General features: G+C 40.8%; 12 protein-coding genes and 1 pseudogene across 19 annotated transcripts; 5 read left to right on the top strand and 8 right to left on the bottom strand.

The window, feature by feature from the left end:
- Positions 1-20,689: 20,689 nt before the first annotated feature.
- Strn (striatin) lies at positions 20,690-114,053 on the bottom strand. 2 transcript variants are annotated; one of them, XM_057766463.1, is made up of 19 exons: positions 113,730-114,053; positions 72,248-72,351; positions 63,522-63,595; positions 55,001-55,079; positions 52,327-52,494; positions 50,750-50,885; positions 46,126-46,261; positions 42,765-42,875; positions 40,058-40,144; positions 39,449-39,592; positions 36,020-36,156; positions 35,108-35,283; positions 33,097-33,144; positions 31,692-31,813; positions 30,410-30,577; positions 28,471-28,611; positions 27,376-27,483; positions 26,307-26,393; positions 20,690-26,206 (listed from the first exon to the last, which is right to left on the bottom strand). In XM_057766463.1, exons 1-19 carry the CDS (start codon positions 113,961-113,963, stop codon positions 26,037-26,039), a joined length of 2,430 nt encoding a protein of 809 aa, XP_057622446.1. In that variant the 5' UTR covers positions 113,964-114,053; the 3' UTR covers positions 20,690-26,036. The 2 variants fall into 2 exon arrangements, with proteins under 2 accessions (XP_057622446.1, XP_057622437.1); XM_057766454.1 differs by lacking the exon at positions 40,058-40,144.
- A 12,671-nt stretch (positions 114,054-126,724) lies between these two features.
- On the bottom strand, positions 126,725-203,953 carry Heatr5b (HEAT repeat containing 5B). 2 transcript variants are annotated; one of them, XM_057765794.1, is made up of 36 exons: positions 203,884-203,953; positions 202,794-202,941; positions 199,650-199,861; positions 198,892-199,000; positions 197,751-197,900; positions 194,770-194,941; positions 193,848-194,005; positions 192,083-192,332; positions 188,697-188,852; positions 187,862-188,112; positions 184,279-184,390; positions 182,600-182,752; positions 181,338-181,437; positions 180,599-180,708; positions 179,232-179,395; positions 177,857-178,032; positions 175,400-175,505; positions 173,364-173,554; positions 171,231-171,390; positions 169,209-169,398; positions 168,306-168,475; positions 161,631-161,775; positions 160,676-160,915; positions 160,002-160,253; positions 155,813-155,994; positions 152,152-152,220; positions 148,472-148,651; positions 142,567-142,804; positions 141,392-141,646; positions 139,550-139,677; positions 137,206-137,350; positions 136,154-136,420; positions 134,815-135,039; positions 130,963-131,114; positions 129,524-129,737; positions 126,725-127,588 (listed from the first exon to the last, which is right to left on the bottom strand). In XM_057765794.1, exons 2-36 carry the CDS (start codon positions 202,917-202,919, stop codon positions 127,284-127,286), a joined length of 6,213 nt encoding a protein of 2,070 aa, XP_057621777.1. In that variant the 5' UTR covers positions 202,920-202,941; positions 203,884-203,953; the 3' UTR covers positions 126,725-127,283. The 2 variants fall into 2 exon arrangements, with proteins under 2 accessions (XP_057621777.1, XP_057621784.1); XM_057765801.1 differs by lacking the exon at positions 203,884-203,953 and adding an exon at positions 203,500-203,600.
- Positions 203,954-204,108: 155 nt separating this feature from the next.
- Gpatch11 (G-patch domain containing 11) lies at positions 204,109-214,503 on the top strand. Its single transcript, XM_057765810.1, has 10 exons — positions 204,109-204,283; positions 205,197-205,323; positions 206,148-206,219; positions 206,864-207,090; positions 207,971-208,012; positions 209,257-209,377; positions 209,498-209,588; positions 210,452-210,562; positions 212,434-212,515; positions 213,898-214,503. The coding sequence occupies exons 3-10, from the start codon at positions 206,161-206,163 to the stop codon at positions 213,951-213,953; spliced, it is 789 nt and encodes a 262-aa protein (XP_057621793.1). The 5' UTR covers positions 204,109-204,283; positions 205,197-205,323; positions 206,148-206,160; the 3' UTR covers positions 213,954-214,503.
- Positions 214,504-219,601: 5,098 nt separating this feature from the next.
- LOC130884261 (interferon-induced, double-stranded RNA-activated protein kinase-like) lies at positions 219,602-244,701 on the bottom strand. Of its 2 annotated transcripts, XM_057785314.1 has the most exons (16): positions 244,450-244,697; positions 240,682-240,813; positions 239,164-239,284; positions 238,620-238,753; positions 237,617-237,740; positions 237,177-237,250; positions 236,774-236,861; positions 235,879-235,913; positions 234,702-234,752; positions 232,551-232,673; positions 231,138-231,260; positions 229,294-229,474; positions 225,242-225,370; positions 222,743-222,844; positions 221,563-221,619; positions 219,602-221,485 (listed from the first exon to the last, which is right to left on the bottom strand). In XM_057785314.1, the coding sequence occupies exons 1-16, from the start codon at positions 244,623-244,625 to the stop codon at positions 221,363-221,365; spliced, it is 1,773 nt and encodes a 590-aa protein (XP_057641297.1). In that variant the 5' UTR covers positions 244,626-244,697; the 3' UTR covers positions 219,602-221,362. The 2 variants fall into 2 exon arrangements, with proteins under 2 accessions (XP_057641297.1, XP_057641305.1); XM_057785322.1 differs by lacking the exon at positions 231,138-231,260 and having other exon boundaries at positions 244,450-244,701.
- A 10,671-nt stretch (positions 244,702-255,372) lies between these two features.
- Positions 255,373-302,380, bottom strand: Eif2ak2 (eukaryotic translation initiation factor 2 alpha kinase 2). Of its 2 annotated transcripts, XM_057779061.1 has the most exons (16): positions 302,268-302,380; positions 298,895-299,026; positions 297,614-297,734; positions 293,336-293,469; positions 292,325-292,442; positions 291,867-291,946; positions 291,496-291,583; positions 290,581-290,615; positions 289,483-289,533; positions 281,908-282,030; positions 280,812-280,934; positions 266,976-267,156; positions 262,836-262,964; positions 257,143-257,244; positions 255,943-255,999; positions 255,373-255,865 (listed from the first exon to the last, which is right to left on the bottom strand). In XM_057779061.1, exons 2-16 carry the CDS (start codon positions 299,008-299,010, stop codon positions 255,743-255,745), a joined length of 1,581 nt encoding a protein of 526 aa, XP_057635044.1. In that variant the 5' UTR covers positions 299,011-299,026; positions 302,268-302,380; the 3' UTR covers positions 255,373-255,742. The 2 variants fall into 2 exon arrangements, with proteins under 2 accessions (XP_057635044.1, XP_057635055.1); XM_057779072.1 differs by lacking the exon at positions 280,812-280,934.
- A 3,632-nt stretch (positions 302,381-306,012) lies between these two features.
- On the bottom strand, positions 306,013-325,829 carry Sult6b1 (sulfotransferase family 6B member 1). Its single transcript, XM_057789843.1, has 7 exons — positions 325,631-325,829; positions 324,251-324,363; positions 317,612-317,701; positions 311,666-311,792; positions 308,919-309,013; positions 308,237-308,393; positions 306,013-306,143 (listed from the first exon to the last, which is right to left on the bottom strand). The coding sequence occupies exons 1-7, from the start codon at positions 325,827-325,829 to the stop codon at positions 306,013-306,015; spliced, it is 912 nt and encodes a 303-aa protein (XP_057645826.1).
- A 10,275-nt stretch (positions 325,830-336,104) lies between these two features.
- On the top strand, positions 336,105-341,554 carry Cebpzos (CEBPZ opposite strand). The gene is made up of 5 exons (XM_057780141.1): positions 336,105-336,149; positions 338,649-338,764; positions 339,511-339,555; positions 340,161-340,245; positions 341,309-341,554. Exons 2-4 carry the CDS (start codon positions 338,650-338,652, stop codon positions 340,241-340,243), a joined length of 243 nt encoding a protein of 80 aa, XP_057636124.1. The 5' UTR covers positions 336,105-336,149; position 338,649; the 3' UTR covers positions 340,244-340,245; positions 341,309-341,554.
- On the bottom strand, positions 340,131-355,408 carry Cebpz (CCAAT enhancer binding protein zeta). Its single transcript, XM_057780129.1, has 16 exons — positions 355,217-355,408; positions 352,718-354,210; positions 352,004-352,235; positions 351,080-351,266; positions 348,992-349,080; positions 347,125-347,178; positions 346,529-346,631; positions 346,380-346,448; positions 345,589-345,655; positions 344,304-344,404; positions 343,654-343,711; positions 343,022-343,197; positions 342,068-342,154; positions 341,199-341,257; positions 341,018-341,099; positions 340,131-340,420 (listed from the first exon to the last, which is right to left on the bottom strand). Exons 1-16 carry the CDS (start codon positions 355,370-355,372, stop codon positions 340,284-340,286), a joined length of 3,150 nt encoding a protein of 1,049 aa, XP_057636112.1. The 5' UTR covers positions 355,373-355,408; the 3' UTR covers positions 340,131-340,283.
- A 38-nt stretch (positions 355,409-355,446) lies between these two features.
- Ndufaf7 (NADH:ubiquinone oxidoreductase complex assembly factor 7) lies at positions 355,447-366,585 on the top strand. 2 transcript variants are annotated; one of them, XM_057791340.1, is made up of 10 exons: positions 355,447-355,544; positions 355,811-355,974; positions 357,062-357,142; positions 357,957-358,067; positions 359,239-359,452; positions 360,550-360,608; positions 361,053-361,163; positions 363,801-363,944; positions 365,176-365,349; positions 365,781-366,585. In XM_057791340.1, the coding sequence occupies exons 1-10, from the start codon at positions 355,508-355,510 to the stop codon at positions 365,994-365,996; spliced, it is 1,311 nt and encodes a 436-aa protein (XP_057647323.1). In that variant the 5' UTR covers positions 355,447-355,507; the 3' UTR covers positions 365,997-366,585. The 2 variants fall into 2 exon arrangements, with proteins under 2 accessions (XP_057647323.1, XP_057647333.1); XM_057791350.1 differs by lacking the exon at positions 357,062-357,142.
- A 1,350-nt stretch (positions 366,586-367,935) lies between these two features.
- Positions 367,936-435,934, bottom strand: Prkd3 (protein kinase D3). 3 transcript variants are annotated; one of them, XM_057769510.1, is made up of 19 exons: positions 435,827-435,934; positions 427,684-428,597; positions 403,742-403,880; positions 402,107-402,238; positions 400,294-400,451; positions 395,888-396,080; positions 395,007-395,084; positions 392,248-392,431; positions 391,174-391,297; positions 387,894-387,971; positions 386,428-386,704; positions 383,364-383,416; positions 381,418-381,490; positions 379,375-379,481; positions 376,412-376,573; positions 375,759-375,857; positions 373,727-373,994; positions 371,321-371,406; positions 367,936-370,591 (listed from the first exon to the last, which is right to left on the bottom strand). In XM_057769510.1, exons 2-19 carry the CDS (start codon positions 427,969-427,971, stop codon positions 370,418-370,420), a joined length of 2,673 nt encoding a protein of 890 aa, XP_057625493.1. In that variant the 5' UTR covers positions 427,972-428,597; positions 435,827-435,934; the 3' UTR covers positions 367,936-370,417. The 3 variants fall into 3 exon arrangements, with proteins under 3 accessions (XP_057625493.1, XP_057625503.1, XP_057625513.1); XM_057769520.1 differs by having other exon boundaries at positions 383,364-383,413; XM_057769530.1 differs by lacking the exons at positions 403,742-403,880; positions 427,684-428,597; positions 435,827-435,934 and adding an exon at positions 402,738-402,830 and having other exon boundaries at positions 367,937-370,591.
- Positions 435,935-456,131: 20,197 nt separating this feature from the next.
- Positions 456,132-457,144, top strand: LOC130883710 (glyceraldehyde-3-phosphate dehydrogenase-like; annotated as a pseudogene).
- A 3,082-nt stretch (positions 457,145-460,226) lies between these two features.
- Positions 460,227-489,753, top strand: Qpct (glutaminyl-peptide cyclotransferase). The gene is made up of 7 exons (XM_057778588.1): positions 460,227-460,413; positions 472,499-472,645; positions 477,178-477,456; positions 482,743-482,919; positions 484,727-484,826; positions 486,379-486,495; positions 489,131-489,753. The coding sequence occupies exons 1-7, from the start codon at positions 460,294-460,296 to the stop codon at positions 489,274-489,276; spliced, it is 1,086 nt and encodes a 361-aa protein (XP_057634571.1). The 5' UTR covers positions 460,227-460,293; the 3' UTR covers positions 489,277-489,753.
- A 37,275-nt stretch (positions 489,754-527,028) lies between these two features.
- On the bottom strand, positions 527,029-527,683 carry LOC130884736 (peptidyl-prolyl cis-trans isomerase H-like). The gene has a single exon (XM_057785864.1). It carries the CDS (start codon positions 527,681-527,683, stop codon positions 527,111-527,113), a length of 573 nt encoding a protein of 190 aa, XP_057641847.1. The 3' UTR covers positions 527,029-527,110.
- Between the last annotated feature and the right edge of the window lie 7,098 nt (positions 527,684-534,781).

Here is a 534,781-nt window from a genome sequence, read left to right as displayed (position 1 = left end):
GGCAAGGAAACTGAGGAAGAGATCATAATGTCAATCTCTGCTTTTATGTGTGTCTACATGACCAAAGACATGGTCAACAAATGTACCTCTCTCTCTCTCTCTCTCTCTCTCTCTCTCTCTCTCTCTCTCTCTCTCTCACACACACACACACACACACACACACACACACACACACACACTTTCTGGTTTACAGTAAAGATTAAAGGAGACGGCAATTTCAAATTTCTTAATCATAAAATTTGATTTGCAATCAAATTGCAAACATTCTTGCTACTAAATTTGAAAACATGATAGCAATGTTTACAGAGGATGTCCTCCATGAAGTTGCAGCTACTCTCTGTGAGCGACAGACTCAGGTAAGAAACTAATTAGACTAAAAAGAAGGACCGGGGAGCAACCACTCTGCTGTTTTTGACTTTGAAGATCATATACACAAAGGCTTGCTTTCCATGTTGCTTGGGTGTTTGTAAATATGTTATTTTAATTTTTCAAAATCATACTTTGGAAGATGTTCTTGAAATGTAATTACAGTTGTCCTTGAGAATCCAAGGGGGGTTGGTTCCAGCCACACACACACTCATGAATCCCAAATCCTCAGATGCTAAGTCCTTTATATGAAACCATATAGTATTTGCATATGATTTCTGTACACTCTCCCTCCTACATATTTACATTGGATCTAGATTACTTATAATACCTAATAAGATGTAAATATATATTTCCCTGGGCTGGGAAGATAGCTTAGTGGGTAAATAGTTGCCACACAATCATGAAGACTAGTGTTCAGGTCCCCGGCACCAACATAAAGGCCTTGTGAGCGTGGTGACAGGTTTCTAACCCCAGGCAGACTGGCTACTCTAGCTGATTTAGTCAGCTCTGGGTTCAAACAGCAGACTCTATCTCAACAAATAAGGTGGAATTTAATCCAGGCAGACACACATTAGCCTCTGGCCTCTATGCACACATGTGTGCACATGTGCATGCATCCATACGTACATGTGAATACACATACATAAACACAAAGCATACATTTTAAAACTATATATTATTGTATTGTTTTGAAAAATAACAAGCCTTGCATTCAGTGCTGATAGTTTTTAAAATAAATTTATTTATTTAACATTTCAGCTGCAGTTTCCCCTCTCTCCTCTCCTCTCACCCCCTTCCCATCTCCACACCCCCTATGTTCCCACCCCCCCACACTCCCCTTCTGTGGTGGTTTGAAAGAACTTGGCCCCCAAAGGGAGTGGCACTATTAGGAGGTGTGGCCTTGTTGGAAGAAGTGTGTCACCGTAGGGGTGGGCTTTGAGGTTTCTTCTGCTCAAGCTTCCCTCAGTGTGACTGCCAGTTGACTTCCTGATGCCTGCAAGATGTAGGACTCTTAGCTCCTCCAGCACCACACCTGCCTGAATGCCGCCATGCCCCTTGCTATGATGATAATGGGCTGAACCTCTAAAACTGTAAGCGAGTCCTCTTAATTGTTTTCCTTATGAGAGTTGCCGAGGTCATGGTGTCTGTTCACAGCAATAGAAACCTGAACTAAGACACCCTCTTTTTATGTTTTAGAAAGCGCAATTCTCCCATGAGTATTAAAAGAAAGAATGGCACATCAAGCTGCAGTGAGGATAAGCTCCTCCCCACTTATTAATGCTGGCAGGCAATGCAGTATGAGGAGTAGGGTCCCGAAATACAGTACAAGAATGAGAGACAGCCTCCATTCCCACTGTTAGGAGTCCCACAAGAAGACCAAGCTACACAACTGTAACATATATGCAGAGGGCCTAGGTCAGTCCCATGCAAGCTCCCTGGTTGTTTGTTCAGTCTCTGTGAGCCTCTATTAGTCCAGGCTAGTTAAAATTCTGTGAGTTTTCTTGTGCTGTCCTTGACCCCTCTGGCTCCTACCATCCTTCCTCCCCCTCTTCTGCAGGATTCCCTGAATTCCACCTAATGTTTGGCGGTGGGTCTGCATCTGTTTCCATCAGTTGCCGGATGAAGCTTCTCTGATGACAATTGAGCTAGGCACCAATCTGGTCACAGGAGATGGCCAGTTCAGGCTACATATCCACAATTGCTAGGAGTCTTGGCTGGGGTCGTCCTTATAGATTCCTGGGAGATTCCCTTGTACCAGGTTTTTACCTGACCCGAAATGCCCCCCTTTCCAGTAGTCTCTTCCAGTACTCTCTCCCTCATCCCCAACCTGATTGCTCATATTCCCAGCCTGCTTTCTCCTTTTTTCTTTTTATTCAGTCTGGACCCCAATCCATGGGACGATGCCATCTGCATTCATGGTGAGCCATCCCTCCTACTCCAAGGTGTGTCTCCTAGGTGATTCCAAGTCCAGGCAAGATGACAGCAAAGTTGAACCATGACAGTCACCCGAGTAAAGGGTATTGTAACTGGGAAGGAAAGCGACACTTCTCCCAATGGGGCACTGACTGCAGGACGCCCACAGTGATGTGTGGGTGCTGGAGGGAGGAAAGCGCTTCAGGTGCGGGAGGTGCTATGAAGCCAGGATATCCTCAGACTTGTCTGGCGTGTGTTCAAATTAGCAGAAATAATGACAGGACTCAGAGGGAAAGAAAAATAGTGATGAAAGCTAAGTTGACTCGGAGACGGGCTGAAGTCAACGGTCACAGCACCAGACAACAGCCAAGAGAGCTACAGGAAGCTTGGAGGCAGGGGCGGGGACAAATGAAGTGAGGGGCCAGGTCCTCTGCAAGCTTACCCAGGACGAGGCTTATGGAGAGTGGGGTCGTGTATACACAGAGCGGCTTGCAGATCCAAACATGGGAGGCTTGGCTGCAACTTCACCATGGCCACTGAAGTCACACCCAGAGCGGCAGAAGCAGGATGGCAGTGGAACCCCTAGAAACAGTCATCCAGACACATTTAGACCCAAGCCAGAACATTGTGCAGACATGGAGACAGGCAGGTCAGGGGGGCTCATTCAGTCACGCTTTGGTGGGAGTTCGGAAACCTTCCTTCCCCTGCTCCGGGTCTGCACACTCCTGCACTCTGGACTGCATTTCACAGTGCTCTCTAGATACCTCAAGCTCTGCAGCCAGTCTCCTGAAGCAACTCTGCCTTTCATAATGTGCTTTCATAGAAAAAAACCTCTTCCCTGCCCTCTCCTCTCAGAAATGAGCACTGATGGACAGAAGAGAAGCGCTCACTGAACCTCTCTGGGTACCCATGCCGTCTCAACTCCACTCAACCTGATTTTCCCACTTCTGAGAATTTGATGGCTTGTGGCAGAAGTTTCTTTGCTAAGGCTGCAAGCTTTGCAGCAAGGATCTGAAAAAAAAATCTTTTGGCCACACTGGCAAGGTTCAGATATTTCTTGTTTCTCTTGGCTTTTTAAATAACCCTTTTTGAACAGGGCAAGCCCTTCATAAAGCAACTTCCCCAGCTGCTGTCTCAGGGGCCAGCATGAGTTTATAGAAAATACAATCCTCCTGTGTTCAAGGAATTTTTTCACCTTAAAAGAAGTTTCCAAATAATGTTATTTTTCCAGTCAAAGTCCCAAGAAGGCCTCCCCTTAGATTACAATATAAAAATGAATAAGTAGGAAATATTCTTGGAAGCATGAATTAAATTACTTTGGAAAAAGACATTTTTTCAGCCAGAGTCTTTGGGGAATTCATAGTCTGGTGGGAAGCAGAGACAAATGAATTAAAATCTATAATTACTATCATAGGGTTATGCACTGAATGCATGACTAGAGATTACAAACAATCTCGTGAGAAATGAAAGTGTAGTTATGGCTGACCGTGACAGTTGTAAACCAAGTATAATGCCGAGACTGCATGCATTAACTTGCCTCGACCGTTTGCTGGGGAAGTCTTCTTATTTGGATCTCACAGTTCATTCCTTTAAGGTGCTGGTTTTCAACCTTCTTAATGCTGCAACCCTTTAATACAATTCCTCATGTTGTGGTAGCCAACCATAAATTTGTATAATTGCTACTTCAGAACTATAATTTTGTTATTGTTACGATCATAGTGTAAAAATCCAGGATGCAGGACATCTGATATGGGACCCCTGTGAAAGGGTTGTTCAACAGCCCCCTCAAAGGGGTTAAAGTAGTGGTTGAGAGCCACTACTTTAAGCCATGGAGATGTCTAAGGCCATAGACTTGGGAAAGGCAGATTGGAAAATCAAGCCTAGGGGCGCTGTTATGGTTTGGGTATGAACAGTTCCCACCAAGGACTCCTGTGTGAAAGGCTCGGTCCCCAGCTCCTGGATCCAATCAAGGAAAAATGATTGGATCACAAGGTCTCTAAACTGATCAGTAGGTTACTCCACTGATGGATTTATAATTTAGTGTCACTGTTTGGTCCTAACTGGAGGAAGTAGATTGTGCAGTGTGACTTGAAGGCTGTCTTGTTCCCATTCCCTTTTCTGTCTCTTTGCTCCGTCACACTCTTGTGTCGTGATGCTCCGCCTCACCATAGACCAGAGACAAGAGAGAGGGCTGATAATGGGCTGAAACTTGGAAATTAGGAAACTAAGACCCTTAGCCCCTGTGCTTCTATTGACAGAGACATAAAGATGACCAACGTGACTGCATTGGACATTTTCCAGTAAGCTTGAAACCTCAAAATGTACATAGGATTCCATCAAGTATACTCTCAGGGGCTATTAAATGTACACCGTGAAGAGTCTGTGAAATGTCTATGAAATGTGAAACGCCACTTTCTCCATCACTCTCCCTGATTCTGTGAACAGCCAGTCTGCTCACGTCAGGTGAATGGTACCAATCTATTACCCACAGCCCCATGGCATCCCCATGCACACAGGGTTCATAAACTCTTACATACATGCCCTTCAAGGGTCAGACCAAATGCCAGCTCCCCTTCAGAGCCTCCTCTGGCTTGCTCAGAGGGACTACGGCTCTCTCTCCTGATCCACCCTCTCCTAACCCACAGGTGTCCGTGATCCCCTCCCATTGGACACAACCCACACACATTTCCATAGACACAGAATCCAGGAAATGAAATCTTTGCATCTGATGATGGTACCCAACACAAGAGGCAGATGCTTCTTCTAGGAACAGGATGGCTACGAGAGAGTCTCTAATTCTACCCCAGTTTCTTTTTTCCATTGTCTTCATGTGCAACTCAGGTCCCTTACCACATGGTACAATTACTGCGTTTCTAGGACCAAAGTCCCCTATGAGATGACTCTATCACAGGGCTACCCTGGTTCTTCTTTTTGTTTTCATTACCCTAAAGCTGAACATCCTTTATTGTGTTTAGTTTTTGCTTGTTTGACTGGCTTTTGAGACAGGGTTTCACTGTGTAACAGCTCTGACTATGCTGGAATTTGCTCTGTAGACCAGGCTGGCCTCGAACTCACAGAGACCCACCTGCCTCTGCCTCGCAAGTGCTGGGATTAAAGGCGTGTGCCACCACTGCCCAACTTGTGTTTAGTTTTATAACTTTCATTTAATAGACATTACTAAGTATCCATTATAAGCCAGGCAACAGGACCAGTATTAGGCTAAAAAGATGAATGAGACCTGGTGTTTGTCTTGGAAGCTTATGAGTTCATGTGAGAGACACTCAACACACAGATCGCATCTTGCTAACGTGACAGCAGGCTGGTGAACATGGAGAAATTTTGCCAGCTGGGTTTTACGGAAAGAACCCATTGCATTTGGCTGAATAAAAATGGAAGGAAATGACAGGACAAAGAGAAGACCATGTGAACGGTGTGACACGGTGTGAACCGTAGGCAAGGGTGTGAAGAGACTGGAGAGAGAAGAGCCAGTGCAAGGCTGTGGGGGCTGAGGCTCTCCGTTGCACAGACAAAGCCCGTGCAAGACTGTGGGGGCTGAGTCTCCATTGCACAGACAGAACCCGTGCAAGGCTGTGGGGGCCAAGTCTCCATTGCACAAACAGAGCCTGTGCAAGGCTGTGGGGGCTGAGTCTCCATTGCACAGACAGAGCCTGCACAAGGCTGTGAGGGCTGAATCTTTTTCCATTGCACAAAACAGAAGCTCAGTTCAGTCTAAAACTGGAGTAACTCACCGTATCAAAAGCCAAACACAGCAAAGTCTCATAAATAGGATGAGGGATGGGAGAAAAACAGGAAACCAGGTCACCTTCCTGTCACACCTTTCTCCGCAATGGTTCTCATCTGGACACTGACACACAGCTCTGCTGAGAACCAACAGAGGACACGTCCCTCCACTTAGGGACCAACTTCAAGACCCAGGGCCCCCGTGCTAGCTGGTGCTCATTTTACATAATCACTATTTTGTATTTATTTACTTAAGACAGGGCCTCCCAGTGCAGGTCTGGTTGACCTAGAACAACCATGTAGACCACGCTGGCCTTGAACTCACAGAGATTTGCCTGCCTCTGTCTCCTGAGTGCTGGGATTAAAGGCACGCATGACAACCATATCCAGTTACTAATTTAACAAAATTTAATAAGCCTGATTTGTTTCATTTTGAGGTGGTCCTATGACGTAGCCCAGGTTGGTCTCAAATACCTGATCCTCCCGCTTTAACCTTCCACGTGCCTAGCCTCCAGCTCGCACCAAGGGGCCTGCTTCTTTAGAAGTTCTGTGAGGCAGCAAGCTGAATCACAGTGGGTGTGTCCAGAAAGCCCTGAACTGGGACATCTGAGAGCTGCCTTGTGAGTTAACCAAGGAAAAAGCCAATGCTTGTCGCTTCCCTTAGCCCCTAGGACGGCAAACTCCTGCTGGCTGCATACTATTATCCAGGGAAAAGCTCTTCATACGGCCAGGGGGACGGACGTCACAGTTTAGGACCCACTTCTATTTCTCTAGGCCGGTCCCACTAAGGAAAACTACTCAAATGACCATTGGCATGGAAAACAAATACGGTCGAAAGATCACGCTTTCGAGATAGAATTTCCTTTCTCCCTTCTTCATTCCCTCCTCCTCCCTCTTTCTTGTCTTTTAATTGAAAAAATACTGAGCTGAGCTTTCTCTCTGCCCTGTACTTACACAGACGGCGCCTGTAAGCAGGAGCTGCCCACGCAAGCAAATACTGTCCTTGGCTGCCAGCCAAGACGTTGCTACCAAATCCACCCCATGAATAGCTCCTTTCTGGGACTCCCCCAGCCTCACACTTGCTTGAGGTGAGCACAGTGTATTCAGGTTAATGGCAAAGAGGAATCTGGGTTCCCTACAAAGACTTTTTACATAACCGCCCTGGGCACAGATACTTATGGGGGCCAGAAGCCATAGGAACCACACAGACTGTAATGAGACCCAAGATCAATTTAATTGTCATTGCTCTGACATCCTCAGGCATCTGTAAAGCTGTGTCCTGACATCACACTATTGATTTTTACCCATGGCCTTGATACTCCACAAGGAACCCGTAGAGCTGAGGAAAGGGAGTTGCTTTCCCAACTCAATAGGCCTGTGCCACATTTTTTTTTTATTTATTAAGTATACAACGTTCTGCCTCCATGTATAACCACATACCAGAAGAGGGCGCCAGATCTCATTACAGAGAGCCACCATGTGGTTGCTGGGAATTGAACTCAGGACCTCTGGAAGAGCAGCCAGTGCTCTTAACCACTGAGCCTTCTCTCCAGCCCGCCTGTGCCACATTTTTAAAGCAGAGATGGGACATTTAGTAGAAAGGTTTCAAATCACTGTGGGAATGGCAAGTTAAGAAATGCCTTTCTAAGATATGCAAGGTGATTTGTTTCCTCCAACAAACAAACAAACAAACCCCACTGTTGACCTGTGGGACAACTTCAACATGGAAATCTCAGGAGTAGCTTCTCAGCCCTGTGACCCAAGGGAACATCCACAGTCTTGCTTTTGGAGTGGGTGCTCTCCTACAGTGGAAAAGCCACCTGTCCTAGAGACCTCAAGTCCTCAGCAGTCAGCAAGGAACACCACCAGCAAAACACTGGTGGCACATGGCAGTTTCCGGGGGAGTTGCCCATGTGGGCAGCAGCCAAGGTTGCCCTGGCAGGGTCAGCTGGGGTGTTCATGAGCAGATCTGGGACACACCCAAGTCCCGCAGCGTGCCAGTGGTTACTTTGTATCTGCCTTCACACCCACACCTGCAGGCTGGAGAGACCTCGGGCCATTTTGGTGACAATGATATCCAACCACTGGAGTAACTTGCAAAGTTCACCTGTGGGCTCAACAAGTGGCTTTATCCTCGTCGTGCCATGGGACCCACGCCACATTGGAGCTACTGAATGACGGGTTTTCCAAAGCCATCTTGCTTCCATGAGTCTTCTAGAAGAGAAGTTGCATGTCTATCAGCCGTAGCTGGAGTCTACCATGGGCCAAAATCTTTTCATAGCTCATTATATCTTCAGTGAGTATTCCTTTCTTTCCAAGACACAGGGTGAGGAGTTGCCTGTGTTCATACAAGTATGAAGGAAAACTCTGCTACAAACCCACATTTCCCGAGTGCCCACCCTGCCAATGCAACCATTTCCTTTTTCTTCCTGCCAAACTTGCGCTCAGCCCCTTTCCTTTCCCACATCCCTTCAGCTCCCCACCACATCTCTGTGTGTCCCTTCAGACAAGCTTGGTCCATTTGCTGATGGGTTCTTTTAGAAAGTTGTTCATAAAATCATTGCCAGTGACCATGCACTCTGAGGAGCTGAGGTGCGGGGGTCAGGAAAGGCAGGAATCTTCATGTAGAAGGGCCTTTAAGGAAGACATATTTTATTAATGAATAATTGTCTTTGAATCTCAAGGAACTCTGAACATTTGCAAAAACAAAGTATATTAAAAGCAGGTTGTTCTGAGGAATTTTTTCTTGACATAACTCTTAACAGTGTCTTAGGCAAATTTCCTTGGGTGTAAGACAGCCAGGACTCTGAGGGACCTTTCCCTCCATAGAGGATGAGGGCAAATGGTTCTGCCTCAGAAGCCCGAAGGCTTTGCACCTCCACATAGGCCACAGGGGCAGCTGTGGTCTGACCCTAGCCTCGTGGGACCAGCAGAGATGATCTGAGGATCACAGCAGGGGAGGAGCTGGGAGGAGGGGTCCCACAATCCTTTCTCATCAGGCATCTTATTGGCAGTCTCCCTGGTTTCGGTGATAGTGGGGTCTTCCCATCGGCCCTTGTCAACAAATGGCCACAGGTTTTCAGATGGATGTTCTGCCTTCTCCGACTGGTGCCCCAGCACGCCTATGCCTGTCGCCTGACTCCTTTGGTGTAAGCATTGTTCCATGGAGCTGGCATTATGCTTACTATGAAAGAAAGAACCCATTTGAGATTCCTCGAGTGCCCTCTGTCTTACCCTGCCTAGCCTGCAGCAGCGTGGCAAGCCCACCCAGTGACAGGAGTCGCTGGCAGCCAAAGCGTAGCCACTCAGCAGCCACTGCTGCTCCAGCAGCCCTAGGGAGTGCTGGAGGCCACATGGGGTAGTCTCTGGGGGTTTCTGAGGGTATCCAAATCCACTGTGTTCACCCATTCCAACAGCAAGTGACCTGCCAGCGACTGTCAATGAGTCTCTCTCCTTGGACCTGTGACTTGACAATCACACTGACTTTCTCACACTAGGGGGACCCCCACCCCTGGTCTAGGACTAAATTTACCTTAGGAGACCAAAGTGGTAGAGACTGTGAAGGACCAAACAAAGACTCTGAGAACACAGCTCACTCTGAAAGGAAGAGGTGTGCAACGGTCCACGTCTGCCCAGGAGCCAGTTCTCACAGTTAGTGGCTACCCATTTTCACAAACACCGTATTAAAGAAGTGCACTCGGGATTAAAAGGCAGCTTTCTTGTCTTTCCTGAATGAGGCACTATCCGTAAACACTCCTCCTTTTCTGGAAAAACACCGGGAATGGGAAAAGTCAGCTTTCCTTTGGTGTGATTTCTTTTCCAGGGAGGAGTCTAAATAAATCACCTGGGAGTGCCCACGGCCTGGGTGTTCTGAACCAAGGAGCCTTTGTAACATGTTGCTTTCGGTCAGCTGGCTGAGACCCTCATTGAAGTTTCCCACCAAGAGCCGGGCCCTGTTAACTGTCCCGGGCTTCAGGCGGTCAAGACAAGGAAGAAGGAACTGAGCAACAGGCCCCTCCTGAGCGGTCATCAGACACCTGGCAATCTCATGATTGCTTTCACATATATTATCCCAATGAATTCCCACACTAACGCTCCAGGCACTGTTTTACAAAGGAGAAAATAGAGACTTAGAAAGATCACGAAACCTTGTTAAATATTAGATTCAAAACCAATTCTATCTCAGGAATTATTAAGTATTGTGAAAAACACCAAAAACGGACAAATTTAGCAACTTTTAATTGAACAAAAAATAGTTTGAGAATTGGGTAGCCCTCAGAACCAGAACTGGGTCTTCTAGGCTACGATGTGGTCAGAACCAGGGCAGAAGAGAGAAACACAAACACAGGTGTGTCCAACCTTTGGCTTGCGGGCCACATGTGGCCAAGAATTCATATATGGACATTTCCTCGGACCAAGTGTGTCAACAGTAAATACAACAAAAATCATTTACCAATATTTTTAGAAAAATATCCAATGTTCACCCTTTAATAAATAAGCTAAAACGTTATATAACTAAGTCACATTCTGAGGGCTAATTTATAAATTCTGATTAGCAAGGAGTGAAATGGGCCTAAAAGGGACCTCACTTATGTTTGAAGGGTAGAAAACACAAAGCATATTTCAAAATCTGTCCCAGTCATGGTATTCTCAAATCACTAATTAAAAAGAACGTTTCTGGAAGAAGCCAGAACCCCCCGTGTTCTTCCTGCAATGAAGGATGCTCGCCTTCCTTTGGTCCTGGAAGCAGAGCACTCCCGACGTCTAGGGAAGGGCTAGGTGTTTCTCATCAGCCACAGATTCTTCCTGGATGGGAGGGGCACTGCTGTCCCACATTGGTCATCTACTTCAGCAGATGAAGAAGCTGCCAGAACAGACTGCAGGATTCACAACAGCACAAGTGGATCCTGCCCACTCTCATACTCTTAGAAGCAAAAGCATCCCAAGTTTTCCACGCTTGATCAGCTTGAGATGCACCACTGGTTACTGCAGATAGAAACCGTTCATCCTCCTTGTTTCATAGCTCAAGTTGAACACACAAAAGTGTTGTTCCATCCTATGGCTGAACACTTAAGCAATCTTTGATGTGAGCTCAAGACTGTTGCCATTCTAGAACATGACTCCCAGTGAACCTAGGTTCATACGCCCTCTATAGGGTGTACACCAAAAGCAGAATTTCTAGATGCCATGTGGGACTATGTCAGTTTTAGCAGATTATGGCAAACGGTTTTCTGTGTGTTTGAATGTTCTGATTACTCCAGTTAAATTGTAGCATGTGTTCTCTCAGAATAGACCCAGGGCCTTACACATATTACATATTACACAGGATATTACACATATCACATATCGACACTGGCCATATCCTCAGGAAATGGCAGGCTAATGTGACTTATGAATATGTATATTAAAACTCCAGGGGCTGGAGAGATGGTTCTGAGGTGAAGAGCACTTGTCGCTCTTGTAGAGGATCCATGTTCGGTTCCCAGCACCCCACATTGGCTCACAACCATCCTTCATTCTTGTTCCGGGGATCTGGGGCTTTCTTCTGACCTCAGACACTAGATGTGCACACAGCGCACATACACACACACACAGTAAAACACTCCTATACATACAACAAATCTGAGACAATTTAAAGCTCTAACTAAAACAACCAAAACATGGGTTTTTAGGAAAACACATTGAGTTGGCTAGTCTTATGTCAACTTGACACACGAACCAGTTTTCTGAAAGGGAGCCTCAACTGAGAAAATGCCTTCATAAGATCCAACTGTAAGGCATTTTCTTAATTAGGAATTGATGGGGGAGGGCCCAGACCATGGTGGTGCCATTCCTGGGCTCTATAAGAAAGCATGCTGAGCAAGCCGTGGGGAGCAAGACAGTAAGCAGTATTCCTCCATGGCATTTGCATCCGTTCCTGCCTCCAGGTTGCTGCCCTGTTTGAGTTCCTTCCTGACTTTCTTCAGTGATGAACAGTGATATGGAAGTGTAAGCCAAATAAATCCTTCCTTTCACAACCTGCTTATTGGTTATGATGTTTCATCATAGCAACGGAAACCCTAAGTAAGACAATACATTGTGCTCAGGGGGCTTTATTCTGAAAGGTGCTCTGGTGTCAGAACTCTATATAATCCAGCTGGTCAGCAACTTTTGTTTTGTTTTGTTTTGTTTTGTTTTGTTTTTTGAGACAGGGTTTCTCTGTGGTTTTGGAGCCTGTCCTGGAACTAGCTCTTGTAGACCAGGCTGGTCTCGAACTCACAGAGATCCGCCTGTCTCTGCCTCCCGAGTGCTGGGATTAAAGGCGTGCGCCACCACCGCCCGGCTAGTCAGCAACTTTTAAGATTGGTTTTTACTTCTCTCTCTCTCTCTCTCTCTCTCTCTCTCTCTCTCTCTGTGTGTGTGTGTGTGTAGATACAAGCATATGAATGCAGGTGCCTTAGGAAGCAGCAGATTACCTGGAGCTGGGGTACAGGCAACTGTGGGTTCTGGGACCCAAACTTGCATCTTCTGCAAGAGCAGTGTGAGCTCATAACACCTGAGCCACCACTTCAGCCCTGGCCAGCAACTTCTGAAGGGACGTGACTCACGGTCCTATCAGAAGATGCTGGGAAGGCACCTGGCAAAGTCCAGCAGCCACTCCTAAGCAAACAGCTGAGTGAAACTGGAGAAATCCCACTTGGATATATCAACGATTACTGACCAAGTGGCAACACAAATATGCTAAATAAGTTTTGAAGCCATTTTGACTATGGTCAGTTGTAGATTGGGAAACATCATTGTCATCATTACTTAACACTAGATAGAGTCCCCGGGCAATTAAGGCTTCAGTAAAGAAAATCTGTCAATCATCCAAAAAGATCGGAGTATTCTTATGAAATATTATTCTGAAAACCCCCAAGATAACTAGGAAAAAACTACTAGGATTAATGAAATTTAGTATTATGTTTATTGTACACAACATATATTTATGCAGAAGCAATAGGCCTTAAAAAAAGAAATGGTGAAATTCATTCATAATGACTAATAAAAAACATAGGTGATGGAGGAAGGTCATTGGTTAAAAAATAAACTGCTTGGCCCTCATAGGTTAGAACATAGGTGGGTGGAGTAAACAGAACAGAATGCTGGGAGGAAGAGGAAATGAGCTCATACGCCTTAGCTCTGCTCTTTGGGGCAGATGCGATGAAGCTCCGACCCAGGATGGAAGTAGACTAGAATCTTCCCGGTAAGCGCACCTTGGGGTGCTACACAGATTATTAGAAATGGGCTAAATTAATACGTGAGAATTAGCCTAGAAGAGGCTAGATATAATGGGCCAGGCAGTGTTTAAAAGAATGCAGTTTGTGTGTTGTTATTTCGGGGCATAAGCTAGCCAGGCAACCAGGAGCTGGGGCGGCAGGAACACAGCCTGCAGCTCCCACTACACATAGGAGTCAGTTAAAGAAAATTCTTAATATTATTAGTTATTAATAGATATAAACAAAGTAGGTTTTTCTTCACTGAGAAAATGATATTCTATGCCAAACTTCCCAAAATAATTTCAACTGTAATTAGATAAAGTTGGAGTAAATAACAAATTTCAAATGCCTAAGAATATGCAAAAAGGTACTGACAGGAACAGGTTGTAAGATGCGATGAGACTATGCTGTGCTGTGCTATAAACCACTGTAAATAAGAACAAAGGAGAATATGCTGTGCTGTGCTATAAACCACTGTAAATAAACACAAAGGAGGCTATGCTGTGCTATAAACCACTGTAAATAAACACAAAGGAGGCTATGCTGTACCATGCTATAAACCACTGTAAATAAACACAAAGCCACTGTAGTTAGATCCATTTGTTGACACCTATAAAGAGAGATTATATGTGATAATTTCTCTATACTGGTATTTCAATTCATTGAGAAAAAAGTATTTAATAAGAGGGTACCGAGGCCGGCGCACTCCTTTAATGCCAGCATTCATGAGGCAGAGGCAGGAGGATCTCTGAGTTTGAGTCCAACCTGGTCTAGAGTGAGTTCAAGGACAGCCAGGGCTACAGAGAGAAATTCTGTCTTGAAAAAAAAAATAAGAAAAAAGAAAGAAAGGAAGGAAGAAAGGAAAAGTATATATACTCATATCCTAATATAAAGTTTTGAAGAGCAAAAAGGTATAAATACCAACGGACACATCATAGACTGGCAGAAAAACATGCAAATAAAATAGATTTACACAATATGAAAGGAGATGCCGGAAAGGACAAATGTTCGTAAAGTAGATGGCTGAGCAAACAAGTCTGAGAAGTGACAGTGAGGGCACAAACAGCTGGAGAGAGACCCGGCGGTCAAGGCTATGGGGAAAGGGCTCCTCTGTGTGCTCAGCAGGCAAGGGACTTAGAGAAATGGGTTTCCAATCATAGGAAACATTAGAAAATACCTAAAATACAGCATTTACAAATTAGCTAAATAAACAGGCAAACACAGTAGAATCTGGATAGGAGTGGAGATGAGAAACCACTGTAAAAGAGCAGCTGTGGACATTTGTCGCAGGGGAACCTGAAAGGCACAGAACTCTGCCCCGTGGCTACTGGGCAGAGGGACGTAACTCATCAGCTGACCTTGAGACTTCTGGGTCACAAGTACCCCTTAAAGAAGAGCAGAACAAAAAGTGAGGTCAGAGTTTGGGGGGCATTCGTGTACCCTTGCCAGAGCTGAAGCTGCGGAAACCATGAGCATGGAGCAATCGCAAGCATGGAAAGTGACTGCCAGCTGGGAAATGTGGATTCCACCCATAACCTCGAGAGAGTGGGTTCTTCTGCACATGGGCCCTGAGCTAAGAATCCACTCGCGTGAGCTTGGAATTCTAACCTCCAGAACTAGGAAATAACAGATTAAGCTGTTAAACTTGTGGTAATTTGTTATGCCAATTGTTAACTATATGAGGTAATTCAAATCAAGAAACGCAAGATAATTCAAATCATCAAGAAACGCAAGATGACCAGAGGTTTAGGTGTCAGTTAACTAAAAATGAATACAAACCACTACAGTTACTAGGATCCTTCTTCCTACTTCCTTCCTTCCCTTTCTTTTCTCTCTTTGGTTATTTAGCATCGCTTACCAAAGGGTATAAAGAAGAAAGTGTTTTTACTCACTTACTGTTAGACTTAAGCACAGTCTGTCAACATGCATTAAAAACAATTAAGTACATACATCCTTCTGTACATGTTCTGTACATCAGTGCACTCCAGGGAACCTATTCCACAGAAGTAAGCCATCAAATTCACAAATATACGCACAGGAATGTTTATTATAGAAGTGAAACATAACAAAGTGAATATCCATCAACATGGGAAGAGGGTTAATAAGGGACAGTGGGTCAGCGCCATGGAGTAAGACAGTCATTAAAAGAATGAAGACCTGTGGGGTGTAAAAGGACACCCACCTGTTGCTGGGTGAAAACGGTGAGTGCAGAGAACACATGATTTCATTTTCTTAAGGCAAACTGGCTTACCAAAAGATCCTCTCGTTTTGCTCATAAAAGGCTTCATGTGAGTGTTAAGAAATTTAGAATTGGCACAGTGGCTCACACTTTTAATCCCAGTATGTGGGAGGCAGAAGCAGGAATATCTCTGCGAATCAAGGCCAGCCTGGTCTACATAGTGAGTTCCAGGACACCCAGGCTATATACCAAGACCCTGTCTGATAAAAAGGAAAATGGATAACAAAGAGAAATTTAGCACTGATCCATGTGTACAGATTTTGAAGGAGCTCATTGTGTACAGGAAATCTGAAAAGGTCAAGTGCAGAAATGTATAGACTGAGTTGATGTATGCACTGGGGCATGCACATCTAGATGACCTGCTAGAGGTGACGCATGCACTGGGGCATGCACATCTGGATGACTTGCTCGATCTCGATCAGGAAGGAAGGAAGGAGTGAAGGGGCATGGTGGAAGTTGCACATCTTTAATTCCTCTATTACTTTAAATTAATTATATGGGCTATTGGTCTTCCATTCGCATCACAGTAAGAGATACACTAAACTAACCCCTTTCTTGTGACACTTTCTTCCAGCACCTACCTCTAATAGTCTGTGTATTTTGCTTATTGTGCCTCTGGCTAGAATGTACGTTGTGGCAGGCAAAGAATTTGCTCACTCTCAGGCTCCTAGATTGGCACATAGCAGGCACTCAACTACAGGGGAGTGCAGAAAGAAGGGACACCTTTGACAGGATTAGACAGCTTTTCTCCCCCAAAAAGGGCCCAGCCCCAGATGGGCAGGATGAGGAGAGTAAGGGGTAAAGAGGACCTTCAGTTGTCTGTTGCTATTCAGGAGGTAAGACCCAAGCTCCTTCCAAATCAGGGCACAGACCTCAATCTCAGGGTCACATCCACATACCTAAATGCATTTGAGCACTACCAAATGACTGGTAAGGTATGTACACATGCCCATACACGTGGAGGCCAACCTCAGCTGGTGTTTCTTGGGAGCGATCCGCATTGTTCTTTGCAACAGGGCTTCTCATTGCGCTAGAGCTTGCCAATTATCGCAGAATGGCTGCCAGCAAGCCCAAAGCATCCGATTGTCTCTGCCTCCCCAGAACCATAGCCCGGCGTTTTCTGTGGGTTTGGAGGATGGAATTCAGGTCGTCTCCATGCTTATAAGGCAAGCACTTTACAGGATTAGACATTTTCCCAGCACCCCCCCCCCAACCTCCTGGCCCTTTGTTTTGAAAATGTGTATGTGGATCTTTATGTGGCGAGAGGATAGTCCTTGAGGAGGACAGGTGGGCAGACGTGGGTGCTGGGAACCACACGAGGGTCCTTGCAAGAGTGGCAAGTGAATACATGCTTTCAACTGCTGGACTTCTCTCCAGCCTCTTTCCTTTGGAGGATCTATACGGATTTGGATTTTGAAATAGGAACTGTTTATTCAGCCAACAAATATCTGAATCCTTTCTGGATAGAACATCATCAACAAAGTGTTACGGGGTAACAAAGTGTTACCCTGCCCTATGGAGCTTATGAACACAGAAGCAAATCCCTGTTTTATTTTGTTAGATGGCAAACAGGCAGTTCTTAACATACAAAATGTGAGCTGATAACAGGAGAATCAAGACACTGAGTACAATCCGCCATCACTATATTCACGGTGCCACACAAAGTTCCCAATGCTTTCCAGGACGACGTACAAATGTATCACAAGTTTCTTGCTAATCTTTGTACTTCCAACATAAGTTTTAAATCACACAAAATAAAACCTTAATATGTTTATCAGAAGAAGCCAAGATGTAGGTAAACTACATAACTGAGGGTATAACATTGCTTGCACCTACAATCAAGTTCAAACATAGAACAAAACACCTGCAGTGAGGTGTGTACTTAAGCAGCCTACACAAATAAGAGTTCACGGCTTAATTTAGAATTTTTTTTAGTATTTTATTAGTGCACAGGGTTGCACTAATTTACAATCCCACCAGTAATATTGATTTCTATTTACTTGTTCTTCTCTGCATCCTTGCCAGCACAATGGGATTCTGTTCAATCACGAAATACTGTCATCTGCAACAGCATGTACAGGCTAAAGCGCATGACAGAGGAAATATGTCAGCTATATAATAGAGACACGGCACCATCTCACAGATGCAGAAAATCATCCAAGCAACTCAATGAAGACCTCACAGGTGTTATCAGAAACTGACAGGAGTCGTAATAAATTCTGGTGCTCTGCCACACAGCAGGCTGAAATAACAATAACATACTAATATCAGAGAGGGCCTCAATAGTAGTCACCACAATTAAGTTTAAAGTGACATATGGTACGTAATTACCGTGAGTTGATCACTATCAGATATAGACATGAATACAAACACCACACTGTGCTTCATAAATATGCACAAATTTTATGCCAATTAAAAAGGAGGGTAGAGCTAGGGAGATGGCTCCATGGTTAAGAGCACCGACTGCTCTCCAGAGGATGTATATTCAACACCCAGCACTCACAGGGCAACTCACAACTGCCTGTACCTCTAGTTCTAGGGATCTAATGCCCTCTTCTGGCCTCCACGGGCACAAGGCATGCTTAACATGCACATGCATACTTATAGGCAAAACATTCATACACAGAAAATAAGAAAATCTAAGAAAGGGCAAGAGGAAAGGAACGAAAGGAAGCTTGGATGTTTGAGTTGGGAGCAAGTCTGGCTCCTTCTGAGATGCATCAGGAAGCTGAACAGGTAGTTTCAATGAAGAACAGCTTCCACTTAAGTGGACTGAGATTAAACGCTGCTTTAGCTGAATCTGTGTGCTTTGAAAGTCTGTAAACAGCAACTGGCAGAGCCCAACTCTACCTCTGTTGGCTCCGTGAGATGACGCGGCTATTAAAGAGTACTAGCATATCATACATTGGGTCAGCTTCATGCTCATTTTAACTTGTATCCGGGGGCCAACGATCCTCAGTAACCTACAAGCTGAACATGACCACTGGCTTCTCGGTCAGCAGATACTATCTAGTGAATGGACAGCACTGTCAGAACATACACGTGACCACTGGGTTTCCTTTTCCTAAACTGTGCACTGAAAGGATTTTATCAATAGGATTCTCTGAAGGGTATGGGGAGCAGCTGGAACCATTCAAAACAGTGCCCATCCTTTGAAAAGGATTTCCTCCACGAGACTGCCTCTCAGTTAACATTACTTAAACGTCTTCATCCTGACATATGCAAATGACACAACAGACTCATTAAAATGGCTCCCTATGCTATAGTAAAATCTGCTGGCTGCTATTTTACCAGCCAGAAGGTCCTACATTTGGTATTATTCCTTTGAAGTCTTTCATTACATAGGATGAATGTAAAACAAAACTGGAGCGTTTGACTTTTTTGGAATTAAGGGAGATCATCTATCAGAAGGAGTAGAAGGCTCACTGTCCAGGCCACAGGCCTGGCCGCTTTTCTTCCTTTCCCGTTATCATCCAAGTTACTCAGCAAATAAACTGCCACTGAAACAATTGTTTACACATGAAAACGAACTTGCTTGGTCGCACTCAGACAGGAGACAGGTAGAAGCCGTGTTAGTATTCCAGCACACTGCATGAAAAGGCACAGGATGTGTTTTCTCTAACTCATGAGTGACACACAAGTTTGCTTTCTGTGGAGTTTTTCTTCTTTAATGAAAGCAAGTCTTCTCACTTGGGGAAGGTGGAGCTTTATAATGTCACCTTTAATTTAATGATGCCGTTATGTAAATATCTGTTCTTTTTTAGGTGATTGGGAACCTGGAACACTAAAGCTCTGGCACATGGATTGACATTACCATCTCTAGCATCCTGAGTGCCGCTTAAGAGACGTCTTGCTGGCAGCTCTACATCACTGGGCTACTTCGCTTTCTGGAGTGTACAGCGTAAGTCAATGTGGCGTTAGCGTCTGGGCCATTCGCTAAGTAAGCTGAGTGACTGGAACCGACTACGGAAAGGAGAATTTTCTGTGAGGACACTAGCAGACTTTCTCACAAAAGCCACCAGACCATTATTCAAGCTCAACCACAGCTGCCACGACCTTTAATCTAGAATCAACTCAAGACCAGACTGCGCGAGCTTCAAGTAAGCTGTTCTCTTTGGCAGAGTTGTGTGGTCTTAAGGCTCTGAAGTCTTAGAGACACGGTCTGGTGACAGTGCCAGGCTAGTGCACAAGACACCCTGGCTGGGCTTGGTGCCCAGCACTGAAAACACGCGATAAATGCCACCACTACCACCATCACCCCCTGAAATCCACCCCTGAAAAATAAGGATTCAGAATTTTCAGAGCTTCATGCAGTGTCGCTTTTCCGAACTGCGGGTCCTAGCACATGAAAACCGAATTTACAACCAGATGTTTCATTGGCATTGAAAGGAAAACCAGACTCCCAGGTGCTCCTGAGAATACCTTAAGTCCCGGACAGAGCTGGGATCTCTCAAAACCTCAGTGGTCTTGGGAAACCCAGTGCATCTCATACTATTACTCTGATCCCAGGCTGACCCAGAGAACTCAGCAATTCACCAGTAATTCTGAGTTCTCTTGACCTTTCAAGGTAGATTATTCCAAAATGACTCCAGCAAAAGCATGTTTCAGCTCCCATTTAAAAAGACATATGGGAATTTCTGACAACACTGAAAAATACATTCCTCATTACCAGGCCAACATATACAAAGAGTGGACATACTGGAGGGTGCCGAAGAGGTCTCTTTTAGATTCCATACTGTATTGTGGTCTGACATCATACGTCCTGGGCAAAGAATGGTGACTTGTGGGTCCGAGGATGTAGAATATTTTGGGTTGGTAAGTAGCCCAACAAAGGGGGAAAGAATATTAAATTTATACATGTCTACAATTTAAAACAATTATTTGAACACTTGAAAATATGAAATACTAGGTCAGTACACTGAACTGGTCTCACAAGGCGTCTGAATTGTACTGGCTTACCTCAGGCCCAAAGTCTTCATAATAAGCATTTCCGCCTTCCTCACAGTCTTGCAGCCGCTAGGGTTTGTTACTTTGCACTGTATGTACTGTGTCTTATACTCCAGGCTCTCTGAATCCCTGTTAGTCCACTAGCAAAGACCTGAGACATTAGAGCATTTCAGTTGGTTCACTGCAAAGTGATGACTAGGTTCCAAAGTTGACAAGCAGTCCAATTCACGACACACCTATGAGCACATTAACTATTTTGTACACTTTATTTAAAAACAAATAATACACTTAGAGCCACCAAAACTGGATATCATTATTAGCTTATCCATACCCTGAATTTACAAAAGGAACTTCTTGCACCACAAAAATTAGCATTTGGATTTACATTAATTGATATTATAACTAAAATTTAAGACACCTGAATATCAAACAATCTGGCCCAGGGATCACCAGTTGGGGGTTTGGGGTATGGAGAGAAAGGGTTATTTAGGGTTCTGAACTGATGACACCTGAGGTTCACTCCGGTAAACCGATATTGAGAAGACATAAAGTAAGTGGTAGATTTTTAGTATTACAAAGAAGTGGTTCTTCCTAAAAACAGGCATTGGATCATATAGTGGGGGCGGGATAGGGTTACTCCTTAATCTGGAATGGGAAAAAAAAAAGTGTGGAGGGGGCTATATTAGTTTTCTCACAAGAGGCCAACATCAGCCAATGAAGAGGAAGCAGGAAGAGTGGGACATGGTAGACCAAAGACTTCCTAATACTGTGTTGCCAACTCAGCAGCTTTCCACAAGTCACTTCAAACCCCAGTCTCTGAGACCCTTTCAGAAAGAGCTAACGTGCAACAGGGAAAATCATTCTACATTAACAAGGCACTCACTGGTTCACAGCCTGGAAACAACCCAGGCAGACATTAAAGTTAATTTAAATTAACATGAACTTTCTAATTTGCACCAGAGGGGTGATGAACATGTGGTCCCAGTTAAATGAAATCTAAAGCTTGACTAGTCAAGATCCAGAAAAACTCCTCAGCACCACTTCAGAGACGTTGTTAGAATAAATAATGGGATCTAAAGATCTCTTTTGGTCTAACATAAAACTTTTCTAAATTAAACACCTAACAACAAAACTGATGTAAAGGTTCTGTTAAATACTTGTTCAATGTGGAGTCCTTCCCACTGACACGGAGACCTAGACGCATGCTTGATAAGGACAATTACAAAGCTTCCAGTGGCAAAGGCAAAACTGATTCAAATCGCTTACCTGCTAAACAGAGAAATATTCATTTTCTGACTTTAGGAAATGACACATTACACACACACATACACACACGCACACACGCACACAATTAACTCCATCAGATATTACTTTTGTATGACCAGAATCCCGGTGTCAAACACTCTGAGCACTGCAATATAAACAAACAAGTAACACAGTCATGGAGGCAACTTCTAAGCCGGTCAAGTGAGTGATGATACACCTACGAGTGCGGTATTAACTTTCAAAGGATAAAGTAAGCCAAATAAGATCATACTTTTTTTTTTCCAGGTAAACTTTTTGTTGTTTTCAGACAAGGGCTCATGTAGCCCAGGCTGGCCTTGAACTCCCTATATAACTGAGGATAATCTTGAACTTGAGATCCTCTTGCCTCCACCTCTCAGTGTGCTACTGTGCCTGGAGTTTCAGGAAAATTCATAACAATTTGATTCCTGGTTTAAATATCACACAGAACAACCAGAGACTAACTCGCTCCACTCACTAAGCACACTGGTGGTGTTTTAAGCCGTCCTTCAGGAAAACAAAACAAAGAAGCAGAATCCTAGAAGCGATCCTGGGCGTTTCACCTGTGTGGCAGCACGCTGAGACGGCCACGCCAGACGCAGCACCAGCACAGACGTTCCAACCGCATCAGCCACCGTTCGACTGAGAATGGCAGCAATGACAGTGAGGTAGATATGAGAGAGACCACTGAAGTTCTTTAAGACTATTCTTAGGTGGAACTGTAATTAGTTCAAGTGTTTCATCTAAAAACTATTTTTACTCGCCCGATCCTCATCATATAAGAATTTCATGGCATACTCTTGCGAACAGGGGGGAATATATGAAGTACTAAAAGAAGCAAGCTTTAAAAAATTACATCAGTGAGAATCCCGTAAATCTGGGGAACCAATAATTTGTTATCAGAAGTTGATTTTAATTCAAAAACAGCTATTTGTTCTTTACTGAATTTTCTAGGAATTCACATTCAAAACACTTGGAAAGCATTTAAGGTGCTCCAAAGAGCACAAAGATTATGCATGAAATGTCCCTTCAAGTCCTAGAAGTTGAGCAGTTACATTAAAAGACACTGACTGTCACAAAATCAGGATCTTCACAGACTGGCACACTGGCACACACACGCACACACACACACGCTCTCTCACGCTCTCTCTTCCCCCTCCCACCCCAACACAGATTCAGTCTTCACCCTCGCTATAAGGCTGCATTTGAAGGTTTTAAAGGCACCTCTCCTTTCTAGCTATTGCCTTCTCAATGACACATTTTGTCAAAAAGCTTGAATGTTCAATGGAAACAGCTCAGTGCTGAGAATGGAATTTTTTTCAATTCACATTTGAATAGCCAGGTTTTCTTACATTCAGATTTTAATAAACTAGAATGACAGTCTTTAAAACAAGCATGCTAGCCTATAGTGAGTATAGTATATACAGTAATTTAAACACTTAGAGCTCTATATTATACTGTGAAAGCAAACAGCACAACACTCGCCATACTCATCAGCCTCTGAGTATACGACCTACAAACGGGAGAACACAAACAGTAAAATGCACCCATGGTTTAGATATATATATATATAGTCTATATATTATATATATCCATATAATATATATTTATAAAATATACATACATTTTTAGACATCTTTCAAATAAAGAATCATTATCTCCAAAAGAAATTTATAGCAAGAATACTGAAGGAATGGAAGTTAGATAAACAAATAATTTCTCACAAAGTTCATTATCAGTGATACAGTTCAATTTTCCCCTTTTAGTTATAACTAAATGATTACAAAAAGCTAAATACTTTGCATAACTAATTATCTGTTTAATGGCAAAAATTGATAAATTTGTTCAATAGAAAAATACTGAAGGTCATTATATCACTTATTTGTCTATGGTTTGAGTAGCAAATGAGCTCCATGTGGCAGCTGCGTTTTGAGAAGGGTACTAGAAGCTCCCAGAGACGTATCCACAGCACATGAAAATAAGGCAGGAGCCTAACCCACCTGCTGATTTTCATACTATTCCCAAACAGCTGACTCACAATATTTACAATCCGGTAAATATTTATGAAAGCATTTCGGTGATTTTGAATCTTGAAATTTTCATTTTGTGAATGTTCATTAGGACGGGGAAAGTCAGACAAATGTCCATGCTACCATCGGCTGGAAGACAGCTTTGGCTCACGTCCAGGCTGAGAGCAAACAGGGCTAGTTTAGAAGAATCCCTCTCTATGGACAGTTTTCAATGGCACAACGCACACTTCCTAAAACCCTTCAGCAGTCCTATCATTTGCATTACACTTCGTCTATCTTAGGATTGTTTCCCACCCAATCACGAGGCACAGAATGAACAGGACAGCCTCTCCTGGACTCCAGAATGTTGGTGACAAGAGTAAGACACACTGCAGACTTCGGGAAGCATGAAAGCAGTAGCTGTGGTCATAAATACACTGCTTCTAACTGGAACCTCCTAACAGTCTACAAATGTCGGGTTAGAACACCCTTTTGTGAAGGATGGAGAGATTTACCCATCACAGTGTAAAATTTTGTATCTGGATAAAACATAACCATTTAATTCTGTTCACTCGTGCATATTAATTTATCTTGGTTTGGTAACCAAAGCACAAACATAAAATGTAGTTGTGTTAAATACTACAGCATGTCTATAGAACAACCAGGGAAATTTAGCATGGGTCTTATAATGTTAATGAAAATTTGCCTGCACACTAGAGAATTCTAAAGGCATCTGCCTTTAGAGCAGAAAAACTTTAAGCCAATTATTACCCATATCACCATGAGAATGCTACTTCAAAGAACAGGTCACTAGAAATGCCACAGCTATGGCAATGGAATCATTATAACGGGTTATAACATTTATAGGTATAATATTTTTAAGACCTAGAGCCTATGATGTATACATTTTGGTGAAAAGGTGGACATTAATTTACTTTAAATAATTATATTGGTCTCTGTCACTTCACAGAGGAATGTGAGGGGCATGAAGGGTGCCCGACAGTTACAGGAAGGAGGTCTGCACGGAAGGGCACTAGGCAGGTCAGTAGGATTCTGAGTCTCCCAAAAGCTGACTACATATGGGTCACAGATAAATGTGAAATCTGCCATTTGAAGACATGGCTTTATTAGATAGAGCACTGAATCACTGTTCATTAATAGGTGTGTTCCAATTAAACAATAGGTGCAGGTAGGAGGAGGACTCTCACAGACATCACAGGCATCAATAACGACTTCCATCCAGGTCTCCATGAAGTTCTCAGAGACGCTGGTGGTGGACTCAGGTGCACTGCTCTATTAGCAGAGCTGCAAAAGCAGCTGCCCGAGAACCATGCGCTCTGGACGAGGCAACATAATAATTATAACTGCTCGTGGCAGCGGTCAGAAAACATGAGTGTGAACGGCTGGGAAGAAACAGTGAGCATTATCTGAACCAGTTACACGGGTGTCAAGAAATGGATGCTAATCAATAGCTTCCTCCTCTTTCAGTCAACATGAAATGATCACTCCCGTGCTATAAATACCACACAAATGAGGCAAACTTTCAAAACAAATTATCATAGAGATAGTCCCTGTTTGCCCTTAAAAATAAACAAGATCTCAAACCTGGGTAAGTTAAACCCTTTAGTAAACGCCGACCCTATTAACTGCTGTTCATAATGGGTGCTTGACAGCTGGACTTTAGAATGGTACCACATCTACTTCCAAACTAAATATCTATTTAGCATTTCTGAATAATATTCTTAACGTATTAGTGCATCTTTTCCTCCTACTATGAGAAATGTTTTGCCTCGTGCTTTATGAGAACAGCTGAAAGGAGAGCTATGTTAGAAACTCACTTGAACACTGGTCATTACACAATGGGGTTAGGAGAGCAGACACAGCACAGTGTGACTACTCAGCATGTGTAGCAGGTGTCTAAGCTCCTGCTCTACATTCCCAGCCACACAACTGTTAACTGCCCAGCAGAGCGGGCCCTGTTGACTCAGGAAGGGAGATGCTAAACCTGTTTCGCTCAGGCCTGCCTAGCGAATGACAACTCAGCAATGAAAGTGCCTCTTTGCGGGGAGTTTGAAAGTTTTCAGGCTCACAGATTCAGCTGAGCTTGCAGCAACCTGAACAAACCTTAATTTTAGAAAACAGTTCACAAATTGCAAAACTATACTTTAACAAATGTTCTCTGTGCTCCTTCAGCAGAACAAAAGGGCAGGATGCGTTGGTGCTTGCCCTGGTCTTCTGTGTCTCTGTTGTGCAGTTGACTAATAAAGGGCTAGAAGGTGAAGCTGATGAGTCACATCATACGAAGACCTTAGCCAGGGCATCGGCTCCAGCACTGGCTATATAGCATTTGGAAGGATGGAATGCTACATCATGGATCGATTCTTCAAATTTTTTCCGATGAGCTGTGAACTCTTGGATACATGTCTTACTTTCTAAATTCCATAAGCGTATTGAACAGTCATGACCTATTCCAAAAGAAAGGAGATTGAAAGGAGTAACTGTCTCAATACGAAGATGATAAGGACAAAAAAAAAAAAAAAAAAAATCCACAGCTAATGTACTTACTGCCAGACATCAAGTACAGGCCATTCGGATCAACTGCCAAACTTGTAACAGCTTCTAGGTGGGCTACCATCGAGTGGATGAGTTTGCCTTTGGAGAAAGACGTTGTTACTCTTTAGTGATGATTTCTTTGGTTTGACCATACGCCAGCTCCCACACTACACTGGTTCCCCGGTCTTCCTCGTCTGTGTACTTCTTGGATCAACTTCTTCCCAACCTATCTCCCCCTCCTGCCTCGGTCATGCTAATTAGAAAAAATAAAAATAGCTTAAATTTCAGATGAGACTTTTTAAAGCCACAATAAATTCAGTGAGTCTTACTAGCCAGAGGTCACTAATCTTGTATACCCTTTAGTTACAAACTACATGGGTTTAGGACAGACAGTTCAAATTCAAAGAGACAAAGGAAAAGAGAAAACATGGCCACAGTTTTGGTGGAAACAATATACAGAAAAGAACTTTAAAAATTAAATTTCTAGCAACTAAACACAACTGCAGGTGACAATATTAAAAGGCAGACAGCCTAAGAAATAAGGCTGCTCAGGTAAAGCTCTGTGCATTTCTGTAGACTGCTGAAAACTGAGGAAGTCCCACCCCCATTCAGTCAGGACTCAAATTTTAATATTATACAACAAGAATCAGTCTGTGGAAAAACACACAAAACAAATGACCTGAGGGTTTTCCTATACAACACTGAATCAAGCTGTGTAATATTGAACAGAACATAGCTATTCGATAACAGAACAATTTAAAACAAAATGTAATAACCAGCCTCTGCTTCCAACCTGTTTCTATTAATACTCCTTATGGATTGCAACAGATCATTTTTATTGGTACTTAGGTTTGTGGCTTTAGAATATGCTATCTGCTCACTATTAAACAAACTAAAAATTATATTCTATAACACAGTCTCAGCAGATATGAGTGGAGAAAGTGTTTCAGGGCCTATTCTGTGACTATAAAGCTTCCATTAGACACCACAATTAGCATATTAGTAGGTGTTTATTGTTTTAGTTTCTTGCTGCTGTTGCTGGTTTCGCTTCAGCACGACACAGTGCTTGGGAGGCTCTTACCTGTATTGTTATCATAGAACTTGATGTGCCTGTCTTCATGAGCAGTGATGCTGATCGGGAGAGTGGGATGGCTGATGACTCTGTTTATTTGGCAGGAAGAATTGGCTGCTAAAAAGGAAAAATTAAAAATCAATACAAATTGGTCCAAGTAATTTTTTTTCATACAAGGAAGATATAAATACCTAAACAGACAAGAAAAAATAAATAAAATGCAACTTTAGTCTGGCTGTGGTTCAGTTATTCTCTAACCACTTCTCCAGCTTCAGTGTTGTAAAACGAGCGAGCATTGCCTAAACTAAACCACACTGGCATATTTACAGCTAATTAAAAGTCAGAAGTTCCTTTTCTACAGCCTGCTATGCATGGATGTCACCTAAGACTTGACCTAGAGTCACTGAAGACATCTACGTCTACAGATTCTGTGATGTTTGCTATCATAACAGAGTTCTATTGGCTGGGCATGGTGGTCCACACCTTTAATCCCAACACTTGGGAGGCAGAGGCAGGAGGATCTCTCAGAGTTCAAGAGCAGTCTGCCTCATCTACATCTAGGTCAACTAGAAATTCACATTGAGATCCTATCTCAAAATAAAAACAAACACCACCAATATGCAAATAATCTTCAAAGTTAAATCTCAGTTCCTTCTAATACGGAGTTCTTTTCATAGAAGCGTCAGAATGAGGGCTCTGGACTTGTTCCTCTTTGCATCATAAGGGAAAAGACCATTATCTTGCAGCCCACCAGATTCTGAGCTTTTAAGGAGCATACTAATAATTGTTGTATACTATTTAAGAGTTTTCAAAGAGGTTAATTACTATATTCAGCTTGTTATTTCGATATACATACAGAAAAATGTCACATGGTTACGTGGAATAAGTTCTTAGGGTGCAGTTTTTCTGTTGTTTGTTTTGTTTCAGTGGCTTAGATTGATGAAGTTTAAAACAAAGTAAGTTTTTTTTTTAAGTAAATGTGTTCTCAGGTTTGGGCTATAGAACACTTTATAATTCAAGTATTCTTCATAGTGACTTGGGCAGTTATGCTTCTGATTAAGTTTAAAAATGAATAGAGAGACTTTTAAAAGTTCGTATACATACTTGAATCTATATTGGATTCTAAAGTGAGAATTCGCTGCTGTGTTTCCATGTTAAAGATGCTTGTGTATCCTTTGCTGAATGATGCTACCATATGGCTCGGGTCACTGCTCACTAGATCCACAGAAGCAGGGATTCCCAGTTCTAAGACAGAGATATTCAAAGAGAATGACAATTAAGTTTTACTTGAGAATGTACTCAAAATGCAGCAAAACAAAGTATGATTTACTTAAGTAAATCAGACTTAACATTAGATTAAGTTATTTTACAACTGTTCAGTAAAGAGCATTTCTTTTGTGACATTTAGCCTCAGTCTATTATCCTTACCTGTTAAATGCTTTCTACCCATTATCCTGCTAATCCATTCATAGAATGCAAACTTATTTAGAAAGAAAATGAAAACATATGGACCATGAGTTTTATAGCTTCCACTTCCATTTCAGGCACAGAATAACACAGTGGGAACTCCGTATTTTAAAAACTCATCTTGAAGAAAAGAAAACAACAATAACAAATCCATTTCAGGCTGGAGTGCAATAACAAATCCATTTCAGGCTGGAGTGCAGCTCGGAAATACCACGCTTGCCAAGCATGGAGTTAAGATTTCAAAGTCTAAGTGCACATTATGACTTTGCTGAAGAATAAAGGTGTTCTGTGGCCTAGAGTGCAACTCAATGGTGGAATATTTCTCTACCACACAAATATAAAACGGTATTATCAGGGGACTAAACCTGGAACTCATTTATACGGAAAACAGAATGATAAAGCCACTGTGACAGCATATTCCTTATACCCAAGCACTTGGAAGTAGAGGCCTTTGAGGTCGGCCTGGACAACAGATTCAAGGTGAATCTGGGTTATATAGCCAGGCACTGCCACAAGAAAACAAACAAATAGAATGGTAAATATAAAATAATCTGTTTCAACACCTAACTAAAGCAAGGTAGTAATTCAAAACTGTCTAACAGTCAAAAAGCGAAAAGCAAGAAAACAGTACACAATCAAATGATCAACACTGAAACAGAAGGGACCCACTTCCACTCGCCCACAGGAGGCTAAAACAACGCAGAATGACACCATCAAGAGCGAGTGAGGATGCAGTGCGCATGGACCTTGCACCGCTTCAGCCCAGCCTATAAAGTGCCATGAGCACTCTGGGAACAATGTTGGTTATTTCACATAAGTCACCAACAAAACACCCATCCTAAAACACAGCAATTTTACTGAAAGGTCTCTGCTTCCCATGATGAAACTTTATGAATGTTTATAATAAATTATTCCGAATAGCCCCACACTGGAACAACCTAAGTAAATACCAAGAGAGAAATAAATGAAAACTATAAATTTGTACAGCAACTTTGCTCATAACAGCCTCAGTGTCTGTCTGTCAGGAGATAGATGAGTAGACAAACTGCAACTTAATATGATACTTAATATAATACTGTCACATAATAGAGGAAAGAAACGGGCACTGGATCGCACAAACGTTACACTGTTGAAAAGCCAGACTGCTATTTTATTGTGGTTCAGAATAGACAAAACTAATCTATAATGAAAGTAATCCTGACCAAGAGGAGCCACTGGCTGGGAATGTGTAACAGGGACTGACTAAGGACACAGAGCAGCTGAGAAGAAAGGGTCCAGCTCCAGACCTATACCAGCTCCGGGACTACACTCGCTCCCCAGCCGCATGAGAACACATCCTTAACATCGGTAATCATCACTGAAAATAAGTTATGTCTCAGTTTTTTAAATTTAAACCCCATTTTCTCATCAAATGTAGTTTTAAGAATTATATGTGCATTGAAATGTCAAACAATAATGTTGCTACATTAAAAACCTTAGAAATTTATAAAGTCAAGTTTATAGAATCATTTGTTTGCTTTTTCAGAGTAGGATATTTTACAAAATATCTGGAAGTGTTCGATTTGAAGGACTGTACCTTGGTTATCATTAAACACACTCAGTGCTGGAGCAGCCTCGGCTGTATTCCATAAACGAAGAGTGCCATCTGCTGAACAGGACAACAGGCGCTGGTGTGCCGCACTGTAGGCCAGCCCCCACACGGCATCTGTGTGGCCCAGCAGAGGGCCTCTCAGAACAGAAGGATCTGTGTAAAACAAAGTGCAAAACCAGGAAGAAAAAGCGCAAAAGCATTTAGGTTCCACTGTAAACATTAAATAGAGCACCCAAAAATAGTATAATACAATCTTCCTAGTTTCATTATTCTTCTGAAATACTGTCGGAATTACAAGTAGTTTTCGAAATATACAAATAAGGTTTGGAAATACTAAATTAGAATGAGGAAGCCAGGTATGCTTTCTTAAGAAAGCTCTATTTTAATGCTTATTAAATAAAATAAGAAGAGATTTCTGTTTACTTTAGTTTGGTAGTGAAATTAAAATGTTTTTGATGGCAAACATGACATGTTAAATCATTCTGCATTAACTCAAAACTTAAAGCAGCCAATTTCTAAAGAATTTTACAAGAGAATTTACGGTAACATCTAGAAACACAGTATAATATGAATTCATGGCAAAAAAAAAAAAACTGCTCTTAAAACCAAAGGGCCTGTGTGCATGCGTGCATGTGTGTGTGTTGAGGGTGGAGAGAGGACAGATAGACAGCTTGGGTTTATTCTGGAACTCAGACTGACCTGGAACTCATTAAATAGACCACACTGGTTTAAATTCACAGCAATTCTCCTACTTCTCCCTGCCAAATTCAGGGATTATAGACCTATGCCACTAAACCTAGCCGAAAGGCCATTCCTTAACCTTTGAGGCCCTTTATAAAAAATATTTTGGAGGCTTGGACTTTAAAACTAATTAGCTTCTTCTATTTTCCTCTAATAACTGAGCAAGGGAATAATGCTAGCATTCATTCACCTTTAAAGTTGTTTGCCAAAAAACAGTAATGAAATATGACTACAGATGAGTTGCAATGTTTCAAGTAAGAGACAGATGTCTAAACATGAAGATAGCAAGTGTCAACCAAGCCGTTATTTCTGTCAATAAGACTGCATAAATGAACTCTTTTCTCAAGAACAGCATGTTTTTTTCCTTTAGCATTAGGATCTGTTTCCTGTATTTACAGGAGTCCTTCTGAATGAGATAAAGACATGCTTCTCTCTTTATTAGTTTTTTAAATACATAATTTTACCCTTAATATATACTGTGAAAAAAAAAGACAACATTGTTTCAGAGCTTTGGTGAAGCACCTACCATAAGAGTCATAGGGATCGATATTGGGGTTGGTGGTGTTCCAGCCCTGAATCAGTCCGTCCGTACCCCCACTGTAACACTGCTCGCCATTGCTACTCATCACCACACACAGTACCGGACCTCTGGGACACCAAAGGAATCAACAGGCAGTTAACTGCTATCCTCACACATTAACTCTACAATGTAACTTGTCAAAATTTACAATGTACTATTCATTTTTCTTTGTTTGCCAGACCAAAGGTTAGGAAATTGAGGCCAAATTCATCTAGTAGTCCTAGTATAGTTCTCAAGCTATGAATGCTTTTTACATATTTAAAAATTAAAATAGCAACACACACAGCAAAAACAAAACCAAGAATATTACATGAATTAATAACCTTAGTTCAATCCCCAACAAAAACCAAACCAAAAGCCAATAGAGGAAAAAAAAAAGAAAAAGCTCAACAGAATATGGTCTGCTAAACCTGAAAAAATATTTACTTTTTCATCCTTTACATTTTGTCAATTTCTGTGACAAATGAAGTGAAGACATGCCTCTCACACGCAAGTGAAAATGAAGAAAATACATAATAACTAGAGAAAAATTCTTGGTTAAAAATACAAGTGCCAAACCAGGTGGTGGTGGCACACACCTTTAATCCTAGTACAGGCAGAGGCAGGCGGATCTCTCTGAGTTCAAGGCTAACCTGGTCTGCAGAGTGAGTTCCAGGACAGTCAGGACTATTACAGAGAAACCCTGTCTTGAAAAACAAAACAAAACAAAAATACAAGAGGCATGTGTGTGAGCATACATTACTCAGGAGGAAATCCAGGGCCTCATGCAGAATGGGCAAGCCTTCTATCTTTAAGCTGTGCCCCCGCCTCAACTTTGAATATTTTTACGTAGACTATGTTTAAGATTTCTTTTTTAAATGATTTTTACTTTTTATTTGTATGTGTGGCTGTATGTCACTTCTGCACAGGTGCCCACAGAGGCCACAAGAGTGGTGTCGGATCACAGGAGCTGGGGTTACAAGCTGCTGTGAACCAGGAGGAGCAGCAGGTGCCCAGTGCTAGCTTTTCTAATACTCAAACCAAAACACCTTGGCTTCAGTTTATAATGCACATGCACACCAGGATCCCTACTTGGTATTTACATTATCTGCACATGCATACCAGGATCCCTGCTTGGTATTTACATTATCTGCACATGCACACCAGGATCCCTACTTGGTATTTACATTATCTGCCAGTTTCTTTCACATTTATAAAAAAAAAAAAAAAAAAAAAAAAAAAATTAGCAAATAAAAGGGCCCCAGTACTAAACAGAAAAATTATTAAAACATTTAACTGAAAGAACGTATAATATTCCAATCAAACCGCATTATAAAGATGGTGGCTTAAAATAAAGAAATCACAAACTTACTTGTGAGCCCTAAACGTATAGATAGGCTCCACATCGAGAGAAGTACTCCTAAACCAGAGAGAGAAGATGTTTAGGTGTCGCACATTTCAGTAGTGAGCAGCATGACTAAGTCACAGCACAGTGGTCAGAAATAGACCCCATGACAGTAACATCCTCAGCCTCAGCACAGGGACTCTTCTGACCCAATTATACCTTTATGTAGACAAACTCCCACCTCAGCAGGGGCACTTTGTTAAACAGCCTCCTCACACTGTTACAACTCGTCCACTAGTGTTACACGGCCTCCTCACACTGTTACAACTTATCCACTAGTGTTACACGGCCTCCTCACACTGTTACAACTCGTCCACTAGTGTTACACAGTCTCCTCACATTGTTACAATCATCCACCCCCTCATCCAGCCTCCATCAGCAAGGATCCTTTCACTGTGTGACTCACAAGACTACTACTAAGTACAACAGATGTAACACAGCCACCACAGAAGCTATACTGCTTGTACAAGAAATTGCTGCCCGGTTTCAAAGGCACCAGTAGGTAGCATCAGTGCTGAGACTCACATAGGACAGGCAGAATGCTGGATGCAGTCTGAGCATGGGAATGGGAATGAAGTCAGCAGAGGGGTTATTTACTTCTTGAATGTGCTGTATCTTTGCCTTTCTGATTCTCAGGTCACAATATGCTGGTTATGATAGCTCTGGTTCCAGCTTAGTCACATGGACTTAAATGTAAATGTCTGATTTAGCAAAGTAGCAAAAACAAATTAGTAAAATATCTACACAATAAATAATAACCTAGTTACCTCTGAACTGAATGACTTGAAAAAGATAATGTATACCTAAAATTCCTGTATACCTAAAATGATGTAGAAAATGGTGAGTTCTTGCTTTTAAGCAATGTCTATGATGAATCTCGGCTATTAGGTAATGCAGTGCACTCAGAGTCTGATGATGTGGGCAGTTTCCACAGAATCAAGGACAGACATATTAACCTTCATGAAAACACAGGGAAGTTAAAGTACTATTTGCTGAAATCCTGCCATGTGGATTGTTCTGGCCTTGACTTTTTTTTTTTTTTAATATTTAGATTCTCAACTCATGTTGAATATTTGATACTATCTAGAGTTTTCTGTTTTATTTTAAATATGAAATGATTTGAAGTTCTGAAATGATAAAAATTTCCCTGCATTATATGATATAACTGGAAATTTTCACATTCTGAAAATTACCCTTTACAGCCCATGTTTTCTCTCCCATTGGAGAAATTGCAACAGTGTGAGGAGGCCTCATCAAGTACACCTGGTCAAGCTTGGGGACTAAGGAAACAGTTTATAGGACAGTGTGTCTATTGACATTCATACACCAAGACAAGAATGAACAACTAAGCAAAGACAACAGTAGCCCTTAGTTCATACAAACCCCTTAGAACAGAAAACTTGCTGTCAAAAAAAAAAAAAAAAAAAACACCTAGCCAGGCGGTGGTGGCGCATGCCTTTAATCCCAGCACTCGGGAGGCAGAGGCAGGCAGATCTCTGTGAGTTCGAGGCCAGCCTAGTCTACAAGAGCTAGTTCCAGGACAGGAACCAAAAAAGCTACGGAGAAACCCTGTCTCGAAAATTAAAAAAAAAAAAAAAAAAAAAAAAAGCTAAGGTCATAGAAAAATCCCTAACCACATCTTCACTTTGTAAATCCAAACTCTGTAAATAATGGACCAGAGTGAAGTCAAAGTTTTGATAATTCTGATGTTCCTACTTATATCTCTTTACATTGACAGAATCTTCATTACAGGCAAGAGGCCCCACTTATAAATAAAAGCCACTTAAAACACTTATGCATAAGGACTGTGATCAGCAGTCACAAACCCTTGGGAACCATCAGAGATTTACCTGGTAAAAAATAAAGAACCTGAAGAGAGATATGGAAAATATAACAGAAAATTATTTTAAAATATTATGTCTTTTCCTATTAATAATTTAACTTAACCTTAAAGTAAGTAAAATTAGAATACTCTCACTTTTTGGCTGGGGCTGTTTTCTGCAGATTCCACATTTTCAGTGTATGGTCTTCTGACGCCGTTATTAAAACAGGCTCGATGGGGTGGAAAGCAAGGGCTCGGATGCCATCAAAGTGACTTCTTAATGTAAACTTAGGATTCCACGTCTTCCTCAAGGCATCTTTATTATTTGCTATCTATTAAAGAAACAAAAAATCAGGTTGGGATAGCTGATTCTCAAAACAATATATCCTTTTTTTTTAAAGACGTATTTATTATGTATACAGTGTTCTGCCTGCATGTATCCACCAGATCTCACTACAGATTGTAGTGAGCCACCATGTAGTTGTTGGGAACACATAACAGCGATTTTTCTTGAGGGGAAAAAGTGAGTTTGCATTAGAAGGAAGTCAAAGTCCCATTAGCTACTGGGTAAAGTCTTCATGGTTTAGGCAGACAGGGCAAAAATATGTAATGGGAACTTCTAGTCATTATAAACTAGGTAATTTGGACAACCTCTGTTGGAAGGATAAGTAGAAAAGAGGTAAGCATACATATGTGAAGAAATTAGGGCTACCGAGCGGAGCCCGCACTGCAGGATGAACTAAGAGGCAGGACAAATGCTGTTGGTAAGACATAACTTATCACAGGTGCCTAAACAAAAAACACAGCTCACACTTTGCAATGGGAAAGAGAATTCCAATGCACATGCTATACTGACCCCCAGATCTAGGTAAAGCCTCCAACTTTAATCTCCAGGTTATTTAGAAAATGCCAGCTAATTTTTATATCTATCTTTGAAAAATCGGAAATTAAAACTAAACCAAGATCCATACTTGTGAAAAAGTTCTTAACCTCTGACATCTTTTTCTATAAATTTAGCTATTAATTTTCAAACATAGTAACGGCATAAAAAAGAAAACTGCTACTTACATCATAAGCTAGTGAGTCTGCTTCATTGGCCACTGTAAGGCCTGCCAATTCTCCAAGCCCCAGTTCACTTTCAAGGGCTTCATCCGCTCCCATGATAAATGACTTCCCAGAAGAAGGCGGAAATGTCAGTGCTTCCACTGAGGGGAGACAAAGCCGAGTTACACATACACACTTCACAGCTATTCTTGCTTGCTTGTATTACCTTTCTGATAAGAGAACATGGACATCTTAGTTTGTTCTACTTTTGTTTTCGGAGCCTAGGCTGGCCCAGAACGAAGGCAATTCTCTTGCCTTGGCCTCCTAAGTGCTGGAATTACAGGCCTGAGGGCTACGTACCTAACAGTAATCTTACATTACTGTTAGGCAATTCTCTAAACAGTGGAATTATGTGAGTAGAAAAATCCTAAAGACTGCTTTTTCATATATTATCCTGCTAACAGCATCATCTAATTAGAAAAGTAAAACAGAAACAAATTTGATAATTTATTGTCCTTTCCTTGATCATTATATAGAAAATGGCATAATTATAGTAAATTTTCTATTTGATATTTCAAGCTAATTACTCAAATAATGCCTATCAATGACAAAGTATATTAAGAAGTAGTACTTGCTATACGTTGAACACTACTGATTTCATTCAAAACAAAACGGTAATTCTGTAACCTCAAATACTGCAGACATTTCAAAATGAAAACTATACAATGTGCTTATCTGAGAAAAATTAATACACAATGTTAGAAGTTGCGATGACCTCTGAGAGTGAGACAAGTGACCAGTGGTCAAAGAGGTCACATAGGAGGCTACACCTTGGTAACGCTCTCGCTCCTGATCTGGGGGTGATGGCTAATTCTGATGTGATGACTCAATGAGCTGCTCCCATTTGTACACATGCCTTCCGAAATCATTTAAAGATGTTTTAAAGTCCATTTCAGAACTTTAATAGATGCCTACTGTGCTCTGAGACGGAGCTGTACTGTGTAAACAACTCGAACTTCTTAGTTTGTAACTCTGAACATGGCACTTCAATCTTTCCAACAAGTATCACTGAAGGGCAAGTAAAAAGCAAAATGCTAAATTAAGACTTTATGAAAGAAAACTATTCCAAAAAGGCTCCAGAGCTTGCCTTTCTTCATTGATGAGAAACATTTAAGATGAATTTAGCAAGTCAAAGGATTTGCTAAAGAGATGTTATCTTTTAACAAAGAAGCGAGTTAATTATATCAAGTACAGCAGACTTAAAAGTTGTTTTTCAGTGCTACAGTTAATCATGTTTATTAATAGGTACTTGTTGAACATATTAAATCATTGTTATTTGCTGTTAAAAACAGAAGTGGTCTGGGTGTGGTGGTGCACACCTTTAATCCCAGCACTCTGGAGGCAGAGGCAGGCGGACCTCAAGGCCAGCCTGGTCTACACAATGAGCTCATTAGCCAGGGATAAACAGTGACAAAGAAAATCACTGTCAGAATAAAACAATACAAATTAAACCATTATCGAGCCACATGTACATAGAAGTGGCATTAATAAAAATGGGCTTCAGCTGCATATTACCTATGTGTGTCTAGGTATTCAGCAGGTGTTCTTTGTTTCTTATGTTTTTCATTCCTAACATTTTCACACAAATGACCTTGTCCCTGAAACAGAGGCTCCTGAGACTGATCACAGCATGGGTTAGTGGTAACTAATATTCTAGAAAGTCTAGTCAGTGGTCAGAAGAGAAAGCAACAGGGACATCACATCTCTAAGTGGGCGGGCATCCTGTTCTCTCTGGCCTCAGAAGTTAAGAAACAGGTTACAGTGCTTTGGGTAACTAAACACTGCTGCCCCTAATTAGATTTTAGAAAACTAACTGGAATTCAAATACTACACCAAGTATGGAAGCTTTTCTTGAGAGCTGGGTAAAGATTCTTTAGTGACAGGCAATTAAATATTTAAGCAATACTCTCTCCCACACTCTTCAACCCTAAAGCAGGGACAGAATTTAGCTCTGTTTGATAGGGAAATGCTCTATCACCAAGTGACATTCCAACCGTGGACTTTTTTCATATTTATATGCCATAGAATTGTACTGTGGAAAAGCTAGTAACATCCAAAAAACTCAGGAGAAAGGATTTTATTTTAAATCTAAAGTATAATATATAGCATTAAGGCTGAGCTTGAAAATGATCAATATATGATTTTATACTAAAACAAGATAGAACTATTCTACACGATGGCTGTAACTATCATGTTAAAAATACATGCAAGTGGATAAGGACTTTTAAAAGGAAACAAGGAAACAGGGGAAGCAGAAAATATGAAAGCGGGAGGTTTTCCTTCCATTTTGTTGTTGCTTTGAGACAGGGTCTCACTATGCAGCCCTTAGCTGCACAGAACTTGCTCTGTAGATTAGGCTGACCTCAAACTCTCAGGAAACTGGTTTTCTCTGCCTCTGAGTACTAGGACTAAAGCATGTTGTCACCATGATATCCGGGGTCCCTTCATTTTTTAAATCAATGACAAATTAAGCATGCTGACTTTTTCCTCACCTTCATTTCTGTTTATTCAGAATATCTAATACATCATAACATCAAGTTCATTATCTAAAAACGATAAGGCACATTATTGTGAATTATTTTATTAAATTATAACTATAGGTTTTGACAAGGATAGTCCAAGAAAATCTCATAAACTGTTGTCATCCTGAGACTCCTTCAACCATAGTAAACCAGATGACCATGTCAAAAGATGTTTTTTATTTATTCACGGTTCGTGAGTTTAAGGAAAGAAGCATCAAAATCCAAAAAAAAGTAATGATTAAGTAATGAAAAAAATGGGAGCAGGCATGTTTAAGGCTTTTAAAAGTCAATGCAAGATCACACAATTTTTTTTAGCTTGGTGTAAACTTTGTAACAAAAAATACAATTGAATTACTATTCTGTGGGGATTGCATTAAAAATATAATTACTTAACAAAATCTTGTACAATGGTGTTAAGTTTAAAATAAATGTATTGGTCACATATTAGGGACAAACTCGTGAAAATAACATGAACTTTGGTACCAGCTTTCAAATGCAAAGGCAGTAATAACTATAAACTTAAGCTTGGGCAAATTGCTGTTCAGGTAACTGGTTATCTTTAAGCTCTACCTTAAAACTGCATGCCATCCATCATAGGTGTGAGTGGACAGAACTTCAGACTTGCAGCATTATGTTGCCTTTCAAAGTGAACATTTAGTACCAATTTTCAGACTCAATTTTCTCAGCCTTGGAAGGGGGCAAGTCTGTTACCTCTCTGTTATCAGTGAATATTCTAAACCAGAAACTAAGTCGACCCTTCCCCCAAATCACAGACGAAGCTGGAGTCAATCCCCACTGACTGAAGAAAGTGGCTGTGTGCAGACAGAGTGAACTCTAAAGCGCAGATCCTGGCTATGGTCCAGGTGCTCACCTTCATCAGCCCTGCTGATCTCCTGCTCAGGAAGCCTGGAGCTGCTGGGTCTGGAAGGGGAGCCAACAGATGGCTGCAATGAGGGAAGTTCATCAACATCTCTCAAATTAGCAAGCATATCTTGTAGTTTTGACCTATTGGGCCCTAGCCAAAAAAGGGAGGGTAGAGGAGAAAAAAAGAGAAAACAGAATCACTCATTTCATAAAAATTGTATAGGAAGCTTTTTCACATCTGTCAACAGTCACCTTTAAAACGTCCTACTAGATTATCAATTAGGAGCAGCTATTTTCGAAATTTTCAAATTTTAAGAGTTTATTATTTCTGGAAAAGAGTTATACTTAACTACATATTTTTTGTAAATTAAGTTAATAGAATCACTACATGAAAAAAGAATGTCATGTCCAGTATGTATCATTAAAAGTCATACTTATCTACAACAAAACCAGTGACTATTGGTCTAAATGAAGACAGACAAGCAGAGATCAGGAACCAAATGTGAGCTCAACTGAACAATAGCACTCCTGCTGTTTACATTAAGTTACATTCATCGCCTTACATTCTGCAGCTATGGACCCCAAAGTGACGTCTCATGCCCTGTTGGTCACTTACCTGGGCTTTGACTCTTCATTCTCCCACATCCCTGTTTTGACTGTTTTATATAGGATAGAGGCTGAAACAGATCTTCGGTAGTTTTTCCTGTTACAAGTTTAATTAAGAATGGGAAAATCTTACCCATAGTCCGTTATGGAATTTGCTATACCAGCAAAGAATACAACTATTTCTAAGCAATTCTAACGAATTCCTAGAAAAGTTTAAGACAGTATGACTGGAGTACACCATTTGACTGGATATACTTACACTAGACCAATTAAAAACAACTACAAGTTTACAGTGGGTAGCAGCTCAATTAAAAAGTGTATCTGGTAGCTTATAAATTAATGTTCTGTATAACAATTCACAGCTTTACTTCATTCTTCTCATCATAGCTCTTCACTTGTCCTCACACTACTGTTTTAACATAATAACAAGTGAGAACGGTAAAATGTGGGGGCCTTAGTCTACATGCCTTATCTTCATGTAAGACATTCGAATTTCTCCCCCATATAATTAACACTTCTTTACTTAAAAAGCCCATGTGCTATATATTTAAATATGTATCTCAATCCCTAGGTGTAAAGAATCCAATTGCTTCTGTTAAAAGGAATACTATTCCAGTCAAATGGTGCAAATTCTACCCACAATGTAAGAGTAGATGAGTTGGCAACCCTTTTTATATTGATCTTTTTATATTGCAAGACACTCATTTTATATCATAATGTCCCAAAGAAATATACCAACACTGATTTAATCTGGAAACCATTTCTAATGTATGATATACAAATTTTCCTCAACATTTTAGTTTAACTGGCTCAGAAATGGTTCTAAAAGTCATAGCAATTCATGTCAATATATTTTTTAAGTTTAAAGTTTTTAGAATATTTGAAAAAAGGGATGAAGCGGTTTTGTTTTAATGTTAATCTTTCTTGTTCTGATTTTATCTAGTTTGAGGTAACACTAAGTGATCTCATCTTTCAGTAATTGTCAAAACTGTGTTAACATCAGTAACGGACATAGACTTTTCATTGAATTAACAATTTAAAAATTCTAAGATTTTCAATAAGTATCTAACGGTTTTAATGATAATTATCAGATTGTAAAGCAATGTCTGCCAGGAATGACTGGTCTTGATATGTTTTGCCATAATTAAAAAGTAACAAGGGAATGCAGTATTTCCTTCCAGTCTTTTGCTAACTTATAAATCCATTTCTCACTAAATTTAGATTTTAATCTCATTTTGTACTATTTTCACATCTCAAAGAATGAAATTCCTATTGTGGTGTAGGAGGTCCTTCTGTTTATGTGTTGCTTTCGTTGGTTAATGAATAAAGAAACTGTCTTGGCCTTTTGATAGGGCAGAATTTAGGTAGGCAGGGGAAATAGAACTGAATGCTGGTAGGAAGAAGGGCAGAGTCAGAGATGCCATGGATCCTCCGCTGGAGACGGACGCCTGTTAGAATCTTGCAGGTAAGCCACAGCCGTGTGGCGATACACAGATTAATAGAAATGGGTTAAATTAAGATGTAAGAGTTAGCCAATAAGAAACTAGGGCTAATGGGCCAAGCAGTGTTTTAATGAATACAGTTTCTGTGATTGTTTTGTGTATAAGCTAGCCAGGTGGACGGGATGAACAAGCAGGCCCTCTCCTTGCAACACTACTGCCATGAAAGAGAAAAGCCATGTTTATCATCTCAGTGAGTAGAAGCACAAGAATAGTTTAATCTTACTCTCCCACAAACATGCTTTGTTGTGGTTTTGAAATGAGGTCTCCTATACCCTGGGGCGGCCTCTAACTCTTTAGTAGCTAAATACGACCTTGAACTCCTGGGCCTCCTGCCTCTACCTTGAGTGCTGGGACTACAGACACAAGTCACTACACCCAGTTCAGGAAGTTCCAGTGATGAGCCCAAGGCTTTGTGCATGCAATCTAGGGAAACACTCTGCCAACTGAGCTACACTGCAGCCACTAAAAAGCTGTTGAAGAATATTTTTATCAAGGTTTTGTGAGGATTTATATTTCCATTTTATATACTTAACTAGATCTATTGAAAAGTTTTTCATTTGCATAATGAGTTATATGATCCACAGGGCTATAAATTTAATTCTGGCTTTTGCTTCTGATGTAGTATACATTTTATTGAAAAGGGAAAAAAAGGTAATTGGTAATACTGCTATTAATTAAGCTGGGTAAAACATTTACATTAGAAAACAGACTCATTTAAGTTATATGTCTGACTGTGTGCCCTGTACAGCATATAGAGACAAGAGCAAATGAATTTCATGTTGTGAACACATACTATTCAGGGGCAGAAATTAACTTCTTTTTGTCTCAAGATCTGAAAGTATAAGCAGGAACTTTGGTGGACTGCCGGCAAATCGAGTTTAAATAAGATTTATAAATTGGCACTGGAAATAAACACCCTTGTGACTGAGCACACAGACCTTCAAAGGCCAACTCATCCCTATGTTCAAATTCACAGGCCGGCATTCGCATGAGGTTTTACACTTTTGTTAAAATTCCATATTCACATATGATTTTTGTTTAATTCACAGTCACCGCCACTTAATTTCAACCCCTGAGTGATGGCAAAAGGAAAGTAATCAGGAGCAGAAAAGAAAAGAGTAAGTAGTTTTAGGAAAACATTGAAAAAAAAAAAAAGAAACCTTGGAAGACAAAGATGCAGACTTTGAGTTTATAGATACAATGTTTTCCACTTACTCTTCACCCCTTTCTTCCCCTTTCTCTCCTTTTTGTACTGCTCCTTCAGTTTGGTAATTACTCCCTGGTCCACATTCCAGGCTTCAGGCACGAGACACTGATCTTCCTTTTCTAAACAAAGTGAGACAAACAATCTTTCTTCAATAAAATACCAAATACTCTAAATCAATGTCTGAAAGACACAACGATTTTCTTCATAATACTCAGATAGGTGACAGACAAAATGTAACAAAGGTCAATTCAATTTTCTAACTGACAAAACATTTCCCTTAAGAAAGACAGAAAAAAATAAATCTAGATATTTCATTAAGTCCAGGCATGTTATAATCATTTTCAATGTATTTCATATCATATGCATACAGTGATAGAAGATTATTATTAAAAGACTACACGGAATCATCTTAAATGGTCTTTTCCAGAGTTCCAGCCAGGGAAATAGTTATTAGTCATCGACAGAGAGGCTTCCTCCTGCAGCAGCTGGGAACAAATACAGAGACCCACAGCCAGACATAAGCAGAGAGTGAGAGCCTTGAAACACTCAGCCCTAAATAGGATGTTTCCATCAAATCCCTCCCCTCCAGGCTGAGGGAACCCTGCATAAGAGGAGGCTGAAAGAGTGTAAGAGCCAGAGGGGATGGAGAACACCAAGAAAACAAGGTCCTCCACACCAACAGATCAAAGTTCATACGAACTCACACAAGCACAGGGTCTGCACAGGTCTGCACCAGGTCCTCTGCCTTTAGTGTTTCTATAGGACTCCTGAGTGTATGAGCAATCACTATGCCTTCTTTGGGCTCTTTTCCTTCTCTTTGTCTTGTCTGACCCAGATGTGTTAGTTTTGTTTTATATTATTATATTTTATTAAGATATAAATCCTTTTTAGAAAGATAATTATCCAAAACAAGAAAAGAAAGAAAAAAGAGGTTTATGTTTTGGGCAGGTGCTACTGATTTGTTGAACAATGCTAGATCCACCAGTGAGTACCAGAGGAGCAGAAGTCTTTACCTACAAGACCCAGGACATGGAAAGTACTTGATCAATCTATTTGCTGAATTAACATTGGGATTACCTGAAATAAACCAGAATAAAAAAAAATCTATTTTTAAAGTAATTTAAGTTTCAATCCAGTTTAGTAAAGTGTCTGATTAGAGAGCTGATGTAATATTAATCAGCAGTAGGAAGAGTCTATTCTTCCAGAAGGACTAGCCAATTTAAAAAATGCTGATTTTGGGGGGGCCAAAGACATGGCTCAGAGGTCAAGAGCACTGGTTGCTTTTCCAGAGGTCCTGAGTTCAATTCCCAGGAACGACATAGTGGCTCACAACCATCTCTAGTAGAATCTGATACCTTCTTCTGGCATAAAGGCATGCATGCAGATAGAGCACTCATAAACATAAAATAAATAAATCTTTTTAAAAATGCTAATATTTGCCAAGTCTTTCAAATTTTTTATTTCATTATTTGAGTGTGTATATGTGTGCGTGTGTCCTATTCCCGAGAGTTGTAGCACACACGTGGGGTCAGATGACTGTTTGCAGGAGTAGGTTCTCTTCTTCTACTATGTGGGTTCATGGGACCAAACTCAGGCTGCCGAGTTGGCAGCAAGCAGTTTTACTTGCTAAGTCATCCTGGTAGCCTTAAAGACAGAACAATGAACTGGTTGCTCTTAAATCTTGAAATAATTTTATCTGTTAAAGGGAAAAATTGGTCTTCTTATAGTCTCAAGGGACTCATAAGAACAACACTCACTATTGTAATCTTAGCTGTCCTGGAATTCACTATATGCCCCAGGTTGGCCTTGAACTCACAGAAATCCACCTGCTTCTGCCTCCCAAGTTCTGGAATTCAAGTTGTACATCATCATGCCTGGCAGTTAAAAAATTCTTTTCTTTAAAAAAAAAAAATGAATAAATCAAGGCTAGGAGCTGGACCGATGGCTCAGAGAGGTTAAGAGCACTCACTGCTCTTGCAGAGGACTGGAGCCTGACTATCAACACCACATGGATAGACCACAACCATCTGCAACTCCACTTTCAGGGGCTCTTGATGGAGGAAGGTCATTGGTTAAATAATAAAGAAACTGCTTGGCCCTCATAGGTTAGAACATAGGTGGGCGGAGTAAACAGAACAGAATGCTGGGAGGAAGAGGAAGTGAGCTTAGATGCCATGCAGCTGCTCCCCAGGGCAGATGTGATGAAGCTCCGACCCAGGATGGACGTAGGCTAGAATCTTCTCGGTAAGCGCACCTTGGGGTGCTACACACATTATTAGAAATGGGCTAGTCCAGGTGCGAGAGTTAGCCAAGAAGAGGCTAGATATAATGGGCCAAGCAGTGTTTAAAAGAATACAGTTTGTGTGTTGTTATTTCGGGGCATAAGCTAGCCAGGCGACCAGGAGCTGGGGCGGCAGGAACACAGCCCGCAGCTCCCTCAACAGGCTCTGATGCCCTCTTCTCTCTTCCTTGGGCACCAGGCATGTACATGGTACACAGATACACGTGCTGGCAAAATACTCATACAGATAAAATAAAATAAATCTAAAGACAAAAGTTTAGATAAGATTCAAGGCCCAAATCTCCTATCAACTGAGAGTGTCTACTTACACTCATTAACAGACCTAGCACACAATCACACTGAATTAAAGTGTACATACACTGGTGCACAACAAGTACCACTGGGCTGCGGCTCTTTGGTTAGAGGGGAAGTTATACGAGGGAGAATCCAGCTGCCTTTGCAGAACAGACAGTACCAGGTGCGCCTGCAACAAGACTAGCAAGGAAAGGCAGTCCTATCTGTGCTGACATGGGATCTCTCCGCAGAAGACCTCACCGGGCACAGTGCACTCTAGCCCAGCTCCTGCACTTGGGAAGTTGTTACCTAAAACACCTAAGTAATGAGAAATAAGCTCAGGCAGAGAAGGCAGAACACAGACCTGCATGTTCTCCTTTGTTTTCAAACTTTGGCATAAACTATAAAAACCTAAAGAAGCATAGAAACTATAATTTTCTAACATAATTTGTTTTATGTAGACGATGTAAGAAATAAGAAAAATAAATTCCTCTATTACATCTTCATACTCAAGTTTCCCCCAAAATCTAGATCAGCAGGTTCTATTTGTCTGAAAAGAAAGCAAATTAGCCCGTTTTAATTCAAATTCTTTTCATACCATATTCCTTACATATTAAAGGAGGAGGAGGAGATAATAGTTACATAATCTTCCTTACAGGAAACCACACAACCTAGACAATCACTGACGTGCAGCATTTCAGAATCATACTGTTTCCAAAACATCACCCTCCTGGCAAAACATGAATTCACCGCATTCACTCAGACCTCTGATTGGACACAGTATGCTTCCTTACCCCAGTCTGTTCCATCGCCTGCACTTCTAGATTCGCTGTCTCCGTCCTCTGCTGTGGCAAGGAAGTCGAACTCCTTCAGAGCTTCCTTTGTGTCTCCATCTTCACTGGTGTCAGGCATCGCTTTCTTCCGAACAATCTAATCAGGGGGAAACATGTCAAACTAAAATTAGTAAACACTACTCATTTAACTTAAACAAAAGAGACACTATCCCTTTGTAATTAAGTAAGCAAAGCAACTATTTCCTTGGGAATGTATTTGCTATATTAAAAAAAGAAAAATTGCAATACTTTACGCAGTAAAAAACACATTATACCCACCCCATACAGGGTTTCTATGTAGCACATTGTATTTTTTAAAAACAAACATTGTTAAAGCAGTAATTTAAACTTTGTTCAAGGGTATGATAGCTTACTTAAACTGATATAGATAGATATAGATCTAAATGGATAAGTAAAATTTGTACTTAAATTACACACATTCATGTTATAAGAGCAATTAACTAACATTCCTTAGACACAGTCTGTGCAGTCCTCAGACATTCTGAACTAACCCAAACAAGACACATTCTTTAACTGTGAAATGTTTCCTGACTATATCCATGATAATGCAATATAACCACAATATACCCTCACAAGACCCATGTCACAACTACAAACTCAGAAATGAATGTCTTAGGAATCATAGAAACACTGTAAGGTTCCTACATTATTTCTACTGTCCTCGACTTCTCTAACAGCTCTGTTTTACTTCCTGTTGTACTATGGATCCCTGGGTAGTCCTGAACCTGAGCTGCTCCTGACTCCACAACACTGGGATGAGACGCATGCACCATGTGCCCAGCGTAGTTCTACACACATTCAGTTCCCCCTAAAACACTGAATACGCAGAAAGATATAACTCAGACTTGTACGAAACCACAAATCCAATAGTTTTAAAAGGTAAACCTAATAGGGAGGGTTGAGCCCAACATGCCTGTGCTCTATGGCAGTCTTCATTATCTTTGTGTATATAGAAACTAAACAGGAAAAATCATGAGATATTTAATGAGGCTGTAATTCTCTGCTTAGAGTTATTACTTAAGTATTACTCTAAAATCAAGAAATAGTACTTATAGTACTTCTCAATCTAACAATTAGCAAACCCATTAAGCACAAATAAAAATAAAAAATAACAAAACCCATAAGACAACCATAGCAGGTTCTGAACAGAGAGCCCATATTAAGAGATTGCTCAGCAATTAAGAGCACTGGTTACTTTTCCAGAGGTCCTGAGTTCAATTTCCAGCACCCACGTGATGACTCCAGATCCAAGGATTCCAATGCCCTCTTCTGGCCTGGCCCATGGACAGAAGAGAACACGTGTGGATGCTCAAAATAATGAACAGGCAAGCTATCCACATACATAAAATAAAAAACAGAATTAAAAAACAAACAAACAAACAAAAAAAGAGGCACCAACAGGCTACCCTACCCTCACAATTCCACATATAAATGCACCAGTTACTTCTAAAGTTTTCATGTCTCCATTTCTGACTGCTAGGGGACCAGCTTGCTTCAGAGGAGCCATCACTAGCCTCAAGATCAAGCGTCCTTGTTCTCACTGCCTAACAAAGGGGACAGGGAAAATCCAGAAGTAGCAACCAGAACTTCAGACATCTCAATGTCTTATATGTTTTAGATGTCTCAGAGTATTTTGGGTTCTAGTTATTACTAAACATAGTATTAAGTCACAAAAGCAACTCGTAGGACAAACATGTTTCTAGACCTTAAACAAAATGAGATAAGCACCAAGTGTATCACCATCGTTACAGATCATGCCTATCAAGTCTCATTTTCAACAAACAAACTGAAGTCCTGTGTTTTCTTATGTATTTCTTAGGTATTAAAAAAAAAAGAACTGTGGCTGCCAAATGAATATATGATCAGTAAATAGAAAGGGATAAAATCTGTAATAGTAATACTTCCCTTCCCTGCATAGGAAATTTCCCACTTAAGAAATTAAGGAGAAATGAATAGCAATGGAGACCATCACAGAAATGTACAACTGTATACAACACAGAGATCAACAGGTTGAGGGGAATCCAGTCCCAGTGGGTACATCTACATCACAGCTCCTGCATCTATGGCAGCTGGGGTAGGAACTGTAGGAGACAGAATACTAGCAAGTCCACTGTGAAGCAGATGAAACAGTCTGTCCTAGAAATAGCTGCAGACAGGACAAGAACAATAGCAATGACATAGGACATGTTAACATAAAAGGGGGGAATTTTGCCAAGTTCCACCCCAGAAGCAACTATCAACGGCTGGGAGGAGAATTAACCTCTCCCAGGATGAGCCCCCTTATTGGTTGCTCACTGCAGAGTGGTCAACTCTGAAAGCACATATATACAAACAACAAAAAGAGATCCAAGCTGTGTTTGTATATATATCGTGATACATATGCATACATACACATACATGCATACATTTATGTAACAATAACAATTAAAGAGAGACCATTAAAAACATAAACAAGGATGAAAAAGAAATGAGTTATAAGCTAGACTGAGTTTCAAGCAGGTTAGAAAAAAAGACAACTCTGAAAATCACTAGAATCCTAGTGATCCTAATATGAAAAATCAGTATTCCTTAATTACTAAGACAACACCTAACAGTTCCTAATTCCAATACTGTTTCCTCATTCTTGAATAAGGCAAATGTTTCAGCAGAAATTATCTCTTACACCGAAAGGAATAACATTTTAATGCATGTACAATTTCAAGATCCTAACTCTTCTAAGGTGATGAGGATGATATGCTGATGACGTAATGAGGGAAGAGGTTAAACAAAAGATGAAAATGTTCTAGATGGCAACACAAGGAACATGCAAACCCTGAAATCAAGCAGAAAAAAAGAGCAGAGTGTGCGGCCACAGAGACACCATGCACAACAGCCTAAATGTAGTCAACAGTACCTAAGAGCCGTATTTTCTCACTTCAAATTAAACTTAAAAAAAATTAAACTTAAAAACAAAACAAAACAGTGTCTCTCTGTGTAGTCTTGGCTGTCCTAGAACTCACTGTGCAGACCAGCATGGCCAAGAACTCATAGAGATCCTCTTGCCTGTTTCCAGAGTGCTGGGAGCCTCACTTTAAAATGTTTTAAAAACCTACTTGTTCTATGAACATTTTAATAGGACAAATTTCAACCAATTTCTCTGTATAGAATTTAATTCATTTCCTAAGTTATGTTTACCATTCTATATAGTGAAAGCTTTTAAGAATCCTTCTGACATGCACCTATCAGGCTGTGCCTAACATGAAAATTTACACAACACAATGTAAAACTTAATAAAACTGTTAAGAAAAATAACCAGTTGTTTAAATATCGTTTTCTTCATGGGCTGGTGTGCTGCATTTGCCTAGTAAACACAAGACTTGGGTTCAATGCCTAGCATGGGATAAAGATGAAGGAGGAAAGTATTTAAAGGTGGCGAATGGGTAAGTCTGTTTCCAACAGATGCACCTTCACACATACTCATAATAGCCTATGGTCTGTGCTAACTAGAATGCCACCAATAACTTAAGAATATTATTACATAAAAAGAAATTACATGGTTAGGAACTAGGAAAGCAAATGATTAGGCTACTGTTAGAAATTTTCAATCTGATCATTTAACACATTTTTAAAGTCAATTTATTTAGATTGATATAATTACCAACAAAGAAACATATAACACGAGTTATTTGCTACCAGGCAATGAATAAAGTTTTTTTAAATAGGAAAATGGTATTTCAAAACAATCATCACACCAAAACCCATAAGGAACCATATAACTTCAGATAATTAAGACAAAGAAAGAATGACAGGCATTTAGGCCAGCACACACTATTATAACTTGTTTAGTGAAGGGAACTCTGAGTGACTATCTGATATTCAATGTATCTATGACAGGGCTAGGATCAGCACTGTAAATGATTACTGCACTGAGAAAAGGCACACGCCTGGCTGAACAGAGTGAAGCATGTCTTCATCCCTTACTTTAAAGAGGAGAAAGAGGAAGCAGTGAAAGGAGAAAAAGAAATAAAGGGGAAAAAAGGAGGAGGGAAGAGACTAGAGAAGGAAGGAACAGCAACTTAGAGACACTTCTTACTGTAGGAAATGTATGGTTAAGTCAATAAACTTTAATAAAGATGGAATAAAAACACCTAGGAATTCTAAACAACTCAAGAAAGACATGGGGAATTCCTGAAATCTGCAGAAATTGTCTGTGCAGCAGCTCTCCTAAGAGACAAAAACTACAAGTCTCAGAGCTGATGCCAGCTGCCGTCAGGCACCACCATGTGTCCATCGGTTCTCCTGTCATAATTATCAACACCAGGGCATTGTTACAACATGCAGCATTCAGTATCTCTGCAGTTTTATGCAGATGTTGCCTTGTCTAATGAGTAAACAAAAGGTCTGAGTATTCTATGGGAAAGATTCTATATTAAAAATATTATTGAAATTAAAGTCAGTAATAAAAACACTTTATTTGCCCTAAATTCGTGAAAAGAATTTAAGTACTCAAGATGGAAAGGACATGGGCTTTTTAACATATGCATTATGGCACATAACATATTGGAAAATGAGTTCTCTAACTCACTGTTGAAGTATCAATGACACTTTTCTCTCTTCCATCAATGTCTTCGTCCTCATCTTCATCACTGAAATCTGCAGCTGCATTTTCAAGGAATTTGAAATTGTCCAGCACAGAGGCAGAATCTGTTAACTCGGATTTTCTGGTTTAAAACATGTACAACCATACTCAGGTAATCTTTCAAAACGTCACCATAAAAATTAATTGCTGACTGACTTTAGTAACTTATATTATATATGACCCCTAACTATAATATGACCTACACTGTTTCCCATCTATTACATTTCTGTGCATTAATTGAAAAAGTAAGACAAAAAGTATTCAAAGCCAGATGGTGGTGGTGCACGCCTTTAATCCCAGCACTCGGGAGGCAGAGGCAGGCGGATCTCTGTGAGTTCGAGGCCAGCCTGGTCTACAAGAGCTAGTTCCAGGACAGGCTCCTAAAGCCACAGAGAAACCCTGTCTCGAAAAACCAAAAAGAAAAAAAGAAGTATGCAAGCACTTTAGTCATCTTCGATCATAGCTGGCGAGAAGAGCGGCTCTAAGTCCCCTTCTGAGTGAGCACAGATTATCTTCATGTTAATATAATCATATATATATATTGTCTTAAGTAGCTTTGCCTCCATCTTTCTCTAGCCTTTCTCCTCTGTAACTTTTCTTTGACCTCTAATATAAGTATCCATAACTATATAACAAATCTACTGACTTAACTTAAAAGGGAAAAATACAACTAATTCATAGCATGCATATCTTGTATGTCTCTAAGGAGAACTGTGTTGCAATTTTAAAAGGTCCAAAGGCATTTATTTATAATTTTTTTTATTTTGGACCTTTATATAATTCTATATTTTTATATTTCAAACAACAGAAAACGGTTTCCCAAAGAAATTTACAGAGTTCAATCAACCATTCTTTTATCCTAAATATGTATTAAGACAAAGTCAACACAGACTTAAACATTCACAGAATCTTTGGGTTTTTTTTTTATTCAGTGAAGATTTATGACAAATTTCTCTAATAAAGAATAATTCTATTAAACTATTTATGTTCATTTAAGTAAAATTATGTCTATGGTCTGTGGTCTGAAACAAAAATCAAATATTTCAAATAATTTTTGAATTTTTATAAACTATTCAAATTATATGTATATGTGTGTATATACATATATATTTAAAATAGCTATTTCATATCAAAGGTAAGATAAGGTACAATATTGTGTTATACACAAAATGATTTAGAAAATATTTACTTTCTGATTTCTGTTTCATCAATAAAACATCATATTATTACATATCTGTATTTAATTGGAACATCTTTTGTAAGATTCTAACAGTGGTTAAAAAAGCTTCAAGATACTAAAATTTGTTAAATACCTCAATTTAAAGCAAATAAAATACCTTAAACAAAAATTATGTTCCTGAATTAAAATAATCAAAGGTTTCTAACTAATTGAAACTTTTATAACATTTAATTAACTAAACTTATTACTAAGTCACCCTTTAAAAGTTCAATGCCTTCCACACCAAAACTATTCAATAAAAACTGAAGTTACAGCTAAAACAATTTCCAGTTAAAATACTCACCCAATCATTGCTGTCTCCTTAACTTCAGCCTCTGTGCCATTTATAGCCGAGTCCTGGTTTTTGTCATCTTCCCTGTCAGTGACATCACTTGAAAAGCCCAACAATGCTCGCACTCTTTTGGATTTCACATCTAGAATAGTATCTGTGTAGCCGACCTCCTGGAGATACCTGCACAAAGACGGCCCTTACAATTCAGTCACACAGGAATTAGCACTGTAAACTTTAAAACGTAAATAAAAGTATTTCTTCAACTCACTGACTACATAGGGATCAACAGAACAGTACTATGTTAGAAAGACTTGCTAATAATATTCCAGCTGCAGATGGAGCTGTCTCTTGCAGTACCAGCCTCTACAGTCACTGAGAAAAACTGAAGAAGTATACAATAACACTATTCATTTATCCTAAGAAGAAACTGTTCTTCAGTGTGTTTCAGAGCACACTTTTCTTCTTTAGGAAGAATAGAACAATCTCCTCCCAAACTCTACCATCACTATTTTACAACAATGGCTCCAGTTGTTTCTAGCATTTCTTATGTGAAGTGTCATTAACTGAAATCTGGAGAGAATGTTTCTAATCTAACTGGTTTCTTTCCAGAACATAGAAAAAGATAACATTTTTCATAAGTCACTTGTAGAAGAGACATTTCTGTCTTGAGAAATTCTAAAACAAAATAGACAATTAAATTGTGGGGCATGAGGTATACAGACTCGTATCAGTGTGTGTAGTTCCAGGGAGTCAGAGGCACAGTAAAAAGAGCATAGCGTATGCAGTCATATCTAGGTCTTAAGTCCATTTCTGTGCAGCCTTAGTTTTGTTAAACTGTTTCTATTCTCATCAAGGAGTCCTAATACCACCCATAATATATACAAAAGCAACCAAGAGTCCTAACGTCAACTGTTGATAATAATTTGTTTTTAAAGACCAAAAGTGGTAGTGGTGGAACCAGAACAAAGGAAATGACATGGATATCACAACAGATGACACACATTTATTTATATAGCAGGTGTGCACTCTACCGAAGGAAACATGAAAACAAAAGTTGACAAGACAGTTAGTTTAAATTCAGCTTACTTCAGGTTTTCATTTTTTTATAGCTACGAGAGCTGAAAGGCACCTCACAAAGCTATGTGATCAATATATCTTATTAAATCAAGATTTCACTTTTCAGTTCCATTCAGTATCTACAGAAAAGTCTTGATTTAAAAATTTGAATAAATTTCTACTTATTGAATTGAATCAGATGTTTTTGAAAACTACTGTAATAAAACAAGACACAGGTTTTAGGCTCATTCATGCGCATGAATGCACCACGTGAGTGCCTGGCGTCTACAGCAGCAGAACAGCACATCAGATGCCCTGGCACTGCAGTTACGAATGGCACTGAATCACCAAACCAGGCCCTCTGAAAACATAGTCAGTGCTTGAAACTACTGGGCCATCACCAGGCCATTTTTCTTAATAATTAATATTTGGTATGTACCTCACTTTGGCAACAACACTAAATCACAAATTCCTGTTTACAAAACCCATTAAGTTACCTAGGCTAGCCTTCAGTTTGTAATATTCCTTCCTGAGCCTCCTCAACCGTGTTAGAGACAGGTGTGTGCTATTGAGGAGGTTCAGGAAGGAATATTACAAATTCAAGACTAGCCTAGGCAACTTAACGAGTGCATGTCAATGAAGACATGAGTAAACAAGCAAACAGGAGGTCAGTGTGGCTCAGAAATAGATCATTTGTGAGGCTTGGCAACGACAGAACCAAAATATCACAGTACCAAAAAATAAATTTAAAAGGACAATACATGTCATAGTTAAGACTAAAGTGAGAAGAGTAACGAAAATCCACTTACTAGTTTAATTTTTTTTTCTAACTTTGCCTAGATAAAAGACAAGCATGATATATTGTAATGTTCTCTTTCTATACTCAAAAGTAATGGATGGCATTAATCTACTTTGAAAATCTGAGAAATAAACTACTAATAAGCCATCCTAAAAGTCCAAGACAGAACAAATTTTCTTTTATTTTGGCATACATCAGTACACTAATTTCCATGACTACAGATCTAGTCTTCAACTTGACATCAGGACCTCTGTAGACCCCTAGTTATGCATTTAGGAGAAAGTAGATGTTAGGCAGCACGTGCAAAATTCAGGGATCCAAAGAGTTCTTCAGTGTACTGAGAAGGCTCGTAACACAAACATATATGGGAATCCTTACTGGTTTGTAGTGAAACCTCTATGTTTAGAGAGCTGATGAAATGAGAATAATAATGACACAGAATTCTTCCAACAGTGAGGAGAAATATAAATATGAAAAACAAATAGTAAATCAATTAAGCTTTTTAAAAACTACCTTACTACTTACTACTCTGAACTGTGGTATAATACAAGGGAAACTTAATGAGTTAAAAATAAAAACAAGGGTGCTGAGAGATGGCTTTGAGGTTATGAGCACTGGCTGTTCTAGAGGTCCTGAGTTCAATTTCAGGCAACCACATGGTGGCTCACAACCATCTACAGTGAGATCTGGTGCCCTCTTCTGGCATGAAGACATACATGCAGGCAGAACACTGTATACCGAATAAATAAATCTTTAAAAAAATTCAAACAAAAGAGCATGAAAATATTTTCTCACTTTCAGCAAGTTGTGCATTTACCCTTCAGCACTTACTGTCTGAGTAGCTGACGGCCTTGTTTCCACATCAACTGGCTGTTTTGCTGCGGCTGCACCTCTGTTTCATTGCCTTCATCTAGAGAATATTATAATGAAATTGACGTATTTAACATGTTTAGGCAACCCAATTCATAAACAGTGTCCAATAAACATTATAAGATTAAGAATACAAAAACTGTAACTTATAAGAGTTATGTTTTAGGCCAATATAAACTTTTTAACTCAAATCTTAGTAATAAAAAACTCTGTATGATTAAGTATCTCTATTAGATTCTCTTTAGAGCAACAGAATTAAGAATAAAGACATTTTTCTTTCATTTTTCACTAGCCTGAGAATTTTCTTCCAGTGAGAAGTAAATAGAAATATTATAAAACCTAGAAGTGGTAAAAGTAAACAAAACCCCCAAACAGTCTGATACAAATACGTAATGAAATTATCTCAGAGCCAGGTGGTGGTGGCAGCACATACTTTTAGTCCCAGTACTTGGGAGGCAGAGGCAGATGTTTAGAGAGCTGATGTTAGAGGCCAGCCTGGTCTACAGAGTGAGTTCCGGGACAGCCAGGACTACACAGAGTAACCCTATCTCAAAACAAAGCAAAATAAAACAAAATGAACAAAGGAACGAGTGAAAGAAATGATCTCAGCTAGGGATATGATATGGTTCCGTGGGTAAAATGCTGGCCAGAAACGCTAAAGCATGCATGGGCTCTACCCCAAGCACTGCATGTAACCAGGAATGCTAAAGCATGCATGGGCTCATCTCAAGCACTGCATGTAACCAGGCATGCTAGCACATGTTTACAATCTACACTTGGGAGGTGGAGACAGGAAGATCAAAAGTTGAAGCCCAGCCTAGGTTCTCAATATCTTAATCGCTAAGCCATCTATGGAACCCCAATAAAATTCTTTTATGCACAGTAACTAGACCTTTGTACTACTAAACAGCTCTATAAATTCTATGGTGGAGGGAACTAAAATAATTGAAACACACACAGCAGTGTTTAATCAAAGCACTGCGATAAACACTGCTTTGAATCAGATACTACATACCTATGATAGTCTTTTGAATCAGATACTACATACCTATGATAGTCTTTTGAATCAGATACTACATACCTATGATAGTCTTTTGAATCAGATACTACATACCTATGACAGTCTTTTGAAAATTGCCTATTTTCTTTTTTAGTGGTGTTTTTGCTGGAGCTTCAGGGTGATGGTTCAATCAGTAAAGCACTTGCTACATAAACAAGTAACTTTGAGTTAAATCCTAGCACTCATATTTACAAAAGTAAAATTTTTTAAAAAGCAAAACAAGGGGCTAGAAAGGTGGCTCAGTGGTTAAGAGCACCGGTTGCTCTTCCAGAGGTTCTGAGTTAAATTCCCAGCACCCACATGGTGGCTACAACCATCTATAATAGGATCTGATGAGCTCTCTGGCATGCTGAACACACATACATAATACATAAATAAATTTTAAAAAATTTAAAAAAACAGTCTGTGTCTATAATCCCACCACTGGGGAATTGGAGACAGAGAGGTACCTGAGGTTTGCTGGCCAGTCAGTCTGTCTAGCTGATCTGGGAGCGCCAGGGTCTCAGACCCTAGCTGAGCACACCAGCAGACAGGCCCTGTGTAGGGCTGCCAACCTGTTCAGCCCACCACTTGGCCACGGGCCCTTCCAGTTGCTTACACTAACTAGCTCCCCTGGGTTCTGTCCTCTCAGGCTCCTCCAACTAAAGACAATGGCAATGTTTTAAAAAATGAATGAAACTCACAGGTTATTGAAATACCACATGAAAACCCCAGCAGCACAGACATTAAGGGCAACATTGAATAAATGGGACCTCCTGAAACTGAGAAGCTTCTGTAAAGCAAAGGACACTGTCATTAAGACAAAAAGGCAGCCTACTGACTGGGAGAAGATCTTCACCAACCCCGCAACAGACAAAGGTCTGATCTCCAAAATATATAAAGAACTCAAGAAACTAGACTTTAAAAGGATAATTAACCCAATTAAAAAATGGGGCACTGAACTGAACAGAGAATTCTCAACAGAAGAAGTTCAAATGGCCAAAAGATACTTAAGGTCATGCTCAACCTCCTTAGCGATCAGAGAAATGCAAATCAAAACAACTTTGAGATATCATCTTACACCTGTCAGAATGGCTAAAATCAAAAACACCAAGGATAGCCTTTGCTGGAGAGGTTGTGGAGAAAGGGGTACCCTCATCCATTGCTGGTGGGACTGCAAACTTGTGCAACCACTTTGGAAATCAGTGTGGCGGTTTCTCAGAAAAATTGGGATCAACCTACCCCTGGACCCAGCAATACCACTCTTGGGAATATACCCAAGAGATGCCCTATCATATGACAAAAGCATTTGTCCAACTATGTTCATAGCAGCATTATTTGTAATAGCCAGAACCTGGAAGCAACCTAGATGCCCTTCAATGGAAGAATGGATGAAGAAATTGTGGAATATATACACATTAGAGTACTACTCTGCGGTAAAAAACAATGACTTCTCGAATTTTGCATGCAAATGGATGGAAATAGAAAATACGATCCTTAGTGAGGTAACCCAGACCCAAAAAGAAGAACATGGGATGTACTCACTCATAATTGGTTTCTAGCCATGGATAGGGGCCACTGAGTCTATAATTTGTGATCCTAAAGAAGCTAAACAAGAGGGTAAACCCAAGGAAAAACATATAGATATCCTCCCAGCTATGGGAAATAGACATGACTGATGGGCAAAAAATTGGAATCTTGGGGGTGGGGTGGGATGGGGATGAGGGGTGATGGGGAGAGAAAAGTGTGAAGGAGAGGATGAGGGGAACTGGGGGAATCGGGGTGATTGGGGATAAAGGAAGGTTGGATAGGGGAGCAGGGAAACTCATACCTTAGGTAAGGGAGCCACCTAAGGGGTGGCAAGAGACTTGAACTTGGAATGGCTACCAGATGCCCAGGGCAATGTCCCCAGTTAGTTCATTGGGGCACCTGAGGATAGGGAACCTGAAATGAACCTATCCTATAATCATACTGATGAATATCTTGCATATCGCCATAGAACCTTCATCTAGCGATGGATGGAGATAGAGCCAGAGACCCACACTGGAGCACCGGACTGAGCTCCCAAGGTTATAATGAGGAGCAGAAGGAGAGAGAACATGAACAAGGAAGTCAGGACCATGAGGGGTGCACCCAAACCACTGAGACAGTGGGGCCGATCTATTGGGAGCTCACCAAGGTCAGCTGGACTGCTACTGAAAAAACATGGGATAAAACCGGACTCTCGGAATGTGGCGGACAATGAGAGCTGACGAGAGGCCAAGGAGAATGGCACAGGAACTTTCAACTGGCGATAGATCGAGAGAGAGACAGAGACCCAAATTGGAGCAATGGTCTGAGCTCTTAAGGTCCAAATGAGGAGCAGAAGGAAGGAGAACATGAGCAAGGAAATCAGGACCACGAGGCGTGCACCCACCCACTGTGACAGTGGAACTGATCTATTGGGAGCTCTTCAAGGCCAGCTGGACTGGGACTGAATAAGCATGGGTTGAAACTGGACTCTCTGAACATGGCAGACAATGAAGGCTGATGAGAAGCCAAGGACAATGGCACTAGGTTTCGATCCTAATACATGAACTGGCTTTGTGGGAGCTTAGCCTGTTTTGATGCTCACCTTCCTGGGCCTGGATGGAAGTGGGAGGACCTTGGTCTTCCTGTAGGGCAGGGAATTTGGACTGCTCTTCAGTATCGAGAGGGAGGGGGAATGGACTGGGGGGAGGAGAAGAGGAGTGGGGTGGGGGAGGGGAGTGGGGGGAGGGGGCAATGTGTGGGAGGAGGGGAGGGAAATGGGAAACGGGGAGCAGTTGGAAATTTTAATTAAAAAAGAATAAAAAAAAAAAAGAAATACCACATGAAGACTTAATCTATGAATTATAGACATAAGAGAAAGAGAAAGAAAATAATTCCAGGTCAAAGGCGTTAAACACATCTTCAATAAAATCCCGGACACTCATTCAGTACAAGGAGTACACAGAGCAAACAAGACCTGAGAAGAACTCCCCACCCTAAATATACATGGGGCAAGTGGGGGGTGTTAAAAATTAAAGAAATGAAGTCCAAGGTTCTATATAGAGCAGGCCCATGAGAATAAAGCTGACTTCTTGGTGGGAACTTTGTGACTATCAACCAGCCTACAGTGAATACAAGGAACACTCTGGGATGAACAGGAGGATGAGCATACTCAAAAGGCTAATGGGAAAAAGATTAATGGTGACAGGTTAACAGGTGAACCAAGTAAGACTACTACACACCACAAAATCAACAACGACAGCGATTAATACCTACCTTCCAATAACAGTTCCAAGTACCAGGGCCCTCAAACCCCCAATTAAAAGATACAACTATATTAGAACCCACTGTCCTAGAAAACAGGGTCCACCTTTCTCTTATCTACAAGAAATAAACCTCATGCTCAAGGATAGATACTGAGTGAACAGATCCAAAGGAGGTAACTACAACCAAATGGAGCAGGAAACAAGAAGATATATCACTACTCTAATACCTGACAAATGGACATCAGCCAAAGCTAATCAGAGAAAGTAAAGAAGGCCACTTCCTTCTGATCAAGATAACAACCTACAGACCACATTATAATTGTAGGCATTTAAGCACGAAATCCAGGGCATCTGAATTCATGAAATACTAGTAAACATTAAGCCAGATTTAACCACAATAAAGTAATGGTAGGTCACTTCAATGGCCAGTTTTACAAATGGGCAGGTTTCCACACGAAAAATAAAGAGAAACATTAAAGTTAAATGTCATCAAGTACAAAATGAACTTAACAGATATCTACAGAATTTTCTACCCAAACCTTATACAATTCCTCTCAACAGACCATGGAAGTTTCTCCAAAACAGACATGTTCTGGCACACAAGGCAAATCTCAACAAATTAGAAAAATTGAAATAACTCCATGTATTCTCTCTGACCACAATGCAATAAAGCTTGATAACATAACAAAGAAAACACACAAAGTAATGGAGACCAAAAGCACAGTAAGTATCGAGCTAGTGTGCGGCACAGACCTGAGTCCCAGGTCTTGGAGGCAGAGGCAGGCAGATCTTTGTGAGTGAGACCTGCTTAGTCTACATGCAGAGGCTACATAGTGACACCTGACAAAACAAAACAGGACAAAGCAAAGTAAGACGAGACAGTATTAAATGATGAATGAAGAAAGGAAAAAAATTCTTGGAATGAAATGAAAACACAATATACCAAAACCCCTGAGATAAAATGAAAGCAAACCTAAGAGGGAAACTTATAGCTTTAAATACCTCAAATAGGTGACAACTTATGCTGGAGAGGATGTGGGAAAAGGGAACACTTCTGCAGTGTTGGTGGGAATGCAAGCTGGTACAGCCCCTTTGGATGTCAGTGTGGTGATTTCTCAGAAAATCAGGAAACAACCTTCAAAAGACCCAGTATTACCACTTTTGGGTATATATCTAAAGGATGTTCAATCATGCCACAAGGACATGTGCTCAACTATGTTCACAGCAGCTTTGTATGTCATAGCCAGAACCTGGAAACAACCTAAATGTCCCTTGACCTAAGAATGGATGAGGAAAATGTGGTTCATTTACACAATGGAGTACTACACAGCAGAAAAAATAACGACAGCTTGAATTGAAAATGGATGGAGCTAGAAAGCATTATTTTGAGTGAGGTAACCCAGATACAGAGAGACAATTATCATATGTACTCACTCATAGGTGGTTTTTAAACATAAAGCAAAGAAAGCCTACAAACCACAATCCCAGAGAACTTAGATAACAATGAGGACACTATGAGAGACTTACATAGATCTAATCTACATGGGAAGTAGAAAAAGACAAGATCTCCTGAATAAATTGGGAGCATGGGGACCTTGCAGGAGAGTTAAAGTGGGGAGGGGAGAGGCAGGGAGGGGAGCAGAGAAAACTATAGAGCTCAATAAAAATCAATAAAAAAACTGAAATTAATGACACACACATTTATATAAAATAGACCAACATATTTTCAGGTAACTATCCTAAATTAGGCTAGAGTGACGTCACTGATAATACTACATTTCTTAAGTAGATCATTATTTATACTGATAACATATTTTTTAAATGTTGTGATTATAAGAAATCATAAGCCGAATATTCTATTATTTCTTCCATAGTTTTGAAGAGCAAATAACTCTCAAAAGCTATGTGTGAGGAGAAAGGATTGTTTATTCAACTGAACAAATACGGGCATTTCTGTTCTGCAGTTGCTATTGACAAAAATACTAAAATTCAGAGTAACTGCCTCATTGGTGATTGTGACTGATATATAATAACTTAATAACATACTAAAAGGAAATGCACTGGCTACCACCCACAATGCCTTGCTTTATATAAAACACTGAATGCTAGTTTCAGCTGGATATATATTAAAGTTTTGCTATAGGTCCCCATTTATGATTTATGAATGAAATTCATGCCAAAGGAAAGTTCTGTTTAGGTTGAGATCACTCTATAATTTCTCTCTGTTTTCTCTGCTTTTTCTAACAAATTTTAATTCCACCCTATGATATTCTACAGGAAAAAACAAACTTGGCAATCATTCTTCAAACCTACAGATCATTAAACCTGATCAAAATAGACAGGAGTACACCATTAAAACTCTGCATATGCTGCTGTTCTTCAAATGCATAGAGACTTTTCATAAGGCATTAACAAGATTATACATGCAATGGGGTAAAAAGAAAAAGAAGAGTTCCTTTTTATTAACAATGTGTTACCGAGGTGTGGAAAGACACATTTTGATGGAAATGATCATGGAAGGAATTTTAACATATCTTATTGAACCAATGAGGATGAGGGGCACCTATATATAATCTAAGACTTAGAAAACAGAGACAAGAGAAGACCAAAGATTGACTCAGTTACATAGAAAGTATGAGGGCAACTGCAGGATAGTCATCTATAAATAAATAATGATTATAAAATGAATAAAATTTTGCATAAGTGTTAAAACTAAAAAACACAATACCTCAAGTAGGAATAAAAAAGCAGAAAGAGGGACTGGAGAAGTGGCTCAGCAGTTAGGAGTATGCACTGCTCTTGCAGAGGATCCAGAGTTCAGTTCCCAGCATCCACATCAGCTGGCTCACAATCACTTGTAACTCCAGCTCTACGTGTCCTATGACCTGCTCTGGCCTCTACAGAAACCTACACTCAAGTTCACGTGCACATGTTCATATATCATACACACAATTTAAAATGGAAAAATAAGAAAAGAATAAGAACACAAATAAATACTTTAAAATGCACTTCAATAGTTTGAAAAGGAAAAAAAAAAACCCCAAAGGAATAGGTGGAAAGAAATTATCAAAACCAGAGCAGAAATAAATGAAACGGAAAAAGTGTAAAGAATGAAAGAAATGATGAGCTAGGACCTTGAAAAGATAAACAGGACTGACAACCCTGAGCTGAATTAGCTAAAAGACATAGAAAACTCAAATTAATAAATTAGAGGTCAACCGAGAGACAACAGATAACTAAGAATTTGGGAAAACCTTAAGAACATACTTGAAATATTCTGGGATGTAAAGTGAGACCATTACATTTAGAATCCACTTTGGAAAGCTTCCCCATTGTACTCAAATGTGGAAAATGGGAAAAATATCAATTTCTGAGTCTGGTAAGCCTGAGTTCACTCCATTTACCACATCATTTAATGACTGGTTAACCTCAGGCAGAATTCTCCAACCTCGTGACTTTTAGTTTTGCATAGATAAAATGAGAATAACAGTATCTTTACTAAATGATTAAAGTTAATGAAGCTCTTAAAATTACAAGTAGGGATTTTAATAAATGACATACAAATGATTGCTAATACCTTCACTGTTTGAATAAGAATTACATCTGAAATAGGACAGAAATTAAGTATGGTAATAACTGTGGTACAATTTTCCTCACTCTTCATTTACATCTGCTAATGAACATACCCTGTGTTCCACTAAGTAAGAAAGTTCACCTAAGAAGTCAAGTTTGTTTGCTTTTTGTTGCTGATAGTACTGAGGACCGAACGTAGGGCCTAATACAGGTAAGCTGCATCCCCAGCCCACTGAGGCATCATGCGTAAGGGATTCGCCAATTCCCTTATGCTCAGAGAAGAAACTTCGTGTTTCCATAGTTCTGCTCTTCAACGGGATTTCAGAACATCATGCACTTTGGTTTTCTCATGCCAAACGTTTCAGTTAATGTGAGGAAGACACACTAAGAAGTGGCTGGTGCAGCCACCCCATGAACCTTCTACTACATGTAAAACATAGGCAGAACATGGTGAACTAAAGAGGGATGGAGAAAAGAGCTACAAAATGATTACATGACACAAAATGATTAGTTTCCAAAAACAAGACAACAAAAATAAAATGCAAATAGATGCTAACTTATAGTTTCAAATATTAGATTTAACTAAGTAGCTTACCAGAATCATAGCTTGGAGGCTTCATGTCTCCCTGATTCAGTTCTGTCCCATATTTCAACTTGTGGTATTTGGCTCTAACAAAGAAATGAGAAAATACAAACCATGTTAAAATAACTTAAATAAGCTTTAAGATATGTAAAAGAAGCTATAAGTGTGCAACAGTCCCATTTAAACATGCCTAGAACTTTCAAAGGCACTGAGATTTCCATGGTGTCAAAGTTGTAACAACAACAACAAAACAAAAACTTGCCATTTTGGTTGTTGAATCACCAACTGCCATTATAACGAAGCAAACAAAGGGATAACACTAGGAATAAAAAATTTTATTTTATACCTAGGATGAACCACATAAATTCTAGTTTCTGTTGTATTCAAATTTTCTTAAGGATTTTAAGCTGAATTATATCAATTAAGAAAAGAGGCCTTTACTATACAATTTAATTTGTTAAAACTAGCCTGTCTCAATACTTGGGTTTATCTTAAAAGGAAACATTATCTATATTGTTATGTGCCTTCCTTGGTACTTACAATTCTCCAAATATTCTTATGGTGAGCAATCAGAGCATAGCAAAACCTGGATGAAGTCATCCTTGTGCAATGAGATAGTCTAGCAGTAGTGGTTAACATGCACTTTATCTTTAGTCAGAAAAAAAAACATAATTAAGAAGACTATCTAATTTCTTTTTAAAGTTAGCAGAGTATTATTATTTTCAGCTAACTGGACTAGTCATCTAATGTAACCATCTCAGATCAAGGCAAATGAAACAAAAAAAATTATCCACATAAGGAAAATTTTTTAAGATTAAATAAAAATAACACATATGCTTAATATATTTGTATATTTTAACTCTTCTCTACAAGATGAAGGTTTTTGTGAGCAAATATTTGTAAGTTAAGATAAACAACAATAAAATATTCAAATAAAAATAATTTTCAGAACCAAAGAAAGAATGAAGGAAAAGGCAACATAGCCAAATTGAAAGCATTTCTTCTTTATAAAAAAAAAAAAAGAAAAGAAAAAAGAATGGTATGGGGGGAGGAGTATGTGTTCTGGATAGATGGCTCATCAGTTAAGAGCACTGGTTACTCTTCTTGAGACATGATTTGAAGCACCTAAATGATGGTTCACAATCATTCCAGGGATCAGGAGCCCTCCACAGCAACAGGCACATGCATGGTGCATGTACATACATACGTATGTACACACGTACATACATACAGGCAAAAAAAAAACCCCACACACAAAAAATTAAAGTTAAAATTGTTTTCAAAAAAATGGATGGAACCCTTATCCTAAGATTTTTATATAATTTAAAATTAGATAAAGAAAATTATTCACTCCGATATATAAGTTACTGAAATCTTTCATTGTTTCTCAATAATCATTTTGTAGCTATTGATAAAAACCATATTTTTTATATAGAGGGGAGTCTTAAGACAATTTACAGATTATAGCCACCAAATTATCTAGAACATGCTTCTCCATATCCCAATGTGTCTCTTAACACAGTGATTTCATCACTGAACTAAAAATGTCCACATCTATTTCCATATACTTGATGATCAGAAGGTAAGCTGTGGAGATATTTGCCTGACTCACAGTTAGAAGAAAGTAAACAGATTCTTAATGCAATTGTCATTCTTCAGATTTCCGGAAATAGTTCATCTGCCACAGACAAAGTAACACTAACTTATTAAAAGTCACACAACTGGCCTGACATCAGATAAAACCAAATAAAAGTAGTCACAATATGAAGCTTATTTATATGATGTAAACACACAGCGAAAAAGCATTTCAATACAACATGCTGCATTATAGTGCATTCTAGTGGTCTTGGAAAAAACTGCAACAGAAGCTATTTTTAAAATAATCAGAAAACATTATATACAATATATGTAACAAGACAGTCACGTTATCAACTACTATTTCACAAAAAATTAAACCAAGATAAAATATGTAAATAACTGTTGTGTTTAGGACAAGCTCTGGCTCCTAAGATCTGTGTTTCCTTCTTATTAAATTTTCTAAACAAACTTTAGTAACAGCCCTCCTCAAACTTAGACCATCCTGAGAGAGAAAATGCTACAATGTTTCTCAAGAACTCATGGCTTCCTACTGTTTTGATACTTCAAGTCATTTTGTTAACAATCTTGTTTATTATTGTTTTTCTGTCTCATGACCTACAGGATAACTACAGATCTCATTACTTCATATACACCTACACTCCCTACCCCCGAATGGCCTTTACTGCATAGTATAAAACATGTTTCAAAGTTATAATACATTAAAGAACTCTTATTTTAGCTCTGTTTAAAAACCGACCTCATAAATAAAATGTTGGGAATAAAAAAAACATGCCCAATCACATCTAAAATGCTAACACTAAAAAGAATGATTTTGTGTGTGTGTGTGTGTGTGTGTACACGCACATATACAAGTGAGTGTACTGGTATGCATGCTCATGTGTTTCTGTATAGAGACAGAAGACAAAGTTAAGTGTCTTCCACTATCATTTTGTATACTGTTTTTTGAGTCAGAGTTTTCATAGAACTCAGAGTTTGCCATGTCAGCTACACTAGCTCATCAGTAAAACTCAAGTGCCTATCTCCGCCCCCATGCTGGGGTGACATTTAAGTACTACTGTGCCTGGTTTTGCTTTGTTTTTTGTGAAGGCTGGGGATCTGAACTCATGTCTTTATACTTGCATGGCAAGCACTTTACTAGCTGAGCCATCTCCCCATTCCCTAGTGATTAATTTCCACACACTACTGAATTCTTATCATCTGCAAGGTGGTGGCTGACTGCTGGAAATCACCTGCAGCTTATCGTGAAGTAAGAGTGAAAACAAGAGGATGCTGAGGACATAGGAAATAAAAGTATTGCATACTGACATGAGCACTGTAAGCATACATCTGAAGAATGCAGACAAAGGATTATCTAACTCTGTCTGCAAAACATAGGTAACGTGAGGTTTTGACTAAACCTCAATCATTAAGATGTACAAGAGACTTCTGTCTGGACTTGCACAAATGACTACTGTGTTTAGGACAAGCTCTGGCTCCTAAAACATAAACATCCAGTAGGTGAAAATACTACAAATACTAGGTATAGTGAGCAAAAGAATTAGAAGAAACAGAGTTCACAGAAGGTATCTAAAAAAAAAATGCTACTTACATAGGAATAGCTTTGAAATTAACCAGGTATTTTAAAGCAGGGATATATTATGATTATTCCTTTTTTAATTTGGAAAATTTTACCTTTTACCTAGAAGATGAATTAGAATTTAGAAATAAAAAAAAAAGCAAGAAGACAGCTGGACTATTACAGTAAAGATAAAAGTAACAATGAATACAGAGAAATGGGAAACACAAGAGAAAGCTTCAAAGTTGGTTTTACATAGATTCCTTAAAATTAAATTGCTGAAAAAATGTGGAGTCAAACACTGCACTGTTAAAAAGAAATATGTAAACCTCTTTATTCTGTAAAGTTTACTGTGCTTTACGGTAAGCTTTGATAAATTCATTGCTAGGTGAGTAGTTCATCTACATTAAAGATCCAGGTCTTATTTTGTCTCTACACTGATCTTTACTTAGCTGTTTATAGGTGAAATGATATAATACTGAATCGTCTTTAAAATGGTTCAGGGCCGTAAGAATGTAACTGATACTAAAAGTAGAAAATCAGAAGTGAGGCACTGACCTCTGAATGGCCATTCTAGCTGTACAAATGTTAACCGGGATGCATGGCTGCAAAGGTGTTTGAGTGGCCACCTTAATCTTGCTGTATGATATTTCTATTTGTGACTGTATTGCAACAAAAACAAAAAAAAAAAAAAAAAACCGACCAGGGCAAAATGAGTGACAAACACAGTAACTATTAAAGCTTGCAAGAGTATGTATAAAGTTACTAAACTTGGTCTAGGAGATGGCTCCCTGGGTAAAGTACTAGCCTGCCCAGTATAAGGACCTAAGTTCAGATCCCCAGAACAAACATACACACAAAGCCAGAACAGGAGCTTATGTATGCAATCCCTGGAAGCTCACAGGCCAGGCAGCCTGACACAAGCAGTGGTAAACAGCAAGAGATCCTGTCTCAAAAACGAAGATGAGGACACACATTCAAGGTCACCCTCTGACCTTCACTCATGTACCATAGTACATACACACTGTATAGCATGTGCACACCTATACTCAAACACAAGAACATTCACACACACACACACACAATTTTTAAGTTGCTAATGTCTCCAAATTTTTGTTCCAAATGCCCTCAATCCATTTTTTCTTAATTCCTGGGATTAGGACTGAAAAGAAGTCAAAAGCTCCATGATATAAAGAACATGCTTTGTATCTGTTAATATCCTCAAAAAGTGTCACTGCAGGGGCTGGAGAAATGGTTCAGCAGTTAAGAGCACTGGCCACTCTTCCAGAGGACCTGGGTTTAATTCTCAGCACCCACATGGCAACTCACAACCTTCTATAACTCCAATTCCAGGGGAACTCAACACTCTCTTTTTTTTTTTTTTTTTTTTTTTTTTTTGGTTTTTTGAAACAGGGTTTCTCTGTGGTTTTGGAGACTGTCCTGGAACTAGCTCTTGTAGACCAGGCTGGTCTCGAACTCACAGAGATCCGCCTGCCTCTGCCTCCCAAGTGCTGGGATTAAAGGCGTGCACCACCACCGCCGGCTCCCAACACTCTCTTCAGGTCTCTGGGAATACTATGCCCACACATGGTGCACATATAGGCAAAACATCCACACACATGAAATATAACTAATCATAATAATAATGATGAATCTTTTTAAAAGTTTCATGCAGCTGTACATGGTGAGGCATGCACATAATCCCAGCACCCAGAGACTACAGGGGTTCCACAGCTGATGAATGTGAACATCAAGACTCTGTCCAAAGGGAAAACAACTAGCCAAACTGAACAAAAAAGTGTCACTGGATCAGAAAAACTCCCACATCACCTCACCAACACCCAGAAAACCAAAATTGGTTTTGAATCTCTCTGTTAAGGGGGGTGGGTTAAGAAAAGAAAAGAAATCTCCCTCGACTTATCCAGTTCTTTCTCCTCTGCTCTGCAACCATCTGCAAACAGTCAGGCGGTTCACCTGTCTCTTCTTTCCCTTCCCTCTGCTTCTTCCTGTGACCTGGCTCCTGTTCTTACCACCTCTGGGGAACTGTCCTGTCAAGGACATCAGCAGGCACCAATGGGCAAGCCCCAATGACTACACTCAGCCACAGCTTGCATGGAGACTGCTCTGGCATCTGGCAGTGTCTACCTCCCTCTCCTTCCTCTTCCCAAACACCGCCTCTCCCTCCTCGGTGACTCTTTTTTGGCTCTTCCTCCTTATCCCTTCTCTAATGCACCTGCTTCCCATGGCTCCAACCGACTTTCTCTCCTTGGACATGGCTCAGTAGCAATCCACCTTCAACTGTGTTCTTTAATTTGTTCCACTGCCTCTCTCCCAAGTCAGGAACCTGGGAGTCATTCCTGACTTTTCCTTTCTCTCTTAGAATACCATCTCCACATTTTTATAATTCCACTTTTTAGATTCTTTGTACTTAAAATGTTTTATGGCAGATACTACTATTCCAGCAGGTACTATGTTTATCATTACTCAGTTATTATTACGCTCCTGCCCTGATGAGCAGACCTTTTCAGTACAGTCCCCAGGGAGATATTTCTAAAATGTATTTCATGCTTAAAACCTTCCCCTAGCAGCATGATCTCAGACTGGATCCTAGATTGGAGGTAGGGGATGACCCACTATGAAGATCACTATTAGGACATCTGGCAGGTAACAGAATTATACCAACAATAGTATATGGTGGTTAGATAAGAGAAGGTTCTTGCTCTTAGAAAACACAGGGAAAAAACAAAAAAGAAATTACAAATTAAACTAGTCAGGGGAGAGTTAGGCAATAATTTAAGGGGAAAAAAAAAAAAACAGGCTCTTGGACACCAAGCATAATTAAGCAAAGAAAAATATACAGTTGGCAAAGGTGAGTAAAGAGCACAAGAGAATTCTTGCAGCTCTCCAATTAGTTCAAGATCATTTGATAGAAACATGTGAAAGTTTTCTATGTTTCCTTCCATGTTTAAGGTAAATGTCTAAACTCTTTAAACAGACTCCACAATCCATTTCCAGTCATCAAATAATAACTACTGCCCACTATACTCTTAACATTCTTCACACACGATTACAAATTACTGTGCACGTTGTTTGGTTCCGATGTGGTCTCTCTACTTTCTACAATTGTCTCACTGGCAAAGCATCTTACCTGTTGTGATGGTAGTATAGCTGCTTCCCTCTTTCTGACCCCACTGGGAATCATGCACACATTTCTACCTCAGCCCCTAGCACCTCAGTGTATGTCTAGTTACAAGCCTTCATGTGTGTGTGCGCACACACCCCTCCCCCACATTTCTGGTTACTTTAGTATTTGTGTTTCAGTTCTACTGCCTTATAGATAACAAAATAATAGAAGAGTACAGACTTTAGATTCAGCCTGGAGAGTTCTGACCTATGACTCTACAACAATTCAATTACTTAGTTTTAAGTCTCTGGGTCTGGACTCTGCTGGTTTGTCAACTTGACACAAACTCCAGTTACCTGGGGAAGAGGAAACAGCAACTAAGGTATTGTCCCCATCAGATTGGCCTGTGGGAATATCTGTAGGGTATTTTCTTAATTAAAGATTGATGTAGGAGGGCCCAGCCCACTGTGAGCACCACTGGCAGGTAGTCCTGGGTTAACAGGAAAGCAAATGAAGGGGCTAGAGAAATGTCTCGGCAGTTAAGAGTGCTGGCTGCTCTTTCAGAGGACCTGGGTTCAATTCCAAGCAACCACATGGAAGCTCACAATTGTCTGTAACTTAGTTCCAGGATCCAATATCTTCTTCTAGCCTCTGCAGGTACCAGGTACATATGCAGTGCACAGACTACATGCACACACACACAAAAATTAAACAAAAGAAAAAAAACAAACAACAAGCAAGCAAACAAACAAAAAAGCAAATGGCACAAGCCAGAAAGCACAGTCTCTGCTTCCGTTCCTGCCTCCAGATTCCTGCCGTGAGTTCCTGCCCAGGCTCCCTTCAGTGATGGGCTGTGACCTGGAAGCTCTAAAATGAAACAAAGCCTTCCCCCCAAGTTGGTTTTGATAGGTTTATATCACAGCAACAGAAAGTGAGCTAGGACACACACTGTATTTACTCGAAATATTACATCTATTACTGTTCTCATTCCCTCACCTCTGGAAAAGCCTACAGTGAAGACAGCTTGAGATTTAAAATATTTGCAAATTACATACTTTTAGAAATGTTTTTCTTTTTATCTCCCTAATGTCACTTTCAATCAACTTCTTAAGGCATAGAAAAATCCATTTATTTTTCCACCAACTAGAAAAACCTCTTGTGTATCAATTTCTCAACATTTAAAAATATTTAATGTTAATGCTATTTTATGGTGGTTTTACACCTAGTCCATTTGTCAACTTCAAAAAAGGAAGAAAAGCAAGAGACTATCAAAATAAGGCAAAAATGTACTAAAACAGAGAATTCTAATACCAGGTTATCAAATGTTCAGATTACTGAAAACAATGAACTACTTCAGACTGTTGATTTAAAAAAAATCCAAAAACAACCCATTAAAGAAACTTAATCCACAAACTCTCACATGTGACCTATTATTTCCCTTTACTTATAAACCAAACTAGCAAAATTGCAAGGCAAGCTCTCCTTCTGGAGAGATGAGTATCTCACATAGGACAAAGGAAAAAAAATTAAAAAGTCTATGAAAAGGCATTGTCAATCAGAGCAATTTTTTCTTAGGAAACTGTATCAAACTGAATATTACATCATAAAAAAGGGAGAAGCATCATAAAAATTTCCTTTACAATTAAAATATAATTTTACTCATGGATGAAGACAACAGGAAATAAAAAGGACAAGACATGGATGCTCTTAGGTATGGTGGAAAAGAAAGTTTATTGTAGATTTAAAAAAGAGAACGTAGGTAAAGGCAGGAACAGGGACATCTGGGAACATCCAGAGTAGATGGGGGGGGGGGCGTGCGTGCGTGTGCGTGCGTGTATTTGTGTGTGTGTAGCCAGGAGGTCAAAGGTATAAAAAAAGGGGCAGGCAACCAAATTATCTAAATTATACAGGGAGAGCCTCTGGGGGAAAGGCAGCCCAGCCCCTGGGCTGAAGAGTTCAGGGTAGAGGGTAGAGGGTAGGGACTGAGGGATGCTAGGAGAACCGAGAAATAAGTTAACTAGGTACCTCAGCCATGAACATAATCCTAGCACTTGGGAGTTAAGAGGCAGGAAAACAAAATGTTCAAGGCCAGCCAACACTGTCTACCCAGTGAGTCTGAGTCTAAGGCTATCTCAAAACAAGCAAACCTAAACAAAGAGCAGAAGGCGGAAGGGAGAGAAATGGATGACAGTCTATGTCTAGAAAGAACATAAGCTTCATATAAGAGGCAGAGTGTGAATAAATGAGGCTAAAATGTTTTAAGTCATGTAAATTATCGTACTGAAGTTATTATTTATGATAAGATTAACATATTGCATACATAAATCACACAGAATCATATATAAATGTTTATTCCCTACTCGGGTTCTCAAGAGTACACAGAACTAAGATGCAGTTTTAGTTCAGGAATGGTAGGATAATGAAGATGGTGAGAACAGATGGAGCCCACTGATTGATTACCTTTCCTGCTTCAGGGCATATTCCAACATTTTGATCCTCCTCACTAAATCTTTCTTCAAATTTTCTTGACCTTTCCTCTCCCCCTGAAGGAAGGCAATCTGGGCCTGGAAGGGAGAGAAAGGCAAAACTCAGTTCTGAACGACATCTTAAAAACAACTTTTAGAAAGCAATTAATACAATTCCTTTTCAAATCCATCACAGTGCAAGCTAAAGAAGTATTAGCTGAAAGAGGTAAAGTCTTAATTTGAAAACAATATCCACAAGAGACCTATGTGCAGTTTAGTTCAGAAAGGGATATTGCCATGTGTGGTCCCCATCTTCCCTAAGGACCTACAAAACAACAAACAGGGTACAAAGCAGACATGCAGTTTGTCCAAGGTATAAAATACCTTGGAAGATGTTTCATTTTTATAAAAAATGAAGGCAGGAAAGCAAAATTACCAGAATTCTTATAAATTCTTACAAATTAAGAGTTTCATTATTAAGATGAGAGTTAAACATTCCAGCATATGAGGGAGGAAAGACCCCCTCATGCTCAACCCCTCATTGAGGAGAGGACAGTACCTAGGGGTAGTGAGGAAGACAGTCACTTTGGGGTGGGCAGGCACTGGTAGGTCACCCAGACTTCAGTGGATAACCCCATACACATGGGCCTAGGGGCAGCACTAACAGTGGATTAACTCATACATGTGGGCCTATGGGCAGCACGGACCGGACTCTGTAGGTAAGACATGAAGTTGTGAGGAAGACAAGAGATAAGATGGGGAGGAGTAGGGTGCTGGGGAGATGAAGGGAGGGAGTGAGTACGAACCAAGACAAACTAAGTACATGTATGAAATTTCAAAAGTTTCCTGATATATCTAAATTTTATAAGAGAGTCCTTAACTTGGTCCTAGATTTACTCTACAAACAATAAAAGCTCTCTTTTCTCATATGTGAGAGAAAAGAGAGAAAATAGAAAAGGGACAATCAGATGCCGGAGCCTCAGCACACTGCTCCTCCCTGAAGAGTGACAACAATTCAGCATTTCACCATGAGACAAACGACACACAACTTTCAGCTTCAGCAGGAAAGGGACAGGAAAGAGCAGCAGAAACGGAAAGACACTGAGGACTGAAATAACATCACTGCTTAAAGAACTGCAAGCGCTGGACTACTAGCTTGTCCAAGCAGTTTGTAAGCTCTATAAAGGCAGGAAGGTGCTCGTTTAAGGTGCGTCAGATAACCCCCAATTTACTATTTGCACATGCTCTTCTCACCCATTTCTACCACAGCAACCCAGGGACAGACAGCAATGTTATTTGTGTATAAATGAACACTGCTTCCCATTCAAGAAAGAATGTCATACTTAAGACTTTAAAACACCCCTAAAGAATTTCGAGGGTTGTCCAACAATGGTTTAATGAATAAACCAATAAACTTAGTTCTATTTAATTTAAATGAGACTCAATTCTACTTATTTAGTACCATGATGAAGATACATAAAATCCAATTTGCTACACCTCATAACCTTGAATTATAAATAGGTACTATGATGTGTTTATTTCAAAAAGCTCTTAAAATTTTATTTCAATTAAAAGGACATTCTCCTTATTAAAGTAATTAAGATTGGCAGCAATTCAACTGTATATAGAAACAGGCTGTCAAATTTAGATAAAAAGGGGAAAAGGCACTGAATATTCATAATTATCTGTCCACACCTCAAAGATCCTAAAATGCTTTAAATGTGTGTGTGTATTTTTATATATATATATATATATATATATATATAGAGAGAGAGAGAGAGAGAGAGAGAGAGAGAGAGAGAACAATGGCACATACACATCAAGCTGAAAAAAATAAAAGCTCGTCCGAAGAATATGTCAGCCCAATTCATATGTTGGCCAAGCAACCAGTTGCTTTGACAGAGCAATGAGTACATTAAAAAAAAAAAAAGTGTTAGTAAAAACAATAAACCTAATAAATGTAACCAAGCAAAGTAACAATAATATAAATCACCAACTTCATCCTCTATATTCTTTGGCTATTTCTGAACTTCTGACATGTCACTGATCCTGGGTAATTCTACAGTTCAACCTATAACATAAAGTCTATACTGTGACTGAGTCTCCAACCCACTGGCAACTTGCCTGCCTTCCTACGACACTTCCCTCGTCTATCAATTCACACCAGTCTAGTTAATAATCAAACAGAAAAACCTGTTAGTGTTACAGAAACTGGCAATGCATGCAAAGCAAACCTGAGAGAGTCGTGGAGCCATGGTACTTCTCAAGCTCACAGACATTTATAAGACATAAAGGACGAAGGAGACACTGAGGAAATTCAACATTAGAGTCCTTTCACGTCAGTCTTCTCGTCATCTTCAAATGAGTTAACTCGTAAAGTCACAGAAAAACTGTTTCAGGTTGAAGAACTAAAGAGACCAGAAATCAAATGCAATGTATGATTCTGAACTGTAATGGATTGTGCAGAGCTATCCAGACAGACAGTACAGGAAGGAGGGGGCCTGAGGATTAGAAAGTACTAGTATATCAGGGCTAACTTCCTGATATTGGTGCTGTGTGTTACATAGGATAGTATTTCTTTGTAGGAATAAAACACTGAGGTATTCGGATGGAGACGATGAACTATCAGGCTAGCTGGCAACTAGCCTTTATAATTCAGGGAAAACAAATTCTTTGCAAGGTCCTCTCAACTTTTCTTTCGACTTAAGATTTCTGGCTGACTTTTTAAATCAACTGAGATACAATAACAACTTTCAAAGTAAAAGGTTCCAACTCAACCGAAATGCCAACAATATATACAACAGAAAAACCTAGGAGTACTGAAATTAAGTTAGAAGCAAAACAAAAAATATCCAATTCAACATAATCATTTACCAATGTGCTAGAAGTGGTGACAAAAGTAGTTTGGTTTTTTTTGATTTTTCGAGACAGGGTTTCTCTGTGGTTTTGGAGCCTGTCCTGGAACTAGCTCTTGTAGACCAGGCTGGCTTCAAACTCACAGAGATCCGCCTGCCTCTGCCTCCCGAGTGCTGGGATTAAAGGTGTGCGCCACCACCGCCCGGCCGACAAAAGTAGTTTAATTAAGGAAATATAAGTATAAAAGTAGAAAAAAGAAATATTATCATTTGCAAATTATATGGATATTGGTGATGGGATAATTGATTAGTATTTGTGAGTTATTGTTTTTAGAAAGTTATATTGGTATCGAGTCTTGTATATTGATACAAAGTTAAATTATATTGAATACTTCTACCTCGGTTTAAAACATTTTTTATGTATTGATATATATATATATATTGTATTGATGTATATTTACCATATTGCAGTGTACATTTCTACCTCTGATTAAGATACTTATATATTGTCTATGTAATGATATACATTGTTTACATTTGGAGATCATTGTCTTCATTTATTACACAGTTTTTATTCTCTTAGGCTTCAAGTTAGATAGGTATCAAGTTAGATAGGTATCAAGATCAATAGTCATCTATGTCATATTTATATTTAGGCTAATCAGGTTCTTTAGATACATAGAGATTATATTTAGTATAGATAGTATAATCTTCAACCTCTTCAAAGAGCTGTAGAAAATGGCCTTTAATCTAACACAAAGTTCCGTGGTAGTGAGATACAATCACTCCTGGCAACACCACTCTACTCCCAAGAGAATGTTGAGCACCAAAGACACTCCAGTTGGAGCTTGTCATCTTCTTGGCAGAACCGGCCTTTGGGTAAAGAAAAGCCCATACCTCAACCACTGACAGAGATACAGAGTATCCGTAAATTGGTAAAAACAGGATTGTCATATCCTGCCAAGACAGGGTAAGATAGTTCTGAAAAGTTTCTTGCCTTTGAAAATGGTATGTCAGTTACGTTAGGCCTTAGCCAAAGTTGGTTGCCTCAAGATTGCAAATGAGACTTTGGGTGATTGCCCAGGTAGTCAGTTGTCTCTGTCATTTGTTGCACATTTTGGAAGTTTCTCGTTTGTATTTCCTGGTTGCTCAAGTAATATTACTTCCCTTCTCAGATCTTTGATGGAGTTGTTTAGCCATTTGGGCAAGAAACTGCTCTTGCCTGGACTGTTGCATAAACTGGACATAAAGAACACTCAGAGAAGAGGACTGCTGAACTTGCCTAAAGGTAAGATGATCCTTTGGGGTTCCTGACTCATGAAAGAGTCTGTGAGACATTCTGCAGGACACAAAAGAAAGTCACTGAACTGTCTTTGAAATTTTCCCACTTCATGGAAATGTCTGCTGGATACTATGGACCTGTAGGCTGAAGATGAATGCCCCAACAGTACAAAAGAACTTTGGGTGACTGTACAGGCAGCGAGATGTCTCTGTCATTTCTAGAATTTGAAGTTGCTTATTTCTTGTTTGCTTAGGTAATATTATAACCTTCTGGAGTCCTTGATGGAGTTGAAGAATAGATAGATAGTTATAGTTTTCCATTGTTATGATAAAAGATAAAATAGATATAAATATTGTAACTGTAATTCTTGCTTGATAACTGTTTTGTTATATGTGATTTTACTATGTTAAAGTTAAAGCCTTCCTTTTTGTTTAAACAGAAAAAGGGGAAATGATGTAGGAGTGTCTTGATGGAGGAGGGTCATCTTTCTATCTGTTGTTTCATTGGTTAATTAATAAAGAAAACTGCTTGGCCTGATAGGTCAGAACATAGGTAGGCGGGGAAGACAAAACAGAATTCCGGGAGAAAGCAAGCAGAGTCAGGCAGATGCCGTGGAGCCAGCTGCCAGGTCAGACATGCTGAATCTTTTCCGGTCTACACAGATTACTAAATATGGGTTAAAGCAAGATGTGAGAATTAGCCAATAAAAGGTTGAAACTAATGGGCCAGGCAGCGTTTAAATGAATACAATTTGTGTGTTGTTATTTCGGGGCATAAGCTAGCCAGGCGGCCGGGAGCCAGGCGGCAGGAACGTAGCCCGCTATTCCTTCTACATATGGGTGACTACCACAAAACTCCAAGAAAACAAACTTTAAAAACATTTGTGGGTTTTTTGTTGTTTGTTTTGTTTTTAGTTATAAATACTCTCCTAAGGGGAATCAAAAACAATGACATGAACTACTAAAAAAAATCCCATGTTCTTGCCGGGCGGTGGTGGTGCACACCTTTAATCCCAGCACTCAGGAGGCAGAGGCAGGCGGATCTCTGTGAGTTCAAAGCCAGCCTGGTCTACAAGAGCTAGTTCCAGGACAGGAACCAAAAAGCTATGGAGAAACCCTGTCTCAAAAAAAAAAAAAAAAAATCCATGTTCTTAAATAAAAACATTACAAGATTTTACTTCTCCCTAAATTAATCTTTAAACGTTTGGCAGGTCACCAGCAAATTAACGAAAATCTTTAAAAGTGAGACAATTCTAAAGTTCACATAGAAATAAGAAGTAAGCAATCAAAAACAAGCAACAAAATTACTTAAAAGCTCTAAAATACCTTAAATTTTATGTAACTTAATGTTATGTGTATGAGTGTTTGGTTGCACGTATGCATGTGCACCACATGCATGCCTGGTGCTTGTGGAGGTCAGGAGGGGATACTGGATCCCCTGGAACTAGAGTCAGACAATTGTGAGTCACTGTGTGAATGTGAGAATCAAACCCAAGTCTTCTGCAGGAACAACGGGTGTTCTCAACTGAGCCACCTCTCCTTCCCAGAAGCTCCAAATATTTAAAACACATTATAGTTCTACAGTTACTTCGTAAGTCACACCTATGGTATAGAACAATCCAAAACAAACTCAGTAGGATCTTTAAAACTGAGAAGTGTTGCAGGGGTAAGGTATAGCTTAATGACAGAGAACATGCTTAGCATGCTTAGCACAAAGGTTCAATCTCTAGGGCTAAAAGAAACTACACTCTTTATTTGTATGTATGTATATGTGTCTGTGTGTAATGGTGTATATATGTACATGTGATGGTGTGCACATATACATGTGTGAAGGCCAGTGACTAACATGGGTTGTTATTCCTAAGGTATATCCCAAGGCCCTAAAAGACTAATGAATGTCATCTACACTTTTTAAATAATAATTAAGAAGTTTCTGAAAAAGTATTTTGAAAAATAAGATATTCCCTGTAAACCATCAAAACAAATGGAACTAAGGACACCACAAATCACAAAGTTTATTTCTTCTTAGTATACACAGACTACCTACAAGTCAGTAGTACAATGTCAAGAATTCAATAGAAAAGCAATGAAAAGTAGACAGAAAGAAACCTAAAAGGCTCAAATATACTACAAAGATGTTCAGGGCTAGAGAAATGGCTCAGAGGTTAAGAGCACTTGCTGCTCTTCCCGAGGTTTTGAGTTAAATTCCCAGCAACTACATGTGGCTCACAACCATCTGTAATGAGATCTGGTGCCCTCCTTTGGTATATAAGCATCCATGTGGACAGAACACTGTATAAATGATAAATAAGTAAATCTTTTAAAAAAAAAAAGATGTTCAAATTTCTAAGGTTTTTTTGTTTGGTTGGGGTTTTTGTTTTTTGCTTGGTTTTCTTGTATGCTTGCTTATTTTGGTTTGGTTTTGTTAATTTTCTTTTGGGGAGGCACTGAAGAGGTGAGGGGATGATAGGGAGGGACTGAGAGGTAAGCAGAATTGGGGTGCATGATGTGAAATTCCCAAGGATTCAATAAAGAAATTATGCTAAATTAAAAAAAGAAAGAAAGTAAAGAAAAATGTCAAAGTAATGAAAGCTAGGCACATTCCCGTCATCCCAGCAAGTGGGAAGCTGAAAAGTCAAAGTGTAAGTAAGACCAGCCTGAGCTACACAAGACCCTATCACAAACAAGTGAGTGTCTATTAGTTAACGCAAAATCTCATTTATCTTTATGTGACTTAGTCCCTAGTCCACGAGCTAGCCTAGACTACACAACAAGTTCAGCATCAGCTGAGGGAAAGACCAAGATCCTGACTTAGTCCCTAGTCCACGAGCTAGCCTAGACTACACAACAAGTTCAGCATCAGCTGAGGGAAAGACCAAGATCCTGACTTAGTCCCTAGTCCACGAGCTAGCCTAGACTACACAACAAGTTCAGCATCAACTGAGGGAAAGACCACGATCCTGACTCACACTAACAACAACAATGGGGATAATAATGACAGAAATCAGGAGTTTATTTCTACGATGTGGTCTGGATCAGCCTGAAATTCATATATTCTTTAAACCAGCAATTTTAGAATGGTAGCTTTTAAGTACATTGACACACAGATAAGACTACATGTACGATGCATTGTCCATCAGGTTAAAAAGTATTAGTAGGCCTGGAGAAATCGGTACCTCAGCTACGGCCTCTGAGTACAGGAATGGTACTGTGAGAGTAATGTCAAGCCTGGCCATCTTCTTAAAATATATGTTGCTGCATACGGAAGCTACTTTCTTCTCTAAAACTCACAGACCTAAAACATGATTGCTATATATCTCTGTCTGTCCAACATAAATCACAGGTAAAGATTGCCAAGATTTCACAATATACTATTTTCTGAACTGGATTATTTACTTGAAAAGGGGCAGAGTGGGACACAGAAGAAAGAAGGGGCTGAAAAAAGGAAAGAAGGTGGAAATAGGAGGAGAGAGTAACGGCTATGTAGCGGTTACCACAGGGAATTCTAAATACACTGGCAGGGAATTATGTACAAGACAGAGTAAAAAAAGAGGGGGGAGGAGAAGCTTGCAGCTATTTGCTTTCCTTAAAAAATAATAAAAGGTAAATTACACCTTTCTAGAATAATTCATAAGTATTTAATAACTGTAAATGTTTCTCCAGGCCCCAAGGTGACAGGGACAGAAGACCGTAAGTTAAACACCCTCTAACACCCTCTACGCCCTTTGAAGGCTGTCCCCTAAGCATGACAATGTGTTTTCAAACAAACTCATCTACCAAAGCCAGTTCCCGAGGCATAAATATGTAGACTGTTTGGGATATTATAGTCAAAATTCATTGTTTTAAAGAGAGAAATAAAATGATGCACCAAGAGATTAAGTGGTTGGCATCCTGGGAAACAGCATTCTCACAAATGAACCAAGATGATAGAGAGAGATAATCATCGTTTGGAAAACTCAAGACAGACACCTACTGGAGAGACGGTTTCTGCAATAAGATATGACGAAATGCAGCAGTTCAAGAAGCCTTAAATGTATTCCCTACACACTCTGGCAATGGAGTCCATCAAATGAGAGGTGGAGATGTTCAGAGAGCAAGCTTACTGGCCTCGGAGGGGACATTCTCAATTGTCTTGTATTTACAGATAAACTTTTCCACTACCATTAGTCACCTCCGAAGAGTTCTTTAGAAAGCCTTGTTGCACTAAGAGCATCAATATTCTTAAAATCTAACTAGCTAGAATCAGGAAAATGAATGCACTTGATAAGAAATCATTCTTAAAAGTTTGTGAAAATTAGAGAAATTCAATCTGATCAAAGATAAAGTATAAAGCTATCTTTTAAGTATTATAGATGTTTTAAAAACTCACAATTCAGCATATAGTCACTTTCTATTCAAAAACATGTACGTGATAATAGTAGTTCTGAAAAAATAGAATTATCTTCAAAAATAAAAGTAAAAATCCATGATGCATTAAGATCTTTGCTTTTACATAACTGCGCAGAACTTTCATTTTCTCATCTATAGAAGAAAACAAACAAAAAAAGATGAGTGAAATAAACATTTACTAAAGTAGAAAAGAACATTATTAAATTTGTAGAATCTATCTATCTATCTATCTATCTATCTATCTATCTATCTATCTATCTATCTATCTAAAAGCAATGACTCTCCGTGGAAATACAATTCAAAGTGTCCTACACAAAGACCTTAATTTTAAAATTTGAGAATCTGTAAGTTTTAAAAATTTTGCTTACAAATAGAACTTCTGTAATATTTGGTGTTGCTTATCATTAGAAAGCCCCAAGAATTCTCAATGTTTTCAACCAACAAAATTATTTGCCCTGGGCTACACCATACTTTAGCATTTCAAGCATTCATTCCCAGTGATTATGATGCTAAAAAATTGAGGTGGAGTGCAGATAAATACAATTTCTACCAGATGAAATAGACACCCACTACTTGATCCAGCTCCTCTTTCTACTCACATGCTAGAGAAGACCCCAGGTCTCCACATCTGTGCCTTTCCTTTGTACTTTGTCTCTCTCTCTTCATAAATACCCTTTTACTTTCAAATTCTACCAGTGCCCCACTCAGAGGTGATTCAGCTCACAGTATTTATTATGTCCTTTGAAACACAAAATATACGATTTCCTACTTGAAAACAATATTCTATATATAAATATATAACTAGTACTTTATGAAATTTATGATATTTTACATTTTTCTAGCAAATTTTCAGGCAATGTTTAAAAATTCTCCATCAGAAATTATCTATGTGCCAGGTGTGGTGGCACATGTTTTTGATTCCAGCACTCAGGAAGCAGAGGCAGGTGGATCTGAATTTGAGGCCAGCCTGGTCTACACAGTTCCAGAAAAAGTCTGCACTGTTACACAAAGAAACCCTGCCTCAAACAAAACAAAACAACAAAAAAGGAAATAATCTATGTTCTTAAGTAGGTTTAGAACACAATTTAAGATAGGAGAATTTTCCAGGTCATTATACCAAAAAACTCTGGCCAAGATAGGGAAAAAAAAATGGGAAAGGGAAAAACGTCAGTTAAGAAAAGAGAGACCCAGATATGGTGGTGCATGCTTGTAATTCCAGCGTGTGGAGGCTGAGACAGAAGAACTGCCATGAGTTCAAGCCCAGATGAGTTACACAACAGGTACAAGGCCCATCAATACTTGATAGCAAGACCTGCTTTAAAAAACAAAAGAAAAGTGGAAAGAAAAAAACAGGAGGCAGGCTTTGCTAAATATAAATTTCAATATTTATTTGAAAATTAATAAGTACACATCCTGAAAAGAAATAGACCAGATTAGTTAGAAACTTCCACTCCTGACAGTTAGCAAGAGGAATAAAAGACATACTTATAGAAATAATTTCATTACCAGTAAATGTTTCAACAAGGAAAATCAGCCAAATAACAAAGGGAAAGGGAGGGGAGGGCAGAGAAATAAAACTAGGTTAATAATTAGCAAACAGGTTTGCTATACAAATGAAGAGCATAAATGAGTTATTTACCAAGTCTCTAAAGTATGATGTGAACATTAATGTCTTTTTAAATATTAGTTTTCTAAATGCTGAGAGCCGGCTCAGTGGTTAAAAGCACTTGCTGTTCTTTCAGAGGCTCAAAATCATCTGTAGCTCCAGCTCCAGGGCATCTGATGCCTCTGGCATGTGCAGGCACCTGCACCCTCACGCACAAACCCACACGCAGATAAACATAATTAAAAATGACAAAAATAAATCTTTAAAAAAGTAAATCTAAAAAGATTCCTATTTTTCTAAAGGGAAAACCCAACTTTGTTATCATCAAAGAAATATATTAGTATAATAATTGTTAAAAGATTAAGGCTATATGATAGTAAAGGACAGCAACTGAGAAAAACATACAGGTATACGCAAATGGGTCTGGTCTGAATCCTATTCTGTATCTGGTGTTTTCCACCTGCATTTATTTTTACAAATAACATTAGCCTCCAATCTGTTCTTCAGTGTTGTCAAATTCCAAAGTCTCGTGAAGCCCAGGCTGGCCTCAGAGTTAGTATGTAGCCAAGGGTGATCTTACCCCCTGTTCCTCCTGCCTCCACCTCTCAGGTGCTAATCAGACTCACCAAATCCCTGCTGGCACTATTTTAATTTTTATCACATTTATTCATTTTGTGTCTGTGGAGGTTAAAGGACAACTTGGAGAAGCTGGGTCTCATCTGGGTTGGCATCCAGCACCTCTACCAGCTGAACTTCTCCTCAGCCCTCTGCTGAGTCAGAAGGTGCTGCTGGAGGACTGTCTAACTGAAATTGCATTTGTTCTTACAAAAAACATTGAAAGCACTGTATTTTCCTAAAATAAAAGAAAAACCAATAAAAAAAAGTCACTTCCAGCTTTTTCACAGTGACTTTCCCAAAGTACTTGTCATATGCCTGTCCTGCCCAACAGTTCTATAGCCTCCGACCACACCAGCAACACCTGTCCTGCCCAACAGTTCTAACAGCCTCCAGGTGCATCCAGCATGTCCTCTAAAGCCTGTTCTGCTACTCAGTGGTGGCAAATTATTTAACTTTGCTAAACTTCAAATTCCAAAATTAGATTTTTTTTTTTTTAAAACAGGGTCCCACTACATAGCTTTGACTGTCCTGGAACTGGCTGTGTAGACCAGACCTTGAACTCAAAGAGATTCTCCTGCCTTGGCCTTCTGAATGTTGGGATTAGAGGCATTCACCACCATGCCCAATACAAAAATACAATTCTTTAAAAATCTTAAATTACCTAAAAGATGTTTACCCTTTTATATGGGAGTTAATAATTTAGAAATACATTTTTTGTAAGCATAAGGTGGGCAATGACAAGAAGACATAAGTTATGAGTAGATTAACTGTATTCATGCAGAAATGGGCCAATAACCAAACAAGTAACTGCCAATCAGTTATTAAGTAGCTGCATACACACAGATGCTTTACAGTCATCTGCACTATCATACTAGACACTCTGAGACTTTCAATGAAACTAAAAAGAAAAACCCAGAGCCATAAAGATGTCATCAAAGTTCTGAGATCCGATGGACACTTTCAGCTAGTAGCTGCCTACAAAACGGAAAATCAGTAGGCGTTTTTGATTATACCAATATGATCATAATGAGAGGAAATAAAACAATTCCACCTACAGCAGCCCTGGAGAGAAAAGAGAAGGGTGACGGCAGGTGGACCACTGCCCGTGCATTCAACAAATCCTGCGCCATAAACTAACGGAACTAAACCCATTTCTCTCAGCCTGCGCAAAAATCAACTTACAATGGATAAAGGCCCTAATGTGAAACCTGAAACGCTGACGCTGTTGGGGGTGACAACGGGAAAACACTCACGACACTCAAGAAAGAAAGACCTCCAACACAGGAAGAGTGACGAGAACTGACACACGGGAGAAAGACCTCCAACACAGGAAAGAGTGACAAGAACTGACACACGGGAGAAAGACCTCCAACACAGGAAGAGTGACGAGAACTGACACACGGGAGAAAGATCTCCAACACACGAAGAGTGACAAGAACTGACACACGGGAGAAAGACCTCCAACACAGGAAAGAGTGACAAGAACTGGCACACGGGAGAAAGGCTTCCAACACAGGAAAGAGTGACAAGAACTGACACACGGAAGTGAATGAAATTAAAAAGCTGCAAAACACAGGAAATGACAGTGAAATCTCCACCAGCTGGAATCTGACAGGGGATTAATATCTAGAATATATAAAGAACTCAAGAAACTTAAACTTCAAAAGCAATAAAAATTTGATTAATATATGAGCAAATGGGTCAAACAGACATGTACCCAAAGAAGTATGAATGGTCAATAAACAAAAAAACAAAACAAAAACTGTTCAACATCCTTGGAGATCAGAAAACCAAAACTCTACAGAGATTCCATTCCACCCCAATCTGAAAAGTCATCATCTAGAAAACAAAAAAGTACCAGGGAGGAGGAGAGAAACCCTCACACACCTGTAGAAGGTAGAAGTCAACACAGCTATGATGGAAATCTAAGCTGTGCCACACACAGAATCAGCAGACAAGAGAATTCCTGCACATCTACATATATGGCATACTACTAACAGCCAGATAACGGAATCATTTTAGTCATCAATAGAGGAATGAAGTGTGTGTGTGTGTGTGTGTGTGTGTGTGTGTGTGTGAAAACAATGGCATTTGTAAGAATATGGGTGAAAATGGAGAATATCGTGTGAAATGAAGTCAGGTAAGAAGGCAAATATCGTATGATTTCTCTTAGATGAGGAATCAAGATTTACATATAGCCATACATAAGAGATATATGCGCAAGTGGCACTATACGGGAGGAGACGGTAGGATGGGGAGAATGTTATACAAGAGGAAGACAAATATGGACAAAGTATACGACAAGCACATATATCATAACGAAGTATCATTTTGTACAAAGAATATACTCTAAAAAGTATGAAAGGAAAAACAAAGAGATCACCACTCAGAGTAGAGATCTTGTTAAATTTATGAATAGAACTGAAGACAGACCTAGCACTTACATCTTCATTTACTTTGAGAAGGGCACATTCTCGCTTTGTAGGCCTGACTGGCCTTCAATTTATGACCCTCCTGCCTCAACCACCAAAGGGCTGGTGTGCACCATGACATCCATGAAGCTAAGCTTCAATATTTTTATACACATACACAAGGCTTATGAAGTCAATTTACGATAATGTGCCTGCTAAGAGTCAAGTCTGTGGAAAATGCACACAGCAGATTAGAATTGAGACTTTGTACAATTTGTATCTCTACTTTTAGAAATGATGCCAAATGAAATATACAGAAGAAATATAGTGCATGGGTTGGGGGGGAGTGTGTGGTACTGATTAATTAATTTTTAAAAAATTTTTAAAAAAAGAAGATACTGGAAAACCCATGGAGCTTGCTACCCAGCCAGCCAGCCTAGTCCACTTGATAGGTTCAAGGCAAAACTAATGAGAAACCTGGGGGGTGGGGAGGGGGCATCTGAGGAAATGGCACACTTGTGGACACACACACAGGAAGAAAAGCATTCTGAAAGCTGGATGTGGTGGCCTGTGCCTATGATTCCAATACCCCTGGAGTTGAAGCAAGAGGATTTCAAGTTCCAGGCAAGACCAATCTCCAAAATAAGGGAAGGCAGACTTTGATTTATGAGAAAAGTGTATGGATGATGGGCAATTTCTGGAGGCAGGCGCCCATACAACTGCCTGTCACAATAACACTACATTCTGAAGTCTCACGATGCAATAGATTGCCAAATTGTCCTTTCTTTAGAAAATGGGCATCACTTTCCTCAAATAATCCATTCATGTAATTTTCTAAGTGACACCGCTCCTTCTTAAAGTCTCTTGTGACTCTCTAAGCAGTGACAAGAACATGCCAATTAATCTTTCCATCTTCTGTGCCATGTTCCTGAATCTGCTATACCTTGTCCTCTGAGACTCACTCACTAACCTCCAACACAAAATGATACTTCCCTGGTTTCTAAGTATTCAATCTGTCTGAAAGGATGCAAGCATCAAGCACGCAACCATAGAAGTATTCATCTCTCCCTCAGGCCAATGTGAGAATCAGTTCTCTCCTTTGGTCACACAGCTCTAGGAACTCAGGTCATCAGGCTTGGTGCAGCACCTTACCTGCTGAGCCACACTGACAGTTCTTTTTTTAATACAATGTTATATCAAACCTAGAGTCTTACACATGCTAGACAAGTGGTCTGCTGTGGTGATATTACATTTGCATTTTAATTAATAAAGCAAGCCTGAAGATCAGAATGAAAAACAGCCATTCTAGTCAACCATACAGGCCGGGGAGTGGTGGTACACGCCTCAAATGCCAGCAGCTAACACTAGTTAGCCACTGAAGATGGGGCGGGGGTGGTGTACACCTTTAATTCCAGCAGAGAGGAGTATAAGGTGGGATGAGACAGGAACTCTCTCTTTTAGTCTGAAGATTTCATAGAGGTAAGAGCTCTCTAGTGGCTGGCTACTTTGCTTCTCTGAGGTTGAACCCCAATATCTGTGTCTGGGTTTTCATTATTCGTGCTACAATTGGTGCCCAAAGTTTGGGGTATGAATTCATGAAAAAGTTGTTTGCCTGCGGCTTTTTAGCAACCAGCAAGGGACGGAGCTGCACATGGCACTCCAGTCCTACCCAGCTAGGCTCTTTGCTTTTTTCTTCAAGCCTCTAAGCAAGTTTGGGATTTTCCTGTTGTAGCCTCTCAGAAAGTCTCCAGCTGCCACACAAACTGCAGAAGCACCTGGGTTCCAAACGCCACAGCACTCACCTCCCTCGATGACTGGTTCTGCCTCCAGGCAGCCCCACCCCCACCCCCACCCCCGCCAACCACCATACGTGCTTTCTTTCTGGACAATCCCCTGTGCATCTTTCAGACAGCCGGCTCCCCACCTCACCCCACCCTCACGACCGTCTCTCTCCACAGTGGGTTGCCGGCTCTCCTTGAACCCCCTTCTCAGGCTGCTGCCAAACTAGGTAGCTGCCCTGACATCCAGTCGGCCCTTACTAAGCTACTCAGCAGCAACAAGCCTCACATCTTCATCAACATCGTTGGAAGACTTGGGAAGACAATTGGAAACTCTTAAAGGGAGGAATTAGTTAAAAGAGAGAGGTTTTCCAACATTAATGGGAAAAACCATTACAGTGGAGGGATTTGGGTCTCTGTATGATAATATGCTGGGCAGTTTGAAAATGGAACAATTAAATGAGAGGATATCTAATTTGATGGGATTCTGCTGCAGGAACTCCTTCAGCCAACAGCCTTTAAGATACCATCCCACTTTGGGCGTGGTCTCATGTACTATAAATGCTGACGAGAAGCTTAAACAGGCCTCGTGGCTTACCAGTAGGTTTCTGTTCTGGCTTCTTTCTCCTTTGTCAGCTACATGGCATCTCCCTGACTCCACCTACTCTCTTTCTATATCTCTGTTTGGATTTTCCACCTGGCTTTACTCTGCTAAGCCATTGGCCAAAACAGCTTTATTCATTAACCAATAAAAGCAACACATATACAGATGGACTTCCCACATCAGGATTATGTAATGTCAATTGTAAACATTACCAGCTTTATCATTTTTGTCTTATCACTAAAAAAGTTGATTATCTGAGTGCTAAGATATAGGTTTTAGAAAAACCTAATAAAACAGAGCACAAAGATATCCAAATTTAGACAGAAAAATTTAATGGAGAACAATTTCAGCACTGCATTATAAGGTTAGAGAAGAACAGCCTAAGGTTTTCAAACAACCAACCTTAATACATACAATAACCTTACAGGAATTGCCAAATGGCAGAGACTCTGTTAACAGCTAACTGGACTCCGATGCCAATGTTAGATTTAAGGAAATGCAAGGAAGCAATAGTCTAATAAGGCATGCATTCACCTTTTGTGAATCAAATGTTAAACTTGTGATCAGTTTATAATAGAAGTATCTCTAAAGACTAGATAGAATTGGTTAAAGGTCTGGCTTACCTCACTCAGCCAGACCCAAAAAGAGGAACATGGGATGTACTCACTCATAATTAGTTTCTAGCCATAATTAAAGGACACTGAGCCTATAATTCGTGATCCTAGAGAAGCTAAATAAGAAGGTGAACCCAAAGAAAAACATACAGTCACCCTCCTGGATATTAACCTTCATCAGGCGATGAAAGGAAACAGAGACAATGACCCACATTGGAGCAACGGACTGAAATCCCAAGGTCCAAATCAGGAGCAGAAGGAGAGAGAACACGAGCAAGGAACTCAGGACCGCGAGGGGTGCACCCACACACTGAGACAATGGGGATGATCTATCAGGAACTCACCAAGGCCAGCTGGACTGGGTCTGAAAAAGCATGGGATAAAACTGGACTTGCTGAACATAACGGACAATGAGGACTGCTGAGAACTCAAGAACAATGGCAATGGGTTTTTGATTCTACTGCACGTACTGGCTTTGTGGGAGCCTAGGCTGTTTGGATGTTCACCTTAATAGACCTGGAAGGAGGTGGGTGGTCCTTGGACTTCCCACAGGGCAGGGAACCCTGACTGCTCTTCGGGCTGACGAGGGAGGGGGACTTGATTGGGGGAAGGAGAGGGAAATGGGAGGCGGTGGCGGGGAGGAGGCAGAAATCTTTAACAATTAAATAAATATTGCTGGGCGATGGTGGCTCATGCCTTTAATCCCAGCACTCGGGAGGCAGAGGCAGGCGGATCTCTGTGAGTTCGAGACCAGCCTGGTCTACAGAGCTAGTTCCAGGACAGGCTCCAAAGCCACAGAGAAACCCTGTCTCAAAAAACCAAAAAAAAAAAAAAAAAAAAAATATATATATATATATATATATATATAAACATAAAAATAAAAAATAAAAAGAATTGGCTAAAGGTGCTTTAGAGCGTTGTACATAGTTACAGTGGAGTACCTGGCACAGAAAGAGGCTAGGATTATTAAACAGAGTAAAGCTAGAGGTAGGAAAATTTCCCAATATCAAATTCTTGGAGGAGATTATGCTACTATAGAAAGGCAATGTCTATATGATGACTATGCCCTGGCTTTATGCCGTGCAGCAGCTTTGAATGTTTGGGACAGAATTGGAGAAATAGGAAAATAAATTGAGTCATTTGCTAAAGTTATGCAGGGCCCAAAGGAAGCCATTATGGATTTTTTACAAAGACTGACATCAGCAGTAAACAGAATAATACCAAATTCGGAAACTATAAAAATAATAATTGAATCTCTGGCTTTTGAAAAGGACAATCCTCTAAGCAAAAGGATAATTAGGCCATTAAAGGTAAGGTCAGTACCTCTGGAGGAATGGATTTGAGATACAACTAATACTCATACCTCATGACCACGATGATGTATGGGGAGGAGAGCTGATTTCCAGAGTACTGAAGAAAAACAAAATATCAAGTGTTACAACTGTGACAAATAAGGTCACTTTAAAAGGGATTGTAGACAGGGCGTTCTTAGAAATAATGTTTTTTCTAAGAATAATCCATTCGAACACCTCTCCCTTCTGGATTATGTAGAAGATGTGGCAAAGGCAGGCACTGGACTAACGAACAAGGAACACTCAAGGTAATCCTTCACCATCGGGAAACTCCATGAAGACCTCGCAGGCCCCTATCCAGTTCAGTCATTTCCTGCCATAGTAGAGAAAACTCCTTCCTAGAGCAATTAAAGAACATAATGTCTATTATAAGAAATCATACTGTTCTGGGTAATGGAACAGCTATAGAATAGAGAACCAAAAATTCAAGAGAAACCATAAAGCAAACTTCTATAAACAAACAAAGATCAAAATTAAAAATATGAATTAATGGTGTTGTCATTGAAGGTCTGGAAGACACAAGTGCAGATATAACAATAATTTGATCCGAATCTTAGCATCCAAATTGGCCTCTTCCGGATGTAAATATTCAGTTTTCAGGGATTAGAACTTTATCTCAGGTAAAGCAGAGCGTGAGATAGGTTGAATGTATATGGCTAGAAGGACAGAGAGAAATATTAAAACCATACATGGTTAACATAGCAACGAATTTGTAGGGATGTGGATTTGTTATAGTAATGGAATACTCAGATTAACATTTCCCTAACATAGAAACAAACCATAAATTAATGTATGTTTCTGGGAAAAATATTACAAGATAGTATTATAAAGAACAGTCACCAACCATTCAAGTTGTACAAGAACAGGGCCCAACAGCTGCTGATATTTCAAAGGCACCAACAGCCGTACCTTTAAAATGGTTGACAGACAAATCTGTATGGGTTAAGTAATGGCCTTTAACAGAGAAAGTGCAGGTTTTATAACAACTGGTAAAGGAGCAACTAGATGTTCAGCATATTGAAGAATCAACCAACCCTTGGAAATTCTATATCTTTTGTTAAAAAAATCTGGAAAATGGAGAATGGTAACAGATCTAAGAACTGTTAATAAGGTGATTCAGTCAATTGACTCTCCACAGTCTGGCATTCCTCTGCCTTCTCTGTTGCCTAAAGGATTGTCTCTTATAGTTGATTTAAAAGATAGTTTCTTCACTATACCTTTACAGAAAAAGAAAGAAAAGACAGCGAAAAATTTGCCTTCAGTGCCTACTTATAAAAATCTTCAGCCTGCTTAGAGACATCAATGGAAGATTCTCCCACAGGGATTGTCAAATGGCCTCACGCTGTGCAAATATTTAGTAAGTCAGCATTGGAAATGATACGTAGGCAATTTCCATACTCTATAGTTTACTATTACATGGGTGACATTTTACTGATTCAAATAGAGATACTTTAGAAAGAATGTTTGAAGAAAATTTTGCCTTGTAGGAAATTACAAATTGCTTCTGAAAAAAATACAAAGAGGAGATTCTATTAATTATTTAGACAATAAAATAGGTTTACAAAAAGTTAGGCCCCAAAAGGTGCAAATTAAGAGAGATTGATTACAGACTCTTAATTACTTCCAAAGATTGCTAGGAGACAATTCCCATCTATGGCCCACTATTGGGATATGTCCTGATAACCTGACTAATTTAAACAAATCCTTAGATGATGACAAGGACTTAAATGGTCTCTCAGATGAAGATGAGAGAGAACTGGCTTTGATCAAAGAGAAATTACAGAAGACATATGTGGATAATATGGATCCAAATCTTAACTGCATTCTGGTCATACTATCCTCCAAACATTCCCCTACAAAAATTTTAATGCAGAGGGAAGATATTATCTTAGAATGGATCTTTTACCACATAAAGCAAGTAAAAAATTAAAAACTTATGCGGAAAAGGTCTCTGAGTTAATTCTAAGAAGAAAATTGAGAGTATATCAATTAGCAGGAATAAACACATCAGAAATTATAGTACTTTTCAATAACAATGAAATTGATAAATTATGGGAAGAAAATGAAGCCTGGCAAAGAGCTTATAGTAATGGGGAGGGGGATTAATAACAACTATCCCAAAAGCAAGAGAATTCAACTTTTAAAAATAACTAGCTGGAGCCGTTCTCACATTGTACAGGATACACCAATAACTGGAGCCCCCACAGTCTATACTAATGCAAATAAGTCAGGAAAGACAAGTTAAAAATCAGAAAATTAAAGTAAATCAAAGCCCTTATGATTCTGTCTAAAAGTCAGAATTATATACTATTCTCATGGTACATGAGAGATTTTAAAGAACCTCTCAACATTGTTACTGATTGGCAAAATATGCAGAAAGAGTTGTACTGCAATAAAAACCATTGGATTTATACCAGATGATACAAAACTGACTCTATTATTTATTCAGTTACAAGATACAATCAGGAATAGGAAGCATCCAAAGTAAGTAACACACATCCGATGCCATACAGGTGTGCCAGGTCCTCTAGCACAGGGTAATGCAAAAAACAATCAGTTATTGATTGGAAATGTGCTGACGGCCTCAGAATTTCATTAAAAAACATACATCAATATCAAAGGTTTAAAAAAGGACTTTTCCATCAAATGGCAACAAGCCAAGGAAATAAAAAGGAAATGTCTTACTTGTTCTTAATACAACCAAACACCACTACCAGCAGGAAGTAACCTAAAGGATAATCAAAGAAATTAAATCTGGCAGATGGATATGTTCCATTTTGTAGAATTTAGAAAACTAAAATATGTATACCATACCATTGATACCTATTCAGGTTTTCAATGAGAAACTGTTTTAAGTTTGGAAAAGGCTGATTCAGTAATCACACATTTGCTAGAAGTTATGGCCATCATGGGTATACCTGTACAAATAAAGACAGATAATGCTCCAGCATATGTCTCCAAGAAAATGAAACAGTTTTTTGCTTCTTATAATCTAAAGCATATTACAGGTATACCACACAATCCTACAGGACAGGCAGTTTTAGAAAGGTCAAATTGAACTCTAAAGGATATGTTAAATATGCATAAAGGGATGATAAACACCCCCAGAAATGGATTGCATAATGCTTTATTAACTTTGAATTTTCTAAATGTTAATGAGAAAGGAACAACAGCTGCAGAGAGACACTGGAAAGTAGAAAATACTACAGAATTAAGCCAGCCAATATACTTTAAAGAAGTATTGACCTCAGAATGGAAACCAGGACATCTGTTACATTGTGAAGAGGTTTTGCTTTTGTTTCCACAGAAGAAAAGCTATGGATACCATCAAAATTGATAAAGATTTGATTTGAAGAAGACAAACCTCTTAATTAATAGGGATGATAGTTCATGAAACAGCATGGCTGTTTAATCTAAACTAACCTATAAAACTAAGAACTGCTTCTCATTTGATCAGATATAACTTGCCAAAAGAGAACCTCCCCCAAAACTAGGGCTGGGGAAGGGTTTTGTTTCTGTCTTTTCAGGAAAATAAATGTTCCAGCTAAGGAACCTGAAGACCACTGGACAAATGAGACATCTGAAGAAAAAGGACAAATCATCCAGAAAAATGTCTGAGGAAAAGGTGCAAATTGGCCTATTAGTATATCACACTTCCAACAGGATAAAATTTCATAAATCTTCCCAAATGTTTGTTTTTGCTGTTCTCTACAGACACATAATGCAAATGGTCCTTTTGCAGTCGCAGTCCAATTAGAGAATAAAGCTGGCTTTGGAGTTGGAGTGTCACCCTAAATCCAAGTATGCTTATAAAAGTGAAATCCAAAATCTCTGTCTTATATACGAAGTGCCACCTGATATGAGACAGAAGAAAAACAAATATTTAAGGACTATTTTTATTGCCACTAATCTCATTATCCTTTGAATTTTATATTGACCCCACAATGATGATTCCTGCAGGACTAAGATAACACCACTAGGCTAAAAAACAGCACCTAAATATTGGCTTTGAACTACAAATTGCTCAGAACAATTTCAAGGTGGCTAGCTAAGATGATCCAGCCTCACAGACTACTCTAGCCAGGCCTTGAGACAAGCCCTGCACTTTCCCATCATGCAGAGACTGAACAACAAATAATACAGCTACCCTCTCAGGACTTGACAACCGAAAATTTTCTTTTCAGGATCCCCTAAAGATGCTGTCGTTCCCAGACAGCAGGAGTAAATTTAAGAATACAATGCTCACATTCCCAAGAGGTAGGGTGGGGTGGGTTTTGGTCATTCAATGGGTTATGTATATTTTTCATTATTTAGGGGGGATGGTTACAAGATATTATTGGTGGGCTGGAGAGATGGCTCAGTGGTTAAGAGCATTGCCTGCTCTTCCAAAGGTCCTGAGTTCAATTCCCAGCAACCACATGGTGGCTCACAACCATCTGTAATGGGGTCTAGTGCCCTCTTCTGGCCTTCGGCATACACACAGATAGACCATTGTATACATAATAAATAAATATTTAAAAAAAAAAGATATTATTGGTGATGGTCAGGAGGTAAGTTGAACAAAGGAGATTAAATTCAGAGTTTTTTTAAAGAAAAAAAGGAAGATACAGATATGACCAAAGGGTAGATTATTGAATCTACTTTTAAAAAGCAACTACTAGTTTTAAATGTTTGACATTGGATTGGACTTTTATATATTGTATGCAAATTTTGTACATTGATACAAATTTGAGATTAATTTTGTTAGAACATACTGTACATACATTTCTACTCTCATTCAAGGTACTAAACCTATACAACTCACCTGACAATGTAATACAAATTTCTAATTCCTGAAAATTATTATTACCAACTGTTTAGGATGATAATGAAATGCAGGTTAGAATTAATCATCTATTATAATCGACCTGTAGTCACATTAGGTATGTATTCAAAGTCAAACAAGCATATATATTAGATAGATAGGTTATCTTCAAGCACATCAGAGATCTAGAAAATGTGGAATTTAAGACATTTTAAAAATATAGTTTTTTTTTTTTTAAATGAAAATGAGACATATCTGCTCCTAGCAGCACCAATCTCTTCAGAGAAGATAATGGACATCAAAGAAACTCTACATGGAGTCTACCTTCTTTATGTCTAAAGTAAGCAACTGGCTAAGAAAATGTCCTTGCTTCAACAGAAGACAGTACACTATCATAATTAAACAAGCAGGACACAAAAGAAAGTAACTGCCAAACGTTGCTGAGACAAGGTAGGACAGCCCTTCAGAATACTCTACTTCACAGAAAAGTCTGTTGAATATGCTAGGCCTGTAGGCTGAAGATGGATGCCCCATCATTGCAGAGAAACCTTGGGTGACTGTCCATACAGCCAGCTGTTTGTTATTTCTTATACTTTTTGGAAGTTGTGTGCTCATACTTCCTGCTTACTCAGCTAATATTATTTCCTTCTTGGATCTCTGAGGGAGTTGCAGTCTAGATATAGTTTTCCTTGTTTACCAGACAGAGAAAGTAAGTTATGATAGAAAATAAATTAGATAGAAGACTTTGGACTCACCAAGATAAAATAGATATGGAGTACTTTCTCTGTATGTGTCAAATGGAAATGAACTGGACACTGTTGATATATTTATTGCCTGTATATATTGAATATAGTTATTGTACTTATTGTATATAATTTTTCTTATATTATTTACAGCCTTCTTTTTATTTTAAACAAAAAGAGAAAATCTAGTAATATTTCATTTGTATTTTAATAAATAAAGCTTGTTTGAAGATCAGAATGAAAAACTAATTACCCATACAGGCCAGGCAGTAGTGGCACACACCTATAATCCAAGAAGCCACACTAGTTAGCAACAGAGGCTTGGTGGTGGTGCTTCCTGCCTTTAATCCCAGCACTAAAGAATATAAGGCGGGATAAGATAGGACTCGCTCTCTTTCAGTCTAAAGAATTCAGAGAGGTAAGAGCTCTCTAGTGGCTTGGTTGCTCTGTTTTTCTGATCTTCAGGCTGAATCCCAATAACGATCTCTGGATTTTATTATCTGTGCTACAGTCTACCTCTGAGCTACATTCACAGCTCTGGACCAATTTTATACAACCTTTTCATTTCCTTTAGAAATTGTGGTTTTCATGATTTCAACTTCCAGAACTACAACATTCAGAACCTTAATCTCTTGGGATTATCATTTTTAGGATTTTAGATTTTAGGAATTTTTATTTTTTTGTATTTCAACATTCAGAATTCTAGCAATTAAAATTATGCCTTTTAGATATGGACTGGCACCACCTACTTAAAAACACCCCAAATTACACTTTAGGAAAACACTTCAAGTTGATCCAGATGGCTGTCATCACTATCATTAATACAGTAAGAAAAACATTTATACAACTGTATACATGTATTATTCAAGAGAAAAAGTGGGAAAATGTCTTATAAATGGAATGATTATATATGTACCATACCAAAGGAAACGGGAAAAATCTGAAAATCATACACAGATTTAGCAAAGTGGCAGGATATAAATTAACTCCATAAAAATCTAACACCATTCCTTTTTATCTACAGAGACAGAAGGTCACCCTCAAAAAATAACAACAATAATAAAAAAATCAACATGAAGTACTTGATTATTTTGTTAGAGCTCCCTATTTTAAATATGTTCTAAAAGCAGGGCAATTATAAAAACCAAGGCAACTTCTGATTATTGATTTCCCCAGTCTAAAGTTAGAGAGATCCTGGTCACTGAAATGGCTAAACTCTAAGTTTTAAAATCAGTACAGAATCTCTTCTAAGCTTGAGTAATAAAGCATAATCCTCCAGAATCTGTAACACTTCCTGTAAAATAAACGAACTGTTGAGCTGTATAAAACAAAGGACCAAGTAATTCATCTCATATAAGGCCTATCCACATTCCCCTACAATACCTTCTTAATGTAGTATCATTTCTTAGCAGTAAACACAATATTTTATAAAAGTGACAAATAACAAGTAAATATATGTAATCAAATGAAGGACAGAAACTATAAATTTGGAGAAAGTTATAAAATGCTAAAACACAGGCTGGAAGTGTAACTCAGTGGTTAGAACACTTTGCGTGGCTTGCTCAGCCTGCTTTATTATACAGCTCAGGACCGTCTACCTACCAGGAGTGGGTGGTACCATGCACAATCAGTTGGGCCCTTCCACATCAATCGTTAATCAAGAAAGTCTGTCCATAGGTTAAACTGCTGCAGGCATTTTCACAATTGAGGTTCTCATTTCTCAAATAACTCTACTTAGTGTCAGGTTGACAAAAACCTAACCAAGATATAATCATAAATTAACAAGGAAAACAATAAGAAACTCAACTGGGATGAAAAATGGCAAGGATTAAAGTATTTCTGCAAAGAGATCCAAAGATGGCAGAAATGTAATGGAAAAAAAGATCCTTCTCACACCAGAAATAAAACTCATACATTCTTAGGCATATTTCTAGGTATTTTTAAGTATGAGATATTTACTTTAAAAAGAGAAATATTAATTGTGAAGACTTCAAACATAAAAATCCCAATTACCACCAAGGTAAATGTAAACATAATAAAAAGCAGGAATGTTCATGGGCATGCATATGTAAAATCCAGAAATATGTTCAGTAAATTATAAATTGATCTGTAAAACTTTTGTAGATGGTTTGGGAAAAGAAATACTTTTATTTTCTGTATTTCTGTACATCTTGATTAGTGTGTGTATATAGGTATATGAATGTATGTATTTTTTAAATGTCATATAATTTCTTCTAAATGTAAATCTTAGTTTTCACAAATAAAATCTAACTTTGAATTCTAAATTTAAAGTCTTTTTTAAGAAACTGATGTTTTTAAATTGCTTCTTCATTGTCCAACTCTTTCTACAATTAATCTTAAAGCATAGTTATAAACACCTTTTAAAAAATCAATATAGATTGTTTGATTAAAACAAATGTATCCATAACTATCTGAATTTCAATGATCATAATGCTTATTTCCTTCTAAAGCCTAACACACAAAATCAAATAAAATGTTAAGCAATCAACTGTATTCTAACAATCAAAACACAGGAGACTCGGAAATAAAAATAAAATAAAAAACTAGACCACTATAAAATTATCTGAGACGAACTGAGTCATTTAATACTAAGCATAGTAATCTTAAGAGTCTACAAATTCCTAAACCAGGCAGTGGTGGTGCATGCCTTTAATCCCAGGCAGACAGATCTCTGTGATTTCAAGGCCAGCCTGGTCTAGAGTGAGTTCCAGGAGAGTTGGGGATACAAGAGAAACCCTGTCTTGGGGGAATGGGGGGGGGGAGGACGGACGAACAAACTAAGAAAATTCCAAGACAATCCAGTGAAGAATATAACACATTTTTTCTTGAAAACTTGGGGCTGAATATTAATTTTGAACCGTCATATGCAAAATCAGTGCTTTTTTTGGAAGAAACTCAATTCTGCAAGAGTCTGTGATTCTGACTCTGGACTCTCCAGTTCGTGCAACCTTCTCAGAGTGCTCAAACTTCTGAGCAAACTACAGAAAGAAACAGTAACATATGTTGACTTCCATACTGTTAGGTGGAACTAGAAGCTGGAAGAAGGAGAACAGAGCGAGAAAGAACTGTCTCCAGGACAAGGAGTTCCTTCTTACAATTTCTATTTCTTTGTATTCTGCTCCTGTCCTCTGTAAGGCTTGTGGGGTTAGTGGACTAGTGGGATATAACTGAACTAATGCAGTATCAGTTTGACAGTGTTTTAATTTTTACTGCATCAAAGATGATGAAAACAGCCATTTGCCCAAAGATTTCTTCATCCTCCAAAATTAAAATCCCATTCTCTAGCTAGAGTGAGAAGCAAAGAGCTGCCTTTCTAACTTTCCCTTTTTGTTTTAATACCACTATTGTTTTATTATTATTTAATTCCACTTTAAAAAAAAAAAAAACAAAAAACCAGGGTCTCACCATGCAGTCCTGGCTGGCCCAGAATTCAATCTGTAGACAGGCTGAGCACAAACTTGAAAAGATCTGCCTGCCTCTGCCTACCTATGCTGAGATGTAAAAAAAAAAAAAATGTGAGCCACTACATTTGGCTAGTTCCACTTTTTTAAACTGTATGTATTTACGGGCTATTGAGATGCTTTGACAGATGCATACACTGTACAGTAACATCATCATTAACACTTACTCTGATATGTACTGGAGATAATTTTTTGAGGTATAGAGAAAATTGCTGAAGTCTAAAGAGGTCAAGAACAGGCCATGCTATTAATTGCTACATCCCAAGTCCTGCAACAGTCACTTGCAAGTATCAGTAGCAGACGCTCAATACAGATCTACATCAATTGAACAGATGCATAAGAAGTAATTAAACAGGATTCAGTGGTCCAAATGACAAAATAAGTACTCCAAGTAGATATGGTTTATATGTAAAGAAGGATTGCAGTACTCTAATGACTAATATTCTAATAATAAGTAGGATATATGAACAGTCTTATTGTGAAGAGATCTGAGATCTATACTAGGCAAAGAAAGAAAGAAAGAAAGAAAGAAAGAAAGAAAGAAAGAAAGAAAGAAAGAAAGAAAGAAAGAAAGAAAGAGAAAGAAAGAAAGAGAATGTCACGAACTAATCAATTTTTAGTTAATTATTTTACTGCTTAGGCAGTAGGACAGTGTAAACTATGTCTACCAAAGAAGACATTACAAATGAAAACTTAGGAAGACCCCTGCTTGAACTGCTAAGGTCAGCAGTACTGGGAATAAAATAATTTAAAATGTTTTAAAAACTACAAGGTACTCACATGCCAATGCATAACCGAAAGAATACAAGAAAGCAAAAGACTAAAAGTTGAATCAAGGTTAAGGGGCTGGGTGTGGGAAGGAGAGTCACCCTGCTTTGGAAAAATGGTTTTACAGTAGATGACCAAATTTCAAGTAACAGGTCATCCCTGCCTGACATTTGCAAAAACTGGACATGTCAGGTTTAACTGAAGAAAACTATCAACATAGCTAAAGATGCATTGGTGTAGACAAAAGGAATTATACTGGCTAGAGTAGAAGAGCTAAACCAAGGTATCCACTGGAGGAAGGGGGACAGCGTAACCCTGCATTCGGCAAACTCCATGGAGACATAAACAAGATCACAGGGGACTGAGAAACAGTGGCACAAAGGGGAGTACAAAGAAAATGAGAAAAAAAATGATACAAGAGAACCAGGAAAATACCAGAAGATAATAAATGTAGTCTGTTCAGAGAAGTTTAGACAAATAAAAAGAATGGGAGCAGAGAAGACATTGCCATTCAACAGTGGAGCAGAGAAAGAAAGGGGTTTCCTTTGTTGTTACTGTTTGATTTTTAAATGGGGAAAGCTAAAATAGGATAACCTAAGAGGACATGAAGGGAAAGTACAGAATGCTTTTTAGCTTTAAAAATTCCACAATGATACATTTTTCTTTTTTGAAAGAGGGGTCTCAGCTGGGCGGTGGTGGTGCATGCCTTTAATCTCAGTACTCAAGAGGCAAAGGCAGGGTAATCTCTGTGAGTTGGAGGCCAGCCTCTTCCACAAAGTGTATTCCAAGGACGGCCAGGGATACACAGAGAAAACTTGTCTCAAAATACAAACAAAAAAAAAGGAAGGAAGGAAAAGAAGAAAGAAGGGGAGGGAGGGAGGGAGGGAGGGAGGGAGGGAGGGAGGGAGGGAGGGAGGGAGGGAGGGAGGGAGGGAGGGAGGGAGGGAGGGAGAGGAAAAGAAATCAAGCAGGAAAGAGAGGGGTCTCACTATGTTATCCTAGACTCAAGAGGTCCTCTCATGTCTCAGTATCCCCAGGAACTAGACAACAAGGCACACCCCCAAGTCAGGCTTGATGGCACATTTTCTGTGAGGCCTCAGTAACCTGGGTTGTTCCTGAGTCCTATGAGCTTTATTTAGTCTCACTGACTTGGCTGGCCTACACATTTTTAATGAAAAAAAGCAGGCTCAGACGGAAGAATTTCATCCCAATTTCAGGGCAATTAAGGCATTTCATTTATCTAAAGGTGCAGAGTACAAAAAGATTAAGATTAAATACCACAATATATTAGTAAGCAATATATAAACAAAATTATAAAAGTAAACATGATAACAATACCTAAATTACTTGTTTTCTGGGGAAGAGGTAGGGTTGTTTGGTTGTTGGTTCTTTCTGACCTGGTGCCTTTACAGTGATTCTTCTATATCAACATCCTCAGTCCTAAGAGGCATAAACTACCACACTAGTCTTAAGATATTTTTATTTAAAATAAGATTGCCATGGAAAAAAAGTGCAATTAACTATTTAGAAAGAAGAAGCATGGAAAATTTGAGGGTATGGGCTTTTTAAAAAAAAGAAAAATGTTACAGGACTCTGTGCATCATAAAAATGTTTTAGGACATGATGCCAAAGGCATTTCCTGATGGTCAGAGTTCAATATGTAGGAGGGGGGTTGTGGGAAACAATCCTTATTCACAACTACCAAAACAAAACCACCCATTCGCAGCCATTTACTGCAGCAGCATCCAGCAGCAATTACGAAGCCAGTGGCATCCCTGAAATGAACCCTGTCAAAATGGTTTGGCAGGGCAGGGCCCAATGCTCTGTATGACAAGAATGCAGAAAGGACTTGCCTCAGATGGCTCTTTCTGGTGGAAGTCACAAGGTACAACTGTCTAGCAGCAAAAGGAACAGATAAAGTATTGGCCTAATAACACTGTAGATGCTGTACATTTGCTATGGTCACAGAAAACAAACATCACAGATGTCTGAGACACAAGGCCTGCCTTTAAGAAAATTTGATGAGAGAGAAAATAAACATATATACACATGTTTATGCTGATACATATTCAATAACACTATAACTAACATGAGAGCCATTTCACTATTTCACTCTGCTGGGCCTTAAAAAATAAGCCTTCTCTTCAGTAACAGTCTAGCAAACGAACAAACATGCAGTGCATGAAACAGATGGAATGATAGGTGATCCGGTACATTTTCTTGTTTTGGTGAAACACTGTCCAAAGCCCAGAGCACACTTTAGTCACAGCAATAGCCATTCTTTGTATTTCCTCTATATACTTTGATTTCCACAGAACTGTATATGCTCATCAAGAGTCAAATGGATGGGGGGGGGAGATAAACATAGCTTTAATCCCAGCACTCAGGAGGCAGAGGCAAGAGGATCTCTGAGATTGAGGCCACCCTGGTCTATAGAGTGAGTTCCAAAACAGCCAGAGCTACACAGAGAAATCCTCTGACTCAAAAAAACAAAACAGTCACTGGTTTTCCTGTCAAAAATGTTTACGTCATTGCTATAGTGTAAATGAATTTAACTAGATGACTTATCTGGAAAGCGGGCAAAAAGCGGGCAGGGGAAGGAAGGGAAGGCAGGAGGAAGGTGGGGTGGGTGGATGGATGAATGGATAGGAAGATTCTAGGAAGGCAGAGGAAGAAGAGTCACCAAAAATAACACTGTCAAAACAGATGTGGGAGCAACAACTGTGTAACACTAAGGAAAGGGCCACACAAGTCTTAAGATGTTTGCTTTTAGTCTGCTTTACTGAAGGAAAACCAAAACCAAAATCCTAACAGCATGTTATAATTGTGGTTTATTCAGGAATGACAACACAAAACTCTAACTGGCATTTTTTTTAACATTTTATTTATTTACTTCTATGTGTGTTTTGCTGGCAAGTATGTCTGCACCATGTGCATGGAGTACCCTTGGAGCTCAGAAGAAGGCATCTGATTTCCTTGGGCTGGAGTTACATATGGTTGTGAGCCGTCATGTGGATGCTGGGAATCCATCTATGGGCCTCCAGAAGAGCAGCCAGTGTTCTTAGCCATTGAGCCACCTTTCTAGCCCCTTTAGCTGGTAGTCTTAAAACAAGTGAAGGGCAAGTAAACCTGGTCTTACACCAACAAATAACTATATAAATATATCTTAACTTTAAAATGTTAAGCTACTGTTTTAAACATCTTTTCTAGCAACATGATCACTCATTAAAAGCTTAACATATATGTGTATATATACATGTGTGTGTGTATTCTCAAGGTGCATGATACTTCTTTGTGTCTGGAGGTCAAACAGATTTTCCAGAGAAAGTCACTGGTGATCAGAATTTAGGAGGCAGAACATTCCTATACACTGACCAAGAAATATGAAGAAAATGAAAATGTCAAAATACTTCTTCCTACTTACTCGCCCAGAACCATGAGCAAGTTGTTCTATGGCGTAACATTTATTCTTTCTCATTTTTGGAATTATTGGGGAATAATCAATACCTTCTACCTACAGTTTTATAAAGATTAAATTTTAAATGTGAAGTATTTAAATAGCAATGTATCTGACACATGGTACTCAACAAACAAAATGTTGCTTATAGAGGGTAAAGAAGACAGCAGACAGAGTAGTGTGCTGACTGCCGGGAGGACAGGTGCCTTCTCTGACTAGCCCTATCCTTTCAAGGTCATGAGGTGCTGACCCAGATCTCCAGGCTCTTCCTTAGCTTTATAGGAATCCACATTCCTTAGGAGCAGGTTTGGGTTGTGCCTGTAATTTAAGGTCCTTTACTCATAGCACAACCTTCTCATTTAGAAAGCATAAGCCAAACAAAACAGAGAGAGAGAGAGAGAGAGAGAGAGAGAGAGAGAGAGAGAGAGAGAAAGAACAATTCCACTGCGCTGTACTTTTCCATCAAGTGAAACTGGTATCACCTTGTAGAATCTGACGTCATGTTTATTTCTCCAAAGCAGATATACTGGTGTTGGGTCCAATTTCTACCTCATGCAAATGAGTGCTAATGGAGCCTGTGCGATCCGCGTGAGACATTCCCTCGGCCCTTCCTTGGAAAGGCTCTAGTGTAATTATGCCAAGAGCGGATTTGCCACACCCCAAATACCTACTCCATCACACTTGCTCAGTACTTCCCCAGCTTCACCTTCCACGGCTCCTACCTAGACCTTTGCTTTTCTCCCTACTGCATCACCTGAACGAAGTACTCCTTTTTCTTTTTAAAAAATATTTATTTATTTATTTATTTATTTATGTATTTATTTATTTATTTAGTATACAGCATTCCTTCCATGTATGTCTGCAGGCCAGAAGAGGGCACCAGACCCCATTACAGATAGTTGTGAGCCACCATGTGGTTGCTGGGAATTGAACTCAGGACCTTTGGAAGAACAGTCAGTGCTCTTAACCTCTGAGCCATCTCTCCAGCCCCCAGTACTCCTTTTTCAAATTGCTTCCAGCTTCCTTTGCAATAACATTTCCTCCTAATCAATACTACCTAATATCTATAGTCTTATTCAGATAAAGTTACATAATGAAAGTTAAACCTTATTGCCTTAACTCTCTGCATAACAGCAAATACAGTTGGCACACTTAAATTATTCTGTCCTCACATAGCATATATAGAACTGGCAAAGAAAACCTAATAACCAAAACATTATACAAATTTGATGCTTGATCAACATACAAACCATACTAAACTATATACACTGAATCTAATTATACTACTAGCCTTGGAACAAACTCAAAGGCTCAAAATTTGAATGTTTTTAAAGAAAACAAGGTTTATTTCAGTATTCCCTACATAAAAATTAAAACTGTTGGTCTCATCTCCAACACTGCATATAACCAGGTATGGTAGCACATACCCGTAAATCCCAGCAAGGGAGGCAGGAAGGAGGGTCAGAAGTTAAAGGTCATCCTCCACTACATACAGCTATCAAAGTCAGTCTGAGGCACACTGTGGCTGAGGTGGGGAACGACTTGTAAATAATATACTTAAATACTTCTGAGGAACACAAATTGTTTAAGACTTAAGTCCCTAACTACATCATTTCTTCAGTGTACCATGAATTCTCCAACTTGAAGGGGGAAAAAAAACACTTTCCAAGTGATGAGAATTTAAACTGCAATAGCCATTCAAAATACACATAGCCATAATCTTACCATTTACTTGGTTCTGTGAAGCCAGAAGCAACTACACAAAGAAAACAACAAAACAGGAGGCTTTGGTATAGCAAGCAGGCCCAGGGCTAGGGACTAAGACTCAGTTCAAACTAAGTCTATCCCACTGAGACCATTTAGAGTCTAAATTTTCTTCAGAGACAAAATATTCTTAGGGCAGAAAACAAGTAGAAACATGGGTTTGGGAGGTAAGCACCAGAATTCTCCAATTACAAATGCTTCAACAAAACATTCAGATTATTATACTAACATTCTGTAGGAGTTAAAAAAAAAAAAGTGTGTGCAGTTTTCCTCCTATCTGCCAGGGCTCCAGATTTCTCTCTTCCCCTGTCCATCTTCCTCAGCTGTTCTCTTCTCCTCTATGTCTAGTGCATACACACTTAGCACTATCACTACTGCTATTCTAGCCTGTCCGTTAACATCAACACCTCGTAGTTCTCAAACCACTACATTCAGTGCAGAGAGTATAGCAGCTACTATGACAATTGAATCATTTAGCTTCTAAAACATGTTAAATAGATCATATAAGTTAATGCATTCTGTCCAGAGACATCAACCAAGTAGAGCTAACCACTTGTTAGGCTATCAGTATATCCCTACAATATTATCCACTTTTATCTCATTTATTATGGTATGTGCACAAGCATGCTCCAGTGTGTATTAATGGAAGTTAGAATTGGTTTTCCCCTTACACCATGTGATTCCAGAGTTCAAACACTGACTGGCAGGGCTAGAAGCAAGCACCTTTCCAGGAGAGTACCTCAGTGACACATACTTTCAATTTCTTAAACCCTCACCTATCCTGCTTGGTTTGTATATTATCACCAACATTTTATAAATAAAAGAGAAGCCTACAAAAACCATAAGTGACAGAGCTGTCTGGCTCTAAGGCCCACATTCCGTGCTGCCAACTTATGATGGTCAAAGACTGTGTCACCATCTGGAGAGGTGACCCAGGTAAGAATTTCCAAGGATCCCAAAGGCAAGGTTTTGGGTTTTTTTGTTTTAATGGCCTAACTTGAAACGTGGACACCATGAGCAAGATTCATAAACCAAAAGCAAAGGGATCTATCCAGATTATGTGGTCTCTCAGACACCTCTCAAAGACCACAAAGTCAAGAATTTTGCTTTAAATTCTGCCTATAGGACACACATTTTAGAGGGGAACTGTGGGTCTCCCTCTACTACTAGAATTCAAAGAAATGTGAATAGAGACTGGAATTTAGCGGTGATGGTTCATAACCCAATACCCAGCAGATGGAGGCAGGAGTCTGAGGCCAGCCTGAGCTACAAAGCAAGACCTTGTACCAAAGAAAAATCTAAACAAATAATCAAAAGAAGGAACTTGCAGGCATTGGTGGCACATGCCTTTAATCCCAGCACTTGGGAAGCAGAGGCAGGCGGAGCTCTGTGAGTTTGAGGCCAGCCTGGTCTACAGAGTGAGTTCCAGGACTGGCTCCAAAGCCACAGAGAGAAACCCTGTCTCAAAAAACCAAAAAAAGAAAAAAGAAAAGAAAAAAAAAAAAGAAAAAGAAAGAAAGAAAGAAAGAAAGAAAGAAAGAAAGAAAGAAAGAAAGAAAGAAAGAAAGAAAGAGAGAGAAAGTTTAGGGTTACACAGGCATTATCTCATGATATGAGGGAGAGCTTTGAGTATTATTTTTCCCAAAATACATACTGAGGATATTCTTATTATATTGTGAGACTAAGAACAGAGAATTCAGCAACTTTTCCTACTGAAAACAGCTAAAAATTCTAGAGAAAATATTATAACAATTTTCTTTAAAGCAACATAAAACTGACAAAATAGCAAAAAAAAAATCTGGTCAAAATTACAGAGAATATGAGAACCCCGGGAGGTCAGAAATAAAAGCTTTTGTATACAGACCAACCAGAACACAGCAGTGCATCAGGCTGAACAATGAAAGAAACCAAGGACAAAACAACAACCCAGACCACGCAGAGTGGACAGCTGGTGGGTGACATAGCTCACATTTGGGAAAGACACTACAGGGTTTATAATCACCAGGCAGAGACGGCGGAGTGTGTCTGTTCTCAATACACTTACAACCCAGTCCTAAACATATGAGTGATCCAAATGCCCCAAGTATCAACTTCTGTTTAAGGCAGTACTGAACTAGTAATTCATCCAATTACTAGTAATCTACCAAAAATCAAATGCAAAACCTTTGGAAATTCAGATTAATCTTATACTTTTCCAAGGAAGAAAGCAGCAGCACACAAAGCCAAACTCACAAAGGAACAAGTCATTGTGAGCAAAGAGCAAGGGGAACAATCCACCTCAAACCTATGAAACCGACAAAATGACACACACTGGGACTACGAAGATCATCCTTGGAAACATCTGCAAAGACAACGGCATCATCATAAAGCAAGAACCAGACTGCGAAAGGAATCCAAATCAATGTCAACAATAAGCCAAGCTAAAACTCACTGCATAGCCATAACAGACGGAAACGAACTGAAGAGGGAAATGGTGGACTGGAAGGTAAGTCAGAATACATTAGCCAGAATCAAGGGTGGAGATACACGACAGAAACCATAGAGAAGAAAGGAGAAGGAAGGCCTAAGATACACGCGGCTGTGCTCACTGTACCAGGGGGCCTATCTAAAAAAATTATAGCCGGACATTCTGTAAGATAATCAGATTTAAAGAGTATAACAAACTTCTATACAAACAGAAATCCGGGGCTGGAGAGATGGCTCAGAGGTTAAGAGCACTAACTGCTCTTCCAGAGGTCCTGAGTTCAATTCCCAGCAACCACATGGTGGATCACAACCATCTATAATGAGATCTGATGCCTCTTCTGGTGTATATATGTTAACAGAACATTATATGCATAATAAATAAATCTTTAAAAAAAACAAACAAACAGAAATCCATTATTCTGGGGGGAAAAATCAATAAAATACAAAATACCAGAAACAGAGAAAAAATGTAAATGTATCTAACCAGAAATCAGTGAAACTATTAAAATCATTTTTTAGATTAAAAAAAAACAGCAAGTATAAGTGTGACTGATTACTTCAGAATGCTCTAGGGATAAAAGGAGACACTGGGGCTGAGTTTAGCTCAGTGGCAGAGGGTGTGCTTAGCATGCCCTGGGTTGAATCTAAAGGAAGAGGACAAAAGAGGAGGAGGGAGAGGCGGCAGAGGAGGTGAAGAATCTGAAAAGACTCTGAAAAAGAAAAAGCCTGTCAAAATATCAGAAGACAAAAGTGACAGCACTTATACAAAACCCACTTCATTCTTGGTCATTTAACCTCTCTTGTTACCTAAAAAGTTTGAATTACTTCCGAAGTTCATTCCACCTCAAAGATTACTGTCATTATATACTTCAGTCAGTAGGAGGTGAGTCAAACGATAATAGGCTACTGCCTAAAAATAAAATGCTAGCTATCACCAGAAAGAACAATGGAAATTAACAGAAATTATATCTCATATTCTATAAAAAGCCTTCCATATACTGAATGCCAACACGTGTTGAAATCTGCCAAACTTCTTTATATACACTGTGTATGTGTATGTATGTCTGTGTATGTGTGTGTGTGAGAGAGAGAGAGAGACAGAGACAGAGAGAGGCAGAGAGGATAAAAAAGGGGAAAACCACTAAGTATTTATTGCCAATCTTTGTAGCATATTAGAACCACATAGGAACTCCAAAAAATGCTAGAGCCTAATTTCTACGATTCTGATTTAACTGATTAAGCCCAGGGAACAGGTTCCCCAGATTATTCTAAGAGTGTCATTAAGACTGAGAAAACTGGGGGCTGGAGAGATGGCTCAGAGGTTAAGAGCACTGGCTGCTCTTCCTGAGGTCCTGAGTTCAATTCCCAGCAACCACACGGTGGCTCACAACCATCTGTAATGAGATCTGGTGCCCTCTTCTGGCCTGCAGGCATACATAGAGGCTGAACACTGTGCACATAATAATTAAAAAAAAAAAAAAAAACTGAGAAAACTAAACTGAAATGGCAAACAAAAAGATATGCTTTAAAAGAGTAAAATCCCTGTAATAATCCCTCCGAAGTATAATTAAAGATTATGAAATTATCAAGGATATGAATACAACTAAAAACCTATTCACAAATGATATAATGAAGGGTTCATTTGTTCCAAACTTAAAGTGGTTTAGAGAAAAAGTTAAAACAGGTGGTTAGTTTTGTAAGACGGTTAGTAAGCTGTAGTGCAAAGCTAAGTGACAGTATTCACTAGAGCTGAGCCACATGGTGGGCTGCTGAGAAAAGCAAGTACATTTGTAGTATAGAACCAATGTTTTGAGCAGACACAAAAGACTACCATTCCTGTTACATGGCTTTGGTGCCAGCACCAGACCCAAAATATTAGACTTCATGGTCTCAGAAGACACCATCATGCTCTGATTCAAGGTAAGTGTATGATTAAAGATTATCCTTTTCTCGAAGGCAATAAATGGGAATAAAAAGGAACATCATGCATTTCCCACCATTCCTTCAGCACCTACTTGACTTACAGACCAAGCACATACTAGGTACTTTAGAATAATCTCACTTAATCCTTACAAGGAAATTTATTATTCTCATCTTGCCAAGAGGATATTAAGGCTCTGAGAGATCAGACTTTTGGCAAATATATATTATGGGCACAAAATATAATAATAAATTTAGAGTATGGATTTATTAACAGGTCTATGCCATTGCTGCATTTCATGATATGGGAAATAATTACCATAATTAACAAAAAATGGTCATTTTAAAAGTTCATACATTTTTCATTAAATGCTCAGTAAATGTCAGCTATGTCACGAAGATGTTCAGTAGCAATACATTTGGATCGTTTTCAGTCCCCTTTTCCTCAGCACACCTGGCTAGTTACCTTCTTGTCTATCTACTATGCTGCCTACTCTAATAATATGCCAGCAAAATGTACATGCAAAAAAACTCTCCGCTACCACCCACTCTAACTCAGGCCTCAATGAATTGAACAAGTCTCCTAAATACTCCCGCTGCTCCTTCTACCCACCTCCCTGAGCCTATTCGGAATCCCTGCTAAGGTTCCCTTTTTAAAGATGCTCCTTTTGCAAAGGTAGCATTCTAAAGGCTACCCAATCCGCCAGGGCAAACACTATCACTGAGCAGTATCCTCAATCCTCAATTGACTCTTCATTTGAAGCTGGCCTCACTAAGCAGCCCATGTCACCCTTGAATTCACTCTATAGTCCAAGGCTAGCCTTGAACTTGTGATCTTTCTCCCTAAGACTGCCAAGTAGCTGAGATTACAGGTTGCCAGACCCAGCCAAAATCCAACATCTTTATAACAAGCAGAATCCAGTACCTTCCTCTGGCTTCCTTTGTTCCCCTCCTCTGCTCCAGCCATGGCTGCCTCACTGTGGATCCTTTGATATTCTAAGCACCCTCCCTGCTCCTGGCTCTTTCAACTCTTTCTGGACCTCAGATACTGCCTTGGAAAGTTTCAGCTCAAATGACACCCTGTCTGTAAAGACTTACTTCCTACACCTTTACCAGAGAGTGTACTACTCCCAATGTAGCAGGTATTCATCACTGTTTACCTGACCCCATGATTAAATTTCACGAGATAAGATCTTGTATCTTCTCCATGCCTAGAACAGGATCCGGCATGAAGTACATACCTGAAAAATATTTGCTAAGTGAAATACAAATTATTAGTGCCAAAATCTAGATTCCTAAACACTCCTGCACAGGGCGTCAATACCACATATGCTCTACTGCTTAATCTAAGCAATTCCAGCACTCTGGGGTAGAGACCAGGGCCTCTTCCACTCCCACACAAACATCAAAATCTATGATTACTTCACTTACATGCTTGCTTTCCTGCAAGATGATTTTCAAATTACTAAACCTCAGGTTCTTATTACTTTACAACATGTTCCACATTTGCTGCTGAATCTTCTCTCAGTCAGTCTCCTCTCAAATGGCAGTTTGAGTCTCCCACCTACCATTTATGCACTGCCAAATAAATTAGGGTACATGCTTCTTGGGGTCTCCAGCACAATGTCTCATACATGGAAAATATTCTCAAATATTATTAGTACTCTTTCTTCAATTCCTTCCCTGAACTCAGTGATACCTTAATACTCTTCATTCCCTCATGAATCACCAGTTCTCGTGGGTGCGGGGAAAGCTCTATAAACTATCACGGGAAAGGAGGAAACAAGTTGAAAAATTCCTTCTGATGTGACTACTTTCTCACTCCCAACATCTAAGGAAGGGAGGAAGTGACAAAGGCCGCCCAGACAGATGAGAACTTGGATTGCCTTTCACAACTCAGCCCTGGCAACTTGAAAGAGCAGGACTGACAGGTTCCTAAAGGGACAAATGCAACTGAATCTTAAAGACACTTCTGTTGACTGGTGTTAATGACTTCGGAAGAGATTTAAAAAAATAAAAGGACACAGACAGACGCATGTGTCATCACAACTCATTTAACTCTTTTACTTCATGCTGCTTCTTCTAGCAAAAGTTCAATGGCACATACAGGAAAAAATCTAATTTAATATTGACCTAAAGTTTATTTTTTAAATTTTCAATTATGTTAACAAATGGCACAAAGACCATGCATTATTGTAAACCCTCCAATAATAATAATACTTATTATGCTTAGAAAACATTCTATTTTTTTATTTTATTTTAGCTTTTTGTTTTTTTATTTAGTTAGTTTTGGTTTTTCAAGACAGGGTTTCACTGTAGCTCTGGCTGTCTTGGACTTGTTCTGTAGACCAGGCTGGCCTCGAACTCACAGAGATCCACCTGCCTCTGTCTCCTGAGTGCTGGGTTTTAAGGCATGTGTCACCACTACCCCACTTATTCTATGATTTTTTTTAACTTACTCTGGAACAGTTCCTTTCATTGGAGCACAAATCAAAAGGTGCTATTAAAAAATAAGCAATGTTCTTAATAGCAACAACAGGAAACTTACCTGAAGTTAATTTGGATGTGTGTGCAAATATTAAAGATTGATTAAATTTGGAGATGAACTGTAAAATTTAAGCATCAGAGACTAGAATGAGCAAAGGTAAGATGGCCTGGAACTCACAAAGCTCCTACACATAGCAAGGTAAACATAGATTAACTGCTTGTTTTTAATAAGATTAGTGTTACTTGCTTTATATTCTCTAAACTAGAAAATATGCTAAAATCTCAGCAGATACAAACAAAAATCATCTGCAGCCAGCTTGCATTACTTAGGCCTGCCTTCGATGGTGCCTTGAACCTGAGCTTTGTAAGCTCAATTACAGAACGCATCCCCAGCCAAGGTAAATGTCTAAGAATTAGACTTCTCTGTGTACGCTCAGTTATTTGATTGGGAACCAAATCAGAGAAAACTTACAAATAGCAAATAAAGTGGATACTAAAGAAACTTAACAGTAGGTGTGAGAAAGTCACCAAAGACAGATACAACTGTAGAAACTTAAGAAACCGTCCAGGCCGCTCCTCACTTCAGTCAACTGCCCAGACCTACCTCCCAGAAGCTAGGCTATCTAAACAGCCGCTGTACCACACTCTATTCCTGTATTCTTATTTTTCCTCACAGAGGTAACTACAGGCCATATCGTACAGCTCTATTCGCTGACTGCTCTCCTGACTAGAACAGAGGCTCCATGAGGGCAGCAGCCTTTTCGGTTTTGTTAATCTGGACTCTGTGCACACTAGGTGGGCATTCGATGAGCCCTGAGCAAGTGCTGGATCAGAACGTGATAGAACTGACGCCCAGAGAGGTCACAGGATTTCCTCAAGGTCACAAGCTGGCACAGTCTTTAATATAGACCTATTTACTACAACCCTGCCTGTTTGCACCTTCCATAGCCGCCTGAACACCAAGCCAGCCTCACAAGGCCGTGCACTGCTTAAAGGAGACTCTTCAGGGGGGTTTTCTTTCTGGTTTTTTGTGCAAAGAAAAAAAAAAAAGACCAAAAAAAGTAACACACTTCAAGTGCTTCACAAACTAAATTTCATAAGCATGCAGGATTAGCCCATGAAACAGGGAGGCACAACCACTCACAGCTCCTTGGGTTCCTTTGGCAATTAGTGTGTGTTAGAAGTTTTATAAACAGTCACTGAATGGTCAGAGAAGCATCAACCTTTCGTTCTTCGCGGGCCCACAACAGCTCCCCTCTGTCAGATGCGCTTTATCTTGCAGATTATGCAAGGAGGCAACGTACCACTGAAGCCCCTTTAGTTCCTTGTAAAGTACATGTCAACCTTGCAAAACACTAAACAGAAAATCAACTCTCAGGAAGTTTTGGAGTCTGTGAATAGGTCCCTCTCAGACTCAGCTGACTCCCATCAAGTCTCCTTCATTGAAAAACCTGCGAATCTAAACGAAAAGCGGGAGGGGGTGAAGAGGCAGAAAGGGAGTTAAGAGCCATTTTCGGTCAGAAAACTGGAGCTGATCCTGTTAGTACCACTCTAGCCCTACGCCAGCTTTTCGCAGAAAGCCAGGGCCTCGCCGATACAACTTGGGTTGTCTTCTCTGGTCACCTTCCTTGCAGAGAGACTAGGTAACTGCCAAAACCTTTTGCGATTAATGTCCCTAGACCTAGGGTGCATCACATTGAGCCAGGATGATTTGCTCAGAGGCTCTCAAAACTACTGTCAGCCCCATCAGTTAAACCGAAAGGGACATCCCATGATGTGGCATGGCAAACAGTTGAAATGAACACGGGAGTTGAGAGAGGGAAAACAGCCGATGAAAAGGCTCCGGGAGGGTAAATGCATTAGGAGAGGGAGCGGGAAACAGGGTCTAGGAAATGGGGTCAGCAAAAGCCAAAGGTGACTAGAGGAAGAGGGGGAGGGGGATGAGATTCTGGAAGTGATGGGCGCGAGGCAAGGGGGAGGGGACGCGAGTGGGCTGGGGGAGGGGGCGAAGGGTCCGGGGCGGGGCGGAAGACAGAGAAGAGGCGGGATGAAGATGGCCAGGCCGGGAGGGTCTTTACCTGCAGCTCCGCCCGCTCCACCTCCCACTGGGCTCTCTCCACCTCGAAGCGGGCCCATTCGTGCTGCAGGAAGTGCAATATCCCGGGGAGGCTGTACTGAGCTCGGGCCGCCCCCGCCGCAGCCGCCCCGTCTCCGGCCGCTGCAGCCTCCGCCAGAGGCCCGAGTCCCTTAGCACCACCAGCACCCGGGTGGTTGTTGCTGAAGAAGACGCCGGGACCCGCCTGCTCGTCCATGGCGCCCGCACGAACCCCGGGGAGCTCTGCCTAGGCGCCCAGCAGCGGCGGCAAACTGCGGCGGCCAGCTCTGCCTCCTCCCTCCGCCGCTCCCCGCCCACACCCCAGTCAGCAGGGAGCAGCCGCCTGGGCGCGGGGGCCGGGCGAGCCCGTGACGGGCCGGGAAGTGGGTCAACTGCAGCCCGCGGGGCTTGCCGGGAAATGTAGTCCCGGGGCGTGGCGAACCCGACTGCCTATGGGGCTGCGCCTCTCCGAGGCGGGGCTGAGGCCACGGCCCTTCCTCGCCACGCCCTCCCCTCGGGGCTGCGCGGGTTTCCTCTCCCGCGGTGCGGCAGGGCAGTGCCCTTCGGGCGAGCCGCCGCAGGCTCCCTTCACGCGGAAGTTCGCGAGCGGCGCTCCCTGTTGCATACTCACACGCGGAAGTTATCACTCCAAGTACCAGCCCCAGCTGCACATATTTTAGGGCTTCCTGGTCGTTTTGTTAAGAAAAAGGCTCAAAGCAAGCCATCCGGTGGGTCCTCTCCTTCGTCGCCCATCTGGGGGTTCATCGGAGCCCCTACACCCCTGGACCAGGGGTCACGGTCGCGTCTGCCCTCCTTTCTCCCGAGGGACTCAGTTTTGTTGACAGATCGGTTTTGCTTAGGAGGCACTCTGGTCTCTGCTGAAATTCCACATTTGCGGTTTTGGAGGACTTCTTCCAAATTCTAGTTTAACACCTGTAATCTGAAGTCCCTTTCTCTGTTGTAATCCTTCGGTAAATTCTGTGAAAGTTGTAGATCTCCAGTAACAAGTGCTGCTTGTTCAACCTCATTTTTCCCGTCATTGCCGCACAGTTTTTACCCAGTTCACTTGAACAAGCATTTTATTGTCAGTTATATGTCGTGCCGAGAATATAAAAATAGATGCCAGTTTTTGTCATCAAAAGGAGATTGACATACATGTAGAGTCACAGAGTCCTAAGGGCTACACTCAGGAGTAGCAAAGTCCCTCTTTGCTTCACTGCGTCCTTGAATAACCAGGAACCGCTTCCTTTCACTTGTCGCTTTCCCAATTTCTTGGGCAATTGACCTTTAACACCAAAGGCACACCAAAATCCTTCCTTCTAAGTGACTTGCCAGTGCTTTCTCTGTGCTCCTTCGTAACTACCACCACTAAACTCCACAGCACGCCGACGGGAGAAAGGAAGATGCCCGAAGAACATTTCAGAAATGAGAATGAAATTAACTAATTATTTAATTGTCTCGCTAGCAAGAAATTTGTAATCTTGTTCCGATGGGCATGAAAAAGAAAAAGTAAAGATAGAAGCTGGTGAGTGACTTGCAAGGGAAGGACATCCTGTCCCTGTCCTCTCTCTGCACCCTGGTCTTCCCATGGAGACTAGTGAAAAGGACAGGAAATACATTGTATCTGCTCAACTTGCAAACAGCAATGGCAAGCCCTCTTCTCTCAGTTACTGAATGTATCTGCTTTGTGAATTCATTCTTTATTATCATAAAAAGTTGATCCAGGCCTGGCCAAATTCCTTCTACCATAAATTATTTTGGCTCTAAATGTCCTTTGAGGGCCAGGCCGATCCTCTCGCTTACAGCTCAAGAAATTCAGACTGTCCTCAAGGAGACCTTGAGTGACTGATTACTGCCAAAACTAGCACCCAGATTGATGCCTGCTAGTTCAGTGACCTTAAAAAAAAGGTTGAGCAGGACATGGTGGCACAGTCCTGAAGCAGGAGTCAGCCCAGGGCTACCTCAAAAAACCTGTCTCAAAAATAATATTAATTAATTAATTATTAAAAACAGGTTGAGTTCTCCCTTATATATATATCAGAGAACCAAGGAAACAAGAATTTTTTCCATCTGAGGGATTTAAGTAATTTTATAAGTTTGAATGTTAAGAATCTGCTTTTTCCTATAACAGAAGGATTTTCAGACAATTGCTTTAAACTGATTCATAAAAGACTATAAAATATAATTGGACATAGAGATAATAAGGCAGGGAAGATGGTCCCATCACTAAAGTGATGGCCATGTAAACGCAGGAAACTGAGTTGGCACTCACAGCACTCACGTAAAGCCGGATGCCGGCGGATGCAGGCACCACCCACAACCCCAGCACTGGGAGACTGTGGGGACCGTGGACATGGAGACTGGAAAGTCCATGGCGTTCGTGGCCAAAAGGATGAACAATAAGTTCAGCGAAAGATTCCTGTTTCAATAAAGAAATAAACTAAAATAAAGACTAAAGTAAAGATGGAGGTGGGGAGCAATCAAGAAACACTTGTAGATTTCACACATGTGCACACACATACTTCAAAAAATTAAATATCCTGGACTATTGTGAAATACGTACTAAAGCATTATTTTAACTCATATTCAACTTCATTATTCAATAACTTCTTTACTTTTGAGTACTTGTTTATAATCAAAATAGTGTTTTGGCCCATATCATAGAAATAACAGGGAATAAGTCAAAATATTAGGAGTTGTAGCAAAATGGTATTATGAAATTTACCTTCACTTAAAAGGTCTGCATGTGGTGGCCTTATATTGATAGTTTAACAAAAGAAACTGTATTTAAACAAGTTTTAAGGCTCTTTTGCTTTACTATAAGGCCATAGAGCTATTTTCCTCCTCTAGGAGTTAGGTTCTAAAAGTCCGTGAGGTTGTGTGTGTCCGCGGGCACACACATCTGCCCCTCGTGTATGGAGATCAGAGTATGACTTACGGAGTAGATTCCCTCTCTCAGCACGTGGGGGTGGGACTCAGGATGTGTGTCATACTTGGCAAGCAGCGCCTCTACCCGCTGAGCCTTCCCACTGGCCCAGTTCTCTCATTTTTTATTAAAACATAACATTTGTCTTACAGAATAGTTGCGCGTGTATATAGGAGAATGAATTCAAGCCTTTAGCATAGCCCTTACATATGGTATATACTGAATAATCATAGCCATTTTTATAATAGAGTTCACAAGACTAACTGAAATTTATACACACACGTACACATGTACATACACAAACACACACTTAAGGCCTTGCTAAATGCCAGGGCCCTCGTTATTTGCTCTCCTTTTGCATTCCTAAATTAAAATAATCCCCAAACCAGCACGACTAATGCTTAAACGAACCTCTAAGCCTCAAACAAAACTCATGGTGTTGTTGGCTTCCCAATATTTTCATTATACAATAGAGCCCAAGTGACATGAGAAGCAGTGTCTTTGCGAGCACTTGTGGAGGTGTTGACTCTTGTATCATCAGTTTAGTGGCTTCAGGTGAACGTGACCGGCTAACTGGGTAGACAGTAAACGTGGGCTGGGTTTGGGTTATCCACATATGCTTTGGAGGCTCAGTACTACAGTTCTGTAAAATGACAAATCGTCAGATTTTTTTTCTGTTTTTCCTTAAAAATGAGTGGCTATTTTCCCCAAACTGTGCAAAATGACCAGTTACTGGGATTTCACAGAAAGGCTTCAAATTGAACTTGATAGCTCTTTCAGAGTTCTAGACAGAAAAAAAGAAAATTGCTTGGGTGGAAAGAAGATTCCAAATGGACAAAAAGCACTTTGGGGAACAGGAACTTGCAATAACCCGTGCTTATTCACCTCTGCTACCATCTGCCCTGTCCATCTCTGGCCCCTCCTTCCTGCCTGTTCTTTGTCAGGGAGCTTGTTCCTACATCCAGCTGCCCGCAGAGTCCCCAGATGCGGTGCCGAGATCTGTCGTTTGATAATGACTGAGTTGTGGAAACAGCTATATACACAGAGAATGAAGGGATTCTGTCGTCTGAAAATTCCCCTGGAGTCCAAGAATTAAATCTGCATCACAAATTCATGATAGGACAGGAAAGAGCCTTTATTAGCTATTATTGCAGTGACTATTCCTTTGGGGGCAAATCTGAAGTTAGAATGTTGACTTATCTCAGTTTTTTTTTTGTTTTGTTTTTGTTGTTTTGTTTTGTTTTGTTTTGTTTTTTTTGAGACAGGGTTTCTCTGTGGTTTTGGAGCCTGTCCTGGAACTAGCTCTTGTAGACCAGGCTGGTCTCGAACTCACAGAGATCCGCCTGCCTCTGCCTCCCGAGTGCTGGGATTAAAGGCGTGCGCCACCACCGCCCGGCTGACTTATCTCAGTTTTAAGATTGTCATTTGGGGCCAGAGAGATGGCTCAGCAATGAAGTGCACACACTGTTCTTCCAGAGGATCCTAGTTAGACTCCCAGCCCCCATGTCAGGAGTGTGACTCACAAGCACCTGTAGCTATAGGTCCAGGGGAATAGACAACCTCTGGCTTCGGTGAGCGCTCGTACTCACCTGCACAGGCACACGCACACACACACACACACACACACACATCATTTAAAATTAAACTAAAATTCATTTTTAATAAGTTTAACTTTTAAGTTCCATTTCAAATTTTTAAGATAATCTATAAAAGGAGTAATTAAAATACAGACAGGTGAGCATTAGCAGTATATTAGAGTTGGGATTATTTCGAATCTTGGAAAACAAAGCAAACACATTATTTTATTTTACTGGCCAGTTTTTGATACATCACGGTAAAAGATCTCTTTTCAGAATAAAATTTCATGTATATTTAAAAAATTCATTATTAAAATTAATTTTAGTTTTGTGACTACTAAAAAGTTAAGAAATAAGTACTTCAAGGCAACAGCAAGATTGCCTAAATCAATATAAATAATGAACACAGAACAGCCTGAGATGATTACAGAGTTCTGAAGCTGTTGCTAGCCTTCTCTTGGTATTTTAGTGGTAGCCAGGCGGTGGTGGCTTTAATCCCAGCACTTGGGAAGCAGAGGCAGGTGAGTCTCTGTGAGTTTGAGGCCAGCCTGGTTTACGAGAGCTAGTTCCAGGACAGGCTCCAAAGCTGCAGAGAAACCGTTTTGAAAAAACAACAACAACAACAACAAAAATAAAAATAAAAAAATAAAAAACATTAGTAGTGATCAACCTAAGTATTTACCTCAGCAAACATATTAGGTTCTGATCATATTCTGTGTGTATCTATATAATATATATTTATACACATGTTTATTTTTATCTTTTGTGTATGAATGTTTTCCTGCATGCACCACATGCGTGTCCAGAGAGGCCAGAAAAAAGCACCAGATTCCCTGGAACTGGAGTTACAGAGAGTTTTGAACCACCCTTAGTTGCTGGGAACCAAACCCAGGTCCTTTAGAAGAACAAGTGCTCATCACCAACGGAGTCATCTTTCCAGTGAATGGAAGCTCTTCTCAATGTGCCTGTGTGTGAGCGAGTGTGTCTGAAACTGGGCGTGTGTGAGCGAGTGTGTCTGAAGCTGAGCATGTGTGAGCAAATGTGTCTGAAGCTGAGCATGTGTGAGCAAGTGTGTCTGAAGCTGGGCGTGTGTGAGCGAGTGTGTCTGAAGCTCTGTGTGTGTGAGCGAGTGTGTCTGAAGCTGAGCATGTGTGAGCAAATGTGTCTGAAGCTGGGCGTGTGTGAGCGAGTGTGTCTGAAGCTGGGCGTGTGTGAGCGAGTGTGTCTGAAGCTGGGCGTGTGTGAGCGAGTGTGTCTGAAGCTGTGTGTGTGAGCGAGTGTGTCTGAAGCTGTGTGTGTGAGCGAGGGTGTCTGAAGCTGTGTGTGTGAGCGAGTGTGTCTGAAGCTGTGTGTGTGAGCGAGTGTGTCTGAAGCTGTGTGTGTGTGCACACACCTGAGCAGAAGTCCTTTCCAGGTACAGTCACTCTCAGCAGAAAACACTGGACCTTCCCTCTGAACAGCACCACCTTCCCAATTCCCACCTGGGGTTCCCCAGACACACAGTAAGTCAATCCTCAAAGGAATGCAGAACATAACTTTCTTTTGTACATTGTTTTATATAAATATGTAAAAGAGAAAAACCAGGGCTTAATGCGAGAAAACAAAAACAAAGCTAAAAGAATAGATGGAGTTGGAGCTTACAGCTTCACGTTTTTGCTTTAATTTTTGACACTTTTTGCTTTTCTTCAATTTCTCACAACAGGACTGGACCAAGTTTGCAAGCGCTGTCTTGCTCCCTTTCCTGGGTAGCTCTCAACACAGGGACTGTTCAGTATGTATTAGTTGCAGAACTTGCTGTTGGTCTCTATGATGGAAAGTTCTTCCATTATCTACGCTATCTCCTTTCCCAGACTTCCTCTCTGCAGCAGGACACAAAGTGCCAAGCGCAGGAGGGCAGACGCAGTCTGACCAGCTCACACAGACTTCTATGTGAGCTTGTATGGAACATGACCAAGCTGCTGACTGCTTCCAAACTTCATTCGTAATCAGTACACGCATATTCTCCTCAGGGGGGAGGGGCAGTTTAAATATAGTTCTAAGTATACGACGATAATCAAATTAACACTGCCATGTTTGTATAAGATGTAGCCAGTGTGGAAACATGAAAGAAGTCTGAGTGACAAGGAGGGAGGGGTAAATGACAAACGAGAGTCAGCTAGAAGGCAGAATGGTGTTGGGGTGTTTTAAAGTGAAGTTTAGACACTTTGAGGAAGAAAAAGTAAATAATGTAGGTGACATGTTAAGAAGCCCAAAGTGACTAACACAGATCATGAGATGCCAGGAAGTATATTGCTATGATTTATAGAACTCAGCAAAGACAATACAATTCAGAGGCATGGATTCCAGCCCCAGCGTGTCTCTGCCCAAAACTGTAATGTTATCTTTACCTGACAGGTGAGGACACTGTGGCCACAGACACCAGCAAGAATAAAAAGAAGGTGTCAAGTCCCATGTCAGATTAAACAGAGCCTTGACGATCACATTAAGGAACTGGTCACCAAGGGAAGAGATTTTCAGACCTGAGTTCACAAAGGGTACGTCATCTCAGGATGAGTAGGCATTTCTAAGTTGTTTTCAGAGGGCCAAGCCCTATTCTGAGGTCCCTCTTAGAACCCCACCACTACCCAACCTCTCAGTGTGTAGCTATGCAGCTCTGCTTGTTTTCCAACTCAGAAAAGCATAACCTTTTCTCTTCTTCTTTTTTTTTTTTTTTTTTTTTTTTTTTTGGTTTTTCGAGACAGGGTTTCTCTGTGGCTTTGGAGCCTGTCCTGGAACTAGCTCTGTAGACCAGGCTGGTCTTGAACTCACAGAGATCCGCCTGCCTCTGCCTCCCGAGTGCTGGGATTAAAGGCGTGTGCCACCATCAGCCGGCTACCTTTTCTCTTCTTTTAGCTCTTTTCTAAGCATGCTTTCCCTAACACCTTGTAGCCCTGGCCTCAAACTCACAGAGTGCTGGGATTAAAGGCGTGCGCCACCACCTACCCAGCTTCTTTTATTATAACTTTAGTAAAACTGTCCTCAAACTTAAAAACGAACTAACAGAAAAAAAACAAAAACAAAAACGCACTGCTTACTCTAAAAATCAGCAATCTGAAGCAAAATTTAAGTTGTTTTTTTTTTTAAAAAAAAAGTACTAGAAAATCTGTCCCCCCAAAAAAAGAGTATAAAGTCAATGTAGCACTAGTCCTTAAGATGTAAAAACTGGAAATGAAGTACCTAATTCTAGGATAAAAGCTGCAGCAATAGCAAAGTGACTAGAAAGCGGCATAGGAAACCTGCTGGGGAGCTGAGGGCATGGCTCAGCAGGTAAGGTGTTTGTCATGGGAAGAAGCCACATTTCCAGAAGCCACATAAAAAGCCAGGTGGGCCTGTAATCCCAGCACCAGATCAGATTCAGGGACGCCCTGGAGCTAGCCAAACTAACCAGATGAACTAGCCAGACCAGCAAGTCCGGACCTTAAAACAAGCTCCAGCTTCTGAGAGCCTGCATAAGGTGGGGACCAAGCAAGGACACGCTGCGTCAACCTTGGGTCTCCACGTGCAAGTACACACATGTAAACAAGCATACAGGTACCTGTGCACACTATATACACATGGATATGCAAACAAAAACTCCTGAGTGACAGCTCAGTGGTAGACAGCTTGCCTAGCGTGTACAAGGCCCAGAGGTTAAAAAAAAACCAAAAACACTAAGTCCTTTCCATATTGTTTGAGTAGTATTACAGGAGAAAGCTTATAAACAAATATAAAAGAATATAGAGGAGAGCTGGGCGGTGGTGGCGCACGCCTTTAATCCCAGCACTTGGGAGGCAGAGGCAGGCGGATCTCTGTGAGTGAGACCAGCCTGGTCTACAAGAGCTAGTTCCAGGACAGGCTCCAAAGCCACAGAGAAACCCTGCCTCAAAAAACCAAAAAAAAAAGAAAAGATTATAAAGGATCACAAGCCAAACATCTGCCACACAATTTTATAATATGGAGAGGAAATTACACACAAATATCAACATGGATTTCTTTTTCAGGGTGGTGGTGGTGGTGGGTTGGAGGAATTTTCCCAAAATGTCAATGAATGCAAATTTCATTACAATTGATTAGCTGACAATAAGACATAAACTCAACTTTCCTTTTTCCTTTGACATTACTTTACACTCATTAGACAAGAATAAAGCCCCTTTTTGGTTTCTCAAATGAGACAAGAGAGGCATTTCTCTGTGTAATTAGAAATGAATTAGAAAGAAGGGAGAGATTTAACAACCAAATCGTTAATCGAAGTTATAAAAAAGTGATGGATTTCTTGAATAGGATTGAGAGTAAAGGAGAAGAGGCAGTGTGGTGGTGGAGCAGGCCTGTAATCCAGGCACACAGGGCAACGGCAGGAGGAATGTTGAAGTTTGAGGTCAGCTTAGGCTACATAGTGAATCTGAGGCTAGCCTGGGCTACAAAGTGAACACCTGCCTCTTAAAAAGTTCTTTTATGTTTAGAAGAAGAGGAGGAAGAAGAGGAAGAGGAAGAAGAAAGAAAGAGAGAGAGAGAGAGAGGGAGGGAGGGAGGGAGGGGGGGGAGGGAAGGAAGGAAGGAAGGAAGGAAGGAAGGAAGGAAGGAAGGAAGGAAGGAAGGAAGGACGGACGGACGGACGGATGCTAAGACAGGGATACAGGCTCCAAAGCTACACAGAGAAATTTTGTCTTGAGAAATAATAGGGATATAGTTAGTGGTAGACAATGTGTAAGACCATTGGATTCAATCCCCATTACAGCTAGATATATGCATATGTAAGTATATATATGCAGATATGAAATGTCTCTAATAAAGTGTGCATGAGAAGCTGGTCTGTGGGGAGCCATGCAGACTAGTTTCAGACTAGTAGATGAGTGCTTGTCCGATGGCTCTCCAGCTGAGGCACAGCCCGCGGGGACAGTCTCACTTGGCAGGGACCAGTGGACTTCAGGACAGTGCAGAATACTGCTGGGACTGCACGGCCTGCATGCTCTCTTCTCTCTCGTAATATTGATTCTCTCTCTTGGCAGTTTTATTGTCATTTTGTCAATTGTGCATGGGACATCTGTGATCATTCCTGGAAACCCCATTTTTCCTCAAATATTTCCCCGTAAAATTCCTTCGGAGCTGAAGCCTCTCAGGTTCCTTGTCTGGGGATGCCAGCTGTCAGACCCCGGGAGCTGTTCTGACTCAGTGCTCACAGGCTCGGAGGTAGATTACCCCTATTTCTGTAAACGTGTTTTGAACAAGATTGTTGTTCTTGAAAATGGGTGCCTCTGCCAATCACTGTTTAGTTTTGTAAAGACAGGATGTACCTGGCTTGATATTTGACCAAATTGGCAAAATGATGTGACGTTTTGATGTAAAAATTGGGAAAAAAACATATTTAACATATATGTTTTTGCCAGAGGTTAATGTTGGAGTATGGGAGAAACTTGTTTGCTAGTGTGGAGAAACATGTTTGTTTTTGATGTATAAATAAAAGTGGCCAGAGCTATTCAGGGCTGGCCACGTGTGTGAAACTCATCTGGTAGCTGGACAATTCACTTCTTTGCACTGACACCCCTTTCCTATCTCAAGACCCGAAGCAGGCTGCAGTGGGACTGAGGGACTGGTCTCTTGTGCATGAACAACCATCGCGCTCTTCATCACCATCTCAGGATAATTTCCCTAAATTATGGTTGAGACATGACATTTTTTTTAAACCATGAAGTCCATAAATAATAATTTCATAATAGTTTAGATATGAGGGGATTAGAAATGGTGTGATGTCAGGTTTTAAAAATAATTGATTTGGTAGAAAGTACTGAACAAGAAATTTATTTAGCCTGGCAGTGGTGGCGCACGCCTTTAATCCCAGCACTCAGAGGCAGAGGCAGGCGGATCTCTGTGAGTTTGAGGCCAGCCTGGTCTACAAGAGTTCCAGCACAGGTTCCAAAGCTACAGAGAAACCCTGTCTCGAAAAACCCAAAAAAAGAAAAGAAAAAGAAATATATTTATAGCTATTTTTCTAACCATTTCTGACATCAACCTAAAAATTCTAATTAAGGATGAAAAACTGTGAGGAATAGGAATATTGTAATTACGTTGTGCATTTGGGTTAATTATGTCCATCGTTCGCCATTATTTGAATGGATCTAGAAAGGCTAGTACAGTGCCTATCACACAACAGAAATGTCAGCTTTTTAATTCTAGAACAAATCGTTCATATGGTGTATGTGTTCATGTGTGTGCATGTATGGGCTGCACATGCATGTCCTCCTGCTTCAACTCCCAAGCTGGGATCACAGGTGCATGCTGCCATGCCTGACTTAGGTGGGATCTGAAGTCCATCTCTGAAGTCCAGCAGCTCTTGACAGTGGTGATCTGCCATATTTAAACTTATGTGCTACACTGGATTTAATATATGTATACCATCATTTATATACATGCAAAAATTGCTTATCAGATTAAATACTACATGCTATGCTATGCTTGCTTGTTCTTACACTTGTGTGGCAAGCCCTTTACTGACTGAGCCATCTTTGTGTGTGTATATCCCTGACTGTTCTGAAACTTGTCTGCAGGTCAGGCTGGCCTTGAACTCAAGAGATCTGCCTGCCTCTGCTTCCCTAGTGCTGGGATTAAAGGTACCACCACGACCTGGCTCGCATCCTAATGCCCTCCCTGCCCCGCCATCCTGAGACGGGTTTTTTTCTGTGTAGCTGTGGCTGTCCTGGAACTCACTCTTGTAGACCAGGTTGGCCTTGATCATCCCTAATTCTTTAAAGACATTTTATTTTATAGCTATGACAGAAAAGTAGAGTTGACAGTAGTTAGGGAAAGTAAAAGAGTGTAGTAGCAGAGAAAGGAGAGGAGTGGGGAGAATGGGAAAGAACGCATGATGTGATCTACTCTGAAGAGGGGAAATATCAGGAAAAGCCAGGGAGGGACCAAGAAGAGCAAAAAATAGCCAGGGTAAAAACAAGCATCTATATAAATAGATGAGCTGAAGGGGTTATGTGCAAACTCACATGTGTACCAAATATTAGGAGAGCTTGGCAGGTCTTTAACAAGTTAAAGATAGAATTATTATTTAAGCCAGCAATTTCATTCCTGGCTAGGTACTGATGAGATATTAAAATACATGTTTGTGATGCATGCCTACAATTCTAGCACTCAGAAGGATAAGGCAGAAGGATGCTGAGTTAGGGGCCAGCCTTGGGTATAGAATGAGAATCTGTCTCACAAAATATGTTCATGGAAAACTCTCTACATAATGGTTCAGAGCATTATTACTTACAATATTCATAAGAGGAAGGAGGTGGGACAAGCCCGAGTGTCCTTCAGGTGGTGAATGGATAAAGAAAATGTGTATATAGAACAGAAGAACATTCCGCCATTAAGAAGAATGATAACGATTCACGTTACAGTACAGATGAACCCTGAAAACGTAAGAGTCAAGAGACCAGTCATGAAAGAACACATATGACCCCATATAATAAACGTCTACAGTGTGAAAATGTAGACAGAAGCAGAGTGGAGGTGAAAGCCTCAGAGAGGAGGGAGAGGAAGAGATGTGAGATAGGCTCTAAATGGGCCCAGGGTCCCTCAGGAGGAAGGAACATGTGTGGCTGTGTTAGGATTGCTGGGAATACACTCAATGCCACTAAATTGTACTTTGTTTTCCCAGTAGTGGGGCTGAGTCCAGGGCTTTACACACACTAGGGAAGCTATCCACCCCTGAAAACATCCTCAGCCTGAACTGGATACTTTTAATCACTAAAATGACATGACACGAGGAATAATTTTAATTGAATTTTACAAAAAATAAAAATCAAGGAGAAAAATGTTGGAAGCCTAAGTCTGAAATTAAAATCAACCCCATAGAAAGAAGTCAGTCAGAAAACCAATGAGCCAAGTACCTTCCTGAGGCGTCTAAAAGACCAAGAGGGGCTAATCGATTCAGGTATGAGAGAATACACAGCAGGTAGCATATTTCAAATAGCATCACATATTTCAAATGTTTAGAAAAGACACTCCTTTGTTGATAGAGTCTAAACTGTGTTGTCTGGTAAGACTTGTGAGTAAAATCAGCTGCCGGATGTGTGTGACAGGCATCCATGTAACTGGTTACCTGTTTTGCATGGTAAATTCCCACTGCATGAGAGGCACATCTAACCTGTAATTCTCTCTGTGTGCCCTCGGGCACTCAGTGTGCTGCCTTATCCACAGCAGGCCCCAATAAATATTGGATGAATGCAGCCAACGACCACAGTCAGAACCTGAGGCTCTGTGATTACAAAGCACGGAGCAGGACAAATTTTAGCCATTAAAAATAAGTAGAGTGACATGCTACGTTCGAAACCTTTAGTCCATCTTTAGATGAGAATTTCAGTCCAGACACAGCAGAGGTATACACAAAGCACAATTCAGACATTTAATGTGAAAGTTAAACACCCATCAGAAAGACAAGGATATCTGATGAAATGGTTAGAAAATGTGATTTTATTCATACTATATTTGCCATAAAACAAAGATTTCTGTTTTTTGAGTTATGTCAAATTTTACAATCTGCTTGCTGTTCCATGAACTTCCCCTGACAAATGCTAAAGTCTGACTCATTTTATTTTCCTGGTAATAGCCAAAGGCTGCCCAACTACATGATGTAATTATGTTCTTAGCATTTCAATTTAAAAGACCATGGGCTCGGTGTTTACAAAAATAAGTTAATTAGGGTCTAGGGCTATATGTCACAGTACAGTGCATGCTTAGAATGACCAAGGCTCTGGGTCCAATCGCTAGTAACAAAACCAAAAACAAAACCCCCAAACAGCAGCAACAAAAAAGTCAATGAAAGAAAAATGTTATTAGGAAATACATTCACCACATGATCTTTAAAAATCAATAAGAGGTGTGAACACTATTTCATTTAATCAACTTCAAAGCATTATAATTCCAATATACAAATAAAACAGTTCATAGTCTGGAATGATACAGGGGTTGTCACTAACAACATAAAATATAAATTTTTTTAAAAAAAAAGGAATGGAAGAACACACTAAAAAAAGCTTGTTTTTAGCTTAATTGTTGGTGCAGAATGTGTGGCAGGGGCTGGCTGCCTGGCAGCTGCCTTGGCTTTGCTCGCCTGGCTTGCTCGGACAGCAGTTTCTAGGCGCGCTTTCAGCTCAGGAGCAGCCCCCATTACGGTCTTGAAAGCATGTGGGTACAGAGGTCCAATGTGCATTAAGTTCTGGAGTGCAAACTCATGAAGATCTTTGGAGACAGAACTTGCTGAGGCAAAAGAATTCTCATCCAGTAGGTAAGAGATCAAAGTGGGCACCAAAAGAGCAAGTAACTGGACTCCTGTAACAAGACGACAGCAAAGATTGGCCTGATTGGAGAAAAGGAAGCTTGACATTGTTAACAGAAACAATATATTATATAATATATAACAGGTATTGTAGGTTACTTGTGCAATTACAGTTTAATAGCTAGTCAGGCCCCATCCATGCCCCTGAGCTAAATGACTTTCTTTCAAAAAATAAAGGCATAAAACACAGGTACTACTAAAGTGCTATAATTTCCATTCTCAAATCAGATCAATTTGCAGTATTAATAATGAACATGCTTTCATTTGGATTACAGATGTTTTACAACACAGCAAGACGTTTAAGATAGAATATGCAATCAGATTTTTTTACTTAAAATTTAAAACTAGATGATTTACAAAAGTAAAGGTGGGGTGGGAGCATAGCTCATGCTAAGAGTGCTTGCTATGGGGACCTGGGGGAGGGCTGAAGGAGAGGGAGAGGCAGGGAGGGGAGCAGAGATAATGTAGAGCTCAATAAAAATAAAAATAAAAGTGATCTCAATTCACAGATGTACAAATGATAAAAATCACTTTAAATAAATGGGATTACATACACTAGGAGAGTACTAACAATGAATTAATGAATGAGTGATATAAATTTAATAGCATCTTTTAGATTTTTAAAATTTTTATATAGTCACATGGTTCTAAGAGAGTAAACCTTTAGGTTTTAAAGTATCATTTAACTTTTCTCACCTCTTTGGAAAAGTGCTCTCTTTTAATGAAAATTGTAAAGATAGCAGAGAATGTTGAAAAGCTACTGTGTGACTGGAGATACAGCTCAGTGGTAGAGCATGTGCGTAGCATGCATGAAGCCAGGGGCTTCAGCAGGGATAAGATGAGTGTGGTGGCACACGCCTTTAGTTAGTCCCAGCACTCAGAGAAGCTCTGAGTGCAAGGCCAGCCTGGTCTACAAAGTGAATTCCAGGACAGCCAGAGCTACACAAAAAAAAACCCTGTCTCAAAAAACCAAAAATTAAAAAAAAAAAAAGAAAAGAAAAGAAAAGAAAAAAGAGAAAAAAAGAGAAAGAAAAAGAAAGAAATTGAAATCGAAAGAAATTTTTTTAAAGAAACTGTTAATGCATCAGTTATTTGGGTAGAAAGTATGATGTAACTTATTATGTAACTTTATTATATTTATTTTACTAACTATAAACTTTATCAATAGGACTTAACCTTATTTACTTTGTAATGTTAGCACTGATCTTACTATCCTTCGGTATTTAAAATCTGACTTGACTTTTGATTCCTCACAGATGCCCAAATTTAAAATTAAACTTAACATGAAGACAGAGATGCTTAGCATGGAGCCCAGGGCTTGTACATCCAGGTGAGCCCTTGGCCACTGAACCACTCCCTGACTCATGGAAGAGAGTCTTGGAAATGGGGAGTACCTTAATGTTCAATCACAAGGTATTTATTGAAAATTTTAGCTTTTTCACAACAATTAAAAATCATATTTTAGTATGCCTCTATTAAGTATACAAAAGCTTATACTTTGTATATAAAGTATGCATTTCTGGTTAAATAAATGCATGTTGCATTAATCATGAAGCAACAAAAAAATTAAGTATCAAATCCTGAGGTATCTTATGATGGTTGGTACTTACACTTTCCTGGTTATAACATAAGGCTTATGTCATATTTTATTTCTAAAATTCTATTAAATATCTCTACTGTTCTTAGTCCTTAAAAACACACTCCTAGAAAACATAAAACAAAATCAGTGAGTTAAAATGCCCTCAGCAATTCATTGTGGCTTCTCACTCATAAAAACTAAATATAAATAACCAATACATTATGTTAGTAACATGAGCAGATAGATATTATGCATTCAGACCGTAATTACTTCTTGGGAAATGCACTGCTGCAAAACCTGTGTTTAACACTAAGATTCATAAATAATACAGAAATAAGAAAACACTTACTATTCTGTTCTTCTCCAAGAGCAACCAATGTTTCAAGAACTTTAATTCCTTCTTGAACAGCCAAAAGTTCTGTACTACTGGCTGGTCTGTTTCTTTCGACAGCCTTTAGCTTTTCAACCACTAGTGGAGCTAATGAATGGATGTAGGGAGTTGAAAGGGCACGGTTGGAATGCTGGAAGACTGAGAGGAGGAGCTGGTAGCATTTGGCTTGAACCTATATATAAGAGAGTGATTTTCTCAATCAACACATGTGGCAGATCTTATTTGGTTAACAATCACACTGTACCTTAACATGAACAGGAGAAAATGGAACTTAATACTAACTAAATAAAACTGGAGATGAAAGAAATTCCTTATACATGAGTTACCAAATCACCATGTTTACATAACAAATATTTCTACTGTATGGGAGTATGGGAAAGCCAGAAAATGTGAAGTTTGATTTCTTTTCAATTCTTCCTTTAATATATAATTGTCTCTGATTTTAATTTTAGTGGTCAGGGAAGTTAATGAAAAACTGACCTAAATAAAATAAAGCTACAAAAATACAGTATTTAGATAATCAACCCCCTTTGATTATTTGAAAATAATTGTTTATATTAACATAATAACTGTTTTTGTTTTTGTTTTTAAGGTAAGTTCCAAACTTGTAGAGATAGGCTTGCCTCTGCCCTCCCCCCCCAAGTGTTAGGATGAAAAGCATGTATCACCATGCCTACTACAGTACTAAGGTTTTTTAAGAAGGGAAAAAGTGGAAGGGGTATTCATTAATGTGTGGAACAAAGAGTGAAATACACTTATTTCAGTGCTTTGTTAGAAAATGAACTAGCAAATTTTTCTGGACACCGAAAAGTGTGGAGGATATTTTAAGAATACACATCTCTTAGCCATAAATCTGAAGACTTTAAGGAAGCTCAGGGTGGAGGCCAGGAGTTTACTGATCTTCTTTTCCTGGTATGTGGCATGCTTGAGAAGCATTAACTTGGATTTTGACAAAATAAACTAATAAAAATGCTCATTAAAAGATGCAATAATATAAATTTATTCTTTAACATTTTTGGTATCACTGAAATAAATACTGAAAAACAAAACCCATGTAAAATCCCTACCATTATGGCCAGGGTTAATAATATTTCAGACACTGGAGAATTTTGGAAAATGGAAGTATCTACAAATGTCATTTAGTGCTTAAATACACAGTTCCTTAACAATGTTTCAATTTAAAAGCCATACTACAGACTGATCAGATGGTTCCGCAGGTAAAAATGCTTGTGACACACAAAGCACACACACAAACATCAAGCACTTACACACAGTAATAAACAAGATTAAAAAGACAAAGCCATACTGCAAGCATGTAAGTTTTCCCTGCATGTGTCGCATCGTAGTGAGCTCATGTGAACATTCCTGACAAAGCAGACTGTTGAAGGGTAACTCACCCACGGGTCACATGAATTCAGAGCACTTTTAAACCTGCTCATGCAGCCATTCTGTAGGGACTGCACTCCTATTATTTCACTGCTGGCAGACCACAGGAAGAGCGCAATGGCTGTAAGCGTGCTCACTTCATCAGGTGCAGGCACAGAATCGTCTATGGGACAAAAGGAAGGCAATGTAGGAAGACTTGGGAATTAAAGCCGTGAACAACACTTTCTCATTATTTACCACAGAGTGTGCCTCAACCTAGAAAATACAGATCACCAAACTCTCACTGTGGAACTAAGGCAGGAAAATATGTTTCAGGCACACTTTATTTCCTATGTTAAAGTTTCACAGGAAGCAGACAATTAACTGATTTCAAAGAATCTCTCTGCAGACTACTTGATTATGATAGAAGAATGCAACACCAGAATATGGAATTATGGCAGGCGTCACCTTGATGCAGTTACTAAAGTTGAGACTTGGCATGGTGCACATCTGCAATCCCAGCATGTGGGTGGCTGGGGTAGGATTAGTAGCACAAATCTGAGGGTAGCCTGAGCTACAGAGTGATTAAGCATAGCTTTGTCTCAAAAAATAAAAACCAAGAGATTCTTTTTCTTCTTTTATTTATTTTTGTTTTTTTGAGACAAAGTTTCTCTACATAGACTTGGCTGGCTGTCCTGGAACTCTCTATGTGGACCAGGCTGGCCTCGAACTCACAGAAATGCACCAGCCTCTGCCTCCTGAGTACTGGGATTAAAGGCATGCATCAACTCGTCTAGTCAAGAGATCCTTTTTCCTTTTTTTTTTTTGGAGACAGGGTTTCTCTTTGGTTTTTGGAGCCTGTCCTGGAACTAGCTCTTGTAGACCAGGCTGGTCTCGAACTCACAGAGATTCGCCTGCCTCTGCCACCCGAGTGCTGGGATTAAAGGCGTGTGCCACCACTTCCCGGCTAGTCAAGAGATTCTTGATGTAGGAAAAGCAATACTAAACATTGTCTTTCAAGATTGTCTGAGAAAGATGTACATTACTTACATGATATTTCTGCCCAAAAGGTATAAACTGAACACATGCTAAACTGAGGGAAAATTAGACAATTATAAATTAAGGAATATTCTGTAGAATAGATGTCCTGTAGTCTTTAAAAACACGAACATAAGTGGTGGTGCATACCTTTAATCCCAGCACTTGGACTAAATGGTGGGGGAATGAAGGTGGGGGTAGAGACAGAAGGATCCCTAAATTTGAGACCAGCCTGGTTTACAGGGCAAGTTCTCAGACAGCCAGAACTACACAGAGAAAGCCTATCTTGAAAAACAACAAAACAAACAAGTAAAAAATAATGACGATCATAGACGATAAGGGCTATGTTAATGCCCCAGATTAAAAAAGGTCGGAGCAAACGACAATAATACAAAGAAAATGTTATTGTTAGAACAACTTCTGAACAACAGCACTGCATTAATATTAAATTCTTTTGTGGGTATTTAAAGAATGGCTTTGTTATTAGGATATGTACGGATATGTATGTATTTAGGAATAAAGTATCACAAAGATGTCAATATAATCTTAAATGATTCAGCAGAGTTACTAAGATGAGAAACACAATGGGTGTGAATTTCCCAGAGGTCACAGAGCATGTGGGGCGACACGTAGGACGAGGACCTGCTGCAGCCCACACATCTGCTCTGGACTGTCTTATTAAAGCTTGACATTTCTTTCAAAATCAAAGGTTCTAGAAAAAAGGTATTGCAGCATTCTTAAAGAGATTCATTGCTCCCTTGAGAATTTCCTTGTGTGGGTATAAACATATACACACAAATTTAAAGTAGAAGAGCTCAATTTTTTAAATAAGAAACATGATTTCCAAGTTGGAAATTCCCTATGATACGACTTCTCTTGTGTTGAACAGGGTCCTGCTTCCCTTGCTATACAAACACTGTACAAATACCCCATGGCCTTTCCCTGTCACTTCATTCCCGACACAGGCCTGGAATTTGATATGTAGCTCAGCGGGACCTGAGTGCCCAGTGATCTTATCTTCATCCTCCATGGGTTGGGGTTACAGACAGGCCTCAATGCCTGGTTGTGGAAATGTTTAAAAAAAATAGTGTAGCAAATCTTTCCTTATTATTCTGTTTTTAGAGTTTTCATATTTTCTTAAAAAAATAAAATGTAAGAGGAAAAAGTTAAACAAAGAAGAAAAGTGGGAAAAAACTATAAATAAGTACTTCATTTGAATTAAAACAAACATAAAAGTGTTTGTTTTATTTTTGAAATTATGCCCCACCTCCAAAGCCACATTGGACAGAAATGTGGTAATATTTGATCAAATTAAGTTTTAAAACACGTATTTCCAGTTCTATGTATGTGCCATGAAAATATACTACAAATCTTTAAGGGTGTTGATAACAACCATGTTTGTAATTGGGGAAAATCAGAAATCATAAAAACTATCCATTGACAGGAGAATAACTGGCAAATACATGTGATGAAAGTTATGTCAGTTAAAGGAGTGAAAAGGCCTTTAATCCCAGCACTCGGGAGGCAGAGGCAGGCGGATCTCTGCGAGTTCACAGTCAGCCTGGTCTGTAAGAACTAATTCCAGGTCAGCTAGGACTGTTACACAGAGAAACCCTGTCTTGAAAAACAAAAAGTGAATAAGAAGTTTATATATATATATATATATATATAAATATATATAAATTCTAAAAAAGTTATTCAAGAAATAAAATGAGATTTTTACTTATATAAATTAAAATATAAACAAATTCCATACATTGTTCATAAATACTATCTCGCTCAATAAAATACAGGTATACACACAGATTTATATACATTATTAACTGATATGTATTAATGTAAGAAAGTATTTATTTCTATACACAGACATTATATGATAAAATATTTAAGTATTAAGATTGTAGTTATATTTAGGGATATATTGGAATAGTCATAAGTATTTTACCTTCTATTTTATTACTTTTTCTTTGGAGACAGGTCTTACTCTATGGCCCTGGTTGGCCTTGAATGCACAGAGACACCCGCCCCCCCTCCCCCCCCCCGCCTCTGACATGGTAGAAGGCATGCACTACCATGTCTGGCTCCTACTTTGTTATTTTTATTGAAAAATATTGCCAGACATGGTGGTATATTTCTGTAATCAAAAATATAGCTAGACATAGTGGTATATTGCTGTAATCAAAAATATAACCAGGGGCTGGGGTGATGGCTCAGTAGGTAAGAGCACTGACTGCTCTTCCCAGCACCCACATGGCAGTTCATAACTGTCTGTAACTCCAGTTCCAGGGGATCTGATGCTCTCATACAGACCAACTTGCAGGCAAAACACCAACGTACATGAAATAAAGATATAAAAAATATAACCAGACATGGTGGTATGTTTCTGTAATCAAAAGGAATCAAGAGGCTAAGGCAGAATGATCATGAGTTTGAGGTTAGTTTAGGCTACATGATAAGACCCTGTTTCAAGAACAACACAACAACAACAACAAAGAGGAGGAGGAAAGAGTGGGGAGAGAGAGGGAGAGAAAGAGAGAAAATTCCAAAGGGGACAAAAGAAAACGGGGAAAAAAGCAGTAAACATAAATATATCAATACATGTCCATTCTGGGTATATGCTGTCTTTTTTTAACCCACCAACACACATAGGAACGAAGAAGAGCACTCCTTAGAGCCACAATGCAGGAAGAAGCATTCATGTTTTAGAGGTGAAGGCGGGGTAAGACACCTGTCTTGTGCTGACTCAGTGTTACACAGCAGTCTCCTGACAAGGGTCTTCAAGCAATAATCTACTAAGGAACAGCCATCTAGAAATTAAAGCCTTCAAGTCTCTGACAAGCGGCTACCTGGCTGGGAATACTCCAGGATGCAGGCGAGCGTGCTCCGGATCAGAGCGGTCCACTGTTTCTGAGTTTCCTCGGTTTTGGCCATCGGAAGTGTCACGATGCTTTTTATCCCCTGCAGAGCTGCGCTGACTGGAGGAGGAACCTGATTGTCTGCAGACTTTATTGCTGTGTCCTTCAATATTCTTGCAATTAAGAACAGAATTGTGGGCAGAATTGTCATACAGCCTGAAATAAAAACAAATCAGGTTATTTTGTAACACCTTCAGTTCCCATGACAGCTGTTTCCAACACACACACAATTGTTTTTAAACAATTTGTTGTGCTCTCCTCTCCCTAAGATAAGGTCTTATCATTTTGCACAAGCTGGTCCCACACTTCTGGGCTCAGGTAATCCTCCTGCCTCAACATCACCATGCCTGCCTGGCTTGACTGTGATTTAATAGTATTTCTTTTCTTGATTTTATTCAAAATTTACTATATTACTACCATTACAAATCAGTTTGAAATATAAGAAAGTGCCATACTGTTTTTAAAGAGTGATATTTTCTTTTTTGTTCCAATTGAATCTTGTTTTTATTGTTTCCAATGTGAGGTATTTAATCCTGCCCTTCATAACGAGCATGAGAAGGAAGGACAGAAAAACTGGAACACTAACTATATACTTTGAGTAACCTGGTGAGTCTTAAAGTAATTCCGAGATAAGTCAGGAAAATAAAGGAAACGACTGGACAAGCAAATGTGGGATGGAAGTATCCTAAAATCGCAGCAGGAACTGCCCTCCAGTGCAGCGCCTATGGAGCGACCATGACGGAGAAATCCCTGTTTCCACAACTGCCAGGTCAGAGTCAGAGGGGTCTGCTTGTGCTGAAAGGTGCCACATACCTTCTGGTACTACTTTTACTGCCAAACTGAAAGTCTAGTCCATAAGACAGTTTTCAGTGTCCTTGAGGGTGACTGTCACTCTCTTCAGACATGCTCTGATCTCCCGGGGCACTCACAATTGCAGCTGTCATTCCTCCCATTGACTTCCAGTCTTCCCTCAGTCTTCGAGTTTTGATTTGTTTTGTTGTGTTGGGGATCAAAATCAAGATGGGGACCTTGCATATACTGTCCAGCTGTCCAGCACTGAGTTACAGCCTGGTCCTCTCTCTAACAGACTTCTGACAAGGCTACCTTAGGTTGCTAGTTTTAGAAACTTTAGTCTTTCCTAGGCTCTTATAGGTAAAGTAACCTTTTAAAAACTTCACATTTAACACCTGAGATTTAAGAAGAAAAGAAACCTAAATTAAGATGCAGGAAAGCCATCTTTGCCCATGGTAGTACACTCCCAATACCGTACCGGCCGGCGAGCAAAGGGACGGCAGCTCAGACAGAATGGCCACCGTGGCTGCCACCAAACGAGCACTTTCTTCTGACAGGCGAGTTTTGGGGGTGATGTGACTTGGAGAGTCCGACATCTTAGCACTCAGGTGTGGCATATGACGTACTAAAATGAACATGAGCAGCTCCATGGTTGAAAACACAAGGGACTTCCCAGGAATGAGGCCACCGCTGTCACCTCCTTCTCCTAGTGCAGGACAGGACTCTTTTTCCATATCCTCTTCATCTAAGGAAAGATAAAGTTGATGAAATTTCCAGAAAAAATAGACATAAAATAATAAATACATTTAAGTTATTTCCAAAAGGTTTCTAAGTAAATGTGTAAATGGTGCCATGTCCTTCTTGGTACAATGTCCTGAGTAGATAAAGCTCCTTGAAAGCCATGGGCAGTCCATTTCACCTGGAAAATCAATACTAGGCTTTTTATTAGTTTTGTATTTCATAACAGAAATAACAAACATGCTAGGTTGAATCGTATAAAATCGACACCTTTGAATGGAAGAAGTCTAGAATTAGCAATTTCTTTTTTTTAATTTTAAGTTTTTGGGACAGGTCTCTAGGCCAAGCTGATCTTGAATTTGCTATAAGGTGGAGAATAAACCTAGAACTTTGTGATCTTCTTGCTTCTACCTCCCCAATGCTGGGATCATAGGCACGCCCCATCATGCCTGGCATCCTAGCATTACAAAATTAGGAGTACAGGGCTGCAGAGATGGCTCAGTGCTTAAGAACACTGGCTGCTCATCCAGAGGACCTGGGCCTGATTCCTGGAACCCAGGTGACAGCTCACAACCATCTGTAACTCCAACTCTAGGGACCAGGTGACAGCTCACAACCATCTGTGACTCCAGTTCTAGGGACCCAGCACCCTTCTGTCCTCTGTGGGCCCCAGGCATGCATGCACTACACAGACACATATGCAGATACAACACCCGTACATATGAACAAACCACCCAAGCTTTGGGGAACAAAGAAGGTTTGCTGCAAGTCAGTGCGGTTTCCAGCGCTTACTTAGGGTGCTCTTCTTCTCCTGTAAATAATCTTGGGCAGCCCTGACAATCTGTTGCACAACCCCAGTGACCAGCAGCTGGATGGAGGGTGGGTTCCAGGTCAGTAGCAGGCGGTGCAGGACACTGAGCAACTCAACACCAATCAGCTATTATAAATGAATACAAACGTATTTAGTTTATTTCGATTTCAAAAGCTAGATATATATTATTAAAATCTGAGAAAATAGACATGCAAAAGTAATTTTATAACTAAAATGTATATATAGGACTATATAACAAAAGAAAATATACAAATAAAATTCAGAGGTCACACATTACCCCTTAAGATTTTCAAGCAACAAATGGCTAGTATTTAAATATTTAAAAGTTTGATACCCAGATATTATTGTTCTCCTACTGGAATAAAACACCTGCGCTACTGCTACTGCTAGAGTTCAGTGTCACAGACGTTCATAACCGCCCACCTAGGAGGAGTTACTGGTGTGTTCTACTCACCTCAGGAGCACTTGGAGCCTAAGCCTCTACAATTTCCCACATCTAATTGATACAATAAGCTTGCCTCAAATTAAAACATAGAGGAGAGAACTTAATTCAGTCAAAACTTTTCTCCCTTCTTCTCTCAAGATACAGACTGTCTACAGTTCAGGGTGCTGCTTGGTTGGTAAGTGCTTGCTCAGCATGCAGGAGGCTCTGAATCCAATCCCCAGAGTGCAAAGAAAAAAATCCAAGGCTGTTTCATCTTTCCCCATGTTTCCTTCTCTTATCCTAGAAGACTTCCAGGAATTGGTGAGGACCTGTGCCTCTCCAGTCAGGCCACCCTCCTCACTGTAACTGAATGCTCGAGACTTTACTTAGTTGATGGAGGAAGGTCATTGGTTAAATAATAAAGAAACTGCCTAGGCCCATTTATAGGCCAGCCCTTAGGTGGGTGGAGTAAACAGACAGGATGCTGGGAGAAAGAAGCCGAGTAAGGAGTCGCCATGATTCTCCCACTCCATACAGACACAGGCTAAGATCTCCCTGGTAAGCCACCTCGTGGGGCTACACAGAATATCAGAAATGGGTTAGATCAATATGTAAGAGCTAGCCAATAAGAGGCTGGAACTAATGGGCCAGGCAGTATTTAAAAGAATACAGTTTCCGTGTAATTATTTTGGGGCATAAGCCATGCGGGCGGCCGGGTGCCGGAGACGCAGCCCCACAGCGCTTATTACAACACTTAGTGTTCCCAAAGGCCTCCTCTGTCCTCTGATACAGGTCTGTATCTTCCTGTCATACTCTTCCCGTCCACACTGTCCTCCTGAAAGGCCTTTCTTGCCCTCAGTAGCAGCTGTCTTCTGCTCTACTCCTATCTCATCAATGGTCCCCACTTCCAATCTAGCTCCCTCTTTTCCAATTGTAAGTGTTGCTTATCCTCATGTTCCCAATATGGGCTCTTTGCAGCTTTATTCAGGTTCTCTAGAATACTAGTCTTTGGAAAATTGGGTAGAGAGCCTCCTAACTGATCTCCATGCTTCTCTTCTCACATCTCAGAAACTGACCTCCACAAGACTGACTGTGAAATCCTTCTACAGCTATCTGTCTGTCTATCTATGCAATTGCGTTTTCATTGAGTTACATTATTTGCCTCTCATGACCCTTTCAAACAAAATTAAACACTCTTCTCTTTAAATATTTAATCATTTACTTTTACTTTCAAAATAGAATTCAAATTCCTTTGCATGTCATAAAGAAGTCTTCATAATTTGGCCTTTACAGAATCTCCCAGATCCATCCGATGCCTTCTGCCTGTTTTATATCAGCCATAGTAAATAACTGCAGTACCCTTGAACTTGTCCTGTTTCTCAGAGGCAAACTCATCTCTTTGGCAATTCCTTTCTAAGATCTGTTTCAATTACTCTCCCCTGATAAGTTGTCCTTCACTCTGTATCACACTGTTGGAGTGCCCACCTCCTGACTCATTATTCCCAGAGCTGTGAGGTTAAGAAGGCATTGATAGCATCTAACTATTGCATAGCTCCATGTAGCATCCAACAGACAAAACCCTTTTCTTTTTTTCTTTGGTTTTTCAAGAAAGGGTCTCTCTGTAGCTTTGGTGCCTGGCCTGTAACTAGCTCTTGTAGACCAGTCTGGCCTCGAACTCACAGTCTGGACTGCCTCTGCCTCCTGAGTGCCAGGATTAAAGGCGTGCGCCACCACCGCCTGGCAACAAAACCCTTTACACTGGCATTGGTTATACAATCTTGTTAGTAATATACAATGTTTATTTCCAATGTGAGAAATTTATTCCAAAGTATAAGATAACGACAAAGCACACAATTATCCATTATAGAAACACACTGTACCTGATCCTCTGCAATGTGGATTCGTGCATAAGGAGAACCCAGTAAGGTGTGTAAGGCCTGCAGGCATGCTGTGACATGTTCAATGGGCTCCTCAGGCCGAGGGGAACAAAGAAACTGTATACTCACACCTGGAATGCACAAAGAAAAAACATGTTTGTTTGTTTTTTTAACACAAAACACTTGCGTTACTTTGATACTATATTGTTCTTCATTTTTCCCAGATTACTACATATTTATTAATATCAAAGAATTAAAATGTTTTCTAGGCTAAGCAGACAAAGACAACCAAAGGTTGTAGCCTGCATTTGGTTTAATATTCAAATTAGGTATGCACAGCCTCTTAGTAGCTGATTATAAACATACTTCATTTCAAATTCTAGAATTAATAAAGTATAATACATTAAGAATAAATAAGTATCCATCCAAAAAGAATGGGTTCCCAAAAAGCATACCTTGCTCAGCCTAGATATAGTGGGAAGGGCCTTGGATCCTCCCCAAAGCAATGTGTCTAACCCTCTCTGAGGAGTGGATGGGGGGTGGAAGGGGGGAAGGTGAAGTGAATAGGAAGAGGGGAGGGAATGGGAACAAGGATTGGTATGTAAAATGGAAAAAAAAAAGATAGTTTGTTTTCTTTTTTAAAAAAATAAAATAAAATATAAAAAAGAATAAGTGTTTCACTACTTTCATTAAAGAGTTGCTCAACAATTTTGTTTACATGAATTTTTAAAGATTTAATTCTGTATATCTGTGTGTGGGTTTATCCATGTGAGTGCACACACCTGCAGAGTCCACAGAATGAGGTCAGATCAAATGAAGCTGGAGTTACAGCATCTGGAGGCCACCTGATGTAGGTGCTGGGGATGAGCTCAGGCCCCGTGAGGGCAGAAAGTACTGTTAACCACTGGGCCATCTCTTCAGGCCATGTATAAGGGTTTTTTTTTTTTTTTAAGTTTTTTTTTTGTTTGTTTTGCTTTTTTGTTTTTTGAGACAGGGTTTCTCTGTAGCTTTGGAGCCTGTCCTGGAACTAGCTCTTGTAGACCAGGCTGGCCTCGAACTCACAGAGATCCACCTGTGACCCCACCCCCAGCGCTGGGATTAAAGGCGTGTGCCACCACCTCCCGGCCCCATATACAAGGTTTTTAAATGTCAGGCTACACACAAGACTTGTCAAAACAAGTGCTCAATGTAAGGCTACGGCTTTGTAAGTTCCAACAAATTCCATAATTACACCTTACTATTGTCTTCTTTTCCTCTTCCAGAAAATATGAGACCACCAAAGTTCCTTCAGAATATATAAATACTTAAATAATAAAAGAATACTTACAAATTAAAAATTGCTTAATCAGTTTTTTCTTCATTAGATAATCTGTTAAATTCCAGTATAAAGAAAGTATGTTGAATAAAAACCCCTCTTTTTTCTTGAAATTCAATATTGTGGGGGCTGGAGAGATGGCTCAGCGGTTAAGGGCACTGACTACTGTTCCGGAGGACCCAGGTTCAATTCCCAGCACCCACATGGCAGCTCACAACTGTCTGTAACCCCAGTTCCAGGGGATTTAACATCTTCCCACAGACATACATGCAGGCAAAACACGAATGAATATAAAATTAAAAAAAATACATTAAAAAAATTCAATATTCTGTGACTGAATACTAAGGCTAAACTTTTAGAGTAGTTTTAAATTAATTTTCAGATTAAAATTCAGTTAGCTTCTAAGTGGAGCTGAAACGGTCCTTTTATTTTTTTCTCTGAGTTGTCCTGTGCAAACTCCCACAGTGTTACAGAGAAAGCTACAAATGCTCTTGAGTGGCAGTCCTGCAAGGCATCATGGGGACACCCACCTAGGATCAGGTGCATTCTGTCTTGGTTAACTTCTGGCAAGGGCTTAGCAGAAGCCATGGCTGCTGGCACCTGGTTTACACCGACAGCTGGAGAGCGTTTTTGTATACCAGACACTGCTGCCGCTTCTGTGGACTCTGGACACGTAAATCCTGTGCTGTTTAGCCAAAGTGCCACCGCATGGAGAATCGGGGCCCAGGAGTTCCGGTAGTGAAGTCTCGCAGTATCGATGGTCTCGGGAGTGTAAAATGCTCCACCTGTGAAACAATCAAATCAGTAAAAACATTGTTTTCAAAAGTGTGCTCTGGCAACAAGCTCCTCCCCAACCAAAGGGCTCCTCCACAGCTAAGCTGGGGGCCTGTCCCTCCTGATGCCCGCCTTTCAGCCTCTCCTCTCTGCTACCAGGGACACCATGCATCCTCATACTGTTCTTCCTTGGAGGGACAGGCTGGACTTCCTCTTTGCTGTCTGTCTTCACCATAACAGAGGCCCTCTCAGTCTGTTTTCCACCCTTTCCTTCCTCCCACCTCCCATTTCCGCTGCAACACTGTGAGTTGTCACAGTGCCTGAAGGGAGGAAAACAAAAGGGACTCAATCATTGTCATCAAAATATCTGAGAGAAAGAATGGGTTATTGATTTAAGATTTACTTTTTTATTATGCATACAATGTGCTGCTGGTACGTATGCCTACACGCCAGAAGAGGGCGCCAGATCTCATTATAGATGGTTGCGCGCCAATATGTGGTTGCTGGGAATGGAACTCAGGACCTCTGGAAGAGCAGCCATCTCGCCAGCTTGGAAGAATGAGGTTTTGAGGAGGAATTTTTAGGAACACAGCTTATGGCTCAAGTAGGATTGCCATGAAACTAGGGCATCGGGCCGCACAGCAGCGCACTTCATCGTGGCGTGGGCACTGGTGGTTTCCTAGCTCTTCAGAGTGCCCTATTTGCAGCTGTCAGGGCGTTTCTGCTTCAGCTAACACGCTCCCTGGTCATAGCCTGAATTAACGAAGTCGGTAGGAAGGACATGCTCTAAATGAAACAATGCCAAGTTCAAGTTTACAGAATCGGATTTGAAGATGTTATTATGTTTTGTTGGTACTAGCCTCTGCCAAGTTCATTTGGTTTAATATTAGTTTGAACTCCATAAGAGCAAACTACTGCATCTAATACTTACCATCTGGGGGAAGCTGGCTAGAAAATTCAGCTGGTAAAGTCAAAAGTGCGTAGTCTTTCAGTGCTGCCAGCCACAGGCGGCTTAGCGTGGGCAGTTCCGGCTGTACCAGGGTTATTAAACTATCTGGCGGAAGTTCATCTATGGTACTATAGTCGTCCTCATCATCATCGGGATTTTTAATTGCCTTCTTTGGTTTTGATTCTGCTTCTTTTTTAATATTCATTGCAACCACATATACCTAGAAAGACATTCATGAGTTGAAAATAAGGCATCAGATAAAAACTGGGTTTCTTAAATTGTTATAATTACGCAGTTAAATGATCAAGGGGAATTCGGTGTGGGTACTAGAAAGTATATAACTTTATGAAATCTTGATAAGCACTGGCGAGCAACTCTATCTCCTGTTTCAGAAGCATTTTAAGTGATCTGATTTCTGACTATTCCTCTCACACCATGTCCCTTAAGTAGGCGTCTCTGAGTTATTCTGGCATGCTTGCTCCATTTTACAAAGCCTCCTTTTTCCCAGCATAGAGCATAACTTCCTGTCTACTGCCTCTTTCCCAGGCTTACTACAGAATAAAACAGTCTTCAAAGAAATGGGCTGAGAAGGGAGGTGGTCAGGGAAAGGATATCCATAAATATCCCCCAATCTGCCTCCTACACAGGCCTTAAATGATACTTAGCAATCTTGTAATTACAACAGATAGGCAATCTAAGAATATGATATACTGGTCACATGTATTATCTGTGTCCTTTGTAGTTTGTGGACGTTTTAAAAAGGCATGTAATACCAACTCTCCTAGAGCATGTTCAGGGTACTTCCTTGTTGAGTTTATTTTTGTCCTCATGTTCAGGCTCTGGGGAACTGATAATGCATAGCTGGGAAACGGGGGTAAGGAATAAAACAACTATACTACACAAACGCCCTGAAAACTCTCCACTCTACAGCACTGCTCCTGTGTCTGCTGTGGAAGCAAGCTCCTGCTGGGCAAGGCTTCCCTTACACTCACTCACACAGTGAGAAGACAGAGCACACAGAGCAACTAACAACATTCTAGAGTAGACACTGCTGCTTGGGTTATAAACACCACATTCATGTTTCCCGGAGGTGGGTTTTTTGGGCTTTTTTTTTTTTTCTGGCTTTGTTTTATTCTAGATGGCCTGTAACTTACTATGTAGACCAGGCTGGCCTCAAACTCATAGAGCTCAACCTGCTCCTGTCTCTTATGCATTGGGGTGTACCACACACACATTTCCCATCATTTTAAGATTGCCCTCTACCTCAGCTTTGATATCATACTGACATTTTAAGAAAGTATCCAATAAACACTATAAATATAACCAAAATTTCATTTGAATCCTTAGTTGGTACCTTGCTTTGTTATTGTGCTAGGAACTAAGGTAACAAAGACAAAAATATCGACTTTTTCTATGATAAAGGAATGATAAAATGCTGAAAAACATTTTTCTAAAAGAATTTTTAAAGTTTATTTCTAGGCTGGGTGTATGCCTGTAATCTTGGGAAGCTGAGGGGAAAATGGATCTGAGGTCAGTTGGGTAACATAACAAGACACTGTCTTAAACAGCAAACAACAGTAAAACGTAAAGAAAGAATGAAAAAGGTAAACTTAGAAGTCCCAAACTTTGTACACGTGGCACCTTTCCTGCCATAGCGCACCCGGTGTCTGGCACCAACTGAGCACATGGGGCTCTGAAGTGAATGCCCAGATCTTTGGGAGAGCACCGTGAGGGCAGAGCACAGCCACAGAGTACAGCAAAGGCAGGCAGAGTATTCAAGGACAAACGTTCACTCTCACAGGTCTGCAGGAGGATCAGGGAGAACAAGAGCAGGGAAGTAGGAAACTGTGGCTTTTGCCTGACATAAAGACATATGTGTCTTTATGGTAAAGACATAAAGACACAAGAAAGGAGAGTCACTGCAGGGATTTTTATGTCAGACATACATATTTGTCCACAACTTTCATTTTCATAAATGTGTTCTAAGAGGTTGGGGAAGTAAAACATTGCTGAAGACAGAAAATCCTATGAGTCTGAGGCAGCCTGGTCTATATAAAGACTGAGCTCCAGGCTAGCCAGGGATACACAGTGATATACTACTGCAAAACAAACAAACAATTAGAACATACGAGCCTGAGATGTCTCATAATTCCAATTCTCATTTTCATGCTCTGTCTTTGTAAGCCATAATTTTGCTGTACAGAGACCTTTCTATTCAATTTTATCAGTTAATATGCAATTTTTCTCAGTCTTCATATTCATACCCTAATGGCTGCACTGCATAGACCATAATAAGTCCACAAATTTCCCTACAGTTGAACTAATCTCATGTTTTCTTCTGATTGTTTAGCCCAGGCAATCACACACCATAAAGACATTCAGCAAAGGATCTTTACCTCTTGGTGTTACAAATAACGTGGTAAGCAAACGTATCTGTGAACTTATTTCTTGTCTTCTCAGAGAAAAGGAATATAAAAGGAACTCCAGGGTCAGTGATAACAAATGTTCTCCTGGCTCTCAAGAGAAGTGTGGAGAGCTTTGTGGTGGTGGTTGTACACTTGTAGAAGCACGAGCTATGGGGTCAAGTAAGACAGGTTCTGAAGGTGGCTGGTGATTGGAATCATCGCTGCTCACAGCATTAGTGGAAGTAATCTCAACGGAGGGATAACAAAGGAGGTGAAGATACTGGAATTCTTTCACAAGACTTCAAGGGATGAGGAATGGGGGGCAGTGCAGAAAGAAAGAAGAATACAGGCAAAGGACACAGCATGGAGATGTGAGGGTCCAGGAGGGGGATTACTGAAGCATGGACTTCTGAGGTCTCTTCACACAGACGCTGACTGTGAATACTCTTCTCCTCTGAGTTTCCAGCTCTGAGCCTACCGTTGAGCTCACGTGCCCTGCACTCTTCAGAATTCTGCATTTCTATGGTAGCACTCCTCACGTTCTGCTTCATCTCCTTGTTTTGAGTTTGGCTTGCTAAGTAAATACAGTACATCTCTCTTGTTCTTTACTATCCTGCTCCAGAGCTGATATTACATAATATGTTATTGGATAAATCAGAGTGGAGAAAGGGAAATAACAGTCCCAGATTAAAACAAAATTTTAATAATTTTAAAACTAGTTGTAGCACATATGTTCATTATGGATAAAATAGCAAGTACTGCACATAGTCCTTTACACTGATATCTAATTTAATTTACACTACATTTCCTAATGTTAATGTTAAAAGACAAATGGATCTGGAGAGATGGCTCTAAAATTAAGAGCACTTGCTACTTGTGCAGAGCAACAGGCGCGCACATGGCATACATACATATATGCATGAAAAAACCATTTATATGCATAAAAATTAAAAATAAAATAAATATTAATGTGAAGAAATCAGTTTTTTAAAGATTTATTTATTCATGTATTTCATGTATATGAGTGTTCTGTCTTCATGCACATCAGAAGAAGGAATCTGATCCTATTAAAGATGGTTGTGAGCCACCATAAGGTTGCTGGGAATTGAACTCAGAACCCCTAAAAGAGCAGTCAATGCTTTTAACCTCTGAGACATTTTGCCAGCCCCTCCCCAAACAAGTTTTGAATAGGCAGGTATCACACAATGTCACACAGTTTACATAAAGCTAAAGACTTGGAGGAGTTGGAAAACAAGTTATCTGAATGAAAAAACAGAAGTAAAAGTAGGTCTTGAGTAGAGAGACCTAGAATAACGTGCTGTTTGAGAAAGTGGAGAGGGGAAATGAGTGGTAAAAGAATTCCCAGACGGCAGGGAACTCAAAGCTTGAGGTACAAATTGTGAAAGCAATACAAATTACCCCCAAATAAGAAAGAATTCCAAATAAATGCATATTATTAACTTTGTTATGTGATATTCTGATTCAGTGCCAGGCGCAATGCTTTGAACTGTTATAAAGAATGGCTTATAAAAGGTTTATTCCCACGTTTTAATGGCAAAACTGAGGCTGGGAGCCAACTGTCATTTGAGGAAGTCACACAGATGGTAAACCTTGAGATAGGACGTGTTCCAGGGCCGCTGACTCAGTAGCTAATGTTCTTCACACTGCACACTGGCCGCTGTCCCAGCAGGTCCACCAAGTACAGCATGCAAATGTGCAGAGGACCTGCTGCTGCCATAAAAGGCCCTTAGTGATTATCGCAGCGTACACGGCATGCACTTGAGATTGAAGGACTCATTTTGTGGGGTTTATTTTTAAAAAATAAAGTCCACTAACTAGTATCTTTTCTTACTTTATTTTTAATATAAATTTTAACAGAAAATAAAGTCAGATTTGCATTAATTTCAAAGAGACTAAAACTTTATAAATAAAAACAATCATCTTACTAAAATAAGCAAAAACCATTATTTTACTAAAATACTATCAGAGTAAGAAGTACAGGATCCCAAGATAACTTGATCTATAGCCTAAATTGGAAAAACATAATTTTTATGATATCTCATTGAACTCTACATTTTCTTTCTATGAAGGAATAAGTCCATGTCTGTCCGTCTCCAATCCCGGCATCCTTTATCTACACTGACTACAGAGGTCACCCCCTCCAAAGCCCAGCATCCTTTATCTACACTGACTACAGAGGTCACCCCTTCCAAAGCCCAGCATCCTTTATCTACTGAGTACCACACACCCTGAGGCAGCACTGCTGCTCAGCTGTTTACCACAGGCACAGGGAGCACATGCTGGATGGCCGGAGAGATGCTCACAAGTTAAAACCACCTGCTGCTCTTGCAGAGGACCTGAGCTTGGTTCTCAGCACCACCTGGTGCTTCACAACCACCCATAACTTCAGTTTGAGAGGATCCCCTTTTTGCCTCTATCATGTAGTCGCACACACGTGGTACATATACATACATGTAGGCAAAACACACATATACATAAAGTAAAAAAATCTTTAAAATGGACTGAGTCGGAAGAGAAAGAAATCAGTTAATACAAACACTGGAGGGCAGGTAGTGATAATTCAAAAGCAACTGGAAAATTTAGAAAAGGGAATGTAAAATGATGCAATTTTATAAAGAAGTGCCCACATACACGTGTGTGTACCTCTCTCTCTCTCTCATACACACATACACAGTAGCTGTGGAAATGAAACAGGTTTTTAAAAACAACTACTTAAAAAAAAAAAACAAAACTAAGCTGGGCAGTAGTGGTGCACACCTTTAATCCCAGCACTCAGGAGGCAGAGACAGACAGATGGATCTCTGTGAGTTGGCCAGCCTGGTCTACAGAGTGAGTTCCAGGATTCAAAACTACACAGAGAAACCCTGTCTCAAAACACCAAAACCCAAAAACAAACAAAGAAAAAAAACCAAGTTTCTTAAAATTAATTAAATAAAAGAATCTTAGCATAAAATATTTTCTATTATTTATATTTTTGTGCTTTCCCCTATAATAAATGAACCTTTCATATTTTGTTCTTTTGAGACAGGGTTTCTCTGTAGCTTTGGAGCCTGTCCTGGAACTAGCTTTTGTAGACCAGGCTGGCCTCGAACTCACAGAGATCCGCCTGCCCCTGCCTCCCAAATGCTGGGATTAAAGGCATGCGCCACCACCACACGGCTAAATAACCCTTTCTTAAGACAAAGGATTTTGCTTTGTATTTTTCAGACAGGATTTCATTTTGTGCCTTTGACTGTCTTAGAACTTGCTAAGAAGCCCAAGAATGGCCCTGGCATGGTAATCTCCTGCCTCAGCCTCACCTGCCAGAATTACAGGTGTGTGCCACCACACATAGTAAGACAGAGCTTCACAAAAGACTCATCCACAGATTTTAAGAAAGCATTCCATGTCAAGGGCCAGTTTTAATGCCCAGAAGATTCTCCAGGGATACAGGATGGTGAGGTGTAAGAGGCCATGTTTACCTCTGCCCATGCCTTGAGGACAGCCAGCTTCTCCATGGTGGTGGCACTCTCTCGGTACAGTTGGCTAGAAGATCCCTTTCCCGCCTGAACTTTGTCCAGAGACGAAACGAGCAGGTTATGGACCCGACGGAGATCATTGAGATCGCTGACAACGCCACTTCCGATCCACGTGCTGCACACCTGGCCAAGGGACATTTACAGTTATTGTGCATGGAGAGTACTCTGCAGGAGGAGAGGGAAGGGGGCTTCATCATATCCATGCACAGGGGTCTGTCCCTCCGTGGACAGGAAAGTAGCATTGAGTCTGTCTGTCTGAGACAGGGTTTTGCCATACACTACAGGCTGGCCCTGAACTCATCTCCCAAATGCAAGAATTAAAAGTTTGTACCACCATGCCCAGATTCTATGTTTTCACTATTTAACAAAAATTTTAAAACAAGTGGTTTTCTACCCAAAGTAGTTCAGTCTTGAAAACTTCTTCAATAAAATATTTATCATTAGCAAATTATCAAGCTAGCTATTGTGAAAGACTTTTTAAAAAGGGAAAAAGAAAACCACCGAGTTTATGACTGCAATTTACACGTGATGATCTTAGAAGTCAGGACAGTTTGTGTGTAAAGACACAGGAATGCTAAATGGGGGAAAAAGGAAGATCAGGAAAGCTGAGGTCAGAAAGGACAAAGTCTAAATATCCTATGTGCTAAAATCAGGTGATGGCCACGAATTTCTAAGAATCCTGAGTCATCTTTGACAAGCATCTTTGGCTTTAGGTTTATGCCTTAGGAGAACCATATACAGGACAATAAAGAGGATGCACGTTCAGTTACCTGTCTAATACAACACTGCATAAGACAGAAATTACATGGATGGAACTGGGAATAAAATGAGGTGCTCAAGAGGAATGTGGAAACAAAAATTAGCGGGTGTGCATATGATTTAGTTAGGGTCTAAGACAGAGAGGTGCACAAAAGAGTAGAGAAGCAAACTGTTGGATTTTGTCAAAGCTCCTGGCTTGGAAGAACCGTTGGAAAGCGACGCCGTTGCTGGAAGCACTAAGATGTCAGAAACACGGATAAGAATTAGGAGTCCAGTGGACAGCCGCCAGCATGTTCACTGAGAGACTTGTGGACACACATTCAGCAGAGAGTGGGGAACTCTGCTCTAGATTCCAGGAGCAAGATTAGAAACTTCTCCACAAAGGCCATAACTAAAGTAAGATTATGAGGCAGATCTGTTTAGGGAGAGAATATCTTTTCATTTGTTTCTTTTTCTTTTTTCTGAGACAGAGTTTCTCTGTGTAGCCCTGTCTGTCCTGGAACTCATTCTGTAGACCAGGCTGGCCTTGAACTCACAGATATCCACTTGCCTCTGCCTCCCCGAGTGCTAGGATTAAAGATGTGTACCACCACCACCTGGCTTGGGAGAGAATATCTTAAAAGCCTAACATCCAAACAACAGAGGAAGTTGGTATACTTAAAAAGCAAGTGGAACAACAGAAATAAATTGAAACCCAGGAAAATAAAGAAAACGACCACATGAGGACAGACGCTGAAGTCAAGACAAGGATGTCATCCGGGAAGAGGCCTAGACAGGGCCACCTTTGACAACTATGATTACAACCCACAACTTCTGGGTGAAAGGGGCAAAGGCGCAGGACCCTCATTAGGGAGCACGTGTGAGAAGGATTGGGCCGGCACCACACCGGGGACATTTCTCATAGGGGTTCATTAGGTGCCGCTCTCAGAGGCGAGTCAGTACTAAAACCGCAGCTGGCTTCAGGTGCAGACAAGGACTCGCATTTTGCTGTCAAGTAGATCACAAAAACAAAACAAAACCACTCTGGCACTCTGGAGTATTCAGGATTCAACATGGCTAATGGACTTGTGTTCCTTTAAAATCCTTAAAAACTTTGCTAAATACTCGCATTGGTAAGTTTATTCACTTAAAAATCTTATTTTCAGTGGTGGCACTTTAGTCCCAGCACTTGGGAGGCAGAGGTGGGCGGATCCGTTAGTTTGAAAACCAAAAAAAAAAAAAAAAAAAAAGCAACAACAACAACAAAAAATGTATTATCAAAAACTGAAAAACTGAAAACTAAGTTTAATAAAAGTTAGAACACTTAAAAACAGATCTTTATTAAGGGCATGCTTCTGACAAAATAAGTTGTCAACCAAAATAATTCTGCAAATAGGAAGTTCAAAGTTATATGTAATATAATACAAGTGTCAAAAGGAACAAAGAAGTTGATTTATAAAGAAACGAAACATACTGGAGAGATACAATATTTTTCTGAAATTTTGTTGAAATGTAACTAAAAGTCCGGCAAATCTGCGAAAATCAGAAATTTGGTGCTAAGCTTTCCTTGCAAAAACCCTAACTAAGTACCTTCTACTCTAAAGGGTGTACGGTAGCTGTTCTCAACCCGTGAGTCACAACCCCTTGCCAAACGTCTAGCTCCAAAAATATTTACAATTCACAACAACAGCAAAGTTACAGTTATGAAGTAGCAATGAAAATACTTTTATGTTGGGGTCAGCACAACAAGAGGAGCTGTACTAGAGGACCACAGCATTAGGAAGGTTGAGAACACTGCTGTGGAGGCGGGAGAGATGGCTCAGGGGTTAAGAGAGTTCTTGCTGCTCTTATGGAGGACTAGAGTGTGGTTCCCAGCACCCACGGCAGGAAGTTCACGACTGTCCTTAACTACATGTCCACGTGATCTGATACTCTCTTTTAGCAACTGTGGGCACCCATGCATGTACGAGCATACACACACAAAAATAAAAAATATAAATGAGTTTTTGAAAACAGTTTATACCTAGAAATTGTAAGAAATGTTTTATGGATTTGTTTACAAGGAAAGATAATGTAGTGATGATTCAACAAAACCATAATCAGAGAAGACTTTGGCTTCACACCAAGCAAGTGAACATCCATTTATACATTTTAAGCTCAAGTGAAATATTTAAGGGTGTATTGCTCATGCCTCTGCTCCTGTTTTAACTGACTGTTTTGCTGGCTCACGCAAACACCCAAGTGTTCTACACGTGAGGCTTTTTCCTGCCTGTCTAAGGATCACCCTGGTTAAAAGCTTTTAAGGTGAAGTTAATCTCACCAACAAACCAGAACCTTCTAAGCAATTCCTTCCTTTTTACTCACCACCCCACCAGTTTATACTTAACTGTTATGTTCTTCCATTACTACAGGTCTTGGTATCTTATGTTTATTTTAGTTCCCCTTATGATAGTCATAGGTACATTCACTTGGAGATAATGTACGAAAGTATCCAAAGCCAAATCCTGAGCTATGATGGAAAAGGGATGAGATTAACACCGACTACCTTACATTTCCTATTGAACACAAAAGCAAAGCAGGTGTGGGGGAAGATGGCTCATCTGGTAAAGGTGCCCACTGTCAAGACAATGATCTCAGTGGGAATCCACACAGTGGAGGAGACAACCATGCTACAAGCTGTCCTGACCGCCACATGAGCACCACACGGCCAACACATCAAATAAGTAAATGAGTGAATGAATAATTTTATTTGAAATTTTATTAAAAAGGAATGAACATTATTTTATTTCCAAGATGAAAATCAATTTGATTTTCTCTCTTTAAGTGAAATCTAAAACCTTTAGAAACTATAGAAGGCAGCCATAGAAAGCCTGCTTTCTTCTTACCTGGCAAGCTTTTGCTATTATATCTGACGGTGTATCTTGTGAAAAGGCTGGTCTTAGGGCAGCTCCCACCTAGAAAAATGAGCAAAGTCATAAACTTTGTGTCACTAGAGATTAAAGCACCAAACACACATCTTTGTTTCTTTCTTCTTTACCACCCCCTCCTTAATACTTTCCATCACAGTAAGATTAACTATGGTTACATTTTTCTTTGCTTCTCAAGAAGTTATCAATATCAAATCTAAATGGAATCTACGCCCAAAGGGCAATCTTGTTTCTTTTGCTTTTGTTTCATAGTAAATGGGACTTTCTGACAGAGTCACATGATATCAAAGATAACCAAAGACTGTGACAATTTTTGTGTTTCCTCCTCGGCGCCATATATATTTTGTAAACATATTTCTAACAGCCTTTATGTATCTCTTGAGTAAATATCAAGAAATTGGGTCAATTTCTTTAAATAACTGAGGAATTATAAATTCAGAGGCACTGAAGTACCTCAAAGATCATTTCACCCCACAAAAAAATGCTTTAAAAGGCTGCTTAAGGCCGGGCAGTGGTGGTACACGTCATTAATCTCAGCATGCAGGAGGTAGAGACAGGAGGATCTTTGTGACTTTGAGGCCAGCCTGGTCTATAGAGTGACTTCCAGAACAGCAGGGACTGTTGCACTAAGAAACTTGTCTCAAATTAAGTTCAAAGGCTGCTCGAAATTATTAGCTCTTAGGAGACCAGCTCAGTAGGTAAAAGCAAGCTAGACAATCTGAGTTTGATCCCTGGGAACTATGGTAAAAGGAGACCCCATTCATGCATTTGCGTATGCACACACGTGCGTGCACACACACACAGAGCCATGGATTCTCAGGTAGATAATGAAATGTAAGTTGTATGAGCTGAATGAAGACATTACATGTAATCTGTTCTTAAGCTGAGGTTTCAACCAACAGTCACTAAGCCGTTTACACGGATGTCTGAAGACTGTTGCGGGAGGTCCTTCCGCTCCTCCAGCCAATAGCCGCTGAGATACCAGCCCATTGGGGCGTGGTCTCTTTCCCTTTTAAAAAGCGGCTACTTCCCTCCTGGCTCTCTTTACTTCCTGCTCCGGTTTGGCGACTAGACTTTTTCCTAATTGCGCAGAGGGCTGTTGTCTGGGAGAGTGATCTGTAAGTTTATTCCCCTTTGTTGAAATTGGACTCTCTGAACATGGCGGACAATGAAGGCTGATGAGAAGCCAAGGACAATGGCACTAGGTTTCGATCCTAATACATGAACTGGCTTTGTGGGAGCTTAGCCTGTTTGAACGATCACCTTCCTGGACCTAGATAGAAGTGGGAGGACCTTGGTCTTCCCGCAGGGCAGGGAATTTGTACTGCTCTTCAGTATCGAGAGGGAGGGGGAATGGAGTGGGGGGAGGAGAAGAGGAGTGGGGATAGGGAAAGGGGAGTAGGGGGAGGGGCAATATTTGGGAGGAGGGGGAGGGAAATGGGGAACGGGGACAGGTGAAATTTTAATTAAAAAAGAATAAAAATAATTAAAAAAAAAGTTTATTCCCCTTTAAATAAATACCACCCTGGGGCTGGAGAGATGGCTCAGTGGTTAAGAGCATTGCCTGCTCTTCCAAAGGTCCTGAGTTCAATTCCCAGCAACCACATGGTGGCTCACAACCATCTGTAATAAGGTCTGGTGCCCTCTTCTGGCCTGCAGGAATACATGTAGACAAAATATTGTATACATAATAAATAAATAAATAAATAAATAAATAAATAAATAAATAAAATAAAAAAATAAATACCACCCCATTAATCACAATTCCAAACTGGTGTGGGATTGTTTATGACTTGCACCTTCATCTGGCACCCAATGTTTGGTTTTAGGACCCCTCCTTCCCCCGCTGGGCTGCCTGACGGCAGTTCGGCTGCAACCTATGCCTTGCGGCCTGTGCCTTGTGCGTGGAGCCAGCAGTTTAACATAAATCATCACGCAGTGGCTTTTCTTGCTGCAGTTCTTTATATTTTCCCTTTAGACACCTCAGATTGACTTCAAATCCCTACGCAGCCTATCGTTTGCCTCCCTACGTGGATTTAAACTCCACAGGCCTGCGTAGTCTCTGCCCACGTGGTTTGCTCTTTTCTGAGTCGTTTTCAAATCTCCCTTGCAAGCGCAGTTCTTTAGCGAAGCGAACGGTGATCTGTAAGTTTATTCCCCTTTAAATAAATACCACCCTATTAATCACAATTCCAAACTGGTGTGGGATTGTTTATGACTTGCGCCTTCGGGAGACACTCAGAAGTTCCTTTCTATGACTACAGACATGTGGCAGCTGACCACAGCATGTGAACTGGCACTGAAGGACAACAACTATAAACGAGTTAACTGGGTCTACTGACAAATGATTATGACACACTCAGTAAAAGCAGAGTCAATATTGAATTTTCAGTGATTAATAACTCTTCTGTGATTACATAAGACACTGTTCTCATCCTTTAGAAATATAGTCCAAGTGGCTCAAGGGTAACAATGACTAAAATAATTTACTTTGAAACGATTTAGAAAAAAACTGCATTACATATGTATGTCTGTGGAAAGAGGAGGACACAGGAGGGAGAAGGGAAGAAAAGAAAGTCAGCTTTCAAACAAGCAGACCACATTTAGCAATAGACAGGTATGGGGGAAGGATATAAAATGGTTTTGGAATATTCGTGAAGATTTGAAATGATTTCTAAATAAAAAGACTGTAGAGGGCAGAGATGGATCTCCTACACACACCTTCCCTCTAGTGAGAACTGTACACAGCCACCTGCAGCACAGCTGCACCTTCCTTACCCTAGTTAACTAGTTTAGAGATTACTCTATTATACCTGAACACAGCTTTATTTATTTATCTGTTTACTTAGGTCTGTTTTGAGACAAGGTTTCTATGTGTAGTCCTGGCTGTCCTGGAACTTGCTCTGTAGACCAGGCTGGCCTCAAACTCACAGAGATCCTCCTGCCTCGGCCCCTGGAGTGTTGGGATTAAAGGTGTGCGCCACCACCAGGCTTGAACAAAGCTTTTAGACAAGATATTGTGTGTCTGGAACCAAATTTGGGAATAATTTCAGTTAAAAAAAAAAAAAGACTCGGTTTTGCTTGCTAGTATAACTTTTTCCCAACTTTCACACCGCCTCTCCCCCATAATGCGGGATTAGTTAATGATGTGTCTGAAATCAGGAAAAACAAGTTCATCTTTTAGAGTGTAGCAAAAACGATCTCTTAAACTCTGCCTCTTCACTAGTCCCTTTGGCGGCTACCGCCAGGGGTCATCTCCTCACTCGCTCACAAGAGGAAGTGCTTTACTTCTAAGGCTGCTCATCAAGACTCAGCACATACACACATGCACACAGGGGCAGCAAACCCGTACCGCAGCTGTGGATGCTCCCTTTATCTTTTAAACGGCAGGGAAGCATAAGACTGGAAAGCAAGGCTGGAATTTCTATTCTAGTTTTATCATTGCTCTGCTATCACAACTTAAAAATAGTTACAGCAGTTTGACCCTTCTCCAATTGTAGGTTGACTGAAACAATGGAACAGATCCTACAGGTTTGAGCTCCATATGAGGAGACTACAATCCCTCCTTTAGTGACCCTCGCAAACTCCATTCGGTCTGTAAATAAGCACCAAAACTCACATTAGCTTGATACTGCTCCAGGATCACGTGACCTGGAAATTCTGGCTCAGGCACAGATGCAAATTTCTTGATAATGTCTTCAAGTGCCTGGAGCCCAGCCATTCGCAATTGGTTGCTATGATCAGTGGCAGCCATGAAGGCCATGCGAATCAGGTCAGAGAGATGCAGTACTAAGAGGTCATCTGCAAAGGAAAACAGAACGCAGATAGGAAAGTTTACCCAAACTTATGCAATAACATAAAATATGAAACAAATCAACTTGATAAAGCATTTATGATCTACTTAATTCACAATGTCTAAAAACTAAAACTCCTATCAAGTGTCCTGGAGCAGCAGCAGACCTTTAATAACATTGCTAAGACAGACAAACACAGGGAACACTGACAGTTGAAGCAAAATACATGAGTAACATTCCCCAATGGGCTAGTAACTCCTCTCAGCAGACGCTGGCAGGGCTTTTCTATAAGGGCCGGATGCTGAGTATTTTTGGCTTTGCGGGCCATAGTATCTCTAAGGCAGTTAGTACTCAGCTCTGCTGCCACACCATGAAGACAGCCAGAGAGTGTTAGAGAATACAATAGATAGTGCTACAGAAACGAGCACTGAACTCCAGTAAACTGTGAAAAGCGGCTGTGAGTTGTATTTTGATCACAGGCCATAGCCTGCTAATTCCTATTGTAGAAAAACACAGCGTGTAGTCAGGAAATTTGGTCAACAAAATTATTCTCTAAAAGATTTTTTTATGAGAACAGAGTGGGAAGGGAGTCTTGATCTTTTAGCACTAGGGCAAAGGTAACCCTAGATCTTGCTTAAAAGCAAGTCTCAGAGGAATTCAAATAACACAAAGTACAATAATTTTCCTCCATCCCAGGACAAAGTTGAGCACAATTTAAAGGAACAGCAGACTCCAGCACTAACTGCACAGCATGCACATTGTCCAGCATCTGATGACAAGTATCAAGAATGTGAGGTGGAGAGAAACACAACTCCTAATAGAAAGGAAGAATCAACAACCAGAAACTGGTTCCGACAAGAAAGGCACAGCAGAATCAGCGCAAAGATTTACAGCAGCTGCTGTCCACTGTGTCTGCCACACAGGAAAAGGGGAACATGAACACGTGAACTGGGAAGAATATGGGCCTGTAAGGCATAAAACAGAACAAAAAAGATGCTGGGTCAGAACAGGACAGGACAGGCACTAAAGGTCAGAACTTAAAACACAGCAACAGACACTATCTGAAGAAGCAAACTCCAGTGTGCTACTGCACAGCACGGGGAAGGCTGGAGGCGGTCTTTCTGAAGTACTGGCAATTCAGTGGCTCAACTCAATCCCCAAAGACTTATTTAAATTGGATTTTGTTGTTACTATTGAAAAGGTAACAAGACATGGTTTCTTCAAGTTCCTATTTTAAAAGCCCAACTTTAACATTTCAAGTTTAAAGAGTATATGCTGGGTGGATGGCACTGAAAGCAAAGAGAGAGAGGAGAGAATTTGGCTAGCATCTCCAAATCATCTCATCTAGAGGAGCTTAAAAACCAGCCTTGAGAGGGGTAACAAGCTCCTGCCAGAGTTTGGGAGAAGATATCCCAGGCAGAAGGATCTGAATTAAAATGGCTCTCCTCGGCCGGGCGGTGGTGGCGCATGCCTTTAATCCCAGGACTCGGGAGGCAGAGGCAGGCGGATCTCTGTGAGTTTGAGGCCAGTCTGGTCTACAAGAGCTAGTTCCAGGACAGGAACCAAAAAGCTACGGAGAAACCCTGTCTCGAAAATCCAAATAAAATAAAATAAAATGGCTCTCCTCATGCTATGCCCACAAAAGCAGAAATAAAAGGACAGTATTTCCCCTGTACTCTCTGTCATCTAATTCACTGTCCCTGAAATGAGAGGTGATTTCCCCAACTACCCACAACCCCTCTATCTTTTCTTAAAATTTAAGAATAATATGTAAAGAGTGGAAATGGAAAGAGGGGCTGGGTAAACTACAACCTGGAAGGAGAATTTGGGGGCTCCGAGAGTAGTCACTCCTATAACTAAAGCATGGTACACAGAAGACCAGGAGATGGGGATGCCATCCAAAGGGCCTGGAAGGCACAGGGACTGGGTGGACATTTCCTCAGAGAGCAGAGTTCATTTATGCTACTTTGGAAAAGAGATTTTGCTTTTGTTTCCACAGGAAATGAGAGGCTGTGGATTCATTCTGAGTTAAGAAAAATCAGGTTTGATTAAAGAAGACCACCTGAGAAATCTCTGATAGGAGCGGATAGCCTAAATGTCTGAGTTCTACATCCAGAACAGATTCAAGATGCTGCCTGAGATGATCAAGCCTCATAGGATACTCCAGTCACGACTTGATCATAATTCTAAATTTTCTTTAGGTCCCCATAAGATTATCAGCACCCTCAATCAGCAGGAAGTAGCCTGGAAAACTACACCCACATTCCCAAAAAATGGACTATGGATGTTTTTCTTTGTTTAGAGTGTTGGTTACAAGTTGTTATGGATAATGGTCAGGAAGAAAGCTAAACAAGGGAGATTCGATTCAGAGTTCTTGTTTTGAAAGGGGGGGGTGTGCTGTGGGACAATGGTCTTTTATCTTGTCACTTACATTATTTTTAATAAAATGCTGATTGACCAGTAGCCAGACAGGGAGTATAGGTGGGGTAACCAGACAGAAAGTAAAGGCAAGGTAATGAGAATTCTGGAAAGAGGGAAGTTTCAGTCCACAGCTGTGACCCAGCCTCAGAAGTGGCAAGATGTGACTGCCTTGCTGAAAAAGCCACGTGGCTAACTCGGACAAGAATTATGGGTTAATGTAAGTTATAAGAATTAGTTAATAAGAAGCCTGAGCTAATGGGCTAATCAGTTTATAACTAATGTAGACCTCTGTGTGATTTTTTGGGACTTAATGGCTGCAGGACTGGGTGGGACAGAAAACCTCGGTCATCACATCACAGTACCATACCATGAGCAGATTGCAAACATAAAGAGCATTCTCCTCTTAGATTAAATAAGTAATGTGTACAATATCCATGGAGACCCACAGAGGTCAGAAGAGGGCATCAGATTCCCTAGCAATATAGTTAAAAGAGTCACCTGATGATGCTGAGAACTGAACCTCGGTCTTCTGCAAGAGCAGCATGCGCTCTTAACCACTGGGCCATCGCTCTAGGCCATGAATGACACTTAAAAATGTTCCCAAATCCTGAATTACACTTCTACCAGGACATATCCTACTTACCCATCTATCATCTGAATTATTGCTTCTTTTCAAGGTGTGGCAATGGTTTTGATTCTTTACATTCCCAATGTATAATAAATAGGACTCAGTTAATATGTGCTAAATAATGGCATGCTCCTTCTGTACCCGACATTCTGATTCACGTCTCACATACTATGCGCTGCTGTCATCTTTCTGTGTCTTAAATCTACCTATGAACTCTGCAGCTCATTATATACAGTAACATGAATGGCATTTTAACATATAGACTTCTGTGCTGTCAACTCACACAAATTAAGAAACCAACAGGGTAACAGAGAGACAAGCAAACACAGGTTAGGGAACCTCTAACAAGATAATTCTTTCTGCTTCTCTGCATCTCATCAACTGTAAAATGAAGATATTTATTGCTTGGGCTAATGCTCAATTTGAAAATTCTCTATATTGACCCAAAGGAGATAAGGTATAAGAGATAACTTTTAAAAGTTTTTCTTTAAAGTGATATTTCGAGTAATACTGTCATTTTTCCTTTTCAAAGATGCCCAATAGTAATTTCCATATATCCCATATGTGAAATACGAGGGTCTGAATGTGCCATGGATCCATGAGTTCTGACTGTTTCTTTGGCTGGGAACAAAGCTCATTTGATTTTGGACCCAAAAGTTCTATCTTCTCTTTTACAACAAAGTATTATACCTAGAACTGTTCCTGAGGAAACCTAAGTGGCGAGTGTTGTTATTCTAATCTGGGTGAATAATTAAAATTCATACACACAGATATTTAGAGCCACACGCATTAACCTTTCTATACCCATCTTCAGATAAATACAAACAAGTAGTCCACAGACGGACACTTAGGTCAATGTGAGAAGGCTTGCACTAAACAAAAGGCAGCCTACAGTATGCCACACAGGGGAAACCTCAAACAGATCAGAATACTTTGGGGAAAAGAAGAAGTGATTTTACGCTTACTTTTAGGGTTCCGCAGTTTAGCAGAACGCGCCATGGCAAGGTCGAAGTGAGCCTGGTCTGCATTCTCACACAGGTTGATAATGCGGCACAAGCAATCGGCAGCAAATACCCGCGTGGCCCAGCGAGGAGCCACAAAAGGCTTTGATTTGTCTTCCTCGCCCAGTGTAGTAAACATGGTATCGTCGTCCATCTCATCTTTCTTTTCAGATTCTTCATCTTTGCCACTGCTCAGGAGGGCTGCTGTACTCATGTCTACAACAAGAACAATGACACTGTGACTTTCCCGTCGCGAAAGTTCAGAAAGACCGCTAATTTTCAACTCTGAAAAAGGGAACTAACAAGTTCTTAATCAAAAACCAAGGAAGACATAACATCAATTAACTTTATGCACATCTCATTTGGAAATTTAGATAGAATTATATGCTATGCTGCACTACAGAGTAACCTGGGATTTTTAAGATGTAAAATTTAAGTTGAACTTTCAAAAAGCTTAAAATATATTTCAAAGCATATTCATTTATACTATGATTTAACCTTCAACATTTACAGGGGCTTGTGAATAAAAGTTATCAATATTTTTAAAAGTAGGCTTAAATTAATATAGATGCATATCTATGTTTATATATCAGAAGACAATTTTCTCATCTCTTTAAGAACATCATTTAAATACGTACCACTAGAAGCTGCCAAGACATCTTTACAAAGCACCAGCCAGCGGGAGAGCTTTTCCACTGCCAGTGAAGAAAGCATGTGTCCCAGCGTGTCATGAATGTCTGAACACAGTTTTCGGTCTGTCTCTCGGTCTAGCATTCCAAACAGTAGGCCCTCAAGCCCCGTGTCTGTTATATTAACGCCCTGGTGCCGGCAATGGATATCACCTCGATGACCAACTCCAGGAACGAAAGGACTGACATCTAAAAAGGGATTTCACAAGCGAGTTTGTATGAGACGCTGTGCACTATAGGCAGCACTGACACTAAAGACCAAGCCTACCATGCGACTCACAATGACAATAAAATCTTCTGTAAATGCCTTTAACTGTCATCTCCACTCACATACTGTAGAACAAAATTTAATCTGACAATAAGGGTAAATCCCTTCTTTCTAAAACTGATTTTCTGTACTCTTAGAAATATGAAAAATTAACGGTCAGAGAGCTGGCTGAGAGGACTGGTGCGCCGCCTGCGGAGCCAGAGGTCGCCGGTTCGAGTCCCAGATGAGTCTGTGTGTACTGTACTGTACTGTGTGTGTCTGACTGTCTCTGTGCCCCGTGTGAGTGACGTCTGCTTGCATAATTAATCGGAAAAAAAAAAGAAATATGAAAAGTTTCAGCTGGTTCTAGTGGCGCACACCCTTATATCCCAGCACTTGGGAAAGAGAGGCAGGTGGATCTCTGTGAGTCCGAGGCCAGTCTAGTCTACAGAGTGAGTTCTGGGACAGCCAAGGCTGTTACAGAGAAATCCTGTCTCCGAAAAAAAAAAAAAGGAAGGAAGGAAGGAAGGAAGGAAGGAAGGAAAGAAAGAAAGAAAGAAAGAAAGAAAGAAAGAAAGAAAGAAAGAAAGAAAGAAAGAAAGAAAGAAAGAAAGAAAAGTTTTAAAAGAAAGACTGTTGGCCAATCAGAGCACTCACTGGCACCGGCGCTCTCCTTGTCCCCTGCATTCTTCGCCAGGCTCATGGCATATTCACACACTTCCGCTGCTTCTCTCTGCGCAAGCTGCCGGAGACAGGCCACAGCTGCTCGTCGAAGTAAGAGGTGGGAGCTGCACAGGTGAACCTGTCAGCATAACAATTGCATTTATGGCTGTCATTCTTTAACTTCATTTACCCGATGAACTCATCCTTGGGAAGTAAGCCTTACTTTTGCAGAGGTTCCTTCTTGGTTATTTAAAATACCATCAGGGGCTGGGGAGATGATTTAGCAGTCAAGAGCACTGGCTGCTCTTCCAGAGGACCTGGGTTCAATTCCCAGCACCCATGTCAGGCAGGCAGGTCGCGAACACCTGTAACTTCAGCCCCGGAGGGAGCTGACACCTCTGGCCCCCTTGGGCACCTGCACTCACCATGTGCTCGTACCCATACCCAGACATACAAATCATATAATTAAAACTAATAAGTTTTAATTTCTAAATAAGTATAATACAATCATATAATAGCATTTTGGCAAGATACTCAGATCAATAAGACATACAGGCAAAACATAAGTATCAAAATACCTATGTTGCAATCTGTTCTCTAAAACACGTATGGAAATTCAGGACTGTCTGCTCATCTTAAGTATATAAATGGGGCTGGAGAGATGGCTCAGAATTTAAGAGCAGCACTGACTGTTCTTCCAGAGGTCCTGAGTTCAATTCCCAGCAACCACATGGTGGCTTTTCAGCCATCTATAATGAGATCTGGTGCCCTCTTCTGGCATACATGGAGGCAGAATGTTGTATAAATAATAAATAAATAAATAAATCTTTTTTAAAATCTATGAATGGTTTCACTGGAATACTGTCATCTACAAGTACACAGAAAGTCAATGCAGTGAACAGAAAGTAGGCGAACAGAACATACAGTAAGAAATAAGAGTGAAGGAGAGGGGCTGGAGAGATGGCTCAGAGGTTAAGAGTACTGACTGCTCTTTTGGAGGTCCTGAGTTCAATTCCCAGCAACCCATATGATGGCTCACAACCATCTGTAATGAGATCTGGTGCCCTCTTCTGGCCTTCAGGTATATATGGAGGCTGAACACTGTATACATTTAAAAAAAAAAAAGAGTGAAGGAGAATATTTATTAAAAAAAAACAAAACAAAACAAAATCAAGCAAGCATGAACCCAACCAAAAGGAACTAAAAATGGAGGCTTGGGTACAGACTTATTCCATCCAGACTGTCCGTACAAAAGTAAACACAGTACACCCCAATAGCCATAGTAAAATATCAAAAATATAGTTCAAAAATATAGTTCTTGGGTGCCAGTCTTGGGTGCCTCTGTTGACTATACTTAAATTTGCCTATTTGTAAAATGGGAATGAAATATTCAAGGATTACAGTAAAAATAAGATGTAACCAAAAACAAAATGCTTATATCAATACAGATGCAGGTTAATTGCTTACTAAATGTTAAATATCATATTGTCATAAATTTGTGTCCATGCACTGCTTCGAAAAAAAGTAAGCATTTGAGAAAGAATCTGAGCTACAAGTGCTGGAGGGGAGAGGGGTAGTACACAGAGCACATCGCTTTCACAATACTAGTTCATCCTATGCTATCAGAACAGCATTTGTGGGGCTGGAGAGGCAGGCCACCACTGCTCTTTCAGGGACCAAAGGCTGCTTCCCAGGCTCATGTCAGCCTGTGATTCCAGATCTAGGAGATCAGACACCCTCCTCTGGCCTCCGCAAGCACCGCCCCCACACACGCACATACATATAAGCCAACACACACATATGCACACAAACATGTATACACATAAATTAGTAAGTTTTTGAAACTTAAAAAGGACATTTTTTTCTTTTGAAGAACATCCTTTTACTTAAGATATACATACGTGTATAAAGCAGCCTATAAAATCCATATCAAATATTAAGAAAAGTAAAATGTAACTGAGGGGAGAAAATCCTGATTAAAAATTAAAAATTATCTACTTTTCTTCCTAAAATACAGATTTTCCCAAACGTTCACATACCCTAAACTAGAAAGTATAAGGTGTAGTCATATCAAATGGAAAGAACCCCATCACTTGGTCATGCAATTTTGAATGTTTTATGTGTAGAATGTTCCTCCTATCTTACAAAATTGTCTTTTAGAATCAGTTTAAGTAGAATACTATAAACTTTAATTATGTGATAATTATAGAGAAAGAAAATACATTCAACAAATATGTTGACTAGCCAACCAAAAGGAAATTTAAATCAAACATCCCAGTCTATAAAGTGTTTTTTTTGCCTTTGATTTTGAGACAGGGCATCAGGTAGACAACACTGAATTCTATCTCACAATGCAGTTGAACCTGGCCTTAAACTCCAAATTCTTGGTCTCTCCCCACCAAATATTGGGATCACAGGCATGTGCAACCAAACTTAGTTACGAGTTTTTAAAAGCTTCATTTCAGTGTCCCCGATGTTCAGTTTTCCCTCTGTCTTTACATCTATGACATTAGAGATGCAGTATACAGTCTTGTTTTCCAGTTCTAGTGTCCTTCTACATTGAACTGTAATGATACCATGGCCATAAGTTATAAGACCACAAAAATGGGGCACAGAAGAGGTGGCTCAGCATTTAAAATTGTTGGTCCTTCTTACAGAGGACCTTAGTTCAGTTGCCAGAACCCAAGAGCTACCAACTGTCTGTAATTCCAATTCCAGGGTATTTGAAATCCTCTTCTGGCCTCTGTAGCATTCGATGTGCATAAACTCATGCAAGCATGCACATGTGTGTGCATACACACATAAACACACTAAAAACAATTAAAATGGATTAATGTAATTCTGGATACTGGAAACTTGTCTACTGGAGTTTGTAGATGGTCTCTGACAAAAGTTTGACTTAAAGCTTTTTTTGAATTATAATAGTAGTGATATGCATTCAGCCCAAATCATGTTTGGAAATTTGACTTTTTCACAGTCAAGGAATGTGTGGTAAGACCCTCTGATGATGCTCAGCACCAGCGCCAAGCCTACTCTCATAGTCAGCCATGAGGTCATCTATATAAGCAGCCACCACTGTGCACAAAAATCACGGCTTTGCTCAGTCATGCTGTCCAGCAGGTTAAGGGTCACACATGCATATTCAACTTCTGATATTTTTAACTTAAGAAGTATTTATCTAGACCTAATCCTTTCATGAGCCAAGGAGCGTCTGTATTTAAAAAAAAAAAAAATCATCAATTACAAGGAAAAGTAAAAGTTAAAGAAAATGATTGCTGTTTGGTCAAAACTGATACATTAGTGTATGCATAATCTCTAGTGAAGTGTGATTTTTTTTTTTATTTATCAAAGCTGAAGATACAGCAACTTAGGAGCAAATGGCATTATAACATCCATGGTTTGTTTTGCCAAGATATTTTAATGCAATAAAATCATCTTTTGGCAAGATTTCTAGAAGGATAAAGAATTGGGTTTTCATGTATTGATCTTACAATCAGGAATAATTTGATAATATGAGAATATATGATGAAACCCAAGATAGACTGCACCACCAATTTTATACAGCTGTGTGTTGATAAGAAATGACACAGTTCCTCCAGGACTTAATTCTAATTGTCAACAAAAATGTTGGCTATGGGATTGATTCACAGTGCTGCTGCTTTTACACACAGGTGGGTGGGCTCTTTCAGCAATGACACATAGAAACCTTTTTCTTTCCAAGCTGAGTCTCACAATGAAGCTCTGGTCGGCCTGGAACACACTATACAGAACCAGGCCAGCCTCAATCTCATAAAGAACTGCTGTCTTTGCCTCCTGAATGCTGAGATAATAGATGTGTACCAAATGCCTGGCTAAAGAACATTTACTTAATCATAAAGATAAATTTCAACTTGAAAATCATTCACTGATAATTTCTAAAATTATTCTAGATGACGCAAATGCAACAATTTTGTCTAGACAAGAGGAACTGTGGTCACATGACAGACAAAGCAGTTGTTTCCAAGTACAGAATTATAATAATTTAGAATGGCACTTGTGCTTTCAGAAATACACTTTGAACAGTTCTAGTCCTAATCATATTTAATTAATTTGTTAACTACTACTATGATAAAATGTACCTCTCAATACATTTTCTGAAAAAAACATATTCCTTTTGTTTTCGATACTACACATGGCCGCATATAACATGGCCATCTCTGATGACAAGCACAGTAGAACTGACATGAATCTACAAAAGTCTGAATCCATTTCATTACTTGGGATTAATGCACATACAGACTATTTTTAGCAAGTGTCAGAGCATCTGGCAAATGCAAACTGCATGAGAGGCTTTGGGCGATGTTTCAATAGGGCAACCACTTGAATGCCCCTTCTCTAGTCTGCTATGCCATCTCCTTCCCCAGCTGACAATTAGCTCACTTACCCAGTCTTTTGGAAGAGGTTCAGGAAAGTATTCCAGCATGTCTGCAATAAAACCCCAGATGTTCCACTAAGGAACCCAGCTTGGAAACATTATCTTGTGCTAAACATAGGAAACTCATTGTGTTCCCTGTGGCTTGGTGATAAACTCCACTCAGTTAAGAAATCAGTTTTTACTTTACTAGATCCTTTTAACTATGTTTTGTCAACCTCTATAGCATAATAAAATTTAAAGAAGAAAAAGATGTTGACTCAATGGGGGTAAAGCACTTGCCACTCAAGCCTGAGAACCTAAGTTTATATCCCCAAAACTTAGGCAAAAGTTGAACACAGTTGTGCACACATCCGTCATCCCAAAGCTCCTACTGAGATACTGCAGTTGGAGACAGGGGCATTCCTGGAAGTGTGAAGGCCACCGAGCCTTGTGTACAGATCAACAACAGACCCAGTCTCAAACAAGATGAAAGGTTGACGTCCTAAAGTTGCTCTTTGACCTTCATTTGCACACTTTGATACACACATGCTCACACTCATATATACACACCAAGATTTAAAAAAATGTTTTCGAAGCCGGGCGATGGTGGCGCACGCCTTTAATCCCAGCACTCGGGAGGCAGAGGCAGGCGGATCTCTGTGAGTTCGAGACCAGCCTGGTCTACAGAGCTAGTTCCAGGACAGGCTCCAAAGCCACCGAGAAACCCTGTCTCGAAAACAAAACAAAAAAAAAAAATGTTTTCAAGAAAGAAACAAATGGAGAGAGAAACCAGAAAACCCCGAAAGGCAAGTCTGTGTCTTCGTGGCCACGGTCCCGTCTGAGCTGTACCGGTGAGTAACAGACACCACCTATGACCCCACAGCTCACATTAGGTCACAGCTTCTGGCAGAGTGCTCAGTTTCCTATTATAAAGGGGGACGTAACACACACTAATACTCTGCTGTTTTCTTTCTATATACATTTTACATATATGTCATATGCATTTGGTTCTACCCTGTATCTTATTCAAACTCCTTGATGGTTTGGGACTTGTTGAATTCTCCCTAAAGTAAAATAGGAGCATGCTTTATTGAGTAAAATTAATTATACCACACCAAACCAAGTATGTATCATCTTGCCCTTTATCATCCTATAGGGTCTTCCTTTCACCTCAGCAATAGCCTCCAGTGGTGACATCTACTGTGGCTTCCTCCAGCCTCCTCTTGGTTTCCTCTCCTCCCTGTCCAGATAAGACGCCATCATTTCAGCACTGCCTCATCCGTATTCCTTCTCTATGCTGATGCCTTTATCCCGCATGGTCAAAGTCTACCTATGAAGGTACGGAAGTCTGGTTTCTTACAATCTTCACCTAACTCATTTACAGTTGCTGAATAAAAAAACCCCAATTAAGCAAAACTGATCTCACCACAAATCACACACTGGAGCGATAGCATGTCATTAATCTATTAATCTGGTAGAGCGCCTGCTCTCCCAGAGAATCTTGTAATTCTCCAGGTAGTTCAGCTTCCTATATCCCATTCTCCTTAACTTCAGATTCCCTCTTCGTAGAAGTTAATCTCGCCTTTCACTATTAATATAAAATCATCAGGCAACATCCTTAGTTTCCAGACACCAAATCTCTAAGCCCACCTTTAGCTACATCCATCTCCTTTTAGCCAGTTTGCATTACTTAGGCCCTGGAAACTCTATTCAACTAAAATGCACTTGGATTACTAATTATTCTCTCACTTGGATTACTAATTATTCCCTTTCTTTCCCAGATACTTACCACTCCCCCTCTATTGCTCCCTCGCATGAGCATGGTAACAGGCTCACAAACCGCTATGACAGGAGGAAAAGCATCTCCTATCCCCTGGACCCTGTCTTCTTTACTTAAAACTTAAAAAAATGTTATTTTTATTATGTGTAGCATATATTTCTGTGTATCGTGTGCAGGCAATACCTGTGGGGCCAGAAGAGAGTGCTGGATGCCCTGGAACTAAAGTTACAGACAGCTGTTAGCTATCATGTGGTGCTGGAAATTGAACCTGGGTCCCAGCAGTTCATGTTCCTAACTGCTGAGTCATCTCTCCAGCACCAGCATCCCCATCCTCTTCTTGACAAACAAATGTCAGGAGGAGCTCTTTTCCTCCATCTCTAACTCAATGGTAGAGCACACTTAGGCTTCCACTTCTAGTGTTCCTCCAGTGAGTTCTTGCTAAGACATTTTAAAGCTCCCAAAATAAAACAATGAAACAACATAGCTGTATACTTACACAAAGGCTAGGAACAAGGCTAGACAGATTGACATGCCGTGGGGCAAACATGTGAAGCTGTTGAAGGCAAGAGATGGCAGCTGCCTGAACGAGAGAGTCGGAATGGTCCTGTGTGATCGCACAGCCCACCAGGCAGGAGGAGCGGATGGTGGAAATGGTCGCTGCATTTCCTAACCGGAAAATAAAAGACAAAGTAAAATACAATTGTGTTATCAGTGTCTCAAAAACACTCCCGGGGGAGCCATCTTCTAGATGACGCCTTCTTTCAATCATTATTCAGTCTGCTTAAATCCTCTGAAGAGTCTCCAAATATGACTTCAAAACACAATTGTATTTACAAGGCAATAATTCATCTTAGAAACATATTCCTTTAAAAAAGTCATACTAACCTTTATAACCACCAATCTTCCGCCAAATAACCAGAAGATTTTTTATTTTATGGTTCTCTGTTTAACAAATGCTACAATTTTCATTACAATAATTTTAAATACTATTTGAATAATAATAAAAATCTTCTTGCAGTAATTGAAGAAAAATGTTACATATTTTCTGCATAGTAGTTTAATTACAAATATAGGTATTTGAAATTTTCTTCTAACGTGAATTAAAATAATTTTATGTACATACACCAGTCAAGGAAATCACATGATCATGCCAAAACAAAACCTTGGAAGTTCATATCCTCTCTACTTTCATATTCTGTCTATAAAATGGAGGTAATACATATTGCTCAACTGTGTCATCACTAAATGATGACACTACAAAGTTGACCTCCTTTTGTGGATTAATTAATAAATGAAAATTATTAAAAAGGTTTGCAAGCAGCATGATGGTGACACTGAGGAAATTGAGGGAACAGTAATTGCCCATGGGCTTTCTTTAGTTTAAAATGAATTTGCTTACCTTGCAGTTCTGGTCCAACTGTAGTTATTATAGCACCTAAACACCTGCCCAGACACTGATGGACTTCCGTGTGTGAAGGTGGAACTGTCAACAGCAAGGTGAGAACTAGAGACAATGTGGGTTCCACGTATCCACGGTACATTGGGCCACTGGAATCTACTATCAAGGCAAGTGAATGAAGAGACCAAGTCTACAAGAAAACACAAAGTCTATTTCAGTCGTAAGGAATAACTGCAGTACACTGAATAGAGTATGCTAAGTTGTTACAGTCATGTGAATATTTTTTTTAAATATTTATTTATTTATTTATTTATTATGCATACAATATTTTGTCTGTGTGTATGCCTGCAGGCCAGAAGAGGGCACCAGACCCCATTACAGATGGTTGTGAGCCACCACGTGGTTGCTGGGAATTGAACTCAGGACCTTTGGAAGAGCAGGCAGTGCTCTTAAACTCTGAGCCATCTCTCCAGCCGCCTCATGTGAATATTTTTAAACATGCTCTGAGACAGAGTCTTGCTGTGTCGTGGGCTGGCCTTGAAGATGTGATCCCCAGCCTTCCAACTGCTGCCATGTGGCACCATGCGTATACTCGTAAAGTTTCACTGCAGCTATATTTGCTTAAGCATGGGACGCCTGAGAAACAACAAAGGTTAAAAAAAATACTCAAGGAGTAAATGTAACTCTGTGACCCTAAAACCTGGGCTATGGTAAAACTGGAAACAAGAGGGGAAATGAAGCTAATTATGTATCAACTAACCTAATAATATAAGTACAAAAACTAAAATGTAATACACAATAAATATGCTTAAAAGTATATATGTGAATTATGAAGATTGCAGGTAAATGTGTGGTGCTGTAAACAGTCATTCTAATTGCTACTGCAGATCCAGAAAGACAAATGCTATGTTTTCTCTCACTGACAGAAGTTGGCACTGAATCCTCAGATATTGAAATATTCATAGAGGTCATAAATTAACTATGAGATCAAGTGGAGGGACTTACAAGGGAGGGAAGATAAACTAGTGTAAAGGATTAAAAGAGAATAATGGAACAGAAAGGGTTAAACTGGGCTGTGGAATGGAAGGTGGGGTAGGGGAAGGAATATGGGAGAAATAAACTAAATAACACTAAAGACCTTTCAAAAAAGACATATGGGGTTAGAGAGATAGCTCCGCAGTTAAAAGCACTATAACAGGGCAACAATGATCCTACTAGACAAGAGGCTGAAAAATAGAAGCCTACTGACAGGCATGAGTTAGTTCTTTTGGAGTCATTGGCCATTGAGGCCCCATAGACCGCCCTCCTCCCCCGCAAAAAAAAATTAACAGATTTTTGACATTGTTCCTGATTGTACTTTTAAACTTGAAAGTAAGATCCTATTGATGAAGATAGTAGATTCGTGAGTCATAGACCAGGGCAAAACTACACTGCTATGGACCTAGAAGCTTCATCACACTGGCTAGCTGCATAGTCTTTGAAGGTTCTACCAGAAGAGACTAATCATCAGTCATATCCAGTTATGAATGCTGCACACTACAAGAATGAATGGCCAGGGAAGACATGGCCACTATTGGAATAGTGGCATGAACATCATAGGAGTAACCAACTATTTCTGACTGGATTTAAATCCTATCTATCTATCTATCTATCTATCTATCTATCTATCTATCTATCTATCTATCTATCTACACACATAAATACACACATAAGTATACACACACAGATGAATAGGCTTAATTAAGAGTAAAAGGTAGACTTTGAAGATTATGTTAAAAAATAAAATTCTTGCTAATGTCTATAGCAATAAGCCTAAATAACAAGGAAAGAGTATATAGTACATGTGTTCTACTAACTTTTCAGTCAGAGACATCATTTAGAAATTTTGTGTTGGGCACATTCCTGTGATCCTAGCACTCAGGAGTCTGAGTCAGGTGAATAGAGGGTTTGAGGTCAGTTTGTACAGAACAAGAAGACCTTGTCTCAAAAGCAACTGTAGAAAAATACTCTAACACTGTGTACCTGGACTTCAGGGGATGTCCCATCTTGAGCTAGAGCCAATAAGATGCTGACACTGGTTTTCAGGTGTTGTCCCGATCCTATGCCACCAACGTAACGGTGCAAACAACCGAGGGCCAGGGAATGACCAGTCCTGGATACGACATCTCGAGCCGACTTCAGCCTGACAAAACATGATGCGACAGGAATTGCTTGCTCCATTTTCCTCTAGTAACAGTCTTATTATGAACCTCACACATAAAAGGAAAACATTCTGGAAAGTAATGGAACAACAGTCCTGATAATTGACTTTGAACATAAAGTTTACAAAGTATTTGTGGGGCTGGCTCCCTGACAGAAAACATGCTCAATGTGTACAAAGTCCTGGGTTCTGTCCCTAGTGCCAAGGAAAAGAAACTACATCCTGAGAAAACACAACATAATAAATTAAGAAATTTTCTTTATTTTGTCTTGTTTTTCAAGTGATAGGGATTAAGTCCTAGGTCTTGTGTACACTAAGCAAGCACTCTATCACTGAGCTATACCCCAGCTACTTATAACTAAAGTCTCTATAAAATGGACAAATTTCTACATACTTTATATATGTATATAAGAGACTTATTTTTATTCATATGTAGGTAAATTATATGTGGGTACCCACAGAGACCAGCAGAGGGCACTGGATCCCCAACAGCAGAGTTATAAGAATTGAACTTGGGTCTTCTCAAGAAGTAGTGAGTATTCTTAATTGCTGAGCCATTTCTTCAGTCTCAGACATATATTTTTAGTAAATTTTAAAAGTAAAGGAAATATTGCATATAAATTTTAAAATAATTTACATTGCGATGTACTTATTATGCAAAACTCATCAATTTACACAGTCTAGCCTCTAACTCATGGCAATTCCACCTTAGATTTCCAAATGTTTTTACAGGTATGAGCCATCACACCTAGCATTAAAACTCACCAATTTAAAGTGTCACATATACAATGGTCATTGGGCACTGTACGTAACCATCATATAAACATAACACAATGGTCAATTAAAATATATCACACATATAACTTCTAATATACTTCTACCAATACAGAAAAAATAATGGAAATTAATTTTAACAAGGTAACAGCAAAATATTAAAATACCATGATGCAATTAACAAATTATTGAGATATCTTACACTGTTTTTCAAACTGAGTCTGAAAATCAGATGTAAAATACATACTTAACAGTACTCATCAATTTGGTGAAGTTGTTTCAGCTGTTCAGTAACTGAAGCAACTATACTGAGACCAAAACTCTCTATACTTCCTAATTATGGACACGGTGGAAACTGCCCTCATCCTCCTGCTACCATGCCCCTTCTTGGAGGAGGACTAGAACCCTCACACCCTGAGTCAGAATACATCCTTCCTTCCTTAAGTGGCTTTGTCAGGGATCTTACCACGGCATCAGAGATGTTATCTTATAACCAACAGAGCTGCCATTCATATGTGAAAAAGATAAAAGCTATTTTCTAAGAGTTCAGAAATATTTTAATTCTTTCTCTCTTGCTAATATTATGACATGATTAATACACTTATTGTTTAAAATACATGAGTTAGGAAGGATAATTTATATGACTCTTGTGTTATTTCTGGGTCTTCTGATCATTAGCGTCTCTACTTGAGCATCCACTTAACACCACTGTAACCATATTTCTCATCTCAGTCAGGCTCGTCTGAACCCTGAGATGACTCTTCATAGCTAACATGCACAATAATCCTTAAATCTGCAGTGTAACTTTATTCCTTTTCTCCTCTAAAATGAGACCTTATTCCAAGAAGTAAGCAAAAGAAGAGAAAAGAGGGGTAAAGCAAGGTAGAAAGAAGAGAGGACAGCGGCAGGTGCCTGTGGATGACATGATCGGAAAGTCTTGACTGAATGCTCTTGATTCCAAAAGCTAGATAGAAGCCAGGTCCTCTTTAAAAGTTCTTAACACATTACATCTCTCCCAGAATCTAGAAGGCCATAAATCACTGAACTACAAATTAAGATTATTATAAAATTGCCCCTTGCTGTAAATCATGTGGGAAATACATATATAGTCTAGGTAATAGTTGCTGACTGCTTAAAAGACATCTTGACTGGTTGAGAAACGTTTTAGGAGACACACTTACTTGTCAAAGCTGTACTGGGCCATTCGAGCAATAAAAGATGCCTCTCCCACCACCTGAGCCATTCTTCCAAGGGCTTCCCCTGCCGCACACCGTAAGATGGGGTTTGGGTTGTCAAGAGCGCCCATAACCAGTGTCAGAGCAGATTTACGAACTTCCTCAGGTCCTAAAGTGCTCTTGTTTTCAGCTAAGCCCTACATTGATTTTAAAGAAGAATAATGTTATTGATTCATAATTCATACTGAACAAAGAAAAAGATATGTTGCGATCTTAGGAAATCCAGGTCTCTTTACAGATTACATACGCTACACCTGGGGCTGACACCTACTAGGTGGACTGTGATCACATCCTAATGTGACTTCAGAACATGTTATTAATAACCACAGTTCATGGCAGAATTTCTACCCAAGGGCTAATACTCAATATTCTTTGGGGCATAAAGGATACTGTAAGATTAAATTGAGCACTAAACATCAATACTTTAGTGAGTACGAAACTGATTCATTTGTATAAAATTCAGTAAAAGACAATATGTGGCTCCAAGTTGTTGTTCAGCTACTTGGGAGGATGAAGCCAGAGGAACACAAGGTCTGCCTATTTACACAGCAACCTCAAGACCGGCCTGGGCAACTAGCAAGACCTCAACTTAAAATAACAATTAAAAAAATGAGCTGAAGATAGTTCAGTGACATGTGCCTAACACATATTAGGCCCCGGATTCAATTATCAGTGCCACAAAAAAAATAAATAAATAAATAAACAAAACAAAGAACCTCACAATCATGTGTGAAGTGTACAATCAATAGGTATGTAAAGACAGAGGAGGAGGTAACTGAATGATGATAGAAATTTGTCTTCTGTTCCAGCTACACCTGCTGCTTTGGAATTTAATTTTCTTTTTTCTTTTTTTTTTTTAAATATTTATTTATTTATTATGTATACAATATTCTGTCTGTGTGTATGTCTGAAGGCCAGAAGAGGGCACCAGACCTCATTACAGATGGTTGTGAGCCACCATGTGGTTGCTGGGAATTGAACTCAGGACCTTTGGAAGAACAGGCAATGCTCTTAACCTCTGAGCCATCTCTCCAGCACCGGAATTTATCTGAGATGAAAAACGTTAAGCCATGGTGCCAGCAGAGTGTGTTAACTAGAGAAGAGGCATTAGTCACGTCTGTGTAGAAAGTGCAGCATGTACCACAATGTTAAACCCACTTCTCTCAACTGCTAAGGGCCACCACGACCACTTCATTGCTCAGATGTCAGTGTCAGTCTAGAAGTAGGGCATATATCAATGGCTGCATACGTAACCCCACCCGTGTTAGCCCTGCAATCCATGCCTGTTTCCCTCCCTAACACCATGCTTACAAAGCATGACTTAAGGAATCCTCGTTTAATCACTTCTATTTTTATATTTGTTGTACTGAATTTATTAGAGCATCATTCATTAATAATCCTAGCACTAAATATATATAATATATATATATATTATATATATATGTTTTTAAGCAACACATGATAACCTGGATACTATAATCATGAACGCTATTGAGCAGGCACTTGTTACTGTGTTTCATAGTATAGAAACTGAAGATTAAAAAGGTTAAGAGAATAAAGCCAGTTGACCCAGAGCCCAGAGAACACTCCTTTCATACAGCATTCTTTCATTTATGAAATCCATCCTTTCCTGATTCAGTTTAATTCACAAATGGAAATTAAGATTTATTTCATAAATCTTTATTAGAAAATCAGATCTCATTAAACAGAGAATCTCAGAAAATCCCAAAAGAAATTACTGGTGCTTGTAAAATTTGATGTTCAAATTGAAATGAAAACTTTTAAATTACCAAAATGTAAAATACTGATTTAATTATAATAAGCCCATATAAAGTTTCTAGTAAATATACTGAGCTAACATAAAGTCACGGTATTCAAATGCATAGTCATAGAAACACAAGTGCTATAATAATCTGATAGGCCTGGCTTCTAAAGACACACTAACACCTTTAGAGCATTTCTGATGTTCGAAGAGTAACTACCTTCAGGGCACTGAGAACGGCGGTAAATATATTGAGCTGCACAGCCTGCTGGCGGACACCCTTGGCTTGCTTAACACATTCAGCAAAGTGATCCAGCATTTGTAACCTACAGTAACAGGATAAGATCACATTAGTGGTTTTTAATTTAAGTATGGCTTAAAAACAGAAATAAAATATAAACAAATTATTTATCATTTATATCCTCAGACTGTGTCCATTTCATTCCCACAGTTGATTGAAAACTGACTTTTACCTCCTATATTAATATATACTCATTAATATATACTCAAACAGAACAAGAAAGGAAACTAAATATTAATTTTCAATTAGCAAAATAACAGTTCATAATTTCAGAGGTCTGAAACATTTACACCAGGGTGTCCAGAAAAATTTCTGATTTATAGTATATGATATGCTTGGCACTGTGTATCATAATCCACATTCCAGAGGCCTCTGTGGAAAAGACTGGATCCCGAGAGCTGTGCTGTCAGGCAGTGACAGGGCCGGTGGGGGGTCATCAGTGCACTGGGGGCATGCCCTGGAGGAGCAGTGGGACCCTGGCCTCGTCCTTCTTTCTCTCACATTGCTTTCTAGACATGAGGTGAGGTGCAAGGCTCTGCAATGTACTTCCACCATAACATGCCGCCTGACAACAGACACAGCAATGGGGCCATTTGATCACGGAGCAGAACGTCTACAGCCTTCAGCCAAAGTAAATGGTCTCTTTATATGTTATCGGTTTCAGTTATTTTTAAAGGACTAATGTAGAGCCCGTGAGTTTCTCCTCCTTATCTTTTTGACAAGGTCTTCCTATGCTGCTCGGGTTAAGACTCTTCTCCCTGCTGCTTCAGCCTCCCGAGGACCTGAGCTGCAGGTATCACAGAGCTGTGTCACTTCACCTGTTCTAAGGTGTTTCTAATGGGGCAGAAGAATCGTTACCCATTTCCGTGGATAATTTTAATTGGGAAGAAAAGAGTGGCATAGTTTTAAACACTTTTTATTTCAGATTGTGTATTTATTTGTGTGCATGTATGTGGAGGCTCATGTGCCAGGTGAGCACACAGAAGTCAGAGGCAGATCTGCGGGAGTCAGCTCTCTCCAACTGTGAGAGTTCAAGGCTCAGATTTGTGTTGCCATGGCAGCAAGCCTCTGTACCTGCAGGGCATCTCCTCAGCCCTTGTAGAATTTTTTTCTTCTTTTTATTTTGATATGGGGTCTCTCTAAATAATATAACTAAACTTTATGTAGTCTAGGTTCTGGGTTTTTTTTTGTTGTTGTTATTGTTGTTTCATCTTAAAAACATCTCACACAGGAGAGACGGCTCAGCAGTTAGGAGCACCCGCTGCTCTTGCAGAGGACCCGGTTTTCAACCCCCAGACAGTGGCTCACAACCATCTAGAACTCTAGTTCCAGGGCGTCCAAAGTCCTTTTCTGACAGACTCTGGCACCAGGGACTCACATGGTGCACGTACATACATGCAGGAAAAACATACATACACATAAAATAAACATAAAACATTTTTAAATACTCTTACATGGAATAGCTTACCACAACCTATTCAGAGATTTCAAGAAAGGTTTAGCTTTGGGCACTTTTGTAAGTGTAAAAAGAAAAAACAAACAAACAATCAAAAAATAAAAAGTAACTAAAAGTGAATTTCACAACTAGCTGTGTAACTTTGGCAAAACCACAAAGTCTAGGGTTTGAATATGCTTATATTTAAAGCAGGGATATAATTTATAGTTTTTCAGTTTTAATGTTGTTTAACATTTGTGTGGTACTCAATTGTACTTAGCGAGATCAAGCTTAGATACGAAAAGCAAATAATTAAAAGCAATTCATCAAATAACCTACACGTATAAAGATATATTCTCTATTGGGTGTAAACAACGATACTCTAAGTCATGTTCTGTAAAAGTTAAGGGATCTGAAAGGGTCTTCTGGGAAATCACAACTACACAGACTGCTGCTAGGGTCAGGGATGGAGGCTGTGGATGCGGAACACAGCAACCAAAATGCTCTGCTACAAGAAGGGACAGCTATGCTGGCTTCCTGTGTTGCAGGCTTGCACCATCTCACCAGCCAATCCATTAGAGGAGACTTCCCACACATGTACTTGTTCCGTAACAGAATGATCAAGAAGACAGCTCTAATTAGAAACACAGCTTAATTTACAAACTGTCAAACCACTAGGATGAAAACTTTTTGGGTAAGACATGGTCCATAAAACAGTGGGTACCAGGTGGTAGTACACAGAGCAAAATCTTAAGTTTCAAGTTACATGGAATTTGCAGTCAATTTATTTTATAAGGTACATATAAATTACACCATTACATTCATGAGAGTACTGCTTAAGTAAAAACCTATGTTACTGAGGAATTAGCAGGGATGGAAAAAAATCTATTCTTAAACATAATTTATATTTGACTAAATTACCTGGCTAACTTTACACTAACCTGTGTTTATAAGAAACATGTGGAAACACAACACCAAAAAGAGCCACGGATGCATCAATCACAGAGACCCCAAGAGGGAGAGGGCCGGGCACGGCTTCGCCAGCAGGTATCCGCAAGTAAATGGAAGAAGGGTCATGCTCCAGAGCTCCGCTTCCAGACGCACTGTTCGGCTGGAGCTGCAAGAAGAACATGAAGACTGTCCACATTCATCCACTAAGGTCTGGTTATCAAATGAAGTATGGGAGAATAAAATGTGGTTAGGCCTGACTGCTTTAAGCAGATGGAAATATAGTTTTGCCATTAAAAAAAGGTCATTATCAGAATCATCTTCTAGAGTCATACATAAGAAAAGGCATGTTCACTTCTTTTGTTTGTTTTGGTTTTTTGAGACAGGTTTTCTCTGTAGCTTTGGAGCCTGTCCTGGAACTAGCTCTTGTAGACCAGACTGGCCTTGAACTCAGAGATCCGCCTGCCTCAGCCCCCGAGTGCTGGGATTAAAGGCGTGTGCCACCACCACCTGGCTTATGTTCATTTCAAACACTTGAATAATGCCCACTTTAATGTGCAAACAAAATAGAATCCATTATAACAAAACCCATAAAAATGATTTTAGTAGATTTTTTTTTTTTTTTTTTTTTTGCTTGTGTTGAAGACAGCTTCTAGCTATATAACCCTGGCTGGTCTCAGACTCACTATGTAAACCAGGTTGGTCATGGACTCACAAGAGACCTGCCTGTCTCTCTCTCTCTACCTCTCTATGCCTATCTTGGCCTCCAGCTCAGAAGGACTGGGATCAAGGTCATGTGCTACCATGCCTGGTTAAATGTTATTTTCATATATAAAAACAATTTATTTGGTTCTAAATCTCCACTCTATTAACTCTGATTTCTTCCTAATCTGACTAAATAAAACACTAACAACCAAAAAGCCAGTTAAATCTGAGTTTTGCCATAGATACAACCAAGTAACTAAATACAAAAGATAGTGAATGAAGCCGGGTGGTGGTGGCGCACGCCTTTAATCCCAGCACTCGGGAGGCAGAGGCAGGCGGATCTCTGTGAGTTCGAGACCAGCCTGGTCTACAAGAGCTAGTTCCAGGACAGGCTCCAAAACCACAGAGAAACCCTGTCTCAAAAAACAAAACAAAACAAAACAAAACAAAAAAAAAAAAGATAGTGAATGAAGACATTTTGCCAAATTCTACTACTATTATTGACCTTTTCACCATTCATCCATCTCTACGGTGCTAGTAAGTGTCTAAGAAAGTGCAATGAACGGTCCTGTAGCCTAGGGTATCTTCTTTAGATGACAATGTGCCACTGGGCCACTGCTTTAGATTACACTAGTAACTGTATTTCCTTGTATGTTTTACTACCTGGTCTTCAATTGACTTATGGTCAGTTTCTTGGAGCCAGGAACCCAGCAGAACGCTGTCATCATAATGGCAGAGGGACCGAAGGAGGGAGGTCGTTGTGTTGGCTGAGTTGTCGGTCAGAGTGAATTCTGCTACAAGTTCTCTGAGAAGTGCATTGAAAGATCCTAAGACAGAGAACATCAGAGCAGATTAAAATAATAATTGTCATGTCCACAAAAATTAGCACTGTGCTTACCAGGAAGAAAGTCAGCTTCCGTGCCTTTGTAAACGAGCCATACTATTTTCTTTTCCTTTCTTCTCTCCCTCCTCTCTTTCTCCTTTCCTCTGTGTCCCTCCCTCTCATTCTTACCAAGACAGGCAGACCTTGATATCCTGAGCTCAAGTGACCTGAGACTACAGTTACATACTATAATACAATTCTCATTCTAAAATTTATATTAAATAATTTAATGCTGACTTACCCCACAACAGTTGAGGTGCCAGGGGCTTCATGGGTGTTAGGCAAGTGTTCTCTCATTAGGCTAGATCTCCCAGCTCTTTACTTTTATTTTAAGCACAGTGTATCACCAAGGCTAGCCTTAAACTCATGCTGTGACCAAACAGGTCTTAAACTCATGACCCTAGTGTCTCAGCCTTTCAAGTAGCTAAGATTACAGGCCTATATCACTAGACCTGGCGTGTACTAGTTTTAACATACAATAATGGTATTCTCCTATTTGTTACGATATAATGCAGTTTGAGTCCAAACTAAAAGTAACATAAAAATGCAAAGAGTGAACAGAGCCTTTATTTCAACCATATTTTATGCTATATGACACTATTTATTAATTGTCCAATACATGCAAATACTGAATAGTCTTAGTTACCAAAGTTTTAGAACCAAAGTTCGTGGGCTTAACAGTATTAGAGAGAAATTACTGGTTTGATATTACTTTATATACTTCATTTCTACCAAGTAAACTATTATTCTCCCATGATGGACACCTAAATTATTGGCTCTGTTACAAAATATATGGAATAATTGGGAATGGTAATTTAAAAACAGACTCTGAGGGTAAATCAGCTGGTTCTGAATCCAAATTCTGCCGCTTACCAGGTAACACACAGGCAAATGTTCTCTTCACCTGAGAAACTTCATCTACAAAAGAGGTGTTTGACCTCTTAAATTGGGCTAGCGTCAGAACAAAATAATAATATACATAAAGAACTTGGAATGGGAGCCAGAATATGATTTAAAAATATACAAATACGAATGCCTTTATGTGAGCAAGAGCTTTGAGGGGGGAATCCTGGTCAGAACTCCACTCCTATGAAGAACCAAGAAGCATACTGAAGAATTCTTGTCAGACACTACACATTTTATTTACCTTCGTAAGTTTTTGGAGGTAATAAAGCCAAGATGTCATACAGTCTTAACCGGACCATTGCGGCACTAGCTTTCAGGTGGGCTCCGTGGGCCTTAATCACAGAGGGAATGCTGCAGTATCGAAGGTGGAACGGATCAGTCAGCTGTCAGAACAAGCAGCACTTATAAACACTGAACGAGGCCACTTAGCATTGCATTGAAATGCTTCCAGAGTACACTGATAAGCTAATGTTTTCAGTTAGTTTTGAGATCAATAATAATAAAATTAACAGAAACACTTCAGAATACAATGCTTTTTAAACCACAACATTAATACAACTTTTAAATTCACTTTACAAAATACAGTTTAGATGCTTTCTATATGAATTAAGAAGTACAAAAATGCTAACTATATTTACATTGATTAATATACAAAATTCCTGTGAGGACCAGATTTTGAATCATTCAGTATACACATTCCTGTTGGGTGGGCACGGTGGCACATCTGAAATGCCAACACTTGGGAGGCAGACACAGAAGATCCTCAGAGCAAGCTGGCTAGCAAGACTAGCAGCACTGGCAAGGAGCCCTGAGTTCAAGAGAGAGTCCTGGCCTCAGCTCAACATATAAGGTGTAGAGCGACTGAAGAAGGCACCCTACGTCAACCTCTGGCCTCCACACATATGTACATGTGAACATGCATACATACATGCACACACCACAAACACAAGATGTTAACTTCATCCAAACTGTTTACTTACTGTGACATCATGGTCATGGCACATTCGATAGGAGTCATTAATTTCCTAATTGCATCTTCGGTTAAGAGCTCAGGACAATGTGCAACAAAACTCCTCATGGCTAGAGAAAAATTTTTAAAGATTTAGAGAAATCTTCATGAGCCTAAATAAATGCTAAGCATTATAAAGCGGTAAGGACATCTACAGTTCTCTAGTCAGGCAGTGGTGGCGCACGTCTTTAATCCCAGCACTTAGGAGGCAGAGGCAAGTGGATCTCTGTGAGGCTGATGAGAGCCTGGTCTACACAGTCAGTTCCAGGAAACCCTGTCTACAAAAACAAAGCACACCTACAGTTCTCTCTCTCTCTCTCTCTCTCTCTCTCTCTCTCTCTCTCTCTCTCTCTCTCTCTCTCTCTTTTTTTTCCTACAGTTCTCAATTACCGTAAGATGGAAGGTGTGTCGAACCAAAGAAAAGCCAGGAACAACTACAGAGAGAAATCATCCAAAAAGGAATGGAAGATAGAAATGGAGAGAGGAAGCTATGTTAGGAGGTTCTGAGTAGGAATTCAGATGACTACAAAGAAAGCAGGTTGAAGGCTTGATAGGAGTGAACAGATGGTCTATGGAGGAACAGCTATGCCCAAACGCCTCAGATATGCAGGAGCACACTGGCAACCCCGCCCGCCTGACCCTTAAGTGTCTCTCTCCAACTGTAGGGAAGGAAACATTTTTTTTTTTTTTTTATGCTAGGAGAAACCAAAGCAGAACAGAGACCCACAGAAATTCTAGTTCCCAAATAAATAATTTGGAATCTGCTGTATCCACCTTTATGGAATGCTGGGGTTTGAACAAATAGTAACAGCTACACACCAGGGAACAATACCAAGAAAAGTGGTTTCATAATGCAAGGAAAGGTAGCTGCAGTTAGCAGATGAGCTTGTTTCTCTGTGTTGGAGTCTGACGTGTGCTGAAACTACTGGGAATAAAGGAGCACGGGCCCCAGCGCCCGACCTGACATGTCACACTTCTCAGGTCTCGGCTTCATTTGTACTGCGTAATAGCAACATTCCGGCTACTGTTGTGATGCTAGTTTGCTACTAGTAGCAAACTGGACTTATTTATAAAGTTTCTGTAATCTAAGAGTCCACAAATTAAACAACAGATATTAAAATAAAAACTAAAAGTGATTCTTCCATTACTTACAAATATTTTGGTGACAAAAAAAGTCACTAAATAGTAATATAAAAATATTCTGAAAGTGCTTTCCATGTTTTCAGTTCTTACCACATAAAGCTCCAGCACGACCTTCCAGTGTTACCTGCCAGGTAAAAGAATCTCCCCGGGCCTTCTCAGCCTCCAGTTCCTTTAAGGAACGGGGGAACACGTTTCGCCACAACAGCAACATCTTGGGGAGGTGGTAACGAACAACAGACGGTCCTAAGCAGCAAATAAAGAATACAAAACTGCAATGATGATATATACAAAAACAAAAGTCAAAGAAAGCGTTCACTGGGTAAGACGATGCAGGCCTGTAATCCCAGCGCATGGGATGTAGAGGCTGGAAACAAGGCAAGCATCATCACAGGAGTCTGAGGCCAGCCAGGGCTGCCATGAGACCCTGTCTCAACAAATGAAAAGCACCAAAACCAAACGACCAAAGAGAACAACAGAAGCAGAAGAGGACCAGAGTGCTAAAAAGAGCTCTCAACACCTCTGTCATTTCACTCTATCTTTTATGCTTAAAATTAACTTTCCTTTCAGAATGCTTTCATCCATTGGGTAAAATAGTAAGTACCAAAACACAATAAAAATTACTTTAAAAGTGTTGGTATTTTTAGTATCTATGTGTACAAGATGTTATTAAAATTTACCTTGAATACATTAAGAATACTGTGTTCTATAGTATCCATAATATTTGGTGAAAATTTTCCACAAACACATGAGAACATGAACATATACACCTACTCTCACACATATAAGTACATGCCCCTCCATTTGCGGGCAGTGCGTGTTAGCTACATGGAGAAACACAATATTTACATTACTAAGATATTCATTAAAATGAACCAATAACATACTTAACATAAACTTCTGGAAAAAAGCTAGCAATTTTTCTTCAGAAAGCAGGTCAATACAGTGCCCAGGGGACAGACTTCTTAGTGTGCGCACACCCACTATGCGGAGCAAGGGGCGAACTAAGAGGCAGCTCTAGTCATGGCTGTAATACGCACTTCTGTCCCATGCACAAGGCTAGACTTTGCACCTAAGATTTATCACAGCGCTCAGGAAAGTGAAGCAGCACCAGGACCGCAGAAACAGGACTTCTCCACTACTAAAGCCACGACTCCACTCGGGCAGTTTCAATTTCCCCCAGAGTCTCACCCAAGACTCCGCTCGGGCAGTTTCAATTTCCCCAACAGTTTCACCCGAGACTCCGCTCGGGCAGTTTCAATTTCCCCAACAGTCTCACCCGAGACTCCGCTCGGGCAGTTTCAATTTCCCCAACAGTCTCACCCAAGACTCCACTCGGGCAGTTTCAATTTCCCCAACAGTCTCACCCGAGACTCCGCTCGGGCAGTTTCAATTTCCCCCAGAGTCTCACCCAAGACTCCGCTCGGGCAGTTTCAATTTCCCCAACAGTCTCACCCAAGACTCCACTCGGGCAGTTTCAATTTCCCCAACAGTCTCACCCGAGACTCCGCTCGGGCAGTCCCATTTCCCCCCACAGTCTCACTCCTTCAATGACTTTAAACTTGTTAAATAAACCATGACTATTCTTATGGAAAAGGTAAAACTTTAAAAAAGTTTGAACTAAAAAAGTAATTACTGAAAAGAAATATCAACTCCTGAATAATAGATAATACATCTTTATCATTTTTAACCTCATTCAAAGACTAAATACTTTTAAATTAAATCTGTATTAGGGCCACTGACAGCAACAGAGTCAGCCAAGGTGCTTATACCTAAAGTCATGAGTGCTCCAAGCAGAAGCCAGCCAGCTTGGGTGCGCTGCAGAGACAGCCTGCTGTTTTGAGCAGCGGTCCTTAACAGGTCTTCAGCAATACTGACTACCATCTGCAAGAGAAGTCGGTGAATAAGCAATAACAAACAGACAGCTTGTGAATGTTACTAAACCGGCTGTCCTTCCTGCTCTTGCGAGCATATTTCCAGAGCCGCCCGATGGACCGCTACTCTGCTCCGGCACCAATGGCTCCTGATGACCCGAAGTGTGCTGCGTAGAGTAATCGCTGGAGTCATTCTGTCCAGTTTCATCCTGACCCCACCGCAGACTGGCTTTCTAATATGGGCAACTTAACATCTTTGCCTTAGTTCCCACCTTGTAAAACAGGAGTGCCAACCTCACCTTTGCCAGGGTTAAGTATGTCAATACAGGACTGGAACTGGTGCTAGCTAAGGTAACCACTTACGAAACTGTATTATTTACTGGTACTAGCTATTATTCAAGAACTTGTTGAACCACCATGAGGCATCCACCTTCAAGCTAATCTTACAGAGCACATAGACTAGACAGTGAAGATTCAGGGAGAATGAAGGAGAACGTAGCATACGAGTAAATGATAAAATACTATTGAGTAGTGACGGTCGGCAAAGGAAAAACTAACATAGACCAGGTGGTTTTGGTGAGAATTCAGAAAGAAGGTTGAACCTGGACCTGTAAACAAATAAGCTGAAGTTTGATAGAGAGAACAAGAAATTTTCCTGTAAAAAGGCCCAAAGGCTGACAGGGCATGAGAAACATCAGGAGGTTAATCTGAGCAGAACAGAGGGAATTCGGAATGAAGAGGCAGACCACAGATTATGCGCTCCAATTCTCTGTCAACCAGATAGAAGACTGTGTTTTATTCTGCGTATCAGGTAGCCCCTTAGGAACACCAAAGTGAAAAGGTGTGGGGAACACGGGACACCGAAGTTCAAGGAGGAAAAACCAATGAGGAAACAAACTGAAAAGGTGACGAAGTCTCGAACCCTCAAGTAGCAGCTGGACGGAGGTCTCAGACAGAGAAAGAAGAGCGTAAAACTGAAGCCTGTACCTGCCCTGATGTGGGATCCCCTCTGTATGCTGGGAATATCATTGGTTAATAAAGAAACTGTCTTGGGCCTGCACAGAGCAGAATAGAGTCAGGCGGGGAAAACTAAACTGAATGCTGCGAGAAAGAAGGCCGAATCAAGAGAAGCCACGGAGCTGCCACAGGGGACAGACACTAGCCCTAAGCCGGAACCTTGCTGGTAGGCCACAAGCCTCGTGGTAAAATATAAAATAATGGAAATGGGTTAATTCTAGATGTAAGAGCTGGCTAATAATATGCTTAAGTAATTGGCCAAGCAGTGACTTAAATAATAGTTTTCTGTCTGATTATTTCAAGAGTCTGGATGACCAAGAAGCAAACAAACAGCCTCCTTATAACACTGCCCAAGTTAAACTACAAACAATATTTACACACACTTAAGATTCCTAGAGAAGAGGACATTATTATACACTGTAATATGCATATACTAGCAAGTAAAAAAGTAGTATATAGTATGTATGGCAGTAATATGTGCTGTGTATATATGTATGTATTAGTATACTACTAGACTATACAGAGTTGTACTATGATAGTAGCATATATTGTGTGTATATATACTATGTATGATAGCACTATATGCTAGATATATAGCAGTATACTACATAGAAAATATTCTACAGAGTATGTGCTATGATAGTAGTATACACTGGAAAGAAAAGGAGATAATGGCTTATTAAAACAATTTAATTTTTAATTATTTTTAAGTACTAAATATGGCTATAGCTTATTCTCTGCCATTTTAAAACAAGCAATATAATTATTTTATTTTTAAAAACTGAAAAAACACCAGGCACAGTGACACTTAACTATAGTCTAGTTACTCAAGAGGCAGAGACAGGAAGACTGGCACTCAAACAACACACACACACACACACCATCTGTCTCTCTCTCCAAAGTATACTCAAGAACTCAAGAAACTGGTCATCAAAAGAACAAATAATCCAATAAAAAATGGGGTACAGACCTAAACAGAGAACTCTCAACAGAGGAATCTAAAATGGCTGAAAGACACTAAGAAAATGCTCAACATCCTTAGCCATCAGAGAAATGCAAATCAAAACAACTCTGAGATTCCATCTTACACCTGCAAGAATGGCCAAGATCAAAAACACTGATGACAACTTATGCTGGAGAGGATGTGGGGTAAAGAGAACACTCCTGCATTGCTGGTGAGAGTGCAAGCTGGTACAGCCGCTTTGGATATCAGTGTGGCGATTTCTCAAAAAATTAGGAAACAACCTTCCTCAAGACCCAGCAATACAGCTTTTGTGTATATACCCAAAGGATGCTCAATCATACAAGGGCATGTGATCAACTATGTTCATAGCAGCACTATTTGTCATAGCCAGAACCTGGAAACAACCTAAATGCCCCTCACCCAAAGAATGGATAAGAAAAATGTGGTATATTTACATAGTGGAGTACTGGTGTGGGAGAATTGTCTGTATTCTGTCAATCATGTTTTAAATAAACGCTGATTGGCCAGGCAGGAAATATAGGTGGGAAAACCAGACAGGAAGTAGGAATGATATAATGAGAACTGGACAATTCTGGGAAGGAGGAAGTTGGTTCCTCACACCCCTGCTCAGATCACCGAAGCAGCAGGATGTGATCTGCTCCACTGAAAAAAGGTACTGAGCCACATGGCTAACATAGATCAGAAAAATGGGTTAATCAAGATGTGAGAGTTAGCCAGTGAGAGGCTAGAGCTAACGGGCCAATCAGCTTTATAACTTATAGAAATCTATGTGTGATTTTCTCTGGGACTAAACAGCTGGGGGACGGAGCAGGACAGAAAACACAAACAAAACAAGCCTGGCCCCCGTTCATGTTACAGAGTACAGCACAGCAGAAAAAAAAAATAATGACATCTTGAAATTTGTGGGCAAATGGATGGATCTAGAAAACATCATTTTGAGTGAGGTAACCCAGACCCAGAAAGACAAATATAGTATGTACTCACTTATAAATAGCTTTTAAACATAAAGCAAAGAAAAACCAGCCTATAACTCACAATCCCAGAGAACATAAACAATAATGAGAACCCTAAGAGAGACATACATGGATCTAATCTGCATGGGAAGTAGAAAAAGACAAGATCTTTTGCTTGAGTAAATCGGGAGCATGGGGGCCATGGGAGAGGGTAGAAGGTAAAGCAGAGGAAGGGAGCAGAGTGAAGAAAAAATATAACTCAATAAAAACTATATATATATATATATATATATCAGAAATAAATGATTATTACATAGCTGTTTTTCTTCTAAAATAAATTATAACATGATACTATACACAGATAAAACCTATTATTCCTAGGAGGACTAACTATCTAATTTCAGTCAGGTTCTGCTAACTACAGTCCACATTTCCAATTGTCATCTGATTGCCTGGCTCAGCATTAAGGACAGCAGAGCTCCAGCAGGAAGCAGAGCCCATGCCAGCATGCAGACTTCTGTCATACCTTGCCTTTGGCATGAGGAATGCCCAAAGGACACTGATGCACTCCACCCAACAAAGCAGCCATCGCAAAACTGTATCCACTAACAGCTTCAGGTGAAGTCTTCAGGTTGTTGAGCCGTTCTGCACACCTATCTAGAAATGGTGTCACCTGGAAGGGCAATGCCACAGCCACACAACGCAGACACCATGCAGCAGCAAGGCGAGCAGCCATGCTTGGATGAAGAAGCACGGAAGTCACAATCTCCAAAAGTCCTAGAAAGAAAATCCCCAAACATTACTTTCTATTGAAGAAAAATGATTTCAGTATAATATAATAATTAAAATATCAGTCCCTGTAATTTCAGTTCCCTACCTTTGCCAAAAAGCACTTCTGTGATTCATAAATAGTAGAATGCTTTAAAGGAACATATCGTGCAAAGACTATAATTACATCCAGTGAAATATAGAAGTTGAAGTTAGGTATGGTGGTGCCTCATGTCTGTAGCCTCAGCACTTGGGAAGCAGAGGCAGGCAGATCTTTGAGTTTGAGGACATGCTGGTTTACACAGTGAGTTTTATGCCAGTTACAGCTACTTAGATCTGCCTTCAAAAAGTAAATAAGTAAAGTTGCTATGAAGTTATACGAAAGTCTTCAGCAAAGTTTGACCAATTAGAAATATTTCTCACAGCTGATTTGTCTCATGAAACTTTTAATATTTAATTCAATATTCCTATTACTGTGAAGATGAATTTAAATACAACCTGACGATCTGCTAGTCATGATAACAAGTAACTGCGAGTTAAATTCCCATCAGAACTCTATTCTGAAACATTCCAGCAGGCCCTGGAGGTCGCACCTATGGATGCTTCCTGAATAAGAGGAGAAGCGGTGGCACTCAGGCTCTGCACCAGGCTCCCGAGCTCCTGGAGGGCACAGACCATGACGTGCTGGCTCGCTGCAATGTCTGCTGTTCCAGATTTGTTCTCACTGCTTGTATCATTCACTACAGCCTCTGAAACACAAAATCAGGTATTGATGTGAGCGAAATGAGTTGTGACTGTCTTTTAATCTATATGCCTCAGATCCGTTTTATACCAGCTGATTCCTGCATGTTAGAAACTATGCAGTTATTGCTTAGTGGTAAACTCGTGTAACAAAATACTGATTGAGTTCTTAGGGGCAGGGACTCACGTGCAGATTCCCCAGAACAACTTGCTGGAATTAGCTCTGTCCTGTCACGCTTGTTCTCGGGACTACACTCAGGCCATCAAGCTTAGGTGCCAAGCACCTTCAACTGCTGAGCTGTCTTGCCAGCCCTGAACTGACATTAAAATACTATTGAATAGATTAACAACAATACTAAAATACATACTGTATAGGTGTGCTGCTTCCAAGAATACAACTTAGGAGGACAGGAATTCACAATGTTTTGCAAAAGCAGACTCAGATACAGGGATATACCTCATTAGTAAAGCACTTGCCTTTCACGCTTATGGTCTTGAGTTCAATCCCTAACCCCACAGAAATCAAACACAAACCACCAACAAAACAGATTTGGGGGTAAAAGACTTAGGTTCTAATAGCAACAGCGTGTAAGTTCTGTGACAGGCATGCTACTTGATGTTCCTGTTTTGAGTTCCTCATCTGTAAGGGGACTTTGTTACCTGTGTAAAAGGTTCTTGTGTTGACACCCTTAGGCCAACAATGCATGCACAGCACTTAACCTATCCTGCTACAGAACACATCAGTGAGCATAAGTAGCTGTCATTATTGTTATTACTGCTGCTTCAAGTGCTCCAAAATACTGGAGGCCTCACTGTCAAATTACTGACAAGAAAGTAGATTAAAAAGGGAAGTGAGTTTAAATTTACTGAACGCTCCTCCCTGTTTCCACTTACCTTCAAGTCTCTTCCTAAAACCTCTCAGTAGCCACTAGAATTAAAATGTATTTCATGTGAGACAACTAAACATGCCTTGACAAACTACTAATTGAGAGTACAGTCTGGCTCACAAATCCCTGCCTGATATAAACATGTTGCTGCTTAATTCAGTAATTAGGATCGTTAAGGTCAAATAGCTAGACTATAGACATTAATGCCAACCACTTAACACAAGGCTCCTGGCACTGAAACACTTGAAGGAACATGTGACTCTTTCCCCAGTTGTGAATACAGGATAGATTATTACTTAGGTATACCTAAGAACAATACCTTGTTAATTCAAAAACCCTTTCATTAATAATTTTCAGTAGCCGGGCGGTGGTGGCACACGCCTTTAATCCCAGCACTCGGGAGGCAGAGGCAGGCGGATCTCTGTGAGTTCGAGACCAGCCTGGTCTACAAGAGCTAGTTCCAGGACAGGCTCCAAAGCCACAGAGAAACCCTGTCTCGAAACCCCCCCCCCACCAAAAAATAATAATAATTTTCAGTTATCTCTATGCACTTAAAAAGTTTGTTAAGCTATTAAAATGACAAAACAACAACTGAACTGTACATTTACTTTGTTATCATTATAAGACAATTAAATGATTATATATACTGATTATATTTAGTTAGATTCTTATTTTCAAAGACCTCCTGGGGCAATACAATTTGCCTCACTAAAAATTAGTATCTATTTCCAGTGGTGATAAAACTAAACTGTCTTATACAATTTTTAGGTTGCCTTACTTAGGTCTGTGAAGTGCATCACACACCCTACAAAGGCAGGAACTTTGTGCCACTCATTTAAATCTTGTCACTGCTCTTCATGGTTCAGATATTTAATGTTATCTATGAAATGACCCCGTTCTGGAAAGAATTTCTTTCCAGGGCTACAGCTGAGTAGAAAGGGTAAGTTTTAAGTCCTGTAGCACAGGAACATAACTAGGTAGAGACAACCATGTACTACAGATCAGCTAGGAGAGAGGATGTCAAGAGTTTCCCGCAGAGAGGGTTCACGTGTGGTGTGGTGGACAATCCACGTGCCCTGTTCTGAGCGTGACGTGTGAATAATAAACACTAAATTGTCACACTTTCATGGGTTATATAAAATTATATCTAAAGATGATTTCTTAAAATTATTGAACTTTTAAAATATATCATGCAAGGGGCTAACAGTTGTCTGTAATTATTACTAAGTCTTCAGGTTAAGTCTATTAGAGAAGTGAAAGAAAAACAACATTTTTATATAAGACACTTCAAGCAGGGCTGGAGAGATGGCTCAGCGGTTAAGAGCATTGCCTGCTCTTCCAAAGGTCCTGAGTTCAATTCCCAGCAACCACATGGTGGCTCACAACCATCTGTAATGAGGTCTGGTGCCCTCTTCTGGCCTGCAGGCATATACACAGACAGAACATTGTATACATAATAAATAAATAAATAAATATTTTTAAAAAAGAGAGACTTCAAGCAGAAAAATGACAACAGATAATCTCACAAAGATAAAAAACAATACACTAGTGTATTCTGGGAAACTTAAAAGTAGCACAGGCACAAGGAATGAAACCAAGACCCAAACCTTACCAACATGCCACTCATTTTTAAAACTTGGTTTCAATACAATTATGTGCTGCTTTAATATTTTTTTAAAGTACTCAATAAAACTGACTATGAGGAGCTGGGGCAAAGGCTCAGAGGACAAGACTAGTTCCAGCACTCACGTGGTGGCTCACAACCATCTGCATCTCGAGGTCCAGGGTACCTGAGCCCCCTTCTGACCGCCACAGCACCAAGCATGCACATGATGCACATATGTATTTTCACACAAAACATTCCCTCATAAAATGGGTTAATGTAATATAAAATTCATTTTAAAATTACTATGAAAGCCGGGCGGTGGTGGCGCTCGCCTTTAATCCCAGCACTCGGGAGGCAGAGACAGGCGGATCTCTGTGAGTTGGAGGCCAGCCTGGTCTACAAAGGGAGTTCCAGGACAGGCTCCAAAGCTACAGAGAAACCCTGCCTCGAAAAACCAAAAAGAAAAAAAAATTACTATGAAAAACAGTCCCAAAAGATACAAATCAACCAGAGATGTTAGTATTTATAAGAATAAAAACCCTAGCACTTAGAAGACTGAGGGAGGAAAATTGAAAGTTTGAAGTCAGCCTGGGACACATAGTAAGACCCTATCCAAAGACAGAAAGGAAGGAAGCGAGGGAGGGAAGGAGGAAAAGGGGGAGAGAAGAAGGGAGGGGAACGGGGAAGGAGACAAAACTACATGGCTAGGGTCTTCAGCATCACACACGGTGACATTTTCACTTACCCACTGCTTTCATCTGTTTTCCAATAGCCTGGCAGATTTCCTTGGCAGCTGCTATCTGGGCTTTCTCACCCAACAAACTGCCCACAGTAGCTCTCAGGATGAAGGAGACACACCGCCTTGAGTACACAGCATCCACATGTGTTTGTGTTGCTCGGGGATGGGAAACCAGATCAAGCACATGTGATAAAAATGTGGCAAAGCTACGCTCCAGCCACTGACCACCCAATGTTGTCACAAAAACAACATATGCCTATAAACACATTAAGACACAGCCTTAGATTCCTCTGGGCAAATGAACAGAAGCACAGAAAGTGGTTGCAGAAACAATGATAGCAGCATACAAAAAAGTTATACTTGAGATTAAAGCATAGCAAAGTTAAATTTCACATTATTTTAAAAACACTTCTGCCACAGGAATTACTAGTAGGATTTTTGAATGAAACAATTCTTTGTTTTTGTTCTTTCTGTTTATGTGTGAGGCAGGGCCTCATTGTGGAGTCCTAACAGGCCTGGAACTCACTCTGTGGACCAGGTCTGAACTCACAAAGACCCACCTGCCTCTACTAGGACTAAAGGCATGTGCCACCGTTCCTGTACTGAATAAAACAGTTACTGAAAAGAGCCAGGCATGGTATCTCAGGCCTGCAATATCAGCATTGAGGGATCACCTCAAACCCAAGGGCAGTCTGCATCACAGTGAGTTTCAGGCCAGCCTGGACCACAGCGTGAGACACTGTATCAAACTCCAAGTCAAAAAACAACACAGAGTCTCAGATAAAGCCACCCATGAGGAACACAAAGGGGATGTGCTGAAGGTGAAAAGGAAAGCTAAGTCCATTCCGGATCAGTCAGGTAACAATGCGGAACAGAAACTCACATCCCACACAAACACCAAGAGCTGCAGTGCACCTGCTGCGGAGGTCCCCAAGACAAGCCGAAGGCTTCCATCTCACATTTGTTTCAGGGACAAGGCACCATTGGGACAAGGCACCGTTGTGGTGACTTTGACCAGGAGCATGAGCCATGTTATCTTACCAGATGTTATCAGATCAGTAACCACTAGTAATTACTTTGAAATTATAATTCCAAGTCACATTCAATTGTATATCCATCAGAGATTAGTCACTGACAAATCCAATTCAAGCATAAATCAATTATTTTTAGTCAAGAGGTATATGGAGAACATTATAATCTAAATGCCTAAGTTATTAAAGTCTAAATACATCTAAACAAACCAACTTACTTTATTATTTTTAAGGACTTTATTGCTTCTGGTTTCAATTTAATTTTATTTCATGTATTTACTTTTGAGACAAAGTATCCACTGTGGAGCCTAGTCTGGTCTTGAACTAAGGATGGCCTATCTCAGTCTCCGATGCTCACTGTCATCTGAGACAAAACTTACTTTACAACTTATGTGTTGTGAAATAAAATCTGAGGGTTTTAGATGTTTACATACACATAGTAGAAATCAAGAATTTAACTTTTAGTCTGGGGATGTAGCTCAGTGGTAGGGCACTTACTTGCCTAGAATGTATAATGCCCTGAGGTCTAAAACCCAGAAACCCCTCCCCCAAAGAAACAGGAAAGAAAAAAAGAGAATTAATCTTTCTTACATGTATGCAATAAAATCTGGAATCTGAATTAATCCATTCATTGGTTAAATTTTGTTAAAGAAAGCAGACATTAAATTTTCTCATAGGCTGTCATGAAAGTCTTCCGTGAACTGACCTGCACGGAAGTCGTTCACACACACAGTACACACCTGTGTCACTCCGACTCTCACTTCGCGGTTAACAGACCCTCCGACTTTCAACATTTCTCCTCCACTCTTTAGGAAACCTGACCCTCCACGCAGGAATCCTGTGGCCATGAGTTCTAAAACCTCATCAAACGTTGCTCGCTTCACATTCTGACGCATGACTTTATGGAAGACAAGTAAGTTTAAGAGCAAATGAGTTTCTAAAGCAGAATTACTAACATTTCTAATATTCTAGCTTAAGTTTTCAAGTAATGATTTTTAAGAGTATTATAATATAGAAAAGGTCACAGTGTCTTATAAACAAAAGCTTGAATTCATTTTCGAAGCAAAAAAGTGCTAAGAGGAAGAAGCTAGGGAACAAGGCAACTCAGTGAGTCTATGTAGGCAGATTAGGAACAGTTACCATGTGCAGCCCCAATAACAACACCAGGCGCCTGTTCCTGCCATTGCTGACAGTTCTCATTCTCAGATGAGGACACAGACAACTTTTTTCCCCTCCTAAAGATCTAATTCAAATTTTTATTTTTGTGGAAGTGCATGCTTCTTCCTATGTACATGTAGGAACCCACAGAGGACCGAAGAGGGCATCAGATGCCCTGGGACTGGAGTTATAAGTGGTTGTGAGCTGCCCAATATGGGTGCTGGGGAGGAAATCAGGTCTGTGAAAAGAGTTGCAAGTACTTTTAACCACTGAGCTATCTCTCCAGCCCCCAAAAGGACCTACACAGCAGTTACCAATGTATTAAACTCCAGGTATCAAATTGCAGGGAAAGTGTCATGTAGGTTCTTTCATTTGATGAAGAAGCTATCTAACAATTTAAATCTCTTTAAAGTGGCCTCCATGAGCGATAACTAGCTTAGAAGAGAGCGTTTTCTAAACTTTCAAATACCTGCAATAGTCTACTGCAGGGCTAGCCAACAATACCTGTTGCCTGTTTCGGCATCAAGGCTGTAGCCATGACTGTGCCTAGAAGCTTAGACACTGCGACTCGTACCCCGTAGTTTGAGTTTTCCAGGGCCTTAAAGCAGAGGGTAGCTATGTTTTCTAGTTCAGCAGTCCACATGAACACAGCTTCATTCTGTAGTTCCAGAAGGCACTATAATTAAAAACAAGGCAAAAGGTAAGTGATAACTTATGCTCACTCCCAGAAATACACAAAGAACTGGACAAATATATGAACAGTTTTCAAAACTATGTATCAGGCAATGAAGGGAAGTCCTTTAAGAAAAAAATACCCAATTCCTTAAAGTAAGCCAAAATGGAACTAAAGATAGAACAGAAATCAGGGATCTAGAAAACAGAAATACAGTCTTGGGTGACTGGCTTTTTGGTTTTGGGTTTTTCCCCTATGCAACATAGGGAATTGAAGCCGGGCCATGGCCTCATACATGTAATGTAGAACTCACTGCTGAGCTACAGGTCCAGCAAAACCAAAACATAACAGAAATAAAACCTAAGCCACCAATTGATCTGATAAATATCTATCTAATTGATCAAGGAAAAGAAAAAAAGACATAAATTATCAAAATTAGGAAGGAGAGAAATAATAATCACTGCAGATTTACAACTTAATCAAAACTTAATAGATAACCTGAGTAATATATATTCCAAAATTGACTTTGTACTTTAAAATCTTATGCACTGATTAATTCAACCAAATACTTATACAAAAAATAATGCTAATTCAGCCAGGCGGTAGTGGAACATGCCTTTAATCCCAGCACTTGGGAGGCAGAGGCAGGAGGATCTCTGTGAGTTTGAGGCCAGCCTTGTCTACAAGAGCTAGTTCCAGGACAGGCTCCAAAGCTACAGAGAAATCCTGTCTCAAAAAACCAAATAAATAAATAAATAAATGCTAATTCTATATAAACTCTTCCAGAAAATTTAAGAGAACTTTCAATTATTCCATGAAGTCAGTATCTGCTAAGTCCTGAAACTTCATGAAGACATTCTGAGAAGAAAACCATGGGGCTGAAGAGATGCCTCCACGGTAAAGACCACTTATAGAGGATCCAGGTTCAGTTACCAGCACCCCTTCGGTGGTGACAACCATCAGTACCTCCAGTTCCAGGACAGCTGTTCTGCCACAGGTACCAAGCATGCATCTGGTGCACATACATACACACAGGCAAAAACTCTTACATATAAAATAAAAATAAATAAATATTTTTAAAAAAAACACTAACATCCCTCAGGGAAAAAAAATACAAAAATATCAGGCAAACATTTCATCACTCTAATACAATAATATCCAAAAGGCCAGCACTCCTAGTGCTAGGGAGGCTTAGGCATAAAGATCTCAAGTTCAAGGTCATCTAGAATTTCACAGTGAGACACTGCTTCAAATCAAAACTAAACAAATGAAAAGGGTGATACAGCATAACCAAGTAAAGCAATCCTAGAAATACAGCTGGTTAAAATTCTAAAACTAATCAATGTGATCTACATTAGCAGACTAAAGAAGAAAACTCTTATGATCATTTCCATAGATGCTCAAAAAGTAAACACAACTAAAACCGGGGAAATCTGAAGACCAGTGGAGTACATCAATATCAACGTCCAAATTGCTACTACAAAGGGAATGTAGCAAAAGTTATAAGGATCTCTCCATGTTTCTTTTTTTTTTTTTTTTTTTTTTTGGTTTTTCGAGACAGGGTTTCTCTGTGGTTTTGGAGCCTGTCCTGGAACTAGCTCTTGTAGACCAGGCTGGTCTCGAACTCACAGAGATCCGCCTGCCTCTGCCTCCCGAGTGCTGGGATTAAAGGTGTGCGCCACCATTGCCCGGCCTCTCCATGTTTCTTATAGTTGCATATGGGCCCACAATTTTGGAAGATTGTGGACCTTTAGATGAGGCTTAGCTAAAGGAAGAAGGCCACTGTGGAATGGGGTGCTTACAGCAGTTTTCTGTTCTCTCGCTGTTCCCTGCACTACCAAGATATGAACAGCAGGCACACATTAGTCCTATTGCCATCCCCCGATAGACTGTACCCTAAAACCACAAGGCAAGTCCTATTGCCATCCCCCGATAGACTGTACCCTAAAACCACAAGGCAAGTCCTACTACCATCTTCCCATGATAGACTAGACTTTAAAAACCACAAGACAAAAGTTGAAATCTGTCAACTCACAGATTTCAAAGAAATATTCTATCTTAGGTAAAGAATATATAAATCATCTGTAAAGCACTCTCAGAACTCAGTAATGAGAGAAATTTGAAGAAATGGTCACTATTGAAATACATCTTTCTTAATATAAAATATGAATGATAAATACCTAAAAATATGCTTACCATTTGCTATTAGAGAAAGGCATGCTAAGACCATGAGATACTCAGTCACATCTATTAGAATGACTAAAGCAAAAACTGTGATTATCAAATAATGATGAAGACGTGGAAGAACAGAAATCTCTTAACAGTAACAAAAGCAAAAAGGCAGAAATTTAAACCTATACAAACACTTGAAGAAACGAGCAGTTTCTTAAAAAGTTAAACAAATCTTAGCCATTCCAAATAAAACATATTGACTCAAATAAAAGCACAGGCCCACAAAATAATCTGCACACAGATGTTTACAAAAGCTTTTTTTGGTAATAGCCAAAGGTACATAAAGGAATAAGAAAGGTGAAGCATCCATACAATGAAAGGGTACTAAATAATAGAAAGGTATGAATTATGGAAACAGACACACATAAATCTCAAAATATCTGTACTTTCATGAAAGAAGTCACACAGTCACACAAAAGCACATACCACATACTCCCCTTCATATATAGTTCTAGAAGATACAGCTAGCATATTAAAGCAAACCAAAAATGCTCATAATTTAAGAACTTTAGAAGAAAAAATTAACTGTTTAAGAGAAGCACCACAATGGACAACATTATAAACAAGACTGGGCACTCACCTTGGCCACTGCACACCGGACGGCCATCGACCTGTCGGTTAGGAGGGATCGAGCATTCTTGTAAATGTCACGGTGAGAGGAAGCTGCCGCACCCCCCAATCCAGTCAGAACTTTCTGTAGACTCATTAGGATCTCACTTCGCCCTTGAGACTGAACGTGAACGTAAGGCAGACTTTAAAACCACATTTTCAAATGAATCCCATTATTTAATAAGAACACACTAAGATATAACAGCTCCCGGGACCTATTTCCAAATTGTTACAGTGAGGAAAAGCAATGGATTAGGAATTCCACAAAGTACCCGAACTGTAAGACTAAGTATTGACATCATCTGAGAAGTCAGTTCTCCTGGACAGGAAATGAGACTGCAAGCTGAGGACACGGCTTAGAGACAGAGCACTCACCCGGGGTCTGCTATGCCCTGAATTTACTCCCAAGTATACACATAAAAAATTATACCCGAGTCTTGAGCTTAGTCTACATTCTGTTTATCAGACATTAATAAGTGATCTACAGCCAAACTGACACGACAAAACAGAACAATTTCACTTGATATCATCGTCAGTTTTGAATTCTGCGCCCTTCAGAAACAAATGTTAAGTCTTAAACCCCTTTACTCGTGACTATGACTGCAAAGAAGGTAACTGCAGTTGAACACAAAAATGATGTCATATAGAGTAGGTGGTCCACAGCTGGGAAAGAACAGAGTTTCTGGAAACCATTAAATCTAGAAAAGAAGGCGCAGTCCTCCCCTAGAGCCTGTGAAGGAAGGATGACCCTGTGACCTTTGACCCCTGGGTGCCAGAACTGTGAGCAAGAAGCCGCTGCTGTTCTATGATGCACAGTGTACAGCAATGGATTATGGCAGACACATGAGACTGATACATTAGCTATGACACAAAAAATAAAAGTGCCAAAAATATAAAATGGCGATTGAAAAACAGAATTAAGTAAAAAGTAATAGTTTTAAAACGTTTAAAAATCACTGGAATCCCCTCCAAAAATTAAGAAAACAGACATTAGAAAAAAGGAGATATGACAATCTGAAATCACTGTCCTAAGCACCATGAGGACCTAGTAACAGAACAAAACATCTGTAATATCATATGTCATGACAAGGCATACTTGCTGTAAAACTTACCTCTGCACTTTTCAGAGATTTCAACAGATTGTTGACTGTTTCTGGAAATGCACTGCCCAACATCCTTCCCATCTTCTCATAAAATGCCCCAACACAAGCCACTGCTGCCCTGTAAAATGGTCTCACTGGTTAGTAACACAATTTCTGGGCTGGCAAGAGGGCTCAGTGGGTAGAGGCTATGTTCTGAGTCTCATTTCCAGGACCTACAGGGTAAAGAGCACTAACTCCCACAAGTCCTCTGACCTCCACACATGCAATGTAGTGTGCATGTGTACACACACAAGCACACAGATATACAAAAGGTTTAAAGACAATTTATTATACGTTTCTGATATTCAAATTTACTTTAGGCTAAACGTAATCTACTCATCAGTAAACTTGTATGCAACATGGTCTCTACTTCTACGTTGCCTCTCTAGTGCAAAAGCAGTTCAATGACCAGGAAGGTATGGATTCCAAAATCATTTCATTCTTTAACTGGCTGGACTGGGTCAGCAAACTAGTCTTCCCCATTCCTCACTAACTCTTTTCTTTTCATCTTAGACTCCACTGCTGACACCATGTCAATTCTCTCAGCTATGTCCAAAGTCTCATGGGATGATGCACATGAGGAAACCCAGCCCCTCCCCAGATCTAGTTAGAACTTCCTGTCAGTCCCATGCCTCAGGTTCCACCCACTGAAGTCTTTATGATAGGGAGTCCCTAAATCACCTAGAAAAAGCAAAAGAACATGCCGGGATTCCTGTAAGCGTACTTACAGCTTTGTTGGTAAGTAGGCTGCAGTGTCATCCTTACTTCTGATAATGTCGTTACACTTGTCTAGTGTTTGAAAAACTGTGTAAGTGTCCCCAATGCTATAAAGGGCTGCAAGGTTCTTAGCTAACAATTTCCGAGTAGGTGGTCCAGGTGAGCTGCTTATTAATCCAGTTAATTGTTCAACAAGTTTCTTCTGTTTTTCTTTTACGTCTGTCTGTTATTTAAAAAAGAAAAGAACATCATATTTTTCCTTTTACCCTTATTACTTTGTAGTCAAAAATACTTAACATGTATGATGCTCTAATAATTAAAACCTGTATTCACTAAGCGTAACTCACACATAAAAACTTTTATAAACATGAAAACTTCAGTAAGAAATGATCCAATCTTTCCTAGATTAAATCACTAGTCCCCTTTATTGTCCAAAAGTTTCATTTCAACAAAAGAGATTACTGTGTGAGCCAGTTCCAGATCAACTTAGGAAGTTAAATCATATACTAACGTTTGGATGACTGATATCTAAGGTTTTCCCCTGAAAGGGCAGATATGGTTGTCCAAAAAGTTAGGGGCTAGTAAAGGAAACCAAAAGAAATTTAGAGATCTAAGCAACAGAACATAATTCCCAAATCCACACATAATCACTATCTAGTCAGTATCTAGAATTCACTCATTCACTTGAGAAATGCAATGCAATTACTACAAGCCATGCACTACTCTAGGCACTGGACACAACAGTGAAGAAAACAAAGTCAGGTTCTCATGAAACTTACGTTCTGGGGGGAGGGACAGAATATAAATACATGAATGGTATGAGTGCTTACTATTTTATATAAGTTAATTAGAAAAACATCTCTCTTTAATGTGAGGTGGTGAGCTATGCAGCTATCCAGGAGAACATTCCAGGGAGTGGGAACAAGACATACAACGTTTGCAAATGAAGTGTGCTTAGCACACCTGAGGACGGCAAGGTCAGGATAGCTGGGATGAAGTAGGAAAAAACAGTCAAAGACGAAGTCAGAAGAACCCAGATGATTACACTGAAGAACACTGAGTTTATTCTGAGAGCGCTGCAAGCAGAGGAGGGTTGTAATCTAAGTGTTTCACCCAGTTAACTCTGACTGCTGAAACTGTGGTTGCTGAACATACACGGCAGGAGCAGGGTGGGCAATTAGAAAGCTACTGCAACAACCCAGAAGAGAGACACTGGAGAAGCAGGCGGTTGCTAATCAGCATGATAGGAGGTTTAACAAAGAAGTAAAGGACGATTTTAAGGATTTGGGAAAGGATAAGTTTGAAAAAGAAAATCACTACTTTGGTTTATATGTGTTAGTGTTAACTCTGAGGGGTGTGTGTGTGTGTGTGTGTGTGTGTAGAAAGGGGGGAGGAGAAAGGACAGAAGAGAGAAAACCATGCTGCCCTTGAATTTACTGTGCAGCTGAGGACGACTGTGAACTTTTGATCCTGCTGCTTCTACTTCCCAGGGACTGGGATTATTTCTGTGGGCTGCCACATAAAATCGTTTTATGTGTGCTAGGAATTAAATGCAGGACTTTTTGCATGTTAGAGGCAAGTGCTCTGCCAACTGAGCTACATAGGAGCTCATGAGCTATCTTCTGAAAGGTGGGTATCTGAAATGGGGATAGAAATCATAAGATTAGCTATCACTAAAGAGTAACACTGATGACTCTCACAACAAAACAACGTGAGTGTTGAGTATTTAATGCAGAGGATCAGCTATGTGAAATGATGGGAAAGGACCAAATAAAACAAGTCCTGACTATTGATTTGAATAATTTGAGTTATGTGATAACTTGGAAAAGAATTTTCAGTGGAAGGAAGACAACAAAGGTTCAGTTAAAGAAGATTTAAGAGATAAGTGAAATTTCCAGTTAAACGTTACAAGGGAATCCATGCATTTACTGTCTTTATGGCAATTAAAGTGATTCTATCAGGCAGGAACAATAATATCAGAGCACAAGTTTACAACAGCTACGACAATAGGAAAAGAACCCAAGCAAAATCTGCATGCCTAGGACTCCCAACAGAGAAAACAAGAAGAAATTAAGACACAAATTACTCCAACAGTTCATGTTTTTAAGGCCTGGGAGCCTTTTGAGGTTAGACTAAATCTTCACCTGGAAACATAAGCAAGGACTGGTTGATAGTCTAAAGGGTGTACAGGAGAGCACCCATCACGTCCAGCATTTCATCACTCAGGCAGCTAATGCAGGAAGACAGCGGCTTGTTTGAAGCCAGTCTGGGAAACACAATGAGTCCCAGGCCAGCCATGAATAACTAATAAAAGCCTGTCACACCAAGTAAAATCAAAGCCACACACACACACACAAAAAAAAAACCCCACAAAATCTTCTATGCTTCTCTCCTCATTTTAGAAGAAGGCTAGAGGCTTGTTTTCTGAAAAAAACAGTAAGACACGACAACTCTGGACAAGGAAGTATCAGGCACAACTGTGGACTGAGGTCACTGTACTAAAACAGGAATTAAGTGAATATTTACATACTGAGTGTTGAAGCCTTCAGGCTCCCCATCCCAGTCCCTCAGTCCTAGACAATTAACCACATCTCCTTCAGACACTAGAGTAGAAAAGTATCTTCTAGGGAACAATCAGTCAAGAGGAACAAACTAACACAGTAAGGACAGGACTATCCTATCTGACATTCCGCCAACAAAATTCACCTTTTCCAGAACACCTTCTACGACTCACTTTTAAATTTGAACAAAGCTCTCATTTGAGGAACGCATCTAATGCTTAAAAAATAAACAAAATATGAACAAAACAACCTTGCATCAAAGAGTCTGTGTAGGAAGTAGAAGAAAAAGTAAAAGTCTCTTTTAAGTCCCCACAGAGAACATGCAGACACTGGGATCACAGGCATCACAGAGACCACTTCTAGGCACTGATGACTATGAGTGACACCAGCCACAGAGTCATCTTCTCCCAGTCACACTAAGCTGAGATATGAAGGTCGCAACAAGCAGGATTTAGTCAGGGTTTCGGTTTTGTTGCTGATCAAGAGAAAGATAAACTAGAAATTCCTGACGTGAGTGACTCATAACATTTTCAAAACACGATGTTTAAATTTTCCTTTATATTAATCTCATGGGGGTAGGGGAGCAATACCTACCTTGTTGGCAGCAACTAGAACTTTGTCAAGAAATCTTAACCATTCAAAGATAAACACTGGTCTCTTTGCTTCGGTGATTTGAGCCAATGCTTCTTCATTTAGCAATAAGCTGTGAGCTAACTCCATTATTGAAGTTCTTAATTCACACCTTAAACAGATTAGATAAAATAAAGAAGTGCATGTAAGGAATTTTTATTTATGTGTAGGACTGTTTGTCTACATAAATGTATGTGCACCATGTGAGCCTGCTGCCCACAGAGTTCAATCAAAGCAGAGTGTTAGCTCCCTGCAACTGGAGTTAGAGATGGTTTTGAGGCACCACGTGGGCCCCGGTCCTTTTCAAAAGCACCAAGTGTTCTTAACCACTGAGCCATCTCTCCAGTCCCCACATGTAAGGATTTTTAAATATTAAATGTCAAGTCTCATAAATGCAACCACTAAGATAGGGAAAGAAAGTATGGTTTCACTTCTCATTATTTCTTATTTGTTCAATATAACTTCTTTGATACACAGCCTAAGAGAACCAATTTTGAGAAGACAACGGAAGAAACAAAATTAAACTGGAGGTAAGAATGGAGTGCAAGGAAAATGGAAATACTACAAAAAGGCATTATTCCCGGTAATTCACTCTACCATGAGAACCCCCTAGCAACAAGCTCACGCCTCTTGGCGAGCTTTCTCAGTCCCTGGCTGAGTGTACCAGCACCTTTACCCGTCCCTGGCTACCAGGGCCCAGGATAATAACCCCAGGCTTCCGACAGGCGAGGGGCGGGGCTCCGCAGTAGTAGCGCCCGAGACAACCCCTCGGCCAGAAGATGCAGACCCCGACTGCTCGGTGTCTCGGTGCACCCCGCTGCTCCGAGGGTCGCGACAGCTTGGGGCCTGGGGAAAACGCGAGTCGAGGTCGCGGGGACGCCCCAGGATGTCAGCTTCCAGTCGCGGGGGTCCCCGAGCTGTCAACCCCACGAGGCTGAGGCTCTCGGGCCTTAAAACTGTAACTCCCTCCTCAGCCCTCGGCAAACGTCCCGCGGCACAGGGATCGCGGTGCACGTCTACCGGCAGGCTTTGACAGCGCGCGGGACCGCCTCACCTCCTAGTCTAGCAAGAGCGGAGCAGCTGAGCTCCGCCGGCAGAAGTCACGGCGGACGGACCCGGATGCCCCGCCTCCCAAACTCCTGCCAGCAGGAAGAGGGAGGAATACGCAGGCGCAGAACGCTGGTCACGCGCACGCGCACTCTTCACGCTCTCTTAACCCCGCCCACCCGCAAGTTTCCGAACGAATCCGCTGTCAGAAACAAGTGGGATGAAACTCTGCGGGGCCCCGCACGAAATTGGACAGCGCATGCGCAGCGCGCTGAGGGGGTCGAGGCGGTAAAGCTGCGTATTTAGGGTCTGTGGACGCCCAAGAAATTTTGATTGAGGTCGGTGCTAGTTGGCTGTGACTGCCCATCACGACATCAGCAGCGCCCCATCCGTGAGTGGTCATTTTGGTGAGTCGAGGCAGGCGGGAGGGAAGGACCAGCGATGCTCGAGACACCCATAGGAAAGAGGTAGCCCACCTCCGTGTATTCAGTAGCCCTTGCTTCAAACTACCGTACCCTTTGCCCAATAAAGAATAAGCCTGCACCTATAATATTCCCGTTGAGAAAACGGTTACCCATTCTTTAGGTGCATACGCAAAGAGCTTCACACTATCTTGTCCTGGTTCTTTCACACACAGCCACCTCCAACCCAGCCGCAAATGCTGTATGATCTCCCCTTAGGTAGACCACCTCGCTGCTGTGACTCTTAAGGGATGGTCCAGCATCGTTGCCTGGGTTTTCTGTCCATCGCCTTGTGAAGTTTATGCTTATGTTTGAAGGGAGTGGATAACGCTGGTGTATAGTGTCCTCTTAGCAAGAGAGCTTTCACACTTGAGGACCTAAATTCCTTATTCCACTCCTTAAAAGTAATTTAACTTCCTCACCAGTAGTAACTAACTTCCTCAAAATGTGTGTATCGGTGACATTGCAATACCTGGGTGTAAGTAAGTGTGATGAGGTGTGAAAATTGTAACTATCAGATGTAATAGCTAAAAGGGAGCACTTTCAAAATAACCTGTAATACCTTGTACTTTGTGGGGTCTCACTGGACAGATCATGCTGCCATCAACTCCAGTACACCAAAGGACCACCATGTCTTGACTGTGGAAATGTTCCCCCTAAAAATAATTCGACTTGGGCTAGAGATTTAGCTCAATGGTAGAACGCTTTCCTTACATCAGTGAGGCCTGGGGTTCGATACCCAACTCAACAATGATGGTTATAGCCTCGTTCTGTTCCAGGCTAGAGATTTAGCTCAATGGGAGAACGCTTTCCTTAGACCCAGCTCAGCGATGACAATTATAGCCTCGTTCTGTTTCAGGAGCAAAATCACCAAGACCTGTATTCTCTGTGGCTACGAACAAATCATTTAGCCGGATTGAGCCTTAATTTTTCCAGCTGGAACGTGGAGCTACCTGTTCATATCTATTGAGCTGTTGATGAGCTAGGTGAGTGTTACGTGTAAGCATACCTGTATTCAGCCTGACTCACCTCAGGCTGGACTGTTTCCCAGGTGGCTCACTGATTTAGCTCACACATTTGTGCCTCAGATCCTTCCACATGGATGCTCCAAAGAGCTTCTTGACTGCTCCCCTGTGTGGCCACAGGCTTGATTCAGTTAATCCATGCTACCAACTTTACAGAGTGCAGTGTGCAAAAGTCAATCTCAGACTCAAAATCCTGTACACGAATGGCTCAATGTGGAGAGTGCACAGAGTTATCAAAAAGCCCAGAGGCAAGATTTACTAGGAACCGACCATCTTGGAGAATACCACATGATTATATGAGTGTCTGTCTGGAGAATCACAAGTTCCAAGGCCAGCTTGGACTGCATCGTGAGTTCCAAGCCAACCTAAGATACACCAACCTGAAATACAGGGTATAGTGTGGTCTGATCTCAGGAAAGAAACAAAAAACAAAGCAAGAGTGTTTACTTCTGTGGTGTTTTGAATCCGTATGGTACCAATAGACGCATATTTTTGAATACTTGGTCTCCAGTTGGAGGACTTGTTTTGGAGGGATTAGAAAGTGGGCCTTGCTGGAGGTGGTGAGTCACTCCAGGGGCTTTGAGGTTTCAAAAGCCCACACCATTTCCAGTTAGCCATTGTTGGCTTTGCTGCTTCTCTGTTGCTAGGACGTAGAGTGCTGAAATTCTCTATGTTTGTGCACAAGGGAGCATCATGTAGCATTGCTTCTCTCTCTGGTTGATTTCCATCTTGGTAAACTAAAATGATAATGGTAATACTATTACTTTGTCCCATTTGATTTGTAGGCAGTGTTGTCATATGAAGTTGAACATGGCAGAAGAAGAGGATTACATGTCAGATTCCTTCATTAATGTTCAGTAAGTAAATGAGTATGCCTAATATGATGATACGCAAAAGGCATCTGTAGACTATAAAGTAAGGACAGTGTTTGGGTGGTGGTACCGTAATCTGTGTGCTGTTTTGAGATGGGGTCTGTCTCATGTAGCTTAGGCTGCCCTCCAACTCACTATGTAGCTGATTCCCCTGCCTCTGTTTCCTAAGAGCTGAGATTGCAGGTGTGTACAAAAGCCATGCCTAGCTGTTGCAGCGCTGGGGGTCATACTCAGGCTTCAGACGCGCTAGCAAGTGCCCTGTCACTGCCTGAGCTATTTTCCCCTACCACAGACCAGGGCCTTTTCTAATATGGATTTCGATTTTGAAGGCAGAGGCAGGCAGATTGCTGAGTTTGAGGCCAGCCTGGTCTACAGAGAGTACCAGGCTGGCCAGGACTACACAGAGAATCCCTGTTTGGAACTCCCCTCCCCCCAGGAAAAAATCAGTCTTCCTGTTTCATGGCTAACATCCCATGTGTCCTTACAAAGATAATAGGAGCTTTCTCTCTTTTGGTGCTAACCATTTTACTTCTGCACTTAACCCTCTTTGGGTGCCCTCTTCTGTCTTCTGTCAGAGTCAAGAGAGAAAACTTCCTGCCCTCGCCTGCACTGTTGCCTTTCTTTTTCAGAGAAGACATCAGACCAGGCGTGCCAGTGCTGAGGCAGATCCGAGAGGCCCGTCGAAAAGAAGAAAAGCAGCAGGAAGCTAATCTGAAAAACAGGCAGAAGAGTGTAAAAGAGGAAGAGCGGGAAAGACGTGACATCGGGTTGAAGAATGCACTAGGCTGTGAAAACAAGGGATTCGCTTTGCTCCAAAAGATGGGATACAAGAGTGGCCAGGCTCTGGGCAAGAGTGGTGAGTTGTGCATGGAAGTGGCTCAGTGTTCTCCCACTCAACTGCAGTATGCTGATGGAGACCTAAGCTGACAGTACTTTTATCTACCAAAAAGTAAAACAACTTAAGTTTCTTAGCATCTTTGGTGCTAGCAGTCCTTAGAGTTGTCTGCTCATGGCCCTCTTAAACGCCACACATGCCGACACGAGCTGCTTACCATCCCACCGCCGCCTCAAAGGCACTGGCAGGCGGCTGACAAGGGGAGCAGTGAGGAATGGGTGCAGGCGATGGGCAGAGAAGCGCAATGAAGCAACTTTGGGGACCATCATGGGGCTCTTCTCGGCTTGCTCTGTGCCCACGGCAGCCATCCGACTGACCTTCCAGTTGGAGGATCTGTGTTCCCCTTTGGGAAATCACACTGCTTATGAGGATGTAGTGGCTGTAAATTGTGGCTTCGGTTTGCTTTTTTTTTTTTCTCTCTATTCTAATCAATCATATAGGAAGAGTGTTTCCTCCTGAGATTGTTGCCCATTAAGACTGTTGTGTCCCTAATATCACTTCCTAAAATGGCATATGTGCACAGGAGGGGAGAGGCAAATGGATCTCTGTAAGTTCAGGGCCAACCTGTCTGTATAGTGAGTTCCAGGATAGTTACAGCTATGCACTGAGACCCTGGTCACAAAAATAGATGATAGATAGAGAGGTAGATAGGAGGTATTTGAAATTAGGAGAGGTAATAGCTGAAAAAGAGAGCATTAGTTTACAGAATTCAATTTGCAGTGTCACTGAGACTGGGAGGGGATATACAGAGAGCATTGTAATGTTACATACCACACTGACTGACCTGAACTTGGTGGTAGGTAAAATAGTTTTAATCTATGTTTCTTTTTTCTTTTTTTAGGAGATGGCATTGTTGAGCCAATTCCTATCAATGTCAAAACAGGTATATATAATCTTCTTATTAGTATATTAAGTAACAATAACTTAGATTGGTTTGCTTACTATGTTTTGTGATGGTGTCCTTGTATTTGGCTGTCATAGAAAGCCTATGGAATAGTAAAATGTTAAACTTTTAAATATTTTTAAAGTTGTTTTTATAGTAAAAAACTTTAAAAGTATGTTTTGGTAAAATAGAAGTGATAGAATATAAAATTTAGCCAGCCTGGTCTATAAGAGCTAGTCCCAGGATGGGCTCCAAAGCTACAGAAAAACCCTGTCTCAACAACAACAACAACAACAAATATATATATATAATTTAAATCATAAAAAATATGGGGGATCCAGGAATAGTCATTTGTAGTTATACATCTGTAATCTCAGAATTTAGGAGGAAGATGGAGATGTGGAGGCTAGCCAGAGCTACATAGTGAGGCCTGCCAAAGAGTTAAGGATGAAGCCCACTGACTACCATCTGCTCATCCAGTCCATGGCCCTGCTTCTGATCCCAGCACCACAAACCAGGGGGGCATCTTTACAACTGCAAAGCGCAGAGCACCTTTCTTGTCTTCTGTAATGTTATCAATGGCATTTCTTAGTGTCATTCCTTGAATTAATTCAAGAAAAAACAAGCATACATTTATGAAAGTATGATAGTTGATACTATTTTCCTAATTTTTATTTTATTTACTTATTATTATTATTATTATTTTTTTTTTTTTTTTGGTTTTTCGAGACAGGGTTTCTCTGTGGTTTTGGAGCCTGTCCTGGAACTAGCTCTTGTAGACCAGGCTGGTCTCGAACTCACAGAGATCCGCCTGCCTCTGCCTCCCGAGTGCTGGGATTAAAGGCGTACGCCACCACCGCCCGGCTTATTTACTTATTATTGACTTACTTATTTTGTTTTGTTTGAGACAGGGTTTCTCTGTAGCCCTGGCTGTCTGGAACCCACTCTGTAGACCAGACTGGCCTTGAACCCAGAGACCTGCCTACCTCTACCTCCCGAGTACTGAGGTTGAAGGCATGTGCCACCACTGCCCAGCTCCTAATTTTTAAAAATATGTGTATCATTACTGTTTTGGATGAGACTCTTGTGTTTTCTGTTGCCGTTTTAATGAAATAAGTTTGGATAATTATATTCAAGTGAAAACTTCATTTAATTTCTTAGGTATTTAAATTGTTGTGTTTTGAAGTTTAAATATAAATGAGTAAGTTCCTAAATTCCTCATCAGAATTTTTGTCTGCGACCAGGAAAAAGTGGCATAGGTCACGAGTCATTACTAAAACGGAAAGCAGAGGAGAGGCTAGAAAACTACAGGAGAAAAATCCACATGAAAAACCAAAATGAAGAAAAGGCTGCCGAGCAGTTCCGGTAAAACGTTTTCTTTGAGCTGGTTCAGATCCCCTTTATTATTCTCGGTGTTCCTTGGTGCTGGGGTATATAAGGCAGTTAGAGAATGGGGACCTTACTATACAACCCTTCTTTTCTTAGGATGCGACTGAAAAGTAAGCAGGATGAGCTGAGGCTCGAAGGCGACCTGAGAAGGAGCCAGCGAGCTTGCCAGCAGCTGGACGCCCAGAAGGTAGGTGGGTAGCTCCTTCCAGTTTCTTAGAGTTTTGGTACCTGCATGATTTGGTTTATGTTTTTGTTTTTGTGATGTGGTTTTTTGAGATGGGGGGACTCCATGCCTTAAAACTTCCGTTTGATGTTTGATGTGTACCACCTGTTGTGGTTACCGACACCCTAATGGCTGACTTACTCCAGTGACCTGTTTCCTGAGTTGTCTGCTAAGTGTCATTACTCAGGCCTGGAATGTATAGAAATTCTGTTCCCCATGTTTGACTAACCAGAATAACCTAAGTTTAGTCCACACTGATCACTTTGTGTATCTGTTGGAAATTTAAGGTGGAATGCTTAGGCCACACTTATCACTTTTGTGTCTGTTGGGAATTTAAGGTGGAATGCTTAAGTCACACTATCACTTTGTGTGGCTGTTGCGAATTTAAGGTGGAATGCTTTCATTTCAAGTAGGAGTCTTTTAAAATCGTTTTAAACAAGTCATTGCCTTTACAAAACACAGTGAGTGGTATCGAAAGAAAAATGACTTCACTTAAACATTGGTATGGTTTCTATCATATATAAGTAGCCGGGAAGAATGTCCTACTACACTGTATTTTCGTGAGATATTGCCTTGCATGTATTTGCTGACACGTAATGACTTCCTAGCTTATATGTATAGCTTTCTACCCATCACTCATCTTTCCTGCTTGACTGACAAAATTCTAATTGCCCTTTCAGTCATCACAGTTCATGGCCCTGGTCTTTACCAGGAAATTGCACTCAGTGAATATTAATTGGAAGAACAGATTCATGTTAACACAAACATACTTAAGACACCACAAGTATACTTAGCTGTGTTTTACAAGAATAATTCTGCATTTTCAGAATATTCAGGTTCCCAGGGAGGCATGGTACTGGATAAGGCCTGAAGAGGAGACTGAGGAAGAGGAAGAGGAGGAGCAGGATGAAGATGAATACACAAGCGAGGATTTGAGTGTATGTCTGGGCGCCATTGTCTCCTCATAGCAGGAATCTTGGCCTTGGCACTGTTAGCCCCTAAAGTGGGTAACTCTTTGCCAGGGCAGCATGACAGGATGTGTAGCAGTAACACTTGGCCTGAGTCCTGTCACCTGACTAGGTGCAGGGATGGAGAAAGGACAGACACAAAGATACACATACAGGAAAACTAGGATCAGGTTGGGTGTGCTCCCTCTGATGGGGAGTGCCTATTACCCCAGCAGTCTTGAACAACAGTGTGTTCATTAGGAGTAGCTCTGGGGGAGGAACTAGCTGGTCTTGATGGGAAGTTTCTCTAGGCAAGCAGTCTCAGGCAGTGACATACCAGAGGAGGAGGCTACAGTTGCCAGGTGAAACTGGCATCTGGAGGATGGAGACTAGCTATGCTGCTGTGTAGGCAACAGAGAAGCCTTGATTGGATGTGTATCACACGTATTAGCATGCCATGTCGAGTCTACAGTGCCTCAGCCCCGCAGGAGTGGCAGAGAGGAGCAGCTGAGTGTTCCTCAGGAACCCGAGAATTAGCGATTATAAATGATTGATCAGGGTGTGCAAACTGGCAACTGTAGCTTGGCGCCCGAAAAGAGTTCCCCAGCATTGCTGTATACCCCCCACCCCCCGGGGAGAAAAGTTACCCTGCGGTGAGAGCTACTAGCCCCAAAATCAAAATTTCATATAATTCTCCATTTTACTGTAGTTTACTGAAAATTACAGGTTAGCTGCAAATTTAAATGATTGCACTTAGCTTTGTTTCCTGTTAAATTTCTAGAAGTGATCCTAATGTGTACCTCATCCATTCCCCAAACAGAACAGCCAGAAGGAAGCGCAGGGTGGAAGAAGGTAACTTAGTGAGTGAAGGCACCTGCTGCCGAGCCTAACAGCCTGAGTTCTAGCCCTGGGACTCACGTGGTGGAAGGAGAGAACAGACTCCCAAATTTTCCTCTGACACACACTGCCAAGCACCTGAGACCATATACACATATGCACAATTAACTTCTAAAATGTTATTATTCAGGAGCAGGTGACAGTACTCCTATAGTTACTCGAATATGTAATTTTCCTAGGTAGTAGTCACAGCCTGAAGCACACATGTATGGCTTAGCTGAGTTCTCTGAGGAATGTGGCTGAAGGAGGCAGTCTTCCATCCCTCCACCGGAGGGACAGATTTCCTTGAAAGTAAAAGAGGTCTTTGAGAATCCTAATTATCGCTGGGCACAGTGGCTACTCTGGTGTCCCATGCTGTGCCACTCAAAGTGGATGTTCCTGCTGGGCATGATGGTGCACACCTTTAATGCCTGCACTTAGGAGGCAGGAACAGGTAGGTCTCTGTGAGTTCAAGGTCTGCCTGGTCTGTATAGCAACTCCAGTTCAAGAGTCCATGAGATCCTGTCTTTTTTTTTAAAAAAAAAAAAAAAAAAAAAAGCAACAAAACCTCATCACAGAGCCAGCTAGAATATGATTTTCTTTTTTATGTTCACCAGTTGTCTCTTTTTTTTTTTTTCTTTTTTTTTTTTTTTTTTTTGGTTTTTCGAGACAGGGTTTCTCTGTGGTTTTGGAGCCTGTCCTGGAACTAGCTCTTGTAGACCAGGCTGGTCTCGAACTCACAGAGATCCGCCTGCCTCTGCCTCCCAAGTGCTGGGATTAAAGGCGTGCGCCACCACCGCCCGGCCACCAGTTGTCTCTTGTGGACAAGTGGTTAGTCAGCTGAGACAAATATATCACCTCTGCTCTGACACCTTGAGTAATTGTTGGAGAGTGTACCAGAAGAGTTCAAGCCTGGGCCTGACCTGAGATTCAGGAGCCGAGGTTCTGGTCGACGCAAGCACTGACGCCCCTGTGTCCTCTGTCAGGTGCTGGAGAAACTGCAGATACTCACTGGCTACTTACGAGAAGAACATCTGTATTGCATTTGGTGTGGGACAGCCTACGAAGGTGAGAAGATGCTTTAAAAACACTGCCCATGAATACTTGCTTGTTTGTAATGAAACCTGCATGTCTTATTTATTCCATTCAAATAGCAGTGTGGGGCCGGTGCTAAAGAAATACTGACTATAGAAATAATTGAGTTTTTATTAGAATTCAACACTTATTTTTTCAGTAACTAAATGTGCAAGAATTTTCACCATTTTACTACTCAAATAATTTTAAGTCTAAAGAATAACTTACAAAGGCTAGGCATGGTGGCACACACCTTTAAACCCTGCCCTCAAGAGGCAGAGGCAGGTGGATCTCTTGAGTTCAAGGCCAGCCTGTCCTACAGAGCAAGTTCAGAATGGCCAGAGCTACACAGGGAAACCTTGTCTGGAAAAAACAAAAGAAAAGAGAGAGGAAGAAAGAAAGATGGGTTGGTTTTATCTTTGTGTGTTCAAAGTTTGTATGTGAGTGCTGTGACCGCAGCTCTCTGGCACAGCAAGTCCAGCCCAACGAGGGCTACATAATGAGACCCTGTCTCAACCACCTACCCACAGCAAAAAAAAAAAAAAGAAGAAGAAGAGGAGGAGGAGGACTAAAAAAACTTGAAAATAATTTTTTTTCATGCTTTATTTTTTGGAGACTCATTCTTTGATAGATGCTTGCATTAAAATTTTATAACTAATTTCTATTTAGGCACACTATTGTCCTAATTCATTACAATCAAGTCTGTTGAAATCCACTCTCTCTTTTTTTATTGTGAAGAAATTAGTTTAACCTTTGCCAAACATTTTTTCTTTTTATTCTTCTCTCACATATTACATCCTGACTGCAGTTTCGCCTCCCTCCTCTCCTCCCAGTTCCTCTGCACAACCTTCCCTCCCCCCAGATCCATTCCTACTTCCTTTCCCTTCAGAACAGCCTTGCCAGATATCTTAGCTGAGCCGTTTGTCTCATGTACTGTCCATTTTACCTTATTAACTTGTAATTAAGAACTTTGTATCTGAGAATGAGGATTTTTTTGTTATTATTTTAATCTCTGTGCATGTGGGTGCAGTGCCCACATGTCTATGTATGCACCATAGATTTTCAGATAGAACATTTAGTGTTCGTGGAAGCCAGAAGCAGGCCTCGGATCCCCTGGGCTTGGAGTAAACTGTTGTTAGCCACATGTGGACGCAGCAAATGGATTTAGATCTCTGGAAGAGCAGCCAGTGCTCTTAACCATCAAGCCATCTCCCCAGTCCCCTGCCCCTTATTTTTTATTATTGTTTGAATCTTTCCCTCATTTATTTTGTAGAATTAATAACAAACATGACTGTCCAAAAATACTGCATACAATTTTCTAAAATTACTCTAAACTTGTATATATTTACCTTTTATTTCTTCTACATAAATTACAGATAAAGAAGACCTATCTTCAAATTGCCCAGGACCAACCTCTGCAGATCATGACTGAGATTGTTCCCAATAAAGTAAAAACTATTTATGCCGGTGTCGAAAGAAGGCCTTTATGTAATGCTTGATTCTTTCAGAAGTATGTTCTACTTGGGGTAAAATTGCTCACTGGCTTGGGAAAAAGTTACTGTTATTTCAAAATACAAGTATCATAGAGATGGACAATTATGATTTATGCTGGTATTATGATGCTTGTGAGGCATCCCAACAGGTAACACACTTAGTCGCCTCTTTACTTGGGATCAGTTGAGAAATAAGCCATCATGGGAATCAGGAAATCAGTTGTCTGCCTTAGAACTGGAGGTATACTGTAATGGTAGAATGCCTGCCAAGCCTGGGCATGGACCTGAGCTCAGTCCCAGCACCACAGGTCAGGCTTCTCAACACGAAGCTGAGACACAGAACACTGCCACTTTCTCTCACCAGGCTCCTTCATAGTTGGTTTTTGTTTTTGTTTTTTTACATACTAGTCCCAGTTCCCCTTCCTTGCTCTCCTTCTGCTCCCCTTATCCCCCCTCCCCACCACACCTCCCATCTGCTTCTCAGAGAGGGTAAGGCCTCCCCTGGAAAGTCAGCTAAGTCTGTCCCATCACCTCACTGAGGCAGGACCCCGTGCCTAGGCTGAGCGAGGTCGAATCTCTCCATAGAGAATGGGCTCCACAAAGTCAGTTCATGCATTAGAGCTAGAACCTGGCCCCACTGCCAGTGGCTCCACATGCTGCCCAAGCCACACCATGGATATTTACATTCGGGGGTCTAGTTCGGTCCATGCAGGTCCCACAGTGGTCAGTCCAGAGTCAGTGAGCTCCCACCAGCTCCGGTCAGCTGATTCTGTGGGTTTCCCGTCCTGGTCCTTTGTTCATATTGCTCTTCCCTCTCTTTGATTGTACTCTAGAAGCTCAGCCCAGTTGTTATTTGTGGATCTCTGCATCTGCTTCCATCCGTTTCTGGATTAGGATTCTGGCGTCCCTGGGGTTGTAGACTGTAGTCTGGTTACCCTTTGCTTCATGTTTGCTATCCACTTATGAGTGAGTTAATACTATATTTATTTGTCTTTCTGGGTCTGGGTTACCTCACGCAGGATGGTTTTTTTTTTTTTGTTTTTGTTTTCGTTCTGATCATTTGTCTGCAGACTTCAAGATACCATTGTTTTTTACCACTGAATAGTACTCCATTGTGTAAATGTACCACATTTTCCTTATCCATTCTTTCTTCCTGGTTCTTATTTGGAGAAAACTACACACCTGTCCTCTGCCTGTAGAGTAAGCGCCTACCTTATGGTCTAGGACCAGTGTCTTGAAGAAACAGTTTTATCCTGTTTTGTTTTTCGGAATCAATAGATGTTAGCTCTCGAGAGCAGGAACACACCGCAGGCTGAGCCAGACATGCTCCGTTCTTCACCTCAATAGCCCCTGGGAGAGAAAACACTTCTCTGCAGAAAGGAAGGAACTGAGGGATCAGAGGCTTCCATACTCCCAATCGATCGTGTCTGGGATCAGACATGAAAGTCATGGGGCTTTTTTCAAAGTCTATATCCCCAGGGCTCTCCTCTAATGCGTTTATTTCGTCTGATCTAGGGCAATTCCTGAATATCCACTTTTCTTTTTAAATTGCAAGAGTGTGCAACAGCCTGCCTTTATAATTGTCAAAAAGAATAAACAGCCCAGATGTCTGTTGAAAAATACATAAAATGTTACACATTCATACAACAGCACCCTGTTTGGCCGCAGAAAGGAATGCCTTACTGAGACTTGCTACAATGTGGCTGAAACTTGGCCAACAATACTATATGAAAAACACCCCCTGAATGGTCTGTTTATTTATATGCATAGAATGGACAAGTCTATAGCCAGGAAGCAGATTTGTGGTTTTCAAGAGTTGGGTGAAGATAATGAAACTGTTAACGGATGTGGGTTTCCTTTGAGGTGACAAAAAGATGTTGAAAATTGAGTATAGTGTTGATGCAAGTCGGAATAAACACGATTTAGTTGTAGGTGTTGGAGAAATGAATTGTATACAATGTGAATTATAGCGCACAACATTTTTTCTATGTTTATTAAGTTAGGTGATATGAGTGTGGGTATGGGTGCAGGCGTGTGTACCATGGGGCGTGAGGAGGTCAAGGACTACTTGTGTAAGTCAGTTCTTTCCTACTGGGCAGGTGCTGGGGATCGAACTCAGGTCATCGGGCTTGGTGGCAGGTGTTTTAACCTGCTCAGTTATGTCACTGTCCCGAAAACTTGCTGTTTAAGTTGAGGGTGATTTCAGGTACAAACAATTGGAAAGACTTTGAGGGCCAGAGCATGTTCTGTTCAGGTCTGTGTAGCTGGGCCTTAATCCGGTAACCCCAAGCATAGGATCCGTGACGGCAAGCCTCCAGGGTGCAGAGTTGCTGAATCTCATTTTGAGTTTCTTGCCTCCAGAACTGCAGTAAGTGTATATAGTGTAGACGACTGGGTCTGTGCTAACATGTTGCAGCTATAGGAAATTAAAATATACCACAGCTAAATTAACATCAGCAGGGCTCTACGTATTCCAGAGCATTTTGCTTGCCTCCCGGTACTGCTGCAGTTTTCAGTTAGAACTGGAGACAGTACTAGTGTAGCTACACCCATCCAACGTGGGGCACCACGAGCCACTTCTGAGTGGAGGACATGCTGCAGACGTGACTAGTTCCTCCAGCAGATGCTGAGAGAAAGGAAAACCAGGGAGTATGCTATGGAGTCAAAGGACGTGTCAGCCAAGTAACCTTGGGTCCTCCTGGTTTTAAGCAACTGTACAAAGATAGTCTTGAGGTTGTACAATTGATCAGGACTAATATTTCTTAGTTTGTCTGAGAAGCAGGGACATGTGGCTTTGTTAATATTACAAAGAACTTGTCTGTTACAAATCAGCCTTTAAATAATTACAACTGGAACACTGTAATGCCTGAGAGTCATTGTAGAATTTTCCAGACAAAGAAATAAAAAACGGAAGGGATAGGTATAACAACAGAGGTAAAATATTCTTTGCTAAAACCGCTTAATGTTAAACACAATCTCCTAATTCTTGTCTATGAGTTTAAGAAATTATGAGAATTAATATTGAATGAAAATATTTTCTGTTATAATAAAATGTTAACATGCCTAAGAGCCCTATGCTTCGGTGAACACTCAAGTGGCGAATGGATGATGTAAGTCTGTCTAGTGAGTCTGCAGATGATGACGTGGAGAAGCTGGCATTCAGGTTTCTCATGTCACATGCAGATATGAAACAAGTGTCCTTAACGGGCATGCAGCCTGTATGGTTGCACTAGACCATTCTCAGAAGTCCCCCACACTTAGCCACTTAAAAAGCACCTTACATTTCATTTCAAACTGGGTCCCACAAATTATGCAACTAGCCATACATATATAATATATATTATATATATTGTATATATTGTGTATGTATATACCATGAATATATTTGGTATAATTTTTATGTTAAGTTCACATGTCTTTATGTATGTGTGTTTGTTATGTGGGTATATTTAGTAGAAATGGTATGTTTGGTCTGTGGTAAAAATTCTAGTGATGCAACTAGATGAAGATGTTTTTTTAAAAGCTGGACCTGGAATTAGCAGGCGAGGTTCTACTTTGCCCCACTATTGCTACAACTAGGAATATACTTTTTATTTCCTGGCTTTTGTAGACTGAAAAAATACATCTTCAGAAGTAAATAAAAGATGCTAAGAGATAATATACTTATTCCATAGTGTAAAAATACCAGCAATGGAAGGGGAAATGCTACTCTCACTGCCCACATTATTTGGATTCCTCTTAAATGCAGCTTCGTTCATTAAAGCCAGACAATATTAGTTTGTTTTTAAAGAGATTTCATTCCACCTAGAAAAAATTTGAAAAATATATCTCTGCCTATATTTGCCAAGGGTTAGCATCACGGGGGTCCTTTTTTTCCCCCTTTCTCTGTAACTCCAGCTTCAGGGGGTCCAGGGCCTTCATTTGGCATTTACTGTTAGTGCACTCACAAAGATATGGACAGACAGAAATAAACATCTATTAAAAAATAGTTCCAGCTGGGAGGCAGAGGCAGGCGGATCTCTGTGAGTTGGAGGCCAGCCTGGTCTACAAAGTGAGTTCCAGGATAGCCAGGGCTACACAGAGAAATCCTGTCTTGAAAAACAAAAAAAATAGTTCCTCCAATTTCTTTGTTTCTCTCTCTCTGTCGGTCTCCCTCCTCTGTTTCTCTCTCTCTCTCTCTGTTTCTGTGTGTGTGTGTGTGTTAAATTGTCTTTTCAAAGAAAACAAATTATCTAAGAATAATCACATTCAGGATTTGCCTAATAATTTCCTCATGATTGTAACTGGGTTATGAATTTGGGACAAAACTAATTCCGATATGACATTGGGGGCCGCACATCATGAGGTGATGATAGATTGGATCACATTGTTGTGGTTATTGTGGTCTCCGCTGGAGAGGTGTGTGGCCCTCTTTAAACTGCCGACATTCTCTGCAGCCTTTCTCACTCTAGTTCAGCATCCAATGATGAATCTTCCCTTGCCGCAGAGTCAGCAAACCCCAGGCTACACACCTCTATAGAAGTGCTTCTCTTATTGCTGCTCATCGCTGGTAGCCCACATTTGGATCGCTGTCAAAACTGTAAAATGACGTGAGTTTTGTAATGGTGGTGCGCTCCTCGGAAGTCTAGACAGACCCTCAAGGTCTCCGGGGATGCAGTCCACATTATCTTCAGCATTTCCTGCCGCTGTTGGGGCCAACGACTTCTCTGCCTAGTGTTCCCTGTGTGCATTCTTTCCAGTTTTCTCTGCCCCTCACTCACCCAGCCCAGCTGTTCTCTCTACTCTTCCAAATCTTTCACGTTCTTGGAAGTCTCTTCAGTGTAATTTCCAGGCCCTCTGTTCTTTAAGAAGTGATCTTGCCTGTCTAGTGAACAGCTTCCTGTTCCTAGCCCTGCCAACAGCACAGCCATCTTCCTTCAGGGCTTTGTTATAATAGATACAGAATGTACTTAAGATAAAAAGACTAATTGAGAATTTTCTTTCTGACCGCATAGTCCCCTCCCCTCCTCTAGCTAACCACTTGAAAATCTAGTGTGGCTTCCTCATTTATCTATCTTTTCCATCTCAACGTATTTGTTGAGTGTTCTAAAACATTTTTAAAATAATTTTGTTTATGTGTTCTGGAATGTTATGTGAACGCTTTCTTCTGTACACATTTTCAAACTTGTTTACTTAGTTATGCTGTTAATATACTGTTACTACATTCAGCCTCACTTTATTCATTCTCTGATATGTAAACAAAATTTTATTTTATTTATTTATTTTTTTTGGTTTTTCGAGACAGGGTTTCTCTGTGGCTTTGGAGCCTGTCCTGGAACTAGCTCTGTAGACCAGGCTGGTCTCAATCTCACAGAGATCTGCCTGCCTCTGCCTCCCGAGTGCTGGGATTAAAGGCGTGCGCCACCATCGCCCGGCCCTGTAAACAAAATTTTAAATCCATTCTCTTTTCCTGTGTGTTATGGGTACTTCTTGTTGCCATGGCTTCTATAAACACTATGTTAGCTACTTTTTGTGTCACTAAAAATCCAACAGTTGCAACTTGAAGCAGAGGAGATTTATTTTGACTTAACCATTCTTCATGGCAGGAAAGATTTGGCAGAAGCCTGAGTTCCTGGTGATGGTGGTGGTGGTGTGTGTTTGTGTGAGGGGGGGTTTCAAGTCCCTGTTGGCTCATGGCCATCTCATAATCCTGAGGCCTACCTCAGGAGTTCCCAGAGTCTTAATAGTCAACACCATTCAAAATTCCAAAGTGCTTTGAGAAGCAAAGGAGAACTTTCAGCTCTGAGTCCCTGTAAAACAATTATTACAGCATACAAACAAGCAAAGGAAAATCCCCATTCTAAAAAGTAAGTCTGGGAGAACAGCAAGGAAAGACTGGTCCAATTGCAAAAGTAAATCCACACAGGACCAACAAAGGCTGCATCTCAGTGTTCGGTATCTGGAATACACACAGTGGCATCATCTGAGCTCCACTGGGTGGCTCCCATCAGTGACCGCTCCTTCAGCAGACATTCCACGTTCTTGTCGTCTCCAATGTCCCAGGGTCTGTCTTAAAACTTAAGATTTCACTTTCATAGCTTCAAAGCCTCTCAGAGCCTTTCTTCAAGGAATCTGACCACCGTGTTGCACACAGCTCTCACAGGCTTCTTCTGGAACCATTGGACAAGCATCTCTGACCCCAAGACCCTTGTGTTTTGCTCTCCTGCAAAACCAGCAAGAATGGTGCCAAGTCCTGCCGCCATCTTGAAATGTAAACGAGCCATTCAGGCCATGGCTGTAGCATTATCTGAGGCCCTGCACAGCTAAAGCAGAAAGACCGCTCCTCTAGGTATCCTTGCTTGAACTTCTGACATGAAAGGCCTTCAGGGGGCTTTTCATTTTCACACTGTATAGCCTTCCATGGGTGTAGTCTTGTTCCTATAATGCCAGCAGTGGCCAGCAGTGTAAAGTGCATGGCTCCTCTTCAATAGCACTCATCTCTAATTATTGCCACTTTGCACCTACTTTGACTTTGAAGTTCCTCGTTTTCCAAATCTTCATGCCCTTTCACATCTACTATTCCTTTCTTTCCTCATTTACACTATAACCCTGGCTAAAAGCAGGAAACAGCCTCCATGCCCTGTTGGAATGTTTTGGAATTTCCTCCCAAACCTCAAACTCTGGGCTCCAATGAGTTCCTGTCCCTTCTACTTTATATTCCTCTCTCTGCTCAGCCATAACACTCCTGTCTCCACTTCCCTAGTGCTGGGATTAAAGGTGTGCGCCATCACTGCCTGGCCCGTATGGCTGACTAGTGTGGCTGCTTTGCACTCTGATCTTCAGGCAAGCTTTCTTTAATAAAACACAAACAATATACCACTATAGACAGCATTCTAGGACTTCTTCAGCCTGCAGCTCCAACCTTTTCCACATTCCTCCCACAAACCAGCTCTGAAAGCCTAAGAACCATGTGGCAGGTTTATTGCAACAAACCCTCCTTCTGGTGCCATTTCATGGCTTTCTCATCACAGCGACTACCTGAGAGAGGCAACTTAAGGACAAAGAGATTTATTTGGACTCCAGAAGTCAGAAGCTGCAGTTCACATGATGAGGCGTGCACGGCAGAGGGCATAGTTCATGTTGGCATGGGTGTCCGAGGAGGGTGGAGGCGAGTATGATCTGAATGCAATACATGGATGGAATTGTCAAAGACTAACTTTAAAAACGTCTTGAAATAAAAACTTTTGTGCGAGTTTTTCTTTCCTTAAGTTTCCTAAAACTTAAGTACAGTATCTACCAATGTTCCAGCTCAGACTAGGTAGCACAAGGAAGGCCATATGTCCAAAGTGGAACACTTTTTCAGAAGGCCCTAATGTGTGTGTCTTTTCTTTTTCTCTGAGTTGTTCTTCCATTCAGCCAAGACCCTCAGAATTTCAGATGTACTAGGTCGTTTCTTGGGTTCCTTCAAGAGCAATCTCCTTAGAAGGCTTTTCTGTAATTATAAATAAGAGTCAGTACTAAGAAAGAAAACAGTGAAGAAAATAAAACCAATGACTTTCAAATGCTTACTTCTTGGTTGTCAAATGTATCATCGGGGAAGAAACCGTCTTTTAGCTTTTGAAAAAACTGAAATACAACAAATAGATGTATTTACTAAGAAACAGTTTATATGGGAAGAAAAACTAAATACACTTATGACTGGAAATACATTAAATCTAGAATAGTTCTTAAATTTAGGACTCTTTAGTCAAGAAGCATGCAGAACTCTCCTCCCTGGATCTACCCCGATCTGATAACCATCCTTAAGATCCATGCTTTGAAGGGCTAAGTGCAGGAGGCCCATCACTTCCCTTCTGTTCTGGAATGCTAGGCCGTGCATCTTTTCATCATCCCTATTTTAGGGAAGATAAGGCTGTTTTGACTCCAGGCAAACCCCTCTCCTGAGCTTCCAACTAGGATATCAGGAGTCTGCTGTCTCCAGTGCTGCCCCACCACCTACCCAAAGACATAACAAACCCAAAGGCTTTCCTCAGTGTAGCCCAACCTGTCTTCACAGCCCCACCAATCATCGGCTTCAGATAAAACCATCTTGCCTGCTATTCCCAACACACACTGCACATTCGTATATCCATGCTGGGGTTATATGCTTTCTATTTCAACTATTAGAATGAACTAACCCAGGTTAATTGTCTTCTGACCTCCATAAGCATGCCATAGCATGTGGACATATGCACACATTAGTGTGTGTGTGTGTGTGTGTGTGTGCATATATGCCCTTAAATAAATAATCTGAAAAAAACTTGATCTTTCAGTACTCAAGTTACATGTTTCCTAAACCTAAATCCAGATTTCTGGAGAGATCTTTTAGCTCCTCCTGGAGACTTTCTGTCTTCTAAAACACTTAATCATTTTTGGCTGTTATCTTTCTTCTTAGAAAATTAATCCCTTGAGAAACTGACTGATTTTTATATTCATGTAGCACTTAGAGCAGAAACTGCCCTCTAATCAGTGAAATTTTGTTGACACACACAAATACAAATCTTATAGGATATACACATATTCTATAGAAAGCCATTTTTTTATTTATAGCAAAATGGTTGTCCACACTTGTAAGAGGAAGTTTATGCTTCACTTACAAGCAGAGTCATGAGGTCAAACACACCCTCACCGAGTGGCGGGCGATAGCCTTAGTGCCTGAAGGGTGACAACCAGTGCTTTAATCTGCTTAGTTCTCTCTTGGGATATTTACCTTTGATCTTTCTATAAAGGTGATGCATATGTGCAGAAGTTCTGCTAGAATAAGGCCTAAAGCATAGATGTCCACTTCTTGTCCATATTCCTGTAAAGATAGCTGGAAGCCAAAATACATTTGCCTTTGTTATTCACCTAATATGTTTCTATGCCTTCTGATAAAAAAGCTATAAATTATATATTACATCAAAATGTCTGTTTATTCTGTATCTCATGGAGTTGACCACTAAATTAACCATCACGTAGAAATAGAAGGAACACAATAAAGGCTATATAAAACAAAGCTATAGCCAATTTTATACTAAACGATAAAACTAGGAGCATTTCCACCAAAATTAAGAGTGAGACAATGGGATGTACTTCCACTTTCTCTACCCATATTCAATATAGTTCTTCAACTCTTAGCTAGACAAGAGAAAGATATAAAAGAATTCAAACAGAAAAAGAAGCCAAATCCCCACCGTTAGACAACACTATCCTGTACAGAAGAGATTCTAAAGATTCTACCAAAACCATAACTGAACACAAAGTCAACATTCAGAAATCAGTAGTTTTGGGGCTAGACAGATCACTCAGCTTTTGCAAGTACTCTCGTTGTTAGCAAAGAACCTGAGTTCAATTCCCAACACCTATATGGTGACCTGTGACTCCAGTTCGAGGGGATCAGACACCTTCTCTGGCCTCTATCGATACCAGGCATGTACATGGTACACTTATATAAATATGAAGGAAAACTCATACACATGAAATAAATATTTTTTTAAAAAATCAGTAGATTTTCTATGTTCTAATAATGAACCGCTAAGATAATTAATCTTATTGATGATAACTTCAAAATATTACTTGCTGGATGTAGTGGTAGACACTTTTGAGCCCAGCACTTGAAAGGCAAAGGTAGGAGGATCTCTAAGTTTGAGGTCAGCCTGCTCTACAGAGTGAGTTTCAGGATAACCAGGGCTACACAGAAAGACCCAGACCTCCCGTGCTGGTAAATCAGCAAAATTAACATGGAAGATTTGTAGACGTGATCTACAAATTCACAGTAATCCCCATTAAAATTCCAATATCATCCTTAACAGAAAGGAAAAAAATCTTGAAATTCACATAGAAGAATAAAAAATCCTAGACAGTCAAAAAAATCCTAAGCAAAAAGAACATCATTGGAGATATCACTAAATCTGATTTTAAGTTACACTACAGACACACAGTAACAAAAAACTTGGGGGGGGGTTACACAGAAGAAACGTGGACTAATGGAGTAGAATAAATAAAAGACCCAAAATGAAACTCACATAGCTAACCTTATTTTGTCAAAGATGTCAAAAGCATACATTGTAAAAAAGAGCATCTTTAACAAGTGATGCTGGAAATTAGAGTCATTCCCCATTCTCTCATTCTCTCATTCTCTCTTTCTCTCTCCCTCTCTGTCTCTCCCCTCTCCATGTATGTGTGTGTGCGCCCTCACGTGAGCGCACACCTGGGGTCTAAGTACACAAAAACCAGTTCAGAGTGGATTAAAGACCTAAAACTGTGAAACTGTCAGAGATAATACAGAGAAACATTATAAGATATGCAAGCATTGACAAGGACTTTTTGGAAAGGGCTCTAACATCCCAGAAAATAATATCAAGATTTGACAAATGGAATTGCATGAAATTATACTGAGTCAACACACAACAGAGAGACTTGATTATTCATAGCTCTATTCACAATAGTCAAGTTATGGGATTGGCCTAAGTGGCCATCAGAAGATGTAAGGATAAAGAAAACGTGATATGTGTGTGTGTCTGTGTGTGTGTAGTGGTAGTTATTTTGTGTTTTAACGAAGTTTGCCTGAAGATTGGAGTGCAGAGCTAAGCCACTAGAGGCCGGGTAATAGTAGCCCATGCCTTTAATCCCAGGACCCCAGAGACAGAAGCAGAGGGATCTCTGTTGGTTCAAGACCACCCTGGGCTACACAAGATTGAATCTGTCTAAATGAGAAAAAGAGCTCACACAAAGGTGATCCCAGCACTTGGGATCCCACACCTTTAACCCCAGTACTCAGGAGATGGAAGCCGGAGCAATATGGCTGGACAGAGAGAGAAGAATATAAGGCTGTAGGAGACAGGAGCTCAGTGCAGTCTGAGGTTTGGTGGAGACAGATGGAATCTGAAGCAGTCAGAGAACAGGATCACCCCTTTGGTCTGGGCATTGGTAGAGGTAAAAGAACTCTCTAGTAGTTGGCACTTTGCTTCTCTGATCTTTCAGCCTTCACCCCCTAATATCTGACTTAAATATATATATATATAATTGTGGAGAGCTATCAGAGAAGATACCTGATACCCTTACACAACCTCAGATTTCCATATGTTCATGCACAAACATCCACACACATATACACACACCTAGATGAATTTGCACATATACCACATGCACACACACACACACACGCACGCACACACACAAGAAAATAAAGAAGTAAAATTTACACAGAAAGAAAATAAAACGACTTTACCTGTTCTGGACTCATGTATAGAAGAGATCCTGTTTGCTTTGTTCGATTTCCGTCATTTTCCAGGTCTGTTACGAGGCCAAAGTCTCCAATCTTTATGTGCTTTTCATCTACTAAAAATATATTACCTGGCTATAGACAAAATTAATTAACATATGTGATTTGGACCAACTATTACCACAGGTCCCAACAACCTTTTATACCGATTTGTTGACATTTCTCCTTACACGGGCAGCCCAAACTAGGGAATTTAACACTTTGGGATTTTAAAATGCCAACTGAAGAAGAAAAGACTTTGAAATGACAGCGAAGGTGTCTTGTTCACACCTGCCTCCAAATATCAGAATAGAACAAATGGAAGATTCACTTTTCAGGGTCCCAGGAGAAGGATCCAAGGTAGGCATGGGTAAAAATATTTTCTTTCCTCCATAGTAATCTAGTGAGAGGCTCAAGGAATGGGAGTTTGAACTCCCCACCCCAGAAGAGGGCTGGACATACCCCGAGGGCATGCTACTGGTGTAATTTAAGGTCTGATGGGAATTAAAACGCTTTCCAATTTTGAGAGTCTCTGAATGGCTCAGTTCTCAGAAATGCTGCAGGATGTCCCGTGCAGAATTTCTCCCCAGATTCTGACAAGAGTTTATAAGTATACCCCCTCCACCTTGTTAAGTGTATCCCCCTCCACCTTGTTAAGTGTATACTCCCTCCACCTTGTTAAGGGTATACCCCCTCCACCTTGTTAAGTGTATCCCCCTCCACCTTGTTAAGTGTATACCCCCTCCACCTTGTTAAGTGTATACCCCCTCCACCTTGTTAAGTGTATACCCCCTCCACCTTGTTAAGTGTATACCCCCTCCACCTTGTTAAGTGCATACCCCCTCCACCTTGTTAAGTGTATACCCCCTCCACCTTGTTAAGTGTATACCCCCTCCACCTTGTTAAGTGTATACCCCCTCCACCTTGTTAAGTGTATACCCCCTCCACCTTGTTAAGTGTATACCCCCTCCACCTTGTTAAGTGTATACCCCCTCCACCTTGTTAAGTGTATACCCCCTCCACCTTGTTAAGCAGAAGCTGGGAATGATCACAAACACATTCTCTATGCGTTTCCTTTGATTTTGATTTGGTTGCTGCTGTTGTTTGGGTTGGGGGGCGGCTAATATTTGGTTGTTGTTTGATTTGGTTTATAGGGTCTCACATATCCCCTGTCAGCCTCAAACTCAGTACATAGCCAAGGATGGCCTTGAACTTTTGATACTTTCACCTGCACCTTCAGATTAAGAGGATGAGCCACCATGCCTGGTTTACATATGGCTAGAAATCAAATTCAGAGCTCCATAAATGCTAGGCAAGAATGCTAACAAATGAGCTGCATCTCTAGCCACTCAAAGATACAAAACTAAACATTTAAAGTGTGTGTGTGTGTGTGTGTGTGTGTGTGTTTGGGTGTAAAGAAAAATTTTGTATTGTCACCTTTCTATTTATTTATGTAGGTTCCAGAAGCTGAACTTAGATCACTAGTCTTGTACAATAAGCATCTTTACCCACTGAGCCATCTCACTGACCGAAACGTGTATATATGTGCATTGAGTGTGCAAATGCACACATAACAAATAAACAGTGGCCACATGTGTTACATAACTCTAGACAACACGGACTGAAAATAAGAGTATTGGTGGTGACAAAGTTAATATTTTTGCCATTTTTGCCAAAACTAGACATTCAATACAATGTTAGGCTAAACACATACACCTACAAAAGGGCCTAGCTAAGAAATGAGGGATGAGCGGAGGAGCCCAGGGAAGGGCTTCTGGAAGCCCTGTGCAGAATTAGCAATGAGATTTCAGTTCAATCAGTGGATTAGAACTTAAAGTCAGTAATGAAAAAAGGATATTTGTGTGCGGTGGATATGGGGAAACAATGTTCCCAAGCTAAACTGAAGTCACAGCAACAGAGCTTTGCTATGCCCACAAATGAAACTGCTACCCTAATACAGCTGCAGCCTAACTCAGAAACAGAAGACTGAATTTGTGTAAATATCTATGAGACCAGGAAAAACAAAAGATTGCTTTTTATTAAAAAGAAAAAAACAAGCCTGGTATTGTGGCGTAGGCCTTTAATCCCAGCACTCAAGAGAAGAGGCAGGAGAATCTCTGTGAGTTGGAGGCCAGCCTGGTCTACAGAGTGAGTTTCAGCACAGTAAAGGGCTACAAGGAGAAACCCCTGTTTCAAAAAAACAAAAACTAAAAAAAGAAAATAATTCTTTTAAATAAAGAAAAAACAATGATGTTCTTCTGTCTTATTTAGTCAGTTATACTATGAATAAATGAAATGCGAGGTTATGGAACAGGGAGGAAATGTGTCAACTTGATCCAGGGAGCAGAGGCTAGGTTCGATGATCTGGCCAGCGCTGACCCCTCTGGCACAGAGATGAGATACAGAGAAGCAGAGAACGCCCTCTCTCTAGAAACTGTATGGCTGTACCACTGTGGCCTGGAGCTCAAGACTCTAACATAGTAAGAAGTCAGCTCTTGGAGACCTCATGTAAGAATGGCTTTTTAAACATCATTCTTTGGAAGACCGCTACAAGCACATCTATCTAATCCTTTCTGAGAAGGGAGGAAGCAGCATCGTAGTAGAAAAGTCAGAGAGAAGAGGGTGGAAGGACTTCGGATCCGGACGAACCACATAATCCTATGTATGATTTATACCAAAGTGAGGGATAGTGAATAAAAACAAAAACCAAAATGTTTTTAGATATGATCTATGTTTGTAGACCGGGCTAGCCTCAAACTCATAATCCTCCTGCCTCAGGCTCTGGGATGTTGGGATTACTAGTACATGCCATCCACCTGGTCCTCGTTTATCTGCTGGAACATGATTTTCCTAAAAATCTTCTAACTTTTAGGAACTATTTAGATATTGCTACAGAGAAATATTAGAAATGGGAGGACTCAGATATCAAGTTGCTAAGTTCACAAATGCAAAGCAAACGGAACTCAAATGTTTTGACAGCCACTTCATTTTAGCTTGGTTCAGCAAGCGGCTAAAACAGGGGTACTTATTTTTCCTAGGAACTTTTTGAATCATTCCTCATTCTGGCTGTTTTAGACAGGTGGAGCACCCAGGTAGCCAAGATTCACTTGGATAAAGTTCTTCTGCCTTAGAGCAGAAAGGCAGAGGCTTAGTGATCCAGAAAGGTTAAGTAAAGGAATCAGGACCAAAGAGGACAGTCGGAAGCATGCATGTCTGGTGAAGAACATGAACGAAGCTGTCAGGAAGAACTCGCGTGAATTGGGGTAGGGTTGTGATAAGGAAGGCAATCGCCGGACTCCTTGGCATCTCTCCTTTCTTGCTGATGGAAAGGGAAAACGGGAAACTCGCTGTCAGATCATAAAAGCAAACAGACCAAGAGGGATGGCAAATAATCGAAAGCGTGGTGTTTTCCTAATTATGGGGGAGAAGACTCCAATCAGGGAAACACTAGGGCCAGGCTGTGAACTCCTCAGCTGCATGTGCCCTCAGGAACAGCAGCTGAACCATAGCGGAGCAGAGAAGCACAACAGCAGAAGCAGGGTCCGAGCAGCGGGCCATCCCTGGCAACCACCACAGTTAGGGGTCCGAGCAGCGGGCCATCTCTGGCAACCAACACAGTTAGGGGTACGAACAGCGGGCCATCCCTGAAAATAATCCACCACAGTTAGGGGTCCGAGCAGCGGCCATCCCTGAAAATAATCCACCACAGTTATTTTCAGTCTATGAACGGGAGCTGCTGCTGTTTACGCTTAGGCGATGACCACCACACTCAATACAGCCTGGAGGGACAGGACTTCTGATAGGGTCATGTCACAGTGGGTTCCCGGGACCCGGAGATCTGCTGAGCAGTTGCATGGGATAGCATCTGGGGTAAGTTCCAGACCCTGTTTAAGTCCAGCAAGCTAGAGAAATGTTATTTTATCATGACTACCTGCCAAGCACAAATTGAAAACAGAGAAAATACACTTTAAAGTCATTAAACTGTGTGTTTATCAACTAACAAAGCATATTTCCCTTACCTTAAGGTCTCTGTGAATCAAAGCCTTTGAATGTATATAATCCACCCCTGTCGTTATTTGTTGAAAAAATTCCAAACGTAAATCTTTGTCTGTTTTCCTCTGCTCTTCATTTGCCATCCAGTCCTCCAGAGTTCCTTTATCACAGAATTCCATTTGAATGAAAAGGCACTGGGTCTTTGATCTGGACACAAAATTCACCGTATGTTAAAAGCAGCAATAGAGAAAAAAATTAAAAATTCTAACATGAAACCCAAATAAAACGTCTCAGAATGAATATAATATCTGGATATGATAAACATGTAATAAAACAAACCACTTTATACAAATCATAATTTCTCAAGCGTACAGAACTTCAAAGATTTATCTATAAAGTATAAACCTATATATTCTTTAATGCTGAAGATCGCTGATCACTTTTGACAACAGATATAAGCAGTCCTAATTGCAGAAATCCAAGTTTTCCATTATTATATAAAGCAATTTGGAAGCATTTTAAGTCATCTTCAGTTAATTCAACATCTGTTTTACAAAGGGCACCGAACGGGCACCTTGAAAATGAGAAAGTGAGTCAGGTACTATCCTTATCATCATGGGGACAGAGTCCCAAACAAGAGGTAAAAAAAATCCCAAAATGACAGACCATTGAGAAACTCCTAAAGATGGCCAGTGAATCAATTGCTGTAAGACAGAAGTCGGAAGACTGATTTTGTTAACCAGTTTGCATTTTCTTCTGAACTAAGTTGGCTTGATATCAAATTTATATTTTCCGAACACACACATGCTAGAAAATATGAAGATGTAGCCAATAATTCCCTCAAAGATAACAAAACCTTTTATCTCCTGTTGGTCAGTAACGCCCAGAGTTCTCCATGGCACAAGGACACTGGCAGGTGCTGGTGAATGATGAGGTCTCCACTGGCATCAGGAGTTCAGCGAGAAGGCTGTCCCCCAAGAAATCTCAATGACTTTCAAAGGCAAAAGCCAGTTTTTTTTTAGAATTCCCAGTCCTATAAAAGGGGCTGAGACAAAACAAAGAAAGCACTAGGGATGCCTGTAGGGCATGTCCAGCCATAGCTCACCACTCCACCACAGTGCTACAGCTACATTCCAGGGGTGCACTGCCAGGAGCCTCGGAGAAGAGACACAGGCAAGTTATGGCAGCAGAAGAGGAGACCTTCGGGTTCAGCACCTACACATTAAGTCTGCCTTAACTCTGACAAGCCATATACGACCTGCACTGCTTCTGTGGAGAAGAGTGGGGTCATGAATGCTGGACATGGGATTTTTAAAACAACTAAGGAAATTTTAAAGGTGTTTTTTTTTTTTAAGATTTATTTTCAAATTACGTGTCTGTGTCTCTGTGTGGGTATGTGTACATGAATGCAGGTGCCAAAAGAAGCTAGACGATACCCTAGAATTGCAACTACAGGTGGGCGTGAACCACCTGACATAGTTGCTTGACCCTCTGCAAGAGTGATTCATGCTACTGATCCATCTCCCCATCCCATCAAAAATATTTTTTAAAGCAACTTTGAGCCAGCATACTGGCATGTGCCTGTGCCTGGGATATCACATCGGTTGGGGGCTAAGGCAGGCGGACCTCCCTGAGGTTAGTCTGTGCCAGGTAGTGAGTCTAAAACAAAGTAATTAAAACAAGTTCAGAAAGTAGAGAGGAACCGGGAGGGCAAGGTCATTCGTTGTTGCCTTGCCTGTAGAAAAAAAGAACACAGTGTGTTTCAGAGGTGGCTCTGATCATTACATGTGACAATTATGATGTGATGGCCCTCACAAAATAAATGACAAGGGCCTTCCATCCCATTGCAGCTGTGAGAATCTCATCTTACCGACTAGAATCGCTATACACGCTCTGCTCAGGATCATAGTCCTCTCCCTGCCAACAAGTATGGTATTGAACAATGTTGACGTGATTGAGCCTTGCCAGCGCTGTTACTTCACGCACAGTCTTCCTAGTTAAAAGCACCCAGAAAACAAATGTGTTATTACCTATTGTTGATAATTACAGAACTCCTCAGGTAATGGGACGCAATCTCTGTTCAATAGTCACAATGGCTTCCACACCAAGTTTTAGCAGGAGAGCCAGAACTCAAGAGGGAACAAAAGGGATTGAGTGCATAGAACTACGGTTGTTCTCATTCTCAACATAAAAGAAAGGGCAGTGGCTTAAATGACAGACATCTAAAATTTAAACATCATTTGTATCTTAAGTGTCTGTAACACAATTTTCAGTAGCTATATCATATCTAATATTCTGTGTAGATGTGTCTCAAAATCTTGGAATTTTACAAGCGAATCTCATTTGGGCAACAAAGGCAGGAAACCCAGGCAGCAAGCAGAACCCAACTTAGAACTTTCAGTATATGACAAAAATACATCAAAAAGTTACTAGTTCATGCAAAGAAAGTAAGACTTGGTACTATCACAGCTTTACAGGGCTTGGGCTCAAGAGCTAAGACAATGTAACAGTTTCTTGAAAGTACCCTGTATTGAATGGTTTTATATCAACTTGACACAGCTGGAGACATCAGAGAGGAGAGAATCTCAAAACGGGAAACATTGAGAAAACCACCTTAAACCAAATAAGTCAACAGTTTCAGGGTCTAGTACTGTCTCAACATGAGGCAATTATATATATATATATAATATATATTTATATATATATATTTATATATATATATATATATATTTATATATATATATATATATATATATTTTGGTTTTTCGACACAGGGTTTCTCTGTAGCTTTTGGATCCTGTCCTGGAACTAGCTCTTGTAGACCAGGCTGGTCTCGAACTCACAGAGATCCGCCTGCCTCTGCCTCCCGAGTACTGGGATTAAAGGCGTGCGCCACCACCGCCCGGCAAGGCAATCATATTTTTTTTTTTTTTTTTTTTTTTTTTTTTGGTTTTTCGAGACAGGGTTTCTCTGTGGTTTTGGAGCCTGTCCTGGAACTAGCTCTTGTAGACCAGGCTGGTCTCGAACTCACAGAGATCCGCCTGCCTCTGCCTCCCAAGTGCTGGGATTAAAGGCGTGCGCCACCACTGCCCGGCAAGGCAATCATATTTTTAAACTGAAAGAAATACCCACTGTAAGGTGAAGTCATCTCAGAAAAGCCCAACTCCTGTGGGCACAACGAAAAGTTAAAGAGGACAAGAAATAAGTAAGTAATGAAGGACAGATATACAAAGAATGGTGACAGTCAACACACTGTGTTCACAAAAGTCAGACATTTACTTACTCTGTGTTATATTTAACACGCTTTATAGCGTAAGTCTTCCCATCAATTTTGTGTTTTGCTTTGAAAACTTGGCCAAATCCACCTGAGCCAATTTCTTCTATGTCTTCAAAATCCTTCTGAAACCTAGTTAGGATTAATATTGCTGTCATTGCTGAGGTTTAGTAAGATGAAAATGATTCTTTCTTACTTGTCTTTGATAACATTTGGTAGAGCTCTTGAGTCTCCTCTCCTCTTTTGATGGAAAAGTCAATAAAACAGATCACCCCCTCTAGTTGTACATAGGACACACTGAAGTATCTTATCAATTGAGTACAAAGAAGATGAGAAATTCGCCCCACCCCCATGTATTAAATCTAGAAAGAATCACTCAGTTGTGTGCCACAGGTACCAGAGGGAAAGCAGAAGCCCTGAGCCTTCCTTGGGCCAGAACAACCTGCTTCTTCCCCTCCTTATGCCCCACATCCAATCATTGAGCCCCGTTCCTCCTTCTAGCCCGTGTCACTACCATCTGCCCACTCTTCTCCACTTCCAGCATCCTCACCCAGGGTCACTCCTCAGGCTCCTGCAGTGGTGGCCTGCTGACTGATACTCTGCTTCTCCTGCCCTCCTTTAGCTATGAAAACTTGGTCTGATCAGTTCTCCCTGTCACCTATACCTCCTCCAGCTTTGCCTTTGCATTCAGCAAAGAACAGAAAAATTTTAAAGGGCCCCTAAGGTGCCATGCAGCGCTGTCCCCACTTCTCTTCCAACCTCATCCCATCACGCTGTGTCCTTGTTCATTACATGTCAAGCACATGCTTTCTCTGCAGAAGGCTGACCTCGGGACTTTGTTTCCATTTTCATCATACAACTGTTCTTCTTTAACTCTGGTCTTATTTTGTAATTACAATTGTATGTGTATCATATAAATATGTGAATACAGATCGTGTAACTAAAAAAACACATGTGTGTCTGTGTGTGTGTGTGTGTGTGTGTGTGTGTGTGAGAGAGAGAGAGAGAGAGAGAGAGAGAGAGAGAGAGAGAGAGAGAGAGTAGGCCAGAGATTGATGACAGCGGTCTTTCTCAGTGACTCTGCACCTTTCTTTTATATTTTGCTTTGTTTTGTGAGACAGGGTTCCAGGCTGGCCTCGAACCCACAGAGGTCCTCCTGTCTCTGCATCCTGAGGGCTGGAATTAAAGGTGTGGGCCACCACATCCGTCTTAGACTTTATTTTTTGAGACAGGATCTTTCTTTCATTGATCTTGGAGCTCACTGATGGCTATGCTGGCTGCAAGGGGCTGCATGTCTCCACCACTTCCTCCACTCCCAATGGTGTCTGAGTCACAAATGCGTGTATTGCTACACCAGTTCCTTTTTTTTAAAGTTTATTGTTATGTGCATGGGTGAGTGTCTCAGATCCTTGAGAACTAGAGTTACAGACAGTTGTGAGCTGCCATGTGGGTGCTGGGAATTGAACCTGGGTCTTCTGGAAGGGCAGTCTGTGCTCTTAAGCAGTGAGTCATCAGCCCCCTACTCCTGTCTTTTTTATAGGGGTCCTTGATAGTTTGCACAGCTGAGCCATATCCTCAGACCCATTTCCAAAATGCCAGTCATTACCGCAAACTTTTTGAGAGTGAGAATTCTACTCTATTTGTGCTTACCATAAGCCTAGTGCCCAAAACAGCAGTGGGTATATATTAGGTGCTTAATAAGTACTCATTGGTTCTTTTGAAAACTTGTATTCAGTGTCCTGCTGATTCAAACAGGCTCCTTCATCTTAGGTATTTAATTAACTGAAACATCAACTACAGAAGATGAACCCCAGCCTTTCTAGTTTAGAGAAATCTTGTGTGGAGCTGGAAAACAGGTCCAAGTGGATCGGTTTCAACTCTCACAGGAGTCTCTCTCCTTCCTCCACCCCTTCGTTCCCTCCTTTCCTTTCTCTATTCCTTTTCATCTAAATCATGGATATAAAGGATTATTTTCTTTCAGTTTTACCAGCGTCCGTGGATATCAGAAAGGCTGATAACATCACAGAAATTTTCATTTGCCATGACCCTCCATGGGCCTGACTGGGCCATGGCTATTCATCGCTTGGGTGGAAATATAACTTAGAACTTGAAGAATCTCTGTTTCACGAGCACGCTTACCATTAGACGAACTCCCCTTACCTGCCCTCCATAGTATATTTATTACTTAGCACATCATTTGGTGACAGTTTCCTAAGGATGAGACAAAAATACAGAACTCAGACAAAACTAGAACCTAGATAACTTTAGAACAGACTTCATGCCACGCACTGGGCATTATATCGTTTGTTTCAGCTGTCAGGGTGATAGAAAATGGTATAAACTTCAGAAAAACACCTCCTGTTGGTTCTCTTCTGAGGATCCTGTTTCATCCCTTTCCTGCTTCCCATTTTCACCCAAACACACCCACCACAGACCTCCTATCTCCTTTTTCTCCAGAATCAGAACATCCTTAGAAATGAGGTCCCCTTGGTCACTCCCCCTTGCCCTCATTTCTTGATAGTGATAAGCCAACCACAGTAGGATGCTCAAACATCACCTCAAACCAGACACAGCAATACTGCTACCCTCAAGTCCTGACTGAGGTGGTCTGTTGTCCTCCTCCTGGCCCTCATCCCCCACCCGGCTACTCTCTTCCCTCAGCCATGTCTACCCTGCCTTCCCAATCCTTCTCAGAAATCCTCCTCTTCCCTCCTCACTGCCACAGGCACCAGAGCTGCCGGCCTGACGTGTGGCAAGTTCCTGTTTTCTCCACCTGTCCACCTCAGGAGTTGTATGTTGTTCAATATACTGCTCAGAAAGTACTGGCAGCTCCTTATGTCTCATGCCTTCTTTTCTGACTGTATGTCTTTACTCTTCAGTTTTCTATGATTTATATAAAATTTGGTCTTTAAAAAAATAGCAAGTTATTACACTATCTTTACCCTATCTATCTATAAATATACATATCTGCTTCCCTTAAAAACACTTCCAAGCCCAAATCTTCAACAGTGTTTTACAAAATAACACTCAAAACTACTGTCTCTAGCTGCATCACCATAGGGCTTTATATCTACAGTACACCATGTGAATGTGTGTGTGTGCACGTGTGCAGGGGTATGCGTGTATACGTGTGTGTGTGTACGTGTGTGTGTGTGTGTGTGTTTCTCTGGGGTTAAATTGGTTCATAGGTCTCAAGCTTTCCACTGCTTCTGTTACATCTCTCAAATAAATGGGTATAACAATATTTGCCAATACCACAGACCTTAATTGAAACTCAGGGACAGAGTCTGAACCAGAACCTTTGCCCAAACTATGTTCAGGGCGCAATGATACTCACATTCCTGACTTCCTCTTATTTTCTCTGAGACCGTTCTGCAACACAAGGAAAAAAGAAGGTGTTTCAGATGAGGAGAGAAAGTATCTCATTTCTGGGGCTGACCCTAGCCAGGTTCCTTAGTCTGTAAGGTCACCAGCTTCATGGATCTTTGCAGTCTCCCTCAGTCTTCTACCAGTGACTACTGCAAGACCGGAATACGGCCAACCAAACAGCTGTGCAATGGTATCAAATGGATGTTTTGAACTGTATTTTCCCCATCTTTAGAGGAATAAGGCATCTTTTTACATTGGCTGCCAACTTTGGTGTTGCAAATCCCTTCAGACAGCGTCCATTCTACTAAATCAATTGTCTTTCTCTTACAGATTTGTAGTTCTTTATAAGCATATTACTTTTATAACAATTAAACCTGATTTTTAAGTTCAGTTCTGTTTTTTTTCTAAGTAGAAATGGAACTACACCAAATACTAATTAATCAGTTGGGTGGACAATTAAAAACAATATAATAGAAATGTTCAAAAGGACAAGGGTAAGGGTTGGAAGGTAGTTCAGTGGTAGGTTTTGTCTAGAATGCATGAAGATGGAATTTGATTCCCAACATAGGGAGGGAGAAATGGAGGGGGGACAGGAAGGATGAAGGAGGGAGGAAGGAGGGAGGGAAGGAGGGAGGGAGAAAAAGGAAGGTAGGTTGATTGGTCTACAAAGTAGGTGGACAAGGATGGGAGAGAAGCATGGAAAAAAGAAATGAACAATGACTCTCAATATCATAATTTAGTGAGGACACACAAAATTAAAATGTAAAACTCATTTTTACATTGACATAAAATTAAAATGTAAAAGTTATTCTTAAGTGAAGACAAAAAAAATTAAATTTGGAGCTTCGAGACGAGTAGCATACCATGAGAGGGGATTCGAAAGAGGGGCTGGGCCGGCAGTTTTTTGATGCATTCTCTGCGATATCACTTTCAGGTGCTGACAGAGGAGCACTAGAAGAAAAGCAAAACTTTTATGAATTCAGTCTTGTTTTCTGAAGGTTTACCTAAGTGTTTATGTGTATGTATGTTTGTGTGAGCGAATGCATGTGTGTGTGTGTGTGTGTGTGTGTGTGTATGTGTGTGTTTGGCACGGGAGGCCGGAAGAGGATATTGTTTCCCATGGAGCTGGAGTTATAGGTGGTTGTGACCCACTTGGTAAGAGTTCTGGAACCAAATTTGGGGGAAGGGAGGTGATGGGGATTGGACCCACAGCCTCAAGCATGCCCCTCCCTCGGCCCATTCACCACACTGGCTACACAGACTCACGAATTGCTGTTGGAGAGGCCACTGGATGAAGTAGGTTCAGATGGAGTAGGTTCAGAGGATGCTCCGTCAGCTCTCTGAAGAGAAGGCACAGCCTTAGCAGGCTTTTAGGCAGCTAACTTCCTTCTCTATGGTCGCTGGACACATGCTACTGCCCATATTTGTCCCATAGCCACCCAGTCCACAATCACAAACAATGGCAAAACCAACACATTTTCATGGACGTTTGAGCTAAGTTTTAAAAGCAACCCTGCATTCCCATAGGACTTTTATGTTCTTAAGACCTCCTAGCCCCATGGTTCATGGATCATTGGTGATACACAGAATGGAGGAATCATTTGTTATGCAATTGGCAAATGCCTGCATTATGCAAACAATCTGACCTGAAGTCAACTTAAGAGGGAATCGTAAGTGTACAAATTACAATAACTGATAGCACATACCATTGAGCTCTTCTCTGAAAACTTCTGATATGCCTCTTTAGCTGCCAGCTGCTTTGCCTCCTGTTTGGTAGCTCCTGAACCAGTACCATACGTTGTTGACCCAATCTTGCATTTACAATTAAATCTAGAAAAAATGTGAGTACTTATTTACATATCAAAAATATTGTCAATCAATGTACAATTTGGGGAGTAAAAGAACCCTACAGACAAATAATAGTCTTGAGATCAGACTAATAAATTTTTAACTATGTTTGTATTTCCTACATCACATAATTTAAACTCCAAAGAAAGAGTCACCAATCTATCTGAATAACCAGAAACAGTCAAAATCCTGGCTTACAGTTCCTAGGTAACATCTAATTCTTTCTTGTTTCATTAAAAGACTGACAGCAAAACACCATGCGATGATTTTAAAAGCAAGCAAGCAAACAAAAACTTCAATCCCAAGTGAAAAGATTTAGAGGGTGAGAGAAAAGGTGGGGATCCAGCGAATTTTCTAAGGGCTGCCCAAAGAGAGAAAACCAGCTGGCAGAGTGGGGCTAAAGGGGATAAGCCAGCCACAAGGAAGCAGTATTAGGGGAAGACAGTCCACTGGGGTGTTCTCAGAGCCTCCTGACTCTGATGCTTGTTCACACATTACATATGAAGTTAATAAACTAGAACAATCAGTGCGACCTCCTCTACTCCCAGGTTGGCGAACGTGGCCTTCCTGTCACTCAGGCAGCTTCCGGTACCACACTCACTGTCTTGTGGACCACAGGAAACAGAAATGTCAAAAGCAAAGCCAAGGAAAGCAGAGGCTACTGAAAAACAAATCAGCTAAACTTGATTCCAACGGACCCTCAAACCTTAGGTATTGGGCATTTGATGTTTATAACTCATAAACTTTTCATACTAAGTGTATAAAGGAGGTGGGGGCAAAGACTTCTGGAAAGCTACATGTGAAAGCCTCTCAGTGGTATTGCTCGCACACAGTGACACAGTAGGAGAAGCCACGTCTCACCTTTGGGGCGACTGCGTATCAAGGACAAGCTGTTCATAATTTACAGACAGCTTGTTCTTCTGGGCAAAACTATTGACAAGGCCTATGAAATTGTCAGTTAATGAAATTTCCGAAGCGTCCGTATGATTATCTGCCTACAAAGAAAAGAAAATGTGCTCAATACGAATCACAAATTATCATACAAAATTACTAAATGAGTAACATAAGAGGCAACATACATATTATGGATTTCCTAATTATATTTCCTCATTAAAAGTGTAACTATATGTTATTAGGAAAAAATCTGCAAAAAATAAATTATTCTTTTAATAAAAAATCCTAAATGATACATTAAAATTACATATATCTATGGAATATAACATGAAGCATAAATTTATACACACATGTTATGTATGTATAATTTGATGTATGTATGAAATCAGAGAATTGTCACATTTGTGCGATAGAAATTATACATACATACATGAATACATGCATGCATGCATGCATATATACATACATATTTACAGCTTCCCTTCGATCAGATAAAAAGCCAATTACTCACCTGCTTTTCGTTGTTAAGTATGTCAACAGCAAGTTGGGCAGCAGCATTTTTTGCTTCCTGCTTTGATTTACCTTCGGCTTGTGGAAATTCTTTCTCGTCTATTATAACTTGAAATGTAAACCTGATTAAAAAGACAGCGTTCACAACATATCACACAGTTTGTCATTCTCCTAAGGACAAGCACTCTGGTCTCCACCGCCCCACATGCACGTTTCAGGATTCCAACAACAATGTCTTCTTGACGCAGGGAGAAGTCTGTAATTTTTTCCTCTTTTCTTTCTTTGTTCTTCTTGTTATTTCTTCACAGTGCCTCACTGTATAACCCAGGCTGGCCTCAAGCTCACTACAATCCTCCTGCTTCAGCTTCCCAAGTGCTAGGATTACAAGGTTGAGCTACCAAGCTTAGTGTTTTTTTCCCTGTTTACTTATTTAGCGTAGGGGTGAGGTGTGTGAGCGTACGTATTGTCTGTGTGCTCGAGACAGGACATGCTTGTTGGAAATCACAGGACAGCTTTGGGGACTCTCTCCTCTCCTCCCACCATGTGGGTCCCAGAGGAAATCTCTGGTCATCAGGCTGGGTGGCCAATGTCTTTACTCACTGAGTCACGGCTCCAGCCTCTGTGTCTCTCTCGAGTCCTCCGAGTTCCCAGGCTCTGCTGGACTCTCACAGCACTCTGGCAGCTTCCCTGTGGAGCTGAAGTCCGACCTCCGAATGGCACCACAGTTGTCCCTCTACTCCACGTTTATAGGGCAGACATTCTAGTGTCTGCTTGGTTTTTCAATTTTTTTTTCCCATTTAAATGCCTGGAATCGAACTCAGGCCTTACATCCTAAGCACATGCTCTAACAGTGAGCTACACCTCTGTTATCTGGGTCTCACTTTTCTTCCTTCATCCCACCATTTTACTTCCTGAGAGGGTGTGTGTCTGTGTGTGTGTGATTGTGTGTGGGGTTGGGAGAGAGAATTATCTACATGCACCCAGAGGTCAGAGATGGACTCGGAGCATCCTGCTCTATCTATCACTCCGCCTTACTCCCTTAAGACAGGATCTCTCATTGAACTTAGAGCTGGGCTGGTAGCCAGAGAGCCCTGCGATCCTCCTGTCTTTGCTCTATATTTACTTCAATTAGCTTTCAGAATACCGGCCTTACGGTATTCTGAGGTGGTCTGAGGGGTTATGTATGCACTATAAATTGCAAAAAAACCTGCTTGCTTTCTTTTGCTGGCTCTTTCTTAGTATTAGGGGAGACCCAGGACGGCTGCTTTAGCCTTTTCTCTGTATTTGTGAGCTCGTGCCTTTCCATTGCAACCCCTCAATACATCGGTGTTATTCATCTCTGTGAGATTACGTACTAGCACTGCACAGTGCTGAATTTACAGGCACATGCTCAGCCACACGCAGCTTTTTATGTGGGTGCTGGGGATTCCAACTGAGTCTTCATACTTACATAGCAAGACTTCTTATCTACTGAGTCACCTCCCTGGCCCTAGTCATACCTTTCCTGATGACAAATTACCTTCGGTCGTGTGCAGGTCCTGAAGTACAAACTTCTTTATATGTAATTGTTACTCCGTGCTTCTGGCGGTATTTATTAAGTTTGTCCATGTAGAAACCCGGTGTATCACTGGCCATGTTTCCTCCCAGTAACCTGCAACAGAAGAGGTGTTTGCACGCACAGCACTAACAAACTACAGATAATCTGAATTCCCAGCACCCCCTAGGAAACCACCAGAGACAGTGGGTCTTCTCTACGGGACTCATCTCAGCCCTACATAAATTCAGAGAACGCTTCGTGTCAGAATCTTTCTCTCCTCCTAAAACACCTACTTTCAAAACCAGTGGCCAGGGAAAGAGGGCCCCGCCCTTTGATCTACTCCTGGCTTCCAAGGAGTGAGATGATTCAGTCTGTTTACCTGCCTGAGAAGGCGTAATGAATGTAGGAGTGGAATTACAGCTCTTATGGTAAAAACAAGGCTATGTATACACATATTGCTATATAACATATATTGCTATGGATTATACATACACACATGTGCACATATACAACTGTGTACACACAATACAGCAACACACATATACATGTACACACAGCTGTGTACACAAATATGACTATGTTCACAAACATACACACATGACTATGTTACATACGTTCATTTGCACACACACACACACAATTTATAAGATAGGCAAAGGACTTGAGTGCTATTTTTCCAAAGGAGACACAGCAACGGCCAATTGGTGCAGGAGAATTGTCTGTATTCTGTCAATCATGTTATAAATAAATACTGATTAGCCAGGCAGGAAATATAGGCGGGAAAACAAGACAGGAAGTAGAAATGATGTAATGAGAACAGGAGAATTCTGGGAAGGAGGAAGTTGATTCCTCCACTCCTGCCCAGACCACTAAAGCAGAAGGATGTGATCTGCCCCACTGAAAAAAGGTACTGAGCCACATGGCTAACATAGATCAGAAAAATGGGTTAATCAAGATGTGAGAGTTAGCCAGGGAGAGGCTAGAGCTAATGGGCCAATCAGCATATAATTTATGGAGACCTATGTGTGATTTTCTTTGGAGCTAAACAGTTGTGGGGTACCAGGCGGGACAAAAATCCCAACAACAAGCAGGCTCAGCCCGCTCATGTAACAGCCAATAAAACAAAATGATACTCAGTGCCATTACCCAGAGGAAAAAAGGAAAAACGATTTCTTGGTATAGATACATTTAACCCAATTTAGATATTATACACTGTATACATATTATCAAAATATCACTTAATGCCCAGTAAATCTGGAAATATTTATGTTTCTATTATCTATTTAAAAGTGAACTCGAAATTTCAAGGTTTCATCCACTGGAGACACTGTTCATTTGGTAGAGGGCTTGTCTTTCATGCATAAAGCCTCAAGTTTGATCCCTAACTCCACATAAAGTTTTAAATTTTCAATGAGAATCTTCACACTGTGAACAGCAGTTCTCAACCTGTGGGTTGGGACACTTTTGGGGGTTGAATGATCCTTTCACAGGGGCTGCATATCAGATATTTACATTGTGATTTATAACAGCAGCAAAATTACAGTTATGAAATAACTATGAAATAATTTTATAGCTGGCGTCTACACAACATGAGGAACTGTATTAAAGGGTTGCAGCATTAGGAAGGTTGAGAACCGCTGACTTAAAGCATCATTCAGATCCTGGATCCTCTACCAGCCACCAAGACTGCTCTTGTGACGTTCCCAGTGGCTCACTCTTTGCCAAATTCAATAGTCAATGTCAGTTATTCATTCATCTCCCTTCTTCCCCCTTCTTAGCTTGGGATTGTGAGACACCTGATCTCTGGGGTTTCACCCTCTCTCAGAAGCTGTACTTTCTCTGCCTTCTTTTTTGGCCCTTCTTCATCTTCTTTTTCATCTAAATATTGTCCAGGGGCCTCATCCTCAAGTATCCTATTCCCTACTTAACTCCTTCCTGTGATCAGTTCCAGGCTGTGGCTTTAAATTCTACCTACACAGTTATGGTTTTCACCAGGGTTGGGAAGATGCTCAGCAGGTAAAGGCGTTTGCTGCCAAGACTGACCATCTGAGATCAGCCCCTGGGACCTACATGGTGGAAGGAGTCCCGCCTTCCACAAGTTATCCTCTGACCAGACAGGCTCACTGAAGCACATGTACAAATACACATATGCACACAAAATAAAATAAATGTACAGTGAGAGATATGACCCGGCAGTTAAGAGCACTGCTGCTCTCCCGGAGAATCCAAACTTGGTTCTCAGCACCTGTGGCAGGCAGCTCACAATCTCCTTGTAATTGTGGCTTCAGAGGATCTGATACCTTTCAGGACTCCAAGAAAAACTGCCTTCCCATGTCCATACCCATACTCAGATACATGGATAATTACAAAATAAAAAGTAAATAAATTCTTTTTAAACATAAATGTAACAGTTTTAACTGAAAAAGGAAAGGAGGCACCGGATTTAATAAAGGCTTGATACAAATGAATGAATGAGTCCATCCACGAAAGAGCACGGAGGTACCTCCCATTCCATGCTCCCATGAATTGGAGCTCGCTGTCTATTGGGCAGTTTTTATTCACCTACCAGGATGGGCCTGGTCTTCTCTGATGCTGCAGGGACAGTTAGCATCTTCCCCTTCACAACCCTCATCACAGCCGGCTGCTCTGTAACCTCATCCGTGAGCTCCGCAGGAGCAGTTATATCTCTTATTCACTCACCCAAAGAGCTGTCCATCACATGAGCCAACAAATGCCACCTGCCTGTCTCACCTATGTCGCAAAGACACTGGTCTTACTTCCCTCAAACTCCCAAAAGGCCTGATGTGCTTCCAGTAGCTACTTCCCATACAGCATGTATTCATCTCATATCTGATATATAAACGAGGAAGCTGCAAACAGTGGTCCAGCCCTGTCAGGTTCACAGGGCAAACTGAAGAAAGAGCGCCATCTGCACAAGATTCCAAGGTCCTGGGCAATAACCTAGGGAGGCTTTAGTTTCCGGGAGGCAAGGCTCTTCTAGGACTAACCATGCAACAGGAAATCTCATTTGTCTAGAAGACAAGGGTATCTGTGAATTAACATACATTTAACATACATGTAGTGCACACGTGTCAGGTAGTAGGTGCTAGGATCATGCAAGCGAATTAAAACTGCTCTTGGGACCTTACTGGTATAGAAGGATACTAAGTATTAATTGGAAAATGGAGAAAAATACGGGAATTGGGGGACAGGGAGGGCAGAGTAGAAGTTCTTCTTCAAGGAAGGCTGCTTATGCAGTTGGTTCTGTGAGAAGGACTGGATACTGAGAGGGGTCTCCGCATGCTATTCCTTGGGGGTGGGGTGGGGGAAGGGCTTTCCAGGAAGTGGGAAGAGGCACCACAAAGACCAGGAGCTGAAGGGTACTTGGCCTTGGCCCAGAAGCACCAAGGAAGTCTGAAAGTGGTGGGCAATGGGGGCCTTTGCCTGACTGTAGGGGTTGGTGTGGCAGAGGTCGGAACAGGAGAGCAAGCATCCGGTTCGGAGTAGAAGAAGACTCAGCTACATGGAGAAGAACAAGGTGGAGGATGGAGCGAGACCCGGCTGACACAGAGGCCTACCAACTGGAATACCATCACAGCTGTGCAGCCAAAGTCTTTTCCTGAATCATTCGGGCGGGCTTCTAGATTTCCCTCCAGAGTTTCAGGTCATCGGGTTTGTCACTTTCCTTATAGGTCCCAGCCCCACTACTGCTGTCCAGGAAAAGTGAGAAAATAAGCCCTCAGGTCCTACCGCGTTCCTGGATCTGGACGGTGGCCGGCGCCCTGGCTTAGAATTCGAATTGCAATATGGGGGCTCTGAGGTCGCGTCCAAGCTGCTGCTCCCCGTCGCTGCTGGGGTCGGTGGAAGCCTAGGCCTAGGCCAGGCCCATTCAGTTTCGTTTCCCGGCGGACTCCGCCTTCCCGCATACAGCCCCTCCCGCACCGGGTTGCACCCGCGAGGGGACAGGTAGGCGTGGCTCTTCTGTCTCCCGCGAGCGGGAGCTGGTCAGGATAGCCTCTGCTCTCCAGCTCAGCCACAGTGGCGGCTGGCCATAGGAGCTTTCCCAGGTTTCTGAACATTTCCTGACTCCTACGTTGGTAAAGCTCTACTGGAAGAGGAAGGAGAAACTCAAGTCTCCTGCTTGCGGTATTTTAATAGGTTCCGGGATCAATGATCACATCTAATTTTCAAAATAAACAGAGTGGATGCAGCTGGGTACATGGATGCTTCCGAATTCCAAGACCCAGTGGGAGCTACTACTGAGTAGCTCACACTGCCAGGCTGTGTGGGTGACGGAGTAGAGACAGTTCAAGTCTAGGTTTGTAAATATTAGTCTCCCGCTTCCCATTTCATACTGCAGCCGAGTCAAGGAGGACATGGCCATCGACCAAATTGGCCAGGGGGTTGAAGAACTCTTTCTTCATCCTTTTCTCATCCGTCCTTTCCTTGCCTGCCAGCCCCGGGTTGCATACCATCATTCACCAGGCCAGCAGTTTAGAACCACCTGCTCCCAGAAGGGCCTTGGGGAATATTTTATCACAAGGCAACATCAGCAATCCAGGGTTGATGAGAAATCCTACCCTCCTGTGAGACTGTGACACATTCCCAGAGTCCTGATGGCTGCACAGGAATTGGATTCTTCATCGATTAGTTTGTGACACACACTGCCCAGTGGTAGGTACTTCCTCAGGCCAGGACATTGAGCTAAGCACAGACCCCTTCTCACTGGACAGATGAAGGGAACTCAGGAGCTGGACTTAGAGTCCTAAGACAGACCCCAAATACACAACAAGCGTTGCACCCTGTCCATACCTCCCTTCCTTCCTTTCTTTCTTTCTTTCTTTCTTTCTTTCTTTCTTTCTTTTTTTTTTTTTTTTTTTGATTTTTTGAGACAGGGTTTCTCCGTAGCTTTGGGTTCCTGTCCTGGAACTACCTCTTGTAGACCAGGCTGGCCTCGAACTCACAGAGATCCACCTGCCTCTGCCTCCCGAGTGCTACCTTTCTTTATAAGGTAGGAAGACAACGGCCTGAGTCTACAGTTTTCTTGTACTGTGCTTTGTGATTTGAGCTCTCTAATATGAAACTCTGCTGGGACCTAAGGCATAGCCATCTAACTTTTAATCACATTTCCAAGTGATTAAAAAGACTCTGTTATGGGTCTGGAGAGATGGCTCAGAGGTAAAGATCACTGGCTGATCTTCCTGAAGTCCTGAGTTTAATTCCCAGCAACCACATGGTGGTTCACAACTGTCTGTAATGAGATCTGGTGCCAGTATCCAGTCCTTCTCACAGAACCAACTGTATGAGCAGCCTTCCCTGAACAAGAACTTCTACTCTGCCCTCCCTGTCCCCCAATTCCCGTATTTTTATCCATTTTCCAATTAATACTTAGTACCGCAATTTGTCTGTATCCTTCTATACCAGTAAGGTCCCAAGAGCAGTTTTGTTTTGCTTGTATAATCCTAGCATCTACTACCTGACAAGTACTCACTACATGTATGTTAAATGTATGTTAATTCACAGATACCCTTGTCTTCTAGACAAATGAGATTTCCTGTTGCATGGTTAGTCCTAGAAGTGCCTTGCCTCCCGGAAACTAAAGCCTCCCTAGGCTATTGCCCAGGACCTTGGAATCTTGTGCAGATGGCGCTCTTTCTTCAGCTTGCCCTGTGAACCTGACAGGACTGGACCACTGTTTGCAGCTTCCTCGTTTATATATCAGATATGAGATGAATACATGCTGTGTGGGAAGTAGCTGCTGGAAGCGCATCAGGCCTTTTGGGAGTTTGAGGGAAGTAAGACCAGTGTCTTTGCGACATAGGTGAGACAGGCAGGTGGCATTTGTTGGCTCATGTGATGGACAGCTCTTTGGGTGAGTGAATAAGAGCTGTACCTGCTCCTGCGGAGCTCAGGGATGAGGTTATAGAGCAGCCGGCTGTGATGAGGGTTGTGAGGGGGTAGGATTCTAGCTGCCCCTGTAGCATCAGAGAAGACCAGGCCCATCCTGATAGATGAATAAAAATTGTCCAATAGACAGAGGGCTCCAGTTCACTTTCTATGAGCAATAACAAGTGAGAGGCTTTCATATGTAGCTTCCAGAAGTCTTTGTCCCCCCTTATATACATTTATTATGAAAGGTTTTTAATGAGTTATAAACATCAAATACCCAATACCTAAGGTTTGAGGGTCCATTGGAATCAATTTTGGCTGATTTGTTTTTCAGTAGCCTCTGCTTTCCTTGGCTTTGCTTTTGACATTTCTGTTTCCTGTGGTCCACAAGACAGTGAGTGTGGTACCGGAAGCTGCCTGAGTGACGGGAAGGCCACGTTCGCCAACATGGGAGTAGAGTAGGTCGCACTGATTGTTCTAGTTTATTAAGAGCTGTTATTAATCTTTTACTGTGAGTTAAACTTCATATATAATGTGTGAACAAGCATCAGAGTCAGGAGGCTCTGAGGACACCCCAGTGGGCTGTCTTCCCCTAGTACCGCGTCCTCGTGGCTTATCCTCTTTACCCCCACTCTGCCAGCTGGTTTTCTCTCCTATTTGAACAGCCCTAGAAAATTCGCTGGATCCCCGCCTTTTTTCATTCCCTTTAAATCTTTTCACTTGGGACTGATAAGTTTTTATTTGCTCGCTTGCTTTTAAAATCATCACGTGGTGTTTGCTGTCAGTCTTTCAATGAAACAAGAAAGAGTTATATTTTACCTGGGAACCGTAAGCCAGAATATCAAGTATTTTTGGTTATTCAGATAGATTGGTGACTCTTTCTGTGGAGTTAAAAATTATATGAGGTAGGAAACATAAACATAGTTAAAAAAATTGTTAGTTTCATCTTAAAGCCTTTGTTTGTCTGTAGGGTTCTTTTTCCCCCCTAAATTGTACATTGATTGACAACATTTTTGATATGTAAATAAATACTCACATTTTTTTCTAGATTTAATTCTAAATGCAAAATTGGGTCGACAACGTATGGTTTTGGTTCAGGAGCTGCCAAACAGGAGGCAAAGCAGCTAGCAGCTAAAGAGGCCTATCAGAAGCTTTCAGAGAAGAGCTCAATGGTATGTGCTGTTAGTTATTGTTATCTGTACATTTATGATTCCCTCTGAAGTTGACTTCAGGTTAGATTGTTTGCATAATGCAGGCATTTGCCAATTGCATAACAAATGATTCCTCCATTCTATGATTTGCCAATGTTTGTGATTGTGGACTGGGTGGTTATGAAGAAAATATGGGCAGGAGCATGTGTCCAGGGATGAGCCACTGTAGAGAAGGAGGTTAGCTGCCTATAAGTCTGTAAAGGCTGCCCCTTCTATCCAGAGAGCTGGCAGAGCACCCTCTGGTCCAATCACATTTTCATCCAGTGGCCTTTCCAGCAGCTCGTCTATACAAGCAATTCGTGAGTCTGGGTACCCAGTGTGCTATACACATGTATACACAGGTATGCCACTGTGTGTATTCCAGATACTGAACACCAAGATGCAGCCTTTGTTGGCCCTGCTTGGATTTAGTCTTTCATTGGATCAGTCTTTCCTTGATGTTCTCCCAGACTTACTTTTTAAAATGAGGATTTTCCTTTGCGCCTTTGTATGCTGTAATAATTGTTTTATAGGGACTCACAGCTGAAAGTTCTCCTTTGTTTCTCAAAGCACTTTGGATTTTCGATGGTGTGCACTATTAAGACTCTGGGAACTCCTGAGGTAGGCCTGGAAGAATTTTGGATTATTAGATTGGCCATGAGCCAACAGGGACTTTAACACCCACCACACCACCACCAGGAACTCAGGCTTCTGCCAAATCTTTCCTGGAATGATATCTTCTTAAGTTGGATCGAAATAGAGCTCCTCTGCTTCAAGTTGCAACTGTTGGATTTTTAGTGGTAATAAAAGTAGCTAACATAGTGTTTATAGAAGCCATGGCAACAAGAAGTACCCATAATGTCTTCAAAAAGAGAATGGACTTAAATTTTTTTTACATATCAGAGAACAAATGAACTGAGGCTAAATGTAGTAACAGTATATTAACAGCATAATTGTATGTAAACAAAAGTTTTAAAATGTGTACAGAAGAAAGCATTCACATAAAATTCCAGAACATATAAGCGAAATCATTTTAAAAAATTTAGGACACTAGACAAATATGGTGAGATGGAAAAGGTAGACAAAGGGGGAAGCCACACTAGATTTCCAAGTGGTTGTCTGAGAGGAGGGGAGGGGATTATGTGGTCAGAAAGGAAGAATCTCAATTAGTCTTTTTTTTTTTTTAACTTTTTTATTGATTTTTATTGAGCTCTACATTTTTCTCTGCTCCCCTCCCTGCCTCTCCTCTCCCCACTTCAATCCTCCCCCAAGGTCCCCATGCTTCCAATTTACTCAGGAGATCTTGTCTTCTTCTAATTTCTACTTCCCATGTCTATGTAAGTCTGTCTTAGTGACCTCATTGTTGTCTAAGTTCTCTGGGATTGTGGTCTGAAGGCTGGTTTTCTTTGCTTTATGTTTAAAAACCACCTATGAGTGAGTACATGTGATAATTGTCTTTCTGTGTACAATTAGTCTTTTTATCTTAAATATCTTCTGTATCTATTATAACAAAGCCCTGAAGGAAGATGGCTGTGCTGTTGGCAGGACTAGGAACAGGAAGCTGTTCACTAGACAGGCAAGATCACTTCCTATAGAACAGAGGGCTTGGAAATTACACTGAAGAGACTTCCAAGAACGTGAAAGATTTGGAAGAGTAGAGAGAACAGCTGGGCTGGGTGAGTGAGGGGCAGAGAAAACTGGAAAGAATGCACACAGGGAACACTGGGCAGAGACGACATTGGCCCCAACGGCGGCAGGAAATGCTGGAAGATAATGTGGACTGCATCCCTGGAGACCTTGAGGGTCTGTGTAAACTTCCAAGCAGCGCACCACCATTTCAAAACTCATGTCATTTTACAGTTTTGACAGCGATCCAAATGTGGGCTACCAGCGATGAGCAGCAATAAGAGAAGCACTTCTATAGAGGTGTGTAGCCTGGGGTTTGCTGACTCTGAGTGCGGCAAGGGAAGATTCATCATTGGATGCTGAACTAGAGTGAGAACGGCTGCAGAGAATGTCGGCAGGAGTTTAAAGAGGTGGCCACACACCTCTCCAGCGGAGACCACAATAACCACAACAATGCGATCCAATCTATCATCACCTCATGATGTGCGGCCCCCAATGTCATATCGGAATTAGTTTTGTCCCAAATTCATAACCCAGTTACAATCATGAGAAAATTATTAGGCAAATCCCGAATGTGATTATTCTATATTTGTTTTCTTTGAAAAAACAATTTGACATACACATAAAATTTGGAGGAACTATTTTTGTTTGTTTTTTTTTTTTGGTTTTTTAAATATTTTTAAAAATATTTATTTATTCATTCATTATGTATACAGTGTTGTGCCTGAATGTATGCCTGCAGGCAGCAGAGGGCACCAGATCTCATTACAGATGGTTGTGAGAATTGAACTCAGGGACCTCTGGAAATGAAGCCAGTGCTCCTTAACCTCTGAGCCATCTCTCCAGCCCTGTTTTTCTTTCTTTCTTTCTTTCTTTCTTTCTTTCTTTCTTTCTTTCTTTCTTTCTTTCTCTCTCTCTCTCTCTCTCTCTCTCTCTCTCTCTCTCTCTCTCTTTCTTTTTTGAGACAGGATTTCTCTGTGTAGCCCTGGCACTCACTCTGTAGACCAGGCTGGCTTTGAACTCACAGAGATCCGCCTGCCTCTGCCTCTCAGCTGGAAGTATTCTTTTTATGAAATGTTTATTTCTGTCTGTCCATGTTTTTGTGAGTGCAGTAACAATAAAGGCCAAATAAAGGCACTGGACCCCCTAAAGCTGGAGTTACAGAGAAAGGAGAAAAAGAAAGGACCCGTGATGTTAACCAGTGGCAAATATAGGCAAAGATATATTTTTCAATTTTTTCTAAGTGGATTGAAATCTCTTTAAAAAGAAACTAACATTATCAGCTTTAATGAACGAAAATGTATTTAAGATATTTAAGATAGTACCAAATAATGTGGCCAGTGAGAGTATAGCATTTTACACTTCCATTAATGATATTTTCTTTTTTAGTTCTTTTATTTATTACTTTATAAATAATACCAATCAAAATTTCCACTTCCTCCTCTCCTTCCACTTCCGTCCCACTCCCCCACAAACCATCCCCCCTCTCCATCCAGTCCTAAGAGAGGGCAGGGTACCCTGCCCTGTAGGAATTCCAAGGCCTTCTTCCCTCCATTCAGGCTTAGGAAGGTGTACATCCAAATAGAATAGGATCCCAAAAAGCCAGTACATGCAGTAGAGACAAATCCCAAAGTCATTATCATTGACTTCAAAGTCTGCTCCAATTGTCAGCCACATTCAGAGGGTCCAGTTTGATCCCATGCTCGTTCAGTCCCAGTCCAACTGGATTTGGTGAGCTCCCATTAGCTCAGGCACACTGTTTCAGTGGGTGAACCCCTCGTGGTCCTGACTTCCTTGCTCATATTCACCCTCATTCTGCTCTTCAACTGGACCTTGGGAGTTCAGTCCAGCGCTCTGATGTGGGTCTCTGTCTCTATCTCCATCCATCGCCGAAGCAAGGTTCTATGGTGATATTCAAGATACTCATCAATCGGACTACAGGACAAGACCAGTTCAGGCACCCTCTCCTCCACTGCCCAGGGTCCTACCTAGGGTCATCCCCGTGGACTTCTGGAAACCCCTTCAGAGCCAAGCCTCTTGCCAACCCCAAAATGGTTCCCTCAATTAAGATATCTCTTTCCCTGTTCCCATAACCATCCCACTCCCCCAAGCTCTCCCCAACCCTCCTCTTCTCCCTTCTCTCTCCCCATCTCCCCTTCCCCACCCCCATCTTCACCCCCATGCTCGCAACTTTTGCCTGGCGATCTTGTCTGCTTCCAATTTTGTTATTTGCAGATGATATGATAGTGTACATAAGCGACCCCAAAAACTCTACCAAAGAACTCCTACAGCTGATAAATACCCTCAGTGATGTGGCATAATACAAGATCAACTCAAAAAAATCAGTAGCCCTCTTATACACAAAGGATAAAGAAGCTGAGAGAAAAATCAGAGAAACATCACCTTTCACAATAGCCACAAATAGCATAAAGTGTCTTGGGGTAACTCTAACGGAGGAAGTGAGAGACCTTTTGACAAGAACTTTAAGTCTTTGAAGAAAGAAATTGAAGAGGATATCAGAAAATGGGAAGATTTCCCATGCTCTTGGATAGGTAGGATCAACATAGTAAAAATGGCAATCCTACCAAAGGCAATCTATAGATTCAATGCAATCCCCATCAATATCCCAACAAAATTCTTCATAGGCCTTGAGAGAACAATAATCAACTTTATATGGAAAAACAAAAAACTCAGGATAGCCAAAACAATCTTATACAATAAAGGAACATCTGGAGGCATTACCATCCCTGACTTCAAACTCTATTACAGAGCTAGAGTAATAAAAACAGCTTGGTATTGGCATAAAAACAGAGACGTTGACTAATGGAATCAAATTGAAGAACTGGATATTAATCCTCACACCTATGAACACCTGATTTTTGACAAAGGAGCTAGAATTATACAATGGAAGAAAGAAAGCATCTTCAACAAATGGTGCTGGTATAACTGGATGTCAGCCTGTAGAAGAATAAAAATAGATCCATATCTATCACCACGCACAAAACTCAAGTCCAAATGGATTAAAGACCTCAATATAAATACAACCACACTGAACCTGATAGAAGAGAAAATGGGAAGTAGCCTGAAATGCATGGGCACAGGAGACCACTTCCTAAATATAACCCCAGTAGTACAGACAATAAAAGCAACAATGAATAAATGGGACCTCCTGAAACTGAGAAGCTTCTGTAAAGCAAAAGGCACTGTCATTAAGACAAAAAGGCAACCTACTGACTGGGAGATGATCTTCACCAACCCCACATCAGACGAAGGTCTGAACTCCAAAATATATAAAGAATTCAAGAAACTAGACATTAAAATTCTAAATATCCCAATTAAAAAATGTAGTACTGAACTAAACAGAGAATTCTCAACATTATAGTACTACTCATTGGTAAAAAAAAAAAAAAATGACATCTTGAATTTTGCATGCAAATGGAAGGAAATAGAAAAACACTATCCTGAGTGAGATAACCCAGACCCCAAAATATGAATATGGTATGTACTTACTCATTAGTGTATTCTAGCCATAAACAAAGGACATTGATCCTATAGTTTGCGATCGTAGAGAAGCTAAGTAATAAAGAGAACCCAAAGAAAAACTTATATAGATCCTCCTGGAAACTGGAAGCAGACATAAATGATATTTTCACATTATGGAATAAGAATATTATCTCTTTGCATCTTTTATTTACTTCTGAAGATATATCTTCTCAGTCTCCAAAAACCTGGAAATAAAAAGTATCTTCTTAATTACATCAACAGTGGGGGCAAAGTAGAACCTCACTTGCTAATTCCAAATCCAGCTTTAAAAAAAAACATTTTTGTCTAGTTGCTTCACTAGAATTTTTACCACAGACCAAACATACCATTTTACTAAATATACGGATGTAATAAACACACATATAATGACATGTGAACTTAACATAAAGTTATATTAAATATATTCATAATATGTACATACACACATAGATGCATGTGTATGGCTAGTTGCATAATTTGTGGGACCCAGTTTGAAATGAAATGTAAGGTGCTTTTTAAGTGGCTAAGTGTGGGGGACTTCTGAGAATGGTCTAGTGCAACCATACAGGCTGCATGCCCGTTAAGGACACCTGTGTACATATCTACATGTGACATGAGAAACCTGAATGCCAGCTTCTCCACGTTATCATCTGCAGACTCACTAGACAGACTTTCATCATCCATTCGCCACTTGATGGTTCACCAAAGCATGGGGCTTTTTGGCACTTTAATATTAGTATAACAGAAAATATTTGCATTCAATAATAATTCTCATAACTTTTTAACTCAAATATAGACAAGAATGATGAGATTGTGTGTAACATTAAGCGGTTTTAGCAAAGAATATTTTACCTTTGTTGTTACACCTATCCCTTCCGCTTTTTGTTTCTTTTTTTTTAAAAAAAATATTTATTGATTGATTTATTATGTATACAATATTCTGTCTGTCTGTATGTCTGCAGGCCAGAAGAGAGCACCAGACCTCATTACAGATGGTTGTGAGCCACCATGTGGTTGCCAGAAATTGAACTCAGATCATTTGGAAAAGCTCTTAACCACTGAGCTATCTCTCCAGCCCCCATTTTTTTTTTTTTGTTTGTTTGTTTCTTTGGCTGGAAAAATCTACAGTGAATCTCAAGCATTCCAGTGTTTTAGTTCTAAATATTTAAAGGTTGATTTGTAACAGACAAGTTCTTTGTAATATTAACAAAGCCACATATCCCTGCTACTCAGACAAACTAAGAAATATAATTATCACATAATTAGTCCTGATCAGTTGTACAACCTCAAGACTATCTTTGTACAGTTGCTTAAAACCAGGAGGACCCAAGGTTACTTGGCTGACACGTCCTTTGACTCCATAGCATACTCCCTGGTTTTCCTTTCTCTCAGCATCTGCTGGAGGAACTGGTCACGTCTGCAGCATGTCCTCCACTCAGAAGCGGCTCGTGGTGCCCACGTTGGATGGGTGTGGCTACACTAGTACTGTCTCCAGTTCTAACTGAAAACTGCAGCAGTACCGGGAGGCAAGCAAGATGCTCTGGAATACGTAGAGCCCTGCTGGTGTTAATTTAGTTGTGGTATATTTTAATTTCCAATAGCTGCAACATGTTAGCACAGACCCGGTCATCTACACTATATACACTTACTGCAGTTCTGGAGGCCAGATATTTAACATGAGATTCAGCAACTATGTACCCCAGAGGCTTGTCTTATTGCTGCTCATCACTGGTAGCCCACATTTGGATCGCTGTCAAAACTGTAAAATGACATGAGTTTTGTAATGGTGATGTGCTGCTCGGAAGTCTAGACAGACCCTCAAGGTCTCAGGGATGCAGTCCACATTATCTTCCAGAATTTCCTGCCGCCACTGGGGCCAACGTCTTCTCTGCCCAGTGTCCCTGTGTTCATTCTTTCCAGTTTCTCTAATTATTGCCACTTTGCACCTACCTTGACTTTGAAGTTCCTCGTTTCCCAAATCTTCATGCCCTTTCACATCTCCTATTCCTCTTTCTTCCTCATTTATGCTATAACCCTGGCTAAAAGCAGGAAACAGGCTCCATGCCCTAGTCTGAATGTTTTGGAATTTCCTCCCAAACCTCATACTCTGAACTCCAGTGAGTTCCTGTCTCTTCCCCTTTATATTCCTCTCTCTGCTCAGAGCATATCATGCCTGTCTCCACCTCCCTAGTGCTGGGATTATAGATGAGGGACCCCAAGTGCTGGGATTAAAGGTGTGAGCCACCACTGCCTGGCCTGTATGGCTGACTAGTGTGACTGCTTTGCACTTTAATCTTTAGGCAAGCTTTCTTTAATAAAACACAAACAATATACCACTATAGACAGCATTCTAGGACTTCTTCAGCCTGCAGCTCCAACCTTTTCCACATTCCTCCCACTGAAAGCTTAAGAACCATGTGGCAGGTTTATTGCAACAAACCCTCCTTCTGGTGCCATTTCATGGCTTTCTCATCACAGCGACTACCTGAGAGAGGCAACTTAAGAACAAAGAGATTTATTTGGACTCCAGAAGTCAGAAGCTGCAGTTCACATGATGAGGCGTGCGCAGCAGAGGGCATAGTTCATGTTGGCATGGGTGTCCGAGGAGGGTGGAGGCGAGTATGATCTGAATGCAATACATGGATGGAATTGTCAAAGACTAACTTTAAAAACGTCTTGAAATAAAAACTTTTGTGCGAGTTTTTCTTTCCTTAAGTTTCCTAAAACTTAAGTACAGTATCTACCAATGTTCCAGCTCAGACTAGGTAGCACAAGGAAGGCCATATGTCCAAAGTGGAGCACTCTTTCAGAAGGCCCTAATGTGTGTGTCTTTTCTTTTTCTCTGAGTTGTTCTTCCATTCAGCCAAGACCCTCAGAATTTCAGATGCACTAGGTCGTTCCTTGGGTTCCTTCAAGAGCAATCTCCTTAGAAGGCTTTTCTGTAATTATAAATAAGAGTCACTACTAAGAAAGAAAACAGTGAAGAAAATAAAACCAATGACTTTCAAATGCTTACTTCTTGGTTGTCAAATGTATCATCGGGGAAGAAACCGTCTTTTAGCTTTTGAAAAAACTGAAATACAACAAATAGATGTATTTACTAAGAAACAGTTTATATGGGAAGAAAAACTAAATACACTTATGACTGGAAATACATTAAATCTAGAATAGTTCTTATATTTAGGACTCTTTAGTCAAGAAGCATGCAGAACTCTCCTCCCTGGATCTACCCCGATCTGATAACCATCCTTAAGATCCATGCTTTGAAGCGCTAAGTGCAGGAGGCCCATCACTTCCCTTCTGTTCTGGAATGCTAGGCCGTGCATCCTTTCATCATCCCTATTTTAGGGAAGATAAGGCTGTTTTGACTCCAGGCAAACCCCTCTCCTGAGCCTCCAGCTAGGATATCAGGAGTCTGCTGTTTCCAGTGCTGCCCCACCACCTACCCAACGACATAACAAACCCAAAGGCTTTCCTCAGTGTAGCCCAACCTGTCTTCCCAACCCCACCAATCATCGGCTTCAGATAAAACCATCTTGCCTGCTATTCCCAACGCACACTGCACATTCGTATCTCCATACCGGGGCTATATGCTTTCTATTTCAACTATTAGAATGAACTAACCCAGGTTAATTTTCTCCTGACCTCCATAAGCATGCCATAACATGTGGACATATGCACACATTTGTGTGTGCCAGTGTGTGTATGTATGTGTGTGTATACGTGTGTGTGCACAATGTGCTTAAATAGATAATCTGAAAAAAACTTGATCTTTCAGTACCCAAGTTTTGTATTTCCATGGAATCTAAATCCAGATTTCTGGAGAGATCTTTTAGCTCCTTTTGCAGATTTTTTGTCTCTAAAACTCTCAATCATTTTTGGCTGTTATCTTTCTTCTTAGAAAATTAATCCCTTGAGAAACTGACTGATTTTTATATCTATGTAGCACTTAGAGCAGAAACTGCCCTCTAATCAGTGAAATTTTGTTGACACACACAAATACAAATCTTATGGGATATACCACATATTTTATAGAAAGCCATTTTTTTATTTATAGCAAAATGGTTGTCCACACTTGAAAGAGGAGTTTATATTTCACTTACAAGTAGAGTCATGAGGTCAAACACACCCTCACCGAGTGGCGGGCGATGGCCTTAGTGCCTGAAGGGTGACAACCAGTGCTTTAATCTGCTTAGTTCTCCCTTGGGATATTTACCTTTGTTTTTTCTGCAACGGTGATGCATATGTGCAGAAGTTCCGCTAGAATAAGGCCTAAAGCATAGATGTCCACTTCTTGTCCATATTCCTGTAAAGATAGCTGGAAGCCAAAATACATTTGTCTTTGTTATTCACCTAATATGTTTCTATGCCTTCTGATAAAAAAAGCTATAAATTATATATTACATCAAAATGTCTGTTTATTCTGTATCTCATGGAGTTGACCACTAAATTAACCATCACGTAGAAATAGAAGGAACACAATAAAGGCTATATAAAACAAAGCTATAGCCAATTTTATACTAAACGATAAAACTAGGAGCATTTCTACCAAAATTAAGAGTAAGACAATGGGATGTACTTTCGCTTTCCCTACCTATATTCAATATAGTTCTTCAACTCTTAGCTAGACAAGAGAAAGATATAAAAGAATTCAAATAGAAAAAGAAGCCAGATCCCCACTTTTAGACAATACCATCCTGTACACAAGAGATTCTAAAGATTCTACCCAAAACTTAACACAAAGTCAACATTCAAAAATTAGTAGTTTTGGGGCTGGACAGATCACTCAGCTTTTGAAAGTACTCTCTTTGTCAGCAAAGAACCTGAATTCAATTCCCAACACCTATATGGTGACCTGTGACTCCAGTTCGAGGGGATCTGACACCCTCTTTGGGGCTCGGTAGATACCAGGCATACACTCGGTACACATATATACAAATATAATGGGAAACTCATACACATGAAATAAATCCTTTTAAAAAAAATCAGCAGATTTTCTATGTTCTAATAATGAACCGCTAAGATAATTAATCTTATTGATGATAACTTCAAAATATTATTTGCTGGATGGTAGACACCTTTGAGCCCAGCACTTGAAAGGCAAAGGCAGGAGGATCTCTAAGTTTGAGGTCAGCCTGCCCTATAGAGTGAGTTTCAGGATAACCAGGGCTACACAAAGAGACCCAGACCTCCTGTGCTGGTGAATTAGCAAAATTAACATGGAAAATACTATAGTATTATAGTACTAGATGTGATTTACAAATTCACTGTAATTTCCATCAAAATTCCAATAACATACTCAAGAGAAAGGAAAAAATTTCTCTTTCTCTTTCCTCTCTCTCTCTTTCTTCCGTTCTCTCTCCTCTCTCTCTCTCTCTCTCTCCCCCCCATCTTTCTCTCTCCCTCTCTCACACATACACTCTCCCTCTCTATATCTCCCCCTCTCCATGTATGTGTGTGTGCGTGCTCACATGAGCACACACCTGGGGTCTATGTACACAAAAATCAGTTCAGACTGGATTAAAGACCTAAAACTGTGAAAGTGTCAGAGATAATACGGAGAAACATTATAAGATACGCAAGTATAGACAAGGACTTTTTGGGAAGGGTTCTAACATCCCAGAAAATAATATCAAGATCTGGCAATTGCATGAAATTATGAAGCTTCTGTACAGCACGAGAAACAATTGCCAGAGAAGAAACAGCCCAAAGAAAAACAAAATCTTGGCTAGCTGAACATACAATAAATTTCTAATCTCCAAAACATAGAAAGAGTCCCAAAAAACTAAATACAAAACTAACTTTCAACATCCCACCCAGTCAATTAATGGAGCTAATAAAGCATATCAGACTGTTCTGAAAATCTAAGAATAAATGGTCAAGAAACGCGGAAATAACATCTTTGTCAGCATTTGTTGTTGTTTTCTTTATAACAGCCAATCTGGATGGGGCAAGATGAAATCTTACTCAGGTGTAACTTTCCTGGGTCAGGATTCTGAGTCAACACACAACAGAGACACTTGATTATCCATAGTTCTATTCACAATAGTCAAGTTATGGGATCAGCCCAAGTGGTCATCAGAAGATGTAAGGATAAAGAAAACATATATGTACATATATATATATGTATATATATAAAACGTGTGTATATGCACATCCATACAAATATACATACATATATACACATAAATATATACACACACACACATATACATAAAACGAAGTTTTATTCAGATGTAAAAAACAAGATCATCCAACATTTAAGAAAACAGATACAACTGGTTACAATCATATTAAAGGAAGAGCCCCAGCTCAGAAAGAAAACTGTCACATTTTCTCTTATTTTTGGATCTTAGTTCTATGTAAAAGTACACTAATACACAAATAAACTCGGCTGTGCCAACACATGGTAGAAAGGGAACTAGGGGAGAACAGAGACTGGCAAAGGGGAGGGAACAGAAAGAGGGAGATACAGGGAGGGATATGGTAGAGCGTGTGATACGGGGAGGGATATGGAAGAGCGTGTGATACGGGGAGGGATATGGAAGAGCGTGTGATACAAGGACGGATATGGTAGAGCGTGTGATACAGGGACGGATATGGTAGAACGTGTGATATACTTAGAGATTGTCTTTATGAAATTCAGCACTAATACAGTGAATACAAACGAATAAAACGTGTTTAATGTGCTAGGATAGTAAATTTACTACATTAATCATTTATTTGAACAATTCCATGTTTGTAAGCACTTTCACAATGTTTTGTAACCATCACCATCTCTATTTCTAGAAATTTCCATCGTGCCAAGTAGAAATTGTATATATTATAGAATTAATTCCTTACTTCCCCAAGCTCTCTGGTAACCTTTTTTTCCTTTTCTGTCTCCATGAATTTTACTTAAAATGGCATTGTAAAATATTTACTATATAATAATGAAGTAACTATCTATTATAAATGGGGAGATCAGGTGATAGCCCTTCCACATACATATAAAAAACTTAATTCAAAATAGGTCAAAATATTGGAAAAAATTATCATCTTCTGGTATGAAATGTCTTCAAAGTAAAAATGAGAAGACTGGTAACCATCAAGAAGCTACAGATAAACACAACAAAACCTTCCAATCCATTAACAGTGTCGAAAGGAAAAACATAACAGGGAGGGAAAAAATTGCAGTGTTGAATCATACACAGAACTGTCACCCAAAACGTGGAAAGGTTCCTTGCAAATACATAGCAAAAGACAGACTGTTTATGAAAAATGGAAAAATATGTGTTTAGAGAGTTTACAGGAAAAATACCTAAATGTATTAAAAGATTGAATACTTTCAAACACATCTAGAAGGTACGAAGGAAAGCAAAGCTGGTGACTATGAGATGGCAGCATTCTTGTGTCCTTTACTATGAGATTATTAATGATCAGTTTTTCAATGACAATTTGGAGGCACTTACTATGTTTGGAAAGCAATTCTCTCTCAATTCTTTCACTTCACATCCAGAAGGCTACCATAGAGTATCAAAGACGTGCCCTTAGCTCTGTGTGTCTACAGTTTACACACCTGTACATTCAGCCAAGTCCAGATCCACTGTGCAAATAAAACTGCATGTATAATGCATATATACAGACAATTTCCCGCTATCTCATTACCCCCTAAGCAACATATTATACAGCTTTGTGTACACTGCTTTTATCGTCTTAGGTACTACATGCAACAGTGATGGAGGCATCTCTCACATTTATTGGCTCACTACCCTAACTAGCATGTTGACTTCCAAGTTCAGTGGGAATACATTATATTCAGTCTCAAAACATACTATAGAGGGTCTGTAAGACAGTTCAGCAGGTAACAGTTTAGGCCTCCAAGCCTGGTGGCCTGAGTCCCATCCCTGGAACCTCCTCATGCACAAGTTCCTGTTCTCCCCTCCCATGATATACAAAATATATAAATATTAATTTAAATTTTTTTTAATTGAAAAAATTTTTTCCCACTTCCTCCCCGCCTCCCATTTCCCTCCCCCTCCTCCCACCCCTCTCCCCCTCCCCCCACTCCTCTTCTCCTCCCTCTCCAGTCCCAGGAGCAGTCAGGGTTCCCTGCCCTGTGGGAAGTCCAAGGTCCACCCCCCTCCATCCAGGTCTAGAAAGGTGACCATCCAAACTGTCTAGGCTCCCACAAAGCCAGAACATGAAGTAGGATCAAAACCCTGTGCCATTCTCCTTGGCCTCTCGCCAGTTCTCATTGTCCGCCATGTTCAGAGAGTCCGGTTTTATCCCATGCTTTTTCAGTCGCAGTCCAGCTGGCCTTGGTGAGCTCCCAATAGATCGGCCCCACTGTCTCAGTGGGTGGATGCACCCTTAATTTAAATTTTTATATGAGGTTCTAGAGAGATGGCTCAGCTGTTAAGAGTACTGGCTGATCTCCCAAAGGACCTGAGTTCAATTCACACACAGCTGATGTGGGATTCCTTTCTGTAGGCTGTGAATACCATTGGTTAATAAAGACACTGTTTTGGACCTGTGATAGGGTAAAGCAGAGCTAGGAGGGAGAAAGGAGACAAAGTCAGAGAGAAGTCATGTGGCCCAACCATAGACAGACACTGGAACTTTACCTGGTAAGGCACAGCCTCGTGGTGATACACAGATTAATGGAGATGGGTTAATTTAAGATATGAGTTAGCCAGAAATACGCTAGAGTCATTGGCTGAGCAGTGTTTTAAATAATATAGTTTCTGTGTAATTATTTCGGGTCTGAGCTGCTGCTTGGCCGGGAAACAAACAAGTAGCCTTCTTACTACACACAACCATCTGTAATTCCAGTCCCAGGGGATCCAGAACCTCTTCTGGTCTCTGTAGACACTGAATGCATATGATGCATAGATATACAAGCAGGCAAAACACTCATACAATATACATATAAATATATATGTACATACACTTGGTATATATGATGTATACATGCTATACATGTGTGGCATGTATGATATCTGTGTGGTGTATAAATGGTGTGTACGCATTGTATATATGGTATGTGTGTCATATGTAGTATATATGTGTGTTATGTATGATATATATGTGGTATGAGTGGTGTATATATGGTATATATGAATATATGTGTGTGTGTGTAGTGATATTTAGTTGTATTTAACAAATAAAGCTTGCCTGAAGATTGGAGTGCAGAACTAAGCCACTGGAGGCGGGGGAGTAGTGGCACATGCCTTTAATCCCAGGACTCCAGAGACACAAGCAGAGGGATCTTTGTTAGTTCAAGGTCACCCTGGGCTACAAAAGATTGAATCTGTCTAAATGAGAAAAAGAGCTCACACAAAGGTGATCCCAGCACTTGGAATCCCACACCTTTAATCCCAGTACTCAGGAGATAGAAGACAAGAGTGATGTGGCTGGGCGGAGATAGGAGCTCAGAGCGCAGTCTGAGATTTGGTGGAGGCAGATGCAATCTGAAGCAGTCTGAGGAGCAGAGCAGTCTGAGGGCAGGATCACCCCTTTGGTCTGAGCATTGGTAGAGGTAAAAGCTCTCTAGTAGTTGGCACTTTGCTTCTCTGATTTTTCAACCCCTATTATCTGATATTAGTTTTTATTTATTAAGACCAATTAGAATTTGTGCTATATATATGGTAATATATATGCTATATACATGGTATTATACATGCATACACACATACATACACACACACACACACACACACATATACATATGGTGGAGAGCTACCAGAGAAGATACCTGACATCCTTACACAACAACTTTGGACTTCCATATGTTCATGCACAAACATCCACATACCACACGCATATACACACACCTACATGAATTTGCACAATACCACACACACACAAACAAAATGAAAGAAAATAAAGAAGTAAAATATACACAGACAGAAAGGAAAGGAACTTTACCTGTTCTGGACTCATGTATAGAAAAGTTCCTGCTTGCTTTGTTAGATTTCCATCATTTTCCAGGTCTGTTACGAGGCCAAAGTCTCCAATCTTTATGTGCTTTTCATCAACTAAAAATATATTACCGGGCTATAAAAGATTAATTAATATATGTTATTTGGACCAACTATTACCACAGGTCCCAACAACCTTTTATACTGATTTGTTGACATTTCTCCTTACACGGGCAGCCCAAACTAGGGAATTTAACACTTTGGGATTTTAAAATGCCAACTGAAGAAGAAAAGACTTTGAAATGACAGCAAAGGTGTGTTGTTCACATCTGCCTCCAAATATCAGAATAGAACAAATGGAAGATTCACTTTTCAGGGTCCCAGAAGAGGAATCCAGGACTGGAGGCTGGGCATGGGTAAAAATATTTTCTTTCTATGCAAAAATGAGAGGCTCAAGGAATGGGGGTTCGAACTCCCCACCCCAGAAGAGGGCTGGACATCCTTCTGAGGGCATGTTACTGGTGTAATTTGGGTCTGATGGGAATTAAGACCCCTTCCAATTTTGAGAGTCTTTGAATGGCTCAGTTCTCAGCAATGCTGCAGGATGTCCCGTGCAGAATTTCTCCCCAGATTCTGACAAGAGTTTATAAGTATACCCCCTCCACCTTGTTAAGTGTATACCCCCTCCACCTTGTTAAGTGTATACCCCCTCCACCTTGTTAAGTGTATACCCGCTCCATCTTGTTAAGTGTATACCCCCTCCATCTTGTTAAGTGTATACCCCCTCCATCTTGTTAAGTGTATACCCGCTCCGTCTTGTTAAGTGTATACCCGCTCCGTCTTGTTAAGTGTATACCCGCTCCGTCTTGTTAAGTGTATACCCGCTCCGTCTTGTTAAGTGTATACCCGCTCCGTCTTGTTAAGTGTATACCCCCTCCGTCTTGTTAAGTGTATACCCCCTCCATCTTGTTAAGTGTATACCCCCTCCACCTTGTTAAGTGTATACCCGCTCCATCTTGTTAAGTGTATACTCCCTCCATCTTGTTAAGTGTATACCCGCTCCGTCTTGTTAAGTGTATACCCGCTCCGTCTTGTTAAGTGTATACCTGCTCCGTCTTGTTAAGTGTATACCTGCTCCGTCTTGTTAAGTAGAAGCTGGGAATGATCACAAACACATTCTCTATGTGTTTCCTTTGGTTTTGTTTTGGTTGCTGCTGTTGTTTGGGTTGGGGGGCTATTGTTTGGTTGTTGTTTGATTTGGTTTATAGGATCCCACATATCCCCTGTCAGCCTCAAACTCAGTAGCCAAGGATGACTTTGAACTTTTGATCCTTTCACTTCCATCTTCTGAGTCCTGGGATTAAGAGTATGAGCCACCATGCCTGGTTTATGCGCGACTAGGGATCAAATTCAGAGCTCCATAAATGCTATGCTAACAAATGAGCTGCATGTCTAGCCACTCTAAGATGCAATACTAAACATTTAAAATGTATGTGTGTGTGTGTGTGTGTGTGTGTGTTTGGGTGTAAAGGATAATTTTGTATTGTCACTTTTCTTTTTACACGTTCATGTGGGTTCCATAAATTGAACTTAGATCACTAGTCTTGTACAACAATCATCCCTAGCTACTGAGCAATCTCACGGACCCAAACGTGTATATATGTGCATTGAGTGTGCAAATGCACACATAACAAATAGTGGCCACATGTGTTACGTAACTCTAGAAAATACAGACTAAAAGCAAGAGGATTGTTGATGACAAAGTTAATATTTTTTTCCATTTTTGCCAAACTAGACATTCAATACAATGTTGGGCCACACACACACACCTACAAGAGGGCCTAGCTAAGAAATGAGGGATGAGCTGAGGAGCCCAGGGAAGGGCTTCTGGAAGCCCTGTGCAGAATTAGCAATGAGATTCCAGTTTAATCAGTGGATTAGAACTTAAAGTCAGTAACGGAAGAAGGGTATTTGTGTGCGGTGGACATGGGGAAACAATGTTCCCAAGCTAAACTGAAGTCACAGAAACAGAGCTTTGCTGTGCCCACAAATGAAACTGGTACCCTAATACAGCTGCAGCCTAACTCAGAAACAGAAGACTGAATTTGTGTAAATATCTATGAGACCAGGAAAAACAAAAGATTGCTTTTTATTAAAATAAATAAATAAATAAATAAACCTGGTGTGGTGGCACACGCCTTTAATTCCAGCACTCAACAGCAGAGGCAGGTGGCTCTCTGTAAGTTTGAGGCCAGCCTGGTCTACAGAGTGAGTTTCAGCACAGTAAAGGGCTACAAGGAGGAACCCCAGTTTAAAAAAAAAAAAACTGAAAAAAGAAAATAATTCTTTTAAATAAAGAAAAAAAACAATGATGTTCTTCTGTCTTATTTAGTCAGTTACACTATGAATAAATGAAATGCGAGGTTATGGAACAGGGAGGAAATGTGTCAACTTGATCCAGGGAGCAGAGGCTAGGTTCGATGATCTGCCCAGCGCTGACCCCTCTGGCACAGAGATGAGATACAGAGAAGCAGAGAACGCCCTCTCTCTAGAAACCGTATGGCCATACCGCTGTGGCCTGGAGCTCAAGACTCTGACATAGTAAGAAGTCAGCTCTTGGAGACCTCATGTAAGAATGGCTTTTTAAACACTGTTCTCTGGGAGACAGCTGCAAGCACATCTATCTAATCCTTTCTGAGATGAGAGGAAGCAGCATTGTAGTAGACAACTCAGAGAGAAGAGGGTGGAAGGACTTCGGATCCGGACAAACCACGTAATCCTGTGTATGATTTATACCAAAGTGAGGGATAGTGAATAAAAAAAAATGAAAATGTTTTTGAGATAGGATCTATGTTTGTAGACCGGGCTAGCCTCAAACTCATAATCCTCCTGCCTCAGGCACTGAGATGTTGGGATTGCTAGTATGTGCCATCCATCCTGGTCCTCATTTATCTGTTGGAACATAACATTCCTAAAAATCTTCTAACTTTTAGGAACATTTTTAGATATTGCTACAGAGAAATATTAGAAATGGGAGGACTCAGATATCAAGTTGCTAAGTTCACAAATGCAAAGCAAACGGAACTCAAATGTTTTGACAGCCACTTCATTCTAGTTTGGTTCAGCAAGCAGCTATAAACAGGGGTACTTATTTTTCCTAGGAACTTTTTGAATCATTCCTCATTCTGGCTGTTTTAGACAGGTGGAGCACCCAGGTAGCCAAGATTCACTTGGATAAAGTTAGTGATTCAGAAAGGTTAAGTAAAGGAATCAGGACCAAAGAGGACAGTCGGAAGCATGCATGTCTGGTGAAGAACATGAACGAAGCTGTCAGGAAGAACTCGTGTGAATTGGGGTAGGGTTGTGATAAGGAAGGCAATCGTGGGGCTCCTTGGCATCTTTCTTTTCTTGCTGATGGTGGTAAAACAAGGAAACTTGCTGTTGGATGATAAAAGCAAACATACCAAGAGGGATAGCGAATATTTGAAAACATTGGTTTTCCTAATTATGGGGGAGAAGACTCCAATCAGGGAAACACTAGGGCCAGGCTATGGACTCTTCAGCTGCATGTGCCCACAGGAACAGCAGCTGAACCACAGTGGAGCAGAGAAGCACAATAGCAGAAGCGGGGTCCAAGCAGCGGGCCATCCCTGGCAACCACCACAGTTAAGGGTCCGAGCAGCGGGCCATCCCTGGCAACCACCACAGTTAGGGGTCCGAGCAGCAGGCCATCCTTGGCAACCACCACAGTTAGAGGTCCGAGGAGCGGGCCATCCCTGGCAACCAGCACAGTTAGGGGTCCGAACAGCGGGCCATCCCTGAAAATAATCCACCACAGTTATTTTCAGTCTATGAACGGGAGCTGCTGCTGTTTACGCTTGGGCGATGACCACCACACTCAATACAGCCTGGAGGGAACAGGACTTCTGATAGGGTCATGTCACAGTGGGTTCCTGGGACCCGGAGATCTGCTGAGCGGTTGCATGGGATAGCACCTGGGGTAAGTTCCAGACCCTGTTTAAGTCCAGCAAGCTAGAGAAATGTTATTTTATCATGACTGACTGCCAAACACAAATTGAAAACAGAGAAAATACACTTTAAAGTCATTAAACTGTGTGTTTATCAACTAACAGCATATTTCCCTTACCTTAAGATCTCTGTGAATCAAAGCTTTTGAATGTATATAATCCACCCCTGTCGTTATTTGTTGAAAAAATTCCAAACGTAAATCTTTGTCTGTTTTCCTCTGCTCTTCATCTGCCATCCAGTCCTCCAGAGTTCCTTTATCACAGAATTCCATTTGAATGAAAAGGCACTGGGTCTTTGATCTGGACACAAAATTCACCATATGTAAAAAGCAACAATAGAAAAAAAATTAAAAATTCTAACATCTTATGAAACCCAAACAAAAGATGTCTCAGAATGAATATCTGAATATGATAAACATGTAATAAAATAAACCACTTAAATAAATCATAATTTCTCAAGTATACAGAGCATCAAAATTTATCTATAAAGTATGAGCCTATATATTCTTTAATTCTGAAGATCTGATCACTTTTGACAAAAGATATGAGCAGTCCTAATTGCAGAAATCCAGGTTTTCCATTATTATATAAAGCAATTTGGGCCAGCTCAGCCTGTTTGTGCGCTGGGACAGGGGTGCTGAGGGCAACAGGTGGGCAGGAGTTCCTTTGCTTCAATAGCCTGCCTGCAGCAAGGTAGGCCTTTTGTCAGCAAGGTTCTTGGCCAGCAAGGGAACCTGATCCTGTTCCGGAAGACCCATCAGAGGGGTGAGTGTGTTCTTAACCAATAGCAGAAGCCCAGAAACGGAGCACGGACATTCCGCGACCCCCTTCACTCCCTGGTCATTCGGCAGGGGCTGCTCCCCTCTGCTAGGGCCGCTCTCTCTAACCCATCCCAGTTTGCACCCAGGAACCTCCTCTCTTCTTCCTCCCTTCCTCGGGGCCACAAGATCCACAAGCTCAGTCTGTTTGGGCTCTGGGACTGGGTGCTAAGGGCAACGGGGCAAGCGGGAATTCCTTTGCTTCAATAGCCTGCCTGCAACAAGGTAGGTCTTTTGTCAGGGAGGTCCCTGGCCAGCACGGGAACTGGATCCTGTTCCATGAGATCCATCGGATAGCATTTGAAGGAAGAGATGGGCAGGCGCCAAGGAAAGAATTCCTCCACCAATCTGAAAAACAACATGAAAACACCAGAACCCAGTGATCTTACAACAGAAGTCTTGAACACCCTAATCCAGAAGAAGGGGAAAAAATTGACATTATGAAAGAGATAGAGTCCCTTAAACAGCATGTAAAAAATGCCCTTATAGAAATGGATGAGAAGTATAGCAAAAAGTTTGAAGAAATGAATAAATACGTAAATGATACCCTGGGAAACCAAAAAAAACCAATCAAACAGGTAATGGAAACAGTTCAAGAATTGAAAACTGAAATGGAGGCAAGGAAGAAATCACAAACCGAGGGCCGATTGGATATGGAAAATCTAGGTCAACGAACATAGACTACAGAAACAAGCATAACCAATAGAATACAAGAGATAGAAGAAAGAATCTCAGACTCTGAAGACACCATAGAGAAAATAAAATCACTGATCAAAGAAAACAGCAAATCCAACAAATTCTCATCACAAAATATTCAGGAAACATGGGACACAATAAAAAGACCAAACCTAAGAATAATAAGGATAGAAGAAGGAGAATTACAGCTCAAAGGCCCAGAAAATATATTTAACAAAATTGTGGAAGAAAACTTTCCCAACATAAAGAAAGATATTCCTATGAATATTCAAGAAGCATACAGAACACCAAATACACTGGATCGAAAAAAAAAATCCCCTCACCAAATAATAATCAAAATACAAAACATACAGATTAAAGAAAGAATATCAAGAGCTGCAAAGGGCCAGATTGGTCTACAAGAGCTAGTTCCAGGACAGGAACCAAGAGCTACAGAGAAACCCTGTCTCGAAAATCAAAAAAAAAAAAAAAAAAAAAAAAAAAGGTGCAAAGGAAAAAGGTCAGGTACCTTATAAAGGAAAACCTATCAGACTTACACCGGACTATGTTATGGAAACCATGAAAGCCAGAAGGTCCTGGATAGAGGTACTGCAGAAACTAAGAGACCATGGATGCAAGCCCAGACTACTATACGAAGCTATCGTACACTATCAATGGAGAAAACAAAATATTCCAGGATAAGAACAAATTTAAACAATATGTAGTCACAAATCCAGCCTTACAGAAAGTAATAGAAGGAAAATCACAACTCAAGGAATCCAACATTGCCAACACTGCCTATAATAACTCAGACATCTAGCGACCCTTCACCAGCACAACTCAAAGAAGGAAACACACAAACTCTACTACCAAAAAAATAATAATAACTGGAGTCAACAACCACTGGTCATTAATATCAATTAATATCAATGGTCTTAATTCACCTATAAAAAGGCACAGGCTAAGAGATTGGATACGAAAACAGGATCCAACATTCTGCTGTTTACAAGAAACACACCTCAACCACAAAGACAGGCATCTACTCAAAGTAAAGGGTTAGGAAAAGGTTTTTCAAGCAAATGGACCTAAGAAACAAGTGGGTGTGGCCATACTAATTTCTAATAAAACTGACTTCAAACTAAAATCAATCAGAAATTATCGAGATGGTCATTTTATACTCATAACAGGAAAAATTCATCAGGATGAAGTCTCAATCTTGAATATCTATGCCCCTAATATAAAAGCACCCACTTATGTAAAAGAAACATTACTAGAACTCAAGGAGACATCAAACCACACATACTAATAGTAAAAGACTTCAACACACCTCTCTCACCAATGGACAGGTCAATCAGACAGAAACCTAATAGAGAAATAAGAGAATTAATTGAGGTAATGAAGCAAATGGACTTAACAGACATCTATAGAACATTCCACCCAAATAGGAAAGAATATACCTTCTTCTCTGCAGCTCATGGAACCTTCTCAAAAATTGACCACATACTTAATAACAAAGCAAACCTCTACAATACAAAAAAATTTTAGTGACCACCTGTGTCTTATCGGATCACCACGGATTAAAGTTAGAAATCAACAACAATGCTACCCCCAGAAAGTCGACAAATTCATGGAAACTGAACAGTCAACTACTGAACCCCTCCTGGGTCAAGGAAAAAATTAAGAAAGAAATTAAAGTCTTCCTTGACTTTAATAAAAATAAAGAGACAACATACTCAAACCTATGGGACACGATGAAAGCAGTGCTAAGAGGAAAGTTCATAGCACTAAGTGCCCACTTAAAGAAAACGGAGAAAGCACACATTGGAGACTTAACAGCACATTTGAAAGCTCTAGAAAACAAAAAGCAGACATGCCCAGGAGGAGTAGAAGACTGGGAATAATCAAACTGAGGGCGGAAATCAACAAAATGGAAACACAGAAAACAGTCTGAAGAATCAATGAAACAAAAAGTTAGTTCTTGGAGAAAATCAACAAGATCGACAAACCCCTATCCAAATGAACCAAATGACAGAGAGAGAACACGCAAATTAATAAGATCAGAAATGAAAAGGGGGACATAACCACAGACACAGAGGAAATTCGGAGAATCATTAGATCTTACTACAAAAGCCTGTATGCCGAGAATTTGGACTGCTCTTCAGTATCGAAAGGGAGGGGGAATGGTGTGGGGTGTGGAGAAGAGGAGTGGGGATAGGGGGAGAGGAGTGGGGGGAGGGGGCAATATTTGGGAGGAGGGGAGGGAAATGGGAAACGGGGAGCAGGTGGAAATATTAATAAAAAAAGAATTTAATTACTTTGCAAGGAAGAGTGAAGACAGAGGTGAGCGGCTGGAGGATAAAATAAAGAAACAAATAATTAAATCTATAAGGATGAGCTAGGCTTAATAGCCTTGTGCCAAGGGAGGGCGCTTAAGAAGAGGAAAAGCAAACAGCCTGCTTTCAGATGAATGTTTAGGACATTAAATCGAAATTGGTCTCTCTGTAAAAAAAAAAAAAAAAAAAAAAAAAAGCCTGTATGCCACAAAACTGGAAAATACAAAAGAAATGGACGTTTTTTTAGATAAGTATCATATACCAAAGTTAAACCAAGACCAGGTGAATGATCTAAATAGACCTGTTAGTCACGAAGAATTAGAAACTGTTATCAAAAACCTCCCTTCCAAAAAAAGCCCAGACCAGATGGTTTCAATGCAGAATTCTACCACAACTTCCAAGAAGAGCTAATACCTATACTCCTTAATGTATTTCACAATATAGAAACAGAAGAGTCATTGCCAAATTCCTTTTATGAAGCTACAGTTAACTTGATACCAAAACCACATAAAGACCCAAACAAGAAAGAGAATTACAGGCCTATCTCACTCATGAACATTGATGCAAAAAATCTCAATACAATACTGGCAAACCGAATCCAAGAACATATTAGAAAAATTATCCATTATGATCAAGTAGGCTTCATCCCAGAGATGCAGGGCTGGTTCAACATACACAAATCTATCAATGTAATTCATCATATAAATAAACTGAAAAAAAAAACATATGATCATTTCATTAGATGCTGAAAAAGCATTTGACAAAATTCAACACCCCTTTATGATAAAGGTCTTGGAGAGAGTAGGGATACAAGGGTTATACCTAAATATAATAAAAGCGATTTACAGCAAGCTGACAGCTAACATCAAATTAAACGGAGAGAAACTCAAAGCCATCCCACTAAAATCAGGAACACGACAACGCTGTCCACTCTCTCCATACCTCTTCAATATAGTGCTTGAAGTTCTAGCAATAGCAATAAGACAACATAAGGGGATCAAGGGGATTCGTATTGGAAAGGAAGAAGTTAAGCTTTAGTTATTTGCAGATGATAAGATAGTATACATAAGCGACCCCAAAAACTCTACCAAAGAACTCCTACAGCTGATAAACACCTTTGGTAATGTGGCAGGATACAAGATCAACTCCAAAAAATCAGTTGCCTTCCTATACACTAAGGATAAGGAAGCAGAGAGGGAAATCAGAGAAGCATCACCTTTCACGATAGCCACAAATAGCATAAAATATCTTGGGGTAACTCTGACCAAGCAAGTGAAAGATCTATTTGACAAGAACTTTAAGTCTTTGAAGAAAGAAATTGAAGAGGACACCAGAAAATGGAAGGATCTCCCTTGCTCTTGGATTGGGAGGATCAACATAGTAAAAATGGCAATTCTACCAAAAGCAATCTATAGATTCAATGCAATCCCCATCAAAATTCTTCACAGACCTTGAGAGGACAACAATCGACTTTATATAGAAAAACAAAAAACCCAGGATAGCCAAAACAATCTTATACAATAAAGGATTGTCTGGAGGCATTACCATTCCTGACTTCAAACTCTATTACAGAGCTACAGTATTGAAAACAGCTTGGTACTGGCATAAAAACAGAGAAGTCAACCAATGGAATCGAATAGAAGACCCTGTCTTTAACCCACAATATGAACACCTGATTTTCGATAAAGGAGCTAAAAGTATATAATGGAAGAAAGAGAGCATCTTCAACAAATGGTGCTGGCATAACTGGATGTCAACCTGTAGAAGATTGAAAATAGATCCATATCTATCACCATGCTCAAAACTCAAGTCCAAATGGATTAAAGACCTCAATATCAGTCTGAACACACTGAACCTGACAGAAGAAAAAGTGGGAAGTACTCTACAACATATGGATACAGGAGAACACTTCCTACGTACAACCCCAGCAGCACAGACATTAAGGGCAACATTGAATAAATGGGACCTCCTGAAACTGAGAAGCTTCTATAAAGCAAAGGACACTGTCACTAAGACAAAAAGGCAACCCACTGACTGGGAGAAGATATTCACCAACCCCGCAACAGACAAAGGTTTGATCTCCAAAGTATATAAAGAACTCAAGAGGCAGACGGAAGCGGCGGACCCCAGCGCCCGCAGATGGAAGCGGCGGATGGGGATAGTCCAGGCTTGAAATAGTGAAGCCCACACTGAGAGCAGATCGCCCCACTACAATTAAATAAAGTAGGTTTTTTGGGCCTGGCCGGCAGAGAGGGAGGCCTATTATTGGCGAGGTCCACAGGCGAACAGGGAGCCTGGTCCTGTCCCTGAAGACCCTCCTGAGTGGGGAGAATGTTCTAGGCCCGCGGTGGGACACAGGAAATGGAGCGGTAGCACTCCCCGACCCCCTTCACACACACACACACACACACACACACACACACACACACGGTTAGCCTGCGAGGGCTGATACCCTCTGATGGTCTTGGAGAGATTAGGGATAAAAGGATTATACCTAAATATAATAAAAGCTATTTACAGCAAGCCGACAGCCAACATTAAATTAAATGGAGAAAAACTCAAAGCCATTCCACTAAAATCAGGAACACGACAAGGCTGTCCACTCTCTCCATACCTCTTCAATATAATGCTTGAAGTTCTAGCAATAGCGATAAGATAGCATAAGGGGATCAAGGGGATTTGTATTGGAAAGGAAGAAGTTAAGCTTTCGTTATTTGCAGATGATAAGATAGTATACATAAGCGACCCCAAAAACTCTACCAAAGAACTCCTACAGCTGATAAACACCTTTGGTAATGTGGCAGGATACAAGATCAACTCCAAAAAATCAGTTGCCTTCCTATACACTAAGGATAAGGAAGTAGAGAGGGAAATCAGAGAAGCATCACCTTTCACGATAGCCACAAATAGCATAAAATATCTTGGGGTAACTCTGACTAAGGAAGTGAAAGATCTATTTAACAAGAACTTTAAGTCTTTGAAGAAAGAAATCGATGAGGACACCAGAAAATGGAAGGATTTCCCTTGCTCTTGGATTGGGAGGATCAACACAGTAAAAATGGCAATTCTACCAAAAGCAATCTATAGATTCAATGCAATCCCCATCAAAATCCCATCAAAATTCTTCACAGATCTGGAAAGACAATAATCAACTTTATATGGAAAAACAAAAAACCCAGGATAGCCAAAACAATCTTATACAATAAAGGATTGTCTGGAGGCATTATCATCCCTGACTTCAAACTCTATTACAGAGCTACAGTATTGAAAATAGCTTGGTATTGGCATAGAAACAGAGAAGTCAACCAATGGAATCGAATAGAAGACCCTGGCTTTAACCCACAATATGAACACCCGATTTTCGATAAAGGAGCTAAAAGTATATAATGGAAGAAAGAGAGTATCTTCAACAAATGGTGCTGGATGTCAATCTGTAGAGGAATGAAAATAGATCCATATCTATCACCATGCTCAAAACTCAAGTCCAAATGGATTAAAGACCTCAATATCAGTCCAAACACACTGAACCTGATAGAAGAGAAAGTGGGAAGTACTCTACAACACATGGGGACAGGAGAACACTTCCTACGTATAACCCCAGCAGCACAAACATTAGGGGCAACATTGAATAAATGGGACCTCCTGAGACTGAGAAGATTCTGTAAAGCAAAGGACACTGTCACTAAGACAAAAAGGCTACCCACTGACTGGGAGAAGATCTTCACCAACTCCGCAACTGACAAAGGTCTGATCTCCAAAATATATAAAGAACTCAAGAAACTAGACCGTAAAGGGCTAACCAACCCAATTAAAAAATGGGGCACTGAGCTGAACAGAGAATTCTCAACAGAAGTTCGAACGGCCAAAAGACATTTAAGGTCATGCTCAACTTCCTTAGCGACTAGGGAAATGCAAATCAAGACAACTTTAAGATACCATCTTACACCTGTCAGAATGGCTAAAATAAAAAACACCAATGATAGCCTTTGCTGGAGAGGTTGTGGAGAAAGGGGTACACTCATCCATTGCTGGTGGGAATGCAAACTTGTGCAACCACTTTGAAAAACAGTGTGGCGGTTTCTCAGGGATTTCGGGATCCACCTACCCCAAGATCCAGTAATACCACTCTTGGGAATATACCCAAGAGATGCCCTATCATACAACAAAAGTATCTGTTCAACTATGTTCATAGCAGCATTGTTTGTAATAGCCTGAACCTGGAAACAACCTAGATGCCCTTCAATGGAAGAATGGATGAAGAAAGTATGGAATATATACATATTAGAGTACTACTCAGCAGTAGAAAACAATGACTTCCTGAATTTTGCATGCAAATGGACAGAAATAGAAAACACTATCCTGAATGAGGTGAGCCAGACCCAAAAAGAGGAACAGGGGATGTACTCACTCATATTTGGTTTCTAGCCATAAATAAAGGACATTGAACCTATAATTCATGATCCTAGAGAAGTTAAATAAGAAGGTGAACCCAAAGAAAAACATATAGGCATCCTCCTGAATATTAACCTTCATCAGGCGATGAAAGGAGACAGAGACAGAGATCCACATTGGAGCACCGGACTGACATCTCAAGGTCCAAATCAGGAGCAGAAGGAGAGAGAGCACGAGCAAGGAACTCAGGACCGCGAGGGCGGCACCCACACACTGAGACAATGGGGATGTTCTATCAGGAACTCACCAAGGCCAGCTGGCCTGGGTCTGAAAAAGCATGGGATAAAACCGGACTCGCTGAACATAGTGGACAATGAGGACTACTGAGAACTCAAGAACAATGGCAATGGGTTTTTGATTCTACTGCACGTACTGGCTTTGTGGGAGCCTAGGCAGTTTGGATGCTCACCTTACTAGACCTGGATGGAGTTGGGTGGTCCTTGGACTTCCCACAGGGCAGGGAACCCTGATTACTCTTAGGGCTGATGAGGGAGGGGGACTTGATCGGGGGACAGGGAGGGAAATGGGAGGCGGTGGCGGGGAGGAGGCAGAAATCTTTAATAAATAAATAAATAAATAAAAAAAGAACTCAAGAAACTAGACTTTAAAATGCTAATTAACCCAATTAAAAATGGGGCACTGAACTGAACAGAGAATTGTCAACAGAAGAAGTTCAAATGGCCAAAGACACTTAAGATCATGCTCAACCTCCTTAGCTGTCAGGGAAATGTAAATCAAAACAACTTTGAGATACCATCTTACACTTGTCAGAATGGCTAAAATCAAAAACGCCAATGATAGCCTTTGCTGGAGAGGTTGTGGAGTAAGGGGAACACTCATCCATTGCTGGTGGGAATGCAAACTTGTGCAACCACTTTGGAAAGCAGTGTGGCGATTTCTCAGGAAATTTAGGATCAACCTACCCCAGGACCCAGCAATACCACTCTTGGGAATATACCCAAGAAATGCCCTATCATACTACAAAAGTATTTGTTCAACTATGTTCATAGCAGCATTATTTGTAATAGCCAGAACCTAGAAACAACCTTGATGCCCTTCAATGGAAGAATGGATGAAGAAAGTGTGGAATATATACATATTAGAGTACTACTCAGCGGTAAAAAACAATGACATCTTAAATTTTGCATGCAAATGGATGGAAATAGAAAACACTATCCTGAGTGAGGTAACCCAGACCCAAAAAGATGCACATGGCATGTACTCACTCATAATTGGTTTTTAGCCAATTATGTAAATAAAGGACATTGAGCCTATAATTCACAATCCTAGAGAAGCTAAATAAGAAGGTGAATGCAAAGAAAAACATATAGTTATCCTCCTGGATATTGGAAGTAGACAAGATTGGTGTGCAAAAATTGGGAACTGGGGGGTGGGGTGGGATGGGGGAAAGGGGAGATGGGGAAAGAAAAGTGAGAAGGGGAGGATAGGGAGAACTTGGGGGAATGGGATGGTTGGGATAAAGGAAAGGTGGATATGGGAGCAGGGAAGTATATTTCTTAATTAAGGGAGCCATTTTAGGGTTGACAAGAGTCTTGACTCTAGAGGGGTTCCCAGGGGTCCAGAGCGATGTCCAGAGCTTGGTCCTTGGGCAGCTGAGGACAGAATCCAGGCTCCCACAATTCCCTAAGTCTTTCTGGCCATCCAGTGGGGAGTGTTCCTACTGCTGGGCTTCTTTACTCCATCCCACCCTGCCCCCAAGCCCACCTTTTCATCTCCGAGGTCCTTTGATCCCTGCAATAGACCCTGTTCCAGTGCTGAGGGGACCAGAGAGGTGAGTCAGTGGTCACAGGGCCTGACAGCCGGAAGTGCCACTCTCGGGGACCTTCCCAGGGGGACAGAATCCAGGTTCCCCAAATTCTGTAAGCTTTTCTGGCCATCTAACTGAATGTGTTCCTGCTACTGGGCTTTCCTTACCCCATCCAACCCTGCCCCCAAGCCTGCCTTTTCACCTGCAAAGTCCTTCGAACCCTGCAACACAGCCTGCTTCAGTGCTGAGATGATCTGAGAGGTGGAGTCAGTGCCCACAAGCCGGACAGCCCGACAGTCCACTCTCCAGGACCTTACAAGTGAGCCAGAACCTCGGTGCCCCTCCACAACTTCCTAGCTTTTCTTGCTAACAAGCTGGGAGTGTCCCTGCTGCTGATCTTTTCCCCAACACACCCTGCCCCCAAGCCCGCCTTTGTCACCTATCAGGCCCTTGGAATCCTGCAACACAGATTGCTCCAGTGCTGAGGGGACCTAAGAGAGGACAGACCAAGAAAAACTCCCTAAGTACTCAGTCAGCCACAGCAAAGATTGGACAGGACGCCAAGACTCTGCTGGCCTCATCTGAAGGAAGAGATGGGTAGGCGCCAGTATACATAATAAATAAAATCTAAAAAAAAAAAAAAAAAGAAAAGCAACAGGAAACACCAGAATCCAGCGAACACACAACAGGAAGACTTGAACATCCTAAGGCAGAAAAAGGTAGGATCAACATAGTAAAAATGGCAATCCTACCAAAGGCAATCTATAGATTCAATACAATCCCCATCAAAATCCCAACAAAATCCTTCACAGACCTTGAGAGAACAATAATCAACTTTATATGAAAAAACAAAAACCCAGGATAGCCAAATCATTCCTGTACAATAAAGAAACTTCTGGAGGTATCACCGTCCCTGACATCAAACACTATTACAGAGCTACAGTAATAAAAACAGCTTGGTATTGGCATAAAAACAGAGACGTTGACTAATGGAATCAAATTGAAGAACTGGATATTAATCCTCACACCTATGAACACCTGATTTTTGACAAAGGAGCTAAAATTATACAATGGAAGAAAGAAAGCATCTTCAACGAATGGTGCTGGTATAACTGGATGTCAGCCTGTAGAAGAATAAAAATAGATCCATATCTATCACCATGCACAAAACTCAAGTCCAAATGGATTAAAGACCTCAATGTAAATACAACCATACTGAACTTGACAGAAGAGAAAGTGGGAAGTATTCTGCAACACATGGGCACAGAAAACTACTTCCTACGTATAACCCCACTAGCACAGACAATAAGAGCAACAATAAATAAATGGGACCTCCTGAAACTGAGAAGCTTCTGTAAAGCAAAGGACACAGTCAATAAAAGAAAAAGATAACCTACTGAATGGGAGAAGATCTTCACCAACCCCATATCAGACAAAGGTCTGAACTCCAAAGTATGTAAAGAACTCAAGAAACTAGACATTTAATTTCTAAATAACCCAATTTAAAAAGGAGGTACTGAACTGAACAGAGAATTCTCAACAGAAGAAATTCAAAAGATAGTTAAGGACATGTTCAACTTCCTTAGCTCTCAGGGAAATGCAAATCAAAACAACTTTGAGAGACCATCTTACACCTGTCAGAATGGTTAAAATCAAAAACACCAATGATAGCTTATGCTGGAGAGGATGTGGAGTAAGGGGAACACTCATCCATTGCTGGTGGGAATGCAAACTTGTGCAACCAGTTTGGAAAGCAGTGTAGCGGTTTCTCAGAAAATTGGGAGTCAACCTACCTCAGGATCCAGCAATACCACTCTTGGGAATATACCCAAGAGATGCCGTATCATACTACAAAAGCATTTGTTCAACTATGTTCATAGCAGCATTATTTGTAATAGCCAGAACCTGGAAACAACCTAGATGCCCCTCAATGGAAGAATGGATAAAGAAAGTGTGGCACATCTACAAATTAGAGTATACTCAGCGATAAAAAACAATGACATCTTGAATTTTGCATGCCAATGGATGGAAATAGAAAACACTATCCTGAGTGAGATAACCCAGACCCAAAAATATGAATATGATATGTAATTACTCATTAGTGTATTCTAGCCATAAACAAAGGACATTGATCCTATAGTTTGTGATCCTATAGAAGCTAAGTAATAAGGTGAACCCAAAGAAAAATATATATAGATCCATCTGGAAATTAGAAGCAGACAAGATTGCCAGGCAAAAGTTGGGAGCATGGCGGCAGGGGTGGGTAGAGGAAAGGGGAGAGGGTGAGAGAGAAGGGAGAAGGGGAGGGTTGGGGAGAGCTTGGGAGAGTGGGATGGTTGAGATGGAGGAAGGACAGATATAGGAGCAGGGAAAGAGATATCTTAATTGAGGGAGCCATTTTGGGGTTGGGAAGAGGTTTGGCTCTGGAGGGGTTCCCAGGAGTCCATGGCAATGACCCCAGCTAGGACCCTAAGCAGTGGAGGAGAGGGTGCCTGAATTGGCCTTGTCCTGTTGTCAGACTGATGTCTATCTTGAATATCAGCATAGAACCTTCATCTGGTGACGGATGGAGACAGAGACCTCAGCACTGGAATGAGCTCCCAAGATCCAGTTGAAGAGCGGAAGGAGGGAGAATATGAGCAAGGAAGTCATGACCATGAGGGGTTCCCCAAATGAGACAGTATGCCTAAGCTAATGGGAGCTCACCAACTCCAGCTGGACTGGTAATGAATGAGCATGGGATCAAACTGGTCCCTCTGAATGTGTTTGACAGTTGGGGCAGATTGAGAGGTCAATGATAATGGCACTGGGATTTGTCTCTACTGCATGTTCTGGCTTTTTAGAATCCTATTCTATTTGGATGCACACCTTACTCAGTCTGGATTTAGTGGGTAGGGCCTTGGCTTCCTGCAGGGCAGGGCAGGGTACCTTGTGCTCTCTTAGGACTGGAGGGGTGGGGGGAAAGGGTGGGCAGGGAACAGGAGGGAAACGGGAGGAGAGGAGGAAGTGGGAATTTTAATTGGTATTATTTTTAAAGTTAAAAAAAAAAGAAGAAGGGGCTGAGACAAAACAAACACTAGGGATACCAGCAGGGCATGTCCAGCCATAGCTCACCACTCCACCACAGTGCTACAGCTACATTCCAGAGGTGTACTGCCAGGAGCCTCTGAGAAGAGAGACAGGCAAGTTTCGGCAGCAGAAGAGAAGGCCTTTGGATTCAACACCTACACATTAAGTCTGCCTTAACTCTGACAAGCCGTATATGACCTGCACTGGTTCTATGGAGAAGAGTGGGGTCATGAATGCTGGACATGTTTTAAGGAAATTTCCTTAAAACAACTAAGGAAATTTTAAAGCTTTCTTCTTAAGATTTATTTTCAAATTACATGTCTGTGTCTCTGTGTGGGTATGTGTACATGAATGCAGGTGCCGACAGAAGCCAGACGATACCCTAGAACTGCAACTACAGGTGGGCGTGAACCACCTGACATAGTTGCTTGACCCTCTGCAAGAGTGATTCATGCTCTTGACTACTGATCCATCTCCCCATCCCATCAAAAATATTTTTTAAAGCAGCTTTGAGCTAAGCATACTGGCATGTGCCTGTGCCTGGGATATCACATCGATTGGGGGCTGAGGCAGGCGGACCTCCCTGAGATTAGTCTGTGCCATGTAGTGAGTCTAAAACAAAGTAATTAAAACAAGTTCAGAAAGTAGAGAAGAACCGGGAGGGCAAGGTCATTCGTTGTTGCCTTGCCTGTATAAAAAAAAGAACACAGTGTGTTTCAGAGGTGGCTCTGATCATTACATGTAATGACCAATTAAATGTGATCATTAAATGTGATGGCCCTCACAAAATAAATGACAAGGGTCTTCCATCCCATTGCAGCTGTGAGAATCTCATCTTACCGACTAGAATCACTATCCACGCTCTGCTCAGGATCATAGTCCTCTCCCTGCCAACAAGTATGATATTGAACAACATTGACGTGATTGAGCCTTGCCAGCGCTGTTACTTCACGCACAGTCTTCCTAGTTAAAAGCACCCAGAAAACAAATGTGTTATTGCCTATTGTTGATAATTACGGAACTTCTAAGGTAACCAGATGCAACCCCTGTTCAATAGTCACAATGGCTCCCACACAAGTTTTAGCAGGATAACCAGAACTCATGAGGGAACAAAAGGGATTGAGTGCATAGAACCACGGTTATTTTCCTTCTCAACATAAAAGAAAGGATAGTGGCTTAAATGACAGACATCTAAAATTTAAACATCATTTGTATCTTATCTTAGTGTCTGTAATACATTTTTCAGTAGCTATACATATCTGATATTCTGTGTAGATGTGTCTCAAAATCTTGGAATTTTACAAGTGAATCTCATTTGGGCAACAAAGGCAGGTAACCCAGGCAGCAAGCAGAACCTAACTTAGAACTTTCAATGTATGACAAAAATACAGGGCTTGGGCTCAAGAGCTAAGACACTGTAACAGTTTCTTGAAATTACCTTGTGCTGAATGGTTTTGTGTCAACTTGACACAAGCCAGAGACATCAGAGAGCAGAGAATCTCAAAATAAGAAAAATTGAGAAAATCACCTTAAACCAAGTAAGTCAACAGTTTCAGGGTCCAGGACTGTCTCAACATGAGGCAATCATATATATATTTGGTGTTTTGAGACAGGATTTCTCTGTAGCTTTTGGATCCTGTCCTGGATCTAGCTCTTGTAGACCAGGCTGGCCTCGAACTCACAGAGATCCACCTGCCTCTGCCTCCCAAGTGCTGGGATTAAAGGCGTGCGCCACCACTGCCTGGCTAGAGGCAATCATATTTTTAAACTGAAAGAAATACCCACTGTAAGGTAAGGCCATTTCAGAAAAGCCAAACTCCTGTGGGCATAATGAAAAGTTAAAGAGGACAAGAAATAAGTAAGTAATGAAGGACAGATATATAAAGAATGGTGACGGTCAACACACTGTGTTCACAAAAGCCAGACATTTACTTACTCTGTGTTATATTTAACACGCTTTATAGCGTAAGTCTTCCCATCAATTTTGTGTTTTGCTTTGAAAACTTGGCCAAATCCACCTGAGCCAATTTCTTCTATGTCTTCAAAATCCTTCTGAAACCTAGTTAGGATTGATATTGCTGTCATTGCTGAGGTTTAGTAAGATCAAAACGATTCTTTCTTACTTGTCTTTGATAACATTTGGTAGAGCTCTTGAGTCACAAAACAATGTCTTCCTCCTTCCCCTTCTCCTTCTCTCTTCTTTTGATGGAAAAAGTCAATAAAACAGATCACCCCCTCTAGTTGTACATAGGACACACTGAAGTATCCTTTTCATTGAGTACAAAGAAGATGAGAAATTCGCCCCACCCCCATGTATTAAATCTAGAAAGAATCACTCAGTTGTGTGCCACAGGTACCAGAGGGAAAGCAGAAGCCCTGAGCCTTCCTTGGGCCAGAACAACCTGCTTCTTCCCCTCCTTATGCCCCACATCCAATCATTGAGCCCCGCTCCTCCTTCTAGCCCATGTCACTACCATCTGCCCACTCTTCTCCACTTCCAGCATCCTCACCCAGGGTCGGTCTTAAGGCTCCTGCAGTGGTGGCCTGCTGACTGATACCCCGCATCTCCTGCTCTCCTTTAGCTATGAAAACTCGGTCTGATCAGTTCTCCCTGTCACCTATACCTCCTCTAGCTTTGCCTTTGCATTTGGCAAAGAACAGGAAAACTTTAAACAGCCCACAAGGTGCCATGCAGCGCTGTCCCCACTTCTCTTCCAACCTCATCCCATCACGCTGTGTCCTTGTTCATTACACGTCAAGCACGTGCTTTCTCCACAGAAGGCTGACCTCGGGACTTTGTTTCCATTTTTTTAAATATTTTTATATTTATTTATTTATTATGTATACAATATTCTGTCTGTCTGTGTGTATGCTCGCAAGCCAGAAGAGGGCACCAGACCCCATTACAGATGGTTGTGAGCCACCATGTGGTTGCTGGGAATTGAACTCAGGACCTTTGCAAGAGCAGGCAATGCTCTTAACCACTGAGCCATCTCTCCAGCCCCTCCATTTTTTTTTTTAATCATACTACTGTTCTTCCTTAATTCTGGTCTGATTTTGTAATTACAATTGTATGAAGGCCATATAAATATGTAAATACAGATCATGTAACTACAAAAAACTGGTGTGTGTGTGTGCGTGCGTGCGTGTGTGTGTGTGTGTGTGTCTGTGAGCAAGAGATTGATGGTAGTGGTCTTCCTCAGTGACTCTGTACCTTTGTTCTTTATTTTGCTTTCTTTTGTGAGACAGGGTCCTCATGTAGCCCTGGCTGTCCTGGAACTCATTCTGTAGACCAGGCTGGCCTCAAATCCACAGACATACTCCTGTCTCTGCCTCCTGAGTACTGGAATAAAGGCATGGACCACCACACCCATCTTACACTTTATTTTTATTAACAAACAGACTTTTTATTTCCTTATTTTCCTCATTTCTACATTCATTTATAGAAGAGAACGGTTTAACATAGCCTAACACAATATTCTTGATTTTTCTAATGTTTCATTTTTTAATGATAATGATATAAGGATTCTCTGTATAGCCCTGGCTGTCCTAGAACTCACTCTGTAGACCAGGTTGAACTCACACTTACAGAAATACGCCTACCTCAGCCTCCTAAGTGTTGGTATTACAGGAATGCATTCTTGGTTTCTCTTCATATTGAAGCCTAACCCCAAATTCCAAATCAGCATCATTTTTTTAATTTTAATGATTTTTATTGAGCTCTACATTTTCCCCTGCTCCCCTCCCTACCTCTCCCCCTCCCCTTCAAGTTTTTCCCAAGGTCCCCATGCTCCCAAATTACTCGGAAGATCTTGTCTTTTTCTACTTTCCACGTAAATTAGATCCATGTATGTTTCTCTTAGGGTCCTCACTGGTGTCTAAGTCTCTGGGATTGTGATTTGTAGGCTAGTTTTCTTTGCTTTATGTTTAAAAAACACTTATGAGTTAGTACATGTGATAATTGTCTTTTTGTGTCCAGGTTACCTCACTCAAAATGATGTTTTCTAGCTCCATTCATTTGCCTGCAAAATTTAAGGTGTTGTTATTTTTTCTGCTGTGTAGTATTCCATTGTGTAAATGGACCACATTTTCCTTTATCCATTCTTCAGTTGAGGGGCATTTCGGTTGTTTCCAGGTTCTGGCTATGACAAACAATGCTGCTATGAACATAGTTGAGCACACGTCCTTGTGGGACGACCGAGCATCCTTTGGATATATACCCAAAAGTGGTATTTCTGGGTTGTGAGAAACATTGTTTATTTACTAAGAAATTGCCACACTGACATCCAAAAGGACTACCAGCTTGTATTCCCACCAGCAATGCAGAAGTGTTCCCTTTTCCCCACAACCTCTCCAGCATAAGTTTTCATCAATGTTTTTGATCTTGGCCATTCTTACAGGTGTAAGATGGAATCTCAGAGTTGTTTTGCATTTCTCTGATGACTAAGGATGTTGAACATTTCCTTAAGTGTCTTTCAGCCATTTTTAGATTCCTCTGTTGAGAGCTCTCTGTTTTCATCAGAACTCTTTTTTTTTTTTGATTATGTGTTCTTTTGATGACCAATTTCTTGAGTTCTTTGTATATTTTGGAGATCAGACCTCTGTCTGATGTGGGGTTAATGAAGATTTTTACCCATTCTGTAGGCTATTGTTTTATCTTTTTGACCATGTCCTTTGCTTTCCAGAAACTTTTCAGTTTCAGGAGGTCCCATTTATTAATGTTTCTCTCAGTGTCTGTGCTGCTGGCGTTCTATTTAGAAAGTGGTCTTCTGTGCCAATGCACTCAAGTGTATTTCCCACTTTCTCTTCTATGAGGTTCAGTGTGGCTGGCTTTATGTTGAGGTCATTGATCCATTTGGACTTGAGTTTTCTGCATGGTGATAGACATTGGTCTATTTTCTTTCTTCTACATGTTGATATCCAGTTATGCCAGTACCACTTGTTAAATATGCTTTCTTTTTTCCATTTGATATTTTTCGCTTCTTTATCAAATATCAGGTGTTCGAAGATGTGTGGATTGATATCCGGGTCTTCTATTCGGTTCCATTGGTCCTCCTGTCTGTTCTTATACCAATACCAGACTGTTTTCAGTACTATAGCTCTATAATAGAGTTTGAAGTCAAGGATTGTGATGCCTCCAGAAGTTCTCTTATTGTACAGGATTGTTTTGGCTATTTTGGGTTTTATGCTTTTCCATATGAAGTTGAGTACCGTTCTTTTGAGGTCTTTGAAGAATTTTGCTGGGATTTTGATGGGCATTGCATTGAATTTGTAGATTGTTTTTTGTAATATTGCCATTTTTACTATGTTAATTCTGCCTACCCAAGAGCATGGGAGATCTTTCTATTTTCTGGTGTCTTCTTCAATTTCTTTCTTCAAAGATTTAAAGTTCTTGTGATACAAGACTTCCACTTGTTTGGTTAAAGTTATTCTGAGATATTTTTTGCTATTTGTGGCTATTGTGAAGGGTGATGTTTCTCTGATTTCTTTCTCAGCCCATTTATCGTCTGTGTACAGGAGGGTTACTGATTTTTTTCAGTTAATCTTGTATCCTGCCACATTACTGAAAGTGTTTATGAGTTGTAGAAGTTCCTTGGTAGATTTGTTGGGGGTTGATTATTTAAACTATCATATCATGAGTAAACAGTGAGAGTTTCACTTCTTCTTTTCTGATTTGTATCCCCTTGATCTCTTTTTGGTGTCTTATTGCTCTAGCTAGGACCTCAAGAACTATATTGAATAGATATGGAGAGAGAGGACAACCTTGTCTTGTTCCTGATTTCAGTGGGATCGCTGGGAGTTTCTCTCCAATTAGTTTGTTGTTGGCTGTTCGCTTGCTGTATATTGCCTTTATTATGTTTAGGTATGTTCCTTGTATCCCTGCTCTCTTCAAGACCTTTATCACGAAGGGACGTTCAATTTTGTAGAAAGCTTTTTCAGCATCTAATGAGATAATCATGTGGTTTTTATTTTTCAATTTGTTTATATGGTGGATTTAGTTGAACCATCCCTGCATCTGTGGGATGAAGCTGACTTGATCATGGTGGATGATGGTTCTGATGTGTTCTTAGATTCGATTTGCCATTATTTTATTTAGTATTTTTGCATCAATGTTCATGAGTGAGATTGGTCTGTAATTCTCTTTCTTAGTAATGTCTTTCTGTGATTTGAGTATCAGAGTAATTGTAGCCTCATAAAAAGAGTTTGGCAATGTTCCTTCTGTTTCTATTGTGTGAAACAATTTGAGGAGTATTGCTATTAGTTCTTCTTTGAAAACCGTGTAGAATTCTTATCTGAAACTATCTGGTCCTGGCTTTTTGTTTTCTTTTTCTTTCTTTCTTTTTTTTTGGTTGGCAGACTTTTGATGACTGTTTCTATTTTTCAGCAGTTATATGTCTGTTTAATTTGATTATCTGGTCTTGATTTAATTTTGGTAAGTGATATTTATCCAGAAAATTGTCCATTTCCTTTAAGTTTTCCAATTTTCTGGAGTACAGGTTTTTGAAATATGACTTGATGATTCTCTGTATTTCTTCTGCCTCTGTTGTTATGTCCCTTTTTTCATTTCTGATTTTGTTAATTTGGATATTCTCTCTGCGTCTTTTGGTTAGTTTGGATAAAAAGTTTTGTCTATTTTGTTAATTTTTCTCAAAGAACCAACTATTTGTTTCATTGATTCTTTCTATTGTTTTCTTTTTTCTATTTTGCTGATTTCAGCTCTCAATTTGATTATTTCCTGCTGTCTAGTTCTCTTGGGTGAGTTTGCTTCTTTTTGTTCTAAAGTTTTCGAATGTTCTGTTAATTCACTAAAGTGGGATTTTCCCAGCTTCTTTATGTAGGCATTTAGTGCTATGAACTTTCCTCTTAACATTGCTTTCATTATGTTCCATAAATTTGGGTATGTTATGTGGTCATTTTCATTGAATTTTAGGAAGTCTTTAATTTCTCTCTTTATTTCTTTCTTGACCCATTGATGATTCAGGTGAGCACTGTTTAATTTCCATGTGTTTGTGGGCTTTCTGGAATTAGTATTGCTGTTGAATTCTAGTTTTAAACTATGGTAAAATACATAAGGTTATTCCAAAATTTTTTGTATTTGTTGAGGTTTGTTTTGTTACCTAGTATGTGGTCAGTTTTTGAGAAGGTTCCATGAGGTGCTGAGAATAAGGTATATTCTTTTATGTTTGGATGAAATATTCTAATGATGTCAAGTCCATTTGAGTCATAACATCTGTTAGTTCCCTTATTTCTCTCTTCATTTTTTGTCTGACTTGACCTGTCCAGTGGTGAGAGGGAGTCTTGAAGTCTCCCACTATTAGTATATGGGATTTAATATATGATTTAAGCTTTAGAAGTGTTTCTTTTACATATGAGGGTACCCTTGTATATGGAGCATAGATGTTCAGTACTGAGATTTCCTCTTGATGAATTTTTCCTGTGACTAATATGAAATGTCCTTCTTTGTCTCTTTTGATTGATTTCAGTTTGAAGTCTATTTTGTTAGATATTAGGATAGCTACACCAGCTTGTTTCTTAGGTCCATTTGATTGGAAAGTATTTTCCCAACCTTGTACTCTGAGACAATGTCTGTCTTTCAGGTTGAGGTATGTTTCTTGTATGTAGAAGAAGAATGGATTCTCTTTTCATATACAATCTGTTAGTCTGTGTCTTTTTATAGGTGAGTTGAGTCCATTTGTATTGAGGGATATTAATGATATTGCTCCTGTTAATTTAGTTTTTGTTGGTGGTGATATTAGCTTGTGTGTTTTTCTAATTGTGTGTGTTTTGTGGATGTAGCCACCTTCCTTGTGTTGGAATTTCCCTTCTAGTATTCTGTATAGGGCTGGGCTTGTGGCTAGGGATTGGTGAAATCTGGTTTTGTCATGAAATATATTGTTTTGTCCTTCTATGGTGATTGAAAGTCTTGCTGGGTATGGTAGACTGGGCTGACATGCATGGTCTCTGAATGTCTGCATAATGCTTGACAACAACCTTCTGGCTGTCATTTCTCCAATGAGAAGTCAGGTGTAATTCTTACAGGTCTGCCTTTGTATGGTGCTTGGCCTTTCTCCTTTGCAACTCTTAATATTTTTTCTTTATTCTGTATGTTTAGTGGGGCTGTCTATGATTCTGGTGATCAATCTTCTAGGTGCCAGTGGATCCAAGGCTCAGATGGTTGTCCCTCGTGGTACAGTCAGTGCCATGGTTCCAGTTACCCCGTTGGTCACTCTGTGTTTCTGGAGGGTACTCAGTGCTTCTGGGCTGTGCTCTGCTCCTGTGGAGTTTGCTGTCAGCTCAGACCTGTTTCTGCAAATGTCCCTGGTCTGGATCTGCTCCTGTTTCCATGGAGCTCACTTTCTCAGCCCACTCCAGCTTAGGTAGCTGGCTAAGTCCAACCTCTATGGAGCTTGCCACCTCATGCCTGCTCTGGCCTAGGCTACTGGTCTGCTTCTGCTTCTGCTTCCGAGAATGACCCTTGTCTGTTTCCACTCCTGCTCTCGTGGAGTTCACAGTTGCAGGCCTGCTCAGGCCCAGGTCACTTTCTCAGTCCTTCTCTTTTGGAGTTCTCTGCCTTAAACCAGCTCTGGCCTAGTAACTGGCTCAGTCCTGCTCCTGTGGAGTTCATTGCCTCAGGCCTGCTCTACACTTTATTTTTTGAAACAGGATCTTTCTTTCATTGATCTTGGAGCTCACTGATGGCTATGCTGGCTGCAAGGGGCTGCATGTCTTCACCACTTCCTCCACTCCCACTGGTGTCTGAGTCACAAATGCGTGTATTGCTACACCAGTTCCTTTTTTTAAAGTTTATTGTTATGTGCATGGGTGAGTGTCTCAGATCCTTGAGAACTAGAGTTACAGACAGTTGTGAGCTGCCATGTGGGTGCTGGGAATTGAACCTGGGTCTTCTGGAAGGGCAGTCTGTGCTCTTAAGCAGTGAGCCACCAGCCCCCTACTCCTGTCTTTTATATAGGGGCACTTGATACTCACAGTTTGCACAGCTGAGCCATATCCTCAGACCTATTTCCAAAATGTCAGTCATTACCTCGAACTTTTTGAGAGTGAGAACTCTACTCTATTTGTGCTTACCATAAGCCTAGTGCCCAAAACAGTAGTAGGTATATATTAGGTGCTTAATAAGCACTTATTGGTCCTTTTGAAAACTTGTATTCAGTGTCCTGCTGATTCAAACAGGCTCCTTCAACTTAGGTATTTAATTAACTGAAACATCAACTACAGAAGATGAACCCCAGCCTTTCTAGTCTAGAGAAATCTTGTGTAGAGCTGGAAAACAGGTCCAAGCAGATCGGTTTCAATTCTCACAGGAGTCTCTCTCCTTCCTCCACCCCTTCCTTTCTTCCTTTCCTTTCTCTGTTCTTTTTAATCTAAATCATGGATATAAAGGATTATTTGCTTTCAGTTTTACCATATTCCATGGATTGCTTGGGTGGAAATATAACTTGAAGAATCATTGTTTCATGAGCACGCTTACCATTAGACGAACTCCCCTTACCTGCACTCCATGGTATATTTATTACTTAGCGCAGCATTTGGTGACAGTTTTCTAAAAATGAGACAAAAATACAAAACTCAGAAAAAACTAGAACCTAGATAACTTTAGAACAGACTTTATGCCACGCACTGGGCATTATATAGTTTGCTTCAGGGTGACAGGAAATGTATCAGCTTCAGAAAAACACCTCCTGTTGGTTCTCTTCTTAGGATCCTGTTTCATCCCTTTTCTGCTTCCCATTTTCACCCAAACACACCCACCACAGACCTCCTATCTCCTTTTTCTCCAGAATCAGAACATCCTTAGGAATGAGGTCCCCTGGGTCACTCCCCCTGGCCCTCATTCCCTGATGGTCAAAGCCAAGAACAGTAGGATGCTCAAACATCACCTCATACCAGACACAGCAATACTTGAGTCTTGACTGAGGTGGCCCTCGTCCCCCACCCGGCTACTCTCTTCCCTCAGCCATGTCTACCCTGCCTTCCCAATCCTTCTCAGAAATCCTCCTCTTCCCTCCTCACTGCCACAGGCACCAGAGCTGCCGGCCTGACGTGTGGCAAGTTCCTATTTCTCCACCTGTCCACCTCAGGAGTTGTATGTTGTTCAATATACTGCTCAGAAAGTACTGGCAGCTCCTTATGTCTCCTGCCTTCTTTTCTGACTGTATGTCTTTACTCTTCAGTTTTCTATGATTTATATAAAATTTGGTCTTTAAAAAAATAGCAAGTTATTACACTATCTTTACCCTATCCATCTATAAATATACATATCTGCTTCTCTTAAAAACACTTCCAAGCCCAAATCTTCAACAGTGTTTTACAAAATAACACTCAAAACTACTGTCTCTAGCTGCATCACCATAGGGCTTTATATCTACAGTACACTATGTGAATGTGTGTGTGTGCACGTGTGCAGGGCATGCGTGTGTGTGTGTGTGTGTTTCTCTGGGGTTAAATTGGTTTATAGTTCTCAAACTTTCCACTGCTTCTGATACATCTGTCAAATAAACAGGTATATTAATATTTGCCAATACCACGAGGAACAGAGTCTGAAACAGAACCTTTGTCCAAACTATGTTCAGGGCGCGATGATACTCACATTTCTGACTTCCTCTTATTTTCTTTGAAACTGTTCTGCAACACAGGAAAAGGGAAGGCGTTTCAGATGAGGAGAGGAAGTATCTCATTTCTGGGGCTGACTCTAAGGGAAGGTTCCTTAGTCTGTAAGGTCACCAGCTTCATGGATCTTTGCAGTCTCCCTGAGTCTTCTACCAGTGACTACTGCAAGACTGGAATACGGCCAACCAAACAGCTGTGCAATGGTATCAAATGGATGTTTTGAACTGTATTTTCCCCATCTTTAGAGGAATAAGGCATCTTTTTACATTGGCTGCCAACTTTGGTGTTGCAAACCCCTTCAGACAGCGTCCATTCTACTGAATCAATTGTCTTTCTCTTACAGATTTGTAGTTCTTTATAAGCATATTGCTTTTATAACAATTAAACCTGATTTTTAAGTTCAGTTCTGATTTTTTTTTCTAAGTAGAAATGGAACTACACCAAATACTAATTAATCAGTTGGGTGGACAATTAAAAAACAAGATAATAGAAATGTTCAAAAGGACAAGGGTAAGATAGTTCAGAGGTAGGGTTTTTCTAGAATGCCTGAAGATGGAATTTGATTCCCAATATAGGGAGGGAGAAATGGAGGGGGGGCAGGAAGGAAGGAAGGAAGGAAGGAAGGAAGGAAGGAAGGCTGGCAGGTTGGTCGGTCTACAAAGTAGGTGGAGAAGAATGGGAGAGAAGCGTGGAATTTTGCATGTGAAGAATGGAAGTTAATGTGAATGATGGTTAAAGAAAAAGAAAGAAACAATGACTGTCAATATCATACTTTAGTGAGCACACATAAAATTAAAATAAAACTCGTTTTTACATTGACATAAAATTAAAATGTAAAAGTTATTTTAAGTGAAAACAAAAAACAAAATTTGGAGCTTTGGGACGAGTACCGTACCATGAGAGGGGATTCGAAAGAAGAGCTGGCCCAGTAGCTTTTTGATGCATTCTCTGAGAAATCACTTTCAGGTGCTGACAGAGAAGCACTAGAAGAGAAGCAAAACTTTTATGAATTCAGTCTTGATTATTGAAGGTTTACCTAAGTGTTTATGTGCGTGTGCGTGTGTGTGTGTGTGTGTGTGTCTGTGTGGCCCAGGGGGCCAGAAGAGGGTATTGGATCCCATGGAGCTGGAGTTACAGGTGGTTGTGACCCACTTGGTGAGAGTTCTGGAGCCAAATTTGGGGGAAGGGAGGTGATGGGGATTGGACCCACAGCCTCAAGCATGCCCCTCCCTCGGCCCATTCACCACACTGGCTACCCAGACTCACGAATTGCTTGATATAGATGAGTTGCTGGAGAGGCCACTGGATGAAGATGTGGTTGGTCCAGAGGATGTTCTGTCAGCTCTCTGAAGAGAAGGCACAGCATTAGCAGGCTTTTAGGCACCTAACTTCCTTCTCTACAGTGGCTCACCCCCGGACATATGCTACTGCCCATATTTTTCCCATATATTACCCAGTCCACAATCACAAACAATGAATGGCAAAATTAACACATTTTCATGGATGTTTGAGCTAAGTTTTAAAAGCAACCCTGCACTCCCATAGGACTTTTACGTCCCTAAGATCTCCTAGCCCCATGGTTCATGGATCATTGGTGATACACAGAATGGAGGAATCATTTGTTACGCAATTGGCAAATGCCTGCATTATGCAAACAATCTAACCTGAAGTCAACTTAAGAGGGAATCGTAAGTGTACAAATTACAATAACTGATAGCACATACCATTGAGCTCTTCTCTGAAAGCTTCTGATATGCCTCTTTAGCTGCCAGCTGCTTTGCCTCCTGTTCGGTAGCTCCTAAACCAAATGTTGTCAACCCAACTTTGCATTTACAAATAAATCTAGAAAAAATGTGAGTATTCATTCACATATCAAAAATATTGTCAATCAATGTACAATTTGAAAAAAATTGCTACAGACAAATAAAGGCCTTGAGATCAGACTGTATTTATGTTTCCTACCTCATATAATTTTAACTCCACAGAAAGAGTCACCAATCTATCTGAATAACCAGAAACACTCGATATCCTGGCTTACAGTTCCCAGGTAAAATATAACTCTTTCTTGTTTCATTGAAAGACTGACAGCAAACACCACGTGATGATTTTAAAAGCAAGCGAGCAAATAAAAACTTTTCAGTCCCAAGTGAAAAGATTTAAAGGGAATGAAAAAAGGCGGGGATCCAGCGAATTTTCTAGGGCTGTTCAAATAGGAGAGAAAACCAGCTGGCAGAGCGGGGGTAAAGAGGATAAGCCACGAGGACGCAGTACTAGGGGAAGACAGCCCACTGGGGTGTTCTCAGAGCCTCCTGACTCTGATGCTTGTTCACACATTACATATGAAGTTTAACTCACAGTAAAAGATTAATAACAGCTCTTAATAAACTAGAACAATCAGTGCGACCTACTCTACTCCCAGGTTGGCGAACGTGGCCTTCCTGTCACTCAGGCAGCTTCCGGTACCACACTCACTGTCTTGTGGACCACAGGAAACAGAAATGTCAAAAGCAAAGCCAAGGAAAGCAGAGGCTACTGAAAAACAAATCAGCCAAAATTGATTCCAATGGACCCTCAAACCTTAGGTATTGGGTATTTGATGTTTATAACTCATTAAAAACCTTTCGTAATAAATGTATATAAGGGGGCAAAGACTTCTGGAAAGCTACATGTGAAAGCCTCTTAGTGGTATGGCTGGTACACAGTGAAACGGTAGGAGAAGCCAAGCCACGTCTCACCTTTGGGACGAATCAGTATTGGAGACAAAGTGTTTATAATTTACAGACAGATTTTGCATCTGGGCAATACTATCGACAAGGCCTATGTAATCCCCAGCAGATGAAACTTCTGAAACATCCGCATGACCATCTGCCTACAAAGAAAAGAAAATGTGCTTAATACAGATCAGGAATTATCATATGAAATTACTAAATAAGTAATATAAGAGACAACATACATTATGGATTCCCCAAATATATTTCCTTATTAAAATTGTAACTATATGCATATTAGGAAAAACATCTGCAAAAATAAATTATCCTTTTAATTTAAAAATACTAAATGGCACATTAAAATTACATATATCCATGTTATATAACATGAAGCATGAATTTATACACCACACAATGGCTGAATTCAGAAAATTGCCACAATTATCACCTTATATGCTTTTCTTCCTTTTTTGGTATGGGAAGGACACTTAAAATATATTTTCTTGGCAATTTATAAGTAGACAATTTGTCACTTCTTTTCCTTTTATAATTTCACTAAGAAAAGCAAAGCTAGGTGTGCTGGTGCACATCTGTTATTCCAGCCCTCGGGGAGTCAGGTGAAGAAGGACGCTTAAAAGAAATCTCACACTAGCTCAGAATTGAGAAATATATGGTTATTTATTTAGGAGTGGATTCACAAATTAGAATCCTCTGCTTGAACGAAGATCAGAAACCGAAATCCGCAACCGACACAGAGAGGCAGGTAAAGAGGCCTGAAGCATGCTCTATGTCTGCTTACATAGTATAAGAGGCCACGCCCCAGTGGGCTGATAACCATAGCTGTAAGACTTCCTACAGCAGTCAGGGGCAAGAGCATCAAGGCCTAACTAACATCTACCCCACCTAATTCCTGCTGGAGCTTGTGAAGTGACTGCAGGCTCTCCATGACTCCCGGAGGCCGCGGGATAGCCAAGAGGAGTTCTGGTGAGGACCCAGTGATGATGGTGTGCCCGAAACCACAGGCTTTGGACCAGACTAGTGACTCATTGCAATGAACCTTTGCAGGTAAAGCTGATTAGATAAAAGGGTGTGCTGTGTGACGCACAGTGGCTCCCTGCCACAGTCTGGCTCACTCAGACCATGGGAAAAGCAGGGTCTTGGTAATCGGGAAGGCATGAGGTCGGCATGACACAACACACAAGAGAGTGGTTGGAATGTGCTGCGATTTTACTGAATTTTTGTTTTCATTATATAGTATTCAAAACAAAGAACAAATCAGATGGTCATGTGTCATTAGTTGGCACAATATGAGAGCTTCTTTTAGTCACATCAGCAATTTTTTAAGGAAAGCATATTATCAGGAACAGGGGTTAGACATAAGACATGCTTGGAAGAGGAAATCTTGTTCCTGGGAACGTAAATCTCACATAAGTGGTTTCATCTTATCTAAGAATAGAAAGTTTCTGTCTCATTATCGCTATCATGGCCCTTCCTCTTTCTAACCATTTCTTTATCTCATCTAGTGACCAAATATGCCTAATCAGTTCTCTGCACCTACTGAAATATACTTTTTTGTACCTTCTTATTCAGCAGACACCATGGGGGTTGGGATCTAGCAAGCCTATCCATAAAGTTCAAAGTATAATATAGCAGTCTTTGTCCATCAACATTAACCCATCTATTCCCTTGCTCATCATACACCCCATGTATAACAAGGGTTCTGCGTAGTCTTATACATTCCCATACTGTGCTTCTTTATCCCAGAGCTGTTCCTGAAGAGACAATCCTTGTCCTATAGATATATAGAATATCATTGTTAAAGAGATTGTGCAAAGCCCATACTCCACATAGCTAGCTAATCAAGAAACCCATCTATGCCTCAACAGTGGCCAATACCTCCATGACCGTAAGACTTCCTACAGCAGTCAGGGGCAAGAGTACCAAGGCCTAACTAACATCTACCCCACCTAATTCCTGCTGGAGCTTGTGAAGTGACTGCAGGCTCTCCATGACTCCCGGCGGCCGCGGGATAGCCAAGAGGAGTTCTTTGCCATTGCCATTGACCTCCAGGAAGCCTAGTCCCATGGGACATGTAGCTCCCATCCGGCATAATGACATATGTCATGTCACACAGACGACACTGGAGTTGGTGTGGAAGCTTGCAACGTCACTAAGACCAAGGAAGAAGTGTTGGAGAGGTGGAAAAGATGGACAAGCGAAGAGGGGTTTGGTTTTGTTCTGTTTTTGGTTTTGTTCTTGTTTCTTTGTTTTGATTTGGTTTGGTTTTAATTTTTTCAATTTTCTTTTGGGGTTGATGCTGCAAGGGTGAAGGGTATATATGGGGGGACTGGAAAATGAACGGAATTGGGGTGTGTGATGAGAAATTCCCAAAGAATAAAGAAATTATTCAAAAAAGAGTATCAAGGCCCACCTGAGCCACACAGAGAACATGAGGCCAGCCTAAGCTACATAGAAAGCCTGAGGCTAACCTGAAATACATAGAAAACCCGACCTACACAAAGAATCTGAAGCCATCCTGAGCTAAAATAAAGTCTGAGGCAAGCCTGAGCTACATACACAGAGAATCTAAAGCCAGTCTGAGGTACAATAGAGAGACTGAGGCAAGCCTGGGCTACATAGAGAGTCTGAGGCAATCCTGAGCTACATAGAAAGGCTAAGGCTAACCTGAACTATATAGCACGTCTTACCAAAACCAAACAAACCAGACCTATTTTCTTATCTTACAATCTAGGATTTATTTTATTACCTTTATTTTAAAATTTATGTGTGTGTGTGTGTGTGTGTGTGTGTGTGTGTGTGTGCACGCACATGCATGACGGTGCCTAAGGAGACCAGAAGATGCTTGTGTTCCCTTGGAGCTTGAGTCACCCAACACCTGGGAACCCAGCTTGGGTCCTCTGTAAGAGCAGTACACACTCTGGACATCTGTGTCCTCCCTACCCACACACCCCTCCTATTCCTGAAAACAGTATTGTCACACTTTCTAGGGTGCTGCACCCTTTCTAAAACCCATAACAGAGAGTAAAGGATGGAAGGAAATCTCTGCGCTGGCTCCAGCTTAGCAGAAAAGATGTGCACAGAAGCAGCATTCTTATGGCCTGAACCTTCGTTATTTCCCGCCAGATCAGGTTTGGTCCAAAGTTTCTCCTCCATGAATCTTACCAAAGGACTAGTGTTGGGTTTCATTCATCCTTATTACTATTTGTCTTCTTCTACACAAATTTCCACCATTGATATTATTGTCTTTCTTCCACTTTGAGAGAAAGAGGTTACCCTATTTTTTTTTACTCACTTTTAGCTTATTAATAAGAGAATTTGTGGTTTTTATTGGTTGCTTTTGACTTGGTTCTAAGGATGTCATCTTCAGTAAGATTATCCAGGAGTCTGTTGGAAGGTAACACTTCTCAGTACTGAGCATGATCTTCCCATCTCACACATCAATCCCTTCATGTCTCATTTGCAGCCACTGCTCCAGCTTCCTGGTTTTGATATTGTAGCAGATAACATGAGCTTTTTACCATCTGCCTCAATGTTGGTAAAGTTCCTCCTCTTTCCCTCAGGTCAGTGCTTTCACAAGGATCAAGGCTGGTCTTGGTACTTCTGTATTTCTGCTACGTGTGGAACTAATTTCATCTAATGCTGTGTCTTTATTTCATAAACATTTTCAGCTGAAAAATCTCCAGATAGCTTTGTATGTTTGATATTAGAGAATTATATCCAGGACCTCTTGCACGCTAAACAAAAAATCATATACCTTCCCCACCTACCTAGGGACCAGATAGGCCAACTTATTGCTTGTTTGTTTGTTTGTTTGTTTTATGTGCTATTCACCCTGTTTGCATCTTCAGGGACACCAGTGTTGTGTGTGTGTTGGTCCTCTGTAATTTCCCTTCAGGTGCATAGCTCTCCCTACCAGGACTTGTATGTCTTTCCTCTGTTTTGTTTGCTTGCTGAGGCGAAAGGGACACTTCCTAGCCCTTATCAGCCCATGTTCCACTGGACAGTCTCATCTTTCCATGTGTATTTAAGTTCAGAGCATGAAAATGCTGCTAGCACTCACTTAGAAGTGACAGCTTTGCCAACAATTTTCCTGGTGTATTTCTCACTCAGGAGAAATGGGGATAGGGAGAAAAGAAATAAAACGTTGAATGAGTGTTTTTACACTGACACATGCATTTTCTCACTGATAGAGATTATACACACACACATGAATACATGCATGCATACATACATACATACATATTTACAGCTTCCCTTTGATCAGATAAAAAGCCAATTACTCACCTGCTGTTCGTTGTTAAGTATGTCAACAGCAAGTTGGGCAGCAACATTTTTTGCTTCCTGCTTTGATTTACCTTCGGCTTGTGGAAATTCTTTCTCGTCTATTATAACTTGAAATGTAAACCTGATTAAAAAGACAGCGTTCACAACATATCACACAGTTTGTCATTCTCCTAAGGACAAGCACTCTGGTCTCCACCGCCCCACATGCACGTTTCAGGATTCCAACAACAATGTCTTCTCGACGCAGGGAGAAGTCTGTAATTTTTTCCTCTTTTCTTTCTTTGTTCTTCTTGTTATTTCTTCACAGTGCCTCACTGTATAACCCAGGCTGGCCTCAAGCTCATTACAGTCCTCCTGGTTCAGCTTCCCAAGTGCTAGGATTACAAGGATGAGCTACCAAGCTTAGTGTTTTTTTCCCTGTTTACTTATTTAGCGTAGGGGTGAGGTGTGTGAGCGTACGTATTGTCTGTGTGCTCGAGACAGGACATGCTTGTTGGAAATCACAGGACAGCTTTGGGGACTCTCTCCTCTCCTCCCACCATGTGGGTCCCAGAGGAAATCTCTGGTCATCAGGCTGGGTGGCCAATGTCTTTACTCACTGAGTCACGGCTCCAGCCTCTGTGTCTCTCTCGAGTCCTCCGAGTTCCCAGGCTCTGCTGGACTCTCACAGCACTCTGGCAGCTTCCCTGTGGAGCTGAAGTCCGACCTCCGAATGGCACCACAGTTGTCCCTCTACTCCACGTTTATAGGGCAGACATTCTAGTGTCTGCTTGGTTTTTCAATTTTTTTTTCCCATTTAAATGCCTGGAATCGAACTCAGGCCTTACATCCTAAGCACATGCTCTAACAGTGAGCTACACCTCTGTTATCTGGGTCTCACTTTTCTTCCTTCATCCCACCATTTTACTTCCTGAGAGGGTGTGTGTGTGTGTGTGTGTGATTGTGTGTGGGGTTGGGGGAGAGAATTATCTACATGCATCCAGAGGTCAGAGGACTCCAAGCATCCTACTCTATCACTCCGCCTTACTCCCTTAAGACAGGATCTCTCATTGAACTTAGAGCTAGGCTGGTAGCCAGAGAGCCCTGCGATCCTCCTGTCTTTGCTCTATGTTTACTTCAATTAGCTTTCAGAATACCGGCCTTAGGGCGTGGTCAGCCACACACAGCTTTTTATGTGGGTGCTGGGGATTCGAACTGAGTCTTCATACTTGCATAGCAAGACCTCTTATCCACTGAGTCACCTCCCTGGCCCTACTCATACCCTTCCTGATGACAAATTACCTTCTGTCGTGTACAGGTCCTGTAGTACAAACTTCTTTATACGTAATTGTTAATCTGTTCTCCTGGCAGTATTTATTAAGTTTGTCCATGTAGAAACCCGGTGTATCACTGGCCATGTTTCCTCCCAGTAACCTGCAATGGAAGAGGTGTTTGCATGCAGGGTACTAACAGATTACAGATAATCTGAATTCCCAGCCCAGCATAGGAAACCACCAGAGACAGTGGGTCTTCTCTACGGGACTCATCTCAGCCCTACATAAATTCAGAGAACGCTTCGTGTCAGAATCTTTCTCTCCTCCTAAAACACCTACTTTCAAAACCAGTGGCCAGGGAAAGAGGGCCCCGCCCTTTGATCTACTCCTGGCTTCCAAGGAGTGAGATGACTCAGTCTGTTTACCTGCCTGAGAAGGCGTAATGAATGTAGGAGTGGAATTACAGCTCTTATGGTAAAAACAAGGCTATGTATACACATATTGCTGTATAACATATATTGCTATGGATTATACATACACACATGTGCACATATACAACTGTGTACACACAATACAGCAACACACATACATGTACACACAGCTGTGTACACAAATATGACTATGTTCACAAACATACACACATGACTATGTTACATATGTTCATTTGCACACACACACACACAATTAGAAAATAGGCAAAGGACTTGAGTACTAAGGAGACACAGCAATGGCCAACAAAACAGCAAAATGATACTCAGTGCCATTACCAAGAAGAAAGAAGGGAAAAACTGAATCTTGGTATAGATAGATACATTTAACCTGATTTAGACATTATACACTGTACACATATTATCAAAATATCACTTAATGCCCAGTAAATCTGGAAATTTTTATGTTTCTATTATCTATTTAAAAGTGGACTCGAAATTTTAAGGTTTCGTCAGGTGGAGACACTGTTCATTTGGCAGAGGGTTTGTCTAGCATGCACAAAGCCTCAAGTTTGATCCCTAACTCCACATAAAGTTTTAAATTTTCAACGAGAATCTTCACACTGTGAGCTTTTAAAGCAGCAGTTCTCAACCTGTGGGTTGGGACACTTTTGGGGGTTGAACGATCCTTTCACAGGGGCTGCATATCAGATATTTACATTGTGATTTATAACAGCAGCAAAAATACAGTTACGAAGTAAGTATGAAATAATTTTGTGGCTGGGGTCTACCCAACATAAGAAACTGTACTAAAGGGTTACAGCATTAGGAAGGTTGAGAACCGCTGACTTAAAGCATCATTCAGATCCTGGATCCTCTACCAGCCACCAAGACTGCTCTTGTGACATTCCCAGTGGCTCACTCTTTGCCAAATTCAATAGTCAATGTCAGTTATTCATTCGTTTCCATCCTTCTCCTTCCCCCTTCTTAGCTTAGGTTGTGAGTCACCTGATATCTGGGGTTTCACCCTCTCTCAGAAGCTGTACTTTCTCTGCCTTCTTTCTCGGCCCTTCTTCATCTTCTTTTTCATCTAAATATTGTCCAGGGGCCTCATCCTCAAGTATCCTATTCCCTACTTAACTCCTTCCTGTGATCACCTCCAGGCTGTGGCTTTACATTCTACCTACACAGTTACGGTTTTCACCAGGGTTGGCAAGATGACTCAGCAGGTAAAGGCGTTTGCTGCCAAGACTGACCATCTGTGTTCAATCCCTGGGACCTACATGGTGGAAGGAGTCCCGACTTCCACAAGTTATCCTCTGACTAGACAGGCTCACTGAAGCACATGTACAAACACACATATGCACACAAAATAAAATAAAATAAATGTCCAGTGAGAGATATGACCCAGCAGTTAAGAGCACTGCTGCTCTCCCGGAGAATCCAAATTTGGTTCTTAGCACCTGTGGCAGGCAGCTCACAACCTCCTTGTAATTGTGGCTTCAGAGGATCTGATACCTTTCTGGACTCCAAGAAAAACTGCCTTCCCATGTCCATACCCATACTCAGATACATAGATAATTACAAAATAAAAAGTAAATAAATTTTTTTTAAACATAAATGTAACAGTTTTAACTGAAAAAGGAAAGGAGGCACCGGATTTAATAAAGGCTTGATACAAATGAATGAATGAGTCCATCCACGAAAGAGAACGGAGGTACCTCCCATTCCATGCTCCCATGAATTGGAGCCCGCTGTCTATTGGGCAGTTTTTATTCACCTACCAGGATGGGCCTGGTCTTCTCTGATGCTGCAGGGACAGTTAGCATCTTCCCCTCACAACCCTCATCACAGCCGGCTGCTCTATAACCTCATCCGTGAGCTCCGCAGGAGCAGTTACAGCTCTTACTCACTCACCCAAAGAGCTGTCCATCACATGAACCAACAAATGCCACCTGCCTGTCTCACCTATGTCGCAAAGACACTGGTCTTACTTCCCTCAAACTCCCCAAAAGCCTGATGCGCTTCCAGCAGCTACTTCCCATACAGCATGTATTCATCTCATATCTGATATATAAACGAGGAAGCTGCAAACAGTGGTCCAGCCCTGTCAGGTTCACAGGGCAAGCTGAAGAAAGAGCGCCATCTGCACAAGATTCCAAGGTCCTGGGCAATAGCCTAGGGAATGTGTTTAGATTCTGGGAGGCAAGGCACTTCTAGTACTATCCATGCAACAGGAAATCTCATTTGTCTAGAAGACAAGGGTATCTGTGAATTAACATCCATTTAACATACATGTAGTGAGTACTTGTCAGGTAGTAGATGCTAGGATTATACAAGCAAAACAAAACTGCTCTTGGGACCTTACTGGTATAGAAGGATACAGACAAATTGCAGTACTAAGTATTAATTGGAAAATGGAGAAAAATACGGGAATTGGGGGACAGGGAGGGCAGAGTAGAAGTTCTTGTTCAGGGAACGCTGCTCATACAGTTGGTTCTGTTAGAAGGACTGGATACTGAGAGGGGTCTCTACATGCTATTCCTTGGAGGTGGGGTGGGGGAAGGGCTTTCCAGGAAGTGGGAAGAGGCACCACAAAGACCAGGAGCTGAAGGGTACTTGGCCTTGGCCCAGAAGCACCAAGGAAGTCTGAAAGTGGTCGGCAATGGGGGGCTTTGCCTGACTGTAGGGGTTGGTGTGGCAGAGGTCGGAACAGGAGAGCAAGCATCCGGTTCGGAGTAGAAGAAGACTCAGCTACATGGAGAAGAACAAGGTGGAGGATGGAGCGAGACCCGGCTGACACAGAGGCCTACCAACTGGAATACCATCACAGCTGTGCAGCCAAAGTCTTTTCCTGAATCATTCGGGTGGGCTTCTAGAGTTTCAGGTCATCGGGTTTGTCACTTTCCTTATAGGTCCCAGTCCCACTACTGCTGTCCAGGAAAAGTGAGAAAATAAGCCCTCAGGTCCTACCGCGTTCCTGGATCTGGACGGTGGCCGGCACCCTGGCTTAGAATTGGAATTGCAATATGGGGGCTCTGAGGTCGCGTCCAGGCTGCTGCTCCCCGTCGCTGCTGGGGTCGGTGGAAGCCTAGGCCAGGCCCATTGACTCCCCTATCCTTTTCCGGGAGCACTCAGCCCCTCCCGCAGCGTGAGGCACCCGCGAGAGGACAGGTAGGCGTGGCGACAAGTAGGAGTCCCAGAGCGGGAGCCAAAGTCTGGATAGCCTCTGCTCTCCAGCTCAGCCACAGGGGCGGCTCGCCATAGGTGCTTTCCCAGGTTTCTGAACATTTTCTGACTCCTATGTTGGCAAAGCTCTCCTGGAAGAGGAAGGAGAAACTCAAGTCTTCTGCTTGCGGTGTTTAATAGGTTACGGGATATCTAATTTTAGATATCATACCCCAAAAGGATATGGACAAAATATGATGGAAAGAAAATAGTTTACTTGACAAATGAATGCCATTCATTTGTAAAAAGAAGCTCAAGAAATATGAATGGAGGTGATTCCGAATTTGGTCTGAAGGAGGTTGGTATGTTCTCTAGCAGCTGAGCATGACTGCAGTGATTTGCTCAGTTGGTGTCCTGCAGACTGAGCACAGTAGTGGTCCTCATGAAATGAGATCGCAATGTCAACCATTGCTGGTGTGGAAATTAAAAACACCCAGGGAGAGCTGGGTATGGTGGTGCGCGTCTGCAGTCCTGCCCTTGGGAGGTGCCAGAAGGAGGATCAAGGTCATCCACAGCTACAGAATAAATTTGGGGTCGGCCTGGGCTACATGAGATCCATTCTCAAGAACGGAGCATAGGTCGGGGATGTAGCTCAGCTGTCAGACTGCCACCCATCGCTCTAGCCCCACACCGCAGTGACCAGACATAGTGGTCCAGATCTGTAATCTCAACACTGGGGAGGCGAAGACAGGAAAAGCAAGCTCAAGGCCATCTTGAGCTACAGAGCAAGTCTGAGGCCAGCCGATACTACAGGGCAATCTCAGAACCAAACACCCAGCGACTTAGGGAGCCGAGACTATCGGGAGATATCGGGAGAGGAAGAAAGCATAAATTGTTCACTCGCTCTCTAACCATAACCTCCAGGAAAATCCAAAGGCACCTCCTTCAGTGGTTAACACTTCAGCCAGATCTTCTGATATTATGATGGAATGATGGTGATAAGGAGACCTTTGGCAATGCTAGAGAAAGCCACCTAGACCGTAATGGGCAGAGTAATTGGCCATTTCCCTGAGAGTGTTCACTAAAGGCATTCTTTTCTGCAGAAGCTTTTGTGAGCAGGTGGCATGGAGACCTCGCTGTCAGCTTCTCACCGGGTTGTCCAGTGCTCATTTCAGAAGTTTTGGCAGCTAGTGAGAGTTTATCAGGACTGAGTTATCAAGGCTGATCTGGTCACTGAGCAGGCGAGGTGCCCATTGATTGCAGAGCCTCAGTGAGCCCCAAAAGAATTTCTCATGGAGGACGTGCTTTTTGTCCCTTTGGGGTAAAATTTTCTCTCTTCTTAGTTTTGGAGTAAACAATTTGCATTTCTCTCCTGCCCTTTTGTGTTTTGGCACCATCTTTTTATTTATGTTGAGTTTGTTAAACCTTTTGGGTTTGTAAATTTCTAATAATTTGAATTGAAAAAGTTCAGTCATAATGTTCTTTTTTCAATATTTATTTATTTATTTATTATGTATACAATATTCTGTCTGTGTGTATGCCTGCAGACCAGAAGAGGGCACCAGACCTCATTACAGATGGTTGTGAGCCACCATGTGGTTGCTAGGAATTGAACTCAGGACCTTTGGAAGAGCCTGAGCCATCTCTCCAGCCCAGTCATAATGTTCTTTATCTATTTAACACAGCCCTTTCCTGCCTCCCTTCCTTCCCCTTTCCTTTCCTCTCTCCTTCCATCCCTCCCTCTCTTCCTTTTTTCTTTCTTTCTTTCCTCTTGAATTCCAATTCCATTTGTATTTTCTTTATTGTCCCATAGGTCACTAAGTCCCTGCTCATGCTGTCTATGGATTTTTCCCGCTCTCTTTTTCATAGAGGGTAGCCTCTAGTGCTGTGAATTCAGTTCCCATGGTTTTTCTTCTTCACAATCAAATGTACTTTTTAATCACACAGTATATTGTTCATTTTTACATGATGTTGTTTGTGCCTCTAAAATTTTCGTTTGGGTCATTTTTCATCATCCTTTTCCCTCTCATCATGTTTATTTTACTCTATATCTTTGAGCATATATGTCCTCACTATATAAAGCACATACATTAATTTGTTGAATTGCTATTTGGAGACAGTTGAAACCCTCGATGTATAAGTTAGCTTTTTGAGGCAGGATCTTGTTATATAGTCTAGATTGGCCTTTAATTCACAATTCTCCTGCCTCAGCTTCCCAAGTGCTTCGTTATAGGTATGTGCCACCATCCCCAGCTTTTTGAGCACAGCTATAGGATGATCGCTACCTCTTTAAAGGTTTTTACCTGCTGATTTTCTCGTTGCATTTATTTATTTGTTTGTCTGTTTCTATTAATTGCTCTCATTCTTGTCTATACTTTACATTTTCTTCTTTGAATACTTGGAAAATCCCAATTGAGTGGCAGACATATTGCGGGGGGGACGACTTTATTTTCATCATTGAATTTTGGAAACATTGAGGTTTTTGTTTTTGTCTGACTTTGTCTGTTCTTCCTGGGATTATAGAGGAGCAGCATCATGCCTTACTGGTAATTTTGCTTTGTTTCTGCTTTATTCAACTGGCAAAGAGCACATTATTTTCCTTCATTTTGATCCTTAAGGCTTGCTTTGGCTCTTTGTTGTGGCAGATCTGGGCTAGTTCATTAGGGCTAGGTGAGCTCCACCACTGAGGTCTGGCCATTCTGCGGGATCCAGCCCACATCTTACTCTGACAAACTCCTCCTACCCCTGTGTGAAGCCCAGGAAGAGTCTCTGCCTCACTGTTTCCCCGCAGTCTTTTCCTGTTTCTCTGTTTGCTGGTTTGAGTCTGACTGGAGCCCTAACTTGCCTAGAACTTGTTTAGACTACATACTTGTAGTGAGCCTCCTGCCTCTGCCTCCCAAGTGGTAGGATGCTTGAGAAGTGCCAGAGAGGATAATCTTTCTAGAACATTCTCTATATTGTTTTATTAGTTCCACATGACTATTTATTACCCTGCAGCAGAAAAAATCTGTATGGTACAAAAACTTAAACTTTAGCTTTGACTTAAAGAATGTAGTAAGAAGAACCAAATGGATGCCTGAGGGAAGCACATCCAGGGACCTGTGGGCATGGCATGCCAGAGTAGATGAAGATGCATTTATCTCGAATCAGATTGGAGCTGCCAGTCTTACGTCATGTTAACCTGATGTCAATGCAGAATTAGAATAGAACTTCACCCATCAGTACGTCTGAGATAACTACTACAAATATTTGATCCATAATGAGAAATTTCCTAATGAGAAAAGCTTAAGAAAATGTATAGCATTTGGAAGCCCATTTTGAGTGAGTCCAACCCTAGAATAACACACAGACAGCAATGTTGCAGTTCTTCACAAAGAGGACAAACTTTAATTTGAGCTCAAAAACTTTAGCCGTTAACTTTCTCACTATTCAGAATTACATGTTACTTGATTGTCATTATGTGACTATTTAATTGAATTATTATTTAATTATATAAATCCAATTATTATTAGGGAAAAGAAAATGTGTAGGTCAGCCAGCTTGGCCAGAATCAAGCCAGGCAATGTGGCTCATACTTCAGCTTGGCTCCAAGGGAAGTGCCTGCTAAACATGCTTTGAATCTTTCATCCATTTCCTGGCTCTGAGTTTCATTAAACAAATTTTTCCAATCACCAACTTCACCTATAACACAGAAGCACAAAAGACTCGGGCATATGTTAGGATATTTCTTAATTTTATCCTGTATGCTACCCAATTTTATCTTTTGTTATTTCAGTGGTTTACTTTGAAAGGTTAAGGCAGCATAGCTGTGGTGGTTGGAATAAGAAGCATCAGGAGGAGAGAGCCACTGGGCTTGGCTTGGGCTTCTGAAACCTGAAAGCCCACCCCCAGGGACACACTTCCTCCAACAAGGCCACACCCACTCCAACAAGGCCACACCCACTCCAACACTGTGCAACGCCAATGACCTCCACATGCACAACTTGACATGCACATGTGAGCCCCCAACATGTACATATACACTGATGATAGGGAAGCCTGTTAACCAATTATCTTTAAGAGGAGGGACCAAGTTAGGGTGTGTCTTTGCTCGGCTCAGATGCGCTCTCTTTGCAGCACAACTGAGCTTAGACTTCTGGTTCCTGTTTTGTGAGTTTTTCTCCTTATAATAAATAAAAATATAATTGTTTATCTTTTAGCTAGCCTGGTTATTTCCTAAATTGAGATAACTTTAGCATACTCAAATGTACATACATGCACACAAATGTACATACACACAGAGGATTAAAAAATGCATGAAAAATAAATGATTTCTTTCTGTGGAATCTTTGAATGTTTTCAGTCAGAACTGTGAGTTCTATGTCGCACAAGCATTGAAGTGTGTCCTGATGAAATGCTTACCAACACGACAAAGTAGTTATGATGCATTAAGGAAATGAAACAAGACAAAACTGTCCTTAACAGAAAATTGCTGGGAGGAAACATGCCAAAAAGTAAAACCTGATTCAGGCGGGAGAAATTTAAATTTTTGATGACATCTGTAAATGACTTGTAAAATATTTTCCGTATTTCCCAGCCTTCTGGGCGCTCTACAAGGAACATCACATTTACGTCGTTGTAGGAGTTTTCCATTCCAAATAACACTTGATGAACAATGCATGGGTTCTAGTTCCCCCTGAATAATAAGAAGCAGGGTTATGCAGGAATCCAGCTACAGCCAGGTTCCTATTTCATCTTCCGTTCATACTGGATATTTAAGATAGATCAGTCAAAAAATTAACAGAAGGAAGTGGACTCGGCTCAAATTCTGAAGTATGGCAATGGAAAAGCAAGGTCCTGGAGCTTCACCTTTTTTCCTTATCCCAAAAGTAAATCTTTTGTTTCCTTTTGTTACAAACGTTAACCCTAACACAGCCTTCCGGTCAGTATGCAGTCAGTTCCCACAGTTCCCACGTTAGCTGTGCTCATCCTTGCTGTTCCCCAGGATGCCTGTAAGCCTTGTTATAGGGCTGATGAGGTGACCCAGCAGACGAAGGCCCTTGTCCCCAAGCCTAACAGCCCGAGTTCTAGCTCCAGGTCCCACATAAATTGACTTCCACAATCTGTCCTCTAACACCCTGTACATTTCATGGCACATGCACACGCACACGCACACGCACACACACACACACAAACACACTAAGTGTAATAAAAATTTTAAATATTGTTATATTTTCATTAAATATTCAATAAAATGAAAGTGGAAAGTCCTAACCTATAGAATTGTAGAACTTGATACGAACTTAGAATACTCTAATGAAGTAAAATCGTCTGTAAATACCTGGTTACCTACCTAGTGACCATTTTCCCCTCCTTGTGTATTAGCAGAATTCTGACTTTCAGTGAGTAACAATGCACCTAGCTTCAATAAGGAAACTACATTTCCAAGGACTGCTGTCGGGAGGGATGATGAATGAGCGCAGGCAACCACTGAATGGGCTTGGTGGAAAGCTCCAGAAGGGGCTGATTAGCTAATGTACAGGATCCTTCCTCTGCTGTCTCCCTTTCCTACTTGAGTTCTGAATGCTGGAGCTCCAGCTGCTGCTTTGCCATCACTGGGCACTTAGTGCGCAAAGGACAGTGGACAGCCACCAATTACAGCTCTAGGCTGCCCCTGTCCTGAATTCTTATTAAAGGAGAAAAGAGAACACCCTGTCTTGTTTCAGACACCATGGTTTGGCTTTCCTTCTCAGGGTGGGGCTGACACAACACCCCACAAATGAGAGCCGCTTTACCTTTGCGGAACAGGAAGGGGCCGATTGCACCATGCGTCTCCCGAGAGTTTTCGCGCATCGCTTGGAAGGTGCACCGGGCTGAGATAGTTCGTACTTGTTCATCGGTTAGAGAGAAGCCAAGGAATTCAGAGATCTGTTTTATTCCAACAACCAGATTCTGAAAGCAAAAATATTTGAAAAGATAAACATCTTTCAGTGGGGTTTGCTGGGGCAACGTTTTTCTTAAATCAGTGCTCATTTATTTATTCATCCATTCATTTAATTTTTGAGAAAGGGTGATATGTAGCACAGTCTTTTGAAGTCCTTGTACCCATTCCTGGGCTGAGCAAGTTTCTTCTCCAGCCTGGATGAGGGAAGTAGATCTCCCTAATTCAACCCACAACCAAATGCAGGTTTGGTTAAATTAACTGAGCCCCAACTATTGTTTCTTCCATTGCTAACACGGACTGTCCATCATGAAGGGAAAGAGAGTAGTTATTAATCCGCAATCATTATTTCATTTGCCAAGCAAACAAACTCAGCCTTTCTTTATGTGTAGTGGACTTCCAGTTTTTTTATTAGGTATCTAAAATTTTAAATATTGAATATGCTATTTGTTCACACAATCAGGAATTCTAAGTATATGCTGTGTGTGTGGTCACTAATAAATATTGCCCTTGAATATCAATGACCATAATCTTACCTCTTTCAGATCTTCATATAATATGAACTTAACATTTTCATCATCAATATATTTGTTCCAGTTAATTGCGAAATCAAAATAGCTTCCCCAAGAAACTAAAATCAAAGGAAAGAAAGCTTTTTAATTCCAGCTATACGAGGAATCTTTTTAAAGGTTGAATACGTACAGAAAGCAGGGATGGGAAGGGATGGGGAAGGAAGGAAGGAAATGGGTAGATGGAGGTCAAAGCTACATCTTTGGTGTAATTGTGGAGTACCAAGTGTAGTGACCTAGACTTCTGGATCTAGTGCAGCATAAGGACTGTTGTTATGAATACTGAATTGTATAATGAAATATTGGCTGCTAAGGGAACAGCAAATCATGTGATTCTTTCTCTACACACAGAGAAGCAGCTGTGTGACATGATGGACAGACATGCTTGACTTTAGTAATCATTTCATTATGTGTCTATGTTGCAAAACATGGGATCCATCCTAAATGCAGCAATTTTTAAAATCAGCACAGAGAAGCAGTTTTGTGTAGCAAAACTTTCCCTGGGGAGATGCAAACGTCCATGTATCCTCGATAGGGAGCTCACAGCAGAACAAAGTATGGATACCCCCAAAGTCCAACTTGCTGGACCATGAATTTCACTGGGGTTACTCACAGAAGTATGGGTGAGGGGTTACTTACAGGAGCAGAAGTGACTCACAGACAGCTGTGCCATCAAGGTGGCAGCTCACAAAAGCTAGGACACCTGGAGCACAGAGCATAGCCTGCAGGCAGCTCAGCAGGTTGGACAGTGCCCTTTTCAAGTGACTACAGTCTAAAACTCTTCCAGGCAGCTTAGCTGGCTTCTGCTTCTTTCAGGCAGCTGGTCAGGTCTCCGGGTTTTCACTGCCTCCGAGAGGGACTCTCAGCTTTATTAATTTATTCTCAGAGAAACTGTTACTCAACACATTCTCTTAGAGAGCAGACTATACTGTGTCCCCTAGGGTAATTTAGCCACTATTAGAAGGAGATGCTTACATACCTCTGGCCACGGTACTCATGGACGTAGGCTCTCTGCCCCTTAAGCAAGTGAGGCAATTAGCAATCGAGAGAACATCTTGTTCGTGTTCTCAGCTATACAGTAGGCCTTACTCCGGTTGGTCATGAGTCTTAAGGGAAAGCATGGCTATTAAAAAACCTAATTTAGTATCTGAAGAAGCAGCAATAGTAGGAAATAAATCGTTCTTATTTCATCATGAAAGGAGGAAGCGCTCACAAGGCCCCGTAACTCAGTGAGAGACTTAATAGTTATTAATGGTGTGTGTGTGGGGGAGGTGAGTGTCGCTTTCTTTTGTGGTATAACTACCCACACTCCTTTATATAACCTCCCACCCACGCTCGTGTAAGTAACCAGTAGTTGGAATAAAATGTCCTCCGTAGGCTAAGATATTTGGATACTTGGTCCCATGTCAGTGGCTCTCTTTGGGTAGATTTAGGAGGTGTGGCCTTGCTGAGGAAGTATGGCACCAGGGGCGGGCCTTGATGCTTCAAAGCCACAGGCCATTTCCTATTCCTCCCTCTCCTTTTGCCTGCAGATTAATGGGATTGCTCAACTTCCAGCTGCAGCCCCCACGCTGCTCCTCTGTCATCACGAACTCATTCTTCTGGAACTGTAAGCCTGAATAAACCCCTTTATTTGTTTGTTTGTTTGTTCATTTTTTATTTTTGAGACAGGGTCTCTCTGTGTAGCCCCGGATGTCCTGGAACTCATTCTATAGACCACATTGGCCTCAGACTCAGAGATCCTCCCCCCTCTGCCTCCAAGGTGCTAGGATTAAAGGCGTGCGCCACCACCGCCTGACAAACTCCTTCTTATAAGCAGTCCTGGACGTGGTGTTTTATTTAACAGAGTGACAGAAACAAACAAACAAACAAACAAAAAAACTAAAACAGCAATCCTGTTTAAACTCAGCGAGTCACACCTAAATAAAAAAAGACAGGGAGGAGGAAGGGGAATTGTTAAGGAAAGAAAGGTTTCAATGGGAAAAGAAAAGCAGGGAGAATAATACAAGGTAACGGGGAGAGAGAAGGCTAAAATTTATTATAAACATATGACGTTATCAAAGAACGAAAATAAATTATTTAAAATAGTAGTTATTAATAACTGGAGATAAGATGTTTACATAATCTAACAAAAATGTCTTAGGTGTAGTTATACAACTTATGATTTTAAAAGCTTTTTATCTTCCTTGGGTTTTTTGACACCGTATAATATGTGGCTCAAGGGAAACTAACTAGAAATACTTTTTACGTGACTCTTAAATAACATCCCTCTTCTGTATCTGTTCTGTGACCACTTAGTAGTCACGGTCCAACAACTGAACTTTCCAGGGCAGCGGTTCTCAACCTGGGGGTCAGCATTTGGGGGCTGAAAGACCCTTCCACCCAACTTACCCAAGACCATCAGAAATATCACATACGTTATGCTTCATAACGGCAGCAAAATTACAGTTCTGAAGTAGGAATAAAAATAATTTTATGGTGGGGGTCACCACAACATGTGTGGTATTAAGAGGTCTCTGCGTGAGTCTGGAGTGTCTTTGAAACCAAAGGTGCTTTGTAATTGCTTGGCGCATGGAATTGCTTGGCGGTTCTGTAAAACCTCATTTAAATGCAACCTTTTGGTCCCAAGATATCCCTAAATCTTCTTTACATTTATGTTTTCAAAGTTATGTGTTCATCTGCCGAAGGAAAAGTTCTTTTATTAACAGGCTTACCCTGCCCCTTCATGAATTGTCTGAAGAATTCACCCCAGGAGGCATAGCTTGGAATATCCGGGACATCGTTATGAAAATGAAAAAAAGACACTGCTGTATCCTTAGGGTTTCGAAATATCGCTAATATCTAGGGAACAAAAACGAAGTTAATTCATGCAGCTTTGTATATTGTACTTTGGAAAAGCCAGAAGGTGAACTACGTCGCAATTGTATCAATACAGAAAGCAAGAGGGACAGTGGTAAAACACAGCTGGGAAGTCTGGGACACTGCAGGGGACCTTAGCTAATAATGACGATATGGTCTAAACAGACCACAAAGGGCAGGCGCAGGAAAAACGAAAAGGCAAAGCAGAGCAATTTGACAAGCACAGTCTCGGAGAGTAAAAGGTAAAACCCCAGATAATCGTAGACCAGTCTTAAGGGTCCTGAGTACTAGGGGTGGAGGCGCCAGTCTGGGAATGCAGATGGAGTGGGACCTCCCATTTCCGCGGCTCTCTTCTCCAACTACAGTTGTGGCCTTTGAATGAAAATTGTGAAATGAGCACTGGAAAGGTCAAACTGAATCCCAAGGCGACCAAGGGATGGTGCGAGAGGACCAAGGGATTGTCGGAGAGTGCGTGAGTGTTCCGTGTGTAAGCAAGACTTCAGACACTTCCTGTTTCAATTCCTAGACACAGCTGAGCATGCTCGAAGGGACACGAGCCCACTCTGAGCCTATGGCTCTGGCAGGCCTTGCCTGTCTCCCCCATTTCCCTCTATCTCAATAAACCATTAGGCTATGTCTAAAGCTAGCCACGAAGTTCTCTTCCCTTATTTGGCCACTTCCTCCTTCTGATACTGCCTACTTAAGATCCAGCTATCAGAGTACTCACGTCCAGCAATCAAAAGTCCCCTTTGGTTCACCTATTTAACATGGCCATTCAAAATAGACCGCCCCTTTTCTCGTCTTAAAACTTACACCTGCAAGGGCATTTTGCTGCTGTTTTTCTGCCCGAGTCATTTGCTGCTGTTTTTCTGCCCGAGTCAGTGAGCAGCGACTAAAACTCACTTAATAAAGGATCTCTCTGTGAAAACAGTTGTTTGGGTGTGGTTTGTGTCTAATCCCTTCAGGGCAGGAGCCCCTTGCTGTGTGGAGGAAGGGGGGGGGGGTTGGTTTGGATTGGGTTAGGGTTTGCCTTCACAGCAGAAGCCAGACATAAAGAAACAGGCAAACGTCAAGAGGGTTCTGAAAAACAGGAGGATGTTTATATGTTTTTCTTTGGGTTCACCTTCTTATTTAGCTTCTCTAGGATCACGAATTATAGGCTCAATGTCCTTTATTTATGGCTAGAAACCAAATATGAGTGAGTACATCCCCTGTTCCCCTTTTTGGGTCTGGGTTACCTCACTCAGGATAGTGTTTTCTATTTCCGTCCATTTGTACGCAAAATTCAAGAAGTCATTGTTTTTTACTGCTGAGTAGTACTCTAATATGTATATATTCCATACTTTCTTCATCCATTCTTCCATTGAAGGGCATCTAGGTTGTTTCTAGGTTCTGGCTATTACAAACAGTGCTGCTATGAACATAGTTGAGCATATACTTTTGTTGTATGATAGGGCATTTCTTGGGTATATTCCCAAGAGTGGTATTGCTGGGTCCAGGGGTAGGTTGATCCCGAATTTCCTGAGAAACCACTACACTGCTTTCCAAAGTGGTTGCACAAGTTTGCATTCCCATCAGCAATGGATGAGTGTACCCCTTTCTTGACAACCTCTCCAGCAGAGGCTATCATTAGTGTTTTTTATTTTAGCCATTCTAACAGGTGTAAGATGGTATCTTAATGTTGTCTTGATTTGCATTTCCCTTATCGTTAAGGAAGTTGAGCATGATCTTAAGTGTCTTTTGGCCATTTGAACTTCTGTTGAGAATTCTCTGTTCAGCTCAGTGCCCCATTTTTAATTGGGTTGATTAGCCTTTTACGGTCTAGTTTCTTGAGTTCTTTATATATTTTGGAGACCAGACCTCTGTCAGTTGAGGGGTTGGTGAAGATCTTCTCCCAGTCAGTGGGTTGCCTTTTTGTCTGTGACAGTGTCCTTTGCTTTACAGAAGCTTCTCAGTCTCAGGAGGTCCCATTTATTCAATGATGCCCTTAATGTCTGTGCTGCTGGGGTTTATACGTAGGAAGTGTGTTGTAATAAGAGCGACAGGGCTGTGTCTCTGGCACCCAGCCGCCCGCATGGCTAGCTTATGCCCCGAAATAATTACACGGAAACTGTATTCTTTTAATCACTGCCTGGCCCATTAGTTCCAGCCTCTTATTGGCTAGCTCTTACATATTGATCTAACCCATTTCTGATATTCTGTGTAGTACCACGAGCTGGCTTACCAGGAAAGATCTTAACCTGCGTCTGTCTGGAGTGGGAGAATCATGGCGACTCCTGACTCAGCTTCTTTCTCCCAGCATTCTCTCTGTTTACTCCACCCATCTAAGGGCTGGCCTATAAATGGACCTAGGCAGTTTCTTTATTAATTAACCAATGAAAGCAACAGATTAATACAAGACCCATCTCCATCATTTCCCCTTTTTCTGTTTAAACAAAAAAGAAAGACTTTAACTTTAACATAGTAAAATTACATATAACAAAACAGTTATCAAGCAAGAATTACAGTTACAATATTTATATTTATTTTATCTTTTATCATTACTAAGGAAAACTATAACTATAACTAACCATTCTTTAACTCCATCAAAGACTCCAGAAGGATATAATATTACCTAAGCAAACAAGAGATCCAAAATTTTAGAAATGACAGAGACATCTCACTGCCTAGACAGTCACCCAAAGTTCTTTTGTACCGTTGGGGCATCCATCTTTAGCCTTTAGGCCCATAGTATCCAGCAGACATTTTTATCAAGCAGGAAATTCCAAAGACAGTTTAGTCACTTTTTGCTGTGTCCTACAGAATGTCTTGCAGACTCTTTTATGAATCAGGAACCCCGAAAGACCATCTCAACTTTAGGCAAGTTCAGCAGTCCTCTCTCTGTGGGTTCTCTGTGTCCAGTTTATGCAACAGTCCAGGCAAGAGCAGTTTCTTGCCCAAATGACTATCAAACTCCATAAGGAGCCTCTTTGATGTCCATCTTCCTCTCGAAGTAGACTGGTGCTGCCAGGAGCAGACGTGTCTCATTGTCATGAAAAACCCTAAGTTATTAAAATATTTAAAATGCCATATTCTGTAGTCTTTGAAAGATATGAAGAATGTCTATTTAATTGAAATATATCTCTATATATCTAGAAAATCTAACTAACATGACTACAAGCTTGACTATTATCGATGATTATCCACTAACAACCTATATTCGTGGTACTACACAGAATATTAGAAATGGGTTAGATCAATATGTAAGAGCTAGCCAATAAGAGGCTGGAACTAATGGGCCAGGCAGTGATTAAAAGAATACAGTTTCCGTGTAATTATTTCGGGGCATAAGCTAGCCATGCGGGCGGCTGGGTGCCAGAGACACAGCCCTGTCGCTCTTATTACAACAGAGTGGCGCTGTGTAGCCCCACGAGCTGGCTTACCAGGGAGGATCTTAACCTGCGTCTGTCTGGAGTGGGAGAATCATGGCGACTCCTGACTCAGCTTCTTTCTCCCAGCATTCTCTCTGTTTATTCCACCCACCTAAGGGCTGGCCTATAAATGGACCTAGGCAGTTTCTTTATTAATTAACCAATAAAAGCAACAGATTAATACAAGACCCATCTCCATCAGAAGTGTTCTCCTGTGCCCATGTGTTGTAGAGTACTTCCCACTTTCTCTTCTATCAGGTTCAGTGTGTTCGGACTGATATTGAGGTCTTTAATCCATTTGGACTTGAGTTTTGTGCATGGTGATAGATATGGATCTATTTTCATTCTTCTACAGATTGACATCCAGTTTTGCCAGCACAATTTGTTGAAGATGCTCTCTTTTTTCCATTGTATACTTTTAGCTCCTTTGTCGAAAATCAGGTGTTCATAGGTTTGTGGGCTAAAGTCCGGGTCTTCTATTCGATTCCATTGGTCGAATTCTCTGTTTTTATGCCAATACCAAGCTGTTTTCAATACTGTAGCTCTGTAATAGAGTTTGAAGTCAGGGATGGTAATGCCTCCAGAAGATCCCTTATTGTATAAGATTGTTTTGGCTATCCTGGGTTTTTTGTTTTTCCATATAAAGTCGATTATTGTCTTTCCAGATCTGTGAAGAATTTTGATGGGATTTTGATGGGGATTGCATTGAATCTATAGATTGCTTTTGGTAGAATTGCCATTTTTACTATGTTGATCCTCCCAATCCAAGAGCAAGGGAGATCCTTCCATTTTCTGGTATCCTCTTCAATTTCTTTCTTCAAAAACTTAAAGTTCTTGTCAAATAGATCTTTCACTTGCTTGGTCAGAGTTACCCCAAGATATTTTATGCTATTTGTGGCTATCGTGAAAGGTGATGCTTCTCTGATTTCCCTCTCTGCTTCCTTATCCTTAGTGTATAGGAAGGCAACTGATTTTTTGGAGTTGATTTTGTATCCTGCCACATTCCCAAAGGTGTTTATCAGCTGTAGGAGTTCTTTGGTAGAGTTTTTGGAGTCGCTTATGTATACTATCATATCATCTGCAAATAACGAAAGCTTAGCTTCTTCCTTTCCAATACGAATTCCCTTGATCCCCTTATGTTGTCTTATTGCTATTGCTAGAACTTCAAGCACTATATTGAAGAGGTATGGAGAGAGTGGACATCCTTGTCGTGTTCCTGATTTTAGTGGGATGGCTTTGAGTTTTTCTCCGTTTAATTTAATGTTAGCTGTTGGCTTGCTGTAAATAGCTTTTATTATATTTAGGTATGACCCTTGTATCCCTACTCTCTCCAAGACCTTTATCATAAAGGGGTGTTGAATTTTGTCGAATGCTTTTTCAGCATCTAATGAAATGATCATATGGTTTTTTTCTTTCAGTTTATTTATATGGTGTATTACATTGATAGATTTACATATGTTGAACCAGCCCTGCATCTCTGGGATGAAGCCTACTTGATCATAATGGATAGTTTTTCTAATGTGTTCTTGGATTCGGTTTGCCATAAACTGCACATTTTATTCTATGTCTGTTTTCTATACAAATTGAAGTGCATTTGACTTGTACTCAGCCACAGCAAAAACATGGGAAGAAAGAAGCAATGAAAAAATTACTACATTACGCATTTCACATATTCAAATTCCATGAGGTTGAGCAAGCTCATCACACCAAAAGCCGGGAACTACAGAGCTGACTAGCTCAGTGGTAGAATTCTTGCTTAGTGCCTGTGAGGCTCTGGCTTTGATCTCTAACACTGCCAAAAATCAAGGTCGAGAAAAACAAGCAAACAAAATCCAGAGAAATAAAAGGATGGCCTGTACGTATACATGAACGTTTCAACCTCAGCACACACATGATATGTAGGACCCAGCCTTGACAAGGTCAGTAGGAGCCGGAGTCTCAGGCGTTTACTCTAAGGCAATGCCTGGTTCCAAGAAAGACCACAAACTGAGACTACCCAGGCACCACCACTTAAAGGAAATTCCTAATGTTCCAACCATTGTAGATAGGATCACCTGCACACTCACCAGGACACCCCTAGACAAATGTCAGCCAATCTGGGGTCCTGAACTTTAGAAATCCCTCATCCCCACCTTTGCTACTATAAAAACCCAACCCTAACTGAGCTTGGGGTTCTCCAGCTATTCCGATCATTGGGCAGATGGAGAGTCCGAGTTTGCAAACTTGTGTAGAATAAAGGCTCTTTGCTTTTCCATATAGGACCGGTCTCATTGCTGGTTTTGGGGGGACTTTGCAGATCTGGGCATAACAAATACACATACATACATGCAGGCAAAACACATACATATGCAAAATGAACATAAATCTTTTAATATGTTTCAATTCACTCACCTTGACTTTGCTCTTGAAGACAGACTGAGGTAGTTTGTCGTAGTGGAGATGAGTTGTCAGGATCCTTGGTGAAGGAAACAGCTTCATTCTCTACAAAATAGCACAATAAGGTGAGTGTGTGTGCATGTGTGTGTGTGAGAGAGATAGAGCATGTGTGTTTGTAAGTGTACATGTGAGAGGGTATGTGAACAAATATGCACGAGAGAATTATGTGAGAGAGTCTTCTGAGAGTGTGTGAGTGCTGGTATGACTGTAAGAGTGTGTGTGAGAGAGTGAGAGAGAATGCGTGTGCACGACTGTGTTCGTAAGAGTGTGTGTGAGTATATATGAGTGTGAGAGAGAATGCGTGTGCACGACTGTGTGTTCGTAAGAGTGTGTGTGAGTATATATGAGTGTGAGAGAGAATGCATGCGCACGACTGTGTGTTCGTAAGAGTGTGTGTGAGTATATATGTGTGTGAGAGAGAATGCGTGTGCATGACTGTGTGTTCGTAAGAGTGTGTGTGAGAGTGTGAGAGAGAATGCGTGTGCACGACTGTGTGTTCGTAAGAGTGTGTGTGAGTATATATGAGTGTGAGAGAGAATGCATGCGCATGACTGTGTGTTCATAAGAGTGTGTAAGAGCATTCTGGGAGTATGTGAATGTGTATGAGAGGGTATGTCCGAGTGGATGTGTGTCTGTGAGAGATTATGTGTATGAAATAGTGCATGGCTGAGTGTGTAGATGTATGTGTGTATGTACACGTGTGTGTGTTCAGTTGCCTAGAAGCATGATATCTAAGTGGTGGCTTCAAGCACTCTATAACTTTCTTTTTTGTGCCCAATTTTTTTCATGAAGAATCATAAACAAATCATTAATCTCACCTAAATTATTTTATCAGATCCTGCTTTTCATTCTCAATCTTGGTCACTTAAATTCTTTCTGTTCAAGCAAATTCAGAATCCACATTTTGCTGTTTTATTTGTATCTCTTCTCTATCATGGCCTCTGATAGAAATATCCAAGTCAGAAGACTTGTTCCTTAAAATCCATTTAAAAAAAAGATTTATTTATTTATTTATTTATTTATTATGTATACAATATTCTGTCTACATGTGTGCCTGAAGGCCAGAAGGGGGCAACAAACCTTATTACAGATGGTTGTGAGCCACCATGTGGTTGCTGAGAATTGAACTCAGGACTTTTGGAAGAGCAGGCAATGCTCTTAACTGCTGAGCCATCTCTCCAGCCCCCTTAAAATCCATTTTTAACAACTAGATCTGTTTTTGAAGTTTTCTGTGTATGTGTGTGTGTGTGTGTGTGTGTGTGTATACTCTCATGCAAGCACATGTATATCTGTGAGTGAGGAATGTGTATGTTTGCATGTATGTGTTTATACCGGTACCTCAGCGGCCAGAGGAAGGCCCTGGGGGCCTGCTGCAGCACTCACTGTTCACACTGTTGCTTTGAGACAATCTCTGGCTGAACACGAATCTAGGTTGACAGCCAAAAAGCCCAGTAGTTCCCCTGTCCCCGTGACCTACAGCAATGGAATTATGGGAGCACCTGCCTTTTTACGTGGAATCTGAGATCTAAACTCAGGTCCTTGTTCTTGCACAGCAAAGGCTCTAACTCACTGAGATACCTTTCTAGGCCCTAGATACAATTTTCTCCCTGAGACAAGGTTTCTTTGCATAGCTCTGACTACCTTGGAACTTGCTTTGTAGACCAACCAGGTCAGCCTCCAACTCAAAGAGCTTCCTGCCTCTGCCTCCCGAGTGCTGGGATTAAAGGGGTACCATACAATCAAATATCTCAACAGAATTAAAGTCCTGGGTTACCTAAATATCTGAGAAATGATTTATGAAATGTTTGTCCACTTGAGGAGCAGAATAATTCATTATTTTCTGTTATCTATTTCCACCAATGACTAAAAAGAACAAAGTTTTCTGGCCACCTCAAGGCATGGTTATATATGTACCAGGAAGGATGAGACAGGAAGGACATGAATTCAAAGCAGGCTAGGCAAACAGTGAATTCTAAGCCACAGGAGACCATGTCTGAAAAACAAATACTCTTAAATAGTGAAGGGTTTTTAATTTATATTCTTTATAAGTGTTTAATTTTTTAATAATTTTTATTTGGAAGACAAGGCTTCATTTCGCTTGAAGAGATCACACAAAGTTTCATAAGTTATGTTAAAATTCTAGTGATAAAATAATACTCAGATATTTGTAGCTAATTCTTTGAAAATAGCTATGGAGACATCAAGTCAAACAAAAGAACACGAATCAAGATTTTGACAAATTAAAAAAATTAATCAACAATATGAGTCCAAGTGGTGATCAGTGGTGATGATGGCTGAGGGGCACTAGACTGTCTTCGGTGGCGTTTGCAATAACTTTACATCCATTCACAACACTGTTTTCAGACAGACATTGGAGCCTCTGTTTTAGAGATTAGACTTAGGCTTTGAGGTTTCAGGTGCTTTGTACAACATCAAATAGACGGTCATTTTCAGATTAAGTGATAGCGTACTGTTCCTCCTCCATCACGTGGCCCCGGGTCACACAAGGACTCATACAGAATGACAAAGTTACTAGGAGGATTAGCGGCACAGCCTAGAAGAGAGTGCAATTGTCTCAGAACTAGATACGCAGCTCTTTATTCAAAACAATGGATAACGCAGCTGAGCCGCAGGCCACATGAAGACCAATTCTACATAGGGCTGCTTCAGAGACACTTGAAGGTGTCTGTCAAGTCCAAATGGATCAAAGACCTCAACATAAAGCCAGCCACACTGAACCTTATAGAAGAAAAAGTGGGAAATAGACTTGAAAACATTGGCACAGAAGACCACTTCCGAAATATAAATAACCCCACCAGCACAGACATTGAGAAAAACAATTAATAAATGGGACCTCCTGAAACTGAAAAGCTTCTGTAAAGCAAAGGACACGGTCAACAAAACAAAAGCCTACAGAATGGGAAAAGATATTCACTAACCCTGCATCAGACAGGGGTCTGATCTCTAAAATATACAAAGAACTCAAGAATTGGACACCAAAAGAACACATAATCCAATAAAAAAAAAAACTGGAGTACAAACCTAAACAGAGAACTCTCAACAGAGGAATCTAAAATGGCTGAAAGACACTTAAGGAAATACTAAACATCCTTAGTCATCAGAGAAATGCAAATCAAAACAACTCTGAGATTCTATCTTACACCTGTAAGAATGGCCAAAATCAAAAACACTGATGACAACTTATGCTGGAGAGGTTATGGGGTAAAGGGAACACTTCTGCATTGCTGGTGGGAGTGCAAGCTGGTACAGCCCCTTTGGATTTCAGTTTGGCTATTTCTCAGGGAAGTTGTCTGTACACTGAATCACTATTAACTTAAACTTATCTTCTCACTGATTTCTGTTTAAAATAAAAGACATACTGCAGTAAAAAAGGGAGGCACAGTTGGGGGTGGAGATATGGCTTAGCAGTTAAGAGCACTGGCTGCTCTTTCAGAGGGCCCAGGTTTAATTCCCAGCACCTCTCTGACAGCTCACAGCTGTGGCTCCCATTGCAGGGGAAATGGCACCCTCACACAGACATACATGCAGGCAAAACACCAATGCACATAAAATAAATATAAATAAATCCCCCCAAAATTAAAAAAGTAGACACAATTAAATTATAATTGAAATAGAAATTTGCCCCTAAAATGTTGGACTAAGAAAAACAAACACTTCTAGTACACTGAAGTTATGAAAACCTAAAACAGACTTAAAAGATTTCCTGGTAATTCTGGAGCTAGTCAGTGGGGGCTTTGTGATCTATATTACAAGAAAACAAGTATGCTTCATTCTGCAGGAAGGCAGGAAGGAACACACACACACACACACACACACAGAAAATGGTTTGTTCTGAATAATCTTCGGCCAAGATGTCTTGGTGGTTTAGACACTTCTTGCCCTTGTAGAGGGCTTCACTTTCAAGCACCCACATTGTGGCTTTGAGCCATCCATAACTTCAGTTCCTGGGGATCTGATGCCCTCTTCTGACTTCCACAGGCACTAGGCATGCACATAGTGCAGGCAAAACACTCATACTATAAATAAAATTAATTAATTCAAAACAAAATGTTTATTGCATACGTATGAGTGTCTTGCTTGCAAGTATGTATGTGTAACATGCCTTATGTCTGGTGCCTACAGAGGCAGGAGACAGTGTTCGATACTCTGGAATGGTCGTGAGCTACCAATTGAGTGCTGGGAATCAAACTCACTCCCCCTAAATAGCAGCGAGTGCCTTTAACCCCTGAGCCAATTCTCCAGGCCCTCTTTAGTGAATATTTAAAGTGGAGTTAGATTCTTCAAGAATGCCCTGGCTGCAAAAGTCGTTTAGATCACTACAGCTGGAATTTTCCCTAACAAGAAAGCGTACCTTTCCTTTCACAGCTGGCAAAGACGGAAAGGGGAGAGATCTAGAAAGAGCCCCTGGCAACAGGTGGCTTTACAGTCACAGTAGTGGTGCCAGGGAAGCAGAATGACCACCGCTGAGGAACAGGAATACCTTGTCCCAAGGACACTCAAGTTCACTTCACCAATCTTGGCTGGCAACTGGGAAAGTAGTAGAGCATGTCTGAAAATGAGCCTGGAACATGCCTAGAACATGCCTGGAACATGCCTGGAACATGCCTTGAAGATGCCCGTAACACCCCTCCAGCTCTTGGAGGGCAGAGGCAAGGGGGCCAGAAGCTTACGCTCAGCCTTGGCTACAATGGGAATTTGAGGCAAGCTTGGGCTACATGAGATCCTGCTTGAAAAACAAAATCTTGACAAAGAATCAAATCTCTGTGCAGCATCACAAGGCACCCCCCACCACTTACAAATGGTTTCTGCTATGTACTTTTATTTAAGATAATTTGTTTGAAATTAAAATATACTCTCATGGAGAAACAATCCCATGTGTAATGGGAAAACATGCAAGTCAACAGCCCAAACCCTGCTTCAAACATAAAACAAGCTGTTTGTATTGAAGGTAGGTAATGACATTGGCAAATAAAGCAACAAAGATCATAGGCTGTGATGTAATAGGGTTTAAAAGTATAGGTTAGAAAGCTGGTCACTTGATTGGTATGTATAATGAAAAAAAATAGCTTGTTTTCTTTTTCAAAAAATTATTAGCCGGGCGATGGTGGCGCACGCCTTTAATCCCAGCACTCGGGAGGCAGAGGCAGGCGGATCTCTGTGAGTTCGAGGCCAGCCTGGTCTACAAGAGCTAGTTCCAGGTCAGGCACCAAGCTACAGAGAAACCCTGTCTCGAAAAAAACAAAAAAAAAAAACAAAAACAAAAACAAATTTAAAAAATTAAAAAAAAAAAAAAAGAAAGCTGATCACCTGCTAGCATTACGTCTAAAGGCAATGCTAAACCGTCTCTAGGAGCAAGGCTGTGTGACGGCTGTTGGCTTTTCTCTGGGTATCCTGTCTCTTCGCTCAGAAAAATCTTTAAGCTGATGTCCATTCTTCTGGCCCTGAAGCCTAAGCCTGTTCTGTCTGAGCTTCCATCAGATATACTGGAGCATGGACCACTCTCCCAAGTGTGAGACCCTGGACCTTAATATGGCTGCTGGGTGCTCTTTTGCCTCTTCAGAAGGTGCCCTGGACGCCAGCCTGGATCAGGATTTAGTGCTTGCCTTCCGCTCAGCATCAAGTCCTCAAACAGCTGTCCTTCAAACTGCCTCTTTCTGCTACTTCCCCCAGCCCATGAAAACGGGTTCCCTTCTTTCTACCTATGGAACTTTGAAGTTTGTATTTGTCAATCATGTGGACTGTGTGGTCATTCCTAGAAGATGTTCCCGAAAGTTCCCACCCAGTGTGTTTCTTTCTTCCTTCTGCTCCGGGAGAGACTTGGTGGTTAACATTTCCGGATGTTTTACTGCAGTAGTGGGGTCCCTCTGGGTCCAGCTTCCCCTCCTTTCCGCATTCTGGCATACCTAGGGCTCAGGAGAGACTGGTCCATCTTCGCCCTGCGGTCTAAACACAAGGACCCAAGGCAGACTCTCCCTCTTGCCCCTTACTCCCGAACACTGGCGTCCCAGCCAGTTCTGCTGGGAAAGAGAGTGATAGTAACTACGTGCTCTGTGTGGCTCTTTGAACCCTCATTCAGACCATTTCCTCGCTGCTCACATTCACAGAAGCCGTAATTAAGATACGGAAATTGAAAGTGTCTTAGTAGTGAAGATGGGATTCTGCCTTGCATCCTACCCATGCCGGTATCTTTCGGCTTTAGTTCATTTCCTGGGTGTTCTCGGATTACTTGTCTCCCAAGTTAAAAATATTGCTATTACTAGTAAGGATAGCCATATATTAAATTCTTTCGAAACTCGAATCAGACAGCTTGGATTCAAATTTTGGCTCTGCCATTTATTATCTCCTTAGTCTTGGGCAAGGATGGCAGTTTCATCTTCTGTGAAATGGTGATTAGGCTTTTTTGTAAGAAAATGAGATAATACCAGAAGAGGACTGAGGATGTGGTAAGCAAACAAGAACTGGCTTCAGGGATTGTTGTTAGCATTGTTGTAAGACTTGTTGAACTCAGAGGTGATGGCTCCAGAGGAAGAGTCTCCCTGCGCTCATTCACTGAAGTCAAAAGACTCTACTAACCTGATATTTTTCTGCATCTCCACACTCAAGAACTGGAAATTCTGGGCACGTGTATTTCTTTTTAGAAACGGCAAATATTAATTCACTGACAATGTGGAGAATCCAGTTTGAACCTGAAAGAAAAGACAGAAAATAGAAACCCATTAAGGAAACTTAATAACAAAGACACATCACTTTAGTGTGTAGAAGAGGAAATTTTCAATTTTCAATTATTCCATGACGTGAACATTCACTTCTTTAGAGTTAGAAAGAACTCTGACTGTGGGAATAAGTAATTTTGGAGAAAAGAGCATTTGTGTGTATTAACATGGAATTTAATGTTTTTAGGGTTTTTTTGTTTGTTTGTTTTTTGTTTGGTTTGGTTTTGACTTTTTGAGACAGTATTTTTCTGTATAGTAACTTTCGGCTGTCCTGGAACTTGCCATTGCCTCCTTAGTATTGGGAAATTTTTAAGTTTTTAAAATTCACATTTTGCCCTCTTCCGTTTCCCTCTCTTCCTCCACCTCCCTTTTCGTTTTGAGGCAGGGTTTTGCACTGTACTCCACAGTGGTTTCTAACTTCCGAACCACCTGCCTGAGATTACTGATGTTCGCCTCCACATCAGGCGCAAGAGTCCCCTTGACGTGATTTGCACATAGAATGCGCTCCTTGAAGAATAAATATTATGCTAGAGAAATATCCCTTTTATATAATTTATTTCACCCTAAACTGATCTACAGGAATAGATCCCAGCATTGAATAAGAGAACAGAAAGTGTTAAATGAAATAGGCTTTAATAAGCAGCAGTTGAAAGAAGCAAAAGAAGCTGAAGTAGACGGAATAGCTCACGCCTGCAACCGAGCATGCTAGAGGCTGACGCAGAAGATTGTGAGTTCTAGGCCACCCTGAACCTCAAAATTAAAGCAAACAACAAAAATCCAAATCAAAAAAACCCAACAACAAAACAGATGATATAAAATATAGTAAATTAGATTCTTAATCTCTTATTCTCCATTAATGATGGATGAGAAACAGGAGGATTGATGTTTGATCCTGAAAAGAAGTCCAGCACATGGAAATCATTACATACATGACAGAAATGGCATGCGTCTGCTTTCTGTCAAAAATATTCATATTTTGTTATTCTGGCACTGTCGATCCTCCCTCTCCCCACGTGCCATACCTCTTCCTCCAGCCTACTGGATTTTTGTTTGTTTGAGTTTTTTTTTCCAAGTTTTCAGTTGTTGACTTTACAACCCATTTGCTTTACTGTCCTCCCCTGCTGCTGCTGATTTCCAGCGAGTTCCATGTGGAGACGAGGCTCCTTCTTCCCACCTTCACCTTGCACCCTCCCCTACCTAACTAACACAGAATGCGTTCACGGGAGAAGATTCTCTTTACCACACTTCGGGTAGGAGGCTAGCACGATGTCATCGCTTCTGGCTTCAAAGGTGTCCAAAGCTCGGAAAGTTTCCGAGGTGCACATGGTAACAGGGTAGGGAATCCCCTGGTAGGTGAAAAACAAGTGAGATAGCGCCGTTTCTTTAGATTTTTCTAAAGCATCATCAATGTACTCGATAAACTTGGACTTGTCAGCCATGCTGGCTCCCCGCTAATGAATCCAGCCGGTGTCACCCAGTACAATGGTTGTCTTTAATAGTCCTTCCCAGGCGCATGGAAATCTATCATCCGGTTTTCATCCGTTCCTTCATCCTGTTTGTGTATCCCGCCGTCACAAAAGGTGAGCCACAGGTGCAGACAGGCTTGGCTTCAGGGACTGCTATCACAGATGCCGATCGTGTTACGGAGGACATCCCACTCAATAGAAGAAAAAGAACAAAATCTCCTAACAGAAGATTAATAGACATTAAATATCCAACAAGTAGATATTTAACAAAACCAGACATTGAATTTTCTATGAGAAATTCTTGGAATAGGCCTTCTGGTTTGCTTTTGATTGGCAGTTTTCCAAACACATCTTACTTAGCGTGACAATGAAACCACAGGGTAATTTAATTAAGTGGTTAAAGCCCCAATTTAGGGACAATTCTGAATACTGGGCTCGGTTTTGTGATTTATTACTGAAATGATTTGTGAATCTCATCTTCATTCATTTAGCAATACAGCAATGGGTCAGAAAAGAACTTTGGAGGGGAGAACTCAGCAGAGTTCTCTAGGTACATCTCCTCTTGATGGGCTTGTTGTACATCTTCTGACACTTCGTGTGGACAGTGGTCTCTGGGATGTCTCTGGGAAAGCATCTAGCCCTTTCTGTTGGTTAGTTTCCAAGTCTTTCCATTAAACATAGACTTTAGGCTTTGTCTCCTTTAGGGCAGGAGAAGTTGCATTATCCTTTAAAGCAAAAATAAAATAAAAGAAAACTTAGCATGGCTAAATGTAGCATAGTATGTGAGGACTTAGTGGGTGTAGATACCCCCTTTTTGTTTTTAAATTTTGCCATTTAGATACTAAACGGTGTCATTTCACAATAGCGTGATCCTGTGGATCATTAGGGGATTCCAGTTACATGATTCATATTTTATAAATTGCAAATTTCCTTTAAGTGTTTGCTAGTAGAAACAAGACCATTGTCAGCTTTTAGTCGTGATGAGCGTCCTCGACGGGAGAAAGTGTATAGTAACGGCAAGAAGGACGGGGCCAGATGATTTGTCAGCTAAAAGGAATTGCTCTTGTAACGATTTTGCATTTTGATGAAGAAGTTCATAAGTTTTTTTTTATTTTTTTATTGAAAAAAAATTTTCCGCCTCCTCCCTGCCTCCCATTTCCCTCCCCCTCCTCCCGCCCCTCTCCCCCTCCCCACACTCCTCTTCTCCTCCCTCTCCAGCCCCAAGAGCAGTCAGGGTTTCCTGCCCTGTGGAAAGTCCAAGGTCCTCCCCCCTCCATCCAGGTCTAGGAAGGTGAACATCCAAACTGTCTAGGCTCCCACAAAGCCAGAACATGAAGTAGGATCAAAACCCCGTGCCATTGTCCTTGGCCTCTCATCAGCTCTCATTGTCCGCCATGTTCAGAGAGTCCGGTTTTATCCCATGCTTTTTCAGTCACAGTCCAGCTGGCCTTGGTGAGCTCCCAATAGATCAGCCCCACTGTCTCAGTGGGTGGTTGCACCGCTCGTGGTCCTGCCTTCCTTGCTCATGTTCTCCCTCCTTCTGCTCCTCGTTAGGACCTTGGGAGCTCAGTCCGGTGCTCCAGTGTGGGCCTCTGTCTCTGTCTCCATCCATCGCTAGATGAAGGTTCTATGGTGATACGCAAGATATTCATCAGTATGGCTATAGGATAGGGTCATTTCAGGTTCCCTATCCTCAGCTGCCCAAGGAAATAACTGGGGACATTGCCCTGGCACCTGGTAGCCACTCCAGGTTCAAGTCTCTTGCCAACCCTTAGGTGGCTCCCTTAACTAAGATATGTGCTTCCCCGCTCACCTATCCAACCTTCCTTTATCTCCAATCATCCCGTTTCCCCAAGTTCCCCCCATCCTCTCCTTCACACTTTTCTCTCCCCATCTCCCCTTACCTCCATCCCACCCCACCCCCAAGATTCCAATTTTTTGCCCGGCAATCTTGTCTACTTCCCATAGCCAGGAGGATAACTATATGTTTTTCCTTGGGCTCACCCTCTTATTTAGCTTCTTTAGGATCACAAATTATAGACTCAGTGGCCCCTATCCACGGCTAGAAACCAATTATGAGTGAGTACATCCCATGATCTTCTTTTTGGGTCTGGGTTACCTCAAGAAGTTCATAAGATTTTTGAGCGGACTGAAAAGAACGCATTAAGGGTGAGGAAGAGCCCAGCCCCTCGGTGGAGCATTAGCGGAAGGTGATAGGCCTGGTGAGTTGGAATGAGCACGGATGTGTGCTGTGAAAATGTTGTTTGTTGTTTTATGATGTCTGAGGAGGAGAAGAACTGTGGAATAATATGAGTAGTGACTGAGTTTGTATTTTATCCAAATATATATATATGTATATACCAATATATATGTATGTATGTATATATTGGTTTTCTGAGGCAGGGTTTCCCTGTGTAACAGTCCTAGCTGTCCTGGAACTAGCTCTTGTAGACCAGGCTGGCCTCGAACTCACAGGGATTCACCTGCCTCTGTCTCCCGAGTGCTGGGATTAAAGGCGTGCGCCACCACCACTGGGCCCAGAGCTCTATTTAAATTTTCCTTTTTGGTTTGCTTACCATGAAAGCTAAGTACTTAATTTAAGTATTTATTCGATGAGCAGGAGAGGAGAATGGTATCCATTTTTTAAAGGGCAAAGAACTGACCATGGAGAATTCCTAGCTAGGAATGGGGAATCTGGATTTGATTACATTTCTGAGTATTCACTTTAGAAGTTTGTGAAAACATAGAATCAGAATTATGAGTATCTCAATGTTCTTACGTTTTTCATATGTGATTACCACTTGAAGTCATTGTATTACATAATAACAGGATGATTTTTCACCGTGGTTGGGAAGGTGTAATTAAGAATCTGCCTCTCAAGAAAGAAAAGAGGAACTGGCTGAATGCCCTGCCCATCTGCTCCGTGGGATTAGCGCTCACATTACAGACAGTCTTTGTTGGCCTCAGGTTAGAATTCAAGACTGATTTAAGCATGGTCTTGTTTGCTTGTTTTTTGGTAAATAAAGCATTGAGGAGAACCATGGTCCAGATCCCACTGACACTGATCCATGTGGTTATAGGAGGGTCGAGTGTAGGAGAGGGATCAGGGAAGGATGGGGCACAGGCAGATTATGTGGAAAGTCAGCTAATTCTTAGTTTCTCCTAGACTGTGTCCTGTCACTCAGGTTCTGGGATATAGATACACTGATGGCATATTTAAAGGTCCCTCTTGTTTTCCCAAATCATCCCCTAAATCAACTTCTCTTTCCTGTCTTCATCTAGGCTATAGGTGTCTATTCCCCAATTGAGAAAAGTGAAAAAAGAACGAGTGGTTGAAATAAGGAAGAATAAGCAAAGCCGGGATGAAGTAGCATGGGGCACATGCAAGCAGGCTGGCCTCATGGCTGTCTTTTAAGGCCGGTAAGTAGGAGTTCCCTCTTCTCTTGTCCTTTCTAGGGCTAGGGCTTCTTTCTGATGAAGGCCTTTTCGTTTGTTGCTTGTTTCTTTTTTTTTTCTTTCTTTTACAGTGAATGAACTATTTTCTGATGTGGCCTAGGACTAAACCTTAGAGACTCTTGAAGTCCTTCTTCCATTTGCAGAGTGACCCTTTAGAGCAGGGGTATGCCCATCCTTTGGAGAGGAGTCCAACCTTTTGGCTTCTTTGGGTCACAATGGACAAAGAATTGTCATGGGTCACACAAATAAGCAAATGCTAATGAAAACTAGTGAGCTTTAAAAAAAAATACTGTGTCTAATCTTCACGACATCAGTCACCACAGATAAGCAAAAATATCCTCACAAAAGGATCCCAATTATGCATCACCCTGCTCAGAGAGTCTCAAAACTGTTCAATGGGTATCACTTGGGATCACCAATAAAGAGAATGAACATACTGATTTTTTATTACTATAAAAGAGGGCAACACAGAGCAGTCAGATCGGGGACTATCTGACGTTGCATTTGAGATCCTACTGCATCGATCTGAGGTTGGGTGGAAGTGGTTACCATTCTCAGTGAGCTCTCAAAGTGTTTCCCAATCTCACTTAGTTGACTCACTTTTGAAAACAGTTGCTCACAACTGTAGGTGCGGTAGAAGCGAAGAGAAGGGTGCGCTGTGACTTTGAAGTGAGAGATTCATGTTTCCTGGAAGACAAGACTTGAAAAATCTAGAAAAGAAACACAGTCAAATTTTTTCTTAGGTTGGGTGGCTGGCTGCAGTTCTATACAGTCTGTTTGGAATTGGCAGGCAACATATCTACACTGCCTGGAAAGAGAGTTGGAAATTTATCGAAATATTATTTACCAAATTACCAAAATAAATCTGCTTCATATTCTTTGATTTTTTTTATTTATTTTATTTCATGTGTTTGAATGTTTTACTGCATGTATGCGTGTGCACCACATGGGTGTCTGGTGCCCTTGGAGGTCAAAAGAGAGTACAGGGTCACCTGGAAATAGAGTTACAGATAGTTATGAGCTACCCTGTGGGTGCTGGGAATTGAACCCAGGTCCTTCGCAAAAGAAACAAGTACTCTAAGCCGGGCGGTGGTGGCGCACGCCTTTAATCCCAGCACTTGGGAGGCAGAGGCAGGCGGATCTCTGTGAGTTCGAGACCAGCCTGGTCTACAAGAGCTAGTTCCAGGACAGGCTCCAAAACCACAGAGAAACCCTGTCTCGAAAAACCAAAAAAAAAAAAAAAAAACCCACAAAATTGTTTGTCTTCATTTGAGAGTATCATAATTTCACCTCCATTTGAAATCTTGTCATGATTTGAAACACTGTATAAATAAGTTGGGTTTCACTTTAAAGACAACATAACCCATTTAGATGATGGATGGAATTCCCTAAGAATGCTAAATCTGTATGGTAGCTTTCATCAAGTTTGAGCATAAACTCAGTGTTGAGACCATAAACAACTTGATAACATGTCTCAAATAATAAAATTTCTTTGTATCATTTGGCTTTAACTTAGTCATCTTATTTCTGGAAAGTCAATGATGTTGCTCTAATCAGCATCAATGTTTGAAAAGAATTTCCAGGACTACTAAGGATTTTAATTGCCCATCCTTTATAGAATCCATGGTTTTGACGATTTGCATAACATACATCTGTATTGCTTTTGTGCATAAAATTTCTTGATGATACTTCATTAAATGTGAGTTCAGAGTGGCATTTGTATCATCTTCTATTAACTTTTACAAATATGTCTTTCAGCTGGGCGGTGGTGGTGCATGCCTTTAATCCCAGTACTTGCGAGGCAGAGGCAGGGAGATGTCTGTGAATTTGAGGCCAGTTTGAGTCTACAGGAGTCTATAGGCTCCAAAGCTAGACAGAAAAATCTGTATCGACAAAAACAAAACAAACAAAAACCCAAATGTGTCTCTCTCTTTTACCTACCATTAATTGGGCATCAGCTACAACAGATCTGGTGACAATGGACAAAGAAAATGGGTTTAGCGTATGTTTTACTGCTTCCTATAAGTTTCTTGATTTTGTTGCGCCTTTTAAGGACACTAAATTTTTGAATGACATTGCATTTCTCACAAGGACCACTAATAAAATGGCAGGTTGAGCCGTGTCTTAGTCACTGTTCTATTGCTGTGAAGAGACATCAAGACCAAGGCAACTCCTATGAAAGACAGCATTCACGTGGGGGCTTGCTCACGGTTTCAGAGGTTAATCTATTATTTTCATGGTAGGAAGCACGGTGGCGCACGGACGGACGTGCTGCTAGAGAAGCTGCTGAGAGTTCTACGTTCTGATTCATAGGCAGAGAGAGAGAGACTGGGCCTGGTGTAGGCCTTTGAAACCGCAGATTCCACCCCAGTGACACACTTCCTCCTAGTCCTTGTAGTCCTTTCAGACAGTTCCACCCCCTGGTGACTAAGCATACAAATACAGGAGCCTACGGGGGCCATTCTTATTCAACCCCCCCAGAAGTCATTCTTGCAGCACCAGTGATGTCATCCATTGTCCACGATTAAATCTAAAGCAAGTACTTCTATTTTTCTGACTCCCTTGGATAGATTTTATTATTCCTTTAATTTGCCTGGCTGTATTCTAGGGAGATAACAGATTTTAGAGTGATCATTTTTTCAGGGCATATATTTGCAGCATTCTGCAAGCACTGCTCAAGAAAATCAGCGTCAGGAAGCAGTTCTGACTCTCTTGCTATACAGTATGTCTCCACACTATTGGTTTGTTACTAGAATCTGAGCCGGGACTTTTCAAACGTTTTGTGTTGAGAAAGCGGACCTTTTCCAGCGATGCTCTCTGCCCTTGTGCCGCCGTCCTTGTCGCACACTGAATTTGGGAGCATGTGCAGCTACATGACGCCTTTTAAAATTTTCATCTTGGAAAACTTTCTCCCATTCTCAACAAATGAAGCAGAAAGCTTTACCGTCTCTCTCCTTTTTGCTGGGCAATCTTCCGTCATCATTTTTGTTTAGGTTGTTTTCTCTGAGGTATTGTAGAAGCCATGATGGAGGTTAAAATATCAGTGGGAGCTAGAGAGATGGCTCGGTGGTCAAGAGTGATTGCTGCTCTTCTGGAAAATACAAGTTCAGTTCCCAGTACCAATGTTTTGGCCTCCATGGGCACTGGCTGGCATCTGCATTCACACACATGCACACACACACACACACGCACATACACACACATGCACGCACACACATGTGCACACACGCACACACGCGCGCACACACACACAATTCTTATTTTTTATTTATTAGTGTGTGTGTGTGTGTGTGTGTGTGTGTGTGAATGCGGCACTGAGGCACCTGTGGAGGCCAGAAGAGGGCTACAGATCTCCTGGAGCTAGAGTTAATGGTGTCTGTAAGCAGCCTTATGTGGGTGCTAGGAACCAAACTGCCATTCTCTGGAGGAGCTGAAAGTGCTCTTAACCACAGACCAGTCTCTCCATCATGATCAATAATATAATAATGACAATGATCACAGCTAAGGGACTATATTTACTTTTTTTAATTGAAAATAGTTTCTTCTCCCAATCACAGTTTCCCCTATCTCTACCCTCCCAGCTCCTCCTCACCTCCCCTCTCCCCTAAATCAACTCCCTCTATATATCTCCTTCCAGAAAAGAACAGGCCTCCAAGAGATAACAATCAAACACGACAAAACAAAATACAGTAAGACAAGGCAAAGTCTTTACATCAAGGCTGGACAAGCAACCCAACACGATGAAAAGAATCCCAAGAGCAGGCAGAAAGGTCAGGGACCGTCCTGCTCCCACTGTTAGGAGTCCCAGAAAACACCAAGCAGAATAGCTACACATGTACGCAGTGCACCTCGTAGACCCGTACAGGCTTCCGTGTTTGCTGCTTCAGCCTCTGTGAGCCCATAGGAGCCCTGCTTAGTGGATTCAGTGGACCACATTCGCCCGGTGTCCTCCAAACCCTTGGACTCCTACAATCTTTCCTTCCTCTTTTTCCTGAGGTTCCCTGGTCTCTGAGAGGAGAAACCCAATGGAGACCACCAATTTAGATTCCCTCTCCACATAACGGCTGGCTCCTACGCATCTGTTCCTATCTGCTGCTGGAGGAAGCCTCTTTGATGACTACAGAACAAGGCAGCGATCAGTAAATATAGCAAAATATCATTGGAGTTCTTTCTCTTTCTTTCTTTCTTTCTTTCTTTCTTTCTTTCTTTCTTTCTTTCTTTCTTTCTTTCTTTCTTTCTTTCTTTCTTTCTTTCTTTCTTTCTTTCTTTCTCTTTCTTTTTTTTAACCTGCTGTGTTTGGTTGACTCTAGGTCTCTGGTCTACCCATTCTCTGGTTCCTGGCCACCCAAGCAGTATCAGGCATGGGCTCCCTCTTGTGGCTTGGGCCTTAAGTTACATCTGATGCTGGTTGCCCATTCCCACAAACAAGTTCTGCACCTCGGTTGCCCCAGCACATCCTGCAGGTAGGGCAGATTGTAGTTGAAATGTTTTTGTGGCTGGGTTGGTATCCAGTTTCTTTTTTGATAGCCTGCAGAGCACTTTCCGGCACCAAAGAGACTAGACTATAATAATAACATCTAAGGGACTATATTTACTTTTATTGTGAAAATTGGCAAGAAAATAGAAAGCAAGGCTTGGGTTCTACATCTCAGATGTCTGTGTAGAGAGGAGAGAGCTGATTTAGGCACTATGGGTGATGCGTGAGGTGTCTCTAAGGTATGGGGGTTCTTAATAATTAATTAAGAATACTTACCTAGGACTGGAGAAATGTCTCAGAGGTTAAGATCGCTGGCTGCTCTTCCAGAGTTCCTGAGTTCAGTTTTGGATTAATCCCAAGGTGGCTCACAAGCATCTGTAATGAGATCTGGTGCCCTCTTCTGACCGCAGGCATATATGCAGGCAGAACTCTACATAATAAATCTTTTTAAAAAAAGAATACTTATCTGTCTTCTAAATAACTCAAACCCTGGACAACACACACATGCACACACACACAGCTCTCACACACACAGCTCTCATCTTAAAGGGAATATAATTTATTCTGGAGCCATGTCAAGTGGCCTGGGAACACAGATTTAGGTTACCCAAATTCCATGTTCCAACACGGAAGCAGTTCCATAGTTTTACGGGACAAAGAAAGTCATGACTCAAGGCAAGTTTAAAATACATTGGTGCGTGCGTACACCAGAGAGATGGTTACAAGAAGATGAGGGAAGCTTTCTGTCCCGCGCAACCGTCTCGCCAGCAAGAACGACGCGGCACACACAGGATCCTTCTGCAGAAAGCTTTAATGCGTCTTGAGAGGGAGAGCATAAGCTTACAGAGCGGAGACCCCAGAGGACCAAAGCCCAATCCTTTTATAGGTTAATAGTCCTCGCCTCCGACGTGTCACGCTCTGACTGGTTGCAGCTCGTCAGCCCATATGACGCCACGGGAGAGGCAGAGAACAAGGGATGGAAATTTCAGTTGGTGCTGCCGAATGCAGGCGCCATCTTGTAATGGAGTATGCAGGGGTGGCTCCTCACAGCTTTCCAGCAGGCCCAAGATGCTGTCTGAAGACATTCTTTGGTTTGGGGCTGGAAGGCGCTAGTGGTCCTCGACGTTATTAGGGTCCAAAGATCTTTACGTAGTAGTCACAGGATGTTAGTTCAGACAGAGAGGTGGACAAGGGGCTAAAGCTAGCTCAAAAGAAGGTAATTTGGAGAGATTATTCCAGTCTCTCCTCAGTACTGTAGTTCTGGCCAAGCGACCAGCGTCTTTCCAGGAGTTCTTGTTCACACACCTATCGACATGCACCATAAGGACATCCTTGATGACTGCATTTCCCGCTAAGCATGGGACACACCAGATGATGCCGAATCAACTGCCTGTGCTTGGAAGATAGCACACCGGAAACTGGACGTTACAGTAACACTGAAGACACACACATATGCAAATATTGACAGCACACGTGTTTATCCTGGGTGGCATTGTGACATGACATCGTCATCTACAGAGTTGACACTCCAGAATTTAGTAATTAAGTTTTTGTTTGTTTGTTTTTTGTTTTTGTTTTTTCGAGACAGGGTTCTCTGTAGCTTTGGAGCCTGTCCTGGAACTAGCTCTTTTAGACCAAGCTGGCCTCGAACTCACAGGGATCTGCTCGCCTCTGCCTCCCGAGTGCTGGGATTAAAAGTGTGCGCCACCACCGCCCGGTTTTAGGGATTAAGTTAAAATAAAAATAAAGTCGCGAAGTTCTCATGATGTTTTACCCTGAGGGATTTTGTTGGGCCGCATTCATAGCTTCCTAAGTTGGACAGCCTGGCATCAGACCGCATTTTTATGAAAGCAGATTAGTTTGGCATTCCAGATTTTGTCCTGCATGTGGTCGCTCATTGGTATTCCTGCTCCCTTTCTCTTCTCTCTCCTTCCTTGGGTCAGTTGTCTTCTTGCCTATTGGGCAGTACCTAGGGGCAGCACTTCGCAACTTTTACGTGTAAAGAGGGGTTGTTTAGGGATCTGGCTAAGGGGTCCCACATTTCTGGCCAATCCCAGGCTTGTTGCGGTTCCTCTGACACACTTTGGGTTCAGAGTGGGGAGAGGATCTATGTGCAAGATTTGGAGGCGGTGTCCTGAGTTTTGGTTCAAATGTGAATTCTTTTTTTTTTTTTTTTTTTTTTTTTTGAGTGTGCCCGAGGGCTGGATAATCTTGCCTGTAAAACGAGCAGCTTCCCACAACTACTACGCCAGAGACAAGGAATGCCCTAGACAGATCAGGATCCTCTGTGGGGCGGGGCTAAAGCTGGGGGCGGGGCGCTGCGACCGTGAGCGTGCGCCGTCGGGGTGCGCAGGTCTCAGGTAAGGACCTGGCTGTGTGTCCAGGGTCGTCGGGTCCCCAGCGTGGGGCGCGTGGGGTCTTGTGTAACGTTCTTGGGTCGGGGAGGATTCGAGCGTGACTGTCCCGTTGGTGCAGGGGCGCGGGACAGGCGCGAGCGTTTCCGGGTCGCCGAGCGCCGCGGCGCCTGCTGGGACCTGGACCCAGAGTAGGGCCGGGAGCTCGCTTTTGGCGCCGTCCCGGGCAGCAGCCCCAGGGCGCAGCGCTGCTCGCCAGGCCGCCGGCTTCCCTTCCCCGGGGTCCATCCTGGAGGTCACGCCAGGCTGCATCACCTGCGCCCGGCCGGCTTCCCTTACCCGGGTCAACTTTGGAGGACACGCGGGGCTGCTTCCCCTGCGTTTCAGCCTGTGCAAGACGGCCCCGTGGTCTTTGGTCTCCTTGGGCCGTCTTGTCTGGTCAGGTGTGCCCCAATGACTAACGAACTTGATTATTAAGTGGAACCCTCCCCATGGGCCTTGGAATGTAACAAGTCCATCTGTTTTTTAATTTTTTTTTAAAGAAAGTAAGTGTTGCATTACACAGCGTTATTTGAACTATTTGAAACCTTAGCATCGCTCTTTAGCAATCAAAAAAGATTTTGCTCAGATTAAGCTATGGAACAGGCTGCGTAACTGGCAGATCTGCCGTGTCCTCTCCTCGCCTCAGCCCTGGAACATTAAAAACAGCCCTGAGAACTTGGTGCTGAACATGACTGTCCATGATGCAGATTATTGCCCTTTCTGCCCTACCCCCAGTTATATGTGAGTTTATTTGCTTCGTTTTTTTAAAATAAGAGTAATAAAGTTTAAGTCTTTTGGGCCCCGAGTGATCCCATTATTAACTTGAAAAAGGAACATCCGAGGAGGGACACTTGGTAACATAGTCCAAGGCTAATCATCCTTACAATTAATTACCTTCACGCTTAGGTATCTTGAAAGAGAGATAAAAGAAGATGGAGGGACTGGATAACCCCATCATTATTATACAACAGCCCGTCTTAGTATTGCAGACAGTGGGACAATACAGAACGAGATAAAAAGATTAGTGTTTTTTTTTTTTGAAGTTATAGAGAAACAGCAAAAACTTGGCTACTTTCATATATTCAGCAAGTCAAATTTTTATTTGCTGTATACCTTTCTTCAAAGACACTTCCCGATGAGTGCTGGATATTGAACTCGAGACTCCTGCTAAAAGCTCAACAATAACACCCCTTTCTTGATTCATTTTTTCCCATATGGGCGGGGTGGGAGAATTCTTCCAGTTACTCTAGTTTCACCATTCCACCCAGTCAGCTACCTCCTCATGGGCCAGGAACTTGTAGAAAAACTGGAATGGCTTCAAAGGACTGGATTACTGTGGTATCCATGCTAGGCTTGCTGAATCAAAATCTGGGGAGTGGGAAGCAAAGTGCAGACTTAGGGATGCTTTGGGCATGCAGTTGAAGTGTTCCAACACTCAACAGAGACATGCCTAAGGGACAGGACCTGATTAGTTTATGGTCTGGTTTCACATCCATCTAGCAAAGGCACGAACTGTGTACTCACTTAACAGAATAACCTCCCTCTTGTAGGGCGGTTTCCAAAACGGCCTTCAATGCTATTCCTGTTATTAGGTTGTGTTTTAATCCCTAGGTCAGCTAAAAAGTTCATCTAACCTACTTCCCCATTCTGTATCAGAGACAGTAAAAAGCCTTAGTTCCTCCAGTTTTGCTTTCCAAAAAAAGGTTTAAGTCTTCTCAGAATTTCTGTGCTTTTTATCCTGTCTTGGGTTCTTGGTTTATCACATTTCTAAGGCATGGAGAATGGAACCTGTATGGAGGAATTTCTACACCAAATGTACCTAACTTTTGGGTTTCATACATAAAGCACTGAGCTGGGCAGTGGTCGGGCACACCTTTAATCCCAGCACTCAGGGAGCAGAGGCAGGCGGATCTCTGGTGTGGGAAGTCCTTCTGTATATGTGTTGCTTTTATTAGTCAACGAATAAAGAAGCTGGCTTGACCTGTAATAGGGCAGAGTAGCTAGGCAGGGAAAACTAAATTGAATGCTGGGAGAAAGAAGGCAGAGTTCCAAGACGCCATGTAGCTGCCAGAGGGGAAAGATATAAGCTGCCAGTTGGAACCTTGCTGGTAGACCATGAGCCTCGTGGTAAAATATAAAATAATGGAAATGGTTAAATTAAGCTAGCAATACACTTAAGCTATTGGCCAAGCAGTGTTTTAATTAACATAGTTTCTGAGTGATTATTTTGGGAGTCTGGGCTGCTGGGAAACAAACAAGCAGCCTCCTACTACAGATCTCTGTGAGTTCCAGGTCAGGCTCCATAGCTACAGAGAAACTCTGTCTTGAAAAAACCAAAACCAAAAAAAAAAAAAAAAAAAAAAAAAAACCCAACCAAACAAAAAGTACTGAACCTGAGGGTGGGGGTCTTTATAGATGTGGTTACAGAAGTTTAAACATTGTCATTCATGTTGTTAACTTTAGGATGACTCGAACCATGGAACCGCTGGCAAGGAAGATCTTTAAAGGAGTTTTAGTAGCTGAACTTGTGGGTGTTTTTGGAGCTTATTTTTTGTTTAAAAAGATGAACTCGAGCCAAGGTAAACACAGTTCAGTAGTGAATCTTTTCTAGCTGGGTATGTACGAAATGCTCAGTGCATTTCTGGGCAAAATGTTTATTTAGATTGAAGCTATTAGACATTTTTATGGGCGAGGCGCTAGGAGAGCAAGGTGTTATTGTAGGGTAGGCAGCTCACGTCCGACTTGCAGACTAGGAGCCTGGGTTTTGCTGGGGAAGGTAGAACAAATGTCCCTGTTCTGGCTCAGCACGGAATGGCCCTGCAGAAGTGAGCGGATGGAGGCAGCCTGGCCCACATTTTACTTGTTTGGTAATCCCAGGAAGAGGTGATACTGACTCTAGGTCACAGAACTGCTTCTCAGCTTTAGCAGCTGGCACTGAAACCCTTTTCCCTGCTGCTCCTGAATACTGTGGAATAATTTGTTAATTTATCACAGCCCTTGGCTTTTATGATTAGTAATTGTTATTACTTCCTTCTCCAACTAAAGCAGGGAACAGCCCCGGGGTAGTGATTTATCCTCAGAGCTAGTCATTTGTCGTCCTCAAAGTACTTCATTAAGACACTGTGTCCAGGTCGCTACTGATGTTCATAGTCTTTAAAGGAATGAGTATAAAGGCTGTATTTTAAGATGAATGTATTTTATATCTTATTCTACAAGATTTAGTTCTTAAGATTAGCAGAGGGACCTTAATACAAAATTCTAAGACACTAATATACTAAATTGTGGCTCAATATGTTACTAAAATGATTTTTTTTTTAAATGTCAGATTTCAGGCAAACAATGAGCAAGACATTCCCCTTCATCTTGGAAGGTATGTTTTTCTTCAAGTAAAAATTCACGCGCAAAACAGCCTATAAATTCTGTGGTACTTTTACAACTTTGGACTAAATGCCTTTGTGATCAGTTTCCAACACTAGCTGCCTCCTGAGAGCACAGTAAGGACTCACCTAGTTACTTAGGACAGTTACCTCTTGGCTTAATTCTTGTTACTTCTTCTGTTGGACCCCAGGCTTTACAAATGCTGGGCAAACCTTTCATCAGAGTTATATGCCCCGCCCGACAGGAGCCTCAATTCTTTCAATGGTTAAGAACAGATTCCAGAATGAGACCTAGGATGGCGGTGGACATAACCATGGGTAGCTTAAGGCTACTGCTATGAAAGACTTTCCTTAGGCACTGCTTTTCTGTGGAAAGAGCTCATGCCTACCTCATGACAGTTAAGGTTGGACAGGATGCCGTCACACTTACATAAGCAAAGCATCCACAAAGTGCCCCAACAAGCAGCTCATTGCTGTTCGGGGCTTGCACGTGAAAAAGGAGCCCTGCTGCCCCTTTCGTCTTGTTATGGAAGTAGTTTTTCAATATAAGTTTAACTCTTTGTATGATTTTATACATGATAGCATTTTGTTTCTATAGTTTATTACAAATCCATTGAACAGTCTGGAATGTATGGAGTGAGAGAGAAAGATCAAGAAAAGTGGTTGGATAGCAAGAATTAAGGGTGAGTAGAATCTTCATTTATTATTCACTCTGAAGCACTCATTTCCTTTGCCTTTTGGATTTTTGAGGGATTTTCATCTTCCTTTTGAAATTTTTCTTTTTCTTGATGATGCTTTTCACATCTCTGTTGTGCAGCCAATCATCACGCTCAGCTTCCCACTTGAGCTGTTTGAAGCCTTGGAGGGGAGATGAAAGATGAGTCCATGTCACTGTGGGCTCGACTCCCACAGGCAGTCCTCCCCAGCGGGACTGCATCTGAGGGCCGCATGGGCTGTGCTCTCCCACCCCCCTCCCCCGCTGTGGGTGCTCTCCTGTGTTTTCTAACATGAGTATTTGACAAATGAGACAGTATGGAAGGGCTTATACTGAAAAGATTTTTCTTTTCTATTTTTATGAAAAATAGAAACTAATAACATCAGAAATTTAAACATCTTCAAGCATATAAGAGTAAACCTTTAGCCAAGTCAAAATAAAAGACTGACTCTCCAAGAAAAAAATGTTTTGAGTCTGTAGTCTGTTTGTGTGGTTTAAATGTCTTGCTATATGACAAGCAAGTTTTCTGCCACCTAGGGACACCTACAGGGAAATACCAATTAAAACGCTTGACTAACAAACTCAAGGCAACCTGGTAGTGTACACTTATAATCCTATTGCTTGCAAGGTGGAGAATCAAGCTCTCAAGGCCAGCCTGAGCTACTGAGTGAGTTTAATGATGCCTGGGTCATACCACACCCTATGGGGCGGGGGGGTAGGGAGTGGATCAATTTACTTACTTGCATTGTCTTTGTTAGCCATGGCGTTCATGCCAATATTATCAAACTTGGATCCCATGTTTTCATCCAACAGATGGCCAAACTTGAAAGGGAGAAAAAAAAAAAAAGAAACAGTGAGGAAGGTTAGGAGAAAACTTGAAAAGACTGTAAACAGCTACTCTCCAGTCATCACATTAGCTACCTCCTCAGCAGAGACAAACAGGCTGGAGTCATCGAATCCTTTCTTCTTTTTCTTTGATCCTAAAAAGAAAATTGTGTGTAGGTTATTCAAAGTGTGTGCCTATTTTTCAGATTTGGTTGCTGTTCAGGATTTATCTTCAGAAGAAACCAACAGTATCGCTCAGGATTAAAATTCCACAGGTGACACCGATGGAGTTCGTAATATGTGAAGCAAACTATACATTATAATTCAGGTCTTACTCTTTGGACTTGAAAGACTGACAATATGTTTATTGCACTATCAATAAATGTTTGTGTATGCTACTGAAAATAAAATATCTAATAAAACTCACCTATAGTTTAATCTATAAACCTTTCAAGGAAGTTAAAGTGTGGAAGAGTTAGCGCCCGCATATAACTGGACTCTATAAGCACGACTGCAAACGCCATCTGGAGACACTTACTGTGAGAGGAAGGGCCACACACCGGGATGCTCGTGAGAGACAGGCTCTCGTGTAAACCATCACCCACCTTTCTTGGCTGGGGAGGTGGTTTAACGGGCACACTAGCCTTAAAAGTGTGTCGGTCAGGGTCCAGATCTCTAGAAGCCTTGTAAAAACCTACTGCAGTGGCTGTAATCTCAGTGATGGTGAGGTAGGAGGCAGAGACAGGATCTCCTGGAGCAGTTAGCCTGTCCTATCTGGTGAAATCCCAAGCCTACGAAAAACCTTTGTCTTAAACAGAAGGTGGAAGATGCCTGACGACTGATACTTTTAAGAAAAAAACCTTTTAAATGGTATCAAACCAACTTTTAAACATGTATTTCCCCAAATAGTAACTGATAATACTTTTCATGTGGCAGATGCTATGATTTGAAGAGATTTTTCTTACCTTGAAATGACCCAGCAAAGTCAATATTATCTTCATTCTTTCTCTTGCTTTTTTTAGTACTGGCTTTGGAGTTGACATCATCAAATTCTGTTACCCAAGAAAGTTTACTATTAAGCCATTTTAAAAATAAGCCTGGAAAATACCAATTCAATGTATGCTACAGTCTAGTACAACAGTGAGGCCTGGTATGTCTGTTCCATGTGGGTTCACAGCTCTCCAGTCCCAACAGAATGGGCCTGGAGGATACAGGATGCCCCAGTCTCTAAGAGTGCCTGATATAGTTTGCAAGTTTACTCAATGGCCATTAGTAAGACCAAACACTTCCGTAAATAAGAAACATTTGCTGCTGAGGTCCAGAAGATGCAAAGCAGGGCACACTAGAGGGCGGTGAAAGGACAAGAGGAACCGCAGCCCAGACACAGCTGTGCCGCTCCCCTACATCTGTAGTTTACATTATTCACCTGTTCCACACGTGCTATAGGACTATATGAATAGTGACTTTTGGGGGGTAAAAAGCTCATCACTCTTCCTTTTCTTCTTCGGGAGTGCTGAGGCTCCAAACTGGACCTCACACAGTCTAGGAAGCACTCTACCACTGAGCCACACCACCAGCCCCGTATACTAATGTCAAACAGAGGCCACAATACAGCTCAATTGAAACTGTTACAGAGATGTTGTTGGTTAAAGTTAAAATTCAACACTGACATGTGTCTTACTTAGATATAGAAACCTATATTTAAAAAAAAAAAACCTGTATTTGTCTAGGAATTAACAAGAAAGCTATGTAATTTGTGGTTTATTTATTTTTTGTTTTTCAAAAACATTCTCTGTGTAGCCCTGGCTGGCCTCGAACTCCCAGAGATCCACTTGCCTCTACCTCCTAAGAGCTGGGATTAAAGGTGTGCGCCACCACCCCTTGGCAGGTTATTTATTTTTAAACGTATACTGGATTACCTTCAATTTCATCATCTGACACATCCATGAATGTTCCTCCACCTTCATCAATTTCGAAGTCTTCATCATTCATACTTCCCAGGGAAACTTCATCATCATCCAGGTCACCAACCTCATCGTCACTACTCTCGGAATCTTCCAAGTTCTCCTTAGTTCCTTTCGTTTTTTTCATATTGCTAGAAAAACAAACAAACAAACTCCACACTTGTAAAGGAAGGCAGGGTTTTCTAAAGTGTGCTCAGAGGCTAGAGAGATGGCTCAGCGGTTAAGAGCACTGACTGCTCTTCCAGAGGACCCGGGTTCAAGTCCCAGCACCCACATGTCAGCTCACAACTGTCTGAAGATCCAGTTGCAGGGGATCTGACACCTTCACACCAATGTACATAAAATAAAGTTAAATAAACCATAAGAAATATTTTAAAAAAATAAAGTGTGCTCAGGACACTAAGATATACTGTTCAACTATGTAAAAGAATTACAGACTGTTCAAAGCATTCTAAAGTTCCAAAGGAAAAGTCTCTAGCCCAGGTGAATTTCCCCTTATGGATCAAGTAATTTCTATGGTCTCCTGTTCTAATGAGCAATAATTTAGGAAATACTGGGAAAACAGGAAAGAGAAGGTTGAGTTTTACCTGGCAAAATCAATATCGTCCTTCCCAGGCGTGAAGCAGTTATCGTCTTCCAATGTATCTGCCCGAGAACAATATACAAATTATAAGAGAGCAAAGGACAGAGTGATACACATTATACCCCGTCAACTGTGAGGGCAAGTCAGCACGTCACAACAGCAGAATGCTGTCATTAGCACTCTGCCGGTGGGTCTCACATAGACCTAGGAGCTCAATGAAATCTCTAAAATGACAAAAAGATGACTTTCGTGTTTACTTTTTTACTAAGCATAGATAGGATGTGACGGTGACACCATTTCACTTGATTACATTTCAGTTAAAAATTCTCAAGCTCTATGAGTTATAAAGATGAAAACGATCAAGCAGCAGACCATTGCTACTAACAAAATTAGGAGATTATGAACAATAAATAGTCTGTTTCATCACAGACTTGGTCTTAGGAAGGAAACACTCTTCTTGCAAATAGAATTTTTTTACACATTGTTCAAAGCATAATATATTTTCCAAGAATAAAATATGAGCAAGTTACTACATGCTATTTCTCCTTCCACTATAATCTGCAGATCAATGATTTCTAAAAACTAAGTTCACCAATGTTCTACATTTTATTAATAGTAATACTTTTATAAATTGAGTCAACACAAACAAATTACCAATCATCTTTTCAAATTCTTCGTCATCAACATCTTCTATGCTGTTTTCATCTGCACTGCGCTTCTGTTTCTCTTTAACAACCGCAGCTTTCTTATAATACCTAAGTAGAATGCATATTACATATCTGTAATTCATGACTAAAGACGAATAACTCTAAAAGTGTGTTACTGGATACTCAAATGAGTCAAATTTGTATTCAATATAAAAAGTGTTTTGAGTTAAACAAAACAGCTTTAAAGTTCTGAAATGTGAAGCCTAATCATTTGCTTTACAGGGTCTCACCACGTAACCTAGGCTGACTTGCACAGACAATCCTCCCGCCTTTACCCTGAGTGCAGGGTTTACAGCTATCAGCCGCCATGCCCTGAGTGCAGGGGTTACAGCTCTCGGCCGCCATGCCCTGAGTGCAGGGGTTACAGCTCTCGGCCGCCATGCCCTGACTGCAGGGGTTACAGCTCTCGGCCGCCATGCCCTTTTCAAGCTGGTTCTTCAAACTCATCTTTGTGGCATCAGAGGGTAAAGGTGTATGTAGAATGTTGCCTAGCATGAACAAGGCCTTGAATCTGATCCCCACAACCCACAAGCAATAACTTCAACACTCATTGTCTAAGCATGAGAATAGAGTGGTTCCATGTGACCTCAAATCCTAACAGTTCATCAGCTCACCCACGTCACAGTAAACCCAACATTTCCCAGATGGCATCACACCCACTGTGAAATTATTCACACTTAAGTTTTTTTTAAGAGCAATTTAAATTTAACTAACTAGTCAACCAGATAAAGACACTAAAAGCAGCAGCAGTGATTTCTGAGCTCACTATAGCTTCACAGTGCACTTCATCAGTTCTACCTGAAGAGTCAAGGTCCAGATAATGACTCCCGAGTTACTGCTGTACTAAACTCACACAGATGAAGGCTATGAAGGAATCACTACTTAATACGAAAAAGAATCCAGGTGTGATAGCATGTTTATAATCATGTTTGGGAGATGGAGGCAGGAGGATCACAAGTTGGAAGCCAGTTTAGGCAATACAGTTCCAAAGAAACAAAAGCCTAAAGTTTCACAAAGTCAGATTCAGAAACCAAATTTATATACTCCATTATTAAAATCCTCAAGCTGACCAATTTCACTAAGATTTTGAGGAGTAGCAGAATCAGTAAATTTCCTTTTAAAAGAAATGGACATATAACCTGATCTTTTCATAATTGTCCAATATCAATAAAGCACTGTCTGCATCCAATATTAACATTCAGACATTCCCCAAGGATGCTGTACTACCTTACCTGTAGAAAAACACTTCATCCACTGGGATCTGGCTTTCTTCTTTTGCAAGGAACTCTCTACTATTCACTGTAGAAACAAGACATTTTATTATGACCATTTCCCTGTGCCGCTCAAGCTCTCGGGCTACCTCTAACACACGGGCAGTGTGAAACCTTAAAAAGAAGACATGGAAGGAGGTCCAGCAGTGCAGTAGGGAGGAACAGGCAAAGCCGGGCGGTGGAGACACTAACAGAATTCAAGAGTGTAAGGTTTTTCTATAGAACTAAAATTTCTGACTTGATTTGAAGATTAGGCTTACAATTCTCATTTCCTGAGCAATCCTATCAACATTTCTAGACTTCTGAGACGTTGGTGGGAAATAACTAGAACTTCTATGGTAATCCTAATTTCTGAGCAAGATGAGGGCGAGACGTGGCATGTGAAGAAATGTCCTCTCTAAACAGAGAAGATCGGTACCAAATACAGGACACCACCCACACCGACAACGCTCCGTGTGGAAAAGTCAGCTGGGCATTTTTGTTTTCCTCAGCCAGTACTAGGAGAGTCTGAGATGGTCTGAACTGCGGCTGATATGAATTATACATGCGGGTTACTGACAGAGCTATGTGATAAGAGCAAGACAGAACGGTGAACTGTTAAGGCTGGGGAATGGCTGTCAGAGGGTTGCGAATTTTATTCACTTTGGATATGCTTGAACTTTTTAATATGATAAAGTGAGTCAAAGAATATAATTTGTGCTGCACTATCTTTTGTAACCTTTTGGTTTCAAGTGCCCCGGCTCAGTGCTTACCTGCAAGATTACGGACGTCCTTTATAAAATGCTTCCTTTTCGGCTGCATCACGACACTGTCAGTATTTTCTGGAATGTAAATCACGGCAGTCTGATGTAGTTGTATATTAATTCACTCACTAAACCAAAGTTTTTAACTGGAAGCATACCTTTGCCTTTGTGTAGCTTTGGGTTTCGGTATACAAATCGATCCAAGAACCTCATGAGTGTGAAATCCTGTAGTGGGTCCCCTGAATATTGAATAAAATTTCCCTGAAAGGTGGGAAAATGGGGAAGTTTACGGGTCTAGTAAAGAAATAAATAAACAGCCCACATATCCAAATAAGAAATCCAGGAAAGCACAAGCTGCAGTTCTTCACATCCGAGGCGCATAGGAACAATAACCCTTCAGATATTCTTCTCATTACACCATACCAAGATACTAAGCACACACACATTCTCTTATGTGCTGGTAGTGTTATAGGTAGTATTTATAATGTAGACTATGTAAGCATGATGAGACCCAAACGCTGAAAAAGTCAGCCAGAGATCAGAGAACAACCTTCTCCAGAAGGGCCAGTTCTTGGCAAGTAGCTGCAGGGGCAGAGCAGGAAGTTCTCTGTCGTTGTTCTCTGTATTAAACAAGTCATTGGTCCTCAACAATGGCAGAAAATATCAGATTCTACACGTCGGGGAAACTGTGCCATCAATTACTGATGATCAAAACTACAATACTCACATATTTTAAAGAGTATTTTAGACTCACCTCAAGGATAGTCTTAGCAAAAAGGGCCACAGAAGGGTGGAAATGCTCAGATAACTATAAAGAAAAATGTGAATGTCATTAATTCTATGGTCAATATTTAGCAAAATTACAGGTTATTTGAGAAAAATCTAGGGAAGTGAAACTTAACCTAATACATAAAAAAGTGATTCTCAAACATTTTGGTTTCCAAACCACATGTACACTTAAAAATCTGAGATTTTAAGAGCTTCCACCTAAGTGGGTTATTTTTACATTTACTTTATTAGAAATTACAACAGGAAATTTTTAAATGCTTATAGTTCAATAAAATTAATAAATCCAGGGGCCGGAAAGATGGCTTAGCAGGTTAGAGTGGCTGATGCTCTCTCTGGCAGAGGTCCTGGGCTCACGTCCCAGCACCCACATGGCTGGTGGCTCATTACTGCCTGTAACTCCAGTTCCTTCTGGCTTCCTTGGGAACCAGGTATGCACGTAGGTAGACTTATATACATGCAAGCAAAATACTCATGCATAAAATGAAATAATACATAACACACCCACTAGATATTTATGTAAACATGTTCATGAAAAATAAGTATTTTTTTTTCAGAACAAAAATTATAAAATTAAGCATTAACTCATTATGGAACTAACAGTTAACTACTATTTTTGTGTTTACTAAGTAGAACAAAATGCATTTTAAAATCTTTTCCTGAATTCCACTATTTGAACATATATGAAGAGAATCTAGCCTCAAACAGATCTATGGTTAAAAATGAATTTATCAGCTCTTTCACCTGCATGTAGATTTCCTTCTGGGATGTTATACTGAAAGGGAGAGTAACTGCAGAGTAGAATCAGCCATACCAACTGGCCTTGGGCATTTGTTACTTAAGTTAGCTGGTCTACCAAGAACGTAGACCTTACCTACATATGAATGCGCAACACTGTACACTGGTCATTTGAAAAACACTGGATGAGTTGGCAGTTTCTTCAAGCTACACAAAATTCCACTGTTGGTGTAATCACTAATTTTATCAGCAAACTTTGTACAGAGGTTTTATCCCATGGGATTACTTGTGGGAACCTAACGTTTCATCTTTGTGAGAGTGAATTCTGTCACTTACAACAAATACTATTAGTTGTTTTCCCTGAAGCAAAAAACAAAAAAAAACCAATTACTTCATTTACAGGCAAATGTGTCTCAGAGTACAAGTCAGTCTATCAGGAAGCAGCTACAAGGGACAGGAACACCTGACCACGATCTACCTTGAACACAGTTTGACCTTCACCCTTAGGTGCACAGCAGGAGTGGGTAGCCATATACACAGGGAACACTGGCATGTATTTCAGGTCAAGAAAATGAAAGCCATACTTGCTTTATTATTCTCACGTGATACTGGCTTTCCCCCTTCCCTTTATACTACAAGTACAAGCAGAGAAAAATATAACGAAATTTAATGGCTACAAACATAGCTGGGTGTCACCATCTTTAACTATCAGGGCACTAGCAGTGCACCCCATCTTCTGTTTGTATCACCTGTGCTACAGTTAGCGTATTGACAAAGAAAATGACACCCTGTTATTACCAGGACAGTAGCTGTGATCTCAGGGCCTCAATGGAGTGGTGTGAGGCTCTGTGGTCACATTGCAAGGATTAGGTGCAATGCAACAGTCTATGCTCTTAATTGTAAGCCAGGTATGGCATTTTTATTTACATGCCTATCAGTTAGACGTTTCTGTAAAATAAACATACAACACTGTATTTTGTCCATGTGAAATTTCACATTAATTCTATCACTTGCAAGAAAAGTTTCAATGTGTTATAAGGCATGAAAGCAAGATTATGTGCCACAAACAAATTAAAAGGTAGACGGCATTATCTTACCTTTCTGAGCTCCCAAAGACTTGTGTTTTCAGCTCCGCAGAACAGAGGATTTCTACTGAATGGATCGTATGTCTTTAACAGCTTGCTACCTAAGAATAAAGTATTTTTGAAATGCTGTACTCCTAGCTGAACAAGACACTTCAAACAATTATAACCAACATTCTCACAGACAGACCAATCTTCAAAACTGTTAGTAGTTCAGTAATCTAATCTTAGATTAAAAAATGCAAAGTCTCGCTGGGCGGTGGTAGCGCAGGCCTTTAATCCCAGCACTCGGGAGGCAGAGGCAGGCGGATCTCTGGGAGTTCGAGGCCAGCCTGGTCTACAAGAGCTAGTTCCAGGACAGGAACCAAAAGCTACAGAGAAACCCTGACTGAAAATAAAAATAAATAAATAAATAAATAAATAAATAAAAAATGCAAAGTCTCTAAACTTTGTAACATGCTGGCCCCGATTGCAGAATGATCAATCTCCACAGTAGTCTTTAAGCAGCCAGAGAAAGTGCTAAGAAAACAAAGTCATGAGCAGTAAGATGGAAATAAAGACCTGCAGGGACAAGTCTAGCATACTTTAGTGCTGCAGTTTTCCGAGTCCTCGCTACTAAACTACATTCAGGAATCTTCTTCTTGGAATAGATTTGCATGTTTGCAGAAACCCAGAGATAAAAGAGATTAAATATTCCTTTTCTATTCTACTTTTATTTATTGTATGTGTGGTGTGTGTATGAGTGTGCAAGTGCCACTGGATGTGGAGACCAGAAGACAATTTTCAGAAGCCAGGTCTCCTTCCAGTACAAAATGTGCGTCCCAGGGATTGGAATTAGGCCATAAGGCATGGCAGCAAATGCCTTTCCCTTTCCTTAGTGAGTTATCTCACTGGCCCTAGAAATTAACATTTTAGGCATGATTTTTGAAATACACTATTAATTGTGTAGCCCTAACACATGCTCACCATCCTCATAAAGGATGACAGTTTGAGCTTTAAATATGTAAATCCTTTTAAGAACCTTCCTGACAACTACCAGCATCTCTTTAATATATCTGGAACAGAAATTTAAAGCTGAATTACTTTAGCCATGAACCACCCCCACCCCTCAAAAAAAAAAAAAATCTAAAGAAATGAGTCTGGCACTGTTTTCTTCAGTCCAAGGCTAGGGTTTTTCTTTTTGGACTCAGATAAAAAGAATGTATCCCTAAGTTTTCTCTTGGCTCTAATATTCTATTAACAGACTTCTCTTCCTCTGGTGTGCATGTACAGATAGAAATCACTCTAAGGCTTCTATTTCCCACAAAGTTTTCTATCATAAAACTTTGCTTTAAAGGGCTTGAGAGGTGGCTGCTCTTCCAGGGGACCTGGGTTCTATTCCCAGCACCTACAACTGCCTGCAATTCCAGTTTCAGGGTATCCACTGCTTTCTTCTCACTTCCTCCTGGTCAGTAGGCATGCATGTGTGCAAAGACATATATACTAAAGGTTAAACACACAAACACATGAAATAAAACATTTAAAACAAAACCTTGCTTAAAGAAACTGCAAAGGGTGAATATCATGGCCACAAAAAAAAAAAAAATCGAGAAAGGTCAAAGAGATCGGATCAACTACAGTTCCATTCAGAAATCCAACCTCTCGTGAGCCACGCATGGGCGTCTGCATGTGCTCTGCCTGAGGGGCCTCACTGGCATAAACTCCCATTTAAAACTGGAAGAAATGACTCACAGGGCATCGAGCATTTCATTGTTTTGTCCACCTAATTTCCACAGCTCTAAAAGGCATCTGCTTTGATTTCAAATATTTATTTAAATCATGTAGTTCTGTTAATAAAAATTATCTGTAATTTTCTACTATTAAAATTTTATGGTTGCAAATGTAGTTCAGCCATATAATGCTTGCTCAGCACACCCAAAGTCTATGGGTTCCACCTCCAGCATATTCTCTCTCTCTCTCTCTCTCTCTCTCTCTCTCTCTCTCTCTCTCTCTCTCTCACTCACACACACACACACACACACACACACACACAAAAGCATGCGCACTCGCTCGACTATGAAGGTGAAAGGAAACTTATTCCTTCATTTAGCTAAAGCCCCTCACCCTTCAGGTTGTCAAAGTGTACCCAGGAAGCGGTCTTGGGTTTCTCGGCTTCTGTGCTGCTCGCAGTCCCGGTGTCTTCGGCTCCGACTTCGTTCACTGCATCAACTGCTGTTTCTTTGTCTGCGTCAGTAAACTTTTCTACATCACTGTCATCTCCCACGTCAACAAAGTTTTCTTCATCAGATTCCTAACAAAATGGGTCAAGGGCTGTTAACTAACAGGAGCCGCAGCGAAGCCGCATTCATCTATGTGATGTAGTCTCAGAGAAGACTCACTCGCGGCAATTCTGGTAATGTGTGAAAACACCAGCCAAGAAAAACCAAGGTCAGAATGCTGCTCAAAATGAAAAGGAAGATTATATTCTTTCTTCCTAAACACAAGAGAACCAGATTCTGAACCAGAGTTTAGAACTGAGCCCTCAAATATTTTCTGTGTTGTAAATAATAGGGGCAGGTGTTAATACTATTTATTTCCCTTCCTTTCTTTTTTCTGAGACACTGTTTCTCTGTATCTTGGAGCCTGTCCTGGAACTAGCTCTTGTAGACCAGGCTGGACTTGAACTCACAGAGCTCCCTCTGTTTGCCTCTGCCTCCCGAGTGCTGGGATTAAAGGTGTGCACCACCACGGCATGGCTTTTATTTCCATTTCATAACTGAGGAAACATGCTGAAAAGATCTATTTGCTTTATAATCACCCATAACTACCTCATATGATTGCAATTTCTATTGTAGTGCAGCTTACTACGCAATAAATAGGGGAGTCAAGCAACCTGCCCTTCTAGCTAGCTGTACACCAGGCAGTGAAATTTAGCTCTGTCCAGTTCTAGAACTCATACTTTCTCCAGAGAAATGACGTTACCATCAGTAAAGAAAAGCACCCCCTACGCCAGCACCCCCCAGGGTCAAGAAGCAGTAAAAACCATACCGGATGATCATCTAGTTGGCTTCTTAAATCTGGTTTTGCTTTAAGGATCTCTGACACAAGATACAGGGCTCCGCAGATGAAGGGCGGCATCTGAGTGCAGGTAACCTGAAGCAATCGTTTCACAAAGGCCTTCACCCGGCGCAATATGATGTCCGCTTTCAGAGACTTGTAGATGAGGTTAAGAAACATTGCTTGCTTAGAACATGTTGTCAACCCTGGATCCAACATCTTTCTGTAACATGAAACCAAGGTCAAACGTTCAATCGTAGGATCATCTTCACATCCAGGGGTCACAGTTTAGAGACTTCATGACCAACTGTAACAATTTCATCTTCGTTAGGGATAAATTTCTTGCTTATGTTAGAATATGAGACTATTAATTTCTGCCTTCTCAGATAAAATGCAAATCAATGACCCCAAGAGAAAGAACACAAAGGAGAGAAGTCATGAGCCCCTTGTTTTGTGACTGTTCTCTAATTGTCATACCTAATTGTGTAGTTTTTATGTAGATAAGAGCCCCACCTGAAAGGTTAACAGAAGCCAAATAATAAAATCTGATACTCATTCAATCTGCTTTTAATTAGTTCTTGGAAGGCAGAGGCAGGCCGCTCTCATGGAGTTCTAGGCTAGCCTGAATTCATAGCAAATTCAAGGCAAGTCAGGGCTATACAGCAGGTTTCCACACATTCATACACCACAATGCTATGCGCTTACCTGTATAATGCTGTATAAAACCGATCGGATAGCGTCTGCTGAGAATTCATTACTTGGAAAAGCAGCATTAAAGCCTGCACACTGGTACTGAAATTTACAACATGCAACACTTTGAATAAAGTGTCCACCTGCTCCCTCACTCTGTCGTCACCCGTCTGGGAATAAGGATATGCCCTGTTTACTCCTGTTAAAATGGCGCTGAGCATTTTTGATTCAATGTCTTTCTTCTTGATACAAGTCCGAAAGAAACAAAAATAAAGAGTTATCAATTTGTTAGCCAACTCACTTTCTTCATGGGAGAGGACCATTTGGTTTAAAAAGCAAATCGCATAATACTGAGCTTTGGCGCTGATATTGGAGCGAAAGAGCAGCCGTTCTATTTCTCCGCACACGACGCCCTTCATGTTGGGATGCTTCCGCAGTAACACCTCTAACAGATGGGACGCTTTGGTGGCGATCCTGTTCTGAGGGTCTCCCAGCTTGTTTACCACCTGAACCAGAAGAGCCTTCTCCTCCTCAGGCTTATCGCAAAGCAGCTCGTGAGCAGCCACGAGGGCCCGGGTCCGAGTGGTGACCAGGGAATCGTGACTTAGAGTTTCTAGGACCTGCACGAACTCCGCTACTAGCTGCTTCAGCTGGTGTTCGTAATACCACAGGATGAGTCTTCGATCTCTCGAGTCCTTGTTGCCGCTGGACAGCTCCTCCAGTCTGTGCAAAGGATGCTGGCTGAAGGCTCGCAGCTTCCGACTGTCCGGCAGCAGGTCTGTAATGAGTAGCTCCTTGAATGTATCCAAAGCCTGCAGGCACTGCTGCTTGCTGCCCTTCTTCTTCACAAGGCTCAGGAGGGTTTCCACAAACTGGAGCGTGTGAACAGCATCATCCTGGATCAGAAGGATCATGGCTGCCATCCTGTCACCTAGTGTCCCTGAAGACACAATTGCCTTCATCCAGGTGGAAGAGCCTCCCTTTTGATTACTTGTCTTATTTTTGAATAAGCTGACTTCATGCTCATACAGCTTCTGGGCCAGAGCTTTGTATTTAGCCACCACATCGCGAGGCTGGGGTTCCAAAGAGCAGTCATTGCTGTACTCCATGTCATACCACTTGCCTCCAGGCTTCAGTAACAACGTTTGCCGCTCAAGAAATTCGAACACATTGGGTTGTTTATCTTTCTTGAGTGTAGGGATAGTACTGCTATCAGAATGCTGTTCTGGTACATTCTGACTTTTCACCTTCTTTTCTGATGTATTTTTACGTTCTATTGCTTTTTGTTTTTTATTTTCTACCTTCTGTATTTTTGCTTCCTTTTTGCTGTCATTTTCTTTTTCATCTGGTTCATCCTCTTCAATCAAAGACTTTGCGTATTTGGCCAAGTTAAGATTTTGGATAAATGCCTCCAATTCGCCTTGCTGAAGATCGTCAATTGTTCCTTTTTTGCCTCCATCCACTACTTCCTCATTTTCGTCCAAAGTAGCCAGCATAAGGTAATCTTGCTGCAGAAACAGAAAAAACATTAAAACTATACCACAAACCCAGAACTGCAGTAAGAACTTCATCACATTTGAATTAATACACCACTGCCTGGGAAAGTCACAACCAACAAGAAAGTGTGCCGAGGACATGTAGACTATAGGAAAAGAAGGTTCTCAGAGAAAAGATGCTCACTCTGACAGCCACAGAAATCCAATGAAAATTGCAAGGACACATGCATTTGTAACGTATTAGGTGAGCAAAGGCAAAAGTTTATGTGAGAGGGCATGGGGTGGTTCAGCAGGTCAAGCCCTTGCCAAGCAAGCACAGCAACCAGAGTTCGATTCCCGGAATCCACATAAAGGAGAGAATTGACTCCACAACGTTGTCCTTTGATTTCCATACACGAGTACCAACGAACATACAGCACTCCCTCCATTAATAAAAAAACCACTTTATGAGTAGCATACGTACGAAAAGGCGCTTTCATCAAAGTCTACTGTAAACTTGTAGGTCCTTTTGGCAACTTCAATCCAACCGATAAGGCATTTCTCTTTTAACCCGACAGATTCGGATTAGGCATACTCTAGCATTTCAAAATTAAGTCCACGAGGTTGGGACAAGTAAGTTTTCTCCTACCTGACGGGCGTGACGGTTACGCCACGCTAATAACAAGCTCGCCCACATGTCAAGGAAGCATAGGCCGGGCGGTGGTGGCGCACGCCTTTAATCCCAGTACTCGGTACTCGGGAGGCAGCGGCAGGCGGATCTCTGTGAGTTCGAGGCCAGCCTGGTCTACAAGAGCTAGTTCCAGGACAGACTCCAAAGCCACAGAGAAACTGTCCCGAGAACCCCCCCCCCCCAAAAAAGGTATAAACCCAGGAGAAAACATGCAATCAGGCTACTTTTATTCCACCGAAGAGCAGCTAAAGACGTGGGAAGCGCTCAGAACAAGTCGGAGGCTGGGCTGCGGGTCCCACACTCCCGGCTGCCGTGCGCATCCACTTCCCCGGAGCCTGCGGCCGGTACCTTGGTGCCTCCGAGGCGTAACACCTCCTCCAGAGAGAAGCCATCCTTGGCCTCATCGCTATCCTCCTCGTCTTCCTCCTCCGGATCTTCTGTCACCGCTTTGGGTCGCCAGGGCTGCTTGGCGTGGAACTCTAAAGGTTCCCGGCCCGCCGACATCGCTGGCAGAACACGCGAGCGCAGCTCTCAACTCACTGTCCCTTTCCGGTGACGCACTTCCGTGTCAGTGGGCGTGTCAGGAAATACCCTTCCTCTCCGCCCCGAGGGCGGAGCCTGGCCCCGACGTGGTTGGGGATGAACGCTTTGGTGAGACGTGGAGTGGCCCGTGCTGGTAAGAGTCCTAGCTACAGACCCCTGTTTCCATGGAAACCGCGTGTCGCGGCTCCTTGGTTCCTTGGTTGTTTTCCGGGCCCGGAGTTGGGGCGGGAAGGTGGTCCACGGAGAGGCTTGGCGGTGGGGTAGTCGTGGGCTCCGTGCATCGGGTTCTGATACTGGGGCGACGTTAGTAACAAACAGGCTGCCTTGCAAGCTCTTGCAAGCTTGCGCGTGTAAATGAAACGGAGGTTTCTCATGCGGGTGCCTAACCGTGCTTTTCAGGCATTCCCTGTATTTGGAGAGGGAAATGCTTCAGCTCCGGGAATGAGCCAGCAGAAAGCCACCAGGTGACGCCGATGCTGCGGCATCTTATGTATAAAATAAAGTCTACAGGTCCCATCACTGTGGCAGAATACATGAAGGAGGTTTTGACCAATCCAGCCAAGGTAAACACAGAGGAGCGCGAGTCACGAAGGGTGTGTAGACACAGGAACCCGAAGGTCCCGAGAGCTGGCAGACGATGAGCAAGCTCCGAAGTCCTTGGAATGTAGTTTAATCTGTCAGTTGATCAGGCTGCGTTAATTCAAGGGCAGTGCCAATAAAGAGGTCAGGGCAAATTTCTGCAGTGGTTAGGTGCGACAGAATGTGTTTGGAATTTCATGAGTTAAAGGAAAGATGATTTTCTAACTGTGCTGTGCATTTCGCTGCCGGGAGGAAGCGCTGTATATGTGAGGCTGGCCTTGAACTTGCGGGGTCTTTACGTTTTCTCTTCTGAGTGCTGGGATTCTAGGTCATTTCCCCCTGCCTGGATACAAGTGAGTCTTTCTTGAAAGTTAAGTGTTATGGTTAAACTTGCAATATGAAGATAGTAAGACATGATCTCAAATAATTAAACCTAATCAAAGTAACGATAGACATATAAAAAAAAAGCACTGGATTTAGTTTTGGGTTGGCAGTCAGTGGAGATGTATGTGAGTAGACTGAACTGGTAAGGATGCCGGGAGGACTAAAAACAGGAGGACTAAAAAGGGAAGAAATGAGACTGCATTGGCATGGGAGTAGACAAGCAAGGCTGTTTTTTTTTTTTTTTTTAAATAAAGAAGCCCACTAAGTCACTGGTATATAATTGGATCTCTCTCTCTCTATCTCTCTCTCTCTCTTGCACGCACGCACACACACACACACAGATTTTCACATGAAACAGAGTATCACCCACAGGCAAGACTAACTTGGGAGAGGAGGCTGCAGAGGTGATTAGTCTTCCCGTGTTGGACTGTAGGAGTGGGGAGAGGGCAGGGATGGTAGAGACAAACTTTGCATGGCTCCAGCCCTTCTTGAGGAGTGATTGTTTTGCAAAATGACTACTACCATGTAAAACTTGGGTGAAGACTCTGCCTTTCTCTTGGTTATTTCAGAAGAGATAACTTCCTTGGTAAATAGATATGTCACTGTATGCATTATATAACATTTGGAGGAGTAGTTTTGAAAGCCTTATTTGAAAATTAATCTTTTCCATTTCCTCTTCTTACCCAGGGATATTATGTGCATCATGATATGCTAGGAGAAAAAGGAGATTTCATAACCTCACCAGAAATAAGTCAGATCTTTGGGGAGGTAATGCCCAACGTGTAGACCGTGAAAGGAATGAATGCCATAAACACTGAGAACAGACCAGGCTCTGCTAGTCTGTAACAGTGTTTTATGGGCGTGTGTGTGTGTGTGTGTGATTCATCAGATAGTTCACATTTTTAGAGGGAATGGTGGAGAAGACATTTGGGAAACCCAGACTGCATATGTAAAAAAAGAAATGGAAAAATATGAAGGAAGATAGAAAAAGTTTGAGGAGAACCATATAAAATATGAGATTGGAAAAGGAGAGAGCAAAACAAAACAAAAACCAGAAAACAAACCCACAATGATCACTGGCACTTCGAGCTATGACATAACCTGCCTACAGGGGTCTCCCTGTAAGTAACAAAACCATGGTTCATTTGTTTCCCCCAAAGTACCTTTGATGACTTAAAAATCAGAAATTGTGCATAAAGAGAAGGGGAATCTAGGTTTGAGAGACATTGATTACAGCTAAGGGTGGTGTAGTAAAGTCAGTCATGAGAGTAGGAAGAGATGGTACAGTTGTGTTTTCTGTGTCCTTTGGTTTTCAAACGCTATTACTTTTCTGTAAGTGGCTGCTTGTCCGCACCATGGGGCCTTTTGTAGGAGACAGACTTAACGACATTTGCTCTTAGAGTAAGCTTCCTCTGCTGTGAATGCCCTGGTAATTCCAGTGAAGTTCCTGTGTGTGTATCTGTATATATCTATGCCTGTCTAAAACCATACATAGAATTAGTGGTAAATGTTTTGCTTTTGTATAAAGTACATATTTATGTATAATTTTATGCTGTGACTGTAATTTTTTTTCTTGTTATAGCTACTAGGGGTGTGGTTTGTAAGTGAATGGATCAGCTCTGGAAAAAGCACTACTTTCCAGCTGGTGGAGCTGGGCCCAGGTCGGGGCACCCTCACTGGAGATATTTTGAGGGTACGTAGTAAAAGACCATTTCTAAGTCATGTAGATTAATCTTTCTGCTTTTGACTGAATTTGGGATTTTAACTGATCTTCTAGGTTTTCAGTCCTTCTTCCCAAATCCTAAATTGTCAGCTAAAATACAATGTCAGAGTAACGTGATGGTTCATTACTTATTTTTGTCTGTAAGCTTATAAAATGGAGGGGTGTTGTTTAGGCTAAAAATATGAAATGTTTGGATGATGTCATTTATGCCTTCAGTACTGAGTTGCTAGAAGATGGATAAGATGTGTGTATTTTCTTTTTTTCCCTGTATGTTTACAACAGTAAAAAAAAAAAAACTGTTATGTAGCAAAGGGAAAATTGTAAATGTTTTTTAATCTCAGTGTCAGTCAAGTAACCAATGCATTTAATTTAGTTCTGAGGATAGTTTCATCATGTCCCCAGACATTTTATTTCCTTGGACATTTAAAATTTTTTTGATTGGAAACAATGAGGGGTTGCTACATCTTTTAATTTTTAATAGTAAATTGTTATTAAAAAGCCATGTTGTACAGTTTATTTTACATATAACTGAGGTATGGTTCTAATACTGTTGCTGGAGAAGGACTTGGGTCAGGGTTACATCTCTAACAGTGAATACTCTTGTGATGTAATAACTGTGGTACGCAGTCAGGGTTACATCTCTAACAGTGAATACTCTTGTGATGTAATAACTGTGGTACGCAGTCAGGGTTACATCTCTAACAGTGAATACTCTTGTGATGTAATAACTGTGGTACGCAGTCAGGGTTACATCTCTAACAGTGAATACTCTTGTGATATAATAAATGTTTGTGGTGAGCAGTCAGAAATTCGTCCACGTGACACACTGTTTGCCCGTGTGTGGTGCGTTGGCCCATAGGCTCATATATTTGAATGTCACTAGTTGGCAGAACTGTTTGGAAGATAAGGAGGTGGCCTTGTTAGAGCAGGTGTGTCACTTGGCAGTGGGTTTGAGGTTTCCAAAGCCCCCACCATGCCCATCCTCACTCTCTGTCCAGCTTGTGGATAAGATATAAGCCATCGCTCCAGTACCACGTCCGTCTGCCTGCTACCATGATGCTAATTCTTTCTTTTCTAAGTTGTCTTGACTATTGTCACGCGATAGGACAGTAACTAAGACAGTATTCTCTTTTTGTCTTAGGTGTTCAGTCAGCTTGGGTCTGTGCTAAAAAGCTGTGACATTTCGGTCCACCTAGTAGAGGTGAGCCCAAAGTTAAGTGAGATTCAAGCGCTGACGCTGACAGAGGAGAAGCTTCCTTTGGAGAGAGATGCTGACTCCCTGGTGTACATGAAAGGTGTCAGCAAGTCTGGGATTCCAGTCTCCTGGTACCGAGATCTGAAGGACGTCCCTAAAGGTATGCTTCACATTGACTTAAGGCAGAGCGTTGCTCAGGACCCCTCGCAGCCGTGATGGCCGACAGTGCTTTCCTGCAATCTAACGTTAGTGCTTCCAAGTCCCTTCTTTAACGTTGAATAGCTGACTTGTCCTTTTCTAGCACAGGACGTTATAATAGAAGATGCCGTGTATTTCATATTTTTTTTTTTTTTGATTTATGTATAGTGTCTGCCTGCATGTATCCTTGCAGGCCAGGAGAGGGCGCCAGATCTTATCACAGATGGTTGTGAGCCACCATGTGGCTGCTGGGAATTGAATTCAGGACCTTTGGAAGGGCAAGCAGTGCTCTTAACTGCTGAGCCATCTCTCCAGCCCTCATATCGTTTTATAGGAAGCAAACCAAATAAAAATGTAAATCTCTGTACTTTGCAGCAGTTCCCTTTAGCTAGGATAGTACTGATGATGAAATGGCTGAAAGCAGCGGGCTGAAGAATGGGATAGTGGATGGGTTTCGTCATTAATCTCTTGAGAAACCTTTACTTTCCCAAAGGCAAGTAAGGTGTGGGGATAAGATGCCCTGTACTAGTCTAATCTTTGACAACTAGTAAGGAGATAAGCTCTCCAGCAAGACCCCAAAAGCCGTTTCTGGCCTTAGCTTTCTCAGGTATTATATGAGCTCACATTGCTTCCCCACTCGCACATTTGAGTCTCATTGTTTTTAGGAAGTTCATGATGAAGAGTTAGCGCATCATGGGGTATTTCAGTTCTCAGGTCATTGGAAACCTCTAGGTCCTGACCCCTTAGGGGTTGACTGACCTTTTCACAGGGGTTGCATGTCAGATAGCCTGCGTATCAGACATTTACATTATGATTCATAACAGTATCAAAATTACAGTTACAGAGTAGCAAATTTTATGATTGGGGTCACCACATCACAAGGAACTGTATTAAAGGGATACAGTATCAGAAAGGCTGAGAATCACTGCCATAGAGGATAGTATAGAAGCATCCCAGGCTCCAGTGCTGAAGAACTGGACACTCTCTTTTTTATGGTTAATGTTCATTAGAATTGTTTTGAAATGCTGAATCACTAATTTTTCTTGTATTTTTAAACAGGATACAGCTTTTATCTCGCACATGAGTTTTTTGATGTTCTTCCCGTGCATAAATTTCAGGTATTGATGGAAAAGTCGTGTGTATGATTAACTAACGCTGTGCCATTGAACTATAGTGCTTGTCCACTGCTTGCTCAAGTCAGTATTAGGTGGAATTTTCATGACTATGAATAAAAATGAAATAGCACCCAGAATCTTCATTCCCCTGGGAAGATTACTCTGAACTCCTAGTTTTGGGATGAAGACATAGGAGGACATCCAGTGGCGAATGACTGTGTCACTGAGCTTTATCTGGGCAAGTCTCTCAGTGCCATCTACGGCAACTGCTACGGCGAGAGTGTCTCATGTAATGGAGTCGTTAGTCAGATCGCTCGCTTGCTCATGTGGAGGTTGCCTTCCTGAGCAGCCCTGTGACGCTTGCTTTCTACAGCTCTGCTTGTTACGGCTTCTTCAGGACATGATGTCTTAAGAGCTTGCAAATATTTATTTTTATGTTTTGTTTAGAAAACCCCACAAGGATGGAGAGAAGTGCTTGTTGATATCGATCCACAGGTTTCTGATAAGCTGAGGTTCGTCCTGGCGCCTTGTGCAACCCCAGCAGAAGCCTTCATACAAGTACGAATCTGAGCTTTTCTTTTGTCACTGCAGAGTAGTCTGGCCGGTTTTCCTGGCATTTTAGCTTCTTCCCAGTGCTCTGGAGTGCTGGCAGCACGTGAGATGCTTTGTGGTACAGTCACAGTGACAGCCCAGACCTCGAGTCAGGAGGATGGGCTGAAGCTGTCTGTGTGTGTGTGTCATCTCGCTGCTGTGGAGGAAGATGGGGCGTTTACTCAGCCAAGTGCCTCTGAAGACACATGCCGCCATGTGACCCACTGTGTATCTGCCTGTTTATCTGAAGGCAGTGTGCTGTAGGCCAGCCAGTTCACCGAGCATCATGGTCTGCTCTGTATATTTTCAGTGGGTACATTTCCTGTCATCACTGGGCAAGAACACAGCTGTTTGGTCACATGTGAACCCATACCCACCTTTGATCCCACACTGTAGACAGATTGACGGCTGCTTTCTGTTGCCCTTAAGGAAGGATCCCCAGAGCTTTCTATCTTTGAACTGTGTGGAGCTTTTTAAAAATAGTTTTATTTTATATATTGGTGTTTCCCCTGCATGTCTGTGTGAGGGTGTCGGTTCCCCTGGAACTGGAATTAAAGGTGATTGTTAGCTGCCACGTGGATGCTGGGAATCAAACCAAGGTTCTCTGGAAGAACACCCAGTGCTCTTTTCTGCTGAGCCATCACTCTAGCCCCAGGGCTGTGTTTTTAAAGGTCCCCAGACAGCATGTTAGCCTCAGGAATATCTGCACTTCACAGTGCCTTTTTATTCCCGCTTCTCTACCCCAGAAAAAGGTTTCTTGCTCTTAAGAATTTCCCAGTTTTCAGTTTTAAAAACATCCCTACTTGCTTTTCCTCAGAGTATAAGTTATAGCACCAGACCAAACGCTTGTGAGCAGTTTTTCCTGTTTTGTGCAATTCTGTCTGAATGACAAACCTATTTATAAGGTCACCAAAGTGCCACCTCCTCCCTGAAGTCCCCGTCCCTGGGAGTAGTCTCCCACAGTTCTTGACTAGCACTCACTTAGAGAGGGTTGGGATCTCCTTGCCCTTAAATGGGTCATAGGGTGCCAGGGGTGCAGATCAGTCTGAGGAGCTATGGGAATCAGCAGGTGCCCCCAGGCTTGCTGGCAGATGTCTCAAGAGGCTGGCTTTGGTTTTTGGAGCTACACTGGCTTATCTAATATCGTTAGGGCTAATGTTTATTTTACTGAATCCCTACTATAGGCCCAGAGTTTGTTTATCAGAACACAGACAGAAATCTTGTCATCCACTGGGCAGCAGGAATTGCTGGGGTCTGCCCCTAAATCTGTGACTCGACATCTCTTATGCCTGCCCCATCACAGGCAGAGACATCACTGTAGGTCATTACTTTGTTTTCAGGTGTCACAGGGAGTAAAGGATGGTGGGCTTCCATAGTGAAGATGGTAACAAAATTTCACAAGCCTGTCACTTGTTCATAAAGTGATGCCTGTAGATGCAGGAAACCGCTGAACTGCTTTCTGCCTTCACGGAAGGCAGCATGGTTACTCAATCTGATTTAGTCGGATTTTTATAAGTTGTACTTTTCTTTTTTTGATTTTTCAAGACAGGGTTTCTCTGTGGTTTTGGAGCCTGTCCTGGAACTAGCTCTTGTAGACCAGGCTGGCCCCTAAGTGGTACTTTTGAAAGTATCTTTTTGAGTCACTATTAATGTTAGCTGGCCTCTCCACATGCATACAGCCCAATGAACTATATTTTCATATACTAATATAGGGAAATGCTATTTAAAATGATACTGCACTTGACTATGTGGGAAGTTCAGAGTACATATGCTTTTTTAAAAAAATGTAAACTGGCCGGGCGGTGGTGGCGCACGCCTTTAATCCCAGCACTTGGGAGGCAGAGGCAGGCGGATCTCTGTGAGTTCGAGACCAGCCTGGTCTACAAGAGCTAGTTCCAGGACAGGCTCCAAAACCACAGAGAAACCCTGTCTCGAAAAACCAAAAAATAAATAAATAAATAAATAAATAAATAAATAAATAAATAAATAAATATAAACTATAGGGTGGTGGTGGCGCATGCCTTTAATCCCAGCATTCGGGAGGCAGAGGCAGGTGGATCTCTGTGAGTTCAAGGCTAGCCTGGTCTACAAGAGCTAGTTCCAGGACAATTAGCAATTAGGACTGTTACACTGTCTCGAAAACCAAAAAATAAAAAAAAAAAAAACAAAAAACAAAAAAAAACAAAAAACCAACAAAAAAAACCCCATCCAAAACGACAAAAAAGTTGTCTTGTTGGGTGGTGGTGGGGCACGCCTTTAATCCCAGCACTCTGGAGGCAGAGGCAGGCGGATCTCTGTGAGTTCGAGGCCAGCCTGGTCTACAAGAGCTAGCAGGCTCCAGGACAGGCTCCAAAGCTACAGAGAAACCCTGTCCCGAGAAACCAAAAAAAAAAAAAAAAAACCTTGTCTCAAAAAAATAAAAAGTAAATAAAATAAATATTGAAATGTCTACAAACTTAATGTCCAACATGAAAAGAACCATGTTCTGTATAATGAAAGGGATGTCGATCACATTCACGTTGAAGTCATTATAACTAAGAATGTTCAACTTGTAGAAAGTGAAAACCAGTTCTCTCAAGTGACGTGCTGTGATTCCCTCACCAGCACAATGAAAGAAGGGACCATGTAGAAGTCTGTCCCGACGCGGGCATTATCATACAGGAAGTGGCTCAGCGCATTGCACTCACTGGAGGCGCTGCCCTGATTGCCGACTATGGTCACGATGGAACGAAGACAGACACCTTCAGAGTACGTATCACACAGGGGCACTCTTGAGCCCCGCTCCATTGCTGGCCTGAGTTCACCGAAGGCTGCCTTAGCTTGCTCTTCATGCTGTCTGACTTAGTTATGTTCATTTTAGAATGTTAATTATGCTGGTACAATTACCCACAATCTGAATCTTACAGTCATTCTTCCTTAGTGTAGAGCCTGGATATGCACAGAGCCCAGGAAACATTGGAATAATACAAATTTTGGGAAAGAATTCCTTCATATTAATGTTTCAGCCCTGCCTTCATTAAAACACGCACACACACACACACACACACACACACAAACAAATAACAAAAGTTGCTTTGCACATTTAACCTAGACATTGCAATCAAACTATTTTTTTTAATATTTATTTATTTATTATGTATACAATATTCTGTCTGTGTGTATGCCTGCAGGCCAGAAGAGGGCACCAGACTGCATTATAGATGGTTGTGAGCCACCATGTGGTTGCTGGGAATTGAACTCAGGACCTTTGGAAGAGCAAGCGATGCTCTTAACCTCTGAGCCATCTCTCCAGCCCCGCAATAAAACTATTTTAACATGTTTTTCTATCCATGTATTTTCTTTTATTGTTCCTAAACACTTTCTAAATGTTCTTTAAATGACAAAACGTTTAAGTATGTTGAATATTCTTTCATAGGAGTATGTAGACCTGAAGTATGTTGAATATTCTTTCATAGGAGTATGTAGACCTGAAGCATGTTGAATATTCTTTCATAGGAGTATGTAGACCTGAAGGCTGCTACTCGTTTTCTAGATCAGTGGTTCTTTGTTTTTGGCTCCATTATTGTTGGGAATTCTTAGCTGGGAGAACATGGTAAGACTGATGATCTCTAGCCTCCTCCAGGATCACGGTAGGGCAGGCCTAGATGGTGCAAACGCCCGTATTTTCAGGCGCTTTGGAGTCTGTGGTTGACAGGTAAGTTTTGTAAACTACTGCCTAGGTGCTGATGACCGGAACTTGCCACAGCGTTAATGGGAATGTTAAATAGCTTTAAGTCAAGGGCAACATCTTCAGACATTCTAACCTTGTATATTCTGTTGGGTTTTCCATGTATCACCTTGTTCAGAGAGAGGATGTCATTGCCTAGGGTTTAAACCACAGATTTAGGCCACTGACAATGTAAAGAAGTGTTAGAATGCTATCCTTCCTTTAATCTCAATAATATTAACCAGAACAGTCAAAACTATTCTTTAATTCCAGGGCTTCTGTGGACACCGGCTTCACGATGTCTTAATTGCTCCAGGAACAGCCGACCTCACAGCTGATGTGGACTTCAGTTATCTGCGCAGAATGGCCCAGGGAAAAGTAGCCTCTCTGGGGCCAGTAGAGCAACGGACATTTTTAAAAAACATGGGCATCGATGTCCGGCTGAAGGTAATGGTTTATCTCACTAACATTAAATATCTTCATTTCAAAAGTTATTTAGAGGACCCTCTACCAGCTTCATGCTGTGGAAGTGAGCAGAGCCCGGTGTAGCCTTTGCAGAAGGAAGAGCTGGGATGTGGCACAGCTTCCTGTGTTTCTATATGAGGATGAGGCTCCCAAGAAAAAACATGCTCATGGGTCTGAATTGTATAGTTTTGTAACTCCTTTTCCAAGGACACTTTGATGTTCTTACAGAGCAAATCACCTGGGACATCTGCTAAAGATGCAGGTGTGTACATTGGGGTCACAGCATCTACAGATGTAAGCACCCCGTGATCACATCTGGGGCATTGGTCTGCTGGAGGACTGTAGTCACTGTTAGTGCTGCAGCGGGGAATTCTTTCTGCAGTGGCCTGTGTTAAAGACCTTTCCCCCTCCAGGTTCTTTTAGATAATGCAGATGAGGCATCCGTGAAGCAGCAGTTACTTCGGGGGTATGATATGTTAATGAACCCTCAGAAGATGGGAGAAAGATTCAACTTCTTTGCCTTGCTACCTCATCAGAGACTTCATGGTGCAAGTCAAGAAAGGAATGCCCGTCAGTCAAAAACCCCCACATCATCTGTAGCTGGGTTTGATGAACTTGTTTGGCAGTGATAGTTCAACTTGGACTTTTTATACCTCAGTGTGCTTTAAAAATCAAAATAAAAGAAACTCATTTTGTATATTGAAGGTAATGTAATGTTCAAACTATTTATCTCTTTGCAGTCAATAAAATAGCCTCTTTTACATAAATACAATCAAAATGGTTGAATGTTCAAGGTTATAACTAACTCTTGGTACAATTGTTTGCAACCTAGTGAAGTAGTTTATTGTGATATCAAATTTCCTTTAATGAAGCAAGTTGCTGTATTTCTATTTACTTTTTAAAAATATACATGAGCACAGGTTGGTGTGTCGGAAACAGGAAGTAAGGTAAATGGTTATCTCCAGAGGTCTGAGTCAAAAGCTCCGGATATTGTTTTTTACAGAAGGAAAAGCCATATATTCTGATAGAAGGATCTCTAAGGTTTAGTAAATAAACAAAGTCAGATGCAAGAGCTTCTCGTGTTGATCCTGGTCTTGCTGACGGAGAGAATTAAATGAACATGCTGGTGTGACTTAGTGTCTGTTCTGTGGTGTGCATGTGCGGAGAGAGGATGAAGGACAAGAACTGATGGGGAAGCAGGTGTCAGAAGGCTTAATCTGTGGATTTTAGTGCAGATTAATACTAAAATTTTAAAGAATAAATGTCATAGTAAAAAAAAAACCTGCAGCAGCTCTGATTTGTACTGAAATAAGAGTTTAAGAGCATTATAGACTATCCAGGAATAATTTCCTAAGCTGAGTTCATTCTGTATTTTCAGATAAATGTAAAATTTTAGTTCTGTAATAAGTTGTCATTTTGGTCCATAGAACTTTTATATTAATATTGTAAATGAGTTTTCTTGGGAAGTATTTATCAGTAGCACAACCTTCTAAGGTCAGAGGGAAACAGTATTAGCCATTTTTGTTTGGTTTGTTTTTTCAAGACAGTTTCTCTGTGTAATAGTCCTGGCTGTCTTGGAACTCACCTTTGTAGACCAGGCTGGCCTTAAACTCACTGCCTCTGCCTCTCAAGTGCTGGCATTAAAGGCGTGTGCCACCACCCCCTGGCAGTATTAGCCATATAGTGGTGTGTCACTTATTCCTGCTGCTTAACTGAGAATGGTGTTCCCGTTCTGTATCTTAGTCTATTAAGACAAGAATGAGTGAGGCTTTGTTTAACTGGTGTGTGTGGTATATGCACACTTCAGCCACAGCACCTATGGTCTAGTAGGCACCTGGGCTCACATTCTGGGCACGACATGCACATGTGGAGGTTGATAGAGGGCATCTTTCTCTCCATTGCTTTTCACCTTCATATTTGAAGCAGAATCTGTGGCTCTGAACTCAGTTCCTTAATCTGGCCAAATATCAGTTGTCTCTGCCCTTCCCTGGGGTTGCAGGCACGCTGTGGTGTCTGTCTTTATGCGTGTGCTGGGGATCCAACCTGAGGCGCTTCTGCTTGTGCAGCAGACACTTTACCTTCTGAGCCATCTTCCCAGCCCTGATGTCTAAGTTTTTAGATGCTGTACAGTTTTAGGAATGGCCTACATTCCTAATTGCTCTATTTTATTTTATTCTATTCCTAGACTAAAACATTTAAAAGGTGAAATACCCACAGTTGACTTCTTCCAAATACATAATTGTTTTTAGCTTTTATAACTAAGAGGGAAGAGTCTAGTAGTGCCTTCTATCTCATCTCTATTTCTTCTCTCATAAAATTCTAGAAATTTATTTATTTTTTATTAGACATTAAATTTTTCTAAGTCTTCTTCTAGTTGCAAAAGTTGAGTATCTGGGGTAGTTACTGAAAAAAATTAATTATCATTGTTCTTCACATTTGTATTCCAATAAGTGAACCTTCTAGATAATTATCTCAAATGCAGTATACAATTGAAATGCCTTTTTGACAGGTTTCCTCTGTGGGGGGAGGTAAGTAAATACAATCAGTGTTCATCTAGCATTGGCTCTACGTACAAAACTGTTCTATTACCCAGACTCGGAAAATATTACAACCAAGTAAAATTCTCTTGGGAAACTTGTACTAGAGACTGGCTGCAGTTTTCACATAGGAAAGTATGGTGATACAGAAATACATTTTATTATCAAGTTTTGAGAATATTTACAAAAAGTGGGATGTAACAAAAAATATAAAATGTTCGAAACAGTGTCATTATACACTACTTTGAAATTTATCACGTTTCTAAGAAACAATTACTTTTTATGCAAACACAACTTGGCTTTAAGACAAAGAGAAAAAGTTATGCAGGTTAAACAGTGGAGTAGTTACTCACCGCTAGACCACCCGACAGTGCCTTGGCAGTCTTTCTCTTTAGACACACAGGCCTTCAACAAAAACAGAGTGCAATTCACGTCACGGCTTGTAGAGCCTGATGATAGCATACAGCAGAACAGCCACTCCCGTGAGCTCGCCTCACAGCAGAGTGACGCACAATTGTTCCATCCTGTACGTGGTGGTCAAGCAGACCTTGCAGAAACGGAGGGAAGTCACCACCTCTCACAGGGAAAATTCATTCACAGACGTTCCTTAATTCTCGTCACGACTGCGGCATGAGAACAGTTAGAGGGCTGTGTGCAGGGTCTCCTGGACACACACATGGACAGTACACCATCAGTGGCTGGGCCGGGGAAGAGGGACGTGGGACATAGGCCTGGGTTCAAATTCATATTCAAACTCTCTGACCTTTAGCAGCTAACCTTGTGCCTCAACTTCTTTAAATGCATGTAGTCACGTGGCAATTGTGAGGATATTTTAAAGCATCAGAACTTAACAACACAGAGGCAGCCTGTAATGTCTCTGTTTCTTCAGGATGATTTTAATATTCAGTAGATCCCCGCAGCTGCTATCTCATCTGTGGAGACACCTCAGTCTTGGTCCGCTCACACACAAGACTGTTTCTCTCTCGCTACCTCAGACCTGATGGGTGGTAGCTGACTACATCGACGGTTGTTCCAGACTGTCAGAGATGTTCACACATGCCCGTCTTCATGGCCACACCGTGGATGGCAAAGGCAGCAATTTATGCTCTCCATTCGACAGATGAGAAACTAAATGCTTAGACAAACTATCTCCTGCCCAGCGCAACAAATCTAAAACATAGGAGGCTCAGACTCACACCCAGGTCCTCTGACTTCACTCTCTGCTCTTAGCACAGAGAAGGGACAACAACAAAAGCCCACTCTTGGTGACTAGAGGGAATGAAGAAACATAGCATGTTTCCTTTTCTTTGTGAAAATCAGAAAGTGCCTCAGAACTCCAAAGTTTTTAGATTTTGGAGGATTTCAGATTTGTTAGTCAGGGATGCTCAACCAGTGAAGTATGCAGATCTTTCAGTATCTGGAAAGCTAAAAACCTTCTGGTGTTCGACTGCTCAGATTAGAAATACCGAATCTATATTAACTACTACGAAAACAGCTGGCTGCTGGAGCTGAAGTGTAAGGAATGCTTACTCTTCCTTCACCTGCCATACTCGTAATATGGTCCCGCCCCGGTAAACTGAACTTTCATGTCTGACTTCAACCCACTCCCCCAAACTGCTCAAAATAAAATGCTGATTTAAAAATTGTAGATATTGCAGATCCCACCCAAAGGCTAGGGAAGAAGGGAAAGACACTGCTTGCCGTCTAGTGACATTTGCTATCACCGCACTAGCTTCCCTTTTCCTGTGGATTAATTTTATCTGTAAACTACTCAACCATGTGAGGGTTAGTTATGTAGTTAATCGCAGAACTGTTCCCACCGGCTGTTGGCATACAGCTTGCATTATGATGGTGTCAATTGAGAACATAGGTGTTGAGTGGCAGAGCTGAGTGATGACCGGCTGTATCTATTCATTTTGTAACACCAATTGTCCATTTATCCTAGTGGCCATTGCAACAGAGAAAAGGTGACAATTTTTATGCCATACAGATCATATTTAAGGATACAGCCCCCAAAAGGTTAGCAGTACAGTGTTCCATTTATAGGACCCAGAAGAATCAATGCCTCCAGCAGTAGACAAATACTAAAAGTCCTTACATATATTGTTAGCCTCATAGCAATCGCTGAACTACAAACCTGTTGAGTAATCAGCCTTATAAGCAATAACTAGACAGTCACAGGCTTTTTAAAACAAATGATGTAGTAACAGCAAAGGAGACATAAATTAAGTGCTAATTCACATTGTGCTAATGTGAAGGATTAAGAAAAATGACAGAACCAGTTATTGCTTATGCTGTAAGAATTTGTAACAAGTTTCATTCTGACGTCATTATGTGGTTTTATTACTCAGTTTCCCTTCATGTACCTACTCGTCACGAGCTACAGGACTGGCGCCACCAATCGTTCTATTTCCCCATGCTGTGCTTCCTTGGGATGGCAGAGAGCAACAGTTATGTAGCAGAGTATCTGTTCATGAATGAAATCCTTCCTCACTGAATTAGCCCGCTGATAATTAAGGATCTTCTTCCATATCATCTGGATTGGGGGCCATAATGAAATGCTTTGGGTATTCGAGGTTGTGTGTGTATGCGTGTATTTCCCAGCGAGCGTCATCACTTTCGTGTGTAATGTAACGTTCTCCAATGCGCGTTTCAAATTCTCTGAGGTCAAGCCAAGTCTGATAATCCTAGGAAAAGAAAATGATTATGACCCATAAAATAGACAAATACCGCAGTCCCCTCTCCTGTTTACAGCCTCAGTGACACCACTGACAACTCCTACCCCTAAATTCTAACTGTATTTTACATTAGCAATGCTAAAGATAGATCTTAAACTCTGAAGTCTGTATAAAGGAAAGGAACTAGTTTCTGGAAAATTCTCCTAGGCTTTTGAGCTAGTTAGTAGAAATCATCACAAAGACATTTGCTTTATATGGCTAGAGGCAGACATCTTACCGCTCAAAACAGGGGCAAGTGTTTGAATCTATTACCAGGTTGACTTACTTCTGCTCCGTTTCCTAGAAAATAGTTGTGCAGCTTCTCCGCTTACTCTCAAGTGTAGATTTTTGTCGAGACAAATCTCTAAAATCACTCATGGAGGAATCAAGCCAAACACAAACCTTTTAGTGGATGTTTAAAATAAATTGAATAGTATGCTTTGTTGACCTTAAAAAAAGGAAGGCATGAACGACTAAGTCCTTATTAAAGGCTCACTGCTTCAGTTCGTGGGTGTTTAACCACCTGTCGACACTGACTTGAAGGATAGGCCACAGCACTTCCATAGGCCTGAGCCTGACACAGATGACGCCTAAAGATTATCCTGAGAAATGTGCTGAACTCGTTGCTCTCCGAGTGGATTCGCTAGTGCAGACAAACTCACAGGAGGCTAAGAAGCAGACAGAATCTTTTTTCCTTACCTGTAGCCAAGGATGACTGAGAGATTTGTCAACACTGAAACGTTTTCTCATCTTCACTTGAAGCAAGTTGTTTATCAAATCAATTGCTAGATGGAAAGGCAAAATTAGATAAGAGTTTAGGAGAATTGTTCTCAAACCCGTGATTTTGCCTGCAGGAGGGCAGTTTGATCCATGTAAACATAGCATGAAGAAATTTTCGCTTCTCTAGTATATAGAATTTAACACGCAGAAGTGACCCATGTGAGAATGAACACCGACTCCTTATGGTAAGGGTACAAAATAAAGTACAGGTTACACGAACACACCGAAGCCAGATGGGTAGGCTGATGTGTACCAGTGTGACATGGTCCATTTCTAAACTATGCTGTGCCTTGACTTCCTCATCTGTGCAATGGAACTGTTGAGAAGATGAAATCAGCCTAACACAAATCTTAGAATGTGTGTTTTGCACACAGGCACTAAGTGTCCATCACTATTATTTGAGGATGAACAGATTCTGATTCCAGATGATCTTTCCTTTCCAAGGGTACCACAATGCTCTCTTCCCTGACCTGCTCTGACAAAGTGGCAGAAGTCACTCTTACAGACCCAGTGAGAATTTAAGAGGCAACAACAAAAGCTCACGCTGCAGGGTTTTAGCAGACAGGTTAGGGGTGATTTGGTATTTAAGGTGAAAACTTAGCACATTTTACTCAATTACCTGGAGAAACTGAACCACTACAAAATCAAGGCAACTATAAAACTATACATTGATCACAGACTGCATAATGATGCGTCTGGAATACAGATAAGAAAACCCAGTCCCAAGTGGCAAAGGTTTTCCCTGAGTCCTTCATTGTTTCCATGTTTTAAATTCCTGAATTCCTTACATCCTTGTCTGTCCTGCCCCTGGGCTCATGACCTGTGTCAGTTTCAGGAGCTCTTCCATTCCACCCGCTGAGTCAGGACGTAGGAAATGACTAAGCGATGACAGCAGAGGGCTGTGGGCCATACTGCCTGCCTTTAGAGCTCCGAGACAGCGTTGAGCTCCTTTTGTTACAAAGTGAAGCACAGGCTGTTGTCTTTTCTGTTGTTCCTGACACTCCTTCCAGCTTAGTGGGGTATTTATTAATTGTCATCCGGCCCAGCGTGTTTGGAATGGTAAAAAAAGACCTACTCATTCAACGGCTGGCTAAACCCAGCTCGGGACATTCCGTAGCGCTACTTCTACTACCTATGAGGGAGCTGTTTCCCAAGGATGGCACACTGCATCAGTAAACTTTATCCCCTTTCCTGCCTTTCTCCTGAACCTTCCCTGAGAAAAGGTCTTGTATAAGGCCCTGAAACCTCCACAGTACTGGGATTACTGTCCACCAACAGCCCTGCTTATTCTTATCACACCCAGAAGCAGGCATTACAGATGGAAAAGCCTTCACTAGTCATGAAAACTACAGCACGGAGCTTCCTGATGATAAGAGGACTGAAAACTGAACTGCAGACACAAAAGCTCATTCTAGGTATAAAGTGCATATGCTAATAGTGCCTAATCGAGGAGTTTACCATCTTCAAGACTGGGATAACTAATCACCAAAACATAGACTTAAGAAAAAAAATGCCCAACTGTTCGCCTAAGTAGATCTTACATAGCTTGGAGGAGGGGTAGGTCAGGAGGACTCACAGGCCAATCACAAGTTAGGAAGTCTCTGAAGAACTGCAGCAGTGAGAAGGAGGGGCTGCTGGCAGGGGGAAAGACCTGAGCAAGATGCAGGAAAGAGTTTAGGAGAGAGTATACAACAGTTTTGTATAACAAGTGGGAGGTGAGGCTAAAAAGGCACTTAGCAAGGGCCACACACGGAGCTGACAACTGCGGTGAGTTAAAGGGAAGTCAGAGTGGATGAAATGGCCTTCCTGCAGATGGCGCGCCCAGTAACTGGCGTTAGGGAAGAGGCTATTAGAGCCTGGGTGACAGCTGTGCCTGAAAATTATGAGAAAGCTGAGACAAACAGAGTTTAAGAGTAGGGAGTTTGGCTTTGCATAGTGGTGCACAGATCTCTGAGTTCAAAGCCATCCTGGTCTACACGGGAAGTTCTAGGTCAGCCAGAGCTACAAAGTAAGACCCTATCTCAAAAAAAAAAAAAAAGAGTAAATTATAAGCTGGGTGGTGGTGGTGGTGCACGCCTTTAATCCTTGGAAGGCAGAGGCAGGTTGATTTCTGAGTTCAAGGCCAGCCTAGTCTATAAGCTAGGTTGCTCCAAAGCTACAGAGAAACCCTGTCTCAAAAAAAAAAAAAAAAAAAACCAAAAAACAAAAACAAAGTAGTAAGAATTATAATAATAAACACAAGTAGAGTGGTCAAAGACTGGTAATGGATTAGGGAAATGAAATGAGGGCTAATGGTGTGGACCTGGAACTTGTTTCTTTTTTTACCTTCACTGGAGATCTCTCGCCATGGATTTGGTGGGTACATAAATGCAGCATTTTGGATTTGGTCATTTATATCTTCATCTTCATTGAATGGAAATGTGCCGCTGAGGCTCACGTAGATGATGACGCCCACTGACCACATGTCTAGGGAACGGTTGTAGCCTTTGCTTCTGAGAACCTCAGGGGCTAGGTAGGCTGGAGTTCCCACCACTGACCGCCGAAATGACTTCTCACCAATGATGCGTGCAAACCCAAAGTCACACAACTTCACCTGGAAATTGAATATGTAAAAGCTTATCAATATGCATATCAATACCTGTTCCTAGATATGTTCAACACACTTAACGAAAGGTACTAATTATTATACAAAAACAGTTCTAGACAGGGAAACTGAAATACTCCACAGAGGCAGACAGATACATCCACAGGTCTTGATATTACAGCAGAATGAAGAGCTAGCCAACTGCTTAATTTAAAAACAATTTGTATTCCATTTTCCAGATTCAGGGAGCAAGGGTTCAGTTCTGTTGTTTTGATGAGATGGGTGGAGGGTGCTGATCTTCCTTCACCTTTAAGGGAATCCCTTTTCTATCTCTGTATTAGGAATTGTGTTTCAGTTTAGAATCCTCAATGGTCTCTCAGTGTCTGGGCATATAAAAGTACTCAATAAATGCTTTGCTGTATGAAAAATAAGCTACAAAATAAATATTTTGAAGCATCCTTTATTTAATGACTCTTAGAAGAACAGTTCTTTTTTTTTTTTGTTTTTGTTTTTCGAGACAGGGTTTCTCTGTAGCTTTGGTGCCTGTCCCAGAACTAGCTCTTGTAGACCAGGCTGGCCTCGAACTCCCAGAGATCCGCCTGCCTCTGCCTCCTGAGTGCTGGGATTAAAGATATGCGCCACCACCGCCTGGCAGAAGAGCAGTTCTTAACCTATGGGTTGAGACCCCTTGGGGGGAGTCAAACAACCATTTCACAAGGGATGCCTAAGACTATCTATGGTGTAGCAGGTCCTTCTGTTTGTGTGTTGCTTTCAGTGGTTAATCAATAAAGAAACTGCTTGGCCTGATAGGGCAGAACATAGGTAGGTGGAGAAGACAGAACTAAATTCTGGGAGGAAGAAAGCAGAGTGAGAGAGAGCTGCCATGGAGCAGTTGAAATGCAGACATGCTGAATCTTTCCCAGTAAGCCACGACCTCGTGGTGACATACAGATTATTAGAAATGGATTAAGTCAAGATGTGAGAGTTAGCCAATAAGAGGCTAAAACTAATGGGCCAGGCAGTGTTTTAATTAATACAATTTCTGTGTGGTTATTTTGGGTGTATGCTAGCCAGGCGGCCAGGACCAAAAGCAGGCCCTCTCTCCTGTTACAATCTATGTATCAGATATTTACATTACAATTCATAACAGTAGCAAAATATCAGTTATGAAGTAGCAACAAAAATAATTTTATGATTGGGGATCCCCACAACATGAGGAACTGTATTAAAGGGTTGCAGCATTAAGAAGGTTGAGAACCACTATCTGAGAATATCTGTTGCCCAGGAAGCTACGTATCAGTAGGCAAGTAAAAGGAGGCTTACAGATGACAATGTCTACAAAACCACAGCACAAACAGATACTGGAGAGCAGAGGGGGAGGCATATTCAAATGCTGCTTGCCGTTTCTAGTATATGCCCTATGATATATGCCTTGTGAATAACATTAACTGCATCATAACTGAATCTGGGGACCCCTCTACTCAGAAATTTGGAGAGCACAGACCTTAATGTGTACTTGTGAGCCACTTATACACACTTAGAACCCCCTAAAAGTTTATTTCTTGAGACCTATTTATCTAAATATCTAAAATGTTTAATGAACTACAGCAATACAATAATAAAGTCTGAATTTAAATGACTCAGCTACTGATTCAAGCTGGCATTATAGATGACAAAGGCATGTCCTGAGTACTCTGTTTTGTATTAGGAGGGTGCTTTGTAAATGTCACTAACTCAAAATAGTTCTTAATCGGGTTCTGGAGAATGTCTCACCTGAGGAAATGGCTCTGCTGATGCAAGCAGCACGTTTTCAGGCTTTAAATCACAGTGCACAATATTCTTAAAATGTAGATTCCTCAAGGCAACAAGTATCTGTTAGGAAAACAGGTTTTGAGAGGAGCAACTGAGAGAGAGCAATGGCAAGCAGGTATGAAAATGCCATAATGAACCCCGGTTACTTTATATACTAACCCAAGACTGGGAGAAACAGCATAGATGTTAGGAGCACAAGCTGTTCTTGCAAAGGACCAGGTTCAGGTCCCAAGACCCACATGGCAGTTCACAACTGTTTGTAACTCCAACTCCATATGATCTGATGTCCTCTTGACCTCTAGGCATCACACATACATGATGTGCGCGAGCGCGCGCGCGTGCACACACACACACACACACAGAGACAAAACACACACACAAAATTTAAGGGTGATTCTGCCCTTGCAAAGGGCCTTCTCTTAATGCTTAGAAAATAAGCTAAACTCTAAGATGAGTTCTTGAATTGTATGATAATTTCAAACTTACTTTATCAAGATGTAGTTAAAAGTATTACTGTTTCACTTTTATTAAGGCTACTAATCCTTAATTTTTCAATGGCAAACATGGTGCCATTAATTCTTAGTTTTGCTGGTTTCAAGGTAGAGTTAAAATACCTGTGTGACCATGAATTTAGTAACTCGCTCTGGAAGTCGACTTTTTTCACTGGACAGAATCATTTCCAACATATCTCCATGAAGTTTTTCCATCACTACGAAGACTCGTTCTGGGGTTTCAAACATACACTCCAGATTTACAATCCCAGGGTGGTGTAGATTCTGAAGAGAAGTGGCAGGGTGTTTGAATGACCATTTTTAATAAAGAACTAATCTTACCACAAAACCAACTGAAATACTGCGATGATTATATGAATACACAGCTCAGAAAGAAACAGTTTACCCTCACCCCTCCTCAAAGAAGCTTCTTTTTGCATTAGATGGAGATCATTACAGAAAGGCACAGTTGATCAAAATTCAGAGACCACGGGGTACCCAACACCAAATGACACACCTAAACCCAAGACCAGGAAGTCTGATGCAAGACAGTTTCTTCTATATAGGACAGGGAAGCTGCATCCATGAAACTTCAATGATACGGTTGCCTTAACAAGACCTGTAAAATGACACTACCAGATGACACGCCGACACGGATGGGAGTAATCTCAGAGCCTACCCATAAACGGAGAGCTACAGTCAAATCATGACTGCCATGAGAGGGACAATCAGTCTGCTAAAAGGATGAGTCCCTGAAAGATCCAATCCCAAGCAGTGAGTCCTAAACACACAAACATATACATACATATGTATACACATATACAAATCAAGCCAGTAGATTGTATTTATAAATTTGCATGTATATATGTAATAATAATGAATAAAAAACTTAGACAGTAAACTAAAAGCATATAAAATGAAAACTACAACAAGAATCATAGGTATTTTTCCCAGTTGTGTACTGAGAAGTGGTTCAGTGAAGGGAGGGACTGTTTGCAGTGTCTTCTGTTATGTCTCTTTCCAACAAGATGTCTTTGTATTTTAAAGAAATAGCCGAGGCTGGCTGCTTTACTTTAACACGCACTCCTGCCTCCCAGACACAGAACTGACACCTGGATTTACTGTATTATTTCCTTTATTAATTCCATTTTTAATCTTTATAATTTCTTCTGCCTTCCGTAGTCATCCTTTTCATAAATATGTATTTTAGTGTGTGTATCTGTGTCACAGCGTACATATGAAAGGTGGTTAGAGTACAAATTATAACACGGTTTCATTCAATCCATGGGAAAGTTTATGTGGAATGCTCACTGACTAAATCTTATAGAACCAATTTCAGTAAATAAAATGTGATTTGAAAATTTTGTTTTACAAAGAATTTGCGGTATAAGTTCACATTATTCTTTTTCTCATATTCAAAGAGTATTAAACTTCATCTTTAAAATATATATACATATAGATTTTGTTACGTGTTCACACACTGCCAGGAGACCTAAAGCCACAATTTTGAACACACACACCCCCTCTCCCAAATAAATAAGTTTATAAGAAGGGAGTGTATCTAAAGTCACCTAACATGAAGGTAGTGTATCTGGTGACACCCTAAAATCACTAAATACCACTGATATAAATAACCAGAATTCACTGTGTGCAATAATTGAAAATCCCTAAATTCAACTCAGTCGAGGGTTCTGTTTGTGATCAAAGTCAAAGAAAAATAAATCCTTAGATATAAACCCTCATTTTTATTGTACATATTAGCTGGACAGCAACATTTCAAAATTAAATATAAGAAGACATCAACAACATACTCACACATAGCCTATGTAAATGCTACTAATAATCTACCTGAAGCTAGCTTGTTGGAAGCATGGCTTGAGACGAGCTTAGGTACCTACTGACTAAAACTCTGATTATCATTCCACTGTTCCTTACCAGTGATGATAATGCCAGAAATGAATCATTAATCAGTTGCTTAAACACTTCTCTCCTTCAAAGGAGCCTAAGTGCAGCAGACTATCTTAATTCCACACGCGAGCAGATGGAGGGGGGAGAGCATTGACTACTACAGGGGTATTTCTTCAACAACATGGAAAGCCACGCAATGAGCTAACGGGCATTGAATATGATTATTATTCACAACATTCAGAAGATAAACCATCAAGCTACATAACTCTCAAAGGAGATAAAGATAATAGGTCAAAAGAAAAATACAAGTACTTTATTTTATGTGATTTACATTCTTGCTAACAAAACTTCAAAATATACTTTAACAAGTTGAGAATGTTGGTACATATCTGTATTCCAGCACTCATGAGACCTAAAGCAGGAGGGTCACCATGAGTGTGAGACTATCTTGGGCTACAAAGCAAGCCTTAACGTCAAAAAACCAAGACAACAAAAATCCCAAATAAACCAAAATAAACGCCACAACTTTTAATGAAATAATACAATGCAAGTAACTTTGAATTAATAGACTAACACATTACTGTTAAAAGGCACACTTTTAAAACCAGTGTTTATTTATTTATTTTTTTAAAAGATTTATTTATTATGTATACAACATTCTGCCTCGATGTATGTCTGCACGCCAAAGGAGGGCTCCAGATCCCAGTACGGATGGTTGTGAGCCACCATGTGGTTGCTGGGAATTGAACTCAGGACCTTTGGAAGAGCAGCCAGTGCTCTTAACCTCTGAGCCATCTCTCCAGCCCGTTTATTTTTATAGTAATTAGTATATTCACATTATTTCCGAGAATCTGATAAATAAAATAATGACATAAAAATACAGCAGAAGTATTATTATCCCTGAATGAATTAAGACTGGATACTTCCTATCTTTAGAGATTTCACTCAGGAAAAAAAAATCTAATCAAACTAGTATTACAGAATAAAATACTAACAGCCTCCTTTAAACTTTTAAACATTATTGAAATCTTTTTAAAAAAGGACCTGCACTGTTCAGTATTCAAAACATCAAAACCAGCCTCCAAACCTATCCTTATAAGCATCATCAAAAATATTCACTCAGAAATCAAAACTCAAGTCTATGTAAGCCATTTTAATTTTTTTTGTTTTGTTTTTACCTGTAAAATAGCGACTTCATTCCGGAGTTGACTTTCTTGCTTTGTGGGGAATCTCATTTTATCAATTACTTTAATAGCCACATCCCTTCCAGTCTTTCTGTGTTTTCCTGTTCAAGAACAGAAAAGAATCAAACGGGCAGCTATGGCAGCTATATCAGAACAGGAAAGCTTTACTGGGACGTTGTTCAGACTGAAATTTAATGTATTTACTCTTGCATTTTCTGCTGCTCATTTTCTTTTCCACAGTCTTAAGAAATGAGATGCTTTCCTCTATAGCACTGCCCTGTAATAAAGGCAATTTCATGACCTGAAATGCCCAACATCTTTGTGAACTTTCTTACTGAGAAGTAACAGACTATGTTAAATGAGTTTTTAAATGCCCCAAGTCTTCAAAGACTGTCAAGATGGAAATAATGTATTTTATTTTATTTTATTTAGGTTCACTAACTTTATTTAACTTTATTTTTAGTTAGGTTCAGCAGAGTGATTACGTTATAGCCTCAAACTCCAGATTTTTGTATTCTAGACATAAAATAAGTATGCGACAGTATCTCATTCATTCATTAAAATGAATTAGTTGCCTTGTATTTATTAAGTGAGATCACTGTTTAAATGCTACAATTTAAGAGGTGAAAACAGCAGGTATATTTATTTATTAGCTCCAGTTAACACACAAGTGGTTGGTTTTCTACTAACCTACTAACTTGAAAATTATAACTGTTACAAGGACACAGGCCCCAGAATGTGACTGATGTAAGAGGACATGTTTGGAAAGATGCCAGCAGTCCTTCAGAATTTTCTCTTCCTTCATGAGGTCTTACAGAGACATCACTAGTCCAAAAGGGACAAATTTGAAGTTACAAACCACAGTGTTGTGTCTATGTGTAAGATCCACATGTTTCCTGTGTAAAACATAATGGCAGACACTGGGAATACAAGGGAAGCCCAGAATCTCTAAAGCTACCTTCAAAGTTCAGTAGGAAGATGAGAGAAACCCAAAGTGTTACATGCAGCACAGCATAAGGATGTGGCAGGAGCCATGGGAGCACACTGCACTTACTCCATGAAGGTGGGATGGGGAGAAAGCACATGAGAGGAAGCCCTTCACTGAGCCTGAAAACAAAGGAATGTCCACCAGAGGAGCACAGGATGGAGAGGGGCAGAGGGGCAGTACAGAGGTGTGCAAGTGTGACTGGAAGAAGTAAAAAGGAACTTCGCTTAGAGTGGAGGCAACCCAAGCAAGAAGAGAATGTGACCACAGAGAGAGTGGGCTTCGGGATGTACTAGTGCTAGTGTCAGATGTTGATTTTCTGAAAGGCTCACTCCGAGAGTGTGAAAGAAGGGTCCAACCAAAGGAGGAAGCAAGGGATGGCAAAGATTTGACATTTTATCTTGGATTATTGCTTATAAAGTACTTTCATGTACACATTAGTTTTAATTCCAGTAAGTCTATGAGCAGAGCAATTCAGTTTCCTAGTTTCATCAAGCAGATGATGAGATACTGAGACACACGGAGGCTAAATAGTTTCATCAGCATCCTTTACCACAGAGCATAATGAGTTCAGATATTCACCAGTTGTGGTGGTGCACGCCGGCAGGATTTGCTGAAGGAGGCAGAGGCAGGAGGATCATGAGTTTGAGGCCAGCCTGGGCTACACATTAAAAAAAAAAGAGAGAGAGTTCAGATAGTCAGACCTGATAGAAAATTCATGTCAACAGACAATGAATACTGCTTCGCACTAGAAACTAGTGGGGAGCATACTTCAGTGAACAGTCCACACAGCCCAACACTAACACATCTTTACATGTGATCTTTAAGAAGAGGGAAACTTACTACAAAAATAATTTCCTTATTCTGTTACTTTTAGAATTTTCCAACTGAAATGAAGTGATTACTGTTTTACCAGAAAGGACTTAGTTGAGAGGATGCAAACCAACCTTTGAGGAAAAGGGAACTTAACGAATCTGTGAGCTACAAGAATAACAGCCGTCTTAATATTTACAGTTTAGAAACTACATATATAAAAGGCTGTACTTGCTTACCTCCATAAACAATGCCAAACTGGCCAGAACCAAGCACCTCATCTGCAAAGATCTGGTAAACACTGCTGATGTCCTATCAAGGAAGTAAGCAAATATCATAAATGTCTCTGAATCATATAATTAAACACATTTTTAATTTTTATGTTAGAGCAAAAAGTTTTCTATGCTGATCCCTAGAGGCTGCTGGTCACCCAGTTTGTCTAACTAGTCTAGTCTGTGAGCCCCAAGCGAGTAAGTGAACATACACACGCATGCGCACACACACACACTCGACAGGAATGATGACTAAGTTTGCCCTGGAACCAGTTTGCCTAATCAGTGAGCCTCAAGCTAGTGCGAGAACACACACACACACACACACACACACACACACACACACACACACACGGTGAAAGCTGTTTGGCGGGAGGACTGATGCCCGACTTTGCCTTGGCCTCTACATATGCAGGTGCACCTAGATCCATAGCCCAAATCAACACCCAAATTTACACTGGGATTGAGATGTGTGTGAAATTCTAACACAGATCCACTCACTCAATGCTCCTCCCTCCTTTTTTTTTTTTTTGGTTACTGTTTGCTGCTCTCAGAACATTCAAATACTAACGTGGAGTGTGTAGTGCCAGAACTGCATTATGGGCACGACTGGTAAAAGGTGAATATAAGCCCATTTAACATATTCAAAGCTTCAGCCTTGAAGCAAACACCAGTGAATGTGTATATGCATATATGTTAAGTTGTAGTGAAGACTTTAAAGGTTGTAAGAACCATTTGTATAAGCTTATCAACCTCAATCCAACCTTTAATTTAAGTGATGAAATTACTTTTGATTCTAAACCAATGAGACAAGGGGCATTCAAAGCAAATGAGGCCAAAGCTGAATCTTTTCTCCTTAGCCATGGATGCACATCTCTCTAGGCTCCCGAGGGGTCATCCAGACGCGTCCTCTCACATTCTTAGGGTTCCCCTTTCTCTGCTCAATGTGGAATTTATTTTAGACATTACCAGGGCGACACAGGGGCTATATCTCCTGATGCTTGTTATCTCTTCCTGACTAGAAATTCATTCTTGACTCCACCTCAGAAAGCCCCACACTTCTGTTAGAAAACTTAATAGCTTGAAACTCCAGGTGAGAGAGGTTCTTATCCGAGAACAACACAAAACGACTTTATAATGTTTCCGTTTGTTTCTTCAATCTGATCCAAGAGGTAGAAAAGTATGGCTCCTGGCTCTTCCCCTGTGGCTTAATCCATGGTTAAGTTTTTAAAATAACTGGACAAATCAAAGTAATAGTTTGTGATATGTGAATAGTACATGAGATTCATATTTCAGTGCCACACATTTATTAAAATAGTCACACTCATTCCTGTGTAGGTATTTGCTAAAGTGGCCAAAGTTGGGTAGACTCTACCATGTAACTGTTTAATATCTGGTCCTTTACAGAAAGAGGCTGTCATACTGCTACAAAAGTTAGTATGCTTACACACAGCAAACTTAATCTACTCACTGAGGGTCCTCCATTTCCTGCTTCCTTCCATTTGCTCATCCTGTTTCTATGCATGCATGAATGTCTCCCAGCTCACTCCCTCAAGACTGGGCAAACCTCAGTTCATCCTCTGAGCAGAGCTCAGGCTGCACTTCTCCTTTGGAAGCCTTCTCTGTGATCAGGATAAAGGAACTCCACCTCATGACAATGCGTACCACTGTGTAGTTCTCATGCTACCTTCTAAGTGAAGAAATTCTTATTTTCATGATTAAAAAGAATCTACCTTAATTTCTAACCTAAAGCAGAACTGCTAGCTCAGGACAACATGACTACGAAGTTTAGCTTTGTATCTTAGCAACTGCTCAGTACTTGGGGACCTAGACTTAATTCTGGTAAGACTTTCACATTAATTTCTTTATTTTAAATATCTGGCCTGTACATATTGGATCTAATTATTGCTTACCACATTCTCCTGAACTTGGGAGTTAGATACGGAGATACTGGTGGCCAGATCTTCTGTAAAATATAAGAATGAAATGAGAAAAAGCACAAAAATTAGTATGTGACTTAATATAATTTACTAGCATTAAAATCAATAGCGTATTAACTTAAAAATACATCAATACAGATAATATATTCAATAAAATGTTATATCAATACTAATCCACCAACAAGAACTGAGTAAATAAAATGACACATCTATATAAAATAATACTCTATTTAGTAAACAACACAGAACCATAACTACTGAGTCAGAAAACTAGCCATGATGTCCTATTATGGGCAGCGTTGGCATGGATCAGTGAGAGAGCATTTGTCTATTATGTGAGAAGTGTAAGGCCCTGGATTTAGTTACCAGCACTGTCAGAATCAGATGAAGAAAAAACAAGCTGTAGGGTAGCAGGGTCTGAATTAAAAATAAAAATGTTACTTCTGGGGAGTGAGTGCTATAGGCTAGGGAATGAGGACTGTAATATTTATATCTCTATTCTGCTTATATTGTTTTAAAACCGTAGTGGATTTTAATTGTAATTTAATAAATAAAGACCGCCTGAAGATCTGAGAGTAAACAGCCCCACTGGTCAGCCTTTCAGACCAGGTTATGGTGACACACATCTTTAATCTCAGTAGCAACACTAGTTGCCATAGAAACTGGGCGGTGCATGCCTTTAATGACAGTGGTGCACACCTTTAATCCCAGCCCTAGAGAGGATTATAAAATGGGAGGAAACAGCTCTCAGTCACACAGTCTCCTTTTGAGATTCCAGGAAGTAGGATCACTATTTCAGACTGAGGTCAAGACAGTGGCTAGCTGTTTTGCTTTTTGGATCTTTAGGTTGAACTCCAATTTCTGACCTTGAGCTTTTATTAATCGTGCTTCATAAAATATAAAAAAGCATGCATCTGGAGATGGTTCAGTGACTAAGACACTGTCTGTTCTTAAAGAGGACCTGGGTTTGAGTCCCAGCACCCACAGGGTGGCTCACAACAATCGGTAGCTCCAGTCCTAGTGGCTCTGATGCCCTCTTCTGGCCGCTGAGGGCGATCATTCACATATGTAGTTCATAGACACACATAAAGGTAAAACAGCTGTGCACATTTTTTTTTAAAAAGCTCTCTTAATTTTCACTAAAAAGCTTAAATTAGATAAATTTATACAGTGGTACTGAAGTATACCATTATGTAATCCAGACTGGCCTGAAACTCTCTACAAAGACCATGTTGGCCTCGTACTCAAAGACATACACCTGCCTCTACCTTCTGGAGTTCTGGAATTAAAGGAGCATACCACCACACCCTGAAAGTAATTCAGATCTTTAAACAACAATCAAGAAAAGGCACGAACAGAATTAACGTGCCTGCCACTGCCTTTCAGTGGCTAGTTTCATTTTTTCTCCATGGTCTCCTCTATCTGGATTTATCCAGTTTTAATTTCTAGAGGTTCCAGATTGGCTATTGTATAGATAGCCAGAGCAACAAAGCAGGAGCAATACTAGGTTAAGTGCCAGGCACTACGCCAAGTATACTGTGTACATTTATTTTTCTTCCCACTTTAGATGACAGAGTCCAAGATCACACAGCAAAGTAAGCAACAGCAATGCGTCTACATTCGCCTATGATTCTGCCTCAGAGATTTTGGATATTAAAAATAAAATGTGTGTGTATATGTCTCTATCATTTCTAGGGGGAGGGATCTTAGTTTTGGTTAAATGTTATTTTGTCTAAATCTTCCCAGAACTTAAATACTGTTAAGTATTTACCATCCATTTCCCTATCCTTTTTCAGGTCACACTGAACAGCAAAGATGCACATGACTACAGCCTTCATCCTTTTGATTACTCCCGTCTCCCAAGTGAAGGCAAGACTACCTCCTCCCCTTCCTCATTTACCTCTGCCTATCCTAGTCTTGACTGCAGCCCAAATTCCAAACCATAATTTCTATTATGAAATCGCTACTTTTCCTATCCAGATCTCAGTTTCCACAGTGAAGCATTCCTTATTTGGTTCCTGTACTGTATTTTGCTACTTTCTAACACCCGTATATATCATATTCCCTTAAATAGCTTTTATTATTTCTCTTCTGAATTTTAGTTTAAGGTCTAAGATAATGCACAAAGAAGTTGCATAAAACAATATAGGTAAACTGAGATACACTTTATTTGGAAAGTAGTTGATACTTATTTCAATATAATGAATGAGTTGTTTCTCTATAATTCTCTATAGACATTATTACAACAAGGTAAAAGTGATACTGTACGATAATTTATTTACTATTAAATATTCATTCAACCTTTATTTAACTTGGGTTTAATTTTATAACGTGTTGGTGTAATACCCTCTCTCCTCTTTCTGAGACAGAATCTCATTATGGCCCTGGCTGGCACTTGCTATACAGGCCAGGCTGGCCTCTAACTCATAGATCCACATGTCTCTGTCTCTCCATTGCTGGAATGAAAGTCATGTACCACCATGGCCACCTCAGTATCATTTTAATTTCTGTCCTGATTAACTTAAAAGTAACATCATTGTGACTTAACAGGTTTTATGTGTATAATGTAGACACAGTACTTTATTACAGATTTATATGCCAGCAGGAAATAAAGTACCAATACTTAATCTCATGAGACTTCATCGATGCTAAGTACTGTAGCACTGTTCTTTAACATTAACAATTCTACAAAGTAGCTACTACTATAGAGAGGCAAAAAAAGAAAAAAAACCTGTCTCAGATCGGACAGAGAGCAGGCTGGTAGATGCAGAGTTTAAATGTAAGGAGATTAATTCTGTAGGTGTAGTTGTGGCTAGACACTGAGTCATCACTCACATATGTATTCTTGCATATGTACATATGAATGACATCCAGTGTAACTTTATGAAATTATTATCTAAAATAGTATTTCCTATTAAAGACAAAACTTACACATTAAAAATGCAAAATAGAAAAAGAAAAAAAAAAGAGCACAGTCACTCAAGTATATCTACAAATGCTCAAGACAAGGAGAAGCCACCAAGGTATTTCCACTTACTGTGGTCTTTCCCTTGACCTGGAGAAGTGCACACGCTCGCTTGAGGAGTTACAGGCATGAGGGCCTGGCGAATTGCTTTTTCCCAGCTTTGTGCTACATCAAGTCCCACTCCAGTGGCAGCGAGAACAGGGTTGTGAGAGCTGCTCCCATTATTCTCCCCAACAAAGTACACCACAGTATCAGTGATGATTTCAAAACAGTGTGGGTTACTGCCTTGTGAAATGCTGGTGAAATCTTGTGGAGAAGATACACGGAGAATTTCTGAAAGTGGAATTTCCTGAAATAAAAGTTAGTCATTGAAAAACTATGAATATATACTTGGTTTTATTCTTTAAATACACTAAAGAATCAAAGATAAGCATGTTTATGAATGCCATTAAGATCAATACAGTATACGGTATATGGATTACATTATGGTATATCTGTCTTAAGTGTCCAGCAATGCTAGAGGCAACACACAGAGTATTAGAGACTCAGGGCACAGGAGATGTGCTAGACGGGCAAGCATGAGGACCTGTCAGATTCCCAGAGCTGGAGGGTGGCAGGCAGGGACAGATGGATCTCCAGGAGCTCATTGGCTGGCTGGTCTTTCCAAAACGGTGAGCTCCAGACTTAGTAAAAGACCCCATCTTAAAAAATAAGGTAGAGGGGCTAGAGAGATGGCTCAGTAGTTAAGAGCACTTTCTACTCTTGCAGAGGATTTGGGTGTAGTTCCCATCCACATGGTAGCTCACAACTACCTGTAATTCTAGTTACAGAGGACCCAATACCCTCTTCTGGCGACTATGGGCCCCAGGCATGCACACAGTGCATATACATAGAGAGATAAAAAACCCATACACATAAAAAAGATCTTATACTTCAAGAAAAGGTAGACAAAAATAGAGAAAGACATCTGACATCCATCTCTGTTCTTGCATGTACCTGCAGATGCAATGTGTATGCACGGGTGTACATGCATGTTCACACACAAACACACATATACACAGTGAAATAAGGGAGAGACTTGGGGTGGAGCAGATCATTAAGACACAAGCAGAAAAGCATATGGAGGAGGTAGTTTTCCTCCATATCCAACACTCGTCAACTTCAATGAGTCAGTACCACTCAATAGCTGTGTCTCTGTGACTGCTCTTCTGCAAGCAATACCTTTAAGCTGAGCAAGAAAAAGAATCCCGGGCAGTGAGGTTGCTTATGCATTCCTTCTAGTCTATACGTTGGCCTAAACCATCAATTAGTTCAGTCCAAATATTAGGCCAAAAAACATAGGCAATTCAGCTTTTTTAGTCTGTGTGTATGTGAAAAGGAGCTGAAGAGCAGCTGTTCCAACAAGGACCTAAAATGACCACTGTAAACTATATTAGGCAGTCATAAGGATACTCACATAAAAATGAAGTTAACCATATAAAACTTGACTGAAACCAGAAAATACTATTTTAACATCTTATAAAATGCAAAACCCTTACCTTATAATATTTTGATCCAGATTCATTTTGAAACAATGTTAGACATTTGCTGTCAAGTCTCCAATAATGCCTCTTCCTCTATTAAAAACAGAAGGTAGAAAATGTGGTTCAAAAACTACTCCTTCCAAAATACTTGCACTTTCCCTTGAGTATCCACTCCTCTATTCTGAGTAGGCTTAAACAATGGGGCTTGAGATTCCAAAATACAGAAAAGAAACCTAGTGAAAATTATCACTCCCACAGTGACTCCCATCCCAGCCTACTCTTCCCCAAGCAAGCTATGTTAGGTTTTGAGGGATCCTTTTGTAGACGGTCACACAAATGTCTATGGATTATTTACATGCATAGATTTATGTAATTGACTTATATGCTAAATTTCTCAAAAGATACACACAGAGCTTCTTCCTGAGCACCAACAGCAAAGTGGTTCTCACTCTCCAACCATCCTGTTTTACCCAGTTCCTGGTGCTTACCGGTAAGGGCTTCCAGGATGAGAGCCCCCAGACCCACACTTCTCCAGTTCCCCTAGCTCCAGCTGAGAGACCTGAGCTGCACTTAAGCCAGGTCAAAGGTTTCTCAACTGGTCAATGTGCTGAGAACAAAAAGACTCAGTGCTCAGTTCTAAATGGTACATTGATATTTAGCCAATCACTACCAGGGCTCAGACATCACACAGCAGGCAGGAAGAACCAGAGGTTGGGAGGAGCCCTGTGAAATGCCACCTTCAGGGAATGGCACAGCTTTGCAATCATACTCATAGCAACTGTGGTTATTTTGCACAAGACTAAACCAGATCAAGCCAGAGAAAATCCTGGTATAGGTGGAGTGGATGATCCTCAGGTTTATCCCCTTAATGAGGAGTCATTAATAGTGGACAGTTGCTGGGAGAGGGGGAATAATTCACTTCTTTTGAGGATATGGACGCTGGTAGGGTTTGCATACTCCAGTGGGTGGCCATATATCCAGGCATTTATTGGTAGTACTCATTAACTTGACTTCGTGTTTATCATACACACAGAAAGATATGAAGTTGAAAGGGTGATGTGTTGGGGGGACATGGGGAAAATGGAGTAGATATATTTCACTGACTGTATACATATATGAAATCCTTAAAAAAACAGAAAAAAATTAAAAAGATATAAAAACTGTTTTGATAGTGTTTTATTTTACATATGACTTGACCTGATTTAGTTGTATCCCTAACACACAGGTGACTACTCAGACCAGTGGTTCTCAACCTTCCTAATGGTGCAACCCTTTAATATGGTTCCTCATGTGGTGACCCCCAATCATAAAATTATTTTCATTGCTACTTCATAACTATAACTTTGTTTCTGCTATGCACTGCAATGTAAACGTCTGTGTCTTCCGATGGCCCTAGGTGACCCCTGTGAAAGAACTGTTTGACCCGCAAAGGGTCGTGATCCACAGGCTGAGATCCACTGGCTGTCTAACTGTACTGTATTATGAGCATTTTGATTTCTGATGTACCAAAAAAAAAAAAAGAAAATTGTTATGTCAGTGCAAATTGAAGTTAATATTTCTTTTATTATAAAGAAAACCACATTTTATGTATAAGAGTAATTTTATTTCCCTTTCTGTGATTTCTCCTTTCATATTAATTTGCTTTTTTATTGGGTTGTAGTATTTTTTATTGTCAATTTGTTGGCTTTATTCACAATTCTTGATTAGTTCTTATTTAAAGTGTAAGTTGAAATGCCCTTTTCAGTTTGTCATTTGTCTTGTTTTCAGGTTTCCATAGAGAATTTCTTTCATGAGATTGGTTAATTGATCTCCCCTCTCCAATATGGCCTTTATAAAATAACTCTTCCATGTTTCTTCTAGTGGTTTAACTTGAGACCATTTAAGTCTTTATTTAGTTTTGCTACATGTAAAGTGTGATTTATGTTACAGTCATTTCCACCCCAAACAGCTATTTGGTTATCCCAATACTATTTACTGAATTACCCATCATTAGACACACCAGTAAACTCTCAAATGTGTGTTTATATTTTTTAAACTCCGGCTGAAAGGACATGGATTATAAACAAATGGAAAAATACTCAGTCATAATCTGTACTGCTGGCACCATATGAAAACCTTATGGAAACCACCTAAATATATTAAACACTGTATGTTTTAAATATTTTTATTTTTTGAGCATTTTATAGATGCATATAATGAATTTTGATCATTCTTACCCTCATTACTCCCCCCAACTCTGACCAGTTCTCACACCCATCTCCCCAATTTTGTATCACCTATAGTTCAACTGGTGCCACCCATAAATTCCTGGGTATGGGGCCATTGATGATGCATGGCTGACCTACTAGGAGCCATAACCTTAAAGAAGATCAAGTCTCCCTCCCCCAAAGCCCTTGGCTAGAACAGGAGCTGGAATGGTGACCCGCTTGATCTTGTACAGGTAGCCACAGTTGCTGGAGGTCATGAACACAGCAGTTTCGACATGTCCAGAAGACACTGTTCACTTGGGTCCTCCCCAACTCTGGCTCTTACAATCTTTCTGCCCCTCTTTTGCAGTGGTCTCTGGAGTCTTGAGAAGAAGAGCAGGTCTGATGTGGCTGAACACGCCATAGAAACTTACTTTCTGTGATGTGACCAGTGGTGAGTTCCTGCATTAACTGTCACCCTCTGCACAAAGAGACTTCCCTGAGGAGGTCTGAACACTGCAGCAATCTAACTTCGTATTGTTCTTAAAAGGCTTACTAGAAAATACTCAGCAAATTTTAATGGCTACTGTTCTAAACTGACTGCTTACTATATACCAAATATTGTCCTAAGCTCTTCTTATATATACTGGCTCATTTGGATGTATAAGAAAGTACTACTATTACACAGACTTTATAGACAGAGAAACAGAGGCATAAAGATGTAACTGTACCATGTTTACAGTTTTGGTGACAGACTTAAGAGGGCCTAGCTCTGAAGCCAGCATTTTTGACTCCACTCTGTTGTCTTCCTCTGCCGCTCAACTAACCTTTACAATTCTTCCCTTTTGCTTACACTGATCCAAAGAGAACATGCACATTTACACTGTTTATACACACAAAACAGTTGTTTCCTACCTTATTGTAGATGACTATTCAAATGCAATTCCAATTTTTTCCATCTTTAGCTAGAATCATTACTCATAACTTTTATACATTTCTATATTGTATATAATGTCTTAATATATATTTCATTCTTAATTTTAAAAGTGCATAAAGTAAAAATTACTATCAAGTTTTACTAGCACATTCAATTGTATGCAATTACTGACCAGGTTATCCCTGCTGGTATAATGGACCATCCACCCTTCCTTCACCATTGTGCTGCTCTTCCTCTTTGTGTGCTTGATGGACTGTACAACCCTCATCAATGGAATATTATTGCTTGTGGATGGACTAAAAAATATTTAAATTTATGATCAATATTTTCAGTATCTATTTATAAAGTATCAAACATACTATATATAGCCTCATCAAAATTTTCAAAGATAACTGAGCTAATGTTTTTCAAAATATTATAAGACAATGACTTAAAAAGAAAATGAATTAGTCCTGTTATACTGATGCACAGTTAGCGTATCAAGTTCTTATAATACTGTAACTAAGAGTTTGTCATGATCTTTTCTGGAAGGCCGTGGACACACGAGAGGGTAGGGAAGGGAGGGGAGACGACAGCTGCAGCAGAAGGGTCTTCCAGTCAGATGACCTGGAGCCTGGGGGATTCATTTGGGTTTGCTGATGAGGAATTTTCTTGCCCTAGGCAGAAGAATAAATTCATAAAGCAAAACATGTTTACTCAACTTCACTGGGTTCAAATTTCAAAATTAGTAGTCAGTTGATCATATTAAAGAAAAATATTATTAAGAGAAATTACTTATGGATATTAAGAAAATTAAACATTGTAGTAAGTAAAATCAGGTCAAGTAAAATTGTATCTGGAGAAAACGTGCAGTTTGGTGTGTGTGTATGAAAGCATCTCAGGAATGCATTCTTCGTTGCTCATGTCACCACCTGGTAACCTGTATGTGTGAAGAAACCGGGTTGTTCCATTAATGATTTAACACTGGCACCTTGAGGCAGCTGCTCCATAGCTGGATATTTTATCCAGACTTTATTAAATAAAGTCCTCTTCTTTTCAAGAACGTAAAAATTCTTGTACTTTCTATCTTGAGTAGATAGTAAATGTGATAGAACTTATTTTAGAAATATTGTGATGCATGCAAAAAAGAATTAGCCTATTTAATTAGATTTTAAATTACATTTAAAATTCCACTTAAAGAAATGCCACCTTTCCTTAATGGAGATGCTGACCTGCCTTTGCCCTTGGCAGCAGCTTAGTTTATTACCTGATTGTCTTAACAGTCTCCTCATCTCGCTCCACGTCAACGTCAGTCGGGTCCAGGAAGAACATTTTGTCTTCTGGTGGGGATGGCTCCTCTGAGTCATCCAAGCCCCTACTGCCGTCGCTGTTCACATCGTTACTGTCAATATCCATGGGTATATCTGCATCAGTTCCCAGACTGGAAGGCTCTAAGGGAGTTTTAAATGAACTGCAGTTTAATATTGATAGAGTATCAATGCATTTAATCAGATCAGTCTTAAAATTAAAACTTGAGAAAAATATCCTTGAAGATTCAAGATGAGGGAGTCTTTGCTTGTTTCTTACTTGTTTTGTGTGCTGGGGGATCAAATCCAAGGCCTTGCAAATTTTAGGCAAGAGCTTTACTGAGAAAGTATATGCAGAAAACATCAGATAAGGGAGTTGTATTCAGAATACTCACTGAAATTCTATAATTCACTAATAAAAGATAAAACATTTATTTAAATGTTGATGGGCTGTAAGCCAGCACAGTGACTTTGGAAGGCTGGCAGGTCTTCAGAATGTTAAACAGAGTCCCTGCCCAAGTTAAATGAAAACATGCTCACAGAAGTAATACTAAAGTGCACAGTGACAATATCCCTGACAACCCACGGAGTTACACCTCAGACACCCACTGACTGGTAACTGCAAAAATAAACTTTGGTTATTTCTCTGAGAGTGGTACCATTTGTCCATAAGAAGAACTAAATACTGACATAGTTACAGTGTGTATGAACTCTGAAAACATTATGTTAACTAAAAAGGAGACACTCATTAGCCTGCATATTTATTATATAACTATATTTATACACAATTTCTAAAATAGACTAACATAAAAGTAGAAAGTTGTCTACTGGCTGCCGGAGGCTATTGGAGAGGAGATGAATGGGACGGGACTATGAACTACATAATTGTGGAGGAAAATGAAAATTCCTAACATTAGACAGAGTAATGGCTGCCAAACTTTGTGAATATATCAAATGGGTAAACATAAAACAAACAAACTAGATCTCAGCAAAGCTGCTAAAAACAAATCCTGTCAAATCATTATGCCACCTATAAATGAAAGAATTATTAGTATGTCAAATTAGAAAAATAAGCATTTGAACAGGCAACGCAGTGGGGGCTGGGGTACACAAATAACAAAACAAATACTTGAAAGATGTTCAAACTCATAAGTAAGCAAAGAAATGCAAATTAAAATGAATAAACATTATTTAAAATCCACTTATTAGAAGGTAGAAAAGCACAAAAAAAAGAGTAAATTATAAAGCTAGACAAGACTTTAGGCATGGGAAAAACCAGTGATACTCTACCAATGATGTCAACTAGCTATGGTGTAAATGACAGGTTTTACCCAAAACCTGTGTATTAAATCTACCTTCTAAGGTAATGGTATTCAAAGCCTTCGGGAGGTGATCAGTTGCGAAGGCTCCTATGATGTGCATTGGTGCTCAAAGACCTTCTTTGCACATTCCAGCATGTTACCATGGAGCTAAATGGTGTCTTCCATGAACCAGGAAGTAAGACTCTCGCCAAACTCAGAATCTGCTGGCGTCCTGGATTTCTCAGTCTTCAGAACTATGGGAAATTAGTTTCCGTTGTTTACAAACTACCCCATCTATGATATTTAATACTAGCCTAAACAGACCCAAGACAACTGAGAGCCATGGAAAATATGCAGAAAATGTTAATTAGATTCTCAAGGAGTTGGATTTTCAATCCTTAGCCTATTCCTAGAGGTTTCCTTACATTTACTGTTATCTCCCATATAAACTGTTAAAGGAAAATGATGTCAGAAGCCTAAAGCCTAAAGCCCTATCCCTCCCTTCCAAAAGTGGGTAACGGCTTCGCTAGCACTCTCTGGGAGGAAGATGGTCATAGATTACTTGAAAGAAAGACCAAAGAGCCAGAAACAGGTTCAAATTCTAGCTTTGCCATTTCTTAGCCCTAATTATTGGGCAAATTAGTTAATGTCTTTGTGTTTTAGACATTTATTAGGATTACCTCAGAAGGTTGTTCTTACATTTAAAAGTCAATAAATAGGGGCTGGAGAGATGGCTCAGAGGTTAAGAGCATTGCCTGCTCTTCCAAAGGTCCTGAGTTCAATTCCCAGCAACCACATGGTGGCTCACAACCATCTGTAATGAGGTCTGGTGCCCTCTTCTGGCCTGCAGGCATACACACAGACAGAATATTGTATACATAATAAATAAATAAATATTTTTTTTAAAAAAAGTCAATAATTACAGAATAAAGGCAATAGCAAGATTTTAAAAGTGCATCTGGAAGTCACTATGCAGCACCACTGGATACTGGAGGCCGCAGAGTAGCAAGGGGCTAAAGGAAAGATGGAAAGGCATTAACTACTAATGACAGCATCAGTGATCTCCGTTTTCTGCTTAGTTATTAAGTCAGAAGAAAACCTTGAACAGGGCGCTGGAGAGATGGCTCAGAGGTTAAGAGTGTTAATTGTTCTTCCAAAGGATCCGTGTTCAATTCCCAGCACTTACATGGGCAGCTCATAACTGTCTGTAACTCCATTATATGGGATCTGACTCCCTTACATGTACATACCTGCAGGCAAAACTGTAATGTACATAAAATTTAATGAACACTTAAAAAAAAAGAAAACCTTGAACAAAGCCAGTAAAATAAAGTATATAAACAACCTTATCCAGACAACATATGGAGTCATGACCTTTTCTAGGTTTTATAGAAGTTAAGAAAAATATATAATTTTACCTCCATTGAAAGTAACCTCGCCAAGGCAGTCTCTTGGTACTTTTGATGCGCAGCGTTTATGGCAGTTGAATTTGCAATCTAAAATAAAAATATTCAGCTTGTGAGTTAAACAGGTAAGGTCGGATATAGCCACACTCCCTTTGAATGAGTCCTCCTCCCTCTAAAACGCAAGTCTTGGAACATAGTCTGGTCTCAACTTCTGAAGGCATTTAATAGTTTTTCTTTCTTTTCTTTTTTTTTTTTTTTAACCCAGTTAGGGATCAGTTTCTTTGTCTGTGTAATGAAGCTAAGGCCAATGGTAGGATGCAAACACGTTAGCAGCTCCAGCCCTCCTTCTCTTCATGAGGAATCTATGGCATGTACAGATTTTCTACTTACCAGCCATGTGGTCTTATACTTAATTTAAATGAGAATAAATGCCTTTATTTCCCATATAGTTGCTATATTTCCCATATAGTCCTTTTTTAACAGTATAAAACACTAGAGATCAAAGTAATTTGGCTCTTGTGTGTGTGTGTGTGTACATATAGTTCTCCCTTTCTTTTTTTAAGCTAACAGTAAGAACAATATATATATTTATATTTATATATATATATATATATATATATATTTTTTTTTTTTTTTTGGATTTTTTCGAGACAGGGTTTCTCCGTAGCTTTTGGTTCCTGTCCTGGAACTAGCTCTTGTAGACCAGGCAGGCCTCGAACTCACAGAGATCCGCCTGCCTCTGCCTCCCAAGTGCTGGGATTAAAGGCGTGCACCACCACCGCCCGGCAGTAAGAACAATTTTTATAGTAAATGTTTCTGAAACTTAGATATTTTAAACTTGTATCTATTATAAAAAGCATACATGAATCGTAGCGGAAACGTAAGCACCCTACCTTTGCACTGCATGCCCTGGCGGAAAAGCCCTTTCAGCAGCCGCTTGCAGTACTGACATATGGTTGGCCGGCCGTAGGAGTGGACGGCAAATGTGTGTGGGACTTTGACTCTGCACATCACCATCTTTTCCATCCAGATTGGACGACCACTCCAGGACGGGATTCTCTTGCTTGGTTCTTGGTGAGCATGGGACTAAAACATACGTAAATCTGTCAGTTTAAGTTAAGATTAAAAACAAAGTGTTGGCAGCAAAGCTTAAGCACAAGTTATTTATTGGGAATACTAAAGTCAACATTTAAAAAATTGGCCCTCAGCAGTTTCCTCTGGACTTAATTTACCAGCATTTGCATGAGGAAAGTACATACTCTCGAAGAATCTGAGCAATTCCTAACATAAGAACAAAGTGTAGAAAAATTATTTTATTTGGATCATTTTTAAGAGCAGAGAAACTGCCGGCAGATTTCAGTTCTTAGCACCTTCGAAAACAAATATAGAGTTAAGACAGAGGCAGCACTGGCTCCAGACTACCTAGGGAACTATCCATTTGACTTAATGGGGGGCAGTTCAATGATAGATAGTTCCGTTATCTGGATTATTTCTCTACATTGTCAGACACACTTGAAGAAGAGAGAGATCCTTGGTGTTGAGAAGAAGGGATTAAATGGTGAGCAAGGGGAGAACATAGGGTCCAATCATGAGTCCAAAACACCAACGATATCTTGCCCTCCACTCCCAGGGAAGGTCCAATGGACTTGAACAATTTCCCATTGCCGTGAGTTGGCCTACAGTTTGCTCTCCTACGGACTTTGACTTTGCGGTTGAGGTAGGCATTACTGCCAGTGGCACGTTCCATAGCTTCCTACAATGGAGCTCATTCTATCACCAATAAAAGCAGGTTCCTCAGCCAACCAAATAGCTTTCTATTGTTTCCATCCCCCAACCCTTCTGTGCATGTGAGCACATATGCAAACACACACACACCAACCATGTACACACATGCACAATTAGTATTTGCCAGGCACATTTTGCATTTTACAATAAAACTCAATACCTGACAAGGAATTTCCAACAGATGTTACTACCCACTCAGAGCTGAAAAGTAGTTAATCACAGGAAAAGCAAAGAACTGAGGAATCACGGTCCCTGCTCATATTGTATTACTGAAAATAGCCCGAAACAAAATATAACTTCAAAATTTCCCAACAATTCTAGAATATGCTTGTAGGGATTTGAACTAAACTATGGCAGACAAACAGAAAAATAAACTGGACAGCATTAGTGATAGTAGTTAGATTTTAAGCAACTCCTTGATATTGCAAATATTTTCCAGTTTTTGTTTTCTTCTTCCAAGTGAAGCTAAAAAATTAAAGAGAATTAAAAATGTTTATGTAGCTTAGGAGATAAGTGGGTTTTTGTAGCTACAGCTCTCTAAACAAAGGGAATAATCAAACTAAATTATAGGCCAGCTCAGTGCAGCTCATTCCATTCACTGAATACACATCCACTGATTCTTACATGCTAAGTGCTGTTATACATTGGAATACAAAATGATCTAAACACGATCCCGTCTTTAGTTCCCCAGATGACTGAAGACTAAAGACTGTCTTCACCATCCTAAATGGTGTCTGAGCCTGCCCTGATGCTCCCTCAACCTGTGTAAAGCACAGGTGTGACAGTCAACTGTGCAGTTCCTGCTCCTGCATCTATTGTTTTCGGTTTGTCTCAATTCAAACCATACAAGACACGGTAGGACTGATTTAACTACTAGTTATCAGAAACACAGGGCATTCCTGTAAATGAGAGGTTTCTCTAGCAGGTCTTTTCATATGCCAATGGCCAGTTAATGTCTTTATTCAGGCCCTGCTGATATCAGGGCATTAGGGATATAGTACCGAGCACATGCACCAGGCAGTGCATCTGGAGCAGTCACCTGTCAGTATAAGGGTTACTTAAATTCTATCCCCATCTAAATATGGAACTAGACTCAGAGATTAATGTCAGTGGTTAGGTCTTCCGCATCAAACTCCAGAAATAAACGTTTTTCTTCTCTCAGTATGCGCTGACCCACAATATGATCCCATCAGTCACAGTGATTGTCTCTGTCGGTGAGGATGGCAGGGAAAGTTTGTCCAACTTAATGAGCAATTGAAGGGAGGAGGATGTCAGTATATTTAGCAAGAGAGCTTGGATGTATGTAGGTTATACGCAAATATTGTGTCTACGACTATAAAGGAGTTGAACACTAATGGATTTCACAATTTGCTGGAGGTCCCAGAGCCTACCCTAGGAATACTATAGGATGGCTGTACTTTTCCCTTTCCTCTGTCTTCTGTTCTCCCCTAGGCTCCTAACAGACTGGATAGCTGACATCAGAGCATCATTTGTGTGCCTCTTAAAGCAATATACTTCTCTGTACCAGACAGGTTCCCTGTGGGGTTCAGTGTATAAGATATATTAATTTTCTACTATCAGTTTTCCCCCTAGGCCTTATATATGTCTATACATAGCTTCTGATTCTTAGTCTCTATATCATAGTATTCCTTTTCTACTTTATTTATTTATTAACCAGGTGTTTGTTGTTGTAGCAGGGTCTGACTGGCCTAGAACTCATGATCGTTGCTTGAGTACTGGGATAACCTTTCTTTCTCTACCTCAAAAATCTCCTCCTGTGGCTAAGCAATATATAAAAACGAGAGTTTTTTTTTTTTTACAAGAGAGCTACATAGATTTTTTTTTTTTTTTTGAGACAGGGTTTCTCCGTAGCTTTAGGTTCCTGTCCTGGAACTAGCTCTTGTAGACCAGGCTAGCCTCGAACTCACAGAGATCCACCTGTCTCTGCCTCCCGAGTGCTGGGATTAAAGGTGTGCGCCACCACCGCCCAGCAAGCTACATAGATTTTTACTTTGATATCTCAGTTTGTAAAGATTTTGTTAAATAGACAATAGCTTAAAGTCTTGCATTGTGCTAGTATACAAAAGTCCTGATAGGACCAATATATGAAGATGGAGGTTATTAAAACAACCAATGGCAAGATTATGATTCGCAGATGTAAGCCATTTCAAGTACTACCAAGCACACAATATCTTCATTAAACTACTCTATTTATCCTTGAAAGGAACAATACATTAGGGGAAAAAATAACTCATAAAATCTGGACTTAATTTGAGTATTTCCTATTAACGTGTCCTATGACTCTGAAGAGTCATTTGAGCAGCCTGTGGCTCCAGCGCCATGCAGACACTAGCTCTGGCGGTACAGCTCACAGTTTGAGGAGCAGCACACTCGTTTGTTCACTTGTATCTACTAAGTACCAAGTACTGTGCTAAGAAAAGTGAGGCACATAAGGACACAGAACTTCTCTGAGCTCACAAACCTCTTTACACTGTCTTCTGCGATGAGCACAATATCCTTGTATGTGCAGACAACAGCAATCTCAGAGTTACGCTTAAAGGTTTGCTCCCAGTATGTCTGTTTCCAAACTTATTTCCTTACTCAGTGAGGCTTTATAGCCTGGCTTTTATTTATCTGTTTATTCAGATTTAGAAACTTATTCATCTTCTATAATCTAGTACACAAACACAAGCAGAATGTTAGACTCACAAACAGGGAGGTTTCAAAACTGTGGTGGCATTCAGAGAATAAGCTACATTATAGGTCTAGGTAAATGCTGGTTTAGACCACCGCCATGTGGGTCAGTAAACTGACTGGAAATACTGAGTGGGAAAGACATGCTGTCAGTGTGTGTGGCATCACTGATGGGGTGTGGGTCCAGATGCAGCAAGAAGCAATGCACATTTCACATACTGTGCCAATCAGCAGAGTTGATTTCTCCTGCCACCACTGTGTGTGTCAGACTCCGTATGCACCAGCCTCTGAAGGCAGACGTCTACCAGTAGCTCTCCAGTGGACTTCAAATCAGCGTCCCACATACTCTGAGGCTTCCAGTTTCTAAGTAGTTATTAGTTTCTCCTGCTTCCCAGTCCATAAATCCTGTCACTTAAATACACACACATCTACGCACGTGCACACACACACTCACTCTGCTGTATAGGTTTGCTCCTCTGGAGAGCCCTAACATAGTTACCTAGTGGAGAGAAACATAATCAGAGTTGTATATTAGGAAACCTGACCTGATGATTGTATGTAAGATTAAGTGAAGTATGTGACTAGGTGCCAGGGTAATGAAAAGGAGGCTCACACGGTGGACTAAATGATATGCAATCCCGGGGGGCACAAAGTATAACCTATTGCTGTAGGTAGGCCTTGTCATCATTATTACATTCAAAGTGCCTTAAGAGTAGCCACATTACTATACTCTGCTATCACCTGTTTTAGGATGTCACATGTCTAATAAAATCACCAAGAATAACTACTAAAAGTCCTTCTATGACCTAAGAATACATACCTCTTCACTGAGAAGGGGCACACATTCAGGCTGCAGGGGTCTCGGAACTGACAGGCCAGGTCCCGGCAGAGATACATTTGACAGGCGTCTCTTTCTTACTCCACTACAGTTATTTGGAATCTTGAAGGCACATCGTTTATGATAATTTAATCCACAGCCTAAATATATTTTAAGAGTAAAATATAAAATTTTATAAGATTACTATTTGAAATCTGATACATAAAACCCAGCATTTCTTTCTTTATTTTTTCTGGCAACAATACCAACCTTAATTAAGAACTCAGACGACAGATGATGTGGAAGGTAACAAATTCAAGAATAGTACATAGTAGACAGGTTTATTTAGAAAAGTTAAATTAATTAGAACAGTAAATCTTGACTTATGTTAGCTAAGACAACCACTTGGAAATTTATTTGAAACATAAATTACTAGACTCATCCCCAAATCTATAGAATCAGAAACTCTGGAGGTAGAGTTCAGAAAAGCATGTTTTATGACACTTGGAAAAAGTTTATGAGTTTCTGGCTTCAAGCACTATCCAGCAGCAAACTGAGGCATGCGTGCAACAAACCTCCAATGATGAGAAAATTATATGGAACTCAAGCATCAGTGTTCATGAATATAAAATAATAGTAAATAATAATATAGAATAATGGTATTCTATATTATAATTCTATATATAAAATTATATAACACAAAGGGTATATGTGTCATCTGTACACAGCTATGTGTGTATGAGCGTGGAGACCAGAGATCAACCTCAGCTATCATTCCTTAGGAGACATTCATCATGTTTTGGGGGCAGAGTCTCTCATTGGGACCAGGAGCTGTAAGAAAACCCTAGCGATTCTCTTTTCTCCAAACTTCCCAAACACATGTCACCACACCCAGTATTTTGGTTATTTTTTTTTTGTTGTTGTTTCAGTCTGTGGACTGAACTCAGGTCCCCATGCTTGTGTGGCAAGTACATTACCAACTAAGACATCTCTCTTATTCTAAAAATATGCTTTATAGGAACACAGTCTGCTGTTTATTTACATAATATCTATGGTTAACTGCTAAGTTTTTAAAGAATTTTTTAAAAAGTTTTCTGTGTATGAATGTTTTATCTTCATGTGTGTATATTTGCCATGTACATGTCTGGTGCCCTTGGGCATCAGATCCTATGGAACTGGAGTTACAGACAGTTGTGAGGCACCATGTGGGTGCTGGGAATTGAACCCAGGTCCTCTGAAAGAGCAGCAGGTACTCTCAGGTGATGAGCCATCTCTCTGATTCCTATGCTTAGTTTTACATTACAGCAGCGGAGGTAAGTCACAATGTAGACTATGTAGCCTGCAAAACCTAAATAAAGTATGTGCCTGCCATTACCTTACAAAAAAGCTAAGTGACCCTCCACAGGAGAAGACTGCTTCTTATTCAGACTTATGTACCTGCCGCCTACTTCTAGCAATTCTAACTCACAGCAATCTGACATTTTACTACTGCACAGAAAAAACTAAAAATGGAATAAAGACCTGTAATAGTAAGTGGCAAACAGTTATTAAACCATTGTTTACATTACCTTCTTTAATTATTTATGAAACTGGTAGAGTAGACTACATTTCACAGAGAAACCATCACTTAGAGGTATACAGTTACCTATGCAAAGGAACCAGTAGGTGGAGGCAAAGGAAAAGCCAGTCCTCAACTTCGCAATTCTAAATCCTTACTACCTAGACATCAACTATGAGCTTAGTGTTCCATTGGTAATTCAAAAATGTAAGTGTAAAATCCTCTTTCAAACTAATACACCGATCTAAAAGCACTTACCTTCACATTTTAATCCTTGACGTACCAATCCCCAGAGCATTTCACCACAATAATCACAAAAAGTAGGTGCTTTATAAGAATGTACATAGAGAGTATGAGGGCGAATCTGGAAGTCTTCTACTGTGGCCAAGGCTTTTTTGAAAAAAAAAAAAAAAACAAAAAGAAAGTATTAAACCATATTTTTTTAATTGCAAAGACATTAGGAATGGTCGCCATATCCATTTATATCAAAACAGGGTACGCTCTCTAAAAGTTTTATGTGATTACAAAATAAATTATTTTTAGCATTTAAAACTGCGATCTAAAATATTTTACTACATTTATTTATTATTTGTGTTTATGTATGTTGGGGGAGGAGAATGTGCTATGGCACATGTGAATGTCAGGGGACAACTTGTACGCATGAGTTCTCTCCTGCTACCATGTGAGTTATCTGCTGAGCCGTGGCCCAATACTGGATTTTAAGCAGTAGTTTTAGAAGTCCAAGAGCTTTACATGAGTTAAGCTCCAAATAAACCAGGTTGGAAGTCTTTGGCTAGGTATACCGAAAGCATTGTCTCATAGCTTAGGACAGACTAAGAAAGAAAACACTGAAGTAAATGATAAAAATCAAAGTGCTATGGAACTTAACCTCATTGTCAAATGTTTCTGTAAGAAGAGACACTGAGTTCAAACAGACTGCCAGGACTCCTTTCTCCTCCATGAGCAATGGAGCAGTAGATACAGACACATTTCTTTCACTTCAACTTGAAAGTCACTAGTGACGTCCCTGTGGTTTGACGAAAGGTCCAAAGCCAAGAGGGAATGAATGTGATCACGACCTTAAAGGAGAACAGCACAGAAATCCCCGTGTGAGTGAGGAGGAAGACAGGGGGCTGTGGTGGAAGATCAGTGCTGGGGTGGACTAGGCAGATGGAAGAATCAGAAACACAGATGAGAAGTGTGAGGACCAATAAGGAAAAGGAACGGCAGAGAGATCTCAGGAAGAGCCTGAAAGATGAGTGTGGGAGGGTGCCTGGCCACTTGTTTCCTCTATCAACCTCCCTTCTTGCCAGTCCAAAGGGTGCCCTCGCTGTGGCATTCTTCCTTTTCCCGCACTATCCCTGGCTATCTGTCCACAGGCTGTTAGGTGACACTGCAGATGGTGGGAGCTAGGAACAAGGGATGGCGAGAAGGGCAAGGCAGGAACGGAAGTGGAAAATGTCCACTGGGAATAGGAAGGGAAGAAACAGTCTTAAGTCGTGCAAGTAACCAGCACTGTCACTTTCTCTTCCAGGCCTTAAATATTTCCCCTCTTATTCACATTCTCTCTTTGGACCCTCATTTCTCTTCGTCTATGCTTTTAACAGAAATGGGGGGTGGGGGACAACTTTAATCTTGCTTTTTTTTTTCAACCTACAGAAAGAGAATTTCTTTTCAGTTTAACTATTCCCTTAGCTTCAAAACATTAAGTAATTCCACTTTTTCCCCCTATTTTCTCATAGTGATATAACCTTCCTGAAAGTGAAAGCCATGCAGAAACCATTACTACACATTAAAGAAGTAAGCCATTACACAGCACCACAGCTAAGAGCAGCAGAGCACAGAACTAGTGTGGTAAATACTCCTTGTGGGGGAAAGGAGCCATTTGCTCACCTGACAGGACAACTTCTACAAGATCTCCTTCATGTATTTCATCTGCCGAGGTAATCAGCTGCAAAATGTTTTCCGAGTTCATGTCGTGGCGAAAGAGAAGAATTTTATCATACATGCCAAAGAATCCACACTCTGGAAACTGTAGGGAAACAGCCCTGTATCAACATCCCATGGCTTTCTACTGTTGTTAAGTATGCTATAAAAGAATTTTAAAGTGTTCTAGCTTAATGTTGGCTACTAACAGCTCTTCTAATATCCAAAAGGTGAACCTTGTACTCAAATATCCTGGTTAATTTTAAAGCTCAAAAACAAAAAAAGTAAATTTGCAAACAAGTAATCATTACCTTAAAATACAGGTCTCTTACAAAATTCAGACTTGTAAACTGCTGTAAGAGAACACAATCTTTCACTCACTCTATTCTTAGCCTGAAAGACAAGAAGTTGTTTCCATCCGTTCGAGTGGTACTACTCAACACACCATCAGCTACTGCTAGTTTTTGGATGTGACACGTAAAATGTCCATGTGCTAAAGGCTTGTGCCTTGTCTATTGGGAGTGACTGAAACAATTAAAACCCAAAAGCACCAGTTAAAGAAGGAAAGCAACATTCAAACAAATTTATGACCTAGAGAGGATACAAAGCAATACTGCAACAGACACGTGACCTAATGGATAATGGTAGCATGAACTGAGGATAGGGAGTGGCCCAGTGTTTATTTAGAATGTGTACTACCCAGGCCAAGCCTCAGCGCCTCACAGATATATGAATATACAAACAAATACCCAAACACAGGTAAAAGAACGAGTGCAGAAAATATTACGAATAATTATTTAAAATAAACCTTTGTAGGTCTAGAGGCTAAAAGATGTTAGGGTTGCCATAAAAAGTCATTTTCTAAATAAGAACCTATAAATATGACAAATTACTGAGTGACTAGAAGAAAAGGTCTAAATACTGGCTTGTAGAAAGCCCTATATTACATAAATGTGTTTAAGCTAGGAATTATCTTAAAGCAAATGTCAGAACCAAAATAACAGAAAACATAGACTGAAAAAAAATCAAGAAAAGATTAAACATTGTCACTGAAATTCAGAGAATCACTGTGGCCAATCTTTAAAAACATCCGAGGTTTAGAGGCATGACTATATTAAAGATAAACATCTACAGAGAAACAGGAAATAAACCATAAACACGTAGTTTTAAGATGTCTAAACAACATACAAGATAAACAGAAACAACCTGTAAGGAAATTAGTATACAGATATTTGCTATTCATGAGCTTTAAAAATTCAGAAATCAGGTTTTCACAAACGAGAATATGACTCAACTCTGCTCACACATGAAAATGTTTAAATTTTAACATTTTAAAGAAATTCACTTCCTGTCAATACCGCACAAGGCACAGGAAACATCACAAGAGAGGGGCCAGAGAGACTGCAAGAGCCAGAGGCAAGGGTAGCTGGAGTGGATATGCAGGACTGCTGCAACCACGAACTCTCAGCAGCTGTGGCTGTCTACACAAGACCTGCACAAGAACAAGCCAATCTGTGTTCCAGCACACGGTGGGAAGGACGGAGTCTGCCACCCCTAACTGAGAAGCTACGGGCAGGCAATGGAGAGTTTGTCTTTAAGGGTGTGGCTCCGAGTAAGGCTGCCCGTGCTCCACATCCAGGACTGTATGAGTAGCACAAATGGACAGGAGTTAGGGGAGGGAGGTGAATATGATTAAAATAAATTGCATGAATGTCTTAAAGAATTAATAAAACATTTAAAACATTATAAAAATCCTGTCCAGGTTTTCTTTCCAAATGGATGCCTGAATTTTAAATTTACTTTACAAATATTATTCATTATATTTACTAGTCTTTTTTAAAGTTTTAGAAGTAAAGAAAAAGTCATACAAAAATTATACAGCATTCCCATTTACCCACTTTCCCCATTATTAACACTTTATAGTAGTATGATATATTTATAGCAAATGTTATCATATTTTGTTTAGATTTCCTTAGCCTTTACCTAATGTCCTTTCTCTTTCCAGAGTCTCATCCATGAATCTATGTGACCTTCAGCTACCAGATACAATTATGTCTTTTTTGGATGTAACAATTTCTCACATTTTGCAGTTTTTGGATATTTTGGTTATGTTGCTTACTGGTAATGTGTTTTATAGTATGCCTCACTAGTGAAACTATCTGATGTTTATCTCATTATTAGATTGAGGTTTTGGGTTCTGAGGAGGAGACCGCACAGGTAAAGTGGCATCCTCACTACACTCTCTCAAGCCTGACTGTGCCCAGATTTTTATATCCTGGGGGTCAAACTTGAGTGCACAAAGCAAGCACTTTATTAAGCTATCATGCTAGGCCCTGATTTCAAATCTTATTAATTATATAATCTTAATGAGTTTCTCTACCTGTAAAATAGAGCATACTTTGCACTTACCACGAAAATTAAAAAAGTTAATGCAACATTAACTTTGAATATTAGCCATTACTGTTTCCAATGGTTTTTTTTTTTTTTAGCATTTTGTACACGAATGTTTATTTCTCAATTTAACATTCCCTTTAAACACAAGGAATGAATTCTAAATCTTCATAAAGATGAATAAAAAATGACAGTCCCTCCAGTGTAGTGTGTAATTATTGCATCCTTGGTCACTACTGGCGTTTACTGTTTAACATCAAAAACAAAGTTATTTCAAAATCATGCTACTGGATTTCCACCTTCCTCTATGACCAGTTCTACACTGATCTGCAATGTTTTACAAGTTTATATCAGACAGAAGCAAGTTTAAGGTGTGAAACAGCTGTGTATTAGACATAAGATAAAATTACAAGATATAGTCAAGTTCGTAACGAATATAGGTGCTCTTGTCGTCGTTGTAGATCCTCGGGTAGTGTGCTATGAGAGCGGGGGAGCCGATGTAGATGGAGCTGTAAATCTTCCAGTACACATCTCTGACTTTCCATGCTGGGTGAATTGTTATAAGCAATAGCCGGTGCGTAATCACATATTCCTTACCGTTACTACTTCTGAAGTATATGTAAAGAATTTCCCAGAATATTTCCTGGGTCAAAGTGTACATATAAACGAAACTTTCAGACACTGCCTAACTAGTCTTCATAAAGGCTGTATCAGCTTATATGTCTACAGGCAAAACATTAAGTTTGTGGAACAGGGGAAATGACTCAGTGCTTGCCCCAGAAGCACATGCGAGCACTGGAGTTCAGATCCCAGAAGCTATGTAAATGTGAGGCAGGTGTGAGGGTCCTCCTGCTCCAGCCTTGGAGGGTGAGAGAGACGTGAAGTCCCCACAGCTAGTCGGCTAGCAAGACTCTTCACATTAGTGAGCTCTGGGTTTGACTGAGAGACCCTGTCTCGATGAATAAAAGTAGAAGAGCAACTGAGATGGCTTCCAACATCAACCTCAGGCCTTTATATGCATATACACACATGTGTACCACATTTGCATACACGTGGGCCCACACATGCAGAAGGCATGCAAATACACACATGAACAAGACACACTTGAAATGGAGTAAGAAAAGTTTGTTTTTGCCATGTGCTATTTCGTAAGTGCACTATCAAATTTGTTGCTCTTACATGAAAAGTGGTACTTCCGTGTATTTCAACTTGTACTCCCTACCCCCTTTCTTATGTGTGTTTGCAGTGTGCATTAGCATACATGTCATATGCACATGCGCATCCTTCACTTTATTTAATGAAGCTAGCTCTTTCCCTGAACCCAGAACTCATAGATCCCAGCAAGTCTGGCTGGCTTGCCCCAGGATTCCCCGACTCTGCTTTTCCACGTAGCCAACATGTCCTGCTCTCATGTGGATTCTGGGGATCTGAACTCTGGTCCTCATGCTTACAGGGAGAGAGCTTTATCCATGGAGCCATCTCCCTTGCCCTGATTTGTATTTGTCCATTATATAAGGCTAATTATTTTTCATATGCTTTAAAATATATTATAAAAATTTGTTATTTACATCTTGCCTATTTTTAGTAATTCAATGATCTTCAAAACTCCAAGTTCAACTGTTCTTCAGACTGATTTTTTTTCTTCTATAATGATTTTGGTACATAGGGGCTGTGTGTAAAGTCACGAACAAGGCAAGCATCGAGTTGCACATATGCAGTACCAGCTCTGTAGAGACAGAGGCAGAGGATCTGATGTTCAAGGCCACTCTTGGATAAACAGGGATTTGGAGGTTGCCCTGAACCACATGAGAAAAGAAAGGGTACATGAACAAAACATTAAAAGATATAAACAAAAGCACTTTATATTTTAAAGTCTATCAGAATAACCTGTCATTGACATGCACAAAAAACTGAGGCTTTTTAAAGACAACTGCTGTTTTTCTAAGCTATGCTTCAATAGAATATGGAATAAAGGAAAAGATCACTTTTGCACCCAGTTGTGTAATTTTAAAAGGAAAAACTACTGTGGAAAAATAATGCAAATTAATATATATTTGTGAATGTATACCTGTGACTCTGCTGTTCACATTACAGGGGAGGGAGAGAGGAAGGACTGCTGCACTATTGATATATGTTTATCTCTAACACACAAGACATAACTAATAAAATAGTAGATGCCTTCTAAACATTCCCATTCTCAAGGACAAGGACACTTGGGACAAGGAACACAGCTAGAAGGGCAGCATAGTTGAGAACACATTTAGTAGCTCTCTCGATAATGAGCACTAGCTACATTGTATTTCTCTAGGGCTCTCAACTGAGACTAATTTGCCCCAGAAGGTACATACATGGTGGTGTCTTTATACATATCTACTTTCCAGAATTTGGGTCTGTGCACATTTACTAGGTAAGGTTCTGCAGAAATCACAGGACGGCCTCCATCACAGAACTATCTGGTCAGCTTCTGCAGAATTCACCGGACGACCTCCATCATACGATCTGGCCCCAAATGCTGATTAAAAGCTCAACCTGAGAAGCCCTACTGGTCTAGAATGAAAGGAGTCAAAATTCTAGAGCCTGGGGAATGTGGAAAGGAGTGAGTACCCTTCTGAAAACAGACAAGCCCATGGTTCTTTCCCTACCCTACCTCAGCCCTGATGAGAGGGGAAAATGAAGAACAGCTTAAGAACTAGTTTAAAAGCAAAACACCCTCACCTTAATTTCTCGATTTACTTTCTACATTTGTGTCGATGATTCCTCTGCATTGTGCAAAATGAAGTCTTTCCCCAGTTCTGAACAACTGTGGCTAAACACTGCAGCCTGTCCCATAAAAGTCTCATGTCACTAAACATCTGTCAATAAAATGTTAGGTAAGGCAGGAAGCTTGCAAAACTTTTATTTTACTTGGCCAAACAACACTTTTGCGTGTTAACAAACAACTTTGGAATTCAATATTATTGGAGTGAATTATTTACCTACCACTAGGCTTTTTTATTTTTCTAAGGTAATATGGGTTCTAGTCTAGAAAATAAGAGATGCTTGGAGTTTTAACACCCATATATTTCCGTTTTCATATGGTGAGTGAAGTACACACTAATTTCAGAGGCTTGAGGACCACACACACACGAAATACCAAACTGATCTTTAATCTTGATTTCAGGCATCCCTGCACAGTAAATCTTAAAAGTGCCCCTAAAAGTAAAAACATGCTAAGGATGTCCTTTCCTCAGGCTTCCTCCAGACTCCTCAAGAACCCAGAACTTCTGGCACTTATTAAAAACTCTGTTGACTGTTAGCAGTAATAAAGTCTTCAGAAATAAGACTTATATTAATTTAGTATCAATCTCTGGAAAGGGTTCAATGACAACTTCTACATAAAGCCAAAACTCGCTCATCTGGACAAGTCAATCAGAAAATGAGTCAACAGGAACCTGAGTTCATTCTTACCTTTCATCACTGATTTCCAATTCAGAATTCTCTGGATTATCACATGCCAGAAGTGTTGCTCAATTTAACACCTCACCTGCACTTCTAACATAAACCACAGAAATATTTTTTTTTTCCGTTTTAAATTTACTCATGCCCTCCTCTTGTTTTGTGATTTGTTCTTAAGTGTCCTTGATTTAAACTTCTGGGACCTTTTCTCCTTTACCTATGATTGTAACCTGAATGTGCAGCAAGTTAAAAAAAATTTTTTTAAATCTCCAGTTTGAGCTTAAGTATTTAGTAATGGCTGCCTGACACTGTTTAACCTAGATAAAAATGTAGGGGAAGGATCAGAATGTCAGCAGGCGGCTGTAATACAGCTGCAGTAGAAAGAGTGGGAGAGAGAACAGCACACAAAGACAGCTCACTTCTAGGAAACAAAAGAGACAGCTGGGGCTTTCATCTACTATGGCAGAACCTGAAAATTACACTCAATTCATGTCTGCAGAGACAATGGATTCATTCATTCTAACACACCAAACCACCCCTAAAATACACTGATACTCGGTCTTCAGATCTGGTATTAACGTGGTCAAAACTAAAGCAAAGTGTTTTAAATCAGCTAAAAGCAGACAGTGTTAGTCAGTATTTCAATCTTACTAAAGACCATTATAACTCAAAATAAATTGCTTTCTGCCAATTTCCTTTCCCATTCCAACGACATCTAGTCTTTTCATTCAACAAATTAACAGGAACAATAGCTTTAGAGGGGTATCTTTTAAGCCTCTTATCAATATGAAAGCAAGAAAACAGGGAGCTAGCATTCACTGGGTAATTACTCACCAGACATTGTGCATGTATTCTCCCCTTTAAACAAACACTTGATTTTATTTTCTATAGATGGCCATATATCAAAACTAAAATTAAAACAATGTTTTGTTTACATGCTGCTATACATACTACAGCGATACTATACATACCTTTATACATACCTATATATACTATACATATGCTAGTGATATTCACTAAACTTATAAGACACCTACAGAACCAAGGATCTTTCTAAAATTGGAAGTATTTAAGCCACAGGTATGAGTATTTTCCGAGCACTAGTACCCCAGCATTGCAGAGCTTTACATTTAATCAGCATAACTCTTTATGAAGGTAGATATTCTAATCCCAGGCTCTTGGGAGGAAACAGGATTAAAAACGAAGCAACTTGAAAACGATCTATCAATACAAAACAAAGTGATAAAATGAAAACCTACATTCCTGGTCTTCTCTTTGATTCCAACTGTATGAGATAATATCGTTTCCTAGCTTAAAAAAAAGAACCTTGCATTAAAAACATTGACAACATAATTTCAACGTCTGGTTTCCATGCATGAATAATTGCTGTAACCATGAACCAGGCGTTCGCCATATTCTGTCAGTACTGACTTTCTTGTAATACAACACTTACAAATGGCCTCCCAACTGTGACCTGATGGGCACATTTCTCCTAGCTCAACCCCAGTTCCATCTGTTGCTAAATTGCTTTCTAAGGTCTGACTGCCAGCTCCACTACTCCTCTGCGGCCGACTGGCAAAAACGCCCTCCTTCAAGTCTAGAAGGTAGAAACTGTATTTGTGTTCATATTGCTTTATAAACTATGAATAAAGAGGGATCCAGGAACAAGTGGGTAGTTCAATGGTAATGTACATGTTTAGCATGCAAAAGGCTATGGGTTCAATTCCCAGCACCCCATATATAGATTAAGATCTTATATTCATTGTCTAATTGTATACTCCAAAAACCGTATTACTTTTGAAACAAAGATAATTAAACCTAACAGGAAATCTTATTTGAAAGATCCAAAATTACAACTCCATTTATAAAATTTTAATCAAGATATTCATATTCTTTGATTTATTAAGATCCCAGAATATCATTATCAGAAGGTTCAGGTTTTCTCAAACACAAAAGTTCTACTTCTCTATCAATTTAACTTAAGGATTTTTAACCTCAGTATTACTAATACTTCTGGTCAGAAGATTGCTGTGGGTATTTTGGCAGCATCTCTGCTCTCTACCCAACAGATGATTCCAGCAGCACAGTTATGACAGGCAAGAACATTTACAGACATTACAATGTCCACTGAGGCCCAGGGCTCCCTGGAGGTAAGGACACAAGCTGAACTTGGTCTTACACACTAGACATTAAGGTAACGAGGCTCCGTGTCCCCCAAATAGCACAACAGCCTAACCTAATGGAATAAGGAACATGTTCACTATTTGTATTACCTTGATTTTAGTATAAAAGCAAGTAAAATGTGCCCTGCATTAAATGTTTCCTGAGAGTAAGGCATCTTTGAAGAAAGACATGAAGAAGCTAGCACTGACCTCAATGTATTATGTTGGAAGACTTTCAAAGTCTTTTTTTTTCCAAAAAAAAAAAAAAAAAAAAAAAAAAAAAGGAAGCTAAGTTTTGGCTTATGCTAACAACAACAACAAAAGAAACTCCACCTCACTCCACCCTCAGGATGAGTCATGGAATTGGAAGAAATTCAAAGAGTGACCACTTTTAGTCATATCTAAGTTTTAAACAAAGCTCAAATAAAAATGATCTGTCAGTTAAGTAGATATTTTCTTGGAGAAAACCCCCTTTGTGTATGCTGATGTAGCCTTTGCCAGTGTTTATGCCTTCTCCAAGCTTTGAATCACTGCCATTTCTGTGAGATTTGACCAGATTCTTCAGTACACCAGAGACACCAATTCTCTCTTTACTCCAGTTGAACACATGCTGTCTAGTCTGTATTCATTTAAAAACTATTTTAAACATTTTCCCATGCACTTGTTTACCAATTTATTGAATCATCTTGTGAAATAGATGTTGTATCATCTGACCCAATGTCTATTATAGACAGTGTTTTTCTTAGCGATATGGGAGCATTTTCTGGAGGGGGGCACTGATCTTACCATGCTTATTTTTGTCTTATTTTTATAGCTGACATTACGGTTTACTGACCTAAAAGTAAGTTACCCTACTGCTGACAAACCAGTCAGTTCCAGTTTACATTGATCTGCCTTTGACCCCAGTTTGAGTATTTAACTTACTCCCTGTGGAACTTATCAGGAGGGGGCAGCATAAAGCCCCCTCAACACCTAAAACTTTTTTAAAAATTCAGTTTATGGGAAAATGACCTCCTTTAGCATATGCCTAAAATAAATTATAGGCTTTTTAAACTTCTGGTTAAATAGTACCTAACTACAATTATTGCAGCTCTCTTTCTAGGTTTTTTTTTTGTTGTTGTTTTGTTTTTTTTTTTGTCTTTTGTGGTCTTTTGAGACAGGGTTTCTCTGCAGGCTGGCTGTCCTGGAACTCACTCTGTAGACCTGGCTGGTCTCAAACTCACAGAGATATTCATGTCTCTGCCTCTTCAGTGCTGAGATTAAAGGTGTGTGCCACCACTGCCTGTTTTTTTTTTTTTCTCTCTCAGATTTTAAAAATTAATGCTCTTGACAACTTTAGAATAACATGAGATAAATGTTTGGCTAACACTGTCAGGTCAAAAAAAAATCCCAATAAGATCTTCAATTTAACATAGGAATTTGAGAAGTAAAAATTTATACACTATCAGTCCTTCTTTGTCAGAACAAAACATTCATATCACCCTTAAAAGATTTAAAAATTTTTCTTTTAGAGCTTAAGATTTTATTATACTCCCTGAGATAATATCATTAAGTCCTATTAATCATTCTTTTCTAATTTTTTTAGATTTATTCTTATTTTGTGTCCGTATGTGTATGCGTGCACGCATGTGTGAGCATGTATCTACATGTACATGCATGTCTGTGTATGCTATGTGCATGTCAGCAAGCACTCTTAACTGATGTGTCATTTCTCTACTTCCATTTTCTTTATTACTAATTTTTATTGTTTTATCTTATGTGTGTGAATGTTTTGCCTACACGTATGTTTGTGTACCATACATATGTGTGTTTGGTGTCACTGGAGATCAGAAGAGAGTATCAGATCCCCTGATACAGGATTTATACATGGCTGTGAGCTGCCACATGGGTGCTGGGTCCTCTGGAAGAGCAGACACTGTTCTTAGTAGTTATCCATCTCTTTAGCCCCATCCAAACCCTTTTTCCTTAATAAATTAAGGAAATTCATTATTTATTATTTATTATGTACTTGCAGGTAGCATTCCTGTCCCTTTTCTGATAGCAGATGGCCTTATATATCTCGTGTTAAGTTTCCCTATCTGTTTGGTACTACAGGTTCTGCCTGGTGGTTCAATCATTGAGAATGTAAATTCAATGCTGAAATATTTCGATTTCATTCAGTCCTAAGTATATAGAAATTTTAAAAAAAGCATTTACTTTGCTATTGTTCAGTCACAGAATTAACTGGTTAGTTAATTCTGTTGAACTCAAAATTGTATGATTCTAAAGTCACATATAGTCAGCATTAATCTAAAAAAGAGACATTCTGGGACTATTTCTAATAAATCACAAGCTTACACGTGTAGCTCAGGAAGAGCTCAAATGTACTCAGCGGCGCCATCAGTAAACTCCGTCACTTTCTGCACCAGTAAAGGCAGCACTGGAAGTCCTCACAGAAAGCTGGCCGATGTATACATCAAGGAAGAAATCAGTTGTCTTCCTTTTTACCCCCTTCCTTCCATTTTCTCTTACTTTTTCAGAGTGCCTCATTATGTATGCACAGGTTAGCCTCAAATTCAAGATCTCCCTGCCTCAGCTTTCAGAGTACAGAGAATATAGGACTGTGAGCATACTCAACTCAAACAATGATCTTCTACAGTATATAACAAGATTCTGACATGTATATTAAATAAAGCACAAAACAAAATCAATGCAAATCTAATTGGTAGTACCTTTTAAGTTATTTATAGATTGGTATTGACGAATTTTACATATTGAACAGAAAGGATCTCAAAGCAGTTATATCTATTTTAGAGTTTGGAGATCATCAAGATCAGATTAATATGTAATACTGATAAGGTAGCATTTACTGTGTGGCTACTGTGTGTTAAGTAGTGGTCAAAGAAACACACGTAAGGTACATTTATACACATATGTGTACACAATACATACATGAGTAGTATTTTCAATCTTACTTTTCACATAAGAAACCAAGGTCACACAATTCGTAAGTGGTAGAAATGAACCCCAATTTGACCAAAAACTAACACTTTTAAGTAGGACCTCATGCTGTTTCTTAGGAGTTTCTTTCTTTATTCAACTAAGAAATATCTGAATGTTTGTTTATTGTGGCTACATGATGCCTGACCTCATGGAGCTTTAAGTAAGACACATTCAAAATAAAAGTAATGACGATCAGCACAATGAATATTAAAATACAGGTTACCTAGCCTGCCAGTACTCAAAGAAGAAAACACAGTAGGGGAAGGATAATCCAAGCAGTGGAACAATGAAACAAAGCCCTAACAAATGAGCCAATAATGTGTCTAAAGCTCAGGAAAGCAATTATGATCACAGTCATGCCTTCGGAATCATCACCATGTTTTGTAAGTAATAATGCCTTGTAGAGCAATCACATATTTCTGTCACCGTTCACTGCTAGCAACTACAGATGTCTGTCTAGTTAACTGCTGGTGAGCAAGGGGTGGGGGAAAGGTCACCATGAACTTCTTGAGTAACTCAGTCTAGCTTACATAAAATTTATAGTACGACTAGGAATTACAGTCACAAAAACTTATTTATTTGGCCATGAAAAAGATCTCAATGGTAATGATATCTTGCTTTATCCATGCTATAAGCTGCCAGAGAACAGCAAGGCACTAGACCAGCATCTGACATCGATTTCTCCACGTAAAGTACTACAGTTGATGATGGTGCAAACAAAAAAATAAAGTTTAAGACAGGCTTTCATAATTCTCCAAAAAGACAGTCATTAGTTTGAGTCATTCTGCCCTTTGTGTACCTTCATTCAGGTCTTAGCATGTGCTACCTCCTATTATGCTAATCTTACATTTACTCAACTTTTATGTAACATGCTTAGGGGTGGGAAATCGACTTTCATTTTGGGAGTCTCCACAGGATTTAGCACTATGACTAAAAGAGTAAGTGTACCTACCACAAATATCCATCCAACTGAAGTAGTAGTGGTATAATGGACATTAGGCGAGTGCAAATAGTATCATCTATTTAGCTCTTCACAGACTGCCAAAGAAAGCCATCACTAATGTCTATCTAGGTTCAAAAATCTTATTAACCTGCAATGTAGAAATAGATGTTCCTGAAGTTTTGAATTACAAGACTATAAAAATATTCTACTTCTGATGTATGGAAAATGAGGTAGCAATCCCACAGAACATATAATTCAACTAGTTAAAGGCATCTTCGTATTTTCATTTACCCGTTTATTTACTGACTTGCATTAGACTAAAGGTTCTGAACGTTGGCTGAGTTAAACATGCATTAGTCAGTCATGCACTCCAGTATTATTGGCTATGAGAAGGATGCTGTGGAATCAGCAATGCATGTTGAGTAAAGAAAGCTTAGACAGAAACATACACAAAACAATGCATTTCTTGGCTGACAAATATACTGTGAAGAAAAGCTCATAGAAACCTAGCCTGTATTTCTACTAGGCACACAGTTCAGGGCTTGTGGTGACTCTGTGCAGCCTGACTACCATGAATAATAACTGAAAGTATGTAGAAACACAATATCTGACAATAATAGCAGATGAGAAGAACAGAAATACAGGGTTCTGAGGTACACACTACATTATACACAAGATAGTCTACACCAATTTAAAAATGTCTATAGTCTATCAACTAAGATAAAAATTTTCAAATGTCTGTAAAATGTCAGATGATATTTTAGGCTGAGGGCCACATGATATCTTGCATACTAACCTCTGCTGTACAGACTGTATGTAAATGAACAAACATGTTGGGCTTCAATACAACTATGAAAGCAGGTGGTGGGCCAGTGTGAAGGTTAGATTTTAACTGTGGACTTCATCAAATCTAGATTCACCTGGGAAAGGAGTCTCAGCGAGGGATTGTCTAGATTAACTGACCTAAGGGCTGATCTGTGGGAGGTTATCTTGGTTCAACTAATGGAGGCGAGCCCAGACCGCAGTCTGTGGAACCATTCCCTGGGCAGGGCATCCTGGACTGTGGAGGAGTGTAGAAATGAGCTGGGCACTGCATGCAGCTCAATTCACCCTTTCTGCTCCTGACTGCGGGTGTAATGGGACGAGCCGCTTCCAATTCCTGCTGCCTTGGCTTCCCCCACTGATGGACTGCCACCTGGAACTGTGAGCCAATAAGCCCTTCCAACTCGAGTCAGAGCATTTTATCACAACAGGAAATGAAACTAAGACAGCCAGATTTGGTCAAAGGATGTAGAGGGCTGACCTGTGCTGGCATTAGGGCAAGTGCTAAAAGGAACTTTCAAAGAAAAAAGCAGAAACAAACAAACAAAAAACAAGCAAGGGAGGAGAGAAAATGGAAATATAGGAAATAATTAAAAGTCAAAAAACAAAAAGGCCCCAAGAACAGAAGGGATGCATATAAAAAAAATAGCAGATTTTGTCATATCGATGCCTCTTGACTGATGCTGTATGTCCTAGTAAACGTCTAACAGGCTAGGAATGTTAAGTTGTGGATGCATTTAATTCACCTAGCCCACCACAGTTTAGCAACTGAGCACACTCTAGAGAGTCAGTTGCTTACAGCATGATCCTTATGCTGGCTAGCAGCTGCTGCCACCTAGCACTGTGAGGATCTCTATAGTACTGTACTGTATCATTAGCCAGGAAAAGCTCAAAATTCAAAGTATAATTTCTACTGTACATGTACTGCTTTAGTTTTCTCATGAAGTTGAGAAGTCCTATATAAAACCTTTACAAGTAGGGAAAGTTTGTAAATTTAATGAATCTATTTTGAAAATTGTATTAAACATGAGTGTTCTTTGTTTTGTTTTGAATTTTTTGAGACAAGGTTTCTCTGTATAGTCCAGGCTGTCCTGGAACTTGTTCTGTAGAACAGGCTAGCCTTGAACTCACAGAGATCCACCCAAGTGCTGGGATTAAAGGTGTACGCCACCACTGTCTGAATATGAGTGATCTTAACACTTAAGGAGTAGTTGACACAATGAAAACTTGAAACATACAATCAACTATGAAGCCTACTTAAAAAATTATTAATGAAAACACACAGAGGTATACATGTATGTATGTACATATAGATACATATATATGATGTGAAAAGATATCACACTAATAAAAAGTTATAATACCTAAATTTCAGAACAAGAAATAATTATCATAAATAAAGAACAATATATTGAAAATTGGGTAAATATACCTAAGTCTTAACAAATTTAAAATGTTGGTTAGCACAGAGACAGCTGACCCAAGCTTGTGGGAGCTTATCGATTCTAGACCGACAGCTGGGGTACCTGCATGGGACCAACCTAAGACCTCTGCATGTGGGTGACAGTTGTGTTGCATGATCTGTTTGTAGAGTCCCTAGCAGTGGGACCAGGGTCTGGCTGCATGAGCTGGCTTTATGGAACCCACTCCCCATGGTGGGATGCCTTGCTCAGTCTTGATGCAGGGGGTAGAGGAGCTTGGTTCTGCCTCAACTTCATATGCCTGGCTTTGTTGACTCCCCTAGGGATGCCTTATCCTTTCTTAAGAGTAGATGGGGGCAGAAAGGAGGTGGGGGGAGGGAACAAGAGGGGAGGAGGAAGGGGAAACTGTTGTTATGTAAAATAAATAAAAAATTTAAAATAAAAAAATAGTAAGATGTGGATTAGATCAGTGGTTCTCAACCTTCCTAATACTGTGATCCTTTAGTACAAATACAGTTCCTCATGTGGTGACCTCCCCCACCATAAAATTATTTCATTGCTATTTACTGTGCTATTGTTATGAATTATAATGTAAATATTTGATTTGCAGGCTGATAGGTGATCCCTGTGACAGGATCATTTGACCCCCAAAGGGGTCACGAATTACAGGTTGAGAATTGCTGGGTTAGATTGACAGCTCAGATATAGAGTACTTGCTACTTCTCCAGAAACCCTGAGTTTGGTTGCCAGTACCTACGTCAAGCAGCCCTCAACTACCTGTAACTCTAGCTCCAGTAGATTCACGCCCTCATCTGATCTCTGACGGTACCCACACACTTTGGCATACACTCGTACAGATACAAATGCACATAAATAAATCTTAAAAGAATAAAAATCGGAAATGTATGAACACAAGTAATTTTTACATACAATATAACTCGATCGTGTTTTCCCCATCTTCCTACCCACTCAGAGGCTCATATGTTTGCACACTCAGTTCCAATTGGAAGTGCTGGGGAAGGATTTGGAAGTATGGCCTTGTTGGAAAAGGTATGTCCTAGGGGTGAGCTTTGAAGTTTTAAAAGCTTCCTGCCACACCCATTGCACACCTTCCTCCTTCCTTTTTGTGGATCTGGATGCGAGCTCTCAGCTGCTGCTCCAGGCGCCACGCTCCTTGCCACATGGTGATGGCCTCCTATCCCTCTGAAACTGTAAGACCCAAATAAACCCATCCTCGTGTAAGTTACGTTGATCATGGCATTTCATCACAGCAATAGAAGAGTAACTAATACGGAATATTCACAGAGTAGTATATGGAGAATTATACACTATAAAACAAACATCAAGTTAAAGAAATTAAAAAAAAGTGGTCACTCTCTCTTTCGTGTGTGTTTGTGTGTGTGCATGCACGTGCTTGTCCAAGTAGATATGTGCAGAGGTCAGAGGTTGGCATCAAGACTTCTTCCTCAATCACTTCACCGTATTTTAGGAAACACAGTCTTTTTTTTTTTTAAAGATTTATTTATTTATTATGTATAGTGTTTTGCCTGCATATCTGCTTGCAGGCCAGAAGAGGGCACCAAATCTCATTACAGATGGTTGTGAGCCACCATGTGGGTCCTGGGAATTGAACTCAGGACCTTTGGAAGAACAGTCAGTGCTCTTAACCACTGAGCCATCTCTCCAGCCCCCATGGAAACACAGTCTTTATATGAACATGGAACACGCTATTTCAGCTAATTAGACACAGCTAATTCAGTGAACTCCTGGGATCTCTGTCTGTCTCCACCTATTATGCACTGATCTTGCAGGCCACAATACAGAAAATCAATTAAACAAAAGGTTAGTTCACTGAAAGCTAAGTTGGTATATTATGAGTCACACAAATCAAGGGAAAATAAAAAATAAAGATGAACCAGCAACGATCAACACCAGAAATACATGTTCACTTTATAACTAAATGTATCAGTTGTTTTCTATTGCTGTGATCAACAACAGATCCAAAAGCAACTTGGGAAGACAGGGTTTATTCTCTTTAGAGCTTACAGTCAGCCCATCACAAAGGGAGGTTAAGGAAGCAACAAGGAGTAAGGAACTGAAGCTGAGACCATGGAGGAATGCTGCTTACTGGCTTGCTCCTCAAAACTTGCTTAGTTTTCTTATACCAACCCAGAATCCTACCCAGGGGTAGCACTGCCCACAGTGGACTGGGCCCTCCCACATCAATCATTAATTAAGAAAATGTCCCACAGTCTTTGGGACAATTTTATGGAGGCGTTTTCTTAACTGAGGCACCTCTTTCCATGCAAGGCAAGTCTGTGACAAGTTGACAAAAATGAACCAGGCCACCAAACTTCACCAAAGAAATGAATTATCTGAATAGTTCATGTTTACTCAATATAAAAACCGATTTAAAACAGCCCAGAGAAAATCCTTGGCCGAGAATGGGCTCGCTGGTCGAGCCTATTAACACAAATAGTATTAAATTTATTTAGCAAATAGAAGAGGAAACACTTTTCAACTTGGGAAGCTAACACTAGTCTGAGGGACAGGACAGTACTTCAACAGTAAAGCATACATGTATTAGCATCCCAAAAACTAGAGAGATGGCTCAGCTGTTAAGAGCACTGGCAGCTCTTCCAGAGGTCCTGTGTTCAACTCTCAGCACCCACATGGTGGCTCACAACCATGTACAGTGGGATCTGATGCCCTCTTCTCTGATGTCTTCTTCTGGCCTGCAAGTGAACATGCAGACAAAGCACCAGATACACAAAATAAATAGAGAAGGGGGGGGGGAAGAAGAGGAGGAGAAGAGAAAAAAAAAGAGATAAGGCAACCCAAACCCCTGGTTCAATCCCAGCACCCCTTCTCAAAGCCACATTCTTCTGACACTCAAAGATAGGGAAAGAAGCAAAACTATAGGCTACTATCTATTACAAAGGCAGAAAAAAAGTTAAGCAAATATTAATAAATCAAATTAGATAAACTGAAAAAGATAATACATGTTGACTAGATGGGTTTGCTCCAGGAATGCAAGGCTATTTAACATTCAAGAATTCAACTAAGAAAATGTGCCACATTAAGAGATTAATAGAAAAACACATAGCAAACACATTTAGGAGAAAAAGTCTCCACCAACTGGAACAGATGGAGACTTCTAACCAAAGCAGTCTAGGCCCTCCCATATCAATTATTAATCAAGAAAATGCCTTACAGATGTGCCTGTGGGCCAACCTGAAGAAGACAATTTCTCAACTGAGGTCCCCTTTTCCCAGGTAACTCTAGTTTGGGTAAATTGACAAAAAAACTAATCAACACATAGTATGTACAAATATTCCACAAGAATATACAAATTAAAGTCAGAAGGAGGTATGACTATATAGCAGCCGGATTGGATGAATTAGAAAGGTTGCTGATACCAAGTGTGAGCAAGGCTATGGGCTTGTAGGTAAGGAAAAGTGCACAGCTGCCCTCGAAAACCAGCCTGCAAGATATCGCAAACACAGGCCTACTAAATTACCAGGCCATTATACTTCTAAGTACACACAAAATACATTTAGATGTTGTAATTGAGATTGTATGGGGAGTTTGACAACTTTGTTCATAACCACCAAATTGCAAACAATTCTATTGTACATTAATAAAAGAGAAATTAAAGCATATCTAATACAACAGACTAATTCAGCAATGTAAAGAACTACAGAAATACAATGATATGAATTTATTTTTTTAATTAATTTATTTATTTGCAATGATATGAATTTAAAAAACACTTCTATGTGAGAGAAAACAAAACCAAAACACTACATAGGAGATTATCTCATTTATCTTTCTGAACACCCAGGAAAGTTAAGCTACAGTAAAAGAATGCAGAGTAGCTGTTGTCTGGGGCCGGAAGTGGGGGAAGACACTGCAGAAGTGCAAAAAAATATCTAGGGTGACAAAAATGATTTATATCTTGAATGAGAGGAGTTATATAATTGTATGCAACTGTTGAAACTTACCAAACTCATGAACTTAGAAGTGATGGGGTTTATTATAGGTTATAGTACCTCAAATCTGTCTTTAAAAAAAATATTTAGGGGCTAAAAAGATGGCTCTGTGGTTAAGAGCACTTGTTGCTCTTCCAACAGAATCTAGGTTCAGTTCCTAGCTCCCACAGGCAGCTTAAATCCACAGATAATTCCAGTTCTGGGGATCTATGTTCTCTTCTGGCTTCCAAGCACACTGCATGGACATGGTGCACACCCATACAATCAAGCATACACAGAGAATAAACAAACAAATCTTTAAAAAAACAGCATCCTGTAAAATAGTTCGAGAGAAAAATATATATACTGCATCCCACATTTCTGTCTAAAGTTGCCAGAAGGTAATATTAAAATCATTGTCTTTTAATGTGTAACACATGCATATATGCATGCATGTGCATACATGAGAGCAGCCTATATTATTGTATGTACATGCATGGGCATACATGACAGTAGCCTATATTATTGTATGCTGTTATCAATACAACTTCCCACCAAAGAAATCCTTTTCTTTTTTGATAGCTTTGGCACTTCAAATAACCTCACATTTTGCACTTCAAATAATCTCACTATTGTGTAAAATCTCACAAATTTACAAATTACATTTTCTGAGATGAAATTTTAATCTTTTATTCCAAGGTTAATTATTCCTAGTATATTGATAACACTGAAAAGTAAAAATGCAGAACTGAGATGGGATCTAAAGTTTATAACTACTATATTAAATATATTTTTTCAAAAGAAATAATTTGGGAAGCTCTTTCCTGATTTTAAATAGAGTGGTGACCTTGTGGATTTACTTCACCGTTAAGGTAATTCTTCTCAGGTCCTCCAAACTAAGAGACCTTTTCATGGTTTTCTAACCTTGTTTAGTTTTGCTAACAAGAGAACTAAGAGGGGTGAAGCTTTTCTGAAAGAAACAACTACCCTCCACGGTCAGGTTCCAATGTACATCCCCTGGAAAACCCTGAAATACAAGACTACTTCTTCAGTCCTCCTAAAAATTCCTAGAACATAGGAACCTTTCCTTATTAGAGTGTGAGGAAACTAAATTGCACGTGCGTGTACGCACGCGTGCGTGCACACACACACACACACTGACTTTTCTCTCTGGATCTTCCATCTGAGCATCAAGCTTCACTCTTCCAGTTACTCATGCTTGCTGTCACTCTGACTTGCCTTATGTTTAACAGGTACCAAGTTTCATTCGGTGTGAATTTCCTGTGACCCCCAACTTCATTTCTAACTCATCTAAAATCTTAAAATAACTTTAAAGTTTTTTATATTTATTTTATTTGTGTATGTGCATGTGTGTACTTGCAAGTCAGAGGGTAACTTCTGGGAGTGGGTTCCAGGGAGGAAACTCAGGTCATAGGCTCTGCAGCAAAAACCTTTACCTGCTAAGTCATTTTATTAGCATCTTTTGAGCTCTCCAAGACAGATATGATCATCTCACCTGGCTACACAAACACCTGAGCAAAATCTCTATTCTTGGAAGGATCAAGTGTGAATGTTTTTGTGGTTGAGGAAAGACAGTAGGCTTGGAGTTAAGACAGACCTAAATTTGATCTCTGACTTTCAGCAAATTATTTTCTTCTGAAGTTTCAGTTTCCTCCTTTAACATACAAAGATCACCTAGATCACTCTAACTCAATACATCTATGGGTCTATGGTGGCGTGAACAAGAATGGCTCCCATAGACTCATATTTGAATACTTGGTCCCACATTGGTGGAACTGTTCGGAAAGGATTTAGGAGGTCTGGCCATGTTGAAAAAGATGTGCCACTTGGGATGGGCTTTGAGGCCATTCCCAACAAGCCCTCTATGCTTGGTGGTTGTGGATCCTGATGTGAAATCTCAGTCGGATGCGCCATTGCCATGCCTGCTTGCCTGTTCCTATGGCCCCCACCATTACTGTCATAGAATCTAACCCCCTGGAACCATGAGTCACAAATTAAGTGCCTTTATTTTATAAGCTGTTTTGGTTCTGGTGTCTTAGCACATCAAGAGAAAAACAACAAGACAGGGTTTACAGCAAAGGACCACCAATATCACCATAACAGAAATGCACAGCCACATAAACATACCAAATCAAAATAACACTCCTTAGTAGAATTCCCAGATGAACATCATGTACATTAAAGTTTCTGATGTACCACAGACTACTGTGTGGATTAAATGCATATAAACCTCTTGGCACCAAGCAGGCACTTACTAAATGTTTGCGCTTGTATTTCTTTTATTTTTAATCATGTGTCTGTGTGGTGTACGCACGTGTGTGGGGGTGCCCATGGAAGCCAGGGGCATCAGATTCCCCAGAGCTGGAGTTAAAGGTGGTTGTGCTCTACCTGAAGTGGGTGCTGGGAATCAAACTTGGGTCCTTTGGAAGAATAATATACTCTTCCAACTGCTAAGGAATCTACCTCGCTAACACTTAACCATCTTCCTGTCCTCTATTTTTCCTTATCCCAATCCTTCTGTCTGGAATGCCTTTTTCAACTCCTCACTCTTTGTTACTTGATTTCCAAGCTTAATACTATTTTCTGTCTGGCTTCAGCTTTCTGCATTGTTCATCAGCCTACAGACACTTTTTACTTCAGCATCCCATGCTACTTCTCATGTGTCGTACTAGTCAATGTGTCTCCCTCACGATACTACATGCTTTAAGGACAGGGACAATGTCTGGTCCAACTAATTCCTAAAATTTAACTGGTGGTCTATTTTCAGACGGTTCTACATAAGTATGTTTATCAAGAGCAGAAACTAGACGAGCAAGGATGCCCATCAGACCAAACCACCCAAATAGTTTTAGGTGAAAAGACCAGTGCCAGTCGCCTTTCTAGAGTTTCACATGTCAGCTAGTATGGACAACAGATGGAACCATTTACTTCAGTTTGTTACACAGGCATCTGTGCACACAAGGACAGTTAGCTTCAAGGGAATTGGAGTCTATGGTTACTGGCTGTACAGTCTCTTTAAATGGAAGGCATTTCACAAATGAACACTGATTGATGATGGGGAAAAAAATCAAAGCGGCTGTCTAGAGCACAACAGCTAAAAATGCAAGCTCTGAATTCTTAGTATCCCAGGGAAGTAATTTATTAAGGGTTCTGTGCTTCCATTTCCTTTTTGATAACTGTGGTGACACCATACACAGTGAAGCTGTGAAAAACTAACAAGAGTATGTATAAAGACACTAGACTAGAATCTGACAAACCAACAATGGCAGCTATAAATACTATTAACGTAAGTGTCATATTATTTAAAAAATCTAAAGCATTTATTTACAAAGGGACTGTCACCTCTACTAACTTGAAAGATAATCTGGTACCCAAATTATGAGTATTAAATATCATCTTTCCTCTTTTACAAACCTTTATTCTTCTCTTATACATTACAAACTGACTGTAGTTTCCCCTCCCTCCACATCTCTCAGTTCCTCTCCCATCTCCCCATCTCCCTCAGATCAACTCCCCCTGCCCACACACAAACCTTCATATCACTGCTGGACATGGCAACCCAGCAGGAGGAAAAGGTCCCAAGCACAGGGAAGAGAGTCAAAGACAACCCCCGATTCCACTGTTTGGAGTCCCACAAGAACACCAAGCTATACAACTATAAGGAAATACACGTTTCTTTAGAGGTTCAAAATAATCACTCAAGTGTCACCCAACTGACTATTTTAGAACCCGACACTGTAAAAATCCAGGGAACCAGATGGGTGGCTAGAGAGCAGGTCCTCTAAGACAATACAGACACAGCCTTTTAGAATCTAACACGAGACAGGGATCCATGAAGGAAACCCCAGAATCTAAACTCAAGACTCAGTTCTCATTTCTCGTCTCCTGCAGAGAAGACCCAGACCTCACAGCTATAATCAGAGACTGGAAACACCCCAACTCAGGGATTTGACTGATCTAATTCAAACTTATTCAAACAAGTAAAATCACTTTGTCCAAAGTTTTCCTGTAGATAAGTAATAGAGCTAATTCCACAACACTTCTATATAAAATCAGTATGCCTTTGTATAAATGTGGAGTAAATGAGTTCATCCAAGTGTGTAAGTGACCAGAAGTAAGTTAACTAGCTCACTTAACCATTATACAATGTATACATATTTTAATACCCTGTATATATGATAAAGATATATGCACACACATATTTTTATAAATTAAAAAACAAATGGTGAAAATTCTAAAATGCTGAAAAAGGAATAACAGATTTCACCAAAACAGTGTTTATGAATTCTTATGCTCTCAAAAGTTTAAACATTACCTTTAACTTTAAAAAATTACAAAGCATTTGTGAAAAACTTATGTAGTATATAACAAAAGGGAAATATAAGTTAAGCTATTAAAAAGTAGGTCTGGGCAAGGTGGTCTAAATCTGTTGTCTCAGCTAAGGAGGACAGAGGCAGGAGAACCCAAGAGTCCAGAGACCAGCCTGGGCAATAGGAATACCCCACCTTCAACGCTAAAGACTTCACAGTAAGTAAATACCCAAGGAAACAAATCGACAACTCTGCAGGTCTACAGTCACTCTTACTTTAGGCCATATTTACACCAGGAAGTCACTGTTAAAACACAAGCCCATAGGTCATTATCACTAACTATAACATTTTTGAATTGCCAACTACTTGTAAATTAGAAGCTAGTGACAAACCATATAAAACATACAGAGTCAAATAAAAGATGACGAGCTGAAATGCAAAGTTATCAATCTCATTGAGAGACTGTATGTCTCTGTGTGCACACACTTGGTGTATGTGTATGCCTGTGTGTTTACATAGGCCAGGGGTTGGCTTTGCGTGTCTTCTTCATTGCTCCTCGCCTTACAGATTGAGACAGGGTCTCTCATTGAACCTGGAGCTCACTGATTTCACTGTCATGGCTGGTCTGTCTCCACCTCTCTAGTGCTGGGATTACAGGTGCACACTGCTAAGCCTAGCTTTTAAAGTGGGTATGGGAATCTGAAATTAGGTTCTCATGCTTGAGAAAAACATTTTACACGCAGAGACTCTACAAGTTTGTTTGAAGTGCTTGTCCATTAAAAATCAAACAAAATCAACTAATATAACCCATATAAATAATTTATAAGTAGAAAACACTAATCCACTGAGCCAAGCTCCATTAAAAAATGGCACAGGATAGGGCAAGGGGGACTAATATGATAAACAATTATCTTGAATAATCTGTCATATATATTCAAAATTGATTTACCTGTTCAAGAGGAAGAGAAAGTATGCCTTTTTTGTATTAAATGGTAGTCTAGGTAGATTTTGAATTTCTTCTATGAGAAATTATTAGCATCCAAAGAAAAGGCAAGGGTGGGTGAAACACAGGACGCCTGGAAAGCCCAAGGTGCACAAGGACACTGGATTCAGTTCTGTGTCCCAGCTTTCTAGTAAGTACCTCAATGTCTAGTGCCCTCTACCCTCTGACCTTTTCTCTGCAATCGAATGAAATGTCATATAACCCCTTGACTATAAAATGACACTATTCTGGGGTAAGTGCTATTTTTAGATTGGGATGTAGGTTCCCATTAACAGACTTTTCAGATTTTTGACTCACAGTCTATTAGCGCATTGCCCAAAATGTTCATAATCAGAATAAATTACCAATGAGTCCAAATGTGTTCATTGTTTCACGCATAAATTATAGGGATGTGAGAGAGGCAATATTAATTAGAATAAACTATTGATATAAATAGCTTGCACAGTACCTTCTGATAAACAATGGAGCACACGAGGTCTTTGACAGCAGACAGAGACAGTTCCTGGGCTTCGATGGTGACGCTCTCTCGCGTGAGGCCGATCTGAAGTAGAAATGACACAGTGTGCACTGAGCCTCTGGAGTTTGTGAGTGACGGGGCGCTGAAGCTGCCATTGGAGAGGCGAGCCGAGAGTCCTGTCTTGGGACTTGAACACGGAGAAGAAGTTGGAAGCACAGCAGAAACAGTTGCAGGTAACACAGACTTCTGGGCTGATGGAGGGGAACTGTTTGCAGACATCTGCCTTTCTTTAAGCTATAAAAATAGTTGTCGACACCTTTTAAATGGTTTTGGAGAAGTTTTCAAAATAATAGCAGTAAAGATATGACTGTGCTTCTGGATTTAGGTGGAAGCTGCCTGAGTTCCTGGGTTGAGCCGCTCATGCCGCCGCCGCCAGATTCTGTCGCTGCGGGTGGAACACACAGAAGGTCCTACGGCTCTCAGCATCAGTCCTATCAAGAGCGTTGTCTTTAGGACCACGCGCAGATCTGTAGCTCACTTCACATCACCGTTACCATCATGAGAACAGAGCCGATCCGGATTATTCATGAAATATCTTCAGTTATTTTAAATCTGTTCTTGTCTTTTCCTTTCCATTTCAGAAAATAAACTGCAAACAGCCACTTTGCGTCAAGATAAAATCTTCCTGACTGAAAGCTATGTTTCAGATAATCTCTTCCTTCAGTGATTGGCGGGACACCTCAAATGGCCACACCTTAAACCACGCTCTCATATGTACTCATTTCCATCTTGGGGAGCGAACTTCCCTTTGATGAAGTAAAAAGCTTTTAAAAATAGTACAAGCATATTTCTTTTGATGAATGGGTCCACGGAGAAAAGCTGGTGCCTTCTGAAATACTGTCAACCTAGAGGAAATTTTAAAAAGGTTTTAATGCTTTATATTCATTTGCCATCAGTTTAAAATGTAAGAATTACTCTATTTTTTAGTGTTAATCTCTGGTGGTATATTTACAATTCATGAATGCATCCTAATGGGTGCTCATTTGTACTTTTGTTACTACAGTCATTTTTACTACAGGTATAGTTTCAGGGATTTCCACTTAAAATAATACTCCCATTCCTCTCCATTACTAACGCCTGAGCCCTGGGGTGGGGGTTGATATATATATATATTTGTCTTCCTTTTTGGAGATAGGATTTCACTCACTATGTTGTCCAGAGCGGTCTTAAACTCCTGGGCTCTAGAGCTCCTTCTGTTCCCCCTCCCAGAACAGTTGAGACCAAGACACTACTGCATCCAGCTATAATTTATTGTATTTTAAATTTGTGAAGATCAAACACTGGTAGTCCACAACTATACAATTCAATCACGATAAGAAACTGAGAAAAACAGATGGGACAAAACAGGAAAAGTAAGCCAAACAGCACAGACATAAAATGCTCATAATTCTAGCCATAAAAGATTCAAAATAATTTCCCAATACAATAAAGCTTACGACACAGTCTCTCATGTTTTATATATTAAGAGTCTAACAAGAATACATCAGCAGGCACAAGGCCCTAGATTCGAGGCAGTTCTCGCACCTCTCCAAAAGAGTCAATTTCTGTCAAAATATGACCCCTGAGCTGCTTTGCTGACAAATACCTTCCAGAAGTCTAAGGAAATAAAAGGGCAAAATGGGATACACTGGAGACAATAAAGAATAGTGACAGTTGATAAACTATGAAACACAAGAGAAAGTGGACTTATCATGGGATTTCTATCATTAGGAAAAAGAACCCCACACACAGTAAACTATGCATCATGGTTTTAAAGAAAACACAGCTTAGAAAATTTTAAAAAATAAAATAAAATAAAGCAAAGAAAAAGGCATGACCATTTACAGCTGAACGAAATGGCTCACAAGAGGTGAGTCCGTCTAAATTCTTTGTAGCCATAAACAATTCCAATGATGAAAAACCGAAGTATCCAAAATGTGTGTAGTAACTCTATGGAGACCAATATATGGAGCTAAATTAAAGTGAATGACAGAAGAACAAAGCCATATAGACACAGGAATACAAATGAGAAAATTCAGAATTAAATGATTCTAAAAATAACTTAAAGATAACGAGCACTGATATTGACATTTAGGCAAATGCCTGGAATTCAATCTCATATTTTATAGAATTTGATTGTAATGTTTAACCAATGTGTCTCATGATACTTTTTGAAATTACCAGGGAAACAGCAAAGCACAAGGTGATAATGCAATCTGCCCAGTATCACATGGCTATTAACAAGCAGAGTAGGGATTAGAACCCAAGCACTGTCTCCATAATAAGGACAGCTTCTTAAAGATAACAAGGAACTGAGAATCACTGCTCAGAGAGGATGTTGCTACGGGTGAGAGATTACACAGAAAGAGTTGCTCAACTTGTATCCTGCTTATCTTCTCCCACCACTTTTCAAGCATAAAGCAGAGAACTGAAACTTGAACTTTGTGAATAGGAGTGAATTAAATGACTTTATTATTAATTTTTAACACTGCCTTTTCTTTTGAATCCCACTATATAGCCCAGGCTGGCCTCACCATGTAGCCCAGGATGGTCTCAAACTTAGAATCTTTCTATCTCCACCTCTTGAGTGTTGAGATTCTAAAACTTTATGTGAGTGCAAATCTCTGGACCAAGATGCAGCTCATCCCATATAGCAAAAGCAGTGAGCCAGTTTAACCACAAATGTCATGCAGAAAGAGCCCAGGGTGAGAGAAGAGGCCATGGACTGGGAGGGGGAGAGCTGCTTCAAGTGCTGAGCACAGAAAAGCAGGCAAGCACAAGTCAGAAATTATCAAAGAAACCAAAAATCCTTAGCCAGGGACTGGAGAGATGGGTCAGCAGTTAAGAGACTGGCTGCTCTTCCAGAGGACCTGGGTTCAATTCCCAGCACCTATGTGGCAGGTGTCATAGCTGTCTGTAATCCAACTCCAAGTGATTTGACACCCTCATACAGACAAATATGCAGGCAAAAACACCAAGGCACATAAAATTTAAAAAATCATTTTTTTAAAAAAGATAAAACCTCTAGCCAGATCCGAGATTGTTATTCAAGTGATTTGTGAATAACCAGAGAATATTGTAATGATTACATATCAGCCTATCACACTAATAAAGATGACCCTAGATCCTCAAATGGAAGAGGTAAGCATTAATCTTCACTGAGCTCTTACCATCTGACAGACACTAGTCTAGACACCTCTATTACCTCTGTAATCCTCACAACCACCCATTTTAAAATTGAGAAAGCACAAGTACAGAAGCTACTTGCTCAGGACAACTACACTCTCACGAAAGCAGTATTTAAAACGTTCTCCCCACTGTCTTCATAAATATGCTGTGTGAGTTTGAGTTGGGTGTCAGTGCAGTAGGGAAATTTGCTGTATGTCAACAAAGTCTTTGGGGAAATGCCCCCAAATCACTCCTAGTCCTATATTTTCATTAGATTTGAGATGGTAAAGACAAAGACATCTGCTTATATAATCCTCAAGGTTGAACAAAACTGAGCAAATAGAATAAAATTCAAGTAAAATTGAACAGAAATAAGTTCAAAGTTAAATGTGCACTGTAAAGATGGAGAAATGCTGGTTCAGAAGCCGTTCATGAGAGTGAGCTGTTTCCAAGGCTTCAGATAAGCTGTTAATAGAATTAACTTTTGGCTGACCAAAAGAACTACTGCAAACCTAAGTCCTCTGGGCACTGGGAGTCATCAGCATTAATCTGCACACCTGTTAGCTTGTCATTACTATTACGTTTATTCTGTAATCCATGTTTAGAGTTAACAGGTTTTAGGTTTGGGAAGAAAAAGTTGCATAACTCAGGTAATGGTAAAGACAATGTCATGTGATAAAGAGTGGTCCTCAAATATTTGAGAAAGTGTTAAGGGAGAACGGGTTTTATTCAGAATGACTGCAGAGAAGTACAAGGAAAACGACAACACCGTTTGCTGGCACGGGGCCACAGGGACTGGCACCTGCAGGTGAACTACTGACAGCACCTGGCTTGGTGTAAGTACTAGAACCATTGAGAAGTTTCATAGCAATTAGATACGTTATCGTCCTATTAATTTACATTTTATTAGACCACTTGATATTAACTACTTAACAGTAACAGTCTAATAACACACTTGACTAATTTATGAGACTGACATAAATTCCTAATAATATATATATAATTGTGTATAAAAGTGATTTTTTTTGTAAAGTTTTGGCATGGATACAAATATAAGAACCTGTCTTAACAGCTTCCACCCACACATCCCATCTGTTTTCCCCCTTCTTGTTTTGTTTATGGAATCTTGAGTTGATCTGTAAGAAATCTAACAATTCTAATTTACACGAACTTTGGTCATGCTATTTAATTTTTTTGTATTTGTTTCAAATAGAAAATAGGGTTTGAAAGTTAACAAAGAGAACATCATGTTAATTTGTAAACTGTGTATTAATTAGATGTTGTTTCTAATAGCTATGAGAGCCTCTAAACCAGAAGAGTATTGTCTAGTTGTGAAGAATTTATAACAGTTTAGTTGGCATTCTTCAAACATTCTTTTAGAGAGCGGTCACATACCTCATTCAAGTGAACTTACAAATTCTGCCATCAGTGAATGGAATCAAAAGATAGGCTATTAAAGGGATTTTGAGCTCAGTGTGCCTGATCTTTTAGGAAAGGGAAAAGAAAGACCTTAGAGGTTAGGCGACTTGGCTGAGTGATATACCTCATGGGAATGTCACAAGCTGATCAACCTTCCTTCCCCTCAGTCAATTCATCACAAGACAGTATGTTCCAACCTTAACCAAGTTTCTAATTACAGGCTGGAAAAGCAGGAGTTTCACTCACTGTATACTTACAGAACACCTGGTATTTGTCAGACAGTTATGAGAGAGGCTCAAGTCACACAGCAGCAGCAGAAAGAGACACGGCCACTGCTCTCCCTGGAACTCACAGGCATCAAACACACATTTGTATAAGTAGCTAGGTAATTATAAACTATGAGATACAACAGAATCTATGCCAGGGAGACTTCATTTCAGCTGGGGTCCTAGGGAAGGTCTCTCTAAAGAAACAAGAGGATTCCAGAAAACAAGACAAATCAAATACTTCAAAGGGAAGCGCTCATGATTTAAGAGAGCCAGCATTCTTTTTGCATCCAGCAAATGTTAAAGCAAAGAGGAAGAAACGCTTTTCCTTTGTAATAGCATATTTACCTGACTCCCGCCAGTAAAGAGTGGCCCAGGTAATTTAGCTTTGTGTGCAAGGAACGCTCATAAAGCACAAGGTTTTCTCCCATATATGTATTGTTTTTAGTGTGTTAAAAGCACGTGAGCATTTTCAGTGACATAACTGACCAGAACACTGAAGTCAATATTCATGTTTACCTCAACAGACGTCTGACTTTGCTTAATGCTTAACTCAAAAACTCAAGTATTTTTGTAGATTAAAAAACTGATCCCATTCTGGGGCAGTAGAGACTGCATATTCTGGAAACCTGTTTCCCTCTGACTAACTAACACTAAGAGCTCAGCGCTCCACTAGAGTGCTCCTACCCCAAGTCTGCTCATCTGGGGGCAGTGGCATTTGAACCTCAGGCCTTCCACTCCCAGGCAGAACACCAAAACGGCACATGAGGCAGGTTCTCTGCACAGCACTGAGAAGTATATCCAGATTGGAGACCACCAGTCTGGCCATGCAATATGAAGCTATGATAAGCTTGATATATCTTCATCTTTGCAGCAGTACTGCCCAAGAAATCTGATTGGCTGTCAATGAGCACGTCTCACATATGGCTACTAAAACGCAACCACACAAGTAGAGAAAATTTCTTATCTACATTGACATTAATACTAAAACACCTCAAGTACCATATCCCAATTTTTGCTTTCAAAATGACTACTCCAAATAGGCAAGTTCAGCTTGAATTACATAACTGGAGAGATTCAAAGAAGAGATGTGATTATTAAATCCAATTATGTGCCTAATCAAATTACATATAAGTAATAATTATCATATACCAAGTTCTGAACAAGTTTCTTTTAAAAACTAGCAACTAACTCCACTATGGTTGATATTTTTTCCAACTTTAGTACTTTGTTGAAAACACGAGACAAGATCCCTTCTGTGAAAAATGTACTTCAATAACTATCTCCCCGCCCCCTTTTTACTGTAAGGGGTGTTTTCAACTCATCAAACTTTTAAATTTTCACGTATTGTAAGGTGTTTGTACTAGTGTTTAGATGAGAAACAACGCACAAACACAAAGTAATGTCTATTTTAAACAGGTCATCCGATAAAACAGAAAGCTTATAAAATGTGCAGGATTAAAGGCTCATCACTTTAAGGGGCTGGGAGGGTATGGGGGGCGGAGGTTAGGGGTTGGGAGGAGGTGGTAGAGGTATTGGGGCAGGGGCGAAGGGGTGGGAGGGGTATTGGGGTGGGAGCGAGAGGGTCGGAGGGGTATGGGGACAGGGGTAGAAGGGGGTGGGAGGGGTACTGGGATAGGGATAGGAGGGGACGGGAAGGGTATGGTGGGTGGAGGTGAGGGGTTGGGAGGGGGTGGTAGAGATATGGGGGCGGGGGCGAGGGGATGGGATGGGTATGGGCGGAATAGGTGAAGGGTTGGGAAGGGGTGGTAGGGGTATGGGGACGGGGCGGGGGTGGGTGGGGTAGGGGGAGTGGGAGCGAGGGGGTGGGAGGGGTTTGGGGGAGGGAGCGAGGGGGTGGGAGGGGTATGGGGGCGGGGTGTGATCAGAATGTATGAAACTGTCAAATACATTTAAGAAAAAAAATTCTCCTAATTTTAGCACTTCTGAAACGTGAACTGCCCTGGTTTATAAAAAGGACTCCAAACTCATGTTCTCAGGCCCATGTCATTTCTAATACTATCCTATGAAGAAAAACCTATAGTGATTTTTCCTGTGAGACGTTTTAAAATAAAACTGTTAAAAAAAACTTCCAGCAACTTTATGGCTGAAGTGCTGTTTCATCTCTCTCCAGTGTAACTGGGAGGGAGACAGTGTCCCTATATAGAGCAAATCTTACTTACAACTGAGTCTGGGAACTTCATGGACGCCTTCTTGAAGCAAATCTGTAGGTTTGTCTGCCCTCTTGGCATTAAAAGTTAAAGTGTGGGTTGAACAAAACTGTTATAACTCTAACACTAGTTATAACGTAAAAGTATTTTTTAGTGCAACTACAGGATTCAGATGAGGACATTTTAAAGCTTTTGTTTCACTTGTGCCTACAGGTTTTAAAGGCCCTGCCCTACAAAGTAGTACTTGGAGTTGTAACTTATCCTCTTTAATCAAAGATGACAGCGATAGTCTTATTTCCTGTGGGGACGGGCGTGGTTGAAGGGACAGTTACGTCCATGCCATCAATCTGTGTGCGGAAAAGTCTGCAGGTCGCCTGTCGCCTGATTTATATTCCTGCTTACAGACATCACGGCCTATACTTCTGATTTTCGATGATGTGAAATAAAACCTCCGACACGCAATCGAGTCGTGTCGTGTGTGCTTTTTCTTTTCTTTTTCTTTTCTTCATTGCTTCACATTCGGGGGTGTTTCACCTTAGGGCAAAGCTCCCCAGGGGAACGAGAACGCCTTAGAGCGAGGCTGCAACTCGCAAGTCAGGAAACCGGGGTCACCATCCTCCAAACCCCGGATACTCGCCCCTTCCAGTCCCCAGGACCACGAAAAAGTGCAGCAAAGACACGGGAAGGCTCCCCGCACGGTGCCGCGGAGCGAACTAGTTTGCGGGGCTCGGGAACCGCGGGTCTCCCCACTCCCTGAGGGGCAGGGCGCGGTGGGTCACCGCAGCCGACAGATTCCAACTTGGCCTCGTCAAGGACCGCGGAACTTGGCCGCCGCCGGCGCCCCCGGCCGCCCGGCCGCCCGCCCGCCGAGCGCCGCCCCGACTTCCCGCCCAGCCGCGGCCGCCGCCCAGCCCGGCGCGGGTCCGAGTCCCGCCACCGTCGCCACCGCCGCCGCCGCGTGCGGTGGGGGAGGGGCCGCGCCACCTCAGCCCGACGGGTCGGGAGAACAAAGCGGCGGCGGCGCGAACTTTTTTCGGTGTCTGCTCCGCGCTCCCTCAGGCGACTACTTACAGAAGCGGGTTCGGTCGCTTTGGAGAGAGTCGGCGCGCGCCAGCGTCCGCGTCCCCGTCCCGGAGCGGGAGCTCAGCGAGGCTTCACGGACCTCGCACGGTCCCGCCCGCCCGCCGCCCGCGCGCCCCTTCCTCCCGCCCTCCCTCCCCGTCCCGTCTCCAGGCCGGAGGGCGGGGGGCCGGGGCGCGCGGGCGGGGGCGCGCGGCCCGCGCGGGGCCTGCCGGGAGCTGTAGTTCCCCGCTGTACTCCGTGGAGGGTCTGGCTCCCCTGGGGAGGGAGGGACGGAGGGGAACGCCACGAAGCTCTGCGCCCCTGTGAAGTTCCCCGCGGGGCGTCGAGCTCGGAGCAGCGGGCGTGAGAGTCTCGAGTGACGCCCTGGACTCGAACCCTCACTTTGCTATCCGCTAGGCAAGCGATGGCGATGGGGCGAGAGGGGACCATCTGAACGCGGTGTCCAGAGTGGAGGACCGTGTCCATCCTCCGTGCTGTCTCACTGTCCTCTAAAGTTCTTCGTCCTGCGTTCCCGGTGGCCGTTGTCACTGAGCGACACAGCCAGAGCCCTTCGCCTTCACCTGCGGCACAGTAAAACTGGAGACGCTGCTTGCACGCAAGTGCCTTGTGTTTCCTCTTGTTCATCTTTACACTGCATGTGGCCTTAGCTACCAAAAGTTCAGTCGACAGTCACAGAACCTAGACTTTCACCTGCGTGAAAATGAACGTAGGGCAAGTGGGGGACCCGGGTGGTAGCCACATAAAGATCAGAGGGAGAAGACCCTGTGCGTTAAATTATAAATACTTGATGCGAGAGAAACATCTGTGCAGTTGAGTCATTGTCACAAAAGCTACATAGTTTGCCCACGTTGACGTTTTATCCCTTTAAAGTAAAATATAATGATATAGTTGGAGGGGGTAATAAAGTTAGCGTGTCTGGATGCAAAAAGCCGGGGCTGGGCAGCTTTTGAGAACAGAGGGAGAATAAACCCAAGAGGACAGTCAATTGTGCTACACAATCAGCAATATTAATGGATAGTCTTGGATTTGAAGTTAACTGAGACATTTTCCTCCCCTGGGATAGAAGTGGAGACTAAACCCACTGCTGACACCCATAAGGTCAGCAATGAGCTAAAGCACTGACTGTGCTACTAGCTACATCCCCATCCCTCTTAGGCAGCGAGATGTTTAAAATAAAAATGTGTATAATGCTTTTCTCCTGGGGGACAAGGGGTGGGACCACGTTTCTGACGTCGCTCTGGAACTGGAAGCTGCCAACATCCACCAGCACCTAAATCAGTCTGATTACATCTTTGAACTTAGAGCTTCGCTCAAACTCATGCAAGCGACTCTATTTAAACTCAGTGGGGCGCAAAGAGACATGAAAGGCTCCAGTTCAGAAGAAGAAAGGGTTCAAATGAGGAGGTGATGGGATGTGATACGATCAAAATGCTGTGTGTGTGTGTGTGTGTGTACGCACATGTAACTGTTTAAAGATATTCCGCTGTTCTCTTACTTTAAGATGAAAAGCAGATTCATTCAAGTGTACCTTCTTTTTAAGCGTTCCCTTGCCCATCTGTGCCCTCTTCTCTTTCCACTTCCCAACAGATGCTTTAGTCTAGCTGGAAAAAATCTTCTCCTAGCAAGATTCCCAGAATCTCATTGGAGCAGTTTGTACCCAGTTTCATCTCACTCTTGACTTCCATGTTCTGTTGTGGTCCTTAAAGAAACAGTTACTTTCCGCTGGAGTAACTTTCTCCAAGAATTAAATGGTTGCTCTGTGGAGACTGAAGTGTTTATGTGAAAACATGTACTTTACATAGAAGTATTTCATTGAGCTGTAGTCTCGCCGTTTTGCTTCTTAATTGCTTTCTCTAGTTAAGTCTTTCAACAGGTCGTTTGAGGCTAAGACTGACTTTGTACATGAAAGTTTATCTTTGTTGGACACAAACCAGTTTTTTTCACACATTCTCTTCCTGTTCTAAGAGATGGGGAAGGATGATTTTCAAGAGCAATGTTCATGACCCTAAGAGAACATAGACTCTGAATGTTAAAGACGTCTCAGTAATTTTTTTTTTTAATGAAACAAGGAGCTTGTAATCTTCCCCTTCTTTGGCTAGAGCTGTAAATCTAAAGTGCCCCCTCATGTCCTTAATGACAGAATCTTTTACACCTCTCATCTAATACTAGTTCAGAGGGTCAGCATGGCTGTGACTTGAGGAAGCAGTACTCCCTGCTTTAATCTTAAATGCAGAAAAACACGATTTGCTGAGGATCCACTAGAGGGGGTTGTCATTAAAACAAAAACAAAAACCACTTCACTTGGGTTTAATTTATGGACTGTGTGTTACTGAAAACTCACTTTGTGTTTATGTCTTTTTTTCCATGACCTTAGAACACAACTGAGAAATTTGTACACCACTTAAGTGTCACCGGAGAGTTAGTAAAATGATTGTGGGGGAAGGGTGCTGTGGACTCTTCATCAGCGGGGATATGCTAGTTACAATCTCACGCTTCCCGCCTGATTTTGTCAGTTACCGTAGCCACAATTTCAGTCTAGGTTATTCTAATAGACTTTTAATTGGTCTCTCCTAGACTAGCTCGAACTGTTACATTCTTGGTAACACATTCATGATGGTTCCATCTGTCATCATCTCTGGTTTTGCAAGCTGTAATTATCCTGTTTTCTGATCACTCTTAATAGACAACTCTTGGGTCACTTACCACACTTCTTTGTGTCTTTACTGTGGACAGATCCTCCTGGGTTCTGTCTGCCCTGTCCTCTCCTGAACTTGTGGGAAAACGTCTTTTATTTTTATTCATTCATTACCTAGCACAAGGTCTTGTAATTTTTTTGTTGTTGTTGTTTGATTGTTTTTGAGACAGGGTCTTTCAACATAGCTCTGGCTCTCCTGGAACTCACTGTGTAGACCAGGCCCCAAACTCAGAAATCCACCTGCCTCTTTTGGTATTAGACCTGAACCAGTTCCAAGGGCTTAGTAATTTTGTATTGAATTGTCAAACTTTTTTCATTGTCATGATTTGGTTAACTAATAGTCCTAAAATATCACATGATAAACTCCTCAACAGTTCCCTACTGTCCTCTAACCAGGTCCAAATTAATACAGCCCTGAATCAGATACAGTCATTCTTTATATAGAAAAATTTTTTGTTTATTCTACATAGCCTCTTTATTTCCATTATTTATTAGCTTTATATGTGTTTTCACTTAATTTTTATATAATATTGATAATATAATGTATATATTTAGAAGAGTATTTAGTAAAAAAGATGATCATTTGATAGAGGAAGACTAAGAATCTAATAACCGAAGAGAGGTAATCACATATGTTTCGCCTAGGTTCTCTATTGTTTTCTTACTGATCAATACTTAGATAATTGGAAAAAAATATTTGTCCACCCCAGTGATTTCTGTTTGTCTTTGTGGTTTTCCCCAAGAAAAAGAAGGTAATGTGTAAATGCTTATGAAATCCTTAAAAATGGATTGAACATCAAGTTCCCTCAGTCTGTAGAGTACTGAGGTTTAAGACTCTGGTTTTGAAATAGTGTCAACTAACTATAGCCCAAAAGTCAACAGAAAAGAAGAAAGGTCTTACAGACATCCTCACATCTGGGTTGACAAAAACAAAGACACCTGGGCTCTCTCACCACACAGAAACAACTTGGAATTTGCTAATTAGAAAAAAGGAGCTGGGGCGAGACTTTGCATGGCAGTCGAAGCTCTACCGTTTGGGAACTTGGTGCTCTTTAATCTCATGAAGAATCTTGCCCCCAAAATGAGGGGGTAAAAATTTTATACATCATAGTATTCTCGTGAGAACCTGGCTGAAGAAAGCAGTGCACATGTGATTAATTTGCCTTGGTATGTATCCCACAACCGCATGGCTGTCCACCGTGATTGTTGTCTCTACCCTGTAAGTTGTCAGGAGGATTAATCGTATTAATGCACAGAAAGCATTTTTACTGGCCAGCTCTCAGAAAATGCGCAATAAGTATTACTTATAATTCCAGTATTATTCATGTTAAAGAGAAGATATATATGTATATATATGATAAAGGATATCTATCTTTCAATATCTATGTCTGTATCTCCTCAGAGAAACAAGTTGCTGAACTTGATTCTGTGGGTGTCAATTTAAAAAGATAACAAACAGCTAAAATGCCACAGGAATCTGCCTGTAGAAGGACTTCCTTTCTGCTTCATCAAAGGAAATTCCTACTGCTATCCTCAAATGACCAGAACTGTTGTTTTCTATGCTACTAGATGACAGTGTTTGGGTGTAATATAAAACCACTGAGTAGATAACTATTAAATCCATTGGTTTTTTAAAAAATTATAGTTAGACTGCAGAGACTTGAATATTTTACTATAACTTATACCCTGACTATGACTCCTCGAATTTAAAAACTCCCAAGTGTCTCCAAACAAGCTTCTGACTACATAACTCGGTGTTAAACTGTCCTGGTTCCTTTAATGTTGGTAGCTGACTTAGCTGAAGACAAGTTGATCTTAATTTAGATTATTTGATTTTGTTCCCCTTGAGATTTTTATACTCTTTGATTTATTGATTCACTGAACATTTTCAAGAACCACTTGTGCATCTCAAACATTTATGAAAGGCATTTGATTGAGAGGGAAAATAGCTCCTGTTGAAGTCCATTAGCTGGGATATGGACAAATCTTTAACACAGAGAAGGGCATAAAAAATATAAGTAGAAAGCAAAATAAGGGAATAGAAATTGGGAGAGAAGTTCATCTCATGTGTTTTTTTTTTTGTTTTGTTTTTTTCGAGACAGGGTTTCTCTGTGGTTTTGGAGCCTGTCCTGGAACTAGCTCTTGTAGACCAGGCTGGTCTCAAACTCACAGAGATCCGCCTGCCTCTGACTCCCGAGTGCTGGGATTAAAGGCGTGTGCCACCACCGCCCGGCTTCATCTCATGTATTTGTAACCATGCTGAAGTAAGCAAACCTGTGTTGCCAGTTGCATAAAAGTAAACCATTTATAATTATAGAGAGATCATAATACTGACTAGTGTGCTAAATAATAACAGTTGCATAAAAGTAAACCATATGTAATTATATAGAGAGCATAATACTGACTAGTGTGCTAAATAATAACAGTAAGCTCTGTGTTACTGCGTGTGTATCCACCATACCATTTATTTGTTTGCTTGTTTAGCAGTCCGTTGGTGATGAGGATTGAACCCCAAAACTCGTGAATGCTAAGTGCAAACCACCGAGCTGAATTTCTAGCACCCTCTATATTGCTTGTTATTTTAGAGTGTAATGCTTCTACTTATATTTTTTAAAAGCTTACTGTAAATGCTATTGTGTTGGTGGCAACCTCATGCATCTCATAGTTACAGTATCTCTTTATCTCTATTGTGTTTGATTGAATATTCTGTTTGTTTTGTTCAACATGGCCCTAGGAGCTATATGCCACACTAAACACACCGTGTGTATAAACTTACATGTGGGGAACTGTAGAGATGGCTCAGTGGTTAAGAGCACTGGCTGCTCTTCCAGACGACCTGGGTTCAATTCCCAGCACCCACATGACAACTCAAACTGTCTGTGTGTCCAGTTCCGGGGGATCCGACCTCTCCCACAGATACACATGTTGGCAAAGCACCAATGCACATAAAATAACAATAAATCATAAAATAAAAACTGACATGTGTACTTTGTAGTACCAACTACATTTGTGAAATCTAATGTTTGAACAGTGATGAAATCACAAACTTCTATACTTCTTAGAATGTTTTCTTGTCTCTAAGGGTCATACAACTCTACTTTCATGGTAAAGATATGCATACACTATTCATTAATAATACTTCATACTAACTGTTCTATTTGATAAACACCTGTAATAACCCACAGAAATGTGAGTAATCATACTGCTTATCTACTATTCTGTGTTTCCTTCATATCTTCAGCCTGTAAAAATCTTGAATAATAGCTTTTACTGCATCCTGTATATAGCGTACTCAGAATGGCATCCATTTCCTGTCTGAGACATTGCCTTATTTTCTTTTCTTAATATCGTGTGTGTGTGTGTGTGTGTGTGTGGTCTATTTGCATGCCTGCATGTAGAGGCCAGAAGAGGTCAGGGGTCCTGTTACATCATTCTCTGCCTTGTTTCCTTGACACAGGCTCTCTCATGGTACATGGAGTTACACTGATGGCCAGGCCCTCCTTTCTCCACCCTCCACTGCACTGGGGTTCTCGAAGCCATGCCTGACTGTTTATGTGGGCGTTGGGGATTGAATTTAGGGCCTCATTCTTGTGAAGCAAGACTTCTTACTTGAGAAGTTCTCCCCAAGACGCTTGATTGATCTTATTTTTCTCTATTCTAAAAGCAATATTGAAAGGAGACCATTTTGTCTCAACATAGAATGAAGATGTCTAGTCCTGGTATGGCTGCTCCTTTTTACTCATGAAATTTCTACTTTTCTTTATAAAATTGCTACTATGTGGCAAGCATTGGTTTTGCACTTCTTTATTCCCAGTACTCTGGAGGCAGAGGCAGGCTGATCTCTCTGAGTTTGGTCTACAGTGTGAGTTACAGAACAGGTTCTAAAGCTACACTGAAAAAGCCTGTCTAGAGAAACGAAAACAAAAAAAATTACTGTTTTGTTTCCTCCTAATTTGTAATGCAGATTTTTTATGACAAAATAAACACATAGATTGTAAAAAATAATCAGTCAAACACTTTAGTTTTTTGGGGTTTTTTTTTTTTTGTTTTTTTTTTTTTTTTGAGACAGGATAGTACTATGTATGTCTGACTGTCCTAGAACTCACTATGGAACCAGGCTGGTCTGGAACTAACAGAGATCCGGTTGTCTCTGTCTCCCCACCCCCCTAAATTATTTTGCTTTGTCCAGATCTCTGAGTTGAAACTGTAATGTTCTCTGCAATAGGTGTCTAACTTACTAAGTGACAACCTGAAAGATCAAGCTTTGGCAGTAACAGAAGGGGATTTGTCTTGCTAAAATTGTTCGCTGGAATTTAAGCTTCTTTTTCAGTGGAGGCAGAAATTTAGGTATACTCTGATTGATAAGCAGCTCGTTGAAATGCTTTTTCAAACATTAAAACTGAAAATGGATTAGTTTATCTAATTTATAAAATGAATAATGTAGAATAACTAAACTATAGATGTCAACAAATTTTATGGCCACAACCCATGCTGTTTTAGAATTGCAAAAACACTCAAAATACTAATGTTTATAGATATATAAATAAAACAAAATATCATGAAGTTAGTCTAAATTTGAATCAAGTCTAGACGTAATTAAACACATAGTATACATGTGATCCTATGTGGCTTAAAGGCAGAATTTGAGTTAAGATATTATGTTGCCACTTCCTGTTAGTATTGGTCGTAATAGCTGTATATGGAATAACAAGCATTCTTTTTAAAGTTTGTTACTATTTCTGTGGTTTGTGTCATTTTTATTTATTTGTGTTGTTCTGGGTGGAACTGAGGGTTCCATGCTAAGCCCTCATTGCTCAACTAACAACACTCTTAGCACTTGTTGACTTTCTTAGCCTTCTCTTCTGGGGCCCTCTGGAAAGGGATTTTAGAATATTTCCTCCTCTTTCATTAGCAACTTCGAGACTTAACTTGCATCTTAAATACAACTTTTAAAAATACATATTCCTTGAAGAAGGATATATGGGTACTCATGAAAATGGGGGAGGGAGTGTCTCTTGATCTTTCTGTCCCTCATCCCAGTGTGGCTACCTTGAGTTAAGCCTCCTCCTCCTTTCTTTCTTCCTCTTCTCCTTTGGCTCTTTTAATTGTTTATTGAAGATGAGAGGTCAGTCCTCACTTGCTACCCAATGTGACCCCCCCAACTTCAAGAATTCACCACTCTTCAGCTCAAAACACCAACACAGCACTATTTAACAATAATCTTTCTCTTTTTTTAATCCCCAAGATCTCATATTAATAAATACCATAATATAAAACATATTAAAATCTCAAACACTTTAAAAGTTCAGTCTCTTTAAAAATTCAAGAATCTCCTTAAAAATCCAAAGTTTCTTTAAAACTTCAAAATCTTCTTAAAAGTTCAAAGTCTCTCAACTGTGGATCCCTGTAAAATCAAAATAAATACTGTCTTATTCCAAGAGAGAAAAACCAGGTCACAATTATAACCTGAACAAAGCAAAACTAACTCCAGCAGTATAAATAACTCTGTGTTCAATGTCTGGGTTTCACTTACAATCTTCTGCACTCCTCCAGAGGGCTTACCACAGCACAGATGACTTGTCTCTTGGGTTCAGGCCTGTTCATGGCTTCTGCTATCCTTGGCTGTAGTCCCATGGTACTGGCATCTCAAAAATTCTGAGGTTTTCTGCAGCAACTGGGCAGTACTTTCACCAGAAGCCTCTTCTGGACTCTCTTCACGGTGCCAAGCCTCATCTTCTTTCTATGGCACCTTCAGTGATGGAGTTCCAACTGCTACTGAGGTTGTACCTTCACCAATGGCCTCTCCTGCTCGTTCATCTGTTCTTGTGACCTCTTTGTCCTTCAAAACTAGTGCCACCTGGGAGGCTCTTACAAAAGCTCAAGTTTGGCTGCCAGTAAAGGTACTACCTTGGCCACCTCTGGAACCCAGCTTCTGTGTGCTGCCTTGGAAGAATTACTTCCCAGAAGATTTCCCCTCAATGGTGCTGGTCTCTTCTTACTCACTGCTAATTTCCCAACTCTACCTAACTAACATCAGTTGTCCTAGTAAAGCAAAGGTTTCACATCAGTGCTCCTGGTCTCTTCTTAGTCACAGCCAATTCTTCAGCCCCAACTGACCAGATCCAGCTACAGATTCTTAATTTAAAATAGCAAAGGCCCTGACAGAGTCTTTAACTCTCAAACTTCCTCCTGAAACTTTACAATGAAGCCTCCATCATCCGCATTCTTCTCAACATTATTTTTTTCCAGCTCCTATAGAACAGCCCACTTACCTCTCAACACTTAATGGCTTTTTTAGCCCAAAGTTCAGATGTCTTTCCTTTCACAATTCTTTCCAAAACAACGTGTTCCGGCTTTCATAGCAACACCCCACTCCTGGTACCAGTTTCTGACTTGCTTAGGGTTACTATGGCTGGGAGGAAGCATTATAATCAAAAACAGCTTGTGGAGGAGAGGGTTTATTTCACTCACGTTTTCATACAGTTCAACACTGAAAGAAATTAGGCAGAAACTCAAACAGGGAAGGAACCTGGAGGCAGGAGCTGATGTAGTGGCTCAGCCTTCTTATGGAGGCTAGGACCTCCATCCCAATAGGCTGGGCCCTCCCACATTAATAATCACTAACGAAGAAAAGGCCCTACAGGTTTGCTTACAGCCTTATTTATGGGTCAGTTTCTCAACTGTGGTTCCCTCCTCTCAGATAACTTCAACTTGTGTCTAGTTGGCACAAAATTAGCCAGCACAATAACAAAATGATGACCATGAAGGAGCAAAGACACATTTGTGGGGGTGTGGGGGCTTCTACCACTCACAGTGAGCAGACCACGGGTGGAGAAGAAAAGAAGGAAGTTCCCAGGAGCTGCTGGGGTCATTTGATTCCAGGGACATTTTTCTGTCTTTCTGTTTTAACTCAGCTGCTCTTATCTCTACTTGAGAAGCAGAGAAATGAGTTTGGACTTCATTTTGGATTTCTCAAGAAGGTCTGTCCCTCAAAGTATAGAGTCTGAGAAAGGAGCCTAAATACCATTTCTGAGATTCTAGGACATTACCCACAGGACAAACAAAATGTAGTTCAAGTATGATTGACCTAAGAGCTGCTTCTATAAAGTTACTTAAATTGAGACTAAATGGCATATTGGCACTAACTTCTTGACATCTGTCACTTACTCCCCCCCCCCACACACACACAATGTGGGATCAAATCAAACTAACCAGGACAAATCTTTTCCTGGACTCATAGGACAGTGGTGAACAAACCAGCAGATGACAGTCCGCAGAGTACACCAGAGGATATTGTTCAGAGGCATAGGAGAAGTTCTCAGAGCTAAAAGTCATGCTTACCTTGGAAGTGCTTGCCTGAAATCTATGCAACTGGGAAACTGAAGCAGGAGGATTTTAAGTTTGAGGCCAATCTAATCTAGGCGTCATAGTGAGATCCCATATCAAACCAACGAGATAGAATTGTATGTGTTAGTTTTTCCAAAAGTAACGAAAAGCCAAAAACTGTTGAAAAACGGTTCTTATGCACGGCTATCTGGCACTACTAAAGGTGTTACATTGTCCCTCCTTGCATTCTACTTATTATGTTTGTTTCAGACATAGACATCTTTCACATCAACATAAAGTTGCTAAAACACAAAGCGGGGAATTACAACTGCCCTGCAGAAATGAAGATATTCTGAAGAGAGTCTCAAGGTATCAGATTATTGAAACAATGGATTCCCCCAAAATGGAAATTTCCCTGGGAATCTTATGATGGGAGAAGGTAAAGGCACCAGCCAGAGGGTATCTTGCCTCATGGAAAGAGATTCCACATAGTTCTAACAACTTGTCAGGTCATATTATATGATGAGAACGAAGCCCAGACGAGGATGGGTCACTGGTGAGCAAGAACACACATCGACCAGGGCTGCATAGATGCACACATCCTTGGCCTTCTGTTAAACTCTCTTGGTGGCCCTTGAAGGAACTGTGCCTTTTGGGGGATGGTGGGGTAAGGGGATGCATTAGACCTCTTCCCAATGTATCCATATGGAATAAGCCTTTTTCTATTTTCCTACATATACCTGGGAAATTCCTCATGGAAAGATTGTTCTTCTTTGAAAAGTTAGAAAGGGAAAATTAATAGTCACAGTTAACATTATTCCAACAGTATAAGATTGAGAGAAAGGGAATTTTTTTTATGAAGACTGATTATATTCTTTGTAGCCTGATCAGTAAAAAAAAAAAAAAAACTTCACAATTTCATGGTGTTACAGCACAGATAAATAGAATATAATTCCTTAGAAAATTCACAAACAGTTCCAAAGCATAAGAGAACAAAGTGCCTTGGCCCTGACTTTAGATTAAATTATATTTTGGTATGAATTAAATAGCATATTTTTTGCCCCTCTTCTAACTGATATTATACTTGATCAAAAGAATGGAAACAATATAAAAGCAAAGATTCTGCTTAAAACCTGGAAATGCAATCATTTCAAATATGTCTGGCTGTCAAAAGCTTAGTTTAACAAATTGAAGATTGTATTTTAACGACTACTTAAACTTTCTCATTTGAAACCGTAACTGTCTGTAGGATGGTTTTGTCTGGGATGTTCCCACGAGGACGCGTGTGTTGAAGACTGGCTGTCAGTGTGCCAACGAAGATGAGGTGGACGTCTAAGAAGCGGGACAAGTCCAAGGTGATTAAGGTGGGTGGGGTGGCAGCGTGGGCAGGAATTGCTCTAGTCTTGGTTGATTTCTTTGTGTGTGTGCATGTGTGTGTGTGTGCGCGCATGTGTGCGCGTGTGTGTGTGTATGATGCTGATGCTGGAGACAAAACACAAGGCCTTGCACAGTAAAGCAAGAGCTCTTCCATGAGCTACGCTTCCAGACCCCAGTATTATTACTATGGGATCTTGACGAGTTCTCACCAAGAGAGGTGTGATAATTGGTATGCAAGGGTAAGATCAAGCTCTTACCATGCTCTTGCCCTTGCCATGCTCTGGGTTTCTATTTTGATGTGTGATCTTTTCCTAAGGTGGGCGGGCTCCTGCAGTGATGTCATTTGTCATGATGTGATGTAGTCAAGATGCCCTCACTAAAGCTAACACCAAAATTGCTAGGACTTTCAGCCTTCAAAACTGTAAGAAACTTCTTTTCCTTATGAATTACATAAGGGAAAGAGCTTTGTCACAATAGAAAATAGGCTAACACAAGGATAGACTAAAGTAGATTAATTGGCTTCATATGGCCTTAAACAGATGACTGCTTTGTGCTTTAATATTCTTGCTATTCACAACGAAGGTGATGATATTACCAATATACTGGCTTTCAGAATTAGAGGGTCTTTAAACGGATACTGATGTTGACACACCTAATATCCCAGTTTGTTTTACAGATCTGGCCATCCTGGAATTTTTAGGTAGCCCCAAGTTGGCCTTAAACTTGCAGGATCTTTCCACCTATACAAGATAGAAGTAAGTTCTTAAAATAGAACTTCCATGTCCTCCATGTATTATCTTTAACATGTAGTAGAAATTGGTGCTTTGCTACTCTGTCGATCCTGCAGGATGCCAAAAAATATAGCATAATTTTTTAAATTACAAGTCAACATATGTGTATTTTTGAGCATACATATATGCACTATATATATATATATATATAAGCATTTATGATGGATTCTTCCCATGACAAGCCCTTGATGATAACTTCACTTGATAATCTTGACAGTGTGTATCTCAGAGATGTCTGTTCTGTGAGAATAGATTTGAGTCTCTCTTTTTAAAAAAAAATATTTATTTATTTGTTTATTATGTATACAATAGTCTATCTGTATGTATGTCTGCAAGCCAGAAGTGGGCACCAGACCTCATTACAGATGGTTGTGAGCCACCATGTGGTTGCTGGGAATTGAACTCAGAACCGTTGGAAGAGCAGGCAATGCTCTTAACTACTGAGCCATCTCTCCAGCCCCAGAGTATCTTTAGTTCTTTATCTTTGATTTTCTCTACTCTTGTTTCTTTGAGTGTATAAAAATTCCTTGTTATAGATTCATTTCTTTGAATCTTGGATATTTTTAGTTTTCAGAACTCTCAGAGAAAATTTAATTTTAAAGAAAAGCAACAGTTATAAAAGAGTGCAGGGAAGTTTGTAGGAAATACGAGGTTAGTGTCTGTGTAAGTTTTTTGGAAATTCAAGATTAGCACCTGCATGCTACATGATGGCACATGCCTTTAATCTCAGAACTCAGGAAGCAGAGACTGGTGGATGTCTGTGTTTGAGGCCAGCCTAGCCTGTATTGCAAGTTCAAGGTCAGTTAGCTAGGACTGCAGGGTGAGACTGTCTCAAAACAGAAACAAAAGGAATGGCGGATTCTGGAGTCTGACTCTCCCCTTCTTTGAGAGAAAACTGGATGTTGTTCTAAGGGTTTGGGAAGAGAGGACACCAGAAAAGCAGGGAAGAGCCTGTTGTCCTGACTTCAGTTTCCATCTTGACCTGACCTCTGATCTTGTGAGTGGCACTGGAAAGATTGACTTGAAACCTGGATTCCTTAAATTTCTGAGGAACAGCACAAGACTGACTGGACTTCAGGAGGAAATATTTGAATTTCCCTTTCATTACTGAAAACTGACAGATTTGGGCAGAGATATGATGTGGGCTCCTTTGATTCTCCTTGCCTATTAAAGGAACAAAGGAAGGCATGCTTGAGATTTGAGCAGGGTCCCCAAAAGGTAGAGCAATGGAGAGGCTAAGTGTCCCAGAAATTTCAAATCTAAACTGTTTATTTCATAATTTGTCTATGAATGGCCCTTCCCCAATCTTTTTACTTTCACCCTTGGGGCCTTACTAAAGAACTACTGTGCACCATGATTTCTAGTGTTAATATTAATGTGGTAGGGTTTTGCTAATGTGTTTCTCAAAGCACGTGGCTCAATGCCAGCGCTTCTTAGTCTTGGCTGCAGGTTAGAATCACCAGGGGAACTTTAAGACAAGCCCATGCCAAGACCACACACTAGAAACAACTCTAATGTGGATGTACAGTTAGAACTGTTGGCCTAATACATACTCTCTCCAAAGTAAAGTAGCTTTGAGAACAATGGTTCTTAAATATTTTTGTCTCAAGAGCCCTAACATTAATAACAATTATGGAGGATCACAAGTAGCTTCTATTTATGTGTATGATGCCTATCAATAGTTGTATCAAAAAGTACAAGTACCTTATAAATATTTAATTATGAATTTCTTAAAAATAATGAAGACAGCCGGGTGGTGGTGGCGCACGCCTTTAATCCCAGCACTCGGGAGGCAGAGGCAGGCGGATCTCTGTGAGTTCGAGACCAGCCTGGTCTACAAGAGCTAGTTCCAGGACAGGCTCCAAAACCACAGAGAAACCCTGTCTCGAAAAACAAAAAACAAAACAAAAACAAACAAACAAACAAAAATAATGAAGGCATTACTCATTACATAGCATATTTTTATATAAAAAACTCTATATTTTTAAAACAAAAAGAATTTTGTAAGAGCACTGGCATTGTTGAATCTGGTTTAAAAAAAATTCTTTAATGTCCAGCTTAGAAGATAACTCGATTCTGACATTTACATTCAACCTGTTATTGCTTGAAGTATGTAAAGAAAACTTGGCTCCACATACATGTATAGAAAGAAGAGGGAAGAATTTTAACATAATTTTCAGATAACTATTGAAAACCTTCATTATTCAACTGAAATTTTACAAACATGGTCCAAGAGTCAGTCGTCATTTAGAATCTCAAACCAAATGGGTAAACTTCCTTACTCTGTTAGAGGCAAAACCTCCTGACTTCATTTACTTTGAGTGTATCTTTTCTTCATGATTTTATAACATGTTGATTGTGAATCTGTTAAATATTGATTCTCTGAATTATATACAAACATTCCAAATGTTGAACATTTTATATTATAATTATATTATAGTTACACTTTTAAAAATCACTGATTTCATCAGGGAAAAATCGCTAGTCAAAAGAAAATTATTAAGGTTATGGGGGTAGAAACAAAAGAAAAACTCTCCAAATCACATTTTTGCTAGAAAAATCCAATGTTATCTTTGGCAACAAAGACTGTCAGCCATTGTCCTTAAGGGTATGGGTGCCGGTTATTAATTTTAAAACAAGTGCCCAAATGTGACTACTCCTAATTTATCAGCCATGTGCTTTCAATTAGAAAGTGGTGTTTCATAAAAAACCAAATAGTTCACAATGCATCTCAAACGCTGGCACGACTGCTTTCTCCTGAGATAACAATTGCCCTGTAGTGTGTCCCAGAAATGCTTTACTGTACTTCCCGTTTGTCAGGCAGCATCTAAGAAGGGAGCACACCGATGCTTCCAGCCAGGCTATGACTGCATTTAGCATCTCACCTGGAAACGTTCTGCCCAGAAATGAGGCTTACATACCAGAAGACAAGCATAGGGAAATGCTAGGGAAAACCGAATGAAGGGGGCTGAGCCTGGTGCTTTCCCGTTCCAGGAGACAGTGCAGTTGGGGGTTCTAAACAGAGCCAAATGGAAAGCACATGGGAAGGCGATTAGAGCTGCAGGAGGAAGTTTGGGAGAAGAGAAGCCTCATGGAAGCCAGCAAAGAGGATTTTTTTTCCTGCAAGGGTTCAGCTGAATGCTAACAGTACATACTAAGACACCGTTCAAAGCAGGAGGAAGAATTACGAAGTGGAGTAGGAGGAACAAGTCCCGAGGTACTGATGGAGTCAGAAACGTTCCTGCCGCTCAGTGAGAAAACCTCAGTGGGGAAACAAAGGACGAGTTAGAATGTTGAAAAGAGCGTTGCCCTACTAGTGGATCAAATTGGCTCTAGGTTGCTGCCTGCACTCCTATTGGCTAGCAAAAGTTAAAAACAGTTCTCCAAGGGACCGAAATGTTTCCATCCTAATCAACCATGTTCCACGACAAGGATGAAGGCTACTCAAAGAAGTACAAAATCAATTCCCAGTATTAAAAAATTAAGTTTTACTATGTCTATTAGCTATTAAAATTACTAGATATGCAAAGGAATAGGCATATTCAATCCATAATAAGGAGAAAAAACTATAGAAAAAGATGCTAATGATCAGATGAGGATAAACAGTTCTTATAATTAGATTCCATCTAGCCAAGAAGGCAGAAGAAAATATGTGGACATATGAGGAAAGACATAATCGTACAAAGAGGATCTAAACCAATCATATAAAGTTATGTCTGAGATGAAAGAAAAACCATTAATGAGGCTAAGAGCAGATTAAATATTGCAAAAGAAAAGAGTGGTGAACTTGAAGAAAAATTAAATAAAAGTGAAAGAGAGAAAAATCAATAACAACAGCAACAAATAGCAAATAGCACCCAACAACCCATTGGAAAACATTAAACAGATGAACTACATGTGCAGCCAGAGATCCCAAAGTGTGTAATATGTACAGCAACAGTGAGAGACCAGACATATTTAAAGAGGCTATAGCTAAAAACTTCCAAGCTTTATGAAACCTTAAAACCCCTTGACCAAAGAAACCCAGTATATCTGAAGCACAAAAGCATAAAGAAAATTTTACTAATGAATTACACAATTAAATATAAAGCTCGAGATTAAGAAGAAGATCGTGGGGCTGGAGAGATGTCTCAGTGGTTAAGAGTGCTTATTGCTTGCTCTTCCAGGGCACTGGAGTTAGGTTCCCAGCACCCACATAAGGTGCCAGCGTACCTCCGGCTGCAGTGGGATCTAACGCCCTCTTCTGACTTCCTTGGGCACCTGTGTGTGCTCCTGTACACACACGCAAGCACACACACAAACATACACATGCATAATTTAAAAGTATCTGTTTAAAAAAGAGAGTATTATAAACCGGGAGTGGTGGTGCGTATCTGCCCTTTAATTCTAGGACTCAGGAGACTAATACAGTCTCCAGGAATTCAAGACCAACCTGGTTTACAGAGAATTCCAGGGTTCCAGGACAACCAGATCTACGTAGCAAGACCCTGTCACAACAATAATATAAATAAAATAAAAAGAATCACCACCACTAGTAGCAGCAGCATCAACATTATAAAAAAAGAAAACCAGAAAAGCAGAATGATGTTTTTTAAAAACATTATATACAGAACCAAAAGGTAAGGATGATAGCAGACTTCTCAGAAGTAAAACTATCAAGATGACATATTTAAATCACTGAAAAATATCTGTCAACATAGATCTTATACTCAGAGAAAATAACTAAAAATAAATGATGATAAAGAAGATCTCCTCAGCATACAGAGACAGAGAGAACCAGTCTCTACCATACCTGAAACACACAAAATAGTAAAGATATATTTCAGGTGTGAAGAAAACTGTACCAGATGACCCAATGTTTCTACACAAAGAAAAAAAAGAAAACCTGAAATTGATCATTTGTTTATAAGAGACTGGGACTTATTCATCTTAACACTCTCTTTAAAAGTCATTGCTAAGTGAAAAGACAATCCACTGTGGGTTCCCTAACATGACTAAAATAATACAGAGACCCAAGGAAGGAACAATAGAAGTCTGTTGTGGTCCACACATGATCCCGTAAGTGATTCTTTAAGATTTTTATACAGTAAAAATGTATACTATAAATCTCAAGACAAACACACATATACAAACTTCAACCAAAAAATCCCAACAACCCTAAAACACAAACAAAAAATCCTGAGTTGTAGCTTGGTAAGTGAAAACACAAAGAATTAAAACAAGGTATTCTTTAAAAGTCAGTAAATCATGGTTACTATAAAAGTGATAAGAATGAACAAAAACCAGATAGAACACATAAAAAATAAGTAGTAAAGTAGTATATGTAGATATGGTTGTATCAATAACCACATTAAATATAAACACCTCTTTAAAAAGACATCTATAGTCCAATTGTATAAAAGAGTAAGGCTTACCTGTATGCTGTCTATAGTCAGTTCATTTTTAATGTAAAAATAGGTTGGATTAGATGGCTCAGTGGGTCAGGTGGTGGTGCACACCTTTCATCCCTGCCGCAGGAGGCGGAGGCAGACAGGTCTCTTTCTGTTCAAGACCAGCCTGGTCTACAGAGTGAGTTTCAGGACAGCCAGGACTACACAGAGAAACCCTGTCTCAAAAAGAAAAAAAATCAGTAGATATGGGTGCTAGTTGCAAATCTGCTGTCTTTAGTCTGTTCTGGAAGGAAAGAACTGATCCCAACAGATATCCTTTGACTTCCACACAAGCAATATGATATGCCTCCCAATAAAATAAATGTAATAAAATTTTATTTTATTTAATACGTACATTCGTTTTGCCTGCATATATATCTGTGCACTACATTCACGCCTGGTTCTCACAGAGGCCGGGAGAAGGCATCAGATCTTCTAGGACTGGCATTACTGATGGTTGCTAGCAGCCTTGTGGATGCTGGGAATCAAGCCTGTGTCCTCTAGAAGAGCAACCAGTGCTCTTAATTTCTGAACCATTTCTCTAGCCTATGTAATAAAATGTTTCTAAAATGAATTTATACTTCTACAAAAATTTGTTTGCAAAAGGAAGTATAAAAATGGGAAAATACACCGTATTAACATTCATCAAAAAAAACCTTTAAGTGATTATATTAATATTTGAGGAAAAGAGACTTCAGAGCAAAAATATTACCAATTAGAGTCATTTCATAATGATAAATAGATAATTTTTTAATAATTTATCTTTATTTTAGGTGCATTTGTGTTTTTCCTGCATGTATGTCTGTGTAAGGGTGTTAGATCCCCTGAAACTGGAGTTGCAGAGAGTTACAGACAGGCCATGTGTGTGCTGGAAGTTGAATCTGCGTCCTCTGGAAGAGCAGTGCTCTTAACCCCTGAGCCATCTCTCCAGCCCTGATAAAGGGATAATTTTTAAAAGGATATTATACTTGTATATAAACATTATATACTTACTAGACAAACTTAGAAATAAGTAGTATAAAAAATTATAAAGTTGAAAGGAAAAAGACAGATACATTTACAATCGAAATTAGAAATCCCAACACAATTTTTTGAGTAATCAGTGGAATAAGTAGACAAAGGGCCAGCTATTGTATAGATTTGGGCAGCGCTTTTATAAGTCTCCATGACCTCGGTTGCACTAACAGAGCTCTTCCAGCAATACTAGAATACACCATTCTTTTTACCCACATAAGGAACATTTACAAAGACAACTTTAATTCTTAGATATGAAACATCCCTCAAAACTAAAAAAAATAAAAAATAAAAAACTCCACCAATCTATACAGTCTCTGACTATGATGGAATTCAATATGAGATCAATAAAAATCAGTAAGAAAAATCTTCAACTGTTTGAAATTTGAATAATACAATTTAAAGAGTGCACGGGTAGGAGTTTGGAAAGATGCCTCCATGGTTTTAAGAGGGCTTTCTGCTTTCCCAGAGGACCAGCGTTTGGTTGTCAGCACCAACGTAGGGCTGCTCACCTGTAACTCTAGCTTCAGGACGCTTGACCTCCTCTCCTGGCTTTCGTGGACACCCGCACACATGGGGCACAGACACATACATGCATTGTGTAAAGGAATAAATCGAAGCAAACTGTGAAGTGTTTGAATTGGATGGAAAAAAAAGGTCACTGCAGTCACACTCATGGAATGTCATCAAGCAGCATTTCAGGGGGAACTGTAGTAATCAAAGGCTTCTTGTGAGAAAAGTGAACGTTCTAAGTTACTGACATAGCTGAGGCTGTCCACAACAGAAACAGAAAGGGAGGAATATCAAAGTCAAACCCATAGGAAACAATAAAGATCAGAACAGAAACTAACGGAATAGAAGATAAAACAGAAGTACAAAAGAGAAAATTCATTGAAATCCATCATTTCTCTTTATGGTTAAAATTAGACTGGCCACATGGAGCAGTGAAGGGAGTGAAATTGAAATTTTTTTTGCTTATTTATTTGAGTGTATGTGTGTGTGTGCGCATGCGTACGTGCATGCTTGATTGTGTGTGGAAGCTTGAAGAGAGTGTGTGTTGTCTTCCTCTATGACATTCTACTTCTTACCTGAGTAATTGTCTCTCTCAGAACACACTCTAATAATCCTCCAGACTCCATTCCCTCAGAGGTAGATTAAAATGCTTGTGGGTACCTAGTTGTTACGAGGTTGTGGGGATTCAATCTCTGGTCCTCATGATTGCAGAGCAACCACTCTTAACCACTGAGCCATCTCTTAGGCTCTATTGGTGAATCCTTAAGTGATACCAGCTATTTTTCTTTTATTTTTTCTTCCTCTTATGTTTTTTTACTCTGTGCTCCATAGTTAAAAATATGACCTCTTTTTATTTTTATTTATATGTATTTAAATATTTGCATATTTTTATTTCTTTTTTAAAGACAAGGTTTCATTATGCACATCATCTTCAAAGCTTAAAATGTAAAGCTTACTAGCTATTTTCCATGGGAAGAGTTTGGAAAATGAAAGGGTTCAACAAAGAGAAAAAAAGCAAATATCAAGAATTTCCAGAAGGTTCTAGAATGAAGGATAAATGGTAGACTGAGTGAGAATCAAGAGAGGCTCTCTGCTTTCCTACACTTCATTCCAATCTTCTCGTACAATGCCAGACTCTTCCCAGACATATGATTGTGAGTGTAGGAGTGAATGATTGGGCCGTATCGGGTGCCTGGTCACCAGGACTGCCTTCAGCTCTTGCAAAGTGGATGCTGTTGCCATCAGTAACCCCTCCATTGGCCTCAACTACATATTCTATATGTTCTTGTAAGATTGCACCTACTGCAAGATGCACAGCACAGACAAGGCTGAGAACAGGAAACTTACCATCAACAGGAAGACCATCTTCTTCTGCCAGGAGTGAGATTCCATCAGTATCAGATAAGGGTAATGGTGTTGTCTCTATTACTTTAGAGAAGGGCAGGATCCACTTGAAGGGTAGAGCCAAAAAGGTCATCATCTATGCCCCTTCTGCTGATGGCCCCATGTTTGTGATGGATGTGAACCACAAGAAGAATGCCAATTCACTCAAGATTATCAGCATTGCCTTCTGCCCCGCCAACAACTTAGCACCCCATCCACCAACCAAGGTCACCCATGACAATTTTGGCATCATGAAGGGACTCATGACCATAGTCCATGAGACCAATCCAGAAGAGTTTGGATGACCCCTCTGGGAAACTGTGGCATGATGGCTCTGGGGTTGCCCAGAAGATCATTCCAGCATCCACTGACACTGCCAAGCTGTGGGCAGTGCCATCCAAGTCCGAACAGGAAACTCATTGGTATGGCCTTTCATGTTCCTATCCCTAATGCGTCCATTGTGGACATGACATGCTGTTTGGAGAAAGCTGCCAAGGATGAAGACATCAAGGTGGTGAAGCAGGCATCAGAGGGCCCACCTTTAAAGGGCATCCTGGGCAACACTGAGGGCCAGGTTGTCTTCTTTATCCGCTATGACTTTAATAGTGATACCCACTCTTCCACCTTTGTGGCTGGGGCTGATATGACAATGAATATGGCTACAGCAACAGGTTGGTGGACCTCATGGCCCGCAAGATTTCCCAGGAGTAAGAAGCCCGGAACCACCCACTCCAACAAGAACAGAGAAGAAGGGAGCTGGAGATGGCTCAGAGCTTAAGAGCACTGGCTGCTCTTCCAGAGGTCCTGAGTTGAAGTCCCAGCAACCACATGGTGGTCCATAACCATCTATAATGAGATCTGGTGCCCTTTTCTGGTGTTTAGGTATACATTCAGACATACATAATAAGTAAATAAATCTTAAAAAAAAAAAAAGAACAAAGAAGAAGAGAGAGGCCCTCAGTTGCTGAGGAGTCCCTGTCCCAATGAGCATCTCCCCTCTGTGTTTCCATCCCAGATCGCCAGGAGAAAAGGGGGGTGTTTAGGGAGCCCTACTCTCCTGAATACCATCAATAAACTTCACCTGAGGAAGATAGGGATTTGTAGATTGGTGGGAGGTTCTAAGGAAAGTTTTTCAATGAGTGAAAACTCACAATTGATCAAAGTCAGTCACCACATGAAATATCTAAAGTGTGTACAAATTCCAACATTTGCTCCCAATGCACTTGAGTACCTTTGGCTGTGTAGACATGCACTGTTTAGATCTCCCTTCTGGAAGGGCTGTTCCAGCTGTTGGGAGTGCTGCTGGCTGCAGCTTTCTTGGCAGCAGAGCCTCTTGCAGAATTCCCTCCACTGAGGGAACATTTGGCCTATCGCAGGACAACCATGGCTGCTCTTTCAGCTCTGTGGCTCCCTAATGGTGCCAGGGTCCTACTTTCTTGTCAACTTCTCCCTTGCCCTCTCCTGTTCCTCCCATGAAGGTTTGTCCCAAGGACACTCCCTAAACACATTCCACTTTCTAAACTGCTTCAGAGTCTGCTTCCTGTGGATGCCAAACTACAAGAACACTTTACTGAAAAATATAACCCAAATCAGAGAACTCTAGGGAGAAGGAACCATTGCCAAATGATGTGTTAACATTTTAGCTTAAGTAATTGCACAGTTTTATTTTGAATGGCTTTTACTTAGCATGCTATTGTGGGTCACATTCTCTTTCATATAGGCTTGGCATTTGTACTTTCTCCGTCTCAAAGGATTCATATTGTGAAAATATAAAAAGTCAATAAGGCAAGCAAGATAGGTTCTTCATTCCATAACCATTCAGGAAACCCAAGGTTGGCTAGTCATGGAGAGGAAGTATACACGGAACCGTTGATAGAGGTTTGCTTCAATACTGAACCAAAAGAAGCTTTGAAAGTGGTTTGAGTATGAGAACTGTCCCTGCATGTCCCAAGGAAACTACCTGCCATTAATTAGACCTGGATATTTAAACTGCCACTCAAACCCTAGACTGGAATATAGTTATAGCAATTTTGTAGACGAGCAAAAAGACACCTCCATTCTGTTATCCCTTTCAGCTCCAGACAGCAGCAGGACAGTGTGTTCTCTCTTCTTAAAAACACCCTGCAGCCAAGAAAGATGTGTGTGTGTGTGCCTATGTGCATGTGTATGCATCTTTGTGTGTGTATGTGTATTCTTCTGACAGATTTCATTACCATCAACTTTGATCCCTAGAAAATACTTCCTCATCCCTTTGTTCTGGTTTTTTAGGAGCTCTGTGTAGTTGGAAGTCATCTTGAGACAGGAGAAACTCTTCTCCTCACTGTGGAAGAAGAAACCACCCTCACACTTCAGGCCAGAAACTCACAGACAAAATACACTCTACTCCTCCCCACCCCATTTAGTTTACAGACAAAATACACCCTGCTCCACCCCTACTTTTCTTTTCTGCAGTGCTGAGAATTGAAGCCTGAGTACAAAGTATTCTCCCACTAAACTACCCTGCCAGCCCTGGTTGACCCCTACTGCTGTGTTGGGTACTGAACACGTGTGCTCTACACTGAAGCCATAGTGGGTCAGGTTTTTTGTTTGTTTTTATTTTTAATACAGGATTATTTGGATAATAGTAGCTTATGAAGCAGAAAAAACTCACCCTCCCCAGTACCCACAGGAGATCGTTTCTATTATTACTCTCTATATAGGGTAATCCACAAATGTGCAATCCCTTGTAACCCAATAGCATAATATTTGCATATAAAACAGAATCCTTTCATAGACTTTAAATCATCCATAACTTGCTTATAACAAGTTAATGCCATGCAGATAAGTATTGTATTCTTTAAGGAATCTGGGGGAGGCTGTTCACATACAGCACAGATACAAACCCCTATGATTTGCTGGGCAGTGGTGGCGCACGCCTTTAATCCCAGCACACAGGAGGAAGAGGCAGGCGGATCTCTGCGAGCTTGAAGCCAGCCTGGTCAACGAAGTGAGTTCCAGAACAGTCAGAGCTGTTACACAGAGAAACCTTGTCTGGGAAAACAAAATACAAAAACAAACAAAAAACCCAACCCCCCAACCCCTCATTGTTTGGATTTGTGGTTAGTTGAATGCCCTATGTAGAATCCGTGGAAGTAGAGGACCACCTAAAATTTGACTTATGCCTTTTCTTTTGGAGACAGTCGTTAGAAATAATTACCTTCAGAGTTACTATATCTTAAATCTCTTATATTTCAGTAATTACTTCAACCTTACTTGTCAATTTGGGGATAAGGTGGTCTGCCTTTTTTAAAGGACCGTTTACTCTTCGAGAGAAAAGACACACAAGATGGAAACAGTAGCTTCGAGAGGAAACACTTTTCCTAGGGGCTTCCACTCCAGGCTTTCTCCAGGGAGGTCTCAGTTTCCACGGTGTCAAATGGGGTCAAATGGGATGAGCAGATCAGATACGAGCGCCTAGAAGGAACTGGACCGGTGCCTGGTACAGAGCATTGCACAAATACTGACTCGGTCCGGGTTTCAATCATAAAGAGGTGCCAAAACTCACTTACAGACCCCACGTCTGTTAAACCCGTTTCCTTTTTATTACTCCCTCTTATGGCGTTGGGGATCACAGAAAAGGTTTTTCCACGCTCTTCCTTCCTTCCTTTCTTTCATCCTCTCCAAGATAAGGAAGTGGCTTTCTTTGTTCCTTGGATTCGGAAGCTCCTGTCACCCAGGGCATCCCAGTCCCCTGGCTTGCTGGCGCCTGGCAGGGAGGTGGGGGGTTGCTGGCTTTTGCTGGCTCGCGCAGCGGGAGGCCACCGGAGGCGATGGGGAGGCGGGCACAGCCAACTCAAGGGTGGAGAAGAGGGAAGGCGACCGAGGCGCGCTCCCGGGCTCGTGACCGCGGGCGGCCCGGGGAATCCGCGCCCACACACTCTTGCAGAGATGGCAGGCGGCGACGGCTGGCGCGTCGTGGGCACTCTCCACCTGCTGCTGCTGGCGGCCGTCCTGTCCCTGACAGCCGGGAGTGGGAGTCCTGGCACCGCTGCCTGGACGCAGGAGAAGGTGAGGGCCGCTGCAGCGTGCTGTACTTGAATGGCTCGTGGAGGGTGCCAAGACCCGGGACTGGGCCACTTCTTCCTGGACTAGCCAGAGGCAGGTCAGGGATGCTGTCTCCCTTGCCCAGGCGTCCAGCCCCCACCCCAGCACCTGAGAGACAGCGCTCTCTTTCCCAAGCCTCGGTGCCAGGACTAGGCTCGGGGCTGCGCTGGAGACGCCTGGGGGCTGGGTGATGTCACCCGCCTCCCTTTGGCATCGCTCTAATGGGGGTGTTGATAGGCACAGGAAGCGTGTCTCGCTGGCTGTGCAAGAACAGGGGCATCGGGGCACCACCTCCCACTCGCGACCCTGGAGAACAGCGATCCCCGCGCTCCGGGAGCTCCTGAGTGCCTAGACTACTCTAGGGGTGTGCCCGCGAATTCCCAACTAGTACATTCAAGGATGCTCTGTGTGGGGACTGAGTTTCCTTGTGGACTCAGCGCCAACGTATTGTTAGATATTTAAATTTAAAAGAGGCGCTGGGTGTTTTCAGATACATGAATTGAGTTGTGGAAATCTCATTTTTTAAGGGATTCAGAATAAAAATGATTTGCCAAGTCGCTCTGCATGAAGAAAATAGATTCACAATTGCTTCCTTTTCTTGCTCAACAGTTTTGAAATCACGAAATTGCTAAGGGCTGTGCCAATGTTGATGGTTTGGGAGTAAAATGGTATGCCTCTAAAGAAACTAAGGACAGCAACCGTCTAGGGATCTGAACTTTGGACGACATTCCTAAATGGACAGAAAGCTTTCAGTGTTTCAGACCGTCTGAAATGCTCATTCCCGGGTAGCCTCATGCACATGTGTATGAACGGCCCACTTGAGGTGAGCTCAGTTTCAGCGAGCTTCACTTCAGGGCTCCCAACAGACCCCCATTCACCCCCGGAGGGAGCCTAGCACGGTGAGAAAAGCTGACTCCTGTCACTACCGGATGAGGAAAACAGTTTCCTTCCCAAAAGGCCTCCAAAGTGCTGTGCAAGCAGATGAGCAAATCCTCTTCTCCACTGTTTCGGAGCACCTAGGAGGTCAAGCATTGGGAGGGGATATTCAAACTAGAATATGGCATCAGGCCAAGGTGTCTTTAAGAGAGCTCTAAATGGGTGAGACATATGGTTGGAAGGAGCCGAGCCACACCCAGGGCCTGTCTGTGGGCGTCTGTAGTAGGCAGGGGTGTTTCTAGGTGGGAGAAGATTCTGTGATTCTTAAAATATTTCAAACTAAGGAGAATTTAACTCTGGAGAAATGTCTTCTGCAATGTGAATTTCTGTTTCCTTTATTTTAAGAAGCCTCTCAGGACTGTTTCCCTGGGAAAACAAACACTCTCAAAGGGCACAAAAGTGACAGTCAGCCATGACATTTCTCAGTGAATAGCCCCTCCTGCTTCTTTTCATAAAAGTCTGCTGGACAGCCAGCTCTACTTCGTAGCCTGGGAGGTGAATCAGTCCACACTGAGATACACATGCCTTCTTGCCTTTTATGATGCCTGGCTAGTTTAATCAGATGCAGTAGGTGTGCTCTTGGTGCACAGGCCTGCCCACAGGAGAAGTGTGATAGCGAAAGCACCGGTTTTGAAATCCATTGCCTTTGTTTGGAAATAAAGGTGTGCCTCTTTTAGTGGCATCTAATGGACAAAAACAGATCAACCCTGCTTTATGGCTGTGTTTAGAAGCATGATTTAATGATTTGAAGCCTAGAAACATTACAGATGATTACACTCCCAGCTGGGTCCGCCAATGTATGTATATTAAACCGTATTGACATGTAGGTTCCTTAGTCAGATATATAAAACCTCCTCACTTGAATTTCACAGTACCCTGTGGAAGAGTGAGTTTATCTCCATTTAGAGACCAGGAAACAGGATTGTTAAACTAGTGAATTGAGGAGTTAGAATCTGGCTTAAACTCTCTTCTCCTCTGTTCCTTTTCTCTCTCTCTCTCCTTCTTTCTCTCTCTCTTAAGGTAGACAAATATTGGCTGACCGAGGAACAGTATATCTAGATAGCCCAGGAGTGTATGTGGGTGTGTGTTGAAGTGTGGTTTGGAGGACAGAAAAAGAACTTTCTTAATCCTAACCTGAATCCTAATCCTATCTCTCTGGCCCAAGGAGACCCTAAGTGGCATTCAGAATCAGGGAGTGTGTTTGGGGCATCGTTTTTCCCCCACCCCAGATTCTGGTTCCTTGACCTTTCTTCTCCATTTTTAAAGTCACTGTGAGGCTGAAGGTTGGTGTATATCTAGAAGGACTGTTCCCATATTCCACCCTCCCCCACGCCAGCCCTGGTTCTTTACTACAGACCCATTCTTTGGGTTTAATTGTCTGAAGGATAATCTCATCAAATTAATTCTCATTTAGACTACAGCTGCTGGCTGTTGAAAAGCTTCCTGTGTTTTAAGAGGAATGTTGGGTTCAAGGAACTAATGGGTGCAGCTTCACTTGAAGTGTCCCGGTTGTGAATGTAACACGTACTCATTCTAAAAATCTCCAAAAATACAAAAAAAAAGTATTCTAAAAAGGAAATAAACATTTTCATTCTTTAGAGAGTTCCTTTTCATCTTTTGGGTGTTTTATTACCCCTCTATGTGTGTGCATGCGCACATGCACACAGACACGCACACACATATAGGGATGAGTGACAATGGCTACATTTCAGGTTATTATAAGGATAGAATGAACATGCACAACAGAACAGTGGCTGTCTTACCTTAGAGCTCAATACATTTAAAAAATAAATATACGTAAGTATTTTGTTTCATATTGTATTATACATACAGTTTAATATGATTGATAGCACGCCCTGAATCTTACTGAAGCTGATAACATTTTCTGAAAGCATAGATTACAAAACCATCATAAGTTGATAATTCTTCACCTTGAACGTTGCGGTTGCTCTCAAATCTCTGTCAATAAAGCGGAGATGCAACGTAGTAGGCTGTCAGAAACTGCTAACTGCTCTCTGCAGCATTGTACGTGCTTTTGGACCGCACCTCATTCTTCAAGTCCTTAGGGTTTCCCCTTCCTCATCCTCTCAGTTCTTACCCATCCACTTTTCCACCCCTGTGACTTGTCTGGAAGCAGGCGACTTCAAGGCACGGACAGAGAGGCCAGCGAGGACCTGGGTGTTAGTAGATGAGAAAGACAACTCTCATCTGGGAATCTGTCTGGTGGGTAAGAGTCACGGCGTCCGTTTTACACAGACATAACTACTAAACGAGCAGCTGGGATTGGTCCCTCACTTGCTGTGTTTCCTTTCTGTTCTGGTTTTAAGAAGCAAACCTCTTCCCACTGGACAAATAAGCAGGATCTTGGTCAGTTTCCAGCTCCTTTCCCCTGCGTTTCTACTGCCTGTGGCTCCCACACGTTTCCCAAGTGCTGGTGGAGTGGAACTTACAGGTAGCAAACGTTTAGTCTGGAAGGCTTGCAAAAGATAGAAGCTTGAACTGGCTGTTTTTCTGTAAAGATCCCCCTCATGTTCAGTGTTTTGGAACTTCCACTCCCTCACAAGCTAGGCCGTCTGTCCAAATTATGTAATGGAACTCTGTGGCCTGGGACCACGTGATTAGATGGGAGATGTTTCAGGATCTCTGGTTCACAGGTTTGTTTTAGCTGAAAGATTCTTGTCACCTAGAGCAGACTTCATTGTCCTTTCTGCCTGGATGAAAAGACAAGGCCAGGACTGTAACAGAGCCTTGTTCCTCTGAGAATGTTGGCACCAATAGAAATTGTTGAAGTACCTTTCAGTTGAAATAAACCATGAATAAGCTTGGGGTTTACATTTGCCATTCGGTTTAATGCGGTTTTGTTTTGTTTTGTTTGTTTGTGGACAGAGTATCACTGTGCAGCTCTGTCATAGGGTTGGACCTCACTGTGTTGACCAGGCTGGCTTCAAGCTTGTACTGATTCTCCTGCCCCTGGCACTTGAGTGCTGAGGTCGCAGGTGTGCACCTCCCCCAGCTTCAATATTGTGTTGGGTTCAGCTCCTGTCCTCCAAGCCTACCCGTTCTTCCCATTTTTGTCTTCTTACTCATTCTTGTTTTGAAACAAGTTTTTGTAGCTAGTGAGTCCTCAGACTAAGATTTCTTTAGTTCAGTGGTCCTCAACCTTCCCAAGGTTGCGACCTTTTAATACAGTTCCTCATGTCGTGGTGACCCCCAACCATAGAAATTATTTTTGTTATTTTAACTTCATAACTGTATTTTTGCTACTACTATGAATCATATTGTAAGTATCTGTGCTTTCTGATGGTCTTAAGCAACCCCTGTGAAAAGGTCATTCAAGCCCCGAAGGTTGAGAACATTGGTTGAAGGTGTGCTGTTTAGCACATGCTAGCCGTATGCTTTCCTGCGGGAGCTTTTGGTGAATCAAGGGACGTGCATAACTGACTGTGGTTGTTTTGCTTTCAGTGTTCTCCAAGAGTGAGTAAGTTTGTGATTTCCGTGATTTTGCAGATGCGTCTGCTCCCAGAAAGAAGGGGGAAGGGTCTCTATATTGAAACACACTTATAAAAGTCAACCATTTTTGTGATTTAGCTCAGGAGATTGAAGAGCAGGTGAGTACTTGAAAGTCTCTGTTCAGGAGCATCCACGGGTCTGTCTGCTGAACTCACTATCGGCTACTAAGAGTTGTCATCCTGCTTTCATACACAGCATCTTTTGCAGTTCAAGGGTGTGATGCTTAAACACGGGTCCTCAATTCAACAGGATGCACGAGCACCTGGAAGACAAATCTCCGTGCCTGTCTGTCAGGGACTTCCTAGATTGGGCTAACTGAGGTGGGAAGACATTTCCTAAGTGTGGGTAGTACCATTCCACACACTAGAGTCCTAGACTGGACGAAAAGATAAAAAACAAGCAAAGTACCCAGCACTCAGGAGGCAGAGGCAGGGGGATCTCTGTGAGTTCAAGGCCAACACAACAAGTTCCAGGACAGACAGCTAGGGCTACACAGAGAAACCCTGTCTCAAACAAACAAACAAACAAACAAACAAACAAGCAAAGTAACAATGTTTACCTCCCTCTGCTTCCTGACTATGGCTATACTGTGACCTGCTGTTTCATGTGCTCCTGGCACCATGCTTTCTATGCATCAAGGGCCTTCAAACTGAGGAAATGGAACCCTTCATTTCTTAAATTGTTTTGTTTGGTATTGTGCCACACCAATGTGAGAAGGAACCAATATAGAGATGCTGGAGGGATATTTATTTTATTCTTGCTTTTCTTACGTCTTTTGAGACTTTTTAAAGTGTCTATGAAGCATGTAATTAAGCATAACTTTGATTTCTTTTCACTGTGGACATGAATTGAAGAACTCTGGCCACTGTGATTTGGTTGACTCTAGGGTGGATGCTCAGCAGTTAAGAGCACTGGCTGCTCTTCCAAAGGTCCAGAGTTCCATTCCCAGCACCCATATGGTGGCTCACAACCATCTGTAATGAGTGCAAAAGGGTGGAGCGATGGATAATGAATAGAAATAGGGGTGTGAATAAGAAATGTCTAGTCATTTATTTATGTGATATGGAGGGCATGACAAAGGACGTTGCTGGAATCAGTTCTCTCCTACAGTATAGAATCTGGGGGTTGGACTCCGATCATCAGACTTCGCAGCAGACCCCTTTAGCCACTGAGACTTCTCGCTGGTCCCGGAAACAGAGTTTGACATGGAGTTCTTATTTGTCACTGTGACTGCCCCGGGCCAATGAGATCTGAGCTGTTGGGAACATTAAGCAGAAACTAAAATAAAGCTCCCAAACATGGAACTAGGCTATGTCTTGTCCCCTTGCAACAGGTAGACTTGGAATCAGGACATGTCTTGTCCCGTCGAAACAGGTAATCACCCGGAAGCAGGACATCTCCTGTCCCCTTGCAGCAGGCAGCCACATGTGTCTTCTGGCTTTTCTACCTGCTTATGCAATCAGCTGGATTAGCATTTATGAAGACAGAGATGTGATTTTTACTTTTCTACTATGGAAACACACATTCATAGCCAAGACAGTTTTAGAAAAACGCTTAGTTTATCTGTTCATTACTTGAAATTACCCAGTAACTACTTGCGTCCTTAATATGAACCATGCCCTTTTAATTCTAGGTGGAGACAGTTCTGGTCCTCCTAGAGCTTGTAACTTATATGAAGTAAAGACATTGAGCACACCACCTGAGAAGTGGCCTTCAGGCTGAAGGTGAAGAGGAAGGGAAACAGTGTGAAGGGCAGATTGTACTGCTGGGATGCCAAGATCCTAAATATAGAACCTAAAAGTACCTGGATGCTAGGTACTAGATGCTAAGTACTAGATGCTTGGTACTGGATCCTAGGTACTGAGTGCTAGATAGTCAAAGCAATGAATGGGAGCCAACAGCACACCATGGGGCTTGCATGGCAGTCAGAGAGGTAGACAGATTTTCTTGGGTGGTTAAGGAACAACCATGGAGATTTTCCCTTCTCCCCCATTTCTTTGGTTCCCACTTCACATTTCAGTTGTTTTGTCTCTTAGCTTCAGCTTTCTTCTTTAAGAGCTGTTCAACATGAGGGTTTAGATCTTGGAAGTACTGAGGAGTTTAAAGGCTTCAATAACAAATTTGTTTAGGAAATATACTTGTCTGGTGTGTAGGGCTACTTAAGGGCATTTCGAACATATTCTACCTCCCACACTCTGCAACCTTTCCTTCTGTACCTATCTATTAGTTCCCTTTGCTCCCCAGTTTTGTTTCTACTTTTATGCCATCATATGAGTTTAGATGTACGTAAAGTCTCTAGTCGAATCTTTTATCCCTGCGAGTGATATATGAAAGAAATATACTTTCAAATGTGTGTGTCTCTGTGTGTGATTGTGTTACCACATATGTGTGGAGGTCAGAGGACCACATGCAAGAGATGGTTTTCTTCTTTCACCATGTGGTTCAGGAGAATGAACTCAGGTTCCTGAGATGTGGCAGCAGGTGCCTTTACCCACTGAATTATATCCCTGCCCCCCAGAAATATACTTTGGGAATGTATTATTCCCAATTAAAAAACCAGAAACCTTAATATATTTAGGGACAGTGTCAACATTCAAGAGTAAAGTGGAAGAGCAGAGATGAGGCAGCAGAATGAGTACTGGGTTGGGAACCCACCCACTAGGATGCTTTCCGTGGATTTACCTGTAGCTCTGCCTACAGTTGGTTTCTCCAAACCTAAGTGTCCACTGGTGGATATCAAGGAGGTTGGACTAGATTAGCTCCAACTCTCTTATCCCAGTCTAACATCCTATACTTCTTTACTGTATGAACGAGAAAACAAGCACATTGACTGTTTACTAGGATATGTGTGTGTATACATATATACATACATACACACTCATCTAGTTAAAATTCCCTTTGGATGTAGGCATTAACTCCATTTTGCAGACTAAGAAGTGGAGCCTCATTATGGTTAAGTACCCCAGCCAGAGTTACAGTTAGTGGTGGGTGCTGAGTTAAAAGAATATATCTGCTCAAACAGCCTTGCTCTCTGCATGATAAACACTGGAGAGTAATATCAGATCATCTACAAGTGCAGAGGGATACAAGCAATGAGGCAGCCAAGGTCTCTAATTCCACAGGTTCTCACTAGCTGCACGGGTGGTCCATATGGAGTGACTTACCTGCGTCATTATTTGGACATATCCAACTAACACTAATCCTGGAAGGCACCGAGAGATGGCCAGAACACTCTCAATTTCTGTTTGGAATTCAAAGGACTCAATGTCCTTATGTCACCCTCATCATTCTCATTAGGGAAGAAGTCATTCGATCAACCATTCACTTCCCTTTGAGGAGGAGTGCCTCTTTCCTCTGTGCACCTGATAAACTTGCAATGAGTGACGGATTCATCAGTTTTGATGTCATAAGAAAATACAGCGTGTGTAAGTCATATTCAGAATATATATTTGAACATCAGGTTTATTTAGCTTTTTAAGTTTCATTTTACTATATAAGTGTAATAAAGAGTATTATAAACCTTAATAGAATATTAAGGTAATTTAGCTGATGATTTAAAGGAGCTCCTATTCATCCAGTTATCCAGTTATAAACTCAGGTTGAGAGGAATGTCATTGATCCCCTGAGTCCAGGTTGATAGAAATAGATATTGAGGACTAGGAAGAAGGCCCAGTGGTGTTCACTGTACAAGTGTGAGGTCATGAGTTAGAATTCCCAGAACCCCTGTAAAAGCTAGATGGGTAGTGTGAGGGCCTGTTATCCTAATATTCCTACGGGGAGATGAGAGACTGGGACAGGAAAGCCCTGAAGCTTTTGGTCAGTAAGCCTGTTCTATGTAGTGGACAAAACCAGCAAAGAGACCCTGTCTTAAACAAGGTGGAAGGTGGGGATCAACACCTGAGATTGTCTTCTGATCTCCATATATACAACATACGTGTGCACATGTGCGTGTGTGCACACAGACACACACATACAGAGAGAGAGAGAGAGAGAGAGAGAGAGAGAGAGAGAGAGAGAGAGAGAGAGAAATTTAAAATGAAATAGATTGCAGGCATATAGTTTTATATTTTATAAATTTATTTATTTATTTTAATCCTGGCATTTCCCCTCCCTTCTCTCCTCCCAGTCCCCCCACCCTACCATCATTTTTTTAAGACTAGTCTTTTTATTTTATTTTATTTTATGTGTGTCATAGTTAGGGGGTTACTACTGCTCTGATGAAACGCCATGACCAAAGTAACTTGGGGAGGAACAGCCTTACTTCAGCTTACACTTCCAGGTAACAAACAGTCCATCACTGAGGGAGGTCAGGAAAGGAACTCACACAGGGCAGGAACCCGGAGGCAGGAGCTGATGCAGAGCCTTGGAGGGAGCTGCTTACTGGCTTGCTTTCTATGGCTTGCTCAGCCTGTTTTCTTATAGAACTCAGGACCACCAGGTCAGGGATGGCACCACCCACCATGGGCTGCCCACCCATCAATCACTATGAAATTTACCTATAGGCATTTTCTCCCTTGAGGTTCCCATCTCTCAGGTAACTATAGCCTGTGTCAAGTGGACACAGAATTAGTGAGCACAATGTTTATATGCATTTTGTCTGCATGTATGTCTGTGTATCATGTATGTACCATATGCCTACAGACACATGTATGTCTGTGTATCATGTATGTGCCATATGCCTACAGACACATGTATGTCTGTGTACCACGTGCATGCCTTATGCCTACAGACACAGGAAGAGGGCATTGAATTTCTTTAGGAGTAAAGTTTTATATGGGTATGAGTGAGTCACCATATAGGTGCTGGGAATTAAAACCAGGTTCTGTGGAAGAGCAGCCAGTGCCCTTAACCACTGAACAATCTCTTTAATCCCCAGGAATATAATTTAAAATGTTCTAGCAACTATGTTAAAAGGTAAAAGGTGAAATTAATTTTAACTGTTATTTCACTTATAGTATGTTAAAGTTGTTTCAGTACATAACTAAAAAATATGAATGAGATAATTTTTTAAAAATCAGAATGTCTTCAAAACTGGTATGTTTGTTAGGTGTAGTAGTGCACACCTTTAATCCAAGGATTGGAGGCCAGCCTGGTCTACATAATAAGTTCCTGATCAGCTAAGAATACATAGTGAGACACTGTATCAAAACAAAAGCAAAACAAAAGAAAACAAGAAAACCACTACCACCACCACCAACAACAAAACAAAGCACCACCACTGTTGTAGAAGGAACCTGCTTGTTTGTTCCTGGCTGCTCAGCCCTGAAATAATCACACAGAAACCATATTATTCAAAATACTGTTTGGCTAATAACTTAAGTATATTTCTGGCTAACTCACATCTTAAATTAACCCACCTCCATTAATCTATGTTTACCACAAGTCTGTGGCTTACCGGGTAAAGTTCTGATGTCTGTCTCTGATGGGGCTACATGGCTTCTCCACCTCCACATTCCTTCTCCCAGCATTCAGTTTAGTTTTCCCTGCCTAGTTCTACTCTTTTGCCCTATGACAGGCAAAGACAGTTTCTTTATTCATTAATCAATAAAAGCAACATGTATACAGGACTTCCTACATCACGCCACCACCAAGAAAAAAACCCAAACCCTCAAATCTGGTATGTCTATCGCACTTAAAGCACATCTTAACTCACTAGCTACAATTCAAGTCTTTAGTCATGCGTGTCTAGTGGGTAGTGTAGCTCTAGAACAAACCTTTTGACCAGTATTTTCTGGGGAGTGATACATTAGGAGAACTGGCTGATGTCATGGAGTTTGTATAGATGGCCTCCAACTTTTCTGACAGGCAGTTCTGAAATACCCATAATGCACTGCCTTTCATAGAAGAGCCATACTAGCAAAGTGCATTTCTTTACTGTCAACAGCTTTTTAAGTATTAAGCTTTCTTCAGATAACAGTCTCATAATAGTTCTTTTTTGTTTTTGTCATGGTGGTGTTTTAACATGGGGTTCCTCTGTACAGGCTAGGCTGGTCTTGAACTTGTTTTCTTCATGTTTCTGACTCCTAAGTGTTGGTACTACATGTAGTTGTTGATGGAGAAAGGTCATTGGCTAATAAAGAAACTACCTTGGCCCATTTGATTGGCCAGTCTTTAGGTGGGTGGAGTAAACAGAATAAAATGATGGGAGGAAGAGGAAGTGAGCTAAGACGCCATGCTTCTGCTCTCCAGGGCAGACGCGATGAAGCTCTGACCCAGTATGGATGTAGGCTAGAATCTTCCCGGTAAGCGCACCTTGGGGTGCTACACAGATTATTAGAACTGGGCTAAATTAATACGTGAGAATTAGCCAAGAAGAGGCTAGATATAATGGGCCAGACAGTGTTTAAAAAAATACAGTTTGTGTGTTGTTATTTCGGGGCATAAGCTAGCCAGGCGGCTGGGAGCCGAGCTGTGGGAAGAGGCCTGCAGCTCCCACAAGTTGTTACTAAAATTTTTAAATTACAATTATTTATGTGTATATGTGTATGTGCATGTATACCATAGTATGTGCATATGTAAACCATGGGGGGTGTATGCATGTGTATAACATGATATGTATGTGTACATGTGAATCATGATGTGTGTGTATATGTACATGTATACCATGATGTGTGTGTATATGTAAACCATGGTGTGTGTGCATGTATGTGTATAACATGATGTGTGTGTACATATAAACCATTATGTGTGTGTGTATATGTACATGTATACCATGGTGTGTGTGTGTGTATGTAAACCATGGTGTGTGTGCATGTGTGTGCATAACATGATGTGTACGTGTACATGTAAACCATTATGTATGTATATGTATACCATCATGTGTGTATGTACATGTAAACCATGATGTGTGTGTGTGCGTGTATGTGCATATATGTGAGTGTGCATGTGTGTGCATGTATATGTGCATGTGTGTGCATATGTATGTGTGTGTATGTGTGTGTATCATGGTATATGTGTATGTGCATAACATGATGTGTATGTGTACATGTAAACCATGATGTGCATGTATATGTACATGTATACCATCATGTGTGTATGTCCATGTAAACCATGGTGTGTGTGCGTGTGTGCATGTACGCATGTGTGTGCCTATGCGTGCATGTACATGTGGGCATGTATGTGCATGTATGTGCATGTGTGTGCATGTGTGTGCGTGTGCATGTGTGTGTGTGTACCATGGTGTGTATGTGTAGATCAGAGGACACCTTGCTGGCATCGATTCTCTTCTTCCACCATGTGAGTCCCAGAGACAGAATCAGGTCTTCATGCCCGTTGGCAAGTGCTTATCCACTGAGTCATCTCACCAGCCCATAATTGTTACTTTTACACCTTAGTTTTATAATGCAATTATCCAGAAAAACCATTGAAGTTGCACAGGTTTTAAGTGTGTGAAAAGTTCTCACAATAAAAGCATACTGTCAATTTTGTTTTTAAAACAACTTGTCAAATCTGGAAGATTCAAGGAGCATTTTAAGTTGAGTCCTTTATTTCATATGACATAACCCTTATTCCTTTGATTTTGTGATTTTAGGGCTACAAATCACAGATGTACCATGTTGTCTTATCATATGCAGTTGATCTAAATCATTTTATTTAATTGCAGAACCACCATCAGCCAGTACATTTGAATTATTCATCCCTTCGTCAAGTTGCAGAAGGCACCAGTATTTCTGAAATGTGGCAAAATGACTTGAGACCATTGCTGATAGAACGCTATCCAGGATCACCAGGAAGCTATTCTGCCCGTCAGGTAAGAACATAGCTCACTCTCCTAAAGGCTTTAAATGCTTTGCCTTACTGTGGGGGATAAGATGATGGCTAAAGTTCTCAGTTGTGTAATATCTGGATACAACATCTCATTACTCACTAGCAGAGGTAGTCAAGAAAGTCGAACATCGGAGAGTAAATGTCCGTTCTGGGTTGAGCGATACCCATGCACTGAAAATCAGTTTCTATGTGAAATCACTATTTTGGCTATAGCAGCAACAATACAGGATACTAACTCCTCCACTCTTGGTCACTTCAATAACATATTCCTAGCTTGCTAACCAACTTTTGTGGACCCTAGAGTCCAAACTTCAACAGTTTTTTATAGTGCTTGCTTAGTAGTTTTGAGGCAAGAGGGGGTCACTGAGCTGCTAGTTTCTTTCCTCTTGTGGGAAATGTGTGTGTGTGTATGTGTGTGTGGCTATGCACAGCGATCAGCTTCTGTCTAGAGTTTAGCTTCTCAAATATTTACTTTGACCCACAGTAGAAGCCTATTGTGTATTTCACAGACAAAGATGTATAGCAATATATTTAGCTGTAACGAGTTTTTAGAAAATTACTCATTGTCATTATCTGTAATTTACTTGGATATTGTAAGTTCTATTTTGTGAACTGAAGGAAATGCTCAGGGTGACCCACGAAACTGGTTCCTAGGTTCACTGATTTTATTGCTTCGGTTTGGATGACACAGCCATAAAGGGTAGAATAAGCCGTAAAGGGGGCTAGACCTTGAACTTCTCTGTGCTGTGTCAATGTGCCTGAGCAACGTGAAATCCTACCTCTCCATGTCTGCTTTTTTGAACTAATCCCATTCAGGGGGAGAGCTTGGGAAGAACGAAACTGGCCTCTCGAAGCCCCTTACTGAATATTTTACTTGCTCAACTTCTTAGACAAAAACCTCGGCAACGACCGCTGTGCCTCTTGTTTCATTTACCCAACTCATAGCTCTTCCTTATCTACGGTGTAGCTTCTGTCCTCCAAGTGTAACCTTGGCAACCGTGTTTGTTGGCTTTTTAGTCTCCTGCTTTCCGTTTGAGTAGCTCCTCGACTGAGACCCTAACGAACTTAGTTCTTTCAGCCTTAAGGCATATATGTGTATCTGAGGATCGATGGCCTTCTGAATCAATGGAGGAAGAAAATGTAAAATTTAAATCAAGTGAGTATTAGAGCCATGGATGATGCCGGGCAGTGGCAGGATGGTGATGATACTAAGATGGCTAACTTTCATTCTTCCCTTCCTCACTTCCTCCTTTCCTTTCTTTTTATTCATATATATTTTTTGATACACAGTAACTGTCTTCAATTCAGGCTGGCCTAGAACTTACCATATAGCCCAGGATGGACTTTAACTTGAGACAATCCTTCTGCCTCACTCTTAGGATGTATTATTTACAGTTAAGTGTGTACTACCAATTTGAACTCAGATCTGCTTGATTTTCTATCACTGGAAGTTTGGGAAAAATTAGATCAATGGTAAATGAACTTCTGCCCCACAAGAATTTTCTTAAATGCTCCGAATTCTTGTTTGCCAAAGCTCCTCATCAGAAAACAATCCACGGCTATGATACTCTCTTGATTTCACCTTCTGCATTTTCTCACTCTGCTGGTTCAGAAGTCTGTCTATGCTCAGATACATATATGCATACTTTAAGCCCACATTCCTTGTTTATGGACTCTGGAAGGCCATAAAATAGGCAACATTGTTGAAGCTCTGTCTATGGAACATACAGCATAAACAGCATACACAGGTATTGTTATGATTTAAAAGATATATATTCAGGCACTGGAGTGTTGTATGAGGCCGCTTGTTTAGTCCCGGCTGTTCAACCCTGAAATAACCACACAGAAACTATATTAATTAAATCACTGCTTGGCCTATTAACTCTAGCTTCTTATTGGCTAGCTCTTACATCTTAATTTAATCCATTTTCATTATTTTATATTTCACCACGAGGCTCATGGCCTACCGGCAAGATTCCAGCTGTCGGCTTGTGTCTGCCTCCAGTGGAGATACATGGCTTCTCGCTGACTCTGCTTACTCTCTCTATATTGCTCTTCCAGCCTGGCTATGTTCATTGGCTGAAAGCAGCTACTTTATTTATTAACCAATAAAAATAACACATATTCAGAAGGACTTCTCACACCACTAGAGAGCTGGCTTAGCAGAGTCAGAATGCCGAATAATAGTCTACCAGCCCTCTCTCTTCATCATTCCTGGAGGGCAAGTCTTTGATCCCTTAGAGTCAGGGAGACAATGATGCTTAAACCTTAGGAATATTGTTATAAAAGCAGTGGTTGGGGGAACTCCCTTCAGCCTTCTGGCGGAGACATAGAGACTAAAAAAAACTGAAAGTTGAAAAACACCATGAGTATTAGTATCCTAATTTCATCTTAGTTACTAAGAGAACTAAAAATATAAATGTTGCATGCAGAAAGGTTCCTTCAGGGATCTTGCTGAGGTTTTCTTTGTGTGTATGTTACTATACATATAGATGTTAGAAGTCATAGCTAACTGAGATGAGAAGTGAGGTTCTGGGTGAGGCTTCTAAACAATGCTAACAGATAACCTTTAACAGATACTTTAAAATCCCAGTTCATTTCTCAGGCTACTATTGGTGTCAAGAAGCCATTTTCGGGAATGGTTTGTCATCTGGACACCAGATGTTCCAGAGTTGTACAAAGTCTAAGGATAATTCATTTTCATCTTTGGAAAAACTCATCTTAGATGCACAGTGATTTCTCTCTCTAGTCCAACAACTGATGTTCTAGGTCATGTGACTTTTCACACATTCTCACTACACTAACCCACATTTACTGTCACAGCCAGCTGCTACTCCGCAGAACAGATCTCTGCGAGCAGAGCAGAGCATAGGAGTTGTGGGGAATAGCAAAGTAAATGTGAAGTGAAAGGCTTTAAATGCTTCTTTTGATGACTTGGGAAAGGACAGCATGTAGAGTCATAGTGGAAAGGAAGGGGAGAAATGCAAAACACTGTTTAAGGTAAAGACTAACTTAGCAGCTGCACAGACCAAAGGGATCCCTCTGTTTATTTGGCTTCTTCAAGACTGATGGTGAGTCTCAGAGCCTCCAGCCCTCTGTGTAAGTTCCTCTCTCCTTGGAAGCTTCCTGTTCTAGTTTGTCCAAAGCCCTTTCTGCCTGTGTATCGTGTCACATCAGCAGGCTGTAGGCCACACAAGACTTGGCCGGAATAGAAAATCCTGTGTTTCTTTGGAAGGAAAAAAAATTCCCTCTATTTGTTTCCAGCCACTGTGAGCTGTTTGCTCATCAACTCAGTGTCCCTCCTTCCTAGATGTTAGCCGTGGGACAAATTGTCAGTTATTATAATGTCTGATTTGTGACTGAGGTTGAGAAATGTGTTTAATAAGGTACCTTCCAAAGACAAACACAGTACTAGAGGGGGAATAAAGAAATATAAAGAGAGAAATGAGGCCAAGGAAAAATAAGGATGGGGAAAAGCAAAATGCAATAACCATGAGTTCCTCCCTCACGTCTCACACCATAAGACTTTAGATTCTCAAAGAAGACACTTCCAGTCCCTGGTATGCTGTTCCTTTCTCCACTTCCTGCTTCCTGCCTCAGTTACTGTGCTGCTCAGATGGCCCAGAGTGGCTGGGAGGCAGTGCAGAGAGAATCAGGTCTGGACATAGCTTGGATACAGAAGAAAGACTTGGGTCAGAGTTACTTATTGATTCTTACGTTAGGCAGAGCCTGACCATATCCCCACCCACCTGTTGCCGTGGAAACTTTGCAACCCTCAGCAGGTGGGTGCTGGTATCTTCCACTAGTGTTCACCCCACACAAACATCTGTAGGACTTGGAGCACAAATTCTGTGTATTGGCACATGTGTACACAGACCTGCCGTTTGTAAAGCTTTGAGAGCTTAGGGTGGAGGCTTAGAGATTTGATATGCTTAACTTCTCAGACTACCCCAGATTCTTACAAATGTTCAAAGTAGTCTCTAGGAGTGCTGAACTGGATTTGTCCCTCGACCATAATAGATTGCTAAGGGGACAAAGCAAGGGTAGAATATTATGTAAAGTGAGCCACTTTTCCTACAAAAGAACACCCCTTCCCTCTTTTGAATATGTATGTGTACCTGTTCTGGTGAAGTTTGTGTAATCTAGCAGAGGGGAGGTAAACAGATCTACAGCAGATTGCTAGTGTTGCTGAGTGTTGACAACTGAGTGGGATGGATAAGTAGACGAAAGGTTAGGAGTGAGGGAGCTTGGCCTCTCCCTTTCAATTGCTATGAACTAAAATAACAACCAGTACTAATGTTATTTCTGCCAGTAAGCATGCAGGGCATGTATGCCCGTAATCCCAGTTTGGAATGATGAGGAAGAAGCATGAACTTCATGCTAGCCCAGGGTACTTAGCTTCATTCCAGCCTATAAGACTATAGAGTAAGACTCTGTTTCTGACAATAACCAAAGGAGGCATCACCTACCATTTTAGAGACATAGCTAACAGATTTAAACCACTGTCTCCATCAGCACATCATAAAGCGAATTCAGAGACTTCAGGCCGAGTGGGTCGTGGAAATCGACACCTTCTTGAGTGAGACACCCTATGGGCAGCGGTCCTTCTCGAATATCATCAGCACTCTTAACCCGGAAGCTAAACGACACTTGGTCCTTGCCTGCCACTATGACTCCAAATATTTCCCTCGATGGAACAACAGAGTGTTTGTGGGAGCCACTGATTCCGCTGTGCCGTGCGCAATGATGTTGGAACTTGCTCGTGCCTTAGACAAGAAACTCCATTCCTTGAAGGTAACTGCTTTCTTTCTGTTGACTCCTAGGATGAAAAACAAATCAGCAGCGATTCTGTGAATTCTAGAATCTTTGGAGAAAAAGTCATTTTGAAATCAAAGCTTTGGAGTACATTTTAAAATAATTTGTTAAAAAAAATAAGAGATCGAAGGAGTGGTATTTGGAAGATCGCATGCATGGTAATACTGCCCATATTACCATGGGCAGTAATTCACAGACAGATGACAGTGTGTCCATTAACTGACAGCTGAAATCCAATTGAGCACAACTGTTTCTTTGCAAATAATGAAGTAGAAGGAAGGATGGAGCAGGCTTAGGTATGCGGGTTATGTTTCATAGAGGACTATGCTTATTCTTTGTTTACACAGCCGTAAAACATCACAACTTTCTGCTGGGAGAGGGCGGTTCTGGAGTTGGGGGAGGGCGGTGGGAGATCTCCAACCTGTGAGTAATTCAGACATACGGAGATGCAAAGCACAAGGCAGAAATGTGTTTTTGCTGTACCTGCGGATCAGGGTTAGCTTTTCATAGCATAGCAGAGCTTTTGTTATGCCTGGAGCTCAGAACGCTTCTGGGACTCTCAGATTTTATTTCAGATTTATTTTTCTGTGTTCTTAAGGGTGTATTGGGGGAAAGTGCTAAACGAGACGTTTTCACTCTGATACTGCTCATAACAGTAAACATGACGAAGAGAATACAAAAGCTTTGTTCACGGGCAGCCAATGCTATCCTGGGCTTCAGGACGGGTCCAGTCTTTGATACAATGAGAGTAAAGAAATAAAAGGTTTATCTTGTAATGGAAGTAATAGAGATATTTGGTTCTGTTTTTGCTGGATATTCAGAACTTGAAGAAAGCAAGGATTGTTTATACCCTTTCAATACCTGTTTCACATTTTATTTTGTTTTCTGAGCCTTCTATGATGCCTTTGTACTGCCCTGCCCTGCTTTGAACTGTAACCATCCCAGCAATGGATGAGGGAACCCATAACCAGACATGCCATTTTAAGTTTTCATGCTGACGATTCTAACAGAAAGACACGGAGTGAACAAGATGCGACTTGAAGGCACAGTTCTGCTTGGCACACAGTTCTGCTTAGCTGACCCACTTAGCCTTCTTTCCACATAGCACACACCTGCGGTTAGTATGAGAAATAGGGAGGGCCAAGGTGGGCGTTGTGGTATATTCCTGTAATCCCAGCTCTTGTGAGGCTGAGGGAAGAGGGCTGGCATCACTTGGAGGCCATCCTGGACTACATAGCAAGTTCCAGATGAGCTGGGGTTACATAGAGAGACGCTGCCCCACAAAGGCAATGATCATTATAATAGTAGTACCAGTAATAGCAAAAAGAAAAGAAGTAGAAATGTCTGAATTGTTGAATGGGGATCCCCAGGAAATTATTTTAGGCACTGTATGCCTTCTCTGAACTACTGTCTCTATTGGAGGTAAGGGGTGGTGGGAGCAATCGTTAGAATGGGTTAATTTCGAATGCAAACTGTATCAGCTTTGTTTACAGCTGATTCTGACTGAATTTGTGGGATGTACATTCTTTTGCTGTCATGAATTGGGCAAGTGGTGGTGGGAAGTGGTCCGGATGGCAGATGGTATGATTGTCCCAGCTCTCTGCAGCCCTTCCCACCGACCTCCTGTAACAGGACAGCAATCACATATTGACATCTTGTACCTCGTGCCTTTGCTGTGGCCTCCCATTGTTGTCAGGGACACATCCTTGTCCCTTGACTGTTGATGTCTTTATTGACTTGTCTCCGGCAATGAGATGGTAGGGATGTGAGGTGGGTATGTGTGTGCCATCCCCAGGGAAGTCAAGGAGATCAGGTGACCAGCATGCTGAGCAGTGAGGTCTTCAGCCTGTCTTCCATTTCTAGCATCAGAAAGCCAGCAGCAGACAGAGGACTGGAGGCTCCTTCTCCAGAGAATGCAGAAGCCATAGAAAGGGATGCCAAGGGGGGACATTTGGCGATCTTAAATGAGAACATCAAAGAAACACAAGATTGTTCTGAAGTGACCGCGGTAGAACCAACCAATTGTCTCCAGTGAATGTTTTAGTACCGTGTTCTTCAATACAAATGAACAGCAGGTGTGGCCAGATATTGGCAAACAGTTTCCACTGTGGAAGAAAGCAAGAAAAGCTAATTATGCAAATTGAAACATGAAGTCGGAGGAAACAGAATAGTGCAAGGGGCAGAAGATAGCTTGACACTACTTGAAAATCCTTAGAGACAAGGGAGTTTATATTCATGAAACAAAACAAGAGTATTTAATAACAGAATAATCACGTCATAGCAAAGCGCTCTAGGAAATTTGAAATTAAAAATATTATTCAAAAAAGTCACTAAGAACATAGAATTCTCAAGTAGATGAAATATTTTTTCTAGAAAGAAGAAAAAGAACCAAAGTAAAATAATATTGAGTTCTTTTGTGGGATCATCCCAGGTCATATAAAAAGTAGCAAGAATGAAAATGATGCTGGACTTCTCAGTAGGAATCTTGGAAGCTAGGAAACAGTGGCGTTATGCCTTAAATTTTTTTAAAAAAATAATCATTTGCCACATGAAATCACAGTACAAAGACTTTTTTTAACGTGTTTAAAATATTTGCTCTTATGCATGGTTTCATTTTAAAAGTGTTATCGAAATTTGCTCCAGCAAAAATGTGGGAGAAAAAAAAATCCGGGAATCCAGAGAAGATGAAGTCCTGGGGTTCTAGGTACTGGAGAAGAAGAGGTGGGCGCCAGGGTGGTGTGAAAGGTGAGAGAGGAGATGAGCGGCTGGGCAGGTGAGCAGCCAGTTTAGGCTATGCCAAGGAGAGAGAGAGAGAAAGGTTCTGAGAAGTGTGTGTCTGTACAAAATAAAGTCTGTGTTGTCTGGGTCCACTCACCCTCAGCCCTGGTATTTCACACTCTTCCTTTCCGTAACTGGTAGTTTCTTACCTCGCCCAGGCTCACCCCCAAGTAGTGGCATTGATTTCCACTTGCCAGTCTCATTAGACGCCAATCTCTCTGCTTAGGAACTGAATTCCATCTCCTGATTGAGGGATGAGGAAGTGATGTCCTGGGAGGCAAATGGAAGAATTGAACCCAGGATGGGGCAACAGTTATGCTGGATGTGGTCAAGAATGGTGAAGACTGAGAGTTGACCTTTGGGTTTAGCAGTGTACAGGTTGTAGGCGTTCTTGACAAGACCAGTTTTAGTAGCTGGAGGATAGGAAGCCTGAGGGAACAGTTGTAATAAGAACAGAACACATGGAAAGCCTGGGAGCGTGATTCAGTTGGTAAAGCCCTTGCCTTGCACGCGTGTGGGGCCTCGGTTCAATCCCCAGCATTACGAGATTGAAAAAAAAAAAAAAAGTGGATCCTGACAGTGTAAACATGGAACTCTTCTGGCAAGTTTTTCTATGAATAGGGGACCAAGTCAACAGTTAGTGGAGGTAGTACGCCTGTAGCAGTATCCAGCAAAGACAGAAAACTTGATGTAGGTGAGATAGTATTTGCTAAAGCAGTGCCCTCTAGCAGTTGGAATTTACTGCTTATGTGGAGAGATTGGAGTCTAATGGGACTGGCAAGAAGAAATCAAGGCCAGCACTGGGAAGTGAGGATGGGTTTTGTAAGGACTGTAGGTTAGGGAGAGTGTGAAACACTGGGGTTGAGAGTGGATGGACCCAGAAAATACACACAACTTACAGTTAACACAAGAGGCTGCATCAAAATTTCTGATGATGGATTTTTTTTTATCCTGAGACAAGGTTTCATTGTATAACAGCCCTAGCTGTCTTGGAACTCACTTTGTAAACCAGACTGGCTTCGAACTCACGGAGCTCCACCTGCCTCTGTCTCCCAAGTGCTGGGATGGAAAGAATGAGCCACCACTGCCTGGCTTCTGCTCTCAGATTCTAATCTAGCAAATGGCATGGTTGTTTATTTTGTCCAGGCCAGGTTCGGCCTCTTGAGAATAAGCACAGAATAGGTGGAGAATGGTACTCCATGTTATTATTATTATTCCATGAAAATATGGCTATGGAGAGAGAAATATTGAAGTATATATAAGGGAAGGACTGGAATGATTACCAAGAATTTGACCAAACATAGACTAAATAGGGTCCTTCTAGTAGTGTAGCTGTGAAGCGGTGAGATTAAGTGGATTTGGAGATTCCGGTGAGAATGAACTTGGGAATTTGAATACCCAAGGATTGATCTGCACAGGAGAGTCATGGCCAGACAATAAAAATATGTAAATCTTTTTAGTTTGCTCAAATACTGTCGCACAAAGCCTTGCTTGATGTCCCAAGGACTTCATCTCTCCTTCCTCCCCATCTTTAGCGGATGAATGTTTTATGCTCGAGCCCTTTGGCATATTACATATCACGCTTATGTATTTATCTCTCCTAATTCACCAAATGTATAGGCTCTGAAGAAAAATACTATAATTATTTTGTTTGTGTCCCTACACCAACAGACTCCTGAACTAAAATCCAGTAACACATTTCAGACTTCGGTAAGGTGAGAAGAAGGTACCCAGTTGTTCCAGGTTGGGTACCCAGGAAGCACATTCCGAGGTGGAACCTCATCTGATGAGCATTCAGGTCAGCGAGTAGGGAGTGGCCTTGGATCAACATTGGCCGCCAGGAGAGGGATCAACCTGGATTAGGAGGAGTAAGCCGTGGAGCTGTGGTGCAGGTTTTACAGCAGCCTCAGCCAACCTCTGGGGAGCTGTGGAGGTGGTGGCCCTGTAGAGAGGCCCCAGTGCCCAGTCACAGGATGTAGGACTCGCCCAAGAGGTGCAGCCCAGGAGAGGCTGCAGCTGCGGCCACACATGCACCTGAAGAGGAGTTCTGTGGCATGCCGCCGTGTGCATTAGAGCAGCCCCACAGTCTAACTATTCACTACGGAGTAAGACCAAATGTAAGACATTTAGTTTTAGAAGGAGTGGAATTTGCATGGTTTGATGGTGTTTGGAACGGAAGTGGTGTGAAGTAACTTTTGGCACATCTTCACTTGCTTGGACATCTTTTTTCATGGAACATTTTTTTGCTCAGTTACTAGGAAAGAATGCGAGTTTTTAATTGACTGTAGCATTTTTGCTCCTTTTTTTCCCATGAGGATCACCATGAACCCATCCTGGAGATACAGTGTTCATAGATACCTCCGAAGAAACCCCAGGTCAATATGTCCTCACTAAGTGCTTTTTAAATATAGTTTGGGAGTCTGTGAATGGTTGGCGTTAGAGTTTCCGTTGGTTTTGTTTTATTTTTCAAATTGTACTTTTTACCAGGATGTCTCTGGTTCCAAGCCAGATCTCTCACTCCAGCTAATTTTCTTTGATGGAGAAGAGGCTTTTCTTCACTGGTCTCCTCGAGATTCTCTGTATGGGTCTCGGCACTTAGCCCAGAAGATGGCATCAACCCCACACCCTCCTGGATCGAGAGGCACCAACCAACTGCATGGCATGGTTAGTCTGAGTTACCTTGGCTCTATAACTCTGTCCGTGTCTCCAGAGAAAAGGCTTCTAAGACCAAGTAAAGACTTAGAAGTGCCACGAAATCTTCAGAGCACTGTTTATTGTAGAGCATTCCTTGGCAAGCATTGGATTTTTGAGGAATCCCAGAGCTAAAAAGAATGATTCTGTGTTAGAAGCTGTGTTTGGCTGAGCTTAATTAAAATGATGTGAAATTCAGATTAAAGAATCATTAGATTCAGTTTGCGAGCACAGCCCCACCCCAAGTACTGTGTGGTGTGGAGAGAGAAAGCCTTTTTCAGGCAGAGGAGAATGAGCATCGCAGGGGATGGAGCAAGAAGGACAGTGAGGAACTTCCCATGCGCTTAAAGCAGTATGGTGACTGCAGCAGGAAAGGTCACCTTGATGGGGTAGGCTGATTTGGCATTTTTGATGGGAGGGTAGAGACATTTTAAGGATGCCTTAAAATTCTGCTGCTATTACTAAGTAGTAGGTCCAGCTCCAACCTCAATTCATCCTCATTTTGTGCCCTGCCAGTAAATCCTCTTCTGAGACTCTCTTCCCATACTTGATCTTCATTTTGTTATAAGTACCCACCAACCCCAGCTTAGAACTTTGTGCTGTGCTTGGGATTTCCTTCCTCCCAGTGTTCTCCACATTCTCCCTGACCCTTCCACTCTGCTGTACACATTCCCAGTCTTTCTCATGGTGCTGGCCTTCACCCTAGGAATCACATGAACAATCAGTGCCATCTAAGAGTTTCGCTAGCACGCCTCGTGCGAACATGACTTTCTCAGGTACACTGGCAGCTTGCCATGGGTCAAAGACATGTAGTCAGTACCTCACTCATTCACTTGTTCCTGATGGCTCAGCAGGGGGCAGGAAAAGGAGGGGAGACCTAGATAATTAGTAGTTATTTATCGGTCCAGATATATAATCCATAGTGATGGAAAAGACCATTTATTTCCCAGACAGGAACTTATCTAGTCTCATGAATATGTCCTATTTCAATCAAGCATTTCCCCAAATGAATGAATATGTATATCAATTATATATGAGTATATGTATGTGTCACTTGTATATATGATGTCTTAGGAATCGTGAAGTCTGAAAATATTTACTCAGCATGTGGCAGGTTTCACTCTAGGTAGTTAACCGAACATTATTTCACTCACCTAAATCAGGAAGATTTAATCTAAGATGTGGCCTTCAGGGAGTCGTCAAGCTTGCTGATTTTATGAGTCAAATAAGCTAAGGAACATTGGCTTAATATGGAAGGCTATAATCGGGAGACTTTAGAGACTAGCTAAACTGAGCGCCTGGCTTGCCACACAAGGGAAAGGCGATCCAGCAGCATGATGTATACAGTTTCCTTTAGAGGAATTTTTCTTGCGTGCTGCGTGAGTCATAGCTCCCGTCCACATACACCCCTATCATTACAGATTAAAGTTAAACGCCTAATTATAATGACATAGAAGATCAGACATGCTTGAACTCCCGTCCTAAAGCAAAGCAAATGTATTCTTTTTCAGTTCATGAAATATACATCAAATCTGCCGTCCTAATCTGTCTTTGGTTATGCTCATTTGGTGTATTGCCATTTATCCATGTTACATAAGCAAGACCTAAAGAGTTCTCTATAGTGGTTAGAAAATATTATCAAACCTGTTGTCCATTCATATAGCTCTCTGTGTGATTCTCAAGTACTTAAAGGTGTTTAGTTTTTACTGTTCTTCTCTATTAATGGACCTGAAACAAGCTTCGGTAGCAGCTGTGATTAAGTAATATTTTTCTCCCTTAGGATCTGTTGGTCTTATTAGATTTAATTGGAGCTGCAAATCCAACATTTCCCAATTTTTTCCTCAAGACTACCAGATGGTTTAGTAGACTCCAAGCAATTGGTAAGCATCAGTTATGAAAGAGCAAAATATTGTGTCTTCCTACTGACAAGCACTACTCTTTAAAACTCAAAATTCGTGATTTAAGTGCACTCTTTAAATGCTTAAAACACTTGGCTGACTTCTGACTTACCCTACCAATTAGTTCACTATTCCTAATTTGTCAACAGGTCCGATTTATTTTCCTGCATGGAATTCTATTTTGAAATGTGAACATCAAAACATTACATTTATAGAATCTTAGAAATTATACCAGAGGAATCTCTTGAATTTAACTTAATTTCCCATCTCTTTTTGGTCTCCTGTTTTCTTCCTTTGCCTTATTTTCAAGAACTCCACGTGTTCCCTTATTTCTTCTTCCAAAATGCACATAACAATAGATTGACTTTATTGAGATTAAAATCAATTGTGCTGTTCTCCTTCACGGGATTCTCTTTAACTATGTCTTTAATTATATAAGAAAAAATGTACCCCATGGTTAAAAAGATATAAATATTGACAAACAGGAATATTATTTTGGTTGGTAGTTGGGGCTTTCTCAACGTTCTTAAAAATCCCACTACACATGCTTGCTTCCTAGTGGGTACAGTTTTACCTTTGTAATTTAACATCACAGAAAATGAGGAGCTGTCCTAGGGAGTTCTTTTATCTTTGTTTCCTAATCTCATGGTCTCTTACCATCTTGTAACAGACGGCATATGGGTCATGTACAACACGAGCTGTATGTTACAAGATGACAAGAGCCATAGGTTGTGTAGGTCAGTGGTTCTCACACGTTAGAGTGGACCAGAATCCCCCAGTGCTTGCTGAGGCCTAGATTACAGGGCTGTGCCCCAGAATTTTCTGACGTTGTACAGGCTAATTTGCATCTCCTTTTTTTTTTTTTTTTTTTGGTTTTTCGAGACAGGGTTTCTCTGTGGTTTTGGAGCCTGTCCTGGAACTAGCTCTTGTAGACCAGGCTGGTCTCGAACTCACAGAGATCCGCCTGCCTCTGCCTCCCAAGTGCTGGGATTAAAGGCGTGCGCCACCACCGCCCGGCTAATTTGCATCTCTAAGTCATTCCCAGGTGGTGCTGAGGCCACTGATCAGGAACCACACTTTGGAAATCCCTGACAGAGGTCACAGTAGTCTTTCCCCAGAGTGGCCAGTCGATATTTTTCATCCTACTCTGTTCTGATATCCCTCCCACTTTTAAGCCCAGCATCCCTCTGTAAGCATTCCCCATGCACCGTCTGGACCAGTTGACATCTGCACCTGAGTTTTCCCAGCACCTTTGACTCTCATTTTCTCCCTTGTTCTGTTGAGATTCTACCCTTAAAGAGGTTCTCACCAGCAAAGCCAGAGCCATGTGTGGCTCTTCGTCTCCAATCTCCTCTATAATATACCTAGGTGAAGTCTAGACACTTATTGTCACAGATGTGGCTGTGTTTACTGATATGTGTCTACAGAAGAATTCCTTGTGTGATAAGATGTCTAGTTCCCTAAGTGAGGATGCATTCTAAGTCTTGATCAGATAAAACTAGATGTTCACCTACTGTCTGATTGTTGCCTGCAGAACAAGAACTCTATGAACTGGGTTTGCTCAAGGATCATTCTTTGGAGAGAAAGTATTTCCAGAATTTTGGTTATGGAAATATTATTCAAGATGACCATATTCCATTTTTAAGAAAAGGTAACTGTGTGTGTATTATTGTCCATGTTCATTTTCCCTTCTGTGCCTATTGTATCTTTTATGTGCATTTTGAAATTTTTAAACAGTGTCACTTACACATTCCTTTTTATTTTTATTATTGTATGTTAATTGTACATAGTGCGCCTCATTATGACATTTTCATATGTGTATTCGTGGAGTTTGATCATATTCATTTCCCTTTGCCCTCTCTTGTCCCCTTCCTCTTTTGTTACTCTCTTCCCTTTTCCCATGTATTTTAATTACCCAGTGGGTTTCATTAGAGTTGCTTACAAGAGAGCAGACAAGAGGCTATTCACAGACATCTTACCAGTGCCTACACCATTGACATAGATGTCTTTCCCTCCCCCAGCAACCATTAGAAGTATGTGAAGTCCTCTGAGAAGGGTGAGACCTCATGAGACCTTCCATCTTCCATGACACGATGTTGTGGGCCCAATCTTATGAAGATCTTGTAAGGTCACAGGATGTGATTTCAGGACTGCCAGCGGCTATGTCATGCTTGCATTTCCCACCATTCTCCCCATCCTCTCCCTGTCTTTCCATCTTTTTCACCCCTCATCTTTGATATTCACTGAGCTTTAGATGATAAAGATGTAAAGTAGTCATTAGATTAATTTGAATGAGATCTTATCTTTAAAAGAAAATATATATATTATGCTATAAGAGATTTTTGCCCAACATGTGTCTTTTGGTTATATATCTACGAGATAGACATTAGATAATTGAACCAAATTAAATAATGCGGACACATCTAGACACACCTTTACCTGGCCTCTATTGATCGGATACTATTCAGATGCAGCTTGTAATAAATTAATGTCCCCTTACCAGATAATTATATACACAGTCCCACCCATAACCGAGAAACTGTTTGCAATTCATACCTGCTGGGCGAGGGAAAATCTTTTTTTTTTCCCAACAGTAACAGTGAATATATTAACTGCACTCCAAGGTAGGCCCTATTGGTCAACACAAAAATGGACTCCATGTTTTTGTGTGTGAGTGTTTTTGTTTGCTTGTTTTGGTATTTTTAGCCCCCCCCTTTTTGGTTTATTGCGATTCTTTTTTTTTAGAGACAGGGAAAGAACATGAAATTGGGAGGGTAGGGAGGTGGGGATACTAGGGAAGGGGAAAGAATATGATCAAAATACATTGTATGAAAAATATTAAAGACAGTAAATACAGACAAAACAAAACGAAACAAAAAGAGAGCCCCTCCCCTTTACCAACCCTCTCTCTTTGGATATCAGATGAAATCAAAGAGCCCATTATTGTTCATTGACATGGAAGAATAAATGGCATGGAATGTTCCTTTCCTAGTCTTGCCCTTTTCGGTAAACAATCTACATTTATCCAGCTGCTCAAGTCAGAGTGCTGGAGCTGTCCTTAATTCTGCCCTTTCTCTGAGTTCAACTGCTACATCTTGCATGAGTATTTGAGTCTTCAAGACAATATCTAAGCTGAACCTTATATACAGCTCCAAACTTACACAATAATTCCCATTTCCCCTGATTTGAGACAATCTATAAGTGATAAGTCATTAAGCATAATAAATCAATTAATTCAGCCATTATATCATCATTCATGGCTTCTTTTTTTTCTTGTGAAAGATGTTCTAAATTCTTGATGAGGTCTTTATTTCTCCCTACTCATAATAGATTTAGGAAATCCTAGAACTACTGACACCCTTCCTTGGCTTTCATAAAGTTAAGTTATATTCTTGTCCTTTGCATAACTTTGATGTGGCCTGGTTGATAAGCAAGACATCCTGTGTCTCGATGTGAAAATCTAAATTAACTCAGTGACTCTTAAGTCGCCTCCCCACTGGTCTCTGAATTTTACTATTGCCTCTCAAATTTTTTTGCACATAAAATAGAATCATCTTTTTAAAATGTAAATCAAATTATGCTAATACTGTTTTAAAGCTCCAATGGTTTGCTGTTTTATCGAGTAAGATGGAAAATTTACTGTGACCTAAAAGGACTTCCATTTTCTGATTCTGTTTCAAAACCATCTCCCACTTCCCTTCTCACTTCTTCCTGTGATTCTTGCTGTTCCCTAACCAGGACAAGCCTTGTGACCTTTGCACTTGGGAAAGGTGTTCATTCCTAGATATTTGCCTGGCTTGCTTTCTCTTGGGTTTGTCCCTTGATTTAAATGTTGGCTTCTGGGAGAGGCCATCCCTGGCTTTAAACAGCTCTTCATTCAGTCCCCCTGCCCACCCTCCATCCTTATCCCCAACCCTCATTTAGTTACTTTTGAAACGCTTTAACACTGCCTATGACTGTATCTTGCATGTGCCTGCTTATTTCTCCATTAGGATGTAAACTCCACATAGGCCAGGTCTTTCCTTTTCACTCCTAGAGCAAGAGCTTGCAGACAGTCCGTGCCTTAGCATCCCTTACAGGATCGATTGACTTTTTTTGGCAAGCCTCAAAGTACTCATACTTCAAGACATAAAGCTATCTTGAAGTAAGACATAAAGATGTCCATGTAAGACAATGAATTATCAAGTGTCTTATAAGATATGGTGCTTGCTTTGCTCACAAATATCACTTTCTAGATAACCCCCTGGACATTGGTACCAACTTACAAGTTGCTTCTCTCGTACCAGGTGTTCCGGTTCTTCACTTGATAGCTTCTCCCTTCCCGGAAGTCTGGCACACCATGGATGATAATGAAGAAAATCTGAATGAGTCAACCATTGACAATCTAAACAAAATCATTCAGGTCTTCGTGTTGGAATATCTTCACTTGTAGTGTTTGAATTTAGTTTGTGGTAATTGCTTTTGTTTCAAATTCAGAAGTCAAGGTGTTATTTAAATAATCTGATTCCAGGTAAATGTTGTACTAAAATTTCTATCCTACAGATCCATTCTGTAGGTGAATGAGTATGTGATCAATGAACCATAGAATTCTACGATGCCTTTGATTGTTCATTAATTTTCATCTAGAGACAAGAAAGGCACATGTAAAGAAATAAAAAATAAATAACTTTTGAAACTCTTTAAATGAAAACTTTAAAATGACTCTATATTACTTATCAATATCAGACTTCAAAACACTTCTTAAATATGATGATGGTGTACAATATATAACTGTAGTTTTCTATGTTATGTTATAGTGGCTTATATAATGTGTTATGTAATACAATACAGATATGTATTTTGACAGCTCTTACATTTCTTCAAGAAAGCTTTGTGGAGTATATTTCTTGGAAATTAAAGTCTGAATTAAATGTTATACAGTGGGTTTGTTTTCCATGTCCATAAATGAGAAAGTGTGTTTTTTAATGAATATTCCAGTTTTCTAGTATTTTACAGCTTATTTGTTTTGTAAAAATGATACATAGTGGGTAACAAAACGGTTGGAAAAGGATGAAAAGGTAAGTCCAGTTGCATTAACAGAATCACTAAGGCCTCTTTAATTGGTCTCAGTTTTTATTGCACATATTTTTTATATAATCAAACCACATCTCTAATTTGTTGGGGGGGCTTCCTCCCATTAATGTAATTCTAAGACATGTATTTGCTGTTTGGATCTTGGGTTAGATGAAGACAGAAAAGACCACCAAGTGTTTCCTCAAAGAGTTAATCTTCAGTATAACAGTAGTGCATAAACCTCTTTTCCTGCAGTTAGATTTTTCTGGTATTCAGATTTGGTAGAGTATAACATTTTTTTTTTCCTGGAGACACTTAGGAATCCTGGATTATCTTTAGAGATAAGAAACAATTTATCTATAAATAACAATCTTGATCAAATGAGCACTTCGGGAATTTGATTATTCCATATAATTGAAGTTAGTTGGGGCCTCTGCTGGCTATATGTTCCGTGTTCAGGGCAGACATGATGGAAATATTCAGTGACTTTTCTGAGGGTGGGAGGAGAGCGGGATAAACTGGGCTGGCTGCGAAACATTGCTGATGTCCTGGACAGTAATTTATTTGCTAAAACCTAAGTTCTAGGGAGGAACAGGAAAATCTATAATTTTAATGATGTGGTTGCACAATTATGTACAGTGAGTGGTATAGTCACTATAATATATGAAACATTGTAATGTTTTATTTTACACAATTAGAATTTTCGAGGATTTCTTTGTATTTTTCAATGCTGGTTCTCAGGTTACAAGGGTATCTTTGTGCTCTAACTTAAAAACTTTAAAGTTTATTTATTTTTATCCATATGACTGTTTTACCTGCATGTACATGTGCACCACATACGTGCCTGATGCCCTGGGAGACCATACCCTCAGGAACTGTCGCAGACGGTTATGAGCTACCATGTGGATGCTGGGAACCAAACCTCGGTTCTCTGCAAGAACAAATTGTCCCTAACCACTGAGTTGTCTCACCAGCCCCGCTTAGCTTTTCTTTCTTTCTTTCTTTCTTTCTTTCTTTCTTTCTTTCTTTCTTTCTTTCTTTCTTTCTTTCTTTCTTTCTTTCTTTCCCTCTTTCTTACTTTCTTTCCCTCTTTCTTACTTTCTTTCCCTCTTTCTTTCTTTCTTTCTTTCTTTCTTTCTTTCTTTCTTTCTTTCTTTCTTTCTTCTTTCTTTCTCTCTGAGAGATAGTCTCATTTATGCCATTTTAGCCTTGAATTGTGTAGGTGACATTACTTTGAACTTCTGGTTATCCTCTTTTCATCAGAGATTATAGACATGTGCTATTATTGCATGCAGTTTCCAAGGTTCTGGGGAAGGAACAGCAGAGCTTTGTGTATGCTAGGCAAGTACTCCATCAGCTGAGCTACCTCTCCATCAGGAACAAATAGTGACTGAGTATCAGTCACTACTATTGACTTGTAGTCTTGTATATTTTCTGCTAGTGCCGTCCTCAGACTTCAGGAGGCAGGTGGCATTACCACTGCTACTCTACAGTGTACAGAATAGTTAAGCGCATCCTTTAAAATCATGCAACTAACATATGATAAAAGTGGAATCTGAATCCAGAATTTTAGAGTCTGGCCTTAAAGCTCACATGTACTCTGTGGTCCAGAACTTTCCTTGCTATTGTTAATGTTAAACAAAGTGACAGTTGCGTATTGAACATTTCCCAGGTCATTCCCTCAGTCTGGGTCACATTCTTGAACCTTCGTTGCTAAGATTCACTTCACAGTGTTAGGGATCAAAAGCACGTCACTTCTATGCAGATTTATTTCTCTGCCATACCGAAGGCTATTTTTGCATCAGCTTGCGCACAACACAAATCAACACAAGTGGTTCCAGGGCTAAAGAATCTAAGCCACAAAGTGGGAATAAAGGGATCTGAGTTTTTCAGATTAATTTTTATATATTATATAATATATTTTATATATTATATAATATATATTTTATATATTATTTTATATATTATATAATATACATTAATTTATATATATAAATACACACACGCACACACCCACACCCACAAACATGTATGTGTGTGTGTCTGTGTGTGTATATATATATATATATATACATACAGAAAATGTATATGTGTATACACACACACACACACACGAAACAGTAAGAGGAGTTTGTGGAACATACATTCCTTTTAACCCTAGAAAATAATTTACTGTATTGATGACGCATGGTTTAAGTGATATTAGGCAGCATCAAAATAGTTTCAGTCAGGAATCTGAACTCTAGTTGACAGTGCTGCGGATAGAATTATAAACCCCGAAATGATAAGCTCCTTTTGAGGGAGAGTGGAATTAATAGGAGATCACTATAATCTGTCCAGTCGGCATCCGTAGGATGAGTTAGAGGAGTTTGGAGGATGTGTGGGGGCGGGATACGGGAGAAAGGGAAAGCACATGTGGTGTAATGCAGTGAAGGCTTCTGCTTTGCAGCAGAGCACCGTTCTATATCATTAAGGGTCTGTGCGAATCCGAGGGAAGCCGTCATGATGTCATAAGGGGAGACTCTCTGGGGCATGAATTTTGATAGTAATCTCTGAAATGCATTTTGTGTAATTCATGCCAGTCAGAAACATTACATTTTGAGAATTACAGCTGCAGAGGTATTATACGTCATACATGTTATCCTGCATTGGGGAATTTTTCATTGTGCATTTTGAAGTGTTTTACAGCCCCTAAGAGAACAATTCGTATGTTTTGCCTATGAGTGTCAATCCAGAAATTTTTCTTCTTCAAGAAGTGAGTTCAAAGGAAAATACTCATAAAAGGATATTCATAACTATGGTATCTAAAAAAAAAATCACGAGCCTGTTATTGTAGCTTGAGGGCTGTGACTGGAGGAGAAAAGACAGATCCTTACAATGGAGAAGTGTTTCCAGTTCCCAGAAGAACAAGGCGGACCGTTAGCAGTCCCAGTTCCAGCTCCTCAAACACTATTTTGTGAAGCCTCTTTCATTCATCAAAGAAACACATTGACTATGGTGTCCCAGAAAAAAAATCATGTGAAAAGCTGAACACTGGCCCCATCCCACCAGCCCTGCTGAAGATTTTCCTTCAAGGAGGTACGGCTAGGACTCTAGATTACCCCATTCTGTAAGGGCATCGCGTGGGTGCTCCCAAAGTTGACCCTACTCCGCTCTGATGAATATAACATCCCAGGATCTTGGGAAGATGCAAACTTGATGAAGGAGGGTGTGGAGATCGTGGAAATAAAGAGGAGGCGAGGTAGACTCTTCACTAACCCAGCTAACATGGGGCGTTCCTTCAGTTTTCTAACCGTGAAGCTTTGGATAGTCTTCATAGGCACTCTTCTCACCTACTTTAACTTTCAAAGATGAATGTAAGAAAACTGAGGTTTCTCTCAGTTTCAGGGCTACTGTACATGCAACCTGAAACTCTAGAAGGAGTTTTGAAGTGGTTTGACTTCCTTCCACCCTTTGTACTGCTTCTCTGACACCTACAGTTTATCTTTTTCAGTCCTCAAAAAGTAAAGACTTCTGCTGCATGGGGCAGAAGCTGTGTCTAAAACCACTGTAATAGAGCGGAATGACACCGGTTAGCTAGGAGTAGGGGGGTGTAGCGTGTGCTCCTCAAGTCCTCTTACCCCCGAAAATTGGCTCCAGAGTCCCAGAAATACACCCAACAGCAATAACTTACGACAGTTTTGAAGCAAGCTGGATGAAAGGACTGTCTGTATCGTGGCTGGATCCCTCAGCCTCAACTTGGTTGGCATGCTCACGCAATGTGAAGTCATTGTATTGTGCTCATATTTCAAAGGCAATGCATGGAACATGGCCCAACCTCCCAGCATACCCAAATTTGCCAGTGGAGAGTTTAGACTATTTGAGAATTTATATTAAGAGCACACACTTGCCCAGAAGAGAAAGTAAAGTGGCTTAAAACAAAATACTCAACACCACAAACACTACCAACGTAAATTTAAAACCAATAAAGTATAAATAACATTACATATAAATAACCCTGGAAATGTTTCTGTCTCTCACCTACTTAGGACTGTGGGTACAAAAGGTCATTGGTGTGCATGGATTTAATAATTGTAGATTTGGCTAAGCAAAACTGACACGTAGTGAATTATGTTGCTGGAGCCATCAAGGCAGAGATGTGACTGAGAGGAACTGACTCCCAGGCATCACTGCTGTTCTCAGGAGGCTGGAAGGAGCCTATTTTCTGGTTAAAATAAATTCTACACCTCTCCTCCAAGATAACTGCTCTTGCTGGAGACTTAGTTAAAGCAGTCTAGAAAAATAATGGACACATGCATTAGATATGTAACACATTTTATTGATAGAAGAATTAAAAGTTTTTTGTTGTGTTTTGTTTTGTTTTTCAAAACAGGGTTTTTCTGTAGCTTTGGAACCTGTCCTGGAATGCTCTCTGTAGACCAAATGGCCTCAAATTCACAGAGATCCACCTGCCTCTGCCTCCCGAGTGCTGGGATTAAAGGTGTACGCCACCATTACCAACCTGCAAGAATTAAAGGTTTTAAAATCACTTTAAAACTTTAGATTTTATTTCTCTTTTTAATGGGGCAAATCATATAAAACAAAGATGGTTAAGTATATATATTGTTTAGAATGTTAGTGATCCATTTTATTTATGTTAGAGATATATCATGTCAAGTAATTTATTGTCATACTTTTTGATAGACTTATCCATGATTGGTATATTATTATCCTTATTTTCTAAAGAAAGGAACATAGAATTATTATAAGGAACATTATATATATATATATATATATATATATATATATATATATATATATATATGGAACATTAAATTATTCTTTGTTGATGCTAAGATTGGATTCTAAGGACTTTAATTGCCAATATATGGCATAGCTACTTTCAGGTTGGTTATAAAGGCATTAGGAAAAATATCCAGTTTATTGGTTTCATCACGAGACCTATGTTATATTAAAGTGTCATGGATATATCTTCCTTGCATTTCTGGGAGACAAGAACTCACAACAGACTTGCTGGTCTTCTAGCTCTTATAAACATCCTACCATCCCAGCCCATATTCTGTGGGGGTAGAGCCTTAGATCCAGTTGTGTTGTAGCTGTCCCTACAGGCCATTGATGTTTGTATTATGATCAGTTGTGGTTTGCTGTAAAGAGTAACTTCTTGGGTGGGGAGTGAGTTACACTTATCTGTGGGTTTAAAGTTAAATTTTAGAATGCAATTAGGAATGATGCTGGCCCACTAAAAAGGTAGTTTTTATCCTCCTCTAAGATCCACCACCTCACTAATCCCATGTAGTTAGTAAAGTTTCTAGTATCTGGACGGATTTCCCTATTTTTGAGTGGGTCATAAGTCCAATTAGATAGCTGTTGGTTACTACCAAGCTATGGGTGCCACTATGGCACTCTTCAGGATAACTTGCTATGCTGGTCATTGTTGTAGTTCAGGATTGTGCTGTTATGCAGCTGGACAGGACTATCGACCCTTGGCAGCCTACACTGTATGTTCTGCTCTATGAAAGCTAGAACGCAGATTGGGAGGCTATCAGGATAAATCCAACTTGAATCTTGGGAGTCCTATGTCTAAAGTGTGTTGTGTCTCCAACAATAAGGCCTTATCTTTAGCCTCTGAGAGGCAACTAAGGGTAACAGCAATAGACTATATTGTTTTGGGAGTCATTTGATCTACCCTAATCTACAACTGAAATGGAGGTTTCTCATGCCAAGTGATTTATTACTTGTTCTTTTAAAAATAGCACTGATGGAAGTTGTCTCTTTGTTGGTTAGTAAAATATTTCTTTCTCCCCCAGAGTGTGAGCTCACATGAAGAGATGGGACTTTATTCAATTGCCTTCTGAAGCCTTGGTGAGCAGCTCAGCACTTGACACATAATAGATAATTATTAAATACTTGTTGGATGAATTTTACATGTGAGGAAATATGTCTTTCCCAATCCTGGACAGCATTTGTAAGTGGCACAGGCAATACAAACTAATCTTTGGTCTCATTAGTGCCTAATAATCATCTCGGCATGTCTTGCTTTTGATCTGCCCTTGATCTTGTTTTCTTTTCCCTCACCTGTCACCTGCAGCAAGAGCATCCTCCCAGTTGAACTTGTGACTTTCTGCCCTCCTTCATCTGCACTCCATGCTGTAGTCAGAGAAATATTTTAAAGTCACAAATGCCATAGAACCTCATCACTATTTTGCTTGACATTCCTGGTGCCTTTAAGCTGCACTAAGAATTAATAGGGGTTTTCTCATATAGTTTCACTCAAAAATCACTTTCCCATCCTTTCTCTATTATTGCTCCATATGCTTCTTGGCTGTTCTTGAACTTACTCAGCTCTTACCTGATGAAAAAAGGTTTATGGATATTGTTTTTCTGTACACACAATTATCCTTTACTCCCAGATCAGCTTCTTTGTATTTTCAAAGAAGTCTTCCTTTATATGTCCTTATCATATATATATATATGTATATGCATACATACATACATACATATATGTATATATATGTGCATCTCTTAACATTTACCTTATTTCCTTTTCTTTCTTACATTTATTTCAAGTTGTCATCGCTTTTTGGGGAAATCTTCCTTAAGAATGATCATATTATAGGAGCAAGGAAGACAAGGTCATTTTTATAGTTTTGGTTGTGAGCATAACTTTTCATGACTGAGCCATCTCTCCAGCTCTGGACAAGATCATTCTTATATTCATTATTTTATTTCCTGTGACTTATAGAAATATTAGAATATAGCAGATGTTTAATAAATATTTGGTGATTAAACAACTATTTATTTATTCACCCAGTTTCCAATTTGTTGCCCTTGGGGTTTTTTTTAATGGCCCAGTCCATAATCAGAAGTCATCTTATTAAAAATATAGCAATTTTTTCCTGGTTTTGAGTTCTTGTTGAGAAATTTACAATCATTAGTCTGGGCCTTTGATGTTCTATTAGAAAATGTCTAGTTCTCTGTGATTTTTGTCTACTAGCTGCCTTGGGCAGTTACCCAACCTGGCTCCAGTTATGGCCCTTGTCCTCAATGAAGGCTTGTCCTGTGCCACGATTGAGCCGTGAAAACTCAAGTAAATTTCTATACTATGATGATGTGGAATCATACATCAGACCTGGAGAATTACATCCAGGCCAGTACCTTTTCATTGTATCTTACATCTCCATTTCATGTCAAACCGAGTCACTCTGGGGCTTCAGAGAGGTACCCCATAGTTATTAGAATAAAAAGAAACAAGATTTTGACTTCTGGCTAGACAAACCAAAAGTGAAGGATCTGACAATTACTGAGGCCAAATCTACCAACGTGGTTGGAATGAGGTGCCAGGAAACAGATGCAGTCACAGGGCGAGGCTACCCAGAAGGGAGTGTTGGGTTGCCAGGTGACTCTGCCTGACCTTCTGACTCCAAGCTCCAGGCTTTGGATCCGGCCTTCAGTCTCCAGTTGAGTTTGGGAGTCCACAGCAGAAATGTATCTGATATACAGTGGTGGCCACAAGGTTCAGTGGGTGGTGGATTCCCTAGGTTTTCCTCTTGCCTCTTCTCACCTCACTCGTTCAGGAGGATGACCGTTTAAGAAGTTCCAGGGGGGCTGGAGAGATGGCTCAAAGGTTAAGAGCATTGGCTTCTCTTCCAGAGGACCCAGGTTATATCCCAGCGTCCACATGATAGCTCACAACTGACTGTAATTCCAGCTCTGAAGGATTTGGCACCCTCACACAGACTTATGTGCAGGCAAAATAAAAATTAAGAAAGAAATTAACTTTTAAAAAGAAATATCAAGAAAGAGACATGAAAACTATCGGTGTGAAGAAATAATGTGGAATTGGGCATGGTAGTACATACCTGTAAGCTCCAAATTTGGGAAGTGGAGACAAAGATTAATGGGTGTTCAAAGTCATTCTTAACCCCATACTGAGTTTGTGGCTCCTCTGGACTACATAAGACCCTGTTTTAAAACGAAGAGACAACAAACCAATGACGACATGTAAAGAAGAGCACAGCTCTGAGTACTACTAACTCAGCATTGGAGAAGTTTCTGGGTGATAGACACACTTGGGTAGGAGCAAAAAGGTCAAACGTTCATGGAGGAGACAGGAGGTGGGAGGGGAGGTGGAAGCACCTTCAGACTTGGAGCAAGAAACCTGCCCTCAGCTCATCACAGGAGCACTTGACCTCCTGTGGCTTCTGTGTATCCCCAAAGTCTTTGGGTTTAGGCCGTTTTCTCTGGTAGCAAAGAGCTCAGTCTAAGAAACTTGTGTAGGCATCTGTTAAACCTCAAGTGGAGGCTTTCTGACTCATCCTCAGGCCTCCCTCCCACAGCTAGCTCGCAGTCAGGAAACTCCTGGGGTGGGGACTACACTGTCTGCCTCCTGGTTCTGGGCTGTTTTCTTTCCTGTGAGTGGGATGGAGGTGGAAGTGGGTTTTCTCTGTCTTCATCATCTCCTTTCACGCCCCCCTTCCCTTTTCCAGCAAGCTCTATTTTGGAGTTGAAAGGGAAGCATAGCAGGTCCTATTCAAAACATCTTTCAAACACAGGATCTTGAGGCTGGAGGGATAACTCCGCAGGTCAGAGTACTTGTTGCTCTTCTGGGGGACTTGAGTTCAGCTCCTAGTACCCACATGATGGGCCACAACCCTATAGAACTCCAGTTCCAGGGAAGCTGCTGACCTCTTCTGGCCTCTGTGGGCACCGGAAATGTATGTGATACACAGACATACATACAGGCAAAACATCCACACATGTGAAAAAGAATATTCCCAACTCAAAAACCAAAGACCCTGGATTTCACGGTGTAACCCAGACTAGGCCTGCAGCACCCTCTGGACTCCACTGTACCCTCACACAGCCCTGTTTCAGTGTCTGCGGTGCCAGGATTACAGGCACATACTATCCCGCCCAATTAAAAACCACTTTTTATTCAAGAGATTAAAGTTGGATAATGTTAAAATTCGAGGTTACAAGTCTAATTGTAGAGATGAAACTTTGGAGATATTTCTGTGTTCTTGATTCCTACATATTGCTACCTGCTTAGAGTAACTCCCGAAGGATGTAGGACAGGCCCTGTCTAGGGGCAGCAGGCTTCTCATCTCAAGTTGGTGGATGCTCTAGACTGTGATTTGTAGCTCTCTTCACTGACTGGAGTGTGCCATCTTTGACATGTGGTTCAGCTCCTCAACACCGGTGACACCCTTAGATTTTGTCATAGGAACATGCTGAAGCATTCTGTCCTTCTGTGTTTTGATGTGTTTATGGGGGTACAATCTGATCAGACTCCCTGGCTTCAAGTCTTGAGACAGTACCATGTGTTCACAGGGCAGTAGGGGCTCTCCTAACTGCCACTAAGTTCATATATACTCATAGTAAATGCCAGAGTCCTTACAGTGACCTCCGTGACCCTTTGAGATCTATCCCTTCATGTGCTCTGACTTTAAGTCTTCCTTGGTTCTCATTCTTCATTAGCTACACTGGATGGTTTGTCATCACTTACATACCTTAAGCCTGGTGCCTACTGTTTCTACTAGGTCCCCAAGCCTGCTTCCCCTAACTGAGATAAGAAAGTCTTATTGTTTTGGGGGCTTCTTTTCCTCATGCCTTTGGTCTGCCTTTGTTTCTGCCCACCAAGCCCCGATTCTTGGTTCTATTTCGACTTTTCAGTTTCCTCTTAGGGTTTTCGGGTTTCCCCATCTGCTGACACCCACAAAGTGGCTATTGATGTGTAGGACACTGGCTTCAGTCTTACAGAGATTCAGATGTCTTTTGGGTGTGGATAACATTGAAAAATAGTCTGTTTTAATTCACTGGAAAGTCCAGGAGAAAGGACACCAGCCAAAGGTAAACTTTTCCCACAGAGACTATTATTTATCTCTTGCTATGAAGGCATCGATAATAAAACCAGGATGCTAATACGTGGAAAGGAGAAAAGGGATCCTTTGTCCAAATCTTTCAATAAGAACTCCAACATCACAGTTTTAACAGGGATCCCCCAATCAAGTTCTGTTAGATGATGTGAGCATAAATTTAATGATGGTTATGATATAAAAACCTACCTCTGCATGCTACCTAAATTACAAATACTGTCTTACATTTTCTTTAAGTTTTACCTGGAAACTTACAAGGCCTAGCGGTTTTACAGCGTGAACACGGTACACAGGTGTTTGTAATTGTGAGTCACTCGATGTGTGCAATTTGGATTCAACCCTCCCTCCCTAAAGAGTTGTTGCACAATTCCTTCTGAGCACAATTGCTGTCGTCAAAACTCCAATTGTACCACATTAAGAAAATTACAGCTGGACTTGTTAAATGGCAATACTCCGTCAAACAAGGAGATCGTCAAGGTCATTGGACCTTCACTTGAGTGTCCAGTCTCTCCCTGTATGCTATTGGGCCTTAATTGTAAGAGATGTTTATATAACAATAAAAGTTGTTACGTATATGAGTAAAGGTTCCAACTATTGCTTAACATCCCCTTTTAGAAAAATTTCTTACAAAATAATGTTTATTTAATACCATGTCTCATGGTATTAAAAATGTTTAAATCAAGAGAGAGGTTAAAATGGCTACATATAATTATGGGTGTCTACCTCTAAATACTCCCCTCACCTTTTTGGTTCTTGTTAACTTAAAACTTACAACAAAAAAGTGAATAGTGAAAAATCCATATGTAGATAATCTTAGTTGGCTACAATATGCCATGTGTAAATTCCTAAAGTCGTAATGGTCCATTCACGTTAGCAAAACCTGACTTACAGATGTATATCTAATCGCATATATCTTTAACTTTGTTTAACTTTAGCTACTTAAAAAACTAAATAATATATACAACTTTAATATTTTATAAAAGTATACACAAATGATAAATGGGCTGAGAAAGAAATCAGAGAAACATCACCCTCCACAATAGCCACAAATAGCATAAAATATCTCAGAGTAACTGTAACCAAACAAGTGGAAGACCTGTATGACAAAAACGTTAAGACTTTGAAGAAAGAAATTGAAGAAGACACCAGAAAATGGAAAGATCTCCCATGCTCTTGAGTAGGTAGAATTAACATAGTAAAAATAGCAATCTTACCAAAAGCAATCTACAGATTCAATGCAACGTCCAGCAAAATTGTTCACAGACCTCAAAAGAACAATACTCAACTTCACATGGAAATGCAAAAATCCCAAGATAACCAAAACAATCCTGTTCAATAAAGAAACTTCTGGAGGCATTACCATCCCTGACTTCAAACTCCACCATAGAGCTATAGTACTGAAAAGAGCCTGGTATTGGCATAAAAAAAAAGGAAGGAGGACCAATGGAACCAAATCAAAGACCCAGATATCAATCCACACATCTACCAATACCTGATTTTTGACAAAGAAGAGAAAAATATAAAGTGGAAAAAAGAAAGCATATTCAACAGAAGGTGTTGGCATTACTGGATATCAATATGGAGAAGAATGAAAATAGATCCATTGCCACGCACAAAACTCAAGTCCAAATGGATCAAAGATCTCAACATAAAACCAACCACACTGAATCTTATAGAAGAGAAAGTGGAAAGTACACTTGAATGCATTGGCAGAGGAGACCACTTCCTAAATATAACCCCAGCAGCACAGACACTGAGAGAAACAATTAATAAATGGGACCTCCTGAAACCAGAAGCTTCTGTAAAGCAAGTGACACAGTCAACAAGACAAAATGGCAGCCTACAGAGTAGGAAAACATCAGGCAAATGTCTGATCTCCAAAATATACAAAGAACTCAAGAAATTGGTCATCACAAGAACAAATAATCCAATAAAAAGTGGGGTACAGACCTAAACAGAGAACTCTCAACAGAGAAATCTAAAGTGGCTGAAAGACACTTAAGGAAATGTTCAATATTCTTTTTTTTTTTTGGGGGGGGGGGGTTTCGAGACAGGGTTTCTCTGTAGCTTTGGAGCCTGTCCTGGAACTCCCTTTGTAGACTAGGCTGGCCTCGAACTCACAGAGATCCGCCTGCCTCTGCCTCCTGAGTGCTGGGATTAAAGGCGTGCTCCACCACCATCCGGCTCAATATTCTTAGTCATCAGAGAAATGCAAATCAAAACAACTCTGAGATTTCATCTTACACCTGTAAGAATGGCCAAGATCAAAATACTGATGACAACTTATGCTGGAGAAGATGTGGGGTAAAGGGAACACTTCTGCATTGCTGATGGGAGTGCAAGCTGGTACAGCCCCTTTGGATATCAGTATGACAATTTCTCAGAAAATTAGGAAACAACCTACCTCAAGACCCAGCAATACCACTTTTGGGTATATACCCAAAGAATGCTCAATCATACCACTAGGACATGTGCTCAGCTATGTTCATAGCAGCATTGCTTATCATAGCCAGAACCTGGAAACAACCTAAATACCCCTCGACTGAAGAATGGATAAGGAAAATGTGGTACATTTATACAATGGAGTACTACACAGAAGAAAAAAATAAAAATGACATCTTGAAATTTGCAAGCAAGTAGATGGATCTAGAAATCATCATATTGAGTGAGGTAATCCAGACCCTGAAAGACAAATATCATATGTACTCACTCATATGTGGCTTTTATACATAAAGAAAAGAAAAACCAGCCTACAATCCACAATCCCAGAGAACCAAGACAACCAAGAGAACCCTAAGAGAGACATACATGGATCTAATCTACATGGGAAGTAGAAAAAGACAAGATTTCCTGAGTAAATTGGGAGCATGGGGGCAATGGGAGAGGGCTGAAGAGGAGGGGATCTAGGGAGGGGAACAGAGAAAAATATATAGCTCAATAAAATCAATAAAATATTAAAAAGTATACTATAAAAGGATAAAAAATGAGATTACCAGTCTCTATCTTATCTATCCATCATCTATCTATCTATCTATCTATCTATCTATCTATCTATCTATCTATCTATCTATCTTTGGTTTAAAGTTTATTTTGATACTAAAAGAACCTCAATTCGAAATTACAACTTTTTTTTTTGTTGTTTTTTTGAGACAGGGTTTTTCTGTATAGCTCTGACTGCACTGGAACTTGCTCTGTAGACCAGGCTGGCCTGGAATTTACAGAGATAACCTGCCTCTGTCTCACAAGTGCTGGGATTAAAGATGTGTGCCAACACACATCTGACTCAAGAAATAAAATTATCAAATCCCTAATCTTACAAAAATTAATTATTATAAACTATTAAAGATAATTAACACATACAAGCTGATGGTTAATTAAATACAAATATAATTCATTTACAGAGACAAGATTGACAGGATAGACCAAGTCATATCTCTCATTATGTAGTCTTCTGTATATGTTGTCAAAGTTAAGCCTGAAGTAAATAACTCAAAACAAGCTTAACGTAAGCTTAACAAAACAAGTTTAAAGTAAACATAAAGCTTGTTTAATGTAAAAAATAAAATTCAAAGTGAAGTATATATAAAAAAACTGGTATAAAAAAATAAATACTTGAGTAAAATGAGCTAAATTTACAATAGACCTACATGGCAGGATGTCCCCAATCTCAAACAGTTCCCTTGAGTGAAGACAATCCTGGTAGAGTGAATTGCAGGCTAGCCTCATTTCAGGAAAAGGACGCATGGGAAAATAAGACTGGCCAAAGTCTGCTGCTCCTGTCTCTGTCTATAGGCCTCACCAGCTCTGTCTGTATAGTCCTCACCAGCTCTGTCCATATGGTCCTGACCAGCTCTGTCTGTACGGTCCTGACCAGCTCTGTCCATATGGTCCTGACCAGTTCTGTCTGTACGGTCCTGACCAGCTCTGTCCATATGGTCCTGACCAGTTCTGTCTGTACGGTCCTGACCAGCTCTGTCCATATAGGCCTGACCAGCTCTGTCCATATGGTCCTGACCAGCTCTGTCTGTACGGTCCTGACCAGCTCTGTCCATATGGTCCTGACCAGTTCTGTCCATATGGTCCTGACCAGTTCTGTCCATATAGGCCTGACTAGCTCTGGCTCTATAGGCAAACTAGGAAAAAATAAACAAACAAAAAACCAAAAAAATTAAAACAAAACCCTCTCCCTTATCTCTAGGGAAGATAAATTACTCCTAGTGTCTCATATGATAGGAGGATGGATTCTCTTGCCCGGCAGAGGATCTTAGAGTCTACACCCACATCTGAAATGTCTCAAACACCAGAGAGGCGAATAGTAATTACTCTGCCCTTCACGCCATCCAGAGTGACACAGGAGGATGCTGTGAACTGGGACAATTTGTGCCCAAGCCTACCACCTGACTGGTTACATGCTAGTTCAGCTGGTCATGTCCTTTACCATACCTTCAATTTTATCTCTTAGCAAAACCTAATGTCAGGGTCCACACCCTTAACACCCATGTTTCATGATTATAGTGTCATCAGACTCACAGTGTTAGGTATTTATTCAGACCATCAAAGTGGTGCCTTGCGAAGCTTCGCTAGACCATCCTCTAGGAGTGATTCCATTCCTCATGTCCCAACACTGCACCAGCTACTTCTTCTGCCTCGAGAAGGCCCCTCCGCAGCAAGATAGTCTCTTGACTGACTAATTTATTTATTTCCTTCTGATTTTATTAGATGTAATCTTGCTGTGAAATCTTCCTTGAGCTCTCTATTTAAAATTGAAATCTTGATTTCACTGCATTGTATCCTTTCTTTAATCACCCTCTAAAATACTGCATGGTTTATTTAATTATTTTTAATTTTTATTATCTGCTTTCCTTTTTCAAAATGTAAACACTACTAAGGCAGAGGTCTTTGCTTTACTTATAATTGAGTTTTGCAATTGGATCAGGGACATTCTTACAAGGGGTCCAGATGAAAGGAGGACAATAGAGTCATATGGGCATTTGGGCCTGGAACTGACACTGTAGGCTATAACAGCCAGTTCAGTGGCCTTCTGGGGTCTGTTGTGTTGTCATTGATTAAAAAGGCAATTTAATTGAATGGCAGTCAGAAACCCTCTTACATAGACCATGTAACTAAGTGTTACTTAGAGTGTTTTGTTTTTCCTTGCCTTAGTTATTAACAGGATAATCATATTTCATAATGAAAGATACTTGATTTTTTCTCCTATGCAGACATTTATAAACAAAATTGAAGGAAAAGTAAAAAGTTCCAGGAGAAATGTTTTAGTTTTGCTGGGTGGGAGGTGGATTTAGCGTGAGTCAAATGGAAAAAAAAATGTGTTGGTGAATTCATTCTGGTGTTTGCCTGTTCTATAGACACATGCACGCCTACCAATGGGCCGAGACAGCAGCAGAGACGTGGCCTTTAGATATTGATAAAGAGCATATAGTGGATAATTTCAAGACCATAATCTCAGGGACGCTCAAAGTGGCCTTTATCTTTCTGCTTCTTGTCTCAGACCCTTTGGCTTAAATTCCAGCCTCTCTATCTGAACACCCAACTTGGTGTTTCAGGTAAAGCTGTGCCTTGTGGGTATGGTGGCTGCAGAGAAAAGGGGGTCAGAAGTTCTCATTATGACGATGAAGCGGGGACTTCCTCTGTCTTGCATTTATCTCATGATCTTGGGTTCATCCTACATGAGGTGTCTCTGCCTCCCACATCTCTGCTCCCTGCAGGGGTGGAAACGAGATTGTGTGGACATTCACTTTCCCCAGAAGTTCAAAGGTTCACCAAGTATGGTTCAGAATATGTAATTTGGCCATTGACTAGCAGGGTGGACTTCAAGTTTCTGGTTACCAGGGAAAGGGAAGTGGTGCTAAGAGGAACAGAAACGCAGGGTAGTCCCTGGAACCAGGAACCTCATTTGCTTGGATCTCACTGTCCTTGGAAGTGAAGTCTGTGGTATTTCTTGTTAGATTTCTGGGTCAATTGCAGTGCTTTCTGGGTCTTGGTAGACTCAGATACATACAGCATAGACTCAATCTCAGGATCTTCTGGGATTCTTTGAACTTAAGAGTCGGGTAGCCACTCAGAGTGTTGTTCAAGGGATTTATCTTTGGACTTGGGGTTGAATTCAAATCTGGATCCTGAAATATAAAACACATTTAAAGGCTGGGTATGGTGGTGCATGCCTCTAATCACAGCACTCAGGAAGCAGAGGCAGGTGGATCTCTGTGAGTTCGAGACCAGCCTGGTCTAAAAATTGAGTTCCAGGACAGCTAGGGCTGTTACACAGAGAAACCCTGTCTCAAACACCAAAAACTAAAACCAAAAACAAAACCACCATCACCACCAAAAAACCAAACACACACACACACACACACACACCCCAAAACAAAACAAAACTAAAAACCAAAAAACCCAAAAACCAGCCGCGCTCAGATTTGAGCAGACTGTATTTTATTTTTCTTACATGACTGCTGGGGGGTTTTACTCTCAGGAGTCTGATTGGTTAAGTAAAGCAACACCTTTAAGAACAGTTTGTCCAGGCATCCTCCACCTGGTTCTTGGTGGAGGATATTTGTGGCTATGACCTTGCCTGAGGTTACTTTCTTTTCTTTTTGTTACTTTTCATGCGATGACAAAGTGATGGGTTTCTGTATGAATTTTATAAGTATATCACGCCCTTTGTTCATATTCATCCACCACTGTGTCCCCTCTTTTCTCGTCCTTTCTTGTTTGCCCTCCCCTTCCCTATCCTAGTCCTCCATATCGCTACCTCCCTCTTCCTCTCTCTGTTGTGGAATAATCCTTCTGCACACTGTGAAAATGTGTTTCTCTCATTATTAATAAAAAGCTGACTTCCCAATAGCTGGGCAGGGTTTTCAGGGCAGAGAGAATGCTGGGAAGAAGAAGGGCAGAGCCACAGGAGTCGGGAGCTAGATGTGGAAGAAGCAACATGGGAGGTTCATAGATGAGTAAGGTGGATGAGCCTTGGGGCAGCTCATAGGTTAATAGAAATTGGTTAATTTAACTTATAAGAGGCAATTAAAAAAATCTAAGCTACTGCTCAAGCATTTATAATTAATATCAAGTCTCTGTGTAGTTATTTGGGATTGGCTGGTGGGACAGAAAAGTCCAACTACAACTCTCTCTCTCTCTCTCTCTCTCTCTCTCTCTCTCTCTACACACACACACACACACACACACACACACACACTGAATATGAGAGAGAGCATGTAATATTTATCACGATTCTGCAACTGACTTATTTCACTTAACATAATGATCTCTGGTTCCATCCATTTTCCTGAAAATGACATGGCTTTATTCTTTCTGGCTGAATCAAACTGTGTATTTGTGTGACACCCATTTTCTTCATCCTTCACCTTTTGGTGAACATGTAGGCTGGCCCCAAGAATTTACTGTAGTAAATAGTATTGCAATAAACACTGATGAATAAATGTCTCTGTAGTATGCGAATTTAGATTTCTTTGGGTATATCCCTAGGAAAAGCATAGCTGGGATCATACAGAATTCTGTATTAGGAATTATTGAGGAATTCCTGATTTCTACAGTAGCCACACCACTTAACAATCCCACTACTAGTGTACAAGAGTTCCCTGTCTGCCATACCCCCCAGTTTTTGTAGTTGTTATTTAATGATAACCATTCAGACAAGGGTGCCATAGAATCTCAGCGTAGTTTTGGTTTGCATTTTGGATGGGGTTACTTTCAAGGGACAGTATTTCATGTATAGTTGGCAGCTGCATAAGGTCAGCTGCAAGGCTCTTGTCCGGTTTAACAATGAGAAGAGGAAAGCTCAGAGGAGTCAGCAATTTCCTGGTGTGCGAAAGAACCATGTCCTAGACAGACTCCACAGGGAGACAAGTTGTCACTCAGCCATTCACTGACGAGGCATCTACTCAGCGGGGCAGGCTTTTCTCTAACAACCAGGTAACAAGTAGAGAGGCGGTTGTGTACATCTGAGGATATCACCGGGCGGGTGATAGACACAGCTGCCTGCTTCCCAGTAACAATATCACCTCATCCTTCTGCTGTTGCCTCTCTTCTCTTGTTCTGTTCTGCAGATATGGGTGCTGATGCTGGTAACATCACCCTGAGGACCAGATTCTGCTTTTCTCTGGCCTTTCTGATATGGTTCCACCCTGATCTCCAAAGACAACCCCTGATCCTTGGTCAACATTTTATAGCTACTATTCTTTTTTTAGGTCATTAGAATAGTTTGCTTCACAAAAAGCTCATATTTATTGCTTTTTAAAGTTTTTCTAAAGCAATGCATACTTATCACAGCAAAGTTAAGAAGCATAGAAGTGCATAAACAAGAAAACAGTAATATTAGAGATGATCACTATTTCCTTCCTCCTTTCTTCCCCCTCCCTTCTTCCCTTCCTTCTTTTCCTTCTCTTTTTGTAGTGCTAAACGTTGGACCCAGGCTTATCCATGTCAAGCAAGAAGTCTACTGCTGAGCTTCCGGCCTTCTTAGACTTCTTTCTGGGAATATGTATACACATCATTTTTTATTATTCATAGAAATCATAATATGCTTTGTTTGTTTTAAAAAAACATTTTATGTTAATAACGTTATTTGAAAACAACCTTTTATGACTTGATGATAGTCCATTGTATGAATATATCAAAATGTATTTTATCTCACTGCATTTCTAAGATTATACTTTTATAAATACGCAATACCTGATAAAAAATGTTGCATAAAAACCTTTGTCCAGACCTCTGTTTCCTTGGCAGTAGAATTTCATATGTAAGAGGGTGACAGTTGACTTCAGGGGCATTTTACCTGGGTGAGCTATGGTGGGGGGGGGGGGAATGCTTTCTCTGTGGCACCTCAGGTGGCCAGTAGGTGGCATCTTTGTTTCATGTTTCTTCTTGCAGCTTCGGAATACGCTAGTGAGTTAATAGTTCACGTCCAAATGTTTAACGTCCCTCCCAAGGGTCACAACTTGCAGTGCCTGAGGGCCTGGGTATTTTTCTTTCCTATGTGTTGTTGATTTAATCTGTCCCAGCAGCATGTTTGCTGCTTACCTGATACTACTGAGAGAAAGGCAGCCTGGTAGCAAGACTGCATTATTGTAGATTCTTTAGGAAGCATGCACACATGCATCTCTCTCTCTCCACCCCCCTACTCCTTACGGGGACTGGTGGGAGGCACAAGCTCTTGTTTACCAGGTGAGTTCTTGAAGCATTTTATAATTTAAAATTCATAATAACCCTAAAAGATATTTATTTTAGACACCCCCTTTCTAGATAATAAAACGGAGACTCAGAGAGGTTAAATTAAGGTGGTACAACCTGCGAGACAACCATCATGTCTATCTGACTAGATTTAGTCACCAGGGAAACCGAGGCACACCTCTAAGTGTGTCAGTAAAGCCATGTCTTGGATGGCTTAATGAGGAAGGAATAGTGTACCTTGAATTTGGGTGACATCATCTCATAGCCTGGGAATAAAAGAGGAAGAAAGAAAAAGACAGTTAAGCTATAGCTGGCATTCCTGGCCTGTCACGGTGTGTCTGCTCAGCTTTTCCCAAGCATGCCCTCCCTGTCATGGTGAACCTCCACCTCTGAAACCCCGAGTCCCACATCTCTCTCTCTTCAGTTGCTTCTTCATGGCTTCTTGTCACAGCAATGGGACCGCTAACAAGCCCACACTATGTTGAAGCAGAATTCAGATCCAGGCACACTGACCTTCGAAGTCTGACTTGAACAATTTCCTCATGTTTTATTTAAAACAAACATAATATGGAGGCTTTGTTCAAAGACTGCTAACCACCTGGTCATGGGTTCCAAGAACTGTGTTTATAAGACCTTCCTGGGAGATTCGTGTGAACAATACTCAGTGCAGACAATCCCCATTTCATTTGCACTGGGACCAACTGGATCAACTGGAAGCCATGGCTAGAGAGGGTAGGTTGACCTGTATGATCGGAGTGACAAGCCAATACAGTCAGCCACAGCGTTAGAAGTAAAGAAAGACATATAGAATAGAGAAAGGTAAAAGCCCAGAGGCAAAATGTAGACAGGATAATGTAAGTTAGGAAAAGCTGGCTTGAAACAAGCCAAGCTAAGGCTGGGTGTTCATAAGAAAGAATAAGCTTTCATGTACTTATTTGGGAGCTGGGTGGCAGGCCTCCAAAGAGTAAAGAGTTAAAAAACAAAACAAAATAACAAAAAACAAACAAAAACAAAACCAACAAATTTATTTACATATATAGCCCTATATTTCTCATCTGTGCAACCAGACCTTTCCTTGTGAGTCCTCCATTCCTGCCGTTAGGATGGGCGAGCTTACTCTATGCTGGTGTAGATGTGAAGCATGGGACTTTCTTTTTGATTTTATAAGGTTTCCTAGCCCTTACAGGGACTAGGAGATTGCCTTGAGTCTCAAATGAGGGTTGGACTTTTCGAACAATGTTGGCACTGTTAATAGCTTTAGAGTTAGACTGAGGGTATTTTCCATTAGGAGGTAGTCATGAGGTTTGGGGCCCTGGGGTGGAATGTTGTGGTTTGATTCTAAAATGACCTTATAGGCTCATGTTTTGAAGGCTGTGAAGTAGGCAGTAGGGCCTGACTGATGGAAAAAGGCCACTAGAAGCAGTTCAATTCCTGTTTTAGGGTATTTCAACAACCCCAAAGAGTTCTCTTTTGCCTGTTTGCTGTCAATCATCACTTATGGTCATGCCTTACACAACAGATCTATTTTTCTGTTTCCAAAGATATTCATGTAATACATACAAGATGGTAAACATACAATCTTTAATATCTGGTTTCTTTATAGTTGTAAGGTTTATTCATTTTATAGTATGTATCAGTGGTTTTCCCCTTTTTATTGTTGAACAATATCCCATTGTATGAATATAATACCTTGTCTATCCACTCCCCAGTTGATGGCCATTAGATTCTTTTTATTTTTTGTACATTAGAAATAATATTGTCCTGAACATTTGTTCTGAGTTTCTCCATAATACATGCTTTCAGTTTTCTTGAATATACCTAGAAGCAAAACTGCTGGATAATGTGGTTAATAGTCGAGAGTTTTTGAGAAATTACCAAACTGTTTTTCAAGCACACCTCATTTTAGTTTCTCCACACTTTTGCTAACCTTTGTTATTATCTATCATTTTAGGGACAGCTGTCCTGATTGATCAGGAATAGTATGTCCCTGTGATCTTGGGCATCTTCATAGGTTCATGTCTTCCTTGTAGAACTGTCTATTCTATTTGCCTATTTTTCCCTTCTTGTTCTTCTTCCTCCTTTCCCACCTCCTCTTCTTCTCCTTTTTCTTTCCTACTTCTTCTTCTTCTTCATTTTTGATACAGGGTCTTGTTATGTAGCTCCTGGCACTTTCTATGTATACTCAGGTTCAGACTCACAGAGATCTCCTGCCTCTGCCTCCCAAGTACTGGGATTAAAGGTGTGAAGCACCATGCCCTATTTGTCCATGTTTTAATTAGGCTACATGTCTTTTTAGGGTCCAATGTTCCTTACTTACTCTGAACATATTTTCTAAAACTGGTATGAGTTGCAAATATTTCCCCCCATATTTGAATTGCTTTTTTTTTTTACCCAGTTACAATGAATAGTTTTTGTGTGGTGTGTGGGTACATGTGCCATGTAGTGTGTGAGTGTATGTGTCATGTGTTGTGTGGGTGCATGTGTCATGTGCCATGTAGTGTGTGAGTGTATGTGTCATGTGTTGTGTGGGTGCATGTGTCATGTGCTGTGTGGGTGTATGTATGTGTCATGAGTTGTGTGGGTGCATGTGTCATGTGTTGTGTGGGTGCATGTGTCATGTGTTGTGTGGGTGCATGTGTCATGTGTCATGTGTTGTGTGGGTGCATTTGTCATGTGTTGTGTGGGTGCATGTGTCATGTGGTTTGTGGGTGCATGTGCCATGTAGTGTGTGAGTGTATGTGTCATGTAGTGTGTGGGTGTAGTGTCATGTGGTGTGTGGGTGCATGTGCCATGTAGTGTGTGAGTGTATGTGTCATGTGTTGTGTGGGTGCATGTGTCATGTGGTGTGTGGGTGTATGTATGTGTCATGTGGTGTGTGGGTGCATGTGTCATGTGGTGTGTGGGTGCATGTGTCATGTGGTGTGTGGGTGTATGTGTCATGTGGTGTGTGGGTGCATGTGTCATGTGGTATGTGGGTGCATGTGTCATGTGGTGTGGGGGTGCATGTGTCATGTGTTGTGTGGGTGCATGTGTCATGTGTTGTGTGGGTGCATGTGTCATGTGGTGTGTGGGTGTATGTGTCATGTGGTGTGTGGGTGCATGTGTCATGTGTTGTGTGGGTGCATGTGTCATGTGGTGTGTGGGTGCATGTGTCATGTGGTGTGTGGGTGTAGGTGTCATGTGGTGTGTGGGTGTATGTATGTGTCATGTGGTGTGTGGGTGCATGTGTCATGTGGTGTGTGGGTGCATGTGTCATGTGGTGTGTGGGTGTATGTGTCATGTGGTGTGTGGGTGTATGTATGTGTCATGTGTTGTGTGGGTACATGTGTCATGTGTTGTGTGGGTGTATATGTCATGTGTTGTGTGGGTGCATGTGTCATGTGGTGTGTGGGTGCATGTGTCATGTGGTGTGTGGGTGTATGTATGTGTCATGTGTTGTGTGGGCGCATGTGTCATGTGGTGTGTGGGTGTATGTGTCATGTGGTATGGGGGCGCATGTATGTGTCATATGAAAGGCACATATACCCAGAGGCTGATGGGTATGTGTTCCTTTATCATTTTCACTGTCTTTTCTGAGGTAGGCTCTCTCACTGAACCTGGAACCTGTGATTTGGATAGACTATCTGGTTAACAAGCTCCTGGGGTCTTCCTGTCTCTGCTTCCCCAGAATTGAGATTATAGGCATGTGTTACTGTGCCCAGCCTTTTTGCTGTGGGTGATGGGAACCGAACTCAGGCTTCTGTGCTTGGACATGAAGCACTTTACCAACTGAGTCACCTCCCCTTGAGGCTCTCCCCATTGCTGAATAAACGAGTCTGCTGTTTGCCTTTTACCTGACTCTCTGTGTCTGGTGTCTGTGCTGTTGACTCCATGGCTTCTCACCCCATCCCCTGAGGGAGCCATTAAGACCCAGCAAGAACAGAGGAAAGATTGATCATAACTCATGGTTTCAGAGGGATCTCAGCCATTACAGTGGGGAAGACATGGCGGTACTCAGTCTCTGGCAGAAGGAGCTTGTGCAGAGGCATAGCCTTTGAAGGGAACTACTTCTGTTCCCTCCACAGGCTTCAGAATATTGCCACAAGCTGGTGAATGAATGCTCAAAATAGGAGTATGTAAGGAACGTTTCAAACCCAAACTGTTAATAGTTCCTGAACACTTTCTAGATATAAAATATACTTTCCTGTCACTCCCCCCATAACAGGAAAAAAAACCTCCCATAAGTTGTTGGTTGAGAGGATCTAAGAGACCCCAAAATAATACAGGTTATTACTATTGCCTTTGGTTGCCTTCTAGAACTTGAACTGAGACCCTATTGCTTAAGGCAGTGTACACTTAGGAAACAGGACCTGGAGGAATCTGGCTATATCGGACTCAGAAGCCTTCTCCCTGAGGGCTAGCTCTCATAGTACTGGAAGAAGATACCTAAGAAAAGCAATCCATAATTCTACCTAACTGAAAAGCATAAAACCATAACAGTGACAAGATATCAAGGTGTCCCCGATGATGAAATAGCAGCTCTTATATCTAGGGGTAACTAATAGGTATCTAATTAGAGTTAAGATCTGCTTAATAGGCAGGATCATGCCTAGTACTGTGGCTGGCGAGGTCAGAGGCTTTAGAAACCGCTACTTTCCTAGATGAATGCACCCTCTAACTGCATTACAAATGCGTAACCTTTTAGCCACAGATATGTGCAGTTCTCAGTTCTCAAAGGAGCTTCTTGCCTAATGTGTTTCCAGCCCCATTAAGGAAATAAATAATCTATTCTAAGTTATAGTCTTAGGGATTCTTACTACAACCTTACCGGCGATGCCACTGTCTTTTCTGCAATAGCAGACCCGTTCTTTGCAATGCTTGCCATTTCTCCTCAGGTGTTTCCCTTAGCTCTCATCATTGTAAAAAGGATGACTTTGTGTTTCTTTAACAATTTCAAGCATGAATACAACACATCTTAATCCTATTCTCCTGTAATAAGAGCAGCGGGGCTGTGTTCCACCACCCGGCCAGCTTTACCCGAAATAATTACACGGAAACTGTATTCTTTTAATCACTGCCTGGCCCATTAGCTCCAGCCTCTTATTGGCTAGCTCTTACATATTGATCTAACCCATTTCTAATATTCTGTGTAGCACCATGAGCTGGCTTACCAGGAAAGATCTTAACCTGCGTCTGTCTGGAGTGAGAGAATCATGGCGACTCACTGACTTGGCTTCTTTCTCCCAGCATTCTGTTCTGTTTACTCCACCCACCTAAGGGTTGACCTATCAAATGAGCCTAGGCAGTTTCTTTATTAATTAACCAATGAAAGCAACAGATTAATACAAGACCCACCTCCATCACTATTCAAGCCTATCATTCTTTCTTCCCACCCTGCCTAGACCCCCACAACATATCTCCCTCCCATCTTCATGTCCTCTCTTCCTTCCTTCCTTCCTTCCTTCCTTCCTTCCTTCCTTCCTTCCTTCCTTCCTTCCTTCCTTCCTTCATTTCTGAGATAGGGTTTCACTACGTAGTTCTGGCTATTCTGGAATTTGCTATGTAGACCACACTGACCTCAAATTCACAAGGATCCACTTACCTCTGGAATTAAGGTGTGTACCATTATACCAGAGATGTCCTTTTCTTTTAAAGAGTTCTTATTACCCAAAAGTCCAACTAGTTCTGCCCATATGCACCTGGGTGTGGGGCCATCAGAGCACAGGTAACCTGCCAGTGGCCACACTAATGTATGAAAAAGAACTTCTCCCTCAGCAACCCATCACTTGCCAATAGTTCTTCAGCTAGTGAAAGGGCCTTGTGAGCCCCTTCACCAGCCATGCTGGGATGTTGGTGGATTCAGTCTTTATCAGCTCCTGTGCAGATAGCCATCGCTGCTGTGAGTTCATGAGTCCAATGGCCATGTTGTGTTTGGAAGACAGTGTCTCACCATGCATGCTCCTCCTCCTTTGGCTCTTCCATTCTTTCTGTCCACTCTTCTGCAATGTCCCTCAAGTCTTGGGGACATTGCACAATTTTTGTCACAACCTTAAAAATGTCTTCTGCTATTTTCTAATACCTTATATAGTAAAGACTTTTTTCCTTTGGTGTGATGCATGTTCCTGAAAGCCTTGCATGCCATAAACATGACACATTATGAGAAAAATGGGTATATCTCTCAATCCTTAGGCAACTTTCTGCAGTGTGCTTAACACAACCAATAGCTGGTACCCGGGGAGATAATTTGGTCTGGTCAGGCAAGCTGACAAAGGAGATAGAAGAGAATATGATAAGAAAGGATGAAAACCTTGGCAAGTCTTTAATTAAGGCTTGCCTGGCTCCAGATGTAGAGTGTGTGGGTCAGTGGGCTGAGGATGATGTAACGGGGGCTTGGGTGTAACCGGCTACTGACCAAGAACCATGGAAGCCTAGTGGCTTACTTCACAGTGGAGAACTTCCGTAGTTTATTTAAAAATGTTTAAACTACAGGGTTGCCAGCCCCACAGTGAAGCTGAAGGCCTTTTCTGCTTTACCAAAGGCTATAATTTTATTCCCACTACTGTGAGTTCTCTTGCCTAAAGGAGATTCTATATAAACCAACAAAGTAACACATGCCAAGGAAAATTATCTGAAACTTAACAATAAGGCAAGCGAAGAAAGCATGTTCTCTTTATATTAAAGCACAGCATTATCTAACTGGTCAGGGAATACCTGATTATCTAGAGCAGTGGTTCTCAACCTGAGGGTCATGATCCCTTTGGGTCAAATGACCCTTTCATAGTACCTGCCTAGGATCATCAGAAAACACAGATATTTATATTATGATTCATAATAGCAGTGAAATTACAGCTATGAAGTAACAACAAAAATAAGTTTATGGATGAGGGTCACTAAAACATGAGGAATTGTATTAAAAGGTCTCAGCACTGGGAAGGTTGAGAATCACTAATCTAGAGAAATACATCTTCATGTTACTTTCTGTTTTCTTTTGGTCAAAAGCACAGATATCATTATTATATGCTAATTTGTATATATTTAGCCAGCAGCAAAGAAAATCAAGAAAGTTATAGTTTTGTCATTCTATAGGCCATTCATGATTTTTGCATCTAATTCAGCAGTCTCATTAGAACATTCTCTTAAGAAATGCTTGTTAAAGACATGTGGATCAATGGAATTGAATGGAAGACCCTGATACTGATCCATACACCTATGAACACCTGAGTTTTGACAAAGAAGCTAAAATCATGCAATGAAAAAAAAAAAAAAGAAAGCATCTTCAACAAATGGTGCTGACATAACTGGATGTCAACATGTAGAAGAATGCAAATAGATCTATATCTATTGCCATGCACAAAACTCAAGTCTAAATGAATCAAAGACCTCAACATAAATCCAGTTACACTGAATTGATAGAAAAGAAAGTGGGAAGTGTATTGGCATTTCAATTGTATTTTAATAAATACAGACTGCCTGAAGATCTGAGAGTAAACAGTCCCACTGGTCAGCCTTACAGACCAGGTTATGGTAACACACACCTTTAATCCCAGTAGTCACAACACACACCTTTAATCCCAGTAGCCACAATGACACACACTTTTAATCCCAGTGGTGCATGCCTTAAAGAGGAATATCTAGCCCTAAAGAGGAATATAAGACAGAGTGAGACAGTTCTCAGACACAATCTTCTGAGATTCCAGGAGGCAGGATCGCCATTTCAGACTGAGGTCCAGGTAAGAGCCAATGGCTGGCTGTTTTGCTTTTTGGAACTTCAGGTTGAATCCCAATTTTTGACCCTGAGCTTTTATTAAATCGTGCAACAGTTTTGAATGCATCGGCATGGGTGAAGGCTTCCTAAATATAACACCAGTAGAACAGACTCTGAGTGCAACAACCAATAAATGGGACTTACCGAAACTGAGAAGCTTCTGCAAGGCAAAGGATATGGTCAATAACACAAAATGGCAGACCACAGAACGGGAAAAGATCATCACCAACTCCACATCTGAAAGAAAGCTGATCTCCAATATATATAAAGAAGTCAAGAAACTAGACACCAAAATACCAAATAATCTACTTTAGAAAATGGGATACAGATCTAAACAGAAAATTCTCAATAGAAGAAACTCAAATGATCAAAAGACATTTAAGGAATTGTTCAGCATCCTTAACCATCAGGTAAATGCAAATCAAAATGACTCTGAGATACTATCTTACACATGTCAGAATGGCTAAGATCAGAATCACCAAAGATAGCTTATGCTGGAGAGGATGCAGAGTAAGGAGAACACTCATCCATTGCTGGTGGAAGTGTAAACTTGTACAGCTACTTTGATTTCCACTTTGAAAATCAGTATGGTGGTTTCTCAGAAAACTGGGACTCAATCTACATCCACACCTGACAATACCATTGTTGGGCATATACCCAAAGAATACACAATAATACCACAAGGACATTTGCTCAACTGTGTTCATAACATTATTTGTAATAGCCAGAACCTGGAAACAACCTAGATTGCCCATCAACTAAAGAATGGATAAAGAAAATGTAGTACACTTACACAGCGGAATATTACTCAATGGTAAAAGGCAGTGACATCTTGAAATTTGCATGCAAATGAATAGAACCAGAAAAAAAAACCATCCTGAGTGAGGTAACCCAGGCCAAGAAATACAAATGCAGTATGTATTCACTCATAAGTGGATATTAGATATGAAGCAAAGGATAACAAGGCTATAATTCACAATCCCGGAGAAGCTAGGTAGAAAGGGGGACCCTAAGAGGGTCCAGGAAGGAAAATAGTTAAGATCTCCTTGGTAAACTGAGAGTAGGGGTTAGAAGGGACATGATGGTGGATGGGAACCTGAGGGATCAAGAAGACCAAGCTGGGGAGGGATGGAGGGGGAGAGAAATGAAAGAGATGTATAATGAAAGAGGGAGGCATTAAGGGGTTAGGGAGAAACCCAGTGTTAGAGAAATTCTCAGGTGTCCACGAGGATGACACCAGCTTAGACTCCTAGCAATAGTGGAGAGGGTGTCTGAAAGGGCCTTCCCCTGTAATCAGATTAGTGACTACTCTAATTGTCATCATCCAACCTACATCCAATAACTGATGGAAACAGATACAGTTATCCACAGCCAAGCACTGGGCTGAGCTCCTGGAGTTCAGTCGAAGAGAGGGAGGAGGGAGTGTATGAACACGGGGAGTCAAGATCATGATGGGAAAACCACAGAGACAGCTGACCTTAACTAGTGAGAGCTCACAGACTATGGGCTGGCAGCTGGGGAATCTGCATGGGACTGAACTGGACCCTCTGAATGTGGGTGACAGTTATGTGGCTTGATTGTTGTGGGGTACACCAGGACCTACCCCGGGTGCATGAACTGGCTTTTTGAAGCCCATTCCCTATGGTGGGATGCCTTGTTCACCCTTGATACAGAGGGGAGGGCCTTTGTCCTGCTTCAAGTTGGTATGTCAGACCTTGTTGACTTTCCAAGGAAGGCCTTACCCCCTCTGAGAAGTGGATGGGGGATAGGAAGGGGGTATGTGGTGGGGCAGGAGAAGGGGCAGAAGGGGGAACTGGAACTGGGGTAGGTATGTAAAATGGAAAGTAAATTTTTAAAATAAAATATATGAAGAAAAAAAAGAAACGCTTATTAATATCTAGTCTCCTGAATACTTTAAGAACCAACTTTATCATTTTACACGTTGTCTTTTTAGCACATGTTCATCCTACATTTTTGTGAGTCATGTTTTAAAATTTTTGGAAAATTATACTTTGATACACTGAAGCCAGAGAATATATATGGAATTTTGGGAATTTGTTAACATTTTCTTTACATAAAAATTATATAGAGAGCTGGCTTGGTCACTCAGTATAAGTACATAATCTTGTTTCTGAAGACACTATAGTCTATCTGCAAGAGACACAGAAATCAACCTCCACCTGATTCGGAAACTTTCTCCCTCTGGCTAACATTCTTATTGCTGTAAGGTTCTATGTAGGGTGCTGGGGACAAAAATACAACAATGTTTCCACCCAGAGTTTGACTGTGCTTTCCCAGAACTTACCTGCTAGGTAAGATATGTCCAACAATGTAAGCAGATTATTCTGTCTTGCCAGCCAGTTTCCAAATAACCACATGGAAACTTCTTAATTATAAAAGTTCAGCCAATAGCTTAGGCTTGTTACTAACTAGCTCTTACGACTTAAATTAACCCATTTTTATCAATCTACATGTTGTCACATGATTCATGACATTTGCCTCTCCTCTTACATGTGGCTGGTGGCTCTGCCCTTTTTCCCAGAATTCTCTCTGTCTAGCTCTCCTGCCTATACCTCCTCCTGCCTAGCTATTGGTCATTTAGCTCTTTATTAAACCAAATAAGAGCAATGTATCTTCACAGTGTACAAAAAGATTATCCCACAACCTAGCAGCACAACAGGGGCATGTCTGTTATGGAGTATACTGGTTCCTTTTCTGTTTCTGTGATAAAACATGGCCAAGCAATGGACAGAAGAAAGAGTTTATTTTATCTTACTGTTCCAGAGGGTTAGAGGTCACAACAACAGAGAAAGGACAGCAGGCAGCAGGCAGCCAAGCATGGTGGGTGGACCAGGAAGTGGAGAGCTCACATCTGGAGCATGGAATGTGAAACAGAGAGAGCCAACTGGAAGTGGTGGGAGAATTTTAACTTTCAAACCACGTGACACCTGTCCCCTGCAAGGCTGAACCACCTAAACATCGCCAGACAGCAGTGCTAACTGGGAACCAATTGTTCAAATGCCCACTAGTATGAGGGACCTTTCTCATTCAAAACACCACATGGGATAACTAACCACTTTCTGATTGGATTTGGGGCCTCTTCCCGAGAAAGAATTTCATTTCTGGTATTGAAATCCTGGGCATGAGCCCTTGGCTCATAGGCTCCAGGGTAGAACCTAGTGTCTTTATTTTCCTAAATGGTTGTGTTGTTAAATTGCCATCTTAATATTTTGCATTTATACTTAAATGTAACAGGAACGAGAAGGCTGCTTGTCATCCCAGCCACCCCGCTAGCTTACACCCTAAATAATCACACAGAAACTCTATTCATTTAAACACTGCCTGGCCCATTAGTTTTAGCCTCTTATTGGCTAACTCTTACATCTTGATTCAACCCATTTCTTTTTTTTTTTTTGGGTGGGGGGTTCCAGACAGGGTTTCTCTGTGGCTTTGGAGCCTGTCCTGGAACTAGCTCTGTAGACCAGGCTGGTCTCGAACTCACAGAGATCTGCTTGCCTCTGCCTCCCAAGTGCTGGGATTAAAGGCGTGCGCCAACATCGCCCGGCCGATTCAACCCATTTCTAATAATCTGTATGTCACCATGAGATCATGGCTTACCGGGAAAGATTCAGCATGTCTGACCTGGCATCTCCATGGTGGCACTCTTTGACTCTTCTTCCCAGCATTCTGTTCTGTCTACTTTGCCTACCTAAGTGCTGCCCTATCAAAAGGCCAAGGCAGTTTCTTTATTCAACCAATGAAAGCAACACAGACAGAAGAACCTCCTACACCACTTACAGAACTGATATGTTCTCAATCTCCATTAGAGAGGCTTCTCTTTGCAGTGGGCAGAGACCAACACATAGATGCAAAACTGGTTAAATTACAGAGAAAAGACTGAGTGAATGTTCGGCCCAAATGGGATACCTATATCAGCCCCATCAAAGCTTAGGGAACATTCCTGTAGAGGGGGAGAAAGAATGAAAGAGCCAGTAGATGGGAAAGAGTGCTTTGAAATTCTGTCTTCTGGACAGGACATGACTGTTGCATTCACGAACTCACAGAGGCTATGGTTAACTGTATAAGATTTGGCCAGCCAAACTTCTGGCGCAGATGAGAGAGAGGCTATCCAGGTACTACCCTTTAATGAGGTGCTGTTGGTAATGCTCCTGTTGGAGAGAGAATCACATTTTGTTTTGTCTTCTTAGAGCTTCTCAGTGGTAGGTTTCCTGTGCTTCAGGAGATGGCCCCACATCCATGCATCTATAAGCAGCACTATTTGGCATTAGAGTTAGAAAAGAAAGAAGGTGGGAAGGAAGAAAAAAGGAAGGAGAAAAGAAATGAAAGCCTGTAAGTTTCAGGAGATCAGGGAGTTTGTTGTGAGATTGTGTCTCCTAGGAATGTCAGAAGCTACACTTGCAATGTCCCACTTACATGACCGCCTAGACATGAGCAGGAAAGGACAATGCTGACAGACATGCTAACCTGGGTGAGAATGGGAAGCCCAGGAGGCCTCAACCCTACACGAAGAACTGTAGGCTACTAAGGAATGTTAAGAGTAGAAGAAAGAGTCTTCCCAAGAAAGAGCATACCAATTTGTTATCTGATACAAAATAACCAACCCTGAAAACATATTCATACAAATAAAAGGACTGAGCAGGTTGTATTTATACATTTAGTAATATACATGTAACAACATTTAAAGAAAAAAGGCTATGAATTTGAAAGAGATCAGAGATGGGTATGGAAGAGTTTGGAGAGAGAAAGGGAAGAGGGAAATGAGGTAATTATAATATTAAAATACAAGAGAAATAATTTTAAAAATTTATATTTGTTATTATTGTATGTGTATATGTGTGTATGATATGTGTGTGCACATGCAAGTGTAGGGGTGTGTATATAATGTATGTGGAGATCACAGGATTGCTTTGTGGTATCTGTTCTTTCCTTCCACCAGGGATCAAACTCAGGTTGTCGGGCTTCTGCAGCAAGCGCTGGACACACAGATCTTCTCATTGGCAAGAATCTATTTCTTATCCCCAAAGCTCTTGGGCTTTTATAGTTTACATTTCTTTGTCTTGCTGTGGCTCGCTGTGGATGCATTTCCCAGTTTTTCTAGGGCATGCCTATTCTTTTGAGCTTGTGTTTGATCTGATAAACTGTTTTTGAACTCACTGTGTTTCCTGGGGGTAGCCCTGAGCTTTTTAATCTTCTTCTCAGCTTCCAGAATTCTGGGATTACAGACATACCCAATCATGCCTGGCTTAATAGTCTTGTGATTACTGATGAGTCTCTAAGAGCTGAAATTTTAATTTCTAAGTCTCACTCTATTTTTACATTATTACAATTTTAAACTTGATTACTCCATAAACACATTAAATGTAATTTATATTTTATATCAGATACCTCCAATATCTATCTTAATATACACTTAAATTTGTACAGTGCCTTTTCTATTGAGTATCAGTCATATTTACTTTATTTTATTTTATTTATTTGTGATTTTATTTCACGCATGAACTCATACTCCTGAGAGTTTTTATCCATCAGATTCTTCAAGGTCTTGATCATGTCAATGCAGTCCTCCAGAATGAGTTTGGATTTGGTCTTTCTGTGTGATTTGTGAAATTACCAACCCGGGACTAGTTAAAACCAGAGTTCCAACTTAGGGTCTTTTTTGGTGATATTCGTAGCAGAAAATCCAGAAAAAGACTCAATTTTGTGAACAGTGTCTGGATATATATCCTCAGAAGACACGTGTTTTCCTTCTTTGTCTACAACTGATAGTTCTGTTTCTTATGGACAATCGCTGTGAGACTGACTGGGTTCTATTTTCTCAGCTCACACTATCTTCTGAGGGGTCTGAGTTTTGGAGGACTCACATCTTACTTGGCTCAGATTTTTAGCTTTGCTGTCCATTAGTTCTCTTAGACCACACTTCAGTGACCATAGATCAGTGTGCCTACGGGCAGCTGTCGGCTTCAAAGTTTAGCGGTCTCATATATTTTCTTCATTTTTCAAAAATACCTTAGACCATGAAGAAATCTTGTTACTCTCTTGGCAGCTCAACTGCTATGTACTTGAAGAAATGCTTAATGTATTATTTTCAGCACTTTCTCTGGATATGCTTTTATGACACTTACAAAAGGTATAAATACATCTGTGTCTGAAGGCAAATATATATGTATACATGTGTATATGTGTATAAATATGCACACATATATACATATAATGCACATATACAGCAAATATATGTATATGTGTGTGTATGTATGCATGTATTTGTGAATATATAGCAAATGTGTATGCATATATTTATATTTGGCAAATATATATGTTTATATTTGCCAGAAAGGCTATATATATTTTTATATTTAAATATTTATATATTTATAAATATTTGCCATAAAAGTAAAGTTTGGAGGGCTCCTTTGCATTTTTAAATTTTTTTTCTCAAGACGGGGTTTTTCTGTAGCTTTGGAAACTGTCCTGGAACTAGCCCTTATAAACCAGGCTGACTTTAAACTCACAGAGATCCCCCTGTCTCTGCCTCCCGAGTGCTGGGAATAAAGGCATATGCCAACACTGCCTGGCTTGTATTTTTAGTATATAGAGGAAAATAAAGTTTTAGTCTGGAATCTCTTTGTATTTCACTATTTAAGATTATAAATCCTTGATTTATAAAGGAATTTAATTGGAGGACTTTCGTTTTTCTCTAGAAATTTCATAGCGGGTGGACTTAAAATTTATGCACAGGACATCTAGCCTACATTAGTGTCTTTATTGTAAATGCTTTTGTTATTTGCAGAAACACTGATATTGTAATGGAATAATATAAATGGGCTCATTTCCTGGAAAGCAGAGTAGGAAACAATTTTCAGTCCTAGATGAAGAGTGGTGTTAGGATAAATTTGCCGAATGAGCTCTTGGGTTCTAGAGGCTTCAGGTGGCAAAACTGTCACTATTCACCACAGACTTATTAAGAATAGAAATGCTGAGTGAAGTCTGAGGATTCAGTCTGAGCATGCAGTCATCTGAGGCTTCATAAAAACAGCAGCAGTCTAAGGACTCACAGAGACAGGATCACCCCTTTGGTCTAAGCATTAGTAGTGAATTTCATTCTTACAAGGGAGCGACCACCAAGGGAGCAGGCTCAAACTAGCAACTTCTGTCAGAGAAGGCCTGAGCCAGCAACCTCCAAAGCCTGAGCCAGTGACCTCTGCCAGAGCAGGCCCAACGCAGCAACCTTCACAGGACCAGGTACAAGGGAAAGACCGCCAAGGAGAACAGGCCAGAGTCAGAGACCTCTGTTCCCAAGCCAGTGGCCTCCACCGGAGCAGGCCTGAGGCAGCAACCTCAGCAGAAGCAGCCACAAGCTAGTGACCTCTGTGGGAGCAGGCACTAAGGACCTCTGAGTTTGCAGAGCAACCCATAGGAGTGCTGAGTGACCTTTGGGAACACCGAGTGACCACCAGGGTGACTGGAACCATGGCCCTGACTGCACCATAAGGAATGACCATCTGGGTCTTGGATCCACTGGCACTGGAAGACTGATCACCAGAAACACAGCCCCAACTACACCAATCAGAGGAAAAAATGGGTAGACAAGGTATGAAAACACTCAACACCACAAAGAGCAACACAACACCGACAAAACAGTGGCCCTACAACAGCAAGACTTGAACATCCCAATACAGATGAAGCAGAAGAAAATGACCTAAAAATACTTTAGGAGAATGTTTGAGGCCCTTAAAGAGAAAGTGAAAGACTCCCTCAAGGAAATGGAGGAAAAGACAAACAAAAAATTAGAAGAAATCAACAAATCCCTTAAAGAAAACCAAGAAAAAGCAATCAAACAGATGAAAGAAATGATTCAAGACTTGAAAGCTGAAATAGAGACAATAAAGAAAACACAAACTGAGGAAATTCTGGAAATCAAAAATATGAGAAAATGATCAGGAAACACAAATGCAAGCATAAACAGCAGAGTATAAGAAATGGAAGAAAAAAAATCTCAAGTGCTGAAGATACAATAGAGGAAATAGACTGATGGGTCAAAGAAAACACTAAATCTAACAAAAGCTTAAGACAAAATATCCAGAAAATATGGGTCACCATGAAAAAAACCAAACCTAAGAATAGCAGGAATAGAAGAAAGAGAAGTCCAACTTAGAAGCACAGAAAATATATTCAACAAAATTATAGAAGAAAACTTTCCCAACCTGAAGAATGATATGCATATGAAGATACAAAAAGCTTACAGAACACCAAATAGGCTGGATCACAGAAAAGTCCCCTTGCCATATAATAATCAAAACACTAAGCATACAGAATAATGAAAGAACATTAAGAGCTGCAAAGGAAAAAGACCAAGTAACATATAAAGGTAGACCTATCAGAATTACACCTGACTTCTTAATGGAAACAATAAAAGCCAGAAGGTCCTGGTCAAGTGTTATAGAGACATTAAGAGACCACGGATGCCAACACAGATTACTATACCCAGGAAAACTTTAAATCATCATAGACAGACAAAACAAGATATTCCATGGCAGAAACAGATTTAACCAATACCTAGCCACAAACCCAACCCTACACAAAGTATTAGAAGGAAAACTCCAACCCAAGAAAATTAGTTGCATCCACAAAAACCATAGACAATAGATGATCTCACAACAGCAAATCCCAAAGAAGGGAAACACACACATACAATAACATCACCAACAACAAAAACTAAAAATAACAGGAACTAGCAATCACTGGTCATTAATATCCCTTAATATAAATGGACCCAATTCACCTATAAAAAGACACAGGCTAACAGATTGGATAAGAAAACAGAATCCATCCTTCTGCTGCATAAAAGAAACACACGTTAACCTCAAAGACAGACATCACCTCAGAGTTAACGGTTGGGAAAAATTTTTCCAATTAAATGGACCTAAGAAACAAGCTGGTGTAGCTATCATAATATCTAACAAAATAAACTTCAAACTGAAATCAATCAAAAGAGACAAGGGACATTTCATATTAGTCACAGGGAAAATCCATCAAGAGGAAATCTCAATACTGAACGTTTATGCCCCAAATACAAGGGCACCCTCATGTGTAAAAGAAACACCAGTAAAGCTTAAATCACACATCAACCCCACATACTAATAGTGGGAGACTTCAGCACCCAACTCTCACTACTGATCAGATCTGTCAGACAGAAAATTAACAGAGAAATAAGGGAACTAACAGATGTTATGACTCAAATGGACTTAACAGACATCCATTCAAACATAAAAGAATATACATGTTACTTTGGAGAAGAGGTTTTGCTTTTGTTTCCACAGGAAAGGAGAGGCTATGCATTCATTCTTGGTTAAGGAAACTAAGGTTTGATTGAGAAAGACCCCTTGAAATATCTCCATTGGGAACAAATAGCCCAGATGATCCAATGTTTCTAAGAACCTCTGGCGGAGTTTCTTCTGAGTTCTGCATCCAGAAAACTACAAGGCTGCTGGCTGAGATGATCCAGCCTCACAAAACACTCCAGTCAGGACTGGACCATAATTTTATATTTTCTTTGGGTAAAATTGCCAGTATCCCCAGACAACAGGAATTAGAAAACAATGCTTATATTCCTCCCAAAATGGATTATGGATGTTTATTTTTGTTTAGCAAGTTGGTTACAAGTTGCTATGGATAATGGTCAGAAAAAAAAGCTAAACAAAAGAGATTTCAGGGTTTTTGTTTTGAAAAGAAAAAAGGAGAAATGTTGTGGGATAATGCTCTCGTACTCTTGTAAAAATTTGTCATTCATATTGGTTTAATAAAATGCTAATTGGCCAGTAGCCAGGCAGGAAGTATAGCTGGGGCGACCAGATCTGGGATGTATGGGAAGAGGAAAGGCAGAGAGTCAGTCACCAGACAGATGCAGATGAAGCGAAATGAGAATGCTTTGCTGGGAAAAGGTACCATGCCACGTGACTAAACATAAGCAAAAATTATGGGTAAATTTAAGTTGTCAGAGCTAGTCAGTAATAAGCCTGAGCAATAGGCCAAGCAGTTTATAATTAATATAAGCCTCTCTGTGTTTATTTGGGACTGAATGGCTGTGGGACTGGGTGGGAAAGAAACTTTTTTTTTTTTTTTTTGCTTTTTCGAAACAGGGTTTCTCTGTGACCTTGGAGCCTGTCCTACCAGGCTATCTACACAACCCTGATAAAGAACAATTGAGGATCTTTTTTTTTTTTTTTTTTTTTTTAAATAAAAGGTTAAAAAATCCTTTATTTACAGTTCAAAATTTAAACAAGATCTTCGTTCTGATTTGTGAGACTTCCAGGTCCTGGTTCACACATTGTGGAGGCAGAGGTCAGTCCAGCTTGTCAGACTCAAGGGGAGTGTCACCCAACACTGAAGACCTGGTTCAGTCTTGGTCTAGAATACATTTCCCCACGCTGGGACATTACCACTGGCAGTTTGGGCTTATTGTTAGGGCCCGTGGAAATATTCTCAATTTTTCTCATCACCAGAAGTCCATCAATGATTTTTCCAAACACTACGTGCTTTCCATCCAGCCAATCACACTTAGAACATGTGCTAAAGAACTGGTAGCCGTTTGTACTGGGAACACTGCTTGTCATGGAAAACAGGCCTGGAGCCGAGTGTCTAAGTTTAAAATTTTCATCTGCAAATGGACCGAGGTAAATGCTAGCGACTCCAGTACCATCTCCATTAACAAAATCTCCACCCTGAATCATGAAATCCTTTATGACCCTATGGAAGGTGCTTCCTTTGTACCCAATCAGAACACCATCTTTCCTGAACTCCCCAGTGCAGAATTGCCTAAAGTTCTCCGCCGTCTTAGGCACCACGTCCGCAAACAGCTCGATCTTCATGCGACCAACTTCCAGGCCGCCAATGCTGACATCGAAGAAGACCACCGGGTCGACTGGACTTGAATTTGCCTCTGCCATGGCCCCGACCCGGAAGTCACAATTGAGGATCTTAAGAGAGAAAGAATAGGGATAGAATAGACCATTGCTCAGTGCCCTTCCTTCCTATCTAATGTGCCAAGATGGAAGAGACTTGAGAAAATAACTGAGTTGTCAAAAATACAAATTAATGTCATTTCTGTATTCAAGTGAAGTAAGGATGTCTTTGTTCCTGACGGTATAGGAGTGGTGAAATCTGTAGGAGCTTGATCTCCTTGTCTCTGATACTCAATTTCTCCTTGCCGGATCTCAGGTAAGCCATTTGGTGGTAATAACCATTCTGTGGGGGTAGTTATTATAATTACTGTTCACAGATGAGGAAACACAAACCTGAGAACTTGGGTGAGATAATGTCTGGAAGGTGCTTATCAAGCACTTAGTAAACGAGAGCTGCAATAAAGGTCTATAATCCTAGCGTGTAAACTGTCATCATGAGAGTCCCTAATCAAAGGTCTTACTAATATCTGGAAAAGATCCATAATAAATGCTGAAAGTTAGGCATGGAGGTATTTACACAAGGTTTATATGACAGATCCCAAACAAATGAAGCCACTATTTGTGTGTGTAAGCTAAGAAATGACTCAGCCTTACTATATGTGTGTAGATTGCAATGACCTTATGAAATGTGCATAGGTAGGTATGACATATATCAAATTATGTGAGCTCTCTGTTTGTGTGCGTGTATATTAAGAAATGACTCAACATTGACTCACTCCTCTGTCTTGAGCTAGGCTAACACCATTACGTTGCCTACTATACTGTATTTCCCCCAATCTTTAACTTCTACTATTTCTGTTTGTGGAAAATCCAAAGGGGGTCTTGAAATTTAAAGTTTGATGGTGTTCTACATATTTCTGGTTAAAAGCATGGTCTGTTGGTTATGTGAAGTAAGGACATGACCACTCCCAGGTATAGTTGAGGAGAAGGGTTTTTTTTTTTTTTCCTTTTTAAAATTGTAGATATGAGGGAGTGCAGCCAGAGGCATCTAGAAGAGTCCAAAGCAGGACAGAAATAGTACACTGATCATGACCAGCAGATTAAATTGGACCATGAGAGGATGCAGAGGACCACAGAAGTGAGTCCACTCCACTTTGACAAAGGTCAGAAAGTTTAAGCCTACTCTTGCTCTTTCAAGGTCTGACTTAAGGTGTGCCTACAAACAAGATATCTTTACCCAGGGTGTGGTTACTTGGTGTTTTGGTATTAAGATGGCTTGCAGAGGTGGATCCACTCCATTTCCCCAAAAGTCAGAGAATTCAAGTCTATTCTTGTGCCTTCAAGGATGTGACAGGAGGTTTGACCCAGGGAGTGACTGCCTACAGCATGCTTGGTCTAAGGTGTGGTCGCTGCATGTCCTGCCTTAACAACAGAATGCTTAACTCAGGATACAGTTGCTATGTTTCAGGTATTTAAGAGGTAATTGCTCTGTTTCTGCTTTGTATCATGTTAAAGCAGTCTTTTGCCACCCCCCCCTTGGGTTGAGGTATATAAGCATACGGAAAATAAACGCGGGTGAATTCAGTATTTACAGGATTGCCCTTCCAGGTCTACTCTGAGTCTTTGATCCTTTTCTTTCATATCTCTGTCCCTCCTATCTAATATTTCTAATCCACATGCTGCTACCCTGGAACGTGTGAACCCCATTGAGGCTGGACCCCCAAAGAGGAGAGAGGGACTAGGGTAGGGTTAGAGAGGAAGATCCATAGGGGAAGACAAAACGAGAGCACCAAGAGTTCAGGGTTGAAATGGAAGGGTTGTATAGGAATGAGAAGCTGGGGGAAGGGAAACCCAGGAGCTGGAGAAGTTTAGGATTGGGGTCAGGGTGAGAAAAGTCATGGTGCCAGCATGGACTCTTTAACAGGTATCTGTGATGCGAGAGAACATGGAGGCCAGCATGTGCTTTGGTATAGAGAACATGGAGGCCAGCAGGAGAAGACTGGAAATAATCAAATTGAGGGATGAAATCAACAAAATAGAAACACAGAAAACAGTCCAAAGAATCAATGAAACAAAAAGTTGGTTCTTGGAGAAAATCAACAAGATCGACAAACCCCTATCCAAACTAATTAAACGACAGAGAGAGAACACACAAATAAATAAGATCAGAAATGAAAAGGGGGACATAACCACAGACACAGAGGAAATTCAGAGAATCATTAGATCTTACTACAAAAGCCTGTATGCCACAAAACTGGAAAATGTAAAAGAAATGGACACTTTTTTAGATAAATACCATATACCAAAGTTAAAACAGGACCAGGTGAACAAACTAAATAGACCTGTTAGTCGCGAAGAATTAGAAGCTGTTATCAAAAACCTCCCTATCAAAAAACAAAAAACCCAGGACCAGATGGTTTCAATGCGGAATTCTACCAGAACTTCCAAGAAGACCTAATACCTATACACCTTAATGTATTTCACAATATAGAAACAGAAGAGTCATTGCCAAATTCCTTTTATGAAGCTACAGTTACTCTGATACCAAAACCACACAAAGACTCAACCAAGAAAGAGAATTACAGGCCAATCTCACTCATGAACATCGACGCAAAAATCCTCAATAAAATACTGACAAACCGAATCCAAGAACACATTAGAAAAATTATCCATTATGATCAAGTAGGCTTCATCCCAGAGATGCAGGGCTGGTTCAACATACGAAAATCTATCAATGTAATCCATCATATAAATAAACTGAAAGAAAAAAACCATATGATAGTTTCATTAGATGCTGAAAAAGCATTTGACAAAATTCAACATCCCTTTATGATAAAAGTCTTGGAGAGATTAGGGATACAAGGGTTATACCTAAATATAATAAAAGCTATTTACAGCAAACCGAAAGCTAACATCAAATTAAATGGAGCGAAACTCAAAACCATCCCACTAAAATCAGGAACACGACAAGGCTGTCCACTCTCTCCATACCTCTTCAATATAGTGCTTGAAGTTTTAGCAATAGCAATAAGACAACATAAGGGGATCAAGGGGATTCGAATTGGAAAGGAAGAAGTTAAACTTTTGTTATTTGCAGATGATATGATAGTATACATAAGCGACCCCAAAAACTCATCCAAAGAACTCCTACAGCTGATAAACACCTTTAGTAATGTGACAGGATAAAAGATCAACTCCAAAAAATCAGTTGCCTTCCTATACACAAAGGATATGGAAGCAGAGAGGGAAATCAGAGAAGCATCACCTTTCACGATAGCCACAAACAGCATAAAATATCTTGGGGTAACTCTAACCAAGGAAGTGAAAGATCTATTTGACAAGAACTTTAAGGCATTGAAGAAAGAAATTGAAGAGGATACCAGAAAATGGAAGGATCTCCCTTGCTCTTGGATTGGGAGGATCAACATAGTAAAAATGGTAATTCTACCAAAGGCAATCTATAGATTCAATGCAATCCCCATCAATATCCCATCAAAATTCTTCACAGATCTTGAGAGGACATTAATCAACTTTATATGGAAAAACAAAAAACCCAGGATAGCCAAAACAATCTTATACAGTAAAGGAACTTCTGGAGGCATTACCATTCCTGACTTCAAACTCTATTACAGAGTCACTGGAGTTTTTTATTTTTATTTTTTTGAACTGACATTGGTGAGATTTCTATTTTGTCCACTTCTGTAATTTGGAGAGGAGCAAACATAAGCAATGGTGGCTGGAGAATGTTTAATTTAGTGAGAGAAGAGTCAAAGGGCTAAGGGCTTGAAAAGATTCCCTGTAGCCAGTTCCATGACATTTCATTAAGTAGCTATTATCTTTATATGCATATGTTATTGTTAGGGCATAAATGCACATAGGTTACATAAGGACACACATACACACAGAAATCTATTATGTACTCTGAGGGTATTCCCCCATACCTGTCTACTCTCTTTTCTCCATGTCCTTTAGTCCAGTGTTCCCCCAGTTTCACTTCTACTTTGTTGGTCTGCATACATGATATTGCATACTATCATAGTTTTTTAATAATTCCATGTATTCTGGTTAACTGCTGAAGCAACTCAGCATTTTATTCTTTATATAAACTCAATATTATGTAAGTGGTATCTAAAATGTCTCAAAATGGTCCTCATAAAATCAAAAGAGCTATTATTTATATTTAGTTTCAGTTTCATTCATTAAAATTCTAAGTCTAGTGTATTTTACTGTTCAATATATATGCATATTTTTATAAACACACAGTGTGAGAACATTGTTTTTTGCTGATAAGAGAGTAAATAAATTAATCTGGAGATCATTGGGATAGGTTATATGTGCAGATTAAAATTTCAGGCCTGGCAGACTGTGAATAAGTGCACAAACTGAATTTTAGTAGTAATATTGTCTAATATTACTTCAACCAGCAATGGTTGAAGCTCCACTAGATAAAAATTTTAATCTTGTGAAATTATGTCTAGAATATGTCTAAAAGGTGTGGATGAAGTGCTGAGGGAAATGTGAGTAAGGGTTAGATAGGGCTCAATTTCTCCAGAAACGTCAGCTACTGTTGCGCATCTACGGCGGAATTACAGCGTTTGCCTTGTTAAGATTTGTTCCCTCAAGTAAAGCAACACAAAGAAAGATGCAGCGCCTTTCTAAGAGACTCACACGGAGCTGTCAAAGGTGTCGAATTTTAATAAAAAAACAAACACTATTTTCATTTTTGGGTCTGTATCAGTCACTTTTTGTTGTTGTGAGGAAACACCACTACCAAAAATGAATCATGGAAGAGTTGATTGATTTGATTCTGTGCAGGAGAGAGAGACTTTGGTGGGTAAGAGCCCTATCGCCAGCGAGAGACAGACACCCCAGGCAGACAGGGCTTAAGTGGGAAGTTTTATTAAGAGAAAAGAAATCTCTGAGAGTTCCAGGCCAGCCTACAAGAGCGAGTTCCAGGACAGCCAGAGCCACAGAAAAACCTGTCTTGCAAAACCAGAGAGAGATGGCTCAGTGGTTAAGAGCACTGGCTGCTCTTCCAGAGGATCTGAGTTCAATTCCCAGCAACCACATGGTGGCTCACAACTATCTGTAATGAGATCTGGCGCCCTCTTCTGGCGTGCGGGCATACATGGAGGCAGAATGTTGTATACATAAGAAATAAATGAATCTTAAAAAAAAAAAAACAGAGAGAGAGAGAGAGAGAGAGAGGAAATGGAAAATGGCGGGTGTGTGTTGGGGTGGGAGTGGGGGGAGACTGGCCTCTGAGGACAGGAGAGGTGGAAGAGAAAAAAAGAAAAAAGAGAGAGGCAGAGAGAAAGAGAGAGACAGAGACAGAGAGACAGACAGAGAGATAGGGAGAAGAGGAATAGGAAGAAGAGGTAGAAGTAGGCAGAGTTTCCACATTTAAAGGCACAGAATACTGCCTGCCCTACACACAGGCGTGACCCTGGGGTGAAGTGCTCTGCCAGGTCCCCCACAAGGGGCAGGGGCAGGTGTGCCAGGGCTCTGACCTTTAGGTTCATTAGTGATTCAAGAAGGGGAGGGGATGCATGGCAGCGGGCAGCAGGCAACTGGATCTTACGATTAGCTGCAGCATTTTCACCCAAGGGCAGAAAACAGATAGTGAACTGGACAAGGGGTGAGACTGTAAACTCAAAACCACGCCTAGGGACATGCTTGAGCATCTTTCTGTAAGGATCTAACTTCCAAAGGTTCCACGACTCCCCAGATAGTGCCCCCAACTGGAGACCGCGTGTTCAAAGACCTAAACCCGCGGGGACACTTCTCATTAAACATACTGCGAGCACCATCTCGCATCCCAGAATACAGAGGAATGTTGGAGATTGAGGGGCGAAGCCCCCAAGGAGTCTAAGGGAGATGGGGGGGGGGTTAGCTGTGAAAAAAAGACAAAGAAGGGAGGGAGGTCAAGCTTCTCTTGCTCAATTGTAAAAGATTTTTCAAGCTAATGGGGGAATGTGAATGAATTCTATTCATGTGCAGATCTGGAGGCTGAAAGTCTCAAATATACAGGTGGGCGGAACCACAGCTTCTGGCAGGCCACGTGTGCTGTGTCTTACAGCGGCTCCCCAGTCCCCGCTTTGGCTCTGGGCCATCTTGCTTGTGTACCCCAGTTTCTGTTTGCTCTGAAGGCATCACTTCTTTTAGAAACCCATCCCCCTCCAGTCTAGCCCCATCATTGTTCATGTGCAATGCTACATTAGGAAGGCTGTGGGTTAGGACTATGAGATGTCTTTTTCAGAACACATGGTTCAACTTATTCCAGTTGAGTAGTCTGAGGTTTCTTAGGTGAGAGGTGGGAATGATCAGTGACCCCAACAGACTGGAAGGGGAAGCCAGGAGAATGGAGTAAAGAGGATTTTCCTTAGGTCTTCTAAGTCAAAATAGAACTAAAAGACTTGGGGGGAAAGAACTGTTAGGGCACATGGAAAACAGGAGGCTCTCGTATCCTGAACTCAGGCTGGGTACTTCACTGATAAATCCTGTAGGGAGGGATTGCTGCTCACTGGAGCCGTCGGCACAGTCGCACTGGCTCTGTCTGGATGCTGCCAGTCTGGGTCATGCAAGATCCATCCCTTAATATTTCGGTTGAACGCCATCCCTGGAAATAATGATTTATATAAACCTTAGCTCTAAGTATTGAGGAAGAGGACTCACTCAGAGAGATAGAACAGAGCTTAAAATTTTGGTAAAAAGGAAGTTAAAATAGCTTGATGGGAGTGAAATGTTAAGAAAAGTGCATGCGTACACGTGTGTACATGTGTGTGTGTGTGTGCTTAAGTGTAGGTGTGGCTTGAATGCATTTACTCTCAAACAGGAGGGCTCAGTGTTCTTCTGCAGGCAGAGGAGTCTGCTGATGCTAGGTCAGTATTGCCAGGGAACTATAGTATTTCATTCCAGGAGACTTTTCTCACAAACGTCCTCTGGACTCTAGTCAGAGCAACAGGGATGAATGTCCTAAATCCTGGTTGTTTTCTTCATCTGGATTTTGTCCTGGCCATCTGGCAGGGGAGGATATAGCTGTCTCCTCCTCATGGGGACCGTGGCTCTTGGGCACATGTACATATATTATTGCCAGAGGCAAATGACTCAGGAGAGGTCTGAGTCAGTTTTGAATTCTGCCTC

Source organism: Chionomys nivalis, chromosome 1 (assembly GCF_950005125.1).
Source record: "Chionomys nivalis chromosome 1, mChiNiv1.1, whole genome shotgun sequence".
In the NCBI taxonomy this organism is placed as follows: Eukaryota; Metazoa; Chordata; class Mammalia; order Rodentia; family Cricetidae; genus Chionomys; species Chionomys nivalis.
The sequence above is the reverse complement of the archived record's forward strand: the minus strand, read 5'-3'. Positions and strand labels throughout refer to the sequence as shown.

What these genes read in the sequence shown, in the direction of transcription:
- Strn (XM_057766463.1), bottom strand. Translation starts at nt 113,963, where the DNA reads ATGGACGAGCAGGCGGGTCCCGGCGTCTTCTTCAGCAACAACCACCCG. An exon ending in CGATCCCTATGACTCTTATG is followed by an intron (nt 30,578 to 31,691) that starts GTAGGTGCTTCA and finishes TGTTTTACACAG; the next exon opens with ATCCTTCTGTTCTGAGAGGC. An exon ending in TGTGTTTAATGATAACCAAG is followed by an intron (nt 28,612 to 30,409) that starts GTACAGTCCTTC and finishes TCTCTGTCTTAG; the next exon opens with AACTGGGAATCCCTGCTTCT.
- Cebpz (XM_057780129.1), bottom strand. Translation starts at nt 355,372, where the DNA reads ATGTCGGCGGGCCGGGAACCTTTAGAGTTCCACGCCAAGCAGCCCTGG. An exon ending in GTCAGATGATGAAATTGAAG is followed by an intron (nt 342,155 to 343,021) that starts GTAATCCAGTAT and finishes CTTGGGTAACAG; the next exon opens with AATTTGATGATGTCAACTCC. An exon ending in TGTTTGTCTCTGCTGAGGAG is followed by an intron (nt 341,100 to 341,198) that starts GTAGCTAATGTG and finishes CTCCCTTTCAAG; the next exon opens with TTTGGCCATCTGTTGGATGA.
- Qpct (XM_057778588.1), top strand. Translation starts at nt 460,294, where the DNA reads ATGGCAGGCGGCGACGGCTGGCGCGTCGTGGGCACTCTCCACCTGCTG. An exon ending in GAAGCTATTCTGCCCGTCAG is followed by an intron (nt 472,646 to 477,177) that starts GTAAGAACATAG and finishes TGTCTCCATCAG; the next exon opens with CACATCATAAAGCGAATTCA. An exon ending in TATTCCATTTTTAAGAAAAG is followed by an intron (nt 486,496 to 489,130) that starts GTAACTGTGTGT and finishes CTCTCGTACCAG; the next exon opens with GTGTTCCGGTTCTTCACTTG.
- LOC130884736 (XM_057785864.1), bottom strand. Translation starts at nt 527,683, where the DNA reads ATGGCAGAGGCAAATTCAAGTCCAGTCGACCCGGTGGTCTTCTTCGAT.
- Cebpzos (XM_057780141.1), top strand. Translation starts at nt 338,650, where the DNA reads ATGACTCGAACCATGGAACCGCTGGCAAGGAAGATCTTTAAAGGAGTT. An exon ending in AAAGATGAACTCGAGCCAAG is followed by an intron (nt 338,765 to 339,510) that starts GTAAACACAGTT and finishes TTTAAATGTCAG; the next exon opens with ATTTCAGGCAAACAATGAGC. An exon ending in ATTCCCCTTCATCTTGGAAG is followed by an intron (nt 339,556 to 340,160) that starts GTATGTTTTTCT and finishes TTGTTTCTATAG; the next exon opens with TTTATTACAAATCCATTGAA.
- Sult6b1 (XM_057789843.1), bottom strand. Translation starts at nt 325,829, where the DNA reads ATGGCTGACAAGTCCAAGTTTATCGAGTACATTGATGATGCTTTAGAA. An exon ending in GAGATGCAGAAAAATATCAG is followed by an intron (nt 317,702 to 324,250) that starts GTTAGTAGAGTC and finishes GCTATTTTGTAG; the next exon opens with AGAATGAAGCTGTTTCCTTC. An exon ending in ACAATTCATGAAGGGGCAGG is followed by an intron (nt 309,014 to 311,665) that starts GTAAGCCTGTTA and finishes CTTTGATTTTAG; the next exon opens with TTTCTTGGGGAAGCTATTTT.
- Ndufaf7 (XM_057791340.1), top strand. Translation starts at nt 355,508, where the DNA reads ATGAACGCTTTGGTGAGACGTGGAGTGGCCCGTGCTG. An exon ending in TTTTGACCAATCCAGCCAAG is followed by an intron (nt 355,975 to 357,061) that starts GTAAACACAGAG and finishes CTTCTTACCCAG; the next exon opens with GGATATTATGTGCATCATGA. An exon ending in GCATCGATGTCCGGCTGAAG is followed by an intron (nt 365,350 to 365,780) that starts GTAATGGTTTAT and finishes TTCCCCCTCCAG; the next exon opens with GTTCTTTTAGATAATGCAGA.
- Heatr5b (XM_057765794.1), bottom strand. Translation starts at nt 202,919, where the DNA reads ATGGAGTTAGCTCACAGCTTATTGCTAAATGAAGAAGCATTGGCTCAA. An exon ending in AAAACAGATGAAAGCAGTGG is followed by an intron (nt 188,853 to 192,082) that starts GTAAGTGAAAAT and finishes TTTGTGTTTCAG; the next exon opens with AGGCTGTAGTGAATGATACA. An exon ending in TGGAGCAGTATCAAGCTAAT is followed by an intron (nt 152,221 to 155,812) that starts GTGAGTTTTGGT and finishes TCATTTTTCTAG; the next exon opens with GTGGGAGCTGCCCTAAGACC.
- Prkd3 (XM_057769510.1), bottom strand. Translation starts at nt 427,971, where the DNA reads ATGTCTGCAAACAGTTCCCCTCCATCAGCCCAGAAGTCTGTGTTACCT. An exon ending in TCAAGGATTAAAATGTGAAG is followed by an intron (nt 400,452 to 402,106) that starts GTAAGTGCTTTT and finishes AAATATATTTAG; the next exon opens with GCTGTGGATTAAATTATCAT. An exon ending in TCAGTCATCCTTGGCTACAG is followed by an intron (nt 370,592 to 371,320) that starts GTAAGGAAAAAA and finishes TTCTTTTCCTAG; the next exon opens with GATTATCAGACTTGGCTTGA.
- Gpatch11 (XM_057765810.1), top strand. Translation starts at nt 206,161, where the DNA reads ATGAAGTTGAACATGGCAGAAGAAGAGGATTACATGTCAGATTCCTTC. An exon ending in TCCTATCAATGTCAAAACAG is followed by an intron (nt 208,013 to 209,256) that starts GTATATATAATC and finishes GTCTGCGACCAG; the next exon opens with GAAAAAGTGGCATAGGTCAC. An exon ending in AGCAGCTGGACGCCCAGAAG is followed by an intron (nt 209,589 to 210,451) that starts GTAGGTGGGTAG and finishes CTGCATTTTCAG; the next exon opens with AATATTCAGGTTCCCAGGGA.
- LOC130884261 (XM_057785314.1), bottom strand. Translation starts at nt 244,625, where the DNA reads ATGCGGGAAGGCGGAGTCCGCCGGGAAACGAAACTGAATGGGCCTGGC. An exon ending in TGATTCACAGAGACCTTAAG is followed by an intron (nt 225,371 to 229,293) that starts GTAAGGGAAATA and finishes TTTTGTCTATAG; the next exon opens with CCAGGTAATATATTTTTAGT. An exon ending in CCTTTATAGAAAGATCAAAG is followed by an intron (nt 221,620 to 222,742) that starts GTAAATATCCCA and finishes GTTGTATTTCAG; the next exon opens with TTTTTTCAAAAGCTAAAAGA.
- Eif2ak2 (XM_057779061.1), bottom strand. Translation starts at nt 299,010, where the DNA reads ATGGCCAGTGATACACCGGGTTTCTACATGGACAAACTTAATAAATAC. An exon ending in CCGTTGCAGAAAAAACAAAG is followed by an intron (nt 256,000 to 257,142) that starts GTAAATATCCCA and finishes GTTGTATTTCAG; the next exon opens with TTTTTTCAAAAGCTAAAAGA. An exon ending in ATACATTTGACAACCAAGAA is followed by an intron (nt 255,866 to 255,942) that starts GTAAGCATTTGA and finishes TTATAATTACAG; the next exon opens with AAAAGCCTTCTAAGGAGATT.